This window comes from Desmodus rotundus, chromosome 3, assembly GCF_022682495.2.
Source record: "Desmodus rotundus isolate HL8 chromosome 3, HLdesRot8A.1, whole genome shotgun sequence".
Classification (NCBI taxonomy): Eukaryota; Metazoa; Chordata; class Mammalia; order Chiroptera; family Phyllostomidae; genus Desmodus; species Desmodus rotundus.
Window position 1 is genome coordinate 87,481,698 of NC_071389.1, and position 563,852 is coordinate 88,045,549.

The following is a 563,852-nucleotide window of genomic DNA, read 5'->3' on the forward strand; positions in this document are numbered from 1 at the left end:
TAGAAAGTGACCAGATTAGGATTCAAATCTGCGACTGGCTAACTTCAAGGGCCACTTTTGTGACAGATGGTGGTGTGTCCAAGTACTTACTTCTTTTCCAAACCGAAACTATTTTCTTGCTACCCATCCTGTTCTTTCCCTGTCTCAGAAAATAACCACACCATTTGCTGTGTTGTGGTTACTCCTCTGTAGCCAAATAATCCCTCTGGCTAGCAGGATTTACTCTACTTGAGATTTAAAACATTTTTATTGGTAAGCATAACTCAAGTACTGAAAACTGCATAAAACAAATGTACAGCTTTCCAAATCATTAGAAGTTAAATACCCTTGCAATCATCCCAAGTCATGAGAAGATGATACTGCAGCTACCTCGAGCCTTTCATACACTGCCACCCAATCACAGCCTTCTCTCTCCCCATAAAAGCAATAACTTTCTGACTTTTGTTGTTCTGTTTCTTATTTTCCTTTTAATTTTATCACCAGAATGTCTTTAAATACTGTTGTATTTTCCTCTTAACTTTTTCTTTGATTTTTTTTTTTTTTTTTTTTTTACTTTTGCTGCAAAAAGCTTTCTTGTTTCCATTTGGTCCAATGCATGGTAGAGTGTTCCAGGCGTGGCTTCAGAGAGAGGCTCAGTCAAAAGCCGAACACCAGGGAAATGCAGAGGGGCTCCTCAAAGTCCTCTGGGCTCCAAACTCTTCCTAGTCATGCCTGAAGGTGAACTTTTCGAAGAAATACTTGCCCATCCCAGCCTGTGGGTCAGCCAGCCTGCAGATGTTAGCAGGCGGTCACTCATTTTCTTGATGAGTTTCACCTCCTCATCCAGGAAGTGGTTCTCCAGGAAGTCAAAGAGATTAGGGTCTATGTGGGTAGAAGCTAGAACATGGAAATCAAAAGGGCCTGGTTCAGGTCCTTCTCCAAGGCCAAGGCTGCTTCCATGACGTCCTGAATTTTACCCCACTTACATTTGGAAGGTTTCGCTGTGTCCTAGAGAAGAATGCAGCCCCCGTGCTGGTTTTACAGCTTTAAGAGATGTTCAGAGCCCTCATGCTTCTTCTGGCAGACTCTCAGAAGAAGTGGCCCATGCCCGGCAGATCCACATCGTCACAGTTAGAACAGAAGCCCAGAGAGAGGTAGGTGTAAGGAGACCCACAGATGAAGGTTGGCCAGGTGGTTGATGGCAGCATTCACCTCGGTGGAATAATTCTGATGAATTTGGGAGCTCATGGTTGTTTAGTAATGAAGAATTAAGGTAAAACAACAACAACAACAAAAACCAGTGTTGGCTGGTCTTGGACCCTGAGAATGGCTGAGGTGGTTTTGAAGGTGGTGATTAGAAAAGAGGTTGAGAGGTAGTTGGAAAGAAGGGGCATCCTTAGGTCTGTTCTGTTTAAATTCTGTTGAAGCAAGAGACAGATGCTAGGAACTCCAAGGGCACTTTTTAAAGTAATTATTGATTAGTAGCATGATGCAAAAAAATAAAATAGAACAGAGAAGTTCCATGTAGATAGTCTTTATCCAATTTCCTCCAATAGTAACATCTTACATAAGTTCAGTAGAATATGAAACTAGAAAATTGATACTGGTCTAATCTACAGAATTTGTTTTATTGTATCAGTTTTGCACATACTGCTTTGTTTGTGTGTATTTGTTCCTTTGCTGCATACAATTTTGTCACAATTGTAGACTTTTGTGAGCATCATCACAATCAAAATACAGAAATGTCCTGGTCCTAAATATTCCAAAAATTATCCCGATTGTATTCAGGTAGACTCCTTCTTCTCCCTATCATTAAGCCTTGAAAATCATTAATATGTTCTCTTTAATTTGTAATGTTGAGAATGATGTATAAAGGGTATCTTACAGTGTCTGACCTTTTAAGATTGGATTTTTTAAATGCAGCGTACTTCCTTAGAAATCTATCCAAGTTGTTGCAAACATCAATATTTTGCTTCTTGTGTATTCCTGAGTAGTATTAAACGGTGTGGATGTACCAAAGAGCTAAGTCAACTTCAAAGTTATTATAAACAGAGTTGCTACAAACATTTGTGTACATAATGTGAACATACGGCTTTTATATGAACATAATACGTCTGTAGTTCTCTGGGATAAATATCAACAGTGTACTTGATGGGTGTACAAGTATGTATCTATAATGTACATATATAATTATATGTATAAAACATGCAAGCATGCATATGGTTATATACATAAAACTTTAAATTTTAATTCTACCTTTTTAATGTAGTTAATAAAGATTATTTTTCTTATAAAATTTTTAAGTTTGGATTTTGCTAGCTACATTATGACAATATAGTTTAACATGTTCTTCCTCTTCATTCTATATTTCCTATAAATTAGTTATTATATTCAGAGGTAATCCTATACAATTTGATTGATTTGGGGGAAGGGCAAAGTCACTTTGTGGGAAGTGAATGTTGTGTCCTTCAAAAAGAGCTGTGCAATGTCTGATTGTCTGTTGCCAGTATTGACATCTATGTCTAGATCTTTAATTCATTAGTGGTTACAAAATGATAATATTCTACTTAATATCTAAGAAAGATTGAATATGAGTCCCAATTTGTCACCCTTCCCTGTATCCACACATAATCCTTGCCATGGCATCTCAAAGGCCAATTATATTTCCTTTCTCTTGACCTTGACCTTATTACTTGCTTTGGCCAACAGTATGTTATAGGGAACCTATTCACATGGAATGGCAAATGTAGCTCAGCCCCATGGGAAAGCCCATAGGCTCATGGTGGCACACAGAATGCCAAACCCACAGATTGGCTCTCCCGTGGGAAATCAGGCCTGCATTACACCTAGGCTGCTTTGTGACTTGCTCTTGCTAAAACTCCCTCACCCTGAGTTGAGGCAGCAAATGCTTACTGCATATCTTTAAAGTAACTTCCTGAAGTCTGGGCTAATTCTCCCAAGGATTGAAGTGTAACCAGATCAATTACTATTATCGTTCCCTTGCATTTGCAACGTTTTTTTCTTTGTTAATCTGTAAGAAGTAATCAGCAACATCCTTTCTTTTGCTATCTGTAAAAAGTAATTACCTAAAGCAAACCTAAGTATGATGAATGAAAACCTTTTTTGATGTATGCTCTTAGAAAGCCAATAAAAGCCTGTCAAGGCAAGGGTCAGGGCACTCTCCTCTTGAGACAGTGGCCCCACTGTCCCTTTTTCTCCACAGGACTCAGTAGTCCATGTGAATTTGTCTCGTCTCATCCACAACAGTGCGGACACTGTGGGCCAGTGTCTGCGTCAGTATGTGGGTGGGATCAACAGGATGCCAGTTCCATGCCTGGGTTTTAAGAGCCTCCTATGTTTCCTTTTTCCCTCTTGTGCTTCTGCCTTCACCATGAGAAAAGCTTCCCTGAAGGCACACCTGTGGAACTGCTAAGGCCACCTACACCTGCAGCTAGAAGGTGAGCATTGAGCTGAGCCCAACCTAGGCCAGCCAACACTTAACTGAGCCACAGATTCATGAGAATAAATGACTGTTATTTTAAGACTTTGGAGATTTGTGGAGGTGTTTTATTATGCTTTATGGTAGTTAACTGATAACACTTTCTTTGCAGGGGGACTTTTACAAAAGGAAATTTTTGACCATCTTTCATTTGGTTTCCCAATGGATATACTTTGTAAAGGAAATGAAGAATAAATTCTTGACTGTATCTCTTCATTTACTCTTTTTCTAATAATAAGTATTTTAACATTTTCCAAAGTGACAATTAGTATTTTTGTCTGGTTTTTGTGCATGTGTATATGTGTCCTCATGCATGAGTGTGATTACAAAGTCATATATGTAACACATGATGTGTTTCTACCTATTGCTGTTATCATCTCAATTGGTGCTTAATTTGTCCAAATTTGGCCAGCAAGATCCTTTCCAAGTAGACTCCCACATCCTTTTCATTATCTCTGAAGACTTTCTTGTTAAATGGAACGATAACATGTCCCAGGCCCCTCAACTTACACATTTTCTGCTCCATACTTGCAATCAATCATTTTTCCAAGAAACCTATGTGGAATGGGCACTAAGGATGAGATGCTGATTGCTACTGGATTGGCCGGGCATCCTGGCTAGTCCTTCTCAGTGAAGGAAACACCTTGAAAATCTGAATTTAAATTTGAATTTGAAAATGTGTGTGTAAATATACACATACAAATTCACTTTAAATTCTAAATTACAATTTTTCCTTACTTTTAAGAGAAATGTTATGTTTCATATTCATACTTCCATTCAGAATTCAGGACTGTAGCATGCTTTATAACCCCTTCTATATCACAACTGTAGCTCCTTGTTGCCTTACCATATTGATTCATAACATGCCAGAAGTGGCGGAATTACATTATTACATAAACATTCTCAAAATAAGATGCCAGTGCTACCACCACAATATGATTACTAAAAACACTAAAATAAGTGTGCATATAATACTCCCATTGTCCCATATTGTTTATGATTATATTGTATATACATATAACTCTTAGTTATAACCTCTATCTTATAAAGGTCAAGTCTATAGTTTCAATTCTATAAGTAAACATTTACTTAAATTTACAGCTAGTATTTATATTCATATCCCTACATTCATTTTGGTTGTCTGAAACTTATTTTCTAATTGATTCCCAAGGAATAGCTCATGAAAACAACATTGTTTGATGTTTTTCATGTGATGTCAATTTGTCCGTGGCCTGTGTATATCTGAATATCATATCTTTTATTCACATTTTCTATTATTGGTTATTTTATTCTTAATATCATTTTGTGTTTTCTTATAAACTGATGTTAGAAAGTATGTCAACAATCTGATTTTTTTTTATCTTATTAGTTACTGGATACTTAAGTCATTTTCTTTTTCTTTAATGTCCGGTGGTTTTATAATATAAATACAATAATTTTACTAGATTGCATGTCAGTTCTCGTTGTTATCAATATATTTTTCCAGGAATGCTTTATGCCTTTTCAATATTTTGTTCTGAATCTTTTTATTTTCAGAAAAGTTTTTCTAGATGTGTGATTTTTATAATTGTTATATTTCCTGGTTTGGGTTTCTTTTTCCAGGGACTTCCATTATCTGTGTGTTGGGATTTTGATTGCCCAGTTTCTGTGTGCCACTTCTTCTTCAGCCTTTTTAATCTTTGTTCTTTTTTATTTTAAATATTTTTCTTCTTTTATTCTCCATATCATAATACATTATCTGTTGAGTTTTTTCACTTTGCAGGCTTTTTAGTTTAGTGTTCATTTCTGAAACATTTATTTTTCATGCTTTCTGGATATCTGTCACCTCACATCTGAGCTTTTAAAAAAATTTTATTTGTAATATTATTTCATAGTTTCTCTCACTTTCTTAAAGATTTTTAGTTTTTAGTTCTTTTAAAAATATTTGGCAGTAGTTTTCCTCTGTTTTATGGATATACCTTTCAAGGAGATTTTCATTGTCTATGAGAACTTCATTCTCATTTATGGTCCCGAATAATCCAATGCAATATTTTAGAGATAATTTTGATGGGTATTAAAAAATTCCTACTCTATCTAATATCTTTTTCTTTAAGGTAATATTGTATGGGTTGATCTTAATTATTTATATTGCTTATTTTTTAATAAAATTAACTTTCCTTAACTTTTAGAAGAAAAGCTTGTTTTAAGATACTTTTCTTAACTTCTGGGAAAATTCTAGAGTACTCTAGAATTCTCTCTTCTTTTGTTCTTGTGAAATGTTTAAAAATATAACACCCTACCTTTTAAGATCTCCTTACTCTGTTCTTTTTCACCACCCTCTCCTATACATTTACGATTTTATCTGAGTACATTTTTTCCTTTATTTCTATTGTCATTGACCTTTCATAGTTCAGTTTTATTTCCAGCAGTTTTCCTTCGTGTGAGGTACATTTCCAGGAAGGGAATTTTGACTGGTTAGCAGTGAGGGTTCCCAGAATCCATTCAGCCTGGTGTGCTCATGCCACTTCAGATCAAACACATTCGTGCTCCATGGAGTCTGTGCCCATCCCAACACTCGCAGCTACTCTCAGATTGCTTCACTGAGATTTTTCATGAGTATTTGTGGTTTCTTTGGAATTCTTAGGTCCTGAAGACCTCCTACTGTTTTCTTTAGTGTCTTTTCCATGGATACTGAAAACACAAGTGTTATAGCTGTCTGTTGTTTTTATCAGCACGTACCTGTATTTTGGTGTTAATGGAAAATTGAAATCACAAAATAAAAATTTACTGAACCTGCAATTGATGAAACAGCAATGTCAGAAAAGCATTAACAATGACTTACTGTAAGGGCACATTGGACTTGAGACTCCCCCAAATCCATGAAGCCATTTAATTATGTATTTTGTTTTTATTTTAAGATCAAATTCTTTTTTTCAGATGACATTGGGACCAAATTTAGAATAGATTCCTCAGCATTTTTTCTTAGATTATTACACATTATACAGTTAACAGTTTCACCAAATGATAGCTATCTCTTTTTAATGTTTACTTTTTTAGGATTGTGTTTATAATAATCCTCAAAGGTCATACCATTCATTGCTCCTTATGTCAGTATGCACTCTGACTAAATCTATTGAATCATTCATGATTATATTCTCAATGCAAATAATTGCCTTTTGTGTTAGAAACATATCTGAAAGTTAGTCCCCCCCCCCTTTTGCATGAATGGCACTGTTTCTCAACTTAATAGCTGGGTAATACTGGGAGAAAAGTTGTCTTATAATTGATTTTTACATTTATATTGCTTTACCTTAGTACAACATGTCATTTTGGTCTTGTCTGAAATATTTTAGGAATATTGGAAATCCATGATGAAACCCACTGCAGCATACTATTGTTTAGGAGTGCCTGATAAGGGTTATCAAATTGAATTTTAATATGGACCTCCTTCAACTATATATGTACAACATTATTTGCATTATCATCTTGAAACCATGGAATATATGAACCTACCTATTTCAGGCATCCAGGAACAAAATGAAGAAAGGACAACTCCCTGTTGTGTCCAAATAGCAGATAGTGCTATTTCTTTTCATTGTTTTCTGCTAGATCTAGATATAAACTCAGAATCTTCCTTAACATCATGCTCTAGACACCATGAGTTAGAGTTGGCCCAGCAATTTCAATCTATTTGTCATTCCTGGGACAGAAAAAAAGAATGCCTCTTAAGAGGCATATTCGTATGCTGGCTATGTAGCTGGTGGGCCAGCCGAGCCCAGTGGAAGCTTTTTCAGCGGCAGTCCTCTGCTCCCTGGCACCTGCAGGCTTGTTAAGCAGCCCAGCCTGATATCTTCACCCATTACTCTGAGAGAGCACTTGAATGACAGGCACTGAGCCAGTGTTTACCCTGTGGGGCTCATGACACACACAATGTCTGTCAACACTCCCTATCACTGGCCTGCTTATGCAGACTTTTTTTTTGTGCCTGATGTATTCATCACCAGACTGCAGACACCTAGTTAATCCATTTAGAACCTATCAGCTCTGTTCATCGGCTCATAAACCTATTACCTTGGAGGCTCAGTGCTGAGGGACACAGGTGCCAGACCAGTGCACAAAACCCAATTGAGTTATGTAGCAGGCAGTGAGGGGCTCCTAATCATGATTCTGACTGCATGGGGAATTGCCCGCGTTATGTGGTAGCAGCCACTTTATTAAATATCGATTTAAATCACAGCCTTTAATCAAATCTGATAGAGGACCTTTTTCACCTTCGTCCCTCTTCGGCTCCTCCTCTCCCCCTCCCTTTCCAATCAGCCTGTCTAGTGACATCGGAGCTGAGGAATGAATAGTTAGCAAGTAGTTCACCAGAAAACCCTTTTCAACAGTAATGAGGCATTTGTGATAATCGAGTGATGAAATGTAAATGGGCAGTAATGAGCACAATTACGTCCACTGGGGAACTATCAACGTGGCTTCTTTCCTCACAGATAGATGAGCTCTTGCTCTGTCACTACATATTGCATACTTCACAGGGAGCAGGAGGTCTAGCCCTGGCTGGGGCAGAGGCCTGGGGAAGGGTGGGTGGGGGTGGTGGCTGAGAAATAGCAGATGTAACGTGAGGCTCTCAGTGGTCAGCTGCAGAGCTTGAGCCACTTTGGCCTTTAACAACCCAGCCTTGACATTTATCCGCCAGTTTCCCACACCCTCCCCTCCTCTCCTTCCCTTGCATCCTTGGAGGATGCTAGGATTCCATTGGCAGCAATGCTTGAAAGCCGTCTCCCACTAATGAGCTTGCAAGAACCTCAGCCTGTTTGTTACACTGGAAAACCTGGGCAGTGGGACTGAGGCCGAATGAATGTGAGCAGAGACTACAGCCAAGACTGGGATACTTGCCAGAAACACCAGTGCGTGCTGTTGTGTCACCTCTGTGGTCAGAGAACTAGCAGGGAGAAAGATGCTGGCACTTTGAGGAAACAACAGCTCAGCACATCTTCTGGCTCTACTCAGAGTTCACGCAGCCTGGCACTGCTTGGCAGGGGGTTTTCACAACAAAACCAGAGTGCTCTATCAGCTGCAAACCGACTCTTAGAGTACAGAAAACGGTTTGTGATTTTCAAAATTTAACATTAATTGGAGAAAAACATAGTCTGCCCTTGACATGGGAAATAGGTTATTGATATGTTTTAAGAACCTGTGTTACATGAACTACTAGTTCACTAATGTGACTATATAATGTACATATAGTCACATTAAAATTATATATAATATATTTCTTTTAAAATAACTTTACAATGTAAATGATTTAAGTGTACATGTACAGATGGAAGGGGTCACAATAAAAATATGAAAATTGATTTAATGAATTTTTATTAATTAAAAGACTGGTAACATTATTTTGTACTAGAAGTTTCCAACCCCACAGAAAGTTAATATTTCTGAGATTGTATTCCTGCTTTTGTAGTAGAGAATTGACATGTCTGTTTGATTTTTTTCTTTGAACTTTGCATCATTAACATCTATTTAACCAGACTTGGTAAATTTTAATAAAATGTTAGACAAAATTCTGTCAATACACCTAACTATTAAACACACATGACTATTGATCAATTGATCAATATGAGAAATAAATATATGGTTTAATAATTTCCATTTGCCCAAAGACAATATGACAACTTTAGCCACTTTTTTTTCAATTATTCAAATTCTTAAGGACTTTTTTCAGAATATTCATTTTAAAGAGTGTGCAGTTTATGAAAATCTAAGGCTTATAGGTGATTTCATCTTCCTATTCTTGAATATATTTGAGAAGTTCGGCAAACTGGCTCACTCAGGAAAACTGATGAAGTGCCATTTGGTGAGCTGGTCATTTGGGTCACCACTTATTTAGTAAATAACCTACAGTCGAGCTGACTTTTGTTAAATCAGCTTTCAAAATTTTGAATGCACCTAGGAAGCCAAAGTCATTATTGAAAACTGCCAATCTGACCTAATTAAAAAATGTTATCTACTAATTGAGTACAGAAAGGTGATTGTCAAATCATGACCCTGGGACACTCAAGAATCTCTATCTTAGGACTAAGATGGGCACCTGAAATTTACTGAGGCAGTGATTATGTAAGGAATAAAAAATTTTAAAACATCAGTATGGAACAAAACATTCTCTGTATGCCTTAAAATAATTCTCTCTTCCCTTCTGGCATAATAAAACCTGATGTGCCCAGTGTAATTGGTTTCCTGAGCATCTGACGTAAACATAGGTCTAATTCAGTGAATGCTTTATTTGCGGCAATTTTTCCAAATATAAAAGATGCAAAACATGCAAATGATAACACAAGGAGGATAACTGACCTACTTAGGAGAACAAGCTGTTTTAAAACAATATGGAGCCATGTTTTTGAATTTAAAATTGCAAAATAATAAAATACTTTCAGATATATTAATTGAAATATATCCTCCATTTAGCAAGAAAAGGATGACTCCTTGGTAGCACTTTTTAAGCTGGTTAAAAAGCCTACAGGAGATGTTACTCCAGTTCAGAATGCTGTTGCCCACAACTCTTTCCTGTCTAGAGAGATGGCAGGTATCAGTGTTAACTATGTCTTTCTTCATTTTTCAGGGCTTTTTCTTTCACATTGACTTTTAGAGTATTGTGTTTCACTAATGTTTAGCAACTCTACTATAAGAAAAAAATGGAAACTTAAACCAGGCAATTCCATTAATCTGGGCCTGGGAGGAAGAAATGTTTAATTAAAAAAGGTTGGGAGAATTAGATGGAAATTTAGAAATTATAACTTTCAGTCACCCCATTATTTTGAGCTTGCTGTGCTATATATGATTCTGAAGTATGCTTAATTTTTAAATGCACATATACCATCATTATATTATTTTTTATTCACTATTTTGTAAAAAGCTGTTAACAGTAAACCTAAAGTCCATACTTATGCTATCACTCCAAAAAAAGAAAAACATATAGAGAAGATCATTTGAGTCCTTTAGAAAAAACACTGGTATATTGTATACGGCACATATCAACAATTTATTTCACTTTTAAGCCATCACATAACCCATCCTGAAGTTATTCATGGATGTGGTTAGAAGAGGTTATTTTCCCCCTGACAAAAATGGGCCATTTTTTCCTGTTTAGCGAAATCTGGAACACTGATCATTATAGTGCTTTTGGCAGCTAATTTGAACATCAGTGAGTCAACTTGGAGAAGAGTCTTTTTTCTGCCCTAAAGAATCTCTGAGTTTTCAGACTCCAGTAATTGAAAAATCCCCAAACACTCACTCACAGAGGAGATACACATTACTGCAGGAACAGTCTACAAATTGTAAAGTATTCAATTTACATCCCCAGCACCTCAGGGCAGTTCTGAAGAATTTATATCTTTGGGAACCTTTGAACTAACAAAAGATAACATTTCACAGTAAAGTCTACTTGCATAAAAGTTTTTAACTCCCTTCTATCCTTTTATAAAGGAACTACTTCCTTCACTTGTAATTCTGACCGGGAAGAGTTTTTATTCACTAAGATGCAACCCATGAAAAAGGTTGGACAAAAAATTGGAAAAAAAAATTTAAAAAGCAAAAGAAAAACAGGAACATCTCATTTTGTCAATAAATGGTGCCTGAATTTATGTCAATTACTCCTGAGCCAGTGTGGCCGTTACTATAACTCTGTTTTAAGATAACAGAACCAAGAGTTTTATTTTTACGTCTGTCTTTCCCTTCAAATTTGAGAAAAAAGTGATGAAGGTGGTGATATATTTTCCATTTTGGGTTTTTACCTGAGTACATAGTTTTTGATTAATAAATAGATGAGGAATTTTTTGATATTTTTAAGGATATTTAAGAAAATGGTTTTTTTTAACCTTAAAATTTGGAGTATTCATTAAAACAACCCTTTGTCAAAGGTTCAGATTAACAAATAAAATTTCTTCTCCTTGTTAATTATCAAATGTACTTTCACAGCCAAGGAACCTTAAATGATTTATTTAATTTAAAAAATATGGCTCTCCAGTTCTCCTTGTTTTCTGGCTCTGGTAAATGAAGCAGTAAGAAATTTGCAATGGATTAAATAGAAACTATATTTTCTAGGTAGAAAATGATCTTTCTCTGCCCCTTCCTCTGGCTTTATGATCAAAGATTTTTTTTTTTAGAGTAATTACTAATCTTCTGACATCTGTGTCTCAGGTCAATTTTAGCATTTGCATCGAAAATAGAAAAATCAAAGACAAACTCCTTTATGAAATCCTTCTCAATTATTTAATTCATATATTCATTATCAATATTATGATAATAATAATGAAACATTTTAAAAACAATAACTTGATAAGTTTTCTGTTAGGTTAAAGATTGATCAGTGTTTCTGTTAACTAATAACCTAGGAATCAACAATCTAATAAAACTGGTTTATTCAGCCCAGAAAATTAGGCCATCCATCATGACTGAGTTGCTCACGTTTCCCCCTGCAAATAAGTGAGACAGAAACTTTAAAACCAATAAGATAATGCACTTTACAAATTCAACTGAGAGAGATGGGTAAACTAAGATGGCACTGACATCAGTTATGAAAAATCTGTCATGTTTTCAATTATTTGAGCAGATTTTTGTATCCCAATTTGCTGCCAGCATGGCTGCATCTAGCCCCCTCCTTCTGTTTTTTCAAACCCAATCATCAGGTCTTAAATCAGAACAAGCTCATCATATCATACTATGAAAGGCCAACAGGGGATAAAGGACACCAGATGTTATATGAGTTTTCTTTTAGGCTTTCATTTCAGCCTTCCTGCATTCCCCATGCTGCTTTTTACTTGTCAGAAACGAAAATGTGCTTCGATAGATAACAACCCTGTTTTCTTTACTGACTGAGTTTAGAGAATACCATTAAGTATTGATATCTAGGGTGTTTAACTAGGGAATGCAATCACAGCAGTCCCGAAATTGGGGTTCTGTTGCATTATTTTACATGCCAAGATTTTTGAAAGACTCCAAATTAATTTTGTTTTCCTTAGGAAAAAATGCCATAGAGTTTAGTTGTGAGAGATGATAGGATGGGGAACCAAGACTTGTCCTTTGCTGTATCTCTACTTTCTCCTGCAGATCTCAGCTTATGTTCAGGAGTCTGAATAACCCTGGGAAGCTGTGCAAAGGTGCATTTTTGAGATGGGATTATGGCCCCAGCTTTCCCAAACAAACTATTGGACCGCTTTGTACTTTGAGAGCTTAGCATTTGTACTTCAGTTTTATTAACAAAGAAGAGAAAAGGATATTTGATGATCTGCAGTCATAGATACAGTCTGGTCATGCTTCATGATGATAACAACTCTTTGACACATGGCAAACTAGTGCAACTGGATTTACTCACAAAGGGGTTCAAAGTCAGCCTATGCTGCCCTGTACTAACTAAAATAATATAGCCACATTATTTGATTTGATTCAGGACATGAGATGACTCTACTCTGGCTTCCAATAAAATGACAGTTAAAAAATATTTTCATAGCCTTTGTAGTATACATGTTATACAGGATTATGCACTAATTCTTCTTGTAGCTTCCTGGACCACATGTGGCTAGTATATGCTTTGCCTGAGAGATAGAGGAATACAAGTTAAGTAGAATGAGAAGAGATGTTTACCTATGATATTTTCAGGTCATGTACTTGGGGGAAGACCCTTGAATCATGTTTTACGAGAAAATACCACTGTTATTGAATCTAAAGTAGTGTTCTTAAATGGAGGTGATAATACCCTCTCCTCCAAGTGACATTTAGCAAAATCTGGGGACATTTTGGTTGTCACAAGTCAAGGGTTTGGGAATGTTCTTGGCATTTACTTGGTAGAGAACAGTGATGCTGCTCAACATTCTACAAAGCATAGGACAACCCCACAAACATTATCCAGTCCAAAATTCCAATAGTGGCAAGGTTGAAAAACTCTGGTTAAAAGATGAAAATGGTGAAATGAGAACTCATGTCAAGTACTGGGAGAGTGAAAGTAAGGAGGTGGTACTGGAAGAGGCCAGGACCATCATCAGTTCAGCAAAAACTGGGTACTGAACAAGGGCTGTAGCCTTCTCATACGGTTCACTTGAGAGAATTGAACCTAAAGGAACTTTCAGGGCTTTTCTATCCTTGGAAAGGGTAGAAAGCGTAATACTTGGAAAGTATTAAAAATTATCTGGTAATAATAAACTGTGTGATAAAATGTCACACAGCTGATTAGATTAAACCCTGCATTTTATGTGGTTCAATATAAATGAAAGAAGTTTAGGATAAATAAGGTAAAATATATATAATGTTTTTGGGCAAACTGTATAGAACGATTTTCCTAATTCGTAATCATGATAATCCACTGTCAGTCTCAGTTGACCCATGTGTGTACAGGGTGGGGCAAAAGTAGGTTTACAGTTGTGAGTACATGAAACATGGAGTTAATTCTTTTATTATCATTTATTAATTATTATAATATTTTCCACATGAACAACTGTAAATATACTTTCGCTACACCCTGTCTATTCTACTATGCAGTTTTGAAGTAGGTACCGGGAGAGAATAAGGGATAGGAGAGAAAACAATCTGGAAAAAGAAGTAAAAATTCTAATCCAAAGGGAGTAGAACCCCCTGCCATATAGATAAGGGCCTGTTGTGGCTAATTAAGGTCAGTTCCAGGCTGTTATATAGATCTGAGAATATTTGGATCTTATGGTTGGCTTAGGAAATTTGGACATTAATAATATTTACTGTAACCTTGGGTACAGTATTGAGTTTTGCTTGGAGAATCCCACTTGGGAGGAATACGAGTAAGTGCCAGGCTCTAGTTTATGGTGAGAGTCTCTTGGGCAAAAACACACAGTAGAGCAGAACAGACCTCATAAGGAACATTTAGGAAACTGTAAAAGGCAAGTTCAAACCATTTCTCAAGACTCTTTTACTTGAGCTTCAGTGCCAGTTCTCACTTCTTTCTCTCCTCTGAGCTCCCTAACCACTTCTTTTCCTTACCTATCTTAGTCCTTTAACCTTAGAATTCCTCAGAAAACTATCTTGACAGTCTGTTCTTCCTGTTGCAGTTTTAATAGGACCAGCTATAGTCATAATTTTATTTCTAAGTGTATGATGCATACTGAAGACTCCTTAATCTGTTTTCTCAAACCTTATACTTTTCATGGGCTCTAGACATGAACAGACAATATATCTAATTCCTCTAATTCCATATATTTGCAAGTTAACTCAACATCTCTATCTCTAAGTCCTTTTCTCACCACAACCAATCTGTTATTCATTATCCTTCTCTACTTATACCATCGGCAAAATTAAGTTCACATTCTAAACTTTTTTCAGTCTGTTCTTGCTTTCCCATTGCCACCAAAAATTTTAACTGTGTGACTTTGGATTAGCTATTTAACCTCATTAAATCTTTAAATAATTTCAACTAGAGAAGACTCTTATCTCCATTGAATTAATTCTTCATGTTTTAGCCAGAGCTACCTATCTACAACACAAATCTAATCAAGGCATATCTCTACCAAGAATACTTATCACAGCCCCATTGTCTCTATGCTAGAATTCAGTTATTTAGTATCGAGTTCAGCACCATCTCTAAACCTAAAATTTCCTTTCTCTGTTCCCTAATCTTTAGCCACCTCCTATACTGATAATATCATTTTCCTGCCCACATGTGCTATTTCCTACCTCCAAATCCTTCCTCATACTCCTCTTGGCCATGAATGGCCTGCTGACTACTATTCTGGACAACTCTCACTCATACTATAATCCAGACATCATGTTCTCCATGTAGCATACACCAAGCCCTGTGTTTAGACAAAATGCCTTCTTATTCTTTTCTTCAATAACATCCTGCACCTTCATTAAGTGGATGCTATTGTGGTGATCCTCAAATTTGCACTAAACTATTATTTCATTAAAGTTTCATAGTGAGCAAAATGAGGGAAAGAAGAAAATGAGACTCTGAGTCCAGCTTCACCTCAAATATGGAAACTTTGCTTTCATAGGTTTTAAAGTTGATTTCCCAAGTAAGATTTCACTTAATGAAAGTTCTCTGCAACAAGAACAATACCCTTGACAGTCGTTGCTATGTGATACTGAAATTATCTGCCTGTGACACTTTCATGAAGTCTTTGTTGTCACACACAAAATGTAATGCTTAAAAACAGAGGGTAATTATTGAGCAAAATAGATTTGGCCCATAATAAGCATTGAACAAATGGTAATTGAGAGCAGTAATAATATTTTTATGTTAAATATTTAAAACTTGGTATTTTCATATTTGGAAAAATTTTACCAAATAATATATGTATATGCAAATGTGTAAATTTGCATATTTATACACACAACAAAGACTGTTTTTGACCTTACTGTCCTTGGGTTCCTTTGAGCCCTCTGCTGAACTAGGCCTGACCTTGGCTTCCTACTCTGTTTTTGTAGAATTCAGTTGAGAAAGAATCCTGCTAAGTCAGTTCAGGAAAAATCCTACACTCTTGATATCTGATTACTGTTGATATCATATTACCCTGGCCTGGTGTTAGCAAGAATTCTGTTGAATAGTTCTAACAAGAATCTCCCTTACTCCTGATGTCTCTTCTTAGCAATTTTTCATCCACCAACTGCCACCCTGATCTTTTTTTTTTAAGATTTTATTTATTTATTTTTAGACAGAGGGTAAGAGAGGGGGGAAAGAGAGGGAGAGAAAAATCAGTGTATGGTTGCCTCTCACACGGTCCCTACTGGGGACTTGGCCTGCAACCCAGGCATGTCCCCTGACCAGGAATTGAACCAGCAACCCTTTGGTTCCCAGGCCAGTGCCCAATCCACTGAGCCACACCAGCCAGGGCACCACCCTCATCTTTCATTGTTAATCCCTATTTGACTTTATTGGAGTGGAGTCGAGTCCAATCTCTGTGTGCCACTATAGATGCTATCGTAGTGGTCCTACATCCAACAAGATACCTGCCTTACACAATAAAATCTACTTTGCTGTTCTTTAACAAATGTAACAAAAAAATGCTTTCTTTACTAGTTAGAACAATATCTTTTCTTTAACACAAGCATATGTATTTTTTAAATTCTGTTTTTAAAGATTTTATTTATTTATTTTTAGAGAGAAGGGAAGAGAGAAAGAGAGGGAGAGAAACACCAATGCGTGGTTGCTTCTCATGCGTCCCCTACTGGGAACCTGGCCCACAACCCAGGCATGTGCCCTGACAGGGAATTGAACCTGGTGACCCTTTGGTTTGCAGGCCAGCACTCAGTGCACTGAGGCACACCAGCCAGGACTAGCAGGAGCATGCATATTTATACTGATAAGTACACTTATAATCTCATTATTTAAAAAGGCATTTTTATCTAAAATTGCATAAAGTAATATGGTTTTCTTATTTATTTGCTTTTGGTATAGGAATTTTATCATGTGTTTACAAAGCCATCTTCTTAAATGTGCTAAGTGCTGTAGCACACGGAAATTCAACATGATTATCTATTATCATCAGAATAGATATGAAGAACTATAGAAGTTCTTTCTGTCTTTAATCCAATGTAGATCCCACCACATGGATAACAATCTGCAAATCCGGCACGAAGAGGGGAAGAGGAGACTCACTGATTGTGCGGCCAGAGCTGCTCTACACATGCAAGTGTCACCCCTGGACACAGAGACTGACTTGGAGGCAACCTGACAGCATCCCTGAAACAAGTTCTGTGAGTTTTCACAAAGAGAATCTGAGAAGGCATCTAATTAATACATGATTAAGTTGTCCGTGGCTCAAATTATCAAGAATTGACAAGTAATTTATAAGTCAAACTGTAAATATACAAAGTCCAGGAACTTGTGATTTAAGAGACAAAAATTTGTAACTATCTAAGCAGAAGATGCTGGATAAGAATTTCTGTGGTACCGAAACTCATCATCCTAAAATAGAACTCAGGGAAAAATTAAATGGATTTTTAAAAATCAGTTAACATAATGTATTACTTATTAAATTCTTTCATAGAGCAAATAGAAGACTAATTTCTCTGGAGCCATTCATGCCCCCAAAAGTTATAATTAAAGACACAAATTGAATGAATTTAATAATGATGAACGTTCACCTTTTTAGTGCTTAGGTATGGTAATATGAGAGTCACAGAAGGACTCCATCTTTCATTTTCATTTAACTTTTTCTCCTGGGACTTATAAGGGCGCTTTTCCTCATTTATTTATTTATGGACATGATAATAGTATGAGGAGTTCAGTGGCTGTTTTTTTAAAGATAGAATTAGTGTCAACCACAAAAAAAAAGTGGGGCTTTGTGAATGCAGAAGGATTCCTGAATTTCCCAGTGTGCGCTGTATGCCTGTTTACCTCTCCATGTCCTCCAGCGGTCCAGGGGCCTGCCAAGAACAAGGATTTGCACGTATGTTGGCGCATTGCCTCTGTTGTTTTCCTTTTCCCAGAACACAATTAGTGATTATTGACGCCTTTACAGAAAACATTCATAATGTAAAAATGAAATAAAACATATTTTTTAAAGATGGTGGCAAATGCAATGTTAATACTTGCTAAAAAAATAAGCAACCTCTACAAGCAGGTTGGTCTGAATATTTGTATTTTTGTATCATTTAGGAAAATCCTATTATGGCCTTAGCCACAGATACATCCCTGGTGTGCACGATAGAGACAGTTCATAAAACACACAGCATTTTCAGCCAGAAAATAGGGCAACCTATTGCTTTCTGTAGATGGCTGTTATACCCCAGTTCCCATCAATAGAACATAATCTCATTGCAGCAGGAAATATTTGGTATCAATGAAACATGAGTATTTTATAGATATGTGCACACTGCTCCTACCTAAAGGACAAAAAAGATTTTGTGCTTTTGCAATGACTAGTATTTTCAGGACACATTTATACAACAAGGTAATAAAACAAAGAGGTACAGTAGTTAAACATAGGAACTCAGAGAATTCTATCTCCTTTTTTTTCTTTTCTCTTCACTCTCCTTCTTTCTCTTTTTCTTGCATAAACTGTCAATTCTCCAACCACCATTTCAGAATGATTTGAGTATGGTTTCAGATACATAATTAATCCTCCCATCAGTGGATGCCAAATTAGATGTCTGCTTCCATAATGCTGCTAGAGTGGGGAGACCTGTGTGCATCTGACCCTTGATCGGGATAATTCCCCCAAAGAGTGGGACAAATGCCAAGACCCCAAAGCCTGTGTGTGTCTAATGTTAGAAAGGCTACACACTCAATTTGGCCAGTCTCCACCCCTGCAAAATAAAATAAATTTTGCTGTGCTGTTATCACAATGATTAAATATAATAAGCTAATGAAATTACAATAGCTGATTGTGAACAAGACCAATTGTGTTAATTGGAAGCTCCTGAATGGCAATTTTAGCTGCAGCTGAGTTTTGAAATATAATCAGTTTTGCTAATTTTATCTGATTTCTTAATGAAGCTTGCCCTGAGCAATTGTTCTATGTGTTCCTTAGCAAACAGTGTGTGTCATAACTGCTGACATTAATCTCGATTACTTTAGTTAAAATAAATAGTTATACTTGGGTGGCTTTCAGAATATACATCACAGTCGATGTAATGCTGAAAAGCAAGGAGAACTCCATGTTTTGCTTTGTTTGACTACATTTTAGATGATTCATTCCAACCATGAAGATAATCTCTTTGGTGTTACCAGATCCTTTCTAGGCCTAACTGCCGAAATCAAGAAGAGCTACCATTTGTTGTTTTGTCATAGTTCTCTTTTATCAGTTGAAGAAGGAAGATAAGATTTGCACTGAGGAGAAGGTAACTGATATCAAATGTATCCTGTGCACAAGACCAGGAGAAAAAAAAAGTTGTTGAAATGTTTAGGGAGAGTTTCCTTCCACAAGTCTTTGCGTTGGCAGCACACAGATCATACCATCAATACCAACCACCACCGTTAATGGCTGAGACTGCAGGAGAGCAAGCACTCACGTTATTTGTTTTCACAGTAGATTAATATACATTGAATGGCTCCTCTGAGCTTTTTAAGTGCATTGGACGATTGCCATGCCATGCAGCCCGTTATAAAAGACTGGAAATTTGAAGGGAAAATAAAGTTTGGGCAACCAAAAATGCCATTTACACAAACTAAAGAAACATCTTTCATCCTTTTGATTTTTTCATTCACAGTCTTTCAACATCTGCAATTAGGATTGTATATTTAGACTATTTAATGCCTGTGAGCAAAGGTTAAATGGGTTTTTACAGGAACACATGAGGAAATGGGATAAAACTTTTTAAAATCCCATGAAACAACTAAAATGAGAAAATGTATATTAAAACATCATAAAATTAAGTGGTTACACTAGCAAAGGTGTTATACTGCTCAATTCATCCACACTAACATTGAAAAACTTCTTATTGAGTTACAATGTCGCATGTAGGTAGATGCATAAATTGCATGAATCTTAAGTATAAAACTGGATACAATTTTAGGTATGTATACAGCCATGAATTACCACCCAGTGAAGAGATCAAAAGCTAGGACACTTCTAATACTGCAAATTCACTTTATAATTATTTTATCCTCATAGTTGTTTATTTTTTTCTATTTATGTTTATAAAGTAAATTAGTGACTGCATTCCTTGTACTGTCCTTAGCTAGGTTTGATACTGAGGCTATCTTGGATCATATGTTAAAGATTTTTGAGTTTCTCTTTTCCTATTCTCTGGAAAAGTGTGCCTAAGTTATAGATTATCTCTTTCTTGAATTTTGATAAAACTGTCCTTGGAAAAACTGTTCCATTCCCACTGTTTTATTGTTCTGTATTTCTGTGATCATTTTTAGTTATTTACTTTTAACTGGAAAGTTGACACTTTCATCTAATTTTCATATGTATTTTTCTATATTTGCTATTTAAAGAATTCTCACATTTATTTACTTTTATAAAGCTTTCTGGGTTAACTTTAAAAAAAACTCAAAAATGTGTCTAAAACTTGAATTTTAGAGGGTTTGCTGTTAGTAAAGCTGATAGGATTCTGTTTGCACATGTGATAAGATGTGGATATGGAAAACAAGTCTTTAATCAAATAGTATACTTACCCATAGATAAAAGTAAGGAATATATTTGATGTTAGGATTAAAAAAAGTGAAAACTTCTCAATTCAAACTCATGAACAAAGAACACTGGTTTAAAAAAACAGCAAGGGAATGACTTGATTACTACTTGCAGGAAGAAATGCAACCTGCATTATATAGGCAGTTCAAGTCACTGTGTATTGCTTACATAACCTGTTTTAACAAAATTTCAAACTTACAGAAAAGTTTCAAAACTCTATAGATGAACTTTCATAGACCCTTTACTATTCACTATTACCATTCATTGTTGGTTTACACTGGGCCCCATTTGCCTGCTCATTCTCTTTCACTCTTCCGATGCCTCTGGATGCAAGACAGAGGAGAGGTTAAATGGATATTCAGACAGATAGATAGGTACTTACTTTTCTGAACCAAATGGTTAAATTGAAAAAAACAAGTCCCTTTACTTGTAAATTTTTTAGTCTTTATTTCTTAAGAACAAAGAACATTCTATGATATAACCATGTATGAATATAAATATCAGGAAATTTAAAAATGATGTACAGGATGGGCAAAAGTAGGTTAAATTACCAACCATCACTACCTAAAAGATAAATCGTAAGTAAAGATGTAAAATAATAACAGTGATAACAATAATAATAAAAATAATACAAATAAAACAATAATTAACAAATAAATGATAATGCAAGAATAAACTCTGTTTTGTGTATCCGTAACTGTAAACCTACTTTTGCCTACCCTGTTATACTTTCATGTAATTTACAGTCTATATTCAAATGTTATCAGTCATTTATGGCTTTTCTTTAACCAGGTCAAGATCAAAGCCATGATTATGTATTTCATTTATTTTAATAGCATCCCTTTAATCACCTTTAATCTCGAGTATTTTCTCTTTGTGTTTCTTATTTTGTACTATGCATCCTAATTTGGGTTTTCATAATATTTCTTCATAATTCAACTCAGATTATTCATTTTTGGTAGGAAAATCACAAAGATGATGTTTCCTTCTCAGTTTACTGGAAGGTGCACGGTCTCAGTTTGTCCAAAATATTGTTTGAAGACTGGATTAATATAGTGTCCACTAGTTTTTTACATTATAAAGTTAATATTCGCTCCATAATTAATAAGTTACTGGGAGACACTGTGAGTCTATGTAAGCATCTTGTTCCTCATCAAATTTTTACCACCAATTTTATTATTTATTGATGTTTACAATCACATATTTGTTATAAATGCATTAGTCAGTTTTCTACTTAAGGATGTGATTTTCCTTCTTTTATTTATTCATTTATTTAATTTTATTTACATGAGATAAAGTGTTTAAGTTTTTAATGCGTTATAATCCACTTTTATCATAATTTATTTTGATGTTCAACTTATCTAGATTTTATTGTTCAGGGCTCTTTCAAATTGGCTCTTGTGTCCTTTTAACACAGTCTTTAGTGTGATTCTTGTAGCTCTGTATTAATTTCTATGGACACAGTAAGTTCTAGCCTCCTCTCATATTTTCACTTGTAATATGTTCTTTGAAATTATAAATAATCATTTGAGGCATTCACAGAGAGTAGTCCTTACCACTGAATTCTTTGATTTTTGGAATAATAAAAACATATTAATTTTTGAATTCTTTCTGTCCCTGTGGACTAAAATCTCATTCTGAGCTTCATCTTCATAGTACCCCTAAATGACCATGATCTTCAGAAGCATAGGCACTGCGTCTGTTCTGCTTACCAGTATATATGTTCACTTATCACAACAAAGACATGTTTATTGAATTAATAAATGCAGGAAAGAATAAATGAATAAGAAACCACAGAAGAAGGAAAAACTAAAGAATAGCCAACTCTAATTTTGCCCCTAATTTGTCCTCCTTATATCTCATTGTTGAAATATTATTCATGTGTTTCAGTGATCCTATGATTATTAATTTTTTCCTCTTAAATCCTATGTTTTCAAAGGTTTATTTAAGAGAACAATGGCATTTCTCAATTACCTCAGGACATTTGCTCAGCTATTACAACTCTGTGGCTACAAATGGGCCTAACAAATACCCATTCAAATGTCAGTGATGCCACATAGCTAATTTTTCATACTGAATCTCAGCATCCTTCCAAGTTTCAGATGTGGAAAGTATATCTAAAGACAGGGCACAGAATTTTCCTAGAAGCTTCACTGGAAATTTTCTGTGTGTTGATTGTAGAGTTAAACTTTTGGTAATAGAATTATGAACGATGTAACATACTGAAATGTGTCTTATCAGAAATATTAAAAATTGTATTCATTTGGAGAAAAACATTTTCGGAGTTATCATTTGTTACCCTTTTCAAGTTTTAAAATAGTTAAGACAAAAATTTACTGTATGAAGAACAGGTATATTGAAGGCTTGCATTTTCCAGCAGTTTGACGCTTTCAATTTGCCTTTTTTTCTTTTTCTTTTTTTCAATTAAAGCTTACATTCAATATTATTTTTCATTAGTTTCAGGAGTACAGCATAGGGGCTAGGCAGTCATACACTTTATAAAGTGTTCCCCTTGATAATCCTGCACCCACCTGGCACCATACGTTGCTATTTAGTATTGTTGACTCTCTGTCCTATGCACTAAATATTGACTGTATTTCCTATACACTTTATATCTCCATGACTATTTTGTAATTATCGATTTGTATTTCTTAATCTCTTCACCTTTTTTACCCATGCTCCCAACCCCCACACCTCAATTTGCCTTAAAAAAAAAAGTATGTCTCACTTTTTTTTCATACCTAGAGAAAATTAATGGCAATGTCCTCCAGGGGACAGAAATCAACGGAGACCACAGCTGTCCCTGCCAACTTTAGTATCCAATAATGCCAGAGGACTACACCGAGAACTCTCTTTTCCCTGAATGCAGAAATATTTCAGTGTAAGAGTGATTAGAACAGTAGAATAAACAAGACTCCAAGCAGCCAAGTCTCTGCCAGCATAATCTGGTAGGCATTCCTGCTATGGTCTGAATGCTTGTGTGCCCCCAAATTCATATATTGGAATTTTCATGTCCTATGTGATGGTAGTAGAAGGTGAAGGCCATCTGAAGTGCCAGGTCAGGAGGCTTGCACTGTCATGTGTAGGATTAGTGCCCTTATAAAAAAATGCTCCAGAATAATCTTCGTCCCCTTTTGCCATGTGCAGATACAATGGTCTGCCACCCAGAGAAGAGCTGCCATAGCTCACTTACAAGGAATAGGCAACAGCAGTACAGTGATCCATCTACTTTCCATAATAAAACAAAATTACCATTATCGATGTCAGGCAGTTTATAAAGAAGTCTTTTTCTAAAGACTTCTTTCTTGGACGACGTTTTGTTGCTTCAGTTTACTTCTCTGTGTACTATAAAAATAATACTGAATTTCTAGGTCAGTGTGCAAATTAAATGAAATTAAGTATATAATGGATTTAAACTTTCAAGATTGTATACTTAGTACATAATGAACCCACACACATTCATAAGGCTAACATTTCTTCAAGGTTCATCTGGGTGTGTTGTTTTAAGTATATTTTCCAAAAGTTTCTGTCAGTGATCTATGTCTACGTCATGGATTTTTTTTTCATTTAGCACTCTAGGCAATGAATGCCAAGTAATCAATGATCACTTCAAACCTTGCCAATTATTTAATAAATACTGCCATACACAGGTAATAAATGATAGATGAATGATCACTGTAGTCAATTATTATCAGTGCTTTTAAAGTTGTATTTGAAATTCCAGAATATGTTTTATTAAACATAGAATGTCTTTTTAAATTTAATCCAATGCATTATATATTTATACATTTGTTCAATTATGTGACTCTGTCATAGAACAGGCATTTGATAGGATTTGTAAGCATCTGTCAAATCCCCTTTCACTCACAATTGACTCTATATTGACTGTTCAAGATTCAGTCATTATACTTACTATGTTTTGTTATTGACAATGATGAGGTTTTGATTTTTTTCAAATAAATAAAGTGAATAAGTAAAATATAAGAAGATCACAAGATCTGCTACAGTGTCATCTTTATATCACAAAGAAAACAGTTATTTTCCACTCAACAAATATGAATTATTTGTAAAGTTTATAGTAACAAACTACATAGATTTAGTTAAAATTACTTTTCTGAGTTTGCCAGATATAGCATACAGTGTACGTGTTTGCAAGGTCATTGTCTACTGAAGTTGCACTGTCCCCAATAAACAGTCCGATTTTATTTTAAGCTTAGGGCTCCAATGCTTATTTTATGATCTTCCTCAACCATATGTCACCCAGACTGCAAATAATTCAGTATCTATCTGTTGAATGAATAAATTATATTGCATAAATAAATTGAGGCAAGGATGGATAAAGAATCTATTACAATTTCATTTTAAAATAATATTAAATGGAGATGACAGGAAAGTAATAGTACACAAAGGTGTTGTGTGCTCAGCAGTTTCAAAATGCATGTGATTCCCCTCCCCTTTGACTTAGAAACTTATAAGCATGATTTGAAGTGTGAGATGTCATAGAGAGGTTTGTTATCTTTAAAATGCATTGACCTTGGATCAGCATACACTCCTGCCTTCCATGCCATTGGTCTCAGCTGCATTTCTTCCCTGGTAGAAAAATCCACAGCTAGTGGAAGTACTTAGAATTATTTCAAGAATATGGAAGGTAAAAAGAAAAATACATATAGAAAAATTTCATATATGTTGAGCATTAAAATCAAACATAATTTGTCATTCCTTCTGAAGTTCTCTATTCTTCCTTTCCATACTTCCCCTCCTCCTAGTTATCCATTATCCTAAATCCCCTCAAGTCACTCAGGGAGGGTCACCCCATACTCTCAAACACCTGCCACTAGTATTCCAGTGTCAGAACCTAAATGGATTAAGGACTCAACCAACCAGCCCTTTTCTCTTTCATCTACTTGCATGTTTTAAAATCAACAACTCTTTATTTAGGTTGTTCCAAAAATATAGCTAAATAGCTAAATGATCTGGGCTCTGTTTTTCTCCAAAGCATGTATCAAATTATAAAATATAATTTTGAAGATGTTTTCTTTCCCACAAAATGCCAAAAGGAGTTTAATGAGAACCAACAAATTTCCTTAGCATTTCTCAAGTAGAAATTACACAATGTTGTATCTCTTATTTCAGTCAGTGGGAGAACAGTATTAGAAGCTCTTTTCAACAAGAGAGAGTCACATTTCACACACTAAAATGCATTTTCAAATTCTGCTATCTGTTTAGAGGTTGTTAAAGGGAAATAACTGAAAAGAGAAAAGGAAGTATTTCAAGGCCTTTATGTAAAGAGAATTGTGCTAAAAATCAAGTTGTGTGATTTGAGGCAAGTCTTTAAGCTTTGTGAAACTCAAATTTCTCACTACAAAATCAAGAGTGATATCATCCATGTCTCTCCTTTAACAATCTATCTTTAGCAATATTTGACACAAAATCATGTTCTTATCTACCACCAGAATTTCACTAATGAATGTTTAAAGAATCCCTACTTACATATATGTTAATAGGTTTTGAATATTTCAGTATTTTAAAAATGCTACTCCTTGGCATTGTGCTGAGCTTCCACAGTGAAACTGTCCCACAAACGGAGGGGATGTGCCGGGAGGCACACTGCCCAATGCTTCAGCGATGGCTGGGAGCGAAGGCCGTTTTGGGAGTACAAGAAATCAAAACAGATCTAGAATAAAATTGACTCTTGTTTCAAGCCCTATATGATCTGTTTCTCAGATGTTTTAAATCTGTTTCTTTTATTTAGAACATTTTAATGCTAAAATAACGGATGCTCACTGTTTTTTAAAAAAAATAAATCCAAAATAGTAAAGAATAAAATAGGACAATTATTTTCCCCAAGTCCCACTGCTCAGAGTAGCCATTCTTGAGAAGTAGATGTAGACTTCCTTCTTTCTATGAAACACACACATGGAAAGGATGGAAACAGTTTAATTTTAATGTGATTTATCAAGTCATACAATATTTTGCAACTTGGTATTTTTACTTAATAATATATTACCAACATTCTTCAATGCCAATGCATTTAGAGTTTGTTCATTTAAAAAACATATATTTGTAATATTCCATTGAATGGATAAGTTGATATTTATTAAACCATTACTGTATTGATGGTCATCAGCTTAGTTTCCAATATAATATATTAGCCAACAGTGCTGGCCTGCATTTCACTTCTTATGTGAACTTAAGACCTATCAGTAGCAGGGTACAGAGTCCTAGAGCAGGACTTACCTAGTTAACATATGGTCACTTTGAATATCATTATTGTGTCTATTTATATTTACCCCCCTTCAAAACTGAATGTTAGAAATATGCTATACTTGAAAAATTTATTGAGCAGAATATTGGGTTTCACTGTTCTCTTATTTTTGGAATTCCTTGTGTGGATTTTGTAAATTTCTTATTTATTTTATTCCTAAACACTTTGTGCAGATATTATAAAATGAATGATCTTAGTATATATTATTAGGATAATTGAATTTTTAAATAAATACTACTGTTTTAAACATTTTACCAAAATATTGAGATTTTAATATTTTAATGTTATTAATATTTTGAATTCCTTTAATAAATTTTTAAAATATTAAACAAGTGGGTACATTGAGTGCAATGACACAGGTGGGAAGGTGCTACAATAAATCAATCTAATCACTGTTAGGATGCCCGGTAAGTTCAGGAGAAAAATAGTAATATCTGCAACTGTAACTAATCACTAAAATTAGGCATAATATATATTTCTTCCTGTTACAGAACAGCAACATAGACCACTCTATTCCATCAGCCTGGCTTCTGGAAATACGCAGACTTTCTCATGTAGGTGACACTTTATTCAAACTATCCATGACTTTATTCACCAATTCCAAATATTTAGAGTACCTAAATCTAATTGCTACTCTTACTTTGGTAGATTAGGAAAACAGTAGCACACAATTGCCAATAACAAACATTTATAGTTTTTTACATAGTATACTTATATCTAAAATGACATAAATGCAAGATTATTTTTAAATAAGTACCATATGTTTTCACTTATATGTAGAATCTAAAAAACAAACAATAAATGAACAAACAAAATAGAAATAAGCTCATAGATACAGAGAACAGACTGACGGTTGCTAGATGGGAGGCGGAATGGGTGAAAAAGTAAAAAGATTAAGCAGTACAAATTGCAGGTTATAAAAATAGTCCTGATGTTTCAGTGTTCTTAGGGTATAATCCCAGCAGCGGAATTACTGGGTCAAAGGGCAGTTCCATTTTTAGTTTTCTGAGGAAATTCCATACTGTTTTCCACAGTGGCCTCACCAGTCTGCATTCCCACCAACAAGGGTTCCCTTTTCTCCGCATCCTCTCCAACATTTGTTTGTGGATTTGTTTATGTTGGCCATTCTGACTGGTGTGAGATGGTACCTCATTGTGGTTTTAATTTGCATCTCTCTGATGGCTAGTGATGCTGAGCATCTTTTCATATGTCTCTGGGCCCTCTGTATGTCTTCCTTGGAGAAGTGTCTGTTCAAGTCCTTTGCCCATTTTTTAATTGGGTTGTTTGTCTTCCTGGAGTGGAGTCGAGTGAGTTCTTTATATATTTTGGAGATCAGGCCCTTGTCTGAGGTATCGTTGGCAAATATGTTTTCCCACACCAATCCAAAAGAACCTATGCACCCCAATGTTCATAGCAGCACAATTTACAATAGCCAAGTACTGGAAGCAACCGAAGTGCCCATCAGCAAACGAGTGGATCCAAAAACTATGGTATATTTACACAATGGAATTCTACGCAGCAGAGAGAAAGAAGGAGCTTATACCCTTTGCAACAGCATGGATGAAACTGGAGAGCATTATGCTAAGTGAAATAAGCCAGGAAGTGAGGGACAAGTACCATATGATCTCACCTTTAACTGGAACATAAGCAATAGAAGAAAAAAGCAAACAAAATATAACCAGAGACATTGAAGTTAAGAACAATCTAACAATAGCCAGGGCGGGGGTGGGGGGTGGGGGCGGGGATAGTGGGAAGAGGGTATTACAGGAACTACTATAAAGGACACATGGACAAAACCAAGGGGGAGGGTGGAGAGGGGGGAGGGAGGTGGGTTCACCTGGGGTGGGGTAGAGGGATGGGGAGAAAAGGCATACAACTGTAATTGCATAACAATAAAAAATAAAAAAAAAAAAAAAATAGTCCTGAGATGTGAAGTGCAGAGACTGCAAAATACAGTCAGTAACATTGTGATAACTACGTATAGTGCCAGAGGATTCTTAGACATCGTAGTGATCGCTTTGTAAGGTACATAAATGTCAAATCACAATTTTTATGCCTCAAAGTAATATAATATTGCATGTCAACTATAGTTGGACAATTATTTTTTAACTTTTAATGAATAAATGAAAGTTTTAATTTTTTTGTGTTGATAAAATCCATTTTAAAGAATACACTTTAAAGAATACATTATTTTGTTTCCTTAAAAATAAAGCCTGAAACACAGTCCCTCATTCCTATTATGTCCACTTTCCCAAGAGATGTCACTGTTCAAGCGGATACTAAATATTCCTGGACTAGAGGTAGTCTCTTTCTTCCTAGTGAGATGTCTTTTTAGCTTCCTTCTCGAACTTGGTATTGAGACTGATAGCCAAGAGCACAAGCAATAACGCCCAACCACTACATGGGGCTGTGGGGGTTGGTGACGTAGAACTTTCCAGTCGTGGTGATGATGGATCAGATCAGAGGAACAAAGCACACCATAGTTGTGAACTGGAACTGAAAACAATTAGAGTCCAGTGCAGTTCTCTCTAACATGTATGTTCCCTCTGTAAATAAGAAAAGAGATATAAAATTTAATTTCCCTCTTTTGAGGGAAATACTATTAACATATGAAAAAGATAAATTTTCTATTTTCTGCCAAAGCAAACAGTTTTCGTGCATCAGAGCCTGGTTATTCATTTAAGTAAAATTATTTCCCAAGGATGATGCACTGTTCAATTGCATTTTATGAAATGTCTTTACAATACTTGAGTATCAACTATTCTTATTTATACAGTAAGCATCTCCAGTTTAAAAACTAAAAGAAAGTCATATAAATTAAATTTTTTGCACTTAAATATGATGTTCATACTACACGTTGATCATAATAAAGAGGTTGCTAAAGCTACCTCTTGATATTCTTCATCTTTTGTAAAAAGTTTCTGAGTTCAACTTTCTGGAATATTCTGTATTTGTTTTTGTGTTTATGTGTGTTCACATATATTCATAATACTAAAATATGTAGATTTTTTTAACTTATATATAGAAATTGTCCTGAGTGAGACTAGAAGACACAGTTAAACTTCACTACCAGAGTTCTTTCCCTTCTATCCCTGATCAACTCTTCCTTACCTCCCATCCATGGCTGCATTGGTGGTGATGGTGCTGGGAGTGCCTGATGATGACCATTTGATAGAAGAGGAAAAAGTCTAAACTTGTTTCAAAGATGGGTTAAATTGCTTTCTATGTGAGGGGAAGTAATATATATATTGCTATTGCTTTATTGTTCCAGTCAATGGTGCCATGAAAGACAGAGAGGAGGCAAATGCCCCCAGTAGGAGAACCTTCACACAGCACACCTGGGCATCCCCCTTGCATGGAAAGGATATGTATGAATTCATGAGACCTTGCAACAGATCTGACTGATGGTTAGGGCCTTGGGAGTGTTAATATTGGAAGATTTAGGACAAGGAGATCTGAGCTAGGATAATGTGGGTAAAAATTGGAAATGTACACTCAAAGTGTGATGACCTTTGCATGCATCACATGTTAGCTTTCACCAATGGGCAATCACCATGAAGAGGCACTAAACAACTGGTAGACAGAATATCTCAGCCAGTACACATCAGTCATCCTCTGTCACTGGCTATACCAGTGCTTCCATTCAACAAATCTGATCTTGTTAGTGGTGCTTCTGAAGGACCAAGCTTTCTACTGAACCCCTTCAGTTGCATGGCACCTCCAGGAGACTAATTAGCCACCTATCTGGGCTAATTGATCAGTCTGACCCTAGTCTGAAAAGAGCATACAGTTATCTTGACTGAAATTGACAGATTTCAAGTATCAATTTGTCTTTCCTTCCTGCAGGTGTTCAGCCACTGCCATTACGTTAGGGATTACAAGGTGTTTGGTCTATTGGAATCCCATGTGAGATACACAAAAGGAACCTCTTTCTGGCAAACGAGGTATAGCGGTGGGGACATGACCATGGACTCTAGCTTTCAATCATATACCACCTCATGAAGAATCTGCTAGTCTGATAGAAGTGATGAGTTTTAGAACTAGTCCTTTAGGAGTAAACTTATAGAATACAAATAAAAATGCTCCTAAGGTTCAGCTTTGAGATGACACCCAGAAAGGATAAGTTGCCACCCTCCAGATGCAGAATGCACCCAAATCAATAAACACTATGTGATACTGTGCCCCAAATTTGGTAGAGTATAAAAGTCTGAAGATATGGACTCTATTTACTTTCACTTCCAAACATCCACTTAGGCAATTTGTGATTCTTTTCCCTGCAATTTTGGGCTGTATGAGGCTAAAGGTCCTGGTTTCCAGAGAGGGAATTCTCTCACTATGGAAAAGAGCCAGAGTCTCAGAAACTTTAAACTATGACTCTTACCCATTTATTTCAGAATCCCCATGCCAAGAGATCAGCAGTCAAGAAAAGGAGTCTCAATCCCAGCAAAGGTTACTCTCATTGAGAAGAAGTAATTTTGCTGTTGCACAAGAGTGGCAAAGAAGAACATGTTGGCCCTAAAATAATCCACTACCTTGACTTGATAGTCTCTTAATCAATTCTGACAGACAATAGGCATGTGCAGCTGCCTTATCCTAAGATCATGGTGACCAGTGCCTCAGAGCCCTCAAGGATGAAGATTCAGGTAACCCTAGTAGGTAAGTCACCTATGTCAGCACAATTGCCGTCCAAAATTGAGGGGAATCTACACTTGGTAATAGAAAGTAGAGAAGATGAGTATCGATTGTAATCTGTAGACCACCTGCAGCATCAGATCTGAAATTTCACCCATTAAATTTATCCATATTAGTTTCCCCAGGTAAAGGAACAATCAGAAATTCTGAAAGAGCTGTTGCCACATTGGGTGATCTTATCATGCAAAACAAGTAGATCCTCTGCACATGCAACATAATTAATAGAAAGTGCTTTTTCTCGACCACTCTGCGTTCTGAAAATGCATCTATTGTATTGAATGGTGGCCCCCCAACAAACACATATCCATTTCTTAACATCAGAACCTATAAACATTATTGCATTTATTAATACAATGTGTCTACTTGGAGTATTTTTGTATGAGATTTACACTTGAATCAGGGGACCTGAGTAAAGCAGATTATCCTCTCTATAGTGATGAGCCTTATCTAATCGGAGGCCTGAATAGAAAAATAAAAGGCTGACATTTCCAGAATAAAAGAGAATTCTCCAGCAGACTACCCTGGTCTTGTGTATCATTAACTCCTCCTGGTTCTATAGCAGACTGCTGGGTCTCCGGCCTGCCAGTTCACCTTGCAGATTTTGGACTTGCCAACCCCCATAATCATGTTCTCTGGAGAACCCTGAGTGACTTACACGATTACCTTATATAGGGAAAGAAGAATTATCACCCTATATAGCAAATGATATGAGTGAGTCAAGAATTTTAAGTGGAAGATTTATCCTGGATTCTCTAACGGGTCTCTAAATTGAATGTCACGTGTCCTAATAAAACTGATACAGAGGGAGATTTAACAGCAGGAGGACAAGGAGGCAGTGTCAGTACAAAGGAAAAGATTGGAATGATGCATCCACAAGTCAAGGAATGCTGACAGCCACAAGAAAATGGAAGAGGCAACAGAATGTGAAGAAATAACCGTCTGTTGCTTTAAGCTACCCTATGCTAGCAATCCGCAGAAATGTTTCTGAAGATGTGGTAGTATGTACTTCTAGACTTCTTTAAAACTCAAGCGCAGTACCTCTCTTCCAGAGACCACACAAGCACTGGGTCACTGATTTAGGATAAATTCTAATTAAGTGACCTAAAACCACCATGTCTTTATGAAACTCAAGCTCATTTTTCTGTACTTCTTAATCCACCACCACAACACAGTGAGTTCTTAACAACAGAAAATATTTCTTCTTCTGTTGGTATAATTGAAAGCAGAAACAACAAGCAAGAAACACCACAGAGAAATGGTAAATAAAGTAAACAACTGCAATAGTTAGTACCATGTATATAATAGTAGTACCACTTTGCGGATCTGGCCAATATTTAAGTTCTAAGTAGATATAGTGACAAAAGCCTCCCTGAGTTTGTTTCTATAGTACTCCTTTTCACCACATCTTTTCTCTAAACTTTTATTCAAAATCAATGAAAAACAATTACTTTTATATGGAAAAGAATTATATGTCAGTGTAGTCACTTGCACTTAGTCTGGCTTCAGATCTCAGGCCAATCACTAGCTACACTAATAATCTCAGCCAAGCTCCTTACCAAGATCCAGTTCTTAGAAATAATAAAATGGGGTTAACTAAATCTACCTTATTGAGGTATTATAAATCTGTAATAAAATTATGAGTACAAATCATAAGACAGAATATATGGTATATAATAAGCACTAATTAATATTAGGTATTTTTATTTTGAACATCAGAACAACTTTCTTTTCCTTTCTGCATGATTGCTATTTCCTCTTAACAATGGAAAATCTCCTCTTTTATTCATTATTATTGTTAAATAAGAATGGAGGTACATGAGGTTTCTGAGGAGACTTTGCAGGCATCTTGGTGTGTTAACGCAAATTCAATTTGGGAATGTCTCCCTAAGACAATGAGTTTTTTATCTGAGTAACTCTGTGCCACTGGATCAGAACTGCATAAGGTGCTTCTGTTAGAGCTGGACACATTATGGATAACTTATTTAATTTACTTTTTCTGTCTTATTTTTGTCTTTAAGTCTGTATGTCATTGTTTTTGGAGTTGTGATTGCTAAAATTTTCCTGGTTGTATGAGTGTACATTTGGAGTTTTTTGTGAACGTTGGATCCATGCAACCATGGGTGATAAAACTATTTACTAAGATGATAACATTAGAATGTGAATATGCTAGAAAAAAACAAATGAACAGAATAAAATAAAAACATAATCTATGACTAAGACACAAGGAAAGAACTGGAAAGGATATAAATATACATGTACATTAAAATACTTAGAAATATTAAGAAATACAGAGAATGGAAACTAGCTCTTCCTCATCTATGACAAATTAAGAAGAAAGGGACTTAAAGTGTGAATAAAAACTGTAGGCTGAATTCCCTGGATAATTGGTTTATTGAAACATTTTAGTCAAAAAAATTAATGTAAGGAAAATGATACAGTGAGTGGGAGAGTTAAGATTTTAATTCTGTTCTACTACACAGTAAAGCCCCTGATTCCATTTATGTCATGCAATGTCATTTTAGAGAGAGATAATATATTTTGTGGAGATCTTTGAAAAATAGAATAAGCTCATCTATCTGAGATCTTACCATTTTGTAAAAAATGGAGAGACTTTGTGTGGACAAATTTTTATTAAATACTTTATTGTTTTATTACAGTTGCTCCAATTTTTCTCCCTTTGCCCTCCTCCACCCAGCTGACCCCCACCTCCCATAGTTAATCTCCACCCTGTTTTCCATGTCCATGTGCCATTCATACAATTTCCTTAATTAGTCCCTTTTGCTTCTTTCCACCCTTATCCCCCTCCCTCCACCACTTTATTCGCTGTCTGTTCCTTCCTTGTTTCCCTGCCTCTGATTCTATTCTGCTCACCTGTTTTGTTCATTAGGTTCCTCTTATAGGTAAGATTGTATGGTATTTGTCTTTCACTGCCTGGCTTATTTCTCTTAGCAAAATATTCTCCAGCTCCATCCATGTTATCAGAAGAGGCAAAAATTCCTTCTCTCTTTCCACTGCATAGTATTCCTCTGTGTAAAATGTACCACAGTTTTCTGATCCACTCATTTACTGATGGGCACTTAGACTGTTTCCAGCACTCAGTTAATGTAAATAACACTGCTATGAACATTGGGGTGCATAAGTTCTTTTGAATTGATGTTTCAGGATCCTTAGGGTATGATCCCAACAGTGGAATCACTGGGTCAATAAGCAGTTCCATTTTTAGTTTTTTTAAGGAAATTCCATACTGTTTTCCACAGTGGCTGGACCAGTCTGGATTCCCACCAATAGTGCATTAGGGTTCCCTTTTCTTCACATCCTTGCCAACACTTGTCGTTTGTTGTTTTGTTAATGATAGACATTCTGATTGGTGGTATTTCATTGTGGTTTTAATTTGCATTTCTCTGATGGCTAGTGGCTAGTGATGTTGAGCATCTTTTCATATGTCTTTGGGCCATCTTATGTCCTCCTTGGAGAAGTGTCTGTTCAGGTCCATTGCCCATTTTTTTAATTAGATTATTTGTCTTGCTGGTGTTGAATTGTATGAGTTCTTTATGTATTTTGGAGATCAAATGCTTGTCTAAGGTATCATTGGCAAATATGTTTTCCTATGTGGTTGGATCCCTTTTCATTTTGATGATGTTTTCTTTACCTGTTTAGAAGCTTTTAATGTGATATTGTCCCATTTATTTATTTTTCCTTTATTTCCCTTGCCCTAAGAGGTATATTAGGAAAAACATTGCTGGGTGGGATATCTCAAATTTTACTGAATATGTTTTCTTCTAGGACTTTTGTGATATCAGGAATTATATTGATGTCTTTTATCCATCTTGAGTTTATTCTGGTGTATGGTGTAAGTTGGTGGTCAAGTTTCATTTTTTTGCATGTACCTGTCCAGATCTCCCAACACCATTTGTTGAAGAGGCTATTTTTACTCCATTTCATGCTCCTGCCCCCTTTGTTAAATATTAATTTACCATAGAGATATCATAGATTTATTTCAGGGAACTGTATTCTGTTCCATTGTTTTATGTGTCTGTTCTTATGCCATACCAGACTGTTTTGATTACAGTGGCCTTGTTGTATAGTTTGATATCAGGTACTGTGATCCCTCCTACTTTGTTTTTCTTTCTCAAGATTGTTGAAGCTATTTGAGGTCATTTTTGGTTCCATATAAATTTCTGAAATATTTGTTCTATATCTGTGAAATATGCCATTGGTATTTTAATAAGGGTTGTGATGAATCTATAGATTGCTTTGGGCAGTACAAACATTTTGAAGATGTTAATTCTTCCAATCTATAAACATGATATATGCTTCCATTTATTAGTGACTTCCTTATCTTCTTTCTTCAGTCCTCTGTAGTTTTCTGAGTACAGGTCTTTCAACTCCTTGGTTAAGTTTCTTCTTAGGTGCTTTATTTTTCTTGTCACTATAGCAGGTGGGATTTTTTACCTGATTTCTGTTTCTGATATTTCATGGTTGATGTAAAAAAATGCCTTTGAATTCTGAATATTGCCTTTCTATCCCACTATTTTGGAAAACTATTAGATCAAGTATTTTTTAGTGGAGACTATATGATTTTCTATGTACACTATCATGCCATCTGCAAATAATGACAGTTTAACTTCCTCCTTTCCAATTTAGATGTCTTTTATTTATTTTTTTGTCTGATTGCTGTGGCTAGAATTTCCAATACTATGTGATGAAATAAAAGTGATGAAAACAGATACTCTTGTCTTGTTCCTGATCTTAAGGGGAAAAATTTGTTTTTGCCCATTGAGTATGATGTTGGCTATAGGTTTCTTGTGTATGGCCTTTATTATGTTGAGGAATGTGCCCTCTACTCTCACGTTGTTGAGTGTTTTATTATAAATGGGTGCTGAACTTTATCAAACGCTTTTCAGCATCTATTGATATGATCATGTAATTTTTGTCTTTCATTATGTTTATGTGGTGTAATACATTTACTGATTTGCAAATATTATACCATCCTTTCATCCCTGGGATGAATCACAGTTGATCATGGTGTATGATCTTTTACTGTATTGCTGGATCCAGATTGCCAATATTTTGTGGAGGATTTTACATCTCTGTTCATTAGAGATATTGGCCTGTATTTTTCCTTCTTTATTATGTCTTTACCAAGTTTTGGAATTAGGATAACACTAGCTTTGTAAAAATAGTTTGGGAGTCTTCCATTGTTTTGAATTTTCTGGAATAGTTTGATAAGGATAGGAGTTAGTTTTACTTTAAATATTTGGTAAAATTTGCCCGTGAAGCAGTCCATTCCAAAGCTTTTGTTTGCCAGGAGTTTTTGATTACTGCTCCAATTTCACTAGTTGTTATTGGTATATTCAGGTTTTCTGCTTCTACTTGATTCAGTTTTGGAAAATTGCATGTTTCTACATATTTGTCCATTTTGCCCACAGTCATCCAATTTCTTGGCACCTAGTTGTTTGTAGTAATTTCCAACAATCTTTTGTATTTCTGTGGTACTGGTTGTAATTTTTCCTCTTTCATTTCTGACTTTATTTTTTGGATCCTCTCTCTTTTTTTCTTGATGAGTCAAGTTAAAGGCTTGTTGATTTGGTTTAGCTTTTCAAAGAACCAGCTCCTGGATATATTTGATCCTCTGAATTGTTTTTTTTAGTCTCTATGTCATTTAATTCTCCTCTGATCTTGATTATTTCCTTCCTTCTACTGGCTCTGGGCTTTGTTTGTTGTTGGTCCTCCAGTTCTTGTAGATGTAGGATTAAGTTGTTTATTTGAGATTTTTCTATCTATTTTTGGATAGGCCTGTAGTACTATGACCGGCCCTCTCAGGACTGCCTTTGCTGTGTCCCATAGGTTTTGAGCTGTTGTGTGTTCATTTTCATTATTTTCCAGAATCTTTTCAATTTCTTCCTTAATCTCACTGTTAATCCATTTACCATTTAATAGCATGTTATTTGGTCTCCACATATTTGGACGTTTTTGAGTTTTATCTTTGAGGTTGGTTTTAGTTTCAATACTTTGTGATCTGAGAAGATTCTTGATATGACTTCAATTTTCTTGAATTTGTTAAGGCTTATTTTGTGTTATAACATGTAGTTTTTCTTTAAAAATGTTCCATGTGCACACTTTCAAAGATAGACCACATGATAAGATACAAAACAAGCCTCAACAAGTTCAAGAAAATTGAAATCATATCAAGCATTTTCTCTGGCCATAAGGGACTGAAACTAGAAACAATTCTATAGCAAAAAACCCCAAAACACTCAAAAACATGGAGATTGAGTAGCATACTATTAAATAATGAATGGGTGAAAAATGAGATTAGGGAAGAAATCAAAAACTTTCTGGAAAAAAAAATGAAAATGAACTCACAACAATCCAAAACTTATGGGACACAGCAAAGGCAGTCCTGAGAGGGAAGTTCACAGCGATACAGGCCTACCTAAAAAGAACAGAAACATCTCAAATAAACAACCGAACCGTACACCTACAAGAACTTGAGGAACAACAACAAAGACAGCCCAGAGCAAGTACAAGGAAGAAAATAACGAAGATCAGAGCAAAATTAAATGACATAGAGACTAAAAGCAGAATTGTAAGGATCAACGAATCCAGGAGCTACTTCTTTGAAAAGATAAACAAAGTCGACAAGCCCTTAAGTAGGCTCATCAAGAAAAAAAGAGAGAGGAACCAAATAAACACAATCAGAAATGAAAGAGGAGAGACAACAACTGATACCACTGGAATACAAAAGAATTATAAGAAATTACTATGAAGAACAGTATGCCAAGAAATTTGAAAACCTAGATGAAATGGACAAATTTCTAGAAAAATATAACCTTCCAAAACTAAATGAAGAAGAAGCAGAAAGCCTGAAGAGACCAGTAACGCCTGAAGAAATTGAAACAGTAATCAAAAAGCTTCCAATACACAAAAGCCCTGGACCAGATGGTTTTACAGGAGAATTTTACAGAGCATTTAAGGGGGAGCTAACCCCCATCCTCCACAGATTATTTCAAAAAATTCAAGAAGATGGAAGACTCCCAAACTTGTTTTATGAAGCCAACATCATCCTAATCCCAAAACCAGATAAAGACATATCAAGAAAGAAAACTTCAGGCCAATATCGCTGATGAACATAGATGCTAAAATTCTCAACAAAATATTGGCAAACCGCATCCAGCAACACATTAAAAAGATCACACACCATGACCAAGTGGGATTCATCCCAGGGATGCAAGGATGGTACAGTATTTGCAAATCAATAAACATAATACATCACATCAACAACAGCAAAGACAAAAATTACATGATCATATGAATAGATGTGGAAAAAGCATTTGCTAAGATACAGCACCCATTTATGATAAAAACACTCAGCAAATTGGGAATAAAGGGAGCATTCCTCAACATAATAAAGGCCATATATGGGAGACCAATAGCCAACATCATACTCAATGGACAAAACTTAGAGCTTTCCCACTAAGACCAGGAACAAGACAAGGATGCCCTCTCACCACTCCTATTCAACATAGTATTGGAAGTCCTAGCCACAGCAATCAGACAAGAAAAAGCAATAAAAGGCATCCAAATTGGAAAGGAGGAAATGAAACTGTCACTGTTTGCAGATGACATGATAGTATACCTAGAAAATCCTACAGACTCCACCAAAAAACTACTTGACCTAATAAGTAAATTTGGCAAAACAGCTGGATACAAAGTCAATACTCAGAAGTCAAAGGCATTCCTGTATACCAAAAATGAAACATCAGAAACGGAAATCAGGGGAAAAAAATCCCATTTGATATAGCAACAAGAAAAATAAACCTAGGAATCAATCTGACCAAGGAGGTAAAAGACCTGTACTCAGAAAACTACACAACACTGAAGAAAGAAATTAAGGAAGACACAAACAAATGGAAGCATGTACCATGCTCATGGATTGGAAGAATTAACATCATCAAAATGGCCATACTACCCAAAGCGATTTATAGATTCAATGCAATCCCTATTAAAGTACCCATGACATATTTCACAGATATAGAACAAACATTTCAGAAATTTATATGGAACCATAAGCGACCCCGAATAGCTGCAGCAATTTTGAGAAAGAAGAACAAAGCAGGAGGGATCAGAATACCTGATATCAAACTGTATTACAAGGCCACTGTCATCAAAACAGCCTGGTACTAGCATAAAAACAGGCACATAGACCAATGGAACAGAACAGAGAACCCAGAAATAAACCCAGGTCTTTATGGTCAATTAATATTTGACAAAGGAGGCAGGAGCATAAAATGGAGCAAAAATAGCCTCTTTAACAAATGGTGTTGGGAGGTCTGGACAGCTACATGCAAAAAAATGAAACTCGATCACCAACTTACACCATACACAAAAATAAATTCAAAATGGGTAAAAACCTTAAATGTAAGTCGTAACACCATAAAAGTCCTCGAGGAAAACATTGGCAGGAAAATCTCAGACATTCCATGCAGCAACATCGTCACAGACACATTCCCTAAAGTAAGGGACATAAAGAAAAGAATAAACAAATGGGACCTCTTCAAAATAAAAACCTTCTGCATTGCCAAAGAAAACAGCATTAAAATAAAAAAGAGAACCAACAGTATGGGAAAACATATTTGCCAATGATATTTTAGACAAGGGCCTGATCTCCAAAACATATAAAAAACTCACATGACTGTACTCCAGGAAGACAAACACCCAATTAAAAAATGGGCAAAGGACTTGAACAGACACTTCTCTAAGGAAGACATACAGAGGGCCCAGAGACATATGAAAAGATGCTCAGCATCAGTAGACATCAGAAAGATGCAAATTAAAACCACAATGAGGTACCACCTCAGACTGGTCAGAGTGGCCAACATAAACAAATCAACAAACAAATGTTGGAGAGGATGCAGAGAGAAGGGAACCCTAGTACATTGTTGGTGGAAATGCAGACTGGTGAGGCCACAGTGGAAAACAGTATGGAATTTCCTCAGAAAACTAAACATGGAACTGCCCTTTGACCCAGCAATTCTGCTGCTGGGATTATCCCCTAAGAACCCTGAAACACCAATCCAAAAGAACCTGTGCACTCCAATGTTCATAGCAGCACAATTTACAATAGCCAAGTACTGGAAGCAACCTAAGTTTCCATCAGCAAATGAGTGGATCCAAAAACTATGGTAAATTTACACAATGGAATTCTATGCAGCAGAGAGAAAGAAGGAGTTTATACCCTTTGCAACAGCATGGATGGAACTGGAGAGCAGTATGCTAAGTGAAATAAGCCAGGCGGTGAGGGACAAATACCATATGATCTCACCTTTAACTGGAACATAATCAACAAAAGAAAAAAAAAACAAAGAAAATATAACCAGAGACATTGTTGTTAAGAACAATCTAACAATAGCCAAAGGGGAGTGGGGAAGGCATTGTGGGGACAGGGGTTTACAGGAGCTACTATAAAGGATACATGGACAAAATCAAGGGGCAAGGTGGAGGCAGGGGAGTGAGGTGGTTTTGACTGGGGTGTGGTGGAGGGATGGGGAAAAAAGGCAGACAAGTATAATTGAATAACAATAAAAATTTTAAAAATACGGAACAAAAAAATTAAGGCATTTTATGAATAAACATGTCAACCATCAAAAAAGAAAAAAGTTCCATGTGCATTTGAAAAGGATGTATATTTTGTTTCTTTGGGGTGAATGGTTTTGGGTATATCAATTAAGTCCATTTGTCTAGGGTGCTGTTCAATGCCAAAATATCCTTATTGATTCTTTGCCGTTGATTCTTTGCACGATCTATCCATTGTTCACAGGGGGGGTGTTAAAGTACCCTACAATGAGTGTGATTCTATCGATATCTTTCTTGAAGTCCTCCAAGATTTTTCTACTATACTTAGGTGCTCCTATATTAGTTGCATATATGTTTACAAGGCTTATATCTTCTTGGTGGGTTACTCACTTAATATTATGTAATGATCTTCTTTGTCCCTTTGTATGGCCTTTGTTTTGATGTCTGTTTTGTCTAATACAAGTATTGCTCCCAGGTTTCTTTTCCTATCTGTTTGATTGGAATGTTTTTTCCATTCCTTCACTTTCAGTTGATTAGACATTTTGTTCTGTGGTGGGTCCCGTATAGACAGCATATTTTTGTGTCATGTTTTCTTATCCATTCAGCTACCCTGTGTCTTTTGATTGGAACATTTAGCCCATTTACATTTAAGGTTTTTATTGATATGTATTTATTCATTGCTATTTTTCCCCTTGTACTAGTGTTCATATTTCTCTCTCTCTCTCTCATCACATCTTCCTAATGGAGTCCCTTAAACATCTCTTGCAGTACTGGTTTGGTAGAGATATATTATTTTAGCCTATTTTTTTTTTGTCTGGGAAACTCCTTATTTCACCTTCCATTTTATATGAGAGCTTTGCTAGGTAGAGTGGTCTTGGCTGCAGGTCTTGCTTTTCATTATTTGGAATACTTCTTGCCATTTCCTTCTGGCCTGTAGTGTTTCTGTTGAGAAATCAGCTGATAGATTTGTTGGAACTCCCTTGTATGTTACTAGCTGTTTGTCCCTTCTGCCTTTAAGATTCTTTCTTTGCCATTTTAATTATGAAGTGTCTTGGGGTCTCTTTGAATTCATCTTGATTGAGACCTTCTGTGCTTCCTGGACTTGTGTGACTTTTTCTCTCATTGAGTTAAGGAACTTTTCCATCATTACTTTTTCAACCAGTTTGTCTATCCATTTTTCATCTCCTTCTCTTTCTGGTATCCCCATGATATAAATATTATTATATTTTATGTTCTCTTGCAGCTCCCTTAAAGCCTCTTCATTCTTTCTCAGTATTTTTTTCATTTTTTTGCTCTGACTGGGATTGTTTTTCTATCTTGTCCTCCAGCTCACTGATTTGATTCTCTGCTTCATCTGGCTTGCTTTTAATTCCTTCTAATGTATTCTTCATTTTATTTATTTATTTTTTTAAAGATTTTATTATTTATTTTTAGAGAGGGGGAAAGAGGGGAGAAAGAGAAGGAGAGAAACATCAATGTGTCGTTGCCTCTCATGTGCCCCCTACTGGGGACCTGGCCTGCAACCCAGGCATGTGCCCTGACTGGGAATCAAATTAGTGACATTTTGCTTTGCAGTCCAGCACTCAATCCACTGAGCCACACCAGCCAGGGCTATTCTTCATTTTAGATATTATATTCTTCATTTCCTCCCAGCTCTTATTAATATCTTCTATGTCCTTTTCATACTGGTATAGTTTCCAGTTAGTTTCTTCTAGTTTTCATAGAATCCCTTGTAGTTCTCACTGAGTTCCCTGAGAATCCTTATGACCATTATTTTCAACTCAATGTCTGACAGTTCACTTACCTCAGTTTAATTTAACACTCTTTCTGGGGTTTCCTCCTCTCCTTTCAATTGGAGGTTGTTTCTTTGTCTCCCAATTTTAGGAGACTCTTCCTGCTGGTTTCTGTATATTAGATGCTCTGCTTTGATCCCCTGTCTTCATGGTATAAACTTTGTTACGAGACCTGTGGTACTCAGTGATGCAGTCTCCTTCATCTGCTGAGCTGGATGCTATTGCAATGCCCTTTGTGATGTTCATGTAGGTTTTCTGTTTGTAATGGGGTTTGCTTGTTGTTGGTTCATTCTTTAGTGGGTACTTCCTTCCAGATGGCTGACTGAGCATCATACCACCCACCACATCTTGCATGCTGTTGTACAGGTGCCAGGAGAACAAAACCAAACAACCCAAGAAACAAACCTACATCTGCAAAAATAACTTCCACCCAAAACCACACTATCAACAGCAAATGAGCAAATATTAATAAAGGTGTAAAGAGATTAAAGCTATTTCAAGAAAGTAAAAAATGAATATGAGATCATTAACTGAAAGAAAATTATTTTAAGAGGGTAGAAGGAGGAGAATAATAAGAGTAGGGAATAAAAACAAGGCAAAGTAAGAAAGAACAAAATTTACATCATAAATTAAAAAGGGAGTGAAGAAGACAGAATGGAGTAAGAAAAGGGAAGAGTATATTATTAGGCTTAAACAAAATTTTAAAAAATATATATGGTGAAAATATAGGAATTAAATTGGAAAAAAGCTCCACTACAGCAATATCAATAACAAATGAGCAAAGATTAATATAGATTAAATGGGAATAAGAAGGAAAAATAAAAGCTTATGAGATATCTAAAGTAAGGGAAAGTGATTTGGAGAGCATAGAAGGAGAAGAAAGCTAAGAATTGAGGGATGAAAACCAGGCTAAGACAAGGAATAATTGAAATTTAAAATGAAAAAAAGAAAGAGCAGTAAGAAGGCAAAATGGAGTAGGAGAAGGGAATGGTAAAATTTGGGATTTGAAATACAAAATTAGTAAAGATCTAGAAATAAAATTGAAGAAATGCAACAAACAACCACCATATCCACAATCAATGCACAAAGAAGGACAAAGGTAGAGAGAAAATAAGGGTGTTTTAAGAATGGGAAAAAGAACGTTAGATGACTAATGACATAAAAAATGATTTTGAGAGGCTGGAGAGGGGAGAAATAGTAAGAGTGCAGAATAGAAGCAAGGCATAGAAAAAGAAATAAATAAAATTTAAAACAAAGATAAGAAGGGAAGGAAGAAGGTAAAACGGAATAAGAGGAAGGAGGAACAAAATGTGAGATTTGAAATAAACTAAAATATAAAAACCAGTGAAATTATAGGCACAAACTTGAAGGAAAAAAAAACTGAATGTTAAAAAGCTATGCAGGAGAGAAAGTAATGAAAATAATTAAGAAGACCATGGTGGAATTCGTCTCAGTAGAATCCAGAATTTACCTTTACAGAATTTTTTGGATCTGCCCATGGTATTGTCAGGTGGTATCCTAGTCTCTTCCTAGGCAGCCTGTTCGAGACTACAAGCAATCCACAGCCTGTGCCTGTGTCCTTGTGTTCTACCCTGACTGCTTTTCATCTACCCAGAGCCCAGCAGTGGTTCATTTAGTGCTCTGAGAGGACTGCCAGTACCTTCTCCACCTGCCTCAGAGGGGGCCTCTTGTGTTTTTGGAAAGGTGGGAATTCTGAGTCACCCCCAGGAGGCACTGTTCAGTCTTCAGGGAAGATAAAGTGTTTCTCCGCCCCCTCACCACACGTCTTGGTCTGTAACCCAGATTCTTTCCAATAATGTATGGTTTCTGATGAATTAGCTGTCCATTTCCTGTGATGGGCCAATCTGTGTAAAGGGGCAGCTCTTTCCTGCTTAGTGCAGACAGCAGCTCTGTCTAGGTGCCAGGGCTGGGCAGGGCCTTGAACCCCCTTTGTTGCACTAGTCTCTAATTTCTCTGCTCTGCTTGTTTCAGTGCATCAGGACCTGAGGAACAGTGTAACTTGTAGTGTCTGGTAGAAAGAGACCTTTCAGAAATTTACTTTCTTTCCCCTATAGATGTATACCCATTAAGGGGCTCCTGATCTTGGCTTTACTGATCTGCAGAGCCAGTAATCCCACAGGTGGGGGTTGGGCATGCTTGTCTATGAGGGGACTTGCCTGGCTGCTGCAAATCGCGGGCATTCGGCTCCTGGCTATCCAGTCCCAAGCCTGCTGCTCTCTCCCAGAAGCCTCTGGTTTGAAGTGTCCACACTGTACAGTCCTCTGCTCAGCAGCTGTGTTGGGTTGGGTCCCACAGTCCCTTCGCTATGACTCTATCCCTCTGAGTTCTTTGTTGGGAGAGCCATGCACATGCACATGCACACGCACATGCACACGCACATGAGAGCACTGGTCCTATTCAGGTCTGGAGTCTCACCTCAGCTCTTCATTTAAAAGAATTTCTGTGTGGCCCCCATGCTGCAGCACTGAGCCCTGGGGAGCCTGTTTTCCATACACTCCTCTTCCCCCCAAATCATAAAATCTCTCTCTGCCAGCGCTGGCCACAGCCTGTCAGGGCCTTTGACAGTTTTAGATGAAGTTTTTCTCTGGCTCTCTCCCAGATGGCGCTGGGAAGAGTGCAGCAGTGATACTATAACACTGGATGATGGTGAGATGCTCTCCCCATTCCCTTCAGTGATTCTCAGCCTCGGGTAGCCTGCTCCCAGCACACTGTTTCTGCAGTCAACACCTGCCCAGCCATTTCTTTCCTCCCCTGAGCTTGTGACTCCTGAGCTAATCTGCAGCCGCCCTCAATCTGCGCAGCCAGAAGTGCTGAGCTGGGCATCAGCAGCAGCAGTTACTCCACTAAGAGAGTCTGGGCAGTCCAATCCCGAGTTCCCTGCAGGCAGGCAAGCTCTTGCCCACTCATGCACACTCCCAACACTCTCACCTGCATACACACTCACTCAAACATGCTGTAACTCACTCTCCACCAGATTTTTGAGTTGATTTCTCTGTGGTTTAGCTGCAAGGCCAGTCTGGGTCTGGGAGCAAGTGGACAGAGCTTCTGGCTGCTCTGCAGCCATCTTGGAGCTCTGAGTGGAAAATTTTGCTTATGTTAATTAAAACTACATATTGTAGATAATAAAATAAGTGCATTTTATTTAAACCATTCTATTAGCCTCACATGACTCTAATTGGAACACTTTTTGCCAAGATCTAAGGCTGCTTATGTACAATCCTTTTCGAAAAAGAGTAACTCAGTATTTCCTCTCAACTACCTTAAATCATTTCCTATGTACTGCAAAATGAACAGACTAGTCTGAGTACATTCATTTAGCATTCTAGACCTTTCACAACCTTGCCATTATCCATTCAATGAATATTTATTAAGTGCCTACTGTGTACCAGGCTCCAGTATAATATTAGGATTATAGTAGTGATTTTAAAAGACAATGCTTTCCAAAAAATTACTCTCTAGTCACCCTCTTTACTGCATAGATTGCCAGATCTTTGAAGACAATAACTTAATTTAATGTTTCTTTGTGTTTATCTGCAGCTTTTATTGTGGTGCTCCACACAAAGTGAACTTCAATAGTCTTTCGAATAAATAGAAATTCATAGAGCCGTCTGATATTGGACCTACACAGAGCTTCAGATCCTTTGACCCATTATGTCATTTTACTAGCACTCTGCTATAAAATAACTTTGGTAACTATAGCATAAAATTTCTTTTCTCTAGGAGATTCAGAATGCACATTCATGTATTAAAGATCCTTTGAATTCATACTATCAGTAAATTCCTAGGATTTCCTAAAGAATTTATATCACAGAACTATTTTGGGGTATAACACTTAATATCCTTTAATTCCTTGATACATATTTTCTTGACTACTGATACATTATAAAGGTGTGTTTTACATTTAATTCTAAGAAAAATAATTTTTATTAAATAACCAATAAAGATTGAAAAGTAACACCTTTTCAAATTCCTTGGTAAATTTGAAATTTGTATAAGGACATTATTATATTATTTTATGACTTTATAGATGAGAGATGGATGAGATATCATTCCTTTCTTGCTTACATTACTTATTGATATTCTATGTAACTTGAAACCATGCAAGGAAGTAGTCATGGTATAATCTCAACCCCCCAAATTTCTTTTACTTTTTTTCTTGGCTCAACAGTTTGATCAACGCCCTCCTGATTATTCTGCTTTATATAAGAATGACTCCATCTTCTCTTTATGAACCCATATTATGTGGCATTTCATCACCTCTTCAATGCAACCTTTAACTTATGATGGATCAAGTGCTTGTAAAGCAAAGCAGATTTAACACTTCTCAGATTACAAATGCAGGACTATAAATGTAAAACAACCTGGTATGTAGAAAGTTTATGTCATAATTAGGAATGGAGAGCAAAGCCTTTTTAAACCTATTCTCAATTATCTACAATTCCTTCAAAGCAGAAATCTGGAGTCAGGTTTGGCAGAGCATTTTTTTTTAGCCAAATGATTATCAATATACACCTGCACTGTTAAAAGATGGTGTCCCCAAATAGCCCATTTTCTTCTCCCTCTCCATTTGGTACACCAGATGTTTGGCTTTTTATTTGTTGAAGAATGCATTGAGTTCCCATATGTCTTTAAAAAAATCATAGCTTTTAAAAATAACGCTCTCTTTCTAAATGGCAATGGGCCATAGATAAAAAAACAACATGTGTTGTAACTCAGAATGTCTGTTGCTGTGGTTACACTTTTGTGATTTATTTGTAAAGTACTTGATATACATATATACTTGAATGTCCCTTTAACTTTACAGGAAAGGTGGGTTAAGGCTGTTCCTTTACTTTTGTAAGAAATGGGGTACATGTGGAAATTGAATCAACTGGTCAGTTATAAAGCTGAGATGAGACCTCCAAAATCTCTTGTCTTTACAACATCCATCTTACTTCGCTTAAAGTAGTACAGGTCTCAATTCACTATATCTCCCATTTCCAACCATCACCAGTTTATTACATCTGACTGTGTGATGACTTTAATCATGCTTATTTCACTCAATGAACTAATCTCATTTTTTTAACTGAAGAATTTATTGTATGAGATTTTGTTGTTCCTATTTCAAAAGGTCTCTTCTAAAGTTGCAGATTCTTCCTTTAGGAGTAACACAGATCTTTAGGGAGTGAGGTTTATTCTAGCTTCATAGACTTTCCTTATCAGGGAAAAAGAGGGGAAAGACAATGAAAAACAAATAAACAAATAAATGTTATTAATCATGAAAATGCAAGAAATAACCACTCAAGTTATAAAAACAAGGAGTGAAATATCTGAATACAGAGACGATGGTCACCAGTATGTAACTATTGAGTTCATGTGTATCCACAATAAATATCAAATCTGGAGTTAACATAGCAAATATATAAACTTAGCAAATCTAGTTAGAAGAACATATCTCTATTACAACTAAACTTTGACGGTATTTGGTTTTTAATCTACCTAGAGCTTTTATTTCAAATTAGAGTTATTAGTTTATAATTCTTCTTTTGTGTAATGATTTTTAGTAACACCATCCAAATATCACAAGATATCCTTTGACATTCCTTAAGGCATCTAAATATCATTTGCACGCAGTTGCAGTTTAATATTTAATTAATTGTTAGAAAGTATGTACACAATCACCACCTTAGGATTTAAAAAAATATTTGTAAGTACTAGTTAATGAAATTAGATAAGGGAAAGAAATAACCTATAAAAATGGAAAGGTAGAAGCAAAGCTATTATTTTATTTTTTTTAATTTTTTACTGTTATTCATACAGTTGTATGCCTTTTCTCCCCATCCCTCCACCCCACCCCAGCTGAACCCACCTCCCTCCCCCACCTCTACCTTCCCCCTTGGTTTTGTCCATGTGTCCTTTATAGTAGTTCCTGTAATCCCCTCTTCCCACTCCCCCCCCCCCCCGGCTATTGTTAGATTGTTCTTAACTTCAATGTCTCTGGTTATATTTTGTTTGCTTTTTTCTTCTATTGATTATGTTCCAGTTAAAGGTGAGATCATATGGTATTTGTCCCTCACCGCCTGGCTTATTTCACTTAGCATAATGCTCTCCAGTTTCATCCATGCTGTTGCAAAGGGTATAAGCTCCTTCTTTCTCTCTGCTGCATAGAATTCCATTGTGTAAATGTACCATAGTTTTAGGATCCACTCATTTGCTGATGGAAACTTAGGTTGCTTCCAGTACTTGGCTATTGTAAATTGTGCTGCAATGAACATTGGGGTGCACAGGTTCTTTTGGATTGGTGTTTCAGGGTTCTTAGGGTATAATCCCAGCAGCTGAATTGCTGGGTCAAAGGGCAGTTCCATTTTTAGTTTTCTGAGGAAATTCCATACTGTTTTCCACAGTGGCTGCACCAGTCTGCATTCCCACCAACAGTGCACTAGGGTTCCCTTTTCTCCGCATCCTCTCCAACATTTGTTTGTGGATTTGTTTATGTTGGCCACTCTGACTGGTGTGAGATGGTACCTCATTGAGGTTTTAATTTGCTTCTCTCTGATGGCTAGTGATGCTGAGCATCTTTTCTCAGATAATCTTTTCTACTTAGAAAAATCAATAAAGATAATTGAAAAAAATGAAAAAAGAAGAGAATCCAATAGATTAATAAAGTTAATTAAAAAATTCAATAACTGAAGAAGAAATTCAAGATGGCAGCTGAGTAGGTGGAAGCAATACTCTCTTTTTCCCATTACCAAATTGTAATACAACCAAATTATAAAACAATTATCCTGAATAACCAACTGAGGAATAGCTGAAGAGAAGTATTATAACCAAGGATTTACATAGGAAGCCACATCGAGAGTTTTAGGAAGTGCAGAGACATGAAAAGGGCTGGCCCTGCTCTCACAGGTGGCAGCTGAGGTTTTAGAGGGATATCTCAGTTATAGGGAGTCTAAACCCTAAGACAGACTGCCCAGTCCAGAGTGCTAGCCTGAAAGAGGCACTCACACAACAACTGCTTGTGAAAATCTGTAGGCATTCTGTCTGTCAGTGAAAGATCACAGTCTGCTAGAGAAACAAGCACCCTCTTAAAAGGGCCAATGTGCAAATGTTTGTTTGCAGCCACTCACCCTTGGCTATGGTTTGAGTAGTAGGTGGGCAGACCTGACTAGGGTCAGTGAAGAGTCACAGGTTTGATGCTCTGGGGAGAGTTGAAGGAACAGCCACCAGGATACCTGTCCTGAGTCATTTTGCTGTACCGCAGATGTGTTCTTTCTTGGGTTGAGCATGCCCCTCCATAAGGGATAAGCCTGGAAGAATGCAATCACTCCCTACCTCTAGACTCCTCACCCCATGCTGAGAATATGCCTGACAAGCAGTCATATGCATTGGCAGGGGTTTAGAGGTCTGGACAAACTAGGGGATGTCAGTGACTGAACTGTATGGATTTGGGGAAAGCACCATTCCCCCCACTTTTCTATTATCTTTACTGGAACTTCCCCCTCATGGGAGATCTACTAGCCCCAACCTTGGTCTTGGCAGACCCACCTTCCAGGATCTGGCCACCCCACCCACCTTGACTCCTGGTGGTTCTGCCCTGGACGAAATCCAGGACAGATTGAGTTGTGTAGCTCTGGGGCAAAGGCCACAACCCCAATGTTCCCTGAAACCTGACCAGTACATCCTCCTCCTAAGACATCGACTAGACCCATCTACCAGACTCCCAGTGGTCCCACCTTGCTGAACTATGGCCCCTCCTGTCAGAGTATAGGACATACTAAGTTGTGTGGCTCTAGGACCATTTTTTCTTCACACATCCAAGCAGTAAACAGCTGTCCATTCACATGGCTAAGTCTTCATCTAGTTGGCCTCACTCTGATGATTCCCTGAGACCCTGCTCCAACCCAAAGATGTGTAAGCACCCAGTAGGTGGCAGCTAAACTTTGTATGCCTTGAGTAATTTCCTCAGGGGCCTCAGACCTAGCACTGTCACTGAGTTAGAACACATATTAGTCTGATGAATACCACTAGCCTCTACCTGGTGACTCACTGAGACCCTACTTTATGTGACTCAAGTACCTCCAGTGGCTTTTTCAGTGACCGAGCCTAACAGGCAGCTGGTAGTTGGAGACAGGTAGAGGAAGATCTCAGTGTGCTTTCAGACTATTGCTGAGTATCCCCTGGGCATGGTGTTGGTAATAGCCAGCCTTGGTATGCAGCTTGGTCCTTCTTTCACACATCTAGGCCCAACAGAGGCAGGAACAAACCATGGATTACTTGCAACTCTAAACAGATTGCCCAGGGCCAGTCACAGGCATGGTCTGACATTGGCCTACACAAAAGTCCCACCTGGAGGCCCAAACCAACACATGTAGTGGTCAGCTTCAGACAAAATCAGAGAAAGATTAATAAGTTTTACAAGTAGCATACACAAAGGGAGATCTCAGTTGGTACAAGACCCTGCTGAGGTAAATTCTGCATCATGTGGTTAGCACCTGCATAGCCCCTAGTATACTATGGTCTGTATGAGTAGCACAGTCAGACAGCCTGTGGGTTGATACCACCAACAAATAAGCCAACTGCAATCAAGAAACAATCATAACAGGAGGGCCCACATAACCCACACAAGGGACATCCCTGGAACACCCAGCTCAGGTAAGCAAGGATAATGTACCACTGGGCTCCACAAGACACCTACAAGGCCACCCTACCAACACTGGGGGTCATAACAGATCTACCTAATATATAAAACGCACAGACACACAAAGAGGCAGCCAAAATAGCAAGACAAAGAAATATGCTCCACATAAAAGAACAAGAGAAATATCCAAAATAAAAGCTAAATGAAATAGAGGCAAGCAACTCATCAAATATAGAGTTCAGAAAAATAGTTATAAGGATGCTCAAAGAACTTAGAGAGAACTACAAGGTACTTAGATATATAACAGCATGAAAAAGATATAGAAACCATAAAAAAACAGTCCAAAATGAAGAATTCAATATTTGAAATGAAAAATATATCAAAAGGAATAAAAAAATAGGTTTAATAAGCAGAGGATTAAATCAGCAGTTTGGGTGACAAAGTAGCAGAAAACACCCAAACAAAGCAGCAAAAACAATTAAAAAGAATGAAGATAGCTGATGGGACCTTTGGGACAATGTGAAGCATAACATCAGCATCATAGGGGTAGCAGAGGGAGAAGAGAGAGATCAAGGTATCAAGAACCTATATGAAGAAATAATGACTGAAAACTCCCCTAGCTTGTTGAAGAAAGAAGACACACAAGTCCAGGATTCAGAGAGTTTGAAACAAGATGAATGCAAAGAGGACCACACCAAGACACATCATAACTAAAATGCATCAGGTTAAAGACAAGGAGAGACTTAAAAATGGCAAGAGGAAGACTTAGTTAACTACAAGGGAGCTCCCATAAGATTGTTAGTTGTTTTCTGAATAGAAACATATCAGGCCACAAGGGATTAGCATGAAATAATCAACTTGAAAAAAGCAAGGACATAAGCCAAGGCTTCTCAACCTAGCTGGGACTTAAAATTGAAGGAGAGCCTTGACTAACATGGCTCAGTTGGTTGGTCATCATCACACAAAGAGAAGGATCACTGCGATTCCCAGTCAGGGCACATGTGTGGGTTGTGGGTTTGGTCCCTAATCAGGATGCATACAAGAGGAAACTGGTCGATGTTTTTCCCTCACATCAATGTTTCTCTCCATCTATTTCATCTTCCCTTCCTTTCTCTCTAAAAATAAATAAATAAAGTGTTTAAAAATAATTAAAATTGAAGGAGAAATAAAGAGTTTCCCTTACGAGAAAAAACTAAAGTTGTTTATTGACACCAAACTAGTATTACAAGAAATGTAAGTAAACCTTCTTAAAGAAGAGGAATGGAAAGAAGAAGAAACCAAAAGGACATACTTAAAAGAATCAAATGGCAATAAATACATACTTATTAATAATCACTTCAAATTTCTTTAATGGCTCCAATCAGAAGACATAGGGTAGCTGAATGGATAAGAAAACAAGGCACATATATATGGTGTCTACAAAACACCCACCTCAGAATGAAAATACACAGAGACTAAAAGTAAAGGGATGGAAAATATTTTATGCAAATATAAAACCTGCAGTAGAAATACTTATATCTGACAAAATAGACATTTTATAAATATTTATGCACCCAACACAATAGAAAATAAATATATAAAGTAAATCTTGATGGACGTGAAGGGAGATATTGACAGTAATATAGTGATAGTAGGGAATTTTAACACCCCATTCACATCAATGGATAGATCTTCCAGAAAGAAAATCAACAAGGAGATGGCAGCCTTACATGACATACTCAATCAGATGGATTTAAATAATATCTTTGGAGAATTTCATCCCAAAGCAACAAAATATACATACTTTTCACATGCACATAGAACATTTTCTAAGATAGACCACATGATAGGACACATAACAAGTCTCAATAATTTTAAGAAGACTGAAATCATATCAAGCACCTTCTATGACCATAACGGTATGAAAGTAAAAATCAATCATAGGAAAAAAAAACTGAAAAACACATAAAGACATGGGGGCTAAGTAACATGTTACTAAGCAGTGAATAGGTTAACAATGAGATCAAGATAAAAATCAAAACATACCATGAAACAAATAAAAATGAGAATACAACACCCCAGAATCTATGAGACACAGCAAAAGCAGTCCTAAGAAGAAAATCATAGCATTCCATGCCTATCTCAAGAAACAAGAAAAATCTCAAAGTAACAATCTAACTTTACAATGAATTTGAAAAAAACAACAAAAAAGCCCAAAGTGAGCAGAATGAAGAAAATAATAAAGATCACAACAAAAACAAATGAAATAGAGTCTTAAAAAATATAAAAGATCAATGAAACTAAAAGCTAGTTCTTTGAAAAGATAAACAAGATTTATAAACTATTAACCAGACTCATCAGGAAAAAGATATGACCCAAATAAATGCAATCAGAAATGAAAGAGAAGTAACATCTGACGCCAAAGAAATGCAAAAAATTGTAAGAAAATATTACAAAAAAACTATATGCCCCCAATTGGACAGTCTGGATCAAATAGATAACTTGTAGAAACATACAATTTTTTCAAGATTGATCAGTAAAAATCAGAGGATCTGAGTATTCAGATTACAACCAGTAAAATATAATCAGTAATTTACCCCCCCCAAAAGAGTTTTGGATCATATGGATTCACAGGTGAATTTTACCAAGCATTTGAAGAAGAACTAAAACCAACCCTTTTCAAAGTATTCCAAAAAATTCAAAAGAAGGGTAGACTCCAGCAATAATTAAAAAGATTATATACCACCATCAAGTACAATTTATTTTGAGAATGCAAGGTTAGTACAATAGTCACAAATCAATAAACATAATCAAAATGAAGATTAATAATCACATTATTATATCAATAGATGCATAAAAAGCATTTCATAAAATCTAGCACTCATTTATGATAAAAGACTCTCAGCAAAGTGGGAATAGAAAGAACATACCTCAACATATTAAAGGGCATACGTGACAAACCCACAGCCAATATCATACTCAAGAGTCAAAAACTACAAATGTTTCCCTTAACAGTAGAGAATAAGAAAGAGATGTTGGCTCTCATCACTCTTATGCAACATACTAGTGGAAGTCTTAGCACAGCAATCAAATAAGAAATAAAAGGCATCCAAACTGAAAAGGCAGAAGTAAAACTGTAATTATTTGCAAATAATATGATACTATGCAGAGAGAACCCTAAAGATTCCACCAAAATGTAATAGACAAGCATGATACAAAATAAATATTCAGAAATTGGTTGAATTTTATATGTCAATAATAAACTATCAGAAAGGGAAACTAAGAAAACAATCAACTTCACAATTCCTTCCAAAAATACCTAGGAATAGCCTTAGCTGGTGTGGCTCAGTGGATTGAGTGCTGGCCTGGGAACCAAAGGGTCGCTGGTTCAATTCCAAGTCAGGACATATGCCTGGGTTTTGGGCCGGGCCCCCAGAAGGGGGCACACAAGAAGCAACCACACATTGATGCTTCTCTTCCTCTCCTTCTCCTCTCTCTAAAAATAAATAAATAATTTTTAAAAATACCTTGGAATGAATTTAACCAAAGATGTAAAAGACTTGTACTTGGAATATTATAAGACAATGAAGAAAGAAATTGAAGAAAATACACATAATTGAAAACATACACCATGTTCATGGATAGGAAGAATTAACATAATTAAAATGTCCATACTTCCTAAAGCAATCTACAAATTCAATACAACTTCTATCAAGATAGCATTGGCTTATTTCACAGAACTAGAACAAATATTCCAAAAATGTATATGGAACCAGAAAAGACCCCCCAAAAGCCACAGCAATCTTGAGAAAAAAGAACAAAGTTGAAAGAATCACTCTACCTGTTAACAAACTATAGTGCAAGTCCATAGTATTCAAAACAGCATGGTACCGGCATGAAAACAGATACAGATCAATGGAACAAAATGGAGAGCCCCTAAATAAACCCACACCTTAATAGTCAATTAATATTTGGCAAGGAGGAAAAAAACATACAATGGGCTAAAGATAGTCTATTCAAGTAATGGTGTTGGGAAAATTGGACAGATATGTGCAAAAATATTAAACTAAACCAATTTCTTACTTCATATATAAGAATAAACTCAAAATGGATTAAAGACTTAAACATTATACTCTAAACCATAAAAATCTTACAGGAAATCATGGGCAGTAAAACCTTGGACATATCTTGTAGCAATATTTTTTTCTGATATATATCCTCTGGCAAAGGAAGCAAAACAAAAAATAAACAAATGGGACTATATCAATCTAAATTTTTTTGCACAGCAAAGGAAACCTTCAACAAAATGAAAACACAATCCACTGGATCAGAGAAGATATTTGCCAATAATACATTTGATAAGGAATCAACATGCAAAATTTATAAAGAACTTATAAAACTCAATACCAAAATAGCAAAACAAAACAAAATAAACAAACAAAAAATAACCAACCAATTCAATTAAAAATGGGCGTAAGCAGAGAACCCCCATGTAGACACTTCTTCAGAGGACACACAGATGGCCAATAGGCATATGAAAAGATGCTTGGCATCACTAGTCATCAGAGAAGTATAATGTTAAAACCACAATGATATATCACCTCACACATGTCAGAATAGCTATCATCAATAAACAAACAGAACTGTTGACAAGGATGTGGGGAAAAGGGAACACTATTGCACTATTGGTGGGAATGCAGATTGGTACAGCCTCTGTGGAAAACAGTATAGAGTTACCTCAAAAAAATAGAAGTGGAAATGCCTTATGACCCAGTGATTCCACTTTGGGGAATATATCCAAAGAAACCTGAAACACCAATTGGAAAGGATATATGCCCACCTATGTTAACTGCAGTGTTATTACAATAGCCAAAATGTGGTAGCAGCCCAAGTGTCCATCAGTAGATGAGTGGACAAAACAGCTGTGGCACATTGACATGATGCAATACTACTTGACCTTTACAAAGAAGGAAATCTTACCTTCTGCAACAGTTTGGGTGAAACTGGAGAGCATTATGCTAAGTAAAATAAGCCAGTCAGAGAAAGACAAGTACCAGATGACTCCACCCATATGTGGAATCTAAATAACACAACAAACAAAATAGAAACAGACTCAGATACAGAGAAAAGACTGACAGCTGTTGGGGTGGGAGTTGCAGGGTTGGATGAAAAGAGTAAAAGGATCGATCAAAAACAAACAAACAAATAAAAAACCCTCATACCTACAGACAACAGCATGGTGAATACCAGAGGGAAAGGGGGGTGGGTGGGATGAAGAGGGTAAAGTAGGGGATAAATGGTGATGGAAGGAGACTTGACTTGGGGTGGTGAACACAAAATACAGTGTACAGATCATGTGTTCTCTAACTGTACACTTGAAAACAATATTAGTGTGTGTATAAGAGGTCTGTCCAGAAAAAGTCCAGCCATTGTTAACATAACAAGAATGGCTTGTATGGCATCGATGTAACCTGGCAGCCAAAGAGAGTTGCCTGGAATGCACACATGTGAACAATGAAGACTTCACTCTACCAGTTAATGTGGGCAGTAGATGCCATTGAGTGGGCATGTGTACTGTGTGGCCATCCCATTCAAAATAACTGAGCAAGTAGAGCAGCGAATCTACAACAAATTTATATTAAGCTTGAACATTCTTCTATGGAAACTATTCAGATGATTCAGAAGACCGCAGCTATGGGCAGCTGGTGATTGGAAGCTTCATCACAACAACAGGTCTGCTCATGCATCACATCTTAAGCAGAGATTTTTGGTGAAACATCAAATCACCCAGGTGACTCAGCCCCACTACAGCCCAGATTTGGCACTCTGTGACTTCTGGCTTTTCCCAAAACTAAAATCACCTTTGAAAGGGAAGAAATTTCAGACTGTCTATGAGAGTCAGGGGCAGCTGATGGTGTTTGGGAGAACTTTATGAGGTCACAAGGTGCCTACTTTGAAGGGGACTGAGGCGTCATTGTCCTATGTACAATGTTTCTTGTGTCTTGTATCTCCTTCAATAAATGTCTTGATTTTCATAGTACATGGCTGGATACTTTCTCATATGTGTGCACATGCATGCAAGGAAAGAATAAAATATTATATTTAACCCTAGCTGTTTATATTTTCTGTATTTATTTTCTTACTAAAAATTCACTGATTTTTGTTATCTTAAATCCTTTCACTTTTTCAAACTTAAAAACAATGGTCCTCCCCCACCTTTGAAGTTTTTTACCGTTTTCTTATGTTATGGTATACCATATGGTCTTGTGTGTAAGATACCAACCACAGAATTGGCTGATAAGTTGAATTATTTTCCTTGTCCAATTAGTTTGAAATTTTCCAATAGGGGATTAGCTAATTAATATTTTTGGGCATTCATTCTAATCATAAGTCTACTCTAGGAATCAAGATATCATTTATTGATTATTATTATTTTTGTAATTATCACTGGCTTTTAAAAGAATTGTAGTTCATGTTGACTGGGAAAACCTTTACAATAAGATAGGAGAAAAAAATCAAGAACTTTGAATTTATTTAAGTAATTCAAACAATATCATGCATTTAATTTGAATCCATTTTTAATCATCTTTTTATAATAAGAAAATCTGTTTACTTTGCATATTGACAAGAACAATTTTAAGCTTGTATAACGGTTAGCATACCATATTAATTACTTTGAATATCATTTAGCAATTCTTTGAAAGTGTTCTTAAATATTATCGTACCTGCTCATGTTTGACCTTAGTAGGGTTAGTAGTGCTTCAATAAATACTCTGAATTAGACTTAAAAATAATTAGGGACATTTTTCTCCTCATGAATTCATTAGTTGAATGCCTGTCATTAGTTGAATATTGCTTCTTAGGCACTGATATTAAATTAGTTTATTATACTATGATGTGGTGTGGGCATCTCACAAATTGTCCCTCTCAAGTTCTAGTTCAACATGTAGTGTTTTACTTTACTTATTTTTCTTTTTTAAGAACCTCTGTGAGCAAGTACTATGCTAGGTGCATTACATATTTTATTATTGCAATCCTCCCAACAGACCTATGGGAACATTTATCCCATTTTACTGATGAATAAACTGAGGCCCAGAGAAATGTTTCTGCTCCTCCAAGGTCACCTAGCTGATAAAGATTAGAGAAAGAATTTAAACCTAAGTCTATCTCATACTAAAATCCATGTTTGTTTGTTCCAATATATTAATTGCCAAGAATTGCATTCTCAGTTGAATTGCATTTCCACAAGTATGTTATAGGAGGTATTGTCTTTGTTTTAGAATGGATTAATATTTAGACTTATTACAAACCTATACCTTTGGTTAGTGCAAAGCAAGTTGACCTTGACACTCTTAACTACCACCAGACAAGATCTAAGACAACGAGTGACTCAACAACAACAACCAAAAAACCCTTTATATCCACACAAATCCTTTCTCATTTGATTCATCTGCTGTACCCTGACCTCATCAGTTCATTAACAGACTCTAGTGCTTGTTCTAAATGGAGGGACTAAAGTAGCTTCAAGCTTGCTGTCCTTTGGAATTTTAGGTCATTCTGCACTGTGCACTTTCTGACTAGTACTTCTGGCATACTGTATATTAATAGGATTTTGATATAGCAAAAACACTGTTGTGGGATTCATCACTTGGTAAGTCCTCCACCGTCTGCAGTTTTACAGAGCCATTTAATTAGCAATTTTACAGCCTCCTCTCCTCTCATTAAATTAATTAATAATTAAGTTCAAATATAGGCATCTCTAATGTCATAATTATATTTCAGTTTTATGGTCACTGGAGTTTAGCTCATTAAGAGAGGCACTCATAAACCATAGCCCTGTTTAGTGGCTGAAGCACTTCTATGTCACCAGGCTGATTGCAGTTAGAATTTCCACCTCTGTTTCTTTAGTAGCACTACCATTTTGCAGAGAGGAATTTCAGTCTTTGTCTTCTGCAAGCACAAAATAACAATTCTAGTAACAATATCAACAAATGCATGACAAAAAGTGTATGATTGTCATTCTAAGGGTCTGCTTGACTTTTATGATGTCTCCCTGAAATATTATTGTAACATTAGCCCTCCCTGGGCTTTCTGATTGGATCAAGTTCTCCCACCTTTACATTTGGCATTAAGCCCAAAGTAACCATGTCAAAGACCCATGAGTGATGTCCTCTCATTGACTTTATGATTTACTAAGTCAGTTATGACATTTCACACAATATGGTAGGCCGTACATTACTTTGGATAGAGCGGATTTATTTCCATCATTATCACTGATTAAACTGGCTTAGTTGAAGAGGCAAAACAAAACTTGCCTTTGAAATTGTTCTTATTTAATTTTGTTCGCCTTCACATAACCCAGGACAGTGCTAATTATGCCTTGATGGAGCTCGTATTTCTAATGTAATTCATATGTAAATTCTAATTTGATTCATATGGGAATGTTTGTGTTCCTTCCTTCATTTCAGGCAAGAACACAAATACAGAATTAGAACTGTTTGGAAATAAAAACTTGATGTTGCCTTCTTTTGACCTGGCTTTGATTTGCTTTGCTTTGTTTTTCCTATAACAGAGCTTAATCACTTTGAAGGTTAAGATTTTAAACTGTAGTTTAAGGGATAAAAACCATTTTTACACCTTTAAAGAATTTAAGGATATTTAAAGGTGCAAATTGCTTTCTCTCATGCTAACAGAAGTCTTACCATTTAAAACTTTACTCAAGTTTTCTGTGAAAGAAGATATTATTAAGGATCTTAAGGACTTTGAAATTAGAGTCTTCGTAAATTGTATTAAAGGAAAATATAATAATTATTCTACTCTATTGGTGACAACAGACTGTCATGAAGATAAAATAAGAATGTAGGAAATCCCAAATTAAAAATTCTTTTTAAAAAATAGTAATGGTTTTTTATAAGTTTGGATAGTCTACAGTATTATAACTGACAGTAGTTTTGAAGAAGTAAGCTAAGTAAGACATATCATGTTTAAAAAAAATGCACTATGCTGAACCAGTTATGTATGTCAATATATTAAATTGCAACAAGGTCAGGAGCAAGGCAAAACTGTAGGATGTTTTATCTAACATACTCAGTAAACGACCAGTGTAAGATAATGCTACCAGAAGACGTGCAGGTGTCAGGCACACCCTGAAGAACTCAGAGAAGCTGAAAGTTGAGAAGGTGAGAAACGGCAGTGTCCTGAAGAGCACGGCTGGTCTCACCTCAGTCTCCAGACGTGTGTGAGTGTGCTGTGTGCACAAACGCATGTGCTCCACTCTGCAGTAGAGTGGATGTCAAATAAATATTTACACACCATAATTTAGACAAAATCTTCAACTGTAAGGATGTCTCCAATATGATTAAAGAAAAATTGGAAAAGATCTAAGATGACAACCTAAGCTTAAAAGGAAAAATTGTAATCACGACTAGATCAACCTATCTTCCACTTCAACATTCTTTTAAATTAAAAATTTTATTTCAGTTTTCCGTGTGATCTTTCTTAATATACATCCACTAGATATTGCTTTGTAATGTATTTCATGTAAGCCCAAGTAAGCTATATCTTCATTAAGTAAAAATTGAAAACTGTAGAATGGATATAGGCAAATAATGATTTGTTTGCAATTTGGGATCAGATCATATTTGTAATATAGTGTGAAAGGGCGTTTTCAGTCAAAATACCCTCACAAAGACTGACTTTGTAACATTCAGGCCATACTGGCACTCACATTCAATATGCACACACACACACACATCATGCCAACATCAGAGCTGTCCGAAACTATTTTCAATAATTGATTTGCCATTTAATTGAACAGCATAACTGACTAACATAGCTCATTACTTTACTCATTAGTTAATTATCGAAGAAAGTAGGACAAGTCAATAAAATGGAAGGCAGTAAATTCCAATACTAATTAGCACCACCATTTCCTTAGAGACATATTTAAGGGCAGATTGGCTACCTGAATGTCCTAGGACTTTGCAGGTGAAGAGAAGGGTAGATACCCCATAAATCTAGATTACTGGGCAGGAAGATGAGTAGACAATAAGGAAACACATGTACTTGTACTTAGCTACTGCTACCTCCACCATTTAAATGGAAATACTGAAACATGTAACTGCATAGGGAAATCATTAGTAGGAGAGGAGACTTCATTTAGTATACTTTGAACACAATCAGCAAAACAAACATCCATCATTTTTTCTTTTAAAATAATGTTTTACACTCTGGTTTCTACCTCTAGTTTATAGACATTTTCAGGATGAATAACATTTATGTGTGGATTACTAACAAATGGATTCCATCTTCAACATAATTTCAATAGAGGAAGAAAGGCTTTTTAAAACTAACAAATCATTTATTTTAGTTACCAGGTGATCATGTATTTTACTTACAAAAGGTAACCATGTATTGTTAAAACCACATTAACCTTATATAATCAAGAGATGTTATTGTGCATCCATCATTCAGTAACTTACACACACAAATTCATTTGTGTGCTCATACAAACATGTGTCCACTTACATTTAACTTTTTTCATTACATAGAACTAAATTCAAAGCTCCCCTATGTCAGTACTAGCTATATGCCTTTGGGAAAATGTTTCACCTATTGAATCTCAATATCTTCTAATCTTTGTAGTGGGAACAATGAAACCTACATATCTGAGTTGCCGAGAAGCTGAAAAGAAATAATATTTTCTTCTAACAGTGTTGGTCATAGCACCTTGGATTGTACTTCCTACTTTGTCCTTGGAGAAAATTCCTAATGACCTTATGTGAGGTTACAAATGGCCCAGAAAAATGGCTGACTTAGTCAACAGAAAATTGTTTGTAAAGCAAGGTAGTCTGGCCATGGAAATATTTTTTAAATGGTCATAACTTATGGGCCTGATTATGATTATGTCTGATTTGCACTGATGATGGGATGGGGATTGATCACCAGGGGAGTTCTGTTGGTGAGACAGCACTGTCTTCAGCCTGACTGCTGTGGACATGATCTTTAGCAGAGTATTTCCAGTAAGATATGTCCAATTTACCTGGTGTTAACCTGGATCCCTTTTACCTTCAGCCCCTCAAAGGTTGCTCATTTTTTTCATGTTGTAGGGACACCAGGCCTAATAGGTTGCACACTTTCACACTGATTTTATACTTCGTTAAATTAAGTAAGAAAGGAAGAAACTGCAGCATTTGTACAGTCTGTGAAATTTCCCCCAGTTATGTTCAAAGAGACATGCTCAGAGTAGTTGCAGCTATTATTAACTCATAAATAATAAACTTGGGTGAAGATTTTCAAGGATATGCAGTTAATAAAAGGTAAAATAATGATTGAAATTTTCCTTTCCCAATTTCCAATGTTCTTTTCATATCACAAATTTATAGTCATTGAACAATATGTTTAGAAGGACTTTCAAAATTGTCAAGTCAACTCTATTGGTTCAGAAAAGAAAATAACATCTCTGAAAGTTTAAGCAACTTCTGAAACCATATGACTAGATGCTTTTATAGTTCGGTCCAGATTCTGGATTTCTTTACCTCATTTTCCAATGTTCCTTTTTTAAACTATTTACTGCTCCCCTAGTGATTCACATTATTCTCAATCTATTCTTTCTTGATCACTATTCTCTGCTTCATTGTGTTTCGTAGCTCTATAGAGGCTTGGGGTCAGTTCTGGGAAAAGCAGGGTGGTATATAAGAGGAGAAAGGAGAACATACTTTGTTAAGGAAAGAGCTGCAGGTTCCTAGAATTTGCCTCTACAGTTTTTTTAAAAGATTTTATTTATGTATTTTTAGAGAAAGGGGAAGAGGAGAAGAGAGACAGAAACACCAGTGTGTGGTTGCCTCTCACATGTTCACCACTGGGGACCTGACCTGCAACCCAGGCATGTGCCCTGACTGGGAATCAAACCAGAGACCCTCTGGTTCACAGGCCTACACTCAGTCCACTGACCCGCACCAGTCAGGGCTGCCTCTATTGATTTTTAACAGTTGACTTGGGGTGAATGTGTGTTTATAAGGCTTTCTAGTTGCAAGGATATACAATGGGAGAGAAGAGCTGAAAGAAAACTCTCAGAATGATCTTTACTGATAAATGTATAAATGCTCTTCTTGAACTACACTCACACCCAATGTCCAGCCTTATATCCCACTCTTGTCCCTATAGTTTCCTATGCTCTTACCGTGGCAAATCCCTCACATTCACAAAATATTCCATGTGCATACAGTCCTTGGGGCTCTGTTCATTCCAGGTACTCTACCCAATATGTTTTTTTCTTTCCATCGCTACTGGACAAAACCATATTCAGCCTAATAAAACACATCATAAACATCAGTTCCATGTAGAAACTACTCATGACTCTAGGAGGAATCAATTATGTGATCCCATGAGGCATTTTGTTGAGACTGAAGTCCATGTCCCAGAGCATTTAGTTAGCCTCCTCCTCAGTTCAATCACAAGGGCACTTGAGGCAGCTTGTTTTTGTCACAAGCACCTAGCACAGAATCTAGGACACGATTTGGCACTTGACTAATATTAGTTGAATGAGTAAGTTAAAAAGTTAAAAATGAGTGAAATTAAATAATTAAGAATATTCTGAAACTTTTTTCTTTTTTAAGCAATCATTTTAAAGAATTATAATAATACTGTATTTAATAATAAAGTGGCTACAAGCTGTTATATTTAGAAAAAGTATTTTTGAAGATGACATCTTTATATTTAAAATATAATTTCTTAGTGAGTACATTAAAATATCTTGGATACAATTTCCTCAGATTTATCATTAAAACAAAAATAAAGAAAACACTCTAAATGAATTTTGTAATAATTAAACTCAAAGTTAAAGGAAAATCACAACTTATTTTTCTTTGACATATTATAGTTATAGTTGACATTATTTTCAAACCACAAGCAATATTTTCCTCTTTTAAAGCATGTCTTATAAGTACTGTATTAAGCTAAGCTCTCCTAAAGATTATGTGGGAGTTTTTATCAGCATTCTTGAGAATCAGGCCCCAGGTGCTAATAAATGAAGGCTAAGATTTAAGGATGAAAATGTGGTGGGATAGTTTAATGAAAAGCTCCTGGTTAAAATGAAAAAAAAAATCTAATAATTCTAGCAAAAACATTGAAAAACATACACCCTTTATGAACATTTGAAAATTATGAACATTTCAGAATGAAATGGTCAAAATGCAGTATCAAATAAAATCAACTGGGGAAACCTGAAATAACATACATTTCTACTATTGAATACTTCTCTTAAGGCATAAACACCATGACAAGGTACCTGAGTGTTTGGAAAAAACAACTGAAGAGGAAGGAAGTTCTAACATTTATATTTTTGGCCAACATTTAATTTTGCACAGTAAAATTTGTCCAGAATCCCTGAAAGGAAAATAAAAACTAAAGAGACAAAATGTTCTATATTCATTAGATATCTCTTTCCATGGAAGACCTTATGAAAGCCACATTAAACAGGAAACCAGAATCACAAATGATCACTAGAATAACATAGATGTTGATGGACATATAAATCTAAAATTCAAGGTTTTTATAAAAAATAATTTCCTAAGCTTCATAAAGCAATTGATTTAAAAGTAAAAAAATAAGTTCATCACTATGTGTCATGAAATTATGATTTTACTGATTACTCTCACTAACTAAAATTAACTAAAGTTAAGCTCTTATTAAATAAGATATGGATTTAATAGATTAAATATATCACTTTAAATGAGAATATTTATACAAAGTAACATTTAAAAACATGTAATAAATAGGCTCCATTATTTGAGTATATTGGTATTTGCTTTACCTAAGAATGTGTATTAGAAAAATCAGAAATTCACTGGAAGTTGTACATGAAATTGGAAGTTTTACAATATTTGATTTTTTTGCATCTGGCTTATTTCACTTAGTTTAATGTTTTCAAGGTCCATCTATGTTGTAACATGTATCAGAATTGTATTCCTTTCTAAGGCTGAATAATATTTCATTGCATATGCTAGCTTTTGTTTATTCATCTTTTGATGGACATAGGTTTTTTCCTCATCTTTTAGTTCTTACGAATACTGTTGCAATAAACACATGTAAGTATCAGTTTGAGTTCCTTTTTCATTTCTTTTGACTACCTAAGAGTGGAATTTCTGGGTCATACAATAGCTGAACCTTCAGAATTTGGAGGAAACATCAAAGTGTTTCCAAAGTGTTTGCACCATTTTACGTTCACACCAGCAATACAGAAGTGTTCTGAATTGTCTGCATCCTCAGCAATACTTGTTTTTTAAATTTTTAAAAAATTATGACAATCATAGTGTGAATGAGGTGTTATATTATTGTAGTTGTGATTTGCATTTTGTGAACTACTAATGATATTGAGCATCTTTTCATTGACCATTATATATCTTTTTTGGAGAAATGTCTATTCAAGCCCTTTACCTTTTTTTATCTTGTTACTGATGAGTTGTTGGAATACTTCATATATTCTGGATATAAAACTTATCGGATATAGATTTTTGTTGTAAATATTTTCTATCATTCTATAGGTTGTCTTATCACTTTCTTGATAATATCTTTGACTTTATAGTGAAATAGCTTGTCAATGTAGTCAAGTTATTTTAATCTCATTTTGAAAAGTAGTGTTTGTTATAATCACCTGCTTTTTAAGAAATCCTTCAACAGGTAGTTATTAAATATATTTGTTCCAAAATGTGAAAATACAAAGATTAAAAATAACATAGAAACCATAGCCCGTGCCTTCCAGGGACTCAGAACCCTCAAATGTCATAGGTACGTAAACATTTATTTGACAAATGTAGTAACAAGCAGAGTGGTTTCTTTAGTGTAGCTAACGCTTGCAGAAAGTGGCCTAAATTTATAATTATGCAATATAAGCACAAGATTTACAGAAAGAGCAAGGATGGAATGTTGAAATAATTAAATATCAGCTTTGTCATGCCGTAGCACTAAAACTTACCTAAATTTGAGGTACTCATCAGTAAAATTAGGGTATTAATTCCTCTTTGTGTGCAATTATTATATAAGATCAAATGATAGAACAGATGTGAAAACACTGTGGGGATTTAAAGGTGCTATGCAAATGTAAGGCCTATTATTGTTGTGTATTCTTGTGCACCAATTACTTATCATCATAACAGTTCATCATAATCATTAAGGGGCAGGTATGTCTGTACATTTTTATATGCAGTCTCTCTGTTTGTGTACATAGCACACCTGTAAACTTGGGTTGTGAATTAGTATGTGCATTTATTTTATTTTCCAATCTAACTATGCATTTCTCTTCTAGTAAGTGCTATTAAACTGTTGGCTTTCATTCTGGATAGCTCTTTATGCTAGTGAAAGATACAGACAATCCCACTGTAGCCTGAATAAAATGTGCAGACTAGCATGGTTTGGCCAAGTTTTAGTGGTCTTCTTTTAGAAACTGGGCCCTCAGGCCTCAGCAGCCTTTAATCAGCTATAACTGGAGTGAAGCTGTCAGCCCCTGCTTGTTCTCTGTCAGCTTTAGTACCATTTAGAGCATCCCTGATAAATGTACAGTACAAATTTAACAGTCGACCTGTGAGAAAGAAAAAACAAACATCTCTAAAACACTGAAAAAAACTTTCTTCAGATTTGTAATAAAAAATTCATGGACTAGGAATTCCAGTGCTAATGAAATTGAAGTTGACAATATGTGAATAGATAAGATGGAACAATATAGTAATCTTGGTACATTTGGGGGTTGTAGAAAATGTGTAAAAATAGAGGAAAAGAAAGGAAAAAAGGTTGGGATGGGCAAAGTTAATGAAGAGTTAAGTTGAAATGACAAGAGAAATTTCCTGATCTTCTAGTTGAATTGGAAGAAGAAAATACAAAGTATATTCTCTAGCCAGTCTTGAAGGTAGTAAGTGTGCAGTTTGGGGGAAGACAATTAATATAGTAACTTAGAAGTACTAGAATTTGAAGAAATGCACTTACCTTACCACTTCATTCTTTATGTCTGTGTACTTTTCTCATGTACACAATGGGAGTAAAATAATTGTAATCTAACAGAGATTTGGGAAGATAAGATGAAATAACATATGGACTTCATAATTTCTGAAGCATTGTACAAAATTTGGTTAAGTTAATGACATGTCAAATTATTTGCTGGGGTACTAAGAGGCTAACTATAAATCTACTCTAAAAGAAAATTATATTTGTCTAAGAACTCTGATATTAAATGTGAGCTTTAACTGAGTTGCTTAAAAAGAATGTTTCATTCACATTTAAAAGCCTAGTTAAGTTCAATTATGCATGCCTCTGGATTCACAGTCAGACTGGATGTATAACCAATGATCAGTTTATTGCACTTGGGAATGAAAGAAGCAACATGTTCAAACCTTGAAAGCAGCTTGTCCAAAATATGTCCCAGAGAATACTAGTCAAGTGAAACAAAAGTTCCCATGGTCAAATAAATAAATTTTGTAACATATCACATTATCTCCTTAATGAAAATTTATAACACATTGTTTACATATCAAAGTTCCCAAGTATTTGAGCAGTAAATAAGCCTGTTTAACATAAAAATATATGTGCTAAACCTGCTTAACATAAAAAATATATGTTAAACTTCATAGGCTGGCAATAGTGGTGATTAAGAGAGGGAAAAGGGAACGGGGTAGGTAGAAGAGAGTACAGTGATGGAAGGAGGCTTGGGGTGGTGAACACACAAATAATACACAGATGATGTATTATAGAATTGTACCCTTGGGACCTACATAATTTTATTAACCAATATCACCCAAATAAGTTAAACAACATTTTAGAATTACTTCCCAGTGTGAATTGTGTACCATCAAATTTGTGGTAACGGGCCTAGTACTTGTAATCTGTAAGGAAACAGTAGTCAGTCAAATAGATTTCTCTCTCTATAGATAGATGATAGATAGATAGATAGATAGATACACACACATATGTATATTATATATGTATATATTATATATGTATATAGATAATTATGTATGTGTATGTAATATACATATATTATGTTTTATGATTTTCTGTTTCACATTTCCTTAACACCAAGCTTTTATTTACTCTGTTAGAATATTTAGCACACTTAAATGAAAATGAATATTTTATAATGTGAATAAAAAGTCAATGTTCAGGTTTTTTCACTTATAATATATGACTTGAGAATTGAAAAAGAATTTTTATTGCTATAATAAATAAAAGAAAAATTAAGGAAAATACTACCTGTTATTCCATTATTCTTTCCACCAACTATTGAAGAAAAGTACATGAATGTCAAATTAGAAAGTTGGGATCCTGGAGAAAAGGACACCTGAGCTTTGGAGAGAAGGTGGGGAGTTTGGGGGCCTTTAAAATATAAAGATAACAAACCGCTGAGTCTATGGGCAGCAACAAGGCATCTCAAAGGTCACCCCCCACCATCTGAGTGTACTTATGTGGGCTACATAATGTGAGGAGGTCACACCATTTATAACCATATGTATATCTTTTACTGATGTCAGATAGACATTTCCTCATGCTCCAGCACTTTCTTGGAATCTATGCAGATACACATAATAACAGGCCAGGACATCTGTAAGCCTTTCTACCCACTTCCACCTACTCCCCTTCAAAAGAAAGGGTAAAGAAAGCATCTTTTCAGAGAGTTAGATGTGGTATGGAATAGGAAGCTCCGGCTCTAAATTGAGTAAAGCAGGAAAGTGGTGAAATCCATTTGTGTTGCCAGGAATGATGAGCTGGGAATGATACAGAACCTCTATCTGAGTTTAGGGAATAAAACACCTGAGCTCATTCAGTACTGTCTGTGCTGAATTCAGAAAGGGAAGTGTTGGCATGTGTCTTATTATCTTTAAATGCTGCTCTGGCCAAGAAAAGTTTCTGAAATAGTATTTTGGGAGCTTTTAAGGACCATTTAGAATCTAGAAATTACATGTTATTTTTTCTTAAGGACTAAACAAAAGATAGACCTGCAATGAGAGAGGTCATTGAATGGTTTACCTTTCCTTTTTATTAAAGGGATAGCTATCTATAAGATCATTGCATGGAAAGCCAGGAGAAGAGGAGCATTTTATGCCTTAGAAAGTGAAGTCTGGGAGTGCTTCAACATTTTCCAAGGAGGAATCATACAAGGACAAATAGCAGAAAAGAGACTCAATCCTGCACTCTCAAACCAAATTTGCTAAACCAGAGTATAAAACTTTTTCTTTAATTTTCTTTCTACTCTTGGCAGAAATGAAATGTTTAAGTTTTATTTTTATAATGATTGCATTAAATATTCAAATATATCTTTTTCAGCTGAGAAAATATCTCCAACAAAATACTTTCTCCATTTGTGATATTTATACATTAAGCCTAGAAAGAAAATTAGGCTTTGTTTCTTTGTTTCTTGGGGTTTTTTAAAATTAATTATTTATTTATTTTTAGAGAAGGGAGGGGAGGGTGAAAGAGAGGAGAGAAACATCAATGTGTGGTTGTCTCTCACGCGCCCCCTGTTGGGGACCTGGCCTGCAACACTGGCATATGCTGTGACTGGGAATCGAACCACTGACCCTTTGGTTTGCAGGCCTATGTTCAGTCCACTGAGCCACACAAGCCAGGGTTGTTTCCTGTTTTTAATAATGGACATTTTCCTTAGTATTTCCATACTTTTATGTTTTTAAAATAAAACACCAAAATTTTGAAAAACTTTTTGCCAATTTAACTTTTAAGTTGTTTTCTTTTTTAAAGGCATAATTTAAGACAAGGAACATTGGTGCCTTCACACTGAAAGAGAAGAAAACTTTAATATTATCCAATACATGTTTAAAAATTCTTGTCTTCCATTTTCAATTATGGGTTATGCTTCTTGAAAATAACTTAAAACAATATTTTAATCTAAAAATCATAATTTTATATATGGTTTGTAAATAATAAATTTGTAAAAATTTGAGGAAGAAATAATTTTGATAATCCAAATCAGGTGACACATTAAACATACAAAGATGAGTACTAGGAGCACTTATATTTAAAAATATAAGCAAAATATACCTAGTAGTCTTTTCTAAATTAGCTGGTTATTTTGAAATTAAAACATAGTTGTTTTAATTATCAAGGGAGACAATCCTGATAATTATACATATAAATTTTTTTATTTATAATGTCTCACCATGTAATTATGACATAACTAACATGAAAAGAGAATTCAATATTTTTTAAACCTATGACTTGCTCCCTGGCCCAGTAAGAATCTACCGACACAGAAATATAGGTGGTATCAAACCTTATGACCATAATAGCCAAAACTTTGAAGTGAGAATCTGACTTGGGGAAGGGGAAGAGGAAAGAAGTGGTAAGTAGGATGATCTTTTATTTCAAATTAATGTTTTACTGAAGTAAAATATATTGTTGGGAAAAAATTGGTCTAATTTCCCAACCTCCAAAACAGAAAGTTTACCCTGAGTGTAAAAATACTGGAAAAGTGTCCTAGTAAATAATGGCACTGATTACAGGAATAGTAATTTACAATGCACAGACTTTAAGGTGATAGAAGAAAGAGGCATTTTTTCATGAGCAGTGAGGGGAAAATATTAAGAAGGAGAAATTTAGAAATCTGTAAGTCATAAGAGAGCCAATAATAATGACACCTACTGTTCCCTCAGCAACAACATCTCAAAGAAAACCATTAATGATTTTTCTTTTTGTACTGATAGGTGAGAATACTCTTGAAATAAAAATTGTATACCTTGCCAATAACTGCATTAAGTGCACAGAATTAAAGCTACTGTAAGAGTATAAGATAGCCCTGGCCAGGTAGTCCATTTGGATAGAGCATCATACTGATACAACACAGTTGTGGGATTGAACCCCAGTCAGGACACACAAGAATCAACCAATGAATGCACAAGTAAGTGGAGCAGCAAATTGATGTTTCTTCTCCCTCTTTTCCTTTCTCTCTCATCCTAAAATAATTAAATAAAAATATATAAGAAGGGTGCATAAAAACCAAGACCAAAATATTTCAAAAACAAATACTAAAAAGACAACCATGTAGCAGAATAAGCTGTATCAAAAACTAGTGCTTGGAGATATAAAAATATTAAAATTAAAATATAAACAAAAAAGTAAGGAAGAAAAGAAACAGAAGATTTAACTCAAGAATTGAAACAAAAGGATAAAATAATTTCAAAAATTGCAGAATTTCAAAGGATGAATAAATTCAAATAAAATCCAATAAGATGAATTAAAGAGGAAGGACAACTTGGGGGAATGCAAGAAAACATAAAGAAAGAAGTAGAAAGAATTAGAAAAATGTTAGTTGAAATAGAAGCCAGGCAAAGAAGATCTATTAAATGTATAATTGGAGTTCCTGAAGAAAAGTTGACAAGCTAACAGAAAAATTATACTGCAAAAAAAAAATATATATATATATACAAATTAAATAAATAAATATATTGATTGAAAGCATCTTCTAAATTTTTCCATATATAAAATTAAGCCATTTTACTTTAAAGGCAAAAAAACAGTTTAGGAACTCAAGGCAAAATAGTGAAATAATTAATAAATATAAGAGATTTGTACTTTCAACAGATATTTTTTAAATTAAAAAATATTTATTTAAAAAAGAGGTGAAGAGAAAGAGAAAGAGAGGGAGATAAACATCAACATGAGAGAGAAACATCAATAGCTTGCCTCTTGTACACACCCCAACCAGGGGACTGAACCCTCAACCAAGGCATGCACTCCGACCAAGAATTGACAGATGACCTTTCGCTTTGTAGGACAACACCCAACCAACTGAGCCATACTGGTCAGGGATGTCATCAGACTTATTTTTAAAATAGTTTTGTTTTTTTTTTCCTATTACCATCTATCTCCCTCATACTCTCTTTCACCTCCACCCACCAACCACCCCCACAATCACCACACTGTTGTTTGTGCCCATTAGTCCTTTTTTTTTTTTTTGCTTGATCCCTCTACACCCAATACCCCTCCCAAGAGCTGTCAGCCTGCTCTGTGTCTATGAGTCTGTGTCTTCTTTTACTTGTTAGTTCAGTTTGTTCATTAGATTTCACATGTGAGTGAAATCATTTAGTATTTGTCTTTTTTTCTGGCTGGCTTATTTCACTTAACATAATGTTCTCTAGGCCCATCCATGCCTGTCATCAAATTGTTTGAAAGCAATATATGTAGTATTCTGGGAAGATGGTGGATTAGAAAGCACCAGGAATCTGTCCTCCCACCTAGACAAATATTACACTGGCAGAATCTATCTCATGTGAATATTTTGGAACTTTGAAGACAATTAAAGTCTTAAAACTTCCAGGGGAAGCCTTTGATAGTAAACAGGTTAATTTTGGTCAGTTGGAGCTTTTAGCGAGGCATCCACTACCTATCTCCCACCCTCCACTCTGGCAAGCAGCTGAATATTTGTTACTCTGGCAGCTTGCACATAGCTTGTGGGAAGCACAAGGCAAATAGGACCTTGTCCTCCATATATCAAAAATCTGTAATGAGATCACTATTACTGATTCTAATCTCAAAGATACAGGCAAAGGCAAAAGTGACCATTATTTTTTAACTTCCCACATTTTTGCAAGCCCCTCCCCTCTGGCTGAAGAGACTTCTGGGGGATTTAAATATCTGTCATCCTTTTATCCCCTCTTTATATTTTGATTTTCTCCTTTTGGGAGTCAGATGTTAACAACTAAGACATCAAAAATGATAGTATAGGTGGGGGAAATAATAAAGCTACTGAAAAGACCCAGGAAAAGGAAGAGGCTCAGAAAAGACCTGAGTAGACCTATGTTTAAACCTCAGACTGATCCTCAATACATGGACACACAATAAAAAGTAAAACAAAGCAAAAATAACATAAAATGGAAAACCCTGGGGAAAGGGAGAATTGGAGATCCATAATTACCATGTTATTAGATTCAAATGTCCAAATTTTAACAAAACATGATAAGGCATAGAGAAAAAGGAAAGTATAGCCCAAAGAATGAAAAATCAATCAATCAATCAACATAAACTGTCACAGAGAAAGACTTGATGGTGGATCTACTGGATGAAGATTTTATATATGATTTGAAATATATTTAGAATTTTTTAAATGTATAGAAAGTGAAGAATAAGGTACCTAAAGAAAATTGAAATATCAATAAAGAAATAAAAAACACCAAAAAACAAAAGTAAATTATGGAACTGGGAAGTACAATAACTTTAATAAAAGTTTACTAGAAGGATTCAAAAACAGAGTTCAGCAGGTAGAAGAACGAACCAGTAGATTTCAATATAAGACCATGGAAATTATTAAATCAACTCTGAGGAAGAAAAGAAAAAAATGTTTGAAGAAAAGTGAACAGAACTTGAGACCTGTGTGACATAGAGCCAACATAGGCATGGTGAGACTCTCAAAAAGAGAAGATAGTCCTGGCTGGTGTGGTTCAGTGGATAGAGTACTGGCCTGCGAACCAAAGGGTCACTGGTTTGATTCCCAGTCAGGGAATCAAGCCTGGGTTAGTGGGCTAGGTCTCTAGTAGAGGGCATGTGAGAGGCAACAACACATTGATGTTTCTCTCCCTCACTTTCTCCCTCCCTTCCCCTCTCTAAAAATAAATAAGTAATATCTAAAAAAAGAAGACAAAAGGGGGCAAAAATTATTTGAAGAAATAATAGCGGAAAAGTTTTCAAATTTGATGCAATACATAAATATAAATATTCACAAAGTTTAATGAACTCAAAGAAAGATAAACTCAAAAGGAAGCACACTGAGACACATTACAATCAGATTTTCAAAAAGCAAAGACAAAGAGATATTCTTGAAAGAAGCAAGTGTGAACTGACTCATTACATAAAAGAAATCCTCAGTAAGATGATCAGATTTACAATCAGAAACTTTTGAAGCCATAAGGCAGTGGGCCAATATATTCCAAAATTCTAAAAGAAAAAAATACCAACCAAAAATCTATATCTGGAAAAACTACCCTTCAAAAATGAAGACATTAAGACATTCCTAGATAAACAAAAACCAAGGAAATGTGTTACCATTAGACCTGACCTCTAAGAAATGCTAAAATGTGCTTTTTAAGTTGAAACTGTCTAATTATATTAGACAGTTACTTGAAGCTGTTTTGGTAAACAGAGATCTCATAGATCACTGGGGAGGAGGAGGAAGGGGCCATAGGAGAAGATTGCCTGAGGCAATGGTAAACAGTCTAGGACTGGATTGGCTGAGAAGCTGAAAGAATGCCTCCAAAGCACATGGAATTATGGGCCAGAAAATTTAGAATAAAAGGAAGGCAGAGACTTCTCTCTGGCTCTCTTCCTGGAGAGTGCCTGGATGATTGTGCTGTAGCTGTCTGCATTTCCCAAAGGACAGTAGAAGACATCCAGACACAGCCTAGGATCAGGCTGACCTGGCAGACGGTGGCAGGGTTATTCTTCTTTGGGTGTTCTAGAGGAGATGGCTCAGAGACAGAAGTCTGCCATTCTTCCAAAATCGTGTAGCTTTTGTATCTTATGTTGTTTTACTTTGTAAAATAACCCTATAGAATTAAGATAATTAAAAACTAACATGGGAAATGATATTGGAACTCAGGAGTTAAAGATTTTAGCCTTGAGAGGCTTGAGTGATTAAAGCTGTAATGAGAGAGTTAAGATTTTAGCCTTATTTGATAGGCTTAAGTGACTAATGCATGTGGAAAGCTGTTATTCCAAAAATTGTGTAGTTTTTAAATAAAGACTCCTTTCCTTTATCACTGTGTTGCCACCCTTCAATGCCAGGCAGGTTCATGGTATCTGTGCAGATGGAAAATTATGCACGGAGCCATTGGGATGTCTGGCATGCCTTTATTCACGGGCGGGCAAGCTACACATGCTGCAAGCTGTGTGTCTATCTGCATGTCTCATGTCATGGCCCTTGCTCCCCGGTGTGGCACCCATAGTGGCACCTGTCCTCTTGTGTGTCTCGCATCATCATCGACCCCAGCAGGGAATCCCTACCTGTCTAAACACTAGAGAGGAACAAAGCTGGAAAAGTGCCAGAACATTACATAGCATAACATAACTCTGCACATGTGAGCTCACTTTGTATTATGGGAAGTTTATTGGACTCAGTCTCGAGGCTATGAGAACACTATTTATCAGGACCCTCCAAGGCTATGGGAACACTGTTTCCCTTAGCTACCCAGACACCTGGGTGAGGAAGCCAAACTGCCTCCACTTACCCTACAATCACCAAACTTTTGCCTCCAGAATTTTGCCTAGAGGGTGGTGGCAAGCAGCAGGACCCCACTTGCTGTTCTGTAAAAGTTTGAGAAAACAAAAATTTTAGTAAAGGCAAATCCGTGGGCAATGAAGAAAATTTGTATTATTGTAATTACAGTTTGTTATTTCATTACTTTATTTCCAACATATTTTGAACATGATACATTTAAAAGAGGCTAATGCATCTCAAAGAATTATTAGTATATGTTTTGGGGCACTCAATGTATAGAGATGTAACCTTGTGATATCACAACTGAAAGGTGGTAATTAAGCTGTAAAGAAGCACAGTTGTTAAATGCTATTGAAGTTAAGCTGGTATAAATTTGAACTAGAGTGTTATAAACCTTAGGGTGTTCAGTGTAATCTTGGTAATGACCATTAAAAAACCCTAAAGAATGTACACAAAAATAAATGAGAAACAAATTTAAATGTTTCACTTCAAGAAATGAACTAAACACAAAAGAAGATAGTAATGTGGGAAATGAGAGGCAAATGGTAATAAGATACATGGACAAGTAGTAGAAAAAAGAAGTCTTTACTTATTAGTAATTATTTTAATATAAATGGAATGAACTCTCCAATCAAAAGGCAGAGATTTGCAGAATGAATAAAAAATATATGATGCAATCCATATACTGTCTACAGGAAACTCAATTCAGAACCAAAAGTGATAAGATAAGAAAAGATATTTCATGCAAATAATAATAAAAAGAGAGCAGGGTGGCTATATTAATATAGAAAAAATATACTTTAAATACTGTTACAGGAGAAAGAAAAAAGATGTTATATATTAATTAAAGATTCAATACAGGAAGAAGATATAACAATTACAAACTTTTCCACACATAATAACAGACCATCAATCATTTGAAAAAAATGGACAAAATCAAAGGGAGAGATCGAGATCAATAATAATAATTGGACAATTCAATTCCCTACTCTCAAAAGATAGGACAATCAGAAGATGATTAAGGAAACAAAAAATTAAAATAATGCAATAAACCACCTTTATATAACAGTCATATATAGAACATTCTACCCAGCAATAACAGAATACACATTTTTCTCAAGTGCTATTTTCCATAATAAATCATATGTTAGAACACAAATTAAGTCTTAATAGAGTTAAAAAGGTAGATATCACCCTGGCTGGTGTGGCTCAGTGGATTCAGCACTGGGCTGCAAACTAAAGGGTCACTTGTTCAATTCCCAGTCAGGGAACATGCCTGGGTTATGGGCCAGGTCCCCAGTAGGGTGCATGCAAAAGGCAACCACACATTGATGTGTTTCTCCCTCCCTTCCCCTATCTAAAAATAAATAAATAAAATGTTAAGAAAAATGATAGACATCATATAAAACATATTTTCTGACAGCAATAAGATAAAGTTAGAAGTCAACAACAGATGTAAAACTAGAAAAGTCACAAATTAGTAAACATTAAACAACACTTTATAAAACCCCAACTATTTAAAGAACAAATCACAATGGAAATCAAAAACACTTAGAACCAAATTAAAATAAAACTAAAACATGCTAAAATTATAGACACAGAGAAAGCAATTCTAAGGGGGAAATTTATAGCTATAAATGCTTACATTAACATACAAGAGAGACTACAATACCAAAAACCTAACTTTCCAACTTAAGAAAATAGATAAAGAAAGAAGGAGCTTATACCCTTTGCAACAGCATGGATGGAACTGGAGAGCATTATGCTAAGTGAAATAAGCCAGGTGGTGAGGGACAAATACCATATGATCTCACCTTTAACTGGAGCATAATCAACAAAAGAAAAAAGCAAACAAAATATGGCCAGAGACATTGAAGTTAAGAACAATCTAACAATAGCCAGAGGGGAGCGGGGAGGGGGAAGGGGGGAGAGGGGTTTACAAAAGCTACTATAAAGGACACATGGACAAAACCAAGGGGGAGGGTGGAGGCATGGGAGGCAGGTGGGTTTGGCTGGGGTGGGGTTGAGGGATGGGGAGGAAATGCAGACAACTGTAATTGAATAACAATAAATTTTTTTTTAAAAAAGAAAATAGGTAAAGAATAAATACAAAGCTAGCAGAAAGAAGAAAACAGTCAGGGTTAGAGCAGAGATAAGTGAGTTAGGGAATTTTAAAAAATAGAGAAAAGTCAATGAATCAAAAGTTTTTCTTTGACAAGATTAGGACAATTGACAAATCTTTAACTAGTTGAATTTTAAAAAGTAGAACACTCAAATTACTAAAATCACAAAAAAGGTGAGGATATTTCTATTAACTATACAGATATAAAAAGAATTATAAGAAAACAGTATGTAAATTATATACAAAAAAATTGGATAACCTAAATAAAATGGATAACTTTTTAGAAATATAAAACTTACAGAAGCTAAATAATGAAGAAATATAAAATCTAAATAGGTTATAGCTAGTAAGGAGATAAAATTGGCAATCAACCCTCCTCCTCCCAGCAAAGTAAAACTCTAGACAGGATTGTTTCACTGGTGAGTTATACCAAAGATTTAAAGCAATAACACCAATCCCTTAAACCCTTTCAAAAATATCAAAGAGAAGGAAACACTTTCTAACTCATCTTTTGAGGTTAATAATATCTGAATACCATAGACAAGGACACTACAAGAAATCTATAGGTGCATATCTTTCATGAACACTGACGTAAAAATCTTTACCGAAGTATGAATATGAGCAATTTTAATTCAACAATGTATTAAAAAACTTATAGACTATGGCCAAGTAGGATTTACTACTGGAATGAAAGGATGGTTGAATAGATAGTAATTGAACCATGTAATTTACCACATTAACAGAGTGAAGGAAAAATCCACATGATCATCTCAATAGACGCAGAAACTGCAATAGACAAAATGCAACAACACTTTATGATGAAAACATAAAATATATAGCCCTGGCTGATGTGGCTCAGTGGACTGAGTACCAGCCTGTGAACAAAAGAGTCGCCAGTTAGATTCCCAATCAGGGCACAAGCCTGGGTTGCAGGCCAGGTACCCATTTGGGAGCACATGAGAGGCAACCACACATTGATGTTTCCCTCTTTTTCTCCTTCCTTTCCCTTTTCTCTAAAAATAAATAAACAAATAAAATATTGAAAAAATACAATATACCAGAAATAAAAGGAAACTATATCAAGATGACAAAAGTCATAAATAAATAAATAAATAAATATATATATATATATATATTCTACAGTAAACATTATACTCAATAGTGAAATACTGAAAGTTTTTCCTTTAAAGTCAGGAATCAGACAAGAATGCCATTTTTTGCCACTCTATCCAACATAATACTAGAAGTTCTAGCCAGCACAGTTAGGGAAGAAAAAGAAATAAAATACATGCAAACTAGAAAGGAAAAGGCAAAATTATTTGTTTGCTGATGATATGGTCCCATGTGTAGAAAACCTAAATATTCCACAAAGAATGCTCAAACTAATAAATGGATTTGACCAAGAAACCAAATACAAAATTTCTAAAATCAAAATTAGGAAAACAATTGCATTTACTATAACATAAAAAATAATAAAATATTCTGGAATTAGTTTAACCAAGAATATAAAAGTCTTGTTCAATAAAAACTATGAAGTACTGCTAAGAGAAATTGAAGATGACATAAATTAATGGTAATAGATCCCATCTTCATGAACTGGAAGATTTAATATTATTAAAATAGACATACTGCCCAAAGTAATCAATGGATTCTTTGAAATTCTCCTCATCACTTAGCTCTCTTTCTGAAGTTTTGTGCTGTTCTTTCATTTGGGCCCTTTTTCTTTGCTTTGGCACACCTCATAAGTTGTAAGGGGGTGGTGCCTTTGGTATTCACCTTAGGTATTCAAAGAGGCAACCCCCTTTGCTGCATTGTAGGGAAAGGCCCAGAGAGGGAACAATGAAGCTCACCTGCTCTGCTCTAGCCCACTTTCCAATGAACTCTTGTATGAAACTGGGAGTTTCTCCCACCACAGTACCCCTAGTCCACCGTGAGCTCTGAGTCTCAGTTTCCTTGTTCAGCCAGCCCCACCCTTGGGGTCCACTGCCTCCACTTGTGTTCTTGCTGGTTGTTGTTCTGGTTGACTGTTTCTTTAATTCCTTGGTAGTTGGATTTCCATGCAGTTTGATTTTCTGGACCTTCTGTTTGTTTATTGATTTTAGATTGTTTGTTATCCTCCTTTTGGTTGTGCAAGGAAGCAAAGGGTTTCTATTTACGCCTCCATTTTGGCCGGAACTTTCTGAACACACATTTTAGGTGGGACTGGAGCTTGTGGTGTGAGGAACAGAGTAATGGGCCGGAAGAAACACAGTGCGCCTGACCACCCCTTTTCTCTCTCCTGCCATCTCTCACTTCTGAACACACATTTTAAATGAACAGCAGCACAATCACACAGGAAGGACAGCGTAAAACTAATCTAAGTAGATTTTGAAAACAGTATTTTATTTAAATACTATAGAAGAAAGAACACTAAATATGTTTTTAACTCTAGTTATCTGTTTATTTGTTTAGTATATTTGTTCCTGTGCTGGTATGGATTAGCAATTATGAAACTACTTCCACTATATTCTAGGAATGAGGAAGTGAGTAAACATATTGAGAATACTGAGAATTATGCAATGGAAAAATAACAGAGCAGATTGAATTCTGGGATAATGGAATGGAATTAGAGGTATAACTATAAACTCATGATGTTTATCTCTATAGATAGAAAGATAGATGATAGAGAGATCTGTACCTGGTGTATTTGCTTATTTGTGTTTATATGTTTTTGCCTACCTTCTTAATCCATTACCTTGTGCAACTTAAACTTTCAAGAAATACAGTTCTTTGCTCTGTATCTTTTCTCTTAGGGACTTTAGCCCTTTAGATCTGAATTGCTTTGTGTGCCCAGAATTCATGCTACCACTCTTGAGCATCCCCAGTCAGCTGTCACCTAACAGCCACCCTCTGTTGACTTCTCAGGTGTCCTCTTCCTAGACCCCATGCCAACAACTGCAAAATATTCTAAAGAGATAAATGTGACGCAGAATGTTGATCTACCATTCTTTTTCTCTGTTTTGTTCTCTAAAGTCCTAACTACAATGGAGGCTGTTTAATATCTTCTATCAGATGATTGTTGTATATCTTCTGTCTTCTATAGTTATTCTGGTAGGAATCATTGGTCTGTTACAAAGTTTTCCACTTTAGTCTAAAGCGGAGTCTAGAAAACAAAACTTTGAATTTCACCACTGATTTTGATTTAGTTATTATATTACCAGTGTATGGTAGTTTTTAAATATATACAGCCCTGGCCTAGATATATCTGGGTCCAAATCCTAGCTCTATCACTTACCATGAAACTTTGGAAAATGTTTCAAATCTTTCTGGGATTTTTTTTTTAATCTGTGAAACAAAGATAGTAATAGTGACTATCTCATAAAATTACTGTGGTTCATAAATAAAAATGCACATAATATTAAACATAAACTATTTCTGCAGCTCTTGTAAGTATAAAATATACTCAAGGTTAGTGCAGCTATCACTGTTCAGCCTTTGCCATATGTCGACCTCATGTCAATACTTGAAAGAGAACTTGTGTTTCTTACACATTGAGATAAATGGATCAGATCCATGAGTGCACAAAAGAGATATATATTCTTAAAATACCCATTAATAAAAAAAACTATGTGGTTTGATTTGAATTTAATGCTATTTCATTTTAGAAACCTCATATTGAATAATCACATTTAAAATCATGTTTTTATTTGGCACATACTTCAAGAATTATAGAATTATGGGTATTTTATATCATATAATTACAGGATAGGTCATTAAAAGATCGTTTACACCTTGAGAACTTCAGGAATAAGGCAACATTAAAGAATATGTTCTGCCCTGGCTCATTAGGTTGGAACATCATCCGTGCACCAAAAGGTTGTGGCTTCCACTCCCAGTCAGGGCACATAGAGGAGGCAACCAATTGATGTTTCTCTCTCACACTGAAGTCTCTCGCTCTCTGTTTCTCTTTCTCTCTCTCTCAGGCGGGTATTAAAGAAAAAAATTTCAAAGACTTTATTTATTTATTTGAGAAGGGGGGGAGAGAGGGAGGAAGAGAAACATCAGTGCATGGTTGCTTCTCATGCACCCCCTACTGGGGACCTGGCCCACAACCAGGCATGTCCCGTGATTGGGAATCGAACCATCGACTCTTTGGTTCGCAGGCCAGCAATCAATCCACTGAGCCATACTAGCCAGGGCAAACTTTTTTTAATTAAAAAAGAAACTTGTTCTGGAGGACTTTGTTACCAGGCCTTGTATTATTTTATAATTTTATTTGAATAAGGTACAAAGAATATGTGAACAAATAAATTCAAAATGGCCCAAAGTAACCAAAGATAATAAGTAGACTAAAGTAGCAATTTCTGTCTTAGAAACTTTCTTTAGTGTTAGAATTTACAGGAAGTCAGAGAGTACTGAAAATTACTAAAGAGTTTGTAAATGAACACAAGTTTCTAAAGTGACACATAAAATTAGTCTTTAATGAAAAGTTTAGTGTGTGAAAATAAGAGGTTTTATTATTGTACCTGGGGAAGAAATAATATTCTTCTAAGCACATGGAAATTCTTTACTTGAGGATGTTTGGAATATTGAAATTAGCAAATTGGATATAAACTTAATGTGCAACCATAAGACAGAAATTGGGCAAATATGTTTGAGAATATTAGATAAAACATAAAGCATTAATTAAAAGTTTATGTAGCCATGTGTACAATACTTATGTAAACAGAAACAGGAAATAATATTGTATCAATTTCATAATTAAAATACATAAAGCTGTGTATACAATTTGACAGGGACTGGCAGAAGTTTAAAATAAAAGCATAAAAATAGTTGTTAGTATGGCTCTGATTAGTGTGGCTCAGTGGGTTGGGCATTGTCCCACAAACTGAAAAGTCTCATTCAATTCCGAGTCAGGGCACATGCCTGGGTTGCAGGCCAACTCTGCACCACCCCCTAATCTGCCCGTTAGAGTTGCATGCAACAGACCACAATTGATGTTTCTCACATCATTGATTCTCCCCCTTTCTTTCTCACTCCCTTCCTCTCTCTCTAAAAATAAATGAAGAAAATCTTTTAAAAAATAGTTGTTAGTATGGAATTTAGGTATTTTTAAGTTTGTTTTGATTTCTGTTATTGTTATGCTATTACTGTGGATTAATAGCTTGAAATATGATAGGCCTAGGAATAAATCATAGTGGGGGGTAAAGGATGGGATACAATCTTATTCCAGTAAAAATATCCTTCAGTTGTGATCCATTACATTGATACCAGCAGGTTGTCCCACACCAAGGTCTTTCAAAGAAAAAAAATGTAATGCTTTCTGAAAGTAATTTTTATACTTAAAGTTTTCGGCTCTTAATTTAAATATTAATATCTAATCAAGAAAATTAGTCCAAGTTTTAAGTTAATTTAAATTTATCTTAAAATATTTCTTAAGAATTGGCTCATAAGCTACTAGAATTAGGTATAGGCCCTTATAATTTCCTATTAAATTTTCTATTGTCCTGCCTGAATATTTTACCTAACACAGAATAGGAAAAATATCCACTACTTTTAAATACTACTAGAAAGAAATGAATTATTAAGTATCTTATTCTATTGGAAACTTGATTATTATAAATTTCAAACCAGGTCCCAGTATAAATAGTGATGCACTCTTCCTTTCTCATATTGATATGTAAAGTCTGTGGAATAGCATTATTTCTTATCCTCAAACCAAGGTTCAAATAGTATTCTTCCACATTAATCATTTGCAAAAGAAGCCTAAATGCAAAGCCCAAAATTTCCATGGTTTCACACTCCTGAGAAAATCTAGTTTGTCAGGCTGCATTGAACAGTCTTGCAGAACTGATACAAAATAATCCAAAATGGTAAAATGATTGTGCTAAACTTAAGATTTTTAATGTAATTAGCTTAACAAAAACGTGTTATTGTTTACAAGGAAGAAATTTTAAAAATCAAATGCATAATTCCTTACATGATAAATGATTTGATCCTAGCTATAAATAAATGAAACAAGCATTCAGAATCTTAGAGAATGAAAGTTTCCATAAGGACTGACAAATGTTTTAATAACACATGAATTTTTATGCCATTGGTGATATAACAGGAAATCACAAAGTATGTTAAATATAAACAACATAGAGAAACATCATAGTTTATCATTTCAATATTTTATTTCTCCATATCCAAACACATGAAATTTGAGATTGAAAACAGCTCATCCATTATTCAAACCTTATTTAGCACAACTCCACACAAAGCATGAGAGAGAAATTTTCACCTCTTTCTCATACAATGATAGAGAAATAATGACTGGACTCGTTTGTCATTTGGGTTGATTTCCAGGAACAACAAATTCAAGGAAAGAGCTAAGGTAATAAGTATCTTAAATTTTAAGATGCCCATGACAGCAGAGAGCTATATGATATTGTTTCCCTCTCATTCTGAAATAATATTTTTAAAGATTTATTTATTTATTTATTTATTTATTTATTTCTAGAGAGAAGGGAAGGGAGAGAGAATAAGAAGGAGAGAAACTTTGCTGTAAGAGAGAAACAGCAATAGGTTGCCACAAAAGGCAAAACAGATGAGAAAGTAGAACATAAAGGACAGTGGCAGCAAAAACAGATCTACAGATCTCTGCAGTGGGTATTTCAGAAGGGATGAGACAACAATCTAGAGTTCATGACTATAATCATGGCCAGTTCAGATGCCTGCCTCCAAATAAATCGTTGTACTGTTTTAAAGGAATTTTCACTGGTATAGCTGGGGGATGAGGGTACGTTGGTGGGGCACAGGGGAAATCAAAATTCTTCCAAACTAGGGTGACCACATCCATCGTTAGGCACTGCCCTATCCAGAAAAAAATCAATAATGGTTCACATTCAGAATGTTTTTGAAACAAATATAATTTAAATTGTTTTACATTGACAAGAAAAAATAAATATTTTGAGTATTTAAAACTCCATTAAAATAGTAAAATAATGTATTTTTTATGAAAAGAAGTTAAATCCTAAATAGTCCATGAAACTATCTTATGTAATGTTTATCAAATGTGGTCTTTATCCTTTGAGATACCTGCCTTTCAAAATAGAATCTGTATTTTGTGAATATTTGGGAGTTCCTATTATGAGCACTGTGCTTTGCAGGTAGAAAATGCTGGAGGAGAGGGAACTAACATACAAATAAATAAAAAGTTAATCAAAAAATCCTTCAATTAACAACATAAGCTTTATTATCTGATTAAGTAAACAAATTTCTTTTGTATATTACTCATTTGACATTTGCCTGAATTGTTAAAATAGAAATTATTTCTCAAGGTGGAATTTTGTTATCACTTGGGACAATTTTCTACACCATAATTTTATGTTAGTGAAAAGTGCATAATAGAAGATAAAAGGTATTATATCTTACACTTGAGATCAATATAGATAAGATTTAATATATATTTTTGAAAACCCCAAAGATCTTCAAATTATTACTGTATTTTATATTACTCTCAAAGTGAGCTTGGGTATCATTTTTTATTTTTTATATCATATATACTTACATCTTGCATACTTGTTTTACACTTTTTTAGAGAGGGGTCAGTTCCAAATAACAAATCTGAAATAAACTAATTATTTTCAAATCATTAATGATCAAGCAACTCCGAGGCAGGCAAATTATATAAAAAATAAATTAATGATTACTTCTCACAATACTATGTTTAAAAGGTTTTGCCAATGGCTTCATTTCCTATTTATTTAAAACATGCTTTAACTTAAAATTACTAAGGTATGCCAAAATAGTCTTTATTGTTTATTAATTTGTACATTATTTTATTTGTTTACCAAAATTTCCATTTTGTAAGAATATACCTACATTTTTTAAAGGCACTGAAATGCTTTCTTAACTAACAGAAATTCAGACTTTGTTTTAAAGTAACTAATGTCTAGAAATATTTGTCACTTAAATATTTCACTTATTACAGAGCAATAAGATAAAAAATATGCCACAAAACATTTAATGCATCAGATATTTGACATCCCAAGTCTGAACTCAGATAATACATGCTTCTGTCATTGGTGCCAAAGTGTTACCCATTTCCATGCATTTTCTGAAATCACAAGCTGCTATGAGAATTGTAACTTTGGTGTAATTTCCATAAACCAATTAACTATGGGAGTTTATCTGTTCCAAGAATGAGCAGGGGGTGTGGACGGAAGTAGAAGGAAGAGACACCCACACATGGAGGAGGAGGGAAGCTGGGTTAACAGGCTAGCAGATTCGTAGACACAGAATAATCAGGTCTCACCCCTAATGAGCGGAATCAGGCAACCCTAATTCATGTTATTTTTTTTGTCTTCCTGACCACAAAAGGGAATATAAGACCCCCTTTAGGAGAGGGTTAGATTAATCCTATGTGGTCAAAGGGAACAATACTGACATGTTAGTTGATCAGAAAGATGTTTTCACACTGTTTCTCATAGAAAGTCCCTGGAGACAACTTCTTTCTCTCTGTCTGTCTCTTCTCTCTCTCTCTCTTTTTTTAATTACCAAGCATGACATTCATGGTTATTTCTTCTTTTCACCCAGTTGACTACAAAGGGTCCAACTCTTGGGCCCCTTGTTGGCCAGGCCTGGGGGAGGAAGTGACAGAAGGCTCCCCTTATTTACCTTAGTAGCTTCCCAGTGTAATCTGGTTAATCATGTGGCTAATGGGAGGACACCACGGGTCCCCACACACTGTGCTCCACAATGAGGACTCATTCATATTTAATACAATAGAGTGTTTAAGTCATTCCATGCTTTGTGGTGAAGATTGGCTTTCTTTGTGTGGTGTCTCCTAAGAGGCCTTTACCCCTCCTCCTCTTTCAGACAGGCATATGTTCCCGCTCCTGCCTGCTGCAGCTGGACAAGGAAAGAGCAGGCTTCTTTCTTTCTCTCTTTTTTTAAACCAATGAATTGATTACTGCGGTGTGAAATGTGGGCTGAAATGGCCCCCTCTGCCCCGTGGATGCATATATTAGCCTTTTGCTATTCTAATATTTCACAGCAAGACATCTTAAGAGGAAGCAAGGCTCATGTTCCTCAAGTTTGCCATTGTGTGGACAACAATCTGTTGAACACAAAAGAAAAATAAATAAATAAAAACTTGTGAGATATTGATCTTGTTCTTTTAATGTTATACATGTATTCTTTATGTGGGGCTCTGGAGAAAAGAATAAATGGGGTGCTTGGGTGGTGAGAAATATTCTTACTCCATACAGCATTTTAAAATAACTAAATTGAAAAAGAAGATCTCATCAAGACACTACCACTTGCCCCATGGATTTGATTTTAAAGAGAAGAAATGAGGTCTCATTATTCCTAATGGGACTGATAATGGATATACAGATTCTGTCACACCCCACTAGGTTAACTGACATTTTTTAGAATAATGGAAATTAATGACTTTTGATTGCTGAAGTACACAACTGATGTTTTTAATTCCTTTTTTTTTTTCAAATTTTGTTCAAATTATAAAACACCTGAAATTCTATGTCTGTCATTGTTCAGCTGGTCAATGAGAAGCTGAGTGAAAAAAATAAGAGATCATTCTTTTTTACATAGTAGGACAGTTTAATCTCTATTTGGATAGTAAGAGTGAACTTTCAAAAGAAAAAAAAACATTAATTTTAACATCTTAACTCCTAAATATTATGAGATTACCCAAATCTTAGGGTCTGTAACCTGTTATGAATTCCATTCCTCTAGCAACAAGACCATGTGTAGTGCATTTTTATAAAAGGTCATGATAAAGTGTTTCTGTTCAGAATAATAAAAAAAATTCTGAGTTAATGAGCTTACATTTGCAGCTGCAGTGGTTTTGATTCAACCAAACAAATAATGTATTCTGCTGAAATGACTATATAGGAAGTAATAGCTGTATACATATAAATAAGCCCCAGTCTTGGATTAATGAAAGATGGGGAATTATTGACTATTAGACTATATAATCAAAGGAGATGACATTTATTTTTAAAACGATATAGTTTCTCTGGTCTAGGGCCAGGTTAATGAAATGAAGCCCAAACCAAAGGATGGGATTGGCTGATTGATCCTGTTTCTTGTAGCCTGATTCAGTAATAATATACCCTGTCCTGTCAACAGGGAACGATGGTTAGAAGCCATCCAAACAGCTTTTCATGTCCTGGGCAGTGGATACTTAGCTCCATCATGTACTTCATTTTTTACTTGCCAATGCTGAGAAACAATTGCTTAAAACATTAAAAAGTGTACTTATATTGGCTATTAAAAGGATAACCTTTACACACTGGCCAAAGCTACAAAAGAATTTAACAGTTGCATTGGCTTATTCTATAAACCACAGATGAAGATTATTTGTATTTTCTTTTACTTATGTAAGACCCTGTTGCCTCTTAAAGTCAGCAAATGATGTGTCATAAGAAGGACAGAGAGTACAGCTGCTTTTATTATTTTTTTGGGGGGGATTATTTATTTTATTTTATTTTTTGATATATTTATTGATTATGCTATTACAGTTGTCCCATTTCCGCCCCTTCACTTTTACTATTGTTTAATGTTCAAACACATAACTGGCATAAGTGGTAAAAAAGAAATCATGATTTCATATTTCCTCATAATATATTTCATATAAATGACTGGGAGAAAATGCAAATGACAGAAGTTAAAATGAAAATGTACTTCTACACAATTGCAATTTATCAAAAACAAACAAGTTCAAGGTAGGGATTCACCAAAAAGATTTTTTATGAAAGTCAGAAAAAGCTAAGTAGAATAAACTCTGTAGGAAGAAAAGACTTATAACTCAAATTAACTTTATTTATTCAAATGTAAGAAACCAAAATAAAGCAAATTCCTAACTCAAGTTCACTCTTGCAAGTCTCTATCCACCCCTTACTACTCCAGACTTCCCAGCTGAAGGGTTTCATCTCCTTATCCTCCACTTCATTAGATCTTTAGCAATCCATTATCTGTTTCTTAATCCTCCACTGCTCCGAGGAGTGGGGTTATTAGACTACTTGAAGGGTTGCTGTCATTGTGATGGAGGTGTGAATTGATTACTAAGATGACAACTGGTGACAAGTGCAGTTTATTAGACTGTTACTTTACCTCTAATTACAACTGATTAGCCTGCCTGTTAGAGGTGGAAAACAGAAGAATTAATTGCTTTTGTTCCCATTATCTACAACATTACCTTATTGTTCCCATATCCTTTTCAATGTGACTATTTTTTTTTATCCAAGACCAAGAAATTTTCCAGTGATTGCAATGAGGATAGATAGAGAGAATGGTAGATAGATGATAGGTAGAAGATTTACTTATCTATTTTAAATCTATCTACTATCTATCTTATATATCTATCAACATTCTATCCATTTATCTGCAGATAATATGAGTGTGATAGATATGAATATATAGACATAGACATTTAGATATCTTTTACTATTATAAAAACTCTGAGAACAGGGCCTAAGCAATTTTATTTAAAAGACAGCCCACTGATGAGAGAACATCATCCCCTCAGTGGATTGATGAACATTTGCCCATGATACATAAGATAAGAGGTTAACATCCAAAATTTATAAAGAACTTATAAAACTCAATACCAAAAATCAACAATTCATTTTTTTTAAAAAGGCAGAACACCTGAATAGGCACTTCTCTAAAGAGGACATATAGATGGCCAATAGACATATGGAAAGATGCTCAAAGTCACTAATCATCAGAGAAATGCAAGTTAAAACCACAATGAGCTATCATCTCACACCTGTCAGAATGGCTATCAACAAATAATAGCAAGTTCTGGTGAGGATGTGGAGAAAAGGGAACCCTAGTGAACTGTTGGTGGGAATGCCGACTGGTACATCCACTGTGGAAAACAGTATGGAGTTTCCTCAAAAAATTAAAAATGGAACTACCTTTTGATCTAGTGATCTCACTTTTGGGAATATATTCAAAGAAATCTGAAGCACCAATTTGAAAGAATATATGTACTCCTGTGTTAATTAAGTGTTATTTACAATAGCCAAGATCTGGGAATAGACCAAGTGCCCATCAGTAGATGAGTGGATAAAAATACTGTGGTACATGTACCCCATGAAATAATACTTGGTCATAAAAAAGAAAGAAATCTTATCTTTTGTGACAGCATGGGTGGAGATTATTATACTAAATGAAATAAATCTGTCAGAGAAAGACAAATACTATATGATCTCATTTATATGTGGAATATAATGAACAAAATAAACTAATGAACAAAACAGAAAAAAAAGCATGAATACGTGGAAGAGACTGAAAGCTGTCAGAGGGAAGTGGGATTGGGATGCTGGATGAAAAGTTGAAGAATTAAGCAAAAAGAATATATATATAATATAAATAAAAGAATATATATATAAATAAAAGACGGTATATATATACACACACACAGACAACAATGTGGTGATAGAGGAAAAGGGGATTGAGGGATAGGTGAAGGTGGGCAAAAAGGCAGAAATGGGTATAGAAAGTGACTTTGCTTGGAGCAAGGACGCACAATACAGTGTGCAGGTGATGTTTTGTTGGGTTGTATACTTGAAACCTGTATGCTTTTGTAAACCAATGTCACCCCAGTACATTCAGTAAAAAAGACTATATGCACCCTTATGTTCATTGCAGAGTTATTTACAATACTCAAGATTTTGAAGTGGCCCGAGTACTCATCAGTAAATGAATGGATAAAAAAGCTGCGGCACATTTACAATGGAATACTATTTGGCCATAAAAAAGAAAGGAATCTCATCTTTTGCAACAGCATGATGGAATAAGTGAAATAAGCAGTCAGAGAAAGATAAATACCATATGATTTCACTTATATGGAGCATATAATAAGACAAAAATAATAATAAATACAGAAAATAGACTGATAGCTGCCAGAAAAGGGTCATTCAGGGACTGGGTGAAATAGATAAAGGCATTAAGCAAAAAAAAAAAAGAAAGAAAGAAAAGAAAAGAACAACTCAGACACAAACAATAGTATGGTGATTACCAGAGGGAAAGGGGAAAGGGGAGAGGTAAGAAGGGTAAAGGGGGGATAAATGGTAACAAATGGAGACTAGACTTTGAGTGATAAACACACAATATGATGCAGATGATGCATATTATAGGATTGTACATCTCAAACCTATAAAATTTTAAGTTTCAATAAATTCAAGAAACATAAATAAATAGCTAGCTAGATAAATAAATAAATAAATAAATAAATAAATAAATAAATAAAGTCCTTCAATTTCTTCTTATGTGCGGCCAAGTCTGAAATCACTGGACTTGATCATTTCTTCAACCCCTTCAGTTCTTTTTGTTTGTTTGTTTTATTGGTTTTATCCAACAGCTTATAAAGACTTTGGCCTCTCATTGACTTCTTTTGTTTTCATCAACTGTTCTCCTCAGTTACTCATCATCAGTTTGAAATAAAAAAAAAAACAATACTAGGTGAACCTCACATTTCAAATTTCACGTTTTCCTTTTTTGCTGAGGTAATGGTCATTTTCCTGGCTTTTGTCCCCTTTTAAATTTCAGTAATGACACTTCAGACTGTCCTCCTTCTTGCACAATTAACAGACTGCAGCTGTACAAAATGCTGACATCAGGATGCCACTGTAATATCATATGGAACACACATCACTCCACTTCTGCTTTATTAAACTGCTTGCCAACCAGATTACAGTTTTTCTTCAAGAACTTTCAGCCTGCCAAGCTCTTATAAATCTATATTCTCTTATGTGCCAGCACCTACAACAGGTCAGGTGTCTGGACAGCCAATGGCGGCTGATTTTTATTCCAAAGACTTGTAGACCAAATATATATTCTTGATTGTATATGATCACCAATAGGGGGTTGCATAACAGTGAAAATTCCAAAGTAATCCCAAAGCCTCCTATTAATCAAGAATTGCAAACTACCTGCCTGCCAAACCAGCATGGCTAATTTGCATATTATCCTTATAATCACTTTATTAACTCCTGTCTACCCTCTGGTGTGGTGGAGGTGCTAATGAACAGTGAAATGAATTAGGCATAGGAAGTACAAGGCATCAACAGAAACATGATAATTAGAGGCTAAATAATGGAAATTGGGAAGGAGTTTACTTCCATACTCTATGCTTATTGTCCCTGTTTACTTCTAATTGAAGACAGCAAAAATACTCAACTATATCAACAAATAATTCAATACATAGTATTGGTCAGAACTGTGCTGAATGCTGAACAGTTAGAGAAGGAAAACCTTTGCCCATCTGTACCTTAATGGGCTAGTCAATGTAGTAAGGACAGTAAGATTCATAAACTAATGGTTATACTCTAAAATGAAATATGGAAATTTCTCAGTTCCTTAATGCTCCAATTTTTTTTCTAGGATTTAAAAGTGCTTGGAGAGTGATGCAGCCATAGAGAGTATGAAAGCTCTGCATCTGTTCCATACATAGCTTGCTTATGAATCTCTTCCACTTGACTTTTCCTGTTAGGTATTTTATACAATAAACCCATAAAAATTATTAAAATATTTTCCGGTGCTCTATGAGATGCTATAGCAAATTATTGAAGTGAGGGTCATGGAACCCTGATTTACATGTGGTCAGTCAGAAGAAGGGGTGGCCTAAGCATTTGAAGTAGGGGCAGTCTTGTGGGACTGAAACCTTATCCTATGGAGCTTGCACTAATTATGGGTAGTATTAAAATTGAACTGAATTGTAGGATCCTCAGTTGGTATCCAGAGAGATGGAGAATTCATGGTGTGGGGGAAAGTCCCCATATATTTGAGGTCAGAAGTATTCTGTGGGAAGAAACAAATATTAGCCTCCTCTTTATTTTTTTAAACATATTTTATTTTTATGCTATTCCAGTTGTCCCATACTTTTCCCCTCCAGCCCCATTCCACCCAGTCTGCCCCTCCACTTCCATGATCAGTCCCCTCACCATTGTCCAGTTGTCCATGTCCATGGACCTTCATATATGTTCTTTGACTAACCTTTTCACCTATCAGTCAGCTCCACCACCCTATCCCCTCTTCTACCTGTCAGTCTATTCCAATTCTAGGCCTCTGGTTCTATTTTTCTCATTAGTTTATTTGTTCATTAGATTCCTCTTACAAATAAGATCATATGCCAACTGGCTTATCTCAGTTAGCATAATAGTCTCCAGTTCCATCCATGCTATTGCAAATAGTAGGAATTCCTTCTTTCTCTTTGCTGCATAATATTCCATTGTGTAAATGTACCACAGGCTTTTGATTCACTCATCTACTAATGGACATTTAGGGTGTTTCCAAATCTTGGCTATTGTAAACAGTCCTGCTATAAACATAGGGGTGCATAAATTGTTTTGAATTGGTGTTTCAGGCTTCTTAGGGTATAATCTCATCAGCGGAATCACTGGGTCAAGAGGCAGTTCCATTTTTAGCTTTCTGAGGAAATTTCATACTATTTTCCACAGTGGCTGCAACAGTCTGCATTCCCACCAATAGTGCACTAGGGTTCCCTTTTCTCCACATTCTTGCCAGCACTTGTTTGTTGATTTATTAATGATAGCCATTCTGACTGGTGTGAGGTGATATCTCATTGCATCTCCCTGATGGCTAGTGATGTTGAACATTTTTTCATATCTCTATCAGCCATTTGTATGTCCTCCTTGGAAAAAATGTCTATGCAGGAACTTGTCCATTTTTAATTGGATTATTTGTCTTCCTGGTGTTGAGTCATATAAGTTCATGATATGTTTTGGAGATTAAATCCTTGTCTTGGCAAATATATTCTCCAATATAGTCAGTTCCTTTTTTATTTTGATGATGGTTTCTTTAGCCATGCAGAAGCTTTTTAATTTGATGTAGTCCTACTTGTCTATTTTTTCTTTTATTTCCCTTGCCCTAGGGGATATATCAGCAAAAATATTTCTATGTGAGGTATCTGAAATTTAACTGCATGTGTTTCCCTCTAGGATGTTTGTGGTACCATGACTTATATTTAAGTCTTTTATCCATTTTGAGTTTATTCTGGTGTATGGTGCATTTCCCTTAAGATAGGGAACAAGATGGGGTGTCCACTATCACCACTCTTATTCAACATGGTACTGAAAGTCTTAGCCATAGAGATCACACAAGAAGACATAAAAGGCATCCAAATTGGAAAAGAAGAAGTAAAGCTGTCATTATTTGCAGGTGACATGATATTACACATAGAAAACCCTGTATCCTCTTTTTTAGAAATGTTTTGACAATGCTTCATTCTTATCAGATACCACTTATTGGTATAGCTATTTTCCTGGTTAACATAAGCTCCATCGCAAATTATTTCTTTCTCCAAGTTATAGAAATAGACCAAATGTTTTCTCTTGGGCAGACTTAAAGAAGTCATTGATGATGACTATTATTTAATTCAATAAACATGTGTTGAGTGTCTGATCTATGTGAAGCGATATCTACCATGATCATGTTGCCATGATGAACAGAACAAACAGTCCTCTGGTCTCACAAAGCTTAGAGTTTAATGAGTGAAGCCATCTAAGCTGTGCCAAAGCATGTCCATTCTCAGTCCTGAGACTTGGATGACTGTGAACTCCTACTGGTTTCTGGGTAATATGTCTTCCGTGCACCCCCCCTAAAGTATGCCCATCCTCTCCCCTGACCCATAATAATTCTATCTGGTGCATCCTCCTAGCAGCTTCAGTGAAAAATAACTTTCTCAGTTCTCCATCCCCTAATACCACACTGACTCATTGGAGCTAAGATCCACATTGTGTATCAACAGGAAAATAGTACAAGGAACTAAAAAAGGGACATCTTTCCATGTCACATGTCTATTTCATACACTCCCACATACCCACTAAAGACAAAATTTCCCTTTTGATGAGTACTCCAAATATCTAGAGAAATCAGATTTCAGAATATTTGTTTATTTATTTTGGAAATACTCAGTTAAAACAGTTTTGTTAATTTCTCTTTTGAACTTCATGAATGAAGAGACATTATTCTGTAAATAATTACATCATATATTGTAACTGAAGATTAAGGCTACTTTTTTCAAATTTTATAATTTTTATTTAAATGTTTTTCCATACACTCATGATCATGGAAATTTTTTTGTTTACTGTGAAAATACACACACACACACGTGCTAAGGAAAAGTTCATCATATAGACATATGAAACAAGTTATCCTTGAACTCTTCCCCAGGAAAAACATGCCTGTTCCCAGGGATCTGTGTTCCAATGGCATTTATCCACTGAGTCCTAAACCTTTAGTCACTTTTCTTGCTTCTCTGTAGTCACCTAATACATCTCTCAGCTGGACAGGACAGAGCTGAGCTGCATTTTCTGCTCTGAGACTGAATGATTTAATGTGTAGGCAAGGATTACCTCATGGATCTCTATGAATCCAAAGGGATGGTCTAGCTTCTGAATACCATAAAATGCTTCCAATGTTAACTTGAATTGGAAAACACATAACAAAATGTGTTTGGATGTGTTGGTGCATTATTCATATCTTTCTTTATTTATATGTTATGTGCCCTTGATGTTTTGTACATTCAGATCTCTCGTGTTTTGTTTTTTTTTTTTTCTGGTCCCTGTGGGTTGGAATTGGAGAGTTTTGCTTTACTGCGGCATCTCTATGTAGATTAGAGTCCTACATGCCCTTTGGAGTCCACAATGAATTCCATATGGACATTTAAACTGTGAAAAGTAAACCTTGATCACTTTACTTTGACAAATATAAATGGCTTTAGGGAGGGAACAAAGGACATAGTTCCTATTGAGGAAACAAGGTGTAGGAAAATAAATAAAAAAGACAAGAGAAAAAGCCCTGAAAAAAGGATTATCTTTCTGTTCCAGAAGGAAATGCTCTTCACTTAGTTTAGTCACTCCCATGGTAAGATTGACTAGTCCCTAACCCCACTCTTGAGTGGTCATATGTACACAAGTTATTGAACATATCCTGCTCTTGATGCATGCATCTCTCAGCATCATTCAATTTGAATATTGGGTATTCCCAGAAGTCAGGATTTATCTCTTTACAAACAGCAGTTTTGATGTGTAAAGCTTAGAAAGTTCTGGTGAGATTGATGGTTCAGCTCAGAACTCTGACATTTGGATTAAAGCAGTACAGAAATGAATCTTGTATTTGACATTTAAAAGAGAGGCTTTTCGACTGCCTGTAGTTTCCTAAATCACACCAAAAGGAACTGTCCTAGCTGAACAGCTTGAGAAATCACTTCTTATTTGTTTCTGTAGTTTCCCATATTATGGCCAATGAATTGAGACTCAGAGTTATTACGTATTTGGTGTCACAGCAACATACAAACTAGTGAAGCAATTCACAAATACTAATGATTCCCCCTGTTTTACAGATATAACAGCAAAATTTGATTTGCTACCCACATCCACTGGGATCTTTAAGAAAGCATAACATTTGAAATGGCTTTCTTCTTTCTTACTGAATTTGTGCACTTCTTTGGTTCTTTTTGAGAAATGAAGCAAGTAGTACATAGGCATGAAGTGCTACAATTTGAATGTGGAGAGAAAGAGAATTTCAATGAGTCTAATGGAATGTTTCATGTAAATAAAACATTTTAGTGTCTTTACTCTAAAATGAAGCAATATATCAGCTTGACAATAATATTTATAAATTCCTACAAGTTCAAGATCTATTAAACTTAAGTCTAACATGTTTATTAAATTTAGTAAAATGGTTCTCAAAATTTTAGAATGGAAAATTTTGAACTTATGTTCTATAAAAAGTTATAGGTACCTGAAAGAACAAACTATGCTTTTCAAATACCATGGATTTAAGTTTTCAGTAATGATAAATAGATTCAAGAATATATTTAAAGTACAATCATTTATCTCTGACAAGGTTATTCAAAAAGATTCCTGTTGTACTTATTTTTTTAATATTTTATTGTTATTCTAAACAATTGTACCAATTTTTCCCTCTTTGCCTTCCTCCACCCAGTCTACCACCCACTCCCTCAGTCAATCCCCATGGACTGTTGTCCATGTCCGTGGGTCATTCATACATGTTCTTTGAATAGTCCCTTCCCCTTCTTTTCACTATTATCTGCCTTCCCCCCTCCCCTTTGGTTTCTGTCAGACTGTTCAATGTTTTCATGCCTCTGGTTCTATTGTGCTCTTTAGTTTGCTTTTCTTCATTAGGTTCCTCTTATAGGTGAGATCATATAGTATTTGTCTTTCACCAACTAGCTTATTTCACTTAGCATAATACTCTCTAGTTCCATCCACACTCTCACAAAAGGTAGGATTTCCTTCTTTCCTTCTGCTATGTACTATTCCATTATATAAATGTACCACAGTTTTGTTTTCTTTTTTGATCCACTCATCTACCAATGGGCACTTAGGCTGTTTCCAAATCTTGGCTATTATAAATAACTCTGCTATGAACATAGGGGTGCATAAGTTTTTTTCAATGGATGTTTCAGGATTTTTAAGGTATATTCCCAGCAGTGGAAACACTAGGTCAAAAGACATTTTCACTTTTAGTCTTTTGAGAAAATCCATACTATTTTCCACAGTGGTTGCACCAGTCTGCATTCCCGCCATCAGTGCACTAGGGTCCCCTTTTCTCCACATTCTTGCCAGCACTTGTTTGTTGATATATTAATGATAGCCATTCTGACTGCTATGAGGTGATATGTCATTGTGGTTTTAATGTTGAGCATCCTTTCATATGTCTATGGACCATCTGTATCTCCTTGGAGAAGTATATATTCAGGTCCTTTGCCCATTTTTTAACTGATTTGTTTGTTTTCCTGGTTTTGAGTCATATGAGTTCTTTATATATTTTAAAGATAAAACCCTATGTTTTCCCACATAACCAGTTCCCTTTTCATCTTGATGATGGTTTCTTTAGCCCAGAAGGAGCTTTTTTAATTTGATGTAGTACCATTTGTTTATCGTTTCCCTTATTTCCTTTGTCCTAAGAGATATATGAGCAAAAATATTGTTGTGTGGGACATCTGAAATTTTACTGCCTATGTTCTCCTCTAGAACTCTTATGGTGTGTGTTGCATTGTATAATGCACACCCATGCTTTTGGCCCAAACTTTCAGGAAAGAAATCTTTCATTTTAATTAATTAATTAATTTATTTACTTATTTTAAAATAAAAATCAGTTCAACCAAATTGATTATCATACTCTAGGGTATTATTTTCCATATGGATATCACTATTGCTTTCTAGACTTACACTTTTAATGCATAAGCATAAATAAGAGAATTAAAAACATTATATAGATATGGAATTAGTACTACCCATGTATAATGTGCATCCTTAATTTTCCCTCAAAAATTTGGGCAAAGAGTGCACATTATACATGGAAAATATGATATAGTTAAGTCTTTTACCCATCTTAAGTTTATTCTGGTGTATAATTTGGTGGTCTAGTTTCTTTTTTTTTGCATGTAGCTGCCCACTTCTCCCAACGCCATTTATTGAAGAGGCTATTTTTACTCTGTTTTATGCTCCTCTCCACTGTGTCAAATATTAATTGGCCATAGAGACATGGGTTTATTTCTGGGCTCTCTACTGTCTTCTATTGGTCTATGAGTCTGTTTTTATGCCAGTACCAGGCTGTTTTGATTACAGTGGTCTTATAATATAGTGTGATATTAGGCACTGTGATCCTTCCCATTTTGTTCTTCTTTCTCAAGATTGCCAAGACTATTCAGGGTCTTTTTTGTTTAATATAAATTTTTGAAATATTTTTTCTAGATCTGTGAAATATGAAAAAATATCACATTTTTGAAATCAGTGATATAGAGGGTATTCTGTTTATTCTATAAAGTAAATTTTGTTTGCTTTCCACAAGATGTATATATTTAATTAATTTAACTTGTATTCTAATTACTTATTCACATTACATATACAAGTCAATTAATGTTTCTTTAATATACACAGCTACTGTCTGTGGCTTGCAAGAGACAGAATACCTTAACATGCTTCTTGTCTCCCTTATTTGCTGACTGAGGCTTTTTTGTTGGTGGTGGGTTTTTTTGGTTATTCTTCGATTTCTAGCCAGTCATATAGTGGCCTTCATGATCACGTTAAAAATATATGTTTTGCAGATTCTATAGTCAGCTTTCTTATCTTTTAGCTACACATTTTTCCCTCGAAGACTTTATTTTTTTTTATTTTTTTTATTGTTATTCAATTACAGTTGTATGCCTTTTCTCCCCTTCCCTCCCCCCACCCCGGCTGAACCCACCTCCCTCCCCTACCCCCACCATCCCCCCCGATTTTGCCCATGTGTCCTTTATAATAGTTCCTGCAATCCCCTCTTCCCACTGTCCCCACCTCACTCCCCCTTGGCCACTGCTAGACAGTTCCCCCCCTCAATGTCTCTGGTGGTATTTTGTTTGCTTTTTTCTTTTGTTCATTATGTTCCAGTTAAAGGTGCGAGATAGTGCTTTTCAATGTCAAGCCTCTAACTTTTTCTTCTGAACTCCAAGCCCATAAATTCGACCTACTGTGAAGGTCTTAGATAGCTCAAATGCAACAAGGAGATAAACTGATTGCCACTCACCCTGCTCTGCTCTGCCACCAAATTCATTCTATCCATCTCATTGAATGGCATAATCATCCATTAAGATATCCAAGAAAGAATGCCAGTAGGCATAAATATTACTTATTCCTCCTAAAGGTCCAAATTAAGTCTGTAATAATTTTATGTATGTTCAATTATTCTATTATCTCTCAAATATTTCTCTCTTATATTTCTCGCAAATATCTCTCTTATATTTCCATGGCCACCGAAATACAAAACACTTTCTAACAGTTTTTCCTCACTTTGGTCCCTATCTTCCTGCAATCTTTTCTCCACACTACCAGGATGTTAGGTATAAAATGATTTTTCTTTTTAATTTTTCTGTTTAGGACCTTTAAATGACTTCCCTCTTCCTTTCTTTTCTTTAGGAATCCCCAAAATCTTAGCTTGGCATGTAAGATCTTTTATGATCTGAGCCCTGTCTACCTATACTGCATCAATTCCTGTCACTCTTTCTCTCAACCTTCAATCTTCTCCTTGAAGGGATTCAGATGCACCCTTCGTTCCGAGCGCAGACCTAAGAGTACTGCAGTTCTGAAACTTTGTTCTCTCTCTTCTTTTTGTGTGAAAAATCTCTTCCCATATCCACTACCCCAGGCACCCCAATTCTTACTCATCCTTCAAAATCAGTTCATATTTGATCTTTTCCAGGGATCTTCTACTAATCTCCAGGCAGAGTGAGTCAAGAAGTAATTGAGAAAAAAATTAATCATGAACTTCTTTTTCTTACCACCTTCATTTTTAAAAGGTATATATATTTTTCTGTTTAATATTTTTCTCTTTAATTATTATGTTACTCATTACTTTGTCTTAATATCTGTACACTATAAAAATTCCAAAAAATATTACAAGTTCTTATCTAAAATGAGAACTTTATTTTTTCAGTGCTATATAGAACTCAGGGGTACCTTGATCATAAAACCAACTGAATCCTGAGCAGTAAGACTATGGTGGACCAAGAAGAAACCAAGATAGGGCTGGAGAGAACATTAAAGAAGATCATTGAACAGAGAGAAACCTACAGTGACTACAGACATAAATGGTTCCTCCCTAGAGTTAAACACTACTATTCTATGCAGTAGCCATGCAACTCTGGGCCAGTGTCAGTACCTAAGGAATTTCAATCACAGGGTTGGGCATAATAACAAAAGTGTAGATGCTTGAAAATGTCAAACATCTAGGTAGGTATCATTGCTGGAGAGCAGGGCCATAACTAATGGCAGTAATGTCAAAGGTGAGACACAACTCTCAGAGGAAATTGGAGTTTATTTAAAAACAAAAAACAAACAACAACAAAAAAAACCAGACAGTTTTCCAGGGCTCTAGCCAAATTGGCTGGAATTCCTGACCAAATTCATGTTATTAAAGACCAAGTACCCCAACTGTAAGAACAAGGAAAATCTATAGCTTTGATTGGCTAAGTATTATTAAGTATCATTGTACATACACCATGTTTACAGAAACTTTAACAAGGATTATATTCAAAATATTTTTAACAATCAGTATGACATGGTTATAAACCAATCAGAATAAAGACTGTTTGTAGCTAAGGAAACAAATTTGGGGGAATTTTGCTATGCCAAGAGTTAACTTCTCATCATAATTGTAATGAGGTTTTAGGGCACTGGTTCCCAAACATGTCTGTGTATTGGAATCAACAGTGCCTTTTTTTTAATGCTGATAGTTATTGGGTCCCATTCTTAGAGATTCTGATTAATTAGTCTGGAGCATAGCTGAGGTAGAAGGGTTTTAAAAGCATCCTAGGTAATTCTACTATGCAAGAAGGTGTGACAGTCACTCATATAGCATTACACAATGAGACCAAGAATCAAAGAGTAGGCTCACCCAGGTGTGTGAAACATTTGTTATTAATAAGTTAAAAATAGTTTACTTCAGTTTCTAAGAAAATATATCATTACTCTATTTTATATTCATTTATTACCATTTTTGCTCTTATTACCCACCCATTATCACCTCAAAAATTCTCTCACCACACTTCATCTTCCAAGTTCTGATCAATGTCAAATATTTGTCACCTGTCTTTGTTTTGTAAGACAAGTTAAATTCATTTCCTTACTATTGACTTTTTATTTCACTAAGGTAGGTGAAGAGTTTATATTGCCATAAAGCATTACCATCATTTATGAAGTAATTTTTCTTTCTTACTTAAGATTTCTAGTCAACAGAAAATCCTTTCAACCAGTTTCTCCTCTCCTAGGAGAAATTATGCTTGGAAATTCTTTTTCTACAAGCTTTCATTGACACCACAAAACAGTATCTGAAATGTGAAGATTGTGCTTCAAGTTTTCTCTCGGCTAGACACAGAAATTAAAGGTATGGACCAATTTTTGAATAAGCATGAAATTCTTTTTTCTTGTATTTTATGAGAACATGCCTTCGAAAAGTCTTGCCAAAGGCTTTTTCTTCTTCTGGTAGCTCTACGAAAACATGGGCATCCCAAAGGAGTAAAAGAAACTGAGCTGTGTTCCACTGTAATCAGATTCACAATCATGTCCTAATATAATTTGTCCTAGTACATTGCAGAAGAAGACAACCATTTATGATTCCCAAAGACACGTGGGAATAAATGTGGCTATATGGAAATCCCCTGGGTGTTCTGTATACTATATTTACCAGTTCATAAAAAAGCTAATTACATTTCTGAAAAGAAGCTTTATGAATGCAGTATATATTCTAATGCAAAATCCAGCCCAGGCACCCCACAGTCAAATGGTCCTATTTGCTGGCTGTACACAGATTGTATTTTGGATTGCAGTAATTTATATCAGAATAAGGAGTGCACACATTACTACATTAGCCTGATCACATATGTCAATGTTTGAGAAACAATCCTAATTTTAGGTTTTTTTTACTGGAAAAAAGTAGGCAACACTTAGCACAGTAATAAATTATCTTATAGTAAAATAGAAGGTGATTGGTTCCAGATTTTTTCTTTTTTGATGCCTTGAAAGATAAATACATTAAGTGGCTTGTTAAAAGAAAAATAAAAAAATTTCAAAATACCCACTATATTTTTGTGTCTGGGAAACATGAAACCATAGTAGAAAACACTGCCAAGGGTAATGAATCTACACGTTTATTTTGCATTCAAATTCTTTTTCTCGGATTTTATATTTCATTACAAACATGTTTTTATAAAGGCAATGTTTTCTCTAAACAAAACTGGTCATAGATGACACATTACTAAAGCAAGCCAGAAATGTAAATAATCAAAAGATTTTTATTTACTTTTTTGCAATAATCATGAAATTATGGTGACCTCACCTTTTATTATTTATTTTTCATCTGATGTATTGATTTTGTTTGTTTATCTGGTACATTTTGATATTTATTTGTTACTAGTTAACTCCACTTTGCCTTCTTTGGCCAAAGGTGCTATATCTTTCATTTACTTAATATGATGTAGTTTCATAGGCCAGGCAGCAAGCCTTATGGATGTGGTAAGAGTAGGATAGCTGTTCAGGGCTATTAGGGAGCATGATCTTGAGGAGGCCTGGAAATCAGATCTTCCTTCAAAATATGATAAATCATTAATTAACAAATTGACACATGTTTTGATTGAACTAAATCAAAGCACTATCTAAATTTAAATAACATGGAATCTTTGTGAATTTGGCAAAGCTTCTCTATGCCACGACTAGGTGTGCATGCATGTAGCTATTTAATTTCTCAATGTTTGACCACGCCATCGGTCAATATTAGGGCTTAAATTTCAGGCCCCTGACCTTTTAAACACTTGGTAAATAAACATGTTTTATTTTGCCTCCCCACCCGTATTTACATCACCAAAGAAATACCTTAATTTTCCATCTAGAATTCTTCTTTCTACCTCCCTCCTTTCTCTCAAGAGTCCCCAGTGACTTCTTGGAAGATAATTATGCCTGTAGCTCAGGGACCCAAAGTAATCACCAAGCTTGGCATGAGGATGCTGGAATGCAAACTGAAGTGCCAAGCAACAAAGATTCAGCACAGATATTATGAAAAGGGAGTGCATTATAGCAATTAGTCAGTTGGCCTGATTTCTGCCAGCCTACAGGATACAACAAAGAGGCCAAAGCACAAACACCACCTAGTATTACTCATAATGACTCATTGAAATTTGTTGTTCAGGACCTAGTGGAAGTCTTTGCACAAAGATCTGTGCTGTGGTAACAAAGCTTCCAGAAAAGAAAAACAAACCTTGCAGAATTTTTGGCTCGTATTCAGTCCATGATCAACTAACTTCTCCCTGTGTCTCCCTTTCAAGTTCGAGGTTACTATAAGGAGCTCTGTTTAGAGAAGCTGAATCATAAAATATCATGTAAAGTCATGAAGTGCTGTTACAATGAACAGTTAGCTCAGTTGATTAGAGGCTAATGCAGCTGAGAATGAGATTGCGAGCATGATTGCTAAATGAGAAGCTGGCATTCACACTGTCACAGTCTATAACCCAAATCCCCACCAGCCACCTATTAATGTTTGCTTTTTATCACAGGGGCCAAATGAAATAGCACAGAATCATCAACATAACTATAGAAACAATTCTGAGAGCTGTAATAGAGGAAAGCTGTCACATCAGAAATGCAGCATGCATCATCAATAAGATATGACAAAGGGGAGAGACACAAACTATAAATTCTTTGGGAGTAAGTTCCAAATTTCACAAGACTGTCCCCATTTGCCCTGGAAAATGATAGATTATGCATTTTTCCCTAGGGTAAGTATTAATTTCACTCCGAAACTTAAATAGTTTAGAGAATGAATGATATGGTCATTCTGCTTTAGTTCATTTTACATGACTCAAAAGTATCAGAAAGCAGATTCACTTTGAGCTTCCTTGATTCCTCTCATTGTCCCACCTGTGCTACTTACAGGATCTATGTGAGCTGAATTATTTAAACAATACAACGCAACATGTTCTGTTGGATGCTGTCAATACACAGCAGTAGACATGCTTCATTGCATAAAGGATCATTAATAAGAAAAAATCATGCAACTATTATAATCCTGATTTTTAGTATGGCTCTAGAAATATTTCATAAGCTATACAAAATTCCTGGGGAAGGAGTCTTAAAAGCGAAAGTTATGGGATTTTTTCAAAATCCTAAACTCTAATGGGCCAAATTTTTCCACTTGCTCCAACATCTAACATTCACACAGCTGAATGATGATAATCAAGATTATCACAAGAACTTTCCACGTTCCCTTTGGCAGCTTAAGGCATTGGATAAAGGAGTGCATTGAGTGCTAAAAACATCAATTATCTATTTAATTTAGGACATTTATGGCCTATTGTAATTGTTCTGATATGGGCAACTTCAACTCAGGGACAAAGTTGTAGTATCAGCTAAGGTTATGAATTAAAAGGTAATTGTTTCTGGTTTTCTTTTCAGTAATATTGCTTTTGTGTGTACGAGACATAACATGCATTTTGCTTGAGGTGGTTCCCTCGGACAAGGAAAGTAAAGCCAGAATTATTTATGATTGCTAAATGTGACCACAATATGCTATCTTCTCACTTATTGCCAATTGTGAAACAACCTGCATTGATTGTTTAATTAGATAAAATGCTCATCTTAAATGAAGTTAGAGACACATTTTTAGGAAAGCTTTTAGGGAATAGGAACTGAAGCCCTAAATAATTATTGTAATCAACACTGCTGTTGCTCAAAGCATCGGCTAATAGCCCGTTTGAAGCACATGTGAACACTTCCTCTTCACTTTCGATCTAACAGTTCAGATAGGGGCCCACATGCCTAGATTACTGGTTTCCTGGGTTTGATCAATTAATCCCTAGGAAAATAAATGTTTTTGTACTTTGTCTTCTCTAGGTTAAGGTAATTTATTATTAAATAGCATTTAGGATGATCTGGGGCCATAAACCACCCATTTTAACTGCATGTTTTTGTTTTGTTTTTTGGTTTTGTTTACTTATTTTTGCATCACACAATAGTGTGGTAACCTGTTACCAACTTTTTGCTTTCACTTAAGACATAATATCACTGGAAAAAAACTGAAACAACTTGCTTAGATTTTATTTAAGGCTTAAGGTCCTAGTCCATAAGAGAAGTGATGAAGACTTCATTTTATTTCAATTATTTTGATTTTGAAACTTTAAAGAAGCTGTCACAATGATTTTTGGAACTGTTTTCTTAAAAACATGTGTACTCTTTGATTCAATTGGGCCAATTAGAAGCACTGTAATATAAGTACAGGACTGGAAAATTAGGTCAGTTGAATGGTCCAACGGTGACAATAGAATGTCATGCATGAATATTTTCAGTTACTTACTGTAATAATTTGCTACATAAATGAATCCCATGGAATGAACCTGAGAGTTGCCTGAGTACTAACTCATTTCACTTGTTAGGTGTGGATATGGACTCAGACAGCTTTCCTGTACACTTCTGGGGAAGAGGAGAGAGCCACACTTTACTCTGAAACTCTTTTGTTACCAATTAGACCAATGAAGTCAATTGGGCATTCAATTCAGCAAGAAACATAATTCAAATTAAAAATAAACTAACTGGCCCTGACTGGTGCAGCTCAGTGGATTGAGGGCAGGCTATGAATCAAAAGGTCTCTGGATCAAGTCCCAGTCAGGGCACATGCCTGGGTTGCGGGCCAGGTCCCCAGTGGAGGCCACATGAGAGACAACCACACATTGATGTTTCTCTCCCTCTCTGTCTCCTTCCCTCCCCCCTCTCTAAAAATAAATAAATAAAACTTCTTTAAAAAGAAAAAAGGAATAAACTAACTGACAAGGCCAAGTAAAACAATTGACCTCACAGTCCCACAGACATTCAATTGAAAGCTAAATTAATATAAAGATTCCTCACATCACTTTATAACTTGGTTATATATCCAAATACATACATCAGTTTTGATGATTTGGGCCTAAAACTTTAGTTTTTTAAATGCTAATGTTCTTTTCCTTGTTTGTAGTAATCTTCTTATCCTCTATTTTATGTTGTGTACGCCCACCATACCTTTATCAGCAAAACAAGATAACTATTAATTTCCATATTTTATCATTTATGTGCTATTTATTTATTTATACATCAAGTGTTTATCAAGTGTCTACTACAATGCATGCTATCCTCAGTATGATATCCTAGGAACAGAGGATAAAGTGATGGATAGGATAAACAAAAGTCCTACATAGTGAATTTCTTCTAATCAGGCCAGGAAAATGGAAAGTTGAGAAAATAGTAACAATATTTTTTAATTTAATAATGGGTGTCAAAGTTACATTGGGAGCACATAGGAGCATCTCACCTAGTCTGGGGTGGGGGAGTTGATAGAGGAGGCTTCCTGGAGGAAATGACTTTAAAGAGAGACTTGAAAAAGCTTGTCAGGGAGTGAGAATGGAACAGAGTGGTACCTAGACACAGCTCCTCAATTGTTCGTGTTAGATGGGTGCTTACTCATCCCCAAGTTTCTTATATGCCAGTGATAACTTAAGAAAGTAGCCAAACCTGGTATTCTCACACCAGGTCTGTCCTTGGTATAGGTGTGTTAGTCTACAGGGTTACAGTAATTGCAATATTTAAAAGTTAGGACATTTCACATAGAAAACCACAATTTTGATTTCTCTTGAAATATTGGAAAATCTGGCATTAGTAGGTTTGCCTCCCTAGGTAGCAGTTAATTCCTTCAGACTAAATTGGAGCTACCCAGTACACCATAGCCCTGTCATTCTTTAGTAATCGTGAGTATTGAGACTATCAACTGATATTTCATGTTTCACCTCATCAGCTTCACTCATTTAGATTACTTTTTCTAGTCTCTATAGGCATTTTAGTTAGTGACATAGGCTTAAGTTACTCCAGGTTTTGAGTCAAAGAAACACCTGTTGTTTCAAAACCTTTTAGATATTTGGTTTAGCTGGTCTTTCTTGATTGCTGGGAGTATGTGTGTGGAGATCGTCCATAATATTTGATAATTAATTCATGTTACTAATATATAGGAAACATGACCCTGGATATTTGTGCAGTTATTGTTTTTCTTGTTTATTCGTTGCCCACATATGTATTTACATGCAATTCTGTTATTGTTCTCAATTGAACTGTACACAGTTTGCTTAAAAAAGACACAAACTCAAATATACAAAGTATTATTGAACAATAATTAAAGTAATATCTTTAAATTTTTTTAATTTTAATTTTTTATTGTTATTCAATTACAGTTCTGTGCCTTTTCTCCCCATCCCTCCACCCCACCCCAGCTGAACCCCCCTCCCTCCCCCATCTCCACCCTCCCCCTTGATTTTGTCCATGTGTCCTTTATAGTAGTTCCTGTAAACCCCTCTCCTCACTGTCCCATCCCCACTCCCCCCTGACCATTGTTAGATTGTTCTTAACTTCAATGTCTCTGGTTATATTTTGCTTCCTTTTTTCTTCTATTGATTATGTTCCAGTAAATGGTGAGATCATATGGTATTTTTCCCCTCACCGTCTGGCTTATTTCACTTAGCATAATGCTCTCCAGTTCCATCCATGCTGTTGCAAAGGGTATAAGCTCATTCTTTCTCTCTGCTGCGTAGAATTCCATTGTGTAAATATACCATAGTTTTTGGATCCACTCGTTTGCTGATGGGCACTTAGGTTGCTTCCAGTACTTGGCTATTGTAAATTGTGCTGCTAGGAACATTGGGGTGCACAGGTTCTTTTGGGTTGGTGTTTCAGGGTTCTTAGGGTATAATCCCAGGAGCAGAATTGCTGGGTCAAAGGGCAGTTCCATTTTTAGTTTTCTGAGGAAATTCCATACTGTTTTCCACAGTGGCCTCACCAGTCTGCATTCCTACCAAGAGTGCACTAGGTTTCCCTTTTCTCCACATCCTATCCAATATTTGTTTGTGGATTTATTTATGTTGGCCACTCTGACTGGTGTGAGATGGTACCTCATTGTGGTTTTAATTTTCATCTCTCTGATGGCTAGTGATGCTGAGCATCTTTTCATATGTCTCTGGGCCCTCTGTATGTCTTACTTGAAGAAGTGTCTGTTCAAGTCCTTTGCCCATTTTTTAATTGAGTTGTTTGTCTTCCTGGAGTGGAGTCATGTGAGTTCCTTAATATTTTGGAGATCAGACCCTTGTCTGAGGTATCATTGGCAAATATGTTTTCCCATACTGTTGGTTCTCTTTGTAATTTGGTGCTGTTTTCTTTAGCCATGCAGAAGCTTTTTATTTTCATGAGGTCCCATTTGTTTATTCTTTCCTTTATGTCCCTTGCTTTAGGGGATGTGTCTGTGAGGATGTTGCTGTGTGGAATGTCTGAGATTTTCCTGCCAATGTTTTCCTCTAGGACTTTAATGGTGTTACGACTTATATTTAAGTCTTTTATCCATCTTGAGTTTATTTTTGTGTATGGCGTAAGTTGGTGATAGAATTTCACTTTTTTGCACATAGCTTTCCACATCTCCCAACACCATCTGTTGAAGAGGCAGTTTTTGCTCCATTTTATCCTCCTGCCTCCTTTGTCAAATATTAATTGACTGTAAAGGCTTGAGTTTATTTCTGGGCTCTCTGTTCTGTTCCATTGGTCTATGTGCCTGTTTTTATGCCAGTACCAGGCTGTTTTGATTACAGTGGCCTTGTAACACAGTTTGATGTCAGGTATTGTGATCCCTCCTGCTTTGTTCTTCTTTCTCAAAATTGCTGCAGCTATTCAGGGTCATTTATGGTTCCATATAAATTTCTGAAATGTTTGTTCTATATCTGTAAAATATGTCATGGGTACTCTAATAGGGATTGCATTGAATCTATAAATTGCTTTGGGTAGTATGGCCAGTTTCATGATGTTAATTCTTCCAATCCATGAGCATGGTACATGCTTCCATTTGTTTGTGTCTTCCTTAATTTCTTTCTTCAGTGTTGTGTAGTTTTCTGAGTACAGGTCTTTTACCTCCTTGGTCAGATTGATTCCTAGGTTTATTTTTCTTGTTGCTATATCAAATGGGATTTTTTTCCCCTGATTTCCGTTTCTGATGTTTCATTTTTGATATACAGGAATGCCTTTGATTTCTGAGTATTGACTTTGTATCCAGCTGTTTTGCCAAATTCATTTATTAGGTCGAGTAGTGTTTTGGTGGAGTCTATAGGATTTTCCATGTACACTATCATGTCATCTGCAAACAGTGACAGTTTCATTTCCTCCTTTCCAATTTGGATGCCTTTTATTGTTTTTTCTTGTCTGATTGCTGTGGCTTGGACTTCCAATACTATGTTGAATAGGAGTGGTGAGAGAGGGCATCCTTGTCTTGTTCCTGATCTTAGTGGGAAAGCTCTAAGTTTTTGTCCATTGAGTATGATGTTGGCTGTAGGTCTCTCATATATGGCCTTTATTATGTTGAGGAATGCTCCCTTTATTCCCACTTTGCTGAGTGTTTTTATCAGAAATGGGTGCTCTATCTTATCAAATGCTTTTTATTCATCTATTGATATGATCATGTAATTTTTCTCTTTGCTGTTGTTGATGTGATATATTATGTTTATTGATTTGCGAATATTGTACCATCCTTGCATCCCTGGGATGAACCCCACTTGGTCATGGTGGATGATCTTTTTAATGTATTGCTGGATGCAGTGTGCCAATATTTTGTTGAGAATTTTAGCGTCTGTGTTTATCAGTGATATTGGCCTGAAATTTTCTTTCTTCATTGTGTCTTTATCTGATTTTGGGATTAGGATGATCCTGGCTCATAAAAAGAGTTTGGGAGTGTTCCATCACTGTGGATTTTTTCGAATAGTCTATGGAGGATAGGGGTTAGCTTTTCCTTAAATGGTTTGTAGTATTGTCCTGTGAAACCATCTGGTCCAGGGCTATTGTGTGTTGGGAGTTTTTTGATTAGTGCCTCAATTTCATATGCTGTTATTGGTCTGTTCAGGTTTTCTGCTTCTTCTTCATTCAGTTTTGGAAGATTATATTTTTCTAGAAATGTGTCCATGTCACCTAGGTTTTCAAATTTCTTGGCATACAGTTCTTCATAGTAGTTTCTTACAATCCTTTGTATTTCTGTGGTATCAGTTGTAATCTCTTCTCTTTCATTTCTAATTCTGTTTATTTGGATCCTCTCTCTTTTTTTTCTTGATGAGCCTACTTAAAGTCTTGTCAATTTTCTTTATCTTTTCAAAGAACCAGCTACTGGATTCACTGATCCTTAGAATTGTGCTTTTAGTCTCTATGTCATTTAAGTCTACTCTGATCTTGGTTATTTCCTTCCTTCTACTTGCTCTGGGCTGTCTTTGTTGTTGTTCCTCCAGTTCTTGTAGGCGTAGGGTTAGGTTGTTTGTTTGAAATGTTTCTATCTTTTTAAGGTAGGCCTGTATTGCTATGAACTTCCCTGTCAGGACTGCCTTTGCTGTGTCCCATAGGTTTGGGGTTGTTGTGAGTTCATTTTCATTTGTTTCCAGAAAGTTTTTGATTTCTTCCCTAATCTCGTTCTTGACCCATTCATTGTTTAATAGCATGCTATTCAGTCTCCATGATTTTGAGTGTTTGGGGTTTTTTCCTTTGGGTTTGGTTTCTAGTTTCAGTCCCTTGTGGTCAGAGAAAATGTTTGATATGATTTCAATTTTCTTTAATTTGTTGAGGCTTGCTTTGTGTCCTATCATGTGGTATATCTTTGAAGAAGTTCCAAGTACACTTGAAAAGAATGTGTATTTTTCTTCTTTAGGATGAAAAGCTCTATATATATCAGTTAAGTCCATTTCCTCTAGGGTATTGTTAATTGACACAATATCCTTGTTGATATTTTGTTGGGAAGACCTGTCCATTTTTGACAGTGGGGTGTTAAAGTCCCCTACTATAATTGTGTTGCTCTCAATATCTTTCTTGAAGTCCTCCAAGATTTTCTTTATGTATTTGGGTGCTCCTATGTTGGGTGCATATATATTTACAATGTTTATGTCTTCTTGGTGGATTCTTCCTTTGAGTATTATGAAGTGACCTTCTGGGTCTCTCTTTATGGCCCTTCTTTGGAAGTCTATTTTGTCTGATATGAGTATTGCACCCCTGCTTTTTTTTCCTGTCCGTTTGCTTGGAAAATTTGTTTCCAGCCCTTCACTTTCAGTCTGTGTAAGTCTTTTGTCCTGAGATGGGTCTCTTGTAGGCAGCATATGTGTGTGTCATGTTTTCTTATCCATTCAGCTATTCTATGTCTTTTGATTGGAGCATTTAATCCATTTACATTTAAGGTTATTATCGATAGGTATTTATCATTGCCATTTTTTCATGCCTGTGTTCCTCTCTCTTTCTCTTTTCCTTCCTTTCCTTAAGGCAGTCCCTTTAGCATCTCTTGCAGAGCTGGCTTGGTGGAAGTGTATTCTTTTAGACTTCTTTTGTCTGGGAAACTCTTTATTTGGCCTTCTATCTTGATTGAGAGCCTTGCTGGGAAAAGTAGTCTTGGTTGCAGGCCTCTGGTTCCCATTAGTTGGAATATTTTTTGCCGTTCTCTTCTGGCTTGGAGTGTTTCCATTGAGAAGTCAGGTTAGCCTCATTGGGGCTCCCTTGTATGTTACTTCTTGTTTCTCCCTTGTTGCCTTTATGGTCCTCTCTTTGTCTTGGAAATTTGCCATTTTAATTATGATGTGTGTTTCAGTGGGCCTCTTTGGGTTCCTCTTTTTTGGGACTCTCTGTGTTTCCTGGATTTGGGTGACTTTTTCTCTCCTCAGATTAGGGTAATTTTCCATTATTACTTTTTCGAACAGGTTTTTTATCCCTTGCTGTTCTTCTTCTCCTTCTGGTATTCCTATTATACTGATATCGTTATGTTTCGTGATGTCCTGCATTTCCCTTAATCCCTCTTCATTCTTTCTGAGCCTCTTTTCCTTTTCTTGCTCTTTCTGGGTGTTTTTTTCTACTTTGTCCTCCAGCTTGCTGATCTGATCCTCTGCTTCATCAAGTCTGCTTTTGATTCCTTCTACTGTGTTCTTCAATTTAGAAATTGTATTCTTCATTTCCTCTTGGCCCTTGTTGATAGTTTCTATTTCCTTTTTCATGTTAATATAGTTTGCACTAAGTTCATTTTAGTTTCCCTGTAGTTTCTGGTAGTTCTCTGTGAGCTCAGTGAACTTCCTGATAACCATTGTTTTGAACTCAGTATCTGATAGTTGACTTGCTTCTTTTTCAGTTAGCATTCTTTCTGAGGCTTCCTCCTTTCCTTTCATTTGGGGATTGTTTCTTTGTCTTCCCATTGTTTGTGAGACTCTTTTTATTAGCCTCTGCTTCTTAAATTGATCTATTCTGACTCCCTGGGTTTATGGTATGAACTTCTATGGTAGAATGCCAATGGGATTCAGTGGTGCCATCTCCTTAATCTCTGTGCTCACTGGTCTTGAGCTGACGTTTATGGGTCTAACAGGGTCTAACTCTGTTCTTTTCAGCATTCCAGGTTGTATTGTCTCACCTGTGGGAAAAAGAGAAAGGGGGAAAAAAAGGAGAAGGGAAGGAGGGAAAAAGGGAATAGAAAAGGAAAGGAAGGAAGGAAGAAGGAATAAAGAAATATGGAGGCAAGATAAGAAGGAATTTTAACAAAAATTAAAACAAAAGAATAAATAAAAGAAGGCAGGAAGAAGGAATAAAAAGGGTAAAGGATGGAAGGAAGAAGGAATGAAAAAAGAAAGAAGGACAGAAAGGAAGAAGGAATTCAGGGGAAAGTAGGAAAAAAAAAAAGTCTTCTGCTGGCTTTAAACTGGTCAGGTTAGTTCTGCTGGTCTTCCTGTGTGTGAAACGGGGGGGGGGGGGGGGTGGTTGAAAGGATGGTTTCACTTTTCTCTCTTCCTGAGCCACACTCTTCACTGTTGGTCAGCCTCCAGTCCAGTTCCTCAGGGTCCTTCTGTTCCCCACTAGGCCTTTAGTTCACCAGTTGTGCTGTCTTTGAGTTGCACCAATTAGGGGCAACTCACACTCCCCCTTCTTGCTCTTTGCTGTCTTAGATGCTAGGGGCTCTCAGTGCTGCTATGGGGTAGTTCAGCCCCCTACTGGGTGGAATATTTCCAGGGAATGCAGTCTCCCCTAGCCCTGTAGCTCCTCTCTGCTGGGTGTTCTGCCTTCGTCCTAGAGAGCCAGTAGGCCCTGCAGGGCTCTGTGTGCAAGGGCTAGGTAGGAGTTGTTCAGAACAGGTGCTTTTAGGTCTGGTCGCTCACAGGCAGCCAGACCTTTGTCAGCCGATCTGCTGCTTTGGTCCTGTGCGTGGGGCAGCTAGCCTCTGCTCCCAGTGTGCACCCACCCAAGGTTTTAGGTGTGGGCACCTCGCCGGGGTTTCAGGTGTAGGCCCCCAGTCCGCTAATCTGGGTGTGTGCAACCAGGCTTCAGGTGAGAGTTTGGGCTGCTTATCCCGCGTTCACAGTCCAGGGGCTGAGGGGGGAGGGGCACCAGAGGCAGCAGCTGCTGCAGAGAGTTCTCTAACTAGCCACTGAGTGCCTCTCTTTTCTCTTTTTCTTTTTGAGAAATTATTCTTATTCAAGCCCCCTTGGTCCAAACAAGCACCTGGCTACTCACACAGCCCAGCCTCTCTCTCTCCCAAGAATCCTGCAGCAAACCCTGCCCCCGGGCCGTGGCTTCAGCTGCCTTGGTCCCCGCCCAGGTCCCAGGGACCTTATTGTCCTTAAGCACTCTTCTTACCGTCAGATCTTTCTATGTCCTCTATCTTTGGTCTCCGATCTTCATATATGCTGGAATACCATTGGCTGTTCACTCTGTTCCTCAGATCAGCTAGGTGTTTCACTGGTGCTGAGGGGAAGTGGACTCCGCTCCCAACTATCTCGCCACCTTTAAAAATTTTAAAACATACTTAAGGTTCACATATTTGTAGTTTGTCAATGATTCTCTCAAGCCTATCTAGGCCAGAAAGTCCACTGAATAATTTTTGAGGCAGAATGCAAAAACTATCACACATGGATACATGGATATGCAAATGACCAATATGAAGGGCATTACAAAAAACAATTTGGTAAAAGACATCTGGACAATACCTGGGGGTACATTCATATACAATTGAGCAAACAATAATAAGGCAGTCTTAATGAACCCATTCACCATGCAGGACACTCTTTAGTGTCTTTTTGTGAGACTTTAAACTGTGCATTAGACATTTGTAATTAAATTGAGAATCATGGTGTGAAAGAAGGAAGACATTTCAAGCTTGCATTTTTTCTTGATTGTTTAACAAAAAGGGAATAAGTAAGTCCTATCCGAATGAGAAAACTACTTTCTTATTGGCAAAGAACTCTGACTTGTTACTACAAAGATCATCCCTCTTAAATATCATGGAAGATGTTGGACCTGATGCAGTACAGAGCAGTAAATGGAGCAGGGTTCACTGTGGCCCGTGTTTGCAGGCACACAATGGGAGTCTTGAAACATGTCCCCAGCAGATAAGGGAGCACTACTGTAAAACTGATTTATAATAGTGAAGCTCCAGATCCCATGTGCAGAAGCATGCCTTAACTCTAGAGAAGTGAGTGATATGTGACCTGACAATAAGAGTGGCTCCAGACTTGGAGCAGTACTGAGATTACAGGGGTTGGTTCCTAACCACATGCACTCTGTCCTGTTACAGTGGTGAGTATGGAGAGACATCAGGCAAGTCTGACATTTTAGACAGAATGAGAGTGGAGTAGGCAAAGCAAGAGGTAAGGGGTTGCTGAAAGGAGAGGCTGTGGGGAATAGGAAGAGGAGAAGATAGTATGGGGGAAGAAGACTAGAACTATTATTTTGAGAAAATCTTTCAAATTTGTAGCCAGAAGTCAACTGAAAGAATGCAAAATTGAGTGACCTTGCTCCCTACAATGAGAGAATATCCTCCAAGCCATGTATAAAGAACTATGGTAGATATTTTGAAGGGATAAGTGTCTAAATTATAACCTTCAGCAGAACACTTCTGCCTAAAATCTTTATTTAAATGTAATTCCCATGTTACTTTCAACTTCAACAATTTCTTATTTTGGAAGACATACCAAAAATGTTTTCAAGCACTGGGCATAGGCAGATAAAACTTGAAATTGAGGTAAGAAAAGATCTGGATAGAAAAAGTAATCTCTAGACATTGTCACTATTAGCTGAGTATGTTTGACAATTAATTAAGTTTTTATGGCCTTTGAAATTCCTGATAGATAAGAAAGAGAGCTGGATTACATTATCTCTAGATCAAATATTAATTTTCAATTTTATCTCCAAAATTTATTTTTTAACAATTTGTTATTTATGTTATTACAATTGTCCCATTTTTTCCCCTTCCTACCCCTCCACCCAGCCTATCCTCCACTTCCACAGTCAGTCCTCACACTGCTACCCATGTCCATGGGTCCTTCATATAACTTCTATGACTAGTCCCTTCACCTTCTTTCAATCAGTCCCTACCTTCCTCCTTCCCACTTACAGCTGTCAGTCTTTTCCATTATTCTATGCCTCTGGTTCTGTTTTGCTCATTAGTTTATTTTGTTCATTGGATTCCTTTTTATAAGAGAGATCATATGGTATTTGTCTTTCACCACCTGGCTTATTTCACTTACCATAATAATCTCCAGCTCCATCCATGCTGTTGCAAAAAGGTAGGAATTCCTTCTTTTTTTCCTGCTGTGTACTATGTACTATTCCATTGTATAAATGTACCACAGTTTTCGATCCACTCATCTACTGATGGGCAGTTAGGGTGTTTCCAAATCTTGGCTATTGTAAATAACACTGCTATGAACATTGGGGTGCATAAGTTCTTTTGAATTGGTGTTTCAGGTTTCTTAGGGTATAATCCCATCAGCAAATCACTGGGTCAAGAGGCAGTTCCATTGTTAATTTTTTTAGGAGATTCTTTACCATTTTCCTCAGTGGCTGCATCAGTCTGCATTCCCACCAATGGTGCACTAGGGTCCCCTATTCTCCACATCATTTCCAGCATATGTTTGTTGATTTATTAATGATGGCCATTCTGACAGGTGTGAGATGATATCTCATTGTGGTTTTAATATGCATCTTTCTGATGGCTAGTGATGTTGAGCATCTTTCCATATGACTATGGGTCTTCTATCTGTACATCTTCTTTGGAGAAGTGTCTATTTATGTCCTTTGCCCATTTTTTAATTGGATTGTTTCTCTTCCTGATGTTGAGTTATTTATATATTTTGGAGATTAAACCCTTGTACAATGTACCATTGGCAAATATATTCTCCCATACAGCCGGTTCCCTTTTCATTTTGATGATAGTTTCTTTAGCCGTGCACAAGATTTTAGTTTGATGTAGTCCAATTTGTTTATTTTTTCCTTTATTTCCCTTGTCCTAGGAGATATGTTGGCAAAAATATTTCTACATTAGATATCTGAAATTTTACTGCCTATGTTTTCCTCTAAGATTTTTATGGTATCATGACTTATAAAAAGTTTTTTATTCATTTTGAGTTTATTCTGCTGTATGATGTAGTTGGTGTTTGAATTTCATTTTTTGCATATATCAGTTCAAATTTCTATTTAAATGAGCAAACAATATTAAAGGATAATGTTTATTTCTCTCAGTAATGCTAAGAAACTTATGTATTGTGGTTGGTAATATAAATTTGTTCAAATTTTCTGAAAATAAATTACAATACATTCCAAAAGTCATAAAAAATGTATAACTTGAACAAGTAATGCTGTATTGTGAAATTTACTCTAAAAACACTATATGAGAAAAGTATTCATCACAACACTTTTAGTATTAGAATAATACAACTTAAATATTAAAATAGAATACTTAGGTTAGTATAATAAATTTAAGAGTGTTATTCAAATACTAAAGTTATCTTAAAATTATATTATAATGAATAGAATTGCTTATAATGTAATGTTTCATAAAAAGCAAATGTAAAATTAAATATATAGAGTAACAACATAAAAATGGCCAAAATAAAATTTTCTGTGGAAAAAAGGTCTATAACCCTCTCATGCCCCTTTGGCCTAAGGACCTCAGTTCCAAAGCCATGACACGGGCCTCCAAAGGAGGACCCCATTTGGATATGATGAAGTTTTGCCCCCCCCACAATTGTTTATCCTTCATTACTTAATGAAGAAAATGTCCACGGGGCCCTCCCTATGAACCTAACAGCCTAGTGAGTTTGCTGACCTTCTGTAGTGTACCTAGCCTACCATGTCCCCCTCTCTAAGTCTTCTACTTCCTTCTTACAACTACTAGTTACTTTTGGGTTTTCCACCTCATTTCAAAAGGATAATGTCACACCCAAGCCTCTTGGCAGCCATCCCATCAATGAATTAAGACAGACTCATTAAGATGTCCACAGTAGCGTGTTAAATAGGATGTCACAAAAAGTACCCAATAATAATAATAATCACTTTATCCAAAGTTATGTTCTGGACCTCCTGAGTCAATATTTTCATTCATTTCCTTTTTCATATCCTCTCTGTTCTTGCTGGCACATTATTACCAAGGACCTATGAATTGGGTGAATACTCCATGTAGAAATGTACTTTCCGACTTAACTAATGTTGAGAACTGACTCTATTTATTGGCCTAGAAATAATAAAGAAGATGGGGGTAGATCTGGAGGAAAATGTGCAGTATTTTTTGAGGAATTTGCTATTCATGTGCTTTTTGTATGACTTATAAGTAGTGTCATTTCTATGATTCAGGTGTCCTGGGTAAACAAGATTCTCAAAATCACTACCCAAATGCCTTTATCTTAGGTCTAAAGACCCCCTTCCTCCCCTATCCTACTTGACTTTTCTAGAAAACTTGCTGGTACAGTAAACTGAGTGTCCTTGTTAGTATCACCAACATAATGCTCAAATCTGGGGACTGATTTCATCATAGTCTATTCTCCACATGCAGGGTGAAGATCTCTTTAAACCCTGCCATGAAGTCTTCTAATATTCATAGTGTAATTCTGAGGTGAGAGTTGGACAAGCCTATTATTATTTTTATTAAGATTATTATTGCAATTAACAGAAGTCAACTCCGTGTTCCTTATAATGACCATTTGTCACCATGTTGTCCAAGAGCTGATAGATTCCCTTTACCTGGCACCTCACTGTATTTCAGCATAGATGAGAGAGTTAATAATTGTGGCACAAGCGTTATCACCACTCTTATTACCACCAGGATAAGTCATTGCTGCCATCCTGTCAATGAGCAATTCAACTCCAGAATTTTTATCATAAGGATTTTCTTTATAGGGTACTAATATACATTTTATCTTGTCTGGACTTCCTCAGCAGCAAATGTTAAAACAGGATGTTGTTCCCTGCAGTTTATTTAGGAAGTGTCATAAGAGGCATGGTGATGTAATGAAGAAGTCAGGAAAAGAATGATGTGAGAAATTGGGGTTTACAACTGTTGGATACTAGGCAGTCCCAAAAGAAACTGTTTAAGAGATTAAGTAATGGGGGGAAATGGGGACAACTGTAATTGAACAATAAAAAAATTAAAAAAATAAAGACCAAGTTGAACATAGATTCGCCTCAGCAAAGTCAAGGGTGCTGACATGTTTATCTAGCAACTCGCATCTCTCATTTGGGGACATTAAGTTTCTGGAGCTTCTGGCTGCTTCCATAGCCAGAGAATGCTCTGGGGTAGAAAAATGTAGAAAGCCATTGGCTTTGAATTAGATTAACTAAAGAGAAACAGGTGGTCTACTAATAATGTCTACTAATAATGTCTCCTAGAGCCACGAAGCTAATCATCAATGAAGACAATTTACAGCTGAGTCATATTTATAACACTCTGGGGTATTTCATAATATTTGACAATATAAAGTGGATTAGCTGATAGACTAAAGATATTTGACGTAATTCTAGGAATCCCTGCAATGTCTTTGTCCAGAATATGAACAGACTAATGTATAAGAATAGATGAACAATAGCAAGAAGTCATTTGAATTGGAGCTTTGAATCGTAGGATGTCAGGATAGGCTCTTACTTAGAAATTATAGAATCACTGAAAACTGATGAGCTTAAAAAAGAGAAAGACAGGTAAATTCCAGTAGCAATAAAGAATGAATGAAAGTATAGAAAATGAAGCATTTTAATATACGCTTTAAACTCCTACTCTTTCTGTTTGATGCACATCTACACTATTTTCATGTGTATTTATGTGTGCATGTCAAACATAACACAGTATATGCATTCATAATGTTCATCTCCATTATAAAATCATTGATATATGTGCATTTTTGCCCTTTTTATAAAAATTAATATTGTGTGCTTCTTATGAAATCCAAAACATCTTATTTAAGACTCAGCTCAAACATGATGATCTCAACTTTCTTTCTAAAGATTTATGATCTAAAGGAAATGGGATGAATAGATGGATGTATGGCTGGATAGATAGATACAAAGAATGGAAGTTTTATAGTTATATATCATTAAAATATAAAAAGGTCTTATGGCATTTCAGAAGGTGGTACAATTACATGAATTTTAGCTGAGCATTAAAAGAACAATTAGAATTGGGCATGCAGAGATGGGCAAAAATGGGGAAGAGATGCAGAGTAGACACTCCATGTGGAGAAAATAGCTTAAGCAATGAGTTCAAAGGATATACTGACTAAAATATAATAACAACAAGCAGCTTTGTATTTCAAAATTGGTTGCCCAAGAATAATTATACAAAGTTGTAGCTAAAATATTTCCTATGGTCCAATGCTTACCTCTGTTATTTTTTTGAGGCTCAGATTAGATAACAGATAATGTATATAATTGAACATAATTACAGTAAAGGTTAGTGCTGGTAAAATGGCCACAAGGGATATTAAAATAACAAAAGGCTAAGTAATGCTTCCTTTCTCCTTCTGCCTGATATACCTAGTTAGCTTTGGGGGTAAAAAAAAAAAAAAATCAGAAGCAAAGTGTTGTCCATTGCTGGTTGTTGTCCCCTTCTGGCTGATTTCCCTTTTGACCTTTTTGGGGTTCAGACTGTTCCTAGGCTTCATTTGCACACCCCTTTCTGCTCTCTCCCTGGCTTAGCACTCAGTGTTTCCACAGCAGATTAATGACAGCTAATAATATCTGATATATCTGGACATTGCTACATAATGAGTTGCAGTCCCACTGGGTCCCAGAAGTGTCACCACTAACAAATTCACCAGACCTGCACATAATTAGCATGTAAAGGGAGTGATCGCACAGTAAATCTGTAGGGGAAGATGGATAGCCCGAGAGAGAAAATATAAAGAGAAAAAAAACCCTCTTTATCATGCCTTACTAAATATATGTTTCTTGGCAAGAATATTTTCTTGGTAACAAACTGTGGACAGGTTACCTTTACAGTAACATTATTCCTTCCATGGCTGATAGGCAGAATTTCATTATGTCACCGCTAATGTTTCAATATTTCTGCAAAATGTCACCATATGTAAATTAGAAGAGGTTAGGGTTTCCCTTGCAGTTTTCTTTAAAGATCCATGGGCCCCTTTTCATGTGGCCTTGGTGCTCACTTGCATACTCTTTGACAGGCAGGCATTTAGTGATGAAACACACAGAAACTTTTCCTTCACCTTACCAAGACTAAACAAAATGCCATATATATTCACAGCCATAGCCCTAAAAGCTTTAAATGCAATGTATACTAGGAAGGGGAAATAGAAGGAATCCAGAATCCACAGTGTACTGATTATAATTACCAACTTGAAGATGTTTCTCACATGATAACGAGCATTAAAATCCACGTGGTAATGTTAGGATTTGTCTTATACAATCAAAACGAAAATGGAAATGTTTTTGATTACCTTTGGCACAGTCGAGGGCTTCACTCTGATCCTTCAACTCCAGCACACAAGCCCACGCTAGAGTAAGGCACGCCACTTGATGATAACGAAAATATGGCTATGGAATCAAACCTGTCAAGGGAGACACTTCTGAATTTTGAGTCAGCATTTCCTTACAAAAATATTATTATGATGCCAAGTCAGAAGGCCAAGGTAATAGTACCTTGATTTTGTTTTTTTTTTAAAAGCTACAAAAGTAGAATTCCTGCACAATGCCGGAGAGTAAATTCCCCATGGAGGCTCTTCCTTTCACCTTGGATTTAGGGTGTATGGCAGGGCCAGCCCCTGTGTGTTATACTGCATAATGCTTCCAGCAGCCACTGGGATGGGGGAAGGGAATCATTGCTCAAACTGGCAGTCTGGAAAGACAGTCCCAAGTGCGCGGGACAACATCGTAGGCAATCAGCACTTGTAATCTGATAATTACCCTACGAGGTGATCAATAAGGACCCTGAAGGCAGAAGAGCCTGTTTTGATCATCTATATCTTCCACAGGCAATGTCTGTTGCATACATGACCTCAATTATCTTTATACCTGCTAATTCCCAAATGCATGCTTTCAATTCATACCTTTCTCATGTACTCAAGACCCATTTAACCAATGGTCTATTGAACATCTACTCCTGAATGGCTCAAAGGTTTCTCAGCCTTAACAAGTTTAAGTTAAACACATATCAGCCAGCACAGCCCCAAGTCCAGCCCTGCTCCACTCTCATAATGTTTCTTGTATCTTGCATCTTCTTCAATAAATGTCTCATTTTTCATATTACCAGGCTGGATACTTTTTGGACAGACCTTGTATGTCTTTTTGAATGCCCATGTGCCCTTCCCACATGAGCTCTGTCTAAAAAATTATCCTTGTGAAGATTCAAATTAGTGGTCACCCTCTATGTGAAATCTAACTTTTTCTTTAGGAGCTTGAAGGCCTCTCTCCTTTATACCCTCCTATATTTATAATGCTTATAAATATAAGCATTTTATATATCTGCCCCCTTTATTAGATGTTGAGCTTCTTGTGGGAAGGAAGTTGGCATGCTTATGACATGAATTAATATTTGGCAGGTGCTAAAAATGTCAGTGAACAGAAATAAGTGCGTTACATTAGCCTGAGCCACAGCACTGCAGGTCAAAAAGCTCTAGTAATCGCAACTGACATAGGGTTGATGGTTAGGTTTCAGGATATCATAGGGTTCCCTTAAGTATTGGCAGGAACTAAGAAGGGATGTTTTGTGTTTCATGGAAAGTTTCTTGCCTCAAATCACCAAGTAATAATCACTAAGTATTAACCATTTTCATCTCCAGTTCCCTTCCCCACCGATTGTGCCTTTCACCTTATACAGGTAATGCATAAACACTAGAAGAGGCAGCCTTTATAGCAAAAATGATGTCTAGCTCTCATATTTTCCAAACAGAATGCTTTCCTCAGTCATCTCTGCATATTTAAGTCTTAGATATCTTTTCGGGCACAAAGCGAAGTCTGACCTACTCAATAAAGCCCCCTTACTTCCCATAATGATTTCTTCTTTCTCTTGGTTCTTTCGAGTAACAATTACTGAATAGTCTGATGTTTATATGCAAATTTAAGGTATATAATCAGCAATACAGGAGAGAAAATGATTTCCATAGCAAGAAGATTATGAGTAATTGAGGTCAAGAGATATTTATTAGTCCTTTGCCAAACCGCGACAGAACCGACTGCAATGCCCTGCACATAGTGATTTTGAGGAAATGTAAAAACAACAGCTCTTTGAAAATGTGTTCCTCTTTTAGTGTCATATTAAAAAATATGATTAATTTTTTTCAAAAGAAACAGAAGATTCTGCAAAAAAATGAAATTTATATCCTGGTAGTAGACAGTAAGGATGACAGAAAGATATATAAACCATTTAGTAAAAGCAGTAATTGTTAAGATAAAATTACTCTTCCATTAGCCTGAATTCAAAAAAATAAACAAGTATCCATCATGTTCCTTTTGGTGAGGAAGAGAAAGGTTCATGAAAAGTTAATGAATTAGATAAATTCTCAGTTCTTGAGATTATTTTGAATTACTTATAAATTATCACCTACAGCCTATTATTGTTGTTTCATAATAATACCAGTTATCATCTATTGAATGCATTTGTGTACCAAATATTATAATTTCTTCTCCAAGATAGAAGTTTGGGGTCAAACTTGTCATCCTCCTCTACTTCATGTCGCCTTTCATTAATCCATTGCAACATCCTCTCGCTGCATTTGCTGTTTCCAATATCTCCCAAGAACATTCTGCACAGCCCCCCTCCACGTCGGCACAACTGCTTCCTGATCCGGCCCGCCCCTGGGACTCAGGGGATGGCCTGCTCTAAGTGGGATTTTTACACATACTCTTCACTATGGCATGTGCAATAGTCATTTTCTTCCCTCAGACTGCAATGTGACTACACAGTCCCTACTTAACAGGGGGTGAAAGGTGAAATTGGGAAAATATCCAGCAGCTTGCATGAAGGCCATTATCTTGTTCATGCTGTTGATGATGGCCTCAAGAAGGCTACATCGCAGAGATCATTTTGAAGTGAGAAACAAAATGATAAAGAAAAAGTGAACAGTGCAATCCATCTCAGCGTGTAAGGAATAAACATTCTCATGATGGACGTAATGATAGGTAATGTTCATGGAACACAAACGATGAGTCAAGGCTTACTTGAATTAACTTCTCAGCAACCATATAAAGCAGGTTCTCTTATTAATCTTATTTTACAGGTAATGTCTTATAGCTCTGATTTGATGAGGAACTTGTCTAAGGCCACAGAGCTACAAAGAACTAAATTAGACCCAGGAATAGCACTCATTCCAGAGCCGGCACACCCAGAACATGAGATGAGTGGTTCTCAGCCCCATTTGATCGAGCACTCTATTTAACGATGGGTATTGCAATTTCTCCTTCACCATCCCGAAATAAAACTCATAGATAACATAAGCCACCTAAAATTGTAATTTAAAAATTAATCCAATGTTCTAAAATAGTATAAAAATATTTGACAGAAAAATAAAATTTAAAAATTGTGCATCTTATTATGTAAATATTCAAGCACAATAATGCTATAAGACATGACAAAAAGTCATATGTTTATAGCTGAAATGCCATAGATGTGACGGATTTAAATGTGGAACAATACAGAGGGGCTATATTGGTGTCTGAGCAATGAAGAGTACTATTGCAGTCAGGGATGTAATTTTCAAAACTGGTGAACAAATCAAGGTGATTTTCCAAATGAAACAAAGTGATGTCTTTCTCAATGTATGTGACAGCTGTATTTCTACAACATCTACCGTAGATTGAAATTAAATTAAAAAATTAAAACATCATCAACAATAGAAACAAATTTTGTTCACATATTACCCAATTTAAGCTCTTGGTTCAGATAAACAGAATTTTATCTGTAAGAATTTCCAGCAAGACAAACAGAAGTCATGTGATATACAGGCAACTCCTTATAGCAGAGGTGTCAAACTCATCTTCACCAGGGGCCACATCAGCCTCACAATTGCCTTCAAAGGGCCAAATGTAATTTTAGGACTGTATAAATGTAACTACTCCTTAACAGTTAAGTGAGAGCTCATTGCTCCTGCCAGGTAGAAACAAGATGGAGTAATAGATTCAGCCCACAGGCCTTGTGTTTGTCACCTGTGCCCTATAGAATAAGACTGAACCACACAATGTAGTGATAACTAAGTCTTCTGGCTTCTGCCTCCTTAGTACTGCATCACCCTTTCAATCATTGTGACAATGAGCAATGCCTCTATGAATATCCTAAATGTCCCAAGGGGTGGTACTGCCCCACTGAGAACCACTGTGTTCCACAATAGTCACTTTCATATAAACTGGTGGAACATGTGCCTCTCTTGATAAACAGGAACCGAATTTTTTACTTTCAACTTCGAATCTCAAACTCATTGATCATACAAACACAGCATTGTATTATTTGAAACAATGAACATCTCCTGTATAAATGGAACTAACTAGAGATCGATACTGTAAAGAAAATGTGTTTCCACTACATTTGGGTTCCCAGAGAGTCTTTGGAATAGAATTGATAATGTCTGATAACCAGCAGATATACATACCCAATAAAGAGGGATGGGGTATTTGAAACTTTTTAGATGTGTTATATTGTCAATTAAATATAATTTTTAACAAATGTGTAACTTGAAAGGTTAATTATTTGAAGATACTCTGCCATACTTGACTGAGCCAATATTTTTGGTGTTAGATCCACGGAAAATTTCATTTAGTAAAGTCATTCTTTCATAGGTCATGTCTCTGCATTTTCTAGCCTGAAAAACCATGTATCCATAGCTTTGAAAAGTAATGTTGTCTATTGTTTCTGTGTCATGTTTATAAACACACATGTGTTCATATATATGTGTATACATATATAGATATAGATATATAGATATTTGTATACATATATATCCATGTGGAAGTCTTACAATAAGCCATTGTAAATAATCACGATGTTAGTGTGCAGGGAAGGAATGTTAAAAACTACAGAATGCCAAGAACTCTTTGTATTTGTTTTCTTTGATCTTTACAACGGCCCTAAAACATGAGTAGTAGTCACTTAATTCTGCAGAGGAAGGAAATGATACATAGAGAAAGTAGGTGGTTCCTCCAAGTCCATCAACCAGAAAGCAGGCAAACTAGAGTGCCAAGCCAGGAATGGCTTACTTCAGAGCCTGTGTCCTTTCTCCTAGGCCAGGTTGTTACAAATGTATCCAATAATATTTAATTAGACTTGGGATACTAACTTACCTCACTAAAAGCGTTATTGTAAGAAACAGAACCATTCAGTGAACCTCAATATGCATTAAAAGCAAAGGGGCTTAGATGATGTCCAACCACCTGCCCCCAACTGCCTGTAAGGCACCTCTGAAGAACCAGGATGTTCCAAGAAAGAGAATTTTAAAACCAGTAATCTACAGCCCAAAAGAGAATCTAAGATGAATGGTATTAATTTGGAATTCAAAAATGTAAGATATTCACTTTTTAGAACATTGAAAACTGGTTATAAAAACTTTAGAAATGTAAAATATGAAGAAGGGTTTTATATACTTTAGGGTTTTAAATTATACACACTCAGTAATATATATGTATGGAAAAAATTAAACCCAAAGTGTGTTTATTGAGCATCTACTATGTTCTAGCCTCTCTTCATACTTTAAAACTGACTGACATTTCAGAAGAATGCTCAGAAGTTGGTGCTACTTTACTCATTTTTCAGATCCAGAATTGATACTGAATGTGGCTATTTGCTGAAGATTACAAACCCTAATAGAACGAGGGCCTGAATCCAACTCTTACTGTAAAGATGATGCTTAAAACACTTGAATTGAAGGCAATTCTCTTTCTTTGCACTCCTGTCTTTGTAATAAAGGAATTTATATTACATGTCTAATTTAAAAGGACTTATAACTAATGGTTTACTTTATGTAAAATGAAAAGAAACTCTAAATCCCATACCTGATTTATATGTTGATTACTTAGTTTCTATGAGAAATGTAAAATAGAAGAATGCACAAGGTCTGTCCAGAAGCTATCCAGACACGTAATGTGAAAAACAGACACATTTACTGAAGAAGACATAAGATACAAGAAACATTGTACCTAGGACAAGATGTTTCAGTCCCCTTCAAAGTAGGCATCTAGGGACCTCCCAATCACCATCAGATGCTCTGTCATATTTACCTGAATCTCATTAATAGTCTGAAATCTCTTCCCTTTCGAAGGCGATTTTAGTTCTGAAAAAAGCCAGAAGTTGCAGGACACCAAATCAGGGTTGCAGGGGGGCTGAGAAATATAATGCTTGAGCAGGCATGTTATCCTGATGAAGCTGCCAATCATCAGTTGCCCACATCTGTGACCTTCTGAATCATCTGAATAGTTTGTGCAGAGGAATGTTCAAGCTTGATGCAAAATTTGATGCAGATTTGTTGCTCTGCTTGCTCAGTCATTTTGAATGTGATGGCCACACAGTACACATGATCACTGAATCGATTCTACCACCCCACTGACTAGTACAGTGAAGTCATCATTGTTCACACATGCACATTCCAGTCCACTCTCTTTGGCTGCTGGGTTGCATGGATGTAATGCAAACCATTCTCACTATATTAACGATGTTTGGACTTTTTCTGGACAGACCTCATTGTAAATTTGTCTATTAAATTTGTTTCATGGAGAAAATTTAGTGTCATTTCACAAAAAGTGGAACTGAAATCCAAATTTTTAGGTTGACTAATAAGACCCCAAGTTTGTTCTGTCAGTGCTAAATCCTAAGTACTTAGAATAGGGCCTGGCACATTATAAGTACTCACAAATATTAGCTATGACTGCTGTTATAATTATGTAATGGGAACTCAGTCTGTGATCTGTTCTTCTTTTGAAGGATGACTTTTCTTAGTTGTTGCCTGTTTCTTCTAATTGGAAGAAACCCTCTGTGTCCTAAATAAAACAATGATCCTTTAACAAACTCTAAATAGTCATACTCTTTTAAGCTCAAAAGCCAAATTCATGGGAAAATTGTACATCCAAAGGTTTGATTTGTATTATATGAACAAAGTGAGTGACTGATTGTCAGGACATTTCAGAGAATTTTGGTAAGTAGCAAATTCTTTGGAAAGAATTTCAAGATGGCTCTGCCATCACATGGTCCTAAAATCCAAAAGCACACAAAGTAGGCCTTTCTTCTGGGTAAAGCCACGCAGAAGAAATAGACATATGATAATATGCTAGGAATGTGACCTCACAGTAAAAATGCATTCTTTTTATCTCAAGTTTGTGATTTGGAAAACAAAATGCATTATTTCACAACAGGAAACCACTGGGGATGATGAGGGGCATAAAATATGTTCAAACAAATGAAGCTTTTTAAATATGTTTTGGCACTTCCATTTTTGATTTCTTCTCCTAAACATGTATTCCTTCATTTATAGCTGTTGCACAGGAGACAACCAGTGCCTTATATGCATGAGAGATCCATCATATGATTACCTGGAGGTAATTAAAGTGATATACAGTGTAATAAGGCAAATAGAATGTTGGGCAATTATTTGGGAAATCTGATTGGCCAACATACAGGGCAGTAATTCCTTAGACATTCCATTCTCAGGAAGATCTTGTACTTCCCTCAGAGGTGAAAAAAATCTTGTTCGTAGAACCCCCGTGGGAAGTCAATGCAAATCAGTATACTTCCTTTTGTTCTTGTTCTGTATAAAGAACCTGAAGGGCAAGAAACAGATGTCGCAAAAGCACCTTGGGAGCATATCTTTATTATTACTAATAAGAATAAATGAAACCTTTGCATCTATAAGTAAATCATGTGAGGCACATATTTTTTTCCAGCTTTTAAAAACATAAATATAAAGGTATTTCCTTGGGATTAGTCACTAGCTGGAGTTTTGCTACTTTGATATGGAACAAAGTTCAGTCATCAGTCCTGAAGAAAATCCCTGCCTCTCAGTCACTGACAGGAACCAACCTGTGGATTGCTGCTCCCTCTAGAACTGGGGGAGGGTGCTACACAGACAACATTCTAGGCATAGAACTTAAAACAACAACAAAACAAAACAGGGGAAAAAATCCTAGCCTCTCTTGGGTTATTTATTAGAGTCAGAATGTAAATAGAATTTACTAAGTAAATCGACTTGTAAATATCTTATGGTGCTTCTAAGCTCAACATTTTGTGAAGCCTAGATTTGCATTTGCCGACTGGCCCAGACACCTTTTGCTCCAGTAGTCCGTTGAATAATTCCAGAACATCAAAGACAAACAGTATCACTTGACTCTTTGCCTAATGTGTGTCCACTGGTATTAATCCTCACCTACAGGTGAAGAAAAATCTATTAGGGAGGAGCTTATTATCATTAACAACTATTCCCATAGTGTGAATATACATGTGTGTGAGTATTTGCCAATCAGAATATGGCTGTGGTGGAAGAAGGGTGATAATTTCAGGTAATATTTAAATATGAAATTTAATGAGAATGATCAGTAGTCATTGAATATGACTTTAGACACAAGGATTGAAGGTTGGTGTTTCCGTGTGATAATTGCATTTGTTATTTTATCTCTAATAATAAATGCCTATACTACTAACATTACATGGGTATTTTTGGTAATTCATCAGATACATTGAAGGATTAGTGAATTAGCATTTTTATTATTTTTCTGTCACATTGAAGGAACCAGTAAGTTGGTGTTTGGAAGTACATAACTATAAAATGAAGAGATAAAGAATCTTCACAGAAATACTCTGAGCTCACTTTAGAATTTGTGACTCCCCTCCCCATCTCCACCAGCCTTTCTCTCATAAAAGTTTCTCTTTTTGGATTAAAACGTTTAGACACAAGTCCATTAAAGGGATCAAACACCAATAATGAGAATGGATCATAAAGTTGAAGTTGTAGAATAATCATTTTTCAAATATCTTTACTTGAAATGACAAACTTTTTTGCTTTCTTCATTGTTCAGGGCATTCCTACTTTAATCAAGAACATTTTAAATCCTTTAATTATCTCAGAGACCATGTGACAAAGAAGAAAGTACATTTTCTGTGAATATAAATGACCTAGCCCATACACCAACTATTTTTACCTGTGGGATCTCTCTTGATTTTAGTGATATGCTCTAAAAAATGGCTGATAGTACTAGCTTGGACTTCAATGGCATTTTATGATTTTTGAACAATTTCTTATACAATCCCAAATATCCTTATTAGCATTTTTCTGATGAGGACACTAAAACAGGAAAAACTATAGGATTTTCCAATACCTAAGAAAGTAACAAATGATGAGTAAGCTAGTATAGAACTTAAATTAGCTGAAATCTTCTCCCTATACTAGGCTCTTTCTATTGCCTTCAGGAAGACAATAGCACAAGACACAGCCTTTAAAAATCTCTTTTCAAAGTCTAAATCCTATGATGGAGGCATAAAAGGAAGATATGTTCATGAAGGTGTGTATAAGAGGAAAATTGTTTATCTTTTTGCACATTTTCAAAGACAATTGGAAGAATTATGTAAAAATAAACTGTTAGACTCATAATGTACTTACAAGTTGAAAAGAACTTAAAAACTGCTCTAAAACCACATATATGACTAAGGGAGCCTAAATAGGTGTTTTCCCTTATTTTCTTTTCTCTTTATCAATGCCCTCAATATCTGTCTCTCAGGATAGAAATATCCATATCATCAATGTTTGCTATCCCTTTACCTCTTGTTCTATTCAGTCAGTTGTCAAGTTTTGATTCCTATTCCTACTTATCTCTTGTCTTTGCTGTCCCGCTGGTAATACTAGTGTCAATCCTTTAGTATGTCTCCTCCGAATGACTGAAATAGCACCCCCTCCCCATGCAATTCCTGCCTTTGGTCTGTCTCCACTCACTTTCCTAAAGTACAGGTCAGACTATGTCACAGTGGTTCCCATCTTACTCAGAGCATTGGTTTCCAAACCTCATTGTCCATTGGAATCAACAGAACTTACTAATGCAGATTGCTGGGCCCCACTCCCATAGTTTCTGATTTATTTGGTCTTGGTGTGGTCTAAGAATATGCATTTCTAACAAGTTCTCAAGTGATGCTAATGATACTCATTCCCAATATCACACTTGGAGAACCATTTACCTAGAAAAATATATTCTAATTCCTAACCCTAATTAACATGTCACTAAGTTATTGCGTTGGCCCAAAAGTCCATGGTTTTTTTCTTTCAAAAAATAAAAGGCACATTTTTCATCTTCACCAATAACTTTATTGATTTGGACATTTTGAGTATGTTGGCTAATTTGATTGCTATCAACTTCAACTGGTCTACCCAACCATGGAGCATCTCCAAGCAAGAAACAGCACGAAACTTTGCAAACCACTTTTGACATGCTCGATCAATCACAGCACCTTCTCCATACACTGCACAAATCTTTTTTGTGTGTTTCAGTCATGTTTTTACCTTTCTTGAAATAATAAAGCATGACATGCCAAAAATGTGCTCATTTTTTCCATCTTCAATATTGAAATGGCTACACAAAAATTCACCAATTTTGATGGTTTCTTTAGATGCATGCTGATGGACAGCCATCGCAATTCAATCTAACAAAATTGTTTTGAGTGAAGTCAAAGACAACTAAGCACTACTAAAGCCATCTTATGCAAAAAGAACAAATGGAATTTTTGGTCAACCTAATGATTTATAATCAAAATAATTGAGTCTAACAGGATATTTTTCATTTGCGTGATACGCCATACAATTTAATACTATAGCATTTACTGCTTCGAAATCTCCAGAGTTAGCTGCCTGGGTTTAAGTCCTGTCTCTAGACACGAAAAACACTGTGCACTGGAAAGGTTCACTCAGTGTTTTGCATCTGATTTTTCTCAGTTGTACAAAAGAAATTATGGGATGTTCCCACCTAAAGATAGCATGAATTCTTGGTTCCTTGTAAGCATTCAATTAATGTTAGCTACTGCTATTTTTTATGAGTTGCTTTTAGATGACATGTGTGTTAATTCTAACTCTTACCATAATTCTGTAATGTAGCTATATTTTATACCCATTTTAATAGATGAAGTTGAAGCTCATAAAGGTTATTTTCTTATCTGATTTATTTAGTTCAAAATATACATTTTTCATTAATTATGTCGACCCATTTATGTAATCTTTGCTCATGGCATTCCTCCATTTCTCCATTTCTCAGAATTCTGTTTATCTCTCTGTAAAGCCAGTCAAGAGACTTAAGAGACTTCCTCCATTTAACCATCCCCTGGAGAGCCATTGGCTGCATTTCCACTGTAACAGTTTCATTCTGCCTCAGTATCTACCTAACCTAAAAAGCATGTAATGTCAGAAACTTTCTGGCAGTCACTGTTCTTGGAAACACTTCTACCTCCCACAGTAACTACATTACAGCTCGGCTTAACATCAATTCTCAAATGTTTGTTAAATGTGGGGAAAAAAAGTTAAAACAAAATTGAAATTAAGCTTAATTTCACATGGCCTCTCCATTCACTATTTTGATTCTGATAATGTGAGTTGAAATTTACATTGCATTAAAAACATAGTTGGATTCTGATAAATCATTTAACTTGGACACATTTAGTTGCAATCCATCAGTTCAAATTCAGTCATTGTGTCAGTGATGGTTTGCATTCTCCCTTCTCGATTTAAGTGCATGGCTAGCTATAGTGACATAAAAGTGAGATTAACCCCAGAAAAAAAACACTCTTTCTACTCTCAATATCCAAGATAATACTTAAGTAAAATAAGTGCATTGCCCATATTTTTGGATCTATTTGTTTAAAAGTGCTTCTTGGCCTGTTTATTAATGATTACTTTAGTTCTCTGCCTTACTTTTTTGAAAAAAAAATCTTCTAAGCTGATAATTATTCCCACCGCCTTTCAGTGGGAGCAGGTATGTATGTAATTTCTCTGTATTTGCTATTTTAGGATACATGCCTTTAAAACCATTTTTATATTTAAAATTATTTTATCTAAAGAAGTAGTTCAGAGCTCACTTCTGTCATTATACTTTCTTTTTTATAAATCTATCTCTGATTTTCTACTCTTCATTTGAGTTTTTGAGAAAATTAAGTTTCTTTAGTGTGGAATTTAATTCTGAATTTTAAGATGTATAGTGTGAATGTTACATAAAATTTAACTTTAAAATTATTTTTCTCCTACTTTCCATTCTTAATAGTAAGGAGCTCATATGATAAAGTCAGTAAATAATACACATAGAACTTTTACATCTTGAAAAGAGTAATATATGGTATCTTGTATCCTAATTAGGTGAAACAAATATGCGACAATTTGTAATTATTATAGCTATTACCATTATTTTTAATGAATCCATTCTTGAATTAAGGTTCTCTTTGGTTTATTCATGGTATTGTAAGGACTGTTATAAAAAATGAGCAAGGCTTTCAGCCATTTATAATAAAAGCTGAATGACTAAACAGATCTACATTTTTTTATTTGCATTAATGAGTTCATCCCCAAATATATATGCAATAATATATAAAATTAAGTTATAAATGTAGGGATGTGCTTCTAGTCACCATGAGAATCTGCATGCAAATGCATAATAATCACAAATCTACAATATTACAATATTAAAAAATACCCACAATTAAATTATCATGTGGAAATAATCATAATGTTATTGGAAACTCAATTATTGTGGCAACCCTTGTCGGGGAATTAGCAGAGTATGGCAAAGGCAAGTCAGACCTGAATTCATCAAATATATATTATCACAATATTACATGTTCACTTCGATTCCATGCAAAGACAAACATCCTCTCTCACTAGTATCTGTTCAATGCATTTGTATTATTCATGAACAACTCTGTGATCTATTATACATACAAAACTGATTGTATGCTTCTTGCCGCAGGCTACGGTGCAGAGACACAGAATTAATTTTATTATAAACACATGCATGATAATTGTGAAGGATTCGGTCAAATACCAAACTCTGCTCCTATGCCCCATTATTCTACTTCCCCGCTCCCCCCAAAACAGGTCTAAGTTCAGCAAGTTATCTTTGCAACAGTGAAACTCTTCGTCATTTAGAATAGAAAGTTCCTGGATACTAATGAGCCCCAAACTGTGAAGAATAGTCCATACACTTCTCTCTACCAAAGCAAATCAATAAGTTCATTTCATTGATAACCTAGAAACTTTAGTGAAGCAACATCTAAGGACTATTTAAGAATTGCTGGCTGTGGCTGCCTCGTGTCTGGCTAGTTTCTGTGCGGGGAAGACTGGGTGAGTTTTATGACACCAACCAGGCCTAAAGCAGGGGTCAGTGGTAACGTCAGCTTGCAACTTTTAAGTGAGGCTACTGAGCTACTTCGTTCCTCAGCAAATGTCCTTCCTTGTTTCACCACTTCCTCTCTTGAACTCACTATAAAGTTTTCTGTATCTTTTCCTAAATTGTAAATTCCTTGGAAGGCCTTGTTTATTTTTGTTTTTTTTTTTAACTTTTTATTTATTTATTTATTTTTAGAGCTAGGGGAAGGGAGGAAGAAAGAGAGGGAGAGAAACATTAATGTGTGGTTGCCTCTCACCAGCCCACACTGGGGATCTGGCCAGCAACCCAGGCATATGCCCTGACTGGGAATTGAACCAGGGACCCTTTGGTTCAGAGGTCAGCACTCAATCCACTGAGCCACACCAGCCAGGGCATATTTTGATTTTTTTTTTTCATCCTATTGTCCCCTTGCCTTGCACAGTACTATAACATAAGAAAAAATATTTTTTTATAAGTTTAAAATATTATTCCAGTACTGGAATCTGTCATAACCTTATTTTCTGGACTGTTCTATACCAGTGCTGTCCAATAGAAATACAATGCAAGCCCAATCAAATTTTAAATTTTTAGTGGCTATATTTCATAAAACATAAAAAAAGGCCATCAGATACAATTAATTTTGATATTTTATTTAGCTCAATATATCTATTTTGTTATTTCAGCACATATTCAATATGTGAAATTATAAACGAGATCATTTAATTTTGTTAAAGTCTTCAAAAGTTGGTATTTTATACTCAAAAGCATTTCTAAATTAAGACTGGCCGCACCTATTTGCTCAGCATCCACATGTGCTAGTGGCTGCATGTTGTACTGAGCAGGCAGTTCTCTATGCTGGTAAACTAATGAAAACTATCTTAAAGCCACTGTAGGTATCACAGGGGGGATCTGACTAGATCGCTGGGAAACGGGAGTGGATCCCCAAGGCTGCATGAGAGAGTCAGCCTTCCCCAGAGTGGGGGAGGGGTCAGCAAGTGCCAAAGGTGGCAGGTTTGAAAAGCAGCCAGCCTGATAGGTTTCCATACGCCCGGGTGGGATAAACATACTAGTGCAGCTCATGGCACAGCGGGAGGAAGTTTGCACAGAGTATACGCAGGCTGAAACAGTCACAACCTCCATGTTAACCTCCATGTGTACTATGAAGGTTAACATGGTGGCAGGAGGAGGGTCAGAGATACTATGCAGGCTGATGAGCTGATGGACGCTAGCCTGGATTGGCTGGGAATTTGGGTGCTTCCACTGTGCATGTGCATGGGATTTGGGGCCTGCACTTTTAAATGGAGGGCATGAGGAAACTTGCCCCTTTTTCCATCCATTCCCTTGCCTGGGGCCAGAGTGCTTGTGTGACACAATGGATGCTGGCCCTGCTCTCCCCTTCTCCCCTTCTGTTGCCTGTCACTCACCTGATCCGGAACTTGATCATGCTGGGCCGCCCCTACTGGCAGTGGGATGCGGCTGCTGCAGCTCCGAGCTGAGTGGGTCCCAGACTGCGCCCCTTCTCTCCCTCTGAGATCAGCGCACGAATGTGAGATCTGGAACATTCACAGACCACAGGGCCGCGAGCAGCCTCAGATGCGAGGGGCCCCATGAACAGAACTGTCCTAGCACAACTGCCTGTTGTGGTCTGACAGCAGCCCTGGGCCCTTCCTGGGAGAGAAAAGCCACTGCAATGAGGCAATGGCGGTGCTGTCCCCACAGGTGTGCAATCCCGGGAGAGAGAGCCTGAAGCCAAAGACTCCTTCCTGGAACAGCCTTGGGCCCCAGAAGGACAGATAAGACTGGAGTGGGGTGTCCGGCCACTTACTCCAGCTCTGGGAGTGTCTGGGCCTTTTTTGTGTTTTGCAGAAGAGATTGGGCTGGAGCCAGGGAGTTTCCAGCTCCCCCAAACTGGCAACCTTTAAATAAAGACCTTTTTCCTTCCATATCAATCTTCGTGTTACGCCTGTGTTTGATGGCAGGCGGCCGAATCGCACTTTGCTGGTAGCATAGGTGTTTGTGTTCTGAATGCGCTGATTGTCGACTGCTTTCACTTGTCACTTGGTTTTCTACGTGTCACGTAGGTATGATGTCAGATTCAGAGATAAATAGAGCAAACAAAATAACTAAAAATAAATAATTTTTAGAAAAGGCACTGTGTTGTATTTGTCAGAGATAACTACTAGAAGTAATAGATGGGAATGTCAGTCTTATACACAATCACCTTTTTATACTATTTGAATGTAGTGCATATGGAAGAAAATACAATATCAGATAAAGTGAGCATAATCCGGAGTCATACAAATCATGGACATAATCACATGTCCGCCAAGTGGGCCATATTTCTGAGCCTTGGTTTCCAAATCCATAAAGTGAGGTAACAGTATCCAGCTGTTGGGTATGTTGTGAGAATTAAATAGATATAAATTGTGTAGAACAGTATTTAGCATATACAAGGCACCCCGTAAGAGTTAACTCTTGCTATATTTGTCATTGTTTCTATAATTATTTAATGACCCGTAAGTCGTCAGGTCTTCATAAACAAGGAGAATGTCCAGTCCTGGATTCTGGCTGGAACGATGAATCATTGACAATTGGATAGACTCTGGGTGGGAGATCCGCAAGGCACCCTGTGCAGACTGTCTCTTAAGTGCTTTCTTATGCTGATAGTTTTCTTCTCTAGATGTGGAATGGCCAATACAATTTTTAATGGATGTGTTTTAGATCATCATTGATTAGGACCATTATAAAGAAAGATACGTTTAAGGCTGATGAATAGAAAGGTCTCCACTTTATGGCAATGTCTTGGTAACAGAGATTTGTACAAAAGCTTAGGAGAGTTCCACTTAAATGCATATGTCTTATTTTCTCATTGATTTTAAGTAACAGAATACATTTGAGCATTTTGTAAATAGAAGCACACTTACGGTATGTGTACGATGAATACTCTTAAAACCATCTGCACATTTCTAATGCAGCAGCAACTGGTATGTTTTCTACGCCTTCACATAGAACCACACAGAAAATAGGCTAGTATTATCTGAGTGAAGAAATCTGTCTTTTAATGATTTTACTTATATGTGGAATCTAAGGAAGAAAGTAAATGAACAAAGTAGAAACAGTTAAAGATACAGGGAACAGGCTGGGAGTTGCAAAAGGGGAGGGAATTAATGGACTGGGTAAAAAAGGTGAAAGGATTAAAAAGTGCAAATTGATAGTTACAAAATAGTCACCAGAATAGAAAGCAAAACATAGGGAATATGGTCAATAATATTGTAATTACTATGTATGGTGCCAGGCGGGTATCTGAAATACCGGGGGAACACTTTGTAAACGTTACCACTGTTTTGTACACTCGAAACTAATACAAAATAATGTTGAATGCAAACTGTAATTGAAAAAAATGTTTAAAGTGGGAAAAAAAGCAGATGACTGTGTGAGGATTTCTTGGAAATTTTAATTGGGAATTACAAATGCCAGGGACTTATAAAACATGTCTTTAAATAGTGTTTGCTCAAATTAACACCTTCATAATTTTCTTCATCTCCTTCAGAGGACAGACCTGTCACCCCCTCCTTCCTTAAACTTTTTTCTCTCCTGTGTGCTTAAGAAAAATGTGCACTTGGAAAAAAGTATGTGCACAGGTAGGGAGAGGTGGAGAGGCATAGTGTCCACTGCTAAAATCTGTTTAAAATCATAAATTCAAGTGTTGTCGAGTCAAAGCTATTTTTCTGTGTTTTATGTAGGCATATGTTTCAACAGGTTCAATCATGGTTTGTTGTAAAGCATTTATAACAACGCGTGTTAAGACACTGCTGGTATAATGAAGCTTGTGCAACAAGTAGCAACATGATCACTGCAGAGGTGAGGCCCGGGGAGGAGGTTTCAGGAGAACTTTCCTGAAATGCAAGAGTTTCATAACCTTCTGAGAAGCTTGTTTGCTGCTTCTCTAACCTTTCACAAACTTTACATATATTAAAAGACCCTGCCAATTTTTATTTCAGTTTGTTTTTACCTTAATTCTCAATATAATGGAATTCAGAAGATTGCATAGCTTCCCTACCAATTATCTTGTGTACCATGTGTGTGTACTTTCTGGTGGCTTTCTAACCACTTTTATTCTAGGAGCAAGTTCATTTCAAGTTAACCTTGAATAAGCTAAGCTTCATATTAGCTCTAGACACTTATATGTTCAGCAAGAAGATACACTTCAAGGTGCATAACACAGATTCCTATCAGAGAAGTCAGGCAGCTAATGTTATATTTGTATCTCTTGAATGATCGTTGTAAACCCTGGTCTACAATGTGGCTGTATTTTGACTAAGGTGCTACAATACTCCAAGAAAAGCTTGTTTGTGTTTGTTTCTTATGTTTCCTGGTTTTACTACATGATATTGTCACACCAAGATGCTTCGTCTGCCTCTTTTTTATTTGGTCTTCTTACTAACAGTCTCTTGCATACACAGTCAGTAATGGTCACAGGAAAGAAAATTAAAGCACACTTTTACTTTTGGCCCGTTTATCTCTTTTCTCCTAGACAACTAGTCCAGCACTGTCCATAAGAAATGTGATCAGTCGCAAATATGAACCATATGTAATTTGTAATTTTATAGTATCTGCATTACAAAAGGAAAAAGAAACAGGTTAAGTAATTTCATTTATCTAATCAAATATATCTGAAATATTATCATTGTAACATGACCAATATGAAAAACTGTTAATGAGATACTTTACATAGCTTTTTTCTGTACTGAGTCTTTGAAGCCCTGCATGCGTTTTACACTTACAACACTCCTTACTGCGGACTAATCACGTTTAAGTGCTCCTTAGCATGTGTGGCCACCATATTGGACAGGCAGGTCTAACCCAGCTCTTTGGCTTTGCTGAGCCAAACTGCAGAATACTACCAATAAACGAAACAAAAGCTTTCTTTTCCCAAAGCTCCATTGCTGAATGCTGACTGACATTTTAACAAAGAAAATGTCCTTATATTTAAGCATCAGAACTATTACTTTTCTAATAATGCACAACCTTTGGGTCACTTCAGGCCATTTCTCATGATTTGCATTAGGTGTTCTTTGAGACACAACATTAATCCAGTAATAATTAAAATGATATACTGTACTATTAACATTCTCAAATCTTTAAAGCAAAGTGATCTATGCCTGCAGCACTGCCCAGACTGGCTAATTAAACAGCATACAGTTGTAAATGGCTATTGTAAGTGTTTCCCTGTTTAAAAATACAGCTCTGGGAAGTGCAGTTTATAGTGACAGGGGCACTACCAGGATTGATCAGCTTTAAATAGAGGCCAATGCAGCACAATAGCAAGTTTTACTTGAGGGATCGGTACCTTGTTTTGCTGCCAGAATGGGGGCTAAGGCCACAAGTGGGCCTCTTATTAAGTGGCCAGCCATGGGACAGTGTAAACCAGATACCCCGTGGTGGCTGAGGTCTCAGGATGACAGTGCTCAGGGCATGGAATCATCCCTGTCCCTTCACAGGTGAGTCAGTGTTCCGCGGAGACACCACCACCCATCCCAACAGGAGCAACACAGGTTCCACTCCACCTAGCAACGTCTAAGCTGCTGTGATCCATCCCTGAGCCAAGGGATTTGGGTGTATTAACTATAAAAAGATGTGTCTTCATTTTCTCTCTGTTTCTCTGTTTATGCTGAAATTAGAACTGAATTGTTTACTTCTTGTTCCACTATTAATAATCGAAGTCAGTCACTTCTCAGGTTTTTAAAACTACCTTTTTTGGCTTTGAAGAGCAAGCAGTATTTGAGTGGCCTTAATTCCTGGAAATGAGCTAAAAATGTGGACAAAGAGGGAGTGGCAACCTCTTTTGTATGTTTCCCTTCCTTTCAGGACCTCACAAAGACCTCAGATAAACTTTCCTAGCCCCAAGTAAACCCTGGAGGTAAACTCAGTGACACTGTCTTCTCTACTTCCATGTGCCAGTCAACTTGTGATAATCTTTATGTCATCAGATTTCATCTTCCCTGCATCAGGAGTGTGTCAATGGTCTGGTTATACTCACAGTGGCTGGCACAGAGCTAGTGCTCGAGGAATGAATGACTAAATAAGTGAGTGAGTGAATAAGTTGCTGTCAACTCGAAGTCAGACTTTCCAGTGATTTCTCCTGATTCTTACATTTGAATGTTGATATTTTAAATATTATATGAAAAGTTGGTAAGGAAAGTTATCATATGAACTAGTTTGCCCTATGTTACTAATTTTGCTCCTTCTCCAGGTTCACAAGATTAAAAGTCAAGTGAAAATGTGTTTTCCTAGATCAAGTATGAAGTAGAATAAGAATGAAGTACTGATATCCTGGGAAAAGGATCAGATCTTTAGTTCAGGATGAAATTGTTTAAAGAGGCAATGTTGCTATTTGCTCAGGATAAAAATTCTTCTAAGTATCTAGGCGTCCAGAAATGCTATTTTTAAAACATATATCTGGATAAATAGAAGATTGGAGTTATTACCTTTGCTTTATGATCCATATAACTTATATCAATATTTACGTAAAGTTTCTATTTAATCTGAATGGTATAGTGGAATAATATGTACTCCATGCCAGAGCATGATTCGACAGGCAACACACTAAGTCCAGGGTGTGTTCTTACACACAGCTCTCTAATGCCTCAACTTTCCCAAAAGGAAGAGTGAGTTGGTCATCAAAGAGATGCTCTTCAGTAATTAGATGAATAACACAAGATCGAACACCAACTCTATTTGATAAATACATTCTGGATAAACATTTTTAGTCAGTGTTTCCAATTGCAATAATAGTTCACACTGTCAGAACTGTTAGGGTGTTAGGGTGGCCACATTTAAATACCACAGGATATGGCTACATCCCGAAGGGACATTGATGGTACCATATCCTCTCAGAATAGGCTTTCCCTGTCAGCTAATTTGCACAGTTTAGCAACAGGGAACCACAAAGTTCCACTTGGGCTTCAGCCATCGTGATGCAGATTGAGATTCCTGTGTAAAATACCACTTAGATAACAGTTAACATCCGAGGAGTAAAAAGACAGAAATAGTATTTAGGGACTAGGGTAATGAAGCATTAAGTCATTCATTTCTTATTAAGATCTTCTTTAGGATATCCTGTTTGGATTTAAGTCAATTCTGAAGGACACATAAAACTATTATATATGTAATAATCTCTATCTCTATACCTACATATAAAATTATCACATATGTAATAATATCTGTATCTATATCACATATATTCATGCATATGCAGGTTTAAAACATTAGGTGAGCTATTTCTATATGAATCATTTAGCTCAGTGCCTAAATAAAGAGTTCACAGTCCAGCATGTGTCATGACATCATATAGGCATGAAAAATGCAAAGTAAAGCAGAATGTGCACATTATAGTTTTCTAGACTGTTAAGATACTTCCTGATTGGATATGTTAAAACTATGTAAGAAAGTTAATCATATTCTAACTATTACCTCCCCTAATTTATACATAATAGCATTTATTTTAACTGGTTCTAAACTGTTACTCATCGTCTCTGTACAGTTAGTTTTTACATAGGCATAAATAAAATTAACACCTGTAAAATTAGGTATTCTAAGGGAAATGCCAAACTGCCACTTCTTTGGACAATAGATGAAACAAAATTTTTTAAATTAGATACATATACTGCCATTGGTACAATTAGTAATATGCATAATCACAGGAATAAGAATTTTACTTTACAATTATCCAACTATATACATTTCTAATGATATTCAATGATCTGTCTTTATCAATGTTTACCCTATTCCAGCCCTTTTCAAATATCATTCAGATTGTGCTGATTTTACTAAAAATGTTTATTTGGAGATTTTTTTCTGCATTGAGAATTTTAGTCTCTAAACATTGACCTAAACCCACTTTGATGTATATTTCTAGCCATGACTAAATGTAGTGATATATTTTAGTAAATAGAGGGGCTTATACCCTTTTCTACAGCATGGATGGAACTGGAGAGCATTATGCTAAGAGAAATAAGCCAGGTGGTGAAGGACAAATATCATATGATCTCACCTTTGACTGGAACATAATCAACAAAAGAAAAAAAGCAAGCAAAATATAGCCAGAGACATTGAAGTTAAGAACAATCTAACAATAGCCAGAGGGGAGGGGGAAAGGGATAGTGGGGAGAAGGGTTTTCAAGAACTACTATAAAGGACACATGGAGAAAACCAAGGGGGAGGGTGGAAGCAGGGGAGGGAGGTGGGTTTGGCTGGGGTGTGGTAGAGGGGTGGGGAGAAAATGCAGACAACTATAATTGAACAACAATAAAATAATTTAAAAATTGAAAAAACAGATTAAAATGTACTGAGTTAAAAAGAAAAAGAAATTCACAATAATCTCAACATCCCAGAGACCTTACCATCAGTCTTAATAAAACATATTGATCAAAAACAGTATAGTAAAACAATGAACATAAATACTGAAACCTTATTTGTAGATGGTTGCTATAAATGTAACATCTACCATATATGGAGAGGGATATTGAAGTAGCTATTTTTTTAATATAATAAGCACACTGCTTCCTGCAACAAAGTAAACTGGGTGAATAAATACATTAGATTAAAATCAGCACAATAGAGCAAATTCCTATGTGTTTTATACTTTCAAGTTTATACTGAAGAGGAAGTGTCTTTTTGAGTAATTGAACTAAAAATTCAATGGACATGATAGATGCTTGAATATACCCAAATGATATCAAATTATAGTATCAACTCAATCCAGAATTCAGTTAACTAAATACTTCATATATGTGAGAGAAAAAAATCAAAACATGAAGTGAATTGATTGGACCTTTTGGAAAAATATAGGTCAGAACATGGTTGCAATTGGTTATACCTTTCGGCTCTGAGGCCTGGGCAGCAGCAAAGCCGTGGCCATATTGCCACATGAACAGAAGTCTCAGCAGTCTTTCAGAAAACTCCTCCTGCAGTAGCAGCCTATTATTGTTCTGCATGCATCCCATCTCCTCTATGTTCAGCTGACAAATCCAAAATTAAGTCAGGAATATGAGTCATATCCTAAAACACCACCTATTTATGAGTTGGTCTTCAGAAAGTGAGTCAGTTAACTTGACATTGAGTAATTTTTTTCTGTCAGGAGTATTTGATCTCCAACTTCTGAGATCTTTTCTCTGACTCGAACAAAAACACCAACGGTTTTAGTTCTATAAATAAACAAGAGACAAGATAGATAAAGTAACCAGGCCCACAATGGTAAATTTTGTAATATTTAGTCATGGAGGCCTGAAGGATGTGAGACCTCTTACTGTCCTTGAGTAATGGTGACTTCCTTCTCCCATCCCCAGAGCCACTCTCAGCTGCCTTCCATCTGCGGGACTTCCCTACAAAATACACAGAATTACTAGATCAGTGGGATTTTCCATCTCTGTCTCTTCATAATTTGTTTCTTCCATTTATTACTTTATTCAGTTCTCCACCCAACTCATATAATTATATAGGCTAGAGGTATGAAAGGAAGAATACTAAAATAATTTAACAAGAATCACTTCTTTACAGCAGATGTGTATAGTGATTTTAACACACTGCCTCTCTTGATTCTCACCACAACCGTGATTGTGTTACTATAAACTGCACTTATATGTATAAATGTTGCTTCAAATAAGCACAACTTATGGGGCATAATCATAAAGGAATTTGGTTTTGATCTTTCACACCCTTTAACACGGGGTTTGTTCTTCCTCTATTACTGTGGCTGTGGTGATCAGAGAGTAGGTACCTGTCCCCTTGGCTCTGCTGTATACTTTTCCTCCTGTTCCCCATCCTGCTGAGGTTGGCATCTCACCCTCCAGGAGAGATCAGGCAAGGACAGAGGGGGAAGGTTGGGTACAGAGGAAGAAAGCAGAAAGGTCTTATAAGATAAGCACTGTTTTAAGATTGTGTTGGTTCTCACTGAACTTGGCCAACATTTTGTGGGACTCTGGGGGCCAATTTTAGTCTATCCCCTACGTTGTTGATTTCTCTCAGCAGTTCCCTCGATTCAGGAAAATGCACTCCTTCCTTCAGGTTATGTGAGAACCATTCCCCCAGCATGTGGGGACATCTGTCACCACTGGACACTGAGCTGACCTCCTGCATCGACCCCTAGCTTACCGCTGTTACTCTGAAGTCAGAGCTTGAATCATCACGGTCAATAACGTGGCCCTGATCACCTAAGTTACAGAGGCCTCTCCTGAGTACCCAGTCCCATGGAAGCTCAGCCTGCTGCTATCACAGCACTAACCACACAGCACTGTCAGTAAGTGCTCTTTGCTTCTTTTGGGGACTCCCACAAACAGAATCTCAGGCAATCTCAGCCCAGCTCTTCCAGGTTAACAACCCACATCTGGGAGCAGTGGTAGGGCTCACAAGATCCAAAGTGCAATCCAAAATTATTCCCATACTCTTTTATTTATGACAGATCTACATGGTCACAGAAGTGCCACAGAAATGGTTTTCCCACTTTTGGGGGGGAAATCCCACCTTTGTGGCCCTGAGCATCACTTTGGTACGTATCATTTATTAACTGGAATCATAGGTAAAATCATTCCCTTTTAACCTCCTATTATCTTTTAAAACATTGTGAAAAAATCAATAAAGATTTAGCTGTTTTAGAAATGACAACATGTTTTCTAACTTTTGTCTGACAAAACAGAGCTGTGGTTTTGTAATATAATTCACTCCTTGAAAATCATCACAGTTTTGCCAGTATTGTTTTTCTCTTTCAAAAAATATTTTGTAACTTATTACATCTTCAAAGTATTTGAAACACAATACTTCAATTTAATAACAATCCGGACAAAGCAGCAGCAGGCTCTGGCACTCACAAAAATGAAGAGACCGTGGTCTGTTGGAAGATGTGCCACCAGCCTCTGTTATTTGCACAAAGAAGAGATTTTTCCATCAATTCAGTAAACAATAATCACAAAAGTGATTTTTTTACAAATTGTTTTAAACTTGGAACACATTTTCATATTTCCTATAACTCAGTTGAAGAAAATGAGACAACTCAAACTAGTTTTGGTAAATTGATTTGGGAATATGTAAGCATTACATTGTTAGTAGTGTATTTATAGTTCATATGTTCGGTATTCTGAGCATGGGTGAGCAATCCATGTTTAGGTGTATGTGCATGTGTGTGCTGACTCTGTCATGTAAAAAGCCAACATATACACTGATGGTTAATGTCAATTTAAAATGAAAAATAGAACCAAAGTATAAACAAAAGAAACATAACTACCTAAAAATTAAGTAGACAAGTAAAGCTTCAAATACAGGTGAGTAGCAGATGAAAATAAGTAAACAATAATGATTAATAATAATAAACCAAAGAAAGTTAAAAGGACATAGCCAGGATCAAAAACAAGATAAACATGTCCATGGCAAGAAAGAAAACAGAAACTTAAATAGAAAGGAAGGAGTAAAAACCAAATGTAGGCAAGAGTCAGCTGGGACTTTGTCTCTTAAAAAAAATGGAGATTAAATGTGTTCCATTTATAATTGGGAAAAATATACTTCCCCAAATCCTTGCTAATGTCTGTCTGAAGGTATAATTTTTAGAAAATCATAAACCTGGGGACAATGGTGCAGTTTGTTGTTGCAGAAACTACACAAGCCGCTGTCTGGTTCCCTAATTGGATGTATAGGTTTTCCAGCATCACTTTGAGTCGCAAAACCTGTTTATGATTCGGCCTGTTCTGGATTAAGATCACAGATCTAGGCAGAGAATGGCAGAGCGGGGATGGGTTGGTACCGAGAGGTAGAGGAAAGGCTGTGGGAAACTTATACTTAAGTCTAGTATATAAAACAAATTTCTAAATTAAGAAATGAAGATAACAAAATCACTTGGAATAAAAATTCATTATAGATTAAAATAAGTGTACATTAATTCTGACAAGTCTTTGATATATGGTTTATATGATTAAAAGGAAAACATAGGTTTTATATATTTTTTAAATCATAGAAAAACAGGCATAAATAAAACAAGAACAGGTGGATACAATAATTATATAATTTTTTTATTGTTGTCCAAGTACAGTTGTCTCCATTTTCTCCCCTCCACTCCCCCAGCCCCACCCATCCCCACTGCCCACCCTTGATCTACCCCCTTTGGCTTTGTCCATGTGGCCTTTATACACTTGATGACCCTTCCCCTTTTCCCCCTATTATCCCCTCCCCTCCGCACTCCGGTTACTGTCTGTTCTTTATTTCAATGTCTCTGGTTGCATTTTGCTGCTTGTTTGTTTTGTTGATTCGGTTCCACTTACAGGTGAGATTATATAGTATTTGTCTTTTACCACCTGGCTTATTTCACTTAGCATAATGCTCTCCAGATCCACCCATGCTGTTGTGAAGGGAAGGAGCTCCTTCTTTCTTTCTGCTGTGTAGTAGTATTCCACCTGTGTAAATGTACCATAGTTTTTTGACCCAATAACTTACTGATGGGCACTTAGGTTGCTTTCAACACTTGGCTATTGTAAATTGTGCTGCTATAACTCCAATGTTCATAATTATATAATTTTAAATATAAAAAAATAAAAATTAAAGAAAAACCTCAACACCAAAAACAAACAATACAATTTTTTAAAAATAGGCAAAGGACCTGAATAGTTACTTCTCCGAATAGGACATACAGATGGCCAATGGACATATTGAATAATGCTCAACATCACTAGCCATCAAAGATATGCAAATTAAAACCAAAATGAGATACCATCTCACACCTGCTAGAATGGCTGTCATCATAAATCAACAAAAAACGAGAGAAATGGGAACCCTTTTGCATTGTTAATGAAAATCCAGATTGCTGCAACTACTGTGGGAAACAGTATGGATACAACTCAAAAAATTAAACATGAATTTACCTTTTGACCCAGCAATCCCACTTCTGGGAATATAGCCTAAAACCCCAAAACACTAATTTGAAAGAATGTAAGCACCTCTATACCCATCAGAAGATGAGTGGATAAAATAACTATGGGACATTTACACAATGGAATACTACTTGGCCATAAAAAAGAAGAAAATTTTACCCTTTGAGACAGCATCAATGGACTTGGAGAATATTATGATAATTGAAATAAGCCAGAGGAAGACAAATACCATATGATTTCACTTATATATAGAATCCATTCAACAAACTGAACTAATAAGCAAAATAGAGACAGACTCATGGATAGAGAGCAGGATGACAGCTATTGAGGGGAGGAGATTGGGGGTGAAAGGATGGAGCAAAAAGGAAAAAGGACTCATGGACATGGGCAACCGTGTGGTCATTGCAGGGGATAGGGCAATATAAGGGAGTTAAATGGTAAGGAAAAAATACACCAAAAAGTTTTAAAAATATAAAAAATAATAACAACTAATGGCAAGAACTCAACAATCAAGTAAGATAGGTAATACTATCCTCAGTTAAATATGAGAAAACTGAGGTATAGTAAAAAGGAACTTATCCAAGGTCACACAGATAGTATATGGCAGAACAGTCTGTCCTAAAAATCATAGAATGTTTGAAGGAAGTTTTTTAAATAAATGGAGTAGACTCTAGTCCATCCACAAAAGACTTGATAATTATTGAATTATACGGCTCTGCTAAAATAATCTAAAAGAACTCAAGACAAAGAAAAGGGGGGGAAGCTGTGGAGGTACAATGTAAGATTAGTTATGAATACCAATATTTGTCATATAAGAACTAGAAGAAAAAAATGTACAATATGTTGGAGAAGCAGTATATTTCAAAATGGCTCTTGGTCTGGCTTTTAAATTTAATTTTAATACAGCAAATATTAATTGTAAAAATCAAAGCATCTGCAAATAGTTTTTACATGAATGACTATAACTTCAATTTTTTATATTTATTTTTCCAACTTTATTGATATATAGTTGACAAATAACATTTTACAAGTTTGGTACACAACATGATGTTGCAAAACAATGACCACAGGTGGTTTGGTTATCACCTCTATCACCTCACATCACTATTGACTTATTTTCTGAAAAGAAATTTCTTTATTTAAGAAATGCCTAGTCTTCCAAACAGAAGGCTATTATAAGTACCCAACAGAATATAAATAAATAAATCTACATGTAAACACATTGTAGCAAAAGTGCAGAACATAAGGGGGGAAATGTAAATAATCTAAAGCAATCAAGGAGAAATGCAAGACCTAGTAGGAAGATGACTAGAAACAACATCATTCTTCTTAGCAACCAAAAAATCCAGAAATTACGGAGTAATATCTTTAAAGTTTGCATGAAAATATACAAATAACCTCTTAATGTAGAAAGCTATTTTAGCTGAACATCATACAAACCCAAGAGCAAGCTTTTTTGTTTTTCTCAAAGTACTTTTCCTCCTCCTTTTCTTCCTGAAAATATCAACGCTAAAGCCATTACATGGGGCTGAGCAACACCAGTGTCCACCCTGAGCATGGGGTGGAGGACAGAGAATGGGGGGTGGCAGAGTCAGAGCAGAATGAGGAAGTGGAGGCATAGGCCAGGGAAAAGGTAGTAAAGAGCTTGGGAATAAGGTACCAGCACCCTGGAGGGTGAGTGGACTCAAGCAGAATAAGGAGTGTGCCCACCTGGAGAAGTGAGCTTGCCAGGGGTTTCAGTAGAGTGTGTTGAGTATGGCGTCTGCCTTAGATGACTATGGGAGATTGGTAATATTCAAGGGAATTGATCAAATAAGTAAACTTATTAATTCTAATGGGAGCTATGTTTCTTAATATTAGAAAACAGTTATAAACATGGAAAAAGAAGGCATGGGTAAATCTCATGGTTTTATCTTAAGAAGGGAACTATATTTATGGTTTTCTAGATAGATTGATGAAGATAATAAATATTTTTATATTTTTATCAGGGTCTGATCAGAGAAACAGAAATACTATGAATAATATACACTAGGAATGTCTTGCAGAGATTAAAGCTCATACACTCAGGACATTTAGTTATGCAGTTTACATACGGCTATTGCTTCTGTCCCTGATGCTGAGCCAGAAGGAAGCAAAGTGGGCAGCAGGAAAGGACATGGCTGTGACAGGGGGAGGGCCAGGACAACTGAAGCCATGAAGATGAGCCCATGTCTGTCTTTCACCGCCTTGAACCCTGAGGCCAAAGTGATCTGCAGGAGGAGAGGATGCCCTTCAACATGGAACTAACATAACACGTACGTGGCAGAGTTCCAGCAGGAATAGGAAGAGCTGTGGATTCTGATGCCGGCTAATGTCAACCAGATGAGAAAGTGGGTTTTAGAAGTGGCCACAGAGAAACTTGAGTGAGATCTGAGAGGCACAGAGGAAGTGGCAACCATACTTATGGTTGGAAGCAGTGTAGTGTCAAATGCTGTGGCAGTTCATGAACTTCCTCCACCTGCTTCCTCATCTGGTTAGCATGAGCTGGCATCAGAATCCACAGCTCTTCCTATTCCTGCTGGCACTGCGCGGGGTCGACAGAACCAAACAGGGAAAGGAATTCTGTGAATCAAAGTTCAAGCTCAGCTAAGGTGAAACCACACAAAGCCATAACAATCTCACACACACACACACACACACAAAATAACAGTGTCACCTTATATGCAGAACCTTGGCAGATATCACTTTAATCAAGTTAATATCATGAACATAAGTAAGAAGATAAATTGAGATGGTGTGCCTCCTGATAGGATGTAATGAGCAGTGTCTCTACTGAAAGCTTCCTGTCAAGGATTTGTAATCTGAATTGTGAGGCAATATCAAACTATTCCAATTTAAGGGACATTCTTCAAAATAATTGGCCCAAAAGATTAAAAAGTGTGAAGGATATAAAAATCAAGGAAGAGTCAGAAACTGTTTCTGACTGAGAGAGACTTAAAATGTATCACAATGAAATGCAGCTCATGATTTGGAACTGGATTTTTTGCTACAAAGGACATTTTGCAACACCCACAGGACATTTTGCATTGGAACACCCACATGGGGTCTGAGCTTTAGAATGGTAATATATCCATGTTAATTTTCTGATTTTGATGATGGTGTTGTGATCATGTAGGAAAATGTCCATTTATAGGAATATACACTAAAGTCTTATGGCAATACACTCTCAAATGGCATTCTAGTGTTGCAACTTCTTGACATCTTTAAGATTACTTCCAAATTAAATCAATTTAAGAGGTAAAAGCAAAGTACTAATAACATAGTAAACATCTATTCCATTTTTGTCATATTCTAGACACTGTCCTAAGCCCTTTATATGTACTCCATTATTTTATTTTTACAATATTTATGGCCTAGAAATAATGGTTATTACTCTTTTACACTAAGATACCAAATGTTAAGTAATTTCGCAATGTCACATAGCAATGACTACTTAGTGAAATCTGAGCCCAGTTTGTTGGGAGAGTCTGAGCTTTCAATCATTCATAAATCGTGTGTTTTCTGTGTACAATGATTGAGAGGGATGACCTCAACTGTATCCTCAATGAAGAATGCATTTCAGTGGGGTGGTACGATAAAGGAAACAATAGTAAATGTAGAAACTGATAGAATGCATTGATTGACATAATTACTGTGCACTGTGCATAAAAAATTAAAGAAAAACTAAATAACAAGACTTAGATTTTGAAGGTTTTCAAAGTATGACCCAAGAGTAAGTACTAAGGTTCTTCTGATGTCAAGACTGGAAAAAATACTGAAAACACAAATGTAGAAAAATTGATGCTAAAGCATGAATATTAAAAAACTAATTAACTTTTAAAATAAAAAATATGACCTATAGCTTTGGGAATGCCAACTGGAGAAAAATATTAAAAATTTACCATTGTGAAAACGGGCAAAGAATGTGGGAATAAAGGATATCAATAACAAAACTAATACAGATGATAAACATGAGTCCAAATATATTTATCATCCAATAAATTTAAACAAGTTAAACTCAGTTAACAACAAATGTTCTATAATGGATTTAAAAATCTAGTCTCTATCCTGTTTACAAGTGATATAGTTACATAATAAAAACACTTAAAGTTTGAATGTAAGGGAATAAAAAAAGAAACACCAGATAAATTCCAAACAAAAGGTAGATGGTAATGCAAAGTTATTACAAGAAAAGGAAATTCAGGGAAAGAGATTTGATAGTCACAGAAAAACTAGGTAATGATAAAAACAGCAATCTATCCATAAATTATACTAGTCATAATCTAGTAAGCATATAGAAATATACCTTAAAACTATAGGGCAAAAGTGACCAAATATCTAAATTCTCAATTAAAGTGAGAGAAATGTTAACACACATTTCTCAGATATTATAGTCTAAGTAGATTTAAAAATGGTACAGAAACATGAAAATTGAAAATAAATGCATTTAATCATATATATGACATATATTATGTGTATATGTATATATCAAGCAAATATAAGATATTTATTCTTTTCAGGTGCATACAAAACAGTTATGAAATTATCAGTTATTAGGCCACAATGAAGTGCTTTTAAATTTTGTTATTAATTTATTTTTCTATTATATTTGAAATACAATATTCTGTTAGTTTCAGGTGTAAGACACAGTGATTAAATATTTATATACCTTAAGAAATGGTCACCCCGACAAATCTAGGGCCTACCTGACACTCAGTGGGGTCTGGGACATTGTGGGTTATCATCGCAGAAGGGCATTAGTGTGGTTTGTTTTAAAAACAAAAGTTTAAAGCTGATCATGTAGTTGATGTGTAAAGCTGATGATGTCGAGAAGTTTTCAAATGCACTTCTTATTAACTTATAGCTTAAGGTGGAAATGTTGGGAATGCAATATATTTTGAGCTAAACAACAATGAAAGTGAAATATAACAAAGCTTAGAGGTCAGTGAGAGTGCAGCTTAGGGCTTATTTTATATCATGAACATCTTTAAAAAAAGAAAAAGACAGATTGAGAAAATGATGTGTTTAAAATGCTATGAATGAAGAAAGTAAAAGATGGACATAAAGTGAGGAGAAAGAGTCAAGTAAAAACAGGTAAGTTTTAAAGTTAACAAAAATAAAAAACACAACAGGATCTACATAAAGATATTTCTAAAAGTAATAGACACATTTCAAACAAAACTAACAAAAGTGAAACGTCTCAAGTACACAATATTAGTACAACATAAAAGATAATGGTAACAATAGATTCAGTAGTTTTAAACAGTATGCCAATACATATTATAACTTTGAAGCTAAATTGGATAAGGTCAGTCAAAGAAATATATAGATACTGCTATCTTATATGAAGACATAAGCAATCCTAAATAAAATGCTAGCAAGTCAAAGTCAGCAATGTTTGAAAATAAAAGTATTGCAATTAAATAAGGTTTATCCCCAATGTGAAATGATGACTTAACTTCTGAGAATCTGTTAATATAGCATATTAACAAAATTAAGGATGAAGCATCATAGTCATCTCAAAGACGCAAGAACACATTTATTCATGATAAAAGATGCTTTAAATTTATGAAGTGAAAGGAACTTCTTAAACAATAAAAAATTATCTACATAAACTACAAGAAAATGCTTGCTGAAGACACTTCAGAAACATGCCCACTAAAGAGGAGATATAGGATTCTTCTATTTACACTTGTGTTGGAGGTGTTAACCAACACACACAGAGACCAAAAAAAAAAAAAAAAAATTAAGCCCTAGCCATAGTGGCTCAGTTGGTTGGACCATCGACCCTTAACGAAAAGGTTGTGGGTTCAATTCTCAGTCAGGGCACATACCCAGGTCGCGGGTTCTGTCCCTGTTATGGGTGCCGATGTGAGACAACCAATTGATGCTTCTCTTTTACATGGATGTTTCTCTCTTTCCCTTCTTCTCTCTAAAAGGTAATGAAAAAAATGTCTTCTAGTGAGGATAAATAAATACATACACACATATTGGAAAAGAAAAGACAAAAGTACATGAGTATAGTATATTTTTCTACACAGATCCAAGATAATACACGTGCAGATATTTAGATATTTAGAACTAGTAAGAAAGTCAAACAAGTGACTAAATGCAACCTAAAAATAAGAGCTTTTCCAAACATCCTAATGAATTACTGTGAAACACACTAGGAAAAAAACATAGCTGACTCTCAGTGGGAAAAAACTACAAGATGCATAGGAATAAGTCTGACAAAAAATACTCAATACCTCTATGCAAAAAATTCTAAAATATTACTGGAAGACAAAAAACTGTCTTTATAAATGGAGAAATATACCATATTAGTAAGACAATGTCAGAAAAGATGCCATAATTTCCATTTTAATCTCTGAATTAAACTAAAGCTAATAAAATGCCAAAAAATGTTTTCATGGGATTTAACACCCTGTATTTAAAGCAGGGTAGTGGCAAGAGATTAAAATGGCTACAAGCAGTGAAAACATTGCCCCTGACAAAATTTTATTGACAGCTTCGTGGAAGAATCACCCAGGGCTGCTATCTTGACATTATGATGGCCTTGCCCTCTTTGTGCCGTACTCAGGTTTCACACAAATATCTCAAGGGAGGTTCACTTCCAAGGGTGCAAGAACTGCAGACAAATAAATGAGTACATACCCATCAAAAAAACACCATAAAAGGAGAGCAAGGTGGGAGAAATGTTTGATGACATATATTGAAGGTATAGTATGTAAAACACTAGACTATTAGCTCCATATTAAACAAAACCCCCACTGGAACAGAATAGAAACTGTAGAAACAGACACCAGTACATGTATTTACAAACAGAGGCACATGCGCACGCATGCTACACCTATATTTGTACATTATATATACACAAGTATATAGAGTATGGATATGTGTATATGTATATGTACTATATATACTACATCTGAAAGTATATATATTTATGCTACATATATATACTATATATGCACAGTCATGCATATACATACTCGCAGTATATACATATATAATATATATGCACATGCATGTATACATACCATATAGATATACACTATATCTATATATATACACATATGTGCTATACATATCTATAGGTATGTATCTATACAGACAGAATTATCTGCTTCTGTTATGTGCCGTGGTCTCTTTATGTGTACAAATACATTCATTTATGCTGTATGAAAAAGTTATCAATCTAACTACTCATAAAGAAATTACGAATTAAAAGAATAAAACTAACTTTTATCCAAGTGGTAAAAGTTACATGGTTAAAAAGAGAATGCCAAAAGTTTGTTCTACAGGGGAGGAGTCATGCACTATTAGTGCACAAATAAATGGGTCTGACCACACTGGGGAACAATCTCCAGTGCCTGCGCGCGGGAGGAGGCGCCTCATTACTGAGAGCAGAATGTCCCAGACATCATGAGATGAGTGGAATACTTTCTTCAAAAATGAAACGTTGACTATGTGGGCTGACCCTCTGGAGCAAATTTGGGGTGCTGGCTGTTTTCTGTCTCCTTCCATGCAGCCAGTTGGGATGGTATAGATGCTTTGAACCCCTGGCTGAGTCACCAGATCTAAACACCAGATAACCAGATGTAAGCCAGGTACTCAGCAAGCCACTTAGTTGTTTCCAAATACACAGTTTTGTTTGCTGGGGTGACGTTTTATATCAGACTATTTCAACACATTCGGAAGCAGAATACTAAAACCAGTCTTGCTGTGACATTTGGCCAGTGATGACAGGTAGGATTTCAATGTGGAAACGATTGAAATAAGTTTCATCATTGCTATTTGGTTTTGATATTTTAAGTACAAGTGGAAAACAGCAGAGAGTATTGTTTCCTTGGAAGTAGCACTCATGACTCAATATTTAGCATGCTCTCTGACACCTTGAAGTTTTCCCTTTGTGGCAATTTCTCACTCTGTAACTCTGTAACAGGCCAGGTATTTACTGAGTTCTTGTTGCAACAGCCCACTGACAGAAACTACCCCACATTAAAAACATTTGCTGTTGAATATTGTAATTCTCATGTGTGTCCATTTCATTCACACTAATGTCTGAGTTTGCTCTCAGGTATGCCCTGTGTAGGAGTAACTTTATTAATATGAACTTATATGAAGTGTTATGTCATTATGTGAGTCAAACATTCATTTGTTTCAATCACAGATTTTATTGAGTGCCAACAAGGCAACCTGTCTTGACCCTCATGCTGGATATAATAAGACCAGCATTTATTGAACATTTACTATGTGCTAGGCATTGTTCTGACAGCTGCATGTAAATTACCTCATTTATTACCCCAAGAACTCTATAAGATAGACATTGTTATTAGCCCATTTTACAGGTATTGAAGCAGTTGCAAAGGGAAGTTAAGTCATTCACTCTAGATCCTCAGCTAGCAAGTGAGGAATCCAAGATTAAACCTGGATAGTCTGGTTTAGAGAATATACTTCTAAAACATATGTGACTCCATCTCTTGTAAAAAGCAATCATAGTTCACATCATCAATGTCTAAAAACAAAAGTAGGCATGGTAGATTTTTAACTTAAATGCGGATGTCATTTTCATAGTTAGAATTTAGCAAAATTATTGAATTTTTTGCTTCCTTTTAACCTCTTTTGAGTTCAGTCTGTAAAACAGTACTAGAAATTGACTCTAACATTTCAGGCATATGGGTCTTGGCAATAACTAAGTTGTAGAGGTTTCAAAAAGTGGGGATGTTTCCCAGCAGGGAATTGGCTGAGATTTGAGTCACAGAGGCAGCTAGCCTGGGACAAGGTGTGGATGGTGGGATTCTGGCATACAGTACAACACTGAGTTTGAGTCACTTCGTCCCCTTTCTCAGTCCTCACTTGCTATCCCACTTCCCACTGTCTCTGCTCCAGTTCTTGCAAGGACCAGCATAGAATTGTTCAAGGATCATTTGCCTCATTTGTGTTACTCATTTTATCCGTATAGTTTTGAATGGTAAGAAGCGGAGATGATTTTTATTTTGTGATGAGCACTCTGTGCTTCAGAGGTGTTATGAAACTCATCAAGACTCTACAACTAAGGGAAGTCAAGTTCAGAGAAGCAGCCTGTGGGCCAGGCCTGTGGACTGTCTCTAGATCATGACATCTTTAAAGGAAGACATCACAAAACCCACATTGGAACTGCTTCCACTCTCACTTCTGGACCTTTGTCTGTCTTCCTGCCTCACACCCTATCTTCTACCTGTTATTTTTAAGAAAGAGCATTACTAACCACACCCCACAGGGTGACACAAGATGACCCCAGAGTGTCCATAACAGTCTAAGTTGTAGGCCGCGCCTATATCCTCAGCCCCATAGAATCTCATGCCTACTGCCATCATAGCATTTACCACACTGCATTTTAATTTATTATTTTTTTCTGTGCATCTTCATCCTGAATCTAAGTTCTTTTAGGGCACAGATGATGATGACAATGATTACTTTTAAAATTATTACTTTTATCCCCAGGGTATAGTAGAGTTTCTGTCATAGAGAAGTTGCTCACTAACTCTTTGTGAAAAAATCACAATTTTCAGTTTGCAAATGACATTTAAAAAAATGTGTTGAAGAGATACCATGCCCTCCTGGCCCTGTCACTGGTAGTGGCACGCGAGGGGTGCTGCTCACAGCAGAATACACTTGAATATCTTCGGCAAGAGTGGTCCTGGTGCCTCAGGAACAGCTGCGTTACTGAGAGGTGGGAAAACTGAAGCTGATGATCTCAAACAATCTTCGAATAGTGTGTAAAGTACGATGTTGTGTGATATAGTGTTGATAATTTGCAATAATTTTAAGGATTCCGAAAAAAATGTTTTCTGCAAAGAAGAGTTTAAATTATTAATATGATGTCTCTGTGCTTTTTCACAAAATGTTGACAGCTTTAATATTTAAATAAAGTAATTGAAATACTTAATAAATAAAGTAAAATGTAGAGAAAGAATATTGTTATTGCCTAGTAAGACATATTTTGAACAAAGAGCAATAAATGTTATTTTTTTTAAAAGAAGAGATAAAGTAGACCAAGAACATAATACAATAGTACAACCATGGAAACAATAGCTAATTCTCTGATTTAGTAGAAAGTTAAAACATACTTTTAAATTGAAAATTAATTATAATGTTTATTTGGTGGTTAGTTATCTAAATATAAAGTTACCTAAAGTAACATGAATAAATATAATTTTCTTAAATATATGATAATTACTATACCAAACATTCACATGAAACATTTTGTTATATCTTATAACTGTGATTTTAGAGAAGAAAACATCTCCCCCCTAAGGAGCTTTGCTGTTAAAGGTATCTCTAGGGAAACCAAGACTTCCAACACTGTGGCTTTGAACAGAGAATCCTATGTCCCATGTGTGTGTGGGCTCTCTGTTGTAGTGTCTGTCTACTTGGTGTGCATGGGTGCATGTGTGTGGGACTGTGTGTGCATTCATGTGTAAGCATGTATTTACATTATTATATCTGTGTTGAAAATTTCCCACCAGGGCTGATACACAGCAAAAGAGAGTTGGAAATGGTGGGAAGTGTTTATTTGAAATCGAACTCAGCCATTCACTCATTAACTTGTGCCCATTATAAATTATTCAACCTCTCTGGACCTCAGTTTCTCCATATGTAAAATGAAAAAGATGAAAATTACTAATAGCACATATACTAGTATGTGTACATTATATCAGGGGTGTGTGTGTGTGCGATAGAAGGCATGACACCTGATAAAATGCATGACACATAGTACAGACACGATAAATGACAGCTATGATGATTATAACCATTCTTATTATTACTTAATTATATTTCACTAACTGCTTGGTAAGACCTAGAAAGAAAAGACCTAAATAGTTAGGGTGGATACACTTTAGAGTACTTCCATTACTAAGATCTATGACTCTTCACTGAACACAATTATTAATTAGAATGGTTATATAGTAGTATTTTATTTTTACAAGTTTCTTTTTTTTAATTTTAACTTTTTATTGTTATTCAATTACAGTTGTGTGCCTTTTCTCCCCATCCCTCCACCCCACCTCACTGAACCCCCCTCCCTCCCCTAACTCCACCCTCCCCCTTTTTTTGTCCATATGTCCTTTATAGTAGTTCCTGTAATCCCCTCTCCTCACTGTCCCCTCCCCAATCCCCCCTGACCACTGTTAGATTATTCTTCACTTCAATGTCTCTGGTTACATTTCGTTTCCTTTTTTTCTTCTATTTATTATGTTCCAGTTAAAGGTGAGATCATATGGTATTTGTCCCTCACCATCTGGCTTATTTCACTTAACATAATGCTCTCCAGTTCCATCCATGCTGTTGCAAAGGGTATAAGCTCCTTCTTTCTCTCTGCTGCATAGAATTCCATTGTGTAAATGTACCATAGTTTTTGGATCCACTCGTTTGCTGATGGGCACTTACGTTGCCTCCAGTACTTGGCTATTGTAAATTGTACTGCTATGAACATTGGGGTGCACAGGTTCTTTTGGATAGGTGTTTCAGGGTTCTTGGTGTATAATCCCAGCAGCGGAATTGCTGGGTCAAAGGGCAGTTCCATTTTTAGTTTTCTGAGGAAATTCCATACTGTTTTCCACAGTGGCCTTACCAGTCTGCATTCCCACCAACAGTGCACTAGGATTCCCTTTTCTCTGCATCCTCTCCAACATTTGATTGTGGATTTGTTTACGTTGGCCACTCTGACCTGTGTGAGATGGTACCTCATTGTGGTTTTAATTTGCATCTCTCTGATGGCTAGTGATGCTGAGCATCTTTTCATATGACTCTGGGCCCTCTGTATGTCTTCCTTGGAGAAGTGCTTGTTCAAGTCCTTTGCCCATTTTTTAATTGAGTTGTTTGTCTTCCTGGAGTGGAGTCATGTGAGTTCTTTATATATTTTGGAGATCAGGCCCTTTTCTGAGGTATCATTGGCAAATATGTTTTCCCATACTGTTGGTTCTCTTTGTAATTCAGTGCTGTTTTCTTTAGCCATGCAGAAGCTTTTTATTTTGATGAGGTCCCATTTGCTTATTCTTTCCTTTACGTCCCTTGCTTTAGGGGATGTGTCTGTGAGGATGTTGCTGCGTGGAATGTCTGAGATTTTCCTGCCAATGTTTTCCTCTAGGATTTTTATGGTGTCACAACTGATATTTAAGTCTTTTATCCATCTTGAGTTTATTTTTGTGTATGGCGTAAGTTGGTGATCGAGTTTCATTTTTTTGCACATAGCTGTCCAGATCTCCCAACACCACCTGTTGAATAGGCAGGGGTTTTTTTTTGTTTTTTTTTTTTTTATTGTTATGCAATTACAGTTGTATGCCTTTTCTCCCCATCCCTCTACCCCACCCCAGGTGAACCCACCTCCCTCCCCCCTCTCCACCCTCCCCCTTGGTTTTGTCCATGTGTCCTTTATAGTAGTTCCTGTAATACCCTCTTCCCACTATCCCCGCCCCCACCCCCCCACCCCTGCCCTGGCTATTGTTAGATTGTTCTTAACTTCAATGTCTCTGGTTATATTTTGTTTGCTTTTTTCTTCTATTGCTTATGTTCCAGTTAAAGGTGAGATCATATGGTACTTGTCCCTCACTTCCTGGCTTATTTCACTTAGCATAATGCTCTCCAGTTTCATCCATGCTGTTGCAAAGGGTATAAGCTCCTTCTTTCTCTCTGCTGCGTAGAATTCCATTGTGTAAATATACCATAGTTTTTGGATCCACTCATTTGCTGATGGGCACTTCGGTTGCTTCCAGTACTTGGCTATTGTAAATTGTGCTGCTATGAACATTGGGGTACACAGATTCTTTTGGATTGGTGTTTCAGTGTTCTTAGGGTATAATCCCAGCAGCGGAATTACTGGGTCAAAGGGCAGTTCCATTTTTAGTTTTCTGAGGAAATTCCATATTGTTTTCCACAGTGGCCTCACCAGTCTGCATTCCCACCAACAGTGCACAAGGGTTCCCTTTTCTCCACATCCTCTCCAACATTTGTTTGTGGATTTGTTTATGTTGGCCATTCTGACTGGTGTGAGATGGTACCTCATTGTGGTTTTAATTTGCATCTCTCTGATGGCTAGTGATGCTGAGCATCTTTTCATATGTCTCTGGGCCCTCTGTATGTCTTCCTTGGAGAAGTGTCTGTTCAAGTCCTTTGCCCATTTTTTAATTGGGTTGTTTGTCTTCCTGGAGTGGAGTCGAGTGAGTTCTTTATATATTTTGGAGATCAGGCCCTTGTCTGAGGTATCGTTGGCAAATATGTTTTCCCATACTGTTGGTACTCTTTGTAATTTGGTGCTGTTTTCTTTAGCCATGCAGAAGCTTTTTATTTTCATGAGGTCCCATTTGTTTATTCTTTCCTTTATGTCCCTTGCTTTAGGGGATGTGTCTGTGAGGATGTTGCTGCGTGGAATGTCTGAGATTTTCCTGCCAATGTTTTCCTCAAGGACTTTTATGGTGTTACGGCTTATATTTAAGTCTTTTATCCATCTTGAGTTTATTTTCGTGTATGGCGTAAGTTGGTGATCGAGTTTCATTTTTTTGCACGTAGCTGTCCAGATGTCCCAACACCATCTGTTGAAGAGGCTGTTTTTGCTCCATTTTATGCTCCTGCCTCCTTTGTCAAATATTCATTGACCATGAAGACTTGAGTTTATTTCTGGGCTCTCTGTTCTGTTCCATTGGTCTATGTGCCTGTTTTTATGCCAGTACCAGGCTGTTTTGATGACAGTGGCCTTGTAATACAGTTTGATATCAGGTATTGTGATCCCTCCTGCTTTGTTCTTCTTTCTCAAAATTGCTGCACCTATTCGGGGTCATTTATAGTTCCATATAAATTTCTGAAATGTTTGTTCATATATCTGTGAAATATGTCATGGGTACTCTAATAGGGATTGCATTGAATCTATAAATCACTTTGAGTAGTATGGCCATTTTGATGATGTTAATTCCTCCAATCCATGAGCAAATTCTTCCATTTGTCTGTGTCTTCCTTAATTTCTTTCTTCAGTGTTGTGTAGTTTTCTGAGTACAGGTCTTTTACCACCTTGATTAGGTTTTTTCCTAGGTACTTTATTTTTCTTGTTGCTATATCAAATGGGATTTTTTCCTGATTTATGTTTCTGCAGTTTAGTTGCTGGTATACAGGGATGCCTTTGATTTCTGAGTATTGACTTTGTATCCAGCTGTTTTGCCAAATTCATTTCTTAGGTCGAGTAGTTTTTTGGTGGAGTCTACAGGATTTTCCATGTACACTATCATGTCATCTGCAAACAGTGACAGTTTCATTTCCTCCTTTCCAATTTGGATGCCTTTTATTGCTTTTTCTTGTCTGATTGCTGTGGCTAGGACTTCCAATACTATGTTGAATAGGAGTGGTGAGAGAGGGCATCCTTGTCTTGTTCCTGATATTAGTGGGAAAGCTCTAAGTTTTTGTCCATTGAGTATGATGTTGGTTGTAGGTCTCTCATATATGGCCTTTATGAAGTTGAGGAATGCTCCCTTTCTTCCTACTTTGCTGAGTGTTTTTATCAGAAATGGGTGCTGTATCTTATCAAATGCTTTTTCTGCATTTATTGATATTATCCTGTGGTTTTTGTCTTTGCAGTTATTGATGTGATGTATTATGTTTATTGATTTGTGAATATTGCACCATCCTTGCATCCGTGGGATGAATCCCATTTGGTCATGGTGTATGATCCTTTTAATGTATTTCTGGATGCGGTTTGCCAATATTTTGTTGAGAATTTTAGCATCTATATTCATCAGTGATACTGGCCTGAAGTTTTCTTTCTTTTTTGTGTCTGTATCTGGTTTTGGGATTAGGATAATGCTGGCTCCATAAAAAGAGCTTGGGAGTCTTCCATCAGTTTGGATTTTTTCGAATAGTCTGTGAAGGATAGGGGTTAGCTCTTCCTTAAATGCTTTGTAGAATTCTCCTGTGAAACCATCTGGTCCAGGGCTTTTGTGTGTTGGGAGTTTTTTGATGACTGCTTCAATTTCATATGCTGTTGTTGTTCCATTCGGGCTTTCTGCTTCTTCTTCATTCAGTTTTGGAAGCTTATATTTTTATAGAAATGTGTCCGCGTCACCTAGGTTTTCAAATTTCTTGGCATACATTTCTTCATAGTAATTTCTTACAATCCTTTGTATTTCTGTGGTATCAGTTGTAATCTCTCCTCTTTCATTTCTAATTGTGTTTATTTGGATAGTCTCTTTTTTTCTTGATGGGCCTACTTAAAGGCTTGTCGATTTTGTTTATCTTTTCAAAGAACTAGCTCCTGGATTCATTGATCCTTAGAATTGTGCTTTTAGTCTCTATGTCATTTAAGTCTACTCTGATCTTGGTTATTTCCTTCCTTCTGCTTGCTCTGGGCTGTCTTTGTTGTTGTTCCTCCAGTTCTTGTAGGCGTAGGGTTAGGTTATTTATTTGAAATGTTTCTATCTTTTTAAGATAGGCCTTTATTGCTATGAACTTCCCTCTCAGGACTGCCTTTGCTGTGTCCCATAGGTTTGGGGTTGTTGTGAGTTCATTTTCATTTGTTTCCAAAAAGTTTTTGATTTCTTCCCTAATCTCGTTCTTGACCCATTCATTGTTTAATAGCATGCTATTCAGTCTCCATGATTTTGAGAGTTTGGGTTTTTTCCTTTCGGGTTGGTTTCTAGTTTCAGTCCCTTGTGGTCAGAGAAAATGCTTGATATGATTTCAATTTTCTTGAATTTGTTGAGGCTTGCTTTGTGTCCTATCATGTGGTCTGTCTTTGAAAAAGTTCCATGGACACTTGAAAAGAATCTGTATTTTGCTTCTTTGGGATGAAAAGCTCTCTATATATCAGTTAAGTCCATTTCATCTAGGATATTGTTAAGTGACACAATATCCTTCTTGATATTTTGTTGGGAAGACCTGTCCATTTTTGACAGCAGGGTGTTAAAGTTCCCTACTGTAATTGTGTTGCTGTCAATATCTTTCTTGAAGTCCTCCAAGATTTTCTTTATGTATTTGGGTGCTCCTATGTTGGGTGCATATATATTTACAATGTTTATGTCTTCTTGGTGGATTCTTCCTTTGAGTATTATGAAGTGACCTTCTGGGTCTCTCTTTATGGCTCTTCTTTGGAAGTCTATTTTGTCTGATGTGAGTATTGCTACCCCTGCTTTTTTTTCCTGTCCGTTTGCTTGGAAAATTTGTTTCCAGCCCTTCACTTTCAGTCTGTGTAGGTCTTTTGTCCTGAGATGGGTCTCTTGTAGGCAGCATATGTATGGGTCATGTTTTTTTATGCATGCATTCAGCTATTCTATGTCTTTTGATTGGAGCATTTAATCCATTTATGTTTAAGGTTATTATCAATAGGTAGTTATTCATTGCCATTTTTTCCTACCTGTGTTCCTCTCTCGTTCTCTTTTCCTTCCTTTCCTCAAAGCAGTCCCTTTAGCATCTCTTGCAGAGCTGGTTTGGTGGAAGTGTATTCTTTTAGACTTCTTTTGTCTGGAAAACTCTTTGTTTTGTCTTCTATCTTGATTGAGAGCCTTGCTGGATAAAGTAGCCTTGGTTGCAGGCCTCTGGTTCTCACTACTTGGAATATTTTTTGCCATTCCCTTCTGGCTTGGAGCGTTTCCATTGAGAAGTCAGTTGCTAACCTTATTGGGGATCCCTTGTATGTTACTTCTTGTTTCTCCCTTGCTGCCTTTAATATCCTCTCTTTGTCTTTGATTTTTGCCATTTTAACTATGATGTGTCTTGCAGTGGGCCTCTTTGGGTTCCTCTTCTTTGGGTCTCTCTGTGTTTCCTGGATTTGTGTGACTTTTTCTCTCCTCAGATTAGGGAAATTTTCCATCATTACTTTTTCAAACAGGTTTTCTATCCCTTGCTCTTCTTCTTCTCCTTCTGGTATTGCTATTATATGGGTATTGTTACGTTTCATTACAAGTTTCTTTAAACATTTGAAACTCTTTGGTCTTATAGCAACTCTATAGAGTTGGTGTCACCCTGTTTATTTTGCAGGTTAGAGGACAGAAACTTAGGGTGCTCAGTGGATTAACCCGCAATAAGTTTGCCAGTGCAGAGCGGGTATTCAACACAGGTTTCACACTATGAACCTCTACTCTTCTTGTCTTTCTTAATTTGTTCTGTAAGCCAGCAAACAGCCAAGGACTGTGTTGCATGGGCAGAATTTATCATCCAAAGCAGAACATACTGGTGGGTGAGAAGGAGTGCTACTATTAATTATGCTGTGACAAGAAAGTAACTCAGGCTTATCAGAATATTGGTTCACACTGGTGAGAATAAAAAGAACAAGGTCTACTTTCACAGTCCAGCTTCCTTAGAAAATAGCTTTGGAGTAGAAGTATAATTAAAACAAACAAAAAAAAACCTTCAAAGTAGCATAGAAGAGACAGGTAAGTGATAACAGCTATTGCTATTCAGATGACAGAAATATATCCCTTAGGCAGAAGGAGATGCTTTATTCATTTCCAAGATCCCATACTTCATAGATTGTCTGGAGTTAGTAGAAACTTATTAAATGTTTGTTGACATGACTTGGATTTCTTTGTGTTGAGGTACTTGGTATGAATGAGGGAGGAGACATAGCCACAGTTCACGTGAAGTCTTTTTACTTGTCCCTTGTTGGTAATAAATTTGTAATCATTACATGGCCTTTTTTACATGGACAAACTGAAAATATCATCATGCATTCAGGATATAAAGTATGGTGCATACTAAGCTATGACTAATTGCATTGTGGGGGAGGATTTGGGCATGAAAGCAGAGATAAGGAAATTCATTTCCTGTTTATGCAGGAAATATCTTTGTAGTAAATATTAATATAAAAATAACTGGCTGATTTCATTAATATTGGTCAAATGGGTTATATAATTGGAATGATGGGTTCAATTCAATCAAAAAGGTTCATACTGTATTCTTGGATGGGCATAGCTATATATTTTGTATATGCTAATTGATGTTTTTCTTTTCATGTATTACTCACACCTGATGCCACTACTAAGTAGATACATTACAGGTACTCAATTACAATATAGTCCTGTATTTCTGGTGAGAGCACCTTGAATTTATGTTGAGGTGGGAGTTGCTACATTTTGTAAAATACCTCTGAATGAGTTGTATGTGGTTATCATGTGTGGGATCAGCAGGTGTGTCAATTTGGTGGCTAAGGAAACTGAGCTGACACACAATAGCTTTGTGGTTGACTAGACACACACCTTTCAGTTTACTGGGCTGTGGGGTTGGGTCTGGGAATATGTAGATGAAGACCCATGAGGAAGAAAGATTGTCAACAGGAACTCATCCAGGCATCCAGAGCCAGTGTCAACCACTTCTCATCCAACCTTCTCAGACCCCATGGCTTCATGTGTAGTCTGCCATGATTCCTCTGGAGGACAGCTTGTATCAGGGAAAGTATGACGCACACACTGAAATCGAGCATTTGCCCTCTAGATCTGCCTGTGACATCGATGAAATGAAGGTCCGTGGTCAGGTCACAGAGATTTTCTGGGCTGAAATTCCCCATCTTCAAAATGAGTGTTTGAGATAAACTATGCCTAATGTCCTTCATGTTCCTAATGACACTTCCTGGTCCAGTGTCTGCAAGTATGTGTCATCTTTCTGTGGTGCAAATGAAGGTGTGTGAAAACTCTCCTCCTCACTGCTAGCAGAACAGGGAGAATCAACCACTATCCAAAAATCTTCTAAAACAAGGGCTGCTTCTGAGTTTTCACTCCTCCTCCCAAACGTTATTGTGAAGTTGTGCTCCAATCCTCTTCTGATTTTAACCAGCCTCGCTAGTCCTGAAAATCAGGACGCTGGCAATTTTGAGAGGTCTAAAGGGTTGGATAATTGTTAAGTGAAAAGTCAGTTTTATTAACTGCAATTATATGTAACTTTACTTAAGCAAGTGCTTTAGTTAATCTACTAGAAAGGTTTCACATTCACATTAAAATTCATGAAGAAATTGTTGCATAGTTGGGAATTGACTGAAAAGATTCCAAAGGTAAAGGTGGAAAATTTTCTTAATTGCACTCTCCAGTAGAAGTGAGAATTGTAACATTTTCCTAACTAGTCTCTGCGGTGAACCCTGGCTGGAAGATCAGACTTGTAAATGTAAACACCGTACTCAGGAGCAGAGAGGGCAGTCAGAACAGTATGTTCTAACGCGACCCAAACACAGGCAGACAAAGAAGGACCTATTCACCAAGGATAAGAAAAAAATGCCTCAAACACCAAGGCGATCATAGGAAAGGGCACCCATCCATGTTTTGGCTATGGCTAATAGATTTCCTGTTAATGATTAAGTAGAAGGAATCTATGGAGCACAAGGCCTCAGTGATTTCTCAAATCCCAGAATAAAATGTTTGCCAGGCGACTTGAAGGTCTGTTAATGATCACTGAAGGTAAAACCTGCTTGTTGACAGCTTCTTACTTTTTTCTTGAGAAATTATTTAACTCCTTTGGGATAACTGTACAGAGCTTCTGATAAAAAATATTAAAATTCTATTTAGATGTACAATGTTTTAATGCAAATTTTTAACCATAAAAACCAAACGCTCCATTCAGTTAAATTAATAGAATTACAAAAAGATGTAATGATAGCAATTAAGTCTTGAAAATGCAAATTTTATAGTCAAGGACAATTACCTCATTTATAGTATATTGGAATGGTGCCAGATGAAGGTAATTTAGATCCCCCCAGCTCACAGTTACATCATGATGGATATCTTCATTTCATTAGTACAACAAAGATGGGTGAGGAGTTAGACAATACATTAAAAAAGAACTAAAGAGTATTTGACCTTTATAGTCTAACTAGAACCAGAATTCATTCACTAATTTATCAAGTATTTAATGAGTACCAACTATCTAAAATATTAGTGGCACAATTCTCTCTTAGAGGAAAAAAATCTCTTTGTTTTCAGCATCCACAAAACACTGGTTTCTAGAGAGATCAGATTTCTTAAAAAAAAAAAAAAAAAAGGACAGGTTTTTGGTGCGTGGTGTGTATTTCTGTGCACTGTGCAGATGACCTGATTTCATGTTGATTGGAGCGATACCAAGGCTCCCTGAAAAAGAACAATGGATTTTTCACTAATTATGTTCTCTTTTATTTGAGCATGCTTAAACTAATTTTTGGCGTCTTCAAGTCACAGAGCTGTGAAATCGTACTACCTAAATGATGATTTTTGACATTTTGATATTTTATTGTATATTCTCTAATGCTCTTAATTTTAATATCATCTTGGCTACAATGCATTTGCACAACACTCAGAGTGGATTGCCCTTTCCCCATTGCAGGAAGATGAGTAACTTTACCAAAAGAGGGAAAGAGAGAAAGAGATTTAATAATAGGAATGCATGTTTTTCAAACACCTGTGTCCATATATTTTAATGCAATTTTTCTGCATATATGACTGGGAAAAAAAACAAAAAACAAAAAACCTACCTGGCCCATAATCTCCTCTTTTGATCTCTAGAGGGCACTAAATCACACTCCTACTGGTAATAGGAGTCAACTCTAAGACCTACTTGCTGCTAAAATTTTCCCCTTGACTCACTACCTGAGGAGAGAAAACTGTTCCTGTAAAAAGGAGACAATGACTATGAGGAACAGGTGGTTTGCTCCTTAGTACATAGTTCCTATGCTCAGGATGACAGAGGTGTGGTGGTGGTTAATAGGTGGGCTATACAGACAGACTTCCCAAGTTCAAACTTGGCTTAGGCACTTCCTGAATGTGTTATGTTGGGCAAATCATTTAATCATTCTGTGTCCCAGTTTTCTCATCTGTAATATGAGGATAATAACAGCTGCTCTATAGTGTGGTTACAAAAGTGGAAAGTAATAGTACATATAAAATAGAACAGGGACTGCCTATAGCAAACACTCAGTAAATATTATTTATTACCATTTTTTATCTTTTTTTGGAACCTAATCCCCAACAAAAATTATGTGCTCCTGCCTCAAGGATTTACCCTTTAATCCTGATGACTCAAACCATCGAAGCTTTATTCACATTTTCTGAGAGAAATACAGAAGTCCTTTATACAGAAGAGATATTGCTCGAAGTACTTTTAAATAAGCTTATTCTATTGATGTAATAGATATCATAATGGTAATTAAATCTCTTTAAACTCAGAGTGACATGATACTTTGTAGTTTTACTTTTTTGTCACTTTTAGGCAATAAGCTCCAAACATCTAGAATTTACTGTAGTGAAAGGCTGGTTATAGGAACATATACAAAGAACGGAATGTGCATGATAGAAATATGGTCTTTCTTCAGTATATACCGTATTTTGCCGTGCATAATGCACACCCATATTTTGTCCACATTTTACAGGGGATTATTACACTCATTATTATTATACCCATGGCATGTAATCATTATACCCGTGTATAATGTGCATCCTTATTGTTCCCTCAAAATTTGGGCAAAATTATACATGGCAAAATATGGTAGTTTCTGTTTATTTATTTTTTCTGTTTTTTTTAAATGCTATATGTAGTAGAGTGTCTTACGGACTTTTCTCCCTGAGACTTAGTAGCTAGAAGGGCCACTGTGCTTTTGTAAAGAAAAATCTTTGTGTCTGATCACGATGTTCAAGTCTTTGTAGGTTCATTTTCTGGGTTAATGTAGCTAGTAGCATTTTTTGTACTGATGAGGTGAAGGATATTAACTAAGAGTATCGTGGATATATATATATATGTGTGTGTATATATGTATGTGTATATGTGTGTGTATATATGTGTCTGTGTATATACATATACATATATATACCCATACATATACATACAAGTCATTGTGCTACACATCTTAAACTTATACAGTGTTGTATGTCAATTATATCTCAATGAAACTGGAAGGAAATAAATTAGCTAGTCTCATGCAGTTTTCCCCAAATATTCATCTTGGTGATGATTGTGGTGGTAATATTCTATCTCTTTTCTCCTCCTGATATTTACATTTATTTATTTTTGGGGGGTTGGTTTATTCTACACAAGATACAAAACTCAGCCCGCTTCTTTCTGGCAACCCTTCACAGTCACTCTGATGTGTATCAATATCAACAACCTTGTATCTTTTCTTGTGCTCTCATTTCCGCTTCCACTCAACATAAATTCTCTTTCCTACTCTACCTTCTATCTCTGTCTCCTCCCCCCACCCTTACCTTTCTTATAAATACACACCAACACACTCTTACTTTTTAACACTATTCTTGGACCTTTCCACTCTCTTCCACCTCACACCTGGGTGAGTGAAGCTACATCTTTAAGCTTTTCTCTTTTTTATTTTTTTTATTGTTGTTCAAGTACAGTTTTCTCCATTTTCCCACCACAAACATCATATTTGTTTTTGAGGTAAACCTTTGAAAGGTTGTTTTCAAATGTTCAAAAAGGAACTGCTTAAGTAATCTTCTGAAAAACATCTACTGATGGTGAATCCCCAAAGCATGACTGACCCAGACACAAAGTAAGAATGTAACAGAGGAAAATTGTAATGGTGGGAAATTGTAACCCACCCCACCATTCTTTGTCATCATTTCTGTAAGTGCTGACTGTGACTAATATGTAGCTTGTAGATAAACAGCATGTTTGTATAAGAATCCTAGGAACTAACTTCAAAAGACACAGACCCTGACCTGTAAGCATCCCAGCTCTGGGAGATTTGCTGACCTCCCACCGTGAAGCCAGGACCACTAAAAGAGGACACCAAACACTGGACCATCACCTCCTTTATTGGAATGGACTATGCTCATCCGCACATAGAGAACTTCGCAACCCCTTCCCTTGATCTCTTTGTTCTGTTCCTCTCTCCCTCCTTATAAAATCCTCTGCCTCTAATGGGAGGTGGAGACGGGCTTTGTGACATGGGTCCCCTATCTTCCAGGAGGTGGGCTTTGAGATGTGAGTCCCCCATTTTCCAGATGGCCAGCATCTGCAAAGAAACCACTTTACATCAGCACCTGCCTCTTGAGGATTCGCTTTTGTAGCAACAGGCAGCTGGACCTGCTTTTGGTTACAAGAAGCATTATAAATTTTTGCTTATCTAAGGGTTCAAATAAATATTTAAAATAATTCATCCTTGGTGCTCTCAGCAGTGATATGAACTCATCAGTGAGCTAACTGATAGTCTGTGCCAGGACCTTTAATAAACCTGACTTTGCCTTGGAAGTGGATTTAGGCTAAAATCAACAGACGACACTTCACCTGGATTGCATTTCTAAAACTGTCAGTTTTTCACATGTCTTATAAACATTTCAAATATATATGTATTGATTTACATAGCTAGTTTAATCAGTATTAATGAACTAATCAATTACCTTAATAACTGCTTATATAGCCAGTTAGTACAACCTAATAGTCAAATTAGCTCTACATGTGAATATCTCTCGGCATTATTGTGGTCTGATTCAAGGGCAGGATGGCACCAATCTTTATAGATCCATTTAGAATGTATAGACTAGATGAAAGGAGATTCATACATGTATTTACATCCTTTGTAATTAATAATTCTGTACGAGGTAATGATATTCAATATACCCTTATTCTATTGACATCATGATACAATCAAAAGCTAAAATATCATTGTCTTCTTCAAAAAGAGAAATGAACAATATCTTTACTTAAAATGCTTTTTTTTATGCAAAGCCACCAAATTTCTGGCATTAGAGAAAACAAAGGTGTATCTGATATACTAGCTGCTGTGTCTCAGTTGTAAAATTTCTGTCTGTGATCATAATAAGATATTGATTAGTTTGGGTGCCATACAAAGCTGAATTGCATTTCTTGGTGAAGCACTAAAGGTCATTGTTTGATTACTCAATAACTTTTCAAATGTAAGAATGCTATTTAAAAGTATGCTTGAACGACTGAGCTATGTTATAAGAGAGAGATGGGGAGGGAAATGGTAATTTTTTCATAAAGATAGGTGGTGGTTTCTTCATGAAGGGAAATGTTACATTCACATATCTTTTATTTACTAATGTTTGGCACTGTAATAATTTATGTGCTAGAACATGGAACATGAAACTAAGCTGAATTTGTGATATCTAACATGTAATTCAGTTGATATTTTTATGTATTAATTGAGTTTGTCAGTGGGGTCATTTTATATTTTTTAAACATATTTTATTGATTTTGCTGTTACAGCTGTCCCATTTGTTTCTCCCCTTTATTCCCCTCTGCCCTGTACCCCCCTCCCACTAGCATTCCCCCACCTTAGTTCATGTCCATGGGTCCTATGTATAAATTATTTGGCTTCTTCATTTCCCATACTATACCATTTTTTTCCTCTTCTTTTCTTTTTAGAATTATTTTATTGTTGTTCAATTATAGTTCTCTGCATTTACCCCCTAACACTCCCCTCCCAGCCAAACCCACCTTTCTCCCTTGCTTCCACCCCACCCTCCTTGGTTTTGTCCATGTGTCCTTTATAGTAGTTCCTGAAAACTCTGTCCCCCATTATTCTCTCTCACCTCCCCTCTGGTTACTGTCAGATTGTTCTTAATTTCAATGTCTCTGGTTATATTTTGTTTGCTTTTTTCTTTTGTTGATCAGGTTCCTGTTAAAGGTGAGATCATATGGTATTTGTCCCTCACTGCCTGGCTTATTTCACTTAGCATAATGCTCTCCATCCATGCTGTTGAAAAGGAAAGAAGGAGCTCCTATCCCATACTATTCTTAAGCTCTCATTTTCCATTTTTTACCTACATTTTATGCTTCTTATTCCTTGTACCTTTACCCCCATTCTTCCCCCTCCGCTCCCCCCACTGATAACCCTCCATGTGATTTCTATTTCTGTGAATCTGTTCCTGTTCTAGTTATTTGCTTAGTTCATTTTTGTTTTTGTTTTGTTTTTTTAGGTTCGGTTGTTGATAGTTGTGAGTTTGTTGTCATTTTACTGTTCATATTTTTGATCTTCTTCTCTTTTCTTAGATAAGTCCCTTTAATATTTCATATAGTAAGGGCTTGGTGATGATGAACTTCTTTAACTTGACCTTACCCGGGAAACACTTTATCTGCCCTTCCATTCTAAATGAAAGCTTTGCTGGAGAGAGTAATCTTGGATGTAGGTCCTTGCCTTTCATATCTTCGAAAACTTCTTTCCTGCCCCTGCTTGCCTGTAAGGTTTCTTTTGAGAAATCAGATGACAGTCTTATGGGAACTCTTTTCTAGATAACTGTCTCCTTTTCTCTTGCTGCTTTTAAGATTCTCTCCTTATCTTTAATCTTGGGTAATGTAATTATGATGTGCCTTGGTGTGTTCCTCCTTGGATCCAACTTCTTTGGGACTGTCTTGAGCATTGTCGACTTCCTGGAAGTTTATTTCATTTGCCAGATCAGGGAAGTTTTCCTTCGTTATGCTTTCAAATAAGTTTTCAATTTCTTGGTCTTCCTCTTCTTTGGTGATCCCTTTACTCTCTTCTCACATCACTGCTCACGTCATATTCTTTCACCCACTTTCCTTTGCATTCCAGGTTTCTTTCTAATCATTAGCATCTTTGCTTCAGCCATACTCTCACTGTTTGACCAAACAAGTATTCACCTTTGATGGGTTGAATGACTTTGATCTGATTTGTCAAAATAAAGGCATCCATTGAGTTTATTTCAGGGATAGGCTAACAGTACCACAGTACATTGTTAGAATTCAAAACATGGATTACTGAACAGTAGGAAGCAGGTCAGAGAAGATAGAAAGCAGTGCATGTAGAAAAAATGGAGAATTTGAATGGTAGATTATGAAAAAAGAAGAAAAGTGGTGGTGATATAGAGATAAGGGGAATGTCACAGGTATGGGCAGGGGTAGTAGAAATAGGGTGGAACATAAGAGAATGGGGTGGAAGAGTTGGGTGTGGGAAAAGAAACAGTGTGAGAATTAATTGATATTCTCTGTAGCATAGACCTCTTCTTACAATGACCAACACAGCAGAAACATCGTAAATGATTATCCCTTGCCTTTTTATCACCCATTTAGATAAGAGACTGCTTTCACATTATTTTATGTATGGTGTCAATAATATGATATACCTACTAATACTGATCTTATGCACCTTTGAGACGCTGATAAAGTTTGTAGCATTTAGAATGGGGGAAGTAATGGACATGTTTTCCTTTGTGCAATCAGAATCCCCCCAAGTTTTTGATTCAGGTCTAAAGTTAGATATTTTTCAAGGGGAAATAGACAATGTAATGTATCATGGAGGATGATTGTCTCAGTGAAGGGAACTTAAAATAGAATCACCCAAAAAGAGGTTAAAAGAAGGCTTGGAGAAGACCTGATCCTATAACACCTAAGAGATGACTCCTTTTGAGAAAGTCAAATAGAAGAGAAGCAGAGGGACTCTGTTTAAATGTAAGCTGAAGAGATATGGGGTAATGTACAGGCTTTTCAGGAAGACAAATTTTGATTTGTTGAAGGGACACCCACTAAGTAGTGGAAGTGCGTGAACTTGTGATTTGTTCATCTTTGGAGAAATGAGTCTTTCGATAATGGAAGTATTGAAGTGCATATTGGTGAACAGTTATAGAAAATTTGTTGTGGACCATCAATTTTATGTACCTTTCTATGCAATAGATAGAGTTAAAAAGCAAATACAAACTTCTATTTATGTCACCTACAATGCTTTATCAACAGTTTGCATTTTCAAATCATTTCAGATTTTTTCTTTAATTTTATTATTTAAAAATAGTAAAGTATACATGGCATATGATAGTATATTAGTTCCAGGTGTAAAATATAGTGATTAAACATTAATACACCTTACAATATGATCACCACACTAAGCCTAATAACCATCTGTCACCATGCAAAGTTATTATAATATTACTGACTGTTACCTATGCTGTACCCTACATCTCTGTAGCTTATTTATTTCACAACTAAAAGTTTAGATTTAATACCATCAAAAACTTTACTTTCATCTTTCATAAGAAAACACCAGTAAAAACCTTACCATCATTTTACAAATTGTCACCAACAGCTTTAGTAAGAAGATATTGCCTAAGTTTTGTGCAAAAATTCTTGCTGTTTAAGTTCCTGGATATATCATAAATAGTAGGAAGGGCCCTACTATTTAGTTCCTAATACATGAAATACATTTAGAATGTAGAAAGGACCTGCAAAAGGGACACTTTGAAAGTACATAGAGGGGGCCTTACTGGAGTCCAGAGAAGGAAGGGAAAGTTTGTGGTGGAGTTGGCTCTAGAGTTGCATCTTAATTAAAAGCATGAATCAAATGGGATTTTTTTTCCTGATTTCTGTTTCTGCAGTTTTGTTGTTGGTATACAGGAATGCCTTTGATTTCTGAGTATTGACTTTGTATCCAGCTGTCTTGCCAAATTCATTTATTAGGTTGAGTAGTTTTTTGGTGGAGTCTATAGGATTTTCCATGTACACTATCATGTCATCTGCAAACAGTGACAGTTTCATTTCCTCCTCTCCAATTTGGATGCCTTTTATTTATTTTTCTTGTCTGATTGTTGTGGCTAGGACTTCCAATACTATGTTGAATAGGAGTGGTGAGAGAGGGCATCCTTGTCTTGTTCCTGATCTTAGTGGGAAAGCTCTAAGGTTTTGTCCATTGAGTATGATGTTGGCTGTAGGTCTCTCATATATGGCCTTTATTATGTTGAGGAATGCTCCCTCTATTCCCACTTTGCTGAGTGTTTTTATCAGAAATGGGTGCTGTATCTTATCAAATGCTTTTTCTGCATCTATTGATATGATCATGTGATTTTTGTCTTTGCAGTTATTGATGTGATGTATTATGTTTATTGATTTGCGAATATTGTACCATCCTTGCATCCGTGGGATGAATCCTACTTGGTCATGGTGTATGATCTTTTTAATGTATTGCTGGATGTGGTTTGCCAATATTTTGTTGAGAATTTTAGCATCTATGTTCATCAGCCATTTGATATAGCAACAAGAAAAATAAAGTACCTAGGAATAAACCTTACCAAGGAGGTAAAAGACCTGTACTCAGAAAACTACACAACACTGAAGAAAGAAATTAAGGAAAACACAAACAAATGGAAGCATGTACCATGCTCATGGATTGGAGGAATTAACATCATCAAAATGGCCATACTACCCAAAGCAATTTATAGATTCAATGCAATCCCTATTACAGTACCCATGACATATTTCACAGATATATGAACAAACATTTCAGAAATTTATATGGACCCATAAACGACCCTGAATAGCTGTAGCAATTTTGAGAAAGAAGAACAAAGCAGGAGGGATCACCATACCTGATAGCAAACTGTATTACAAGGCCACTGTCATCAAAACAGCCTGGTACTGGCATAAAAACAGGCACATAGACCAATAGAATAGAACAGAGAGCCCAGAAATAAACTCAAGTCTATACAGTCAATTAATATTTCACAAAGGAGGCAGGAGCATAAAATGGAGCAAAAACAGCCTCTTCAACAGATGGTGTTGGGAGATCTGGACAGCTACGTGCAAAAAAATGAAACTCGATCACCAACTTATGCCATACACGAAAATAAACTCAAGATGGATAGAGACTTAAATATCAGTCATAACACCTTAAAAGTCCTTGAGGAAAACATTGGCAGGAAAATCTCAGACATTCTACGCAGTAAAATCCTCACAGACATGTCCCCTAAAGCAAAGGACATAAAGGAAAGAATAAACAAATGGGACCTCATCAAAATAAAAAGCTTCTGCATGGCTAAAGAAAACAGTGCCAAATTACAAAGAGAACCAACAGTACGGGAAAACATATTTGCTAACGATACCTCAGACAAGGGCTTGATCTCCAAAATATATGAAGAACTCACATGACTCCACTCCAGGAAGACAAACAACCCAATTAAAAAATGGGCAAAGGACTTGAACAGACACTTCTCCAAGGAAGACATACAGAGGGCCCAGAGACATAGGAAAAGATGCTCAGCATCACTAGCCATCAGAGAGATGCAAATTAAAACCACAATGAGGTATCATCTCACACTAGTCAGAGTAGCCAACATAAATAAATCCACAAACAAATGTTGGAGAGGATGTGGAGAAAAGGGAACACTAGTGCACTGTTGGTGGGAATGCAGACTGGTGCAGCCACTGTGGAAAACAGTATGGAATTTCCTCAGAAAACTAAAAATGGAACTGCCCTTTGACCCAGCAATTCCACTTTTGGGATTATACCCCAAGAACCCTGAAACACCAATCCAAAAGAACCTGTGCACCCCAATGTTCATAGCAGTACAATTTACAATAGCCAAGTACTGGAAGCAACCGAAGTGCCCATCAGCAAACGAGTGGATCCAAAAACTGTGGTACATTTACATAATGGAATTCTACGCAGCAGAGAGAAAGAAGGAGCTTATACCCTTTGCAACAGCATGGATGTAACTGGAGAGCCTTATGCTAAGTGAAATAAGCCAGATGGTGAGGGACAAATACCATATGATCTCACCTTTAACTGGAACATAATAAATAGAAAAAAAATGAAACAAAATATAACCAGAGACATTGAAGTTAAGAACAATCTAACAACGGACAGGGCGGAGTGGGGAGGGGACAGTGAGGAGAGGGGATTACAGGAACTGCTATAAAGGACACATGGACAAAATCAAGGGGGAGAGTGGAGTTGGGGGAGGGAGGGGATTTGGCTGGGGTGGGGTGGAGGGATGGGGAGAAAAGGCACACAACTGTAATTGAATAACTATAAAAAAATTTTTTAAAAATAAAATAAAATAAAAAGCATGAATCAGAACCAGCTGGATGAAAAAGGGTGAAGGAATAAAGTGCTTTCAAGGTAGAAAGAAAAGCATACAAATAAGAAACTGTAGAGTGTTTTTAGGTATCTATAAATAGGATATAGGAAAACTAAGATTTTATTTGAGGTTAGGTATGGAATATGATGAGAACAATGGTAGTTATCAGCAGACAGAAGAGAGCCTTTCACACTAGCATGGGAAACTTGAATTTTACACCATTGGGAAGCTAGTGACATGAGTAAGAGATGTTTGGCTTTAGGCTAGGTGTTGTTATTGTGTAAGGGTCATGAAATACAAATTAAAATGGACTGAGGATACAGACAAAGAACCAATAAGAGGCTACTGTAACAGCCCTGAGAAAGATCTTAGTGATCTAAGCTGGACAGTGGTAATGGGTGTGGAGAAAAAATGTAAGCAGTACAAACTTATTTTAAAAATCATAACTGATTGCTAATATTGACTGATAATATTAGGCATTAGGAGATATAGGAGTCAATAATGACTCCAAACTTGTTACTTTGGTGAGAATGACCAAGATAGAGAACACAAGATTAAGAATATATTTTGAGGGAAGGAGTTGAGTTATTTCATTTTAAACTTATAATTTTAAAAGGCTTTGGAGTTTTTTAAGTAGTTATGTCAAGGAGGCACATGGATATGAAGGTTTTCATCTCAGGACAATGTGGGCTTTTTGTGGGTATAAATCAATTTTTTTAAAATATAAATAATTGCTAAAGCCATGAATTTGTCTAGGAGGAAAAAAAATGGGAAAAGAAAAAGGAATACCATCTTTAAAAATGGTGAGTGGAAAAAGGATTCACAAGGGAATAATAGAAGTTATGGGGAAAGTAAAAGAATAAAATAATTTTATATAAGCTCTGATGAGTGTGACTCAGTTGTGTGGGCACCTTTCCACAAAATGAAAGATCACTGGGTCCATTCCTGGTCAGGGCACATGCCTGGGTTGTGGGTTCAGTCCCTGGTCGGGGCATGTACAAGAAGCAACCAGTAGATGTTTCTCTCTCACACTGATGTTTCTATCCCTCTCTTTCTCCCTCCTTTCCACTCTCTTTAAAAATAAATAAAATCTTTTTTTTAAATGTGATATAAAATCAAGAGAACAGTTTCAAAGAGGACTAATCATTAGCAGTTAATGAAATCATCAGTACAGCAAGGTAACAGCTATAAGCTCCTGCTTCATTTGAGAATGTAAGGAGATCAGTTTACATGGAGTTGTGGCCAGAAGAACCTTTGCTGTGTTGAGTATCATATGGGAAGCAAGAAATTAAAGACCTGAACTGTAGACTACTCTTTGCATAGAAAGAGATTTTCTCCCTTGTCCACACTTGAGAATTTTTTAGATCAAATAAAGAACAGAGAAATGGCGTAGGCTGACATGACTACAAGGTCAATAGTATTTTGTATTGCTTTGGTTTTGTTTTAGAATAGAAAGTATTTCAGCCTGTTTGTGTATCCTAAAGAGCAAAATCTAATGTGATCACCACTCTTCCCAACTCCATAAACCTGTTACCAGATCACTTCTTTTAAACAACAAAATAAAACAAAAAAATACCACTCTCCCAGTTGCATTTGAATAAATGCTTTGTAAGTAAATTGATGAAGAAAAAGCTGAACAACGTATAATAATTATAATAGAAATTTTCAGTTTTACTTTAAATATTTATGTAATTAAGATAACTCTTCAATTTGGGCAACCTTTTCCCTTTCATTTAATTAAATGTTTTCTAAATATCCTTTACTGAGACACTGCTATCTTTTCCTGAACATTCATAGCGATGTGCCTATCCTTTTGTAGTAGCATTACCATATTACTTAATAAATAATGTTTATAAATTTATCTTTTCAACTGGACCATGAAATCCATCAGAACAGCGATTGTGTTTTATTCATATTTGCATATTCATCAACTAGCTAACTGATAATGCTTAATCATGGCCTCTCCGCCTCCTTAGTATTCCAATTCAGGACTAGACAATGTGGAACTCTGAAAGTGAGAGTAAATAGGCTGTGGAATGCCCAGCAACAGCCAGTGCAAGACTGAACCAGAGTATAAGGGTCATCTAAGTTCGAGGACAAATGAGAATTAGATCCAGAGAGAACACATGCCTGTTTGTTGATTCTAAAGAAAAAGTGTGGAAACAACAGGAGCCAAACATGAGGCCAAAAATCCAGTAAGTGCACAAGAAGACAATGATGAGATGCAAAGGACGGATAAAGGGAGACAGTCAAGGGATTTGAATGTTTGTAAATTGGAGCACTCAGAGGTTGATCTGCAGGGTGCTACTTCTGTGTGTTATTATGTCAGGTGGAAACAACAATAACCACACACACATGCATGTATATGTACACACAAAGGAAATGTAAACATGGAGGAAGCTATGATGTTTGGAGATCACATGGAGGGTTATCAACAGGGGAGTGGGAAGGGGAGAGGGGGGAAAGGTACAGAGAATAAGTAGCATAAATGTTAGGTAGAAAATAGACATGGGGAGGGTAAGAATAGTATAGGAAATGGAGAAGCCAAAGAACTTATATGTATGACCCATGGACATGAACTATAGGGGGGGCATGTGGGAGGGAGGGGGTGGGCAGGATGGAGTGGAGTTGGGGGGGAATGGGACAACTATAATAGCATAATCAATAAATATATTAAAAAATAAATAAACTACAAAACCTTCAAAAAAAGATACATAAGACCAATTGGCGGAATTTATGGGATCTTCAATGCTGTTCTTTGATCCACGCACAGGACAACAGGACTTGATGATGATGTTGTGACTAGTAGCAATGGCTATGACAGAAGCCTGTTTGCTCAACATGCTGTGGAAAATTATATATAAACCTAGTAATATTTAACACTAATGTTGATAAAAGTGCCTTGCAGATGTAATTGATTTGAAAAATGAGAAAGTGTTAAGAAACGTATAAGTTAAAGAATACCAACAGATACATAAACTATATGAGTAGGTAAAATATTTCCAGAGGTGCATGTGGAGGTAGTGCATTTACTGGTCTGAGACCTGAAGAGGCAGCCATGTCAATGGTCTGTGTGTCACCAGCCAGAAAACTGCCATCTCTCTACCTGTCACCTCACTGGGAAGGCTAAAAACATTTGGTGAACTCTTATGGTTTGATTTATTGAAGGTTTTATGGGGAGAGTGGTGCAAATTCAGAAACAGTTTGAATGATGGGTAGGGAGTTTGCAGAACAACGGTGCGTTCCACAATAGAAGCACAGAAGCAGAGGTGGGAGTGGGAAGAACAGACAGAAAACCTCACCTAAAAGGAATGGAGATGATGGACAGGGGAGTAGGCAATTCCATATAAGGTTTAAATACATAAGATGTTTTTGTTATACCAAGACAATGAAGTATGACAGCCAGCTGACTGCAGATGTTTATGATTAGCACAGTATTCTGTTCTCACTGTCCTGAGCTTTGCTGTGTTCCAAGTAAACCTAGATTGTTTTTGTTTTTATTAGCCTTTTACAACTTACCACAGTAAGGAGCTTAGTAAGCTATTTAGAGAGATGTTACTTCTAGATCTTACACTTTATGAGTCATTTGCATATTGTAAGGATTTGATGTTCCCTAACTAGGTAATGGTATTACTATATTCTGAAATGATCCCTTCGGGACAACGCTTATGTAGTTTCCTGTTTCCTGTCAGTATGGTTTAACCTATACATTGAAAAGAAGAGTTGCAGCAGGTTTAAATGTTGCAAAGTAAAGCTTGTTGGAGTTGCATAAAGTAATTGATACCCGAAGCAGAGAAAGCATGAGTCATGCTCAGTTTTTTTTCCCCATTTTATTTTGTTTTTTACAAAAAAAACCTGGAAACACTGTTTTTGTCATTTATTTGTATCATTTATGAATGTGTTCCAAATGACTGTAGTTTATAAAGTCCTGAGAAAGTTAATCCACGTTTGTGAAGAGTATACAAACTAAGTTTCCTTCCCATCCTACTTCTGTTTGATGGGCTTTTTTTTTTTCATCTTTTGCAGTAGTTTAACGAGCAAGGAATATTTCACAATTGATGATAGCCAATCAGTACAGTGGGGAATATACACTTATAAAATTATGACAAATAGTCACAAACCATGTGATTGGAGTATATAAATTATAGCATAAGCAGAAAATTGTTATGCTTGATTGAAGCAATTAAATGTTTTCTTTAAAAAAAGCTCCAGTGAGAATATTTGAGAAAATGGCTTTTTAATCATCTGTAGAACTGCTAAAATTACTGTCTCATAATAGTTTTAAAGTCCGTCATGTTTACAATTAGCTGTAATTCCTTTGCATAGCCATGGGAGCCTTCCCCCAGAAACCTGTTTACTTGAAACTTATTTTTAATCACAGACTCGGCATCATCTCACTCTCCTTCTGAATGATATCACAACAATTTCTAGAACTAGGAAATGAGACACTTGTATTCCACGAACAAGCAAGTACTGCCCACTCTATGCAGCCAGATTAGGGAAAAGAAAATCCTAAATCACTATGCCTGTCATCCTACAGTTGAACTGTCTCCACCAGATCAGAACTTGACCAGAGGTGGGGAGAAAATTCTGCAGAGCCCTTACAGAGAACCGACATTATTCTCTAGAGTCTCTCTACAAAAGAAGGAAGAGGTCACATGGTCTCATCTGAAAATGTACAGTGAAACCTAGGAGCCCTGTGAGGAAAGGGAGGCTGAGAAAGAGAAAATATCCCAGTTTACTTCTGTTGTTATTGTTGTTGTTTTCTTTGTTTGGCATGAAATAGAGAGAAGAAAGGGAAGGGAGACATAAGGTCTCAAACAGGTGAGAGCAACGGGACAGCAAGACCCAGAAACAAGATCTGAGCTCCATCGAGGCTGGGTCAATCTCCTTTTCTCTGCTAAGCTTTGCACCTTGGGAAAGCCTAGAGACTCTGACTGGGTCATCCACGTTCCTGGTGGACTGTCAGGTGCACAGAGCAACAGAGCATATCTAGGCAGTAGAGACCATACCGCATAAGCATCTAGTAAGAGAGACAGAGAAAGCACCCACAAGGTGCACACTTGATCCTAACCATAAATGAGGTCATCCCAGAGACTTCCAGAAATAATTATTGAAACTTTTCTAGAGTTCTTGGTGCCTTTATCGAATGGATACATACCACCAGCAATATTTAGCTAAACAATGTTAGGGCAGGAGCTGATCAAGTCTGAGGATACTTACTTTTTGTTTGTTTATTTTATTTGTAACAAAATTTGTACTGTTGTAATAATACATTTTTCCTAGTACAGCCCAGAGGGCTCCCTGAATGAACTGAACACAAAAATTACTTTTTGAATACAAGTCCCAGAGGCTTTTGTATCAGAATGCTGGCCAGGAAAACCACATGCCTTCTGAAGAATCCAGTTTAGACAACCATACAAAAACTACACGATTTTTGAGGATTTACTAAGTGATAGGCATGGTGTTGAACATGTTCTAACACATTTAATCTTCATAACAGCTGTTTTTACAGAAGCTTTCACGTAAGGAAACTAAGACTCAGAGAGATGAAATGAGTAGGTCACAATAAGAAATCTAACAACACTAGATAGCATCTAGACAGCAACGCGTTGTATTTGATTTCAGTTACCGAATTTGTAATAAAATAGTATTCCTTCAGGCTTGATATAATAGTATAATCATTTTATTTAACTTTGGAGGAAATGTTACCATAGATGTAAAATTTAATAGAAAAAAGACATCTAACTTAATTTTATATTAACAGTGCACTCAACAAAATTTAAAATGTTCCTACTGCCTTAATATCATAATAGTTTAAACCCTTAATTTGAATGTTTTTTTGATCTTTTATGTATACCTACAATTTCATAGTCTCCTTTTTCATGTGATATTAAATTACAAAAATTTTCATAATTTGACTTATTCTTCTTGGTACCATCTTACTGGCTGCATAACTCATTTAATTAAGTAAACTGGTACCAAGAGAGAAATGTATCTTACCTCTGCCTAAAAACATGCCTTATTTTGATTATTTTGGAAATGTTCACACCTTTTCCTGATTTGTATTTGTTGAATCTTGTCTAGATGTTCACATGAAGACAAATTTTCTCAAAGGTTCTCTGAGGCACAGCCACCTCCAGTCCCCCACAGCCCACCAAGGGACGCAGTCTCTGGGGAACATCACAGTGGACTCTTCGTAAATAATCCTTTTTTCTGACTTTTCATGTGTTCCTTAACTTTCACCAAAGATATATCTAAACATAATTACCTTAGGAAAGATGTTTTCCTTCCAGGAAGAAAAGCAAATTTCAAGACTTGAAATTTGCACAGTACTGCCTCCAAATCTATGCGGTAAGGAGTCTGGCCCGCCACTACGGGTTAGACAATTGCTCCTCTCGGACCCTTTGTTGGTTCCTTCACTTTCACCGTGTTTTCAGTAGTTAGCTTTCCAAATTAAGCCCTGGCCCTCATATTACATATGAATAATAAGGTATACATTTACCTAGAATACATTGGGTCTGTGACTTGACAGCAAACTAGAGAAATCTCCAAAACAGATAATATCTATCATTCTGGGGGAAAAGACTTGATCACAGTAAGTAAATGTAATCTAATCCACTGGAATCCCTTAGATCTAAATTCAGGGTACAGCCTGCTGTTTAGAAGCCAAAGACAGATTTTATAAGATGGCAAAAGGCTAAATCATCTATAAATTCTCAACTCTATTTATTAGTTCTCATTGGTATATTTGATCATTTCCAATGAGAACTCTTCGCAGCAGAAATAGGTAGAAATGAATGTCAGTGCGGTGATATCATTTGAAATCCACACAGAATTTGTCTACCTGCTGTGCTTAATTTCAGTATACAATTCCATGATTGATTCTGTTTTTCTTCAGTATATCAAAATGTTCTAAATTATTCATGTTTATGCATCTTATGCTGTAAATTAAAGTGGTCTTATGGTTCCTAACTACTTAGCTGTTTTTAAATTGGAATTACAAAGATTCTCTGTTACAGAAACTATACTTTGATTTTTTATTTTTTTTACCTGAGATTCGAAGTAACACACTGCATGTACACAACCCCAGAATCCCTCAAGAGAACCTAGGTGGGAAAAATAACTCTTTTATTTTTACTAATATGTGTCAAAAAACCTTTAGCATTTTCTTTTATTTTTAATATAGTTAACAAACAATGGTAGTATTAGCTGTACTTATGATTTGGTCACCAGCAGAAATCATAGGTGTATTCATATCACATTGTTACAGTCCTTCTCGGGCATGGCTGGTGTTCATCACTCTTTGGATATTGTGGTGGTTAGATCCAACACTTGATCTCGTAATTTAGTAAATAATGAAGTATGTTCACAGTTGTACCAAAATCCTTTCAATGTTGATAACATTATTTTAATACATCTGTTTTCTTTGTAATTTTGAGTGGGATTTTTTTTGTACATTTAAAAATGTTATTCTGAGAATGGATTCATAGGTTTTATTCAATTGCCAAAGAAACACATTGATTCGAGAAGGGTTAAGAAACCCTGAGTCAGGTTTATAAAAATGTATATCACTGAGACATTTTAGTTTCAATGTGGAAAAAATATGTTCACTCTCCATTCTGTACAACCTAGCACATCGTGGCTTGATATTTAATATTAAGCTTATTACTAATATCAACGTTAATAAGCTTTAACATTAATATTTATCCTTCCATTTTCAGTCTGTATGTCTTTTGATTTGAAGTGAGTCTCTTGTAAGCATCATATACAGGGTCATGTCATGTTTTTTAATCAATGCAGCCACCCTGTGTCTTTTTATTGGATTATTTAATCCATTAATATTTAAAGTAATTATTATTTTAATATTTTTTTTGTATTTCAGGATATAAGAGGAATATATGGTAATGGAAAATACATTTAAAGTAATTATTGATAACTATGTACTTATTGCCATTTTGTTGGGGGGTTTTTTTGGTTGTTCTTTTTGTTTTTATAGTTCTCTATTTCTTTATTCTTTATTGATCTTCTCTCTTCCAATTGTGGTTTGCTGGTTTTCTTTAGTGTTTTGTTTGGGTTCCTTGCTCTTCTTTGTATGTCTTTGTAGGCATTTGATTTCTGCTTACTATTAGATTTCTGTATATTACTCTTTATCTATAGCAATTCTTTTTAAGCTGAAAGGAATTTAAGTTCGTGTATATTCTGTAAAGACTACATTTTTACCCCCTGCTCTATGCTCTATGTTATGATGTCAATATTTAGGTATTTTTGTGTTGTGTATCTTCTTGATATTTATTGTAGTTTTAGTTCAGTTTGATACTTTTTTCTTTTGATTTTGTTGTTCATAATGGTCTGTGTACTGTTTTTATTAAATATTTGACTTCACCTGTTTGAATTTTTCTTTTCTCATATTCCCTATTGTTAGTTATGGCCTTTCCTGCTAAAAGAAGACCCTTTACCATTTCTGATTAATGGATGAATTCTGGATGAATTCTTTTATTTTTGCTTACCCAGGAAACTCTTTATCTCTCCTTCAATTCTGAATAATAACCTTGCTAAATTATTCTAAGTTGTAGGTTCCTTTTTTTGTTTGTTTTTCACCACTTTAAAGATATCCTGCAACTCCTTTCTGGACTGTAAAGTTGCTGCTGAGAAGTCACTTTCATGATATATTAATGTTTAAGTGTTAAAATTTGATAAGTCAAACCTCACTTTAATGTAAATGGTGTTTCATTATAAATATTTATACATTTTAGAAAAAAAGGAAATAATAGTACTTTTCCCTAGAAAATCTTTACTAGATAGAATCCTTGCAACTGGCTTATGCTGTTATGTTGCGTATAGTTCATACAGTTTCATAGGTTTTTATCAGTGGCTCATTCAATACTTTAAAGAACACATTCAATTTTTCCTTGAACATTTATTAAGACCCATGCATAATATTTAGGCTCAACTTGTTCAGAGAAATTCAATTTATCAAAATATTGGAGTTGGGTGGGGAGAAAATGCAGACCAACTGTAATTGAACAACAATAAAAATATTAACAAATATTAGGGTTGCAAAACTCTTGGAGATGATCTAATCTGTTCTTAGTTTCTCAGTTTAAAAATAAACAAATAGAAATGGTCAGAGAGACATGACCATTAGTTTAGTTATGTCTAACTAAAACATAGCTTTTTTGATTTGAAGAACTTCTCTTTCTGCCATGTTCTCTGCTGATACTTTGAGTAAACATTCACCAGTGTCATCTCAAATTGTTACTATTTTGCAATCACTTTAAACGAGGAAGGAAGAAAGAGAAGGAGGGAGGAATGGAGGAAGGAAGGAAGGAGAATAAAGGAAGACAGAGATCATAAATGAATACATTATCTTTTCCATTTTTTTGTGTGTGTATAAGATTAATAGTCCACTGTACTGTCAAGTTGAACCATCTCTCATGTAAGTCTTTGTAATCATGAGTGCTGGCAAAAACTCCAAAGTTTTCTTCCCATATTATTTTATAAAGAAGAGAATTACATTCTATTTTTTATGTTTAAGTGATTAATGTTAAAATTTATAAATATATATAATGAAATGCTTTTTAAAATTAATATACAAGGCCTAGGGATGATGGTGTATAATAGTTGGATGAAGAGAACAGTTATAGGATTTGGAATTTAAAGAATTTAAATGAATGTATTAGCTCCATTTATTTTAACTTTTTTTTAACCTCAATTCTGTCATTATAGAGGAGATAATGTTAAGATATTACTGCGTGTGCCATAGAATTATTCTGAGGCTTAAGTGAGTTAATGTTTGGGGAAGTAGTTCGTAAAGTGGGACATGGTATACATATGAAGAATCAGAATTACATAAATTACTGTCGTTCTCTAGGTGCTGAAACACTCACCAAATATTAATTGTTTGTATTGTTCTCTAACAGGGACATAACATCTCATCCAGGTTATCTTTCTGGCCTCTTTATTAACTACATAATAGACATTATTAATGACAGCAAGAGAAAAGAGCTTGGAATTAATTCTAAAACTAAAAAACTTGGATCAAAGGCAAAAGTTCAGTATGTAAAAGTAATGAGATGCAAGCCTAGGGTTTCCTTCAGACATGAATGTGTTTTCTTTACTGTCGTTTGCTCATCTTCAGCCCTAACAGTGCAAGAGTTTGTACGTGAAAAAAAACTATAGCATAGACTGTGTAGGTGGGAATTACCCAACATCTTGTAGACTGCCTTATCAGAAGAAGCCACAGCAACTCAGTCTAGCTTCTGCCTTTCATCGTGTCAACTTGCTTCTGAAAGTCGATTCTTACATTGGCTATAAATTATTACAATGCTCAGACTAGACTGCCTTGCTAAAGCAAACCAATTAATTCTCCACCAAGGAGGTGGCACAATTATTATAATTTCCAAATCTTCAAAGAGTAGTTAAAAATCAAGTAACCACTGAAAGATTTAAAAGGGCCTAAACAAATGGAAAATTCAAATCTATTTACTGCCCACAGCTTCTCTTCTTCATCCAGTGCAGATGGGTGCTAGAGAAATAACACTTCACACACTTGTGTGTGTATGCAAGTGTGTGTGTATGCACATGTGTAGGAAGGGTTTTGAAACGATTTACAACTGCCGGTTTTCTGATGAATGAAAGCATTAGAATAGCAGATGTAGAGTATGGGACTAGAAAGTAAAAAGCTACGCACTGCCTTGGAGCACCAGGAAATGGGGCCAGCATGGTGAAAACAATCATGTTGCCTGGGCTGTGAAGGTTTTAATGTACAATAAAGCACTTTGATAGCTGCCTTTAAAAAAAGGACTGGTAATGTTTGCAAGTGTTTCCTGAAAGCCTCACTGAAGTACCTCCAGCAGCTAACAAGGGGGAAAGGGTTAGTCCTCATAGCTGATACGGGGAAAGGTGCTAAATGACTGGCACATGGCACAGTAAGTGGAAGGTGTGGGGTGCGGGGTGCAGTGTGGGCTGATAACACAGAACATGACTGAATCCACAGGATGCTGCTCCTCCCTTTGAGTAATATGGAATCCAGAAACAATTGTGTCTTTCCCTCAGTCTTACTAGCTGCCACAGAAGACTTCTGCCCTTAGAGCTCAGTTTTTCTTCAGTTCTGACCCCTCAATTTGCTACTTGAGCTTTCAGGAGTAATCAGTTAGACAATGTAGAAAAATGGGATTCCCATGCCTGTCCATAAAATGTGTCTTCCAGTTAGAGAAGACTTACCCCAAGATCCTGAATAGAGAGAAATCATAGTTTCTTCCCGATAGTATAGGTCCCCGGGTGCAATGGAGGAAATGCAGATACAGCACTCACAATATCTCACACATCATTCCTGGTAGAAAGAAGCAGCCACTTCTACTCAGTAGACCTGTCAGTTTCTCCCTGTTCAATATCTGGAACTGTACCTTCACTTAGGGGCAGCTTTCTTATAAATTAGTAGTGTTGTTAATTTAGAGAACTAGCTAAGATAATGTAAATGACAATCTATCATTACTTCTAGAGGAAATGTGGTTACCCACATTCCAAATGTTATGGATATAATAGGCATTACATATCTGGAGAATACATAATACTTTTAAATGCTTATAGTATAGTCATTTTTATGTACATACTGGTAAGAGAATGAGTTACTATGTAGAAGCATGTCTCAAGTTTTTTGATACATTTTAATGAAGCCAACTCAGGTAATAACCTAACCACATTTTTCTTCCAAAATGTATATTTAAACAGAAGAATATGCAAACAAATTTCTATTTCTTATGTGCTAAATATTTTAAGAGAAACAAAAGCATTTTCTCAATATTTTTGAAATGTACATGCTGTTAAAATGTAAGACTATAACTTTAATGCTTCATCCTTAAGTTTTGTTTCTGAGCTACTAATTTGCTATCAGGTTTTGGGGGAACTTGTCAAGTTCAAATTTTTTTCTTTTCCCATATCTGCAAAATATGCACACATTTGAATTATGACTTTCCTACAGGAACTAACAGCTGTATGTGCAAATCATGCATATAAATCAATTACCAAGGCCTATGTACTATAAATGCACCCATTAATTAAGCAATGTCAGATGCTATGAACCGTGAAGTTCATTACATCTTTAGCATTCAAAACCAAGGTTTATTTGAAGAAGAAATACTAAGTTTACCTAATAGTTAATGAAATTAAGCCGGATTGTTGCCAACATTCTTATTTTATGCCTAATTCAGTGTTTAAATGTTTATGAATAAAACACTAACTGCTGAACGCAGATATGTTGAAATGTAATTACTGGTAAGTTATAACGCACTTGAGGACTCATTATACCAGACTTGGGAGTTTTAAGATCACCAGAGTAACACACTCTCCAAAAGCACAGTTTTTATGGGCTAAAATCTGGAAAGACATAAATGTTGTTGAATTTGTCCTGGCTGAGTGGAAATTTTGATGATCGTGGTGGTATGATTTATGAGTATAACATTTTCCAGTCATTACGTGGTTGCATTTCAGCATTGTGACGTGATTTGCATATATGAATATCCCTGCAAATTAACTTCTGATGACTGCTGCATCTGCCTGGATAAAGAAACCCTTATCTTAAAATCATTGCAGCTGCTAACTTAAAAAAAAAAAAAAACCCTGCTTGGAACAGAAATGTTCAATCCTGTTTCCCTTTGAAATCTACAGTCATTGACTGGACACACATGGGTTCAATTTCAGGGATAAATACATGCTTGCAATGACTAGGCTTACACATCTGTGGACATTTTAACATCCCTTAACTTGTCTGCCTCACAAAGACTTCCTGGATGGCTCAGAGAAGCCTGACACCTTTTCCCACAGCCCTTTGTCCGGGCTTGGAAATCCCGTGGCTCTTTTTGGTCTCTCCCCAATGTATTGCCTCTCTTGGTCTCCTGCATATAAACCATACTTACTTTTGACCTAGAGTATAAGAGTTTGTGTTAACATATATATGTGGGTGTTTCTGTATGCCTACACATGTAGCACCTATATTTCTATGTTAGCAAACTCTAAAAACTCTGTTTACCTCTGCGAGTTAAATAAAATATCACTCAATTCTAGTGGCTTGGGAAATTAAAAATATTTTTATTTCATCAGTGTGTTTGAATTGTCTGAGTCTAACATTTCACACACACAATCAAATATTTTTTAAAGAGAAACAATTTTGATTATCCAGAAGAAGCTAATAACACAAGTAATCTTTGGCAATGAAGTATATCCAAAAGTGATTTGACAAGTTTTTCTTCCCTGCCATATTGGTTAAGTTTCTCTAGTTTTTAAATATGTGGCTGTTTCATTCTAAGCTCGGTGTCATCTATTTATTTGGCTCATCTTTATCAGACAGAAGCCCCATCCTTTTCTTCCTCACTTTCTACAATTACTTTAAGTAATTTTCTTTTTCTATTTTTAACATTGTTTATAAATATTTGCTTATGTTAAAGATTTCATCGTTTTTAAATGTCATCCCCTTAGGGTTTCTGTAAAAGGATTACACCTAATTTTAATGTGAGAAATTTGTAAACTATTTTTAAAAATTTTGGAGTATGTTTGACTCAACCCACCATTAAATTCCTTTAGTATTTTTCAGTGCAAAGAGGAATAATCCCTTTCCCCCAAGAGTCACATTTCCTTGTATGCACCAGTTCTTACTCTTAGAAGTATTGTCACAATTTTTATATTTTTAATTAATAGAGAAATCAGTGTATAGTAAAGGTAATCAACAATTTATTAGATACTAACAGACTGAGATTTCTTGATGTTGGGTTGAAGTTTGTTTGTCCATCTTTTGACCAATTCTCTAATTAAAAAGCAGGTCTCAAATCCTCCAGCTTGCATAATTAATCAGGATCCAGTGGTTTCATCAGTTCTATTATTTTCTCCCATTTAGCATCATCACTATCATCAGAGTCTCCCGTCAGAAAAACGCTGAAATTTTGACAAATCTGGAATGTAATCCCAGTGAGCAGACAGGCAAAGCAAGAGAATGAAACAGAAAAGTAGGGGTGGGGAGAGCACCACAGACTAAGCAGACAACTAGAACAGGAACAGAATCACAGAAATGGTGATCACAAAGGAGGGTTATCAGTGAGGGTGCAGGGGGAGGGGCAAGAATGGGGAGAAAGGTGCAGGGAATAAGAAGCATAATTGGCAGGCACAAAATAGACAGGAGGAGGTTAAAAATAGTACGGGAAATGGAGAAGCCAAAGAACTTATATGTATGACCCATGGACATGAACTAAGGGGTAGGGGAATGATGGAGGGAGGGGGGTGCAGGCTGGAGGGGGATAAAAGGGAGAAAAAATGGGACAACCATAATAACATAATCAATAAAATACATTAAAATTTTAAAAAATAAACCTTAAAAATAAAAAGCATTTCAGAGATGCATTAAAAAGTTGACCACTACTGCAAGGGACCGGTGCTTTATATACCGGGACCTAGTAAAGAGGCTTAGAATGCACCTCAGAACTGCCTGCCTGGGAGATGTAAAAAGAAATATTTATCTATTATGTCCCATATTCTCTTGTTCAGGCTGACACCTCCCTATTAACTATCTACATCTCTAGGTTTCACTTGCACAGGTACCTAGCTGGTTCCTGTGGAGGTCCCTCACCATGGGGAAAAAAACCCAAGGAAGACAATGAAAGATACATGGCGCTGGCTTTGGTTGGTAGTGATGATAGTGAGGCCATATTCCATTGCCCCTGCACAACCTTGGTTCAATCCTGAATGGAATTGGTCAACTCCCAAGTGGCTGGAGTAAGAGATATGGTTGAGGAGGTATTAAAATTGTACCTGAAGGCTATCAGATGTAATGCACACTTTGTTCACTGTTCACATAACTTTCATAAAGTTCAACTAATTGTAGACTTCTTATTTAAGGAAGGTCTGCTATAATCTCTCCAAGGTTTCGATATAAAGAGAGTTCATGCAAATACCTACAGTCCTAACACCGTAACATTCACCATCTCCCTTTGCCACTATTCCTGATAGTTTTCTCTCATCATTGCTCAGCATTTTAACTGACTTAACTTTCTTCTTAGTAGGATGTCCCAGACATTAAAAAATTAGGATCTATATGCTAATAAATTCATTCCATCTCTGAAAACCAGATCCACTTAACCAGAAAATCCTAAGGCTATGGAAGCATAAATTTCATAACGGAGGCACTGGAAGTGATGGTGAAAGAGCCTTTCATCTTGGTTCCCACTGGCTTATTTTTTTTAAGGACTCCAAAATAATAAAGAAAAACTTGTCAAATAAACAAAAGCAAAGACAAAAACCACATGATCATATCAATAGATGTGGAAAAAGCATTTAATAAGGTACAGCACCCATTTATGATAAAAACACTCAGTAAAGTGGGAAGAAAGGAAGCAGTCCTCAACATAATAAAGACCATATATGAGAGACCTATAGCCAACATCATAGTCAATGGACAAAAACTTAGAGCTTTCCCACTAAGATCAGGAACAAGACAAGGATGCCCTCTCTCACCACTCCTATTCAACATAGTATTGGAAGTCCTAGCCACAGCAATCAGACAAGAAAAAGCAATAAAAGGCATCCAAATAGGAAAGGAGGAAATGAAACTGTCACTGTTTGCAGATGACATGATAGTGTACATGGAAAATCCTATAGACTCCACCAAAAAACTACTCAACCTAATAAATGAATTTGGCAAAACAGCTGGATACAAAGTCAATACTCAGAAATCAAAGGCATTCCTGTATACCAACAACAAAACTGCAGAAACAGAAATCAGGAAAAAAAATTCCATTTGATATAGCAACCAGAAAAATAAAGTACCTAGGAATAAACCTAACCAAGGATGTAAAAGACCTGTACTCAGAAAACTACACAACACTGAAGAAAGAAATTAAGGAAGACACAAACAAATGGAAGCATGTACCATGCTCATGGATTGGAAGAATTAACATCATCAAAATGGCCATACTACCCAAAGCGATTTATAGATTCAATGCAATCCCTATTAGAGTACCCATGACATAGGTACTCTATTTCACAGATATAGAACAAACATTTCTGAAATTTATATGGAACCATAAATGACCCTGAATAGCTGCAGCAATTTTGAGAAAAAAAGAACAACGCAGGAGGGATCACAACACCTGATATCAAACTGTATTACAAGGCCACTGTAATCAATACAGCCTGGTACTGTCATAAAAACAGGCACATAGACCAATGGAACAGAACAGAGAGCCCAGAAATAAACCCAAATTGACCAATAATTTATGGTCAATGAATATTTGACAAAGGAGGCAGGAGCATAAAATGGAGCAAAAATAGCCCCTTCAACAAATGGTGTTAGGAGATCTGGACAGCTACGTGCAAAAAAATGAAACTCGATCACCAAATTACACCGTACAGAAAAATAAATTCAAGGTGGATAAAAGACTTAAATATCAGTCGTAACACCATAAAAGTCCTAGAGGAAAACATTGGCAGGGAAATCTCAGACATTCCACACAGCAACATCCTCACAGACATGTCCTCTAAAGCAAGGACATAAAGGAAAGAATAAAGAAATGGGACCTCATCAAAATAAAAAGCTTCTGCAAGGCTAAAGAAAACAGCACCAAATTCCAAAGAGAACCAACAGTATGGGAAAACATATTTGCCAATGATACCTAAGACAAGGGTCTGATCTCCAAAATATATAAAGAACTCACACGACTGCACTCCAGGAAGACAAATAACCCAATTAAAAAATGGTCAAAGGACTTGAACAGACACTTCTCCAAGGAAGACATACAGAGGGCCCAGAGACATATGAAAAGATGCTCAGCATCACTAGCCATCAGAGAGATGCAAATTAAAACCACAATGAGGTACCATCTCACACAGGTCAGAGTGGCCAACAAAAACAAACCAACAAACAAATATTGGAAAGGATGCGGAGAAAAGGGAACCCTAGTGCACTGTTAGTGGGAATGCAGACTGGTGCAGCCACTGTGGAAAACAGTATGGAATTTCCTCAGAAAACTAAAAATGGAACTGCCCTTTGACCCAGCATTCTGCTGCTGGGATTATACCCTAAGAGCCCTGAAACACCAATTCAAAATAACCTATGCACCCCAATGTCTATAGCAGCACAATTTACAATAGCCAAGTAGTGGAAGCAACCTAAGTGTCCATCAGCAAATGAGTGGATCAAAAAACTGTGGTACATTTACACAATGGAATTCTACGCAGCAGAGAGAAAGAAGGAGCTTATACCCTTTGCAACAGCATGGATGGAACTGGAGAGCATTATGTTAAGTGAAATAAGCCAGATGGTGAGGGACAAATACCACATGATCTCGCCTTTAACTGGAACCTAATCAACAGAAGAAAAAAGCAAACAAAATATAACCAGAGACATTGAAGTTAAGAACAATCTAACAATAGCCAGAGGGGAGTGGGGAGGGGATAGTGGGGAGAGGGGTTTTCAGGAACTACTATAAAGAACACATGGACAAATCAAGGGGGAGGGTGGAGGTGGGGGAGGGAGGTGGGATTGGCTGGGGTGGGGTAGAAGAGTAGGGAGAAAATGCAGACAACTGTAATTGAACAACAATAAAAAAAACTTATTGATTTTACCATATTTAAAATTATAGTTGCCCTGATATGTATCAAATGACACAGCCACTTCAATACCCTTTGTTTTACCATCTACCTCATTCCAATCCACATATAGGAAATTCTTAGTATTTAGATTGGCTTAAATGCCAGGAGTTATCAGTACATGCTCACCAAAAGCAAAGGAATTGATATTCACATCTGGCTGGTGAATCACAGCTCCAAAATCGTATTCTAAATGTTTGTTTTCTAGGACCAATTCAGATACTCATTCTTACACCCAAGTTTCTCCAAAAATTAGTGTACAAATGAAGGAGCAGGTAGTTTTGGGGACAGAGGGATTCCAGGAATCAGGAATTTAGGGCAGAAAGAATAAAAAAAGGATATTAATGAAAAACAACAAAAGAATGCATGGTCATTGTGGCCATTATTAATGGTAATTATGTTTCATCCTCTAGAACCTTCTGAGGTGGCTTACAAAATGTGTCACAGAACAGTCAATTTAGGTTCAATCAGGTAGGAAGCACTGAACCACAGGATGCTATTCCTCTCCTAGTCAAGGGTGGCTTTAAGGGCATTAACTTCCCCATACTACTGGGTTAATCACTGATTACTGCACAGAGTTTCCTGTGAGCATCCTCAGCAGTGCCATTTGAGAAGTCTCAAAGGACACAAAATTTTGTATGATGTCCCTGAGGCAAGGCTAGTAGTGCACGAAGCTTCTCAAGTCTTGCACAAAACATGTTGCCACCTCAATGGTTGAAGTAAGAGGTTGTATCAAGAGGATTCTTAATTAGTACTCAAAAGATGTTTAAATCATTGCTGTTCTCCATTATTTTCACCTTTAGGTGCACAGATGTTCACACCCATGCCTGTCTTCTTAAAATATGTTGTTCTTAATACCTCCCTTTAAATGAGTCTGTTTATTTTTAATAGGTATATTCTTCCTTTAATAAAATTCTATTTATTGGTCCAGGTTCTTCGAGATTTATTAAAATTTGGGGGATAAAGGTTGGCTTTAGCTCAAGTGGTTACTTCATCATGGTAGACACCACAATTTTTGGAGTAGTACTTAAAGACTAATGTCAAGATTTAAACATTGCTTTAAAAGTGATATTATGAAATGTTATAATCTTTACATGAATTAACTCAGGTTGGTATTATTGTTATTGGTGTTGTGTCCTTTCTATAGAAGAATCTCAACTTTAGAAAAATAACATATCAAACAAGTAGGCCCTAAATTCCAAATTCAAGCCTTACAATAGTCTAGTTTGTTAGTTGAGAAAGTGTGCAGTTTGATCACAATTTAAACCAGTCACTTAGTGGAAGATCATTGATTATAAAGTTTGAGTAAAGCCAACTTTTCCTAGTCATTTTCCTTCCTGTAAGCAAACATATCCAGAAAATATATGACTGTCACTATTTCAGAAATATCTTTATATGAAGATACTCACAGACATGTAAATCTTCCACTGATAATGGAGGTCGGATGAGTGTCCATTACAGTCTCCAAGGGACAACTTACTATAAATTCTTCCATACATGTCAGAGATGTAAATAAAACTGAGAAAAAAACTGCGTTAAGTGAAAAACATTATTATATCTGCAACTAAAACCAAGAGAGTCCAGAAACTTAAGATCTTTAAAATATTCACATCAATCCTTCTCTCCAACTATTTGAATTTATTGAAGTCTGAAATAATTTCATTTTCTTAACTAGAAACAATCTCTAAAGTCATCAAACTAAATTGCTTTAATAATATTACCAAGTATCGAGTATTTTGACAATAAAATTTTAGATGTATATCATTAATTGGTTGTAGTTATAGAATTCATATATCTCGGCATTTTACTAAAAATTGGAGAAAGTGTCACTGAATACCTGAAGTTCTATATTATAATAACATGAATTATTACTTGTTCAATTTAAAAGGATAGTTAAAAAGAAGTTTAAAAAGAATTATTAACATTTCCAACTTAAATATAATTTTAAAAGGTGAGTTTAATGATTCCTTGGTAATAGTATTGTTGGTCTTATGTCAATCATCTGATAGTCTGCCATATATTTTTGTTGTTCCTTTAATTACTATCCTACTTTTTCTCTTATTTCCATATTTTGCTGTAAGAACTATACTTTTGAGGGACTATATTTTTTAGTAAATTAAAATTTTATGCACATTTTATTTTTTTTACTAGAATGATATCCAGAATTCTTTTACTTCTTTACTTTCACAACATATGCAACAATTTTTCTTTTTAAAATAATGATGAAAGAATATATTTATTTCTTGGAAATGTGTTGATGTGTTTATAATATCAATATGTACAGGGTCTGGCACAAATAACGCCCCTTTTTATTACAAACTCTTTTATTACAAAATCACAGGCACGTAATTCAATAACACAACACTAGCACACTCATGCACAAAATATGACATTTTAGGTGAAATGTTCAAATTAAAACTATAAATTATTACACCCATATTATTACCCTACCAACCACACTGAAACAAGCCTTACTTCTGCCAGAACCTGTACTCACAATTTAGTCATCTTCTTTAAATATACATATATATATATATATATATAGTTGACATATACATGTTTTCAAGTTATAAACTAAAAAACATACAGAGAGTACCTCAGGTACCACCTTTAATTTCAACCCCTCAGAAGCAACCACTTTTACTCAACCTTTCTATTAATATGCCTATCCTGTACTACTGTTATGTGGTATATATATACACACACATACACACATTGTTGTCATATGGCATGTGTTTGTATACATACACACACACACACACATAGAGAGAGAGAGAAAGAGAGAGAGAGAGAACTTGCCCTGTAGAGGAGTTGAACCCCCAACCTTTGGTGTGTGGGGCAATGCTCCAACCAGCTGAGCCATATCAGTAAGGACTGTTACAAGGTCCTTGAGTTTCAGTTACTATTTATTAACGTTAAAAATATTGTTTTTCAAATTCTAATTGATGTGTATTCTTTTTTGTCTTATGTCTCATTAAATATCAATGAGTAAAAATATTATTTTTACATTCATTCCTTATTTTCACAAACATGTGTACCCTTCCCCTCTCTCTCTCCCTCTGACTCTCATAACGTCATTGAAATATAATTGGTTAAGTCAATATTGATCACTTACATTATCATGACTTTGTACATATTATGTATAGATGAACCAGGTCGTGTTCTATAATTATGTTTTGTGTGTCTTTAAAACTTTTCATTTTATAGGAGACAATCATCTCTTTATTTATTTAACTTTTTTTCTTTTTTTACGGTTATATTTTTTCCATTACCATTCAGTCCCCTTTTACCCTCCTCCCCTCAGCCATCACCACACTGTTGTCCATGTCCATGAGTCCTTTTTCCTTTCTGCTCAATCCCTCCACCTCCTAACCTCCCGCTAGCTGTCATCTGTTCTCCATCTGAGTCTGTCTCTGTTTTGCTTGTTAGTTCACTTTGTTAGTTAGATTCATTTATTCAACTTTCTATGCAGCTATCACTAATTCAATTCCTTTAGGTACACTTAAAGATCTAAAAGTCTTTCAGTTTAATTTTTTTAATTGTAACTTTCCTACAGAAGCACTCATCATTGCTCATCACTGGCTTGGTTGTTCACCAAGTCTGAGATATAATTTTTATCGGGGTTTCTTTTCACCTCTCTGTTGTATTGAATCCCTATTCCTCTTTTATTCTTTCTCAGGTTAGTTCCTGAGAAAGTATGCATGAAATATAATTTTTACAACTTTTATGCTTCAAAATTTCCTATTTACCCTTTCACTTGATTCATAATTTGTTAGGGCAAAACATTTATTTGAACATCAATTTTCAAGAGTCATTATTCAAAAATTTTTTGATGATTTATTATCTTCACGCTATAAGTACTAAAAATCTGATGTAATGTTGAGTCCTGATCTGTCACATAGGATCAATTTCCTGATTTTTAAGAATATTTTTAGAAATTTTCTTTTTTCTCATATTTAATGAATCCTGTCATGCTTATATCTCTGTTGTCTAATAATATGAGTCCTCATTGGGTCCTCACTGTCTAGAAACACACATCCTTAAATTTGGGGAATTCTCTTTAAATTATTTCTCAGTTAACTTTCCTCTTTCTCACTCTGATTTATTTTGTTCTACTTCAGAATCTTCTATTATTCAGGTATTATTTCAGATTCAACATCCCATACCAACATTAGAAGAGTATTGTGCCCGTATTTATGTGTAAATTTTATATACTTCAGCTCTACTGTTCTATAAATGAGGTCATTCATTCAGTAAAATATTTCAATACATACAAAAGAAGCAAATAAAAATAACTTATTGTCAAGAAACAAAGTAATAAGCAGAAGTAAATTGAAAAATGGCCCAGGTGTTTTAAATATCGACAGGTTACTTAAGTCTATTGTGATTAATATGTTTAAAACTTTAGTGGAATCCAAAAACTATGGTATATTTACACAATGGAATTCTACACAGCAGAGAGAAAGAAGGAGCTTATACCCTTTGCAACAGCATGGATGGAACTGGAGAGCATTATGTTAAGTGAAATAAGCCAGATGGTGAGGGACAAATACCATATGATCTCACCTTTAACTGGAACGTAATAAATAGAAGAAAAAAGAAACAAAATATAACCAGAGACATTGAAGTTATGAACAATCTAACAATGGGCAGGGGGAGAGTGGGGAGGGGACACTGAGGAGAGGGGATTACAGGAACTACTATAAAGGACACATGGACAAAATCAAGGGGGAGGGTGGAGGTGGGGGAGGGACAAAGTTTTGGATGTGGTGGGGTGGAGGGATGGGGAGAAAAGGCACAGAAGGGTAATTGAATAACAATAAAAATTTAAAAAAAAAACTTTAGTGGAAATCTGGATAGTATGCTTGTTAAAATGCAGAATTTCGAAAGAGAGATGAGAACTCTAAGAACAATTCAAGAGAAATTGCTAGAAATAAAGATATGCCAGAGATTAGGGATATCTTTAATAAGCTGGGTGGAAGACAACTGTCTATGGATTTCTTAAGTTCTTACACAGCCTGGGTCTTCTAAAAAATGATGTGTTTAAAAAGAAAACAGTGTTGGAAACTAGAGATAGCATAACACTTCAGGGATATTTGAAGACTCACTTACATGTGTCATGGTAGTAAAAATGAAGTCCCTGCCTTCCTCACACCAGAGAAATATGCTTATATTCCAGGGCAATTAATAATCTCTCTCTTAGGAGGGGAAGATAGGCAGTGTGCTAGCAGCCCCATAAAAGCTTAACCTCACCTAATTTCCAAAATTTTTACCTGTAGTGCACACAATTATGCAGGTAAATGTCTGCCCCCTGCTAGATAACTCTATGAGAACTGGGGCATGGAGAATCAACACAAGATATTTCTCTGGCTGATATTTTTGCCAAAAGTAATAAATAAATAGCATCTTTCTCTGACCCAGGCATTTTGTGTACTTCTGTCAGTATATCTACATTTAAGAGTGACAAACTAATTTGCTCAATTGCACATAGGATAAAATCTCAGACACTTCACAGCGTCTAATTTAACAGGGTTCATCAGTAGATTTGACACAACTGAAGAGAAAATCAATGAACTGGTAGATAAGTCCATAAAAATTACCATACTACGCATAATGAGAAAGAGAATTCAAGATTAAAAAAAAAAAGCATTCAAGGTCTAGAGAAAATATCACATGCTCTAACATGTGTATAATTTGAGTCCTATAAGATGAAGAGATCAGAAATAAATATTTGAAGAAATAATGGTAGAGACTTTCCAAAAATAATGAAAGACAAAATGACAGAAACCAAGATGCTCAGAGAACTCCATGCAGGGTAAGTAACAGATTGAGGTGCTACAAAGCGTTGTATGCATTGAGAGGGCTTTCAGAAGGTAGGCTTCACTACAGAATTATCTGCTTGAGCCATCTAACAAGGGAAACTCCAATGCTTATTATTTTTTATGTCTTCTTTTTTTTTTTAACTGATTTTAATCTGGACTATGACTGGCTAGTAGTGGTCTCAGAGCCAGATATTAGAAACAGTCCCAAACATTTCACTATTCAATATTAAGTCTTTTATTTATCTGTCTGATAACTAATACTACCCACACTTGATTTATCTGATGTTCTCAAAATCAAAGTCTCTTCTTCAGGTTCATTTCTGAGAGAACAAACCCTTGTTCTCATTCTGTTAATTACTCAGAGTGAAGTTATACCTCTAGAGTTCTGACTGCTTCATATGAAGACTTTCAGCCTCCACTTGCAAAGATATATCCATTTTCTAATAATTCCAGGATTTGCAACATGGATCAGTCCAATTCTGGGCTTCACTTTCTGATGAATTAAACTTTTCTAAATTTACTTTCTTATTTTATTGTTTATGCTATTACAGTTGCCACACTTTTTACCCCTTCACCCTGCTCTACCAAGCCCACCCACCCATTTTCATATCATCCCCCTCATCGTCGTCCATGTACATGCATCATGCATCTATGTTCTTTGGCTAATCCCTTCATCTTCTTTCAATCAGTCCCCACCTCCCCACTCCCCACTTACAGCTGTCAGTCTTTTCCATTATTCTATGCCTCTGGTTCTATTTTGCTCATTAGTTTATTTGTTCATTAGAGTCCTGTTGTAAGTAAGATTATATGGTATTTGTCTTTCACCAACTGGCTTATTTCACTTATCATAATAGTCTCCAATTCCATCCATGCTGTCACAAAAGGTAGGAGTTACTTCTTTCTTTCTGCTGTGAAGTATTCCATTGTGCAAATGTACAGCAGGTTTTTAACCTACTCATCTGCTGATGGGCACTTACACTGCTTCCAAATCTTGACTTCCAAATAACACTGCTATGAATATAAGGGTGCATAAATTCTTTTGAATTGGTGTTTTGGGATTCTTAGGATATATTCCAGCAATGGAAATACTGGGTCAAAAGACAGTTCATTTTTAGTTTTTTGAGGAAATTCCATACTGTTTTCCACAGTGATTGCATCAGTCTGCATTCCCACCAACAGTGCACTAAACTTCCCTCTTCTCCACATTCTTGCCAGCACTTGTTTGTTGATTTATTAATGATAGCCATTCTGACAGGTGTGAGATGATACCTCAGTGGTCGTAATTTGCTTCTCTCTAATGGCTAATGATGTTCAGCATTTTTTCATGTCTATGGGCCCTCTGTATGTTCTCCTTGGAGAAGTGTCTATTCAAGTCCTTTGGCCATTTTTAACTGGATTATTTATTTTCCTGGTCATATAAGTTCCTATATATATTTTGCAATATGTATTGTTGGCAAATATGTCCTCCCATATAGTCAGTTCCCTTTTTATTTTGATGATGGCTTCTTTAGCTGTGCAAAAGCTTTTTAATTTGATGTAGTCCCATTTCTTTATTTTTTTTCCTTTATTTACCTTGTCTCAGGAGATATATTGGCAAAAATATTGCTGCATAGGATATCTTAAATTTTACCACCTATGTTTTCCTCTAGGATTTTAAAGGTATCATGACATATTTAAGTCTTTTATCCATTTTGAGTTTATTCTGGTATATGGTATAAAATGGTGGTCTAGTTTTTATTTTTTTACATGTACCAGTCTGATTCTCCCAATACCATTTTTTGAAGAGACTCTTTTTACTCCAATGTAAAGGATTAACTGCTCCAATCAAAAGACATAGGGTAGCTGAATAGGTAAGAAAACATGACCCGCATATATGCAATCTACAAGGGACCCACCTGAGAACAAAAGATTTACTCAGCTTGAAAATGAAGGGGTGGAAAAACTATTAAGTGAAAATAGAAGTGAAAAGAAAGCCAGGGTAGCAATACTTCTATCTGACAAAATAGATATCAGAACAAAGACCATAATAAGAGTCAAAAAGGTCACTATATAATACATAAGGGACAGTCCAACAGGAGTATACGACACTTGTAAACATATATAAGAGCGTGTGAATATATTTTTTAAAATCTTGCAAGACTTTAAGAAAGAAATTGCAGCAATATAGTAATTGTAGGGGATTTTAACACCCTATGTCAAGAATGGATAGATATTCCACAGAAAAACAAAAACATAACAGCATTAAATGAAACATTAGATCAAATGCATTTAATTGATATTTACAGACAATTTCACCCCAAAGAAGCAGAATATACATTCTTTTCATGTGCACATAGAACATTTTCAAAAATAAGCCACATAGTAGGATACAAAATAACCCTTAGCAATTCAAAAAAATTGAAATAACATCAAGCGTTTTCTCACATCCTAATGTCTTAAAACTAGAAGTCAACACCAGAAAAAAAAAAAAAACCATTCAACTACATAGAGGCTAAAAAAACATGTTATTAAATAATGAATAGATTAACTATGAGATCAAGGAAGAATTCAAAAAGTACCTGGTAACAAATAAAAATCTGGACCAGATGGCTTCATAAGGGATTTTTACCAATCATTCAAAGAACACCTATCCTTAAACCATTCCAAAAAATTCAAGAAGAGGGAAGTCTTTCAAACTCTCTCTATGAGGCCAGTATTACCCTAATTCCAAAACCAGATAGAGACACAACAAAGAAAGAAAATTACAGGCTATTATCGCTGATGAACATAGATATGAAAATCCTCTGCAAAATATTAGCAAACCAGATCCAGCAATACATTAAAAAGATCACACACCACGATCAAGTCGGATTTATTCTAGGGATGGAAGGATGGTACAATATCCACAAATCAATAAATGTGATACATCACATAAACCAAAGGAAAAACAAAAATCACATAATCTTATCAACAGATGAAGAAAAAGCATTTGATAAAATCCAGCACCTATTTATGATTAAAAAAAAACACTCACCAAAGTGGGAATAGAGGAAATACACCTCATCATAATAAAGGCCATATACAAAACACCTACTGCCAACATCATACTCAATGAGCAAAAACTAAAAGCATTTCCCTTAAGTTCAGGGACAAGTCAGGGGTAAGGGGTATCTGCTTCCACCACTCTTATTCAACATAGAACTGGAAGTCCTAGCCACATCAATCAGACACAAAGAATAAATAAAGCCAAAGAGGGTAGGTTAGAGGGTGGGAGGCAGGGATGGGTAGGGTGGGATGAAAATGGAGACAATGACAATTAAAAAAGATGAAAAAATAAAAAGAATAAATAAAAGGAATCCGAAGGAAAAGAGGAAGTAAATCTGTCACTATTTGCAGATGACATGATATTGTACATAGAAAACCCTATAGGCAACACCAAAAAACTACTTGACCTACTAAATGAATTCAGCAAAGTAGCCAGATACAAAGTCAATATTCAGAAATTGATGGCATTTTTACACACCAATAATGAACTATCAGAAAGTGAAGCTAAGAAATCAATCCCATTTACTATTGCAACAACAACAAAAAAGTACCTAGGAATAAATATAACCAAAGATGTAAAAGTTGGAAAATTATAGGGCACAGAAGTAAGAAATTGAAGATACAAATGAAAGCATGGTTGTATGCCATGTTCATTGATTGGAATCATTAACACTGTTAAAATGTCAATACTACCCAAAGAAATCTATAGATTCAATGCAATTCCTATTAAAATACTGATGGCATATTTCACAGATCTAGAATAAATATTCCAAAAATTTATATGGAACCATAAAAGACTCTGAATAGCCTCCACAATCTTGAGAAAGAACAACAAAAGTTGGAGTGATCACAGTACCTGATATCAACCTGCACTACAAGGCCACTGTAATCAAAACAGTCTGCTAATGGCATAAGGATAGACCCATAGATCAATGAAACAGAATAGAGCGCCCAGATATAAACCCATGTTCTTATGATCAGTTAATATTTGACAAAGTAGATGAGAGCATACAATGGAGTGAATTAAATTTTATCTTGCTCTTGGCTACTTAGTAAGTCATCCAACCATTTCCTTTCTATCAATAGTTTACCAAGTTTTTAAATATTTATTCTCTTATTCATTTTATTTTTGTAATTTTATACATTAAATATATATTTACTTTTACTTAGTGGCATTATCATAGATAGCTGCGCTAAACCTGTCCATATTTATCTAGAGCCTTCCATCACTATCTGTTCTTCAGTTCATTGCTACACATAATCTCATAATTTTGATCCAGTTATTATTAAATTATTGCTTGTATTACACACCTTCAAAGCTAGCAATTACTCTGACATGTGCATTATTTATTTTGATTGTATTTATTTTACTCTGTCCATGAGTTATTATAATTATCTGAAATAGTAACTTTCCCATTTAATGTTCTATATTTTTATCAATCTTTCACTTTTTAAGCAATTATTTTGTGGCCGGTTGTACACTTGCATATAAAAGACAGCCTTTCTGTCACATTTACCTATTGATGACATCTCTTTAGGTATAGAATATCTAAGTCTAATGCTTTCTCACAAAACAATAAAGACATAGTTCAGTGTCATATTTAATGTTAAAGGGAAGCCATAGGCCAACTTGAATTTTTTCTTACTTTTGCATCCTGATTTTTCTTCTTAATCACATGCAAAATTTTGTCCCTTGAAATTTAAGACTTTTTCCAGGACATGGTTAGGTCTTCACCTTTATTATATTGAATATTGCACATGTCCTTAAAACATGCAAACATGAGATGTGGTCAGCCCAGAAGGTTTTTTCCAAATTATTATTATTATTTAAAAATAGTTATTGTTCTCCATTCTCTCTGTTAGCTGTTTCTGCAATTTATAGGATCTTATAATGGTCTTTCTAGGTTGTACTTCATATTTCTTAACTTTAATAAATGAATCTTTTTATTGTTTTTGTTGTAAGTTGTGGGAGAATTACTTCACTTTGTCTTTTACTTTACCACTTCAGATTTTGACAATAATCAAAATCCAGTATTTTTGTCTTCATAATAATTATTTAAATTAAAAATTATGTTTGACCTCTCAAATTTGTGTCTTTTCTGTTGCCCATTTTGTTTCAAAAAATACAATGATTATATTGATTTCCTTGTGTTTTTTGCTTATTTCTGCTAGTAACTTTATTTCTTTGAAGCCCTTCCTCTTATTTATTACTAAGTCCTGTTTACTGGGACTGTAGTATCTTTCCAAATGCTTGACCTATTCTTCAAATTGCTACGTAGGTGTAGGAAGACCTGTGTTACATACTTCGCGGGAGATGAAATGGATTGTTCCAAAGAGTTAGTTCTCATTACTCTAACTTTTCAGGGAAAATATAAACTATACTAAACCCATGTTTCCCTTTAGTTGATCTTGGCCTAGTAGAAATTCAAGTAAATATTGGAAGTAGGAAGGAGTCACAGTAATATGCAGCTCTGGAGATGTTGTAGTTATAGGAGACGATTCTTTGCCATATATGATATGGCAAATATATATCATCTAAACTATGGCCCATGGCCTTTGCCCAATTTAACTGCCCCCTTTATGAGACAGGTGCAGCAATGACTCCACTTGTTGGCATTATGTTCCCTCCAAAGTGATGCAGTGAGATCCCTGTTTGTAATGGTGATTGCTGGCTTGGGCTCTTTTATGAGATAGAGAAGAAAATCAGATATGACCCTGGATCCAATTTTATCCTCCACATTTGAGATGAGGTATCTGCACTACAGATACCTCCCCTCCCCCCTCCTCCCCTCCACTCCCCTTCCTTTCCTTTCCCTCCCCTTCCCTTCCCTTTCCTTTCTTTCCCTTTCCCTTCCTTTCCTCTTTCCTTTCCCCTTTCTTTATTTCTCCTTCCTTCCTTCCTTCCTTCCTTCCTTCCTTCCTTCCTTCCTTCCTTCCTTCCTTCCTTCCTTCCTTCTTTCTTTCTTTCTTTCTTTCTTTCTTTCTTTCTTTCTTTCTTTCTTTCTTTCTTTCTTTCTTTCTTTCTTTATTTCTTTCTTTCTTTCCTTCTTTCTGTCTTTCTGTCTGTCTTTCTTTTCTTTCTTTTTTCTCTCCTTTCTTTTCCTTCTACAAAGTTTTTTTCTGTCCTGTCTCACCTCCACCATACTTTTACAAGACTTACTCTAAGTGTCAGCCCGTGTTATTACTTTAACAAGTGTCAGTGTAGATAGATGACCTTTCCCATACTTTTAAATATAAATTATCTTCATAGAGTGTTTTGGAATAATTGTTTAGATATGTGGATTTAAGTTAATCTGGATGTCCATTTCTAAAGAAAACCTAAAATAATTTACCTGACAAATATTAAGTTTATCTGAAGTAAGTTCAAGTAGTTAGCAGACAAGTTTAAGGGAAACAGGATATATACAGAATTTTAAACTGCTTGAAATTATTACAGGAGGCAATTCTGTTCATCCTGGTGAATAAGGAAAGCTAAAAATTTAGAATTTATAAGGTTCTCAATTCAGGGGTGCATTTCTATTGAACCCAAAGAGCTTGGTACACTGGAAGTTTCTTTCCACAAACCCAAAAGTCAGTGAAAAGGTAATGAAAATCTCAGAGGGGCTTAACTAGCTTTCAGAAGAATTTTTGAAATTGAGATAGAGGGAGTTTTAGTGATTAATAACTGAACTATTGAAATGACCCATTGTGTAAATATATCATAGTTTTTGGATCCACTCGTTTGCTGATGGGCACTACGCAGAGAGAAAGAAGGAGCTTATACCCTTTGCAACAGCATGGATGGAATTGGAGAGCATTGTGCTAAGTGAAATAAGCCAGATGGTGAGGGACAAATACCATATGATCTCACCTTTAACTGGAAAATAATAAATAGAAAAAAAAGGAAACAAAATATAACCAGAGACATTGAAGTGAAGAACAATCTAACAATGGACAGGGGGGAGTGGGGAGGGGACAGTGAGGAGAGGGGATTACAGGAACTATTATAAAGGACACATGGACAAAATCAAGGGGGAGGGTGGAGGTGGGGGAGGGACGGAGGTTTGGATGTGGTGGGGTGGAGGGATGGGGAGAAAAGGCATACAACTATAATTGAATAACAATAAAAAATTTAAAAAAAAGAAATGACCCAAAACATGTAAATAATTTAAGTCATTAGCAGACATAAACTTCTAATAGTTATCCCAGAAACTATTTTCTAAAATATTGAAGAAATAAAGACTATACTTTCAGGGATCATTTCTATAGTTCATTAAAATATTGAAGAAATAATTGCAGTGTTGCAATTGGTGATTATGCTTTCAGTTCAGAAATGATTATATTAAAAAGGTGCCATAAACCAACATTTGGCAAGAAATAAAACCCATTAAGAGTCTTAACAGTCTCCAAATAGTTTTGATGGCAAAATATCTGAGATATTTGGCTGGGTGACTTATATAAGAAGAAATGAAGTTCCCGACTGCTAGCAGAACACCATGATAGGTCATGGTTGACTTAATGCTTGCAGTGCTAGACATCTGAAATAGACCTGACCTCTCCTGGAACCTGCCTCTGAAATCTTCCTTACCCAAGTCCTACTATGGGACATAGTGATCTAAATCCTCCACAATTAACATAATTAACATTTTTAGTAGCTAATCTCAGGGACTCTTTATAAATTTGTAATACATTTTAAATTTCAATATGATAAGATGATTCATTTTTATTTTGGTTATGCCATGCTTTAAAAAAGTTTTTGTTTTCTGGTTGTTTGTGTTTTGCATTTTAATAGTAGTTAACCATTCATAAAACGCTATCCATATTTACCCAAAATGATCATATCTGTTTAAGATATGCATTCTATTTTCTAGTCAACTGATTCTTTTCAGTATTTCAGAGGAGATTTAACATATCAAAAGAAAATATTTCAAATGTTAAACCATATTTGTAATTAAAGTATATATTCTAAATAATAGCTTGAATTAAAAGTTGTTTCTCATTTACATAAAATTAATATATTTCCTCTGGATGAATGCCATTTTTGGTCCAACAGGGGCTTTTTCCCCAGTGATTTAAACCCTGCTGGTTACTGCACTTAACTTCCTCTTTTAGAATGGGGATTAAATGGAGGAGGAGTGGTTCAGCTATCAGCAGATGGTAAAATGTGAAAGAAGCAGTAAATGTCCTGGCATCAACATGTCTTGTGTCATCTTAACTGCCTGTTTGCTAGATCCACCATCATGAAGTATATCAGCCTGAGTAGCTTAAACAGTAGAAATTTATTATCCCACCATTCAGGAGGCCAGAAGTCTGGAACCAAAGTGCTGACATCCTTTGTTTCTTCTGAAGGCCGTGACAGAGAATGTGCTCCATCCCTCTCTCCTAGCTTCTGGTGGTTTGCCGGCAACACTTGGCATTCTTTGGCTTGTGTAAACATCACCCTAATCTCTTGTATTTATCATCACATGGTATTTTGCTTGTGTATGTGTCTCCAAATGTCCCCTTTTTGTTAAGGGCACCAGTTCATTTGGAGTAAGGGGTCCATCCTACTACACTATAAATCCATCTAAACTAATTACATCTTCAATGATCCTATTTTCAAATCAGGTCACATTCTAAAGTACTAGAGGTTAGGACTTCAACATATAAATTTGAAGGATGCAATTCAACATAGAACACTGCCAAACTTTTAAGCCCTGTGAACTTGGGAGGTTACTTCATTCTGAGTCTCAGTTTCCCGATTGGAAAATATAGTAAAAGTAATACTACTCATTTCATTAGACTGCATATTTATTTTACTCGGCCATACACACATAAATCATCTAAATACATTTCAGTTATTATTAATAGCACTTATCTAGTATATCTTTTCTATAATTTGATTTCCACATGGTCACTAGTTTTATTTAACCTTAATTTTTTATCTATGCCTGAAAATGTATGAAAACTTTAGAAAAATGAAAATACTACTATCCAAGTATATTTCAAAAAACACAAAAAGTAATTGTAAATGTTCAGTTTCCTTTTACAAAAGTATTCTGGATATATTCGTACATCTTTACATAATTATCTTGGTGATTTACTAGTAAAATTTTATGTATGACATACATTCAAAACTCACAATGGCTTAAAAGTAACAAGACTGGTATTTATATTTTCCCATTGAATATTTAACAGGAGGAAATGTACATAGTAAATGTTAAAATTCAAAAAGTAAGGTCAAATACACATTTGAGTTTACCCAGTGAAACAGGTATATACTTTCTAAATTTTAAAACATGTTAAATATTTTGTGGTACTTCCTAAAAATACCATATCAATAAGAGTTAAGTTACTTAACTCTTGAGAAGACTCATTAGGTTTTTTCTTTGGTAATTAGCTATAACTGCACCAAAAAATTATTAGCTATAATTAAACCAAGGGTCTCAGGAAAGTTAACCCTCATGAAAACTTATTGTGAGTAAATAGAATTGAAAAAGCCTTGATTAGGCAATATACACCTAATTCCACATAAAAGTGCTGATTTCTCCCAGAAGAACAATTATAGACTCCAATAAAATGAAAACATTTCATATGAATATCAAATTAATAAAAAATGTATTTATATTTTGTCCCTGACTAGAATAAAAAGCATATACATCTCACATATATTCAAAATTCAGATGAATTAATATTGCTGTCATGCATCAAAACAATAACCAAATTGTGAAATCTCAGTTAAACAGGTTCATTAAATAAATTATGACCAATATGGAGACCTTCCTTATTATACTCTTAGAATTTTTTCACATTATAATTGAATATATATTCTAATGCAGTTGAAAATTTGTTAAGATTCATAATATTATTAAAGGTAACTTGACTAAGAAGAATGAAATGGAAAGCAAAGAGGACAAAAGAAAAAGAAATGTGAAATAAAGTGATAGTAACTCGAGCACATGCTTCCCTGTATTCATATCAGTTGGCTAGAGAAATGTCTTCTAACGAGCATCCGGAGCACACTTTGGCATATGTATTTCAACAATAGTGTCCTTTTAGAGAGGAGCCCTCAGGGACGTTTTCAGGTACATTTCAGACCTAATATTTTTTACACATTCACAGTATACACTGCATGATGATGAGACACATGTAAGCAAATAGTCAAAAGGATTTATGTGATATAGTATTTGATGCACCTTCCCTCCATGGGTCCCTAAGCCAAGAACTTCAGTAATAGTGGCCATAGATCTGAAGTGGTCCTTTGCCCCATCACTAACAACACTCTCACTCCCAGTCATGCTATGAGTTAAGGACAGACAGCAAAAAGATACAGGAAAGAAATGCAGCATTATTTGACTGATCTTGATATCTTCTTATCCAATGCCAGACCAATCAGATAATTACAGTAGGTCATTTTCTGTTTGGTTATGCTCATGGGATCAGCCTCCAGGAAAATATGTCCATCTCTGCTTCACTGATCACTTGACAAACATTAGAATTTAGCTGTTACAATTTATAAATGCTATTCAATAGATACATATTCTATTTTTCATATATCTTGACTGCTCAAATTTATATTCTATTTAGAAGTAGAAATCTTGCATACACATATTTGTAATTCCACACCACAATTGTGACTTTAAGTGTTTCACCAACAAATGGTCACATTTGTAATTATTAGTTGTTTCCTCCCTATTAAGTGTTCCAAGGGAGACCAACTGGTTTTAGGCTAGGATTAGTAAATGTAGTTAATATAATGAACATTAAACCTGTTTAATATCTCTAGTTATTCTAAACTAGGAATATATTTGAAATAATTCTTCTAAATTAAAATGTTTTTCTTCAAAAACAGAAAAAAAACAAGATTAGGATAAATGGAAACTGTGAACATGGAAACATGTTTGCTTCCCAAAATGGGCAACCAAGTGACTGGATGTCATTTGCACAGCCTTTGTTACTAAAATAAGTGTTTGTTTGGGTTTTTCTTTTATTTTTGTTTTTAACATCATGAAAATTATGGCTTTCCTGTTAAAGCTTTATGCATACAACTGGAATTAAAGAAATCTGGCCTGAGATGTAGGAATAAAATTGTTTCTGTTTATTTGCCATAAACCAGCATTCCTTGCTTTACTTAAAGGGGATCTGTTGAAAAAGAAAATGGACTCAAATGATTTTCAGATGTGAATGGATTTCCACGTGGTCTAGAAAACAGTTACACTTTCTTTACAATCTCTTTAATGGCTCTAAGTCACCATGCTTCAATGGTCATAGCCTTCCAGGCCATTCTACTGGATGTTCCTTGTTCAGGTCAATAGAATCAATAACATGAACTTCTTGCAATGCTGCAGGTGCTACATGAATCCCCTCTTGAAGGAGAAATGTTATCACTGTGCTATGAAGGAAATGTGAGGTTAATGGAATCCTAGAATTGGAAAGGAACTCAAAGATCATTTATTTTAGTTGACATTTCAGTTGTGGAGTTCCCACCCCTCTACCCCACAAAATATTTTGCAAGTCATCATGAGATTTGGGGGGGAAAAACTTTTAATCAGTTCAAGTTCATGTGTAAGGAATAGAAGTATTGTTCAACTCTCTCGGTCTATGTCATTTTCCATGTCACAGTTAGTGAAGTCCACTTTAATTTAAACTCATCCCTGACACCTTGGAAGAAGGCCTAGACAGAGCTAATAAAAAGCTGGGTAAGTTTCCTCTCTTCGAAGCGTAAGCATATCCAATTTCCTAAAAGTGTAGAGTTTCTCAGTTAAGAAATAGAAACTGATGTAGATTCTGTATTATCTACCTGTTGTGACTTAAGCAGCTCAGAGAAGGCTACCATGGCCCCAGAAACTTTATTCTATTCAAACTGCAAGTCTCTAAATTGTATCTTTGGAGAATTTTCCATTTTATTAAAGTGTAGCCTTCAATTTTTCTTTACAAAAAAAAAAAAATGATGGAGCCCTGGTTGGTGTGGCTCAGTGGATTGAGTGCCAGACTGCAAACCAAAAGGTTGTTGGTTCAATTCCCAGTCAGGGCACATGCCTGGGTTGTGGGCTAGGTCCCCAGTAGGGGGAGTGTGAGAGGCAACAACACATTGATGTTTCTCTCCCTCTCTCCTTCCCTTCCCCTCTCTCGAAAAATAAATAAATAATTTTTTTAAATTTGGTGGAAAAGTTTTGTGCACAAAGTTTTTAAAATTTCATATGTATGTAAAACTTTCTTTCTTACAGGAATAACTGACCAATGTATAAAGAATCATAACAACAACAAAAACAAAAACCTAAAGGATGAGGAGAAGAGTAATCCAGATAGAAGGTGCCTATCTAAAAAATAGTGAATAATAAATGGAAATTTTAGAACTGCAGGACTAGCCTGGTCTGCCGATGATCTGAGAGGCCTGATAGCCTTATATAAGTCATTCCCCTATACCCTGGTTATTATAAAGCAATGGCCCAAACCATATCATCAGTAGCTGTTGCTTAATTTTTCTTACAACCCTGTGAAACCATAGGCCATAATACATAATAACTTTAGATAGTGGTCGGGGGGGCAGTATAATTCCTACTGCTCACAGAGTCTCCTACATGGGTATGACCTGGACCTAGCCTCTGCTTTTGCTACACTTCAGTCTCTCCAGTCTTTCAGATACCATTTTCTAAAAAAATTTCTTATATTTATTTATTTTTAAAGAGAGGGAAAGGAAGGAAGAAAAAAGGAAGAGAAAGTGATGTGAGAGATAAACATGCATCAGTTGCCTTCTGCACTCACCCTAACTGGGGACCAAACCTATAACCCAGGCACGTGCTCTGAGCAGGAATCAAACTGGCAACCCTTTGCGTTGTGGGACAATACCCAACCATCTGAGCCACATGGGTCAGGACCAGGTAGTAAGCTTTTATTAAGCACTTGGCATGTGCCAGGTACAACATGGGCTTTAGGTCAGGTCCCTTAAAGACAGAGAAGGTCCCTGACCTCATAAGTCTTAGACCCCAGAGATACAGAGGGATATTTAGTAAGGCACAGAGAGTCTATCCTGAGGACCAACTGATTTCTCTAGCCCAACAAGAATGTGAGGAGTGTTACCTGGGAGAAGTACTGGTGAGTCAGAAGAGTCCTTCAGGTAGAGGGAACACCATGCCCTGGCCTGAGGCACAAAAGGCAAAGATGCTCTCCAGGAAACAGAAGAGACAAGGAATGCCAAACAGAGTAACTGGGAGTGTTTCCAGGGAGGTAGCTGGACACCACATCATGCAGGGCTTTGTGTAGCAGGGATTTGAGATGTTAGCTTCAGTGGAGTAAATAGCTATTAAATGACTGTAAACTAGCTGGTGACAATATAGGATTATTTTCTTTTACCTTAAGTGTACCTCTGGTTACAATTTTCAAATTGAATGGAATCATGCAAGAGAGGAGGTGGAGGCAGGGAGAAAAAAATTACATTAGTCACCAAAGAGGATATCAGTGCCCCAAATGAAGAAAGTAACATTAGGAATAAAATGAACACACTTGTACATCTGAACAAGGAAAAGGACATATGGTTTATGATATAGAGAAGGAGGAGTGAAGCGAGAAGAGGATGAAGCCAAGGATCTTGAATACTGCATGAAAGGCACAGCTATATATTTAAGAGCAGGGAGAAGGAGCCGCTTTGACAAGGAGGTGGGGAAATGTATGAGTGACGCTGGAAACATGTGAGGACGTTGAATTTAAGAGGTCTTCAGTGCAGAATAGAGATCTGAACCCCAAATAAACACTTGGGAAAAGTATGTGGATGGCGTGTGAAACCACTGGAAAGCCCCTCAAGAGCTCCCTTATAAAGTGAGTATAGGAGAGTAAAAGAGGAATCTATCGAACCTAGCCTGTGAATGTCAGCATTCAGTAACTGAGTTGACCTTGGAGAAAAAGAGCAGAGATGAATGGGGGTAAAAAACAAACAGAAAAAGAATCACAAATACTTGACAGGAAGGTAATTTAGAACCTAACATGTCAATGTGTGGTGAGTGGTCATCTCTTCAGAATATTATGAGGATATTAAATTGAACATTAAAAAAAAGTCTATTGGATTTAGTGACATGGACATCACTGGTGAACTTGGCAAGCTAGTTGCCATTAATTAGCAAATATATGAAAAGTTCAAATCCTGAAAGAATGATCATTTTTTCCTCAAACTCAGTAGACGCAGACACAGGTTCAGAGCATCGGAGTAAGTCTCCCGAAGTCCCACGCCATCGTGCAGCCGAACTGGAGCTGGGTCTTCTCCCGTAGCTCTTCCCAGTACTCTGGTCACTGCTCATTTTTTATCCTGGAGTGTCAATTTAAAGTTTTAATTAAAATGGACCTATGATTGCCCAAAACAGTAGTAACAGAGTTCAATTGTTTAATACAATGCACCTTTTGCCCTCTAATATTGATAGGAGTGAGTCGAAGAGGATATTTCAGGGCAGGGACTTGAGAAATGCTCTCATCAGACAGAGGGTCCACCAAACGGGGTCAGAGGTGCACAGTCTACAGACTGAATGGAGTATCAGGCATGTGAGAGACATCTTTTATTCTGACATTTTAAAAAAGGAACCAAATGGCTCAGTTAAAATTACAAACAAACATCCTGTAAAACGTCATGTCAAAACAAAACAAAACAAAAAGCTCCAAACACCATCTTACAGTGGCTTATCAGAAAGTATTCGAAAATGGTTACATGCCATTATTTTTTCACTTTGGTAAGATGAAAACAACAACACATTTTTTATGTGTTAACAATGTACTCTCTCAGGCTAAGACCTTGTATTCCAACTTGAAGCCTAGGGCAACATTTTTATAGCTGAATTATAAATCCCTGAAAATAGAGATTTATAATGGAAATTCTGGAAACCCATACCTAATAGATCTCTACTACCTGGAGCCTCTGTAATGAAAGGCTGACTCTAAGACTTTCTTCCAGTAAACTTTGCTAATAAGATTAAATGATGAAAGGGTGTTTAGATAAAATATTTAAGATATAACCTCCTTTTTTGGTACCGGTCCATATTACAGTGGGTCCTACACATTGAAACATAAACAGAAGAATCCATTACAACTAGACAGGAGAATGTAAGATATGAAAAATTCTTTGGGGAAATGATGGGTTATTAAGGTATGGGCTATAATATCATCGTCGATCTATAAAACTTTTACAACCTAGTCTTATTTGCACAGAGATTACATCCCCAAAGCTCAGTGCCAAAGACACATGTTAATAAGCTCACAACTTTTAATTAAGCAATATGTAAAAGTAGATTCCCATTAAGCTGTGATTTGTGGGCTAGTTCATTACGGTGGGCCCCAACCACCAGACACATATTCAATACAAATCAAGCAGTCTGCATATTTTCCAGTTTAATGTGAGCTTACCAGTGATGTTTTATTGCCAGTTCAGGAGAGTGGTTCAGAGGAAGTATTTTCCCCCAAAAGACTAGGACAGAGATCAAAGCCTAATGACCCCATGGTGCTTGTTTAATGAAATGACTCATCTGCATTGTTTATTTGCATAACACAATAATTACTCATACAGTTAATCATCATACATATGATTATCTGACCTGAGGGGTTAGAGTTTTTATTGCCATAAACCCATAGAGGGCAGCCCGGGTAGTTGGTTTGGGTAGTTGGGAGCAAGATTAAAATCCCTTTCATTTCTGTTGGTTGGGAAAGGGAGGGTTATGCAATTAATGGTCTAAGGAGAATTGGTTAAGTGAAAAGAAAATGAGGCTAAATCTTTCTCCATCAAGTAAATTTTCCAGCAATAAATGTGTTAATTCTGAAAAATAAAACTGTGGAACAATGTGGGAGGAATATGATCTCATGATTTAGAACATTTTTAGTGTAGAGAGGAGGACTAGATATAGAAAAAAACTGTATTTGACTACATACACAATAAAAATTCACTATGTAATGTATAATCACCAATGCCTTTAAAAATTAATGAGATATAATATCCATAATAAATATATTTGAATCAATCATTTCATCAATAATCCATTTACTCACTGAATAAATATTTATTCAACACTAGTGTGCCAGGCATTTTATCTGGTACATATATACATTAATATACACACAATTATTTATTTGTTTTTCTGATACATATATCCATCTATATGTATCAGGAAAATAAATAATTGTATGTTTAGTAATACTCTTTACCAAACATCGAGTTCTTATTATTGGCTTGTGCTTATTTTAGGTTTTCTATTTATACAATCAATTTGTCTACATAAATCTGTTCCAGTAAAGTATTTTGAAATTAATACTGTTTTAAAATACATTTTAAATTTTCTTTGACCAGGTCTCATTCACTCTTATCCCCTCTATTTATTATGTACAAGAATACCTTGGAGATACTTTGGGCATTTTTCCAGAGCACTGTAATAAAGTAAGTATCACAATAAAACTGGTAAAACAAATTTTTTGGTTTCCCATCGTATAAAAGTTATATTTATACTATACTGTAGTCTACTAAGTGTGAAAATGCAACATGTCTAAAAAACAATGTACACCCCTAATTAAAGAATACTTTATTGCTAAAAAGTGCTACCCATCATCTGAACCCGTTGGAAAAGTGGCAACTTGCTTGATTCAGGGCTGCCCCAAACTTCAGCTGAATCTGTGGAGTGGAATCTGTGGAGTGCACTAAAATGAAGCACAATAGAATGGCTGTGCTTACGTGTCCCACATGTTTATTGCAAAAATGTAGACACACAGAAAATCAAATCACATGAAACAACAAACCACCAGTACTGAAATTTTGGTACATATCCTTCTCTAATTTTAATGCAAATATATATATTAAATCTTGATAATATATTTTATTTAGTCTAATACTGTAATCCAGAATAATGTGATTTTTAAAAAGGAATCAGTTTAAAATTTTTTTGATTTTTATTGTTATTCAATTACAGTTGTATTCCTTTTCTCCCCATCCCTCCACCCCACCCCAGCCCTCACCTTTAACTGGAACATAATCAACAGAAGAAAAAAGCAAACAAAATATAACCAGAGACATTGAAGTTAAGAACAATCTAACAATAGCCAGGGGGGAGTGGAGGGGACAGAGGGGCGAGGGGATTACAGGAACTACTATAAAGGACACACGGACAAAATCAAGGGGGAGGGTGGAGGTAGGGGAGAGAGGTGGGTTCAGCAAATATATATTTATATCTATAAATTCTACAGAGATAAATTTTTATTAAAACATACTTAGATTACTAATAACAATATATATACTTTCTGTAAAATATATTACAGATCTACTTCCACATCAGTTATTGTATAGTAGCAAAAACAATACTTTGTACTCTGAACAAGGAGTCAGAAAACAATGCCTCACAGTTCAAATGTAGCTCACCACCTATTTTGATAAAGTTCACCTGAACACGGTTACCACCATTTTTTTACATATCATCTATGACCAATTTTGTGCTATAACAAGAGTTTAATATATGTCAGAGACCATACAGTCTACAAACCTAAAAGACTTATTATCTCATCCTTTACAGAAGACAAAATGAGTCCCCTGGCCTAGACAATTTCTCCTTAGGAAGACTATATTCCTAACATGCAGAATGTTTGGGACCATATGACTGAATTCTGGACGATGAGACGTAAGTAGAATTAATACAGCCACTTCCAGGTCTTGACATAGGAACACCTGTGTAAATCTCCAGCTCTCTTTCCTTCATTTCACTGCTACCAGTACAGTAGGCACAAAACGGAGGCCTTTCAGTGCAGGGGAAACATTCTTTTGTGTATGGCATGGATAATTTGTATTCATCTGTCTTTTTCAAGATTATGGATAATTTTATTATAAGAACATAACTAATTTATTTAACAAATCCTTTATTGTTGATTGAATATTTATATTATTTCTGTTTTATATATTTTATTTCTGTACTTATTCAACTCTTAGAATAATTAGCTAATAATTTGCTTTGTTAAAGGGTTTATATTTCAATTTATCTTGTGGTAATTTGTTTATAATTTTCAATGCTTTCTGTAAGAAATGATGAACCAATTATTCCCATACTATTTTTAAGACATTGAATCATTATTTTTATTTTGTTCAGCTTTATTGAGGTAAAATTGATAAATAAAATTGTATATATATGAAGTGTACAAGTGATAATTTGACATGCACATATTTTGTTCAATGATGACCACAACCAGGTTAATAAACACATCCATCACCTCACATAATATCGTGTGTGTGTGTTGAAAACGCTTGAATTCTACTCTGTTGGCAAATTTCCAGTGCACAATGCACTGTTATTAACCACAGCGACCATGTTGTAAAGTAGGTCCTCAGAACTTAATCATCTTATAACTGAAGGTTAGCATCCTTTGACCAGTAAGTATCTCCCCATCTCTCCCCAATTCCCAACCCCTGACCACCATTCCTAACTGCCATTCTACTCTATGTCCGTGAGTTTGATTTTTTTTGAGAATCTACATAGAATTGAAATCATACAGTACTTGTCTTTGTCTGACTAATTTCACTTAGCACAATGTGAATAAATTCCTTGACAATCCTCTCAGTTCATTCATGTTGTAAATGGCAGTATTTCCTTCTTTTTATGGATGAATAATATTCTATTGTATAGATGCCATATCTTCTTTATCCATTCCTCTATCAGTAAACACAGGTTGCTTCCATATTTTGGCCATTGTAAATAATGCTGCAATGAACATGAGAATGAAGATATTTCTTTCAGATACTGATTTCACATTCTTTAGATATATAAATACAGAAGTGGGATTGTTGGTTTATGTGGTAGTTATTTTAATTTTTTGAAGACCCTCCATGCTGTTTTCCATAGTGGTTGCACTAATTTACAGCCTACCCAATATCATTCAAGGGTTTCTTTCTCCACGCCATTGACAAGAATTATTATCTGTTGTTTATCCTATCAGGTATAAGGTGATATCTCATTGTAGTTTTGATTTGTTTTTCTCTAACAATTAATGATGTTGAGCACTTTTTCACATACCTATTGGCCATGCTTATGTCTTCTTTGGGAAAAGGTGTATTTAGTTTTTTTGCCCATTTTTCAATCAAGTTATTTGTATTTTTCCTATTGAATTGTATGAAAATATATTTTATATAATACCTATAAAACATTAATTGCTTATCAGATATATGGATTGCAAGTAGTTTCTCCCATTTTATAGGCTGCCTTTTCCTTTTGTTATGGCTTTCTTTTTTGTGCCAAAGGCTTTAGGTTTGATGAGGTCTCAATTGTTGATTACTGGTTTTTTGTTTATGCTTTTGGTGTCATTTCCAAAATATCATTGCCAAGAGCAAAGTCAAGGAGCTTCTCCATGGTTTTATTCTGGTACTTTTTATTGGTATTAGGTCTTGTGTTCAAGGCTTGGGAACATTTCGAGTCAATTTTTTGTGAGTGGTCTAATATGGAAATCCAACTTTATTTTCTGTACTTCTTTTCCCAACACCATTTGTTAAAGAGGCAATCCCTTCCCAACTAGGCGTTCTTGGTTCCCATGTCAAATATTACTTAATTGTGTGTGTGGAGTTTTAATTGGGCTCTGTATTCTTTTTTGTTGGTATGGTCTATTTGTCTATTTTTATGCCAGTAACATACTGAATATATACTTATCTTTGTCAGCATATTTTATATTTTCATGTTTCATTGTTACTAATTAGTATCTTTTTATTTGGGCTTGAAAGCACTCTGTAGAGAATTTCTTGTAAGGCAGGTGTAGTGGTGATGGACTCCCTCAGCTATTTTTTGTCTGAGAAAGTCCTTATTTCTTCTGTTTTTCTGAAGGACACTTCTGCCATTCTTGATTGACTTTTTTTCATTCAGCACTTTGAATACACTTTACCCCTCTCCTCTAGTCTGCAAGGTTTCTGATGAGAAATCTGCTAGTAGCTTCATAGGAGTTTTCTGATATGTGGGAAATCGTATTGTCTTGCTGCTTTTAAAATTCTCTTTGATTTTAGACATTTTTAACATAATGCATTTTGGAGAAGATGTCTTTGGGTTCAATCTTTCAAGGAATTTATGAGCTTCATGAACCTGGATATCTAAATCTCTTTCCAGATTTGTAAAATTATCAGCCATTAATTCATTATAAGCTTTGGGCCCCTTTTCCCCTCTCTTCTATTTTATTGGACTGCAATATACATATATATTTTCACTTGATGTTATTCCCATGAGACTTCTTCATTCTTTTTTATTCTTTTTTTCTTTGTTCTCTTCCAACTGGATACTTTCAAACAACCTCTCTTTTACATCTGAGTTTCTTTTTTATGCTTGATAAAGTTTATTGTTGGTGCTCACTATTGTGTTTATTTAATTTCATCCATTGTATTCTTCAGCATAAGATGTTCTATTTAGTTCTTTTAATGATTTCTATCTCTCTGTCAGTCTTCCTGGTTTTGTTCATGTATTGTTTTCCTGATTTTATTAAATTTTCTTTCTGGTTTTTAATAGGTCAGTGAGCTTTCTCAAAACAACTATTTTGAGCTTTAGTCAGGCAAAATGCAGATTTCTATTTTGTTGGGGTCAATTACTGAAAAAGTTTTTTTTTGATGTTTTGACTACTTGATTTGTCATGTTCCTTAAAGTCTTGCATTGCTGCCTTTGCACTTGAAGCAGTCACCTCATCCGGTCTTTAGTCATTGACTTCAGGAAAGAAATAACTTCTGTCAATCCTCTCAGGAATTCCCTGGTTCTCGAAACTTTCTATGGATATGCCTGCTCCACACTTCTTCCCTTTTGCTGGGGGAAATTCTCAAGAATGTACGTCTTCTCTGGAATTTGAGAAGTAAGGCCAGGTTCTGACAGCCTTCTGTTTGCTTTCCCCAGGATGGAGATAAATGCTCAAGTTTGTATGCTTCCTCCAAATCGTAAGGTCAGACTGGTTTTTGCATATGCTCACTAGGTGCCTGAAAATGTTTGCACTGCCTGCTTTTGGGAAGACATACAAGGATGTGTTACCAGGAGGAGAGGGTTTGTGCGTGAGACAAGTGGAGCCCTGGAAGAAGTGCCCATGGGCCAGTCGGGAAGATCCACAGGTGAGGCATCCCCAGCGGTTCATGGGCAGAATTCCTGATCAAGACTGCAAAGCAATTCGGATCTGTGTTCTTTTGATTATATCTAAGCCCTAGCTGCAGTTCTCCCCCACCTTTCTTTGCCTTGCAGTTGCGAAGTGCACCTCAGTATTTTGGCTGGGGCAAGAGGGAATAAGCCTCTTTGGCACAGTTGTGCACAGCTAGGGAAGCTGGGCACTCACTTGCAAACTCATTTTCCTGTGGGCCAAATCACTGGCAGAGAGAGCCTCTCCTGGCACTGAGCTGTGCTGCATGTACAGTGAAACTGTTTCTCTTCCCTCTGAAATCAGTCAGTCTTGGATATTTCCCCCCCAGCAGTGTGCTGGAACTTCGCCACTGGACTTCAGGACTTCCACAAGGTATTCTTCCCTGTGTTAGATTGTAAAAATTGCGTCCTTTGGGGTGAATGTGGTAGAAAAGTCCTATCCCACCTTTATGCTGATGTTACTTTTCTAAATCCTCCCGACACAACTTAATGAATCATTCTTCTCTTACAAAAAAAGTTGAATGGATAATAAATTATATCAATTATAAGATTGTTTTTATTTTTGCTTACTAATGTTATGCACTGTACTAATATTTTAAAGTGGTGAGTAATTGCTCAATGATTGAGTAAACTCTATTAGGAACAGGATATTTTTCTTAATTTATTTCTATGCAAACCTTGCTAATATTTTTCTCAGGCTTGTACTTCATGTTTGTGTGTGTGGATTTGTATACATTATTATTATTATTATTATTATTATTATTATTATTATTGGTTAGCCATTAGTGTTATATATACATATACAGCTTATATAGAAGCAAAATGGTTAGCAACACATATTTTTTTGATTATCTAGAATAATTTAAATAGCATGGTATTTATCAATTCCTTAATGAATTTATTTCAATCAACCACAAATCCCTCGTGTCTAAATGATTTTCTGAAAGATATTTTGCAAAATACTTTAAAACTTTTTCATGTTTATTAATTTAGGAATTCAATGTCTCTAAAATCAATTTTATATTTTAAATTATTACTTATCCCATTAAAATATTGGTTTTTTACCCCCACAGAGCTATGCATATTAAACTCTTATATTTTAACCTATTCCTCATCTGTGGTAATGTCACACTTGTCTGATTCCTAATGTTGTGTGTTTGCAACTTTTTACTTTTATTTTTCAATCTCACCAGAAGAGGAAACTAATATTGAACTTTTTAAAAAAAAATTTTTCCTCACCCCGGGACATTTTTTTCATTGCTTTCAGAGAGAGAAGAAGGGAGAGAGAGAAAAAAACATTGATGTGAGACAGAAACATTCATCGGTTGCTTCCCATATGCACCCCAACTGGGGATCAAGCCTACACCCAAGCGTGCGCCCTGCCTGGAAGTGAACCCCAAACTTTGGTTACAGGATGGCACTCCGACCAACAGAGCCGTACCAGCCAGGGCTCTATTGAGCTTTACCATTTCTTTAAAAAACATTATTAATTTGTGTTTATATTTTGTAAATGACTTTCAGCTTTGGAAGGCTTATTTTTTTCATATTTTTCTTGCTTCTTGATTTTAACTTTTTTAATAATTAAATTGTTTTTATCTGAATATGGCTTTGGCAATATTTCACAAGTTTTCAGATATAGTATTCTAATTGCTTCATTATCATTAATTTCTTAATAACTTGTGATTATACTTTTTATTTCCTCTTTGGCCCACAAGTAATTTTAAAATTTCCTCAGTATGTAGCCTTTCTATATAAACTTTCATAATTTTTTCATTGTTTTCTTGCACTATTGTCTATATATGTATTGTGCAATTTCATTGTATGTGATTTAGTGATTTTCTTTTTTGTTTGGGAATCCTAATGTATGATACATCTTATAAATATACCATGAGCACAGGAAAACATATTATGTTGACATTATAAAGCACTAACACCCTTCTACACAATTATCCTAATTTTCTGCATTATTCATGTCACATATGTTAGTGGATACCTGGAAGTTTGTCATAATTACATTCCATATTTTTAAAAATACAGATTTCCAGGGATCACCACGCCCTCCTAATTCACAGACTCTAAAGGTTGATTTTGGAAATATTTGTTAAAAGCTTTCTACATGATTCAGTGAAGTTGGGGTTTTATGGTTTGTTTTTGTTTGTTTGATTTTTCCTCTGCTTCACCTGTACAAACTTTCCCAGGAGCTGGTATACGGACCCCTCCTAGGCAGAATATCTGGTAAGCAAATGCTTCTAAAAGCCTCTCAGCCTCTCTGGGGTTGCCACTGCAGCTGCTGTGCCCCTAGGAGAGCCTAGTGCTGTGGTAAATAAAAGGAGTTAAGTTGATCTACAAGAGAAATAATACAAGGTTAGGGTCTGTGGGACTAGAAAAAGTTAATCAGATTTAGAGAGCTCTCTAATTGGTGGTCCTGTGATTCAGTGATAGTTTCCAGTGAGAAGGTGCCATTTGAGCAAAGATAAGGGCAAAGGAGTTAATCCTATGGACCTTTGAGGAAATTTACAGTGTGGATACCAGCCTTAATAGGAAGCCGGGACTGATCTTTTAGCCTGAAAGAACAGGTATGTTTGGGGAACAGGAAAAACCCAGGATGATAGAGCATAGTAAATACAGGAAAGATTATGTGTCAATGAGATAGGGAAGGCTAATGACTAGGGTGATTTAGTGTGACTTGAAGTGACTGTGAGAACTTCACCTTTATGCTGACATAATGGAGAGTTTAAGCAAATATGATCTGACTTATTTTAAAATGGATCATGTTGGTGCATTTAGAATGGATCAAAGTGAGATGAAAGTAAGGCAGGGAAATCAGTAAGGAGACTTGCAGAAATTCAGGAGAGCAATAAAAGTGGCTCTAAAAGAGGCTGTAGCAGAAACTTAGATGGTAAGTACTCAGATTCTGGGTTTGTTTCCGAAGCATATCCAACAGAGTTTCTGAATGGTTACTGTGGAGCCAAGAGGAGCTGTTAGAGTTAGTCCAGCTCTTTCCATCTAAACAACCCTTCATGTCTACACTCTCACCTTCCTGTGACCATGCAGCTTGCTTTGACCCTGGAAGTGGAAGGGACATGTTTCGTGTCTTTCTGGAAGCTTTAAGTACCCATCGTGCTGCCTTCTGTTCCTTTTTTCCCCACTGTTATGACAACAGAAAGTTGTTACTTGAAGTTGTTCTGCAAAGTTGTTACTTGATCAACCTGGGCACAGAGTGGGCATGATGACAACATTGTGCAGAGTGCCCAGGGGACCTATGATGCATATCTAACAGCAAGTAGAGGAAAGAACCTTTTCTTTTTAAACTAGCAATTATTGCCAGCAATCCCTTGAAATTATACCTAATGAGCTTAAATATTCTAGGATCTGGAAAGATGGGAAAAACAGATTATCAGTAACATGTTAGATACTATTGGCTGCATTTGACAAGTATTACAAAAGGATACGATTAAAAAGAATTTGCTGGTTAGCAAACATAAATGAAAGGGAATGAACGGGGAGTGAGAAAATTTGGAGATTTGTAAGACTGGAATAGGCAACTGCTTTTCACTACCTACCAGTATAAAATAAACTTGAGAATATCTTAAACCAAAGAAAGCCTTTTGGCCAGGATCAAATCAATGGTAAGCCCCTCATTCCCACTGTTACTCCCCCTGGGTAGATTATGATGGTACTCAGTAATTTAGCAGAAAGGGCTCAGGAAAAAATGTAGCCTTCCCACAATGCTTAATGAGCTCAGGGTTCCTGCATTTCAGTCATGTCTCAAAAAGAACTTTAAGTATGGCTATTGGCATATGAAACTGATTGGAATCAAATACATTAAAAATTCAAAAGTTTTTGAGACAGTTGTGCTGTCAAAAAGAGCCATTAATCTAAAGTAAAAGAAACTGATTGTTTGAGATTAAAATAACCTTTAGGCCTCAAGGATCAGGAAGTAGTTTGACAAAGCTGCTTAGACTCCAAAGAGGACATATTCTCTGAAGCTCAATTTAGATGTAACTCCAGAGGGTAATCTCAAAGGAAGGAGCACCCAGAAGCTGGAACCAAGAGTCCCAGAGGAGAGTAAACTGGATGAAATTACCCCATGAAGGAGAATTGAAGACCAATCAATAATTATCCCCTAAAACCAAAGTAAGAGACCTTCCCAACTGTCTGGGGTTTCTGAATGGCTTGGTGACCATGTCTCTTTTTGAACAGGAATATCTACTGTGGCTTTATCTCTGTATAAACACCATATATGGGGTGCATGGGGAACTTAATAGCTTTACCTTTGGGGTTACATATTTCTCTATCAAATAGAGCTATGTTCACATCTAATACAGAGACTATCCAGTATCACCTCTTCCTATTGTGTGTCACTCATCTTCATGTATTACTATGAAAGTTTTCACATGTATTTAAAATTAGAAAAAAGTATCTAATGAACTCTCATATATCTGTTACCTTGGTCTATAATATTTCTCTTAATGCTGTGCTTTCTTCTCTTTATTCTCATTCTTCCTGTGTTGCCAGAATATTTTTCTTAGTAGTATGCAAGTTAATCATCCACAAACTACATTTATTAATGGAGCCTGATGCTGGAATGGGAATAGACAATAAATCAATGAAACAACAACATTGTCTAGGAAAAATATATAACCTATATGTGCCTATTATATAATAGAAGTGGCACTTCAAAAATATAACAGAATTGCTAAATTATTAAATACATCATGTTAAGAAAACAAAGAACTTTACAGATTAAACTACATAAAAATGTAAAGTTCTTTGGAAAAGTATATTTAAAGTAAACTAAAAAACTTGCAACCTTGGTATTCTTGGTGACAAGAAATATATACAGATTTTTACTGCACTTAGTATATAAATAAGAAAGTGTGAGTTCCAAGTGTAAAACTATCAAGTTTCATTAATCATGTAAGACAATGTTTCTAATGAAATGATTTTAGATTTTTAATAAGAAGCTATTTTTACTATTAATGTCTATTATTAGCAGTAGTGGGGAGAAAGAAGTTATCTTGATATGTAGATGGAATGGAAACTGGTACAATATTACTGAAATAAAATTAGTATGTATTAAAATTTTAAATGAGCCATCCATTGATTTTAATTATCTTCTAGAAATTTATTTTTCTTTCCTTTCATTCTTTTTTCCCTCTCATCCTTCCATCCTTTCTTCTATCTCTAATTTTTCCTTCTGTTTTCTTTCCTTCTTTCTCAAATTAATTTGTTTAGCCAATCTCAATAGATAGGCATATTCCAATCTATTGGCATATTCCCTTCATTATCTATTATCCTCACAGCAACCCTGCAAAATGGTCATTTTTAAAAATCTCACATGAGAGGTTGATTGGAACTACTTTCGGCACCTCATGAAGAGCAATGTTAAGAAATCATGCTACATACTCACACCCAGCATAGAGTTAGTTGAATAACTAAATCAGGACAACCAAGGTTAATCAGACAGGCTGAACTGAAAGTATATAGTCAGCTTCAGAAGAAAAGGAACCTCTACGTAATTAGCTGATAGTAATCTGCCTCTTTGAGCTCAATCAATATCCTTTAAGCTCTCTTCCTGATCAGGTAGGTCTCTCATCCCATGTAGTCAGCTCATAACCAGGTGAGCCCCATTGGGAGACACCCTTTCGTAGGGCTAGGTGGACAGAGTGCATCAGGTAATCAGATACTCAGATATTCTCTTCAATCATGCTATTTCAAAACCACCTATACTAATTAAGTCACTGGACTAGCAAATACTATTTTACATCTCTTAATGAGTTTGAGTAACTTGTCCAGGGTCAAATAGTAAGTTATAGAGCAGGATGTCAACTTAGATCTAACTCCAGAGTCCCAGCTCTTAACCACTACACTGTACTGTTTCATTTATTTATTCACTTATCTATCCATTTGTACATAATTACTGAGTTCCTATTATGACCTAGATGTTGGAGAGGTTATTGTTAAAGAACTTATACCATTTTAAAAACCCTGCTTGTCCCAGTATTTCATCAGAGTAAGTAAATCAATAAAACAAGGACCTTTAAATTCTAGTCTCTCCTGGTTCTGCAAATGTTCTTATTGTTAGAAACCAAGCAGAGCTTCCACCCAAGAGACCCTTGTGTTCATAACACAAGACCAATATCTTATTGTATAAAACAAACATTTGATGTTATTTAAAGCATTACATGCTTTGGTAATAGGTGAAAAATACAGTATTCCCACCTTATCCGTGGGGCACATATTCCAAGACCGCCTGGATACCTGAAGCCATGAATAAAACTGAACCCTATATATGTATATATTATGTTTTTCCTATTCATACATACCTATGATAAAGTTTAATTTATAAATTAGACACAATAAGAGACTAACAACAATAATTAATAAATAGAACAATTATAACAACATACTATTATATGTGAATGTGGTCTCTCAAAATAGCATATTGTGCTGTACTAACTCTGCTTGTGATGTTGTGAAATGACACAGAGCCTACTTGATGAGACAAGTGAGGTGGACAGCATAGGTGTTGTGATGTTCCGTTAGGTCACACCAGAAGGAGGATCATCCAACCGTTGACATTGTCATGTTTGGGTGTCAGGAGCATAACATGTTGATGGCTGGGCATCCTCAAGACTTGAAGGTTTTAAAAATAATTTCAGACCACAGTAGACCATGGGTAACTGAAACTGCAGATAAGGGGGATTACCACAGAGTGTGTGGTGGGGGGAGGAAGAAGCAGGGGTGGGGAGGCAGTGGGCAGGGAGGCAATGAAGCTTTTCCTGGATCCCTCTAGGGAGTACCCAGTGGTACCTTCTTCACCCTGGAGTTATATCTACTCTCTTCACCTGCTTCAACTCCTCATCAGTCACAAAACAATAAATAAATAAAATTTATGTATAACTATACTGTATTCAAAAGAAGATAATTTTACTTAACAAAAAAGGCTTGCTTTATTTCACCCATTCAACTATTATTTAGTTAAGACCTACCATCTGCCAAGTCTCTGAGCTGCTATATTTAGTAGGTTCTCACAAGGGGCTCAAACCCATAATAGCTATTTTCACGCTACCAGAAGAAATTCTTAATACTAAGGGTTCTCAAGTTCTCATTTGGAGTGGTGATTTCCTCATATGTAAAGGTGTTTAAGATTAAACTGTATGGACAACTGGAAGTGATGTAGTAGAAAGGGTATGTGCTTCACAGAGGTGGCTGGACCACATGAAATTGTATGAGATTTTATATATATACACACACACACACGTGCACATATATATATATATATATATATACACATGTGTGTATATATGCATACACATAAACACTATATAAAGTATATTATATATAGTGTGTGTGCATGTGTGTGAATTCTTAGTGACTAGAAAGGACCAATTTGGAGATATCTTGAATAAGCACTTTTAAAATGGAAATGCTATAATGCCATCAAGGATGTTTCCTCTGCTTATCCAACCATTATCAGTTGATTTATTTAGTAAAACAGAGGACCAAGAAAGACTGAAAATACAGCTTCCAATAGAGTGCTCTCATGCTGTGATTGTTGAAGTGATAAGCAATTTGCTTTTAATGCTAGTGCATACCACTTAGCACCATACTTAACTAAAGGACGAAAATCACTCATTTTTCATCCACTTGCTTAACTGACACTGAGTATAATTTGTATAATCTATGTATTGTCACTGAGTTTAAGACAAAGAGCATTTAATAGATCCCACTTTTAAATTTATAGCAAGCATTTAAAATTTTAATTCCTCTTTTATTTATATTTTTATTCAACAGAATTTAATTTCAAATAGATAATGTATTTAGGCAATAAGAACAGTAAGTACTAATAAAAATGATATACTAAAAAGATTTTTTAAGATACAGTTTTCAATTAAAATCATTTTGTATCATGTATTATCTCTGTGCGATGAACATATCTGCGTGGCCCTGGCTGGTATGGCTCAGTTGGTTGGAGCATAGCTCCATAACCGAAAGGTTGCAAATTTGACCCCCAGCCAGGGCACACACCTAGGTTGAGGGTTCGATCCCAGTCCATGCACACACATTCCCCTGGGTGCGTATAATTCCCAGTCCAGTCTGGATGCATATGAGAAGCAAACAACTGATGCTTCTGTCACATCAATGTTTCTCTCTTTCCTTTCATTTCTCCCTTCCTCTTTCTCTAAAAATGTCCTTGAGTGAGAAATATATCCCATATATATATATATATTTATATATTATATATATATACATGGCATAAGTCAATTACTAACTATTACATAAAGCAAAGCTTGCTTTACTAGTACATTCTTAAAAATAATTAGTAGCATTACAAATTATCCTCAATATACTGAGAGAAACTCAGGGTTGAATTTGCATATATATATATAATGTCCCAGAAACCTATCTTGATTTTGAAATAACACTTTGCCTTCTATATAAATATGTGTATATTGCTAAGGGAATATTATATGGAGAACTATTATATTTGAGCTCTATTCTAGTAGATCATCTATCTACAAAAACCACACATCATTCCTTCCCTGTGGATTTATTTTTTGCAGTTCATAAAGGGCTACAGAAAATAAGGGTGATATCATAAGAATGAAAAGTTTCTTTTCTTTTCTTTGCTTAATCCCTTCACCTTTTTCACCAAGATCCCCAACTTCCCCCCACACTGACAGCTGTCAGTCTGTTCTCTGTGTCTATGAGTCTGTTTCTATTTTGTTTGTTAGTTTATTTTGTTCATTAGATTCTACATATAAGTGAAATCACGTGGCGCTTGTCTTTCTCTGGCTTATTTCACTTAGCATAGTACTTTGCAGATCTATCCATGCCATTGCAAATGATGAGAGTTCCTTCTTTTTTATAGCTGAGTAGTATTCCATTGTGTAAACATATCATAGTTTTTATCCACATATGTACTGATGAGCACTTGGGATGCTTTCCAATCTCACACAACACTATGGTGATTACCAGAGGGAAAGGAGAGCTGGGGGGAGGTAGAAGAGTGTAAAGATGGATAAATGGTGATGGAAGGAGAGTTGATGTGGCATGGTGCATACACAAAATGATATACAGATGATGTGTTATAGAATTGTACACCAGAAACCTATATAATTTTATTAACCAATGTAGCCTCAATAAAGTTCAGTACAAATTTTTTAAAATATGTCAAATCAGTTATCTATAAATGTAATCAAATTTAAAAAATGGTTTGATTAAAAAAATTAAAAGGTCTTATTTATCTATTTATTTTTCTATTAAGAAACTAATCATACATGTGCATCCAAAAATCTAAATTAAATAGGTTATTTCAATGCCAATGTAAATGTGGTGTTTACTTCAAAGGCAAGATATTGCCACAATTTTATTTCAACACTGGGGAGAGTTATGGAACTGAGTGACCTTTTTCAGAAGAGAGAACTCTTGAAAACACATGTTAGTAAATCTCTACCCACCACGCACCTGCATATATCTAATGTTTTTAAAGTGTTAAACTAACTCATTTGTTGAATCTATTATTGATACTTAATGCTCAGTAAGCTTGGTTCAATAGCAAGGAAAATAAATATAAAACAACAAGAGCAACAAAAAACTCTATAGATTTGCATTTTACAATATTGAACAACTCATGTTTAGCAATAGTGTAGTAGGGGAATCCTAATTTAAAAAAAATATGCTGTAGCCATCTCTCAGGGACCAGAAAATATTGCTTTTCTTAGTTATACCCAACCTTCAACTGGGGCCACCAATTCCTAAAGAAAACACACAAAAAAGAAAAGTATCAGTTGATTGCTGATCTCTATATTATTCATTCAATTCAATGTCATATAGCACATTAAATATAAATGTAAGCAAAACTTGGCCTATCAGGTTATTCTTTAACTCAACAAAAATTTATTGAGGATTTACTAGTAGTTCAAAGTATGGTACTAAAGGACAAGGGAGAGGAACGTAAAGAAAGCAAACCATAACTCCTGCGCTCGTGGAGCTTAGATTTTAGTGAGGGAAGAAAATAAAAATGACCGACCAACAAAATGGGTAGGTATTTTTATTAATTCAGTTAATCAAATGCAGCTCAGTAAAAATATTCCCATATCACTATTCTGCTTACTTTGATTTATCAATTTGAACTAATAATTTAATGAAATACAGCTTAAGATGCAGAAATCTACTTTTATGTATACATTGTTTCCTTCTCAGTGCATTTAATGCTGGTACAGGTCTATCATAGAATTTGCTCTACTGTATCTGACCCCACTTATTTTAGGGAGAAGGGCTTCTTCTTTATTCTGTAAATAAGAAAACAATAAAAACCTGGCCTTAATATGTTCTCCTTTCTTCTTCACATCATCTTTCCCACAGTAAATATTTCTTGAGCCCATGCATAGTGCCAAGCTCTAAGTTTTGTTAACAGGAAGACACATTTGAAAAATTCCTTGCACAGGTCACCCATGCTTTAATGAGGAAGGCAAAACCACGGAACTAGAATACAAATGTATTAAGTGAAAGTGGAGGTAAGTTCCTTGTGCTCAGAGCTATGAGTAATTATAGTTGCAAAAGTGAGTGTGTGGAAGGAAAGAGATCAGTGATAGTGACACTCACGTATGGTCCAGAAGGAAGAGTCTGGTTTCACAAGGTGTTGTAAGCACGATAATTAGACTATTCAAACACGTTCAAAATATTTATTAGTTTCTCTAAAGTTGAGGTCTGTTGACAGATATTAATATATGTTGATCTGCCTTCATTAATAGCCATAGAGGATGAACAATATGGACATAAATATATATGCTAATTTTTGCCAATAAAGGGAACACCTAGAGTCATTCTTAATGCAAATGTCTTATGTTATACAGAAGATATCATAATAATTATACAATGATTAAGCCTGGGGATTGAAAAATCACCAGGATCACATGAATTCTCATGTTTCCTAATTATAGCTATCGATTTGACCCCTCTAATAAAAATTGTTTTCTGTTCAACAGAAGTGGCTAAAATGCCTGCTCACCTTTCTTAAAGGTGCTGAAGAAGAGCAGAGGGCCTGAATATCCACTGTTTGCATTGTTCTATAATGAAGACAAAGGATGATGTAAGATTTATGACGACCCATCAAACTTCTGAGGTTCATTACCCATTTGTGGTCATAAATCCTATGCCAAACCTTCAGTTGAAAGAGAGGAAAGCAAGAGTAAAGAGAAAAATGGATAATATAAGAACTGGAAAGGCCAGTGTGCTATTTTGATCCCTTTAAAAGAGCTGAGGTATATGAAAACAGCCCAAATCTGAGTCAGCCAGTTTGGGGTTGGTTGTTGTTATCTTAGAATGTAAAATATATGCTTTGAAAAACAACTCATTTAAGTGACTTCATTTCCTTGTTATATATTTATTTTTTGTTTTGAAGTTGCTTCTAAGAAAAAAAAAATGTGAAAATCTCCAGCTAAATGGAGAAGGGATTTATTTAGATTTGGTTATATTGTCTTTTAGCTATATCCTTATTCCTCCCAAGTAAAAGAGTACTACTACTAAGGAATGTGAAAAATGGTATCTTATGTCTTTTCAAATTCCACAGTAGCCAACAGCTCTTTCTAAACTAACAAAGATTAGCAGGATTTTATTCTCTCTGAAAATATATTTAGGATGACAATGACTTCTAGCTATTGTTTCCAATACATATAGCAATCAGTGGGAAAAACTCACCTTTTAATTTTAATGGATTTTTTTTGTGTCTCTTAATGGCGCATCAAAAGAATGTTCCAGTCTGCTGTCCATTTCATTTATATGCTCCTGAATAGCTGTGACCACTTCACTGGGGATAAACTTTAAGTTGCTGATAACCCCAAACACCTGAAAAGTGGTGATACAACAGCACATTATCTTACCACGTTTCAGGGAAATATTTAGGTGGAATGAATAAAAGTTGTGATTTTATTTCTATTTTTCCCCTGAAAAAAATACAGCTTAAAAATCCCCTGAAATGTCATATTGTTAACCTAATTTTACAGTTTAACAGAAGCTGACAATTTAGGTTTTGTGGTTTGGTTCCATTTCTGTTTTTAACTTCTTTTTTAAGTTATTTAACTCATTTTTATGCTCCAATTACAACTGGCTTACAACATTATATTAGTTTTAGGTGTATACTCCAGTGATTAGATGTTATATAACTTACTAAATGATCATCCCAAAAAGGCTCATACCCATCAGACACCATACACAGTTAATAGAATATCATTGACTCTGTTCCCTAGGCTGTACTTTACAGCCCTGTGACTATTCTGTAACAACCAATTTGTACTTCTTAATCCCTTCACCTTTTTCACCCATTTCCCCAACCCTCCTCCCTTTGGACAACCATCAAAATGTTCTCTGTATCTATGAGTCTGTTTCTGTTCTGCTTGTTCATTTATTGTGTTTTGTAGATTCAATAGTTGATATATATGTATTTAATGTATTGTCATTTTATTGTTCATATTTTGATCTTTTATTTTCTTCTTAAAGAAGACCCTTTAATATTTTATGTAATAATGATTTGATGATGATGAACTGCTTTAGCTTTTTCTTGTCTGGGAAGCTCTTTATCTGTCCTTCAATTCTACATGATATCTTTGCTGAGTAGAATAATCTTAGTTGTAGATTCCCGCTTTTAATCCCTTTGAATATTTCTTGGCAATTCCTCTGGCCTACAAAGTTTTTGTTAAGAAATCAGTTGACAGTCTTATGGGAGCTCCCTTGAAGGTAAGTAACTGCTGTTGTCTTGCTGCTTTTAAGATTCTCTCTTTGTTTTTAATATTTTGGATTTTAATTATGATGTGTCTTAGTGTGTGCCTTTTTGGGTTCAACTTGTTTGGTATTCTCTGTGCTTCCAGGACTCGTACATCTATTTGCTTCATTAGGTTAGGGAAATTTTCTGTCATTATTTTTTCAATTAGGTTTTCAATTTCTTGCTCATATTCTTTTCCTTCTTGTACCCCATGATGTGAACATTGGTAACTTTGAAGTTGTCCCAGATGCTCCTTACACAATCCTCACTTTTTTGGATTATACTTTCTTTTTGTTATTCTGATTGGATTTTTTTTTCCTTTGTTATATTTTAAATTGCTCTTTTGCTTCTTGGCTTCATCTACTGTACTGTTGATTCCCTGTAAATTATTCTTCATTTAAGTTAGCGTATCCTTCATTTCCGATGGGTTCTTTTTTATGACTTTCATGTCCTTTTTATGCTGTTGAAGTTTTCTCTAAGTTTGTCTACTCTTCCCCTAGCTTCTTAGTGCATCCTTATAAACAGTGTTTTGAACTTTGTCTGTCTCCATTTTGTTTCTTTTTCTGGAGTTTTGTTCTTCCCTTTCATTTGGAACATGTTTCTTTGTCTCCTCATTTGACTGCCTCCCTGTGTTTGTTAGTATGCATTAGGTAAATCTGCTACACGTCCCAGGCTTAGTAGATGGCCTTTCGTAGTAGGTGTTCTGTAGTGTTCCATGGCAAAGCTTTCCCATTCACCCGAGCTAGGCACTTATAATTTTGATGTGGTTGTGGGAAGATGCTAGTACTGCATTTACCTACACAAACACCTGAACCAGAAGCCTGGTTCATTTCTGACTTTTGCAATAATTCTATCACACACAAAAATATAAATTAAACTTTGTATAATATTTGCTAATATATAGAACATAAGGTCTTTTGTAATTAAGACACATTTGAAAAGCAAATTATCCTAACCTATAACCCCCCCCCCCCAAAATCTAAAACCAAACATAGCACTAAGATTTCTTTTTAGCCTTAAATAACATTTGTGTGATGAACTGGATAGAAATAATAATAATAATAATAATAATAATAATAATAAAAACAGCTGAGGGAAAACACAGGACAACATTCCTTTTAGTAGGAACTCACTGTCCCTAGAGAAGCTCTTTGTATATACAAGACTAATTATCTTTGAGCACAACTAGCAATTACGCCAACATTCTGTTTCACTTGTCATACACAGTTTGGGTTTATTCCTGGGATGTTTATAATAATCATCAATTTCACTGACTTCATATGTCTTTTCTACATCTTGAAGGTATCTAACATTCCCGAGCATTCTGCTGAAGACTTGTTTTCCCCAGAACTCATTGCCTCTTGAACTGAAGGTTATCCTGATGAGAAAGGCAGGGAGCCATTGGCAAATTTAATGCATTTCTCTGGGTAATAGAGGATATCTGCTTAGCAGACAAGCTTTTCGTGTGGTTACAGAAGCCATTTTATCTTTCTGTAGCTACTTTTCCAGCTCCTACTGGGGCTGTAAATCATGTAACTAGCAAATCAGAAAGCCTCTCTCTACGGGTAGGCAAATGGCAGAAAGGTACAGATTGAGATACTGGGGAAAGAAAATTCCCTTCCAAGATACCAAGTACTAGAAATAATGAAGTCTGGAGCTATGCTACCTTTTGAAAAAACATACCCAAGAGCCAACAGAGATGAAAACAGGAGAGAGAAAGAGAGAAAGGATTCCTTGAACTGAATTCAGCCATTTTTTCAAAATATTTATTGTAATGTGAGTTAATAGATACCTTTTCTGATTACACAAAAATAGGTATAAAAATAGGTATAAAAGGTATACAAAATATTACTTTTTGTACATAGGTATAAAAAGTTATATTTTGTATACCTTTATTGTACTTCTTTGTATATGATCTTTTAAAGTTTGTTGTGAAACATTCTGTGCCATAGCAGCATGTATTTAGATAACTTCTTTTCCTTCTTATCAAGAATATCTAAAAATGGGAGTCAGAATCACAGTTCTCAAGCTTTGTCCATGCCTCTTGAGATACCGTTCCCTTTTAGATCCTCACATGGTGAATTATGCAATTGTTCTCAGAACTTCTGAGATGTACATTCCTAATATCAAATTTGGTAACACTCAAACTTCAACAGAATCAGGAATTCCAAAATCACAAGGTCACTTTCTGCTAAGTGTTCTGTCGCAATCTTCCTTTTTAGTTGAGAACTGATTCAGAGTAACAACTTCAGTCACCACTTCATCTTCTAAGAAATGAGGTATTAGGATATCTCTGTGCTGTGTAGTGGTGTGTCTTTATTAAAAGGAGTTTCTCAAAGAGTCCATAGTGTGTGGGTAGAGAAGGGACATGGGAGCAGGAGTGGTAATGCTTGCTGGAGATTTGAGGAAAATCCCGCTATCATCTGGACTAATTACCTGGAAGCATTTCTCTACCCTGCTGTACAACAGGAGGGCCATGGACCAACAGCATGTAGCTTCTGAGTCACACTGATTCTTCTAATTTGCTCCTATGATTTTAACTATTCCCCCTGTCCTCATCACAACTGCTACCATAAAGTGGCAAAATGTACTTCTGTAAAATGATTTGTATGCATGTGTGAATATACATCAAATTGACAAATATAGTTTTCCCTGAGAGGTGTGGGGAGGAGGAAATAAAATATAACTAAACTTAATTATAGTTGCAAAAGAAGCTTATTTGTTATCACTACTGCATTAACTGTTGTGCGAGACAGTTAACCTTTTAATTACTATATGATTATAAAGTGATATTAGAACACTATTATCTTTTATAGATTTGTACAGTCACTCATTTCAAATAATTTTTGTTATAAAAATAAGCAAATAATATTATAATTATTTTATTTTGGGGGTTGCATCAATTACTGGGAAGAAATATTGCTAAAATAAATATTACAAACAACTAAGATCTCATTACATACTTGTATTTAAATGTGCCACATAAATGTACACAAAAACAACCTAGTGAGGTAGAATTTTTTAAAGACAGAAAGTAATAGTGAACTATGCTCCTTCGTATTTTAAGCACAACACTAGCTTATTAAGTTATAGACAACATAATCAGTGTGGCTATAAGCAAAAAGACTATCAAAATGTTAGGGCAACATTTCCATTCACTGCAGTTGTGACTATATATTTGTTATCTTTTTTGGAGGGCAATTTGGAGATTATCCTCCTTAGCATGTTTATAATTGTAAAATTATATATATCACATAAGTACATAACAAATATACATATATATATCTATCCTTTTCAATTCTCACATCCTTAGACTGAGTGATTTCACTGCCACAATCTAGCTTTTAGAGATAATCAGGTATTTCAATGAAAATGGCAAGTAAGAAACTCTAAATTCTATCCTTTTATTAAAAGCAACACAAAAATATGCAAAAACTCTCATAATCAAATTTTCTGGAGGAAAACTAGTTCTGCAAACTATGTGAAAGAGACTGAAGCCATCTAGGACTTGATTAGCTGCTCGGGCCTCCATCCCCTGGTGTTAGATATTTATGCTTTTGAACAAATGGAGTGGAAGCCTGGAGTATCTCCATGGCACTGGGAAGGGGAACGACTTCTGCAGAGGCAGACAAGGACCCTTCAGACTGTATGGCATCAGTATTCAATAGTGATGCTCACCACCACGGTGAGAACCATGCACCCAAGCTCCTTCTGTCTTGTGCTTGAAGCAGGCTTGTCTCTCTTTTGTGTAAAAAAGTCCCTGGATTTCTTAGAAATTACATGGCTAAAATAGGCCTAAGAAAGAGAGTGAATTCTCTGCTAATAAGGGTACATACATCCTCAAGCATCTAATTGGAATAATAAAGTTGATTTTTATTTACAGTCTAGCTGGTGAAATGGGTCATATCCAGCTGCCAAAAATACAGATTGATTAAGCTTCAGTGAGAGGACATTATGAATAGGGTAAGAAGGATAAAGAAGAGGAATAATGAAATAGTTTAACATTACAGGTAAGTATTGTTTTACTTTGCCCACTTAACAAAGGACTCATGTATGTATAACATTAATGCAGTGACCACAGCAACCCAGCGATATTTGGAGCCTAGTTAAACCCATCATGGCTCTGTAATGAAATGGAATTTCCCCCCAGTGGAATTCAGATTCTATACACAAAGTACAGCAATCAGAACTAGGAGTAAAGGGTCTGTTAAAATTTGATCACAACTGTAAATTTCAAAAATAGAACTAGAAATAATGATACTCTGTATAAGTAATAGTTGAATCAATGTTACTTTAGAGAAATAATGTTTTGCATTTTGAACAAGTATTGCACAAATGTTAATTTGCTCAATCTAATTCACTAATTTAACTAACTCAGCTGACATTAGTGACTTTGTGATGACAGCATGTTGGTGGCGGTGGCCCTGTTGGTCATTGCAGCTACAAAATTAGAAGTCACTGCAGAGAGTCTTTTCATATTTTGCAAAAATATACTTGGTTGTAAAATATTCAATGTTCTTAAAATTAAGTACCTGGATATTGTTTCTGAAGGAGCAGCTGTCACCTTAAATCTAAATTCTAGTTTGTTTACTGACTGTATTTTATATCCTTTAGAAAATGACACAAAATGGCAATAAAATCATTGTAAGTATTCTACAGGGGAATATAAATGTCCTTTGGTTACGGTGTACATATCTTTATACATAATTCCAGTTTATATCTCTGGAATTATGTTAAATATGTAAAAAGTCTTTTCTTATAAAGGTAAAAATGCTAGATGTTTCCTTGTTGAAATTTAGCATTAGTGTCAAGATTGCTTCAGAAAATAAGCTACTGCTACTTGTTCATTCTTTTTAAGTGTCATTCAGCATGCTATACGTAATCTGGGACATAAACTTACATGATTTTATGTCAGTGTTTTATAAAATGTGGAATTAAAAATAACTCATAGGATACAAATATGCAAAAATGACTGACATGAAGCAAGTGGTTTTTACATTGTTTGATCTCATTATCACTAAATAATTTAGGGAGGTAATTATGGAGCAATTTGTTCCATAAGCTAAAAAAGAGAAGCTAATACCCCTACATCTGTGGATTCTCACAGAGAATAAATCAATACATTAGTAGATAGTTTTTAGATTAATATTGACAGAATTACAAGAACTTCCTAAGTCTCTTCATGATATTTCTGTATACACATATAAACAAAATAATTATGGTAAGAATTTTGCCGCTTGTTTTTTCACAAGTGAATTGTCTTTGACTTTTTAAGAAAACAGCCTCAGCCTTGTCAAACGGAGTCAAGATAAAAATTGCTAATTAGTAGCATCACAGCATATTCTAAAAGTGCTCATCTCAAGTGTTGCATTTGGGATGCATGATTTTAAAATATATTTATGATGCAAAAACTGAAAAACATTCCAACTTTATAATAACAAAATTAATAAGTAAAGAGAACTGTATTTTCCTACCTTCATTTATTTTATTTTATTTTTATTTTTATTTTTGTTTGAATACAGTTGTCTCTATGATCCACCTTTCAAGATACAGTTTCCAAAATCCAACCCAATAAAAGATAAAAATATACAGAATGAAAGTGGACATAATTTTATGGAAGGTAAAACAATCTTACTAACTGTGCAATAAAGATTTAATTCTTCTCTAATGTGTTACTTCTGAAGATGTTAGACATTTAACCCTCTGTTTGAGTTTGCATGTCAAAGCTTTAGTTTTTTAGACTGATGTTCTACATTTAATATGACTTTTAAAACATGTTCTATGGCTTATAATCCCAATATTTTTTTGTCTAATACAGCATATGCATGTCTTATTTCTGGTAAATATATGATTATAGTACTAGAACAAATATTTTCAATGGCTTTTGTAAGTTCTAGTTATTGGGAGAGTCAAAAGAAATCTAAGATGTTGAGGATCATTAAGTATTTTCAAAAATATAAATTTGATTATCTTTTACTTATACACACATATAAAATATGAAGTCTGTGAAAAAGGATAATTACTAATAAATAATTGTCTAAAATTATGAGTACAAAAGAAGTTCAGAGACATTTAATATTTTATATATTAAACAAGACCAGTTATTTTAGAATAGACCTATAGAATTTCCAACATGTTTTTAAAAATCATATCTCAGTATATAATAGACTCAAACAGTTCTTCATGATTTTCTGAGGAAATTGAGCATAGTTATACTAAAATTAACATGTTCACTAACAGTTAATTTTGACCTTATGATTAAAATAGTTTTTTCCTGAAAATGTATGAAAGCTTTTATATTTATTTCTAAATTATGAAGTACTAATTTTTAAAAGCTGTACTATTTCCCCTCTTATCGGTTACCAATAATATATATAAACGATAAATCAAGCCTGAGGAGAGAATTACATAAATAACTTTTTTGAAAGGTAAACCATTTCATGGCCAGTCACATTGACCATTTATTACAGACAAATAAAATAACTTATTTTAACACATACATATGGGTACAATAATTTTCTCAAGGAATTTTTAAAGAGACATAAATTTTTATATATATTTGAATTATTAGTAGTAAGTGCGTCTAAGTCTCTTCATGACTGGAAACATCTTAAAGTGACATTATATTCTAACACTAATCTGATAATAAATTCATTTTTGCTTTTGCATTCTGTTTTTTAAAGATACTGCTAATAATAGGATCTACATTTTAGATATAACAAAATGATGACCCTCTACAGTTCACTAAAATAGCCAATCATTCTTAGTGAAAGGAAAATTGTATCAGGAACTTACGTTTAATAATCAACAAAAATGTCAACTGTTAAGTTTGAATTTGAAAACCAGAAATAAAGACAATATTGGACTTGATATTTCAGCAATATTTTATGCAGAGCCATAACTATTGCTATTACTACTTCATTTTAATATATATTTCCAATATTTTCACATAAGCAAAAGTGCCCAGAGGACTTACTGCATCTTTTTCTGCAGGTGTTGTGACCAGAATGTAAAGTGTTCTAAATTTGGGAAATGAAAACATGACTTTCTTTCATTTGCAAACATGGATTAACTTTGCTATTTTCTTTGGCTCAGCCTAACACTGTGTACAATGAGCAACACAGGGGTGCTTTTGCTCTTTCGCATGAACAGTGACTTTCAACAAAAGAAATAATTGGACCAAGAAATTTTCTCCCTGAAAATGTGATCAAGCTATCACCAATAATTCATATACATTTAATAAATATTTTCTATAGAATCCAATTCTTCTGTATTTATTCTAATTTTTCTGTATTTACCTATTAATTTCTCTTTCTCGTTTTTGTGTATTTCTCTCTCTCTCTCTCTCTCTCTCACACACACACACACACACACACACACATAAAACTCTCAAACTGGTCATTGTAGAAGATGGATGCGGGAAATTCCAAATACACTATTCCTTCCTGAAAGATATAAAATAGAAGCGTTAACGATGAAAACTTGCAGTTATTTGTATGGAGTTTGCCCTGCAGTTCATTGATTCAAGGACAAAATATGATCTCCCTGTCCTCATGTATTCAAAGCTTCATGCGGTTTCATCTGCTGACTTCTCATTGAGGGTAAAAAGGTGAGTCCAGTCTTTTTACAACTGCTGTTGGCACTTTATGGTTACTCAGTTGCATGAGCAGAAGAGAAATCCAGAGCTGAGTAAAACCCATTGAATAATAAAATCGTGTCTCCATTTTTCCTTTTTTACCTTCTCCTGCTGCTTTTTATCAGCAGAGCACTTAACAATCACTAATTGGTTAATCTGTTATTTAGGCAAATTTTAATATTCTCATTTTGCAGACAAGGAATGAGGCTTCCTGCTGTGTATCTCCTGGCTCTGGGTAAGGAGCTCTTCAGATGGGAGATTCAAAGTAGGTGAGCCCGTCCTCCTGAGGCCCAGAGACTTGCCTGAAGCCGCGCAGCAGGGCCTCGCAGAGCCTCCGTTAGATCGCTGAGTTCCTGACTCCCACTTCTCTGCTCAGACCACCAGGCGACACTGCCTCTAATGACAAAAAACCCTTTTCCCATTCCACCCAACTAATGCTCCAAGGACTTTCTTAATTGCGACGGATACCCTGGGATTGAGAAGCTTATTTGTGACTTGATGAATCTGCTCTAGTCTTGCCTGGGTTTCTAGGTTTTGTAGCTCTAAAAACTTTAGAGTAACTTTATACTTCCAAAAAAAAAAAAAAACCCCTCAAGTTATCCCTACTTACTGAACAGAGACAAAGCATTGCCCTGCTGAGAAACTGTGTAATTGCTGACCTCAGAGAAGCTGATAAAAATACTATTAAAAAGGGGGGCTCACTGCTTAATTGACCAATGACCATTTCTGACAAAGGTGGGGATTTTATTTTTAAAGGCAAAATATGTAGAACTCTGTAAGAGCCTTTCCATCTCGGGTCACAGACCTGGATGAGAAAGACCTGCTGAACACAAACCCACAGGGAAGATTGTTTGTAGTATAACTTCTACTTCATACTCATAAAACCCGACCTCTTTCGTGCAGAAATCATTCCACTCCAAAAGCAGGGTTTTCCACAATAATGAAAACTTGAACATAATTTGCTGAAATTCAGACTACTAAAGTTTTATTGAGAAAAAATAAAAGGTTAATATATGACCTATATTTCCTATTAAAACAAGGAGAGGTTTAGAGATCAGTCTCATCACAAGCTGAGCTGTGTTAAGTGCAAAAGGAACTTAGATAACTAGATACCCTATTTAATTAAAACCCACCATAAAACCTTTGAGACTAGAGTTCAATTTAAAAGAGTAAAGCAAAATTTTATTCATTTTCTTTCATATTTCTTGCCATATATAATTTGTAAATAAATTAGACCCAGACACAGCTGTCTGTTCCCTCCCACATCAGAATATTTAATCAAAATGTGGCATGGCCCTTACCAGTAACTCTAGGTGAGTCTAAGTCATTTCCCAGGTGTAGGTTCCCTCAGTTCACATTATGTGGGCACTTGTGACAAGGATATTGAGGTGCTTAACTACCAATCATATAGTGCACTTCATCATTCAGAAATTCAATACATTTAATAGATTTCCTTGAGCATCAATAATGTGCCTAATATGGAAATAAGGAATTCAAGGGTCGAAGTCAACCTTAGTCCAAGTAGTTGGCTACTTATAAACATAATTTTAAAAATCTAATAGATGTTTTCTAATCCAGAAAATATAATCTACCTGGGTGCTAATATTTGAAATTTATTTCCAATGCATACATCTTTGAGAAAGATAATACATGAATTTCATTTCTCACTAAGCCTGCAAAAGACCATTCTCAAATCCCTTCCAATTTCAGGTTTAATAGCTTGAAAAGCCAATAAATAGGTCTGGCAGTACCTGGTAGCGGTCAGGAGAGATATAAAGGAAAGTATGAAGATTGTTGAATAGCCAGACAGGTGGCTGAGAGAAAATCTGCCTAATCTTTAATATGCTCTGGCATTCCTTTACGGTTCCTGCCCTCTAGGAGACACAATTCAATGCTGGGAACAGGTTTAGAAAGGATAAGGGATAAAATTTAGTGCCTGGGACAAGTGTTAGAGAAGGTGCAAAGGGTATAAGTTGGTTCAAAATGGATTTCATAGATTTCGTAGAGCGGAAAGCAGGCCACATAAATAGGAGAAAATAAATGGGCCGAGCTTAGACTGCAGGCTCAGGAGTGAGCAAGACCCAGTGCCTTGGCTGGGACCCGAAAGAGGAGGGAAGCTGCTTAAGTATCAGTTGTGTAGAGGCTCTGAAGTGCCCAGCTGCACCTCCAGCATTACTGAAAACAGGCAATGAAAGTCAGATGCATTGACAATACCTACTGCCCCGCCACTCACCCCTTCCAGAAGTGAGTTTACTTTATTTTTAGCACAATGTTACTATTAGTACTTGGAAAAAGGTTTACAAGTTAAATAAATCTGTGTATGATCCATACTAGTTTATAATCTTTATTGCACTCTTTTAAAAAAGCTTCAAGTACGTTGCAGATGTTATCTCATTAATCTGTTCCTAATCCCTGTAAAATAGGTAGTATAAATACTCATAACCCAGTTTTTCAGATAGGGATGTAGGCAGAGTAGGAAATGACTAAGCCAAGGTTCTGAAGCAAATGCTTGAGTGAGTGATTTAAACGGCCCTGTTGATTGTTCTGCCCATGAGAACAGGCCATCCTACTACACCCAGGCTTCCCACTCAGGCCCCACTGCCTATGAGCTACAAAATATTTTATAGCAGAATAGCAGACACCCCTGGCTTCCTGGCTTCTTGAATTATTTGAGCACATGGTAGGTACAAATATTTAAACATATGCAAGTGCAAATTTAAAAAAAAAATAAGTGATAGCAGTTTTGTTCCACAAGGAGGTGTCTAAAGCAAATGTTTCAGAAGTCTGGAAAGGGTTATATGCAGAAGTACCAACAGCAGCCTTAACCCAAGCCCCCAGAGACATCGGATGCAGCCATAATCTGCCTGCCTGCTGCTTCACTACAATATCTTCAATTCCCTCTTAACACCTTCCCTCAGCATGGAAGAGAGAAGGTGAACTGACTGGAACCTTGCAAGCATGCCTGTGCTTTTCTGCACAAAGTGTCTATGAGAATTACCCAATTACCCAAGCACTGTTTTGGACCGACACAGTACAAAGAAGCTCCCTAGCTGCGAGACTGATTACGAAACAGAAATTTCTTTCAAAGTTACATTCAAAAGGGGTTTTTTATGAAGACACACTTTTATCAACTTCATAACAAAAACAACAATGGCTAAAGCCAATAGGGAAAATGTGGTGGGAACAGAAATATTTTTATTCTGCAAGTTCTTACCAACTAATATTGTGCCACTATTAAGAGATTTGCATGCCAGCAAGACCATGGAACCAAATCCTGATATGTATCTGAATTTTCCATCTCTACCCTTAATTTCCACCCAGTAGCAGGGAATAACAACAATCCTTCAGCCGCCGTGATTCAGCAGCACTGATGCTAATAGGATCAAGGCTCCGATTTTGACATGCCTTGCAGTTTGGATTCTGAGAATATGGTGCAATGTGAGAGACTTTTTTTTCCCAATCAGTCAGTTCTCCTAAACACTCTGACAATTTAGGAGGAAACATTACTTCAAGATCTTTGTCAAATACTACTTTTAAAAGTTTTTAAATATTTAGGGATGGGGCTTTCCTTCATTTTTTAAAGATTCGTCTTATAGAAAAAAAGAAAAAGAAATGACACTATCTCATTTATTTTGTGTGACATCGCATTAGCAAAGGGCTGTGCACTTTGCTGAGGCATTGAAGTGTCCATGACCTCAGAGTACCCCTTTATATTAACATGCTGATCTTTACAAATGTTAGCTGAGTCAAAGTTATCACAGGCTGAATCCTCGATTATTTCACTTGCTTTGTTTCCTGCCTCTCACATGGCTATGTGCAGAAACATTGTTTTTTCTTATGCGATAGCTTTGTTGCTTATGAAACACTAAAACACATCTTCAAGGCCACTATGGTATTAGAAACATTAATTACAATATGTTTTCCAAGTAATTTAAAACCTTGAAAATAAAGTATAAACATACACACGTACATTTGCGCGCTACAACATACACAGCGTTTGCGTTAAATGTTTTCATAGATACATACCTCAATAATAGCCCCACCAGGGAGTCTGAGAAAGTGGCGGTATAGCTCTTGGAACCCACTGGGATAAACGGTGTATATAGATACGTGAGAAGTAATGTCTCCTGGACCATGTGCAGGCACAGAAATTTCATTTAGATGTTGAAGGTCACAGCTGGAGATGCCGGACTTGACACCGTGGCTTTTCCAGATATAATCATACACTGCCACCTAGTGAGACACAAATCCCCCCCAGCCCCCCAGCCCCAGAAAAGAAGAGAAAAAAAATTAATTAACTTCTGGCAAGAGCATAACCAATTTTAAATGATTTTACAATAAACCTGAACATCTCTGCCATCTGCAGTGTCTGCACTCCATTCCATGCATATTTTTATGACAGCTATCTAAATAGTGAAGATAGAGAAATCCCCGGTGTGTGCTCCATAAAGTTAATTCTACACAGATGAATCTGTAATTGGTTCCCATATTAACCCAAAGTAGGAAGATCAAGCAGGCTGTGACAATGACAGTGTTGATTAAAAAAAAAAGAAAGAAAAGAAAAATTTCCAAATCGTTTTATGAATGGTTGTTTGTGCTTTCCCATCCAAAACAAATCACCTTTGCTCTTTTTTCCTTATTCACCTGTGATAAGTGCTAAGTCTTCTGGCACCCCTGAAGGAGTGTACCAGATAAAATAAAAATACATTGTACTGCAGTCACTGGGCAGGGTTTTTGCATACTTTATGTATTTATCTATTATTTTCCTTCTCGGCAACCTGACGACCACAGCTTTGCTGTACTTTACTGGATTTTATTTTCTAGTTGGATTTCTCAAATAACAATTCCACTGTCTATACAATGTACCCTGTGGGGCCGCCTTAATGCAACTTGACTTATGAACGAATTGAAAAGACACTGTCCTATTGTTTAAAATATCAGTGATGAAAATTAAGCTATTCTGCTCTAAACTTTGTTGAAGACTGATAAACCTTCCGATCTCCTGATATCTCCACCATCTTTTACTACAACCTCTGAGCTCTAAAGGTGCTTTCTCGAATTTCCAGTTTCATATTTGCAGATGCCGGTAGTCTCAGAAGCAGAGGAAAATATTTGATGCATTTCTTTCCTCATGGGCTCTTTCTGAGGCAGAGAACATTTACCGGATTTTGCAGAAAGTCTATATCAAACACGTTCCCCAAAGTTGACTCCTCCTAAAATGATTTACAAATACTTTAAAACCTCAGAAACATAGAAAGATTTAATAATATGAAAGGAAGTTCTGGCCAATTACTATTCAATTCAAGCCTATAATTGACAATAAACTCCCAACGTTCTAGCTAGTGATTTTTTTTCTTTTAAAGTAAAAAGGCAAGAATAAATTCTGGATGAACAGGTGAAGTAGTAAATATCCTGATGTCTTGACTTAGAAAAAAGACCAAGGTTCAATACAATTAAAAATAGAAGTTAACTGAGGCCCCATTCTATGTTGGGTTTCTGAGAAAATATAAACATTCTTCAGGAACTAATTCATTAGCAGGAATTCACCATCTCTTCAGCCTACATTTCACTTAAACAAGTTTGATTGTGATGAGTTGTAGAAGGAACCTTACTGAGGAGGTGAGGTTTGAGTTGGCTCTCAAAACCTCAGCAGAATTTTCCCCCCATTTTTAAGTGACTTTTTTAATTTTAGCTATTTTTTAAAATTTTTTTCCTTCAATTTCATTTTGTATTGGTTTCAGGTGTACAACTTAGTCATCAGACAATCATATACTTTACATAGTGTTTCCCTCAATATCTCAAGTATCCCATCTGGCACCGTACCTAGCTGTTACAATGTCATTGACTATATTCCCTATGCTGTACTTACATTCCTGTGAGTATTTAGTAACTAGCAATGTGTGCTTCTTAGTCCCTTCACCTCTTTTACCCAGTGCCCCTCTGGCAACCACCAGTTCCCTCTCTGTGTCTATCAGTCTGTTTCAATTTTGTTTGCACATTAATTTTGTTCTTTAGATTCTACGTGTAAGTGAAATCACATGGTATTTGTCTTTCTCTGACTTATTTCACTGAGCATAATACCTCCTAGATCCATCCATACTGTCACAAGTGGTAGACTTCATTTTTTAATGACTGAGTAATATTCCTTTGTATAAATTACCAACACTTAGTGGGATTTCAATAGGTAAGAAAAGAGACACCAGTGCTTCCGGCAAGGGAGCAGAACTGGCCCAGCACTGAGACACCAAAGTGCACAGCAGCTCCAGGGCCAGGAGACCACCAGGGGATGGAATTAGAGGAGACACACGAGGACCAGGATATGAGGCTGGAAACATCACTTAATATTGTGAAGGTGCTGCGTGCTGTGCTAAGGTATTTTGAATGTAATCCATGAAAGGGAGAAGCTGCTGGAAAGTTTGGAGCAGAAGAGGTGCTTGATTTGGCTTGTATTCAGAGTAATGAGGTGAAGACAGTGTGAAGAATAGACCAGAAGTATAAGAGATTAGAGATCATCTCACCAAAAGTAGATGAAGAGATCCTGCATTTGGGCAATGGGAGATGAATTGGAGACAGAGTCGATGATTTTTTTTCAAGGTAGAATAATTAGAGTTTGGTTGCTAGCTAGGTATGAGCTGTCAGTGAAAGAGGCACCTGAAAAGTGACAACGAGCATGAGAAAGCACTGCCCAGTAACGCCACTAAAATGTGACTATAGCAAGCAAGCAGGGCAAGTTTGAGGAGGGACAATAATCAATTCAGCACTGAATATATCTGAAAGAGAAATTCACTGACTATGTCAAATCTATAGGAACCTAATCAATTTATATCATTAATTCTTAATCTGCCTGATAGCCTAGTGAGGATGTTAAATGACGCCACACATTCCCTGGTAAAATCCAGAGGTAGATGATGACAAATGTGTTGAGACAAGATCAGAACAGAAGCCACCTAGTCCCCCACCCTCCACACACAACCCCAGGCCAGGTATTACCCAAGGCTCTTCTTCTCTCCTTTGCAGTCAGCCCATACACTGATGTTACAGCCTTAGGATGTAAAAGGATAGACTTCAGGCAAAGCAGAGTAAAAAGAATGGGATGGGAACAAGCATGCTATATCCTAGAGAGCCATGGGGTCTCTACTCATTACACCACGTACTGGGAAGACACGAGTTGGATGAGCTCCTTGATAGATGGGAGCCTCTGAGCCTTGGACATGCAGTGTGAAACAGACCCGGTTGCATCCCTGGACACCATGTTTAAAGGACTAAGAAGATGTATATATTTGTTTGAGAATAAGCAACTCCTGTTTTGGGAGCTGATTTTTTTTGAAAGGTAAGTGACCTTGAAATTTGGGCAGTAAACTGGGCAGAGTAGGTTTTTAAAATAATTCCTGTTCACTTTGATATGTACTTCCTCTCCCTCTTTTTTTTTAACCACTTCTAATCCTTGGAAAGTGGGGAATGAATTGTCTTCTTTCCAGAGACATCTTTGACTGATTCTGGAGAAAAAGATTTGGCTCGACTAGGAAGGAAATGAGTAGTATTTAGTTGCAGGCCTTAAGGTGGGCAGTTAACACACACACATATACACATATGCACATACATGTCCACACACATATGTTAATATACTTTATTTAATGTTGCAATTTTGTCAGGTTTGTATTATTATTCTCATTTTATAGATAAGGAAACTCAAGTTTAGAAATGCTTAATAACTCGCCCAAAGACACAGTTATATGACAATATTTCCTAACAGATAATCCTTATTCCTCCATCTTAGATTCCCCTACACTCTTGGCTGTCACTCCCCAAGCTCTACTTACTCTCCCACTAGGGATATGGAAACAAGAAATCAGAGGTTAAAGTACTAAACCTTTCCCAGGTTTTGTGTTTGTGTGTGTGTGTATCCAGGCGGCTCCTAGGCAGTGCCCACATTCTCTGCTCATCCACAGTCTAATTTTAGCAAGAGCAGGCCTCTTCTGAGATAACTTCTCATCTCAGCTCTGTCTGCAGTGCCTCTCCTTCCTTATGGAGTGATGAATTAGCGAGCACACTTGGCTGCTGACCTAAAGCCACAATTTCCAAACAGCTTTATCAGGAGTGAGGCTGATGTTTTTATTTCATTTTTGGTTGGGTTCCTGTGTTTCCTTAATTTTCTCAAATAGCTCAGGTGGGGAAAAGAGGCTTATAACAGGAGCCCCCTGAGATCCCAGCAATAATCAGGCAGCTCTGATATTTGAACCCGGGTTGGTCTGACTCTACAATTACACCGTGTGGTACACTGTTTGATCACATAGTGTGCTGTCATTGTTGTGCATTAGCGTGGGCGCAGAATGGGACTGTGTCTGATCGTGATTCTGGATGCTGAACTTTGCCTTCAGTTAAGTGCTTATATAAAAGAATCTGAAGGAAGATTCTTTTGTCCTTGGTCTGAGTGGGAATTTTGCAAACATTTTTATTGACTCAAAAGCAGTGTAATGTAGTTTTTCATGGAAAACAGAAATAGAGGCAGCATCCAAATTATTACAGACATTTGGCTTTACTAATAATCCCAGGGAAGGTTCTCAAGGTTCTTTGAATTGAAGATTAATTAGAAAAATACAGGCGTATGTTTTTCTCCCCTTTGGGGAATCATAAAGTACTAATACTAAAACAATTTTGGTCATTTTCAGAATTCCTATCTAGCAGTTATTGAGATAGTTGGAATGATCAAACACCTATCAACAATGAGGCATGTAGATCCCATTAAACCCTGTTATTTCACTGTATAAGTATACACATCCTTTTGGGAAAGAAGGTAGAACCCAAAAGAAGTGAGGGAGTGACCCATAAAACCTCACAGAAATGGTTAAGAATCTGAACCAGATGCTCACACAGAAGAGAATATTTTCAGTTACCTGCTAATATATTGAACATTCTCCCATTGGCCATGAACACATCTTACCCTACGGGTAATTGCTTTATATTCTGACTTACAACCAAAGGCAGCCTGAAGCAATTGGGGATGCTTAGCGTTGAAACCTTCTTAAAATCCTCCCTAGGGTTAAGAAAGTAGGGCAAGGTAAAAAAAAAAAAAAGAAGAAGAAGAAGAAGAAAAGAACATGGATGTTTTATAACAGAAACTAAACCTGAAGAGAGGCAGAACAGAGGATGGATGTGGAGGTAAGGAATGATGAAGAAATCACCATCAGATTTTTCTTAGGCCCTTAAGTTCATTTCTGAATAATTTATGTTCTTTTGACTTTAACTCTATTTTTTTTATAAGAAACTGTTGGGTAACAAGGCACTCAGCAAACTGACTTGTGATATTTGGTCACCAATTTAAATGTTCACATGGAATACTTTCCATTTAACTTTATTTCAGGCCATGAAAGCAATCCAAATAGAGGAGGGGAAAGATTTGTTCAGGCAAATACCAGACGACCTAGAAATTCTCAACTGGAGTAGGTGAGGCATACAAAGAAGGAAGCAGGATATTATTTGTGTATGAATTGCATATTTTCTATGGATGCTTTTGTTTTCTCTTTTCTAGTGAACAATGATTAAACTATTTGGCAGCCTAAATAATGTCCACGGGAAATCTGAGTTCACTCAATAGTTTTACAAAATGACAGGCCGGAAGACGCTACTGTGTCCTAGAGTATCTAAAGTTAGCTCCACAAGTTAACTCTCCTGTCATCTGAAATTCCTCTCATTAAACCAATCACATCTCTCCCTTCATTTTCAGGAGAGCCCAGGGTGAGTTAATAAATCTTTTGAGACAAGTGAGTCCAGAGACTACACATATAGGACACATCTGAGGAGCTAAAGCTGGCCTCAATCTGGAGACACTAAAGCTTTGAAGGACCTACAAAGTGCCAGACCACAAATAGTAATCCTTAAATGATATTCATCGTTCAGCAGAAAAACATGTTAAGGGCAGTAATTCAATGGTAGACAAAACAGGCTGAAACAGGTTCAAATGCTGCATATTTCACAACAGAGCTTAATTAAAATAGGACTATGAGGTTGTTAATTGCATTGTAATAGTTCAGCATGAAATTAGGTCTGATGTGAATGTCCTTACAGTGGATTGTTTATGTTATTATAATTACACACTGCTACATCGATTTACTGCATAGACACAATTTTGACAGCTCTTGGGTGGATTTCTGTTCTTTCCTCTCTCGAATTTGCAGTCTATTTACAAGTGTGGAAAGTTGGCAAGAAGGAACCAGGGTCAGAAAATTAGGTCATACTGGATGAGCCAGTTGTTCTCCTGTGTATTTGAAGCTTAAAACTCTGAATATGTTCTACCTTAATGATTGTGATTTTATTCACCATCTTTTAAGGAGAGAACATGCCATTAGAAAACTGGGTCTCAGTAAAATGGTCATTGTACCCATAGTGCTATGTTCTATCATAGAAGTCAATGTCTTCCTTTAGAATTAATGAGTGCGAATGTATGAATGTATGTTTGTAGTTCCACAAATCATATACTTCAGCATAAATAAAATAATGCCAAATTTCAGATTTTGTGTCCAATAAAAAAATTGTAATTTCTGTTCACAAAATGGAAAGACATAACAAGAAATAGTTTTTCAAATGGTAAAAATTAGTGCTCTTTCTTGATTCACTTTTTAGACAAAGACGTGACTGATTCATATAAGACTTTAACCTACAACCTTGACTTAAACACTGAAACTTTGGATAACATCAGAAATTTGGGAAGCATATATATTTTGTTATGTTTTCAATTTTCATCTAGACATTTATATTTCCATGCAGCCTGTGTAGATTGGCAATTTTCATATTTCTTCATTTTGTGTGTTGCTTTGAAGTAAAAGAGCTAAAAATTAATAGAAGATTACCTACAAATAAATTAGGTAAATAAAATGATTGTGTTCTGATGGTTCTTTCTTTAACATAACCATTAGCAGTATAGAACAAACACTTAAGTAAATTTGAACCAATTTAGAAAAAGGTAATAAACTATGTTCCATTGCCAGAAAGACATACTTCTAAACAAAATTACATGTGCTTAATTTAGATAGAAATTATGCAATTTGGGAAAAGCTAATGTATATCCACATGTGTTTATATAAACATTGTATAATAAATTTTGTGATTGTGAACATCTCTAATTTTGGTAACCCCAGCAATTTTTATCTTGCATCTATTAGCAGAAAGACATACTTTTACATTACTGAAAATTTTAAGAAACACACAAGGAAACCACAAAGAACTTCACTTCTGGTTATGAAATAGAAATAAGTGAAGGGAAAAGACACAAGTTACTTCATGCAAGTAGAAAAATCACAGGTCTTAACAATATTCCCACAGTTCTGTGTATACTAGGTCTGTATAAAAGGTATCCAGTGATATAATATGAAAAATAGAGACATTTATTGAAGAAGATACAAAATACAAGGATCATTGTACATAGGACAATGACGCTTCAGTTCATTTCAAAGTAGGCACCTTGGGACCTCACACAGTTCTTCCAGTCACTATCAACTGCGCTGTTATACTTTTCTGAGTCTCATCAACAGTCTGAAACCTCTTCCCCTTTCGAAGGTGAGTTTAGTTTTGGGAAAAGGCAGAACTCACAGGTCACCAAATCTGGGTTGTAAGGGCGAGGAGGGGGGCTGAGTGACCTGGGTGATTTAATGTTTCACCAAAAACTCTGCATGACACGTGATGCATGAGAGGGTACACTGTTGTGATGAAGCTGCCAATCACCACTTTCCCATAGCTGTGGCCTTGTGAATCATCCAAATAGTTTCCATGGAGGAATATTCAAGCTTAATGCAAAATTTGATGCAGACTCAAAAGGACTGAGTTGCTATACTCACTCAGTCATTTTGAATGTGACAGCTACACAGTACGCATGCTCACTCAACAGCATCTACTGTCCCCAGTGACTAGTTCAGTGAAGTCATCATTGCTCATGCACAGACATTCCAGTCCACTCTCCTGTGCTGCCAGATTACATCAATGTCATGCAAAATATTCTTTTTTCTTTATCATTTTTTATTGTTGTTTAATACAGTTATCTCCATTTTCCCAACACCACTTTCCCCCATCTCACTCACCCCAACCTCCCACCCTCAATCCTACCCCCCTTTGGCTTTGTCCATGTGTCTTTTATACATATTCTTTGATGACCGTTTCCCTTCTTTTCCACATTATTTCCTTCCCCCTTCCCCTCTGGTTACTGTCAGTTTCTTAATTTCAATGTCTCTGGTTATATTTTGCTTGCTTGTTTGTTTTGTTGATTAGGTTCCACTTATAAGTGAGATCATTCTTGTTATACTAACAATGGCTTGACTTTTTCCAGACAGTCCTCATATATATGTATACAAATGTTAGTAATAGTATATTAATGCCATTATACAGGGGCGGGCAAAAGTAGGTTTACAGCTGTTCGTATGGTAAATAATAAACTAATAAATAACAACACAAGACTGAACTCTCTGTTTTGTGTACTGACAGCTATGAACTTACTTTGCTCACTCCTGTTTATGAAAATGCTATAGATTTGTTTCAGAGTGAGTTTAAGCACAGAACAACCCCCCTCTACCCCACATGTCTGCTTACCCCGCATGAGAAGTACAGGCTACGGTATAACTTGTGGAGGACCATAGTGAAAACACCCCACTACAGATCTGAAATCAGGAACTGAGAGGGGAATCAAAGGATGACAGGAAGGACAAAGGTAAAGAAAAAAGCAAAAGTTTTTTTGCACTGGCTACCTACTGCTCCTTGAGATAAATCCTACAGCTTGTAAATGCATTATGTTAAGAATAATGTTAAATGTTAAGAATAACAATGTGCGTGGCCTGATGTGTGTGGCCAGCAGTACTTTCCACTCCCATACTCCGTTCTATTTACACAGGACAAACATTTTTTTTAATTTTAAAGTCTGATTGTATGATATAAAACATACACATCATGGACAGAGAACTGCACAATATACCCAGACCTTCACATTGAAAAAGACTCCTTTCCTTCCCCTGAATTCCAGAGAGAAGAAAACCATAAAGTTTGGAGGTTATTTTCTATTTGCTGCAATATTTTAGTTCCTGGTTTGACAGAACTGAACAAAATAATTGCAATGACTTAGTTAAAACAACCAGTTTTAGTCCAATTATCAGAAGGAAAGGAATCTGACTACATATTTTTTTCTTTACAGGTAAGGAAAAAAAAAATCCTTCTCTTTACAGGCTTTCCATAGATCTGGCTAAAGCTTTCTCAAATCCTTTAAAGGCACTAAGCCATTAAATCATTGGTAAAGTGGGCTTCATATGTCCATGGATATGAAGATTATTTGCCTTTTCTTTTTAAAATAATTATTCAGCCAGCACCTCTCCCTCTGCTTTGTTGTGGAAGGCATTGAAGGAGAAGGTGCCTCTTCTCTGTCAGTGGATTATTCATCCACAAGTGTGGCTACCACCAGGCTGGTGACTGATACTTGGTTCTTAGCCCATGTTTTGGTCTAATTTTCTCTAAGGACAGAAAAATACCAAAGTTTAAGACAAATGGAAGATGGGGGAAGTGCTATCTTCATGTGTACGTGTGTGTGTGTTTTACCTTATTTTCAGGACAAAAAAAAAACAGTATTTTGTTGTCCAAATATTTTTTTGTTGACTGAAATAAAGAAAACTATATAAATTATAACTTCCTTACACATTAACCAAATTTATCCCGGAAACTAAATTAAGTTATATAAATTGGCTGAACATCTAGGTGGGAGCATTGGCAGCAGCAACAGCCAGCTTACCAAACACCGAACTCCTTGAGGTTTTGCAATAGCTATTGCATGGATCTTCCCCAGCCACACACTGGGCACACTCCCTGCTTTCAAGATAAGACTCAAATGTCACTTTATCAATGGGGGTTTTCCTGACTCTGATATGAAATACCACCCCACCCTCAGCCACATTCTGTGCCTTCATTTCCTCATACTGTGTGTTACTACCAGCCATGCTACATATGTCTTTATGGAAGTCTGTCTTTCTGCACACAAATGAAACCATGAGGAGAGGGAATAAGGAGCCTGGCTCATAAGAGGCACTAAATATACTTTGTTGAAAGAAGAAATAAATGAAGTATGTGATTTAAATGGATTCAATATTTAAGGCAATCTGTTTTCAGTTTTGTTTTGTTTTTGTCATGTCTATCATCGAAGCTGATGAAATGATTCATTCATGCCAACTGCAAAGTTGGGATGCAGAACAACTGCTCTTTTATGTCAGTTTTCTAATAATACTAAGGCCATTCCTTCAGAAGTGTCAGTGAGGTGAACTCTCTACCAACTTTCCATAATGCAAGTGTTAACCCTCTATTTGTTAATTTACTGAGTTTGTTCCGCTGCTATCTTATCACATCACCCCGCCAACTCCACCCACAAACCAAAGATGGCCCATGTCATAACTTTCCTAAAATAATACCCCTTTGCACGCATGTCAAACCTTTACTCCAGAGCTGCCATGCATTATATGATAATTAATTGTCTCATTAAAAAGCCCTACAAGTAAGAAACCAGTATTTGATTTTACAGATAGTAACTCTGAAACAAAGGAAACAAAAGCCACATTCCTACCTTTATAAGAACATTGAAGAGGCAAGAAAAGATGAACCAAGTCTATCTTCATGCAAAGAGTTGATAGGGATGCTAAGATTTTAATGGCAAAAAAAAAAAAAGGATTGTATTTAATTTAAATCTCCCTCTTACAGGAACATGGATTATTTTCTAGTTATTTTTCACAGCTATAAAACATATGGGTATGTGTCCTTTGTGTTTTAAGACTAAATCATTTTTCATTATTCAAAAACATTTTTGATAAACTCATTTTCAAGCTAGATGTCTTGAGATATACAGGGGAAAATATATTTTCCCTGGATTCCATGAAATTTCCAATTTAATAAGGGAAGTGAGACACAGATTCAAGTAACTATAATTTAAAATAATAAGTTTTAAGTGCCTTCTAAGAGATGAAAATTTTTAAAGGCACTTGAGGAGGGATAAATCATGTTTGGGAATGCTAAACATAGATGGCTCATGTTGGAGATCTCTTCCACGTGGGACTTAGAAGAAGGGAGAGGAAAAATACCTCATATGTGAAAACATATATTTTTTATTTAAAAAATAAAAAGAACAGGCAATTTGGCATTCATCTTTTCTTTTAGTGACTTTCAGTGAGTCGAAGTTTCCAGAATGTTAATACTATTTTGAAACTCAAAGGATAGTGTCAGTTTCCCATTTCATTGTCACACTTGAATGTTAGATCTTATGCTTTATTTGGTTGTAGTTTTCTTTTTGAGCATGAAATTCCCAGAGCAGAATAAAAAGAAAAGAAAGAAAGAAATAGCACACAGAAAATTGACCCGAGCAGTAACTATTTTGGGAAAAATTAATTAAGAATAGAATTCTAAACAAACATATTTAGGGCTCATTATGTAAAAACCTTTGTTCAAACCACATTCATTCATTAGTTCATTTATTCAACCAACCTTTACTCAAACTTACTGAAATCCTACTTTGTACCAGAGGAATATGGAGACACGTAATTGAGCCCAAGAAACAAAGTTCTTGCTCTGCTTAAGCTTGCAAGGGGAAGAAAACAGACAATAAGGAACTAAATATATCATAAGTGCTCTGGACATAAAGGAAACAGGGTGGGGTTGAGGGGAATGGTGGAGGACAAAGGACTATTTTGTTGCTATTTTATTCTGAGTTTCTATTTTATTAAGGGAAAGCCTCTCTGAGAAAGAGACATTTGAACAAATGTCTGAATAAAATGAGGGTATAAGCCATGTGTATAACTTGGAGAATAGCATAAGGAGAGGGAACAAAAAGAAAAGGAACTCATGGACATGGACAACAGTGTGATGATTGCAGGGGGGAAAGGAGCAGAATGTGGAGGCAGAAAAGGGTATAGGGTGGATAAATAGTAATAGAAAAATGCAATAGAAATGAACTATTAAAATAAAATAAAAAAGAGAGAGCAGCAAGAATAACTGTTTTGCGGGAAGTACACTTGCCTTATATTCAAGAAAAAGCAAATAGGCCCAAAAACTGAAACCAAGTGAGAAGGAGATAAATAGAAGATAAGAGCAGAGAGAGTTGGCGGGAGAACCAGAGTGTAAGGAGGTGCAGATCATTGAGGAATACGGCTTCTATCCTGAATAAATTAGGAGACCATTGGACATTTTGAGCAAAGTAACATAACTGACATTATTAAAAGAATATTTCTGGCTGATATTGAGATGGGGGAAGTGTTATGTATTGAATTGTGTCTCCCTAAAAGGTATAGAAGTCTTAACACCCAGTATCTATGAATATGATCTTACTTGGGAATAGAGTTTTTGAGTTGGTCAGTTAAGATGAGGTCAGTAGGGTGGACACTAATCCAGTATTGCTGTGTCTGTATAAAAAGGAAAACTTGACCCTGAGACAGACGTGTATACAGGAGGAAATGCCACGTGAACATGAAAGCAGGGACTGGGCTGATGCACCTATAAACCAAGGAATGCCAATGATTGTCAGCAAATCACCAAAATCATGAACAGATTCTTCCTCATAACCATCAGAAGGAATCAACCCAGTCAGCATCTTGACCTTAGACTTTGAGCCACCAGAATTGTGAGACAGCAGGTTCTTGTTGTTTAAGCCACACCATTCATGGCACTTTGTAATGGCAACCCCAGAAAACTGACACAGGCAATGACCCACCTTACATTACTTGTTGCATTCAATCAGCATTATAAAAATGGGGGTGGTTATTATTATCCCAAGTTTCCAGTACAGAAACTGAAGTATAGAGGGATCAAGTAGTTTATCTAAGATGAGAGTTTGTTACTAGGCAGTAGAGCCAAAATATGGTCACAAGGCCATCTGACCCCAGAATCCAAGCTTTTCAACTTTCTCCACTGTCTTTCTAGAAGACAGTTTAAAATTGTGAAGGAGGCAGAAAATCTTGTCAAAATACCCATGTCAGTGGAACTAGGAAACTATATTAACTTTAACACATAAATTATATATTAAACTGCTTTATCTGTGTTTCTTACTATTAAGGCTGGGCTATGGAGAACAAGTGTTCAGAGAGGACTTGGCTGTGAAGAAGTATTTCTTCTCTTTGTTTTTTTAGGAAGAATACTGCCCTGGAAAAACAGAACAATTACATTATACCCTTCTTCAGTTACTAATGAACTCTCAGTCTCAGTTTCTTCATCCATAAAGTTAGGAAATTTGGTTAAACATTTTCTAAGCCATCTTCTAGGTGATATATTTTGCCTTCTATTTTGTTTTTCTTATGTTTCTAAACCTCTAAAGGTAAACAATAAATTCACTGATAATATCACTATGATTAAGATATAGAGCATTTCCAGCTACTCCAAATTTTCCAGTTAATACACCCACCACCAATCCCTGCCACTTCTGCAGCTTCCTGCCTGAACCAACAATGATTTAGAGCTCCTATCAAAAAGATGTTTTTCTATCATTAAACTTCAGATAAATGAAACCACACAGTGCATACACTTTTGTGTCTGCTTTTTCACTCAACATAATACCTTAAAAATCCATTTATGTTTGTATGATAAATATTTTTTAATAGTTGAGATTTTTTGAAACATAATAAATAGATTACATTTGTCCATTTTAAATATGTTTGTTCAGATTATACTTAGAAAGCAGAATACATGATAGAGATAACTATGCTTTTATAAATTCCACATCCATTTCTTTGGAGCGTAAAAACACATGATGTTTAAGACACTATTTACTCTTCTCTTCATAACCAAAAACTGTAATATCTTTTCAGGCAAGGAAGGAAAAGCCTCTTCCTTCAGAATTTAAAAGTCTGTTGCCTAACTGTCCAATTTCACTCCTCACCATCTTTACTCCAAACAAAATGAACTAGATACAATCCCCACAGATATGCCAGGTCTCCTACATTCTCTTTCTGCATGTTTTTCTTTTTATGTAAAATGCTTAGCTCCATTTTTGTCACTTGGAAATTTCTCACCAGTCTCTTCTAATCCCATCGCAGGCACTGCCTTCTCTATAAAGTATTTCCTGACTCTCTTCTTTGTAAAGGATTAGTTGCTCTTGCTCAGCTACTGTTTGTCCTCCAGATACAGGCTCATTAACTTTCTCATCATCCGGTTTTGTATGCTTTATTCTTAACTGAAAGTCAGTTCTCTATCTTTTCAACTTGGTATCCCTAGAAATTAGCAGAGGTCTTGGTACATAGTAAGAACTTAAAATTTTCTGTACACAAAATGAAATAACTACATTTGCAAATAAATGAGTGTAAAGAATTGTCACCAGCAGACCTGCATACAAAAATGAATGATCAGTGGACTGCAAATAAATGATAAAAGATGTGTATTAGTGTCTATAAAAAGGAATAAAGCATGCTAGAAATGGTAAGTAAATAAATATAAAATAAAATGTTACTTCTTTCCATAATAAACTTGAAAAACACTATCCATTCAAACAAAAATGTAGGATTATAACATATGTAGAAATAAAAGTTATAACAAAAATTTTACAAAGAATGAGGGGAAAGAGTAAATGGAATTACACTTTTGCAAGTTTACTACATTTGTGAAGTAAAATATGGGAAGCGAGAAGTGCCAGGTGTGAAAAGTAAGACTGGGAAAAAGGGACGGAGTATGGAATGTCAGCTGAGAGATATGGAATATGAAGAGGTAAATTATTGACACCTTGACTTTAAATAGAGTCTTATAATTTAATAGTGCATGCTTTTATCCTTTAAAATATCACAAAATCTAATAAAGTAAATATAAAGGGACAAAATATTAATCAAATATTTTTGATTAACCCAAAAGAAGAAAATGAAGAAGCAACAAAAGAACAACTGAAAGGGACAAATAGAAAACAAAGAGAAAGTCAGTAACTTAAACCTAAACATATCAATAATTATATTATCTGTAAATAGACTAAAAATTCCAAATTAAAAGGCTGTTATCATGAAACTGAATTTTTTAAAAAATGAAGATCCCCATGCTGATATGCTGTCATCAATAGATGCATTTTATATATGAAGATGCAGGCAGAGTGAAAGTAAAAGGGGGGATGAGAAAAATATACCATTTAAACAATAAGCATAAAAAAGACTGTGAGCTTGAACAGACAAAATAAATGTCAAGACAAAGCTTTTACTACAGATAAAGAAAAATGTTGCCTGATGAGAATGGAGAAATTCACTGGAAAGGCATATCTATGCTAAATATGACAGAGCGATGTGAATGAAGGAGATGTATGCTATTTCCAGGAATGTCCCTTTGGAGAGCATGTGTGCTTAATCCATGGTCTCTTCCACCCTTAGTAATGCTAATGACAGAACAAACTTAAAAGCTACAGGTAAAGCAGCATTGGTTCCTTTCTGCTTGTCCTCCTAGAGCAGAGCAACCCTCTAGCCAAGAACACCCCACTCGTACTGACACACGATAAGCAATGAAGCTCTTGTTCCTTAAGCTACTGCCTTTTAGAGACTGGATATTGTGGTAGCAAGCAGGGCAGAGTCACCCTGTTGCAGCACTTAGCGTTCTCAGTGCACTCATTTTGCAGCTGCGTATACTACGTCACAGAACATTTAGAATTATTAATGTGGTAAACAGAAATCTACAATGTGGCATTTCTTAATTTCTCAAAGATTGGCATGAATTTAATACCAAATTTTATACATGTTCATTTATAAGTTATTCTTATTGAGGTTCCTTGAGTTCTCTAATATGTATTTATTATATAAAAAGCATTAAAAGGAAAATAAGGAAATATTGAAAAAAATTTTCCCCCAGTTCCCTTCTTAGACTAAGATGAAACCTAAAAGACTTTAAAGATGTTAACTTTGGATTGTATAAAGATAATATAATCATAAAAATCTGAAAACACAGATAATATTTTTAAATTTTATTTTAATATTAATATCAATAAGCCATTTATTTTTCCTATACTTCTGCCTTATCACCCATTCTTCTATATCTCTGGAAAGTAGTTTTCTGCAGCAGTCATGAGAACAAACTTCTAGATCTGAATCTTTACCATTTGGGCAAAATTCTTCCATTCCCACTTTCCTCAGTAGTAAAATAGAGTTATTATACTTAATGATCTTTTAGAGAATTTCAGTCTCTGAAATATAGTAAAATACATTCGACTGCTGAGCATGAACTAGAATGGGAATATATAAGAAACCCAGCCCTGGTTGATGTGTCTCGGTTGATTGGAGTGTCATTCCACAACCAAAAATATTGTGAGTTCAATTCCTGGTCAGGGCACATACCTAGGTTGCAGGTTTGACCCCTGGTCTGGGAACATATGAAAGGCAACCAATGGATGTTTCTCCCTTACATTGGTGTTTCTCTCTTTCCCTTTCTCTCTCTAAAAGCAATGAAAAAAAAATGTCCTTGGGTGAGGATTAGGAAAAAAACAAAGAAAGGAATCTAAATACGAGGGATGTAGTATCACATAATTTAACATTTCTATTCTTGTTCCTAGAAATCAGCAAACCATGATACACTCATTTTTAACAGAACATTTTTCTTCAACTTTGTTTAAATCTGAAAGAGTCAATGCCAAAATACATAAACATGACCTATCAATGTCTCTATCTTAAGAGCCAGAAAATCAAGACTTTAGTGATAAGATCATGATTACCAAGCATTTCTCACTTAGAGCCTACTGGAAATAAAATAATCAAAATATTTGTTAAAAGATTATTAGCATGAGTTAATTACAATAAATTAGAGTTTTTAAAGACATATAAGTTGATTATTAAAAACTGGTTTAAATGTGGTTTTAATTTACGTTTCTCTGATGATTAATGATGTTGAGCATTGTTTGATATGTCTATTGGCCATCTATATGTCCTCTTTGGAGAAGTGTGTATTCAAATCCTTTGCCCATTTTATTAATTGGCACACCTCTCAGAAAGACTCTCATCAATATATCAACAAAGAATAAGTACTGGTGAGGATACAGAGAAAGGGGACCCTTCTGCACTGTTGGTGAGAATGCAGATTGGTGCAGCCACTATAAAAAGAAGTATGGAGTTACCTCAAAAAATTAAAAATGCAACTGCCTTATGACCTAGCAATTCCACTTTTGGGAAATTATCCAAAGAAATCAAAACACTAATTCAAAAGAATATATGCACCCCTATGTTCATTGTAGTATTATTTATAATAGCCAACATTTGGAAACAGCCCAACATCAGTACATGAGTGGATGAAACAACTATGGGACATTTACACAATGGAATACTACTCAGCCATAAAAAAAGAAAATTTTACCCTTCGTGGCAGCATAGATGGACCTGTAGAACATTATGCTAAGTGAAATAAGCCAGTAAGAGAAAGACAAATAACATATGACTTCACTCATATGTGGAATCTAATGAACAAACTGAACTAACAAGCAAATAAAGACAGACTCATAAATGGAGAGCAGGCTGACAGCTTTGGGGGTGGGGGCGAGGTGTGGAGGGATCAAGCAAAAAAGAAAAAGAACATGGACATAAACAACATTGTGGTGATTGTGGGAGGGGTAGGGAAGTGAATGGAGGTGGAAGAAGGTATAAGGGGGATAAAGGTAATGGAAAAATTACAATAAAAAGTAAACTATTAAAAAAAATAATTTCAAGGGGGGTCCAAGATAGTGATGGAGTAGATAGAAGTTACATTCACCTCCTCCCAGGACCAAACTGGAATTACAGCCAAAATATAAAACAATCATCCTAAATAACCAACAAAACATTGGTTGAATAAAAGTCCTATAACCAAGGATTTATAGAAGAAGTCACATTGAGACTGGTAGGAAAGGCAGAAACCAGAAAAGGGCTGGCCCCACACCCATAGGCAATGGCTGAAAATCCTCAGGGATATATCAGCTGCAAAGTGTCTTCCTGGGGAGCAGGAGGCCTCAATCCTACACTGGCATCCCCAGACCAAAGCAATTGAGCTAGGAAGAGGAGCCCACATAACATCTGGCTATGAAAATCAGTGAAGATTCTGACTACTGGGGAGAGACAGGAGTCTGCTAGAAATCCAAATGCCCTCTTAAAGGGCCAACAAATAAAATTCCATTCATAGCCACTCACCCTGGGCTGAACAAGGGGGAGTGGAAGAGGGTCCTGTGAGGAGAAATTGGGTTTTCTGGCTCTAGGAGAGAGCTGGGGAGATGGCTGCCAGGGTCCCCGTGTTGAATCCCTATCCCAGACCACAGTTGTCATATTTCTTGTGTCAACCACTCCCCTCCAATAGCATCATCCTGAGGGAATGCAACAGCCCCACCCTCTGGACTCTCTGTCACCCACCCTGTGGAACTCACACCCTAAAGTGGAGTCAGCTGCCTGGGCCCAGAGTGTAGAGATCCAGGTGGACTCAGAGGGTATCAGTGACTGAGTTATGTGTCTCTGGGGGGGTCCATTGTCCTCACCTTCCTGCAAGCCTGACCTGGGTCTCCCCCTTACGGGAGATCCATTAACCCCATTCTCCCAATTCCCAGTGGCCATGCCCTGCCAAGTTTGGGTTATCCAAGAGGTCTAGGCAGAATCTCAGAGACTGAGTTGTGTGGCTCTAGGACAGCAGCCATTTTTCCCTTGCACACCTGACCAGTGCACACAGACAAACATTGGTTTATTTGGGCCTGATAAATACTGCTGGCCTCACCCTGACAACTCCCTGACACCCCATTCCACCACAAAGATCTGCAGATACTTGGAAGTTTGCAGGTAGCCTTGTTATATGATCGGACTTTTGCTGACAGGCCTTAGACCCAACACTGGCACTGAGTTTGAACCTATATCAATCTGGTGAATACTATACAACCCTACCTGGTGACTCACTGAGAACCTACCTCACAAAACTCAATTACTGCCAGAGACTCGTTCAGTGACTGCCCCAAACAGGAATCTGGCAGGTGGAGGGAGATAGAAGCAGATCTCAAGTTGCTGTGGGCCTCTTACTAACCTGCCCCCATGCTCAGTGCTGGTGGAAGTTAGCCTTGGTGAGCATCTTGGCATTTCCAGGCCCATCAGAGGCAGCCCAAAACTGTGAATATATTTGTAGTTCCAAGAATGTTGCCCAGAACCAGTCACAGGAAGCATCTGACATTAATCTGCACCAGAGCCCCTCCTAAGAGGCCCCCAAAACAATACACCAAGTGGTGAGCTTCAGACAACATAAGAGCAGGATCTAATTAGCTCCACAAGCAGCATATCCCAAGGGAGCTCCTGGTAGGCACCAGACCCTGATGAAGCAAATTCCACTCTGTGTGATAAGTGCCCATACAATAACCCATACACAATTATTGGGGTTGATCCTCACAGTCAGTCGGTTTGAAAGATATAATCAAGGAGACTGCAACAATGAATTCCACAGGATACCTACTACAATAGGCCACCCTACTGAGACTGGAAGACAGAGCAAAACTACCCAACACACAGAAACAAACACAGGGAGGCACACAAAGCTGGGAAACAAAGAAATGTGCCTCCAACAAAAGAAAAGAAGAAATCTCCAGGAAAAGAACTATGAACTCCAAATCACCAATTAAATATGGAGTTCAAAACAATGGTTATAAGAATGTTCAAGGAACTTGGAGGAAGAATGGATGAACTTAGAACATAAACAAAGAGATAGTAAGCATGATAAAGAATATAAAAATCATAAAAAATCCAGTTAGTAATGGAGAATTCAATATCTAAAATAAAGAATACACTAAAAAAACACACAAACAAACAAACAAACAAAAAACCAGGCTAGGTGAAGCAGAGGAATGAATCAGTGATTTGGAAGACATGGTAGCAAAAAACACTCAGAGAGGCAAGAACAAAAAAAGAATTTTAAAAAATGAAGATAATTTAAGAGATCTTTGGGACAACATGAAATGTAACAATATCTGCATCATAGGGGAATCAGAAGGAAAAGACAGAGCAAGAACTTGAGAACCATTTGAAGAAATAACGACTGCAATCTTTTCTAACTTGGTAAAGGAAAAATATACACAAATCCAGAAAGAACAGAGTCCTAAACAAGATTAACACCTAAAAAAATCCAACACAAAGGCACATCATAACTGAAATGCCAAAGGTTCAGCACAAAAAAGGAATCTTAAAAGCAACAAGAGAAAGACAGTTACCTAAAAGGGAGCTCCTATAAGAATGTCAGCTGATTTCAGTAAAGCAACAGGATATAAGTTCATTGAAGTAGCAGGATGCAAAATAAATAGACAGAAGAATGTTGAAATTTTATACAGCAATAATGAGTGATCAGAAAAGAAAATAAAGAGAAGTCTCATTTCCAATTTCATCAGAAAATAAAGTAAAACACATAGGAATAAACTTAACCAAGGAGGTAAAAGACATTTACTCAGAAATTATAAGACACTGAAAAGAAAGAAATTGAAGAAGATACAAATAAATGGAAGCATTACTTTGCTCATGGATAAGGAGAATTAACATTGTTAAAGCAATCTACACATTCAAACAATTCCAATCAAAACACCAATGATGTATTTCACATAACTATAACAAATAATCTAAAAATGTTTTTAATTTATTATTATTTTAATAATTCATTTATTGTATTTTTCACTATCATTTATCCCCCTTATACCCACTTCCACCTCCAACCCCCATTTGTCCACCACAATCACCATATAGCTATCCATGCCCATGAGTTCTTTTTCTTTTTGGCTAGATCCCTCCAGGAACCAAAAAGATCCCAAATAAACACAGCAGACTTGAGAAAGAACAAAGTTGGGGGACTCACACTACCTGATATCAAACTATACTATAAGGCCATGGTAATCAAAACAGCAGGGTAATAGCATAAAATAAACATATAGATCAATTAAACAGAATAGAGATCCCAGAAATAAATCGACACCTTTATAGTCAATTAATATTTGACAGAGGAAGCAAGCACATACAATGGGCTGAAGATACTTTATTCAATGTATAGTGTTGGAAAAGGTGAACAGATACATGCAGAAAAATTAAACTAGAACACCTTCTTATACCACACACTAATAATTTCAAAGTGGATTAAAGATTAAATGTAACACTACAAACCATAAAACTCCTAGGAGAAAACATAGGAAGTAAAATCTTGGACATTTTTCTTAGTAATATTTTTCTGATATATCTCTTTAGGCAAGCAAAGGAAACAAGAAAAAATAAAACGGGACTACATCAAACTAAGAAATGTTTGCACAGAAAAGGAAAACGTCAATAAGATGAAAAAACAACAAACTGAATGAGAGAAACTGTTCTCCAATGATATATCTCATAAGGGGCTAATTTCCAACACCAAAAAAAGCAAACAATCCAATTAAAAATGAGCCAAGGACCTGAATACTTCAAAAAAGACATAAATGTGGCCAATAGACATATGAAAAGATGCTCAATGGCACTAATCATCAGAGAAATGCAATTTTAAACCACAATGAAATATCTCTGTCAGAGCCACAATGTCAGAATGGCTATCGTCAATAAAACAATAAACAAGTGCTGGTGAAGATGTGAATAAAAGGGAACCCTTATGTGCTGTTGCTGGGAATGCAGATTGGTGCAATCACTGTGGAAAATACTATGGTGTTACCTCAAAAAATTAAAAACGTAACTGCCTTATGACCCAGCAATTCCACTTCTGGATATATATCCGAAGAAACCCAAAACATTAATTCTAGAGAATATGTGCACTCTTATCTTCCTCACAGCATTATTTACAACAGCCACGGTATAAAAGCAACTCAAGTGTTCATCAATAGAGGAATGTGCAACAAGCAGTTGTACATATATGCGATGGAATATTACTCAGCCACAAAAAAGATAAAATATTACCATCTGTGACAGAATGCTTGCACCTAGAAAGTATTATGCTAAGAGAAATAAGTCTGTCGGAGAAAGACAAATATCATATGATTTTCATTTATACATGGAATCTAAAGAACGGTGTAAATGAACAAACAAAATGGAAACAGACTCATAAATACAGAGAACAGACTGATGGTTGTAAGAAGGGATGGAGCTTGGGGGATTGGCGAAAGAGGTGAAATGATTGAGAAGAACAGATTGGTAGTTACAAAATAGGCATGGGGATGTAAAAACAGCATAGGACATAGAAAGAACTCATATGATTCCACTCCAGGAAGACAAACAATCCAATTGAAAAATGGGCAAAGGACCTGAACAGTCATTTCTCCAAGGAGGACATACAGAGGGCCCAGAGAGGTATGAAAGGATGCTCAACATCATGAGCCAGCAGAGATGCAAATTAAAACCACAATACAATACCACTTCACACCAGTCAGAATGGCCATCACAAACAAATTAACAAACAACAAGTGCTGGTGAGGTTGTGGAGAAAAGGGAACCCTAGTACATTGTTGGAGGAAATGCAGACAGATGCAGCCACTGTGGAAAACACTATAGAATTTCCTCAAAAAACTGAAAATGGAACTGCCTTTTGACCTGGCAATTCCACTTCTGGGATTATACCCTAAGAATCCTGAAACACCAATTCAAAAGAACTTATTCACCCCAATGTTCATAGCAGCACAATTTACAATAGCCAAGTGCTGGAAGCGATCTAAGTGCCCATCAGTAAATGAATGGATCAAAAGACTATGGTACATTTACAGGATGGAATACTACACAGCAGAAAGAAAGAAGGAGCTCCTACCCTTCACAAGAGCATGGATGGAACTGGAGAGCATTATGCTAAGTGAAATAAGCCAGGCGGAGAAAGACAAATACCATATGATCTCACCTGTAAGTGGAACCTTATCAACAAAACAAACAAGCAACACTGAAATAAAGAACAAACTGACAGTGATGAGAGTGGAGTGGGGAGGGCAAGAATGGGGGAAAGAAGGGGAAGGGTCATCAAGGAACATGTATAAAGGGCCCTTAGACAAAGTCAAAGTGGGGAAAGAATGAGGGTGGGAGGCGGAGGTGGGTGGGGTGAGGGAAAGTGGTGGTAGGAAAATGGAGAAAACTGTACTTGAACAATACAAATAAATAAATAAATAATAACATAAAAATAAATAAATATAAAAAAATAACAAAGGTAAAAATCAGCATAGGAAATATAGTCAATAATATTGTAATAAGTATGCATGGTGCCAGGTAGTTACTGGAAATATCAGGGGAACACTTTGTAAAGTATATGATTGTGTAACCACTATGTTGTATACCTGAAACTAACACAAAATAATATTGAATGTAAAGTATCATTGAAAAATTTGTTTAATTTATTTCAAAACTGAGTTAAAACTAGTGAAGTTATTAAATGGCCTTACTATTTTAGCTAAAAGGTGATGTCATTAATGTAACTTACATTGAATTAGCTCAATGGAGGATATTTATAGACTTCTAAATTGTTTTTGTTGAAAATGCCCAATTTAAATTTGCCAGTGACTTTATGGTCTAAGATCTTGAAATAGGCAGGAATTTACTTGTGGAAAAACAGGCATTGTAGAAGATTAATCTAAAACCTGGCTTGAGATTTATAAACCGGGGAAGAAGAGCAACTAGGGAATAGTTCGCTCCCTGCAGATACTTTAAGAAAAAAGCTGGAAGGCTGGTCATCATGTGCATGGAGCAGATCATTCCATCCCAGCCAGGATTCTAGAAGTGGCTGTGCAGAGCTCTTCAAATTAGCAGCTGCACTTCCTATTTTGAATTTTTATTTTTTCAGGTGCCTTTAATTCCAAGGTCACATAGTGGACACATAGACCTTAATGAGAACAATACTCAATAAATAATTGTTATGTTAATGAATTTATACAGAGAAAACAATAGGAAACACTGGATTCAGGAGTTTAAGATAATCTTATACCTAAATTTACTTTAGATAACTATAACTAGGTTGTTATAGAAATTCATAGAGATTATATACTTGTATGTGTTTTCTGCCCATATAAATTATATTTTGGGTTGTGTAGATGAGAATTATAAAATGGAATAGTTGAAGGAGAAGTATATTGAATAAATTGAGGACACTAAGTTGGCAAGAACTTACTATTAGAGGCATTATTTAAGATAATTATTACAAGTATTAACCAAGGGATAACATAAAGAAAAATGAAAAAAGTTATTCTGAAGAAAATCAACCCAATTACTTATAAAGTGAAAATTCTGAGTAAAACCATATATGTCTTCTGACATGACATATATAATAGGAAAAATATCCCAGGAGGAAAGTAAAAATGGCATTAGAGTATGACCACTGAAAACCGGTAGCTGTGGTTGAAAATCCTAAATGTGTGTTTCAATAAGGGAAGGACTAGGCAGGCTAAAGAGCATGGAAGTTCAAAGTTTTGGAACTACCAGGTATCAACAAAGATTTCTCAAGGGCTGGAAAAGAGAAAGACGGAGGCAGAAAGCACACAAGTTAGAGAAGAAATGAGCATGTAGAGAGAGAGGGTATGGAGGAGCTCAGAAGAGGCTGTCATAAAACACACACGGCAACATACGTGATGGATCAGTTCTATTATTTAACTCTCCAAAAGATGTAACAATGCAGAGATATGCTAACCATCATAGTCAGCATTAATTTACAGTGGGAGAAATAATTAGAATCTCACTTTTTCTGAAGAATAGAGTGAAAATGTAAACAATGCTTCCCTCCAGGCAAGTGCTTTATCAAGTTGACAGGTGCATTTGAATTTCCATGGGTGGGGAATATAATAGGTTATTTATGTGTCATTTTAATAGAAAGACCCAACCATCAAGATGGACAGCAGACTTTATCAGTACTGCTGTTTGCAACTAATCCACCAATTTAGTACCCCATGAAAATACCTGCAACAAAACCTGTCCATTTTTCTTTTACACTCCATTATGGAAAAATCAATATAGGCACTATTCATCGCAAATCTCCTACTTGGCGGGTGCCTGAGCCACAGAATCTGAAAACCTGACAGTTCAGCACTGTGTGTGGCCGAGCCTATTGCTTACAGTTTTATTCCGCCACCTTTTGCCATCCACAACGGCCCAATCGGCCTACTATATGGTCTAGAATCTAATATAGGTTGGCCAGAAACCCTGAATCTGATCACTTTAAGGGAAACTTCATCTGAAGTCACTCGTAGAGCAACAAGAGAAATTAGCTGACTTCCAAACTTGACAGATTTAATTCCTGTTTTTAACATTTGAGCAGTGAATAATACCTGGTAAATTTTAAATGATAATTTAATGAAGCAACCCATAATACAATGACAATACTTCACTTTCAACCAGTGTTACCAAAGACACAGTCTGACTACCTATTGTCCAGGAAAACGGTTTTTGTATTTCTTTCAAAGTATCTCCATCAAGTTTCATATTCAAAATCGTATGTCCCATGGGAAGATTTCTACTGCATCCCAAAGGAAATATATGTGAATAGAATGCCAGAGAGTTCATTACTGTCAGCTACAAAGATTCTCCTTTAAACCAAAGTGTTTAAACTTCAACACCTTATTGAAGCATCCGTAAGGCAAAAAGTTTATTTAGTTTTCTTTGTTTCCTTCCGAATCATCAAAATTACATATTTGCCTCATAATTATTAGATCAATGAGTGTTTAACAAAGGTTTATACATTTATTTTTACTATTGAACATATAAGCAAAAGCTAAACAGTATAGAAAACACTAAATATTTCATTAGTGATTCTTGTACATCATGATTTTAATTAACCCAAATTTAGGGCAATTGTATATATTGTATGGAGCTCTGTATCAAATCATTCAGATGGACTCATTCAACATACACTCCAGACCCTTTACAATAGAGAAAAACTTAAGGCTACTTTCCCAGATTCCCTTTCAATCACAAGTCCCTTTATACATTATTTTCTTCTTAAGCTAGCCAGGGGAATTCTGTTCTCTGCAATCCATAACCCTGACCAATAACAGATCCAAGGACTGCCCTCAGATGGTTGTTAATTAAGTGATAGGTTATTATTTCCATTTTGAAGAAATATTTTTGTCCTTTTTTAAAAAAATATTTTATTTATTTATTTTTTAGAGAGGGGGAAAGAAAGGAGAAAGAGAGGGAGAGAAACATCAATGCGCGCTTGCCTCTCACACGCCCCCTACTGGGGATCTGTCCCACAACCCAGGCATATGCCCTGACTAGGAATCGAACCGGTGACTCTTTGGTTTGCAGGCTGGCACTCAATCCACTGAGCCACACCAGCTAGGACAATTTTGTTGTCCTTTTGACCTAAAAGTTGGAATTTCACAAATTCTCAACTATTATTTCTTTACTAGCAACTTCCTTTTAATGATTTTCTAAAAACCAAGTTACTATATTTTATCAGTGCCTTTCAGTTAATCATAAAATATCTAAATATCTAAACACATTATTAGAAATAATCTAATGTTATTTACTAGTATTTGTCTTAATTAAACAGCATTTGTTGAGTATTCTATTATATTCCAGACACAGTTCCAAAGCATGTTGTATGAATTAGGACAGTCCACAAAAAAAAAATCTTCAAAATGTGTGTTTTATTTCCATGGTGTTTGATTTGAAAGCAAAACAAGCAACCTCACGTTTTTCAAAGAATAGACCAAGCCCATAGACTGGGATTTCTGTGTGGATGTAGAAGAGAGTCATTTGGAAGATGATCCTGAGTCTTCCTGGGCACATATCCCACAGGCAGAGCAGCTGTGCCAACGGGCCAGAAAAATTTATCAGTGCACTCTTTTTATTGGCCTCCATTCTAGGGATGTTTGGTTTCAACAGTTCCTCCGGTGATAATAAAACTGATTCGTTTGGAGGCAAATAAATTCTCTGATATAAACAAATTCTTTAAAAAGTGATGTTGCCTCTGAAACTTTTTGATATGTAGATATGTCTCATATCATATGGGCACACATATTTCCTCAAGGGTTATATATACACTTCAAAGCCATACCAAACAAATTGAGCAATTAATTACAACTACTCTTTGTTCTATGATTGTTTTATGTGTTTAATCTTTGTCTCACACTCCTGGCTAGTAAGGTCCTTTACTACATACTTTATATGTCTTTATATCCTCCAAGGTATTTACTGTAGTGTTGGAGAGAGCAGTGGCCCGATAAATGCCAAACTCACTGTCAAGGATATTTGATCTTTTCAGTGATTTTTAAAGATTCAAGCAGTTATATAGTCCTGTGATGTCTTATTAGCAGTATTTTAGTTTCATTGTCCCCTTGTAATGACCTGCAGAATCCCTTCATTAATGAGCTAAAATTGCACATTCAAAACACGGCTTCCAGCCATATCAACTATGTGATCAATGTAACCTTGAAGAATTCATGGTAACTGCAACCGCGACAGGAAAGGGCAAGTGAGGAGACGACGTAGGGAAAGAGCTTTATCAATTTGCAGCATATCATATCTGGATTCGCATTCATTTTGCAATCAGGATTATTGATAACACTGTTCATACACTGCTGTATCATGAGCTATCTTATTCTGGATTTTCTAAATATTTTTAATCCCTGCTTTTTCTGCCGTATGAATGATCAACATTGCCTGGGCACAGGTGATGTGATTATTTGTGGGTAGCTGCTATGTTTTATTATGACGACTATTGGAAAGCACGAGTTTCTGAGACAAAATGAATCATTTTCGCCGAGCCGTTTTGACGCGATGCAGTGAAAAGAACAGTAGGTGCACTCAAATCAGGACGGCCAAGTTGGAAACAGCATTTCAGCGCCTCACATTAAGGTGCTTGGGCTTCAATTTCTCCATTAGAGAAATGATAATTATACCTTACTTTTCATAGTTTTACAACAATATGACAAAGCAAGTGAAATTGTTATGTTGATTTTTTACTATTATAATTCTTGTTTTCATTATTTTAAAACAATCATTAATTTTTCTTAGGAAATAATTATACTTAAGTAATTTAGCAACTGAACGTGTTTTTAATAATCCATAGGCTTCTGAAAATGTAAACGTTTAATGCATGACATTTAAGTTGGAATTTTGTTTCCAGAAAAATTTAGAATAACAAAGTGATTTTTATAATCTAAATTTTTCCTAAATAGGCCTCCACCAAAACAACCCACCAGTATTGACATCGATGTGCAGTCTCTTTATAGTGGATCTTGGGATACTTGCCCTAAAAGCAACTGTTACTTTTATGCACACTTCTTCCAAATATATATCTCAAGACAATGTTTCTTTAGTTAAGTTTTATAGTTTTAGTTGCATGTTGAACTCTGGTTTCCCTCTTTTGAAGGCTGTCCATTGGGGTTACATTTGTATATCCAGGGTCACTATGCACTCCTACAACACAAAGGCCCATCTACTTTCATAAGACTCCCCCTGTAAGCAACATGGAAGAATGGTGAAGGTGTACAGTGGTGGTGTTTTATGCTAATTATACTCACACACACAGGGTCCAGTAGAAGTAACACCTGAGTGAGCATGGTTAGTAGGGTAATAATATGGGTTTAATAATTTATAGTTTTAATTTGAACATTTCATCTAAAATGTCATATGGTGTGCTTGAGTGTGATATTGTTATGTTACAGAATTACATGGTTATGATTTTGTAATAAAAGATTTTGTAATAAAAAGGGTGTTATTTGTGCCAGACCATACACTGTATTTCGCTGTGTATAATGATCTCCCATATATAATGTGCACCGAAGTTTTTGGCCCCAACTTTCAGAAAAAAAAATCTTTCATTTTAAGTTTTTAATTCAATTATTTATTTATTTATATTTAGAAACAAAACTGATTATCTTATTCCAGGGTATTACTTTGCATATGGATATTGTTATTACTTCCTAGAGTTACACTTTTAATGCATAAACATAAATAAAAGAATTAAAAATATTTATATAGGTACATAATTAGTACTACCCATGTATAAAGTGCACCCTTGTTTTTCCCTCAAAAATTTGGGCAAAAAGTGCACATTATACATGGCAAAATATGGTATGTGCATATATATATATATATATATATATATGATCTGCTTAATGACTATCAACTTGGTCACTTTAAAAACATCTCTGATTTCTTACCTCACTTGTGCTATTCTAAAAGAATTTTGAAATAGAGGCCATTGCATTAATGTCTTATCTCACCTACTTTGGTAGGTGTCCTAAGCAGATCATATCTTATCATATATTTTAGGTTTCAGGACTTTGGCAAATAGGTGAAACAATAAATGATGAGGCCATCTTCAATGATTTCTTTAAAACAATGAGATTCTTTCCCCTTTAAAAATGACTTGATGTGCTACTGCACACCCACACTTGTAGTGGAAACAATGAGAAGGAATGCTGCATTTAAGGTCTACATATTGTTTTTGTGTTTTTCTTAATGCACATATTTAAATTCATATTAAAAATAAAACTGCTCTTTGTCTTCAGGAAAACTTTTAATTGAACCATTACTTATTGAATGGGAAAAGTATGATTCCATTTGGAATGGAGGCCTCTGAAAATATTTGGGACAACTGCTGAGCCTCACAATATACATTGTTGTCTCCATTGTATAGAGTTGCATTTTGCAGGCTGTTTCCTTTGGAGACTATTTTTATTTTTTCTTTTTTTTTTCGTGAGTTTCATGGCAATGAGACACCAGACTGTATGTAGAATAGAGGAGGTATGCAAAAAAAGCTAAACTATATTAAAAAATAAAACTGATCATTTGTTTCTATTATCTAGGACCATATAAACAAAAGTAAGGGGATGCATGGGGTGGGGAATAAAGTGGGCTTTGTCTTCAAGTTACATAGGGATAGATAGAAAGTCTCTGCATTATTCTTACATGGATCTTTAAAGATATTGGTTAAAAACACATAGGCTCAAGTAATTTTTAATCTTAAATGTAGCCACTTATAAAATAAAAATAAGTTATAATTTACAAATCACCAAGAAATAAAGAAATATATAGAGTTCAGATAGCAAAAGACACAGAACCCCTCCAAAAAATTTAACAAAGACATAATATTTAACAGTTTATAAAACGTGAAGACATAATCTAGTAGTAAAAGAAATTTCTGAGAATAACAGAGAATGGAATAAATTCTACTGAAAGAATAAAATTCAGACTAGATTTTTAAAATGCAAATATAAGCCAGTCACAAAAAAATAAAAAGCAATATGAAAAAAAATGTGGTACATTTACACAGTGGAATACTATGCAACAGAAAGAAAGAAGGAACTCCTCCTACCCCTGGCAACAGCATAGATGGAACTGGAGAGCATTATGCTAAGTGAAATAAGCCAGGTGATGAAAGACAAACACCATATGATCTCGCCTATAAGTGGAACCTGATCAACAAAACCAACAAGCAGGCAAAATATAACCAGAGACATGGAAATAAGGAACAAACTGACAGTAACCTGAGGGGAGGAAGGAAGGGTATAACAGGGAAAAGAAGGGGAAGGGCCAACTCAAGGAAGATATATATAAAGGACTCATGGACAAGGACAATGGCAGGGAGAGTTAAATATGGGAAAGGGGGATAGGGAGGGCAGGAGAGAACAATGGGGGAAAATGGGGACAACTGAACAACAATAAAAATTTGTTTTAATTTAACAATAAAAATATTTTTAAAGGATAGTAATAATAGCATCTTGATTTATTGGGCACTCCCAATGTGTCCTACACTTGTCTAATTACTTTAGCAAAATCCCCAATCCAATACTACGTAACTGCTGTTATTTTCATTCATTGTTGATTTCTTCCCTTTTTGTCCTAATAGACCTAATTTTTATTAAGTGATCAGACAGACCTCCCTTTGCAGCCTTGCTCAGGAAAATCTGACCAGATCTCCGGCTTCTGTAAGTAGCCTCATGGAAACCCTACCCAATCTGCCACTTATGAGATGTAAAGAGAAGCTAACAACAACATCAACAAAAAACTTTTGTAGTTCCCAGAGATGAGACATCATGGTTTATGGATGTGAAGATTTAAAGTATAGTAATCTTCTGACAACTGTGCAGAAAGCTAGCCTGAGGATGAAGCCAACATATAAAAGAGGTACACCACAGGGCATTTCAAAGAAATGAAGCAGAAAGAAGCTAAACTAATTGGAGGTGGAGTCAGTTAGAGAGCCTAACACACTTTACAGATAAGGAAACAAAGAGAGAATTAAGTGGGCAAAATCAGTTTTTAAAATATGCTAGGTTTTCCCCCTGAAATGTGTACTTATAATTAGTATGATATACTAAGATTTACAGAAGAACATAAACAGTAGCTGTGGAAATACCAATTGCAGAATTAACTTAATAAAATAATAGTCAAAAGAAAAAAAAGAGTCATTTCATGTACTAAAAGGTAAAATTATGGACTAGATTATTAATTGGCTCTAGAAATATAAGTCCAAAGTCCTTAAATATATAAGGGAACTGAAATCCCATTAGAGTAGAACTGATAAGCACTCATTTCAGTTTTTAATATATCAAGTGTTCAAAACAAAGACTAAGGTATTTTAATACATTAACAAAAATATTTGAGTCAATGGATACTCTAAAAAAAACCCATCAATTTGTAAATAGCACAAATGAAGAATAATCTTTTCAAGTGAACATTAAACATTCATGTAAATGATCATCTGTTAAATGATGAAGGTAAACCTCAATAAAATTTTCAGTGAAAAAATGTGTAAGCCACATGCGCTCTTAGGGTATCACACATTACCGTAAGCAAGGAACTAACTGTGTATATGTCAATGGAATATATCAAAAGATTTGGAAATTAAAAACATAACAATACTCCCCAGCTGGTGTGGCTCAGTGGATTGAGTGCCAGCCTGTGAGCCAAAGGGTCACTGGTTCGATTCCCAGTCAGGGCACATGCCTGGGTTGCAGGCCAGGTCCCCAGTAGAGGTGTGTGAGAGGAAATCATACAATGATGTTTCTCTCCCTCTCTTTCTCTCTCCCTTCCCTCCTCTAGAAATAAATAAATAAAATCTTAAAAAATAACAATACAACAACAAATAGCAGCTTCTAAATATATATTAGGTCAAAAAATGAATTAAAACTACAATTAATTATACTTAAAAATAATAGTAGAATAACACACAATGAAATATAAGATAATGGGTCAAACACGTAAATACAGATTAAATGTTATAGATGGATTCATGAACACAAATGCTTTAAATGCCTAATGAAAAAAATCCAACCAAAAAAGTGAAAATAATCACATTTAAAGAAAACATAAATGCAAAAGTAAAAAACTAAATTGATACATAAAACTGAACAGAACAAAACAACATAGATGATAATTCTCTAATTCATGCAAAGGATAAATAATAGATCAAAATAAATGAAATTTAAACTATACATAAAAATGAGATCTGTAGAATATAGTAGACGAATGCAATGTGTACACTAAGTCGTGTCTGACAGTAAGTGCTATTTGGCAAATTGGCATTATCCTCAGATTACAGAAGTCTGTGTACAAGAGGAACTGAGAGGTTTCTTGAGGAAGTACTTTTGGCAGTGAAGTACCAGGCTCTATGTAGAATAGCACCAAAAGCCAAATTACATTAAAATAAAACTAGTAATTTGTTTCTATTACCCAAGATCATATAGACAAATGTAACGGAACAAGGAAGAGGGAATAAATTGTGCTTTGTTTTCATGTTACACAGAGATAGATAAAAGTCTCTGCATTACTATTACTTTGATCTTCAAAGATATAAGAAAAAAACACATAGGTTCAAGTAATTGAGTAGAGTAATCTTAATTGTACATCCTTGCTTTTCATCACTTTAGATATTTTGAGCCAATCCATTCTGGCCTGCAAAGTTTCTGTTGAGAAATCAGCTGACAGTCTTACAAGAGGTACCTTATAGGTAACTGTTTTCATCTGGGACCTGTTTCTTTGTCTCCTTATTCTGTGTGCTTCCCTCTCTTTGCTTCTGTGAATCAGGTAGAGCTGCTATACCTCTTGGTCTTGGCAGGGTGGTCTCCCATAGTAGATGTCCTGTGGGGCCCAGTGGTACAGCCTCTCTGATCACCTGAGATGGGTGTTCCAGGTGTTTGCCTTGTGTGGGCTGTGTGTGCCCTCATGTTGTAGTTGAATCTTGATTGCTGTTGGCACAGCAATGAGAAGGACTGACCTTCAGGCTGATCGGCTGTGAGAACTGGCCGTGAGTATAATGGAGGAGCTGTTGTGCAGGGGGTTAGCACACAGGGTCTGATTCACTTCAATAGGGCTCTGGTGCCTGAGGAGTTTGCCCTTTGGATGTGTCATTTGTGGAGGTGGTTAGGAGGTGCTCTGATATGGTCACCAGGTGTATCGGTTCTGGGGCTTCTTTGAAGGGGCTCTGGTGCAGACCAAGATCAGTCCTTGCCTTTGATCTGCCTGGGGTCACTAGTAACAGCTACGAAGTGATTTGCAAATGGCTGCCACTTGTGGTTGGCATGAAGGTGCCTGGAAGAGGCTAACCTTTAAATTGAGGCTGGCTGCCACTTGTGTCAAGTTTGGGGCCACTTAGCCAGAAATACTAAGCATGCCAAGGCCAAATGCTGCTTGTTTTGGGTTTGTGAACCTTTGAGAGATTTTAGGAATGCCTGCAGCATGAGCCAAGATAGGTCATTTGTATGGAAAGGCCACTGGAAATGGCTTGGGTGGGCCAGCAAGTGGGGTAGGGCAGGGTCTCAGGGAATCACCATGGTGAACTCAACAGTGTTATTCCAGTTGATTCAGATTCAGATATGATGTCCTGTGTCTATAGGGAGGGGGGCTCAGCAAAGTACCAATGGCTTCTGCCAGCACTTCTGTCTGTGAGAAAGCTGCCTCTCTAGCTCTCAGCCTAAATCCAGACAATTCAGTTTTTCCTCATATGTCCCTTGAACTCTATGAGTATGTCTAGTGAGCTCGCACACTGGAGCTCAGAGAAAAGGAGTCCATCAGCAAGAAAGTGCATGTATAGGCCCTTTAAAAGGAACATGTGGCACTCCAGATGCTCTCTGCCTCACTCAGCAGCAATCTGCTGGTTTGCATAGCCAGAAGCTTTGGGGACTTGTCTTCCCAGTACTAGAGTCCTGGGTTGGGGAATTTGGTGAAGGCCTGGGCCCCTCACTCCTCAAGGTGAACCTTCATGATTCACCTCATGTCCCTCATGATTTTTATCCACCACACATGGGTGTGGAACCAGCCCATTCTGCATCTCTGCCTTGCCTACCAGTCTCATATGCCTTCTTCTTTATATCCTCAGTTGTAGGACTTCTGTTCAACTAGACTTCAGGCAGTTCTAAACGATGGTTGCTCTGTAGTTATAAATCTGTTGTGTTTGTAGGAGAAGGCAGTCGCAGCATTTACCTACTCCACTGCATTGATTGGAAGTCTGAGGCACTCCAATTTTAGCAAAAAACTGAGTGATGTTTGTTACCACTAGTGCGATATAAGTTGTCCTGAGATTATGTACAGTTTGAATTCTATAAAATATGAATTGAAAATAAGGAATATCATCATTGGAGAATAAGGAGTGGGCAAGAGTTAACTTATTATTCCAGAAAACTAAAGAGAATAAATAGAAAGAAACAAGTCTTTTTTAAATTAATAGAAGAATTCAGAAAAGAAATCAGCACAAGATAAATATCCTACTCTCAGTAACTTTTCTATTTAAGGTCACAAGCAGTTAAAAGATCGAATGTAAAAACTTTTATTTAAAATAACTAGAAAATATCTTAAAATGTATCTAGCCTATCTAAAAGAACACTGCATTATTTCCTTGATAGATCTAAAAATGAAAATATTTACTTAATTTATATCCCTGGTATATAATTGCAAATTATAAATATTTTTGAGATGAATAATGCTCCTGGATAAGATTATTAATAAAGTATATTCATAGACTAATTTATATATGCAGTCCTCACTCTCTGCACAGTGCTGTGTTAATTCCGTATCGGACAGATCTTTGCTCTGCACAGCCTTGCGGTATGAATTTCAGTTAACTATGCACATTGAGAGCTATCTGTAATTTTAAAGCAATTTCAGTTACAATTCTGATGACATTTTCTTTATAACCCTGATAACATGATTTTAAATTTCACCTAAAAGAACATGCAATCATATGTAATAAGTTTGAAATGGCAAAACAATGAGAATAAGAATTGTGATTAGATATGAAAATTAATGATAAACAATTAAAATCCTGTGGTCGACAAGGATTGGTAATAAATGTAGTAGAGTATTTAGCCCCCAAGTATGTCCTAGTGTATACACATCTTTAATATTTAAAAGGAACTTGACTGATAGAGAAGTAATAGATTCTTCACTAGATTCTCAGGATGCCACACACACACCAAAATAAATTCCAATATGCATCAAAGGTTTATATGTGTAAATTAAAACCATTTTGTAAAACTATAACAATGATCTTAGCCTATTTAACTAATTTTAGATGTTGAGAAAGACTTAGAGCCCATAAAAGCAATAAAAAACTCAGAAAAACTCAAGTCACTTAGAATTAAAGCTCATTTAAGAATCTCATAGTTATTATTAAAAGTGACTTTTAGTGACAAACAGGAGAGGTGTTTGGAACCAATAAAGATGGCCAAAGCAGTAAACAACATAGCTGTAATCAATAATGATGTTTGATGAGCTAAAAGGAACATTCCAATAGAGAAATAGCAAATGTCATGTGAAAAATTCACAGAAAAATGCAAATAAGCATTAAATATATGAAATACTATGGAGTCATTAGCGATCAGAGAAATACAAGTTAAGATTATTAAATTTTATTTCATACTCATAAAGTTTTTTTTTTTAAAGGATGATACTCAGCTACTTAGTGTTGGTGATGATGGGTTAGAATGTACTGTGTACTACACCACTGGTGATAATGTAAATCATTACATTTCTGGAGGGTAATTTCATAACAGGTCCTTTAAATTTTTATAACTTTTGACTCAGTGGTTATACTTCTGGAAAATGAACCTAAGAAAATTATCACGTATATGGAAGAAGATTTATGTATGCAAATATCCATTATCATTCATAATAGTATAAAATTAGGGAACAATATTTAAATGCTAAATAATAAGAAATAAATTATACCAATATTGGTACATATGTGCAATAGAATAGTCTGTACGAATATTAACATTGTGTTTTTACAGAGCCTTTAAGAACACTGGGAAATGTTATAAGTATATTGAAATATATACACATATTGTACAACTTCAATTTTGGTGAGATTTGAATTATTTTTTTTTCCTTTATACTTTTTATTTGTGGTCCAGTTTTTTGTAGATAGAGCATGTACTACACTGATCAGAAATTCAATAAGCATATTAAAAAATAAATGTTTCTTTCAAGGAACAAAGGTCTCTATTTTGAGGCACTGAGCTTATTTGTGTAATTTAAGAAAGAAGTCCTGTTTCTTTAAGTTCCAGTCCTGTGTTGGGCTGCCACTGGGAAGTATTGCTGAATTTCCCCCATTAAGCAGTTTCCTAAGGAGAAACCACCTGATCAAGCACTCATTGCACCATTTCTTTAGATTTTTAATTTCAAAACATCTCACTTGGCAGAGGCAGACCAGGGAGGCCTGTCAGCGACTGCTGGTATTTGGCAATGACAATGGAAACACAGGAAGGAACCGAGCTCCAGAGCAAGCCAGCACACTTTAATCAGCTTCTAGTCATGGAAGAGCCAAGAATTACAAGGGCTTCACACCCTTAGGTATAAGCAAAGTGACACACTTCAGTGTAGCTGCAAGGTTTTATAGCAATGTTATCATTCAGAGAACAGAGACATAAATGCAGAGGGGTTGGAAGAAAAGTACATAATGTTTTCACACACTAAGCTTAATTTCAATGTTTTGTGCTCCTGGGGCTGACTTATGAATGACTATAAAACTCCATAGTTTTGAAAATCAGTGGATCACAAAGAAAATTCCACCTTTGATGACTCTGGTGTAATGGGTTGGTATACGGGTGGCCTTGCCTCACACAGGGGCATGCTGAATTGGCCCTAGCTTCAGGAAAAAGATCTGCAGAAAATGATAAAGGATGAAAAACTTTTTTTTTTGCATTTAGCATAAACTAATTCTTTTAAAAAGAAAAATAAAAAGCACAATGCCATGAATATTCTGAGTCATCCTATAATTTAGAAGTAGCTCTAGGGTATTTCTAACATCTATGACCAATATGTACTATATGGGGTTGAATGACACGTGCAGCTCTTGAACTTGACAGCATTACACAGATAATGTTTCCATAACCCCCCCATTTCTGAACCATTTCTTGTTGTATTATATATTGTATCTACAGCTGTGCTATGTTTAGTGGCCATAAAACCATCCATTTGTGTAATCTTGGGGCAAAAAGCACCACAAAGAGAAGCAATGGGACTGGGAAAATGATCCATCTTCATTTATGCATTTAAAATTTTTCTCACTGTGATAGCCTGGTGAGGTGGATATCTTCTTGTGAAAACCACAGAGAGCCAGCTGCCTCTTCCTAGTCCAACAATCATCAGTAGAGACAATAACATTAAGGATTCATAATCCCACATAGAAGTACACAACATTACCCTAACTAAATTTTCTCCTTTTTCATACCCAAGACTTATTAATACACAGGATAAAAAGCTATGGGAGCTCAAGTTTCCACAGTGTGTGTGATGGATATCATATTCCAGCTGTTCAGTTTGGAAGCTTTTGTCCCAGATTCATCAAGTTCTAGTGGAAATAAACAGAATGTGAATATCTCATTCTCAGTTTGTATGAACACGGTTTCTTCATCTCTCCTCTCTTTTATGCCAAAACATCACCCAAATTGCAAATGCTCTCAATATCCTCAGTTCTACAGAATTTTATCTCCACTGAGTCTGTGTTTTGCCACCAAACTGTGATAAATACCTCAAATATTTTAAGTCCTTTCCTCAAGAAGATACGCTGATTTTACAATAGTTACGCAAACATGCAGTCTCCTTTGCTCATTCCTTTGCCTTCACAAGACCTCTCCACATTTTCTTTAGGACTATGGTCTTCTCCCTCTCAACAAGTCAACTCTTTCTTGACATACACTTCCTGGACTTCAAATACCATGTACATGTTGATGACACTCAGATTTATGTTGCTTTTCCAGACTTCTCCCCCAAGAAACTACAGACTTTGTACTCCACAATTTGACATCTGGACATGCAGGTCTACCAGATATCTCAAACTTCACCTGGCTGGAATAGAACTATCAATTCCCACCCCACCCCTTGGAAAAGGAGGTTCCTCAATCTTCACTAGCACCACAGTAAACGGCTCTGCACCATCTCCTAATTGCTCAGACTTAACACCTGGATGTCACCTTCCATTCCTTATTGCTCACACTTTAACTCTATCCAATCCATCAGAGCTACTTCACAGAGACTTTTCTCAATGGCTCATTCATTTATTTTTAAAATTTTTCCTCCTATTACATTGCTTCTCTCTGAAGAGTCAGAGTCAGAAGAGCTACTCTAGAGAATTATGGGAATAAAATGTTTTGTGTAATGTGATGGCGTGAGGACAAAGGGCCCTTGCCTCTTCTTAGCATTCTTTTATGCCCTCTGGCTGTGGAGGCAATCTTCCTTATCGCCTGGTCACTGCTTGCCCTGGGAGGTTAGCAGCTGATGTAACTCAAGATACGACTCTGCTTAGTGGTGGAGGCCCACTGGTCCTACTGATGCTGCTGTGCTCACCAAGCTTCCATCATTATCTCTATCCAACGCCTGGTCTTGCTGTTTTACCTTGCAGCTGATGGTGGTGGAATGGCCACAGTGGATCTCCATGGAAGCCCCATGGCAGGATTATTGCCTCTCAACACAGCTGTCTTTCCAGCTTTTCCCATCAGGACATGAAACCTTTCCAGGTCTGGCCCCATGCTCCCAGGAATAGAAAAATCTCACTTCCACCACATGGTTTGTTCCCTACATTCTTAATACAACTTAAATTTAGGTGGCATATAGGAGGGATGGAGGCTTCTATTCAAGCTTCCATTAGTTGTTTTAATCCACTTCTTCTCTGGACCAAAGATTAAAACACAAGATAAACAACTACAGGTCATAGAACCTTCCTCTGTTGGTTCCAATGGTATACCTCCCACTCCTACCTACCGGTGCCTAAGGAACAAGAAGGAACAAGCTTCAGGTTCCTATCCTCTTTAAATATCTTCCCCTATTCCAAATCTTATCACAAAACTGAGCTTTATATGAATTGTGTTCTGAAGAGAGAAACCAGCTTATTCATTGTGGAGGCTAAATTAGGAAACATTTCAAAAATTCTGCACTCTTGTAATTGCATTGCGTTAAATAGTTATAAGGTATTTATGATATTATTTAGAATATAAATTTTAATATTATCAACTAAATTAGGATACTACATTTAAAAATTTAGGTAGACATCTTTACCCTCTGGGAATATGACCTATTACAGTATTACATGTACACTTGAGAAGAATTTTGTTAGGTGACATGGCAAATAAACATCAGTTATGACTTTTATGCCAGTATGATACCACTTATGAATGATGGCATTGCAACACTAACATAATCACTTGTGGTTTTTCTGGTAGTGTTTGTGCACTTGAAGTGAGATTGTTCTTGTACAAATGAAACAAATGTTGAACCAGATGTATCGGAAGACCCTGGGCACAATGTTTGAAAGTGACATAAGTGGAGATTTCAGAGGCTTCCTCAGGCCATCGTGACCCAGTAAGATGGGTTTTTAAATGAATGGAGCTATTCAAAGCTTATCCTTCAAAGCAGTGCCTGACCTGCCTGCACCAACATCAATCATCACCTAACCAAAAGCACTTTCGGACTGAGTCAAGGAATTGTGATTGGTTTGTGTACGTGGTCAATACCTTAATTCCAATGTTATTTTTTTTCTTTATAGACAATCAATGTAAAACCACATCACAACAATGTAGTAATAAAGCAATATCTGTAAAGTATAATTCTCACTGCTTTTATTCTAAACAGCACAACAAAACAAATAAAAATCACAATTTCTAAAATATTTTTCCACTATTTTACTTGAAATTTATGTCGTTAATTTTAAAGTAGGTTTCTTGTGGATAGCATATAGTTGGATATGTTATGGTTTTTCCTTTCAGTTTGATAATTACTGGATTTCAGTTGGTATCTTTAGGCCATTTAAATTTAATTTGATTATTGATTAGTTTTGGTTCAGGTCCACCATTTTATTGATTTTCTCTATGTCATCACTTTTTCTTATCACCTCTTACTTCTTTTCTGAGTTCTTTTGGATTATCTGAGTATTTTTTGTTTTCCTATTTAATCTACATTTTGGATTGTTTACTAATATTTTAGTATTTAAGGATTATAAGTGTACATTCCTAAATTTTTATAATGTTACAGTTAATATTTTACCATTTTAAGTGAAACATAGGAGCCTTATAAAACTATAGATCCCTTTATTCTTCATCTTTTATATTATCATTGTTATGTTTGTTACACCTGCATGCATTGAACACATGAAGACAATGTTATACCTTTTTTTCACTTTAACAGTCATGCATACATTATGTAACTTTAAAGTAGAAAAAATAGTGTATTATATTTGCCAAGATGTTGAATTTCTGTTGTTCTATGCCAATATTCCTGAATTCCTGAATTTTCTATTTTTCTTCAGATATCGTTTCACTTCAACATTTCTCCTATACCCGACCTGCTAGATGAACTGTTTTTCCACAAAACAAGATGTTTCATTTAACCTTCATTCCTGAAAGATATTTTAATTAAATACAGAATTTTGTCTTGACAGTTATTTTCTAACAACACTTTAAAGGTATTCTTTGACAATATTCTGGCCTACATTGTTTCTGATAAGTAATCCCCTAGATGTAACGTGCCCTTTTTTGTCTATTTTCATAATTTCTCTGTCTTTGATTATTAGCAATTTAATTATGTTTAGGGTTGTGTTTTACTTTGAGTTTATCCTGATTAGGGTTTTCTGAGCTTCTTGAATCTTACATTTATGTTGTTTACCAAATTGAGGAAGGTTTTAGCCATTATTGATTCTCTTATTCATGCACTAATCTCTCCTCTTGTTTGGGGATTTCAATTTTACACAACTTTTAATCTTTTAATACTGTACTTGAGGCTCTGTTCATATTTTTGTTTCCAATTTTTTTCTCTCTGTCATTGAGATTGTATAATTTCTGTAGAACTATTTTTCAAATGCATTTACTCTTCTTTCTCTCATCTCAATTCTGTTAATCTAGCCTATAGAGTACATTTTTATTGCAGATATTGTGTTTTTCAATGAAATTTCCAGTTTTTTAATTTTTTATGGTTTCTACTTTTTCATGAAAACTTCTACCTTTTCATCTATTGCAAAGAGTTCACCTGTGCTTCATGAAGGATGATCAAAATAGCTAATTCAAAGTCTTTCCAATATCTGAGTCATAGGGTATGAATTTATCAATTAGATTTTCCTGGTTCTTTGTAGATTGTGTAATTTTGCATTTTATCCTTGACTTTTTAAAATATCTCTGAGGAATATGTATTTCTGCTTTTGTTTCATCATATCAAGCAGCCAACGCAGTCAGGGTCCGAATGCAAGTTCTGTCTCACCTTTGTGTGGTAGTGCTCATGGCAATTAAACTTCCTCAGATCTTGCAAATACTATTTTGAAATGTTGCATGTGTGTGACATTCAGAGTCTGGTCTAGGATTTGGACTTATATTGCAGTTAATTTTTAAAAGCCTTTGCTCTAGTTCTTTGAATCTGTTCCACACATACACAGCTTGGTGGTGGGCTCAGAATTGTGTCAGCTCACACACAAGATTCCATACACACTGCACACTCTTCATATACTTGTTTTTCTATCCAGAGCCATAGTTTCCCCACCCCCTCAGGGTTTTAAGTGCCCCTTCTGGATGTTTCATATAAATATAATGATAAAGTACATGGCACGTTAGTTTTTATTGTTGTGCAACAAATTCTACAAACTTATTAGCTTAAATCAGTTGCAGTTTCTCTGGGTCAGAAATCCAGGCTAGTTGGGCCATTTTGGTCAGTGTAGTATCAGCTACGGTCGACATCAGCCAGGCTGCACTCCCATCTGGGGCCTGGCTGGAGCAGAATCCACGTCCATGCCCGTTCGGGTTTCTGGCAGGCAGTGGGGGGCCACTTTCATTTCCTTAGGTCCTTGACATCTGGCCTCCTTCATAGGTGGTTCAAAACATGTTTCTTCAAGGACAATAAGAGAATCTTTATCACTTTGAAGCTCTCCTTCATGAAAGGCTGGGAATCACTTTAAAAATCTCATCCATATGACAGAACAATACTTGACTTCGGGTGGTGAACACACAATGCCATATATAGGTGATGTATTATAGATTGTATACTTGAAACCTTTATATCTTTATTAACCAATGTAACCCCAATACATTTAATAGAACATAAAAAATGTCACCTGAGAATAATTTTTAAAGTAGTATTTGAAATGATAATGACTAGACATAGGCTCTATCCATGGCCACCTGTGCAAAGATGTCAAAAAGACACAGTATGCTTGCTGTGTCCCACAGATAAAACCTTAAAAGTACTTAGATTAATATGGATTCATGGAATTAACAACAAGATCAATGATGAAAATCTAAAAATTGAGAATCCTCCCAAAATACATTTATAAATAAATGAATAAATGAATAAATAAATAAATAACCCTATTAGGTCAGGACCACCCTCCAAAATCTCCCTTTTGGCTAATTCAGAATCATGTGATTTGGAACCCAGGTATATCTGCATAATCCCTTTACCTTTACTGTCACCAGTTGATGGACATTTTAATTATTTCTAATTTTGGTTTTATGAACAACAGAGCTATAAAGGTGACTGTATTAGTCTGTTTTTATATTTTTAAATAGACATTCAGAATGAATTTCCCAGTTGTATGATAAATTTAAAGAGAAGCATATCTTAGAGTGTCCTGATTTCATGTCCCAGCTCCATTCTTACTAGCTGTGTGATCTTGAGCAAGTTATCTAACTTCTCTGAACTCCAGGATCCTCATCTGTAATGGTACTTTCTAACAGGATGGCTCTGAGAACCAGATAATCCACGTGAAGCACTTGGGCATAGCTAGACACAGAACAAATACTCATTGTTAGCTCCCACTAATACTTATTCTGACAACCTGGGAGGCATTCGGTAAATACTCACCCATTGGCCAACAGGGAGAAGATGGTTTTGCCGGATAAACTGCCCTCCCTGTAGATAAAGCTTCTGATATCAGTGTCCTGTACAGCAAAGGTTTGGATCTCTTCTTTCATTTCTTAGTCACATGCCCTGTGATTTGGGTTAACTTTGTAATTGATCCTTTGAGAGGTTTTTGTCAAATATCTAACACCTACAGATTCCTTAGTAAACATTACATATGTTTTAACTTTCCAAATAAAAATGCAAATAATGAGAATATACAGGCTTCACATTTCTGTAGTAACTTTTATGAAAGGAAGTTTACACACTTATAATCTTATTCCCACATGTGACTTTTAATATTCTGATTTATAACATCAAGTAAACCCTGAGGTTTTTGCTATTTTATTTTTTTAACTACAGGCTGGTGGTCTGTCTGGGATAAATTTTATGTGTGAGGAAAAAATAAAACTTTATTTGCTGCTTGCAGACTAAATAATTCTTTTAAAGAAGAAAGTTTATTGATGTTATAAGCAACATGATGCCTCTTGGGGCATGAGGGATGACCTGGCTAAAAGCACCACCCTACTACCCCTCCCCCCTTTCTTCACATTCTTTTAATTAAGCAGCCTGCTGATTAAAGTTCATTAGCAGACACATTTTCTATTCTTGGAAAAATAAGGTTATTTGCAGACATCTAACAGGCTTAACATATCATGTTAAATATTAGTGCTTCCTCTCTCTTATGTTGCACATTTCAGGAGGCATATTAAAACTTTTCATTTTTTCACAGCGTTCCCTTATTACGACCTAACAGCATGGTAACCTCCCCGTGTTTCCTGGTAATATAAGTATATAAACCCTACTGTAGAAATATCATAATTACGTAGATAGTATCGTTGTATCACTGAGTTTGTTATGGGATAATTCTATTCTCAGAAAAAGAAGCCTTGAATTTCTCCCTGAATTTGGATCATTCATCCTGTCAGTCAACATAGGTTTGCAAATCACCTGGGGAAAGACTGTCTCAGACCAGAACACGAACTCAATAAACATCCTAGTGTGCCAATATCAAGGACCCTGGGAGATCATTTTCTATTTCATTTTGGCTGTAAAGAGTTTCCTCTGTTTAGCAGCAAACTGAGAGTTAAAAAGCAGCAAGGAAGTAGGAAGTCCCTAAAAATTTATGTGTTCATCAGGATAAAGGTGTGGTAGCTGTGACTCTGAAGGGAAGTTTAATAAGTCAGGATCTTCCCACCTAGCAAATTAGCCATAGTAGTAGAGTCATAAAGTACTTTGTAAGCTCAAAACCTTTCACATTCTCATCTTGTTTCTCCATTGTTCTAAGTATTTAACTGATTATTTTTGTAAGTTAAGAGCTGCTAGAGCTGTGTGGAAATACCCAAGACAAAGAAAGCTCATCTAGATGTTTGTTGGTCTGAACATGGGAGGAAGTCACCTCTGCATTGCAGCCTCTGGTAACAGCTGTCTCTCCTGTGAGAATCCCCAGGGGAAAATCACATCAGGGAGGACATTTCTGGTGTCACATACTCAAACACTGTCTATCTCTGGGGGCAATCATTTCAATTGTAAAACCTCTAAAGTTTTTTTTGTGTGTATTTGTGTAATTTTTAAGAAGTAAATAATCTCTCTCATACTGTGAGACCAAACTAATCTGATCCCTAATGCTCCAATTTCTACAAATCTGACATTATTACATTAATAATTGCCTTAAATTATTTTCTATCTTTAAAATGTTTATAGTTTCTAGCTATTTTACTAGAACAATAGGTTCTTTGAAGTTAAGAATGTGACATGAAATTTGCTGTTTTCTCATGAAAATTTTAATATACATATTCAACATTTTTAATGGGTAGATAATAACAGATTTTTAAAAATTATTTTAATGTTTAATTTAATAGTTTAAATTTAATAAATTGTATCACAGTCAACAAAGTAGTACACTCTTTTATGTAATATACCTTAATGTTATATCATGTATTATTATCAAATTCCAATAGCTGTGGAGGGAAGAGTGCTAGAGACGAAAACCTGTTTCATTCCAGGCTTTGACACTTCCTGGAAAGTTGTCCAAGTCTTAGAGCCTCTTTGAAGTCTTGTTTAATTATTAAATAGAAAAATAAAATCTGTTTATTAAATTATACTATTTCATTAAAATCATATATGTAAAAGTGCTTTATTAAATTATACACAGTGGGAGTAGTAGCCACATCATTGTACTAATAATTACATCAGGAGCTAAAAAAGATTTTTTATAAAGTTAGCTAGAGATGTTCTTTAATAGAAGGATATAAAAGTATTGCAAGTTAAATACTAAACTTTATAAAAGGAAATAATATAGAATATCTTACATGTATTTTATACTATAAACTGGAAATACTCATAGTCACATTCAATGATAGCAAATGGCTTAAAGAATAAATCCAAATGACGTCCCCCATTACAAATTTCAAATTACAAATAAAAGGAAACATATCTGTGATTTATCCAGCAATAAGCAAGAAAACTAATGATAAAAGTGAAAAGGCAAAACAGTCAAGCAAGAACCCTTTAAACTACGAATGAAAATGCCTCTGTTCCTCCAATGGGCCAGTCTATTTTACACACTATATTAGGTGTCCAAGCTGTTGCTCAAAATTCAGTGATGTGTTTCTTCAAAAGAGTCATCTGTGCCTGCTATGAAACTTCCCTTCTTACGCTAAAACTGGATCTTGAAAGCAGTCTGATATGTTTCAAGTCTGGCTGTTTCACATGCAAAAGTACAAGTGTTCTCTCCAAGACATGGCTTCCAAACAGCCCAGCAATTGAAACCCTCAGTGTTCTTTTGCTAACCTGCACACTGCTTCGAACACTGTTGTTTATAAAGCAATAATGAAAATAACAAGTCTATAAACCTGCGCATAACAGCAGGGGTTTGGGGTTCCCAGGTCTTCAGTCCTGTAGTTTATGCAGTGATTTATATCTAGGGGATTTAAGGAAGCAGTATAAAGAAGAGAACACTCAAAGGGGCTGTGTGTGTGTGTGTGTGTGTGTGACGTCTGAGAGAAAAAGAAAGAGAGAAATGTGTTGTCATGGAAAGAAAATAGTGGGAGGAATCAGATGATTCAAGAGAAAGAAGCTCAGAGACCTTCGTCCAGGAAACTACTTGACTGTGGCCCAGATATCGTGTGGTGTCGGTAAATATGCTAAAGCTCCCAGAGCAGTGTGGGGAGAGAGAGCACACTTAGGGAGTGCGGCTGCAGGTTTTCTACACACATGGAAGGGAATTGGCGGTATTTCCTGCTCGGAAGTTGGCCAACGTCTGTGTTTCGAAACTGTAAGCAGTTTAGAGTGAAGCTACTTTTGCGGGAAAGAAGTGTCTGGGGGTGAAAGGCCAAAGACGATTATTGGGAAAAGTAACATTTCCACAGAATCTTCTCTATTTCAAGGTAAAGGGACTGAAGACAGCTGCACTGTATGATTTCATGCATTTTAATGGGTATTTCTTTCTTGGGCCTTGAAGTCGACACACACTTCATCATGCACGTTTTTGTCATTGACACAAAGATACAAGAATGTATTAAAAGTAGAGGACAAGATAAGAAGTATCTAAAGTTATACTATTCTAATCTTCTGTCACCATGTATAATCTTATCAAGCATTTTTATCCCAATGAATTTAATTTTAAGAAATAAAAATAAAGTTATACCGTCCAGATTCCCAAGTGCACTTTGTGAGCGTTCTTACCTTCCGATTAAGACAGTGACTGTATGAATGACAAGATTAAAGTCACATAACTACTCTGATTTTCTTCCTTTGCACCGAATTGGCCATTCTTTTAATATTGAATGCCAGTTTTTTCGTTTGTTTTTTTTTTTGTGCATGAAATAAGTTCTTAACCTTTCTAGGGACTTCTTGTTTCAGGATGATAATTTGTAAAAAATTTTTTACTTAAATAAATTGAGACACATAAACAATGAATATAATGCTGAAATCTTCCTCCATCAAGGTTGCAGCTCTCAGGTAAAATATGCTATTTTAGTCCTTTAGGTGGTCTTCTGTGACCTGGAAACTCTCCCTACCCCTAGAGCCTCATTGATGTCATCTGAGTACTTCTTTATCACATCTTTCCACAGGATCAGACCCTGCCCCTGATCAGTGTTTTGAAAGCAATATTGCAATTTCAAGTTGATGTAGAATAAAAAATTGAAAAACCCACTCCCTACTGCTTGACTTTCCATGTTTTGGCAGATTAGCTGAGATTCCTGCATTGAAAATCTAGCAGAGGCCATTCTACCATTCATCATTTTCATATTTCAGATTGAGGGCAAAATGTCATATAATCTATTTACATATTATTTACTGAAAAGCATAAAATTAAAGGCAAAAGGTTCTTATTCAGGAGGTTTTCATCCTGTTCCTGAAACATTCTCACATATGCAAAAATCATGCCTGGAACATTGGCCTAGATTTTAGTCCTGGCTGTGACGTTTATTATGACGGGCAAGTAATCTCTCTGAATCTCACTAATGTCCCTCACCTGTGAAGTTTTCTGACCTAATTACCTCAAGGATTCTCTAAGGAGCAAATAATTATGTTGACAACATGTTGGAGACTCTAGTGTGTAGTATTAGTGTAAGGTGCTATTATCGCCTTCAATTATTTTCAGTTAAAATCTACAAATTGATTATATTTACATGGAATATCCAAATAACTGTTCATTATATGATAGGAGTAAAATCTTTTAGGTGTAAATTTTTTTAAAGGCCAAGGAAAAGACATACCCTTCTCTAAAGAGGATCCATTTTCTTATAATTAGTTTTCGGCACTCTAAATTATTAAGCAATGTTCCCACCTATACAATTGTGTGACATTCTTACAATATAAGGTGATTCTTCACCAAAAATCAAGCAGATATACATTTCCCTCCACTCTAATTACATAACCGCATAACTTTTTATGCTTCATCACTCATTGCAAAGCAATTATAAATTTAGTTGAGGATGGCAAAACCTTTATCAGAATCAAAATAAATGAATTATATAAATATTTGATGAGTGTTTCTGTTTTATAACATGTGAAAATCATATTTATGCCCATTTTCATGTATCTATTAATGAAAAACCAATTTCTCTATACTCTACAGACTATTATTTATTAAGTCCATAAATTCATTATCATTAGGTTTAGATAAAAAATATAAACACAAAAGTGTCTTTCACCATTATATTCACATTCACAAGTGTCAGGATTGGCTAAGTCTAGAGTTTGGAACCCACAATTAATAAAATGTTCTTCAATTAAATTGTTTAGCTAACTGCCATCATGTTTCCTCATTATATTCCTCTTAAAAAGTTTTCCTAGAGGCACTTTTCCCTAATACTGTAAATGGGAAATACCAGTGGCTGACAGGATCACTTCAAAAAGCATGTAGGCCTTTCCAGTATCATCGTTGTAGAGTGGTTTGGACAGTCCTTGAGTGTGAGGATTATGTATTACAGCTTTGATTTCTATCCAACAACAAGAAAATTGTTGTGCAGGGAATTGCTCAAAGAGTGAAGAAAAGAAGAAAGGAAAGAAAGAAGGAAGAGACAGAGGGAGAAAGAAATGAAGGAATGAAAGAAGCATTACTATTGCCTAAGCTAATAAGCGACTTAGTTCATCTATAAAATTTCCACTTAGTGATAAAAATTAAACTTTTCTCTAACATTGATTCATATAGATAGGAGGATATTTGCCTTCTCAGTGAGTCCAGCACATCAAATATGCATTATCCTGGTGGTAGAATCCCTACACCAAAAAAAGTAAAGCAAACTCTACAAATACGTGGTATCAGTGTTACTCTTCAGGATGACTGAATATCACATTTTATTTCAAGTTAAATTTGATCTCAGTTATTCTAGGTGACTAATAGGCAAATGAATTAGACTGTAAAGTAAATCAAGTTTTAAGTTACATGAGACAGTATATGCAGCGTGCCCTGCCAAGAATAATCAGAATACTTGGCATTGCAGACAGGACAGAAAACTTGAGCACTCTCCTGTTTACATCAATCCCTTGGTAACAAACATTCCTTCGATGAATTTTCAGCAGTTTGACTGATACAGATAATCTTGGAGAAGCTGAGAAAAATGAAAGGCAAATAGAGATACAGCATTTGCTGAGCACTGCTATCAAATAATCTTGAGGGCAATCAAGAGTATTACTTTGTGACGATAAGGCTCTTCACGACCTATGGCAATTTTCCGTAAAGTGCACTGTTCCCTCATGACTGTCCCTGGACTCTGCTGAAGCACTTTGTCTATCTGTTGAAGTATTGCAGAAAATAACAGCTCCCTTCCAGGTATGGTAATTAAGAGAATAATGTTAATTGGGTTAATTTTCAACATTCCTTACACATAATTAATATCTATTACAACATTGAAATTGTTCTATTTTTAATGGTATGAATTTAATTTATTAAAGTACATAATCACATGCACAGATAATACACATAAATACATATATTTACGTAGCAATTTATTTTTTTATATTTTATTGAATTATTGGAGTGACATTGCTTAATAAAATTATATAGGTTTCAGGACTACAATCCTGTAATACATCATCTGTATGCTGTATTGTGTGGTCACCACCCCAAATCAAGTCTCCTTCTGTCACAGTTTATCTCCCCATACAAATTGTTTTATATTCTTTTAAAAAGGGAAAAAAATAATGATGTAAACTTTTGGTATTTGAAGTAAAAACTATAGTAGATTTTACCTATGACCTTGAAGTTATGGCAAATAAAATGAGAGCTTCAGAAAAGCACTATTATCATAACAGAGCCAATTCTGTTTTGATCCTGACGATGTCCAGCGTCATTCCTTCTTACGTGGTTGTCATGGTGCGCAACGACAGAACATCATAAGAGCGATCATGAGGCTCAGAGGAAAAAACTTCCACTATTAATAATGTTTTCTTTTCTTGGCATTTATTATTGAACCTTGGGTTCAAATTCCTCTAGGCTATGTTGCTCTAAAATCCCTTAAAAAATCTTAGGGGGGAAAAAAAAGACTACTTGGATTCCTCAAAAGAAAAGAATATAGATTATGTGCACATATAGTTTCTCATGAATTCTGAGTATACAGGTACCCTATTTAGTAGTCTTATTTCTAGAAGATGTGAGGGAGCAGAAAGCAGTGTATATTTATGTCTCTATGGATGCCTCATAGGAATCTGCAGGAGAGGGGATTCTGTTTTTTGCTTCCTAAGCCTCAGCATTCCAGCCAAACAACAGAAGAGCCAGAGACGGCTTTCTCGGGAGGAAGTGGGCCTCCACGAAGGTATATTTAGTTCAAGTAAATGTTACTTGAGTGTTTAATATATGAGAGTTCCTAGTCTAGTGTTGAGGGAAACATTCTGAAGAAAAGGGGAAATAGGAAAATTTAAGAAACTTTAGATTACTAAAGAACTAGATGAAATTCATTGAAAAAACAGTACAATCAGAATGTGGTCAGTATAAAGTTCTTAGTGGTTCTGAATACATGGAGATGGAGAAGGTGATTTCTGTTGGATTGGAGAGCAGCTCCTTAAAACCTTTACAGAGGAGCTGATACCCAGGCTGCCCATTGAACGCTGTGGATTTGGGTGAGATAAAATTGTGGGGAAGGGAATTCCATAATGGAAATATGACTGAAAAGGCCTAGTGTAGAAATATTCAGTGTATATTTGCAGGAAAGGAAATGTCCAGGTATTTCCTCTAAGAAGGTTACATAGTGCTGAATTCTCTAGAGGTCAATCCATGTCTGCCCTGTACCTTAGGTACAATATTCTAAGTACCTAGAATATTGTTCCTTAAAGTAGGATCCAAATGTGTGCTCTCAGAAATCTCAAGTTCTATGAGTTTTACTTCTAGATTACAGTTTTCATTTCTGTGATAACATTTGAAGGGGTTAAAATCTTCTAAAATAAAAATTTGGTGAAGATTGCTATGAATACCACTAAATTAAGCACTTTAATTGGATGAACATTATGGTATATAAATTATATCTTAATAAAGCAGTTAAAGTTTATTTTACCCATTTTAAAGAGCAAATGTATCTTAAAATAATGAACTAAGACTTTCACTACTTAACTCAACACTTTTCTTGGTAGGGTCTGCTGACCGATGTGAGGGTCTTAGCTGTATTTTAAGAGATGTCCAAGGACTCTTTTAGAAGGAGTTTTATATTATTCCTGGTATATACAGGCAAAAAATTGAACTTGAGAAGTGAAAACTCCAGATATTAAAAGTAAATATTGATAGTAAAAGAAGTTGGCAACAGAGAAAATTTGGTTTAAAACCTAAAAGGATTTTTTTTTTTGGCAATATATGCTATACAGAAGTGTAATGATTAGAACCCATACTGCATTTTATGTATCAGGATCCCTATCTCTGAGTAAATTGTGACTATTTTCTATGTAGACTGCCTGGAGTTTAAAGTCAGTAAAGGGTAGTTAATTTTCCCTACTTAGATTCCATTGATATTTTGTTTTAGATTTTGCAATCATAGAAATTTTTTTAAAATCCAAAGGTTTAGTTAAAGCACTGCATTCTTTGTTAAAAATGATAATAAACTTATTGACATAGTTCATTCAACCCTAATGATGAAAATGGACTTATTGCTCAAAATTTTTAAGTTTTTTATATGACTAAGACAATTAGAAGAGATCCAGGAAAGGACTATCAGCTAACTGTGAAGAACCAAGGATTTGAAGGCAATCTAGAGAGGTCAGGTGTTTACATAGGGCAAGATTTATTTTTTTTAATAAATCATGGAATATTTACAAACACCCCATCAGTAACACACTTTTTATTCCAAGAAATTAAAAATAAGCACGTATGTAAAGCAAGGGAACAAATGAGTCACAAAGTGACTTGGGGAAAGGCTGCAGAGTGACAATGAGAGCTTGTCTAACAGCTTGCTTGAGAAGCCAAGGCCCGGCCTGGAACCCAGGAACTAAATGGAGATGGCAGAGTGTATCACTTGGAGTGCAGCATGGCGACTCTGCTCCTGCCAAATGTGCAGCAGGAACAGTCACAGAAGCTTAGCTGTGTTTTAGGACCTCATCGAGGCATAAACCACAACGGCTGCTGTTGGCGGTAACAGTGGAAACCAAATGGCGTTTCTAATTGGAAAGGAGTAATTGCAGACAAGGGAACCAACCAACTAAATCTCTCATCTGGTGAAACAAAGTGTGACCAGATTCTGCCACCAAGTTAAGCAAGGTTTGTATTTTATCAAATATCAAAAGAAAGTAACCAGAATGTAGAACGACACACTGTGAACACGTTAGCCAATACGTTCTTAAAACACGGATGGTCTCTGATATCCTTGCCTCCCTGTCTAAGACAGATCATGAGGCCATTGCATTACACAGATTGTCATGGCTCAGATGCCTATTTGTGAGCATAACACTACTAGTTGTGTCTGTCTCATCTTCTTTCTATGGATGTTCCTCAGTGGTATGAGATAGTGGCTTGTAAAGGATTTTAAATTGTGCCTGATACTTTTCCCTTTCAAAGATCACTTTCATAGGTGTGTTTTTATAATTATGAAAAAGTCATCATGAAAATTATTAGGAAATTAGAAAAGTACAAAGAAGATAAATTTTCTGTACTCCTATGTCAAAGGAAGATATAACCATTATGACAATTTTATGTAAATCTTTGTAATTTTTTACTTCACTCGATAGTCCTCCATGGTAGACATTTTTGCACAAGTTCGTACTGAATTACTGGGAACTGTGGTTTTGGAATGGACACAAAGTGAGATACTAACATGTATCCATTTCTTGTTTATTTATCCAAATTAGTGCTCCCTATCACCCACGTTAGTTGTGTTCCGGCTATACTAAACTCTTTCCGCGTCTCCAAAACACCATGGTAGTACATCCTCTGCTTGGACTGCCCTTTCTTTAGCTGCGCATTTGTCCTTTAAATACTCCTTTTCTGTCCTTTACTACTCTTCATCTTAAAATACCTTTCTTAATTACATTTGATTCTGGAAGATTTTTAATCAAAATTTTCCAAATGGGAATCTTCCTTCAAATGGGTTAATACTATCATTGTTCAAGCTACCACCATACCACCCAGTAATACTCCACTGTCTTACTGTATTGCCATTATATTTTCACCTGTTATCTTCTTTACTGGGCTAGAAGGGAACAGACACTGTTTCATCTTACCTTCACTTGTACCTAACAAATGGGCTCACTTCATAAAACATGACCAACAAAAATGTAATGAGTGAACAAATAAATGGATGAATGAATGAAGGTATCTCATCTCTCTGAGCCCCATTTTTTAATCTGTAAAATGAGAACAATATAAATTATGTATATTTGTTCTTTTTAAAATTCTTTTTGACCAATCTACTAAAAATGTGAGTGTTGAGAGTCAAACAAATGATTTCTCTGAACAGGTAGTAGTAATATGATGTTATTTTTACACTACAAATTTATTCAAGCTTGGTGACTATTAAAAGCCCAAAGAACACCCTATAGAAATTTGATAGCAGGGCTATCCAACCTGCAGCCCACGGGCCACATGCAGCCCAGGATGGCTGTGAATGCAGCCCAACACAAAATCGTGAATTCACTTGAAACATTATGAGATTTTTTTTGTGTGCTTACATGTTGCAGTGTATTTAATATGTGACCCAAGGCAACTCTTCTTCTTCCAGTGTGGCATAGAGACGCCAAGAAGAGACACCACTGAAGGAAAAAACAGGTAACAAGGGAGATACCATTTCAGTAGTTTTAGTTTAGTCTCATTGAAGCCTATACAGATGTGCCATAGCCAGTGTGGCTCAGTTGGTTGGAGCATCAACCCATATCCTTTAAAACGTTGCTGGTTTGATTCCTGGTCAGGGCACATACCTAGGCTGTGGGTTTGATTCCTGGCCTGGGTGCAGGGCTTGTGTGGCACTCCCTCTGGACGTGCATAGTCCCAGGTCCCGATGCCATCCCCCAGTCTTGGTGCTTTAGAGAGGCAACCGATTGATGCTTTTCTCTTGCATCAAAGTTTCTCTCTCTCCCTTCCTCTCTGTCTAAAAGCAATAAAAAAGTGCCCTCAGGAGAGGATTAAAAAAAAAAAGGTCCTACACAGATTCAAGTAATATTGGAGAACTTGCATTTGTCAAATAACAATAAGATATGGAACAGCATTTGACTTTCATTCTTCCTGGTCAAGAACAATGTACTTCCAAAGGGGAAAAAAAAAACATTGTTTAATGCTTTACATGAAATTCCATTTCTTACTACATAATTATTAAAAGATAAGTAGCTCCTGCATTATTAATAAGAATATATAATAAGATGGCAATTAAATAACTCTCATTAATGACTTGTTCATTAATACATTAGTAATTGGCTATTTTATCATGGGGAAAAATTATAGTAAGATAGTAGGAGAATTCAGTAAATAATAAAACAGAAAATCTGTATTGTGTCACAGTTAATTCTTAGGAAACTCTAGAAAATAAATTTGCATGTTGAGTGTAGAAGTAATTCAAAGCTAATGGGTGCTCTGTTACAAACAAAATTCTCTCATGTCTCTTTGAGTTTAAGTTTGTTTACTCTTAGAAAAACTTGATTTCCTGTGTCTGAGGAAAATACGCTTATAAAAAAGATGAAAGGGATGCTAACAAATTAAGTGTTAATGAATCAAAAACATATGGATTACACTTCACTTCAAATAGAAATGATTTTATAATCAAGGGTAAAGTACTTAACAAAATGTAATGTTTTTGTCAATCTTAAACACAAACATTTGAGGTATCTTGAAAAAACTGCTAGTTATCTATCATTTTCACTTAATAGAGAGAGCAATTCCTTCATGAACAAATGACCTTTGGAAATTTTAAGAATATATTGGGTAAGTTAGAAACAAAATTCCAGAAGTTCAGAGATAAAAAAAAGGATCAAGGGAGAAACGTGTATCAATTAATCCAAACCACTATACCAATACAGACCATTATCCTCTGCTTCTTACTTATTATAACTCAAAAAAACTAAGAAAGGAGAAATAAATGTCATACACATTTTTAAATCACACACACACACATATATATCTATTGTCCAAGAACTGGAATTTATATAAATATTAATAGTTCTAATTGTAGTCCACATTTATATAAAAACCTTTCAAAGATAATTGTCTTCATGGTTCTGTAGAATTGGGAAATTTTTCAATGCTGGAAGAACATGACATTGGACATGGAGTTCAGAATATGTATTTGATTACTGAGCAGAAACCCATTTATTTAAGATAATTTAGGCATACTTTTGGCTGTATTCACCGACATCCCTTCTTTATTGAAAAAATTAAGGTTCTTCTTCAACGCAACAATTTGTATATTTAACATGTAGTGTACTGACTTTCCATCAAAGATAGTTTATTTATCTCCTACACTGCTTTTTATGTCTCTTTCACTCAAAATTCTGTCCTGGACTACGAGATTCTGATTTCTTAGTGGTAGATATTTAATTCAGTGCCCCGCATTTAGTGTAAAACGTCTTTCAGGAAATTTGGAAGTAGGAACCTCCAGAGGTAAAGCTGTAGATGTGAAAGTCCAATGGAATTGCAGTCAGGGGACCAGAAGTATTACATGTATATGGTTTGAGAGACCACCTTTTGTTCTCTTGCTATAAGGAATTAAAATGCTCCTTAGCTCTAATTCAGTTATGCCCCTGTTTTCCAGTTCCTATAATCAAAGCAGGCTGTTTACACTTTAAACCAACAAGATTCGAGCTCTCTTTCTGTAGTCACCACTCCGTCATCTACCATTTTGGATTCACTTTGACTCCTGGTTTCCATTTCCACCATCTTCCACATTCCATTCCTAATTTTAAATATGGCTAGGTCCCATTTAGCTTGTTATTTATCTTCACTTACTTTCAAGTTTCCATCAAGCTTACAAAATGCTCAAAACCATGGAACTGTTCTGTTGCTGCAAGTCAGGATGATGAATACTTGGTGGCACAGAGAACACAATCTATATGTGATTATGGAGGGAATTGAATGAGGAAGTTAGAAATGCCGTGGATAACTTAGACCTTCCGTGAATAAACAACTCTCAATGATGGAAAATTGAATTACATGTTAGACAGAGTGCACTAAACTATTTACTTCCCAAGAGGCAAAAGTATTCATTAGAGCTTTAAAATAAACAATTTATAGAGTTCAATTCAATGGCAAGCCAAATTCTTAACTTAATGAGTTATTTCTTTTCATTAAAATGTCAATAGCTTCCCATTTCCTATGATAAATATATAGTCTCCACTAATTGTGCACATTGCCACTTTCCAGTCTGATCTCTCCCCTTCTTCCACTCTTCTGTCCTTTGTTCTAGCCAAAACAAATTGCTTTCAATTTTCAAACTTGCCTTGGTATTTCCTGTTACTCTTCTTCTACTCACTGTCTCCCTATGTTAGAAAAGTCTATCATGTGTCTCCACCCCAAATCCCCATCAACATGCTTCCATTTTATCTGTTCGCTCTCACCCTGCTATCCATGACCCCATCAAAGCTTGCTCTCCTCCCTGACTATATTCCCCAAGTAGAAATGAGCAGTATTTGCAGGAAAACACTGTAGTCAAACCAAGACACACTGTCCATAGTTTGCTGTGTCAATAAAAATGCTTAGTTTTACTTCTCTATATAATTTAGTACCAAATGCAGGTTCAACTTCCTTAATTATCTCCTTTCACTAAAAATTATAAATTGTGTACAACTTTCATAACAGAATTTCATGAAGAAGAGCTAAAGAATTCAAATAATTGTGGTCATCTACAGTGCACAATATAGCAGATAAACAGCAACTCTTATGCAGAGTTGAGGGATCAGAGTATGTTTCCATGCATATGTGCTGCCCTGTACACATTTAGGATAAGAAGTGGGCGGCTCCAGAGGAGAGTTCCAGCCAAGATGGAGGCGTAGGTAGACACACTGTGCCTCCTCGCACAACCAAAAGAAGGACAACAACAATTTAAAAACAAAAAACAATCAGAACTGACAGAAAATCAAACTGTATGGAAGTCCAACAACCATAGAGATAAAGAAGAAACATTCATCCAGACTGGTAGGAGGGGCAGAGACGGGCAGCTGGGGTAGAGAGGACTCACAGCAAGGCAGTGGCTGGCGGACCCAGTGAGGTGGAGGTTTGTGGAGCAGGGCAGGCCAGATTACAGCTAGCAGACCCCACAAGGTGGTGGCTGGCAGACCCTGCAGCCCCACATTTGTGCATAGATAAACTGGGAGGAATGGTAGGGGAGCAAGGAAGACCACACAACCCAGGCCTCCAGCTCAGGGAAATAAAAAACCTCAAATCTCTGAGTGAAAACACCCATGGGGGTTGAGGTGGCAGCAGGAAAAACTCCCAGCCTCACGGGAGAGGTCGTTGGAGAGACCCACAGGGGCCTAGGGCGTGCACAAGCCCACCCACTCGGGAATCAGTACCAGAGGGGCCCAATTTGATTGTGGGTAGCAGAGGGAGTGACTGAAATCTGGTAGAGAGCAGAGTAAGCCCCATTACTCCCTCTGGACCCCTCCCCCATGTACAGTATCACAGCCCAGTGACCAACATTACCCCGACCCAGTGAACACCTAAGGCTCTGCCCCTTTATGTAACAGGATGCCAAGACCAAAAAAAAAAATACAGCTAAGCAACGAAGAGATAGCCAACCTATCAGATGCACAGTCCAAAACCCTGGTAATCAGGACGTTCACAGAATTGGTTGAATTTGGTCACAAATTAGATGAAAAAATGAAGGCTATGCTAAGAGAAACAAAGGAAAATGTACAGGGAACCAATACTGATGGGAAGAAACTGGGACTCAAATCAACAGTGTGGACCAGAAGGAAGAAAGAAACATCCAACCAGAAAAGAATGAAGAAACAAGAATTCGAAAAAATGAGGAGAGGCTTAGGAACCTCCAGGACATCTTTAAATGTTCCAACATCTGAATTATAGGGGTACCAGAAAGAGAAGTGGAAGAACAAAAAATTGAAAACTTATTTGAACACATAACAAAGGAGAACTTCCCTAATCTGGCAAAGGAAATAGACTTCCAGGAAGTTCAGGAAGCTCAGAGAGTCCCAAAGAAACTGGACGCAAGGAGGAACACACCAAGGCACATCATAATTACATTACCCAAGATTAAAGATAAGGAGAGAATCTTAGAAGCAGCAAGAGAAAAGGAGACAGTTACCTACAAAGGAGTTCCCATAGGACTGTCAGCTGATTTTTCAAGAGACCTTGCAGGTAAGAAAGGGTTGGAAAGAAGTATTCAAAGTCATGAAAGGCAAGGACCTCCATCCAAGATTACTGTGTCCAGCAAAGCTATCATTTAGAATGGAAGGACAGATAAAGTGCTTCTCAGATAAGGTCAAGTTAAAGGAGTTCATTATCACCAAGCCCTTATTATATGAAATGTTAAAGGGATTTATATAAGAAAAAGAAGATAAAAAAATATGAACAGTAAAAATGACAGCAAACTCAGTTATTAACAACCACACCTAAAATGAAAACAAAAGCAAACTAAGCAAACAACTAGAACAGGAACAGAACAACAGAAATGGAAATCACATGGAGGGTTATCAACAGGGGAGTGGGAGGGGGATAGAGAGGGGAAAGGTACAGAGAATAAGTGGCATAACTGGTAAGTAGAAAATAGACAGGGGGAGGGTAAGAATACTACAGGAAATGTAGAAGCCAAAGAACTTATATGTATGACCCATGGACATGAACTATAGGGGGGCAATGTGGGAAGGAGGGGGTGGGCAGGACGGAGTGGAGTGAAGGGGTGAAATGGGACAACTGTTATAAATATATTTTAGAAATAATAAAAAATAAAGTGGGGAGAAAAAAAGAAAATTTTCTAAAGTAGCCTATGGGGGGGAAAAAAAAGAAGTGGCAGCTCCTTATCAAGTACCTCACACACTTCCACTGTATAGGCATCTATTAATAAAAACTATTCTAACACAACAAAAATAATCTTCATTGATTGCATATGGCAGTTCTCAGATAACATAGATGCTGGAGAAATAGACATTTTAGTTTTTATGTTTTCCAATTATATTGCTTGAATAGATCTCTAAATTTATACTTCACTGTTTCATGATACAACTTTCTCTAAACATCCATCTCTGCCTAAGATCCTGCTATTTTTATAAGTTCTGATAGACCATTTTAAACTGGTAGTTTCTTTAAGAAAATAATTACAATGCAAATTAGTCTTCAACAAATAGTAAGGCACATTTTGGAATTAAATTCCCAAGTATTGAAGCTTTGCTTCTTGATATGTTTAAAACATTATATAAGTTTAACCATACCCATTCAATCTATGTACCTAGAAATATCATTTCTTCTGTTGCTAATGAAGGTCCTACGGCACAAATTTATTAAAAGTATACATTTGCATGGGATAATAATTGGGTCGATAATATTAAATTCATAGGCTCATTATTTAATTGCAAGGGCAGCTTCTAAAATGTATTTTAATGAATAACACTATATCCTGACCTAATCATATCAACCTTGTGCTATCTAATTAAGAATGCAAAAAATCATTAGAGTTGCAAAATATTAGTTTCAGCTCCATCGGGCTGTGAGCTGCCCCTTCATGAATATATATATTTTCTACTCCATGATAAATAGTTAATGAGGTAAAAATGACAAAATTTGCATGTAGGCAAATTAGTTTAATAGAATGGTTTCTGACTACTGAAAGTGACCTTTCCTTCTAGAATTATGGCTAAAATACTTAGAAATTATCATCTGGATGTCTTTGCACAAATTAAACATTATGTGTATGAACAATATAAAAATTACAAAATGCAATAATCCTAAATTCTCATCATACTGTAAATGTATTATGTTCTTTTGCATTTATCAATTTAATAAAAGGAAATTAAGTATATTATAAAGTGTTCACTTACATGATAATTTTTAATTCAAAGCATAAAAAATGAGAAGCACATGCTTAATGGCTAGCACTATGGCAAAGATTTAGATCAAAATTTTAAAGTGTGAGAATTCTAACTGACTTATTTGAAATACTTTTATCTTAAAATGTCTGTTCCACTCTTAATTAAGCATTTTAGATTACAGATAATTGTTCTCAATTAAACTGGCATTATATGTTGAAATTCATACATCAATTATTCAACAGAGTTACCTGTTGAAATAAACTAAACAAGCAAAATTTATGCACATCTGAAACTGATATAATATTGTACATCCTGACTGGTGTGGCTCACTGAATTGGTTGTCATCCTGCAAACTGAAAAGTTGCCAGTTCAATTCATGGTCAGGACACATGCCTGGGTTATGGACCAGGACCCCATATTGAGGGTCGTGTGAGGGGCAACTGATCAATGTTTCTCTCACTCATCAATGTTTCTCTCTTTCTTTTTCTCCCTCCCTTCCCTTCTCTCTAAAAGTAAAGAAATAAAATCTTTAAAAAATATTGTACATCAACTTCAATTTATAGTAAATTGTAAAAAATAAAGTTATTATTAATAGTTGAATTAATATCTAGAAAGAAACAAGCAAACATAAAACAGTTTAAAATTAGCCCTGGCTGGTATAGCTCAGTGGATTGAGCACAGGCTTGCAAACCACAGGGTCACAAATTTGATTCCCAGTCAGGGAACATGCCTGGGTTGTGGGCCACATGCCCAGTAGGGGGCAGGTGAGAGGCAACCACACATTGATATTTCTCTCCCTTTCTTTCGCCTTCCCTTCCCCTCTCTTTAAAAATAAATAAATAAAATCTTTTTAAAAAGTAATTATAAGGAAGAGGAAGCTTTCATGGTGTAAATGCCAAGTCATGAAGAGACACAAGAAACTAATAAAATATGTATGTCTATCAAGTTAAGTCTGAGAATGTTTCCATATGCTTATAAAACAAAACTCCAACAATAGGAAATAACATGTGCTTTAGAGCTTTTCAAATGATTTGCATAAGCATCTCTAAAGTTTCATCACTGACTGGTGCTGAGTCTATAAACGTTGGGGACAGCAGTGATTTATCTAGATATACTAATTTATCTAAACATATTAATTTCTATGGCCCAACATAACCTAAGCCAAAATATTTTACTTAAAACACAAATGCTTTTGATTAACTTGTTTACTTTAATTACATTTAATCAAATTGTCTTTTACCCATTTGAATGTGTACACATAGAATATTAGACATTCCAGGTTGGAGATCTCATCCTAACTTCTACTCTTGTCTGTCATGGGTCAGCTAAGACATTTTACAAAGAAAAGAATAAATATTAATTTCAAGCAATTAACCCTGCAGAGGTCATAGCTGATCTGAGAGATACAAATTATTTTCTTAAATATTGTTACATATATCAGGTGCTTAGGTTCAAGGTCATGACTGGCTGTATGTTTATACATGACTAATGTTAAGTCATAACATGTAAGTCATTAGTTTGGTTATAACACGTGTTTTGTAAGGATGTGTGATATTTGATAGCAAATGTATCTGAGAGATACCATAAAATCCAAAGTCAGTGTTGGTGTAGTTGTTTTTTCATGAACTTTGAAGTCATTGTTGTGGGGGTTTTTTTTCATTTACCGTTGAAAATGGCTGGAAAAATATATTGATTTGATGATCTAACAGATGTTGAAGAACTTCAGTGAGCACTACTCAAGTCCAATGATGAGAATTAATAGAGTCAAGTATGAAAATAAAAGTGATTTAGAAAATGAAGATTACGTGGAAGTTCATTCAGAAGATTTGGACACTGAGCAAGATATTTCTAGTGAAGAAAGTGAATTAGTCAAGAACGAAGAGTATTTTGGGGGGAAAAGATAAAGAATAAAAATTGAGGAAAAATCCATTAAGAAGACAAATTAGAAAATAGCTGCAGAATATTTTCTGTCAACTTTCGTCAGTCAGTCAAATGCAAAACAAATGCCAGCACAGAACTTGAAACTTGGCACTGCTTTATCACGAATGATATCTTATATCTAATTTTTTGAGGTTTTATAACTTTATTCGACAATCAGCAGTTCTCATCCACATTAACTGTTTGTAGATTTTTGAAAATGGTGACAGGTACATAGGTGACCAATGTATAGAGCTTGTTTGGTGAATCTTCATCCTTATTTCGCTTTCTGGACAACCACACCCGGATACAGTATGGGACGTTCCTCATTCCTTTGGTCCAGAGGGCTTTGTTGGGCCTGGTGTCAATGTGCACATCTGGAGTTCCCATCTCCTTCATGGCAAATTTCTGGATCTATATAAGCGCCCAAGCAGCACGCTTCTTGAAGCCCACTCCATGGATGCGCTTGTGGATGTTGATGGTGTACTCTCTGGTTACTGCCTCGGCGATAGCAGAACAGCCCTTCTTCTCGCCACCCTTCTTTGCGGGAGCATCTAAACTCAGGCGACAAGGGGGTCTCTGAACAGGGTGGGACCTTCACAAGCCCATTCCTCCCTCCCGGACTCGGGTTCCCGCAGCCGCCCTCTCGGCGCTTTTGTGTGCAGAACTTATACCTAACCTTATTATATGCAAATCAATACATCAATTCTACTTCAAGACAGTTTTCACATGAAAGATATGCTAAAGGAATAGACAAATCCAAATGGAAAGCATTTTTAGGCCTCATATCTAGCTGGTTTACATTGCAGCAATCAGCTAAATTGGCAGGATTTATGGGTTACAGATGGTATTGGGATTGAACTTTTTAGATTTATGACACCTTTACAGAGATTCAGATTTATTCATGATCATATCGGGTTTCATGACACCCACTGAGAATGCCTGAAAGTGGAGAAATTAGTTGCTATGAGAGACATTTTCTCAGCATTTGTAAAATTGTAAATTATGTTACTCTATGGTACAGAGTGTAACAATAGACAAAATGTTACCTGGATTTAGGGGCAGATGTGAGTTTAGACAATAGTATGTTCTATCCAAGCCCAGTAAATATGGTAAAAAAAAATTTTTTGCTATGGTCGATTCAAAAACATTTCACACAAGAAATCTTGAAACATAAGCAACTCCAGATCCTTACTTGATAAACCAGCAAACGTAATCAAGAGACAAAACCCATTTACTCATCAGGACATAATATTGTGCAGATAACTGGTTTACTGATATAAAATCTTATCTCCAACTTGAAAAAGAAGCAACTTTCATATGTAGGTACTGTTCATAAGAATAAACCCCAACAACTCCCTGAATTTGTGTCTCCTAAAAACAGGCCCAAAAAATCCAACTTATTTGCTTTTGGCACAGATTGCACACCTATATCTCATATACCCAAAAAAGGAAAAAACATAATTTTAGTTTCATGTATGCATTTCCATGACACCATAAATTTACCATATCTGCCATGTATAATTCACACCCAGGTTTTTGCCCCAAACTTTCAGGAAAAACAAATTTTCATTTTATTTTTTAATTCCATTTTTTATTCATTTATATTTAGATACTTGGTTGTTGTTTTATAAAGGAATTTGAGCATGTACTTTTGAACATATGATGGTACAAGACATTTTATGTAACAAATAATTACAAAACACAAAAACAGATACAAGGTATTTCAGGTACTACCCATGTACAATGTGCATCCTTATTTTTCCCTCAAAAATGTGGGCAAAAAAGTGTGTGTTATACATGGCAAAATATGATAGGTTTGCAAAAGCCTGACATAATAGAATATTTCAACCAAAAGAAGTCAGGAGCTGACACTGTGGACCAAATGACAGGTGCACATAATGTGGCCAGGGACACCAGAAGATGGCCTCTGGTTACATTCTACACAACTGTGAATATTGCAGGAACAAATGCTCAGACTGTTCGTATGCTGAACGGCAATGTGAAAATAAGGCACAGAACATTTATTGGAAATCCTGTAACACACTTAGTGTCAGAACAAATAAACAGGCATTCAGAAACCTCTACAGGTGTGCATAAGCCTTTACACCTGAAACTTCATCAATTTCAATCACAAATTGGAGGAAATCCTAATGACGACATAGATACGGTTCCCTCGAAAAGCAGAAAAAGAAAAAGATGTGTTAGGTGCTATGCATCCAAAATGAGTCGCCTATGAAAATATCTTTGCAAGTGCTGTGGACAGTGCGTATGCCTGGAGCACAGCAGTGCTGTGTGCAAGGACTGTTACAAACATTTCACAAAGCCAGCCATGGAATATTCTGATTAATTAGTGTTAAAGACATTTTTGTTTGCATTTTTTAACAATATCCATGTTTCTGTTATTTGAAAAGATAATTTTTATCTTTATGTTTTTATATTTCTTTGCTTAATAATTTCTAGATTATAACTGAAAATCAATAAAAATTGTGTATTATATTATAAAAATATAACGAGTGCAAATTTGCAGTGCTTTCTTTTTTTCTTTTTTCTTTTTTCTTTTTTTTTTTTTTTTTGCATTTCAGCACACACTAGTAAGGTAGTATTTTTCGGATACACACGACCCACATTGTAAACTCTTTGACCATGACCTCCACAGGGTTAAGAAATTTTACTATCTCCTTTAATTTTCCTTCTAGTATCTAAGCATTTGTTTTTTCTTCCCTTCCTCCCTGTCCTCCTTTCCTTGTCCTTTCCTCCCTCCTCCCACAACCCCCACCTTCACCATCCACTTTCCCTGGCTAAAATAACAAATACCGAAATAATTTTCTATTTTCCTTTGTATTCTCTTGCTAGGTACTATTGTTCAACTCAAATATTTTGATACACAATATTAGATTGTTTCCAAATAGCTAAACTTCCATGTTGTGAAACTTAATAATAAAATAAAATATAATCTATCTACCTCAGGCACTTTGTAATTATCCTAGAGAGAAAGTGTTCCCTGCTTAATTTTTGAGATAATTTGTCACAATTTTGGCCTTTTAAAGATCATGCTGTTAGTTAAGAATTTTTGAAGAAGAAACCAGAATGAATATATGGTAAGGTCAAATTTGTTTTACTTCAGGTTAGGGCCTGTGGTCTTATAAATAGCTGCTATAATGTTATATTAACTACTACATTAACAGAATTCAATATATATTGAGTGTATTAATAGTAAACCCATGTGGAATTCTTAAAAAGCCAGTTTAGGGTTCTATCAAGTAGAAATCAGGATGAGATAGATTACATGTTCATTATATATGCATAGTAACTATGTTCAATTACTCAACCATTCAAGCATGCATCCACTTATGTAATAAGCAAATAGACAGTAAAAATGTAGCACATGCTGCAGACCCTGTTAGAGACTGAGGACCCACAGATGAAGAAGCCAGTCATCTATTCCATAAGAAGATCTGAGACTAAAAGGGAAGAGCTATACACTGACAGACTGTGTTTCTTTTGTTCAATCAAAAACCAAAGCTACTTCAAACCAACTCACCTTCCTCCTTTCACCATTAATTCCTCTCCATTGCCGAGATTTTTTCACTATGTAACTTAGATCCTGATTGGAAATCTCCAGATCATATGGCATGAAAAACTTGGTTTCTTCACTGTGGATTCGCTGAAATGTGTCTAATATCCGAGAATCATTGTGCAATCTATAGACAAAGGCATCTGTTAGCTGCTTTTTCCCCAAATACTGTTTACTTTTGTCTCCAAAAATGTAAACAATTTATGATTTTTATCAATTTCTACTTATTTAGTTTATTATTTCCATTTCATTTTCAGAAGTTATTTGACTAACATTCCTGAAATTATTTAATAATTTCCTCCAGCAGATACCGTAATCCAACAACAGCCTGATTTTTGCAGTTATCTCCAATAAACCTCCTCTTTCGGATTTTTGGTGTCTAAGTAATAGACTGTAGGAAATTGAGGAATATTTAGCCATTAATTTGTATTATGACTATCCAAATTTGTTCAAATGTGAGTGATTTGTCACAAGATGTTTAAATTTTGACTTATTCTTTCTCAGCGAGTTGGCGTTAGGTGCCCTATAATAGAAACCCCGTTGAACCAGCTCAGTCTGCACAGAGGTTTTGCTTCATTGGTTGTTTCCCAGCATGAATGATAAGTAGACCAATTCGGGAAAACATCTAACCTAATAAACTACTTATTTAATCTTTTCCCACTTTCAAAAAAAACTCCAAATATTAATTTAGTAAAGCACTGCTTTTCTTCTAATACTAGTAAGATGACAATGAAGTATCATACTAAAAATACAGTATCACTACTTCATTAGTAACATTTGGGTGAGCAGAGAAGAAATCTGTGAATTCTATCCCCTGTCTGTCAGTGTATGTGTTTTGATATGTCTTTTACTTGAGTAAAATTGAAACTCTTGAGAAATATCACTCATATACTCATCCTTCTGACCTAGAATACACTTGCCTCACCATATATACCTGGAACCACTTAAGAAGCACAGAATTGCGCCACTAAATAGTCTGGAGGTCAGCTCGAGAGCCCTACTGCATCACTATGTCGATAAACTACACATTTGAGAAGTAAGTTTTAACAAAATTCCCAATATATGAATTGGACTATCCAGATGGATAAACATCACATGGAAGTTCCTTGTCACATAAAGAGATCAGAATAATTATATTTTGCTTAAAATAGACTAGATAATTAAAACTGACACTCATTGAGTTCCCCTTAAAATGGCAACCATTTTACATTCATTGTGTTATCTAACCTTAATTAATCTGTCTTTTACGTATTGAAACACTAAAATCAAAAACAGTTAGTCCCACAGTTTATGTTACAGACATAAAATTTAAACTTCAGAGCTAACTTCAAAGTTTATTTCAACCATCATCTGAATCTTCAGTGAAAATAACTGATATAACACACATCTTCATTTAACAACATCTATCTTGATCCTTTCCAAAAGAGTAAAATGGATTTTTTTGATACTACCAGCCAAACAAGATCTATGTGTCTTTCCTTTTCCCAACTGTTTTTCATTCATTACAGAGTGGAAATAAAAACAAAACTGCCACCAAGCGTCACTGATGGCCCAAGATAGGCCATCTGGCTTGGTGTCATCTTGAAATGCAACTACTACTCTTCCTGTGCTTTGAGATTCTAGTTTGGCCATTTGAATGATTTGCTAGTTTCATTGTTAAACAAAAACTAGTCTTTACCATTCTCTTAAGCTTGTTTAATGTAACATTCATCTTTTTTCTTTTAATGGTGATAAGATTTAATGTAGTTAAATTACTGTCAATTTGCTGCCATAAACATTTTCTATATGAAGATTGTAAGTGCAGGATTATCAACAATGCAATTAACTTTGAATTAATTAGGAATCAGAGTCCTGTTTCTTCTAGCTTCTGTTCCTTTTGCCCAGAAAATGTCTCTCTCCTCTTTATATCTCCTTCATTCTGTATGAAAGAATAATTATGTAAACATCCAAACTGGAATCTACAGGATAGTAAACAAATGCGTTAACAGAGAACAAAACAGCACATTGGAATACAGAAAGCTGTACAAAGAATAATTGCATTTTAGTTTTAGTTAAAAAAATTTTTTTGCATTTTTAGTGACATTTTCCAGTGAAAGTTTTCATGATAGGATGTTAATGATTCAATGTACCAACCTTCATTAGTTTTTAGCGCATTTTCCAGCTCAAAAGAGCCAGTTTACACATAGGAGCAGAAAATTACTTATAATGGTATATGCAAAATTTAAAAAATCAATTCAATGTAGATAACTTTGTAATTCATTTGATAATATACTTAGTCAAACAACATAATATTTATCGAAAAGTGAATTACTTTATCTTTTTGAATATTTATGCAGCTCATACTGATTAAAATTGGTGTATATCCATTGAACTTCCACTTTTCTGGTTCTCATAAGAAATTAAAGAATCCAACTAAATGTTAGGAAAGTGTATATAAAGATAGACATTGTAAAACCAGTTCCAATTTCATAAATAAATTGGACATTGGTAGACACTGATAAGAGACTATTTTCTTATATACAGCATTAGAGTAATTCAATAAATACTAAGTTTAAACTTCCCATGATCCTATTTAGTTATGAAAGTTTTTTTATTCTCAAATAGTTCAAAAATGACACACATGTATATCCCTACATTTTATGCCATTTGGTGGTGGAAGTGTGTGTCTTTAAATATAGATTGAATTATATAAAATTAAAGATCTTGGATCACTTTGGAAGGTAGAAGAGAAAGAGAAAAGCAAACAAAATATTTAATACTTAGTGAATCTAGGAAAAAATTATAAGTTCATTGTAATTATAGTATATTTGTAATTTATAAGTATATTTGTAATCTGTGTATTTGAGTTGTTTTTTAATATAATGCTAAAATTTTACAGTATTCTATTGAAACATACATCATTATATGGTGATAGTTGCAAATTTGTATTTAACTGTATAACTATTTAATATGTCTGGGAATTTTCAAATTATTTTCTCAAAATGTAATTAAAAAACAAAACTGCATTCTACCTGTCCATAAAGCTGTAGGCATTATTGTTTTTAGAAGTAGGTCACATATTATGCCACAGGTTCTGATGATGGACAATACAACAAAGTAATTTACAAAGTCCTCTGCCCTGTGTCCTACATTTGCTTGGTGAGTGGCAGAAGCTATAATGTTTGGTTCATATCTGAATGTGGGTCATTTAGAGAAATCTAGCATGTGACATTTGTTTTAAAGCTAAAAAGGACAAGTGTGAACATGTAGCTAATATGGTATTATGAGGGTCACAAAAAGGATGGAATAAATAACTTTAATTGCTTTACATTCAAAAGTATATAAAAATGAAGAAGAATGAAATATGATTACATATTTCTAACTCCAAAAGTTACACATAACTTTAGCAGTATGGCTATTGTTGTCAACGTGCTTATGATGTAAGTTGGAAAATTATTTCCAGCTATAATTTCATTAGAATAATGCTGGTATAGCTTTGAATAGACAGCATATAAACAGTCAAAATTCATTTTAGCTTGACCAGCATGTGCTAGCTAAAATCTGTTCTTATTTTTTAATAGCAGAATATTCTGTAGCAGAATCGTGAGCACTTCAGCTGACGTGAATGACATTAAAGTTGACTTTCTGGAATCCCTTGAGAATGCACCAATAATAATTGAAATTCAAATGGCTTTGGTTTGAAATTGTACCAAATACAGAGAGAGGGAAATACAAAAAAGGAATAAAAAGAAGAAAATAAATATAGGAAAATAATTTTAGAAAAAGGAAAAAAATATAGAAAATAAAAATGTACACACAATGAGAAGTATATAGTCAAAACATGCGCCCTACTTCCAAAGACAGTCTTACTCTAGGTTCCTAGTTATGAAATATGTTTTCATCAATATATATGTAGGCTTATGCTTTTAAGGGGCAAATCCTTTTAATTCATTCCTCCTTGTATGTTCACTCAGTCCACAAATATTCACATGTGCCTACCAAGTGCCAAGTACTTGCTAAGTGCTTCCAATAGGGGAGGGGATAGGTGAGGAATCCAGGAAAGGAGTGGAGAGGAGCCTGCAAGGAGGAGCCTTGGGGCCTACTGGGAGATGACAGAGCAATGAGGAGCACACAGTGTTAGGGTAGTATATCTGGAGAAGGCAGGGCTCAGGTCAAGAAAACTCTCATTCTGAGAACAATAGGAAGCCTTTAAATGGTTGTAGGGCAAGAAGTGACATAATGTTATTTTTTTAATCCTCACCCAAGGAAATATTTATTGATGTTAGAGAGAGGACGGAAGAGAGAGAATGAGAGAGAGAAACATTAATCCATTAGCTCCCGTATGCCCCGCCTCTTACCAGGGACTGAACCTGCAATCTATGTGTGTGCCCTGACTGGGGATTGAACCCTCAGTGTTTTGGTGGACAGGATGACACTAACCAACTGAGCCAGGGCCATGATGTTTACCTCTTTTTCATAAAAATTATTCTGGTTATAGTGAGGAGAATTGATTAAAGGGGATAAGAGGGAATATAAGGAGATTAGTTGGAAGATTAACGTTACAGTAAATCACAGAAGAGATTAGGGTATATTGGACAGGGAAAGGAGCCTGTGTGTACAATGAGATGAACAAATTCAAGGGCTAAGGAACTGCCAGAACCTGGAGAGCCTGGATATGGAGGTGAGAGAGAGGACTGATTTGAGGACAGTCGCTGCTTTCTTTCTTCCCTCCATTCCTCCCACCCTCCTTCCCTCCTACCCTCCCTTCCTTCCTTCATTTTTTTTTCCAGAAGGAGTGATCTTGGCATTTACTAAGACAGGGAAGTCTTCATGAAGAGGTAATTTGGACAAGACAATGAGCTCCTTCCAAGAACATTGATTTTAAGTCTTGTTGACATATATATTTTGACTTACTAAATTAATTAAAAGTTCTAAGTTGTTTAACTAAATGCTTGTTTTCCTTCAAGGAACTAAATTCAATTTAGGTCTAAAATTTAGAAATAAACTTAGCTGCCTAAATTATAAATCTATTAGAAATATATTATTTAAATCAATTAATTCTCAAGGAGCAGATCAAAGTTTTATGTCTGATTATAGTATTCCTATTTTAAAGGTAAGGAAACAGAGTCACAAAGAAACTATGACCAAAGGTCACACAGTGTGTGACAGAGTCCAGACCCAAGCCCGGCCTATCTCTCACCCAGGAATGAGACCAACACGTCATACTCATTCATTAGATGAAAATTAAACTCAAAGGTGAATTTTAAGTAATCTTGTTAAAAAATAATAAATATGATATACAAGTAATACTTCAGTTCTTAGAGTTGCAAAGAATGCATGAGAGTATCAGCTGAGCCGCTGGCCAACTGTGCAATCTTAGGCAAATTACTTAGAGGCGCTAAGGGTCCGTTTTTCATGTATAAAAGATAACATCCATAGGTCCTGAGTCACAGATCTGTTGTGAGAATTAAGTGAGGGAGCCTACGCACTGTATTCAAACCAGGGTTTGTTGCATAGTAAGTGCTCGGGAAATGGCAGAATGACAGAAATTACTATTCAGTAACTGAAAGAAAAATATTAGAAACCTTCCATATAATCCTTAGTGTGCCAGTTGACATGGCATATAATGGAAGATTGTTTGAGCCTATACCTGGAGATTCTTAGATGGTTGTGAGAGCCAGTAATATATTAGTTAGGGTTAGGAGGCCCTCCTTTCTAATCCACAAGGATCAGTTTTATGTTCCCAAGTGGGTGCTGACTCAGGTTATGTAGGTGGATTGGTTTTACTAGGGAAACCCGAACTGTGAAGAGTAAGGTGGAACTAGAACTACGGCAGTCTTTTCTCAAGTCAAGCTGATCTGGGAGATATTAGCCACTGGGGAAGTCATGCGGCTGCAAGAGGTCCGGGTCTTATGATCAGTGTCTATGGCAAAGAGTTGCTTTTAAGCACTTAACCCAGAGTAAAGGTTGAGGCACCTTCTATCACTTGTGCCATTGCAGAACAACTGCTCCTTGGCACATGTGACCAAGATCATTCGGGACGCATCTTCAGTTTTGAGCACCCAGCCGTGTCTCAGCTTACTTAACAGAGCATTAAGGAGAAAACACTACTTATGGAGGGAGGTAGAATATGGGAATAGTGAAACTGAGATTTGGTAATACCAAGTCAGAGCAGAGAATTGGTAAGAGGGGAGTTAGAGAGCATTCAGCATCTGTGATGCGTTGATCATCTCCCTGGGTCCTTTGGATTTTTTATATGGAGTGCCTAAATGTTTTCATTCCCCCTGCTACGTATACAGTGCAGCCCTTTCAAACCTCTCCTTCTACACTGCACTGCAATTTTTAAAGTTTGTTGTTGCTAAAGAATTCAAACTAAGAACCTATTTTGATCACTTTGATAAGTCAAATTAACATACATGGGAGCTGTGTGTATATATTTTCACACTTATTATAGTCCAGCTGAGAGTTCAAAATGAAAAATAATTAAGAACTAGTATCATTTTAACATATAGCCTGTGAACTGAATTTTGTTTGAAAGAAAAAGTGCATCTTCATCATAAAGAAAATGTATTCTTTTATTTATTCATGTTTTTAATTTAACAAACATTTGTTGTGTGCTAGGCACTTTCCTGGGGAAGAGAATGGTGAATTCTAGAGTTAAAAGAACCTTGCCCTTCATCCCTGGTGCGAAGTTTCATGTCGTTTCGCCACTGTATTATTTTTTATCCTGACTTGACTACTTATGTAATATTTAAAATACGTGGTTCAGAGAGTTTGACATACCATTTTAGGTACAAGTAATGCTCACTGGCTTGTGGCAACAAATTAAAATAGTTGTTCTTTCTATTTATTTGTTTGTTCACTTATTTTAGTGATAATTATGATTTTAAAAATCCTTCAGGAAGAGCTTTGCAGATTATTCATGATGCTGATACGGAGGAGCAGGGATTGACTCTGGCTCCTGACCCCGCACTAAACTATCAGATGCAAGCACCTACAAGGAAAGGAAAGGCAATTACTCATCCCAGCAGCTAAAACAAGCCCAAGCCACGGATTCGAACTGTTCCAATAAGTCTGTACTGACATGCCTTCCTGAGATGTGCTTGCCTTTGTTCAAAATTCACATGTCCAGTTTCCCACAAGTTTGAGCTAAAATAGAAGTCCCTATAGATTACTTTTAGTTTCCCTCATCCTAGAGGTATTAGAAGTAGGCTAATTTACCAAAAGTCAATTCATGAAATGACCAATTAACAATTTCTACTTAACTGACCAGCTTCTGTTTTATCTTTTTAAGAGAACATCATATCAAGGAATTTTCAGTTTACCTCTGACCCAGCTTCTTGCCACTACAGTGGGGATCACTGGGGTAGCAACAGATCCCTCTGTTTGCTGAAGACAAAAGGGGACTCAGCATATAGTCAGCTGCCCACACCAGAGAGCTTAGGGTCTGAGGAACAGCTAGGGGATACTAATGGGCTTTTGGTAAAAGGGCGATCAGAGAATTTGTGCCACAGCAATAATCTATTTTGGTTATAATCATTCAGTTTCCTGGAGCTGACGATGTAACATCCGCATCTTGTACATAGTCGGTTCCCACACGAACATGCCATGATGTGCTTGTGCACTACTGCCCGTCGGCTAGAGAGTGCCCAGGACTGGGTGACAGTTTCAAGGAAGATGAAAACTGTTTAGCTCTATATTAATTAGATAATTTTTAGAATTTATTCTCTACATGATAAATAACATTTTGCCTTTAATAAGGAACATTGTAAAGGAGATTGATTCAGAAAATGGAAAATCTTTGATTATCTGATGCATATTCCCTAGACAATGAATACGCTCATAACATTCTCATCAAAACCTGCCTTTAAATTATTTCAATCTACATTAACTTTTCTAAGTAATAAATGGAAGCAGCTAAAACTTATAAGGCTATTTGAAACTTTTAAATCAATGATTAAGAAGGCATCATCCCCCAAAAAACTAATTAACTCAAGTACCAGTCTTTGAGGTTTGTGTACAGTTTCCAGGAACAGAAAAGCTGAAACAAGTTGGACATTTAAATAGTGATGTTTTTCATTCCCTTCATATCACAAGAGAAATATAAAAGCCTATAGATCTTTTGGACTATTCAGATAAGGGAGCAGGAGTTAGAGGATGCATATAACATCAACCCAAGACTGACTGAGAAGGGCTCAGGGGCACACTGCCGGGCCACGCTGGAGCAAACACCAGGAGAGGTGCAGAGGGTCTTCACAGTTTTCCTAATCCCTTTGCCTATAGATGGACACCTGTAAAAGTTTGGTGAAAAGGTAAAATTTCCCAGAGAAGTTCCAGAAAAGAGAAGCTCTGTCCATCACACTGGCAACATAAGCTGATGAATTAAAATTACTTAAAATAAAACCTAGTAAGACAAAATGGCTAAACAGCTGATGTCTAAAGATAATAGCACCCTAAAGAACAAACCAGTGAAATAAAAGACAAAAGGATTTCTCATTTAGATCTTGACATTATCCACATCAGATGAATTGTACATGGATTATAAAGAAGTTTAATGAAAAAAAAAACTTCAAGCTTTATAAAAATAGAAGTAAATAGTTGTAAAATTTCTGAATGAGGAAGGATTTTTTAAATTTAAGAAATATTTAAATAACTCATAAAAATGATCAAAAACTTTACTGTATGATAATTATAAATATTTATTTTTAAATATCAAATACATTTAAAATGTGACTATCAAATGGAGAAAATGCCTTAAATATATAACATTAATATTTATATATATAAATCACAACTCAGTAAGAAAAACACTGGAGTACTTCATAAAGAGAAAGATAGAAGGATACTCACAAAGAAAAGGCAATTCACAAAGAAGAAATACAAATGAATGACAAGCATATTAAGACTGTTCAGTTACTAGTAAACCAAGAAATACACAGTTAGGAAACGATGAGATTCCTTATACTAGATTATGAAAGGTTAACATGTGATAGAATAAGATTTGGTAAGCTCCCTCATGCATTGCTGTGGAAGTATAAATCCATATAACTTCTCTAGGAAATAATTATGCAACAGTTATCTAGTGTCTTAGAAATAACACACTCTCTAAACCAGCATCTCTAGGTGTCTAGGACACTACTCAAAGAAAAATTTAAAATGTGAGCAAGCCACTGAGTCTTAAGATGTTCAAAAGAATTATTTATAAGATGCGCAAAAGTGAGAAACAATCTATTGCCCAAGAATAAAGAAATATTGAAATATTTTATACTGCTTATATAATATAAAACATTGTGTGGGTATTAAATGTTCATAAAGTAAAGAATATGAGAATATTTATCACATATTAAATTTAAAATCAATAGATAAAGTCATAATTACAGTATAATCTCAACACTATAAAAATATACATGGTGAAAAAGGTGAAATAGATTTACCAAAAGATAACAATGTTTTCTCTAGATGGTGAAATTTTTGGTGTTTTTTTAGTTTACTTTTTAAATTATTTTCTATAGTTTTAATTTTTTCTAAACAACACATTTTTTATAATATGGAAAGTTATTTTAAAAGGTTAATGCTTTTTAAAAAGCCACAAAATTCAGTCCAAATAAGTACACCCAGCTCAAGAATGTTCTTGAACTGAAGCAAGGAACTGGCATGCCAGTCGAATCCCTTACTACAGCTATTGGAGTGAGAAGTTTTCTAGTGGAAACTCTTCAGCAAGAAGTTACTCAAGCTGCTGGGAGAATGCGATCTAAATCAGCCAAATTCAATAGTGTCGAATCTGAAGCTTGCACAGCTGTCCCCATAACGTGGAGCTTCCAGTGCCCACAGCCAGACAGCCTTCCCTACTAACAGCCTGCAATAGACTTCATCCGCACCGCACTCCTGCGGTGCTAGCACACGGTTTGACGGCACTGATGCGGGAGCCCAGAAAGAGGTAGGGTTGTTGCTTTAACATTTGGATTAAGAATGTTAACCTAAATCAGTCCACAGGCACAAATCCACATCGGCATTTATCACGGAAATAATTTCTTATAATTTCCATGTCTCTTTGCCTATTTTATGCCAGTGCAAAACCCCTCTACATTGACCAGATGCATCCAATAAGGACAGTGCACGGTTCATTGAAGAACTGAGCTGCCTCACTCTCTACTATTTCAGAAAAAAATATTTTGCAAACATCAGTAAAGAGAGATTTTTTCAGCCAACATATCAGAATGACTTTATTTACTCACATGGAAAATACAGGTATTTTCTCTGTGGGAGATTACTGTAATTCTATCATGATCCAAAAGAATCTCAAGAGCGTCTGTCTTTATAACACAGGCAAATCTGCTTCAGGTTACTGAGCATGCCTAGTTCTGAATAGGATAGTGTAAGCATGGAAGACAGTTACCGGCTAGGTTGAGAGGGTGCAAATACTTATTTATGGATTTTTTCAGCTTCATTCCTTACGATGCCTAGACACTCTCTCTACCTTTGCTTTTTTCTTAGTCAGTCCTCCATCCATTATAAGGCTTCCCACCCCTCATGCCTGCATTTCCACATGGGGTAATGTTTCTGAATTATTTTTAAAACACAGCTATTTGTTTTGGATAGCAAAAGGTTAAAATCCAGTTTTTAATGCAATATTCTGAGCTTATGTTTCCATACTTTATAAGTTATCCTGATAATAAAAATATAGATCTCTGACAAAGAAAATTATGGTTGTAAGCATTGATTTTATTTTAAGTGAAAAGAAATGTATTGATGTGGAAATAAATTATACATAATATTATCTGATAATTTTTTAACCCTACAAGAGTCTGAACTATGTGATGTGCTATTTTATTTCTTTAATATCTCTAGGAAATCCTAGCCATTTAAAATAATAATGATTAATGTAGGGCCTTTTGTAAAATCTAAACATATGTGTTATCTATACCGTGATACACAAGAAAAGGACTGAAAATCTAGCAGATGAACATCTTTGCCTAGGGCCATATGGCAAGTTAGTAGTGAGTGAAAACTGAATGATCACGAAAGACTTCCTTCCCTTTCTCAGGAAAGTAAGTGCTCCAGAAAGATGACATGCAGTGCTTATGACATGTCAAAATATAAAGCAAGCCTGTGCCTAAATAGCATATATTCCCCAAAGAATGGCTATTTTACTACCACTATGTCACTGATGTAAGTGCCCCCTCAGTCTATTGAAGGAAGAACTGAGGAGGGAGTTCACTTCCCGTTACACAGATAATAATAACGGCTAACACCAGTGAACTCCAACAGCACCCTGCTGAGAACCTCCACACATTTGCGTTCACCCTTGTATCTTTCCCTATCACATCAAAAAACAAGATATTTCCCTAAACCAAGGTTTGTCTCCACATGTGCTCTACCTTGAGTCTTCAAAGACCTTGCACAATCAATTATTCTCCCTTGCTTAGGCATTTTCAATATTCCTCTCTCTTTTAGAATTTTCATATGAAGGGGGACCCAAAAAAACAAAATTCATTTATAAAAAACTGTGTATTTATTCTTACATGTTTAAACTTCTGTCACCTTCAAAGTACTCTCCGTTTGATGCAATACACTTACCAAAAAGTTTTTTCCACTGTTCAAAACAGTTTTGAACTCATGGAATTTGATGCCTTTTACGTGCTCCTGCCATTTTTTTGTTTCGCCTCTTCCACATTAGCAAAACATTTTGCTTTGAGGACTTTTTTCATTCAGAGGAACAAAAAAAAGGTTGCTAGGGGAGAGATTGTGTGAAGAGGAAGGGTGGGGCATGGGGTTATGGAATTTTGGCTCAAAACCTGCTGAATATTCAGTGCAATATGGGCAGATGCGCTTGTAAATTATACATAATAAAATGGGTAAACACATTGAAGGAATCTTCAAAAACATTAACTGAAGCTGAATGCAGCCTCTCACAACACCACCAGCTAGTACACTGATACAGATGGGTTCCTAGAAAACTCACCTAGCAGAAGAAGCCTGTACTACAAAGAGCCCGCCCTCCAGAATTACTCTGGTTTTTAGGGGTTTCCCCCTCCTATGCATGTATGTGTGTGTGTGTGAAATGGATTAAAGACTTAAATGTGAGACCTCAAAATTTAATATTGCTGTAAGAAATCATAGTGGGAAAGCTTCATGACATTAGTATTTGCAATCATTTCATGGATATAAAAATGGCTTTTAAAAAGTACACACAGTCCTGGCTGGTGTGGCTCAGTGGATTGAGTACCAGCCTGCGAACCCAAAGGTCACTGGTTCAATTCCCAGTCAGGGCACATACCTAGGTTTCAGGCCAGGTCCCCAGCTGGGGGCATGGGAGACCAACCGATTGATGTATGTCTTGCACATAGATGTTTTTCTCCCTCTCTTCCTCCCTCCATTCCCTCCTCTCTAAAAATAAATAAAATCTTAACAAAAAAAAAAAAAAGTACAGACAACAGCCCTGATCGGTGTGGCTCAGTTGATTGAGTGTTGTCCTGGAAAAGCAAAAGGTCACCGGTTGGATTTGCCAGCAGGCCACACGCTTGCGTTCTGAGCCACCCTGGGTTGGGGCATGTGTGAGAGGCAACCAACTGATGTTTTCTTATACATCCCTGAATCATTCATTTGTAACACAAGGCTAGTGTAAAGAAATGCTTGTTAACTAAATAAAGATATAAACACTACAGAAGAATAGAAGAAAAAGTTGATTTTAACAAGGAGAATGGGAGGGTCAAAAAAAAGACTTCAGCCCTGGCCGGTGAGGCTCAGTGGATTGAGCGCCGGCCTGCAAACCGGTCCCAGACAGGGGACATGCTGGTTTGCAGATGTGCAAGAGACAACCAATCAACATTTCTCTTGCTCATTGATGTTTCTGTCCCTCATCGATGTTTCCCTCCCTCACTTTCTCTCTCCCTACCCCTCCATCTAAAAATAAATAAATAAAATCTTTAAAAATATATATACAGACAACAAAATCAAAATTGGACAAGTAGGACCATAACAAACCAAAAAGCTTCTGCACAGCAAAAGAACCATCGACGGTTTGAAAAGACTTCCTAGCATTTTTTTATACCGCTTTGCAGTTGTTATTTTTCTTGCCTTTCTTCAGAACATACATTGCTTGCTGTATAATGACCTGGCAAGCCAAACTCTGTAATATTCAGAATCAAAGCTGAAGAATGATTTCTCTATTAGTGATTTTGTCAGGGGTGGGAGAGTGGAAAGAAAGTGGGTTGGAAGGAGGAGAAAATGAAAATTTGACAAGCTTCTCAAAATATTTTCCAGAATGTCATTGGATATCAAGAGATTACTCCTTATTTTCTGTTAGCCCCTGGTGTGAAGAAACAAGTATAGAGCAAACAAATTTACAGCAAAATTAGCTACCTCTATTATGACAGAAAAAAACAATTTCCTCAAAAGTCAAAAACTTTCCTGGCTGGTCTTTATAATAGTGGTTACATATGATTAAGATTTCTACCTTAGCCATCTTCTCTGCTTTAGCCTAACCATATCACAAGACTGGAAGCTGAACACTGGGAATAACCAAAATATTGAAGCACCTTACCTGAGACAATACAAATATAAAATCAAAGAAGAAATGATGAACAGGATAATGTAAATTAGCACCGTGAGCAACGCCCCAAGGATTCCTGGTTGTGCAGTTCTCATAAAAGCCCAGTACAGTTTTGCTGCATCAGCCATAGGAGTCTCCTCCCCATTACCTGTAAGCCGCTGACAAAATAAAATATAAATTTTAAAAAATAAGTATGAAAACACTGAACATCCAGTTAGATTAATTTAAATACACAAAAACCATATGAAGCCATAATTTGTTTTTAAATTAAATTTTCAAGGGGCTGAGATCACCAGATCTTCAGCTGCCACAAAGGAAAAGAAGAAAGACTGGGTTTGCATGGTTGCTTTACCAAGTTTTTCTCATTTTCCCTGCAAGCTTTTAAATATGTGCACTGTATATGCCATTCATAAAGTAAAAGCCACCTTTTATTTATTTACTAGTACCTTCTGAACTTAATGAACACAAGATATGGAGAAATTAAATATGGTGATGGAAAGATTCCTCTCTGTAGCAGGTTTGAGATGAATTTAATTTCTGCTCTGCACAAAATGGACAGCTTATTTTAGAAACTTGTAAAAAATGTTAATAGGCTATTTAATATGGGCATGAAAATCAAAGTTTACATTAGGTCAATTTAACAATAAGTCCTTATTTTAGGCAACAAAAAATCACATTCTATGTTGGGTTTGAAATAAATGCAAGGCAATGAGGTCTTTAAAACCAATAAAAATAGCTATGAAACGAAAGCATTGCCATTATCTTTGACATTTAAGTTTTATAAAAAATGAATGTTATTTAATTATGACTCTTAAGATAGCAAGTGGAAGTAATATACAATACAAATGTAAAATATGATATTTTTGCTCCAATGTGAGAGAAAAGAAAGAATTTCTTTACTTTTTAAACTGACAATTATGTAAAAATAGCTTAAAAGGGCATGTTCAAAACCAGCTAATACAAATCACACATGAATAGGTTAAGACAGAAGCCTGGAGAGGTTAATCTGTATTTTCCCTACACCAAAATATCCTTTAGTGATTGGGCAGTGACTACAATTTAGATGCTCCTACTTGCTGTTACTGCTTTTTCACCACCTCAACACAACTTTCTTTTTATGTCTGTACTTGTTCACTGGTCTACCTGGCAAAATGTTGGGTCTGCCACTGAGACTTTCAGGCAGCAGATCTGCAAGGGCCGTCGTGCACCTCTCCTATTCCACATCTTACCTTCCTGCTATTTTTAAAAGTTAAGAAATAGGCATGGGATTCATCAGTGAAACAAACAAAAATAATGACATATGTCTGATGCTAATAAAATAATCTAATCAATAGATGCTAATCATTTATTTGACCCACATGTATTGTATTGAGAGCCTACTATGCATCATTAACTTCTAGAGACAAGAGTAAATAAAAGTAGACAAAAGCTTTTAGATTGCCATGAGAAAAATTAATTTAGAACAAAATTATTAATAAAATTAGGTAGTATCTCTTTTGGCTGGCTGACCTGGATTAAACTCAGATGATCCTCAGCTGGTTAAAACACATAGCCCCTTCCCAGATGCTGGGCCCCTTTCCAGAGTTTTTGACAGAAAGTTTGGTTCAGGGCCTGCGATTTTGCATTTCTATGAAGTTCCAGGGGAAATTACTTCGGTTGGCTCCGCGACCTCACTTTGTGAATCACTGCTATGGAGCAGTACTTCTCAAAGTTCAACATGCTGGTAAACCACTGGAAGGCATGGTAACGTGCACACTTTGATGAACTGTTGGAGGGCCCAAGTGTGTCTCCAGTGCTGCTGATCTATAGATTATATGCAGCTTTAGATGCTTTTAAAGACAGAAGAAGCAGATAGAAATAAAAACAGCGACTGGCTTTGCTGAACCTAGCAGCTTATCATGGCACCCGAGACAAGACTTTCATAAATGTGGTTTGGAAGCAAATTTGGTCTTTAATTCTAAAAGCACACTATTAATGGAAGAATCCATTCAAAAAACAGGTAACAAGTTGAGTCCATCAAAACAGCCCAGCACTGTGATCTGCTTGGCACAACGAATATAGTCTATATATCTCAGTTGTTAAATATTTTATTTTCTTCTTAAAAGGAGAAATACTCATCATGAGATTTTATTGTATAAATTAAGATAATTTTATAAATAAATATTTGATCATATTGATTTATTTATAGTATCCATCTGCTCTCTTGCTTAGAGCTATATTTCATAGCCAGATCTACAGTGTAAAAATTTAATTAAAATTCAGATTTCTTTTTGCCTATTGAGATGGCTTCAAAATTTGATGACTCCAAATTACAGTGTTTTTTTTGGCTTGAGTCATTCCATTATTTGTTAGTATCTTTAATTTTTGGTTTGATAATCTGATATAGAGCTTTTGCCAATGTCAATGAAACTAGATAAAGTAAAAAATGTCAGGTTTTGTATGGTGCTTAGTAGGCAGGACAGTAAAGCTTCCTCATGTAACCTAGCCTTGCCAATGCTTTGGCCCTTCCAAGCTATATTGGCATTCCAAGATCTTCCCAGCTTACTTGCCAGATCTTTCCTATGATGTCAGCAGTTTGAAATCTGTGGTCTCTGGACCAACAACAGTGTGAGCGTCATCTGGGATCTTGTTAGAAATGCAAATTCTTGGGCCCCATTCCAGACCTACCAACCAGTAACACTCACCAGGAAATCCTAGTACTTGCAAATTCAAAGCAACAGGAGATTTGGATGTGGCAGTAAATTTACATTAATATTTGCATTAATTTGGCCTCAAATTATAGTCCCAACATTCCTTAGTAAATTAAACATTTTATTTGAATCAAATAACTATCATCAGGAGTAACGTACATTTGATTTCACAAAACAATATATCAATTCAAATTTTGAAGTAGAGATTTTAACAAAAAATCTCCAGCCTTGGAATTCACAAATCTGGGTTCTAGTCCTGTTGCGGTGTGTGCTGGCTACGGAGCCGGTGTCAAATCATGCAATTCTTTATGTCTACATCCTTCCAATGTAGAGTCAAAAAATGTGTGTCCCACCAGCTTACAGTGGTGTTATAAATATGTAATCAAATCAATTATGTCAAGGTGCTTGAAAAATGCAAAAATGCTTTTCAAATATTAGAATCGTTATTATCACTTCTGTATCATCATGTACTCCAGTTCATCATTCATAAACATGAAATCTTTATACTATATATTGCAAGGTGAAAGTTTTTGTCATCTCGTAAGAATCCAAAAGTCAAAATAAATGCTTATAGAGTAATTTTAAAAATTGTTATTACTTAGAAAGGTTTAAAAAGCTTTTATTCTTCTTCAGTATATTTATTGCAGAAGAGTAAGTATTCCATCCTAAGGCAAATAAATATCTTATACAATTAAAGGAACTAGTTTTTTCTAAAGTTTTACTCTGAAAATCCATAGTATTAAAAATAGTTACCAAAAAAAGTTACAAAATAAAGCTTCTTTGAAAATGTGCCAACTAGCTTGGATTTAATCTCCAACATTATTTCTTGCTTATTTAGTAAGATATAATTAAGATAGTTAAAATTATACTTAAATTGATTATATTAGACATCCATAAATTTTATTATGAAGAAAAACTTAAAAACTTCACTTTAAGACAAATATTGAATTGGGCAAGATTATTGAAATGGCTCACGTCAACTGATTTATGCACTACAGCTAAATTCTCTGTCAAGAACTCACATCCCAATTATTCTACTTGACTTACCCCCAGGACAGCATCCACTATAAACACTGCCAATGGGTCTAGGACTGTCCATAACCCCATGGTAATGATTAACTTTGACACGACATCAGGGCAGTAGGCAAACAGCAGCTGACAGCCCCATCGGATTAGAACCAAAGGAAGTATCATTGCGTTCAGCACTAAAGGCCCTGCCACCACAACAAGCAACTCTTCTGTGATGTGAAGTGATGAAGGTGGGTAGCAAAGTTCCACCATGAGAGCGGAAAGATGGAATCTGTGGAAAACAAAACAAATGTGAGCTAGAGGAATTATACAAAATGCCAGGTACAGAAAACATTAAAAGAGTTATGTGCTTTGTTTCATTTTTTTAATATAGAGAACTTGAAACTTACTAGTACTCTAAAATAAAGTATTAGGAGTTTTCATCTTTTTCTGACCACTTAGTACCACCTTAACAGCTGACTTTCAAGAAAAAGGCAAATTCTACCTTGTTCATTGTTCTTGTGTATGCAACCATAGAAGGGATACCGATTTTACCCACTGGGCAGATAACTCAGACTAAGAACTTTCCTGTAGTTCACACATACTCACTGGTAGGTTATTTGAAATGAAAGATATACTAGCAGACTTACTAACAGGTCCACTACTAACAAATTAGATGTACAAGTAAATCTAATAATTCTTCAGAGTTTTGCCTGTGATTTCTCTAGATAGACTGCTAATTACAACAATAACAACACCACTAACAAGAAAATTGTCAAATTTATTAGTTGTTCTAAAAGAGGCAGCTTGGCATAACCTGAGGACCTAAGGTTTAAATCCATGCTGAGCCCAGTAATTCCAGTGGCCTAAACCAGGCTTTGCCACCTTCTTTCGATGCAAAGTGAGACTTCATTGCACTCGAGGTTTTCCCTGCATTGCATTGCAGCCTTTATAAAGCTGTTTTGTAGTTAGTCCCGCTTGTGGATTCTACTCATAAACTGTCTACTAAAAACAGTTCTTCATTTATCCACTCTTAATCTTTGCTTTAAGGAAGTCTTATGCTTTGTTCTCATGCCATTGTGAATATCAAGTAAAGTGTGTACATTTTTTTAGCAAAGAACTTAGAATAAGAGTAGAAGATATTCTTATTGTTGCTATAGTTATCATCTTATCTCATAACTACATTGTGATGTAGTGCTAATATGTGATTTAAGCTGGTGGGCATAGATGATAGCCATTAAAATATCCTGTAACGTTGCTTAAGAAATTGAATATGCTGAGCTGTCAAGATATTTTTTGCAGTCTTATTTCATTAACCACCAATAAAGATAGAGCTTCCTTTTCTATTGAAGAAGTGAAAGAGTAAATAGCAAAAAATAACTAGGTCAAGCATACAACATTTATTCTTTCTGCTTTGGAAATTCTCACACAAAAGAAAGAATAAAAGGAAAGAGGAAATAGAAGGAAAGAAGAGAAGGAATATATCTATATGAAAATTTCCCTTGAAGATACAGTTATTTAGTATATATAAATTTGCATATTCTATAATATTCAGATACTTCTTATTCAATTTTTTTAAAAATCAAGAACTACTATATATGTGTAGATAGATGATATACATATATAATCTTTTTCACAGTGTCTCACAGTAGTTTATAGTCTTTTTTATTATATTTTTTAAAATTTTTGACAATATTACAGATGTCTCCCATTTTCCCTCCCTTTCCTCCCTCCACGCAGCTCCACTCCCAGTTTTCACCACATTGATCTTCTTAATTGAAAATATACATGCATCTTTATTTTTATCTGTATCACCCACATTTGAGAAAATGAATTTTACTAGTATTGATATCTGTTTGTATATCTATAGTGTCTATGGAATCATGTTTATGGAGAGATAACCTTTAAAGTATCATCTTTTCCCAGAGGATAATGGCTCAGATAGCTGCCTGGGCTTGAGTTTGGTAATTGTTTGAATTCAATCATTTTGCAGAAGAAGCAGTCTTTGCTTCTCTGAGTACAGGTGATAAATCATACTTACATTACTTGTAAAATACCTTTAGCCTAAGTCACTCTGATAAAATCAAAATAGAATAATATATTGTTGCTAAACTCCTTTTGGATTTTGCTCAGATATTAGAACATATTTGAATCTGCCAAAATTTAAATATATACTGACGTAGCAGTTATGTATTTGTATATACAGGTCCATAAGGTGTGAATATAATTGTAACAGACATTTCTGCTTTTAGATAAAAACACTTTTTGTCTTTTCAGATTATACTTGCATTTTAGGTCTTATGGTAAATGGAGGGGAGAGGAGTTTTGTACTTTCATTTGGCCTATCAAGATGAAAATGCATTCCTTTCACTCTCAGGGAAAAGCACTCACTTTGTAACAGGAGTTGAAATGGCCTGGAGGAAAAGCCACTGGCTAAGGTAATGCAGGTAGAGCCTCAGGAACCAGAGAGAAGCCATCAGCAGAATAATGTACCAGAAGCTCTGGCTTCGCCATTGAGCTAATTGAAGTTCTGAAAACACTGACACCAGTGTAAAATGGAGATGCTTGAGGAATTCTCCAGATCCAGCAACTGAAGAACGGCTGCAAACAGAGAAATAATGGATGGATTCTGGCCTTAATGCACAATGAAAAGTAAAATATTTCCAGAATAATAATAGACTTTGCATAAGTAAAAGCAAATGAAATAATTTCTTAAAGACTTATGACTCTATGTTTATTTTTGTTATAATGGATGACTAAAGGGGTCATAAAGAACCATGGATACAGTAACACAGATCAAAACCAAAATGAGGTATCTCCTTACACCAATTAAGATGGCTACTATACACATTTTTTAAAAGCCAAAAATTAACGAGTGTGGATGAGGATGGGCTAAACTTGGAACTCTCATGCATTATGGATGGAATGAAGAATAGTAATTGCCAGAGTGTGGGAAGAGGAGAAATAGCAAGGTTTTTTTTTTTTAAAATGGTATAGAGTTTCAGATTTTCAAGATAAATGTCGTGGAGATTGGTTAACACTACTGAACTACACAGTCAAAAACTTTGCAAACCATTTTTGGCTCATTCGATCAGTCACAACACCTTCCCCATGAAATGCACAAATCTTTTTTTGCATTGCAGTTGCATGTTTACCTTTCTTGAAATAATAAAGCATAATATGCTGAAAACATCGCATATTTTCTTCCATCTGCAATATTAAAATGGCTACACAAAAATTCACCCAGTTTGGTAAGTTTTTTCCTTTTTTTAATGCACACTAATATGATAGCTGTTGCAATACAATCTCACAAAATTGTTTCAAATGAAGTAAAAGACAACTATGCACTACTAGAGCCCTTGTATGGAAAAAATCAAATGAACTTTTTGACCAAAAACTATATAAATTTAAAAATTAAACAATATCTTACTTCTTAACACAATACTGACATTTTCTGTTGAAACTAAATATATAAGGTATTCTGATTTAGCTCTGGTTGCCTCCAGATTTGTTATTGAGACCAAGAGATGTTTACAAAGTTTCTAAAATTAGTTATTTGCAGGAGAGAAAATAAAAAGTCCATCTGAACATAACTGTAGAGTCAGAACCCAAGAATTTGTTCAGAGAATATACACTGGAGTTACCATAGCTCAGCGACTAACAGTACAAGCTCTGGAACCTGACTGCTTGGGTATAATTCTTCTCTATGCCTTAGTTTGTTAATATAAAAAGGGAACATGATAATAGCATCCATATCCAGGCTCAGTATAATAACTAAGTTCACAGATGTAAAACTCTTTGAAGAGTGCTCACCCTGTGCTATCATCACAAGATAATAAATACGCAATCTATTGCTTATCCCTCTTTCTCCTCTCCCAATATTTACCCAAGTTACTTTGAAATAGGCGGCCTTCCATCAAGCTCAAGAAGTGTAAAAGACCTGTCTAAAAAATGATGTGGTTCCTTTCATTTTTAAAGGAATATAAACATAGATAAGCATATATTTGTTATTTAATTAAAACTGTAAATAGTGTCAGCATATATACCATTATCAATTTAATAAAAATGTATTTTATTAAAATAGTAATCAATCTTTATAATAACTAGGCTCCAAATTCCTGAATTAGCTCTTCTAAATCTGTTCTTAAAAGATACTCTAGAATAATTTGGTAAAAATTTCTACCAAAAATAGTCCTGATGATAAATATATTTCCAGTGAAGAAACTAGTACCTTAGTAAGTAGTTCAGTGACTTAGTGACTAAACATAGCAGGTGGAGACAATGTGAGAACATAACAGAAAAGGAATTTATAAACATTCATATAGACAGATTTTACATGTAAAAGCTCATATCTCTCTCTCTCTCTCTCTCTCTCTCTCTCTCTCTCTCTCTCTCTCTCCAAAGACGATCGGATATGATGAAAATCGTACCATGAGAAAGAGAAGATAAATTAAAGAAACAAGAGCCCTGGCTGATGTAGCTCAGTGGTTTGAGCATGGGCCTGTGAACCAAAGGGTTGTCACTTGGATTCCCAGTCAGGGCACATGCCTGGGTTGCAGGTCAGATCCCCAGTAGGGGGCACACAAGAGGCAACCACACATTGATGTTTCTCTCCCTCTCTTTCTCTTTCCTTACCCCCCTAAAAATAAACAAATAAAATCTTTTTAAAAAATTAAAGAAACAAGAGTCTTTGGGGGGGGGAGAAAAAACTAACAACAGAAAGTTAAAAATTAAAAAAAAATAAACTCACTTTTCCACATAGAATTTCAATCCAGGACTTCAGCGTTTTGGTCTGCACAGGACTAAGGAGGCACCAAACTTGACATTGACAGTTACTTTTTGTTTTTCCTGTGTGTATTTTGCCATGAAGGTGTAGAGCATCATCTAACTGAAAACTATGTGCAGTCTTTGTACTGAGCATGCTTTTCAATTACATAAATGAGGAACAGTTAAACAGGAAATAGGACCCCAAGAGGCTTTGGTTTACCAATGGCAATGTAGTCATGGGAGTGACTCTCTTATAGAGAGATTCCAGAGTACCTAACTACATTTATCATCATGTGAAATGAAACCCAGAACTTTCTATACTGCTAAAGCAAAATATTCTGTACATGATCTCCTCTTCAGTTAATTACTCTGTCACTGTTTTGCCTCTTCAAAGAGAAGAGAAAATCAAATACAGATCTAGCATTGTGTTGTTTGTAAAAAAATGGAAAATCTCAAATGATGCAAAACAGAAAAGACAGTAGCTTCTTTGACTTTTGGAAATTTCCTGCTCTTTTCATATCCATTGACATCAATGACTAGCAGTTTCAATGTTTATGGACAGAACCCACTATAAAGTCATTCTTTTACCATTAGTTTCACTGGTAAAATGTTTCCCACCCACATTCAGATACAAATATTTATTTATGGGACATTTGATTTAGCATAAGTAACTCTAAAATTTCACTGTGTACTATTTATAATTTATAATTTATAATAATTCAAAATATTTGGTTATCTTGTACCTAGTCAATGCAACTCAATATTTATTTGTATTTGTTTAACAATAGTAACTAGAACATCTGGCTTCAAATAATTAGGAAAAACTTGGAATTAATAATTTCAAGTTTAAAAAATATATACTGCAAAGTTAGAAATTAATAAAAGAGTTAGCTGATATTGTATGATGTCAAATAAAGGATATATTGAAAGCTCATTAATTGAAAAAAGCTAGTTAGGTATAGCCTTATAAATGAATCCCACATGAAAAGAAAATATGGCAGTGACAGTCCTTTCCTCTTAATCAATTTAAATATGTGGTGATATAGAATGTCATTCACAACTAACTTTCCACATATTATTCCCAACATACATCGCATTCAAAAGAAAATTCTGCATCTGTGTTTCAAAACTGTCTTTAAAGAAAGCACCGTTTTTGTTGTTGTATACATGCAAGGTTTGTTATAAAATGCAGTGCCATTGTGCAATACCTTCACCCACATTTCAACTGTTCTTCCCTTTCTCTGTAATCTTTCTTGGTTGTGTACAGAGTATGACCATCAAAAAGATAATAAATGGCCTCTGCCACTCGGGTGTGTAATACGTATAGAGAGAATTGATTTGTTGGTTATGAAGGAAGCCATAGAGCACACAGATCATTGCAAAATCACATTGAGGCAAGCAGCTACTCCTCAGTTCATGCAGGCAGCTCCTTTGTTGCTCATGGGGTGAGCTGCCAGAGGGTGAGAAGAATGGTGAGGTCATCCAGTATTCAGCTCTTAAATAAAACCTGTTGCTCTGAACTTCAGCCACATTCACACACACACATATATCCCCCTTCCATGCCCAATCCTTATAGAGGCCTGAAATCAAATGAGATTTCTATATAGTATAGTAATAATAATTTTTTAAAAGATCAAAGTTATGCTCTGTCCAATGTGGTACAGTTGGTTAGAGAGTCATCCCATAAACCCAAAGTTCATGGGTTCCATTCCTGGTAGGGCACATGCCTAAGATATGGGTTTGGTCCCCTGTCCAGGCACACTCAGGAGACAACTGATCAATGTTTCTGTCACATTGAGGTTTCTCTCTCTCTTTCTCTCTCCACCCCCTCTTTTCCCTCCTTCCCTACCTCTCTTCCTCTCTCTCTGGAAAAGTATTTAAAATTTTTTATACAAACAAAGAGGGTCCAGAGACATATGAAAAGATGCTTAGTATTACTAGTCATCAAAGAGAGGCAAATTAAAACCACAATGAGACACCACTTTACAACAGTAAGATTGGCCACCATAAACAAAGCAACAAAAAACAAGTGCTGAAAAGGTTGTGGAGAAAAGGGAACCTTAGTACCCTGTTGGTGGGAATGCAGACTGGTGAAGCCTCTGTGGAAAACAGTATGGAATTTCCTCAGAAAACTAAAAATGGAAATGCCTTTTGACCTGGAAATTCCACTGCTGAGACTATACCCTAAGAAACCTGAAACACCAATTCAAAAGAACCTGTGCACCCCAATGTTCATAGCAGCACAATTTACAATAGTCAAAGGCTGGAAGCAACCTAAGTGCCCATCAGTAAATGGGTGGATCAAAAAACTATGGTACATTTACACAATGGAATTCTATGCAGCAGAGAGAAAGAAGGAGCTCCTATCCTTTTCAACAGCATGGATGGAACTGGAGAGCATTATGCTAAGTGAAATAAGCCAGGTGGTGAAAGACAAATACCATATCATCTCACCTATAAGTGGAACATAATCAACAAAACAAACAAGCAATCAAAATATAACCAGAGACATTGAAATTAAGAACAAACTGACAGTAATAACTAGAGGGAAGCGGGGAGAGGGATAACGGGGGAAAAAAGGGAAGGGCCATCAAGGAACATGTATAAAGGATACATAAAGCCGGAAGGAGGGGAGGTTCCAGGGTGGGAAGTGGGGATGGGTGGGGCAGGGGGGCATGGTGGGGTGAAAATGGAGACAACTGTACTTGAAAAACAATAAAAAATAACAAAAAAGCAAGCATTTGTTAGATAAACAATGTTTCTAAATGGTTTAGGTAAAAACAATGATCTGCTACAGTCAGGGGTTCTATACCTTTAACTTACGCATTTCGATCAATATTCATACAGTCCAATCCAACTTATTTGTTTAGTGCCTAAGAATTTAGAAAACTTCCATTAAGATTTTCTAAATGGCAACTGAAAAATGTCTCATAAGAGCACAGCAGGATGTAATTAAATAATTTGGCTAGTCGGAAATCTTTGAGCAAATACACTGTGATAGCATGCTTGAATAAAATGAGGTGAAAATAGCCCAGTCCTGGCTAGTGGGGCTCAGTTGGTTGGAGCAGCCTCCCATAAACTGAAAGGTTCTGAGTTGGATTACCGGTCAGGGGACACGCCTAGGTTGTGGTTCAGTCCTGGTCCGGCACATGTGAGATGCAATAGATTGATGTTTCTCTCTCATATCATGTTTCTTACACTCTCCCTGCCTCCCTTTCCCTCTCTCTCTATTAAAAAAAGAAGAAGTCAATAATCACGTCCTTGGAACAGGATATAAAAAAAGAAAGAAAGAAGATGAGGTGAAAATATGTCAAGATAAGGAAATGCTTATTTGGAAAGAAAAAGCATTAATAAAAAATAAGTTATTATAACACTATAAGCATGTGCTGATTATTGGATTAATATATAGAGGGAGTAGAAATGGCATCAGTTTTATTTTTTACCAAAGTTATTAAAATGCTCAAACCTTCTATTGCTTTGTCATCGTTTCAAGTATTTGGAGGAACTACTTTTACAAAAGTATCTATACAAACACATTTATTAAAATGTTTTATATAAAATTGTTACTGATTCTTTCAATTTTTAGAAAACTTTATGGAAAGGAAAACTTCGTAAGTTCATCTTGATGTTAACATTTTTAAGTAGATTTTTTTTCTTAAAATTGTGTCTCCATGGCCAATTTGGGTATTATACTTTTAATATAACACATTGCACTTTTAACAGGTTTAATTCAATTTACAACAAATGTCTCTAATTAAGTTAAAAGATCTTTGAAAATTGCTAAATCTTAGGGGTAATATTATCACTACTGACATTGAAATAATTGATCATTCCCACTGAGGCACAAGAGTGTGAATGTTCTAATGAGAAAACAGAGATTGAAGTATGTTGAAGGAGTCCAAAGAGACTCCCAAACTCTTTAGGCTGTTATTTCCAATGATAGTCTCTGAATGGGAGTGAGAAGACTGGGAGGGGGGAAGGGACAGACAAAATGTATCCCACAGTAGAAACAGAATATGAAATCAAACTTTGAAAACAAAATCACCACTTGGAGGCAAGGAAGCCAAAACTGCCTTTCGAAAATAATGTATTTTATTCAACATGTATGTGTTTCTGTTTTAGAACACCAATTTTCACCATTTAAGAATATTTTCTTTAATACTCTATGGTAATAAATATTGGATGTGATATTAGAATGCATGTATTTTTCTAAGAGAAATTCTTTTAGGGTCAAGAATGCGGAACTATATAGCTTGCTGGTGCTTCATGATAATTAAGATGTATGGACACCTAGTGTCTCTGAACAATGACACAGGAGCAAGAAGCAGAAATGTACAAGTTTTGTCACAATTATTATTGAAGCTTTCCTTTTGGCTATAGGAAGTCACTTACCATTGCAAATAAATTGTTAGCAAGAAGGAGGACATTTACCTTTTTGGTATTTGTCTGGCTTAATTAGTTAAAATGTCTACAAAGCACTTCTTAAGTGAAAATGGCAAATTACTTTATGCATAATGGAAGTTTATTAATAATTGGAACAAAAGTGTAAAAGCATTTAGCTTTGAAAACAATTGCATTGATGAGCTGCATAATAATGCATAAGCAGAGTGGCATAAGTTGAAAAAAAAAAAAAGCTTCACTGGTAAAGGCGTAAGAATGTCATCAGGAGCCCTCAGGACCTGTCAGGCTGCCTGCGACCAGGAGTGAGGATAGGCGGGACTCCAGACAGGCTGAGAGCAGACAGCCCAGTTTAAATCCCTGCTTTTCTATTTTGGTTTTGTGATATTTTGCAAATTATCTAATCTCTGGGCCTCACATGTTTTCTCTAAAATTAAGAAGAGATTGTAATATCTACCTCTTCAAGTTATTATGATTAGACGAGAGAGCATATCAGATTCCAAGGAAGGAGTTTGCCACTTTTAAAGGAGGACAAAGCTGCTGGAAAGTCACTAAAGACAAATTTCAAATTACGGAATTGGCTTCTGATTTTGATGCCACTACTGTAGACAATAGAAAAACACATCCTGATTGAAGAAATCACATTGTGATTCTTCTAATGACGTCAACAGGTGGATCAGACATTTAAATAAAAAGATATAATGTTGGATTCTCTGTACCTTTCTTAAAACCATAGTTTGGATAGTGTTTATTAGATAAATGGTTTTTTTGCAGTAAGAAATGGAAAATGAAACCCAAATTATTGAGAATTCCAGGTGTGTTGAAAATAGGAGAGAAAACATATATACTTGCACTGTATAAAAGAATTTAAACAGGAGATTGTTAAACTATGAACAACCATTAAAAGAACCATAATACTCTGTTTTTGTTGTAAAGTTAATTTTGCCCTTTTTCACAAAAAAAGCAAGTAAATTGTGCCTCACCTCATCTCACCCCAACACAGCAGTCTAATCCAGATAGAATTCAAGTTAAAATGAAGATGAGTACAAATTAGGAGAAAATAATGACCAAATGTTGACAAGAAATCTAAAGGTGTTATCCCTGTCCTTTCTGCCTGCTGTCTGGAGCAATGAGCAGGTCTTACTAGTTATTGTTCAGGAAGATTTGGTTCAACTGAATTGAATCAAACTGAATTGAATTGAATTGAAAAATGCACATAACATAATGAGCTTTATTTAGCACTATTAGATAGCAGATACACATATGTTTGATATATATATATAAAATATGAAAAGAAAATGTATATTATGGTTTTCAAAGTCTGATATTTCAAAATTATGTTCTCAGTTTGAATATTAACTCCATAACAACTTGCTTGAGTGAGCATGAATAAAGTACTTAATATTCCTAAAATAGGATAATACTTATAGATACCTATGCCTACAAGATAATACCTATCCTAAATGTTCAGAAAGAAACCAAAAGGGTAATGTAATATTAGTCTCATAATAGCTGCCCAATTAAGATGAATTAATAGAATTATTTATTTTATTATCATCAATAATAACAGTATTTTTCTTTCTAAGAGTAATATGCATTTCACTCTTTTTTCCCTGGTTGCTTACAGAGAAGTGTTCTTGCTGTAGAAATAAAATTTAAATCCTTCCAATTATGTCAAGAAAAATTTTAGTAATTATTATTCCATAACTTCTTTTAAAAGTACAAAATAAAGACCTAAAAATAGAAGGATGCATAACCTCATAACTTAGTACAACAAAATGCATAATATAATTCTTTTTCTTTCCAATTAAATCCTGAGTTGTTTTATTCAGCCACCTATTGCAAAAAGTAATTTGTGTTGATAGGTCTGAGGAAATCTAGAAATTAAAGAGCTAATTAAATTCTTTCTGAGTAATTTTTGAGTGTCTGTATCAGTACACATATGTGCATGCTCATATTCAAACATCTACAAATGGCCAAATATCACTGGGTATTTCTTGAAACTGACTTTCCATGATATCTACTTGGACTAACCACTTCCCTGGGGAAAAAATCTAATCTTTGAGCCATATCTCCAAAGGAATCATAGATCATGCACCTGGTAACACCGAACTGGAATGTCAGAAATAATGATCAAAGTTGGAGAGAGATGTAATGAGAAACTGACCTATTTTTTGTGAATTTACTATTTACAAAAAATCTTTAGAAAGCTTTGATGATATTAAGTTAAAAAATTATAAATATCCTATAAAACATTTAAATAATGGACCATTTCCATAAATGGTTTGACATCTTCAAAGTTCAATTGAAATGACATTCTTATAAATAATTTACCTGCATATTTTTATTTTATTTTTTGTACAGGTAGCAGAAACAGCAAGTGCAAAGGCCCTGAGGTGGGAGGGTGCTTGATGTGTACAAGGCACAGCAGAGCAGCCACAGTGACTTGGGGCAGAGTGATCGGGGGGATGGAAAGAAGGGTGCTCAGTGAGGTTGTGGGGAGATGGGCCTTACCCACAGGAGCCCCTTAACAAGATCTTCTGCATGTTTTTAAAAGGAGTTTTTTAAATATATTATAAAAGCATTCCAGGATAGCAACATCTGGTATAATAATTTCAGGATGTCATCCTGAAACAAAAATATTCTCACAGCTCGCAAAAGACTTTGCTGACTGATAGTGTACATGCAGTGTACTTCTATATTTCAAGGAATTTCCTATTTTTATCAGTTGGAGCTCTGACATATAAAAATGATAGTTTCTTAATTTTTGCACTACCAAAGTATTTTTTTCCAAAGGAACATCTGAAAAACATAATGCTGTTTATAACAGCAAGGAAAATATAAGTTACAGAAATGTTTAGTTCCCTCCTACTAAGTAGTTGCCTTCCACGGTGAAGTGGAGTTGCATATAGGGCGTCATCTCAAGAGAAGAGAGCTTGTGAGCTGTACCTATACTAAATAAAGGAAGAGGATTAAGCAGAAGGAAATCCTGACCCACACAGAGAATGTAACAGAGGACTTAGCTAATGACCTGCAGTTGGAGTAACCATTGAGAGTTGTCCCTTAATGAGGCAAGAAGACAAGGCCTTTGTGTTTCCACATCAGTCAGACATTGACTGCAAGTTGTCCTGTGGGAAGATCTGGATGAGGTGTCTCCTGGGGCCAAAGAGAGTTGTCAAAGAAGGATTCTGGTCTGAGCCATTAGCAGCCAACATTCCCAGGAACTGAACGATACGGGATTAGCCTGAGGAGGTATCTAGGTGAAATATGACAGTATTCATCACACTCCACATTTGCTGCTCAGATCCTTTTTCTTCTATAGTAAACTTATGCCATCTAGGAACAGTTCCTCCAGGATCATGGTCAGTCTTGTGTTCTGGGAAGATTCATGGGGAAGGGTTAGTGAGGACAACTTCAGTGAGATGCTCCAGTCAATCTCCAGGTTGTAACTGAAACTCTCTGTCACCCTCCTCCACTATACATCACAGAGTCCCCTCACCCTCAGCAGTACCTCTGCTGGTCTAGATGGCTTGCCTGGTGGAGTGGTCTGAACTCCTAGATAGCATGCTCCTCTTAGGGTAGACAATTAAAGCTGGTCATGAGAAGACCAGAAAGTGCCCTAAATGGATCACCTAAAATTCAAACCTCTTCTTCCCTGCTCCCAGCACCTCGTCCTGCCACTGATGCTACTGGATAACTAACCTTGCCTGTTGTAGTGACTCTTTTCCCTGCCCATTCATCTCCATGCATGAAGAGCCTGATGTGAGCTGGTGGTGGCTACAGCTTAAAGGTCTGTTTCCTCTGATGAAAATGTTCCTCTTCTGGAAAACAAGGTCTCTGGGATTATAAAATCTAAAATTGTTAAGTCAGGGAACACAAATCTTCCAGTGGGCCACTAGGAGTAATTTTAAGTGAGGCCATTTCCACCTCAGTTCTTTGTTCCCCAATATTCTGTGTACTGGGACAGCCCTTATCATAGTCACTGATTTAAGGTGTATCCTCCAACCTGCAGCAGTGGAACCCTGGCCTTACAGAACAACATTCTCAAGCTGGCATCTCAGCTATACTTTTAATAGAATGTTTCATCAGTCTATCAGATTGGAAACATCTGGATAGTGGGTGGGGAATGTTAGGGTTTGTGGATCATGTGCCCATGACTGCAACTTCTTTGAAGTACAGTGAGCCCCTTGTTCTAAGCAATATTACACAGAATTCTAAGTTAATAAACACTCTATAAATCCTCAGATATTGATACTGGCCATGACTCAGTTGGCAATAAAAGCAAACCTGTATGTGAAAAATGTGATTACAATGCTGGCTCTTCCAAGGAGAAGAGAGTCCTATGTAGTCAACTTGCCACAAAGTGGCTGGCTGGTCTCCTTGGGGGATGGTACCATATCAAGGACAGGATTTATTCTGTTGGTGGCAGGTTGGACCTTTGCTGGCAGTAAGTAATTTAAGTCACGGTGAATGGAAGTATAATTAGCCAGGCCAATATATAACTTCCATCTCTTCCACATGCCTGTTTGGATCCTGAGTCCATTATGACAGCACTAAGGTGGTCAGTAATGGAGACTGGCTGATGTTAAACAGCGGAGTTTGGTCTTCTTCTTTGTTTAGTGCCTCTCGCAGAGTGGATGCCACTTCTGGGTATTATCATGCAATACAAAAATCTCCATACTTTGTATCTACTTAAAAGTAAATACACATGCCTCTTCCCAAAATTCTTCAATCTATATTTTTCTCATCTTTTCTTTTTCAGGACCCTGTCCAACCAGACAAGATCTTTCTCTATACCTTGAGACCTTATGTATGTTGACCTTGGGTTACTTCGCTTTCAACAAAAAGGTGATAAGTAGTTGCACTAGGAAGAACTCTACCCATTGGAGAATTTTCCCTGCTTGCTATCTAGCAGGGCACTCCTGAGTCAGTTGCATAGAGCAGCAATCCATTAGCTGTTTGTACCTATTATCTGTAACTATACTTGGTCTTTTTACTCTTCAGTTAGCTGGTAAATCAGAGAACCCTTCCCCTATGTTCAGGGAGGAACTCCAGTGTATTTTTTTTATGCAGCTTACTTTAAAAAGTAAAATCATAATCAGAAACTGTGCTACAAAAAGAACAAATCAGGACAGATAATGAGATAGCATGTGACTATTGGGTTCCATTCTCAAGACCTAAGTGAAATGGAATCAGCTATGGTTCCACATCAGATTAAGACAATGGGGAAAACTGTTCTAGAAAGAATGACTGAGTCCCCGGGTCGAGAATCATGCCTGAGGCCTGCAGGTAAGTTCTAATCTTTACCTTCTACCAGTATCCACTGCTGCTTTTCTTTTTAATTTGAGCAAATTTATATAAAGATGTCATTTTGACCAAAGAAGCTTAATATAAACCCTGATATGAATTCAGCATATACCACTTTTGAGGGTTGAGGGGAAACCTTTTATCTGGAAGTCCACAAAAATAGCTAATTAAAATAATTGCAAGATTTGCATGGACCAAGTAGCAATGATTAGTTGGCTATCCAAAAGTACTTTCCGATCTGCCTCCTGCCCACCTCCAACTATAGAGGTAAAAAAAAAAAAAAAATCTACACATTCCCTTCTCCAACTACCTTTGCAATTGAGTGGCTGGCTTTGTGACTCAGTTATCGACAATGAGATTCAAGGAGAAAGTTGCTCAAGGAACTTTGAGAATGCTAATAATCTCCCTAATAAGAGAGATAAAAGAAGAGGAAGCTCACTCCTACCTGTACCTTCTTCATGTTTCTGAATGTGACCTTGATATCTAGAGCTCTTGAAACTGTAAAGTTTAGAAAGAGATTTCACAGAGAAGCTTGAGCCAGAATCTTTCCAGAGCTAAGCTGCTGAAACAATACAGCAACTGCCTTCTTACCTACTCCTTGTTATGTGAAAAAATAAAACTCCTTATTGTGTAGGCCATTGGTATTTGGCTTTTCCCTTTAAATTATTTGAAATTTTAAATTATCTTTTACCAATACTGAGAATTTAATACATTTAATTTCTAAAATCTTGGAAGACCTAGAATAGGAATTGACATTAAATAAAAATATACTAAGTAAACAAAATTAAAGTGAGTTTAAAAATACCATAAGGAGGTGGAACACATTATGTTTGCCTTGATCATGTCACTCAAATCACTGAAAAAAAACAAAGAACCTAAGTTTTTGATAGTTTTGTTTTCAATATTCAATACCACTTGTTAGTTGAATGACAGAGGTGAAAAAATAATTAATTATATATTGATTTAGGCGTTGGGACTGTGGTTGCTGCTACATGTTTGTATATTTTTGTAGGTGACAGGGTAATCATGAAATGCCCACATTGCCCACATCGTGAGCAGCAAGGGTTCCATGAGATGTCCCACAAAACATTTTCCCAGCCAAAGGGGTGTGTGTGCGAGTGTGTTCCAAAGCAACTCACAGCACTGGAATCGCATCTCTCTGGATGCAATCACAGACATGCACACACAATAAGTTTAGAAAAGAAATAGGGTGAAAATATGTTATTATGTGAATTGTAACATTTCCTCTGGTACTATTATTTACAATGATGACATTAATTATTAGATCCAACTCAGTAAAAAAAAAAATAGCAGCACTCAATAGGTAAGTTAGGAGTATAGTGTGTTAGATGAAAAGAAGTATATGATGTGATAAAAGTGAATAAAATATTTAACTGCCCTCTGAATTAGTTCGAATGGAAACATAAAATACTAAGTTAGAAAGTCATAAGTTCCTGAATTCAGGGGATTTTCAAAATAAGGTGCAGTGAAATAATCCCTATGTAAAACAATCATAATAGAAGACCAAGTCAGGTACAAGAAAGACTGGAGACTTGAACCCACGTTAATGAAGCCAAAAGGGCAATATCCCGTTTCTCCCATGGTGAAGATCCGCACAGAAGAATAGTACCTGAGATATCTGAAATCATCTTCTGGAATCTTTGAGTATGTTTGAAAATTAACCCTCATTTATATAGTAACTCATCAGATTGTTTTAAAAACAACTCAGCATCCAACATCCTGAAGTCATGAGCAAAGCTTATGAAAATAAAAACCCTCTTGTTTTCCTTTAAGATTGGTACTATAGTGTTTCCACTTATTTTCAGAAAGCAGCAGAGAGAGAAGAAGGGCAGATTGCCAAGTTTGAGACTAGGGATGTCCTTGAAGACAGCCTAAACCAAAATAAACACAAAAACAAACATGTCTACAGTTAAGAGATAGTAACACTGAATTATAATTAGTTGTCTCAGGAAGTAAAGGTATTTTCAGTTAACTGAATGGGTGACAATTACTTGGATTATTGTCATACTTAAAATGTCAGTGTTAAATGATTGCTTTAAGCACATAATAATAAATTCTGCATTATTAAGTGGCAAATACAACAAAGTTAAATATAGGGAATGTTTTTACTGGAAGCAAAAGTAAACATTAACAGAAACGTGCAACACACATTTTAAAATCATAGGGAACCAAAGAGGAATAACCATAGATGAATGAACCTGGTTCTAATACTTACCTCTTTGCTTAGAATTAGGATCCAGTCAAAAACTCATGGAGAAAATCTGTTGGAGGGCACTCCTATCATTCGATGAGCACCTGCCTAAGGTGCGATGACTACAGAGAATCCTACAGAACTTTAAAGACCCCTTTGCTGGAAATCTGGGTTAATTATAGCATTTATGAAAATAGCACTGGTTAATTTCACACCTGCTGTTAAATCCTACATGATTTCCTGGGATATGTTGTGATTACATTATAGTCCTGCAAACCATATTTTCCTCATGTCAGTGTTAATTGTACAGGATTAACAAATAACAAGTGACATTTGCTTATATTACTACTGTCAGTAACATCTCCCTTTGTCTCCAACATAGGTTCTTACTTCCTTGTGAATCCCCAAGTCCCCTGAGCAAGCATAAAGCCCTCTGTGATTCTGCCGTGGTAGTTTTTTGTCCTGCAAACCATGCCACCTGGAAATTAATACCACTAAGCAGGAAGTTATACCTCACTTCAACACTGTTGGGAGGGACACTTCTTGCCTCTGCCAACTGAAGTCTGTTTGAATATTTCAGAGATTCTTTTATTCATTGCCTACAGTTCAACCAATACTATTTTAGACACTGAGAACCAACAAAGCAGAAATAGCATGGTCTCTGTTCCTCTTTTCCCTGGAGAAAGCAACATGCCCCATACCAATCACTTGTTGATGGTCTAATTGGAAAGTCTTATAAGTTTAGGGAAGAGAAAAGGCCAATGTGGCCAGGCATACTTAGGGACTATCTGCTGAGAAAGTGGATCTTGAGGGAGACTTTGAAGGACTAGTTTGAGAATTATGAAAATATTAAGAGCAGAATTCAAAAAGACGATAGTGGCAAGTGACCAGAGAAAACTCTAGCTGCCTCCCACCTTTCTTTACAGAGGGAAAAACATTTTCCCTCTAAAAAAGCTGCATGAAACAAATCTTTAAAAGACCCATATGTTCTGTATTATTAATATCCTGAATTATATACTTCTTAAAAATAAAATTAATAAGAAAAAACTATTCTTTCCACTTAAAAAATAATGCTTTATTGTTTATTAATAATTGTTCCAAATAATTATTGTTGTTCCTTCAGAACTTATATACCCAGGAGAACTAATTGTTAAGAACTTTCAAACTTACAACATTCAAGGAAAATTTATCCCCCTTTAAAGTTAAGACTTTCTTTGAAAAGTCTGATTTAATAAACAAATGTACAAGTCAAACAGTCAATTACACTAAATGCTAAACCCAGAGGGTAGGGTCTCCATGAAATCACTGCTTGAGATGTAGATGAAAACAAAGCACAGAATCACTTCACATCACAAAGCTTATTAGTGGGCCAGTCAGAAATATTGACTCACAGATTGTGGTTAAGTGGAAATATGTGACAAACCACCAATAGTATGGGTGTCACTTGATGTGACCACATTTATTTGTGCTGGATTTTGAAATAGAATGAAAATAAAAATGAAGGTGGGGTTGTCTTTTCAGAAGCTTTTCAACTTTTTCTGTTTCTATAATGGAAAGATTGTGGATTTTTAGCTTCAATTAGGATTTGGTTTCAAAGCAATTTAACCATTTACCAGGCATGAAGTATAGGGCAGATCAATTAACCTTCTGAATGTCAACTTTATCCTCTTTAAAAACTGGGATAATGCATGACTGAAAGAGTGAGGACGAATCTGGAAGACAAATACAGTAATGCTGACTCGAAACTCTCTTGTTATAACAGTAAAATAATTGAATCACTACTTACCCACTTAATAAATACTGTTAGAGCTCCCACTATGTGTGAAAACTACAGAGTGAACATGGTTACAAGGCTACCTTCTAAAACTGGACAAACAAGAAGCTTCAAGTAGCTGAAAGTTGTCTCTGGGACAACTGAGATGATGGCAGAACACCCCATGTGAGCATCTATGGCTGCCCCTTTCGCACAATTTTTCAACAAATTTCTAGTATAAGAACAATTTCATAAGATAATGGCCTAATTCATGAGGAAACGGAAAAACATAAAATGAAATTGCAATCATACAACCCTCCATAGCAATAGGTTCTGCATCTGAACTTAAATCCATTTGCATTTGGATTCAACCAATCATGGATTTATAGTATTTGGGGGGGAAATTATATAGCCGCTGACGTGTCATATGTAGTTAGGTCTACAATGGCTATATCTGTACTGCACGTGTATGTACAGACTTTTTTCTTGTCATTGTTCCCTAAACAATCCCATATAACAATTGTTTACACAGCATTTACATTGTAGTAGATATTATAAGTAATCTAGAGAATATTTAAAGGAAACAGGAGGATATCTGCAGTTTACATACAAATACTACACCATTTTATGTAAAAAATGTGAGCATCCATGAATTTCGGTGTCTGAGGTGGGGGGAGACTTAGGACCAATCCCCAATGTATACCTAGGGATGACTGTATTAATCATCTGATGTAAGTAGAAAGAATTCCAAAAGGACACAGTTGGAAGAATAATGCTGCCTAATAATCAAAACAGCACGATACTTGCCTATAAATAGACACAGACATCAATAGAACAAAAGAAAGAGCTTGGAAATAAACCAACACCTTTACAGTCAATTGATATTTGATAGAGGAGGCAAGCACATAACAGGCTAAAGATAGTTTAGTCGATAAATGGTGTTGGGAAAACTGGACAGATATGTGCAGAAAAATGAACTAGACCACCTCCTTAGGCCACCCACAAGAATAATTTCAAAATAGATTACAAAAAGTTCAAAAAGATTTCAATGTCATACTTGAAACCATAAAAATCCTAGAAGAAAACATAGGCAGTAAAATCTTGGGCATATCTCCTGAAACAAAAGAAAAAATAAACAAATCAGACTCCATCAAACTAAAAAAATTTTGCACAGCAAAGGAAGCCATCATCAAAACTCAACCTTGATTACAAACACTTATGACAAAGTTCAGCTTGTGTGCCAAATTCTACACCATGAACAAGCATCAGTAAGCAGCAGTTCATTTCAGCAGAACTAGGGTACATATGTTTACTTTCGTTCACATCTCTGTATCCAGACATGTATCAAATATGCGATCAGCATTCCACAAATATCACTGCCATTGCATGGAATAGCATGCATTTGCTTTTCCAGGACCCTTTATGTTCTCCTGTGCTGGGTTATCAACATGAATAATCTAGGAGTTATATTTTCTAGATCTCTTTCCCTATATAGTTTTAGGTTAGAATCACCCAAAAGCAGAGCTAATATATCCATTAAAAAGTCAGAGCTGGCTACATAATTTTCAAGGACCAGTGCAAAATGCAAAATGAAAATGTAGGGCCATGTATTTGTTCAGTAGGGTTGCTATAACAATGTACCACAGACTGGGTAACTTAAACAACAGAAATTTTTTTCATACTTCTGGAGGCTGGAAGTCCAAGATTAAGGTACCCGCAGCACTGGTTTCCAAATGGCCTCCTCTTTTGCCGTATCCTCACATGGTCTTTCCTCTGTGTCTGTGCACCTCTGGTGTCTCTTTGTGTATCAGTTTCCTCTTATAAAAACACCAGTGCTATTGGATTAAGGCCCACCTAACAACCACACTTTAACTTAATTACCTGTTTAAAGATGCTATCTTCAAATACAGTCACAATTTCAGGTACTAGGGGCCAGGGCTTCAACATATAAATTTTGGGGGGCACAATTCAGCCAATAACAGATCCCTTGTTCAAAGGGCAGAAAAAAGTGTCATTAAAGGTACTAAAATATAAAACATTTCCTTTTCTCATGCCATCTTTCTCTCTTAATCTGGTATGATTTTTACTTTGCTATTTAATGGTACACTTCATTGGATATAGAAAACTCTGACTTAATGCAGACTCACCTAGGCTCCCAGGGACTCTGTGACATGGCTCAGCCTGCACTCACACTTGCCCACCAGTTGCAGGTTCTCCCCCTGCCATCTGCTGGACCAACACACCAAAGCCCAGCCAGGAGCAGGAAAGTCAATCCACCTGGAGATGCCACCTGAGTCCCTGTGCCCAGATCACCACTTACAGTGGAGGGCAGCTGTGGTCAACTGGGTAGGGTGGGTATATGGAGGTTGACCAGGCCCCAGAGCAACAGTTATTACTTTCTGAAAGTCTTTTCATGGCTGGTCACAGTGACGGTGAGACACAAAGGTGCTCAGTGGGATGTAGTTTGTTCTCACTCTCCTCTACACTGAGGATAGCTCCTCTTACGGAGTGCTGACCCTGTTGACCAACAGTGGTTCCCCATTCACAACCAGTTATTTGACCCAAAAAGCCACACCTGCCATAAATGCTTCCATAAGCTCCTCTTGCAATTCCACATCAGTAGTAGACTGTGCTCAGCCTCTCAGATTCTCTTCTGTGCCTTGACTTGTCTCTGAGTACATGATTCAGGGAAATTGGAAAGTGAATTCTCCTATGGAAAGTGAATTCCTCCCGCTCTGTTTCAGATCTCCACTTCCCCAGCTTTTACACATTTGTGCACAGTATAATTCTTATCAGAAATCTGATATCCCTAGCATTTTCAGTGTCTCTGTTTCCTAATTCCTTGCAAAAATCTTTCCCATACTTGTACACATATCCCTTGTGCAGTTTGACTTTCTTGCTATTCTCATCAATACATAGAGTTTATTTCCTTATTTGAATCATGGGTAGCCTGAGGCTTGCTTTGGCCAACAGACTATGGAAGAAGTGATATAGTAATACATAACAAATTTAAAAATTTATTATAAGAAAATGTGTTCCTATAACAAAAAAAATCTAAACTCTTTGGCATCAGCATTGGTAGGAGATTATGGTAGGATTATGGGTGAAGTCCAGAAAAGTAGCAAGGAAACTGTTTGTAGAGGGGAAAGCAGTCAGAAAACTGATAGAGGATACTGGTCCCTAATACAACATGGAAGTTGAACAATTTGCAAAATCATCACTTGTAGTGTATATGATAGAAAATATACATAGGGAACTTCTAGATCTGGCTAAGGAGAACTTTACAAAGAATGATGAACTTACTAGTGGTGTTCTAGCTGTGTATTACAAAGTACTTCCAGGCCCTGGCTGGTGTAGCTCAGTGGATTGAATGTGGGCCTGTGAACCAAAGGGTCACTGGTTCAATTCATAGTCAGAGCACATGCCTGGGTTGCAGGTCAGATCCCGAGATGGGGGCACACAAGAAGTGACCACACATTGATGTTTCTCCCCCTCTCCTTTTCCTTCCCCTCCTTTCTCTCTAAAAATAAATAAATATTTTTAAATAGATTTGTTTTTTTTTAATTTTTTATTGTTATTCAATTACAGTTGTGTGCCTTTTCTCCCCATCCCTCCACCCCACCCCAGCCTAACCCCTCTCCCTCCCCCACCTCCACCCTCCCCCTTGATTTGGTCCATTTGTCCTTTAAAGTAGTTCCTGTAATACCCTCTCCTCACTGTCCCCTCCCCACTCCCTTCTGGCTATTGTTAGATTGTTCTTAACTTCAATATCTCTGGTTATATTTTGTTTGCTTTTTTCTTCTGTTGATTAGGTTCCAGTTAAAGGTGAGATCATATGGTATTTGTCCCTCACCACCTGGCTTATTTCACTTAGCAAAATGCTCTCCAGTTCCATCCATGCTGTTGCAAAGGGTATAAGCTCCTTTCTCTCTGCTGCATAGAATTCCATTATGTAATTCTATACCATAGTTTTTGGATCCACTCATTTGCTGATGGGCACTTAGGTTGCTTCCAGTACTTGGCTATTGTAAGTTGTGCTGCTATGAACATTGGGGTGCACAGGTTCTTTTGGATTGGTGTTTCAGGGTTCTTAGGATATAATCCCAGCAGCAGAATTGCTGGGTCAAAGGGCAGTTCCATTTTTAGTTTTCTGAGGAAATTCCATATTGTTTTCCACAGTGGCCTCACCAGTCTGCATTCCCATCAACAGTGCACTAGGGTTCCCTTTTCTCCGCATCCTCTCCAACATTTGTTTGTTGATTTGTTTATGTTGGCCACTCTGACCAGTGTGAGATGGTACCTCATTGTGGTTTTAATTTGCATCTCTCTGATGGCTAGGGATGCTGAGCATCTTTTCATATGCCTCTAGACACTCTGTATGTCTTCCTTGGAGAAGTGTCTGTTCAAGTCCTCTGCCCATTTTTTAATTGGGTTGTTTGTCTTCCTGCAATGGAGTTGTGTGAATTCTTTATATATTTTGGAGATTAGGCCCCTGTCTGAGGTATCATTGGCAAATATGTTTTCCCATACTGTTGGTTCTCTTTTCATTTTAATGCTGTTTTCTTTAGCCATGCAGAAGCTTTTTATTTTGATGAGGTTCTATTTGTTTATTCTTTCCTTTATGTCCCTTGCTTTAGGGGACGTGTCTGTGAGGATGTTGCTGCATGGAATGTCTGAGATTTTCCTGCCAATGTTTTCCTCTAGGGCTTTTATGGTGTCACAACTTATATTTAAGTCTTTTATCCATCTTGAATTTATTTTCGTGTATGGCATAAGTTGGTGATCGAGTTTCATTTTTTTGCATGTAGCTGTCCAGATCTCCCAACACCATTTGTTGAAGAGGCTGTTTTTGCTCCATTTTATGCTCCTGCCTCCTTTGTCAAATATTAATTGACCACAGAGACTTGGGTTTACTTCTGGGCTCTCTGTTCTGTTCCATTGGTCTATGTGCCTGTTTTTATGCCAGTACCAGACTGTTTTGATTACAGTGGCCTTGTAATACAGTTTGATATCAGGTATTGTGATCCCTCCTGCTTTGTTCTTCTTTCTCAAAATTGCTGCAGCTATTCGGGGTCGTTTATGGTTCCATATAAATTTCTGAAATGTTTGTTTTATATCTGTGAAATATGTCATGGGTACTCTAATAGGGATTGCATTGAATCTAGAAATTGCTTTGGGTAGTGTGGCCATTGTGATAATGTTAATTCTTCCAATCCATGAGCAAGGTACATGCTTCCATTTGTTTGTGTCTTCCTTAATTTCTTTCTTCAGTGTTGTGTAGTTTTCTGAGTACAGGTCTTTTACCTCCTTGGTAAGATTTATTCCTAGGTACTTTATGTTTCTTGTTGCTATATCAAATGGGATTTTTTCCCTGATTTCTGTTTCTGCAGTTTCATTGTTGGTATACAGGAATGCCTTTGATTTCTGAGTATTGACTTTGTATCCAGCTGTTTCATAAAAATAAATAAATATTTTTTAAAGTTCACAAATTAACACTCATTTAAAAATAAAACAAAACAAAACCAAAAAAGTACTTCCAGAAAGATAGGAGCCCAAGAAGGGACTATTCAGTTTGGAATTATGGAGGGCAAAGACCTGCTTCATTGATAAATACAAATATTTATCACCTTCTTCTCTTCAGTCTGCAGAAGATTCTCAGTTAAAAAAAAAAAAAGCTTCAGAATAAAGAATCAAGGATATGACTGTAAGACCATTTGTTAAAACCTGAAAATGACATCAGTAGATTCTCCAATAGTACAGAGGCTCACTAAGAATCTTAGGGAAATTGTGCCTCAGCATTCTGACCTGCCATCCAAAGTAGAACATGACTACATCATAAAGAATTGTGGGTGTGTCTAGTTAATATAAGAGTCTAACAAAAGTGGACATATTTAATCTGCTACATAATTTTTAAGAAACTTTTACCAGTTGGTAAAATCATTGAAGAAAAACACTTGAAAATAAAAATGGCTTCTGGGCCCCCAACTTTCTGTGGTCAGGAAGCAACATGAGAATGCTATTTGATTGCAAACATGAGCAATTTCTTATCAAGCAGAAAAGACATTCAGAGGGTGTAGCCCAATTCTTAGATGGGGAACTAAGAGTAGAAGAGAACACTGGTATAGGGAACTACTTACAGGAAAATCGGTGAACTCTACTCAAGAAATATTCCCTGCCCTAGAAGACGGGACCTGATAACAACATTTACCCTGCTGGATTTCAAAATTGCTATGGACCAATTATTGATACGGGCCACTGTTCCTCCCCTTTGGAAGAGAATATCTATAATGGCTACCCTACCCTTCCACATGTGTGTGTGGAGGCAAGATGCAGATAATCAGAACTTTTAGTTCACTGGTCACTGGATCAAGAGGAGCTATATTTGAGTACCTGCATCTAAGAAGCTTAATTCAATTCTGGTTCTGATTTAGATAAGAAGATCCTGCATAATTTGATTCTGATGTCCTAATGAATAAGGTGGATGCAGGTGAGTGTATTTTAGGGAAAAGGTGATTGTACTTGTATGTGAAAAGCATGTGAATAATTATGGCCAAAGAATGGACAGGGCTAGCTTGTTTCCACTGAGTAATTAATACACCCATCCAGCCTATGTACTTATACATTTATAGTTCTTAGGTCAGTATGCTAGTGGTCAGGACAAAATAATAGGAAAAAACAGATACAGCTCATTGCATCATGGAGATTTGAGTCTAGTGAGAGTAGAGAAATATTAACAAAATAAATTACAAATAGGGCAAATTGCATCAATGGTGGGCATTAAAAATGAGAGATATGTGGTGTTATGAGAATCAAAATAGGGATCTAGGAAAGACACTAAGATTAAGTAGAAGGCAACAGGTCAAGAGAAGAGGGAAGAGTTTCTAAACAGGGGAATCACCTGGTAAGTTCCCCTGGAGGGAGGGCCCAGCAGAATATGTCTAACTCTGATGTTTTTGAAAAAAATCCAAACACCATCCACAGTTAAAGTTATTCTCAAGTACTGTCAGTAGGTAGTCCCAATTTTAAAGCTTAAAAAGCCTAACTGCTCAAAACCATGGTTCTGAAGCAAAGCAAAGAACATAATGACCGTTAGTCTAGTTCTTGGAATTTCACATTTAGAAACAACTGAATTCTTCCATGTTAAAGTAAGCAAAACATGGAGCCCTGAATAGAAGTATGATGGACCCCTGAATATAGGTTGAGCTTAGACATTTGCCAAAATGTTATTTACAGCCCTATCATTTACTAAGATAAAGGGCGCATTTCATAAGCTGGAAAGATGTATTTCTTATAATTATTATTCAGAAACAAACTTTATAAATAAGTATTAACTTGTTTTTATAAGAAACAAATACAATATTTGTTTTAACAGTTTGGCTTGTGATTTTTTTTGAAAAATTGTCTTGTTTATAGAGATTGACAGTCCATGTAAAGAACTTTATTGATTGCTGTTGAGATTCAATTGTAATGTTTACAGGAAGTTCTTCATCAGTGAAACTAAATGGAAATAAGTCACAATTATTTTCTGTCCATTAAGTAAAGAAACAGAACTCTTTCTAATTATGAAGAATAATATCCACATGTTACATCTGAGGTAATCAACATTCCCCATGAGTCAAAGATTTATACTAAAGTGCAGAAATAAAATGTAGTAAAGAAAACTCAGATTCTACACCTTGACAAAATACGACATTCAGAGTCCACTGTTAATGTTGCCACATTGTGTATCATATCAGATTCAAGGTTATCATGATTAGAAACCAAAAAGTTACATAAGTTTTTGAATGTACAAGGAAAAAATGCCTAAATGTGTTGAGTATTTACAATAGCATTCATAAAAATTAAAGTTGTATACTAACCATAACAAGTGAAAGGTGGAAATTGACCAAGATGTTTTTTATCCATTGATAAAATTGCTTTATCATGTGGCATTTTGTCAATGTTTTAATGATTACTGAGATTTTGGAAACTCAGTTGTGAATGTGCCAGATAACATCTCCAAAAAACACCCTCTGCCTGTTGATATAAAGGGTACCCATGGGTCTCTTATAAATAAATCAGTTCTCTCAAAAGGATGTTTATAATATTGAGAGTTGGTGAGAAAATAAATGGAAGATTTTCTAAGTTAATCATGGACCTTATGAAGAGACTTTAGTCTCTTAGTGGACCTTAGTGTCACATAATCCAGGCCAGTTTTTTTTCAAACTAAGAAATCTTAACCTGAAAGGGAGAAGAAACAATGGTGCTGAGGAAGCACTTATCTAATCAAATTACAGTAGTCTTCTCCAATCAAATGTTAAGCATACATAAATAATAAACTTAAATAGTAAATGCAAGCCTTATGAAGATGAAAAGTATCCTGTATAAATAAGGCACATAACTAATTATCTCTGAGCTACAATTTATTACTTGCTAAATAAAAACTAAAACACATTCTTTCATTATTGTTTAGAAAATTGAATAACATATGTGAAAGTTAGTATAACTATGAAGTATTATACAAATACTACATAACATTAATAAAAGAATCAACATCATCACTCCTATTATCACCTTTATTTGTATACTATTATACAATGTGTACATGGAATCAACAATACTTGATCTTACTTGGGAAAATGCCTGTTATCAAGACCTGACTTTTACTGGTGTATTGTAGGCACCATATCACTAGCTATCAAAGCACATCACCTTGCAATTTCTTTTTTTTTTTTAATATATTTATTGATTATGCTATTACAGTTGTCCCATTTCCCCCCCCACTCCACTCCATCCTGCCCACCCCCCTCCCTCCCACATTCCCCCCCCATAGTTCATGTCCATGGGTCATACTTATAAGTTCTTTGGCTTCTACATTTCCTACACTATTTTTACCCTCCCCCTGTCTATTTTCCACCTATCATCTATGCTACTTATTCTCTGTACCTTTACCCCCCTCTCCCCCTCCCACTCCCTTATTGACAACCCTCATGTTCTAGTTGTTTGCCTAGTTTGCTCTCGTTTTTGTTTTATGTGTGGTCGTTAATAACTGTGAGTTTGGTGTCATTTTTACTGTTCCTATTTTTGATCTTTTTCTTAGGTAACTCCCTTTAACATTTCATATAATAAGGGCTTGGTGATGATGAGCCTCTTCAACTTGACCTTATCTGAGAAGCACTTTATCCTCCCTTCCATTCTAAATGATAGCTTTGCTGGATATAGTAATCTTGGACGTAGGTCCTTGCGTTTAATCTTGGGTAATGTAATTATGATGTATCTTGTTGTGTTCCTCCTTGGGTCCAGCTTCTTTGGGACTCTCTGAGCTTCCTGGACTTCCCGGAAGTCTATTTCCTTTGCCAGATCGGGGAAGTTCTCCATTATTTGTTCAAATAAGTTTTCAATTTTTTGTTCTTCCTCTTCTCCTTCTGGCACCCCTATAATTCGGATGTTGGAACGTTTCAAGGTGTCCTGGAGGTTCCTAAGCCTCTCCTCATTTTTCCAAGTTCTTGTTTCTTCATTCTTCTCTGGTTGAATGTTTGTTTCTTCCTTCTGGTCCATACCATTGATTTGAGTCCCAGTTTCCTTCTCATCACTATTGGTTCCCTGTACATTTTCCTTTGTTTCTGTTAGCATAGGCTTCATTTTTTCATCTGTTTTTCGAATAGATTCAACCAAGTCTGTGAGCATATTGATAACCAGTGCTTTGAACTGTGCATCCGATAGGTTGGCTATCTCTTCCTCGCTTAGTTGTATTTTTTCTGGAGCTTTGAAGTGTTCTGTCATTTGGGCCATTTTTTTTGTTTGTTTGTCTTGGCGCCTCTGTTACTTTAAGGGGCGGAGCCTTAGGTGTTCACCGGGGCGGGGTAATGCTGGTGGCAGCGCTGTGATGCTGTACGTGGGGGAGGGGCCGAGTGGGAGCATTGGCGCCCGCTTCACTCTCCTCCGGATTTCAGTCTTTCACTCCGCTACCCACAATCAAACTGGGCCCCTCTGGTGCTGGTTCCCGAGTAAGTGGGCCTGTGCACACTCTAGGCCCCTGTGGGTCTCTCCAACAACCTCTCCTGTGAGGCTGGGAGTCTCTCCTGCCGCCCCAATCCCCAGGGGCGCTTTCAATCAGAGGTTTGAGGCTTTATTTCCCCGAGCTGGAGCCCTGGGTTGCGCAGCGGTCTGCTTCTCTGCCCGCCATTCGTCCGGTTTATCTGTGGGCGAATGTGGTGCCGCAATGTGCTACCTGCCACTCTGCCTGCCCCACTCTCCGCCACTCTGAGTCCGGCCCTCTGGGTTTATCTGTGCAAATGTGGGACCGCAGGGTCTGCTAGTGCTCGGACTGCCTGCGCCATTTGTCCCACACTCCGCCAGTCAGTCCCGCCACAGCCACGCGAGTCCTCTCCACCCCAGTGCCGTCTCCGCCCCTCCTACCAGTCTGGATGAATGATTATTTTCTGTTTCCTTGGTGTTGGTCCCCCTTGCTGTTCGATTCTCTGTCAGTTCTGGTTGTGCGAGGAGGCGCAGTGTGTCTACCTACGCCGCCATCTTGGTTCTCCCAGCGCAATTTCTTTATCATTTCTTTTACCTATATAGTTTAACGATGCATCAAAAAGATTCTTATGCTGCATAAGGAAAGAAGTTTGTAATCCAGCCAACAGAAAAATGAATGCTCTGACCAGAATTATGGCTTCCGGATATAGTCATGCCATGCTACCTTTGTGAATGTTAGGCAGGAGAAGTCTTTTTGAGAAATACTGATACTCAAAATATCCCCTCCTAGCCTTGGATGGAAACCCACTAGCTCATCAGATTGAGTTGAAAGGAGAAAAAGCATCCTCTCTCGGATTTACTCTGGTACCACTGGGTGCAGAATGAAAGATGTGGCAGCAGTTCCCACGTGATGATGGAGATAAAGACACAAGGCTTTTTTCTTAGCATCACCCATGGCCATCCTCAACCCCACTTATTATTTCCTTTTAGATTTTTTTTTCCCTTTTAGATTTTAAGGTAATAATCTTAAAACTCATTTATAATAATATACAAAAAAAAAAAACTTTCCAGGACTGGAGAGAAGTTCAAGAATAGTGATTTATTTCATAAAACCTTAGAATTTTGTCTTAAGTTACTTTTTGAAAACTGTAGTAAAAGTTTGAACTCACTTGCAAAAACATATAAATTTCTCCCCAGAGAAATGAAGATAGTACAAAGAACAAGAATCCATTTCAGAAAGCCTTACAAATTTTGGTTTCATTTCTTTTAAAAATGTAATAAACACAAAGGGAAATGATCAGGCTAAATAGAGAAGTGGTACAGTTATTTCCATTTGGCATTTCTCCTTTTAAAAAATAGAATACTGGACATGTAAGGTCAAAATGTCTTCTTTTATTGAAAGAAAACTTCAAAGTTAAGAGTAATTTGTGGATTAACTGCTAAACAATGCATAACGAATTACATTAATAGCTAGTTAAAAGTCTTATAAAAATGGTTTATCCTGTATTATTAAGTAATAGGATTGATCAAGAACCTCTGACACATTAAAATGCTGATTCCCAAATGAACTTTTTTAAAGAACCAAATAAACTTCTCTACCCACATATGATATAGAGACTTTTCACTATGCCTCAGAAAACAGAGGCACAGAAAGTTTACACATATTCTAGGACATTATTAATTGATAAAGCCAAGAGTTAAACACAAGTAGTAAATTACATAGCGTGTGCTCTTAATCACTGAGGTAAGCTATATTTTTAGATTAAAATGTACCCAGGGAACATTCCACAAAAGTACAGAAGAATAAAACCACCGCAAACCAATGGCAATTGTGAGTTAAACATTTTATTTTGCATAATTACAGTTGGTCTATATGAAGCATAATATGTTTTGTTCATTTGTGGTTGTAAATGTTCAGTTAGTAAAGTATCCTTTTCAACTCTGAGGTTTGACGATGCTTTTAGTTCTTAAAGGAAAATAGTGCATATTGATTTGATAAAAGCACTTATTCTGTTAAATCAGTACACGAATACTTTGAGGAAATCATTCAAAAGCATACATTTCAAAAGAAAGTAGGTAAAGAATTAAACGATCCATTTTGTTCTGTGCTTTCTAAACATAGTAACTGAGCATTATTAAATCCCCGTGGTCTGGCTCACCACCAGTCCCACTCCCAACTTCAAACCAATCCTAGCACAAGGAATGGGTTTACAATAAAAATTCTGATGAAAGATGACCTTTGCTTTGACATAGCGAATTGTTGTGCGGGCTCTATCTGTCCTTGGTACCTAATTCTCTCTCTCTTATTTTTTTGAACTTTGGTCATTTTATACTTTTAAGTATATTTTATTGATTATGCCATTACAATTTTCCCATTTCCCCCCTTTAATCCCCTCCACCCTGCACTTCCACCACCCTTTACCCCGACCCCCCAGTTCATGTCCATGGGTCGTACATACAATTATTTGGCTTCTCCATTTCCTGTTATTCTTAAACTTCCCCTGTCTATTTTGTACCTACCATTTATGTTTCTTATTCCCTGTACATTTTCCTCCATTCTCCCTCACCCTCTCCCCATGATAACCCTCCATGTGATCTCTTTTTCTGTGAATATGTTCCTGTTCTAGTTATTTGCTTAATTTTTGTTTTTGTTATTTAGGTTCAGTTGTTGATAGTTTTAAGTTTGTTGTCATTTTACTGTTCATATTTTTGATCTTCTATTTCTTAGATAAGTCCCTTTAATAATTCATATAATAAGGACTTGGTGATGATGAACTCCTTTAACTTGACCTTACCTAGGAAGCACTTTATCTGCCCTTGCTTTCTAAATGATAGCTCTGCTGAATAATCTTGGATGTAGGTCTTTGCCTTTCATGACTTGGAACACTTCTTGCCAGCCCCTTCTTGCCTTCAAGGTTTCTTTTGAGAAATCAGCTGATAGTCTTATGGGAACTCCTTTGTAGGTAACTGTTTCCTTTTCTCTTGCTGCTTCTAAGATTCTCTCCTTATCTTTAATCTTGGGTGATGTAATTATGATGTGCCTTTGTGTGATCCTCCTCGGGTCCAGCTTCTTTGAGGCTCTCTGAGCTCCCTGGACTTCCTGGAAGTCTATTTCCTTTGCCAGCTTAGGGAAGTTCTCCTTGATTATTTGTTGAAATAAGTTTTCAATTTTTTGCTCTTCCTCTTCTCCTTCTGGCACCCCTCTGATTTGGATGTTGGAGTGTTTAAAGTTGTCCCAGAGATTCCTAAGCCTCTCCTCATTTTTTTTGAATTTTTATTTCTTCATTCAGTTCCAGTTGGATGTTTATTTCTTCCTTTTATTCCAAATCATTGATTTAAGTTCTGGTTTCCTTCCCTTAGCTGTTTGTTCCCTGATATTTTCCTTTATTTCACTTTGTATAGCCCTCATTTCTTTCTTCATTTTGCAACAGAGCTCAATCATTTCTGTGAACATCCTGATTGCTGGTGCTTTGAATTCTGCATCAAATAGGTTGTCAAACTCCTCGTCACTTAGTTCTTCTTCTAGAGTTTTGATTTGTTCTTTCATTTGGCCCATATTTCTTTGTCTCGGTACACCTGTTGCATTATAAGGGGTGGAGCCTTAGGTATTCTCCAGGACAGGGCAACCCATGTCACTGTGTTGTGGTGCTGTCTGTGGAGGAGGGGTTTGAGAGGGAACAATGCTGCTTGCTCGGTTCTTACCCCATTTCTGTCACTCCCCACAAGCAGATTGCACTTTTTCAGGTGCTACTTCACAGGCTGGTGGGTTTGTGAATGTTTTAGGATACCATGGGCTCCTCCAACAGACTCTGGGAGTTTCTCCTGCTGCCAAAACCACCACAATGTTTTACAGCCAGAGGTTTTACATCTTTAGTTTCCCACGCTGAATCCCTGGGTTTCCTGGTCCATCTCTCTCCCCAATTGTTCTTCCCAGCTTATCTGCAGGTGAATGTGGGACCTTCCAATCAGCCAGCCCACACCTCATCCACACTGTCCACCACCTTGCTGCACATCCTCTCCTCCCACCTGCCCAACTCTGCCCCTCCTACCAGTCTGGATGCACATTTCTTCTTTAACTCTCTGGTTGTCAGACTTCTATGCAGTTTGTTTTTCTTTCAGTTCTGGTTGTTTTTTTGTTTTTAAATTAGTTGTTATCCCTATTTCGGTTGTGAGAGGAAGCAAAACATGTCTATCTATGCCTCCATCTTGGTCAGAACTCTCCCCTCCTTCTCTAGTAACTGTTTCTACAAAACAAAAGTTTCTATCCTCTGGTTCCTCGATGACTCAAGATCCTCTCTTAAACTTACATCCTCAATGAATGAAGTTCCTTATCTATTCCTCCAGTTTCTTTTTTTTAGTCCTCACCCAAGGATATGTTTATTGATTTTAGAGAAAAAGGAAAAGGGAGAGACAAACAGAGAAACATATACGTGTGAGAGAAACATCCATCAGTTGCCTTCCATGAGCGCCCCAACTGGGCATCGAACCTGCAACCTAGGTATGTGCCGTGACCAGTGATTGAATCCACAACCTTTTGGTGTATAGGATGACACTCCAACCAACTGAGGACTTGACCTGGCTTGGGGAAGCTTCATCATTATAAGCACATGACTTAGAATTAGAGGCCTGTATCTAACTCTTAGATATGACAGTTAGTAGCTGAGTAAACTTTAGTCAGTTACTCAACTCTCCTAAATTTTAGTTACTACATCTGAGAGATAATAGTACCCATAATAATGAAGTAGTGGCCCTGAGTAAACTGCTGCTGCTGTGTTTGTAGAGGCTGCACCTGATGCATTTTTCATATCTGTAGTACCTCTCTATAGTCAGTGTTCCTAAGTGTGTGCTGTATCCATACATGAAAGAATGAATAAACAAGTTTCCTTTGGTTTATTTGGAAAAAATAAACCAAAGAATGATTCTTTGGTTTTTCCTAAGACAAAATGCCAGACTTACCCAATCTGCCATGTTCCATTGGCTTCTAAGTCCTGGTCATACTCTGACATCTGAGCCTAAATTAGCATTGGTGCGGGTTTTTTGGAGCTGGGGCCATCTCACAAAGTAATGTGGTGTATTGAAGACTTGACTGATATTTTTCTCTTTTTTGGTTTTTATTCCCCAACTAATAATACAATCAAAGTTCAAAGAATCATCATAAAAATTAAGTTCTGTTCTCGTTGACAGCTTTTTTTTCCCCCCTATTAGACAGTCAGCCACCACTAAAAACTCTGAGGCAATCCTCCAGACAAATGCAAATGGTTGTGTGGAAATACATGAGTATACAGGCTCAGAGATGGGTTGATAGTTTCCTTCCCAGAGCCATATCATTATGAGCTGGCAGGAAGTTAGGTCAGATATAGCCAACACCTGGAAAAATCACAGGCACATCCAGATACTGCCATCTATGGCAGACAACCAAAGACTGGAGCTGAATTTTCTCCCTACCACAACAATGAACAGTTGGATAAGGAGATAGCAGCTCTCAATAAGCTTTTGAGTACATCACTGCAAAGCTTGTCAGTTGGGATGTGGCAAAAACGTAACATCAAGATACAAATGAAAATTCGTGTCTCCAGAGCTGTCCTATCTGCACAATTACGTTAATGTGTCCCAGATTTGAACTCATCATCAATGTTCCCATTAGTTCTTGGACTTATTCCACTAGTGCCACCAAAGTGCCACTCTCCAAGTCAAATGGCAGTGTCAAATCACCACCAGCAAGCCCTGGAGTGTGTCCAGCCTCAGAGGCTGAGGCCAATCTAATCAAATGGCAGCACTTTAGGGAAAGGGTTTGTCAGCAGAATGGATGAAAAGCTCATTCTACAGCTTTTATGATAATCTACAGAGGGTAAAAGAACAGAGAATGATAGAAAAATCTGCCACAAGACCAATGAATAGCTATTGAGCAAATACATGTTCCAGTCATTGTTCTCAGTGATATTGTGCATAAAAACATGAAAACATACAGCTTCTGCCTTCAAGAAAGGTGCAATATAGAAAGGACCTCCTATAGAAAGTATAGAGGAAAGAGCATTTATGAACATTGAGGTTAAGGAATCTAGGTGAGAGTCACAGCTCTGACTCTTCCTTGTTTATGTCACAAGGCTAATTACTTAAATGCCCAAGCTTCAGTTTCCTCTTCCAAGCAGTAAATTATAGACATACTCTCTACTCGATAGAAAGGGGAAAATTGGCTTCCTATGTGGATTTAAAAAAAACTGTCTTGTGAGCTCCAAATATATTAATGTATATTAATATGTGAATTATAATGCTAGAAGAAGAAAATATAAGATAATATTTTTTATTTACAGTGCAGAAAAAAATTTTAAGCATAACTCAAAAGAGCATAAACCATAATGTAAAATAGTGATGGATTGGGAGAATATTACAATTAACGATTTCAATTTAACAAGAGCCAACAGAGAAAATTTAAAAGACAGGTAACTTCCCTTGCTGGTGTGGCTCAGTGGACTGAGCACCAGCCTGTGAACCAAAGGGTCACAGGTTCGATTCCCAGATCAGGGCACATGTCTGGGTTGTGAGCCAGGTCCCCAGAAGAGGGTACATGAGGGGCAACCACACATTGATATTTCCTTCTCTCTTTCTCCCTCCCTTCCCCTCTGTCTAAAAATAAATAAAATCTTTTAAAAAAATAAGACAGGTGACTGATTGGGAAAAGGTACTAGCAATATCTAATATCTAGAATGTACTCGAAATTTCCACAAATTAACAAGAAAAATACAGAACATTCAATATAAAATGGATAAAGTATGTGAAGAAGCTTCACAGAAGGAGAAACCCAAATGGCAATGAGTATATGAAAGAAATACCTCAACTTATTTGTAATTAGAGAAAATCAAATTAAAACAACAAAATACCACTTAAAATGGATCATACTAGCAAAAACTAGAAAATGGGGTAATACCACATGTAGGAGGATATGAAGGACAACAGGATACTTATGTGCCTTTGATGGGTATAAGACTTGTGGATATAAGCACAATTGTACAGTATAACTTGGCAATCCTACTTCTAGATATATTTCTCACAAAAAAATTCTCACATTGGACCAGAAAGGGGCACATTTTTTAGCATAACTCAAAAGAGCATAAACTATAATGTAAAATAGTGATGGATTGGGAGAATATTACAATTAAAGATTTCAATTTAACAAGAGCCAACAGAGAAAATTTAAAAGACAGGTAACTTCCCTTGCTAGTGTGGCTCAGTGGACTGAGCACCAGCCTGTGAACCAAAGGGTCACAGGTTTGATTCCCAGATCAGGGCACAGCTATGTTGCTGATAATGGCTTTGGAAATAGTGTACAAAAATCAGGGTGAAACAAAACAAAACAAAAATAATGTAAATGCACTTCATGAAATAGTGCACAGCTATTAGAATTTGTTAGAACTCTACATGCATTATAGTAGTTATTAGAATATTCTACTCATCAATATGGAGCAATCTGAAAGACATGGGGCTGATTAAAAGCATAAGAAACAAAATATTTATTACCCAATACCTTTAAAGTAAACCCATACAAAACAAAAGAATAAAGCCAGAGGTATTATACTCCTAGACTTCAAATCATACAATACTACAAATCAACAATAATCAAAACAGCATGATATTAGCAGAAAAGCGACACATAGACATTGGAACAGGACTTAGAGCCCACAAATAATCCCACATGTAAATGGGCAAATAATTTCAACAAAGGAGCCAAAAATACACAATGAAGTAAACAATAGCCTTTTCAATAAATGGTGCTGAAAAATAAGAAAGTCACATTCAAAAGAATGAATCTAGACTGTTCTTTGTCCCTACATTTAAAAAACCTCCCTATTGATCAAAGACCAAAATATAAGACCTGAAATAATGAATACATAGAAGAAATCATAGATACTAAATTGATGGACTTTTGTCTTAGAGAGGATTTTATGAAATTGACCCCAAAGGTAAGGAAAATAAAGCTAAGAAATAAATGGGACAATTTAGCAAACTAAAAAGTTTCTGCACAACAAAAGAAATTGTCAACAAAACAAAAGGACAACAAACTAAATGGGAGAAAATATTTGCAAATAACACTCCTGATAGAGGGTTAATATCCAAAGTACATATTTTAAAAATTCAATTAAAAAAATGGACAGAGGACATGAACAGACACTTTTCCCAAGAAGATATAAAAATGGCCAACAGATATATGAAAAGATGTTCAAATTCACTAGCTGTTAGGGAAATGCAAATCAAAACTACAATAAGATACCATCTCGTGTCTGTTAGAAGAGTTATTATCAACAAGACAAGAAATTACAAATGTTGAAGAGGTTGTATAGAAAAAGGATCATTTACACACTGCTGTGCACAATGTTAACCAGTACAGCCACCATAGAAAACAGTATAGAGATTCCTCAAAATATTAAGAATAGAGCTATCATAGTACCTACAATGCTTCTTCCAGGTATCTACCCAGAAAATTTAAAAATATTTATTTGTAAAGATGTATGTACTTCTATGTTCAGTGCAGCATTATTTACAGTGGCCTAGACATGGAAACAACCAAAGTATCATTAATAGATGATTGAACAAAGAAAAGGTGAAAAATATTGCCATTTGTCATAACACAAATGGATCTTGAAAATGTCATGTTAAGCAAAATAAGTCATATGGAAAAAGTCAAGAACTAAATTATTTTACTCATATGTGGGATATAAAACTGAAAGCAACAAATGAACAAATAAGACAGACAAACAAACAACTCATAGACCCAGGCAACAGTATGGTGGTTACCAGAGAGAAGGGGGTGAAGAGGCAGTAAAGATGAAGGGGATCAAACAGGTGGTGATGGAAGGAGATTTGGCTTTGGGTGGTGAGCACACAATGCAACATACAGATGATGTGTTTTAGAACTATACACTTCAAACCTATATAATTTTATTAAACATGTCACCCCAATAAACTGAATTAAAAAATTTGAGAACACATGCTGGAATATGACGCCAAAATTCAAGAACAAACACCAAACATATTATGATGGTTAAGGAACCATTTTAGTCATCTGTGTACCTCCAGAATTGAACACAATGGTTGGTGCCCAATAATTGTTTTCTGAGTAAATCAGTGATTCAATACAGAAAACAAAGAACAGGGAATTTTAGACATTCCAAACCTTAGAGTGAATATAATAACAGAAACCATTTGCAGATGATTTGTTTCTCAGATTAGGAAATTAATCTTGTTGATGGAGAAGGTCAGTGACTTCAGGTTAGTTCTTTTTGACTTTGAAGGACTAATAAGCAGCTATCAGGCAATCTTGGTCCAGAATTCAGGAGGCATTTGGATTTGGGTTTTGGTTGAATAGATGGCTTTTAGAGGTTAAAGGGCAAAAAATAAAGTAGCATGTGGATGGGCAATGGGATGACGTAATACAAACATATTAAAATTGTACAAGATGGCGGAAGGGGGTGTGTGCTCGAAAGGAAGAATGAACTGGTCAGTATAGACAGAACAATTATTGGCTAGCATCTGTGGAGGGAGGAGGGAAGTGGGATTGGCAGAGGGAACTGGTAGTAACAGCGGTATACAGAGAGTGAGGCTAAATTAAATGTTTTGGGAAAGACACCAAAATAAGCTAAGCCATTTATTTTAAACTGCTTGTCTTATTATTTGCCTTAACTATTGAGGAGCAAATTTAAAATTGATAAATTTAGGGAGAGAGAGTTGGGGGAGGTGGGAAGAGTGCTTGCAAGCAGAAAGGTCAGAAATCAAACTAAAAATAAGAATAAAAATCTCTATTCCCAAGTCCATAAACTGAATTATCTAGAGGAGACTTCAGAAGCCTGATAAATCCCCAAACAACTTTAATTTAAAATATCCTGAGAACTGCATTGCTTAAGCTATTCCCTGGATTCTAGTCTGCTATCAGCAAGCATCAGAAAGGTACCCAAGATAAGAATAAATTTGAGATTTACCATTATTGAGCCCAATTTTCTTGTTCCACATCCATGGGGTGAAACAAACGTTTCTTCCAAAGGAGTATAAAATGAAAGGACTTCTTTAACCTGCACCTTTTAAGAGATCCCACACTCCTAAAAGCCTCAGTGCAGTTCGTGGCTTTTCTTAGAAGGCAGGTCAATGCCACATCACTCATTGGCGAGGTCTAAGAACTGACATTTGGAGGGGGTGTCACCTAAACAGTCCTACCATATTATCTGCTGGATTGAAGAAGTTTATTAAAGCAGTCGTTTTTTATCTTTACTGTTGGCTGGAGAAAGCACAGCCTGGCGATTCAGGTTTGGTGTGCAAACTGTGTGGGTTATGAATGCCAGTTCAGTCACTTACCAGATGTACGACTGTGACAGTATTAATTAATCTACCTTAGCATCAGTCTCATCATCATAAAATGGGGATAATACTATTACCAACATCATAGCTTGTTACAGGATTGAGAAATGATATACACAGTATTGTTAGAATAGTGCCATACAGAGGGAACATTAAATACTACTGACACCAAAAGGAAGGCATGAAGAAATTCATGTTTTAAGAAATCCATCTTTATAGTTAGTGGCTAGGATACAGGATAAGATAGAGCTTCTGGAGGTCAGGAGATTAGAAGAAAGAACCTTCATGATAATTTAGCCACAAGAAAAAAGAAATGAAGAAAGGGGATGTTCACTCGTGGTATTGCAAGGAAAGAATACTTGTACAGAATGCTTAAGCAGTGATCTGATATGGAGGGTGGAGGTGGGGGCAGACAGGTTGCTCTTTCAAATTTAAAACAGTGTGAGAAGGAGAATGAAATGTAATGTCTGAAATATGGAGAAGAGGAGGAAGAAGGTAAAATACTTATTTTTATTCAGAGAGTGGATTGATGAAAAAATTTCCTCTCATTACTGCCAAAAAGAAAAGTTAATGCTTACCCCTAATTCATGCACATTGATGTATTTACAGAATTTTATAAACTATTATCAAATAATGTAAAAATATGAAGAAACATATTTATCAGTTTCTGTCTACATAAGAGAAGTTTGCCAATAACTGTTTTAAAATTAATGGTAGATTTATAATGGGCTTTGAAGGCCAACTTTTCTTGCTCTAAATTTCAGCACATGGTGTGTACAGGAAAGTAATAAATGTGTCCTACATAAGAATGTTCCTGAGAATCAGGTAAACAAAAGCTGTAATCTGGGTTTTGATATAGCTAAAAAGTGAGCACCACTGGGTAGCTGGCACTCTAATGGGTTACATTTCTCAAGCACTGAGTGTCCTGTACCAAAATCCTGTATTGAAAAGATGCTTCTGGGAACCACAATTGTCATGCCTAGTATTGCAAATTACTAGCATTCTTGAGAGTTAGAAATTGGTGAAGATGATATTAGTTTAAAAAAATATTCCCTTTCCTTAATATATACCTAAACTGGATTGTTTCTAAGAATTTGAGTTGTTTCTGAGATGAATGCATATGTCTGCATACACTGTGTTTTCTCTGCACTGGACACAACCATTATTTGCAGAATGTCAGGCAATAGAGGAGACAAAGCTGTACCCCAAGCTTACAGAAGCCTAAGAGAGAAATGCACCTGGAAAGATCAAACCAACACTGAACTCTACACCTATGGAAAACTTCCTCCTAAGATGTATGGGGGCCTATGCATTAGCTGAGTGGAGAGAGAAGACCCCATCTACAGAGGGTAGAGTTTCCCTAGAGTGTAAATAGACACTGTGAGGGTTGAAAATGAAGAGTTTCTCAAAAAGAAGGATCGACCTTATAACCAAGGTCAAAATTAGGAAGTGAGGAATTTCCTAGAAATGGTTTAATTTAAAAGTTGTTTTTCCGTTTTGAAATTTGAGAGCAGTAATATTTAGCATTAAGTTTTTAATTGATTCTCCTATATTGTATTCTCTTCAGTTACCTCAAACTTTTAGTGAATCAATTATATCCATAAGCCTTTGTGCTTGTATCATGAGGAATTTATGAAACAGATGAGAGGCATGGCCTGAACCAGATTACTCTTCCAAGGAGGCCAGCACAGAAGTAGCTCAACCCAGGAACACAGTGACATGAAGGACTGGGTGGTGACAGGCACAGCAGAGGGTATGAGATCAAAGGGGCCCGGGAAGCTCAGATAGGAGCATGGTTATCTTGGAAAGTTTTGCCATAGATGACAACTCAGAAACAGAAGTGAAATGGTGGTTCTTTTTCCAAAACCTATACAGGGAGATGGCTTTTAAGTATATATCTTAGGTGGAAAAATAAAGACATCAACAGTTGATTAATATAAGAATGTTACTAACATACATATTCATTACTTTTCTCTTACTGCAATGTACATTGGACAATCTTGAATAATACATTCAGAGGTTTGGGGAACTTTCCAAATTTAAAAAATTTCCACAGAAAATTATATCACTTTCATATTTGTAATATGGATATCATATTAACAACCTCATCCTGCTGTTTTGAGGATTAAATAAAATCATGTATTAGGTACAATATGGCAGTTTAATTAGACTCATTCCCATACTTCAGTTATATCACAAGTCAGTTCCAAAGTGTTTCTCAAGAAAATTATAAATTTCTAGGGATGCAGACCTTTAGGATTGATCATTTTGTTTATTAACATATACGAGGTTATGCTATAGTAGCTTGAGAAATGCTATGGTAGACTAGGTCATACTATGGTACCCCACATCTCAATGACTTAACTCAGCAAAAGTTTATTTTAATGCATGCAAAGTTTACAACAGGACAGTTGCTCCCAGGATGGCTTTCTTCCATATGAGAACTCTGTATTACAAGTTGCTTTGTCTATCATGCCATCTCTACACAAGGCCTCTCCCATACCACCATGCAGGGGAAGGGAGAGAGCAGGTCTCACACTAGCAATTAAATGCTTTGCACAGGAGGCATACACATTCCTTTTGCTCCTAACCACTTAGCCAGAAGAATTCAAATTACCTGGCCTAATGCAAAGGGACTAGAGAATGCAATCATCTGTGTGTCTTGAAGAAGAGAACTACATATTGGGAAGCCAATTAATGTCTATCAAATCCATAAATAGACTAAACCATAATATTTTTGTTCAATAAATGACAGCATGGATGGAGCTGGATTGGGAAGCCAATTAATGTCTATCAAATCCATAAATAGACTAAACCATAATATTTTTGTTCAATAAATGACAGCATGGATGGAGCTGGAGAGCATTATGCTAAGTGAAATAAGCTGGGCAGTGAAAGACAAATACCATATGATCTCACCTATAAGTGGAACCTAATCAACAAAACAAACAAGCAAGCAAAATATAACCAGAGACATTGAAATAAAGAACAAACTGACAGTAATCAGAGGGGTTGTGGAAGAGGATAATGGGGGAAAGGGGGAAAGGGTCATCAAGGAACATGTGTAAAGGGCACATGGACAAAGCCAAAGGGGGGTAGGATCAAGGGTAGGAGGTAGGGATGGCTGGGGTTGGGGTGGGGAGAAGTGGGGGGAAATGGTGACAACTGTGCTTGAACGACAATAAAAAAAAGAAAAAAAAGGAAAGTAAAATAATGAAAAAAGATATCATGAAAATAATAAACATAAGAAAGTTTGATCTTTAAAAAAGAAAAGAATATACACTATTCTTTGAGCTCCTATGATGTAGGAACTACATTCTTCCAAAGCTTCTCTGTGGAGCCCTATTTATTTAGTGGTAAGTTGCTCATCAATGTAAGAGATAACTGGGTAAGATGGTGAGGGATATTGAAATTGAGATGTGATAATCTGAAACTAATTGATCTATATGTGTTTAACAAATCTTCAAATTCTGAGATAAACATATAAAAGATAGATAAATGACTGATGGAAGAAAGGAAGGAAGGAGATAAATAGAGCAGTAAGTTGATTGCTTCTCATGTGGGACTTTAATGAATCAAACTGGTACTAATAATTTCAAAAACAGACACATGGATTTTAACTCAATATCAGAAAAAACTTTTAAACTGTCAAAATGTTCATAATAAATTAGGTAGCCTTGAAATATAGTAAGTGGTCTATCCCTTAAAGTATTAGCATAGATTTTTATGACAATTCATCAGGAAGTTGTCAACAAGCATCAAATTTTAGGTAGGGACAGAGACGTGGAAAATAGTGTTATATGCCTTATACTATATTCCTGTAAAAAACCTATGAAGTGTCAGGGGAAGAAAATATATAAAAACAAAAAATCTTAAAAGCCACATTATTATTATTATTTCTATATAGTGTAAGGGTTCAGTGATTAAGCTAGAAATACATTTAAGGCAAACATACAATTGCCTCTTTAAGGCAGAATTAGATTATACAATAATTAATGTCAATTGTTTTTCCTTCCTAAGAATGTTCTACTCACTCTGCATCTTTTCAACAAGATACTATAGGTTAACAGGCCACTGATGTGCATTTCAAAATATTGTATATACCATCAGCATATTTCAGACCTTTAAGTTTTTGTTTGTATTTGAAGAGATAAGAGTGTAAATTTTGTACACTGAGAACACCAATTGAATTAATGATTCTGAAATCATATAAGCTATTGCCATATTACAATTTGAGTAAGACAAAATTCAAAGCAGTTTAGGTAACATAAAATACTGAATAATCATGAAAATTAGTGGATTGTGAAATGAATGACCACCTACCGTCACCGATGAAGCTGGCCCAAGACTCTCCAGTTTATTAAAGAAGGCATAAAGTATATGAGAGTGAAAGAATTTACAATGCCTGAAGCTCAACACACACCCACTCGATTGTTTTCTTGATGCTGTTTGCAAACTATTACAAGAGAACATTATCTATTTTACTGGTCATTTGAGTTTTTACTTCAGATAAATCCCCACATTGCTTTATGCCCAGCGTTGCCCTTTCATCATTTAAATCATGCAGCTCGAATTTGGACTGACTCATAATCTGAAGCTCCTAGACATTTAAACCTTATCACTGATGTCATGTTTGGTTTCCAGACAGTTGGTTAAATTAATTTTACTCACCTCATTCTCCACCTCCTCAACTGAATCAGAGTGGTATCCATGGAGAATCTCCTGCACCATACTGTGCCCATTTTCCAAGTTGTACTAAACTAAAAAGCAACCAGTTACACAGTATGCTTTGGAGGATCCAAGATAATATGATAGTATTCTGATACTATTATTCTGATATAGAATTAGGGCATCATGTAAACATGATAAATATTGAATGAAATAATATCTGTTCCTCGATGTATCAGGATTACATTCATAGAGGTTCATCATCTCAGTAAGAGTGCTTGCAGCTATGAGCAACACAATGTTCATCGAGGAGTATCGAACAATAAGTGCATTTAATTTCATGTAAAAGAAACTGTAAGATAGGTAGAAAGAGGTCATATGCAATGGCTCGACATAATAGGGTGCTGAATTAGTTTCTATCCTGCTTTCTTCCTCTCATGCTACAAAACATCTTCAGAAGCTGCCAGTATCATATCTTTGCAGCAATGACCAAAGTAGAAAGGAATGAGAGGAGGGCAAAGAGAGTTTCCTTTTTCACTTGTTTCCCTTTTAAGAGAAAGAGAGCCCAAGCTAGTAGCTTCTTACAATTTTATCAGCCACAACTGGGGTACATGACCACCCACAGTGCACGAGAACTTGGAAAAGGATCTACCATTTTCAGTCACTGGGAACGGTGTCACCAGTTAGGAAGAGAAAGACAGGACAAAAGAATGGCTGCTGATGGTGCAATCAAGAATGCCCATCACGACATACAGCTCTGCTCTTATTGTAGGAGAAGTCGGAAGAGCCAAAGCTTTACATTAAGCTAGGAAATACCATTGGTAAGTAAATTATGCATTGTCATTTACTTAGGTAGACATAGATGAGGAAAAAGGTAATGTGATGTTTCTTACCAATCTAGTGGATTATGGGGTCCAAGAAATGGGACCATTTATTAGTTTTTATGGCTTCTTATATTTAAAAAATTACCAGGAAGAAACTCTATTAGAGAATAATATTTAAAATGAGTTAATTGGTCACCAAGAGCACTATAAAAAGTAAACATGAAACTTAAAACCCAAAAAGGAAAATGCTATTTATAAAAATATAATCAAAATAAACCTGCATGAGAAATATTAGCTACAGGCAAGAGAGGGCCTAGATAGGAAAAGAATATTTCACTGTCACATGTCAAGGCATAAAGACAGTGGAGTAAAACTGAAAAATCTTCTGAGAGGAAGGAGGGAGCCTATAGAGCATAGTGGGCTACGGGAGACCAACCATGGACATGGGTCATTTCAGCCTCAGACCTACACATGGGAAAGTAGTGGATGCAAATTTCAACTAAAAGGCAAACTAGATTGGACTCTCTGATAATCAGTCATTCATTTTATTGCTGTTAGAGAAAAAATTACCCAGTACCACTACAAAGATCAGGAGCCTGTCTGATCATGTTCTTATATGCACAGCTGAGGATCCCCTGAGCCAGTCCCCAGGCTCCTGCCCCTCAGTGTTCATGGTCTGTATGACCCTCCTGGAATGTGGGGGGGACCCATGACTTGCATCTAGCCAATAGAAAATGGCAAAGGTGAAGAGATTCTGTAGAAGTAATTAGATGCCATATCAGTTGATTTTGAGTTACTCAAGTAAGAGATTATACAGTGAGGTCCTGACTTAATCAGGTAAAAGCCACAAGGTTCTCCCAGAGGTGAGAGACTCTTCTGTGGGCTTCACACAGTAGTGGTCATGCTGGTGAAGAAGCTCCAATTGCTCAGATCTACAGGAGGCCTCTAGGAACTGTGGGAAACCTCCAGGCAATAACCGGCAGAAAGCTGGGCTCTTCCTCATACAGCCACAAGGAAATAAATTCTGGTAACAATGTGAATGGACATGAAGGGAGTTCCTCCCCCACGAGGCCTCCAAATGAAAACATAGCCCAGCCAATGCCTTGAGTATAACTTGGTAAGATCCTGGTCAGAGAACCAGCTAAGCTGTGCCCAGACTCTTGACCCATGGAAACCATGGGATTTTTTTAAGTGTTATTTTATGCCACTAAATTTGTATAATTTTTTATGCAGCAAAGAAAACTAACACATTGTGTTTACTCCCCTGGTACCTTTTTTCTACTATTAACATCCTATTTTCCAACTGCAGGTCTTTTAGTTACCAGCAAATATTTTGTTTCCTCCCCGACCCCCAAAATACAGGTAGTTGTTTTGATAGTTAAATAAAGCTGGAGAGTAACATATAGTGGTAAAAATAGAGAGAAGGGAGCTTCAGTTAGTAATACTAGGTAGCACTGATTGAGCATTTACTATTTGCTATGAGCATGTCATTTACTATTTGCTATGAGCTATGAGTATGAGGTACTACTAGCTCAATTTTACAGATAACTATTTTTAAAGAAAATGAGGTACAAAGACTTTGAGAAACTTGTTTGTTTTCTTAACTAGTAATTCATAAAGCTAATTTGAGTTTAGGTATTATGACCCAGAACCTATATTCTTAGTCACTAGAATCCTTCTCAGCAGGAATAGATGGTCATGCTTTTGCCACATCTAATGAAATAAAGGCATCACTCAATAACTACATACTTGTATATGGATCATTGATAAATTACTTTCAGGAAAATCCTTCCATGTGGATTTTGCTGTGATGGCTATTCTATAGCTGATTTGGTTAGCTTCCCCTCCATAGCATCATATCTTTCCCTCATACCCATCCAACTCTCTGAGACACACAAGAGGAATAGACTTAAACCATTACATTTTAAAACCTGTAAAATACACAAACTGCCCTGGCTGACATCCCTCAGTGGATTGAGCACTGTCCTGTGAACCAAAGGGTCACTAGTTCAACTCTTAGTCAGGGCACATGCCTGGGTTGCAGGCCAGGGCCCCAGTAGGGGGCACACAATGGGCAACCACATGATGATGTTTCTCTCTCTCTTTCTTACGCCCTTCCTTCTCGCTCAAAATAAATAAGAAACATATTTTTTAAATGCACAAACTAAACTCTACGTGTGTATCTGAGGTAGGTATCATACTCTAGTGGAAGGAGAGCTGGACAGGGATACAGACAAACTAGTTGAGTGTTGGTAAAAAATAGCCATCTAATCACTCTGGATTTCCATTATATAATCTGTAAAATTAAGTTAACAATATCATATCACAAACCTGTTGGAAGCACCAGATGAAAAAAAAGAAAGGCATGGGAACAAGATTAAGAGATTTATAAACTGCAAAATTTTGCAGAAATAGATGTGGTTAGCCTCTTGTTATAGGAGTGAGGACAGAACATTTTTTTCTCTGTATGGTACAGAATAATTCTGAAGGGATAAAAGTTGGAGATCCCAAGAAAGCTTTTGAGAATAAGATTTTTATGTTTGAAATTCACTTGAGGAATAAAGAAATAATGCTGCTCTCCGATCCACATGAGTAATGTTTTATTCTGGAACAGTACAGATACAGTATTGAAGTACTAGATATTTGGGGTTCATTCTTTGGGAAAACTGCCATTTGTTTGACTGTTAGGTCTCAAGATATGTTTAAATGGTGAACAGAAGTTATATTATTTTGGTGGTTGGGACTACCCTTTCTATTTTCTGAGATTGTATGTGGTATCTATTTAACCCTTAGAAAGGGGGCATGAAATAAAAGGATCATGGGTGGATGAGATTCTTTCCTAAAAGGCAACATTTATTTTCAAGTGTTTAGATTGCTGAGACAAGGATTTCTCTCCAACGTACAATTCATCATCCTCCTTACTCACTGTAAAATCAATCTGTTCTGTTTGTATGACATAAACAACAAGTCATTTCTCAGGAATGAGGCAGACCATATGTGAAGGTGTTTTGGAAAAGCACAATAGGGAATATGCCAATCAAAGTAGCATCTGCATTTTATTTCAATGTCAAATCACATGTGTGTTATAAAAAGAAAAGTGTATCATTTTATTAAAGAATAACTTTCCTATTGTGATGTTTATAGTTCACTCATACCTTCTTTAAGCAACAAATTCAGCTCAATGTCATAAACTACTGGCTGAGAACACACAGCGATGTCACCCTGTGTGGTCGGCACCGTGTGTGTTTGGAAAACATCTTGGCATCTGCCACTCCCCACCCCCACAGCAGGAGAAACATATTAATCCATTATATGCATTTTCTCAAAAATCAGCACTTTCTTACCCATGTATTGATAAATATCAAAACAGCTTGATAAAAAACAGGAAACTATAAAACACTAGCAGAGTGCTAGGGAGAATTTATTTTTTATAATGGGACTGAATTGAGATGGAGAGGAAGTGGGTTCTAGTACTATTTCCGTTACTTATTAGCTGGATGACCTAAGGCAAATCATTTAACTTCTATAGGTCTCGGTTTTATACTTACATAAATGCACAGAGCTTAAGCTGAACTAAAGAATTCCCAAAATGACTTACTGCTCCAAAAATGTGTGATTCTTTGGTCTCTTACCCACCTAGTTGTATTTGAATAGTAATGGAAATATTTTAAGATTGTCTTGTTACTGAACCTTGTCCCCAGTTGGGTGTTAGGTACCTCTGAAAAGCATGTTAACTTCTTTAAACCACTGAAGTGATATCTACTGTACTGAAGCATTCATTAGCACTACTTGCAGAGAAATTTCACACATAATCTGACTGACTTCTTTAGCTAAACCATTGTGCAAGCATTAAGGTACTGCATTAGGAAACAGAGAACCCAACGAGGCCCTATAGTTCTGTTTACCCAGGCAAATGAGTGGTTATTTACACAACTAACTGAATGGACATTGTAAATTTTCTCACTGAAGACCCTCCACTTATAGGAAAATAAATAAAATAAAAATTTCCTAGTAAATAATATCTTTTATACCTTAAATATATGTTCTTATGGGTACATATAATTTTATCCATATAGACTCATCATTAATGTGAATTTGAGTTAGTCTCTCTGATATAGCTCTTATTGGTTTTACTGTGTATTGAACAGAATACATATGTGTCACCTGCAAAGTATCATGAGACTCCTACATGTATTTGTTTCAAACAGACCATAAACAACAAATATTAACAAGAGGAGGCAGAGGGAGTAGGGCTGGTAAAAAAGGGTGGTCATGGCCACAGGGAATATCAACCTTAAATCATTACAGGTTAAGACTGTGGAAAGAAGAGAGTTTCATTTCCAAGTAACAAAATATCAAATCCTGGGAAAAGGCTTGGGCAGCCTGGTTCAGATCAGGTGCCCAGCTCTGAATCAATCATATGGTCATAGAAATATAATACATATCACAGCCCAACCCTTTGGGGTCTGTGTGTAGGTTGGGGGTGGCTGTTCCGTTATCAGAAATGATGGTCAGTGAAAGAATTCTTAGGGAAGAAACATGCTCACTAAGCAGAAACAATAGCCCCAGTAGACAAACTAGTCCAAGAAATCTAAAGTTAAGTTTTATGCCATTGGTCTTCTCCCCAGATCTTTCTCGGGAAATGTCAATATTCTTATTTTACCCTCCCTTTTATGTATTAATTTAATAAATATTTATTAAGTGCTTGTGATTTATTAATCATTGAAGATAGACCAGAAAGAACATGACTGACTTATTCTCTATTCCTATAAAATTTGTTAAACTTACAGTCTGATGAGGGAGGAGAGCTATTGGACACCTAAACCATCATCTGTTGAGTTTCACAAAGACTACATGCAGGGTACAATGGGAGCACATGAAAGATGGAAATAAAGGATCTACTACAAAACGATTGAGGCATACTTTTGACAGCTTGTGTTATCTTAAATATTAGCAAAAGATAGCTACCCTATTACAACATTATATATCTAAAAAAATATGTAAACATCCTGTGGCCAAGAAAAGATGGCCATGATTCAAAGCCCGCCAGGAACATCTAAGATGACCCTTGCCTATGATCGCCTGACACTGCTGGCAGCAGGCCCACCAGATGTGATGTTCCAGAATAGTGTTCCCATTTACACACTCACAGGCAACTTAGTGGGATATCTTTCCCTTTTATCTCATTTATTTTTTATCATTGTTATTGAATTTATTGGGGTGACATTGGTTAATAAAATTATATACATTTCAGGCATACAACTCTATAATACATCAACTGTATGCTGTATCTGTGTTCACCACCCCAAGTCAAGTCTCCTTCCATCACCATTTATCTCCCCTTTACCCTCTTCTACCTCCCCATACCCCTCTCCCTCTGGCAAACACCATATTGTCATCTATCTATATGTTTTTTCTTCCTTAATCCCTTCACCTTTGTGAAATCTAGTGAACAAAATAAACCAACAAAATAGAAACAGACTTATAGATACAGAGAACAGACTGACAGCTACCAGAAGGGAAGGGGGCAGGGTGCTGGGTTAAAAAGGTGAAGGGATTAGGTTGGGTACTTCTGGTTGAGAAAATGTAACAGTCCTAGAATTATATTTAGGAAATTAAAAAAAAATTATTGGTAGCTACAATTGAGATAAACATACAATCAATTAGCTAAAGGTCCTATACATTTTTTAAAAAATTAGAATCTGTGACTTATTGAAATTTTAGCAGTTTACCAAATTTATACATTATCAGCAAGTTCAGTTGAGGCATGGATGGGGGCAGGGCCAAGGTGTGAGATAGACCATATAATAAGAGAGGGAGAGAGAGAGAGAGGGAGAGAAAATGCATACATTTAAGCTTGCTACACTGGAGCACATACTTTTAATACAAGTATATATATATATATATATATATATATATATATATATATATATATATATATATATACATATATATATATATATTTGGCCAAAAACTCTGTATATTGTCTCATAAAATAAAAGACATGGTTTTCATTTTCAACAATAAATTTATTGATTTGGATACTTTGAGTATGTCAGCCATCTGCCACATGATATAACATTGATTGCTCTCAATTATTGTCTCCATTTGATCACCATCAACTTCAACTAGTCTACCCGACCATGGAGCACTGCCTGGTGAGAAATCTCCAGCACGAAACTTCGAAAACCACTTTCGACAAGTTCAATCAATCACAGTGCCTTCTCCGTACACTGCACAATCTTTTCTTGTATGTTTCTGTTATGTTTTTACCTTCCTTGAAATAATAAAACATAATACACTGAAAATGCTGTGTATTTTCTTCCATCTTCAATATTAAAATGGCTACACAAATATTCACCAATTCCAATAAGCTTTTTTAATGCATGCTGATGTGACAGCTGTCAGTACAATCTGACAACATTGTTTTGAATGAAGTTAAAGACAACTAAGTGATACTAAGCCGTATTATGGGGGAAAAAAATGAACTTTTTGGCCAACCCAATATATATATCTTTGAAGATAGGAAGTATAGTATTCTGTGTTAAAAGCATTTTATGGGAAGTTGGGGAGGATTTAGGTAAAGGCTGCCTCAATAAATGATTTGCCAGCTCTAATAAAACATCAAGGAAATTGTTCAGATTGTATGTCAGACCATTTAAAACACAAGTTTATAGAGGTCTCAGCATCCACCCCCAAGATCCTCAAATCAGGTTTAAAAAGAAATGTTTGTTGTGGTTAATTATCTCATGTTACCTTATTTTAATGGTAACAATCTCAAGAGAAGAAAGAGATTGGAAATAAATACATAGGTTGAAAGTTGAGAGAGAAAGAGAGAGAAAGTGATGGGATGAATGACCTCTCATTCATCCTTTTATTTATTTATTTATTCAGTAAATATTTGCTGATTGCCTATTATAAATTAGGATGCTATAGCTAGGTCTCAGAGACCCAGGAGGGAACATGCAAGACTCTTGCCTGCATACAGATTCTATTTAATGAGAGAAAAGAGAGATAGGCAAATAAATAAATATTGGGTTAGCCAAAATTTTGTTTGTTTCTTTTTCTGTAAGACGGATCTTGTAGCATTTAGTTAATTTTAATTTCATTTGAAACAATTTTATTAGATTGTATTGTAGACAGCTGTTATATCAGCATGCATTAACAAAACTTATCAAAATTGGTGAATTTTTGTGTAGCCATTTTAATATTGAATATGGAAGAAAATATGCAACATTTGCAGCATATTATGCTTTATTATTTTAAGAAAGGTAAAAACACAACTGAAACAACAAAAAAAGATTGGTGCAGTGTATGGAGAAGGTACTGTGACTTATGGAACGTATCAAAGTGGTTTGCGAAGTTTTATGCTGGAGGTATCTCACCAGATGACACTCCACATTCAGGTGGACCAGTTCAAGTTGATGGTGATCAAATTGAGACACTAACTGAGAACAATCAACGTTATACCATGCGGAAGATAGCCAACATACTAAAAGTATCCAAATCAATAAAGTTATTGGTAAAAATGAAAACTGCGTCTTTTATTTTACAGAAAAAACTAAACAAACTTTTTGGCCAACCCAATAAACACAAAAGATTAATTTAAATTGTGACAAGTACTTTAAAAGAAACAAACAGGGTGATAAGAAAGTAAATAACCAGAAAGGGATGGGTACTACTTCATGCAGGTTAGAAAAGGACTCATTGGAGGTAAAAATGAGGCTACAACCTGCAATGTGTGTGACCAACCACACCAGTGAGAATTGATAGAATATTCCAGAAGAAGGAGGCACCAAGAGTGAAAGACTTTATGTGATAAAGAGCTTAGTGTCTTTAAAGAACAGAGAGAAAGGCAGATTTGAAAGTGAGAAATCATTCTTGGGTCACCTATGCCCTTTATTTTAACATTTGGAAAAGACATTTTCCTCAAAATGTATTATTATTATTAATATTAATAATATTGGTTGCCTTTATTAAAAATCTATATCTTCCAGTCACTGTATAGGCTACCTTATATACATTATTTCCCAACTTTTATAACAAACATAAAATCTACAATACAGGCATTATTATTTCAGTTTGATACAGAATAAAACAGCCTCAGAGAGTTTAAACAAATTGTTCAAAGTTACAGAGCAGTGGCAAAACTGGAATTCATTCTTAGGTTTATCTTCAAAGTCTACAGTCTTTCATTTCTTTTAGCTTGTTTGTTTTAGCTGAAAAATATTTGTTAAACCCTATGCTAGAAACTATGCAAAAATGAAGAAAGCAAAACTCCGTAGGTTGTTTCCAAAGATTCCCCCAACATATTTCATCCTAACATGCTTATATGCAATGTCACCTTTCTGCCCTGGCATCAAGAGTTAGAGTCTGTTTCTCTTCTGTCAGACCCTGTGACTTGTTTTGACGAACAGAATATGGTGGAAGTCACTGTGTAACTTTGAAGTCTTGACTTTAAAATAATTTGGAAAGGAGGCAGTAAAACTGTCATGGTTTGCAGATGACATGATAGTGTACAAGAAAGCCCTATAGGCTCCATGAAAAACTACTTGACCTAATAAGTGAAATTGGCATAACAGCAGGATACAAAGTCAATATTCAGCAATTGAAGGTATTTTTGTACATCAACAATAAAATATCAGAAACAGAAATCAGGGGAAAAAATCCCATTTGCTATAGCAACAAGAAAAATAAAGTACCTTGGAATAAACCTAGCCAAGGAGGTAAAACACATGTACTCAGAAAACTACACAACAATGAAGAAAGAAATTAAGGAAGATACAAATAAATGTAAGCATATACTGTGTTCATGGATTGGAAGAATTGACATCATCAAAATGTTCATATTATCCAAAGCAATTTATATATTCAACACAATCCCTATTAAAATATCAATGACATATTTCACAGATATAGAACAAACATTTCAAAAATTTACATAGAACCATAAATGACCCTTAACAGCCTCAGCAATTTCGAGAAAGAAAAATAAAGTAGGAGGAATCAAAATACCTGGTATCAAACTATATTACAAGACCATAGTAATCAAAACAGTCTGGTAGTGGCATAAGAATAGACACAAAGATCAGTGGAACAGAATAGAGAGCCCAGATGTAAATCCATGTCTCCATGGTCAATTAATATTCCACAAAGGGGGAAGAAGTATAAAATGGAGTAAAAATAGACTCTTCAAGAAATGATGTTGGTACACCTGGACAGCTACATGTAAAAAAATGAAACTCAACCACCAACTTACACTATATAGAAAAATAAATTCAAGATGGATAAAAGACTTAAATACAAGTTACAACACAATAAAAGTTCTAGAGGCAAACATAGGCAGGAAAATCTCAGATATTCCACACATCAATATTTTCACAGCAATATTTTCAATATTTTGTCCCTAGAGCAAGGGAAAAAAAGGAAAGAATAAACAAATAGGACTACATCAAATCAACAAGCTTCTGCACAACTAAAGAAAACATCAGCAAAATGAAAAGAGAACCAACCACATGGGAACGAACATATATGTACAAATGATACTTTCTACAAGGGTTTGATCTCCAAAATATATAAAGAACTCACACAACTCCACTCCAGGAAGATAAACAACCCAATTAAAAAATGGGCAAAGGACCTGAACAGACACTTTTCCAAGGAAGACATACAGAAGGCCCAGAGACATATGAAAGGATGCTCAGCATCACTAGCCATCAGAGAGAGGCAAATTGAAACCACAATGAGATACAACTTCACACCGGCCAGAATGGCCATCATAAACAAATCAACGAACAATAAGTGCTGGCAAGGTTTGATGAAAATTGAACCCTAGTACACTGTTAGTGGGAATGCAGACTGGTGCAGCCACTGTGGAAAACAGTATGGAATTTCCTGAAAAACTAAAAATGGAACTGCCTTTTGACCTAGCAATTCCCCTGCTGGAATTATACCCAAGAATCCTGAAATACCAATTCAAAAGAATCTAGGCACCCCAGTGTTAATAGCAGCAGAATTTACAATAGCCAAGTGCTTTAAACAGCCTAAGTGCCTATCAGTAAATGAGTGGATCAAAAACCTGTGGTACATTTACACGATGGAATACTATGCAGCAGTAAGAAAGGAGGAACTCCTACACTTTACAACAGCATGAATGGAACTGGAGAGCATTATGCTTAGTGAAAGAAGACAGCAGTAAAAGACAAATACCATATGATCTCACCTGTAAGTGGAATATAATCAATAAAACAAACAAGAGAGAAAAATAGAACCAGAGACATGGAAATAAAGAACAAACTGACAGTGACCAGAGGGGAGGTGATTGGGGGGTAACAGGGAAAAGGAGAAGGGTCAAGTCAAGGAACATGTATAAAGAACCCATGGACAAAGAAAATGGGTTGGGGGAAGGAGGATTGAATGTGGGAGGTGGAGGTGGATAGGACAGGGAAAGTAATGGGGAGAAATGGGGACAAGTGTAATTGAACAACAATAAAAAATATTTAATTAAAAATACCTGCAGTTTCCACCCTCTGGGCTTGCAAGAATGCTGCTTGGAACCCAGGCACCATACTGTGAGGAAGCCCAAGCATCAGTGGAGAGAAGCCCATGTGGAAAAGTGAGGTTTTTAATTGAGAGCAAACCTGAGGCCCCAGATACATGGTCCCAATTAAGGCATCTCAGCCAGATCCTAGCTATTTGAGCCACCTTAGCTGTAGCCTCTGATGGAGCACAGACAAACTTTCCATGATGTGTACTGCCTGAATACCCAATCCATAGAATTTTGAGCAAATAACATGGTTGTTTCAAGCCACTAAGCCTTTGGTGATTCGTCATGAAGCAAGAAAACTGAAACAATTAAGAACCTGGCCTGGTGAAGGAGACAAGCATAAAAATATTTTATAAATAATGTAAGTGAGTGTCATGAGAGAACAGGGAAGCACCTAAGTCTGTGTAGAGCAATGGTGAGCAAACTTATTGGTAAAAAGCTAGACATTAGATATTCTAGGCTTTGTGGGCCATATTGTCTTTGTCTTAACTATTCAATTCTGCCATTCTGGGAAAAATAGCCAAAGGCAATATATAACCAAGTGAATGTGTCTGAGTTCCAATTAAACTCTTTTTACTAAAACAAACAAAAGACATAATTTGGCCTGGAATAGGAATAGGAATTTGCCAGTTCCTATTCTTGACTTTGAGAATGAAGAAGTGCTTACTAAAAGAGTAATGCCTCAAAGTTGCACTTTAAAGGATCTATCTGAAACTGAAGCTCTGAGATCCTTGGAAACTCTTAAGCCTTTATTTCTAAGTATAAAATAATAATGATATGTGAAATTGCATACCCTACACTCTGAAATGTCATCCCAACCGAGGTAGGCCAATAGAGACCTAAGTCATCAGAGAAAATGTGGAGAGGCAACAAAGACAAAAGGAGGAGCTGGGAGCTTGAGACCTTAACTGAGCTGCTTCTGCATTCAGGTGAATCTCAAGCAGGAGTCAAGAATTTAGCACATCCATCTGTCTCATCTGCACACCATAGTCAGTACCTTGTATCAGCTCTTGTTATTTCACTGAATGAAATTGAATGTGTATTTGTCATCCTTCCCCTAAAAATGATCACAAACTACGAGTTTCTTAAGAAGAAGGACTTTGTCTTTTTCTTTCTTAAATATTACATTAATTATATATAATTTCTTTTTTAGAATGGGTATGCATATTCTTGTCTTTGAGGCGCCTGGGATCCCCTTCCCACCTGATATTCCTTAAGCACAAGTATGCATCTCTTGACCCAGAGAAGAACTCACTTTTAGTCTGCATGCCACACCTCAGCTGCTACAGGAAGCATTGATGAAAATATTCAGACTTTTAAATATAAGTGAAAACCAGTAGGAATTGCAGAAAATGTGACTGGATAAAGAAAACTTCAGCTGATACCATGTCTTCCCAGTGATGGTTGTAGGATGGAAGAGTAAGAGAAAACTCTTTGGGAAGCAAGTCATAAGGCAGATAAATAGCCAGTGGGAAAACCATTCAGGGAATGAATCTTTAGGTGGGCAGAGGTTTGGAACAGATGACTGTGACTAGCTACTCCATCTCTTCTCCTTTCCTAGGTTACTCCACATGTTACTCACTGTTGTTCTTTCCCCTACATTTGATGAGTCCCACCACTGCAAAATCCTATAACCATTACTTCTGAGAATCTCCATTGCTCAGTCTTTTACATATTTTTTCATATTTGTTATATGCATGCTGGCATAGACAAATATACCTGTATACATACCACCAGGTAAAGAGAGCAATACTATGATCTGTTTAGATTCCCAAGTGAACTAAGGTTTATAGCCTATGTAAACTCCAGCCATCCTTTTCAATTTCACCTCCAGATACTGTCCACACCAAATTCTCACCATTTTTCCACTGTGGTCTTCCCTCCAAGATATGGCTCAAACTTTTGCTGAAAACTTTTCTCTATTCCTAAACAATTTAGCTATCATTTTCTCCACATGTTAGTGTAGTGATCTTTTCATTAAAAATAATATTATAAAATCATATTAATGTTTTTAATATCCATATACTTTATCAGACTATGAACTTTTCCCAAGTCAGGACACAAATTTTATAGCCCATAATAGGTATATAATCAATACTTTCTGAATAAATGAATAATAAAAGAATAGAATGAATAGAAAGAATAAAAGAATAGAAAGAATAGAAAGACTTGTTGAATTCAATAAATGTAAATTTTAAAATAGATATCATCTAGTTACTCACCAAACTGAAAATCTGTGTTTTTCCAGTTCCTCCAAGTAAGATATATCCTGTGAATAATCTTTAATTTCTCCAGTTCTCCAAGCAGTTGTTTTTCCTTTCACAGAATGATCAGTCAGTCTCTCTCCCTTATTGGTGAAATTAAATAAATGGGAAAATATAAAGTATTTTAGCAGACAGCAGATAAAAGTTTACCTAGTTTGGGCGACACCTACCGCAGAACGACTTATGGAATCATTGATCAAACAGAAACATAGTTAACTGTGTTTTTTGCATTGAAATTATTGCTTTACAGTCTAGATTCTCTCACTGAATTTTCGTGTCAACCAGGGCGAACTGTCCTGTACATGTTTGTATTATGTCACATGAAACAGCTTCTACAAATGTTAGAAAAAAATATGATCATGGTATTTGTATTAAGTTAGGACTATTGATTGCAAATAAAGGAATTGCAGCTTTAACTAGTTTCCAGCAAAAAGAAATTTGAAGGAAGGTTTGAACTACGAGCCTAAGGAGAAGGCAAGAAGACAGTTGGATTTCAGGAACACAGGAGCCAGAGAATTGAAGGTTGACCTCTTCTCTCTGCTTCAGCAAGGCACTTCATTCTAGTACTCACCCAAGTTCCTGAGTTCTATAGTCTGTGACTCTCAAAAACACAAATTTAAGCTCAGAACCATACAATGTCTGTGGAGCTAATTCATTAGAACTTGAGAAAATTGTGTGGCTGATGTTGATGTGCCCAGAAAACACATTGTCCCATTGGAGAAACTCAGCCCTATAATTCAACAAGGCATTCTTAGCAGTACTGCTATGGTGGACAGAGGGGAAGGGAGCAAATAACCTGACTGAGCTTTTCTTCCCTCTTCCACCAAAACTGTTCAACTTTCATTTGTTTATATATTGAGGTCTCCTATGAGATTTTATTACAAAATGCTACTGCAAAACGTCACTTGAAAATTACTAGCCTACAGAAGAAAATTAGGTTATGACTTGTATTTATAAGATCATTGTGTTAAAACTCTTCTTTCCTTTTTTTATGCTCTTCTCCAATGTTTTTAATTAACATTAGTAAAAGCATAGTTGCCTGGAATTCCTTGATATCAGTTCACACATGGTTTTTGACAACAATGTAGATGAAATATTTTGAAATTGCAAAATGTTGCTTTGCATTACAAGTTAGAGTAATCAGAAAAACTTAGCGTGAAACTCAGGGGAAGTAGATGTGTCATCAAATCTCTACGTGAACTCAACTCATTTTTATTATGAAATTAATTGATTTAATTACCTTCAGAAAAAAATCCAGCTATGATAGTCATCAATTTAAAGCACCTTTTCTTATGGTTCTTTTCATATTTCTTAGCTCTGTAGCTCCTGTACCAATAAGGGTATTTTAAATCAAAGTTTTAGTGTTAGTATTTTTTAAACAAACTTAATTCACTTTATTTTTCTTGTATAAAATTATGTGATGGCCACAGCTGAAGCCTGAGCTCTCTGCACAGAAACTCTGGTGTAGGTCTTCATAAGATGGGCGGTGAATTCCTGATAGGAGGTATTCGGTGAAGACGATCTCTTTCCACAGGTCAGAGGTGAAACAGCTATAGGTCTTGGAGATGGCATCAAAAGTGGCCTTGGGAAAGTTGCCCAGCATGGCAGTGCATCACCCCTGGCTGAGGGGCAGCAGTTGTCTGTAGTAGCCATCAGCAGCATTTTCTTGGGCACAGGGGCAGAGTCGATGCCAGTGGCCCTGAGAAAAGGGATGTGGCACACCAGCACAGAGCCATGGTGTTTGGTCACCTTGCAAGGGATGGTGAGAGGCTTGCTGATCTTATTCCTGGTAACCTCATCCCTGGTAACCTTGTTGCACAAATACAATAGAGGTGTTGGCCAGGATGATTGGCCCCAAAATGACAATGGCTACCTCCTTGGAGCACTTAACACCCAGAATGACACATCCATTGTAGTCTCTGATAGTGACAAATGCCTTGAACCAGGTATTCTGGCCTGCATGGGTCTGCTTTTAAAATTGCATAATCTTCACAACCTTGTCCTTGAGGGATGCCCCCAAGAAAAAAGTCAATGATCTCAGGTTTCTTGATGGGCAGGGAGAAGAGAGATCTCCTCCAGGGACTTGATCTTCATATCCTTGACCAGGTGGCCCCACTTGGTGACAGGGGTCCAATCCTCATCCTCAGCCTTGCCTCTAAGAACTCTGTGGCCTTGGCCTTCAGTCTCAACCCAGGCTACCACCTCAGGTCTGCATGCCAGCTGCCAAATTCTTCATGGAAGCCTCTGTGGCCTCCCATTCCAGGGCTCCAGGGACCTGGGGCCTCAGGGACCTACCATAGCACCCATGTCATCCCCCACTTGGTGTTTTCTCAGAAACAAAGTCAGTGTTCATATTTTCAATTAATAATTAAAATTCTAGATTAAATTAAAGATTGCTAAAATTCTTTTAAAAATATGAGAGATTTGAATTAATCCAACTAAGTACATTTGATTTGTGTAGCATTTTAGACTGCTAAAACATGCTTTTGGAATTACTTAAATTTTAAATTTGATGGCATTTCTTCAGGAGTTATTTAGATACTTTATTCAATCTCACTTGATAGAAATTTGAAATTGCTACCAAAAATTATACTGTATATTTGTGTTACCCACCAAAGCTCCCAATATTTTTAAGTATAGGGTTTTCATGATAGAGCATTAAATCATTATTTGGTTAATCTGTTATTATATGTTTTTGCAATTCGAAGATACTTATTTATTTTTTTAACATTTTAAATTTAATCTTTATTGCATTTTTCCATTACCATTTAGTCCCCTTATACCCCCTTCCCCTAGCCATCACCACACTGTTGTCCATATCCATGAGTCCCTTTTCCTTTTTACACAATATCTCCACCCCCTAACTTCCCCCCAGCCTTATCTATCATCCTGCTCTCCATCTGTGAGTCTGTCTCTATTTCCCTGGTTAGTTCAGTTTGTTCATTAGATTCCACTCATGAGTGAAATAATATGGTATTTGTTGTTCTCTGACTGGCTTAATTCACTTAGCATAATGTTCTCCAGATCCATCTATACTATCACAAAGGGTAAAATTTTCTCCTCTTTTATGGCTGAGTAGTATTCCATTCTGTAAATACCCCAGAGTTGTTTTATCCACTCATCTACTGAAAGACACTTGGGCTGCTTTCATATCTTGGTCATTGAAAATAATGCTGCAATGTATATAAGAATGCTTATGTTCTTTTAAATTAGTGTTTTGGGTCCCTTCAGATATATTTCCAGAAGTGGGGTAGTTGGGTCAAAATACAGATCCATTTTTAATTTTTTGAGGTAACTCCATACTGCTTTCCACAGTGGCTGCACCAATCTGCATTCCTAACTAATAGTGCAAAAATGTTCCCCTTTCTCCACATCCTCACCAGCATTTGTTGTTTGTTGATTTATTGATGATAGTCATTCTGACAGGTGTGAGATGATATCTCATCATGTTTTTAATTTGCATTTTTCTGATTATTATCATGTTGAACTTTTTTTCCTATGTTTATTGGCCATCTGTATGTCCTCTTTAGAAAAGTGCCTTCAGTTCCTTTGACCATTTTGTAATTGGATTATTTGTTCTTTTGGTTTGGTGTTGAGTTTTATAACTTCTTTATAAGTTTTGGATATGAAATCTTTATCTGATATATCAGCAAATATGTTCTCCCATTCAGTGGGTTGTCTTTTCATCTTTTTTTTTTTTTTTACCATTGTTCAAGTAAAGTTGTCTGCCTTTTCCACTGCCCCCCATCCCAGCCATCCCCACCTCCATCTCCTGATTCTACTCTGCCTTGGTTTTGTCCATGTGTCCTTTATAGTTGTTCCTGAAAACTCTTCACCCTTTTCCCCCCATTATCCCCTCCCACCTCCCCTCTGGTTACTGTCAGTTTGTTCTTAATTTAATGTCTCTGGTTGTCTTTTCATCTTGTTGATGATTTCTTTTGTAGTGCAAACCTTCTTAGTTTGATGTAGTCCCACTCATTTATTTTTGCTTATTTCCCTTGCCTGGGGAGATATATCTGATAAAATATTGCTATGAGCAATGTCTAAGATTTTGCTGCCTATATTTTCTTCTACTATTTTTATGTTTTGGGCCTAACAGTTAAGTCTTTGATCCATTTTGAGTTTTTTCTTGTGTATGGTGTAAGAAAGTGGTCTAGTTTCGTTTTTCCATACATATCTGTCCAATTATCCCAACACAATTTAGTGAATAAATTGTCTTTAGCCCATTGTATGCTCTTGCTTCCTCTGTCAAATATTAATTGCCTATAACGGTGCCAGTTTATTTCTGAGTTTTCTATTCTGTTCCACTGATCTAGGTGTTTGTTTTTAATGCCATTACCATGCTGTTTTGATTACTATGGCCTTATAGTATAGTTTCATATTAGGTACTGTGATTCCTCCAAATTTGTTCTTCTTTCTCAGGATTGCTGTTGCTATGTAGGGCCTTTTGTGGTTCCATACACATTTTTGAAATATTTGTTCTAGTTCTGTGAAGTATGTCATTGGAATCTTGATAGTAATTGAGTTGAATTTATAGAATGTTTTGGGTAAAATGGATGTTAATTCTTCCTATCCATGAACATAGAATTTACTTCCACTTATTTGTATCTTCTTCAGTTTCTTTCTTCAGTGTCTTATAATTTTCCAAGTACAAATCTTTTACATCCTTGGTTAGGTTTATTCCTAGGTGATTTTTTATTTGTAAAGCAATTGTTAATGGGATTGTTTTCTTAATTTCTTTTTCTCTTAGTTTGTTATTGTCATATAAAAATGCAACTGATTTCTGAATATTAGTTTTGTATCCTGCCACTTTGCTGAATTCATTTATCAGTTCTAGTAATTTCTTGATGGAATCTTTGGGGTTCTCTATGTACACTATCATGTCATCTGCAGATAATAACAGTTTGATGTCTTCCTTTCCAATTTGATGACCCTTATTTCTTTTTCCTGTCTGTTTGCTGTGGCTAGGATTCCCAGCACTATGTTGAATAAGAGAGGTGAAAGCAGATATCTCTCTCTCTTGTTCCTGATCTCAAGGGGAACACTTGGAGTTTTTGCCCATTGACTATGATGCTGGCAGTGGGTTTGTCATATATGGCTATTATTATGTTTAGGTATGTTCCCTCTATTCACTCTTTTCAGAGAGTTGTTATCATAAATGGGCACCGGATTTTGTTTGTTGGGAGTTTTTTTAATACCGCTTCAATTTCACTAGGTGTAATCTGTTTATTCAGATTCTTTGATTCTTCCTTACATAATTTTGGAAGATTTTATGTTTCTAGCAATTTATCCATTTTTGTCATGGTTGTCCTGTTTGTTGGAGTATAATTGTTCATAATATTTTGTTACAATCCTTTGTATTTCTTTGGTGTCAGTTGTTATTTCTCCCCTTTCATTTCTCATTTTATTTATTTGGGTCCTCCGTCTTTTTTCTTGATGAGTCTGGTTGAAGGTTTGTCAATCTTGTTCATCTTTTCAAAGAACCACCTCTTGGATTCATTGATCTTATATATATATATATATATATATATATATATATATATATATATATATATAACTCTAAATCATTCATTTTCTGCCCTGATCTTTATTATTTCCTACCTTCTCACTTCTCACTTTGGGCATTGTTTGTTCTTTTTCAAGTTCCTTTAAGTGTAAAGTCAGATTGTTTATTTGAGCTTTTTCTTGTTTTTTGAGACAGGCCACTAATGCTATGAATTTTCCTCTTAAGATTGCTTTCCCAGTGTCCCACAGACTTTGGATTGGTGTGACCTCATTTTCATTTGTTTCAAGGTACCTTTTGATTTCTTCCTTGATTTGTTGTAGACCCATTCATTGTTTAATAACATTATTTTGCTTCCATGTCTTGCATGTATTTTGGTGTTCTTCCTGTGATTGATTTTTAGTTTCATAGCACTGTGGTCAGAGAAGATGCATGATATGATTTCAATCTTCATAATTTTATTGAGACTTAATATTTTAATTACTATTTTTTATTATTGTTCAGGTACAGTTGTCTCCATTTTCCCCCACCACTCCCCTCCATCCCACCCATCCCACTTCCCACCCTCATTCCTAACCCCCCTTGGCTTTGTCTATGTGTCCTTTATACATGTTTCTTGAGGACCTTTCCTCTTTCCCCCCTGTTATCCCCTTCCATTTCCCCTCTCATTACCATCATTTTGTTCTTTATTTCAATGTCTCTGGTTATATTTTGCTTGCTTGTTTGTTTTATTGATTAGGTTCCACTTAAAGGTGAGATCATATGGTATTTGTCTTCCACCACCTGCCTTATTTCCCTTAGCATAATGCTCTCTAGATAAGTCGTGACACCATAGAAGTTCCAGAGAAGAACATAGGCAGGAAAATCTCGGATATTCCACACATCAATATTTTTACCAATATGTGCCCTAGAGCAAGGGACAAAAAGGAAAGAATAAGCAAATGGGACTACCTCAAATCAACAAGCTTCTGCACAACTAAAGAAAACATCAGCAAAATGAAAAGAGAACCAACCACATGGGAACATATATGTACAAATGATACTTTCAACAAGGGTTTGATCTCCAAAATATATAAAGAACTCACACAACTCCACTCCAGGAAGACAAACAATCCAATTAAAAAATGGTCAAAGGACCTGAACAGACACTTCTCCAAGGAGGACATACAGAGGGTCCAGAGACATATGAAAGGATGCTCAGCATCACTAGCCATCAGAGAGAGGCAAATTGAAACCACAATGAGATATAACTTCACACTAGTCAGAGTAGCTATCATAATCAAATCAGCAAACAATAAGTGCTGGCAAGGTTGTGATAAAAATTGAACCCTAGTACACTGTTGGTGGGAATGCAGACTGGTGCAGCCAGTGTGGAAAACAGAATGGAATATCCTGAAAAAACTGAAAATGCAACTGCCTTTTGACCTAGCAATTCCCCTGCTGGAATTATACCCAAGAATCCTGAAATACCAATTCAAAAGAACCTATGCACCCCAATGTCCATAGCAGCACAATTTACAATAGCCAAGTGCTGGAAACAGCCTAAGTGCCCATCAGTAAATAAGTGGATCAAAAATCTGTGGTACATTTACACAATAGAATACTGTGCAGTAAGAAAGAAGGAAACTTATTTTTTTATACTTAGGTTTAGTTGTATTGCATTAAATATATGAGTAAAAAGTTTTAGTGTTTTTTATTTTTTTATTTAATCTTCATTGTATTTTTTTCCATTACCATTTTTGTCCTAACATGTTTTCTATCCTAGAAAACATTCCATGTGCACCAAAAACTATGTATATTCTGCTGCTTTGTGGCAAAATGCTCTGAAGATATCAATTTAATCCATTTGATGTATTGAGTCACTTAAGGCCACTGTCTCCTTGTTGATTTTCTGTATGGAAGATCTATCCATTGAAGTCAAAGGGGTATTAAAATCTCTGACTATGACTGTATTCCTCTCAATCTCTCCTTTTATGTCCCTCAAGATTTACTTAACATATTTAGGTGTTCCAATGTTGAGTGCATAAATGTTTATATGATTATATCCTCCTGTTGGATTGTTCCCTTATCATTATATAGTGCCCTTCTTTGTCTCTTACTATAGCTTTGGTTTTAAAGTCTATTTTGTTGGATATAAGCGCTACCTCAGACTTTTTTTCCCTTTCCATTTGCTTGAAATATCTTTTTCCATTCTTTTACTTTTAGTTTGTGTATATCTTTCGATCTGAGGTGGGTCTCTTGGAAGTAGCATATATATGTGTCCTGTCTTCTTATCCATGCAGCTACCCTGTGTCTTTTTGTTGGAGCATATAAGCCATTTACATTTAAAGTGATTATTGATAGATACATATTTAGTGCCATTTTATTGTTAGAATATTCTCCTCTGTTCTTTTTTTTCCCATCTCTCTTTCTTCCTATTCTTCTTAAAGTAAGCTCTTTAACATTTGTTGCAGTACTGGTTTGGTGTTAACAAACTCCGTTAGCTTTTTCTTATCTGGGGAGCTCCTTATTTCTCCTCTGCTTTTAAATGGTAGCCTTGCTCAGTAAAGTAGCCTTGGTTGTAGGTCCTTACTTTTCATCACCTTGAATATTTCATACCTCTCCCTTCTAGCCTGAAATATTTCTGTTGAGAAATCAGATGACAGTCTAATTGATGCTCCCTTGTTTATAACCACCTGCTTTTCTTTTGCAGCTTTTAGGATTCTCTCCTCGTCTTTAAACCTTGTCATTTTTATTATGACATGTCTCAGTGTAGGCCTCTTTGGGGCAAACTTGTTTGGGATTATCTGAGCTTCATGGACTTGTGTGTCTTTTTCCTTCACCAGATTAGGGAAGTTTTCAGTCATTAGTTCTTCAAATATGTTCTTGATTCTTTGCTTGCTCCTTGTCCACCCAGTATTCCCGTGATATGGATGTTGTTATGCTTCATGTTGTCCAAAACATTTCTTAAGCTCTCCTCATTTAAAAACAATTTTTTTTTCTGCTCTGCCTGAGTGCTTTTTCCTATCTTGTCTTCCATATCACTGATTCAATCCTCTGCTCCATTTAACCTGCTGTTTATTCCTTCCAGTATGTTATTTATTTCAGATATTGCATTCTGTATTTATGACTGGTCTTTTTTATGGTTTCTATGTCTTTGTTCATGCTATTGATTGTCCTTACAAGCATTATTTTAAACTATCTGATAAATTGCTTGTTTCCATTTCATCTAGCTCTTCTGGAGAATTTTCTTGTTCTTCCCTTTGGGATCTGTTTCTTTGTCTTCCCATTTTGGCTGGGTTTTTTTGTGTTTGTTCTTATGTATTAGGTAGCTCTGCCAAGTCTCTGGTGTAGGTCTTTGTCATACACTGCTTGTGACTGGTTCTGGTCAACCTGTTCAAGCTATTAATGATGCACAGTATGTGGCTCTCTCTGCTGGGCCTGGAAGGTAGGATGACAGCACCTTCTTCAGTGCCTGTTGCTTGTACCTAATCTGTTAATATATATTTTGATTTTCCACTAAATTCATGGTGGATATGGAATGTAATATATTTCTGTATCTTTTATAGCATCTAAAATGGTAAAAGCACATAGTAAATAGCTATCAGCGGTTATTTATTAAGTACTTATACTAAAATAAGAACAGTAAATTCTATCTCTAGCCAGTTGTTTAGCCACAAAGAAAAACACCTATGAATTCTAAAAATAGGAAAAATTTTATGACTCTTTGGATTTCCTTTAAAGAATTTCTAAGTTAATGTGCTAAAAATTCCTTCAAATGAATAATTTAGAAGACATAAAATCATGGAAACTAGTTCTTCTCCAAAGAAATGAGCCCACAGGGAAACAAAAACACAAAAAATTAAGAGTTTTAAATCCAAAAAGGAAGAAATATGTGCAGGGAAACATGAGTACCAGTGAGTATGAGCCTGTTCATGTGGAGGAATTAAAATAATCTGCCAACCATAAACTAGTATCTTGAATCTATACCTAAAAACAATGCTTTAACTAAGAAATCATCAATATTTAAAAGATAGATAATAGATCCATTACAACTGTAAGGTGGGTTTGTATCTTAGAGCCAAATAAAATCATCATTGAAAAAAACAGATTCAGGACTTCAGGCCAAGATGGAGGCGCAGGTAGACACATCACGCCTCCTCACACAACCAAAAGAAGGACAACAACAATTTAAAAACAAAAAACAATCAGAACTGACAGAAAATCAAACTGTATGGAAGTCCAACAACCAAAGAGATAAAGAAGAAACATTCATCCAGACCAGTAGGAGGGGCAGAGACGGGAAGCTGGGCACAGAGGACTCATGACAAGGTAGTGGCTGGCAGACCAGGCGAGCAGACTGCAGACTGGGCAGTCCCACATTTGTGTACAGATAAACTGGGAGGAACAACTAGGGAGCAAGATAGACTGCACAACCCAGGGTTCCAGTGCAGGAGAAAAAAGGCCTCGAAATCTCTGACTGAAAAAACCTGAGGAGGATGAGGAGGCAGCGGGAGAAACTCCCAGCCTCACAGGAGAGTTCATTGGAGAGAACTACAGGGTCCTAGAATGTACACAAGCCCACCCTCCCAGGAATGAGCACCAGAAGGACCCAATTTGATTGTGGGTAGCCAAGGAAGTGACTAAAAGCCAGCGGAGAATGGAGCAAGTGGCACTGTTCCCTCTCAGACCCCTGCCCCACATACATTATCACAAGCAGCAACTTGCCCCTCCCTGGTAAACACCTAAGGCTCCCCTCCATACTACATAACAGGTACGCCCAGACCAAAAAAAAAAAAAAAAAAAAAAGGCCCAAATGAAAGAACACTTCAAAGCCCAGAAAAAATACAACTAAGCGACAAAGAGATAGCCAACCTATCAGGTGCACAGTTCAAAACACTGGTTATCAAGATGTTCCAGGAACTCACTGGGTACTTCAACAGCATAAAAGAGACTCGGGCAGCAATGAAGGTTGCATTACGTGAAATAAAGAAAAATCTACAGTGAACCAACAGTGTCCGGAAGGAAACCAGGACTCAAATCAACAGTATGGAGCAGAAGCAAGAAATAAACATTCAACTAGAACAGAATGAAGAAACAAGAATTCAAAAATAGGAGGAGAGGCTTAGGAACCTCTGGGACATCTTAAAACGTTCCCACATCCAAATCATAGGAGTGCCAAAAGAAGAAGAGGAAGACCAAGAAGTTGAAACTTATTTGAAAAAATAATGAAGGAGAACTTCCCCAATCTGATCAAGGAAATACACTTTCAGGAAGTCCAAGAAGCTCAGTGAGTCCCAAAGAAGTTAGACCCAAGGAGGAACACACCAAGGCACATCATAATTACATTAGCCAAGATTAAAGATAAGGAGAGGATCTTAAAGGCAACAAGAGAAAAAGAGAAAGTTACCTAAAAAAGAGTTCTGATAAGGCTATCAGCTGATTTCTCAAAAGAAACCTTGCAGGCAAGGGGCTGGAAAGAAGTATTCCAAGTTATGAAAGGCAAGGACCTACACCCAAGATTACTCTATCCGCAAAGCTATTATTTAGAATGGGAGGGCAGATAAAGTGCTTCCCAGATAAGGTCAAGTTAAAGGAGTTCACCCTTTATTATATGAAATGTTAAAGGGACTTATCTAGGAAAAAGAAGATCAAAAATATGAACAGTAAAATGAACACCAAACTCACAGCTATTAACAACTGAACCTAAAAAAACAAAAACAAACTAAGCAAACAATTAGAACAGGAACAAAATCACAGAAATGGAGATCACATGCAGGGTTATCAGTGGGGGAGTAGAAGAGGGAGAGAGGAGGAAAAGGCACAGAGAATAAGTAGCATAAATGGTAGGTAGAAAATAGACAGGGGGAGGTTAAGAATAGTATAGGAAATGCTGACGCCAAAGAACTTATATGTACAACCCATGGACATGAACTAAAGGGGGGGGATGCGGGTGGGAGAGGGTGTGCAGGTTAGAGGGGGATAAAAGGGGGAAAATGGGACAACTGTAATAGCACAATCAATAAAATACATTAAGAAAAAAACAGATTCTGTTAATAAGAAAATATATCATATTGTGCAGTATGTAATGCTCACTTTTTTTGCCCAAATCTTTCAGAGAAAAGTAAAGATGAGCATTATACATGGGTAGTACTAATGGTAGCTATATAAATGTTTTGAATTTTTTTATTCATGCTTATGTGTTTGTTACCTAAAATTTCTTGTACTATAATATGTTCAAAAATAAATGCTAAAACTCCTCTATAATACAAAAAACAAGTATCTAAATATAAATAAATAAATAATTGAGTTAAGAAATTAAAATGAAAGATTTTTTTTTCCTGAAAATTTGGGCCAAAAACATGGGTTCACATTCTACACAGCAAAATGCAGTAGGTTTCAAGTGTACATTCCCATGATACATGATCTGTATATTGCATTGTTTGCTCCCCACCCAAAGTTCAACCATCCTTTGTCACCATATATTGACCAATGTCACCCTAATAAATTTAATAAAATAGACCTATATACTAAAAAAATTTAAAATTTTAAAAAGAGTCTTTCAATAGTAAGATTTTTAGAAAGATGAATACCTACACTTTAAAAGAGAAATTGGCGGTGCAAATTTGTCCTGAAGTGTCATATTTTATGTACTATGTGCATAGCTGTTCACACTCTGACTCATTGCAAAAATCAATAGGAAATATTTAAATGTAAGTTGATAAGATTCAGACTATAATTTTAAAGTTCACGTACTAAAAATTTGGTTTATGAAGACTGCCATTCTTATACAAAATTGGTAAAAAACAAAACAAAACAAAACACAATTAGCACTTTTTCAAGCACAACACAAAATGAGAGCCAAGGAATATTTTTAAATTTTTGAAAACTGAAGTATATACTGTTGTAGTAAAAAGGGCCATACGTGATGATCAGAAGACATGCAGTCAAGCCTTCTTAAATTTAAGTTTTCTTTTTTTAATCTGAAAACAAAGATAGTACTTTTTTCTACAGAGATGATAGGATTTTTATGAAGGCAAACAGATAATACATACAAAATATTTCTGGGAGTGGGGAGCATAGAATTTAAAATGCTTTAGAATATTAAGGATATAAGTAGCATCTGGCAAAATGTGTTGTACAGCACAAGTGATCAACAAAACATTTAACATCCTTTCTTGTGCAATTATTACAACATTTTTATGAAGCTGTTAAATATAAAACATTATAAGAAGACAAACTATATTTAATGTCAAAGTCGTGCACCCCATGACATGATAAGCCTATTTAATTGTGTTACGTGGTAGGAAACAAAGCCCAAGGTCCCTACCTTTCTGTTTAGAGTTTTTTGTTTTGTTTGTTTTTTTCCCCTAGCCATTATTCTTCCCATGGCCTGATCAGGTAATGGAGAAGAGTGACAGTGATGGAGCCTGTGAGAGGGAAGACTGTGTGTGGAGAAGGAAACTTGCAGTTCACAGGGCCGCGACAGGGCAGTGGAAAGCATTAGAACAGTTGAGCTCCACTTAGCAGAAGCACTTTTCCCTCAGCCTTGGAACAGGGTCTTTGTGCAGGGCTCTGAGGAGCACTGTTCATCTGCCCATCTGGCCAGATGAAGAGCAAGGGGATTCTTTCATCAAAAGAGAGAGCCTTAGAAGGAGGAAACAGTGAATAAAGGGCTGAATCCCAAGGATTACTAATGCTTTTGAACTGCCCTGGGAAGATCAGAAGTGAGCAGCATAGAAGCTTTAATGCCTGCCCAAGTAATGTGCACTATTTTTTTAAAAAGGCATAGGAGGAAGGTCTGGGGTGAAGGTACTCTGCTAAGAGGCTTGTGTTAATAAGATCACAGAAATGCAAATCATAGATAACAACAACAAACACCAGGTGCACGTGAAGTATCAAAGCAAATAAATATGACATCATGTTCAATTCCATCAGTGCTGTTATTATCATCCAAAAAAATATCATAACTCCAAATTAAATCCAGCCTAAATCCTGAGACCATCCAGCAAAAATACTATTTCTTCTTTCTTTAATTCATGTCTCATGTGCTTACCAAAGAATTTTTCAGGACAGGCTTTGTATTAGCAGTGCCCAGAGGTATCCCTGGCTGGACGGCTCAGGATTTACCTGAAAAAAACCCTCAAGTAACACCCTGGCCTCTGTTTCTGTCCTCTGGAGAACAACTAGCATTTCTGCCATTTGGGGCCACAAATTTCAATTGTTCTCAGGTCACCTGTTATTTGAAAAACTGATGCTTTACATGTGCAGTTCAACATTAATTCTATTTTTCCACAGCCACCCTGTGAATGGTCTAGGTTAGAAATTTAATGTCAATTGAAGATCCAAATCAATACCTAACACAGGAGACGAAAAACAGGAAAACACCTGAACTGAAATAGGGAGTCTCAGATTTAGATTTAGGAAGAATTATAACCCTCCTAGTCCACAGCACTCAGCCGCTTGTACCTCGGGCGTGTTTTGGCTCTGTCGTCACACAACGATCCTACTGAGACACATTCCCAGCACACACAAGCTGTTTCCTAAAGAATTCAGGCTTAAGCCACCTTCCCCCAGAGCTTGACCCCCTAGGGAAGAGTTTGCTCTCCCAAGCAATTGACACAATTTTTTGAATATGTTGGATATTGTTAAAAATAAAATAAAAATGGAACTCTTTAATTAAACATGTGAACTCAGAAAATATAATTTTAGGTTTCTTGGGTATTTGTATCCTTTCTCACCTTACCTACTTTAGCCTTCCTTGCAACCCCAAAAATTTTACAAAGAGAAAATATTTAAAAGGCTAATATTAGATCCACAATATCTTAGAAGTTTCATGGAAATATTCTTTCTTTAGTTTCCCAAAGAGTATATATAAAAGTATATAATACATAATATGTATAAACGATATAAACTTTTTCTTCCCAGCAAATGGTCCTTTGTTTCCATATCCTAGCCCTTAAATTAATGTTATAAGACTCAGGAAATAGAAGACACACTGGCCCAAAGGGAAAATATACAACTTGTTCAAAGTATTATTTCATGGTGGATACAAATATGAGCTCTAGAAACAGAAGGTCTGGTCCAAATCTCATCTATGCACTTACTGACGAAGTTATTTTGGCTAACTTACTCCATCTCCCACATCTTATTTTTGTCATTGTAAAATAGGGGAAATGATGATAATAGTAGAATCTATGCCATTAGGCTGTGAGAATAAGATGAATCATTTGATGCAGAGGACTGAGAACATTTTCTGGCACCTAGTAATTTTCTAGCACTCAGTAAATATTATCTTTCCTGTTACAAATCTTATGAAATTTTTTATTCCTATGCTTTCTTCTTTAATATAGACCACAGGGTAGAAACAAACACAATTGGAAATGCTACACATGCTTACCTGGACATTAAAAACACAGTCATTTATTTGGTCAGATGGTGATTCACTATTTTACAATGAAAACAAAGCTTACTTTAAATATAATGGCACAATAGTTGTCTTTATACACATATGTTTATTTAGTCAGAATAGTGGAGAATTAAGATAGTGATTCAGATCACCTGTCTTGGAAAGGGCAAGGATGAGGGGGAGTCCTTTAATTTAATTTTCTATCCAAGCTAAATTTTCTAAATACTTAGAACTCAAAGTCACATGATCTATGTAGATATAGAGTTTGGAAAAAGGTATCTAAAAACTGGATCCAGTAATACCAGTAAAATTAATTTAACCAACATTTGGGAGCCCAGTTGATGTAATTCATATACATTTATCACGACAGTTTCTGGACAGGCTTCGTGGAAGCCTTGATTATGCCAAATAAAACAGTACAATCAGCACATGTTCTCATCACCCTGCCCAAGGTGGAAAAAGGAATGTAGACTGATTAATTTAACTAACGTCTTCCACAGCTTACAAAGTCTGATTCGGATGTAATAAAAATTTATTGGCATTACTGATTTCATAAACATCAGCTGCTTTAGCATGTCCCACACTTCAAAACCTCCTTTGAAGACCAAATTACCTTCTACCTGGGAAGATATTTTTTAAAATCATAGTTAATAATCAGAGACTGCAGTTTTCATGATCCTTTCAACGCCAACCTCCATGCCTTCATTTTACCTTGTTATGTAATTCCTGGTCTTCTTTTAAGAGATCAAGATCACAGTCCATAGGGCAAGAATCAATTTTATTAAAAATGCTTCCTAGGGTAAAAACAAAAAGTACAAAAAAAAGTATTACAGATTTTCATTTCATAGGATATGTAAGCTTACACTGCAGAAATCCAGGAGCTTATATAAGACCTGACAAGTGGGGAAGAAGAAATAATACTAAGAAGGATGCTCGTAGCTGTTTTATGCTCCCAGTTTTAATTCAATATATAAACATGAAGTAGAACTCTACTATCGGCCACACCACAGGGATGCAATTTGTAAGTAGCAGCTGTGTCTGATCTGCTTTCCTACCATCATCCAGGTAAGATTCTCTGCCATTAGCTATGTTTCTGCAATCAAGTTTTCAAAGAAACTCCCATGCACCTCCTACTAATGTTTCAACATAAAACCTTGACACTAGAGAGTTCTCTTCTCTGCCTGCACCCAGCACTTCCCCCTGAGATACTTTTTTCACATTTTTCATGACTTGTTTCATATCAGAGTTTCTCAGCCTCAGCACCACTGACATTTTGGATTGGATAATTCACTGTTGTAAGGGCAGAGCTGTGTTTTGTAGGATGTTTAGCAGCATCCGTGGCCTCTCCCCACTAGATGTCATAGTAACTTCCACTTCCCCACACCGTCTCCAGTTGTGATAACCAAAAATGTCTCTGGACATTGCCAAATGTCCCTTTGGGCAGCAAAACATCCCCATTAGAGAACCATGGTCTAGATTGGAAACTCCCTGCAGACAATGTGTCTTGTTCACTTTTGTGTCTCCTATAACATCTAACACAGTGCCTGAAACAGAGTTTAACAACTACTTCCTAAATAAACAGAGATATCACATAAGCAAGTATTACTTCAGCTTTATGCCTCTTAAGTCATTGACTTGATGACCCCTCACTTCAATGGAAAGTCTACACTCAGAGTCTTGTGACAAATATCCTGTCCCAGATGCTGCTAGAGCTTTGAGTGCCTCAGTAGAGCCACAGCTTTGACAAAGAGGTTGACCCAACATCTTTTATTTTAAGTATACATGTGTCATATACTATGAGCAGCCAAAGCCTTGCTGCCTGTCCTCTTCTCTCCCTCCAGGGTTTGAATACTGACAGCCCCTGCTCTTTGGAATTGCTTTTGTAGACATTTTTAATTGAAATTTCCATAGTGTAAAATTTTTAGGACACAGCCTCCGTGTCTGCAAGCTTTTTCTCCGTAAAGGACCTGGCCAGCATCTTCTCCCCAGCCCAGGTCTGTGTGGATCACGCATTCTGAACATCAATGCTTTCGCCGTAAATGCTGACCCTGTCCCACTACACTGTGACAAACAAAAGTCATAAACCAAAAATTAACTTTCTTCAGGGGCGGTCAATGGTCAGGTGCCTCTTCTAGGAGAAGCCTGACATTTTGGTCTTTGAGATGAGGATCATGTAAATCATTGGAAGAGCTTCCTTACTTTGAGTCTAAAACAAAATTCCTTGATGCTGTCAACATGGACAAAATCAAGATAAGAAAGGGAGGAGAATGGAAGAAGGAAGGAAAAAATCATTTTTATTTGGAGTTTAAATAAATTATTCTTTTTTAAGTCTTTTAGTTTATCAGGGCATAGTTACTAGATGAAATAATAATTATAAAATAATAATAAAATCCATTTTTAGTGTTTTCTAATAAGTTTATTTATATTAAGCTGTATATATACATACACCAAAGTAAAATAAAATAAAACAAAAAACTGCTAAAAAAAAAGGTATCGTTACTATCTTTACTCCATTTGACAGATTCAGAAATTGAGACTTGAATAGATCACAGAATTTCTCCCAAATCAGACAGTTAATCAGTGAAAAATCTGAAATTGAGACCCAAGTTCTATTTAACTTCAAAGTCTATACATGTAATCCCTCTATCTTACTTGAGAACTACTTACACACAGTTTTAAACATTGACCAATATATTCATTTTGACTACTGGTGGGACAAATTTCCACAAACCTAGTGACTTAATATCCATTTATTATCTCATATTTTTTGCAAGTCAGAAATCTGGGCTAGCATGGCTCAACTGCTTCCTCTCCTTATGTCTTAGAAGGTCACAGTCAATGTCTCACCCAGGGCTGCAATTTGCATCTGAATCTTGAGATTCTCTTTTAGGTTTGCTGGTTGTTGGCAACATTCATTTCCTTCTCATGCTTTCTATGTGATCTCCTCTACCTTTAAGCCAAGAGCAGGATGCATCCTTCTCATGCTTTGAATCTCTCCAACTTTTCCTTCTGCCTTCTCTACTGCTACCAGCCTGAGAAAGTCCTGTGCTTTAAAGGTGTATGTGATTAGATTAGGTTCACCTGGATAATCTTCCTCTTGCCATGTACAGATTCTAGACATTAGATCTTAGACCTGTTTGTTAATGTGTTTTTTCCATTACCATTTATCCCCCTTATGCCCTCTTCACCTCCACCTACCCTCCTCCCCCACACCTCACAATCACCACACTGTTGTCCATGTCCATGAGTCCTTTTTCTTTTTTGCTCAATCCGTCTACCCCCAACCCCACCCCCAAGAGCTGTCAGCCTGTGCTTCATCTATGAGCCTGTCCCCATTTTCCTTGTTAGTTCAATTTGTTCATTAGATTCCACATATGAGTAAAATCATATGGTATTTATCTTTCTCTTACTGTCTTATTTCACTTAGCATAATATTGTCCAGGTCCATCCATGCCATCGCAAAGGGTAAAAGTTTCTTCCTTTTTGCAACAAAGTAGTACTCCATTGTAAATGTCCCATAGTTGTTTTATCCACTCATCTACTGATGGACACTTGGGCTGCTTCCAAATCTTGGCTACTGTAAATAATGCTGCCATGAACATTGGGGTGCACAGGGGTTCTTTCAAATGAGTGTTTTGGGTTTCTTCAGATAAATTCCCAGAAGTGAAATTGCTGGGTCATAAGCCGGTTCCATTTTTATTTTTTTAAGGAAATTCCATACTGCTTTACACAGTGGCTGCACCAATTTGCATTCCTACCAACCATGCAAAAGGGTTCCCCTTTCTCCACATCCTCACCAGCTCTTGTTGTTTGTTGATTTATTGATGATGGCCATTCTAACAGGTGTGAAGTGATATCTCATGGTTTTAATGTCCATTTTTCTGATGATTAGTGACTTTGAGCCTTTTTCCATATGTCTGTTGCCCATCTGTATGTCCCCTTTGGAGAACTTTCTATTCAGGCACTTTGCCCATTTTTTAATTGGGTTGTTTGTTTTTTCAGTGTTGAGTTTTATAAGTTCTCTATAAATTTTGGATATTAACCCCTTACCAGATGTATCAGCGAATATGTTCTCCCATTCAGTGGGTTGTTTTTTATTTTGTTGATAATTTCCTTTGCAATGACAAAACATTTTTAGTTTGTTGTAGTATCTATGATGATTTGTTATTTTTCCTTTGTTTCCCTTGCTTGAGGTGATGTATCAGAAACAGTATTGCTGTGAGCAATGTCCAAGATTTTACTGCCTATGTTTTCTTCTAGGATTTTTATGATTTTGAGTCTAACAATTAAGTCTCTGAACCATTTTGAGTTTATTCTTCTGTATGGTGTAAGAAGGTGGTCTAGTTTCATTTTTCTGCACATATCTGTCCAATTTTCCCAATATCACTTATTAAATAGACTGTCATTAGTCCACTGTATGGGCTTGCTTCCTGAACAATCAGAAATTATGCCCACTGTGGACAATTTCGGATCTAATGGAAGTTATACAACCATATGTTGAATGTGAGAATGTTATGCATATTCAGGTAATAGAGTCCTTATTAAAGAGTTTCCTAAAAGTGTTTAAAATTTTCTTTGTTCATTTGTAAAATGAGAACATTTCTTTTGCTCTAAAACCTGTCTATTTATAAAAATGTATGTAGTAATTAAACATATATACATTAGATGATTACTTATATACATTTTATACTTATATAATAAATATTATATAATATATGAATGTGTACATAATATATCAAATTGTTTTTATACCATATATGAAGTTTGCATCCCTTTTTACATTAATATTGTTTCTTATTGTTAATTTTCCTCAAAGTATTAATTTAATCAGTATATAGTGGTATACCATATGACTTTATTTAACCAGCACCCCTTGATATTTAATCATATTAAACAAATTTTACAAAAATATTGATGTTCATCTATGCTTATTTTCTCAAAATAAGTATCTAAGATGAAAACCTTGAGACTCATGAAAAGAATTATATCAAAATTCAAATGGCAGCCCACAATGTATGGATATATCCTATTGTCCACATGCTTGCCAAAACTAACCATGTTTTCCAGTTTTGCCTGCTTGTATACAAAATAATAGCATTCATTGTTATTTAAATTTTCAATACTGTAATCCTAATAAATTTGAATATTTTTTTACATTTCCTGAGCATGTACATCTTTTTATGTTGTAAATTCCTATCTCCATCTTTTTTCAGTTGGAATAGTCAATATTTTCTTTAGGATTTCTATCTGTCCATATCAAAGATAATAACTTTTTGCCTGACAATTGTCCCAAATATTTTTGTCTGTACTGAGCCTTTTAATTTCTTTGAGAGGTTTGTGTATGTATGTGTGTGTGTTGAATGTAGTTTTCATTGGTATATAATTGTGCATAACAATATATTCTTTTACTGTGTTTCCTTTTGCATATAAGCTTTGAAGTCTGCACCATATAGCCAAATAAAGTATACATAAACAGAGAACCATGAGGTTCTTGGATGATTTCCTTTATACTTTCCCACCCCCATGTGCTTAAGCAATCATTGCACCTGAGAGTCTTCCGAAGACCCCAAACTCAGACATAGCAAACACAACAGGCCTTCATTTGTCTCAAACAGCTTTTTCTCTGCATTTCTTATTTCGGTATTCTCCAAGTCACAGAACTTCAAAACCTCTCTGTTTCCATAAATTTTCCTTTTCTATTGTCATTCACAGCTAATTTCTTGCTATTTTCTCTTCTACCTCATTAAGAAGCTTTTATACGTATCCCTTCCTCTTTTGTCATAACCCTGACTGAAGCCTTCATCACTTACCCATCTCCACACATACAGGCAGATAGAAAGACAGTCAGACACACAGATAGAAGTTGAGAGAGAGAGAGAGAGAGATATGATAGATAGATGATAGATAGAAATAAATGAGGACTTGTAACTGAAACAGAATCATGCCATACACATTTGTTCACAACAGGCTCTTTTCATACCTTACACAGTCATGGTCATCTCTACAAGTCATAAAATACACATTCAACTCTCTTTTACTTAAAGTGGATATTTCCCATGTTCCTCCTTCACATCTTCCCTCCATAATCCCGTAAAACTTTTCCATTCCATCTGCCCCACATATTTTACTTAATCCATGCTCATTTGACCAAATATATACATGTACACATATATGAACATATGGATATATATAGATAAAGGTAATTTTCACTGTAGGAGATTACAGATTGTACATGACTGCCCATACCCTTTCTACTAAAAAAATCTCATGGAATTCCCTTAAAGTCAATAATTATAGCTGTATTTTGTTATTTTCAATGACCAAAAAATACATTATGCTGCAGTTACAGAAGAATTTATTTAACCATTCCCTATTGATGAACATTCATTTGTCTTCTTCATTTTTGTTTTCCTATCAAAATAATGCTACAATAAAATCTTTGTACCGGTACACATCCATACTTGTGCTTTTGTTCCTGTGAATGGATTTTCAGGAGGAGATGGCTGGGTCAAAAAGTTTGCATATTTTAAATGTTAATAGATATTATCAAGTTGATTTGTAAAAAACAAACAAAAATAAATTCCACAAGCAATATATAAGAAAATCTTTTCCCAAATCCTTGCCACCAATAAATCACCTTTGAATTATTAATTTATAATATTATTAGATTATGATCAGAGAGAGTTGCCTCTATTATTGTATTTTCTATCTGTTCAGATACTTAAAAAACTGTTAGGCTTTATAGTCAGCAGATCTTCATTTGGGCATCATGTATCTTTTTAAAAAAATTATACCTTTTATCACTAAAATAATGTCTTTCTTTTACTGCTTAAATCCTTTTAAATCTTAAATGCCAACTTACCCGCTGTTGACATTGCCTCTCAAAACAGCTTTATTTTCGTTTTAATTTCCTAATATCACTCAGTTCATCCACAGGTGTTTGACTTTTCTTTATCACTCTCTTATGTGTGTTTACTGTACTGTGTAGCTGGACTTTTCTTTAAACTCAGTGTGACAGTGACTTTTACTGGAGGAATCATAATATTATTATTAAATGATATTTAACAATAATATTTTTTCAGTTTTTTTATTCACTTTATTTTTCTACTTCTCCCTTTCCTTTTTTTAGTGTGCTGATTAGCTTGGGAGAATATTGATTTCTCTTTTAATTTCCTTTCTTAAAGTATGTTCTACTGTGTTTCGCCATTCAATTATAACTACTCCCTTCTCTCTTTCAGCACTCATACTCATATAAATAGGGAAAAAATGTGGAAGTATACTTCCAGGTGTATACTTCTACTAAAGAACTGATAAGAAACTAGGACAAAGTGAGGGACCCGACAAAAAAAAAAAAAAAAAAAAAGGAAAATGTCTAAAGAAAGCATGAAAGTGCTCCATAGAAGAAGGGTTCATCTTTTAAAAACCTAACAACTCTTGCAGTTACCAAGAATTGACAAGACCAGAGAAATAACTCTCCCTGCCTTTTATCTCTGTCCTGCCCCAGATCAAATTCTGAATCAATAACCACGATTCCCAAGATGGAAGAGAAGGAGTAGAAGCATAACCCTCAGAAACAGAGAAGAATGTAACCTCCTTCTCAATTTTTAGCGCCAGCCTGAAAAAAAGGCATTGAAAACATTTCGTTTTAATTAGCCTTGACTAGACATGTGAGCCAATTATTTAAAACTGGAGGCAGGCATGCTAATAAGATCAACAGAGAACTAATGGTTCACCTCCAATCCCTTCATACAGATACTCACCTCATCACTCTCACTCTACACAGTATATTTATGGTCAAAGGCAAGAGTGAGGACATCCTCCTTCTTTGCTTAGATTATAAACATTTGCATAACATCATGATGTCACTGGCAACTTTGCTGCCACACATTCCTCATTTTCCCTAGTTAAATCAAGAATACCTGAATCCAGGATTTTTATTTTAATTTAAGGAGTTGTGACAAATATATGCATCTGTGTAATCCCACTGCCAGTAAAATCTTAAATATTGTACATAACCCCTCAAATGTTTCTGTACCCTTTGCAGTCAATTATCCTATCCCTAACACATACACACACACAAACACACACTCCTGGCAACCACTTCTATCACTACAGATTAGCATTTTGTTATAAAATTTCATGCATATGGAATAATACAGTATTTACTCTTTTTTCACTGGCTTCCACTCCGAATAGTATTTTGAGACTCATCACTTCTTATTGCTAAGTAGTACTCCTTTGGATGAATGCCTTGCAATGTATTTATTAATTCGTCTACTAATGCAGGTTTTGGTGTTTCAAAGTTTTGACTGTTGTGAGGATAGCTGCTATGAACATTCAGGTCCAAGAGTTTTTGTGGACATACGATTTTATTTCTCGTGGTAAGCACATAGAAGTGGAATTATTGGGTCATATGATATGTGTTTGTTTAATCAAAAAAAATAACTGCCAGTTTGCCAAACTATTTGTACTATTTTTACTCCACCAGTAATATATGAAAGTTGCTACCAAATCATCACCAGTGCTTGGTATTGTTAGTCTTTTTAATTTTAGCATATCAGTGGATGCGAAGTGGCAACACATTATAGTTTTAATTTGCATTTCCTGGTGACTAAAGATTTTTAGGCATTATTCATGAATTAATTGAGTGTTTCATGTCTTCTTTTGTGAAACTTCTGTCCAAGTATTATAACTTTTTAAAAGTGAGTTGTTTGTCTTCTTATTAGTGACTTGTAAGAATTACATAATCTGGATACAAACTATTTGTCAGATCAGGTACTGCAGATGGTTTCCCTCAGTTTGTAACTTGCCTTTTATTTTTCCTAAAGGCAACATGAAGAGAAAAGAGTTTGGTTTTGTTAAAATCCAATGTATTGTTTGTTTTTTAAAAGTAAATAATTTTCATGTCCTAAAAAATCTTTGCAAAGATGATGAAGACCACTCCTATGTTTCTTTCTGTAAGTTTGGTTGCCCTGGCTGGGACTCTAGCACATAAAGTGATGAGATTAGACACCCTTCCCTTGTTTTTTTGTTTGTTTGTTTGTTTTTAAAAAGAAGAAACATTTAATGCTCCTCCATTAAGTCCGAGCAACATATGCTGTAATATTTACATTTTTTGAAATACATTAAGATCTCATTTATAACCCACTATATGATCTGTCTTGCAAACACTTTATGTCCCCTTGAAAAGAATGTGTATAATGCTGTGTTTAGGAAAAGTGCTTTGTAAGATTTAATTAGATTGACTTAGTTGATAGTGTCATTCAGATACTCTATATCCTTCTTCAATTACTTTTTGTCTCTTTGTTTTCTCTATTTAATGGAAAAGGCTGTTAAAGTCTCAAATAATGGCTAAGGATTTATCTAAATTTCCCCATTTTGTCAGTTTGTGCTTCATAATTTTTGAGATATAACTGCCATATGACATTATATTAATTTGAGCTGTACAATGCAATGATTTGATATCTGTATATATGATGAAATGATCGCAGTGAGTCTAGTGAACATCAGTCACCACACATAGCTACAAATTGCTTTTCTTGTGATGAGAACCTTAAAGATCTACTCTTTTGGCAACTTTCAAGTATGTAATAGAGTACTATTAACTGTAATCACCAAAGAGCTCATGGGCGAGTCCCCATACTGACTTTGAGGTCCCTCTGCATATCTCCCTGCCCTCTGTTCTACTCTGCAGATGCCAGCTGCCTCAGCTGCCCTGAACGACAAACTACGTCTCCTTAGTTCTCTGCTTAGATTCCACTGCACTACTCCACAGTGAGAATATTGAGCCCAGGTGAAGAGCCAGGGTTTGTCTCAGGTTTCTATTCTTACGCTTCCTGATGGCCAATGCCCCAAAACAATTGCTTCATACATACTGCCCAGTTTAATGGTTGATTATAGCAGGAGAGCTAGTCTGGTTCCAGCTACTCTGACATAGCTCAGATTGGAAGATGCAATGTTGTTTAATTTTTTAATTAAAAAGTGGAAATGAATACATGTGTTTGTCATGGGCTAACTATCACCCATGTTTATGCATTAGTAATACAAATACGGGTTAATTATTTTGAAAGTCCATTTTATTTTATGAAACTATTATTCAATTTAGTTATCACATTCTTTTATATGGAGAAAATATTAAATAATTACAAATAAGAGTAACCTCCTGATGCCTTTGGAATGTGTCAGCTGGGATCACCTAGAAAAAATAAATGAAACAATCATATTTTTAATAATGCATGAGGTGCACAAGGAAAACCCTTGTCAAAACTGTATAGCTTTATAGTTCCCTACCTATATATAAATGCATATGTTTATAAAAGTGTGTTTTCCCTGAGTTGTGCTAATCTTTTTTGCTTGGCATATTTTTAATGGTTTTTCCAAATGACCTTTGTAAAATTAATCGAGGATCTGACACTGTCCTTTGGAGAAATACAGAGAAGGAATGCTGCTTATAATAACTTATGCACAAAAAAATAGCCAGAAAATGACAAAAAGAGAAAATATTTATATGGAAAAGAATTAAAGCTTGAAAGTGGAACTAACTGAAAACTGTTGCCTTTTTGTCAATACTTTTGTGGGTCACTGAAATTTCATTTCCCCTTTGTTTTCTATACCATTGTCTTATTACTTGAAATCAGATTTCTAGAAACAAGTAAAATATAGAACTATTTTTAAAGAGCTCTAACAGTGAGAATCATCTCAAATTAATAATTAATAAAATGTACAGAAAATATGTATACAAATGCAAAGAACCTAGAAAAATGCCTGCAATTAGACAAAATGGAAATCTATAAAGGAATTAAATTTAGTTGAAATCCATTTCTTATTCTTTTCTTTGAGAAAATTACTACTGAAGTGAGGAATTTTTTCCCCCTGTAATTTAAATGTTAAGCTGCCAGATGTGTGTCTCATGCTTGAAGAGTCGAAGCTTTGCATTATTTAGCATATTAAGAATCACAGAATTTTAAAAAGGGCTCCTTTATTGCCTGGAGGTTCTAATTAAGTAAACCTTAGCCTGGTACATTTAAAACTTGCAATACAAGAGATTTTGCTCTTTTTTTCCCCCGCAGTCAAGTCACATCTATATAATAAATATGGAAAATCTTTAACATGATATAATCTTTCTTTTCCTTGAAGAATTAAAGCTATCTATTATTTTAAGAAGTTTTTAATAGAGGCCAGCAATCTAGAAGACAACTAAGGATTCAAAATACTTTTTAATCATTGCAAGTTGCTTTCCTTATTTATACCAAAGAATATGTGTTTCATAAAGGCAGATCAATACTATCAATCTTATCCTCTCGTCCTTACTTTCTCTGTCTCTGCTGTGGTCTCAACTGTTTTCCTCTTAGACAAAGGCAATTCTAAGAAGCAACAAGATCATAGATTTTTGGATTGATACTATGTTTTTGTATGTTTCTCTTTATGAGCCTGTGTTAAATATCTAATCACATAGCACTAATTAGTTGCCCTATCAACAATTTGTGGAAAGAGTTTTAGCAGCAAAAACACAAACCGTAATCAGATGGAAGTTCTGTAGGCACACAACACTCATAAATCATACCCTTAAATACAGTTATTTTTGCCATTTGAGAAAATGTCAAAGGTGTCAACTCTGTCCAAATATACCGCTTAACAGTGACTATTTTAGTAAATTGACTGGAAATGCATTTAGCTAACTGACAGTTAGAAGCACATAATCTAGTTCACAGTACAAATGAACAGTCGAAAGGCCAAAATAAGCACCAAAGTATGAATTCTCAGTGCCATGTTGCAATGACCATGGCTGTAACCACAGACCAAAATCTTAACTGTTTATCTACATCAGAAATAGATGCTCAACATTTTTGAAATGTGATATTTTACATCTAGTTTCCAGTTAAGCAAACAAGAATGTTTTAATCATTTTCTATATAATGGTAGAATTATCTATTTGAGTGTATGAAAAGTGAACAAACTGGAGTTGATACTATTCTCTGTGAGCAGCATGGTTTGAACTTATAAACAGTAACTTCTTAGATGCTGCAAACATAAGAGATAAATGTTTGTCATGTTGTCAAGAAGCAAGAAGTTCTCTTTTCCACACAAGAATAAATCAACAAATTCACCTTCAAAAATTTAGCTGTTGACAAAGAGCAAGTATCATAAAATTGGAGCATAAGTTTGGCCAATATTATTCCCTCCAAAGATCAAAGATTTTAGGGGAAGGTAAAGTGCACCTAATATTTTGTGAACTGTTTTTTAAGATGTGCCAAGCTTGATGGTTTTATATCAGAGGATGTTTCATGTCATTTGCTGTAGGAATGCAATGGTCCCGACTTACACTTCTGACGAAACCACAGTCTGCCTGGAACCTCCCACCCATGTGACCCTTTGGCACCTCTTATGATTATCAGCAGTCAGTTTATCTATAGTAACACATTATATGTTATATAGTATTTTTCAGTTTATAAAAACTGATTTGCATGTGTTACTTATTTAATTTAAGCTATTTTGATTAACTTTATTGCCAGCAGAGAACTGAAAATATTTCTGCCATTATATCAATCTAGTAGCAATCTCTGAATATTTTGCTTTGCAGGATAAAAATGAATTCATATACATATGTCTTGCCTAATAAAATGTTATTGTAATGTAAAAGCAAAATATATTTGGCAATTCTTTTCAAGAATAACTTTTAAACATCACCCATTTCTGTCATACTTAAGCAGATTTTTCCATTTTATGAAGTCAGCTTCTTTTTCCTTATTCTTAAAAAATATTAAACTCTCCATCTTAAGCACAGTGAAAGAATTCAGAAATTTAATATGCTGCTCATGAGCTTTCCTTGGTTATCATCAATTAACACTTTCACTGAAATTAGAATAACCACAGTTATTTAGAATAATAAATTATTTTACCCACTAGTAAGTCCCTATTGCTAAGAGAAAATTACAGGTAAGGATAAAGGGAATCATTGCCCAATACTCCAGTTAAGGAGGGTATAGGCAGACCATAACTCAGGAATGACTTGGTGAGCAGCTACCACGGCACACATGACACCTTGCATAAACTATTGCTAGCCTTCAAACAGGGCATGTTATCTTCCCACCACAGGTAAAGAAGCAAAGATTCAAAGATTAAGGAAATTGACAAAGGACACTAAATGGAAAAGAGTCAAGATCTGAATTTGAGCCTCGCTGATTTCCACATCCAGTGCCCACTAACTTGGCCCTGATCCAATTTCTCTCTGCTGATTACCTTTGGTACGTTTCCAGGAGCAGACAGTAGGGCCAGTTGTCATAAAAAAGAAACAACACCACACGGTGACTCGACACCCAAACTGCTGATTCAGATATCCATGCTGGGGGCGGGGGAAGAATAATAAAATCCAGCAGAAAATAATAGGAATTAACTAACATTGTTGAGTTCATACTACATACTAGTTTTGATAGGTTTAAAGTCCCAAAGTAGCTACTAATTTTAAACTCTTCTGCTCAAAACTGTTTCAAAAAAACTTAATGATTAATAAATTTTACCAGTTCAAATTTTACCTCCTTCTTTAAGGACATTATGCTAAGTGAATTTAGCCAGTCACTAAAGGACAAACACTGTATGACTCCACTTACATGAGGGACCTAGAATAGTCAGTTTCACAGAGACTGAAAGTAGGATGGTGGGTTCCAGGGGCTGAGACAGGGGGAAATGGAGAATCATTGTCTAATGGGTACAAAGCTTCCGTTTGGGGAAGTGCAAATATTTTGGAGAGGACAGAGGAGATGGTTGCACAAGAATATGAATGTACTTGATGGGACTAAACTGTGCATCTAAAAGTAGTTAAAATGATCAGTTTCATGTGATCTATATTTGGGCACAATTAAAACCATTTTTTTTAATTCCATATTCCTCAAACCCTAAATAAAATGCTAACAAAGTTTTAAAGTGCTTTAGGGCCCTAAAAAGAGGGAGGGGGACTTTTAGTGAGACCACATGCATAGACTCATTTCTCTCTTCTCCGCCCCTTTAAGTATAACTATAAACCCTAGAGGTAATGTAGAGTCAGTCAAAGGAGGATTCTGAAAGGTATAAAGAGGAAGAAAAAGTGATTAGGGATCCCAGCACTGGAGCATCAACAAAGGGCAGGGTATCTTATGCCCACCCTCACCCCTCCCAACAGAAGAAAGTAACCCAGACCCAGCATCTCTGACTCTATCCTAATGGTAGATAATGGTCCCGGTAAGCTCATTCATCCACCCATCAAAAGGAAGTTCCACCAACAATACCAGGTGAGTCCAGCTTAATATCCTTAAGGTGGAGAGGAAGATATACCAGGCACCCACTTGAAATAATTGTCCAGGGGATGTTCTCTCTGCTTCTTGAAATAGTCCTCCCCAACCGAGAGACAAGAGGGAGCTAAGCAGAACCAGCATGGGGATCCCACCACTAGTGCCTCGGTCTAGGAAGCCTCCTAATATCTTGAGCCCGGAGACTCCCTCCCTCACTCAGAAACACCAAGTGGCCAAGCCTAGGGAAGCTTCTTCTGTCTTCTCAGGCATCTCCAGCAGGGGTGAGTGGGAGCCTCAGATGCATAAGCTGAATTGTGCAAACCCAAAATAGTACATTGTCAACTACAATGAAGCGCAAATTGTCAACTACAAATTCTATACCTAGTGACTAACCTTTAGGATTGAAGGCAAAATACAGTCTCGGATAAAGGAAAACTAAAAGAACTGTCTCTAGAAGACCAATTCTTAGAGAATGGCTATTAAAAAAATTTCAAACAGAAAAAAAATGATAAAAGAAGGAATCTTGGAACATCTGGTAGGTAAAAAGAAAAACAAAAAGAGCATCAGATGTGGGTATATATGACACACTCCCCTTTCCCCTATGATTTTATAAATCATATTTTATGATTGAAAGAAAAATTATAACACCATTTGTTACTCAAGAAAATGATATTTAAAAGTGGGGAAGGTAAAAGAACTGAAATGGAAGTGAGGTGTTCACACTTGACTCAAAGTGGTAAAATGCTGATACCATGAAACTGTGATAAGTCACCTACATATGCTGCTACACCCAGAGCAAGTGCTATGAAAACTACACAAACAGATCTGCTCAAAAAATATAAACACACCAAATGGAATCCTAAAAAGTGTTCAAGTGAGGCACAAGAAGCCAAGAGGAACAGAGGAAAGAGAAACAGAGGAAATAATGAAAAAACAAATATTAAAATGGCAGACTTAAGCCTTAATGTATCATTAGTTACCTTAAATATAAATGGTCTAACTATATCAATTAATAAACAGATATTTGCAGAGTAAAATTTCTTAAATGACCTAATTTTATGCTGTTTTTAAAAATGTATTTAAAATTCAATGACATAAATAAATTAAAAGTTTAAAAATGGAAAAAATATACCATGTAGATATTAATTTTAAAAAAGTAAAATTGGCTATATTAATATCAGATTAAATAGAAATAAGAGCAAAGAAAATTACCAGAAAGGTAGGAAGCATTATATAATGATTAAACAATCAATATACTAATAAAACATATCAATCTTAAATACACATGCACCGAACAGCAGAGCTTCAAAATACATGAACTGAAAACTCATAAAGTTGAAAGGAGAAATGAAAAAAATCCCAATTACAGTTAAAGACTTTAACATTCCCATCTCATCAAATAACAGCACTAGTGGATATCAAATCAGCAAAGATATAGAAGATCTAAACAACACAATTAACATGCAAAACCAAATTTAAGCACACACACGTAAAACACTTCACCAAACAACAGCTCAGCATATTTTTTTCAAGTGCCCATGGATTATTCACAAATATCATATCCTGGGCCATAAAAAAAAGTCATCAAATTGAAAAAAGTCCAAATCATAGAGATTATATTCTGTGATCAAACTAGCAATTAATAACAGAAAGACAAGAGGAAAACATTAAACTCTTAGAAATTAAACAACACACTTCTCAATAATTGATGGGTCAAAGAAGAAGTCTCAAAGGAAGTACAAAGTAGAACTAACTAAAATGAAAATACAACATATCAGCATTTGAGAAATGCAGCTAAAGAAATGCTGAGAGGGAAAGTTATAGCATTAAATGCTTCCATCAGGGAAGAAAAAATATCAACAATCTAATACTTCATCTCTAGAAAAAGAGCAAAATAAACCCAAAGTAAGTAGATGAAAGAAAATAATGGTAAATAAAAATAGAAATCAATGTAACTAAAACAGGAAATCAATACAGAAAAATCCATGAAACAAAAGCTGATTCCTCCAAAAAAAATCAATAAAATTGATAAAACTCTAACAAGACTGAAAAAGAAAAAGAGAGACAAAGCAACTCATCAGTATCAGGAATAAAACATAATATTATTACAGAAACTGCAGCTATTTAAAAGGAAACTAAAGCAACACCTTGAATAACTTTATGCTGCTACATTTAACAACTTAGGAGAAACACACTATGAATAACCACCTCTCAGCCAAGATAAAACAGACGGTCCAAAATGGGGTGTCCAACCTGTGGCCTGTGGGTGCATGCAGCCCAGGGTGGCTGTGAATGCAGCCCAACACAAAATCGTAAATTTACCTAAAACATTATGACCTCTGGGAGGACTGAACAACCACGCAGGTGTTTGTGAAGGAGGGGCCTTTGCAAAGGTAGACAAGCTCTGACACACTTGGAAGCGCTGGGATCTTGTGATCCCAGGTTGTTAATGGGTGGCCAGATAGCTTGTTTACCGGATCCTTGGCAGGTGGGTTCAGTTTAGGATTCACAATGAGTACAAGAGATTTTACCAAATGCAGCCCTTCCTGGCAGCTTTCCAAATTTACCTGCTCAGACCTCGGAGCTCCTAGAGGCAGCCTCACCAGGTTTCAAGGAACTTACTCAAATGAGTTCTGGTCAAGGGTGGGGGCAGGCAACTGTGAGAAGCTCTAGCTCTTCAGAAACCAACCAGCGGGCCCTCGCAGCAGGAAAGCTCCCTTCTTCCTATGTGGGCCTGTGGCAGGTTCCTGTCCAGGGGCAGGACAGGGACGTGGCCAAAGTGCGTGTGCCATGCCCACTAGGGCCCTCTGATCTGAGGCCACAGATACGCTGCCTTCAAAGCTAACATGTTTTGTATTCAGTCAAAGGAACACATAAATGATTCTTTGACTGTGTAAAGCAAAAATTGTAAAACTAAAGCCTTCCCTTGACAATTGTCAGACTAGAGACGGGGCCCCACGGTGGGCGTCCTGGCTCGAGGTGAACTAGGAGTTGTGGTGTCACTGTGCGCTGGACAACAGGAATGGCAATGGCCAAGACACTGGGCTCCAAGCCACAAAAGCACCCACAAAGCCCAGAATCCCAAGCCGTTCTCCTCAAGTTGTCTCACCCGGACATGCTCAGTGGTGCTTAGGGCTTGGGTTGGCAGAGGGTTTTAGCAACTCATCTATAGGCAAAAATAAGTAACTAAAACATAAAAAATAATAAATGAAATAAAAATTTACCTAAATCACACTTCTTATATACAAATATAACACAAATGTATAACTTTTAAAAAATGGTGAAAATATTTCCTGTCTTGGGCTAGGCATGAAGTTCTTATACTCAACACCAAAAGCATGATCCAGTAAAGAGAAAATTTATAAATTGGACTTCATTAAAATTAAAAACTTTACCCTGTGAAAGACCCTGTTAAGAGGATAGAAAGGGAAGCTGCAGACTAAAAGAAAATATTTGCAAACCACATATCCAAAAAATATTAGTGTTATGCAACATGACATGTTCTGTGGAATTTCTTTTTTTTTTAGCTCAAGTGAAGAACTCCTGGTCTCTCCAACAGCTAATTTACCACACTTGCTTAAAAGTATATTTCATGCCAGTTATTCACGCACATGATGCCTGATAACTGCAAGTCTGAAAAGGCGGGGGGGTGAGATGTTTTATTATAAGTCTAGATGAAGGTATAAGCAAATACAATTCAATATGGTTCAAGAAAATCCTTACATCTTTTACTATTTGGCCTTAGGAAGTTTATGTGTTATTAATACCATTTAAAGCTGGAGAAGACACACTTGCTGATGAAAACAATACACTAGCCTAACTATAGAGAAACTAACTAATGAATCCATTTGGAGAGAGAGGGTGAATATAATGAAAAGAACAAATTTCGTGCTTTAGGGTTCTCTTGTTTTGCACTAAATTATTTGTGTACAATCTACTTTAAATCACAGGAGTCTTCAATGTTTTTAAAACTAGCCTTATGTCCTCTAGGTTCTTATTTCTATGCAAGTCAGAAATAATATAGGATTTTCTTTAGTAAAACTTCAAACCTACAAAATTCTGAATTCTTAAAATTCTGGTGAAATAGTTATGGCTCAGTGTTCATTGATTTTATAAATTAAATGTACAATAAAGTTATAGCAAATAATCTTTACAAAAAATAGCAGTAGTTTTACAAATTAAGGTGGGTCAAACTTGTTGACCACTAGTAATACAAAATATTTAAAAACAATGTGTCATGTGTTGATGCTACAAAGCACCAAGACCTTGCACCCTTCGTTGCCAAGGTGTCAGCTTTCAAAGACAGACTGATTTCTTTAAGAAAATGAATATATATCTAAATGAGACAGATTTTCTCTCTTCTCATACCAAAGGAAATATTTAATTGTTTGACCCCAAATCCAATTTCCTAATTTATATTTTTCCTTTTTCATATGGATCACCTAATTAGATTGAATGGGTTACCCCAGATAAAAACATTGTCCTTTTCTGACAAATTTGATTTCAGTTATTTCCACATCAAAGACAGTCAATCACATACTTATACCATGTTAGTCACAGGAAGAAAGAAAACTAAATTAGTTTTCTTCTATTAAACTTTTGAAAGCCAGCCTCATGTTTACAAAGAGTAAATTAACTGACTTATTTATGTAAGGTTTCACAATGTCATTTATTTTTTATTCCCACTTACAATTCCATCAGTTGACAAGGACCATACTTGACTAAAGGAAATGCTACCTGCTAAAGACTTTCAGAAAGAGCCTATAGTATGTCTTATTTGGAGAAATGTCTATTTATGATTCCACTTATACAAAGTACCTAAAATTGTCAAACTCATACAATCAAAGAGTAGAATGGTGGTGGCCAAGGGCTGGGGGAGGGGAAATGAGAAGTTGCTAATCAACAGGCATGAAGTGTCATCCACGCAAGATGACTAAGTTCTAGACGTCTGCTGTACAACAACATCAGCCATATAACTCAAAATATTGTGCTGTACATTTAAAAACTATTAAGACAGTAGATTTCATGTTGTTATTATCATAAGAAAATAAAATTTTAAAAATGAGAGAGCCCATTGTGATAACTAATACTATAAGCTAGAGCAGTTGGAGAGTCAAATCTCAGGAAGGCTGCTGCCGGGCCATGTCTAACGAGTAAACTCTTCCCAGTCAGTCACTGTTTCTTTCATCACAAAAGTCGCATGTTACTAAACACAGAATAAAAGTGCATTTTATCTCTACAGTTTCTTATGATGAACCTCTCCAGTCTGTGTATTTGCGATGGGTACCTCTGTGAATATTCTGTCTAAAGAGTGGGGCCAAAGATACGTCTGTCTCGTCACGGGGCTTCAGTAATCCTTCCTTCCTAAACCACGGCTCCAAAGCCGTAATAGAAATGTCCACATTTTCTTGACCTGCTAGGTCACTTCTAGTATCTCATATTCAGTCAATATCCATTTCTGCAGTGTCATTTTGCAAGGACATTTGTCTAATATTGAGGCACAGAGTATCCACAGATTAGATAAGAGTGATTAGCTAAGAAAAAATCAAGTTATTTTCATGGCTATTACATTTGTACGAACAATGGTTGAGTGTACAAGCCATGCTTGTGTTTGTTAACATATTCACCGTAATATGTTAGGGAACACACACACACACACACACACACACACACACATACCCCCACATCCACATCCACGAAACAAGGTGGGACGGGAGGAGTATTTACAACCACTGCGTTGAAGCCCACATTCAGAAAAGTCTGTGTGCTAAAAAGATTTTAAAGTGTTTTGAAAAGAAAAGGACGTACTTTAAAAAATGTCTTTATTAGTGGCTCCTAAAATATTGATAATGGAGGATTTTTTATATGGTCTAAGTCAATTGACTGGAAAGAAAGGTAAGCCGGTTTGAATGATACCGCACCCTATTGTCTTTTTATGTTCCTTACTGCACTGTTTAATAGCACAGATGCAGAGGAAAAATTGACTGTGATGAATATATGAGACCAAATAAAATGTTAAGGGTGTAAAATGTCCTGAAAACACAAGCTGTAATCTGATGTTGTGCATCTAATCCACACACACTCTGTAATTAGAAACATATTGAAACAGAACAGCGAACACACATTTGGATCTTTCCCTGAAAACTTTGTTTTGATCGTTCACATGTAACACATTCATTTTTATTGCCATTTCCACTTAAAAAAGAAATTTTAAAAAGGTAGCTTAAAAAAATCCCACAATGTTTTGAACCCTTCCAAATAACTGTTCAGTCTTCTCTCACGAAAGGAAACAACACAGCCCACCGTTCTAACCTGCTGGAAACGTTTTAAACCCATCTCGTCTCTCTGTCCCCCAGATCCTTTTGACACACCCTCCTCCCTCCCTCCTTCGTGTTAAACTGCTTCTCCACTTCCTTTACATCAGTGGGAACACTTCCCTTATGGGTGTCAGGATCTCTCCAAGGGGTCAGGGGCTGCCCTGCAGAGGAAATGACAAGCTGTGAATGTAAAAGAACAATTCCTTCCACATGTTCCTTTGCTCCTGGAGCAGTAAGGGGTTGTCAGCTAGCATCACTCTGGAACCAAACAGGACTCTGCATCATAGTCCTGTCAAAACTAATTTACAATTAAAGACCTGCACGACTGTTTAAAGCTTTTTCAATTCCAGCAGTTGTCTGAAATGACTTTGAGATTCAAGTGGATCAAAACAGATGATCCACTTGAATCTTAAAGTTGTAATTAACTGTAATGAATGGTGAAGAAGTTCACCAAACAAGACAACACTTAAAACAAATTATAACTTTCTAAACAAATCAGTTTGTGGCACAATCCTTACTACACCTCCAATTAACGTCTGTGTGGAGATTTCCCAGCTGAGGCCTAATTTGGCGAGTTTAATGCTGCAGCTATTGGAAGTCTTATTCAGTTTGTAAATGAAGTTACAAGGTGACAACTTCATTGATCTAAAAGGGAGGCAGGGAGGGAGGAAAGAAGGAAGAGAGGAAGCAAGGGAGGGCAGGAGGAAGGAATGACTTACCTTGACCAATGGGTGCTTTTTAAAAAAAAAGATTTTAAAAACTTTTAAATAGTCATGATATATTAAATAAAGGCATTTAAAAATTTCAGGTACTTAGCGTTTGTGCAGATTAATCATTTTGAAACACACTGTGGTTCCCTTAGGCTGAATTTTGCACTCAGATAACTGACTCAGATCCACTTATGCTGTCTGAGAATAAAGATATCTAAGAAAACAAATGTCATATCTAAAAATTGCCCCAACATTTCACCTAACAGGAGGAAGGAGGAAGGTGATAGGTAATGCTGAAATAGCCATTCCAAATTCTTAAAACCTTTGATATATTTTATAGAAGTACTCATTCCTTACAATCTATCTGAAAGTAATTGGACACATATTTAATAGGAAATTATTTGGGACCATCTCTCCACAGATTCAACTCCATCCATCAATAGCGAAGTTATGTGTATTATTTTCAAATATCAGATTCCTAATTCTTCCATAGAAGCAGGGTAACAACTGACTTAAAATTATTCAATAAAAGTATATCTCACCATGGTCTGAGATAATTATTTGTATCTGAAAACTTGCTTTCCTTATCTCACATGTGAGGAAATGGTGGCCGAAGGACTTCAGGCAACATGATGTGGAGACTTGTCTAAAATTGGCCACAGTCTAAAGCTCACACTCACACAATAGGTCTCTTACTGAACGAGCACACCAAAGAAACCCTAGTAATCAGTCTGCCCATGGCTCCCTGTTTAAAGTTGTATAGACCTTCAGCTTTTCTCTGTCTGTGCTTCTCCTGCTCCCCTGCTGCTAGTTAGTTTGTCTTCCCTTCTTCCTCTCCTTCAGAACTTAGGTCAGGCAGCAGTGTATGGAGCCACAGCCCACTCATCAGGCCACCCAGTAAGTCACTTAGACAGAACCATAGGGGTAAATGTGCAAAGCAATTCAGTGGTGAAAGAATAGCACTTTTAACAAATGGAGTTGGAACAACTGGACATTCTTATGCAAAAACAAAAATAAAAACTTCCTCTTAAACCTCATACTTTACTCAAAAACTAAGTCCAAATGGATCATCAGTCTAAATATAAAATGTGAAACTACAGAAATTTCAGAAAAAAACGTAAGAGAAAATCTTGTGACATGGGGTTAGACAAAAAGTTCATACACATGATATCAAAAGTATGATTCATTTAAAAATGATAAGTTGGACTTAATCAAAATTCAAAACTTTTGCTCTGTGAAAGATAATGTTAAAAAATAAAAAAAGCAAACTACATTAGGGGAAAGGTTTTGCAAACTACATATCCAACAAAGGATTTATATCCAGAATTGATAAACTCTCAAAACTTAACAGGAGGGGAGAGAACCAAGATGGCGGCGTAGGTAGACAAACTGCGCCTCCTTGCAAAACCAGAACTGACAGAAAATCCAACGGCAAGGGGGTCCAACACCAAGGAAATACAAAATGGACATTCATCCAGACCGGTAGGAGGGGCGGAGACGGGCACTGGGGTGGAGAGGACTCACGTGGCCCTGGCGGGACTGAGACTGGAGGAGTGTGGGACAAACGGGGCAGGCAATCCGAGCACTAGCAGACCCTGCAACCCTACATTTGTGCGGATAAACCGAGAGGGCCGGACTCAGAGTGGCGGAGAGTGGGGCAGGCAGAGCAGTGGGTAGCTCCCCGGGGCCCCACATTCGTACACAGATAAACCTGGCGAATGGCGGGGAACAAAGCAGACTGCGCAACCCAGGGCTCCAGCTCTGGGAAATAAAGCCTCAAACCTCTGATTGAAAGCACCCCTGGGGGTTGGGGCAACAGCAGGAGAGACTCCCAGCCTCACAGGAGAGGTCGTTGGAGAGACCCACAGGGGCCTAGAGTGTACACAAGCCCACCCACTGGGGAACCAGCACCAGAGGGGCCCAGTTTGATTGTGGGTATCTGAGTGAAAGACTGAAATCCGGAGGAGAGTCAGGCGGGCGCCATTGCTCCCTCTCAGCCCCTCCCCCACGTACAGCGTCACAGCACAGCAACCAGCATTACCCCGCCCCGGTGAACACCTAAGGCTCCGCCCCTTAAAGTAACAGAAGCGCCAAGACCAAAAAAAAAAAAAAAAAAAAAAGGCCCAAAGAACAGAACACTTCAAAGCTCCAGAAAAAATACAACTAAGCGACGAAGAGATAGCCAACCTATAGGATGCACAGTTCAAAGCACTGGTTATCAATATGCTCACAGAATTGGTTGAATCTGTTCGAAAAGTAGACTAAAAAATGAAGCCTATGCAAATAGAAACAAAGGAAAATGTACAGGGAACCAATAGTGAAGCGAAGGAAACTGGGACTCAAATCAACAGTGTGGACCAGAAGGAAGAAACAAACATCCAACCAGAAAAGAATGAAGAAACAAGAACTTGGAAAAATGAGGAGAGGCATAGGAACCTCCAGGACATCTCGAAACGTTCCAACATCCGAATTATAGGGGTGCCAGAAGGAGAAGAGCAAGAACAAGAAATTGAAAACTCATTTGAACAAATAATGAAGGAGAACTTCCCCAGTCTGGCAAAGGAAATAGACTTCCAGGAAGTCCAGGAAGCTCAGAGAGTCCCAAAGAAGCTGGACCCAAGGAGGAACACAACAAGGCACATCATAATTACATTACCCAAGATCAAAGAGAAGGAGAGAATCTTAGAAGCAGCAAGAGAAAAGGAGAGGGTTATCTGCAAAGGAGTTCCCATAAGACTGTCAGCTGATTTCTCAAAAGAGACCTTACAGTTAAGAAAGGGCTGGAAAAAAGTATTCAAAGTCACGAAAGGCAAGGACCTACATCCAAGATTACTGTATCCAGCAAAGCTATCATTTAGAATGGAAGGACAGATAAAGTGCTTCTCAAATAAGGTCAAGTTAAAGAAGTTCATCATCACCAAGCCCTTATTATATGAAATGTTAAAGGGAGTTACCTAAGAAAAAGAAGATCAAAAATAGGAACAGTAAAAATGGCAGCAAACTCACAGTTATTAACGACCACACCTAAAACAAAAACAAGAGCAAACTAGGCAAACAACTAGAACAGGAACAGAACCATAGAGATGGAGATCACATGGAGGGGTGTCAATAGGGGAGTGGGAGAGGGAGAGGGGGGGAAAGGTACAGAGAATAAGTAGCATAGATGATAGGTGGAAAATAGACAGGGGGAGGGTAAGAATAGTGTAGGAAACGTAGAAGCCAAAGAACTTATAAGTATGACCCATGGACATGAACTATAGGGGGGAATGTGGGAGGGAGGGGGTGGGCAGGATGGAGTGGAGTGGGGGGGGAAATGGGACAACTGTAATAGCATAATCAATAAATATATTAAAAAAAAACTTAACAGTAAAACAAACAAGCAAACGACCTGTAAAAATTCATAAACAAACCTCATTTAAAGGGGATAAATAGTAATGAGGAAAAATACAATAAAAAAATTGGAGAAAAAATAATGGAGTCAGGAGGCCAGAAGAGAGAACCCTCATGCATGTCACTCAGTGCACACTACTGACCCCAAAAGGAAGAGACAAGCATTTCATCTCTGACAGGAAGTGATACAGCTTTACTACCTCAGCAGGAGGAAGATTCCTCTTTGCCAGGTAACAGTTCAGCAAGTAGGAGACTGTCGTAACTCAGCCAAGGAAAAGTTACTGTACTTTGAACTTTCAGTTTCCTCCAATGGACTCATTGTTTACAACTGCTCCTCTCTAGTCCATAGAAGAGTGTTCCTCTCCTTTGTTTCTCTGAACTTACAGTGGCTGGCGTTTGAACTGCATGACCAAAATTGCAATTCTTTTTTTCCCCCAAATAAACCCATTTTCCTGGAGAAATATCTGGCTTTCTAGTTGTTTGAGATCAACAAACTCAATTTCAATGAGAAGGGGACATGAACAGATACTTCACCCAAAAAATGTATGGTTGGCAAATAAGTACATACGAAGATGTCTAATAGCCATTAAAGAAATAAAAATTGAAATCATGACTTCAAATTTAATTTGAACAAAAAGTAGAGTAAGTTTTTAAGTTTTGACAATATTAAGTGCTGATGAAGATGAAGAGCAACTGAAACTCTCATGTTGCTGGTGGAAATGCAAAATACACAACCACCCTGTAAGAAAACTAGGTAGTGTGATATTGTGTTTTATAATAAGAAATATATATATAGCTGGCCAAGATGGAGGTGTAGGTAGATATACTTCGCCTCATTGCACAACCAAAAGAAGGACAACAATAAATTAAAAATAAAAAATAACCAGAACTGCCAGAAAAACAACCTGTATGGAAGTCTGACAACCAAGGACTTAAAGAAGAAACATTCATACAGACTGGTAGGAGGGGAAGAGACAGCAGCCAGGGTGGAGAGGACTCATGGCAAGGCAGCAGCTAGAGGACTCGGTTTGGCAAGGCAGTTGCTGCCAGAATGGGCAAAGGCACGGCTGGTAGAGCGGGCAGTCCCACATTTGTGTGCAGATAAACTGGGAGGAACGACTGTGGAACAACAGACTGCACAACCCACAGTTCCATTGTGGGGAAATAAAGCCTCAAATCCTCTGACTGAAAAAAACCTGAGGGGGTTGAGGTGGTAAGAGATACTCCCAGCCTCACAGGAGAGTTCATTGGAGAGACCCACAGGGTCCTAGAATGTACACAAACACACCCACCCAGGAATCAGCACCAGAAGGGCCCAATTTGCTTGTGGGTAGCAGAAGTGACTGAAAGCCTACCAAGAGCCAAGCAAGTGGCATTGTTCCCTCTCGGACCCCTCCCCCACATACAGCACCACAGCAAGGATTTGGGTTGCCCCACCCTGGTGAATGCCTAAGGCTCCACCCATTACTATATAACAGGCAAGCCAAGACAAATAAGTATGTCCCAAATGAAAGAACATATCAAAGTGCCAGAAAAAATACAGTAATGAAGATAGCCAACCTATCAGATGCACAGTTCAAAACGCTGGTACTCAGGATCCTCACAGAAATGGTTGAGTATGGTCGAAAAACAGAAGAAAAAGTGAAGGCTATGAAAAGTGAAATAAAGGAAAATCTACAGGGAACCAACAGTGATGGGAAGGAAATCAGAACTCAAATCAATGGTTTGGAGCAGAAGAAAGAAATAAACATTCAACCAAAAGAGAATGAAGAAACAAGAATTCAGAAAAATTAGGAGAGGCTTAGGAACCTCCAGAAGAACTTTAAACATTCCAAAATCTGAATCATAGGGGTGCCAGAAGAAGAAGAGGAAAAGCAAGAAATTGAAACTTACTTGAAAAAATAATGGAGAACTTCCCCAATCTGGCCAAGGAAATAGAATTCCAGGTAATCCAGGAACGTCAGAGAGTCCCCAGAAAGTGGGACCCAAGGAAGTACACACAAAGGCACATCATAATTACATTACCCCAGATTAAAGATAAGGAAACAATCTTAAAAGCGACAAGAGAAAAGGAGAAAGTTACCTACAAAGGAGTTCCCCTAAGACTATCATCTGATTTCTCAAAAGAAACCTTACAGGCAAGAAGGGGCTGAAAAGAAGTATTCAAAGTCATGAAAGGCAAGGACCTACATCCAAGATTACTCTATGCCGCAAAGCTATCATTTAGAATGGAAGGGCAGATAAAGTGCTTCCTGGATAAAATCAAGTTAAAGGGATTCATTATCACCAAGTCTTTATTATAGGAAATGTTAAAAGGGCTTATCTAAGAAAAAGAAGATCAAAATTACAAACAGTAAAATGACAACAAACTCACAACTATTAACAAAAGAACCTAAGAAAACCAGAAACAAGAGCAAAAGTGAACTAAGAAAGCAACTAGAACAGGAACAGAATCACAGAGATAGAGATCACATGGAGGGTTATCAGTGGGGACAGGGAGGGGTCAATGGGAGAAAAGGTACAGGTAATAAGCATAAATGGTAGGTGCAAAGTAGACAGGGGAAGGTTAAGTTAGTATGGGAAATGGAGAAGCCAAAGAACTTATATGTACAACCCATAGGTGTGATGTAAGGTGGGAGAATGCTGATGGGGGGGTGCAGGGCAGAGGGGAATAAAGGGGAGAAAAAAATGGAACAACTGTAATAGTATACTCAGTAAAATATATATATGTATATATATATATATATAAAGATCACATATATGTATGTGTGTGTGTGTGTGTGTGATATTTTCCCCATTTCTAACACAGATCTCCTAAAAACCCTTGGAATGTATTAAGTAATGAAGGCACTGAAAGTGTCCTCCATTATGCTAATGAGGTGAATTTTGGATCCCACCTAAAGATGGGCGCTGCTTGCCAAGAGAACAAGCCATGTGATTAGAGAGTTTAAACTTTCAGTCTCACCCTGCTTCATCTAGGGAGGACACCAATGTCTTATGATCTAATCAATCATGCCTATGTCATGAAGCCTCCATAAAAACCCAAAAGGACTGGTTGAGAGAACTTCCAGGTTGGTGAACTAGCAAAGATTTGGGGAGACAGTGGAGTACTCAGAGAGAGCATGGAAATTCTTCCCCCTTTCCCTATACCTTACCTTATACATCTCTTCCATCTGGCTGTTCCTGAGTTATATCCTTTTTTTAATAAACTGTTTCTCTAGTGAGTAAATGGGTTTCCTGAGTTCTGTGAGCCACTCTAGCAAATTAATCAACCCCAAGGAGTGAGTTGCAGGAATCTCTGATTTATAGCCCATCCGTCATAAGTATAGGTAATGACCTGGACTTGCAATTAGCATCCTGAGTTAGAGGGTATCATTGGAACCTCCAATTTGTAGCTGACTGGTCAGAGGCACAGGTATTAACCTGGCAGGAGAGTGGTGTCTGAAGTGGAGGGCAGTCTAATGGGACTATGGGACTGAGCCTTTTCCTGTGGTGTCTGATGCTATTTACAGGTAAATGGTGTTAAAATTTGGTTCAATTCTAATACATCCGGCTTGTGTCCCTGAGAATTGCTTGTTGGTATGGGGAAACTCTCCCACACACATACATACACTGGAAATTGGGTGCAGAACCAAATTAGTCAGTTTCTTATAAAATTAAATATGAATATACCTTACAACCCAGAAATCCTACTCCTAGGTATATATCTTAAAGAAATAAACAGTAAGTCACACAAAAAGTTGTATACAATAGTTACAGCAACCCTATTCCTAATTGCCAAATATGGAAACAATCCATATATCCTTTATTGACTGAATAGATATACAAACTGTGGTACATCCGTACAGTGAATATTATTCAGCCATGAGTAGGAATAAACTGTTGATACATAGAACAATTCAGATAAATCTCATTATGTTGACTAAAAGAAGGCAATGTCACCAAAAGTTTACATAGTATATAAAAATTTTGAAAAAAAAACTCTACTCATGGTAATAAATTCGGTGAGTGCCAGGGCTTATGGGCAGGTGGTGGGAGGGAGGGAGTAAGGGTGTGCTTAGAAAGATAGCACAAAGGAAGTTTTGGGTGTAACGGTTCTTTATCCCCATCGTGGTGGTAGCTACATACATCTACATATGTGCTAAATTACACAGGACTGTATACTCCAAAACAGTCAAATTTGTTGTAGACTATCTTAAAAAATAAAATAAATATACTGTTTGCTTGTCTTATTTCCACAAAAAGAGAACTGTAAGCCCAAAGGACATTAAGAGCCGTATTCATATATTCATTCAGCAAATATTTATTGAGAATCTATGATGTGTCAAATTTGTAGGCACCAAGTACATGAACAAGCAAAACAAATAGCTCTGTCTTCAGGGAGTTTGCAGTATACCACAGATCTTTATGGTGAATTTTCCAAGACTCAGCCAAATACACGGGGGCTTAGCAGTAGGAACAGATAATCCAAAATTGCCTCAGGAGTACATTAATTCACTCATTCATTCAACAAATCTTTATTGAGCAATTGCTATGTGCCAGGCACAACAGTGAAACAAGCAGATCTGGTCCCTACCGTCATGAGACATTTAGTCCACAAGGAGAAACTTACAAACGAAGAATACATAATTGTTACGAAGGAAAAGAAGATCATGGTAAGTCGATGGAGGCACTGATAGGGTTTTTTTAAGGAAGTTTGAAGCTATATTATAAAGGATGAAAAGATAGCAGAAGTTAAAGACTCTTCCATATAGAAAACACAGCATGAAGAATACCCCAAGGGGGAAAATACTTTGCTATATTTTAAGAAACTGAAGGAAACAGAGCAATCAGCAGACCATGCACATCAGTGTTTCTTACCTTTGGCTGCTCATTAGAATTACCAGGTGTTTTGGGGTTTTTTTTGGGGGGGGGGTGGGTGGGTGTTTTGGTTTGGTTTGGTTTGGATTTTAAAATAATAATGTCCAGGTCCTACCCCCAGAGAATTTGATACATTTGTTCTGGGGCAGATCCCAGACATGAGTATGTGCTAAGCTTCACAGAAGATTCCATGTACAGGCAAAATTAAGAAGCACTATTTTCTTAGGTTTGTTGAATGACAGATACAGGCAAATTTAAATTTGTGTATGAATAGACTTGTTTCAGAATTTGTTAACACTTGTCAATTTTGACTGGAACTTAATGTTTTCTTTATTTTTTTAATTTTTTTGTTTTAGCTCTATTGTATCTTTCCCTTACTATTTAGCCCCTTTATACCCCACCTCCCTCGCAATCACCACACTGTTGTCCATGTCCATGAATCTTAATGATTTTTTAAAATTAGGTAGGTTGGTCTGTTTTTATACTGAAAATCTCACATAATATTAATTAAATTTATTATCTGTGGTATAAAATATAATAACCAACACTGGCTCTTTGTTTCCTCTTATATATGATAATATTTGCATTATAAGCAGTGAGGAGGAATCTCTAGTGAAAAAGAGACCATGGCATCATCAAATATCTATACTCCCAAAGAAGTACACTTACAAAAATGGATGAATATCCTAATGGCAAAGGAACATGGCATGCATAGAGTAGCAATACAGAATCACTGGCTTACGCAGAAAATCATCATATACCAAAGTTAAGGTATGCTATTACACGGTGTATACATGGTACCATTCTTATGGGAGCCTCAGGGTGTATATATTTGACCTCTATATCACTGATACATCTGCAAGCAGTCAAATTTGTTCCCAATTTTTCTTAATAACATTAGATTAAGAGTGACTGCTAGAATCATCTCATACTCTAGGTAAATGCTTTTCTACACTCAGGTGGCTCAGCCTTTCCAGAGGTCTCAGAATCTAATTTCTGCATCCTTATTTTCTCTTCAAGCCAAAACCTACAGCAACTGTGACAACGATAGCTTATCTTGAGAGAGGCCAGAAGAAAAAGTATTTAATAATATTAAATATTTAAAATTAGAAGTCCAGCCCTGGCTGATGTGGTTCAATGGTTTGAGTGCTGGGCTACAAACCCAAGAGTCACTGGTTTGATTCCCAGTAAGGGCACATACCTGGGTTGCAGGCCTCGTGCCCAGTAGGGGGCATGTTAGAGGCAACCACACATTGATGTTTCTTTCCTTATCCTTCCCTTCCCCTCTCTCTAAAAATAAATCATATTTCATATTTTTTATCTTCTTTTTCTTAGATAAGTCCCTTTAACATTTCATATAATAATGGCTTGGTGATGATGAACTCCTTTAACTTGACCTTATCTGAGAAGCACTTTATCTTCCCTTTCATTCTAAATGATAGCTTTGCTGGATACAGTACTCTTGGATATAGGCCCTTGCTTTTCATGACTTGGAATACTTCTTGCCAGTCCCTTCTTGCCTGTAATGTCTCTTTGGAGAAATCAGCTGACAGTCTTATGGGAACTCCTTTGTAGGTAACTGTCTCTTTTTCTCTTGCTGCTTCTAAGATTCTCTCCTTCTGTTTAATCTTGGGTAATGTAATGATGATGTGCCTTGGTGTGTTCTTCCTTGGGTCCAGCTTCTTTGGGACTCTCTGAGCTTCCTGGACTTCCTGGAAGTCTATTTCCTTTGCCAGACTGGGGAAGTTCTCCTTCATTATTTGTTCAAATGAGTTTTCAATTTTTTGTTCTTGCTCTTCTCCTTCTGGCACCCCTATAATTCAGATGTTGGAACGTTTCAAGATGTCCTGGAGGTTCCTAATCCTCTCCTCATTTTTCCGAATTCTTGTTTCTTCATTCTTTTCTGGTTGGATGTTTCTTTCTTCCTTCTGGTCCACACCATTGATTTGAGTCCCAGTTTCCTTCACATCACTATTGGTTCCCTGTACATTTTCCTTGTTTCTCTTGGCATAGCCTTCATTTTTTCATGTAGTTTTTGACCAAATTCAACCAATCTGTGAGCGTCTTAATAACCAGTGTTTTGAACTATGCATCCGATAGGTTGGCTATCTCTTCCTCACTTAGTTGTATTTTTTCTGGAGCTTTGAAGTGTTCTGTCATTTGGGCCATTTTTCTTTTTTTTTTCTTGACGTGTCTGTTATTTAAAGGGGTGGAGCCTTAGGTGTTCACCGGGGTGGGGTAACGCTGGTTGCTGTGCTGTGATGCTGTACATGGGGGAGGGGCCAAGAGGGAGCAAGGGCGCCCGCTCCACTCTCCACCGGATTTGTGTCACTCCCTCTGCTACCCACAATTAAATTGGGCCCCTCTGGTGCTGGTTCTGGAGTGGGTCGGCTTGTGCACACCCTACGCCCCTGTGGGTCTCTCCAACGACCTCTCCTGTGAGGCTGGGAGTCTCTCCTGCTGCCACCCCAACCCCCAGGGGTGTTTTCACTCAGAGGTTTGAGGCTTTCTTTCCCCGCACTGGAGTCCTGGGTTGTGCAGTCTGCTTTGCTCCCCGCCATTTGTCCCGGTTTATCTGTGCGGGAATGTAGGGCCACAGGGCCTGCCAGTGGTCAGACTGCCTGCCTGTTCATCCCACACTCCACCAGTCTCGGTCCTGCCACAGCCACGTGAGTCCTCTCCACCCCGGTGCCCATCTCTGCCCCTCCTACCGGTCTGGATGTATTTTCTTTTTTATCTACTTGGTGTCGGACTTCCTTGCCATTCGATTTTCTGTCAGTTCTGGTTGTGCGAGGAGGCATAGTGTGTCTACGCTGCCATCTTGGTTCTCTCGTAAAACATTTTCTTATATAGAAAATATTGGAGAGTTTTTTTTAATCTACTCTGCATTATTTTCTCTTTTGTTCTTACCTCAATGAAAGAATTATTCTTTCTCCTTCCCAGTACTTACCTCTCTCCTCTAACTTGCTTGTGATGGGAAATCATCCCAACAATTTCCCTCTTCCTCTTTTATTTTGAATCTTTTCTCCTCCAAATCTTTCTGGTTTGTTTATGAAGTGAGAGGCAAGTGTCCATCCTAAAAATTACAGACAGCAAACCCTCCCTCAACTCATGAATCCATTAAGCTTGCTCTTGAAAAATCTCTCCTTCATCTCATATTCAAGAGTATTTCCTATATGCACTGCCTTCATTTCTTCTTTCTTCCTCCGTCCAGTGGTCATTACAGTTTGTTTTGTCCCCTCATTTCTTACAGATTCTCTCAAAGAGTATCAAAATTCACTTTATTGTCAAAGCAAACTATGTTTTCATCTTTATGCTAGATCCCTTGGTGATTTCTATGCATTTAAAGTTTGAGTAGTGCTGTTACAGAATATTTTGTTGATGTGACTACCTCTCTCTACTTGAGACAAAATTCCATGACCTCCATGATGTCATACCTCAGGGTTTTCCTCATACATTTTCAGATCTCTCATTTGTTCTTATCTCATTTGTCTCTTAAATTAAGGTTTTCCTACAACATTTTTTTCATTCTTCTTTTCCTTGGTAAACTCAACCATTCCTGTGGCTTTAGTACCCACCTCTATCAGGATGACATCCATTTCTCCTGAGCTTTGAAATCAATCCACTTTCTTAACTCCATGCCAGTCATTTTCTTCTCAATTTCCCTTTACATTCAGTTTATCAAAAACCACTGGTCAACATTTATCTAAAACCAGCTCTTTTGAGTACCTCATCTCTAATAAGGGTAGCACTATTTTCCTGGATCTGAGATAGAAATACTCTTGACTATAATTTTCATTTTTTATTATGACATAACTGTTCACTTACTAAATCCTATCGATTCAACTTTAACATGTCTCTTGAATCTTCTTGACTACATCCCACTGCCAGTATTCTACCGCAAGCCCTACCCATCTCTCCTTTGGGTTAATGCAATGTCCTCCTTAAGGATTTCTAACCCAAATCCATCCCCTCATGAATGCTGGAATCCAATGGTCCCTCACAGTTACTCAAATATTCTTGACACCATTCTGACTTCTTACTTTTTTTTATGACTTTTCTTTTACCCCCCCAAAATTTCCATCATGGTTGCCTTTTGAACTCCAAATTATGTTTGTCCAAAGCACAGACTATTATCTTTGTCCTTGTTTTGTGGGTAAAAACACCCAGATTTTTACCCCAAAGAATTTCCATCTATGCTTGTCTTTCCCAAGGACATGGTTGTGAAGTTCACATACATTCCCCCAGATCTTACCAATATAGGATTTAAAGTAGCATTATATTAAAAAGAATTTCAGGCAAATTTCAGCTGCCCTCAAACATTCACACATTTGTTTCTGGGAGTCTGGAAGCCTGTCTCACATGAGCTCATAATCTACTCACTTATATTGTCCCAGAATGGCCTCTGTAACAGCTTGAATTACAGAATTGTAATTATATATATGGTAAGCCTTACTGTCTCACAGGATAGTATGTGCTATAATAGATACTATTCTTCCTTGTCTTATGGAAATTGAATGAAAAGGTTTTCTCTTTTAGCAGGTTGGAGAGTGTTTCCATGCAGTTCCTTTCTCCCTGGGTTTTCCACAATGACATGATTGAGATAGAAAAGCAATCTGATTGGCATTTCCCTCAATTGACCATCTCACCTAATAACTAAGTATCTGTTATTTAGCCAATTACATCTGCTTCACTTCTCCAAGTTTGCTCTCTCCCAGAAAGCTTGCTGGTCCTGCAGGTACAAAAGTGCTGATGGGCCCTCCCATCCTCTATTCAACATGTGTGGAGTAGGCTGGGACTCAAGTAAACCCCTGGGGTTAGGGATTTCATGTTATTTTGGTTAATAATCCCACAACATTTAGAAGTGTGCTTGGTGGTAGCAAAATAAAACTCTCTTATATTAAATTTTCCATCACAAATCACATATAGGTCTTGCCAGAGACCATTGTTAATTCAATGTAGATCCATACAAAACAAAATTATTATCAAACATAACAAATATTTCCCTAGTTTGCTTCCTAAAAGGAAAACAGCCTAAAAGAGGTAATAATCCAAAAGTTATATTATAGTTATTTTCTTGCAGCCTTTCATAATTATTTTTTGCCTCAGGCATCCACCTATTTGCAAAACTGATTGCCACTTAAATCATCAACTATGAGATTAAATACAGAATCTTCTTAGGGTGTGTGCACGTGTGCTGTGTATGAGCATACATGCATATACATGTGTGTTTAGAAGTGAACATTAAAGTCATTTTTCCATGATCAGGGGCTGTAGTAGATTCGGCAGATTACATCTGGAGCCTATCAGCGTGGGACAGCTTGTGGAAGATCATAAACATATTTTTCAGATAGAAATGTTGCAGCCATGAACATACACCACGTGGTTACCCTTCCCCTAATGCTTGCTCCTTTAATTGTAAATAGCCAGAAAGCCATCAAGCCAGAGTTTAATAAACTTTTAATTTGAAATGAATTACCACATGTTGTGTTTGTTTACCCATTATTAAATCTCTTAGCAACATATCAGTGGCAGAAACAGCATACTGTATTGTGGCCTGATATATTAGAAAACAAACCCATAGGGGATATTAACTACTAATAATATGTTTAAGAATCTTCCAAGAAAAGTAAATATAAGCAATGTACCGGACATATATTCAAAGAGTTTTCTTATGTTTTATTTTTATGTAAATTTATTCCAAATTATAGCAAGATGTCCCTGTGCAGTCTTTGAATGTGAGGCTTCCGTCTCTGAGCTCAGAGCAGAGCAAATGATAATCGACCTTTTCCAGAGCATTTTCCTAAAGTGTGAAATATTCTTCCTCACATGGTACACAGTGTTCTCTTACTGAACCTGTCAGCATTCGTGTTTCTTAGAGTGTCACCTGTGCTCTTTAAAGGGAAATGGGAGCTGCACGGAGCTGCATTTTAGCAGCCAAGTTCAGAGCACAGTGCAATGGGTATGGAAAATATAGCTACAGTACCCTGAGGAAAAACTAAAAAGCAAAAATGATCTGGTAAAAAATGGTCCTAAAGTAATTGCTTCTAATCTTCTGCTCAGTATCTTAAAACTAGGTTAAAATGTCAGTATCACTGAAATATTATTACTAAGTCAGAACCTACTTTCTCAAAGTTAAAAATTCCAAAATAAGACTTTTAGCTCCTTGCTTAAATCTAAAATATCGGGGGGAACAAGCAAAAAAAGGAAGAAATAAAGAAAGACATCCACACTGCAAATGCCCATTCTTTAGTATCCCACATAGTGGCTTCAGAGTTGACAGCACATTTAAAATTAATATTTAAATAAAAAATTGATTATAACGTACTCTATTGTCTAATGAAATCACAATTGTCTATTTTCTTGATTTATTAATTCTGTCTTAGGAAGATGATTAGAAGTGGTTTGGATTTTTTCTTTCCCTTCTACACCTCAGATTCCCGGGTTACAGAGATTATATTCTAAAGTTAAAGTAATTTGTTGCCACAGAAAGAGGAATCTTAGAGCCCTGTGATGGAAGGCCTGACTGTCTGATTCAACATAAAGATAGGAAAGACATTGCGTAAAAACTGTTCTCCTGCAGATACAACTAAGTGACACTTAATCGCAATTTCCACAAAGCCCTCAGCAGAGCTGCCCCATGAAGCAATGCGGAAAGAGGCTCAACCTGACATTGGCTGGCATCTGATGACACTCTCTGGCCTTTCGCAGACTGCCACTGCTTTAGGCTTATTGTATGCCCCCAACTCCCCACTTTCCCCTATTCACATGGAACATATTGACAGCAGCACACCTATTGTTATCACCTAGGATACTTGCATCTGAAATAGAAAATGAAAGCCTCAAACCTATTAAATTCCAACAGAGAATGCTTTAAGTCAGCTTAAAGTTGTGCATTTTGAGGACTGCTAGCTCTACTCATTATCCTCCAAAACCCGATCATGATGTGGGTCACCTCTCATCTCTGACTACAAGTAAAGCAAGTCCAAGTTCTCAAGTACGAGAAACAATACATTTTAATCACATTGCTTTATAAGTGTTGGCATTTATTACCTAGCTTCACTATGTATCTCATTTCTAATTTATTTTCACAAATACTTATTTAAAGCCAGTTGGCATAATTTCTGATGGTAGTGGTTTACACGAAGGTAAACAGGTCAAGCTTGGATACAGAAGCCCAGAGCTTGTACTGGACCTGGCTCTTAGTGAAGGAAACAAGGGCTCAAGTAATTGAGCCTAGCAACCTGTGGACTTTCACTTGAACCAACAAGGCATAATTTCTAAGAAATTTGGAGATCTCCAGCCAACATTTATCGCTGGAGATTAAACATGAAGCTCTGTGTTGATCAGCTGGGAGGCAGGACAAAAACAGAAGGCAGATGTCACCTAAAAAGTCAAATAGCACAGGTTTTGGGTCTGGCCATTCTGGTAGAAACAACATCTTTACACAAAACATTGCTGTTTCCTTAAATTACTCCCTAACCCAGCACTTCTATCACTCTACATTCTCTCCCTTGTTGAACTCAACCACGCCAGCTGCAGTTCATGTGTTTATGCCTCTGTAATAGACATATTCTCCTTTCCTACTCTCCACTCTCTCCTGAGCTTCACATGCATTTCTGCCAAAATCCCCTGCACATTTTACTTGGGTGCAATATAATAACAGTAGGTCCAAAGTCAAGCACATGAGTTTTTTTCTAATATTGCCCCTCCCTCTTTTACTTCTTACCATATGCTCTTTGATATTCATATCTATTCATGCTAAAAAATTAGGAATCATCTTTAATTATTTCTTGCCATCCCTATCCAGTTAATCAACAGGAACATTCTTATCCTTAGTTCTATGGTCAGTTGTATTACACCTGTTTAGTATTTTACAAATATATACTCTCTTCGCCAACTTTAACATCTCTGCTCTAATTCAGGCCCTCCTCTGTTGCCCGGGCTACTATAAACTTTTTGTTTCTAAATATGCCCTCCTCAAATAAACCCTCCTAAAAATTATGAGAGGGATCTTCCTAAAATAGAAACTGAAATACATTACTTCCTTTCTTAAAATCCTTCAGCGGCTACTCACTTAATAGCAATCTCTCATCACCACAATAGACATAAAAAGATAGTGGATAAAATAGGGAGGAAAAATTATTATTACCGTAGAATTTTATACATGGATAAATAATATATCAACAGTTGAAAAAATAATGATTTTTGAGGCATATATAATAACTAAAATAGTTTTCCTCTCACATATCCAAACTCTAATTTAAAATTACTAAGTATTTATTTCAACAAGAAGAAAAAGGGAACCAGAGTGAAGACAGACTACATTAAAACTATTATGAAGCACAGATATTGACCAAATGTGTCAGTAAGTTTATTTTCTATAGGGAATAAAAATATAACTACTTTTTTTTTTTTTTTTGCTTAATTAAAAAAAGACACTGAAAGCCTAGCCCGTACTAGTGTGACAGCACCTGGAGGTGTTTAATGGGTAGTTAAAGCGCACCAAAAGTCCTTGCCACAGTCAGGAACAGAAGCACTGAATAAACGCAGATTTGTAAAGATAACATATTTAACTATTTAGATGACAAAATTAAGGATAATGTCTATAATAATTAACAATAAAAATCATAGATTATAAAAGCAGGGGATAAATAGGATAAAGAAAATTATTTGGGCTTAAAAGAAATTCAGAAAAAAGTATTCTTTGAAAGCAAATAAATAGAAGACAAAATGCAAAATAAAATGTTATTAACAAATACAAATATAACAGAAAGCAATAATTACAAAAAAATTAAATTTACCTATTAAAATACACATTATCTACTTGTCATGAACACAAAAATAAAATCTAAATTTATGCGGCTAAGACATACCCAAAAGAGCACCACAAATGAGTTTTAATTTTTTAAATATAGCACAGAAAAATAATATATTCCATGAGAACATTTATCAAAAAATGCAGATAGTAGTATTAATAACAGAATAACTAGAATATAAATGTAAAATCATTTACAGACATATAGAAGGAAACTATCTTTATATGAAAGAAATAATAACACCATAAAACTTTAACAATCATAAACTCTTGAATTCACTTAACAGATTTAAAATATATAAAGCAATATCTGACAGAATTACAGGTAAAAATAAATAAAGCCAGTCATATTTAGTGATTTTACCCTTAATAGAGGCAAATGAACAGTTGTATATCTTTTTTAAAAAATGGTGAAAATATAAAACTTAAGTAGGACTGATATAGAAAAGCAAAATGTCATGCACTAACTCATATTACAAATGAAGAGAGTAATATAACTACAGATTTACTAGTATTTCAAAATCATAATTATATATATTTACTTATCTATTGAGTAATGCACAAAAAACTATTGATTTACTCAAAGGAGAAGAACCAGGTTGCTGGGGGTTATAGCAGTGGAAGGCAGATTTTACTTTGAACAATTGTGAATCTATCACCTAGCCAATAAGAGTACTACAAAAGGAAATAATTTTAAAATTAATATAATACTATGACTAAGTTAATACAATTAGTTTTTTGATATATTTAATTGATTATGCTCTTACAGTTGTCCCATTTTCTCCTCTTTATTTCCCTCCACACTGCACAGCCCCTCCCATCAGCATTCCCCCACCTTAGTTTATGTCAATGGGTCATACATGGACAATACATAAGTTCTTTGGCTTCTACATTTCCTACACTATTCTTAACCCCTCTCTGTCTATTTTGTACCTACCATTTATACTTCTTATTCCCTGTACCTTTTCCACCATTCTACCCCCTCCAACTCCCCACTGATAACCCTCCATATGATTTCTATTTCTGTGATCTGGTTTTTGTTCTAGTTGCTTGCTTAGTTTTTTTTTGTTTTTGTTATTTTAGGTTCAGTTGTTGATAGTTGTGAGTTTGTTGTCATTTTACTGTTTGTATTTTTTATCTTATTTTTCTTAGATAAGTCCCTTTAACATTTCATATAAGGGCTTGGTGATAATGAACTCCTTTAACTTGACCTTATCTGAGAAGCACTTTATCTGTCCTTCCATTCTAAATGATAGCTTTGCTGGATACAGTAATCTTGGATGGAGGTTCTTGCCTTTCACCACTTGGAATACTTCTTCCCAGCCCCTTCTTGCCTGAAAGGTTTCTTTTGAGTAATCAGATGATAGTTTTATGGGAACTCCTTTGTAGGTAACTTTCTCCTTTTCTCTTCTTGCTTTTAAGATTCTCTCCTTATTCCTAATCCTGGCTAAAGTAATTATGATGTGCCTTTGTGTGTGCTTCCTTGGGTCCAACTTCTTTGGGACTCTCTGAGCTTCCTGGACTTCCTGGACATCTACTTCCTTTGCCAGATTGGGGAAGTTCTACTTCATTATGTTTTCAAGTAAGTTTTCTATTTCTTGCTCTTCGTTTTCTCCTTCTGGCACCCCTATGATTCAGATGTTGGAATGTTTAAATTTGTCCCAGAGGTTCCTAAGCCTCTCCTCATTTTTTTCAATTCTTGTTACTTCATTCCATTCTGGTTGAATGTTTATTTCTTCCTTCTACTCCAAACCATTGATTTGAGTCCTGTTTTCCTTCCCATCACTGTGGGTTCCCTGCACATTTTCCTTTATTTCACTTTTCATAGCCTTCACTTTTTCCTCTGTTTTGCAACCATACTCAACCATTTCTGTGAGGATCCTAAGTACCAGTGTTTTGAACTCTGCATCTTACAGGTTGGCTCTCTCTTCATTGCTTAGTTGTATTTTTTCTGGCACTTTGATCTGTTCTTTCATTTGGGCCATTTTTTTTTTTATCTGGGTGAGCCTGTTTCATAGTAAGGGGCAGGGCCTTAGGTGTTCACCAGGATGGGGCAACCCAGGACTCTGTTATGGTGCTATATGTCAGGGAGGCGTCCAAGAGGGAATGATGCCTCTTGCTTGGCTCTTGATGGGCTTTCAGTACTTCCTTCCCTACCCACAAGCAAATTGGGCCCTTCTGGTGCTGATTCCCAGGTGGGTGGGTTTGTTCCCACATTCTAGGACCCTCTGGGTCTCTCCAACAAACTCTCCTGTGAGGCTCAGAGTTTCTCCTGATGCCTCAACCCCCTCAGGTTTTTTCAGTCAGAGGTTTTGAGGATGTATTTCCCTGTGCTGGTACCCTGTGTTGTGGGGTCTGTCTTGCTTCCCAGTTGTTCCTCCTAGTTTATCTGCATGTAAACATGGGACCACTTGGTCTGCCAGCTGCCGCCTTGATGTGAGTCCTCTCCACACTGGGTGCCCGTCTCCACCACTCCTGCAGGTCTGGATGAATGTTTCTCCTTAAACTCATTGGTTGTCAGACTTCCATACAGTTTGATTTACTGGCAGTTCTGGTTGTTTTTTGTTTTTAAATTTGTTGTTGTCCTTCTTTGGGTTGTGCGAGGAAGCACAGTGCATCTACCTACACCTCCATTTTGGCCAGGAGTCCCAATTAGTTTTTTAAATGAATTAATAATAGAGCAATTAAATAATCAATGACCATCAAAAGTTGAATCAGAAATCAGGTATTTCCCACCACTCATCCCACTTAAAAAAAAAAAAAAAAAAACAGCACTAGGGCACTTACAAGTCAATGGGGGAGGAGGGGCAGGAAAGTGAGCCAAAGGAAAAGTGAACACAGTATAAGAGCAAGCAATCCACAAAATATAAAACCATGGCCAACAGAAATACGTGGAAAAAGTGTTCGACCTCAATTGTTTTCAAGGAAATTCTAATTAAAATAAATAGATATCATTTCACTGTAATTGAACTGGCAAAACTGACATTAACATGAATTGGTAGAATATGAGCCAAATAAAGTCTCCTACACAGTTATTATGAGAGTAAACTAACACACCTACTTTGCATGGCAAACAGTCACTGTGCTATAAATTTAAGAAGTGTGTGCCCTGTGATTCAGTGTTCCTCTGCTTGGTCCATATACTCTAGTGATATTTACAACCATGTGCCCAAGCAGGACAAGCCCAAGAATACTCACTGGACCCTTGTTTACAACAGAGTAAAACTGAGAACAATATAAATAACAACAATAAACAAATTTTGCTATAATCATGCAAAAAATTCTATATAGCAATTAAATCAATAAACCAAAAATTTATAAAATATGTGTGATGTGTGTACATAAATCTCAAAGATAATGTTGGGAGAAAATAAAGTTGCAGAAGATGTAAAGTGTGCTATATTTATATAAACTTTTAATGCAAAGAAAACGTATGTATTGTTTATAGTTACATACACATGTACGAAATGTAATAAGGATTAGTAATATGTCTAAGAGGTCTGGGAATACAACCATGCTTCAATTTACAGAGGGCTTTAACTACATGTAATATGTTACTTTTTGAAAGAAAAGATGTGAAGCAATATGGCGAAATAGCAAGAAAGCTGGGTACTAAGAGCTAGTGTATGTTACGCTATGTTCTGTACAGTATGTTTAAAATATTTGATAATTTCAAAAAATAAACTCACAGTGCTTGGCACACTAAAAACATGAAAAGCATATGATTATTATTACTGATAATATTTCCAGTTTAAGTTTGATGCTGATGATGCTATGATTGCTACTATTACTGCAACTACTAACAGTCTACCCCCTATGATTATTACTAATATAAAATAATTATTTTGCAAAAAAAATGAAACTTATGCACATTGAATATTTCAAAGAACATTATTCGCTTATTCAGCACTTGATTAAGCCAACCTTTGAAAACAGGGGCTTATTAAATAAACTGTATTATCTAAGAACATTTTTATCAGAATATTTTCTCTTTCATAGCCATTTGTTGGTTACCACTTTTGTAGGAATGCAAGAAAAATTAAAATCTATAACTAAGAGTCAAAGAAAGTAAGGTTATCTCCCAGAAAACTAAAAAACATATATATATTTTAGAGCAATATGACCATGGGGAAAATACTTGTGTTTTCATCACGTAATTTTACACTTAATTATATGATTAATAGTTATTTAATATGAAAATGAACATTTGTATGTGATTACTTTCTCTTTAAACAGCATGGTATAGAAAGAAATGCATTAATAATTAAAACATTACCTAGTTTTATGTAATATAACACAACTTGAACTATTAGTAATAGAATACAGAAAAAGAGTCAACTTACCCTGTGGAGAGTGTAAGGAGGATTTAGCCTTATTATTCATTGATGCACAAATGCTTTTCTCTTTTTCTTTCCCTGAAAGTCCAGTTGTATTTTCCACACCTGATTCTATATTCCTTGCTTCAGCCTTTAAACAAACTGGAAATTCAGGTGGAAGTTGAGTATGTCTCATGTGGGTTTTTCGATCATCCAAACACACAGGAAGTTTAATTACCTATTAAGAAATAAATCTGTTATTAAATATTTGAAAATATTACACATGCAGGTAATTTTCTTTGGAACAATGATACAATTTACAAAATCCAAAAGGTCAATTATGAAGTCAATTTACCAAACCTTATTATTTGTTTTTTGTTTGGTTGCTTTACAAAGAATAAACTATTTTGTATTAAAAGTTTTACATAATTGTTTCAGATATTGCCACTGTTCTATATGTGTATTAGTGTTTTCTTTGTTTTACCTTCTATTTTAATTTCTTCTTCCAAATAACATTGTCTAATATTTATATTGGGGTGGAATTAGCAAATATTCATTCACTATTTGTTATCCCCCAAAACATTTTAAGTTCTCAAATAACTAACAAGAATAAAGAACCTAGTGGTGACTACATGGATTTTCAATGAAATTTTTTCAACTTTTCTCTGTTTAAAATTTGAATAATGAACGACTTAGAAGAAAAAAATCAATGACATGGGAAATGAAACACTCAGAAAAGTGAGAAATTGATAGAAAAGATTTTCTGGGGATAACTAAAAGGCTATCTTGCTTGCATAATTTTCTCTCTCATTATTTTTTTTACACATGCTATGGAGGCTGAATTAGAGCAGTTCTCCTGTCTCCTCCTTCATGTGCAGGGTCCTTAGCCTGAGTTTCACCCCTGATAACACTATGGTAGAACACATGAGGTCATGGCTAAGCCACATGCCCTGGTTCTGCCAGCCCCTCTCAGACTAGAAATTTCTGTCCCATAACAGACATGGGGGTGGGGGAATCATCAGGATTTATCTGACTATATTTGTTTCCTGTAATATCTTCTAAGGCTGTGTTGCAAGGAATACTTTTCTGTTCCAATATCTCTTCTTTCTGTCTCCCATCTAAGTTACTCTTTTTCTGAGTAACTCCAAAATGAGTACCAAATTTACATTTATTTGTTCAGGAATATTTGCGTTTAGGAACACTCACATCAGAAAAATCCACGTACAGTTATGTGCCACATAACATTTCAGTCAGTGCTGGATTACCTTTAATGAATTCTGTCTGGAAAAAAGTCCAGCCATTGCTAATATGATAAGAATAGTTTGTGGACATCAATATAACCTGGCAGCCAAGGAGAGTAGACTGGAATGCACATGAGTAAACAATGACAACTTCAGTGTGCTAGTCAGTGGAGGTGGTAGATGCCATGGAGTGGCCATCGCAATCAACATGACTCAACAAGTAGAACAATAAATCTGCATCAAATTTTGTGTGAGGTCTCACCATTCCTTTGCGGAAACTGTTCAGATAGTTCAGAAGGCCTCAGCTATGGGCAACTGGTGACTGGCAGCTCACTTGCTCACGCATCACATCTCATATGCAGAGTTTTTTTGTGAAACATCAAATCACCCAGGTGACTCAGCCCCCCACAGCCCATGTTTGGTGCCCTGTGACTTCAAAAGTAAAATCACCTTTGAAAAGGGAGAGATTTCAGACTGCTGATGAGATTCGGGAAAATATGATGGGGCAGCTGAGGGCAATTGGGAGAACTGTGTGAGGTCCCAAGGTGCCTACTTTGAAGGGGACTAAGATGTCATTATCCTGTGTACAATGTTTCTTGTATCTTGTATCTTCTTCAACAGATATCTCTATTTTTCATATGACATGACTAGATACCTCTGGACAGACCTCATATATGACAATATGTATATTATAATGGAACTAAAAAATTCCTATCACCTTGTAATGTCATAGCTGTTGAAAGGTTGTAATAAAATACATTACCCATTGCTTGTGGTGATGCCAGTGTAAACAAACCTCTGGTACTACCAGGTGTATAAAGGTATAAGATATGCAATTATGTACAGTACATAAAACTTAATGATGATAATAAATTACTATGCTACTGGTTTATGTATTTATTATACTACACTTTTTATCTTTTTTTGTGCATGTATGTCATAAGAAGAATGTTTTTTTGAATACTTATTTTATTTTATTTTATTGTGGTTCAAGTACAGTTGTCTCCATTTCCCTCCACCACTTTAGAATATAAAAAATTGCTGTAGAACACCGCAGTGTCATGCCAACAGCAGCCTCATATGTTTTGTGTTTACTATGTTTCTTGACTACACCATTTTATTCTGTGCTTCATTTCATCTTATACTGTTCTATACCATAGCCCACAATACAGGTTTGCAGCCCAGGAACCATAGGTTATACCATAAGTCTGGGTGTGTAGTAAGCTTACCATCTAGGTTTATATAAGTACTCTATGATGCTTGGATGATGAAATCACCTGACAAGTTTTTCACAACATATCCCCACTGTTAAATGGCACATGACTGTATTTCAGAATTTCACATAAAAGGAAAATGGGGTTTCAATATGAGAATTTTTATTTTCATCCTAATGAAAGACAAACATGTATATTTCTACTTATCCTGCATTATAATCAGAAAATAATGTGTTGCCTAATGGTGTTCTCTTCATTAAGATGACTCAGTCACTACCCCCCTTAAACTTACAGAGGGAGAAAATTCCTGTTATTCTCTATCATATAAGAATGTCGTGGACAATTGCATCCATCTGTTATGGTTAATGACTAAGTGGGCTGTGGAGATAAATCATAATACTACTTTTTCACAAAGGTTTTTTTTTAAATAGAGTCAAAGATAAAAGAGGAAAATGTTAGTAATGTGCTCAAATCAAGTAGATTTTGGTGAAACAAATTATGTTAATGTTGTTTACCAAACAACTACTTTTCATGTCTTTCTAAAATTTTAAACATCACTTCTTGATTTTATCTGAAATTTAAGATATATAATATAATATATATATCTTTATGATCAACACCTGTACTACATAAATTATTTATTACAAAACAAAGTTAGTGTTCCTATTTCCATGCCATAATTTATATAACACTAAATTTTAGGTACAATTAGTGAAAAAGTTAGAGAAAATTTATAGATGCCTTTCATACTAGCCAATAGCTATACCAAAATTCATTTTCTTTTATGGTTATATTTTCCTTTTCATTTCATTTTAGTTTCTTAGTACAGTGCATAAGTCACTGATCTGTTAAATATTTTTGTGGCTTTTCTATAGTTCTTTAATATTTGGGTGATTTTTCAGTGCTCCTTTAGATTCATATGAGTTGTTTTCTTAACAGCATACCTAGACTACCCAAATAAGATATTTTAGCAAAACATTATAACACAATTAGCTCAAAGAAAAGATTGCTAGCTAATTAAACATAAAATAAATAGGAAACAGAAAAGCCATCACACAAGATATATATCAAACTGTTCATGTTTTGACTGAAGACATGGGTTTCCTGGTAGATAGATTGAAAAGGAAGAAAACATCATAGCATTTTATGATACAACTACCATGGGGAAATATCATAATCAGGATGAACATATTCATACATATAAGACAAAAATAGACTAAAATTGTGTTGGAATTCTTTATACTTAATGTGTGCTATCACTTTCTTTTTTGCATCATCTGTGATATTTGCCTTGAATACATTTATGCAATGGCATTTCTGCTGAGATTTGTTTTAAAAAATAAGACTCCAGGTATATATAAATAAATGGGTATGCCCAAAGCTTTTTGTTTGTTTGTTTAGATAAACAAGAGAGTTTGCTTTGAAATGTATGGATGGCGAAGGGAGCTTTGTTATGTCTGCTCACATGCTGTGGAAATGTGGGCCATTAATTTTTTTTCCATGGTTTTTTTTTAAATTTTTATTGTTATTCAATTACAGCTGTATGCTTTTTCTTTTCTTTTTTTTTGTATTTAATTGTTTTATTTCAAAAATAGTTTGTAATCTCAATATACGTGACTGAATAGTGGTTTTCATTTTATTGTGTATTATTTTTAAAGATTTTTTTAATTTTTATTGTTATTCAATTACAGTTGTATGCCTTTTCTCCCCATCCCTCCACCCCACTCCAGCTGAACCCCCCTTCCTCCCCCACCTCTACCCTCCCCCTTGATTTTGTCCATGTGTGAATACATGTCTGTCTCATCAAATAAATGGCAAACTGGAAGGTGGAGACAAGATCTTTTATATCTTTTGATTGTGAGGACAACCAATGCCCAATACAGAACTAAAGCTCAATAAGTGCCTTTGATAAGGAAAAAAAAAAAAAAAAACAAGTACCTTAACTCTAGCTTCATGTTGAAGAGACCCATCTGCTCCAGGAGCAAAAGACTGGAAACTGAGAATTGGGGGCTTGAGTGACCTAGCCCATTCATAACATAGGAGTATGGTTTAAATTATCTTTAAGATTCCCACTACCTCTAGAATTTTATTCCTTCTTTGCGGACATCAATTTAATCTGCATTAGCATAAATTAGCATTAGGATATAATTTCTTTTAAGGGTTTATGATTATTGAACTTTTCAATAGCATGAAAGGAAACTGAAGGCTAGAGAGAATCTTTGGAAAAATTATAAATTATTATTCTACTTACTAAATCATATTGCAAACCTGAAAATAGAGATTGCACAGCCAGTGGTCCAAATCAAGACAAATCAAATCTTCGATTTTCCTGAAGTTGTTGAGTTTCTGGTCATAATGTCCTTGGAGAAGGGGACACTTGAATTTTCCCTCTACTATATCAAAGTTGTTATCACATAAAGGGAAGGCTGACCAGCCCACAACACAGTCGCAACAAGCATACTTCCCACGAAGGAGAAACAGTTCAAATAAGAAAGCCATGTCAGGTTTCACGTCTTTCTTCGGAGGAAGTACCTATGAAAGATATTAGACAAAGAGAGATTGGGATGCTTGCATGCATAAGCACATCATATTCACTGATGCCATAGATAATTTAAAATTAAGTAAAATGTTGATTTGTATTTCTCTTTTCTGCCCTCAAAAACTCTCCTTTGGATGCAGTTATGTAAATAACCTTTCCAGCCCAAGGTAATTGAGCAATCATAACAGAATGAAAATGGGACCCAAACAAATAAAAGACAAATTTGATCTTGCCAGTTCAAAATTCTATACTTTATGATCCTCAAGAATCAAAGGGATTATGTGTTACCTAACATGGTATGCTGTACTTTCCAATCCTTTTTGCTCAAACTGGTAACTCTGTGAATCTATTTTCTATGCTCTCTGTTTCTATATTTTGTCATAGTCATTGCTTTGCTTGCCTGACATTCATCTTTGCAGCTCTCATATACCCTTCATAAGTGCTTTGCACAGAAGAAATACTTTGTTTAAAAAAAATGGTTGTTAGCCCTGACCAGGTAGCTCAGTTGGTTGGAACATTGACCCAACACACCAAGGTTGTAGGTTCCATCCCTGGTTGGAGCACATTCAAGTAGCTGCGAGCGAATACATAAATAGGTGGAACAACAAATATCTATCGATCTATCTAATCTATCTATCTATTTATCTATCTCTATCTCTAAAATCAATACATACAAATTTAAGTAAATAAATACATAAAACTTGAAAAATTGACTAACATATTCCAGAGAAAATGATCCTAGGCATAATGATAGCTTGAATTACTATGATAATATCCAGCTATTCAATGAAAGATAGTGTCCCACTTAATTTTGTGACTATCCTCTTTATTTCAATTGATAGTATAAAGCACATCAATTGTAGGAGCAATTTGTCAGTGCTAAATAAATATGAATGGGGCATAAAGATGTATGTAATGATCAGATTGACCAAGCCTTTACCCAAGTTCCCAGATGCAGAGATGGAGCCTACCCTCAGCCCTTAAAAACATTTTTAAGGAAGTGTAAGAGAAATAGTTTTTTAAAATAGAGTACAGTTGAGGATTTTTTAATGTTATGTGAATAATTGTAAATTAAGATAAGGCAAAGATAAAGACTTGCTTAAGACTATTTTATAACAATATATTTAGCCAAAAGTGAGTAGGCATATTTTATATGATTTATGTAAATATTCCAAGATTTAGTTTATGTTTAAAATGAAACAGAAGCATCTGTTGAAAAATGCCATAACCCTGTGGCAGCTGCTATTAAACCATTAACAGGATCAGGTTTCATTTAAACCAGATTTACCATTTTCTACAACCGCCCATGGGAAAGCTAAAAACATTAGGCACAAATTACTTGACAAGAGAGATTCTTAATCAAGCCATACTTTTCATTTGGCTAGTTGGCTGTGAATAACCTCTGTGATAAGAAAATACAAGCTAAATGAAGAAGAAAAATAAAATCAAGAACCTACTTTGAACCATCATTTAAAATAAAGCTGAGCTGATGTTAAAATGGTAATTTCATCTATTTTATCCCTACTTTTAGAAGTAAAAACTAATGTTCCTCTCATAATAATCTTCTCTTAGTGAGTATGTTCAAAATAGATAAAATAAGAATTTGACCAGTACTGACTCAACTCTATCATTTATTTTCTTATGGTTTTGGGCAAGTCACTTTTCTTTTTGTATCCAGGTTTCCATGCATTCAACTTTCCTCATCAATAAAAAACAAAGATATAATAAGTATCTATCTCACAGAGTTGATACAATCATCAACTTGGATAATAAATATAAAAATGTTTATAAACAGCCCTGGCTGGTGTAGCTCAGTGGATTGATCATGGGCTGTGAACCCAAGGGTTGCTGGTTCAATTCCCAGTAAGGACACATGCCTGGGTTGCAGGCCAGGCCCCCAGTGGGGGCCACATGAGATGCAACCACACATTGATATTTCTTTCCCTCTCTTTCTCCTTCTCTTCCCCTCTCTCTAAAAATATAAATAAATAAAATCTTTTAAAAATGTTCATAAACATATGAAATGCATATAACTCTTATTATTTATTTTAGCCTTTATCCCAACCATTTTTAAAATAACTTAGACTATAGTTCATTTTAATAAAGAAAAGAAGAACTTATTAAGGTTTAAGCTCATCTATAAACGTGTAAAACACCAGTATCATTTTGTGCATGAGAAACAATTCAAGGCTACAAACAACCTAGTAACACCACACAGCATTGTCTCACCTGTAATGATGTAAAAAGGAAGTCAGTGCTCTCGCACAAAATAAACTTCACTTCAACTTGTTTTACAAAATAGATTGGTCACATGCAACCATGCTGAGAGTCCCAAATATATAAATATAGCAACAAGACTAAATCTGGCCATTGCTATTGACTGAAAAGGAGGATAAGAGCCATAAGTTATCAAATAAATGAATTAACTTTATCTGACAACAACTGTTTTGCTTTACTTACTCTTTTAGTACCCTTTCCCTTGCTGAATATCATAGGAGAGATATTTTTCCTAATGTGTAGCTTGGGACTCACTCTTTTCCTCTCTGGCACGAAAAGATCACTAAGCTTCATTGTACCTCTCAGAGAACCCTTTCCACAAACCTGAATGTTTCCACAACTGTCCTATGCTGTGGAATTGCCATGCATATTTTTCAATAGCTTGAAATAGAATATGATGTATTAAGCGAAATAAATGTATCAGTTTCCAGTCAACTACCAATGCCATCTCATTATAATAGTCCTGGTAGTGGGAGGTGATAATGTCCTCAGAGTATCTTCACTTTCCGAGTACCATGAAGAGAATACTTTCTGAACAAAAAGACACTGCAGACCTGCATTTCACTGAATAATATAATGGTGATGCATTTGATCTTCCATATCATAGAAGGTGTACCTAAAGGATAGTGCAGAACAAGCAGAATCCATGAAGCAAACAAGAATTGTGGAGTCTGAGTTTTGCATGGAGGATTGAAAGAGAAAGCAAAGTTCTTTCTACTTGGACACCAAATACTTTTAAACTGAAGCAATTCAGAGAGGATTACATCAGTCTTACAAAATAAAAATGCATATTGGATGAAGTATTCTTCAGTTTTCTGGTTTCTCTGAAATTTTTTGTAATGATTATTGTTTTTATAATCAGAAAAAAGTTAATAAAATGATTTCAAAAACAGAAGATTTCAAGATCCTGCTTCTAGGTATAATGGACATGGACATGAATTCACCATAACATGGAAAAAACACCAGTTAAATTATGTATATTTATTAATCCATTGGGGATTTGAAGACATGAGAAAACTTAGGGGAAACTAAGTCTCAGGGATAAGCCCTTCATATATGAGCTAGGACAGCTCTAGGCAGCTTTAAACCCAGGAAACAGTTTGACAGAATAGAATTGTTATTGGGTGGGAGCCTGCTAGTAATAGGATAAACTGGCTGAACTTCTAACAATCTTGGGCTAATATGAAATACTGGATACATATGAGCCCCAAACACAGAGAAAACCTTTACTACCAATTCTCAACCTTAGTACTTTTATCCACTGCCCAGCAGCATGTGAGCACTTAGGTCCAGGCTGGGAGTCGAAGAGACCTCCAGTGGCACAGACATCGAGAGGCAGGGCTAGAGAGCTGAGCAGCATCTCTAGTCCCAGTTACATGGGGTTTAGAAACCAAGCCCAACTGAAAAGAGAAATCTTTTATACCTCAAAACTTTTGAAGGCAGTGATGAATTAAAACTAGAGCTACAACCTAACCCCAATTTAGCTCAATTCTAATCAGAGAGATCAGTTTCTTAGCTTAGCTGCCTGACAGAGACAGGGTTTTTCGGGGGGTGGACAGGAGAAATACACATTTTCCACTTCAGTCTTTACAACATTTATGCACAATGTCTGGCATACAATACACAACTATGAGACATCCATAAAAACAGAAAACAGTGATGCATAGACAAAATGGAACAGTCAATGGAAACTGAACCACAGATGACTGAGTTATAGAATTAATAGACAAAGACTTTAAACAATCATTACAATTAGGATAAAGAAAAAGAAGAAAACATGAAAATAATTCATGAAAAGGGTGAAAATTTCAGGAGAAAAAAGAACTTAAAAATGTTTTAGAACAGAAAAAAATATTCAAAATTAAAAAATTGATTGAATGGGCTTAACAGTAGAAATGGGCAGAGTAGAAAAAGGATAGGTCAACAGAAATATCCCAATTGAAGCACAGCGGCAATTAGAATTTTAAAAAGAAAAACAGATTAGAGCATGTGAGACCTGTGGGACAATAATAAATTCTATACACATATAAGTTAAGTTTTAAAAGAAGAACAAGAAAATGGTGCAGAAAAAATAGTATTAAAAAACAGTATTTTAAGAGATAATCACTGAGAATTTTCCAAAATTGATGGAAGACATCAATCCCCAAAACCAAAAAGCTTAGAATCCTTACAGAAAAAATAAAAAGGAAACAATGCCTAGGCATATCATTGTTAAAACAATAAAAGTGAAAGATAAAAATAAAGGGTCATCTAAAATATCTTACAGAAAAGTTCATTACTGGCTGTCAAAAAGTCATACTGTGTCAAGTGTCCATATTGCCTCATCTGGAAATTCCGAATTTAATAAAAATATTTTATACTTGTAGAACATTCTATTGGATTGGTCAAACAGTCCATTTAGATTTTTTCATAAAATAAAAGACACATTTTTTATTTTCACCAATAACTTTATTATATGGATATTTTGAGTATGTTGGCTGTCACCCACTATTGGCTTCTAGTGGTTAGAGGCCAGAGGTGCTGCTAAACATCTTCCAGTGCATAAGACAGCCCCACAGCAAAGAATTATTTGGTCAAAATGTCAATAGTACCAAGAAACTTCACAGACCGCTTTTGACATGTTCAATCAGACATAGGACCTTCTCCATACATGGCACAAATCTATTTTTGTGTTTCATTTGCATTTTTACATTTCTTGAAATAATAAAGTGTAATACTCCAAAATGTTGAGTATCTTTTTCCATCCTCAATATTAAAATGGCTGCACAAAAATTCACCAATTTTGATAAGGTTCTTTTCTGAACGCACATTGATGTGATAGATGGCACAATGCAACCTAACAAAATTGTCTCAAATGAAGTTAAAGACAATTAAGTACTACTAGAGCATGGTAAAACTAAACAACCATTTTGGCCAACCCAATACTTTTGTTTTTTGTCCTTCTCTTCAGTAAACACTCTACCCATACAGCTACTTTTATCTCCGGCACTGAACAAAAAGTTTCTAAAAATTTTGGTTCAGTTTAAGGTCCACTTTTTTGCTCTTTAGTAGGCTGTTTCTTACTTGATTAACATCTCAGAACTACTTTAAATTAACCATATAAATTGTAATGTAGCTTTGCCACAATATAATCTTCTAGTTTTATTTCATTAACATATATTGAATATATAATAATATTTATAATACATATAAATACATTTAAATAGGGTGGTGAAAATTATTTTTTCAAATGCCTGCCCACTGCACACATACACATGCACACACAGTCAATGACAGACTGTGACAGACTCTTTGTCAGAAACTCCCTTTTCTTCACCTAAGTTTTGCTTATTATAACTAAAGATTCTGGGGATCTTCTCCTTGGATAATATCTTTAAGGTGATCCTTTCTAATCTACATGTTCTCAAGCAGAAGCACAGGCACAGATACTGGTGGAGCCCAGACATAGACTGAGGAGTTAGAAGTTTTCAAAACTCTAAGATACTCTAAGGGTCATAAAGTACTTAATATTTAAAATAAATAATAACAATAATGTAAAAGTTGTAAATATACAGTGACCTCAGAAAAGAACATTTTAAAAATTTTGTTGAAAAATGCAGATTATCTAATAAAAATACTGGTGTTATGTACAACACAAATTTTCAGAAACAGTGTTATATTCAGTCCCTTGCTCAGACATCTTTTCTGTCATGTCCAAGATGGTTATTGATTCTTTACGTGATTCCTACACTGATGGTGAAGTTTACCAATTCGTAAAGTAAATCAATCCATGTGAGAACAGTTCTGTTATAATGCTCCACTCCCTCCTCAGCAGCCATAGCGTCATCAATGCTATTCATCAAATATTTGCAGCTCTTCACCTTATAAGCATGTAGCAGGATTTCATTTTCAAGCCCCTTTGTAGTTGGGTGGTCCATTTGACTAGTTCTGGTCAATGATTGGTGAGGGAATATAATGTACCAATTCTGGGCCATGGCATTTGTTGTTAGTTGTACACCCTTTAGACTTCTCTTCTCTTTTCCTTTGCCACAGTGACAACTAATACTCTAGATGGTGATCTTTCAACCACTCTTTATTGAGTGGAAAATAAACTTCTATTATATTACACTGAGATGTTGGGGTTCTTTTTTACTGTATAATTGCTGAGCTAATGTTGGCCACTTCACCAGCTCTGCACTGTATTTACTCAAGTTCAATCTTAACTGTTCTATGGACATGATTAATGTGTCAAGATAGCTTCTGTGCCATATGCCTAAGTCACAAAATATAAAGTCAAGGACCTAGTGGTTTTTTGCCAGGGTAGTGATAAAGCCAATAGTAGAGAGAAACATGCAAATGCCCACATATATCCACTTAAGTAGAAAAGCAGAACAATGCTTAAGTCTACAGTAGTGATGTTTGGATGTTTCTTTGGTTGCAGTTCCTCTAAATGCATTGTAAATGGTTCTCCTGACTTTATAGATAGCTTATTTCAATCCTAGTTGTTTGATTAAGCCTGTTTAATCTATATATCCAAGAAGTTAAAAACATGGGCTTTGGCATCAGTCAAACATAAGGTCAAATCTCAGTTTACTGCTTAAGTAAGTAACTACCACCTCTTACCCTTGGTTTCACCATTTATAAAAACACTGGTGGTGATAGTGGGAGGTGGGCGTGGGGATGACAGTGATGAGGAAGGGAAAGTAGAAAGTAGGGAAAGTGGAAAGTGAACAAAATGGTTTCTTCCAGGTCCAACATTCTATAGGAAATAAGGGTAGTCAAGGAGGTAAATAAATATACTTAATTCGCATTAAAAATAGCAAAATAATCTTTTTATTAAAATGGACAAATGAATGGAAATTAATGCCACAGCACAGGGTAATCTAGGTAATCTGAGAGTTTTATAGCACCATTATTTCCTTTCCATTCCCTCAGCCAAGATAAATAAATCGGCAAATTAGCTGTAAAGTCCAGCCTCTCCACTGTGGGATAAAAGGACATAATTATTCTTGGAAACTTATCTTGGCCTAGGGATCAAGAACAGAGGGTGGTACCAGCTATAACTATCATAGCTTCTGAATAAGAAAAGAGAAAATCTTACTTCCAACACCATTGGAACCAATACTCTCATGTGGAAATCTCTCAGATCAGCCACGACCTCCACAGGGTTAACTCCATTTTACAAATGACATAACTGGGAAAGAGACCTATCCCAATGTCACACCAAACATACATGTACAGGATAGAAGGGAATTTGATTGTCAGCAATCTGCTCCAGAGTTATTTATTCTACACTTTGTGAATGGGACAGGTGCAACATCAGACAGCCTACCTTGGATTCATGGTGAAAAGACTCAAGGTCATTCCTTTCTACTCTTTTTACTACTGTTCACGACTCCTACAAACTGAGGAGCTAGGGCTCTTCTTCCTCATATTTTTCTGCATTGGGCCTATTCTCTCTTAAATTCCTCACTTTGTGTTCAGGCAACAAATAAGAAAAAAACAATGAAACCCCATTATCCAGAATCCTTTAAGAATGAGTTTTGCTGGAGGGCTAGATTCACCAGATAGCTTACAAATTAGTAATTCTAAACAAAACTCTTCCTGAAATGAGGGCACAGTTCTATGATCTTTCAAGCCAAAAGTCTCCATAATTTTATGATTTCTCAAGAACTAATTTAATTATTTGAAAAATATCTACAATTATACAATGATGTCCTCAAGGCCTTAGACTATCTCCAAAATTAAGTTTGTATAAGAATAACTTAAGGATACTTATTCAACTACAGCTTTCCAAGCCTCATTCTCACCCTTGAATCAGTAAGTCTGGGTGAGGCCTGGGATTCTAAATTTGAACAAGCATGAGTAATGGTAATTCACATGGTTCCTCAGACCACACTTTGAAAATCAACATCCAGGAGGGTGGCTTCTGGTAAAGATGGCAGAGTAGATAAATGTGGTAGATGCAGCCTTCCACAACCACATCAAAATAACAATTAAACTACAAAACAACCATCATTCAGAACCTCTTGAAATCCAGAAGAACTGAACCAAGGATCTACTACTAAGGATATGAAGAAGATGCTACATTAAGACTGGTAGGTGGGATAGAAATGCAAATAGGCTATTTCCCACACCTACATGTGGTAGATAAACATCATGAGGGATATATGGGTTATGAAGGCCCCCCCCCTAAAGAGGGAGGTGTTCAAGACCCACACCAGGGTCCAAGCCCAAGGTTGTAGTGCCAGTAAAAAACAGCAGGGATTGTGGCTGAGTAAGACAAAGGACTTCTGGAGTCCTAGGTAGCTACTCCTTTTTGTTTCTGTTTTTCCATCACCATTTATCTCCTGTATATCCTTTTCCACCCCCATCCACCCTTCTCCCACCCCATCACAATTCCTTTTTTTAATCACTATTAACATTAATATATTTATTTATTAAAGGGAAAGGATCATCTAAAACAACTAAGACATATTTCAAGCTGCTAGTGACAGCTAGTGAGAACTCAATACTAACATCATGCTCTGAAAATAATTTATTTGAATTATATTTGACTAATAAAAAGCTTTTTTTAATTTTTATTGTTATTCAATTACAATTGTATGCCTTTTCTCCCCATCCCTCCACCCCACCCCAGCCAAACCCACCTCCCTCCCCCACCTCCACCCTCCCCCTTGATTTTGTCCATGTGTCCTCCATCGTAGTTCCTGTAATCCTCTTAAAGAGACCTATGCACATACTTACTTGGACTCACTCACTCTGAGCCCCAGCATTTGGACAGCATCTTGAAAGGCACCAGAGACATATGGGGAGAAACTAAATTTTCTGGTATTAGGGGGAGAGCTGGAGGGTCAGCTTTCTGCCAGACAGAAGTGTTCTCAGAGGCTATAGTTCCTTTTCTGAGTCCTTCTTCCATAGAGTTGGCAAGTGTGTGCCATATCTAAGTCTCCATCAACCTGGCTATACTGTTCACCTAGCCCTGGTATTTCCTGAGACCCCATTCCACCCAGTTTGTGGGCTCATCCAAGCTGTTTCCAGTGATTTTTCCATATGGATGTTACATTTTGGCTCATGCTTCATACTTTCCTAAAATCTCTTAAACAAGCAGCATCTGGTCTCAACATACCTCATACTTCTCACTCAGTGGCCACAGATACTTCAATATTGGCAGTGGGCCTTGGTTCAAAGTTTGTCCTCTCCTGGGTACCTCCAAGTCCAGCAAAAGTAGCAGCCATCTGCAGATCACTTTGTAGCTTATGCCACTGACATCAGGCAGAACACAGATAGCAGTTGACCACAGCCTGCACCTTCTGGGAGGCCCCAGAGCCAGTGCACCTGGTGAACAGCTTCAGACCACATTGAACAGCCACCCAACCGCCTCCACAAGTAACACACTCAAGGGACAGATTCAGCTGGCACCAGACCCTCTCCTGCTCCATGAGGTAGGCTCCTGCACAGCTGATCTTCCATAGTGGTCACAGAAAGTTCTTAGAGATGATATACCTGGGGAGAGGGTAAACACCTCCTATTGACATGCCTTCAACAATCAAGGCTCAACTACAATAGGAAGGTATACACCATTCACATGGGTGATGGTAAACCTGGAGAGTCCAGCTTGTGTCAACAAGAAAGCTGTGCCACTGGACCCTACAGGACACCTACTACTAAGCCTGGAGATGTAGCAATTCTACCTAATACACAAAAACAAACACAGGAAGGCTGCCAAAATGAGGAACCAAAGAAATATGTCCCAAGTGAAAGAACAGAAAAAAACTCCAGAAAAAGAACTAAATAAAATAGAGACAAGCAATCTACTAGATGCAGAGTTCAAAACACTTGTTATAAGGATGCTCAGTGAACTAACAGGAAGAGTAGATGAACTTAATGAGAACTTCAGTAGCATAAAAAAGGACATGGAAACCATAAAAAAGAAGCAGTCATAAGTGAAGAATACACCAACTAAAATGAAGAATAATTTACAGGGAATCTATAGTAGAGTAGATTAAGCCAAGAATCAAAACAGCAGTTTGGAATATAATAAAGCAAAAAACATCCAATCAGAATAGCAAGAAGAAAATAGAATCCAAAAAAATGAGGCTAGTATAAGGAGGCTCTGGGACAATTTCAGCATACAAATATTTGCATCGTGGGGGTGCCAGGAGAAAAGAGAGTGCAAGAAATTGAAAACCTATATGAAAAATAATGACAAAAAACTCCCCTAACCTGGTGAAGAAAATAGACATATGAGTCCAGGAAGCACAGAGATTGCCAAACAAGATGAACCCAAAAAAGACCACACCAAGACATATCATAATTAAAGGCCAAGGTTAAAGACAAGGAGAGAATCTAAAAAGTGCCAAAGAAAAGCAGTTATCTATAAGGGAGCTCCCATAAGACTGTCTGCTGATTTATCAACAGAAAGTTTTCAGGCCAGAAGGAAGTGATAAGAAATATTAAAAGTGATTAAAAGCAAGGACCTACAACCAAGATTACACTGCTCTGAAAAGCTATCATTTAGAATAAAAGAACATATAAAGAGAGCTTCCAGATAAGAAGCTAAAGGAGTTTTTCACCAACAAATAAGTATTAGAAGAAATGTCAAAGGGTCTTCTTCAAGAGGAAGGAAAAAAAGATCAAAATATGAACAATAAAATTTCAACAAACACATATCTATCAACAAATGAATCTAAAAAAACAAAATAAACAAAGAAGCAGAACAGAAACAGACTCATAGATACAGAGAACATTTTGATAGCTTCCAGATGGGAGGATGATTAGTGACGTGGATAAAAAAAGGTGAAAGAGATTAAGAAGTACAAATTGGTAGTTATGCAATAATCATAGGGGAAAAAGGTGAAGGAATTAAGAAGTAAAAATTGCCCGTTCTAAAAATAGTCACAGGATATAAAGTACAACATAGGGAATATAATCAATAATATTGTAATAACTATGTATGGTGTCAGATGGGTATGAAATTTATCAAGATGATCATTTAGTAAGTTATATAATATCTAATCACTGGGGTGTATACCTGAAACTAAAATAATATTGTATATCAGCTATAATTAAAAATAAACAAAATTTTAAAAGAGAAAAGAAATGATGGGGCAATTTTTGAAAAAAATAAGGTATATGTACTGAACTCAAAAAAAGAAAGAAAAAATCAATGTCCAATATGAATGTAAAGATAAGAGAGGCTGTGTGTCTTTGATCTTATGTCCAATGGACTTCCAGATTAGAGCAACATTGATGTCTAAAATCCAACTGACTCATAACTGAATAATTACTGACTAAAAAAATGACCTTTCCACCATTTTCTATCAAATATGACTGAAATCAAGAGAAAATATATGGCATGTCATCACATTATATCACAACTCCGTTACTTGACCTCAATCTCAATATGTCATAACTCATTTCTTCACATGCTACTCAAATGCTCAACTAAGAATATTTCACTCTAGGGAGATGGCAAATCTAATTGAATATTTTAATTTAGAAAATTTAGTTCTGGGATTTCTCCTCCAACCTCCCTTTTTTTGACTGTGAAAACAAAAAGTTGAATTTTCTTTTCAGTTTCTCCTTGTTAAGCAAAAGATAGATCTTTCTCTTCATTGTCCCTGAGAGTTGAACACATTGGAGAAAAATCGGGCACAGCCCATTACTTTTACAGACCCCAGTGACTGAGCCTCAATGCACAAAAAGATGGCACTTCTGAACATCTGTAGCACGATTAGATCCAAGACCAACAAATTAACCACAAATGATTTTACAAGGAACAGGCAAATATATCACCAGGAAAGGAGAAAACTTTTGGTAATAATTGCTAACCAACATTTCCCTTTGGGAAGCCACATTTTACCAAAGTTACCTAACAATAATATTAATACCTGTGTAACATCAATCAGTTATTCATTCATACACATTTATTAAATGCTCATTTTGATTTAAGTATTATTTTTGGCACTACAGGTAAAAATAATTGATAAGACAAATAAGCTTCTTATTCTATTGAGCTATCATCAGGTAGGGGAGAGGATAAGCAAGAAATAATAAGACAATATCTATAATTATAAATGCTCTAATTACTGCTGACACTTAAATAATGATGATAAAATAGTGATGTGCTAGAAAATGACTAGAGGAGGGGATAGTCTGTTCAGAAAATCTCGTCTAAGGAAGTGACACTTAACCTGAGACTAGCTGTGTTAAGGTTTAAAGAGGAACCCTACTAGGCAGGAAGAAACAACTACTACAGTGGCCCTGCAGCAAGAATGAGCATGATAGCAGAAAACGAGGCTGGAGTGGAATACACAAGCAGAAAGCTGATGTGAAATAAAATAACAGGGAGATAGAAGCCAGATCACGTAAGATTTGAAGGCCTAGGTAAGGAATTTGAATTTTATTCTAAATACAATGGAGAGCCACACTGGGAGACCAGAAGCAGAGACTTGGAATGATCTGATTTGCAGTTTTCTAAACTGGACTTTATTGATACTTAAGATTAGTGACGTTTTTGCTTGAACATAAATCTCTTTTTAGTCACCACCATAATTTAAGAACCCCATCAATTCCAAGTCATTGCTTATTGCTTGGTACATTTATGAGTCAGACGAATAGAAAGAGACAGCTCTATGCTTTGCAATTAACAGGCCATGTGACCTTGGAGAAATTCTTTACCCTTCTCAGCCCTTGGTGACTTTACTCGGTGTTCATTTGAGAATTAATGCCTTAAAAATAATTGCAAAGCATTTTGTATAGATGTTGAAATATTAAAACAAATTCCCTCTGAATGTGAGTTCAAATATAGAAGCAAGTTCCTTCTCTTTAGAGAATTCAAAATGATTTGATTGTTGAATTGCATGCAAAGTGAACAAGAACTACTATTGTGTAACTAGGGCATTCTTAACTCTGAATACATCAGATGTGAACAAATGTAGAGAACAGAAACAAGGGCAAAGAGGGATTTACAGCATTTTGAAAACAGTTCCAATAAAATAAAGAATGTGAGTCTACATAAAACACCAACATTTTAAAAAGTTAAAAATATTTTTCAACTAAAAAATCAGTCATTAACTGTCTATTTGAAAACTGCAGTGTGACTCTTTGGAGGTTAATTCATTTTAAAAAATGTTTATTGAGACAGACACCTTTCTAGGTGCTAGGTATACAGCAGTGGACAAAATAGACCCAAGTCCCAACTCCCAAGAAGTTTACATTCTACTGCTGCCGAATATCCTCAAGGGACCACCTGGAACATTAAAACCTCATTCTCGAACATTGGTTTACTACATGAAGAGATCCTGTCCTTTTACAGAACAAAAGGAAGAGACAGAAAATAGAGACAAGGCTTTGGCTTTAGAAGTAGAAATAAGTCTGGTAAAAATAAAAAAGAAGTCTACTCAAGGTGGAGGTGTAGGTAAACATGGCTCACCTCCTTGCACAACCACATCAAAATTACAACTAAACTATAGAAAAACCATAATTTGGAACCATCAGAAATTGAGCTGAATTAAGGTCCTACAACTACAGAATTTAAAAAGACTCTGCATTGTGACTGGTAGGAGGGGCAGAGATGTGGAATGGGCTGGTCCCATACCCACATGTGGCAGATAATATAAAGATAAAGAGCTTCTCAGAAAAGAAAAAGCTAAAGGAGTACATCACCACCAAACCAGCATTATGTGAAATGTTAAAGAAGAAAATCAAAAATATGAACAATGAAATGGCAACAAATACATATCTGTCAAAAATTGAATCTAAAAATAAATAAATAAATAAATAAATAACAAGGAGAACAGGAACAGAATCATAGATACACAGAACATTTTGATGGTTGTCAAATTGGAAGTTGGTTGGGGGATGGGCAGAAAAAGAGAAATGGTTAAGAAGTATAAATTGGTAGTTACAGAATAGTCATGGGAATATAATGTACAGCTTAGGAAATAAAGTAGCCAAAGAACACATATGCATGGCCCATGGACATGGACAACATTTGTGGATTGCCTGAGGGAGTGTGGTGGGGGGCTCACTGGTGAGGGGCAAAAGTGGAAAAATTGGGGCAACCATAAGATCATAATCAATAAAATATAATTAAAAATAAATAAAATTTATAATTAAAAATATAAAAGAAAATAGGAATTTATTAGTAATTACACATATAGACTATGGGTATAAACAGTCATGCTATTTCCTTTAAGGTGGATTGTGAAACTTGATGTTGAACTATGAGGTTCACATCTGGCTTGGAATCTCAGCTTCAAACACCTGAGCAAATTATCTCTAAATCTTTGGTTTCTCTCATCTGAAAAATGTACTTAATGATGGCTTGGGTTGTGTAATATTTGCATTGATAGTGTATATTAAGTGCATAGCAATGTAACTGGCACAACAGGGGTGTCCAACCCATGGTCCATGGGCCGCACATAGCCCAGTAGAGCTATGAATAAGGCCAACACAAAACTATAAATTTACTTAAAACCTTTTTTCTTGCTCATCAGTTTTCTTCAGTGTTTGTGTATTTAATGTGTGACCCAAGACAACGCTTCTTCTTCCAGTGTGGCCCTGAGACACCAAAAGTTTGGACACCTGACTCTTAATACACATCCCTCTTTCTCTCTGCCAGAGAAAATGTGACATGGTGATAAAGTGACTTTTTACACTAGTGTCCTTGAAATCCCTCACATAACCCAGTAGTGAGGAATAGAAACAAAATAGCATCAAATGTATTTAGTGGAAACTGAGCTTTCTTAGAGAAGAGAATCAAGAATGGATTAAATATTACTTCTTGAAGAAATGTTTAGAAGGGCTAGAGAAACCTAAGATACTCAGGTTTCTAAAATAGGGTTATAATAATAAAAATAATTATAGCTACTAATTATTTTCTATGTTAAGCAATTTATACATCACAGTATTTAATGCTCACATAATCCCATTTTACAGATGAGGGAATTGAGGTCAGTTTAAGAGAATTCCTAAAGAATTAAATGCTAGAGAATAAGGGAACCAGACCACAGCTGATGCAGAATGCCCGGTAAACCCCTGTGCCATTCAGGAAAAGCCATTTTCAATCAAGATTCTCACAAGTCCAAGGAACCCCTTGACCAGCTGAAGCAACCCTTTCAAGAACTGACAAAAAGGGCCTTCCTTGAATTGATATATTGGAAAACTTTCTAAAGCTACATTGTTTAATATAGCCCAGGGCTATCCATTACTAATGGTAATAATCAAAAATCAATAAAAGGAATCGTGCTCAGGTTCTATTTTCCCTGAGACCATTCCTTCCTGTGAGTTATTCCAATCATTTCAATTCTTTGATATTAAATGTCACACAGAAAATAACCACTTGCAAAATGTTGGGAACATCATCTTTAAAGAATTAATACTTTAGGTCATTTTAATCAGTTTCTGATATATGCAGTTTTCTGAAAGCACTTCAGGGAAGAACACTGTGGCCATGACTAATAATGACAAGAGTATGAACTATATTCTTCATATACATATTTGAATCAGAGTATTACTGAAATACTTTACCATCTTAAGTATTTAGGAAGCTTTAAATAAAAAATAAATTTGCCTATTTCACTGAAATTGAGCATCCCCTTTTCAAGCATAAAGCTTCAAACTTATTAATTTCATGGCAATATTTTAAAATGAGTGCTAGTACCAGCCAAATGACTACATGATAAGTGTCTTAAAATTTCAAGGAAAGGCACTAAATTTTTCACAGTATTTGTGTTTCATTCTCAGTGTAATAAAAATATGCCACCCTTTTAATAATGAATAATAGATTCTCAGTTTGATTTATATGCATAGATTAAATGTCATATTGGAAAAGTTACTATTTTATTCATATTGGATTTCCCCTCAGTAAAACAAAAATGGTGCCCATCTACTATTATAATAATGATACCTTGCCACACTGGTGTATAAATATTAACTAGTTGATATACTCCTTAAAATTCTATAGATACATGAAATAGTCTTGCTGGCACAGTGAATTTAAGTGAGATTTTTTCCAGATCATCTGAGGTACCTGTGTGTGCCCTCTGTATAATGTGGTTCCATCAAGGAACAGGGCAGCCAGACCTTATTTTAATGATGTCAAATTACATATTGAATTCTGAAAGGCTGAGGTCTGTTGTTGCTGCTTCTTTCCCACTGGATAAAAAGGACAATTCATTATCACCAGTTCTTCATGAGCCCTCATATTAGTTTCCTAGGGCTGTCATAACAAAGTACCACAAACCGGGTGGCTTAAACAACAGAAAAGTATTTTCTTACAGTCCTGAAGGCTGGAAGTCTAAGATCAAGGTCTCATTGCAGGTGCTTTCTTCTGAGACTTACCTCCTTAGTTTGTCTCCTTGTGTCCTCACGTGGTCTTCCCTCCTCGTGTATCCACTCTCTGTATGTTTTAATCTTCTCCTCTTATAACACCAGTCATATTGGATTAGGGCCCACCCTAATGTCCTCATTTTAACTTAATTACCTCTTTAAAAACCCTATCTCCAAATACAGTCACATTTTGAGGTACAAGGATTTAGGACTTTAGCATGTGGATTTTGGGGGTACACAATTCAGTCCATAACACCTCCCTATCTATTCATTCCCACATCCTATATCTACCTTTTTATATGCACAAAGCATAACTAAAGGACAAGCCATTTCACAGAAGACCCAAGTGGCTTTTGGGTGATCCAAACCTGAATTTAGAAATAAAATGTTTTTAAAGCACACAAGTTTCAGTTTGTAAAAGCTACAAAAAGCAATTTAAGGAGATGCCCTGACTTTATTTCTCCAGTTCTCAACATAGTATTTGGTCATACAAGGGGCTAAATAAATTCTTCAATTATCTATTGCTCTAGAAAAAATTACTCCAAAGTTTTGTGGCTTCAAACAACAGTTCACTGTATCTCCCAATTATGTGGATCAGGGAATTAGGCATGACTCATCCACTCCACACAGCATCAGCTGGAGCCAACTTACTGCTGTTTAGCTGGTTTCTGAGCTGACCCGGGGGGCTCAAGACAGCTTCATCTGCACCTTAGCAAGAGCAAATGGAAGGCTACGCTCAGCTCAGGCTCTCTGTCTTTCTCTCTCTCTGTCTCTCTGCTATAGCCACAGGGCCTCCCCTTCCTGTCTCTCCATCAGGGTAGTTGGATTTTTTATATGGAAAGTTAGGGCTCTAAGAGCAAGATTTCCAATAAAACAAAAAACAAAATATGAAACTGCCAGTCTTTTAAAGCCTAAACTTACACCCAGAAACTGTAACAGCATTATTTCCAATGTATTCCATTGATCGAGTAATCACAGAGTCCTCCCTGCTTAGATTCAAGAGGAGGAAACATAGTCTTCACTCTTCAGTGGGGGGAGCAGCAAAGAATGTACGACTATCTTTATTCTACCACAATAGGTTATTGGTAACTTAATGAATGAAAACAATGTGCAAAATATATACTGTAATACAAATAAAATCAATCTATTTTGCCATTTACATTGCAGTGACCTTTGACTAACCTAGTAACTTCCATCTGAATTAACACTAAACATGAAAGATTTCTAGTAACTCAAACAAGATCATGTAAATTCAAGAACTATACTTTCTAAGTTTTCATATTTTTGACTCTTCTATTGAGTGTATTTTTCTTAAGTGAAGTGCTTGCTTATTTCTTTCTTTATTTATTAAACCTAATTCTCATTTGCACAGTGGATGAATAATTTAACCAACCTAGGTTAGATGGCAGTGATGAATAAAAAGAAAGGTCAGTGTGTATGCAGTTAGTGTGGTTCCAGAACTGGAGTGCTTGCTTTTAGAAAACTGGGCAATATATATATTTCTCTTATTTTCCCAATAAAGAGCTTCTGATTGTCTCATATCATCAGAAAAACTAATACAGCTATTTTCATTTGACATATAAAAATCATTTGGAGAAATTTTTGCTTGGTGTTTAAAATAATGAAGGTTGAAATTAACTTCAAAACAGTGCTATTGGAGAGGTCTGTATACATGCCTAAGTGCTCTGAAAACCTCAAAGGACGTATCAGAAGGCTTTCCTCCACTTCTCCACTTGAGAATGCATTTCATTGAGTTTGCGCATGCCTCAAGGAAGGGAGTTTATAAGCTTACTTTCCTTTTATAAAATGTATACCTAAAATATTATTTTTGTAGATCAAAGAGACTAAAAAAGCATGAAGTTGTAAAACCATAAAACATTGATATTTGTTTTCTTTTTCATTACCAGTGATGGGTTTCCCATTTATGAGTAATGTTGAAATAATATCTCTTCTTCTGAATTGTTTTGTTTCGGCTTGATCAAATCTAGTCTATTTTAGAAACTATTGATACCAAGGTTTGGGTCTTAAGATTATTTTAATACTTCCTTGTACTCATTTTTGGTGAAATAAATTTACTTTAAATTTGTTGCACCTCTGTAACTAGAGTTTCACATTCCATTTTAGTTTTATTTTAGAAGCAACTGTTGGTGTTTAAATGAATAAGTACTGTTTGCTCTGAATAACACACCAATGCATATGGTATGGTCTCTGCCCTCAAACACCTGAAATTTTGTTGGAGCTAATTAATGTAGATGAACAATAGCAAAAGTGACAAATTTTGGAATTTAAAAGACAGGTAACAGTTAACATGGGGACAAATGCCTGAGGACATGCCAGAACTTGGAGGATATACAGAACTTCAGTACAGCCTGAGCTGAAAGGGTGATTGGGTATATGGAGGGAGGTTGACTCTACTCGAAGAGGATAAAAACTGTGAAAAAAGGCTGAGACTACATTACAAATGTCTTTGAGTCCATGGCAAGGAGTTTGTTTTAGCCTAAGAGCAATGGAAAAGTGCCACCAAATGGTTTTAAAAGGGAAGTAATAAAATGATGTAATGAAAAGACTCTTTTAGTTAATGATGACTATGGGGACATTGGTGATGCCCCTGGGGTTAGTATAAAGCCCTATTTGGAGTTATAAAATTAGAAAAGATTGACTATCCAGAATTGTAGGGCAGAGGTTTTATTACCAGCATTTCCCTAATAAGCTCTGCAATCATGGGTCACTTGCATTATTTCTCCAAAATTCAATTTCTCATCTATGATATAAAAATATTAATATCTACTCACATCCATTTGATTTTTAAATATATTTTATTGATTATGCTATTGCAGTTATCTCAATTTTTCCTCCTTTGCCCTGCTCTGCCCAGTACCCTCATTCCCTCCATATATCTCCACCTTAGTTCATGTCCATGGATCATGCATATAAGTTCTTTTGCTTCTCCATTTCCTATACTGTATTTTGCTTCCCCTGTCTATTTAGTACCTACAAATTTATACTTCTTAATCCCTGCATGTTTTCCCCCATTTTCCTCTTCCCGGTTGATAACCCTCCAAATGATCTCCACATCTACCATTCTGTTCCTATACTACTTGTTTACTTAGCTTGTTTTTTTTCTTTTTTAATTTTTTATTGTTATTCAATTACAGTTGTGTGCCTTTGCTCCCCATCACTCCACCCCACCCCATCTGAACCCCTCTCCCTCCCCCCCCTGCACCCTCCCCCTTGATTTGGTACCAGCTTGGTTTTTTTAGATTCAGTTGTTAAGAGTTGTGAATTTATTGCCATTTTAATGTTCATAGTTTTGATCTTCTTTTTCTTATATAATTCCCTTTAACATTTCATATAATAGTGGCTTGGTGATGATGAACTCCTTTAGCTTTACCTTGTCTGGGAAGCACTTCATCTGCCCTTCCATTCTAAATGATAGCTTTGCTGGATAGAGTCATCTAGGTTGTAAGTCCTTGCTTCTCATCACTTTGAATATTTTTTGCCAGTTCCTTCTTGCCTGCAAAATTTCTTTTGAGAAACCAGCTGACAGTCTTATGGGAACTCCTCTGTAGATAACTATCTGCTTTTCTCTTGCTGCTTATAAGATTATCTATCTTTAACCTTTAGCATTTTACTTATTATGTGTCTTGGTGTGGTCCTCTTTGTGTCCATCTTGTTTCAGACTCTTTGTGCTTCCTGGAGTTGTATGTCTATTTCCTTCACCAAATTAGGGAAGGAAAGTTTTCTTTCATTAATTTTTTCAAATAAGTTTTCAATTTCTTGTTCCTCTTCTTTTCCTTCTGGCAACCTTATGATTCAAATGTTGGTGCATTTGGAGATGTCCCAGAAGCTCCTTAGTCTATCCTTTTTTTTTTTTTAATTCTTGATGTTGTGATTGAATGCTTTTTTCTTCCTTATGTTCCAAATCATTGATTTGATTCTTGGCTTCATCCTCTCCATTATTGGCTCCCCGCAGGGGGTTTTTATTTCACTTAATGTAATTTTCATTTCTGCCTGTGTCTTTTTTATGTTGTTTCAGTACCCAATAATTTCTTTGATCATCCTGATAACAAGTGTTTTGAACTCTGTACCTGATAGGTTGCTAATCTCCATTTCATTTAGTTATTTTACTAGAAGTTTTTCCTTTCATTTGGGCCATATTTTTTTGTCTCCTCAATTTGGTAGCCTCCCTGTGTTCCTCTGTATTAGGTAGAGCTGCTTTGACTCCCTGTCTTAGTAGCATGACCTATTATAGAAAAGCACAGCTGCAATTTGTATGGGGCAGAGCTTTAAGTAATTGCCAGGGTGGGGCAACCCATGTCACCATTCTGGGCTCTATGTGGGGGAGGACTCAGGTAAGGCACAATGCTTCTGCCTGGCCTCTGGAGATTTGCCTGGGAAGACGTTATCTCCTGGCACTTACCCTATTGCCAGTCACTTCACTTTCTCCCTGTATGCCACTGGTGCCCTTCCAGTTGTTGCCCTGGTGTTGAATCAAGAGAGGGTGAGTCTGTGTAATTTTTAAAACCTGTGTGCCCCTTTAAGAAGAGTTTTCTGAGAATCCTGCTGTTTCTTCCACCATCCCAACACACACTTGGTTTTTACATCCAGAGGATATGGGGACTTAACTTCCTGGTGCTGAAATCCTGGGCTGGGTTGTCTGGTCTGAGGCTAGGATCTCTTGCTCCAACGGTATCCCTCCTGATTTTTATCTACCACATGTGAATGTGGGACAACTTGTTCTGCATCTCCATGCCTCTCTGCACCTCTCCACTTCTCTGTACTTCTTGGCATCTCCACCCCTCCTACCTGTCTGGATGAATGTGGCTCCTTTAAAACCTTGGTTGTTGGACTTCCATACTGCTCGATTTTCTGATGAATCTGGGTGATATTTATTTTGTAGTATAGTTGTAATTTTTGCTGTAGTTGTGTGAGGTGAAGTATATTTACCTATGCCTCCATCTTGATCATAAGTTCACACCCATTTCTTTCGAGGTTAAGTGTCATAATATTGGTAAAAATAGCAAACTCTACTTTGGCCTAAAATCATTTTACTGGCTTTAAAAAGGAAGGACTCAAAATATACACATATGTATAAATAATGTGTGTAGATAATCATTTTTTCCTTTCAAACAATATAATCATGAGCATATTACAAACAGAAATAGTAACAATATATTTTAGTTAACCAAAACTTCATTTAAGAGAAATAAATGGTTTTGTATATTGTTTTTTAAAGCTGGTTTGTTCTTAATTTAAAACTATTTTGGCCTTTTCAACATGTGGGAAACTGAGTAACTCTGTCACATTTACTCTGGACCACTACCCTATTGGTGGTAACATAATAGTATCAATGAGAAGGATTCATGTGATGACTATTATATGGCTGAGATAACATAGGCACAGGCAGATTGAATAGCTGTTCTCAGTTACTTTGCTAACTAGATTTTGAACCAGAACTCAGGTCAAGGTAGAGAGCACACACTTATCCAGTCTTGTCCTCCAGTATTTATTTTCTATATTTAAATCTACATAGATATTTGCATTTCTCTGATGGCTAGTGATGCTGAACATATTTTCATACATCTCTGGGCCCTCTGTATGTCCTCCTTGGAAAAGTGTCTGTTCAAGTCTTTTGTCCATTTTTTAATTGGGTTTTTTGTCTTCCTGGAGTGGAGTCATGTGAGATCTTTATATATTTTGGAGATCAAATCCTTGTCCAAGGTTTTATTGGCAAATATGTATTCCCATATAGTTGATTCTCTTTTCATTTTAATGTTGTTTTCCTTAGCAATGCAGAAGTTTTTGAGATATACCTCACACCAGTCAGAATAGCCATCATAAACAAATTAACAAACAAGTGTTGGAGAGGATGCAGAGAAAAGGGAACCCTAGTGCACTGTTGGTGGGAATGCAGACTGGTGAGGCCACTGTGGAAAACACTATGGAATTTCCTCAGAAAACTAAAAATGGAACTCCCTTTGACCCAGCAATTCCACTGCTGGGATTAAACCCTGAGAGCCCTGAAACACCAATCCAAAAGAACCTACGTACCCCAATGTTCATAGCAGCACAATTTACAATAGCCAAGTGCCGGAAGCAACCTAAGTGTCCATCAGTAAATGAGTGGATCAAAAAACTCTGGTACATTTACACAATGGAATTCTACACAGCAGAGAGAAACAAGGAGCTCCTACCCTTTTCGACAACATGGATGGAACTGGAGAGTATTATGCTAAAAGAACTAAGCCACGTGGAGAAAGACAAATACCATATGATCTCACCTTTAACTGGAACATAATCAACAAAAGAAAAATGTAAAAAAAAATATAATCAGTAACATTGAAATTAAGAACAATCTAATAATAGCCAGAGGGGTGGGGGGAAGGGACAGTGGGGAGAAGGGTTTTCAGGAACTACTATAAAGGACACATGGACAAAACCAAGGGGGAAGGTGGAAACCAGGGAGGGAAGCAGGTTTGGCTGGGGTGGGTGGGGAGATAACACAGACAACTATAATTGAACAACAATAAAGTAATTCAAAAAAAATCTACATAGAGAAACTTTCTATGATAGCATTTATAAAAGATGTTATTAGTAATTAAAATGTATTTTATTTCCCTTATACAAAGAAAAAGACTTATTCAGTCACAAAAAAAAGTAAAGAGCAAATTAAAGGAATCCTCAAGATTGCCACAATCTAGTGTAAGGCAAAATATTTTTTGTTGTTAAACTAGCCTTCATAAACATTTTTCATTCACACACTGACATGTGACCCAAAAAGCCAGATGTACTTATCTAATAAAATGGAATTAAGTACCATCAAATAAAGTGATTTTTTTTTTAGTGACACACTCAATCCAAGAGACAGTTTTACTTTCTTTGTGGCATAGGGTAGTGTAAAAATGAGCTATGTAAGCCTAAATTGAAGGAGACCATGGTCTTAGTGGAATCATTAGAGAAAATGTTCCAGAATGCTACATCCTCCCAGAAACAATAGCCCTGTAATGTCAGCAAATTTGGAGTCAGCATGGGTTACCTGCTCCACAAAGAGAGGCCTGGTCATGTTTAGTAGAGCTGCCTGAGGCTGGGCCCAACTTGAGCACATGGCCTTTCAGAATCTTTAAAAAATCCATTAACCAATGTTCTTTGCTTGAATTTTGCTGGGTTTGCTTCTTCAATCTATTATTTTTGTTTTGTTTATAAGTTGGTTGATTCCTGTACCCATTGAGAATGAGAATTATGATCTGACCAAGATAGAGGCATAGGCAGAAACACTTCGCTTACTCACACAACCAATAAAAAAAGGATAACAACCAATTTAAAAACAAAGAACTATGAGAACTGCCAGAAAAACATTTGCATGGAAGTCCAACAGCCAAGGAGTTACAGAAACATTCACCCAGATGGTAAGAGGAGCAGAGACAGGCAGCCAGGCAGAGAGGATGCACAGCAAGTCTGCGGTTGGAGGACCAGGATGGGCAAGGCAGCAGCACCTAGCGGACCCTGAAGGCAATCCCATGGGCAATCCCACATTCAAGTGTAGACAAGCCTGGGAGAACAACGGGGCAGGGACAGACACACCACAAAACCCAGGGTGTCAGCACGGGGAAACTAAAGACTCAAAACCCCAGGCAGTAAAAAAATCTGGGAGAAACACCCAGCCTCACAGGAGAGTTCACTGGAGAGACCCACAGGGTCCTAAAATGTACACAAACCCACCCACTGTGAATCAGCACCTGAAAGGGCACAATCTGTTTGTGGGAAGTGAAAGAAGTGATGGAAAATGGGGAAAAAGCACAGCAATCAGCATTGCTCCCTCTTTGATCCCTCCCTCACAGGAAAAGACATGGGTTGCCCTGCCCTGGCAAATACCTAAATTCTGCCCCTTAGCATGTAATAGGTATGCCAAAACAAAGAAATATGGCCCAAATGAAAAAACAGATTAAAGCTCCAGAAAAAGAATGAAGTGATGAGGAGATAGACAACATGTCTGATGCAGAGTTCAAAACGCTGGTAATCAGGATGCTCACTGAATTGATTGAGCTCAGTCCCAAAAGGAAGGAAGAAATGAAGGCTACACAAAGGGAAATAAACCAAAGTATACAGGGAAACAACAGGGAAGGGAAAGAAAACAGGACTCAAATCAATGGCTTGGAACAAAGGGAACAAATAAGCATCCAACCAGAACAGAATAAAGAAACAAGAATGCAAAAAAATGAGGAGAGGCTTATGAACTTCTGGGACAACTTTAAACACTCCAACATCCAAATCATGGGAGTGATGGAAGGAGAAGAGGAAGAGCAAAATGTTGGAAACATATTTGAACAAATAATGAAGGAAAACTTCCCCAATCTGGTGAAGGAAATAGACTTCCAGGAAGCCCAGGAAGCCCAGGGAGTCTCAAAGAAATTGGACCCTAGGAGGAACACACCAAGACACATCATAATTAAGTTACCCACAATTAAAGATAATGAGAGAATCTTAAAAGCAGCAAGAGGAAAGGAGATAGTTACCTACAAAGGAGTTCCCATAGGACTGTCAGCTGATTTTTCAAAAGAGAACTTGCAGGTAAGAAGGGGCTGGAAAGAAGTATTCCAAGTCATGAAAGGTAAGGATCTGCATCCAAGATTACTGTGTCCAGGGAAGCTATCATTTAGAATGGAAGGGCAGATAAAATGCTTCCCAGATAAGGTCAAATGAAAGGAGTTCACCATCACCAAGCCCTTATTATATGAAATGTTAAAAGGAATTATCTAAGAAATAGAAGATCAAAACTACGAACAGTAAAATGATAACAAACTCACAACTATCAATAACTGAACCTAAAAAAAAACAAAAACAAAAACTAAGCAAGCAACTAGAACAGGAACAGAATTGTCAGGGGGCTTTAACGCAGCCCCCCAGTCCCCCACGGATGAAGAAAAAGACTACCAAGACATGATCTGCTTGGGGAGGAAAGGTGGCCGCTTCTCTCAAAGGAGAAGGGCTCAGAGCCTCTCTCTCTAGGGGCTTTTATTAGGTTTATTCGCATAGGAATACGGAAAAAGCTCATCAATCATTGTCAGCCAGTAAGGGTTAAACAATACATGATTTACAGAGAACTTTGAGGGCTTATTCTGAGTTACAGCCAATTAGTTAGAGGGCCATAAAACTTTAGGCACCAGACTCATCTCAGGTCTGGACCCTTATCTTTTAAACTGAGGGTACAAATTAAGTAGGTTTCACAGGAATGTATGTATTTTTGTTAGGCCTGATTCCCTAGGGAATCCACCCCTCCCAGCACAGGACTGCACTGCCCTCTGTTATTGCTTCAGGCTTAAGTCAGGCAAGGGAAGTAAGGCTGCCAAGAGATTAGGAGACTTCTTGCAGACAGAATGAGGACTCAGGCTATGTCAAAGCTGAGGGGCAAGGGTCCATCACCTTTTTCCACAGCCCCCCAAGTCCTTCCCTGTGGGCCTCTTCCGTGACCATGCCTGTCTTAGGTTGATCCTCCCTTGAGGATTCTTACCCGTCATTGGCTAACTGGCCAAGCTCAGGGCCAAGCAGGGTGAAGTGGGCAGAGGTGGCACACCTGCCAGGGAGATAAGCATTGTCTCCTTAGTGGCTTATGGTCCCAACTCTGACTCAGCCTTAACCATGGGGGGTTACAGCCTCTGAAACCAGGCAGGGCGGTTCCCAACACAGAATCACAAAAATAGAGATCACATGGAAGGTTATCAGTGGGGAGGGAAGAGGGAGAATGGGGGGAAAAGGTACAGGGAATAAGAAGCAGAATAAGTAGGCACAAAATAGACAGGGGAAGGTTAAGAATAGTATAGGAAAAGGAGAGCCAAAGAACTTATATATATAACTCATGGACATGAACTGTTGGTGGGGGGATGCTAGATGGTGAGGAGGGTGGAGGAGAGTAGGGGGATAAAGAGGAGAAAAAATTGGGACAACTGTAAAAGCATAATCAATAAAATATAATTTAAAAAAGAAAATGAAAATTATAGACATAGAGGTTCTATCCAATAATTAACCAAACTTTCTTTAGCTCAAATACCATTGCCAAAGTTCAATAATGATATTTTAAAATGTCACCCAAAAAGAATAGTCATGCAAGGCAGTTATAAGACAGTATCATTATAATTCTTAATTTATGATTTTATATATTTTTAAAAGTAAATTTTTTGCTTCTAGTCTTCTATAAGCTCTAAACATTCCACCTTTAGTTGTTAATATTAATGCATTAGAAACCAAGTACAGCTGAAGAAGGGGTAAAATCTTTTACAATCTTTCAAAGGATTTGTGTGATTTTCTTATAATAATATTTGCCTAGTTTAATGCTTTTGTACAGTAATGTTAGCTATCACTTTATATCTTTCCAATTGTAAACAAGACAGATTCCCACACATATATAAAAGCTTTAAATTAGTGATTTCCAAACTGTGGTGTACATGTCCTGTAAAAGTGTAGAGTCTTTAGCCTCTACATGATTTAACTTTGAGTTTTTATTGAGTTAATTAATTGGAGAACAATCATTTAATTATGCAAATTATATGATCATTTATTCTTTCTTTTGCTGTTCTAATGCTCTTAATTGTCTAATATTTTATTCATGGATATAGATAACAGTGTGGTCTATTGCTGGCAGAAAGGGAGTACACAGGGACTAAATGGTAATGGAAAAAAAGTACAATAAATATAAAATAAAGTAAAATAAAACAAAATACAATATAATAAAACAAATAGAATTGAACAGAAAAGACATCCTGCTATTGAATATTCCTTTTTAAAATTATAAAACATTTTAAACATAGAAATTTCAAAAGAATAATATATCATTAGTTCTTCTGTTCTTCCCTGTTCTTGAAAGATATCCTTTGTTAGTTCTTTTAGCAAGTTCTGTAAAAGGTATATTTGTTATGGGTTGATTGTGTCCCCTAAAAGAAGATATATTAAAATCCTAACCCCCAATACTTGAGAATATGACCCGATTTGAAATAGAATCTCTGAAGATTTAATGAAGTTAAACTGAGGTCACTAGGGGGGACCTTAAATCCAAATGACTGGTGCCCTTCTAAAAGGAAAACTTTGGATCTTGACGCAACACACCCAGAGGAAAGACGACACAAAGACACACAGGGAAAATGCCATAGAAGGTAAAGGAATGGAGTGATGTACCTACAAGCCAAAGAACCCTTGTGGCTACCAGAAGCCAGGAGAGAAGCACAGATGCTTCTTTCTTTTTTCAGAATATGGCCCTGCCAACACCATAATTTCAGAATTCTGGCCTCCAGAACTTGTAAACAATAAATTTCTTCACTTTAAGCCACTAAGCTTGTGGCACCTTGTTATGACAGCTTTAGAAAACTAATTAAATATTCTTAGTAAAAAATGTTTCTACCCAGCCCTGTCCAGGTGGTTCAGTTGATTGCAGCATTGTCCTAAACACCGAAGGGTTGCAGGTTAGATTCCTGGCCAGGGCACATAAGTAGGTTGCAGGTTGAATCCTAGTTCAGGTGCATACAGGAGGTAACCTATCCATGTCTCTCTCTCTCTCTCTCCTCTCTCCACTGTCTCTTTCTAAATTCAATAAAAATATATCCTCATCCTCAGGTGAGGATTTAAAAAAATATTCCTATCCATTTGGAACATCCCTGCTCCTATATTTGAATGATGGGTTACAAAAATTTTTAATTAATTTTCTCTGATTTTTTAATATATTTTTGATTGTCTTCAGTTGGTGTCTGTTGTTTCACTACAATGTGTCCAGATGTGGATTGATTTTACTTTGTCCTACTCAGAATTTCTGCTCCCATAATCTGAGAATTTGTTTTCTGGTGAGCCTGGGAAATTAGTTGCTGTTATTTCTTTATATAATATTTATTCCCTTATTCTCCATATTCTCTGCTTCTGGAAATTTATGAGATGCATGTTAGACTTACTTTTCTGTGTCTTTTCAAATCACTTCACTTTTTTCATCTCTTTCTCTCTTACTGCTGTAGTCCAGGAATTTCTCAGATCTGGCTTCCACTTCATTAGTTCTTTGTTAACAGGACATAATCTGTATGCTATTTCTTTTTAAATTTTTTATTTTAACTACTATATTTTTCCATTACAGAAATGTTATTGTATATTATTAGGAGAAATACAATTTTAAGCAGAATCTACACACAAAAAAGAGAAAGTTCTTCATATTTCCTTCTATTGGTGGGCAGATATTTTTGTCTAGCCTCCCTTTTAGACTAGTGTTGAATATCTTAGATCTATACAAATTTTCTTTCAATATTCCATACCTAATGGGCCCAATGCCTCATCTTCTCACTGCTCACTGAAATCCAAAACTTTAGATCAACAATCTCTTCTGCTCTCACCCAAGCGGCCACAGGCCCAGTTTACCCATTCCCTGTTTGCTTTTCAATTTCCTCTTCATTTCTGGTACCCAAGGAGATTCCTTTCTTTTTTTTTCTTTTTTTTTTTTTATTTATTGTTATTCAATTACAGTTGTATGCCTTTTCTCCCCATCCCTCCACCCCACCCCAGCTGAACCCACCTCCCTCCCCCCTCTCCACCCTCCCCCTTGGTTTTGTCCATGTGTCCTTTATAGTAGTTCCTGTAATCCCCTCTACCCACTGTCCCCGCCCCCACCCCCCACCCCCGCCCTGGCTATTGTTAGATTGTTCTTAACTTCAATGACTCTGGTTATATTTTGTTTGCTTTTTCCTTCTATTGCTTATGTTCCAGTTAAAGGTGAGATCATATGGTATTTGTCCCTCACTTCCTGGCTTATTTCACTTAGCATAATGCTCTCCAGATTCCTTTCTTTCGAGAGTGTTTATCAACTTATCTAAAAGAGTTTCATTTTATCCAATTATCTACAGACACTTCAGTTGTTTCCATGTCTTGCTCATCATGAATAATGTTGCAATGAACACAGAAGTACATACATCTTAATGAATAAATGTTTTCAAAATTTTCAAGTAGATATCCAGAAGAGGGGTTGCTGGGTCATATGGTAACTCTATTCTTAATTTTTAGAGGAGGCTATGATACAGGCAGATTTGGTAAGACATCCCGGCCAGACCCCAAAGAGGGCTGGGACCACAGCAGTGGCTTTCCAAGGCAGCATTGCATTGCCTAGGCAACTAACCTAGAGAGCGTCATAACAGATTCCCACCCCTGACTACAGATGCAACAAGAGGAAGTCATTGTGCTGAGTCTGCACAAGGCTAGAGAGAGCAACAAAGGGAAAAGCCTTCCTACTCCATTCTGGTCCCAATGATTGAAGGGAAAACCAGAAGGTACAGTGGCACTTGTACCTGTAAATGTCAACATGGCAGCAGGGGGAGGTGATGACCTGCCAGTCTAGCCTGGGTAAAGGACAGGATTGACTGGGGAAGCTGAACCCTTCCAGAGTGTACAGAAGTTTTTGCCAGGAGATTTAAACAGAGGGAAGGCAAATTCCCTCTGTTTAAACTGGCCCTTTTCTCTTCCTCTGGGATCCACAGCATGGACATGCAGGCTGGAGTGCTCACAGGACCTGGTGAGCCCAAGAAGCCATGTGGAGAGGCAGCGGGTGCCAGGCCCTAGCACTGAAAGCAGCCACATGGCAATGGAAGCATGGGCTGGGTGCACAAACACCAGGGAGAAACCTGAAGCCTGATATCCATCTGCCTAGCAGCCTCCTCCTCAGAAGGACAGAGAAGAATGGAGTGGGGTTTCTGAGCATGGTTTTAGGTTTCAGTCTTTTGGGGTACAGATAGGGCTTTTCTGTGTTTTGTGGAGGACGTTGGCCTAGAGTCAGGGAGTCCCCCATTCTCCCAAATTGTGCAACATTTTAATAAAAACTTCTTTCCTTCCCCACCAACCTTTATCTTCAGAATATGCCTGTGTCGGATGGTGGGCAGCCAAGCCCAACTTTTGTTCAGTAACACCTCTATACTGTTTTCCATGTACCAGTTTACATCCCCACCCACCGTGAATGAGGGTTCCTTTTTCTCTACATCCTCTCCAACACTTGTTATTACTTGTTTTGTTAATAACAGCCTTTGTTACAGGTGTGAGGTGGTATCTCATTGTAGGTTTGATTTGCATTTCCCTAATACCTAGTGAAGTTGTGCACCTTCTCATATATCTGTTGGCCATTTGTATATCTTCTTGGGACAAATGTCTGTTCAGGTCCTCTGCCCATTTTTTAATTTGATTGTTTGGTGTGGAGTTGTATGAGTTCTTTATATACAGAGTAGGGCAAAAGTAGGTTCACATTTTTGAGTATGCAAAACACAAAATTTGTGCTTGTATTACTATTTATTAATTAATGTATTGTTTTTCATATTAACAAATGTAAACCTACTTATGCCACACCCTGTATTTTGGATATTAACCCTTTGTTGAAGATGTTTGCAAATATCTTTTCCCATTTGCTTTGTAGCCCGTTTGTTTTGTTGGTGGTTTCTTTTGCTGTAGAGAACCTTTTTACTTTGATATAGTTCCATTAATTTATTTTTGCCTTTACTTCCCTTTATTTAAGATCAAACTTATAAAATCCTCTCTAAGACCAAATTCCATTAGTGTAGTATGTATATTTTCTCCTGTGTAACTTACTGTTTCAGGTCTTATATTGAGGTCTTTGCTCCATTTTGAGTTAATTTTTGTATATGGTGACAAACAGTGATCTGGTTCCATTCTTTTGTATGTGGCTTTCCAATTTTCTCAGCACTATTTAGTGAAGAGGGTTTTTTCCCTGCATTGTATGTTCTTAGCTCTTTTGTAAAAATTATTTGCCCGTATATATGTGTGTTTATCTGGGCTCTCAGTTCTGTTCCACTATCCTGTGTGTCTGTGGTACATGTGTACAATGGACTGCAACTCAGCTGTAATAGAGATGAAATACTGCCATTGGTAATAGCATGAATGGATCTTAAGAATATCATGCTAGGCAAAATAAGACAGAAAAAGGTAAGAATCATATCATTTCATCATATGTGGGATATGAAGCTGAAAGCAAAACAAATGAGAAAAACAAAAACTAACACTATAGAAAACAGTATGGGGATTTGGGGAGGGAAGGGGAACTAGTAAAGGGTAAGCAAAGTCAAATATATGGTGGCAGAAGATTTGACTTTGGGTGGTGGGCACACAATGTAATATACAGATGATTTATCATAGAAATGTACGTTTGAAATGTATATAATCTTATTAACCAATGTCAATCCAATAAATTTAATTGGGTTTAAAAATAAAAAGTAACAAATTTATCAAATAAAATATAAAAAACAAAAGCCTTTTGCTTATATCTTATCTAGAATTTCCAGGTGCTTATAGAAAATAATCTGAAAATAAAATATGCCTTTAACTTCTAATTTTGGCTGGATGGTAAACTAAGATCATCTGAACATTTAACTTAGTTTATCATCCTGCCAGAACTGGAAGTCAAAGGCATATTTTTTCACATATTTCTTCCCCAAACTCCCAGCCTGTTTACTGTCAATGAATATGATCTACAATGAAAGCAATACTTTCTATTTAAAAATTTCCAGGATAAATGTCAAAAGACTAAGTAGGTTCCAAATGTCTCTACCAAAGAATTATTAAAAATCTTCAAACAAGATACTCAAAATTAATGAGCTTAAATTTAGAATCTATAATTTAATTTAATATAATTCTTACAGTAACTCAAATCAGTTGTTATTACCTCATTTTATGTGAGGGGACTGAAACTCAGACTTGTCAGTTGACTCATCATATCTGACCACCACACAATACAGAAAAACCAATGCTAGGGTGTGGTACTATTTGAAAGCAAATCTAAGAAATAGTATCCAAATGTGGAACTATGCATGTCCGGAGTGATAGATCTTTGGGCTCACTCATATACCGGTTGCCTCCCACAGGGAGCCTTCTCAAACCCTATAGGCAACATTTTAACCTTAGCCTTTGAGTGTTTGCCTCCTGGCTCAGCCCAACACCAAGAGGAAGCCACCTTTGACCCTTCTTCCAAGATCCATTAGCAATTTAACCTTACAGGTATATAATTTAAATATTTCCTCAGCAGACTCAGTGTTTCTCCTGTAACTAGGATTGGCCATTTCATTTGGGCAATGCCTTTTCAGTTCCTTCTTTCTGCATAGGAGTAAACACCATCTCTTCCCCGTAGCACTTTGAAGATGCCCTGCACTCTCAAACTCTATAAAGCCTATTTTCCCTACTCATGGGGAAAAGAGATGATTCTGTCTTCAACTTGTATTTTAAAAGTAATGATACATATTTCCTTCTTTTTTACAGCTGAGTAGTATTCCATTGTGTAAATGTACCTCAGCTTTTTTATCCATTCATCTACTAACGGGTACTTGGCTGCCTCCAAATCTTGGCAATTGTAAAGAATGCTGCAATATACATAGGGGTACATATATTCTTCCAAATAAAGTTTCAGTTTTCTTTGGATACATTCACAAAAGAGGAATTGCTGGGTTGTAAGGCAGTTCCACTTCTAATTTTTGAGGAAACTCTATGCTCCTTTTCATCGTGGGCGCACCAATCTGCATTCCTACCAACAGTGCACGAGGGTTCCCTTTTCTCCACAACCTTTCTATTACTTGTTGTTTGTTGATTTGTTGATGATAGCCATTCTGACAGGTGTGAGATGGTATCTAATTGTGGTTTTAATTTGCATTTCTCTGATAATTAGGGACATTGAGCATCTTTACATGTCTATTGGTTATCTGTATGTCCTCTTTGGAGAAGTATTTATTCAGGTCCTCTGCCCATTTCTTAACTAGATTGTCTATTTTCTTTGGTGTTCAGTTTTATAACTTCCTTATAAATTTTAGATATTAAGTCCTTAGATGTATTGGCAAATATATTCTCCCATACAGTGGGTTCTCTTTTTATTTTTTGATGGCTTCCTTTGCTGTTCAAAATTGGACAGTATTATGCTAAGTGAAATAAGTTGGTGAAAGACAAGTATCATATGATTTCACTCATATGTGGAATTTAATGAAAAAATAAATTAACAAACAAAATAAAAACAGAGTCATGGACACAGACAACAGACTGACAGCTGTCTGAGGGGAAGTGAGTTAGGGGCTGGGGTAAAAAGGTGAAGGGACTAAGCAAAGAAAAACATACACACACAGAAAATAATATGGTGATTACAAGGGGGAAAGGGGGTAGGGGAGATAGGAAAGGGTAAAGGGAGAATAAATGAGAAATGATACAATAAATGATAAAAGGAGACTTGACTTGGGGTGGTGAACACACAATACAATATACAGATGAAGTACTATAGAATTGTATACCTGAAACCAATATAATTTTATTAACCAATGCTACCCAATAAATTCAATTAAAAAATAAATAAAAATATATAACAAAAATAATTTAAATAAATAAAAGTAATAGCATATATATCTTAAAACTCTTTGTATCGATTATATACACAATATGCATATATGTGTTTTTTGTGTGTCTATTCCTATTATTAAAAATTTGCATTACTTGAAAACTCACTGTTTTAACTGTCAGTCTCCCACAAACTGCTAGCAGAGTGACTGGCAGGCAGAATTGTGTGGTTAGTGAAAAAACTTGCTGTTATTGGGTAGAGCCCAATGGAATGAACAAGACTTTGAGTAACAGCATTTTTATTCTGAAATCAAACAGCCTCAGATGACTTCTCTTTCCTGTCAAGTTCTGGAGGTTTTGGTGCTTTTCTTGTTTTTGTTTTTGGCCCGAATTTTGTTCTTTTATTATATACACTGAATGTGAAATAGCCTAGTGTATTTCTTTAGAGACCCAGGATTTTGCTAGGAGATACCCAGGGATGGATGTAATTCAGCGACATTTTGTCAGGCTGTTAAAGAGTAAATTTTCCTTGACTGTGGCAGGAGGCAATTATTTTTGTTTGTTTGCTTCTGACACAGGGGAAGAAAATTTGGGGTTGTTATTTCAACTATTCCAAGATACTTTTTGTTCTGTTTGGCAGGAAGGGGGAAAAAGCATTTTGCTTTTGGAGGAGTAACCAGCCTCTGCTCTCCCCTACAGACTTGATGCACTTTTTAACACAGTGAACAGTTTTGCAACCACAGTCTCTTAATGATTTTTCCCTTCTCCCTGAATGGACCTTGTCGTCCTCCTGGCATTGATCAGTAGCACATTCTGTTAGGAATATTCAACAGCATGCATGGAATGCCCTCAAAGCAAGCACAGCCATAGATGTGGCTTCTGCACTCAGAGTTCACACTCTGATGGGGGGAGACAGGGATGCACAACTAAACCAATAATAACAGTAGTAAAAATACTTATCTTCCATGTAAAACAGTTGTTTATGCTAATGGTTCTAGAAATGAAGCTCTTTGAATAATATTTCTGTAGCCTAGTTCCCACACTTTAAATTTTTAGGTACAGTAGTTAATTAAAATGCACCAAATAATGTATTGCCTATTCAGTACCGGTTGGGCCCTTTTTAAAATTATTAACTAAAATCTGAGCTAGCACCACATTCCTGAAATTTCTCTGAGGTAAATGGTGAGAACAAAGAACTCAGCTCAGGGGCTGAACTATGCCTATTGCCCCCTTGGTACCTGTCCTCAAAGTCTGGCTTTGTAGAGGCAATGGGCTCCCCAGGGGAAAGTCCTCTCCATCCCCACCCCTAACTAACCCATCTCACATGTATCTCACACTTCTTAACAAGACCTTTGGGATGACTCATTAGAGAAAAAAATTGTTAACCTACATTGTTCTCAAGCAAGGTTAATTCAAAAGTTATCTGAAATATGAGCATTTTTCATATATATTAAAATGAAAGTCCACTGGGTAAGAATTTATGGGCTTCACTAGCAGAGAGACAGAATAATTATAACAGTACTAATAAAAGAAGCTTCTGAATTCTTACTACATATTGGCACTATGTATTTCTGCAAATACTATCTCAGTCATTCCTTATAACGTCACCAGTGGGCAGGTATTATTATTATTCCCATTTCACAGGTGAGCCAACTGAGGCTTCATTCCTCAGTAATTCTTGTCAGCCCAGGATACCTTTTCCTTTAGGAAGAATTTTTTTTCTCCATAGGCATAGTTCAAGTCTCTGTTTCAAAAGGACTCCTGGTGTCACCAATACTACCATCACTACCAACTCAACCAACTATTTCTAATGCTGGCAGTAGGTACAGCGTGAGGTTACTTAGGGTTAAGCTGCAAACTTCCCTAATATCTGTTTAGTATATGGCTTCCAACAATAGGCTGTTTTTGCTTTTAACCCCTATCAACTTCCAAACAACTTGGAGTTGGGGGGAAAAAAACTGTCACTCTCTTCAAAAGGTTTTAGATATCTAAAAATAAATGTGGCAATAAATAGAGATTAAAAATCTGTTTTCTTCTCAAATATTGAAAGTAAGTAATAACATCCTAAGTTTGTAATTTTTAAATCTATGTTACAAAGTTCCTCATTTTTATAGCTGCACTTTCCATTTTAATTTCAATTGGTCACTCAGTGACCAGAATAAATGTAACACATTATCTGAGGAATACAGTCATGTGAATAGTGTATCCCCACCTTTAACAAAATACCACATACTAAAAGTAATTAAAAAGGTACCTTTTAACACAAACCTAAGGGAAATGGGGAAAGAAAGCACACGCCTACCTATTGTAGAAAGAAATTATTTTCTTCTTTAAAAATCACTTTGTGATACCTATATTGACTCTTATAATGTTTGTTTTAACCATTCAAATTAATAGTGTGAAAGGCAATTCTATATTTGTGAGCAGTCTGTACTCATGCCCAACATCCAATGCACCAGCATGCAATAGGTTCTGGGACTAACCACACCCCTTTCTTTATTTTCCCTGGGTTGGAGTTCTCCCTCTCTGCTTCCACAGGTTACATGATGATCTCCTACCTCTACTTCTTATCCCTGCATCCATGACAACTCTCTAATCTTACTTACTGCTTCCTCTCTAGCCCAGCACAGTGTCTTCTCCAATCCCTTTGCATGGTGAGCACACTCCCCTATATTCATAATACATTTTCTGAATGACCCCTCAAACATCTACTCTTACCTAAAGCTTGGTGTCCTGACACCTGACATCAGTATCCCTGACTGCCTACACACAGGCAAAACACACACAAAAATACACAAGTCAAAATACATGTTACATACAAAATACATATATTAGTGACCTCTTAGCATACAAATCCTGAAAAGGTGAAAACCCATACCAAGAATCCATAATATATGTTTTTTATATATAAGGATGGCATTTCTGTTTTACAGAGGACTTAGGGTGTCTATGTAAGAACCACAACCCAACACTTGGCACATAGGGGTGGTTAATTGGGCATTTGCTGAAGGAAAGAAGGAAGAAAGGAAATGATGTGTACTTATGCAAATTGAATACCTGAAGGTACATGGATAGAGATAAAAAGGCAGATAGATTGAGAGAGCAGGGAAACTAAATAAAAAGTGATATATGCCCAAAAGACCAGCTTACCACATAAAGGTTTTCGTGGAAATACAGCCCCACGTCGTAAAAGTTTCCATCATGCCTCACTGGGCAGGTTCTAATCTTCAGTTGTGCCGTTTGCCACCACCGCAAGACACAGCTGCCTGGTTGACTAAGCAGGGACACTTTGATGAGGTAAGAGCCTTGGGGAGCCTTGTTCTTCAAGCCCCTTACGCATTTCATTTGTATTTGAAGAGGCTGAGGAGACTGAGACTGTTCAACCTAAAGAAAAGATGGGGTTCTTGAATTACACAGGAACTGGGTAAAACCACACAATTAGCCACAATGCTCTTCTCAGAGGGAAAAAGTAGAGAATTATTTTTACTCAACCTGTAATTGTAAGGTATTAGCAATGATAACAGAGGAGGACCCATGATATATAATTAGGGGGTCAAAAGGCAAGCCTGCCAATTATGTGAGGGAAAGTTTACCCAATTTTTAAGCATGGTATGTTAATGATCTGTGACATCAGAAACCATTCATCTTTTATAATAAGAAAGAATTAACAGGAAACCAACACTTCTGAAAACCACACAGCATGCCTAAGATATCTGGGATGGGTAAACATGAGCAGTAAGCTTCAAATTCCAAGTTTGAAAGGGGACAGCCCTTGCCTCTAACACTAATCACAGACCAAATGCCACACTGATGAGTGTAGTGCAAAACAGGTCAGACTAACACCTCACAGGATCGAATACTTTGATTTCATTTAAGTGTGAGGTCAACTTGCCCCATAGTTTCAAAAGAGGGTCAGAGAGATAAAGTGGGGAGCAGAGCATTGGTGTGTGCTTTAGCCTAACACTCAGTCTAAAATACAGCTACCTGAAGAACAGGACTCAAGGATATTTGACAGGACATTTGAATTTCATTGCTTACTTCCAGTCAGAGAAATAGGCCATTTTCATTTTTAATAAGTGCTAAAAAGTTTATACAAATTGATAAGATTTTTAATGGACTATTGTTTCAGATTAAACAAAAATTAAACTGGGATTATTAATAACTCAAATGTCATTAAGTCATGTTTTCTATACTCACAAGTCCCTAATAGTCTTCAGAATAATTTGACTTTGAAGAATTCTCTATTACATTGTGCTTTAAGCAAAAATAATGTCATTTTTGGAAGCAGGTTACTCTCTTGACTACCCGAGTTATAGCACTGCTCATTAATCTACAGCCAACAGTAAGCACTTTTTAATCCTTCCTAGACTTTATTTCATGAAAGATAATATGCATTTCCATGTAGACAGTACATTTCTGGGATCAAATTACAATTAAATAAACAGTGAAAGTTGTTAAACTTCCTTTGTTTTTAGTACGTCATACTTAAAAACTAATCAGAATAACAATTATTGTTGGTTTAATTAGAAAATCTTAATTAACAATAAAGACTTAACCTTAATATTTTGGTTTCCAAAAATATTTTTAAAGTTAACTCCATGTGAATAAATAAGACAATCTCTTTAAACCTCAAGGCAGGATCACTGATGCAGGCAGACTGAGTTATTAAACACATTTTAAATTAAACGCCTCTATGAATTTTATACTGAAATATATTGTGATAGTTTTGCATGCCAAATGTGACATTTTGTATTTTAGATTCATCTTCTGTAGTAATTTTAGAAATGTCACACAAACAAAGATTTTGTCATTTACCAGTGGAATTATTATGCATGGCCGCTTAGCCCTCTCTTTGCTGGCTCTTGTGGCTGTTTCAAGTCAGCAAGCCATAAAAAATCTTTATCTCTCTGAAACACAGCAATTTGGAAGATAATCGAATAGTGACTAGGGGGCACAAATGCCAGTCTGAGGAATTATACTACAATCTTTCTTGCATTTACAACCTTCCTCAAAGCGAGTGTCAGACAAGTAGGAAAAGGAGATAGAAGATTCATCAAATCTCAAGCCTTGTCTCATTTGCATGGTGGCAGACAGGCCTGTTGTCTAGTGAGAACCCAGCCTGGTACAATGGACAGCTTTAAGAAATTCCAATGGCTTTGCGATTGAGAGTTTTAGCCATTCCACTTGAGCATAGAATTCTCCTCAAAAATATTTAAGACCTGCTAAAATTCTGCTTCTCTAAAAAGCCCTACAGGGAGAAAAGCACAACAGGAAAATGAATCAATACCATTGACCTCATCATTTAACATTTTACATCAGAGAAAAAGACATGTGTAAGGGTCCCACCTGCCAGCAATGTCCTGCTGCTCCTTTTGATTCAGGAGTTCCTTCCATGACAGCACCAAGCTTGGCTGTACTGTCTTCTTGACAAACACTTCTGTCTGCAGTTAATAGTTGACTTGGAGCTCTGCAGCAGTTATGAGAAGAAGGGAGATAAAAGAAAGAGAAATTAACAATGGAGTATAATGAAGAGGTTTCCCTTTGGGACTGCAACATGATTTGATGTTTTCCTTAAAAATTCTTGTCAGATTCTCTGGGAATTAGATAAATATGTTACAGATGCTGCAGTTGATTAAAATTGGGAGGTGAGTAGCTTTTGAAATGTGACCTTATAAAATCAGGACTCACTATATTAGCTACTGATCTCACAACAGTTAAAATATGGCTTGTTTCAGAAATTACCAGAAGATCAGATATTTATTAAGACTAGCTGCCACTTCACTTTCTACTGCACCCCTTCCATCTTACAAACTGTTAAGGGAAATCTAAGGAATAAACATCATTTAAGTAGATGAACAGCTGATATAGTGAAAACTTTTCCTCTTTTAATGCAGTGTCCAGAGATCAAGGTCTATTTCTACCTTTACCATATTTTTAGGCTTTTTTGGTTTTTATTTGCTTTATTTGAGGTTTGTTTGTTTATTTTTTTTGTTTGTTTTTTAGCCTAACAAGATGGAAAAGCATTCGCCTGCTTTCCCAAATTTTGTTGAATTAAGAAGGATCTTTTATTTCACTTCTCCTGACTTCAGCTTAATTCCATGAGTGGGGCCATCTGGGGCAATGACTGCACCCCCACCAGAGGAATGGCCTTTTTGGATCTCACAGCTGATTTAGTTTCCTGTAATAGAAATGATTTCTCTTAATTTGGTTAGAGCTACATTGACACAAGGGTTCATTAGGACACCCATTTGCTAGCAATTCAATTTCAAATTAAATACACTTTGTTGTAAATTTTATTGCTTTTAAACTACTGTATCTACTGTCTTTAACAGCCTTATTATACAGTTATGAAGGTAAACAGATTTCATTAATAAACATAAACATGTTATGTTAACCATAGTGAGATGGTTTCCTCAATTTCTTTCTTTGTTCCCTTGGCAAGAATTGTAAGGCTCTCATGAAATATCCTAAAAACTTAATAATTAAATGCTAAATTCATCCTAAGGGGGAGGGAGAGACAAACAAGATCTTTTTGTTGCAATTCCAGTTTTTCGTAATTAAAGATTTTATGGAAATACCTTCATTAGTCTAAAGGAGCAGAATGAACATCAAAAAGTTGAACGTGACATCCAGGACTAGAGACAAACCAGGTGATTTGTGTCCCTGTGAGGCAGTCGGACCCTAGACCAGCAGCCAGGCCAGACCTCAGCTCACTTTGGAATTTCATCCTATGGCATATTATTAGTATTCTTTTTCTCATTCCATATAGCACTATACACTTATTCTTCATAGCTGGGTAGCTAGATACACTTTTTTGTCCCTTACAAAATGAGGCTGATGCTATAAATATTATTTTGGAACCTGTATTTTTTACTTTGTACACTATGGGCATTTTCAATGAAATTAATTTATTTTCTACAGCATAACTTTTAGTGATGACCTAGTGTTTAATTTAAAGTTAAACTATAATTTATTTAAATAATCCCTTATTGTTGGATATTTAAGTTACTTCCAGTTTTCACTGTTGTAAGTTAGCCAATAATTAGCTGTCTTGCCTATAATGTCCTGTGGAACTCCCTGGCTATTTTCCTGGTACAAAGTGCTAGCATTAGAAATGTTGGGTATGGGAGGCATGCTATTCTACATCTCACTAATCTCAAGCTTGAGCACTAGAATGACACCTCAGCAATATATAATCTGGTCCAAATGGCCCACTCTCTCAGGCACCAAATAATCTTCACAGAGACCCAGGTTCCACTCCAGCTAATCCCTTACTTTCACTGCTAGTAAGATTGCAAGTAAAATGATGAATAGAGAGCACCAATGTACAACAGGGTTTCTCAACCTCCACACTATTGACATGTAGAACCACATAATTTTTTTTTTGTTGTAGAGGCTGGTCTCTTCTTTGCAGAATGTTTAGTAAGATCTCTGGCCTCTGCCAACTAGATGCCATTAATAGATCTTCCCCTGTGTCTCTCCCAGTCAGAACACTCAAAATGTCTTCAGACATTGTCAAATATCTCCTAGGAAAAAGTTGACCCCTGGTGATAAACCCCAAGGGACAATATTAACCAGTATTTATTGATGCTCAGGCAAACTTTTAAATACATTATATTTATTATTTCAATTAACCCTTAAAATAATTCAACAAGGTATTATTCTTGCAAAGAAGAGAAACTGAGTGTAAGGTATGTTCAACATCTTGTTTGAGCTCACATAGTCATAAAGAGCAAATAAAGCCTGAGATTCCAAGTTAGACTATCAAACTTGAGAATCCTTCTGCACCTATACCAATACTACTGCCTTTGCTATACTGGGATGGAGGAATAGCAACTGCCACAGCCATATCTTGGAAGGTCCTACACTAGACCAAGAATTCAGATATTTTTTTCAAAGATAAATAATACATGACTCCCAGTTATACTCACATTACTATAATGTCCCATCCCCAAACTCTCATATGAGGTCTGTCCAGAAAAAGCCTAACCATTGTTAATACAACAAGAACAGTCTGCATAAATCAATATAACCTGGCAGTGAAGGAGAGTGGACAGGAATGCCCATGCATGAACAATGACGACTTTACTGTACTAATCAGTGAGGGTGGTAGACACCATTGAGTGAGCATGTGTACTGTGTGGCCGTCACATTCAAAATGACTGAGTGAGTAGAACAATGAATCTGCATCAAATTTTGCATTAAGCTTGAACATTTCTCCACAGAAACTATTTGGATAATTCAGGAGTAAGCAGCTATGGGCAACTGGTGATTGGCAGCTTCATCATGACAATGCACCTGTTCATTCATCATGTCTAATGCAGAGTTTTTGTTGAAACATCAAATCACCCAGGTGACACAGCCCCACTGCAGCCCAGATTTGGTGCCCTGCAACTTTTCCCAAAACTTAAATAAAATCATCTTTGAAAGGGAAGAGATTTCAGACTGTCAATGAGATTCAGGAAAATATGATGGGGCAGCTGACAGTGACTGGGAGAACTGTGTGAGGTCACAAGGATCCTACTTTGAAGTCAGCTGAGGCATCATTGTCCTGTGTACAGTGTTCCTTCTATCTTGTTTCTTCTTCAATAAAATGTCTCTATTTTTCATAGTACATGGCTCGATACATTCTAGACAGACCTCGTATATGGATGAAGGGAGAGAAATAAATCCCAGGAGTAAATGAAGTCATGGTTCCCACAAACCTGACCCTTGAGGTTAGCCAAACTAGAGAGTGACTGTCACCTATGAGGCCCATATTTAATCCATAGCAAACAAACAAAATAAAATAAAATACATTAAATCTACCATTAAAGAACCTACTTCTCAAATATTTTGTCAGTCTTCAAACATGACATAGGGATGTACTGATTGAGTTCTTCCCCTTCAAATTTAAAATCCTGCATGAAAAAAAAAAAACAAAAATAAAATAAAGTTGATTCAAAACACACTTGAAACATCTTTGTAAAAGTTGACTTTTTTAAAACCAGGATATACTGACTTTTAAAGGTTAAGGCTCTAGGGAAAAAAATGAGAACACTGGAATTATCTTTAGCAGCCACGTGATTATTGAATCTGACTTTTCTTACTCAGCTTAGTTACTTTTTAGCCAGAAAGGTAGAGAAAATAGTAAACACCATTTAAAAAGAAAGAGAAATATTTAGTGGATGCCAATATACCTTTTTGCCTCTTTTTCTTTCTCTATCCCACCACACTCCACCCCACATACATTTATACACCCCACACAATGGTACAGTTTAACAAAACATAAATGCACATGTGGCTGGCTGTGCTGGATCCTAAAGATGTTAATAATAATTGTGATCATATGTAATTTATCATCCAATCCAGGATATATTGGGAGTAAAGGGAGAAATGTAATTACTCTAGGACAACAGGTACAACCCAGGACTACCCCATGCAAACTATAATGTATAGTAACCTTATTAATAATATTCCTCCAGATGTTCTGAAAATGTAACATATAAGTAAGTACCAGTGTATTTAGTGAAGGTGAATGATAAGAGAATGAGAGAGAGAGCAAGAAAGAGAGAACTTAGGTTGGAAGCTGCAGTTCTTTATAACCTAATGTTAGAAATAATGTACCATCATTTCTGCTGCACTGTATTGGTCACACAGACCAACTGTGGTGAAGTGGGGGATGGAAACTACACAGATATTTGAATAACAGGAGGCCAGAATCATGGGTCCATAGCAATTATGAAATCCAGACAAGCAAATGTTGGTAGTTCCTTGATTAAGTCTCAACGTCTGAGAATAACCCTCCAAGTCCCACTCTGTCCTCTGGACTCTTGGCTCCACATTCTGAATCTTCCTTTCTTTTTAATGAAAAGTAACAAATATTTTCAGCTAAGCAGTTTTCCCAGCCTGCTTCCTGCCAGCAGAATTTGGGAGCCCAAAGGCCTCTTTTCATTTTGTTCTTTCATTCTAGCCCTTTTGGTCCAAGCAAGTGATGTTCCTGCTTTTATTGTTCCATTTAAAACTTTGTACATCTTCTTTGAATCTTATTTCAGTCCACTTCATTAGACAAAAAACAAACCCACAAATATGTTCCAGATATGACCTTCTGTATCAATGGCAAGATGAAGGATAATGACCTGCAGCCCCCTAGAAAACCTATGGTGATTCGGAGGATCTGTGAGGCAAAGTTTCAATCTCTTTAGCATGCCTTTTGTCAGAGTGGATAATATACTCTGAGGCATTACCTTTGATATTGCTGAAGACTTAACAAAAGTTTTGCCTGTCACACTCTTGGCTTCAACCCTGAACTATATTTTCCTGGCATTTGATCTTTGTTCCAAAGCCATTTCTTCATTGTAGCACGGTCTACCATCTTGGAAGGTCGAGAATTTTCAACACCATCAAGTCATGACTCACTCTGTTTAACAGTCCTTCCTTTAATTTATCTCTCTCCCTTCACATTTTACAACATGCAGGAAAAAGAAACCAGGAAGCATCCACAGTCCTCTGGTTAAAAATCTCCTTAGCTGGATCACACAATTCATTAGGTATATTTTCTACTTTCCACATAACTAGAGGCAATAGTTTTGTAAACTCTGACACGCCCTAATAAAGATTTCCCTTCCTCCAGTTTCAATAAGGTTTTCCACACTTTCCTATAAGCCCTCAATTCACATCCTTCTCAAAGATCATGAAGTTTCTAGTAACATCTTCAAGTTTCTTCAGCCTTCACTAACACTCTCCTCAAAGTCCACAGACAGTACCAATGCCACTCTCACATTTATGTTTTTTTATAGCAACACTATTTCCAGGTCCCAAAATCTGTATTAGTTATCTGCTGCTCCATAACAAATTATCCAAAAACTTAACCATCTTAAAACAGCAAACATTTGCTATCTCATACAATTTTGGAGGATCAAAATCCCAGAGGCCAGTTAGCTGGGTTTTCCTGGCTCAGGGTCTCCCATTAGGCTACAGTCAAGCTGTCAGGTAGGACTTCAGTCATCTCAACGATCAACTGAGGCTGCAGGATCTGTTTCCAAGCTCAGCCATATATTTGTCAGCAGGCCTCAGTTTCCTGCTAACTGCTGGCCAGAAGCTATGGTTTCTCACCATGTGGACCTTTCTGAGGCAGGAGATAGTCAGGAAGGAGAAAACTCCGGAAGTGCTCCAGGGCTAAGATAAAGGACATCCGTACAGGACAGAGACCCTGTTCTAAGACTGGTTGTTCCCAATTTCTGGAAAAGTGCTGAATCTTGGTGACTCAGGAATGTATCTGTGCAGAAGATGCTACATGACTCCTGCTTCATTATAATAGCATTATAATAAATTAACATTGTGGGTGGCCTTCCCTAGTGGCCAATCAAGGAAAATCATAGGAGACCAATGTGCAGTAGCTTTAAGGTAATATAACTACTTGTACATGCATAATAAAAGCCCTCCAAAACTAGCAGGATATATCCGCCCTATAAGAATAGAATCCCTGCATCCCCTGAGGTCAATCTCTGCTTGGAGGTGGCCTGCTCCCATGTTCTGTGGAGTGTGCTATCGCTTAATAAATCTGCTCTCTCTCTCTTTCTGCTACAAATTCTCTGTGTGTTTGGTTCAATTCTTCATCCATGATCACCAAAAACCTGGTTTCCTGTGCCCACCTGTGACGTTTCCGTATGCTGCTCACATAGGGCAGCTTTCTTATCCCAGGGTGAGAGATGAAATATTTCAGTTAGAAAACCTCCACATGTATCCATGAAAAAACATAGAAAATTCAAAAGACATATTGACATAGAAGAGAAAACTTGCCAAGGTCATGCCAGCAATAGATGTCAGGTTATATTATATAGTGTACTTGGCTTGGCTAAATAAATTTCTTAATAGGACTCTGCTAAAAGGGCCTCTAAAATAGGTATGAGATCAAATAAAAGTCTGATTCTATTCAGTAGATATTTTCAGGTTTATCACAATTTAATTAGAGTAAGATTTTGATGGGGGGCTCAAATGTTGGGAAAATACTTAGTTTCAGGTAATAGCTAATAAGCTTAGTAATCAATGTATGCAAAAAGCTAGTGTTTCAGGAACTGAAGGTGTGACCCACCCTGACTCCAGGAGACCATAAGCAAGCAGTTCCACCTTTGTGCTCAGGAGGACTGCAAGCAATCAAGATGGTATCTGAGCCATTGTGTTCCAGGATGAGATGTCCACCCCCAGGACACAGATAAAGACCACTGCCCAGGGCACAGATGAAAGAATGTTGCAGCTTTTTATCTGATTAATTTTTTCCCTGAATTCCAATCCCCTTAGCTACACTTTTCTTCTCCTTATAAGAAGGGTCAGTTGAAAATGGAATTTAAGACAGTCTGTTAGGGTACAAACCTGCATCTTCTCAGATCGCTGGCCATCTCAATAAAATGCCCAAATGCCCAAAAGATTCAATCCCTGTCTCTCCTTACGGGGTCTGGTAGGTGACAGGCAGCACCAATACCAGCTTTTCTGATTTTAATTTCATAGCAGCTACTCGAATCCAGATTTTTTGAATACCTATTCCATGCTGGGTATTATACTTCATTCATTCTCATTCTACAATTGTGGGTTTGCTTTATGCCAGACAATCAAAAGTGCTATACCACTGTATTCCTGTGCTAGAATCCAGGAATACAGTGGTATACAAAAAAGGTGACCATATCTGACATTAAAAGCCTTCCTTCTGCTGGACAAATAAATAAATAAACTTGAAATTTTATCACTTATCTGGTGATAAGTAAAACCTGAGTCATTAATAAAACAATGGCAAGTACAGTAATCCCAATGGAGGAAGCAATCTGAGAAACACTGTAGAGAACAATTTTAGGAACAGTTTTGTGGGGAAAGCGGTAAGAGAAAACAGTGAATTTTAAAATTAGAGCTGAGGAAAAGAACAATTTAGCCATGCAAAGAGTGGTAGAAATTTATGGTCCCAGGCTGAGAACCATCATGAGCAAAGGTCCTGAATTAGGACAGTTTTGCATATTAAGAAAAAAAAACAACTGAAAGAAGATCAGTGTGACTTAAGTACTTCTATCAGGTAAGAATATTGGGAAGTTGGGTTGGAAATATAAGCAAGAGCCTGATCCCACTGGACCTGCAGATAATGTTAACAAGTGTACAGATTACACGCAAGCAGGAAGTCTGTAAAGGGTTTAAGAAAATGAGTGATATCATCTGATTTATAAATAACAGGTGATGACATTTTGGAAATATTAAATGCATGTTTATTTATTCCTTTCTCTTATAAATCATGTTTCTCAGCAAAATCCAGCTATCATAGGTCCAGATAATCAGAGAAAGGAAATGTCTTCTGAGTGTGGAGCACATTAGAAAGAAGTCACAACCAGACAGAAAGAAGTGGAGACTCTTCCTGCTTTTGTTTCCTGTGGCTTGAAAATCAGAAGGTAAAAGTAAGAGAAGGAAGCAGTCGATTGTATACATATTGTGGCTCTTTTTCCCAACCCCTACCTTTCTTCTCCAAGTCAGAAAACCTGTAGGAGTTGCAGAGGTTGGAGGAGGAATTCAGTAACAGAGAGGTTATGTCAGGTTTCTCCGAGAAGAAATGCTCCACATTACCCCACATACCAACATGGTGGGGGTGATGTTACCAATTAGAGTAAAATGGTGCTTTGTTACAGTTAATCACAGAGAAAGCCCAAGTTCAGTATCTGCATCAATGAGGATTCCAGTAGAAACAGGAAATCTCAAAAGTAGATGATTCCTGGAGGAAGATTTATTTACAAAAGTATTATTACAAAGTTGTGCATTTAGAGGTAGGCTGTTTCCACCCCTAGTCTTGAAGCGATAGGAGACAGAGTAGTCACCAGGCCCTGGAAAGAGAGACAGTCATGGAGAGTCTTCAACCTCGAGTAGCACAGTGACCGTGGGTGGAGGGATAGAGGCAGCTCAATGCAGCAGACTTCACCTCACTGGAAAGAGGATCTATCACGTGACTTCTCTCTTCCCTTTCCCCTAACCCTTTTCAAGTCTCCCTTTTCATAAAAAGCAACTAGAAGCCAGAGGGCACAGGAGCCCTATTGATGTGTCTTCACAGTTCAGCTTGTGTAGCAGAGAACACGGTAGATGTGGGCTAGTAAGCTTACAAAGGAGCAAACGGGGCTTGTAGAGGAAACTGAAGTGTGAACCACTTGACTGAACTATAAAGTTTTACTGATTAGTTAGATAAGGAAGATGAGAGAAAATAAAGAACCAAAGATGAATTTCGAGTTTCTGGTCTACATATATTGGTGAACTCTGGTACAATTTACTGAGATAGGAAAAATAGGGTAAGCCATGCAAACGGGATTATGAGGAGCAAAATTTAAGGTTTCATGTGGGACATGCTAAATCTGAGCTGTTTTTGTGACACCCACATGGCAATGGTAAGCAGGTGTGAGGCCCATGAGACTGACCATAAGAGAAGAGATCAGAGCTTTTGGCTGTCGCCACCAAGATGGAAATTAGGTGATAGAAATTAATGAAGCCACCTGAGAGAAATTTCTAGGCATTTTTGTAGGCATTATACCATTTAATCCAACAATGGCCCTATGATGAATATGCCATTAGTGTCATATTTATTTTTACTGATGGGTAAATTGAGGCCTAGAGAGCTGAAAACTATTGCCCGAGATTACAGTATGAGGTGGAGTCTGGAGCCAGCTCTCTGTGGTTCCAAAGCTCAATTCTTAACCTGTGTTACTGGTACTTCACGTAATCAATCACACTGGCTCCCTATAGGGTCCACTCATAGGTGACAGTTTTCTCACTCACTTGATCCCACATATTTTCTATCACTAGCTCATAACTAGTATCTTTGTGACAATAATTAAGGCTTAGATCAATGGATTTATATAGGAATTAATAGAAAGAGCTGAAGAGTAAAAACTTACTAAATCTTATGAAATTTTTCTTTGCACCAACAATTTTCTAAAAAAATGATCAAATACAGCAAGCATGGTTTGCAAAGAGAAGGAATTTGCTCAAACAGGCAACTATATTCAAATTCTCTAAGTATCTAAGAAGCACGAATAGTCACTAATTAAAATGTATCTCTTTAGTAAAAGAAGACTTTATTACAAAACTTTATTATGCAAGTTATTTCATACAGATTTATTATTTATTCTTTTACATAAAAATATTTTGTATAAAAATTATTCAGAATATTTTGCAACTCACACTTCCCACCATATTTTATTAGCTTAAATAAGTGATAGTTTGCTACAACTGGGGATTATATATGGAAAAATATTTACTAATAACAACAATTCCTGGTAAATATTGTTGATAAACCAGATTTTAACATAGTGATGATCTATTTATTCATCTAACATCTAAGAAAATTCAAAATATTCCAACTAGCTATCACTTCACATTCAAATATTGATTTTCTAAAAGTATCCCTTTGATTTTCCTAGCCTGAACCACCTCTTCTAAGAAAAGTATGAAAAAAATTATGCAAAGAGGGCAAGATTGTTCTAGATGTTTCCATTTTTAAAACACTCAGGATAATTACTCCAAATATTGTGAGATTTTCCATAAATATTTGTAAATTTTTTAAAAATTATATCTGGTTTCTTAACTCTTTTTTGACAAGTAATAAAAGTCACCAAACCAACTTAATTCTGCAAATTGTATAGATACCTATTTTTTCTTTTATCTACAATTGAATGTTTTATTTGAATGTTAATACTCAAACTTATGGTCTTCTTGTCTGTAATAATGGTTAGCACAGGAAAGAGAGAAAAAATAAAGGTTATAATTCAATCTTAGCTAATAATTGTTGAGCACCTATAATGTGGAAGACACTAACATAAGAAATTTATATGTAACAATCCACTGAATTTTCACATTAACTCTTTCAGATGCATACTATTATTATCCCCAGTTTACAAGTGAGCAAAATGAGTAATAGCAAGGTTAGATCAAGCCTCAAGAGTTGACTTCCAAAGCACACATTCCTACACTAATAAATTCTGAGTTTTATACTGTATGTTTATATATTAGATGATTTGAACTAACTCTGTTTATTAAAAGAAACAATAGTTAGTATGCAAACATATCATATAAAACATCATTGCCACACTGCAACTGTATAATTAGAAATAACAATTACCTAATCTATGTGGAAAATCATCTCTATATGGGAATGTCATATATCAAATTTATGAACCTCAGCATATATTAAAACACTAATATTAAAATTGCCTTTAAATTTAATGTCAACTTTTTAATTTTCTTCTAAAAACTAAAATTTTGCATTAGCCATGCCAAGCAATGTAAGCAATAAATTTAAGTAAAATTTTGTATGAAAATGTATGATCTTCTACATTTCTATGTAGAAGTGCTTTCTCTCTGGTGATTTTGCCATTTTAATCTTCTCTCAGTATCAAGAACATGCGTGTATAATTTAGTAATTCTACTATGATGATTGAAAATATAAATCGGTCACTAAAATGAGAAGTCAAAGTCTAAAATCATAGGTAAGACTGGAATTATCCTTGGAAGTGCCATGAGAACTGTTCCTACATGTATCTTGTATTTTTAGTAAAAACTGTCTTAGGGTAACAAAATAACTACAGCCAGTCAAGGAAAGTTCGACTTTACTGAAGAATTATATCTAATAAATTTAGATAAAATGGTAGAATAGAAATACATAATTTTGTGATCCTTCATAAAGTTATTGCTTCAGGGAAAGGTTACCAATTGATATAATAACCCTAAAAAGTGAATAATCAATAAGGAAGTGAATATCATTTGATACTAAAGTGTTTTGACATGGATTTTTTTTTTTTTTGTCTCAAGGGGGAAGCAATGGGTGGCTCAAGTTACCAGCACCTTAAACCAGTGGTTTTCAACATCTTTCATCTCGTGGCACACATAAACTAATTACTGAAATTCTGCAGCACACCAGAAAATGTATTTTTGCTGATCTAATGAAAAATAGGTATAATTTTGATTCATTCATACTGGACTGCTATTGTTGTGTTGGCTGTTGTCATGTTTTTATTTGACCAATTAAGGGAAAATAGGTCAGTACCCCTGACTAAGTAGTCAGGTATTGTATGTTTTAAAAATTCTTGTGGCACAGTGTTTGAAAATTGTTGCCCTAAACCAATAATCAATTTTAGCATCATAAATTTTGAAGCAATCAGATATTATTTATCTCTTGGTGTATCAAAATATGGAGTATATAATATTGACCCTGATATATTCCAGTCAAAGATTTTTTTCTTGAATTCAATCAGCACTTTTAGATCAACCTCCTTATTATCAGAAATGCAGAGAATAAGAAAACAGGCTAACATCACCAGGAGGAACCAATAAAACACATTTGTCTATAGAATGTCTATGACACATATGACCAGTCAGTTGTCAGGCTTGGCTTACAGGACAGAAGACCAGATGCAGTGTATGGTTCTGAGTGAGTCCTGGGTTGGACAACCCCCTAGTAGTGGGTATTTGAAGAATAATTGGTGAAACTGAAGTACAGACTAGATATTAGATACAATTAAGGAATTACAATTGCTTTCATTAACTATGTTGATAATTTTGGCTATGTTCTTATTTTTTAATGGCAGAGGCATGTTTACTGAGAATTCCAGTAGTTTCTTATTGTGAAACTGTCATCAGAAAAATAGCCATTAGTGCCCTGACCAGTGTGGCTTAGTTTGTTGGAGCATCGTCTGGTAGACTAAAAGGTCTCAGGTTCGATTCCAGGTCAGGGTACATACCCAGGTTGCACGGATTCTATCCTCAGTTGGGGGCATGTATGAAAAGGCAATCAGCTGCTATCTCATTCTCTCTCTCTCTCAAAATTTAAAAAAAAAGCAAAAAGAAAATAACTGTTAGTAAGGCAACCACAGTGACCTTCTTCCTAGGGTACTGCTAGAACCAGCCAGGAGACTAGAACCATAAGAAAAAGTTTTCATATTTTATTTCTGACTCCAAGTTTTAAAATAATTTTTTTTAAGTTTGAGGTTCTCAGAGTAGAATGTTGGGTCAAAGGGTCTCAAACATTATTTCATAATTATTATCCTAAATTCAGGATATGCATAATTCCTTAAAGACATAATTCTTTTTTTTCCTATTTCTCTAACATAATCCTGCTGCATTAGTTCTCTTTATTGAATTGGCCCAAGAGAGGAAAAACATAACTGGAGAAACTGTTAGTGCACTTAAGAATATATTTTTAAATATGAATTTCAAAAGGGAAGGATTAGACATCAGTCTCCTATGTATGCTCTCCAATTAAACCTTCTTCATAGATATTACATTGCTGTGAAAGAAATGGAAAATTAACACAAGTAAAATCATTGTCAGTGTGGTCACAGTAACACTTTAAAAGCTCTTCATCACCCCAGCATATCTGTGAAGCCTTATTGAATAGTAAAGAGAGATTGAGTCATAGCTAATAATTTCTTTACCTAAATTTTTTTAAAAAGCAAAGAATCAAGGTTTCAGCTTCCTTTTTCAAAACATCTATGAACTTGTGAGAAATCTTTTACAGGAGATATATTTCTAAAAATACAGAAAGGATTTTAAATTTGCATTATTCACTACTTTGCATAAATTTTCTTGTTCACATTTAACAAATCTCAAAGTTGGTGATGTAAATTTTAATTTACACTAATTACCTTATTGGTATTGAAGCTAAGTAGGTAGCAGCAAGAGGAAAAAATACATTTTAAATATCAAAAAGCCATTTACTAAATGGATTTTTGCACTACAAAAAAAAGTATATTTTCTGAAATAAAGCTACTAAATATAAATTACAAAAGAGTGATGTGGGTGGGGCTTTTTATATTTATAAATTTTTTCTCTAAGATTATGATATTTGTCCAGATTTTCAAACGCATGGCTATTTTGCTGGAACTTTTATCTGTCTTCCTCTTTATACTGAGATCATTTATCTCAAGACTTCCTTAATACTTGATACTACTTTCATTAATGATTCTTTCAAGAGAAGCTTGATATTTATTGGGGATAAACAGGCTGATAGTCCAGCTTGGATAGCGTGCCTACTTAGGGTTTTATCATAGAGCAAGGAGAATCCTTCCAAAGCTTCAGAGACGGAGAGGTGTTAAGTGAAATAACAGAACTAAAACATGGGGCAAGATGAATAGGGGAGTGAAAACACATTCTTTGAAATCATGGATGGAGATTATTTATAAATTATAGAACCAGGTAAAATCTTAAAGGGACCCTCTGGCATCTATACCAAATAAATAAGAATCACTTTAAATAATAATGACATATTGTGTACATACACATTTTGGTCTTTCAATCCCTTTAGTTCACAAAAAAATGAATTTTCAATTGTAGGTGCTTAATTAGTGTTTCTATAATATTAAGTTAACATATATTTCTAAGTCCTCATTACATAAGAGATATAAGAAAAGGCCTTTTGTATAAGAAAATTGTGCTTAAGTTTGTCAAAAAAGACATTTGAATAATACAAGATATAGGATCAAATGGAACTTCCTGACTTATAAAGATACTGTATTGTTATTATGTGCTTTAATACTTAATATTTTTATGTTAATAGAAATTATTGGATTTCTATTAAATTTCACATAATCATAGTGGCAACATTATCTGATGAGAAGAATTCTGACCCTCATTTTATTGAAAATGAATACTCTGAGAGCTTAATTGATTCTGAGACTCAATATGTCATAAGATTCAGGGTCTACTTGAAACCATTACTCTCTGACTGAAAACCCAAGTTTATCCACTGTACCATGATGCTTCCCTCAAAAATAAAACAAAATAAAAAATTAAAATTACCTCAACAAGAAACACCTGTGAGAAGCTACTGAAGGTTTTTGAGTGAGGAAGTGAAATTAGCAGAGTTATACCTTAAACACAAATTCTGGAATTAACTGGAGTCAGGGAGAACACAATCGGGGAGAGTGGCTAAGATTCTGTTAAAGTAGCTTATGTGTTATACTTGTAATCTGGTAGGCATTGAAGTTCTTTAGTGAGGGACATTTTGATAATATGTGCACAACTGTTCAGCAAGGAAACACAATTTTACACTTAAAAGAATGTATTTATGTCAAAATGTATTCAATCACCTAGGGAAACATCCTAAAATGATCATATATTTATGTATCTCTTTTATAGTCAAGATTTTCAGGAAAACAGTATCTTCTGAGGTAATTTCAGGGGGCTTCCAAAATGCATATACATGGGCTTCAGATCAGAATCTGTCTTTTTTTTCCTCTACAACCTGTCTACCTTTTCTTATTCTTAAAATTCCTGCTTCTGCATTTCTAACTCCCATCATTCAGCAATCAGTCATTTAAAATTATATATTAATGACAAAAATGATGATACCTAAAATCATTTAAAATTTTATTAGATTCTATGATCATGCAGCCTGCTAAAGGAAAAAAAATAACATTTTAGGAAAAAGGAAGAAGGAAAATTCATTGCATTTAAGGCAAGGAATAGGAGCATGTCCCACAAGGAAAGCTGAAAAGCTACTTTAATAACAGTTAATATACATATTTTTAATTCTTACAAAAGATAAGTATTACTGCTCCTGTAATTTAAGTATAATTTTTTGAGGGGGGAGGACACCCCTCCCCCCCCAGAGCCCTTGTGCTCATGAAGCTGAGGCCAATCCCAGCCTGAGGCAACTGATCCAGGACTGAGCCAATCAACATAATCTCAAGTTGGAGCCCAGGGAGGAGTTAAAAGATGAAACACCCAACCTATGGTGTCCAATCAGGTGAAAGCACAGGGCAACTGAAACATGAATAAGAAAAACCATCACATACAGATTTTAGAAACCTAAAATCATTCATTTATTTCTTTATTCATTTACAATCTCAGGATCTGTTTACTGTTTGACGAAGTACTGAGTGTTAGAGTATTGGACCTTGAAGCAAATAAGTAGATTAAAGATTGCCCTGAGGGTCATTTCAAAAGGTCTTGCCTGAGGGCAATTACAAAAGGTCTTGAATGGCTCTAATATTGTTATTTCTCATGATTTAACTGCAGTGGGACAATTATTAGAAAGGGCATCTACTCTATAAGGAAATAAATCCATATTCTATGTTGTCACATGCCACAGCTCTACAGCTCTGGCACTATCTTATTTCTCCTTTTTTTTTATTTCACCTAGGTTCCAGATGCTTAATTCTAAGCTTTATCTATTCACTTCATAAAAAGGGAATATCTTCCAAAATGTGCTACATATTTGGGATTCCAAAAAATATTTGACAAACTATTTTTTGTTTCCTCTTCCTAATTGGTATATTTCTCCAGGCCATTGAATAGGTTTTCTTTCAATGGCTATAATTGTGAATGGCCACTCATTAATTTATAGCATTGTCTCATTTTCCCATCAACCCTCACATTTCCTTAAATCTTACATACCTGGGCACATGTATTAGAATAATCTAAACTGAAAGTATTAAAACAAAATTATCATGCAAGATGTACTTCAATGCATTCTTTTGGTTTTAATTCTCTAGGTGATAATCCCATTTGATTTAGAAACATAGAATCATAGAAAATAGAATGTCCATATTTGTGTGTTTTTTCAGGAATAAATAATTCAACTTAATCAATCATTATTTTGGGACACTGAGTACATTAACATTTAAAACAATACTTCAGATTCTCCCACGTCATTAATCTTCATTTGTTAAACTGCCATAAATTTCACTAGATAGAGATTCAATTTATCAAATATTCTACTATTCTGCTGTATATAATTATGAATTTGTTTCATCACTTACCTTTCTATAGCTACTAACTGAGATTAGTTCTATTGTTTCATAGTGTGGGCACTATAGCTAGGTCAATCAGAATTGTTCAAATTCTGGTCACTCTTCCCAGTTGTGACCTTAGACAATTACTTAACATTTCTGAGTCTTTGTTTCCTCATTTGTAAAGTGGAGATGGTAAGATTTATCTATCTTAAAATGTGAACAATAGAGTTCTGGGAAGATGGAGGCATAGGTAGAAACCCTTCACTTCTTTGCACAACCAAAAGGAGGATAACAACCAATCTAAAGTCAATAAACAACCAAAAGTGCCAGAAAATCAAACTGCATGGAACTCCAACAACCAAGGAATTAAAGAAAAAAATCAACCAGAACAATCAAACCAGTAAGGTGGCAGATGCACAGGTGGCTCAGAAAAACCGAGGCAAGGCGACAGACCAGGCAAGTGGGCCTGGCTGTGGCAAGGCCAAGGGCTGCGTAGGAGGGGCTGACTTAAAGGGAAACTGAGATTCGGAAGTGGCTGTGAACTACAGTGGTTGCCGTGGTAGTGAAGCAGGGTGCAGCCAAGAGGAGGGCCCCAAGAAGGGATTTGTGATGGGGTCCAGGACTCGGGGTGTCCAGGAAATATTAGAAAAATGTATGTAGGATGTCCTCACCCCCACAGGCCTGAGCCAAGGGGGATGGGACACATGGAACAGGGCCATTCAGAGCTGTTTTGGGTAGCAAGAGCTTTGCAGCTAACCCCTGGCACAGTCATTTAACATATCTATAACCTTTAACTGGTTTCATGGATGTGTTAAGTAGCTGTGGCCATGCTTTGAGCCAGGGGGATGGGACCAAATTCCACCCAGGATGGGACTGGGAAGTAATTCCCCTGGTTACAGGGCCTGCGTGAGAGCGTGGAGATGATTGGCTCCATGCCATGGCGCCACACCTGCCCAGACTTACTATGGCAGCCCAGTAAAGCTGGAAGAATACGGGTATGCTGGCAGGTGTAGCTGACTGTAGGAGGAGTAGGAAATGGGGCTGCAAAGGAAGATGGGCACTGGGATTTAAACCTAGGCCCGGCAGCCATAGAAAGAAGAGACCACGCGGCTTCAAAGAGTGGGGAGGACCACAAGGTTTTGGGGGAGAAGGAAGAGACCACGCGGCTCCAAAGTAAATAGGGAGTAGACCATGCGGCTCTGAAGGAAGGAGAACCACGAGGCTCTGAAGCAAGTAGATAGATAGAGGTCCATGTGGTTCTGAAGTGGGGAAAAGGACCACGCGGTTCTGAAGGAGAGTAAAGAGGACCACGAGGTTTTGGAGTGCTTCTTCTTGCCACGCGGCTTAGGCAGCAGGAGAGACTTTGCAGCCATAGAGAAAGGGGAGAGAGGACTCTTGCTGGTGGGCCATGAGAAGGTGCCACATGGACATGGCTTTGGATTAACTGGAGATTGCAGCAGCCACACAGCTGATGGTGCCGGGAGCCTGAATCACGGACTTCTACTTCTTTTCCTGAGACACGGTACCCGGGACTGGGCACAGGGAGAGGGAAGGACTGTGCATCTGTGGGTATTCTAGAGGACTTTAGTATCTTATTGAAGACATTAGGTCATTATTCTAAGTTTGTGTAACTTTTGAATAAACAATTCCTTTCCTTTTCACCAGTCTCTGGCATTGAGAGACGTCTTTACTCTGGCGGCGGGCATTGCGAACCTAGCAGGTGGGCGTGGGGGGAAGGAACCTCCAGAGACAGAAAGGCGGAATCCTTTCTGTAATAATTTATCGTGAATCACCCCCACCCTCTGCTCTGTAACAGTAGGAGAAACTCCCAGTCTCACATGAGAATTCATTGAAAAGTGCGCTAGAGACGAGCAGGTGAGCTGCACTATTCCCTCTCTGGCCCCTCCCCAGCAGCACAACAAAGAGGGTTGCCCTGCCCACATGAATACCTAAGGCCCCACCCTCTTACAATTTATCAGGGCCACCAAGACAAAGACATATGGCCCAAATGAAAGAACAGAGCAAAACCTCAGAAAGAGAACTAAGTGATGAGGAGATAGTCAATCTATCTGATGGAGAAATTAAAGTCCTGGTAATCAAAATGCTCACAGAACTGATTGAGCTTGGTCGAAAAATGAAAGAGCAAATGAAAGATACCCAAAATGAAATAAAGCAAAATATTCAGGGAACCAACAGTGACAGGAAGGAAACCAGGACTCAAAGCAATGATTTGGAACAAAAGGAAGATAAAAACATCCAGTCAGAACAGAATGAAGAAACGAGAATTCAAAAAAGTGAAGAGAGTCTTACAAACCTCTGGGACAACCTGAAATGTTCCAATATCTGAATTATAGGGGTGCCAGAAGGAGAATAATAACAGCAAGAGATTGAAAACTTATTTGAACAAATAATGAAGGAAAACTTCCCCAATCTGGTGAAGGAAATAGACTTCCAGGAACTCCAGGAAGCCCAGAGAGTCCCAAAGAAGTTGGACCCAAAGAGGAACACACCAAAGCACATCATCAATAAGTTATCCAAGATTAAAGACAAAGAGAGAATCTTAAAAGCAGCAAAAGAAAAAGAGACAGTTACCTGGAGTTCCCATAAGATTATCAGCTGATTTCTGAAAACAAACCTTGCAGGCAAGAAGGGGCTGGAAAGAAGTATTCCAAGTTGTGAAAGGCAAGGACCTACATCCAAGATTATTCTATCCACCAAAGCTTTCATTTAGAATGGAAGAGCAGATAAAGTACATCCCAGATAAGGTCAAGTTAAAGGAGTTCATTATCACCAAGCCATTATTATATGAAATGTTAAAGGGACTTATCTAAGAAAAAGAAAATAAAAAATATGAACAGTAAAAATGACAACAAACTCACAACTATCAACAAATGAACCTGAAAGAAAAACAATGAAAACAAAAACTAAACAAGCAACTAGAACAGGAACAGAATGAGAGAAATGGACATCACATGGAGGGTTTTCACTGGGGAGGGAAAGGGAGGAATAGGGGGAAAAGGTACAGGGAAGAAGAAGCATAATTAGTAGGCATAAAACAGACAGGGAGCAATAAAAAATGGTATAGGAAACATAGGACTCAAAGAACTTACATCTACAACCCATGGACATGAACTAATGGTGGGGCAGGGGCAGATGCTGGAGGGTTGGGGGACAGGGCAGAGGGGCATAAAGGGGGAAAAATTGGGAAACTGTATAGCATAATCAATAAAAATACTTTAAAAATGTGAAAAATACATCAGTCAAGACATAAATTATTTAGGTCATGATACACACTAAATAATAAATATTCATGTCTAATATATTACACATAATTATTATCTGTAGCACCATAGAATATCAGACTTTGTGTGCATATACATTTGCATATGTGTATATTTACATGTATAAACACATATAAATACATATATACATATGTAAAAGTTTACATGTGTACATATATAAACAGAGTATAATACATATATTCCAGCCATTTTTGCTATTTTAGCATTTATTTTCCTTATTTTACCTAGTAAAATGAGTATAAGGGAATGAATGAATGAATGAATGAATGAGTGAGTGAAAGAAACCTTTACTACGAACCACAATGCTCTCTGAACTTCTTACCATGCTAGCCCATTATCCATTTTGGGTTATTCCTGACTGAGGAACAATTATGTTCACAGTTTGGCAGTGTTTTTGGCTTGAGAAATGACAGACTGTTGCAAAAACACATCTGAATAGGACTTTTTATGGATCTACTTTTTTTTTTTTTTTTTTTACCACTCAGACTGCATTCTCTCCCTGTTACTCTTCCAAAGGAAGAGAACAATCATCAATGACAATTGGCAGTTGCAAAGGCAACCCCAAAAGCCAGCTTCACGCTCAGGAGAGAACACTGCACCTCCTCCGCGTGGTTTCGGGTGCTCTACACGTTCGGAGAAACTTCTCTAGTAATGAACTACAGCAATGATCCCCGAAAGTATAGTCTTCAGATTTACCAATCTCAAACAAGGAAAAAGGAGAAACTGCCTGGCTTTACAACACTTGTATTCCCCAGAGCAACAGTTCTTTGCAGAACTCATTGTCAAGGTCACAGCCATTCTTCCAGAGTAGTTGGGGTATTTTATTTCTTAGAGCTAATCTTTATCTCATGCTTAAAATGACCCAGGTACTCTAGTAAAGGTTTATCAAAATTATTTTATTTAATATTTTGTTTTAATATAAACTTTGCACCAGCCTATGTGGTACGCACTCTTACTATTCCTATTGTATAAATTGAAAACAAACAAATTTTTAAAAAGCATAGAAAAACAACATGCCTAAGGTCACACAATAGGAAATAAAGCTGGAATCCAACTCCAGTCTGTCCCAGAGCCTGTGCCCTCACCTCCACAACCAAATGTCATTCTAAGAATTCCCCCTAAGGGACAGTTCGATGATTCAGAACCTAGACTGTAAAAATGAAAATAGTGCAATGGTAACTTACTTATATGTAGCATTTTAAATTATTCAAAAACACTTTCAGATACTTTATTAAGTTTGTCTTTCACAATGTTTTGAAGAAAAGCAAGTATCATTCTTATTGAATTACAGAACTTTGAGCTACAGAAAGGTCAAACAACTTGCTTAAGATCACACAAGTGGAACAAGAGATATCAGGTTTCCCAGTAAAGTACATTGTTTTGTAACTTTGTGATTTTTTCTTATGTTTTTATAGGGCAGAGAGCTCATGTGCCAGGCTTATAGTTTTGAAAACGATAGCCTAAATGTCTTTAATTGTTTTATTTAAAGATATTGTGCTTTCCTATTTTCCTGGTTAACTCATATCTGCCTTCAATCTAGAATATGAAGACAGCCTCCAGATATGAGCCATTCTCTTCCAGGAGCCAAGCCTGGGATGCCTGGGCTATGGTGGCCTCAGGTGACACACTGCAGATGGATGAAGAGGAAGATGGGACAACAATAGTATCCAAAAAAACAGGCCACACCAGAACTACTGCGTGCAATTCACGAGGTCAATAATTATTGGGCTCTGATTACTATTTCATAAGTGTATCAACATATAAAAGAAAGCTAAATTTAAAGAACTGTAAAAGTACCTTATCTCATCAAGTCTACTGCTACTATGTTATTGTCGACGTATCCTCTCGACTTTTCTCTCAACTCTTTTAATTACTGCATTTTCTTTACATACAAGGTCTCCAGGTGTTAATTGGGCCTAGACTGTCCAAATCCTTCTGGCAAGCACTGAAATCAGGAAATCTTCCTCTTGCTGCCTAAACTACATTCATGATAGACTATGAGATTTCTTCCTATTTGTACTCAACATTGACTTTATAGCTAGGCTTTTAAAATGTCTTCAACTACTTTTCTCTAATACTTCCACAGTGGAAACAGAAAATAGAATTAGAAAAATTATGTTCCTAACATCTCCTACCCCTCATCACTGTCTCTCTAAAGGTATTTCCAATCTAAATGATTTCCTTCCAAATAAGAAAAAGTATTTTAATAAATAATAAATAAAACAACCCCACTGGCTTCTTATATGTCACAACCAGATCCTGGTTTAGTATAATATAACATGGTTTGAATTCAAACCCTTTTCTTTTTATTTTATTTTTGAACATTTATTGTATACCAAACAATTTACTACATGCTGAGATAATGGGTAGAAACGACAGTTCCCCTTATAGGAATGTGTCATTTTTGGGACTCCAATCTATAAGCAAACAGGTAATTAATTGCTAGAATGAAGAAGTACAAAGTTTAGTTTCAAACTGAAGGAAAGGATCACTTGAGTTTTACTGGGAAAGGTCAACAAGGCAAATGTCTCAAATTAGGGAAACAGTAGATCAATGGCAAGAAAGTCTATTCCTGGAACTATAAAAGATTTGATCATTGCTAGACTATGAAGGGCAAATGGCAGAAAAGTAGGAGGTCAAGGTGGAAAAGTTGACAAGGATCAGAGTACAAAAGGTCTTGAATATATTTCAATGTAATTTTGAGTTTTACCTTTCATTCTTTCAAAACTATTGAGTGTCTCTATGTGGTAGGTAGTACAGATGAATGAAAAAAAATACAGGTTTTAAAAGGGGGGCAATCAGATCATATTAGAAAGAATCTCTGGCAGCAGTATGGAGGACTGATCGAACTTCAGAGAGAAGGGTAAAGAAGGTAGAGTCACAGTTATAGTTGGTAGGGGTTGTAACTTAAGGGATGTGACAATGGGGGTGGAGAAGAGGAGCAAGATTAGAGAAATGCATGGGAGGTAAATGAAGAGGACTGGGTGATTTATTTGATTAAGGAGAAGATAGGAATTCAGGATGACTTTCAGGTTTCTAGTTTGGATAACCACATAGAGGATGGTATAATTTCAATGAAATGAATTCAAGAAGTAGAGGTTTGAGGTATGAGGGAGGAAAGAAATAGCATCATCCAATGGTCTGTCTTGAAGGCAGTTTATACAGCTCTGGAAAGCAGGAAAGAGACTTGGGTTGAAGATATAAATTGAATCTTCGGTTAAAAGCTGAAGCTATTGAAAACATGAATGAGATGACCCACAGCATGAAAAGAATCTAAATAAGAAAGAGTCCCAAGAAAAACAACATTTTAAAGATAAACTGTAAAGAACTTAAAGGTGTAAGAGAGGTCATAAAATCAGGTAATGTGGGGGTTTCAGGAAAATAGAAATTTCTAATACTTTGAATGAAAAAAATGAAGGACACTAGAAATAACATGATATAAAATATAAAGAACCTTTATAATGAATTGCTATTTATATTTTTAAAGATATGTCTCTTAATTTCTATAAGAGCCTATATGAATATTTGACATAAAATTATAATAACACTATATTGGAGTTTTTAGCATTTATAGAAGTAAAATATGTAATGTCAAGAGAACAAGCATGGAGACTCACAATAGGAAATATATTACTTGAGGTTATTAAGAATTGTGAAATAATAAAATATTTTGGAAGGCATACTGAAAAATTAAAGATGTGTATTATAATTCTAGAATACCATCTAAAAAAATCTCAAGGAAGCATGATAAAAACATCAATAGCATAGATAAAATGCATACAAAAAAACCCACATGATCCACCACAAACAACCCCCAAAAAGGCAAAAAAAAGAGAAACAGAGAAATAAATCACAGACAAAACAAATAAAAATCAGAAAACAAGATTATATATTTAAACCCATACTTATTAGTGATTTTATTAAGTGCAAATGGCCTAAATATCTATACAAAGACAGAGATTGACAGACTAAATAAAAAACCAAGACCAAACTATGTGTTGTTAACAAGAAATATATGTTTAACATAAAACATTAAAAGTAAAGAAATGAAAAATATAAATCATGAAAACACTAATCATGAGGAACCAGATGAGGCTATTTTAACATTAGAAAAAGTAGACCTCAAGATTCAGAAAACAACCAGAAATAAAGAAGGGCATTTCATAATGATTAAAGGGAAGAAACAATAATCTTAAAGGTATTTGTATGTAATAATAAAGCTGTCAACCACAGTTGACAGAACAACAGTTTACAAAACTAAAGGGAGAAATAGACAAATCCACAGTCATACTTCGGGAGCTTGATACCTTTCAGTAATTCATAGAAAAAGATAGTAAAAAATAATTAAAATGTAGAAAATTTTAACAGTGCTATAAAACAACTTTACCTATTTGCCCTTTATAGAATATTACATTCAAAACAGCATAATCTATTGTCTGGTCAAGTGTACAGGGAGCATTCAATAAGATGGACCATTTGCTGAGCCTTAAAATAATTTACAATAAATTTCAAAGGATTAATATGTATTTTCTCTGGTCACAATTGGATGAAATTAGAAATCAACAAGATAGCTAGAAAAATTGCCCAAATATTTGGACATAAACATCATGCTTCTAAAGAACCCATAGGTCAAAGAAAATACTTAAAAATGTGTTGAACTAAATGATAAAACATAAATGTCCAAATTCATGGAATGCAGTAAAGAATTATATGGAAGAAAATTATACCTTTTAAAGTCTACAGTGTGGGGCAAAGTATAAAATATAAAATTGCTGATGTATGTTTTCACTTTAAACCTAGAAAGAGTAAAAACCCAAACGAACCCCAAAGTAAGCAAATATAGATATAATAGAGTTTGAGTCCTTTTTTGATATTTGACTATCGACAGCTTCCAAGCCCCACCCCTCTATCCTTCCCTTCCCCCCTCACTTGGGGAGAAACCAATAAGAAAGCCCAGGTACTCTTGACATCAGTGCAAGAGGGAAAACTGAAACCAAGAAAAGCACCTGCTGATGTGGAAATTTCTCCATAGTCCCACCACCCAACCATAATGCAAGCCAGTAGTCTCCTTGCCCAGTTCTCCCAAGCCATTTTTGGCCCCACTTGAGAGCCTGTCTTGCTCTCCCCAGGAAGCCTAATTATGTGAGTGAAAAACCTTTCATACCTCCTTGGGGTGTATATGTGACACTGTAAATCTCAATATATGAGATAAATTTGGGGTGGGAAGGGGATCTATTGCACATCTGCAGAGTGATACAATGGGCAATAATGAAGATAATGTAAGAAACTAATTGATTAGAACATAAATAATATGCAAAACCAAAAAAGTAATCCTTGAAAAGTTTATGAAGATAAGAAAAATAGAATAAACAGTTAGTTTAGAATGGCATTTCAGAGAAATGGGGAATTTGAAGAGTAGAGAAAGGACTATAATCCAGAGTAAGGAAGGATGAATTCATTTTAGGATCAGGGACACTTCTTCCACTGAAAAAGTTCCTTTGTTTTTCCTTTTTCTCCATAAATGTTTTACATTATAATATACACTTTGAGTCAAAACAATTTAAGCAAATTATACGTGCTTTATGTATGTAATCGAATTATTTAAATTCATAGATCATAACTGTAAAAGGAGTCAAGCTCCCTCTGAACCAAGTCTCCTGCAACCACCCTACCACTATTTATTCCTTTTTATTTTTTAATTATCTTTTATTGGTTATGCTATTACAGTTGTCCCAATTTTTTCCCTTTGTCCCACTTCACCCAACTCCCTCCCTACTTCCTCAGGCAATCTAGACACCATTTTCCATGTCCATGGGTCATACATACATATTCTTTGGCTAATCCCTTCACCTTCTTTCAACCAGTTCCCAACTTCCCACCACCCCTCTTACAGCTGTCAATCTGTTCCATGTTTCTGTGCCTCTGATTCTATTTTGCTCATTAGTTTAATTTGTTCCTTAGATTCCACATATAAGTTAGATCTTATGGTATTTTTCTTTCACTAACTGGCTCATGCTGTCGCAAAAAGTAAGAGTTCCTTCTTTTTACTGCTGCATAGTATTCCATTGTGTAAGTGTTCCACTCATCTACTGATGGGCACTTAGGCTGTTTCCAGATCTTGGCTATTGTGAATAATACTGATATGAACATAAGGATGCATATGTTCTTGTGAATTGGTGTTTTGGGCTTCTTATGATATATTCCCAGAAGTGTAATCACTAGGTCAAAAGGCAATTCTATTTTTAATTTTTTGAAGAAACACCATACTGTTTTCCACAGTGACTGCATCATTCTGCAATTCCCACCTAGCATTACATTGCTTTTCTCCACATCCTTGCCAGTACTTGTTGTTTGCTGATTTATTGATGGTAGCCATTCTGATGGATGTGAGATGATATCTCATTGTGGTTTTAATTTGCATCTCTTTGATAACTAATGATGTTGAAATTTTTTTTCATATGTCTTAGGCCATCTGTATATCCTACTTGGAGAAGTTATCTATTCAGGTCCTTTACCCATTTTTTAATTGGATTGTTTGTCATCCTGGTGTTGAGTCATGCAGGGAAAATGGAGTCAGTCAGGTTTCTTCACCCAGATATCCGGGGAACTGGGACTTAGCAGTGTTTCTACAACTGTGCTTAAGGGTCCTCATGTGCAGAATCAAAGTCTTCTAAATAACCAGTCTATGTTGGCACCCAGGCGGCTTTGTGTGCACTTAGTATATCAGGGAGTCAGGACTTCCCATGGCAGGACTCACAGCTTGCAGCACATGTGGATCGACTCACCCCAGAATAAAGGCATGTCAGACATCCCAAGGGCTCCACAAATGTTCTACCATCTGCACGAATCCCATGTGAACCTGTCTGGCCTTGAATGGCTGCAGGACAAGTCATATAAGTTCTATATATTTTGAAAATTAAACTTCTATCAGATGTATCATTGGGAAACTTTTTCCCATACAATCCCTTTATATTTTATAATGGATTCCCTTTATATTTTGATGATGGTTTCTTTAGTTGTGCAGAAGCTTTTTAGTTTGATGTAGTCCCATTTGTTTATTTTTCTTTTGTTTCCCTTTTCCTAGAAAAGATATTAGCAAAAACATTGCTATGCATAATATCTGAAATTGTATTGCTTAAGTTTTCCTCTAGGATTTTTATAATAACCTAAGTTATATTTAAGTCTTTTATCCTTATTGAGTTTATTCTGGTGTATGGTATAAGTTGGTGGTCTTTCTTTCTTTCTTTCTTTCTTTCTTCTTCTTTTTTTTTTTGACATGTACCAGTCCAGTTTTCCCAATACCATTTATTGAAGAGACTGTCTTTCATCCATTATATGCTCTTGCCTACTTTGTCTAATATTAATTGACCATAAAGGTGTGCATTGATTTTTGGGCTCTCTGCTATATAATGTGTGTGCCAGTATCAGGCTCTTTTGACTTCAGTGGCCTTTTGGGGTCTTTTTTCATTCCATATAAATTTTTGGAATACTTGTTCCAGATCTGTGAAATATGCCATTGGTATTTTAATAGGAATTGCACTGAATCTATAGGTTGCTTTAGGTAGTGTAGAAACTTGAATGATGTTATTTTTCCCAATCCATGAACACAATATATGCTTCTGATTGTATATTCCTCAATTTCTGTCTTCGGTCTCCTATATGGATAAGTTCCTCCTGTAAGTTTGTCAGACTTTCTTGAGTCTGAGTACAGGTCTTTTATCTTCTTCATTAAATTTATCTTTAGGTACCATATTTTTTTTGTTGCAACACTAAATGGGGTTGTTTTCTTAGATTCTCTTTCTGATAGCTCATTATTTGTGTATAAGAATGGCATCAACTTCTGAGTATTGATTTTGTATCCTGCTGCTTTGCCAAATTTGTTTATTATGTCTAGTAGTATTTTTGTTGGAGTCTATAGGGTTTTCCATGTACAATATCATGTTGTCTGTGAATATGACATTTTTACTTCCTCCTTTCCAATTTGGATGCTTTTTATTTCTTCTTCTTGTCTGATTGCTGTGGCTAGGACTTCCAGTATTATGTTGAGTAAGAGTGGTGAAAGCAGACATCACTGTCTTCCTTCTGATCTTAAGGAAATAAATGCTTTTAGTTTTTGCCCATTGAGTATGATGTTCACTCTAGGTTTTTCATATATGATCTTTATTATGTTGATGTATGATCCCTCTATTCCAACTTTACTGAGAGGGTTTTTTTTTAATCATAAATGGGTACTGGATTTTATCAAATGCTTTTTCTCCATCTTTTGATATGATCAATTGATTTTTATATTTCATTTTTTTGTGTGATGTATTGCCTTTATTGATTTGTGAATATTGTACCAATGTTGTATCAGGATAAATCCCACTTGATAATGGTGTATGATTTTTTTAATGTATTGCTGGATCTGGTTTGCTAATATTTTGTTGAGGATTTTAGCATCCATGTTCACTAGGGACATTAGCAAATAATTTTCTTCCTTTGTTGTATCATTATCTGGTTTTGGAATTAGGATAATACTGGCCTCATAAAAAGAGCTTGGAAGTCTTCTCTCCCCTTGAATTGTTTGGAATTCTTTGAGAAGGATAGGTTTTAGTTCTTTGAAGGGTAAAGTTCACTTGTGAAACCATCTGGTCCAGGAATTTTGTTTGCTGGGAGTGTTTTGATTACTGCTTTAATTTCATTCACTTTTAAAAGTACATTCAGATGTTCTGCTCCTTTCTGATTCAGTTTTGGAAGATTGTGTATTTCCAGACATTTATCCATTATACGCAGGTTGTCCACTTTCTTGGCATATAGCTATTCATAGTATTTTCTTACAATCCTTTATATTTCTGTGATACCAGTTGTTACTACTCCTCTTTAATTTCTTATTTATTTGGATCATGTATCTTTTTTTCTTGATGAGCCTGGTTAAAGGCTCATCTATTTTATCTTTTTAAGGAACCAGTTCCTGGATTCAGTGATCTTTTTTTAGTCTCTATGTCATTTATTTCCACACTGATCTTGATTATTTCCTTCCTTCTACTTGTTCTAGGTCTTGGCTGTTATTTTTCTAGGTCATTTAGGTGTAGTTTAGATTGTTTATTTGAGATTTTTCTTGCTTTTTTAGGTAGGATTTTTTTTAGGCTGCTGTAATGCTTTGAATGTCCCTCTCAGAACTGCTTTTGCTATGTTCCATACCTTTTGAATTGTTGTGTGTTCATTTTCATTTCTTTCCAGGTAATTTTTGAATTGTTCTTTGATGTTATTGGTAACTCATTCATTATTTAGTAACCTGCTATTTAGCTTCCATGTATTTGAATGTTTTTGAGTTATTTTTATTGAGGTTCTTACCATTGTGATCTGAGAAAATGCTTGATAGGATTTCAATCTTCTTGAATTTTTTAAGACTTACTGTGTGCCCTTACACATGGTCTATCATTGAGAATGATCCATGTGCATTTGAGAAGAATGTGTATTCTACTGTTTTGGAGTAAAATGTTATGTAAATATGATTAAATCTGCCATATCTAGTGTGTTGTTTAAGGTCTCTGTTTCCTTATTGATTTTTTGTCTGGAAGATCTATCCATTGATGAGAGTGTGGTGTAAAAATCCCCTAATATAGCGTTTATTGAGCGCATATAACTTTTGTGAGGTGCTCGCATATGCAACAAGTGCAGGGCTGCTGTTCAGGTAGAGACACTTTTAGGTCTGGCCACCATCTATTCTTACTGTCTGGTAATTGAGTTCTTGTAACTGCGCAGCATGGCATCTGGCCGCTTGTTGCTGGGATATATGACCTGAAGATTTCTGTTAGCGATTGTTCATTGTTGTCTGGTCTCTCACAGCCTTAGGCAGATGTTTTAGAACTCTTGTTTAGCAATCAACTTTTTTAGATGTGCTTATTAGAAGATCTGGTCCAAGTTATTTGGTCTACCATCACAATAAATGAAAGTTTTGTTTTTTTAACACACAAAAAAAAATCCCCTAATATGACTGTATTGCTGTGAATCTCTTTCTTAAAGTCCACAGAGATTTTGTATATATATTTAGGGGCTCTTATTGGGTGTATATATGTTTATAGGGGTTATATCCTCTTGATGGATTGATTCCTTTAATATTATGTAGTAACATTCTTTGTCTTGTTATGGCCTTTTTTAAAATCTATTTTGTCAGGTAGAAGTATAGCTACCCCAGCTTTTTTTTATCTCCATTTGCATGCAAAATTTTTTCCATCTCTTCACTTTCAGGCTGTGGAAATCTTTTGTTGTGAGGTGAATGTCTTGTGGAGAGCATATATATGGGTCATGTTTTAATGTTTTATTATCCATTCAGCTGATTGGAACTTTCAATCCATTTACATTTAAAGTTAATATATATACGTACTTATTCATTGCCATTTTTTCTTTATACCTATGTTCCTTTCTCTATTTCTTCTAATTAAAGCAGTCCCTTTAATATCTCATGCAATGCCAGTTTAGTGGTAATGAACTCCTTTAGGCTTTTTGGGGTTTTTTTTTTTTTGAGAATCTCTTTATTTTACCTTCAATTTTAAATGTTAACCTTGCTAGTTAGAGTAGTCTTGGTTGCATTTCATTGCAGGTCCTTGCTTTCATTACTCTGGATACTTCATGCCAATCCCTTCTGGTTTGAAGAGTGTTGAGAAATCAGCACATAGCCATATGGGAGCTCCCTTTTAGATAACTGTTTCTCTCTTGCTGTCTTTAAGATTTTCTCTTCTTTAAACTTTTCCATTTAATTATGATGTGTGTTGGTATGGGTGTCTTTGGGTTGAACTTGATTGGGATTCTGTTTTCTTAATTGTGTGATTTTTTTTCCTTTTCCAGGTTAGGAAGTTTTCTGTCCTTATTTCTTCAAACAGGCTTTCTATCACTTGCTCACCTTCTTCTCCTTATACCCTTATGTTGTGGATATTGTTACATTTCGTTTGTCCCAAAGTTCTCTCTATTCTGTCTTTTTAAGTCTTTTTTCTTTTTGTTGCTTTGGGCATTTTTTTCTACTTTGTTTCTAAGTTGCTGATTCAGTCTTCTGCTTCATCTAGCCTACTTTTAATTCCTTGTAGTGTATTATTCATTTCATATATTGTATACTTTATTTCCAACTGGTTTTTATTCATAGTTTCTATGTCCTTTTGCATGCTGATATATTTCCCACTAAGTTCCTTGTAGTTCCCATAAGGTTCCTTGTAGTTCTCACAAGGTCCTTGAGCATGAGTACAACCATTACTTTGAATTCTATGTCTGATAAATTTCTTGCCTCAATTTCATTTAGCTCTTTTTCTGGAGATCCCTCCTTTTCTTTTGTTTGGGGGTGATTTCTTTGTCTCCCCATTTTAGTTGTTTCTTTCTGTTTATCTCTATGTATTAGATAGATCTTCTTTGACTCCCAGTCTTTGTGGAGTGGCCGTATGTGGTAGGTGTCCTGTGGGGCCCAGTGGTAGAGTCTCCTTGATCACCTGAGTTGGATACTCTAGGAATGTCTCATGTGTGGGTGGGATCTCCTGTTATAACTGGTTCTTTGGTGTTGTTGCCCCATTCATTGGTGGGATCTCCCCATTGGCTGACTTGCTGACTCAGAGGCTAAACCCCAACCACATTTTCCAAGCTGTTGTGCAGGTGCTGACATAAACAAAACAAAACAAAAAACAAAACCAAGCAAAAATCCCCAAAACACCAGCAAAACAACAAAAGATAAAAGAATAAGAAAACAGAAACAGAATAGTATAAGAAAAAAAGGAATATGAGAAGACAAAATGGAAGAAAAGGATTATGAGAGAGAAGAAAGAAAACTAATAAGAATAAGGAACACCTCTGGCTGAAATAGCTCAGTTGGGAAAGCATTAGACTGAAGAATAATGAATAGAAAGAGGAAATTGTGAAAAAGAACAAAAAAGAGAATGAAAAAATAAGCAAAGAGTAAGAAAAGGAAAGAGAAGAGTAAGAAATGTGGAGGAAAAAATAATAAAGCTATGAAAAAAGAAAAAGTCATGAAAAAGAACAAAGTGGAATTCATCTCAGCAATTTAGTACCTGCCTGCTGAGATCTCCCTTTGGGTGCTTCTCCCTCTGGTATCCTTATGAAGCTGGTGTAAAAAATATCAGATGCTGTCCAAGTCTGGATGTCAGCAGCCTTTTCAAAGCTATAAACAATCCACAGTTTGTGACTGCCTCCACCAGTGAAAGCCCAAGCTGTGCTCCAAAGTCAGCTTTTATCAGCACAGGGCCCCAGCGGTGGGTCAGCAAATGTCCCATTATTGCTGGATCTGCTTTGCCTGCCTCTCCCTGCCAGCCTGCTATCTTAGTCACTGAAATTACTATATGAAAGGGCTTCTGGTAGAATTGGGAGGATAGGACTCTTGGATCTCACATGAGGGGGAAGTGCTATTCAGACTTCAAGGAAGATGGTAGATGTGTTCCCCCTCCCCAGAACCACATGTCTGATTATATCCTGGATTTTTCCCATGAACTTGGTATGGCAGAGCCCTTAGTAGGCAGGAGGGTGGAGCCTCTGGAGCCCAGAGTTTAGGTCTGCTAAAAACCAGAAGGGTGTTTCTATGGGGTGTTTCTATCAGCTTTCCTGTGAAGGAGAAGCACAGTCAGGTTTTTTGAAAAGTGTAGGGAATGTCTACGCCCCAGAGCCAACCTCTGACACCCTCTCAGAGTGCCTATGTTGCTGTCTCCACAGCAGGGGTTAAGGTGCAGGGTAGGGAAAAACAGATGCAAGGTGGGGCAAGCAGGATTCCAGGGTAGGGGCAAGCAGTATTCCAAAGGGGGGAGGAATTTTTTTTACCCAGGCTAATTTCCCTGAGAGACTTGCTCTTCTCAAGAAAAATGGCTGCTCTGACAGCAGAGGAAGACCCCACACAGGGATCCCAGCAGCAGCTCCTCCATGTCTCTCCCCAATGCCTCCCACTCCAGACTCTCCTCAGGTGAGCCCAGTCTACACCATCCACCCTTTGCCAGGGCCCAAGATAAGTGGCTGAAAACAAAAAACTTGTGCTTTGGTCCCTTAAAAGAAGTGGTTTTATCTCCAGCGGACTCTGTCTCTTCCCCACAGATAGAAACCCCACCACCTTTCATTGCTGTATGCTATGTGGGCAGTGGATCCCTGCTCTGGTGCTTCATGCTGGGGAGTCTGGTCTGGGGTTCAGGCTTCACCCCCCTCAGGGAAAAGTTCCCACAGCAGTGTTATCCCTCCATAACCTTGGCCTGCCACTTGTGTGGGCAGGGCCAGTCCCTTTCGTGGTCCTGCCCTTCCCACCAGTCTCAAGATGGTTTCTGCCTATCCTTGGTTTAAACACTCCTGTTCAGGTAGTCATCCATTAGTAATTTCAGGTGACTATTCCCCTATTTAGTTCTGGGAGGAGGTGCGAGAAAGGTATCCCCACTGCACCTGCATCTTGTGACCACTCCCTGCTTTATTACCTCTGCCCCACCACTATTTAAAGCACCATTTCTGAATCACCTATACAGCTATTGAAATTATACTCTGGTATTTTTTTTACTGATCACTCGGTCCTCCTCTACACTGACAAGACCCTCTACCTAAGTGAGAATCAAAAGTGGCCCTTTATTAACAATGCAAGAAAGCCTGTTCCTTCAGGATGATTAAATACTAAAATTTGAGAATCATTGTTCAGTAGGAGTTACAGGCAAAACATTCCCGTGAGTATCACCTGAGCACAATTTGCATCAGAATCATCTAGAGGATTTATTTAAAATACATATTCCTGGTTACATTCTAAATCCAACAAACCAGAACCTACACATTAATGTGTACCTCAGATGGTTTTAATACTCACACAAATTTTAGAAATACTGGTATGAAGTATAACCCACAGAGAAGAAAATCATCACCAAATCATGAATTTTGGATTGCCTGCTGTCTTCTTAATATATGTTGTGTTTAAATATAAGGTAGCATCACTAAAATTCTAGATAAAAGGACCTTAGAGACAATCGAATCCATCCTTCTAAGTGTGCAAACATGAAAACTAATTTCCAGGTTGTTTAAGTGTTTTGCCCACGTAATACAGAGGCAGTTGGAATTTTGGTGCTCAGACCTGCTGCCCAGTAGAGGTAAAGTCCTCATACCATAACTAGTGTCTCCTTTTGAAAACATAAATAGTTGATTCCCACCAACTACAATTAGACTCAGGAAATGTATAAAGGACACATGGACAAAACAAAAGGGGGGTGGGATCAAGGGTGGGAAGTGGGGATGGCTGGGGTGGTGGGGAGTGGGGGGTGGATATGGGGACAACTGTACTTGAACAACAATAAAAATTGTTAAAAAGAAAGAATATTTTATTCATGGTCTTATGGCTGCCACAAGTAATAGAATTTAAACTAAATAAAAACTGATTAACTAAAGAACTGAAAAATAAGCCTCTCTGTGCAACTATAGGCACAGTCAAGCACTGCTGAAAATCATATGGTCCATCAGAAGGGAGCTTTTGGCAGCTGAAAGGGAAGATATCAATTCTCTTCCTTTTTCGAACTTCTGAAAAGGTAGCTCTATATATTACTATTCCAAACCATTACTTAATAGGGAACATACAGAGTTTTAACCCATGGGCTGCCACATTTTTATTTTCATTTTCAATCTTTTCACCAAAAGAATGTGTGGGAGATGGCTATTAGAGTAATTTGCTCTGCCTGGGGGCTAATTACTCTGTTTGGTTCATTTTTGAAAATATTATGTTACATCCAATGGCAAAAAATTGATATAGGCTTGTTTCAGGTTTGCTCATGCAATTTTGTACAGATTAAAATAGTTAATCAGAAATTATGCTAGCTAAAATACATCTGTTGGTTTCTAAATCTACAGTAGAAAATTGCCTTTTAAAAAATAATTTGAATGGCATGCTGTTTAAATATATTTTAGCCAATTCTCTCACATTTGAGACTTGGGTTTTAATGACCCTAAAAAAAAAAGCCAGGAAGAATGAAAGAATCCACAGACACAAAGATTGGAAAGAGTATTTATGTGTGACTTCCTACAACAAAATGTTATGGCATCAGCCTCAAAGAACGGACTAAAAGAAACTCTGAGGAATCGAGAATAAAGGAGGTCTGGGAATTCTGGGTAAAAATACAGAGAGGAGGACAAGCTCTCAGCTTCAGTTTCTTCATCTGCAATATGGGGATCAATATGCCTGTCTCCCATGGTTCTGTGCAATGAATAACTAACTAACTAAATAAAATAATGAAAATTCCTGCCACAATGCTTGGCACATAGTAGGTATTCAGTGAATTTGAGACATAATTCTATCTGGTATGCATTCTACCTATCATCTATCTATCTTCTATCTTTCTATCTATCATCTATCTATCTATCTACCTATCTATCTATCTACCTATCTACCTACCTACCTACCTACCTATCTATCATCTATCTACCATCTATGCATCCACCTATCTGTCAACATAATCACATCAGTGGAAAATTGTTATGGTTCACTAGAGTTTGGATAGATGAGACACCATATTACTGTTTGTTTCATTGTTAGAAATGGCTGGTAGTTACCAGACCAAGCTTTCAGGTGCCATGAGAAAATTATTCATTATTATACCTTTATTTCCATAAACTAGAAATTTCCATAAACTAGAGAGGTTAGAACAGTGGTTCTCAATTCTTGATGCATATTTGAGCTACTATAAATGTTGATGCCAGGTCCTACTTCCTTACTGTCAGCAGAAAGTCTGACTTAATTAATTCCTATATGATTAAAATGTTCTGCCAGAGTTGAGGACTGGTAAGCTAAATGGTCTTAGCTGACAGACATTCAAAAATAATCTAACGTGTGATAATTGAATTAAAGTATTTTCTTTTACTTCTAATTATGAACAATGTGGAAATCTATAAAAGTAGTAGAGAGAATTATATCATCACATATCCATTATCTAGATTTAATAATGACTAAATTTAGCCACATTTGCTCCATTTATATATATACACATATATATTTTGTTTATTTATATATACTGAAAAAATTTTAAGTAAATCAAAGATATTTTGTCATTTCACCATTAAATATTTCAGCACACATCTCTTAAAAAAGGAGTACTTTCTTCATAATCATATCAGTATGAAACACTTCAGAGTTAGCACTGGTTTTTTTTAATACTTCATTTTTTATCAGTTTAATGATTGCAGCAAAATTGAGCAAAAATTGAGATTTCCCATATAATCCCTATCCCAACTCACTCACATCCCCATCAATCAACATTCCACACCCCAGTGGTATATTTGTCAAAACCGATGAACCTGCATTGACACATCATTATCATCCAAAGTCCATAGTTTACATTATGGTGCACTCTTGGTGATGTACATTCTGTGAGTTTAGACAGATGTATAATGACATGTATCTATCATTACAGTATCATACAGAATAGTTTCACTACCCCCAAATTCTCTATGTTCTGCCTATTCACCCCTTCTTCCAACCTAACTTTGGATCTTTTACTGCCTCCCTATTTTGCATTTTCCAGATTGTAATATACTTGAAGTCACTATATAGCCTTTTTAGATTGGCTTTTTTTCACTTAGGAATATTCATTCAAGGTTCCTTCATGTCTTTTCATGGCTTAATCTCATTTGTATTGCTAAAAAAAATCCCATTCTCTAAATATACCCCAGTTTATTTATCCATTCAACTATTAAATGACATTTTGATTGTTACAAAGTTTTGGCAACTATGAATAATGCTGCCATACACAAGAGTTTGCAAGTTTTTAACAAGGAATGTGATTGCAAATTAATATGGTAAAAGTATTTCAGATCTATTAGAAACTGCCAAATTGTTTTCCAAACCCCAATGAATGAAAGTTCCTGTTCCTCTACAACCTGTCTATCATTTTAATGTCATCTGTGTTTTGGACGTGGTCAGTCTAATAGGTGGTAATGGTATCCACTTGTTTTAATTTGCATTTCCCTGGTGACATATGACATAGAGCATCTTTTAATGTGCTTAGCATGTTGTTCATTTTCTTGTTGTGTTTAGTTTATTACATTATGGATACGATTCTTAATCAGATATGTCTTTTCCAAATATTTTCTCCTAGCCTATCACTAGTTTCTTCTAGTTTATTGACCCCATCTTTCACTAGCAGTTTCTAATCTTAATAAAATCTATTAATTATTTCTTTCCTGGATTATACCTTTGGTATTGTATCTAAAAAAGTTATTGTTATACTGAAGATTGCCTATATTTCCTCCTAGGTTATATTTAAGTAGTTTTATAGTTTTTAAATTTACAAATAATCCATGATCCATTCTGGGTTAATTTTTGGAAAGGATGTAAAGTCTGTGTCTAGATTATTTTCCCCCATTTGGCATATGGACATCCATTTGTTTAGCATGATTTCTTGAAAAAGTCTTTTTCCCATATAATTAATTTTGCTTCTTTATTCAAAAATTAGTTGATTATATTTGTAAATCTATTTCTGGGCTCTCTATCCAGTTCCATTTATCTATTTGTCAATTCTTTCACCAGTACCACACCATCTTGATTATGTTAGCAGCACTGATTTTTAAATATCTTCTAATATCATGTTCATATTCAAATTTCCTCAATTGTCCCCAAAAAATCCTTTAAAGTCAAAAAAGTCATTATTTAATTAATGTTGTATTTATCCATTACAGTTAACATACAATACTGTGTTAGTTTCAGATGTACAGCCCAGTGATTAGACATTATATAACTTATTAACTGATCATCCTGATCTCATACCCATCTGACACCATACATAGTTATCACAATATTATTGAAATATTCCCTAAGATATACTTTACATCCCCATGACTATTCTGTAGCTACAGTTTGTAGTGCTTAATCCCTTTACCTTTTTCATCAATCCCCCCACTCCCCTCCCATCTGGCAACCATGGAAATGTTCTATATCTGTGTGTGTTTCTGTTCTGTTTGCTTGTTTTTTTTCTTAGATACCTCATAAAAGTGAAATCATATGACATTTGTCTTTCTCTGACTTGTTTTACTCAGCACAATACCACCTAGGTTCATCCATGTTGTTGCAGATGACAAGATTTCATTCTTTTATAACAGTCATATCCCATTGTATATATGTACCACATCTTCTTTATCCACTCATCTATTGATGGACACTTAGGTTCCTTCCATGTCTTTGTTATTGTAAATAATGCTGTAATGAATGTATGAATATATATGTCTTTTTAATTCAGTGGTATGGGTTTCTTTGGATAAATACCCAGAAGAAACTGGGTATTTATGGGTCCTTCTGGGTCCTTTTTTGCTGGGTCCTTCTTTGTCTCTTGTTATATAGCCTTTGATTTAAAGTCTATTTTGTTTGTTATGAGTATTGCTACCCCAGCTTTTTGTTTGTTTTCAGTTTCACGAAATATCTTTTCCAATCCCTTTACTTTCAGACTGTGTATGTGTTTCCATCTGAAGTGAATCTCTAATACATAGCATATACAAAGGTCTTGTTTTGTATCCATTTGGCTTTCATTTGTCTTTTGATTGAAGCATTTAATCCATTTGCATTTAAAGTAATTGCTGATAGATATATTTTTATTGTCATTTTATTATTCATATGTTTCTTCTTCTCCTTCTTTTTCTTCTCCTCCTCCTTCTTATTCTTCAAGAAGACCCTTTCATATGTCTTGTAAAACTGGCTTCGTGGTGATGAACTCGTTTAGCTTTTTCATGTCTGAGAAACTATCTTTTGATTCTGAATGATAGCTTTGCTGGTTAATATTAGTTGTAGGTCCTTGCTTTTCATCACTTTGAATATTTCTTGCTTATCCCTTCTGGCCTGCAAAGTTTTTTGAGAAATCAACTGACAGTCTTATGGGAGCTCCCTTGTAGGTAACTAACCACTTTGCTTTTGCTGCTTTTAATATCATCTCTTTGTCTTTAATCTTTTGCCATTTAATTATGATGTGTCTTAGCGTAAGCCTATTTGGGTTCATCTTGTTTGTAACTCTCTGCACTTCCTGTACTTTTATGTCTATTTCCGTTACTAGGTGAAGGAAAGTTTCCATCATTACTTTTTCATGTAGGTTTTCACATACTTGCTCTCTCTCTTCTTCTGGCACCCCCATGATGTGAATGTTGGTATGTATGAAGTCCCAGAGGCTGCTTATATTATTTTCACTTATTTGGATTCTTTTTTTCTCTTTACCATTCTGATTGGATGTTTTCTGCTTTCTTATCTTCTACATCTCTGATTAGATAATCTGCTTCACCTATTCCACTGTTGATTCCCTGTTTCATTTCAGTTAACATTTTTCATTTTTCACTGGTTCTTTTTTATGTTTTCTATCTCTGTTTTTATGTTTCCTATGTCTTTAAGTTCTCACTAAGTTTCTTTACCTAAGTTTATTGAACATCCTTATAACCAGTGTTTTAAACTCTGCATCTACTAGATTGCTTATCTGCATTTTGTTTAGTGCTTTTGCTGGAGTTTTCTTCTGTTCTTTCATTTGGGATGTGTTTCTTTATCTCCTCATTATGACTGTGTCCCCATGTTTGTTTCTATGTGTTAATTAGAGCTACTACCTCTCCTGGTTTTGGTAGAATAGCCTTATGCAGTAAGTGTCCTGTAGGGTCCAGTGGCATAGCCTTCCCAACCAACTGAGCTGTACTTCAGGTGTGCCTCTGTGTGAATGGTGTGCACCTTCCTGTTGTAGTTGAGCCTTGAGTGCTATTGACACCTTGATAGGATGGATTTATTCCTAGGCTGATCAGCTGTGAGTACTGGCTTTGACAACCATGGAAGATTAGTTGTGCAGGGGCCGACCCCTCAAAGCAGGACTTAATTCAGCAGGGCTCTAGTGCCCACTTAGACCACTCCTTCAGTGTGTCACTAGCGGAGGTGGTTAGTGTTGCTTCAACATGGTTTGAAGCTGTCCACCAGGTACACTGACTCTGAAGCCTTACAGGAGGTACAGGCCAACATTGCTGCTCCCTGTGCCCTGACTACTGCTACCCAGCATGAGCTACAGAGCATCTGCAGATGGCTGCTACTTCTGCTGGGCTTAGAAATGCCCAAGAGAGGTCAAACTTCCAACCAAAACTGGCTGTTGCTAGTGCCAGGCCTGGAAATACTTAGCAAGAGGTACAGAGCATGCCTAGGCCAGATGCTACTTATTTGAGAGATTTTAAATAAGTCTGAATATGAGCCAAGACAGGCCATTTATATGGAAAAGCCCCTGGAAACAACTTGGTTGGCCCTGAAAGTTGGGTAGGGTGGAGTCTCGGGGAATCACTAGGGTGGGGCAAACAGTTTCAACCACATTGATAGAGACTCACATAAGATGCCCACCTGCCAGCTGTGTTGAGGGAAAGCTCAGCAAAGGAACAATGACCTCTGCTAGCACTTCTGTCTGGGAGAAGGTTGCTCCTCAAGTATTTACCCTGATACCAGACAATTCAGTTCCTCCCCATCTGTCTGTGATGTCTTTTGAGATGCTGCTCAAAACTACTGAGTCTAAGTTTGTGTGCAAGCCCTTTAGGAGGAACACCTAGGACTCCAGCCACACTCCATCTCACTCAGCCTCAATCCCCACTGGTTTTTACAGCCAGAAATTACGGGTTCATCTCTTCCCATCACTGGAACCCTGGGCTGGGTCCCTGATGTGGGTCTGAGACCCCTTGCTGTAGTTTCTTCGTATCCTTAGTTGTAAGCCTTCTGTTCAGCTGGACTTCAGGCTCTTCTGAATAATGGTTGTTCTGTAGTTTAGTTGTAATTTTGATGTGGTTGAGGGAGGATTCAAGTACCTCATTTACCTATGCTGCCATCTTGACCCAAACCTCAGGAAAAGTTTTTGTTGATTTTTTAAAATAATTTATTAGTAAGCAAATTTTAAGAACCTAAAAATAAAACTAACAATGGATAAATTACTATAAATTCCAAAATTTTTCTGAAAAGATGGCATTATATATAACTGAGACCTAAAGATAAATCAAATAAATCTACTCTAAAATGCAATAAGATCTCAATGAAATAATTTTACCATTTTTTAAAAAGCAATTCAATCTTAGTAAAAGCTAATCAGGACCTCTTGTTTTTGTAACTTCTTATCAATTAATTCTGAAATAGGTCTTGTGATCTCATGCATGATTAGTACATAACAAAAGCATATGGAACACAAATACCATAGGATCTCACTCATATGTAGAATCTAATGAACAAAATAAACTGACGAACAAAATAAAACCAGAGGCATGGACACATGGGACAGACTGATAGATATCAGAGGGGATGTGGGGTCGGGGGAACTGAAAGAGATTAGCCAAAAAACATATAAGCATATACGCATAGTCTATGGGCACAGACAACAATTTGGTAAAGCCCAGGGTGGGGGTTTGGATGGTGGGGTTCACAGGGTGGAAGGGGACAACTATAATGGTGTCAACAGTAAAAAGAAATATATGGAGAGCAGTAATTCATGTTCTTAGCTAGATACAATTTTTAAGTCATAATATCTTTAAGTCATAAATCATAAGGTTCCTATGAAAATTAAATGACTTATCGTGCATAAAGTACTTAGAACAATGCCTGGCATGTGGTAATGCAGTAGAAGTATTATCTATAATTATAAGACTGGAAAGGGTCTTAAGTTTAATGTGTATAACCATTTCCTAGAGAGTTTGTGTTAAATTTATGCATTCTGGGGCTCCAGTCACAGACATTATGAGGCAGTTATTCTGTGTCAGTACCCAGGAATATGCATTCTAATTATCACTTCAAGTGTCCTGAGAAGTTGAGGAACCACATTTAAACAAGCAGTGACATTAGGTTTCATCTGAAAAACACTAGATATAATAAAAAGGGAGTCTTGTTGTGTCATGAAATCAAAACAGATAGTATGACAAAGTAAACCCCCACCCAAATAATGAGGAAATGAATAAACAGTCTTAAATATCTACTATATATAAAACAGTAAAATACTAGAAAATGGGGAATGCTGACAAAAACATAAAATATAAAATTTGTGTGTTGGGGTGTGTGTGTGTGCGCAAACAAGGTGATCCCCTCCTTTATAGACTCTGCCTCTCTACAGGGGTCCCAAAGCACAAGCCTTTGAAAATTTCAGAAACAGAGTAGAGGGGCAATGAAAAATAATCATGTGAAAGATAGACGTTTAACCTTCCAGTAAACACACAGTGAGGTTTCTCTTGAGACAAGTTTTGAAGAAAATGCTATTTGCCATCTTCTGAATGTACTTTCTAATTGGAACTGAGAAGTTGGTCTTTGAAAAATAAGTAATAATAAAATTGTTTATTATAGAACATAAAATGAAAAAATTGTAGAGTCTGTTTTTAACCTCCATTCATATGAAAATTGCTGTACAGTACAGTATAATATCTTTTTATAGAATATTTTTCACAATCAATAAATGAGATAGACTGATACTTAATTGAATAAACATATATATGTATGAATATATATTCATAATTATTTACATCTTTTTCCTATTAATTAATTTGAACTTGTTTCACTGACAATGTACACTATTTGTTTACACAGAAGAAATACAAAACAGGAAAGCCTCAAGGAAATTGCCCAATATTAAGAGATCTAAATTGGAAGTTGTGGAGAGTTCTCCATTACTAAATGGAGAAATAATTTAAATAAAAACTAAATGAAAACATGTCTTTTAATGACATGTTGTTTCCAGGCATTTGTTACATAAACTTCCACAGCGATTTCTCAGAAGCTACTGGTTTCTGTTGAACACCATTTAATCTTTGCTCTCTTATATTCAGTTATAGAGTATACCCCTGATTTTGTCACCAAAAAATTGAATAATCTTGGGATAGTTTCTTTCAAATGCCTCAGTTTCTCTGTTTACAGACTGAGGGTAGTAATCCTTAATACCTTTATACTTCACTGAAGTATTTCAGAGATTAATGAGTCATGAAAGCTTTGAGCTGCTCTGATCAAAGGCTCTGTATAACTACAAAGAATTGTTATTATTTACCAGTAGCTCCTTTTTATTGTGCCACTAATGAGCATTGTGGTTAGTAATAACTTATTAGAGAAAAATAGGAGGTGAAAGTTAAAAAGGCTGTATCTCTTCATGTTCAGATATAATCCTTGTTAATATTAATTGGTGTTACGCAGTCATATTGAAAATGGGGCTTCCTGCAGTCTAACAGTCCTTTCTGGACAAGTCTTCATAAATATACCTACTTAATGTCATGGGCTTAGAGGAGTGAGCATACTTGGAGCTTTCCTTGGATTTGTGCAAAGTCTCCACAGAACTCACATCTCAGCAGACTTGGTTGATAGGACACAGCTTTAAAATGTGCTCAATATTTTCTCATGTATCTCTTTTTTCTCACTTTACTAATTCTTAGGCAATTTTACTGATCACTCTGTCACACACACCCACACTCACACACCACACACACACACACACATTTTGCCTCATTTTCTTGGGGGATGAGGTAAGCTGTATTTTCACTTAGAAAAGGTAAGACCAAATCATTAGATTTGCTGTAAATTGTTCATCAAATAAATATAAATTTATTTTCTGTTCTTTCTCAAACTATGTCCCATTGTGCTTTTCTATATTCTAACACATTAAGTACTCAAAGTGAGTGATCTAAATAGCAAAAGTGGTACATATTCAGCACATGTTTGCAAAGACTTCATCCTTTCCAAACCTATAGATGGCACAGAATCATTACGGCAAAAATCAGACTTTCAGATTTCAAATGATTGAAGGAAAGTTTATAAATATTAACAATAAAATAAGCATTTTATTTCACTTTGTCCCTCCTAAAAGTGCATGTCAAACTCTTCTTTCAGGAATATTTAGAAGCACTTTGGGTCTCCGATAGGCAAGAAGGAGCACAACTTCTCAGAGCTGTGGCAGTCCAGCCGTCTGAGCAGTGCTCTCTCAGCCTCAGGCCTCTTTCCCATTCAAAGCTCTATCCTAAAATAAACGAAGCACTCAGCCACTGGAAGCACTTCAGCTGAAATGTTTGTGAAACAAGTACATTCTTCAGTACTCAGGGTAAATGAATTTTTCATGAGCTAAGATCTATATAGAAAAGTTTTTAATGAAAATCTAGTATTTTTTAAAGAAAGAGTTCTAGAGACTGAATTGTGTCCTGAATAAAATCATGTTTAAGCCCTACTATCCAGTGTGACTATAGTTGAAGATGGAGCCTTTGAGAAATAATTGAATTTAGATGAAGTTGTTAGGGTAGGGCCTGCTTGATGAGTGCCTTAATGAAAAGAAATATTCTCTCTCTCTCTCTCTCTCTCTCTCTCTCTCTCTCTCTCTCTCTCTCTCTCTTCTCTCTCTCTGCCTCCCTCCCTCCCTCTCTCCCTCCCTCTCCCTCTCCCTCTCCCTCTCTCTCCCCTTTCTCTCCCCTCCATTTGGAAATACAGGGAGAAGGTGACTGTCCACAAGCCTGGAAGAGGGTGCCCCCCAGAAACCATTCATGCTGGCACCCTGACCTCAAACTCAAATGTTCAGCCTCCATTTGCATTACGGCGGCTAGTGTTGAAGAATACAAATAGCAACGCCAACACTGCTATGTTGATTACACTGGGGCTCACTTTGTTTAGTCTTAACATATGGAAATTCTAACTGGATTCATGACTTTATAAAGATATAAGTTATGAGGTGAAGTGTTCATATTTTTCTATAACCATTTATTTATACAATGTTATGTATCAAATGCCTATTTAATAAATATCTAATTAGCAAATATTAAACTCTAGGCTGGGTGTTGGGTAGAAAGACACACAAAGAGAACAAGAGTTCTTAACTCCAAAAAGTGCAGAGCATGACAGAGATGTGCCACTTACTTAGAGAAGAGAAGAATGAGTGACTGGGCTTCCTGGAGGAAATAAGAGTAGGATGTAACCAGGGATTGCAGACAAGAAATGCTCTTTTTTAAAAATTTTAATATGGTGTATGTATATTTAAAGAATGACAGTTCTTTTTTTTTAAAGGTGGGGAAATATGTAAGATATGAATTCAGTGGTAATTAGGGTAAAAATGTTAGTTAAAATTTTTTAATGTTCTGTATGTTCAAAAATAAAGAAATTACTATTTTGTACCCTTTTTTGGACATTGTTTAGCAACTTCAAGGAATGCCACTGAGCCTTTAGGCTATTGTAAACATGTCTTAACTTTCTTTCCCTTGCTTTTACCAAATATAAGATAAAATAGTTATCCCTGATCTCATAAAATATGTTGGTCCATATTGTCTATAGAATAATTTAAACAATGTCCAAACTCTTAATTGGCCTGGAATGTCACATCCTCCAAAATGTACGATGCCAGATGAATGATAGCAAATTTTATGTTTAAAAGCCATATTCTTTGAATATTATAAACTGCCACCAACAATATATTATTGTGGTTTAGAGTATCTAAGTTTGAATCCAGGCTCAGACACTTACTAGTTGTAAAACCTTTCACAAGTTACTCACTCAGCCTTTCTGTGCCTCAGGTTGCTCTTCTATAAAATGGGTGTATCAAGATTAACTTTCAAGGCAGTTGTAAGGTAAAATAATGCCAAATGCTTAGAATAGTATCAGTAAGTATGACAGGAATTTTAGCTGTTGTATTATTAAAGAAGCTTTTTCTGATTTGGATGTCTTTTATTTCATTTTCTTACCTAACGGCCCTGGCTAGGACCTCCAGTACTTATTGAATGAAAGTGACAAGAGTGGGTATTCTGGTCTTGTTGTCATCTTAGAAAAAAATTTTCAGCTTTTTACCATTAAGTATGATGTTATCTGTGGACTTGTCATAGCAGGCTTTTATTATATTGAGATATGTTATCTCTATACCTAATTTGTTGAGAGTTTTATATATAGTAAGTGACATAAGCTAGACAGATAAGGACAAATATTGTATGATATCACATATATGTGGAATCTAAAAAAATAATAAAGTCGAACTCATTGAAACAGAGTAGAATGATAATTGTCATTCTACAGGGGTGGGGAGGAGAGTCTGGAGAGATGTTATTTAAAAATACAAACTTTCAGTGACAATTTGAATAAGTTCTGAAGATACTAAATAATATACAGCCTGGTGACTACAGTTAATAATATATTTTACACTTGCACTTTGCTTTGAGAGTAGATCTTATGCATTCTCATACACACGGAAATACAGATACCAAATTACCACATTGTACACCATAAATATATTACAATGTTGTCAATTATGCCTCAATAAATCTAGAAAAAATAAAATGCCATTCCTCTGTTTTATGACACTTAAAGATTTTAAAAAGTGATTTAGATGATATGCATGAGTATCAAATCAAAGCATTCTGCAGTAGATTAGAACTATATCAGAGAAAACTTATAACAAGAACACATATATATGTCAATGGTATCTGTGATAATTTTATCCTACCAGTTATCTGCAGCATGCATTCATTCATTCATTCAAAACGCATTCAATGAAGGTAACTTTATGTTTCCTGCCAGGCCCTGTACTCGGTATTAAAGATAAAATAATATGGCCCTTTCTGTAAAGGAGCCAATATAATAAAACATACAAGTATTTGACTTATTTATTGAAGTACTATTATTAGTGTTTAATATGAAATCTGGGGGTTCCCTTCTCTTGGAAGCAATGTAGTATTCTCATTTTTCTCTTTTATAACACAAATTTTCAATTGCTGATGTATAATTGAGGGTTGAGTTTCTGAAGGGAGTTTGGTCAAACAAGAAAGTTTACAAGGGAGTGGGAATAATTGGGCAAAGAAGAGGGTGGGGTTACTAATTCATTTGTCAAACTGATTTTGTTATTTTTATTTTAAAACTAATTTGAGTGTGGTATTCTCAAAATGGTAAAATTGAAACCAAGTGTTATAAAAAATAGTATGCTTGCTCTAGAACAAACAAACAATGAACCCCTTCATCAATACTTTGTTTCAGAAATGTTGATTTACTAAAAGTAACAAGATCTTTGGTTAAAATGATGATTGACAGCCAGTAGAGCTTGCCTTAAACTTTGACAAAAATTGATTGTTGTTGGTGTGAGCCGTATGTAAATGAAATAGAAAGGGGAATGGCTAGAGAGGTTGTGAACCACTTTACCATAATTTTATTATTTTATCTTCATCTGAGGACTTTTTTTCATTGCTTTTAGAGAGAGAGGAATGGAGACAGAGAAACATTGATGTGAGAGAGAAACATAGGTTGGCTGTGTCCTGTATGCTCCCAGACCAAAGACTGTACATGCCCGGACCCAGGATCAAGCCCACAATCTATGCATGTGCCCCAACTGGGAATTGAACCCACAACCCTTCAGTTGTGGGATGACATTCTAACCAACTGAGCCACACTGGCTAAGGCTACTTAACTATAATTTTAAATGATAGTTTAGAACAGGAGCTAAAAGGTTAATGGAATGACGATCTACTTAAAATTATTCAGCTCTCCTACTTTGTCTTTTCCTACATATGATTCTATAAGCACATATAAACCTATACTCCAAATCATGACAATACACATCCTACTTCCTTAGCTTAATTCCATGGAGAAGTGGGGTAGCTTCCTATTCTAGCACATGTCCTATTAGGCTCCTGGGCCTCTGTAGGACATAAATCATAAATGCACATAAATCATACCCTTCAGCTTACTTGAACACTAAAGAAAATGTATCTGCCCTGAATCAGAAATAAAGAATTTCTGCACGTCAGGTTTGTGTCCAATAATAGACCCTCAAACTTTTGGACAGCATTCTGAATTTACAGTTCTAAGAAATTATGTTTATAGAGGTGTTCAAAGTATGATCAGCCCATTCAATGTCAAGATACATAAAATGTTATCCTTGGACCCTGCCTAACCACCAGAGATACCTACTAGGACCATTCTATTTTGCCTAATAGTAGAATTAATTGTTTTACTTGTACACGGGTTGCTGTTATGCTGTAGGCCCACACATTTTTTAATGACATAATTTTTTTCAGTCAACTCAGTTGTTTAATTATTAGATTGAATATATCCTACTATTGGAAAGGAGGAAAGAAAAGACAGAGACTATTTTGTTCTAATATTAACTAAAAAATATTATCAACTACTGCAAGGAAAAAGATAGTACATAAAATAAATCTCAAAAAAAAAAGTAACAATTGCCTTGGCCGGTGTGGCTCATTTGGTTGGAGCATCATTCCATAAACTGAAAAGTTGTGGGTTAGATTTCAGGTCAGGGCACATGCCTGGGCTGTAGTTGCTCTCACCCGTCAAGGTGGGTACAGGAGGCAACTGATCCATGTTTCTCCCTCTCATCAATGTTTTTCTCCCTCTCTCTCTCTTCTTCCTTTCCCCTCTCTAACTAATAAGCATATCCTCAGGTGAGGATTAGGAAAAAAAAATTAAAGAGAAAGTAGCAATAACATCATTTTTGTTTTGTAAGTAAAAAAAAAAGCTTCTCACTTAGAAGTGTTTATAAAATGTGAACTAACAATAAGTAAATAAACAATTAATTATAAGTGCATTAAAGATTCTCAGAGCAAACATACATCATTAAAATATGTTTTTCCATTCGAGATAGTAGCCTGCTTTTCCTTGAGTGACAGTCACCTTAGGCAAGAATGCCTCCATATGAATCCTTTTGTTCCTTGAACATTCTGGGATGTTCAAAGGGTATGCCAAGTAATTGATAAAGAATTTAAAAATAAGTAAATAAAATGGAGGCTAAATAAGAAACAAATTGAGTGCCATAAATTAGAGAGTAAACTTTTCTTATATAGACTTAACCAAATATTAAAACTGAAAAGAATTACATAAGCCATTTGTTTTATAAAATTATATTTCTACTCTGTAGAGCCACCTTTCACGTTTATAATAATGTGGGTTTTCCCTGCCTGCCTCAGAAAAGGCCCTGGATGTGACTGACATATAACGAACTAGAGCCACGACAGTGCCATTGTCGTCTCCCTTGAATTAACATAGGAAAATCACAGTGGCTTTGTTTTCACCGTGAAATAATGTTGTGCTCTCCTCTCTTTCTCTTTATAGTCTTATTATTGTATCTTTTATATTTATATTTAATGTATTATTTAAAGAGGGATAGATGAGCTCCTATATTGGTTAAATTAAAAAAAAAAAAACAGAAGCTTAACTCATGTAAATGTCTCTAGTGATTTTAAAAACCCATTATCTCTCCAGAAAGCTTTCTCTCCTAACTACAGAGAGTATACTGGTTAATCCGTTAAAAGTATCTTATGAAGTCACTCTTTTATTTATAGAGATTTTATTATGAATTTTACATTTTCTATCGTGAGTCAGGTATAACGCTGGGTTTGATAGCTGCCAGGGCACTGGTAAGCTTTTCAGAGTGTTTCCCTGTAAGCGGTTTAGTTCAGGCTAACATATGTATTCCACCATTACCCTGAACGCTGTATTTTATTTTTAATTAAGACTAAAACTTAAAATGTTTTTGAGTTATTAGAGTATATTACACATGAATCAAAGAAAAAAAAAACCTCCTCCTTAAAGTATAAATTCCTAAATTGAATAAGCTAAATGTACAGATTGTTTATAATTAAAATTCAGAAGAAAACCTAGTTATCTGCAACTGATTAGAACAGGTACATCACTGAATACAGTAAATATTATGAAATGACCAGGAAAATACTTTCTCTTGATAGCTAAAAAGTAAAATGAAATTATCATGTTTCTCATTCAATACTTATTTGCAAAACAATACATTGTTTCTCTCAATTTTCTCAGTAATTAAATTTGTTTAAAAATATGCACTTAATTGATTAATTTTATTCCTTACTAGAAAATTCTCAGACCTAACTTATTTTATAATGTTTTTATTACAAGCTTTCTAATGCCAATGAGATGTAAAAAGTCAGCACAAATATTTCTAAAGTAGCTTTATATACCTACACAATTAAATTACCCTATGATAATAATAAAAATAATATTTCACCATCTGTGTGCCCATGAAATATGGTCAGTCCTTTCAGTTGACCCCCACAGTGTGTGCCCCTGAAATCTACCACAGTTCTTTGTTCTTCACAACCTCACCACGTCCTGAGCTGCCCTGCTGCTGCAATGCCTCAGACTGGAAAGGCCAGCTGTAGCATCCTGCTGAAATGGTGACAGAACCCACCTATCCCACGTGGGCTAATTCATGTGGACTCATAAGTGGTCATCGTAATGACTGGACTTCATGGACTTCTTTATACCTTTGTCATGAACCTCAGCCAAGTGCAAAGTTATCTTCTAAGTACTTCCGAAAGTCCTTCATGGGTGACTTACCTAAACTCACCTAGATGAGCTTACCTAGGATGACCACTCAGGCTGATGCTCCCTATTGTTTCAGGTGTGAGTGTGCCACTGCTAATATCGTTATCACCCCCTCCTAACTACAGGTGGACTCTGTAAGTGATTTTCTCAATAGTTTCACATCAGGTCAATGGGAAATAAGTGGTACCGGTCCTTCTGGGCTCTGAAACAATGCCCCCCTCACACACACACGCACAAAACCTACACATACACAAGAACACACAATGCTTTTTCAAAGTGAGAAGACAAACTCTAATCTCTCTGTTCTATTCTGTCTAGAAAGAAATAAAAGGATCCCACCATAGCTGTTCTTGGAGCTGCAAAATGTCACAAAGTTTACTGAGTTCTTTCTCTGTGCACGTGAAGGTTTTTTTCTTTTCTTTTCTTTTCTTTTTTTTTTTTTAAGTCCAAGATGCACATCAGCCTTCAGGATTGATAGGTCTGATGAGTTCTCACATAGTAATCTCTGTACCAGACAATTCCTAGCTCAGTCCCCATGGCAACTTCTTAGTAAGGCTTCTTTTAATCTCTTTTTGTAATCTAGGTTCCTTTGTCACCCCACATCCACCACCACCACAAGGCCCTCTAACATTGGAACAAGAAGCAATCACTGTTATAGTTCACTGATAAATAGTTTAAGATATTCACTGATAATAGTTTAAGAGAAAGCACTCACCTAACAACACTCATCCCAGCTGGGATCCCCCACGATCTCCATTAAATACCTTGACTTTAATAAGTATGATAGCAATATTATAATAGCAGTAAAAACAATAATAGGTAACAGTCTCAACAAATATGTAAAATGAGTCATAAGAAAAGGAAAAGATGAACTATCAGGCACTTGTACACTTCTCATTAATCCTTATCACAACCATAAGAGCTTCAGATCACTTAGCCTTATTTTAATTTACACAGAGGTTCAAATTCACACAAATATCAGAACAAAGGATGAAAGCTATGAGTTCGAAGAACAAATCTGAAATCTTTTCCTGCATATGATTCTGCCTGGGGTGTTCAGGGGACTTCCTGAAACAGTGAAGGTAAGAACATGATGTGGCTCCCCTCATCCTCCTAACAATGCCCTGCCGTCGACATCGCACTCCTGATGTACAAAGAGGAAAACGAGGTCAGAGAAATCAAGTGACTGGCCTACGACCCCACACTTTGTAAGTGCCACAGTCAGGGCTTGGACAGAGTTTTGACTCCAAAGCTCAGCCCCCTTCTCTCATATCAATCTGTCCACATGTTCTTCCATCAGGACCTGGTTCTCATGTTGTTATCTATTCAGCCAGTTTAGGTCACACTTCACATAATTTAAGACATAGGTTAGGACAGGAAATAGAACCATGAATTTTATTGTTGGAAGGGAATAATGGTCACACTTTTGAAACACAAATTCTCATGAATTTTTACCTTTTGCTGATATTGACACATTGTAAAAATGTCACCTCCAGTTCTACTCTTATTGGGTTCCTAGTCACTGGGCTGGCCTTTTGCGTGTTAGTCTCACCACCACGTAGAGGTGAGCATTCTGCTCCTCAGTTTACTTTCAAAGAATCACCATATAAAATATAACAGCCATATATGTTACAAGTACCCATTCTTGAAAGCCTGGGCTAAATTGAGATGCCTACAATGGCGCAACATGGAACCCCAAATGGAAATGTTGAACTGTTAATGTATCAGAATAGATCTGAAAATAACTGTTGAAAAGCAGAGGCATTCATCCTTTCTCACCTCAGTATCTTTTGAGAGCCTTGTCTTGATGAAGATGCAAGCCACGTTAAAGCAAAGACGAAGATGTATAACCTTGCTTGCAGGATGCACTACCTTTGAAGTTGTACCGGTTGCCTACTGCTGCAATAACAAATTCTTGCAAACTTGGTGGTTTAAAACAACAGAAATTTATTGTCTCATAGTTCTGGAGGCCAGAGGTCTGATAAGGGCTGATTTCCTCATGAAGCTCTAGGACAGAAGCCCTTCTACCTCTCTCCTAGCTTCTGGTTCCTGTGTCAATCCTTTTCTTGTAGAGGTATCACTCCAATCTTTGTGTCTGTCTCCTTATAGCTTTCCCCACTGTGTATTTTTGCTTTAAATCTCTCTCCCTTCTCTTATAAGAACACTAGTAATTGGATTTGGAGTCCTCCTTATATTCAGAATATTTATATTTGGAGTCCTCCTTATATATATGATTTCACTTGGAGATCCTTAGCTGAATTACATCTGCAAAGACCCTATTTACAATTAAGTCACAGTTACTGGTGCCAATGTTTAGGACTTGAATGTATCCTTTTGATGAACATAGTTCAACCTACTACAAAGCCATCAAGGTTCCTATTACAAAAGCCTATACTTGTGAATTAAGATTATTTACTTGAGAAAGCTCAAAATAGTTGTAAACAATGCACCCAGATATTCAGACCTAAGTGGCACAAATAAAGAAAATAAACTCTGTTATGAAATTTCCACACTCCAAATTATAGAATACCTTGCTAAACTAAGTCATTCCCCTCAGTTCTAAATAGAAAATAATATTACCACTTGTGACCTCTTATTATAAGACTTCACTGAGATGGTCTGTTTTACCTAGTGATATTTTTTTTCATTTTTACCCTGAATCAGCTTACATTTCACATAAAAACCCATACACGTGCACACACATGCACACACACACCTGGAGCTAAACACGGGATTCTTGTATTTTTATTTGAGGTAGATAAGAAGACTACACAGAGGAACACTTTTTCTCTCTCTGATGGGCCTCAGCACATTTTCTACATTACATATACATGGAAACAACTGGTGAAGAAACAGAAAAGGTGTCTCTGAACCCCACACATTCCATGGGCTAAAGATTCCCTTTTGTGGCACAAGTCACAATTAAAATGCTTAAGTTCAGTTCTTTAAATGATGATTTCACAAATACAAGATCGTTCACCTATTACTATAGTGCTTATGCGAACAGGTCCCAGTGATTTCTCAGTGTTATCCAAGTAGAGTGTGTTGGTTACAGGTTCCATTAAAATGTCTTCACAATATGCTAGAAATCAGTACTGGACACAAAATAAAACCAGATGAAGTGACCCTAGATTGTTCAAAGCTAAAGTTGATATTGATATGTAATGTAAGTTCTACACAGTAAAATGGGCATGAAAAATGAGAGCAAAGACTCAGGGAAGTCATGAATTCTGTAAACAATATGGAGGACTGATCTTTCAAGTTGCTATTTTAAAAAACATTATCTTACATTTCTTGATATATATTTTAATGCTGACCTGTTTTAATGAAGAACTTCCAAGCCAAATTATGTCTTTCTGAGCATATCTTTTAAACTCCTCATTGCAAGCAGAGGTGGCTTCACTGTCCTCTTTGTGGAGTTCAAGATTCTTACTGGAACGCATCAGCTCTTCAGAACTCAAAGGCTCCTTCTCTGTGCTCTCACCTATTTAGCCCAAGGAGATCACATGGCATTCCACTTACTTGACATTCCACAATGTCACATTAACATTGGCTAAGCACACAATAATCTTAACACTTCTTTTCTCACATAGTATGAAGTTTGACTTTTCATTACCTGCAATTGGCAAATTATTCTCTGTTTAATGTGCTGGGAAATCAATAAGGCCCAGAACAAGTTTTAAGATTAAAACAACCACAACGCCAAAACCTTTGTTCATCCTGTCACAGTCACAAAGCGAGCCGAGCACCACTGTGCACTAGAGCCTTTCTCCCACGTAGCAAGTACATCCTGAAGTACAAAGACCATGCTTTTCCAAATATCACATGTTGTTTATTTCAGAATCTCACCACTTGCTGTTTTGCTGAAACCAGCTTGGGAGATGAATAGGTTTAGGAGAAGCCAGAGCTCTTGGGTTCCTTTTCCAAGTTAGAATGCCTAAGAACAGTTCCTGATCTCTACACACACAGAAGGCACTTTATTTGGACTGCCTTGTTTATTTGCATAGAAATGCCAGCATTTATATAAACGATATGTGTACTTTACTTCTCTCTCTATCACCTGAAAATAGTATCATCTACAAAATGTAACTATTCATCTAGCTGGATGCATACTGTAAATATAAAATAATCCTCCCTCTTCCAGTCTCTAAAAAAATACTGGAAGGTAAAATGTGGAATTTTCCATGCCTCCAATGTTAGAATTTTAACAAGAACCTACACACTCTTAGCCAATAGAAGAGAGCTTCCTTTTCAGGAGGGAAACGGGGTGGGTCCTGGAAAAAGCATGGGCTGTGGTGTCTAGAGGACTGCTGGCCTGGCTTCTTTGTTCCCTGGGATGCTGTATTACCTTGCATAAGCTGTTAAACTTTCTAGGTCTCAGTTATATCCTCATGTACAAAATAGCTGACTATTTTTGACTATTCTTTAAGTTCCATAAGATTTTTGTAAACCTGTATATGATTGTAGAAGACCCATTAGGTGCTGCCTATAAATGTGCAGTTATTGGTTTCAAGGGATCCAAGCAGCAGAGAGTTGTCAGAGTGGAAGGGACACCGTAGGTATAAAAGCACATTACTTGATGTCTAGCACACACAAAAAAAGGAATTAAATGTACATTTGCTGACTCAGAAATTAAGCTAAACATATATAGAGGCTTGATGGATTTAATTATAACCATTTGTAATATAAAATTTTATGTATCAGCTTGGCTAGGTTATGGTGCCCAGTTATTTGTTTGAACAACAATCAAGATGTTGTCATGATGCTGATTTTTAAATGTGATTAGCACTTCAATCATAGGTTTGAGTAAAGCAGATTCCTCTTCATAATGTATGTGTGGGGGCCTCATCCAATCATTTGAAAGCCTTATGAGTAAAAACTGGGGTTTGAAGAAAAAGAAGGCATTTGGTCTCAAGACTGTAACACAGGAAATCTGGCCTGAGTTATCTAGCTGCTGACCTGCATTGTGAATTGTGGACTCAAAAATGTAACATTAACTCTTACCTGAGTTTCCATCTCGCTCTCCTGCAGAATTCAGATTGAAGAGTGCAATTTCAATTCCTGCCTGAATTTCATATCCTCTTGTTACCCAAATCTGCAACCTGCCAGTCATCCCTAAGTACCTGAGACTTGTGAGCCCCCACAAACACATGAGCCAGTTTCTTAAAATAAATTACTCTCTCTTTCTGTTGATTCTATTGGATTTTGCTTCTCTGAAGAATCCTGACTAATTCATCATTTGAATTAGGATCCCTCAAAATGAGAGGTCAAGCTGACTTGAAAAATGAGTTTGCATGGTTTATAAAGACAAAAAGAAATAAAATGTTGGCTACAAAAATTAATAACAAAAAAGTAAAGGATGCTCATGAGCAAGGCAGGAATAAAATTTTTAGGGGATACTCTTCTGTAAATGGGGGTGAAAAATGGAACCTAAACTTTAGAGTTGTTAGGAAGATTAAATAAGTTAACATTTACATTATTTAGACCAGTGCTTAGTACAGTGTCAGGCACCTGGTAAGCATTCAGTAAATGTTTAGCTAGTATGAATATTTTCATCATTGTCATCAATCATCCTCAGTATTATTTATATGTGATTATCATATCTGCTTGTATAATAACTAGTAACTTATTCCCCATAACTATTCCATTATGTCAGATATTATTATATGTTCCTTTGATGGAAATGCCAAAGTAGTTTAAAAAATTAAAAGTTATAACAAACTCTTTAAGAAAGAACGGTGTATAACCTCATGTTACTTAATCCAAATATGCCAAAATATGCCATACCATTGAAGGGTCCTGCAGTAGTAAGTCTATTAAATGCTGTTTAGGGTTTTAAACTCTATGCAATTATAGGAAATTTGCCATATTTACTTTTCCCCCAGCCTTAGCTATATGTAATATTTGCAACAATCTAAAACACACATGGGTCATCAGTAAATGGTTACACTTAGGAAAAGACAGATTAGCATTTGCAAAAACCATCTTAAAGCATTTACAAGTAATGTTAATATAAAAGGATTGAAAATAACTGGTCTCTTACCTTGGGCTCCTAGACATCCATTCTTGTCAAACAGCCTCACTAATCGATCATAGTAGAGACTTCTATTATCAACTGGTAGGGGTGCTGAAAGAGCATATTTATGATAACTTTCTCATCTGTTGATTTACAGACATGCAAATGTAATCACAAATTATTAATCACCATGGCTATTTAAGTATATTATAGATCACAGATACAAATTCTATTCAATAAGCTATCTTGCTCTGGAAAAAACAATTTTTGTAGTCAATGATAATTTGAACAATGATTTTTAAAATGTTTATTGCAGGGTATTTATAATAGGACACGTCTCCAATCAAAAGCATCTCCCATTCAATGATTATGTCATCTAATACACAAGAATCATTTCAGAACAAGCCATTATGATTTGTCAAATCACACAATAGAGTATATAAGCATTTGATCAAAATTAATGAGTGTTTTCTATTAGCTACTCTCTATATATCATATGTTCTGCTACATATATAATAAACACTGACCTTAGGTGATCTCAGATTCTTTTACATTTGGTATTACAATATAGTAGAAAATGCAAGGGATACTTAGTGATTTTGAAGCAACAGGTTATATCATTGCAAAAAAAGTAGTAACATAATCATAAAAACATGGTTCTGGAAGAGGGTTTAAAGGGTCATCTAGGTAGATCTCCTGTCACTAGAACCAAACATAAATGATAGCAAGCTGGATAACCACCCCAGCGTTAGAGTTAGAATTCACATACGTATACCAAACACGTTCCCTTTCCCATAGGAGGCAAGTGAACTAACTGAAGTGCGGTTGCACTTTTACTGTGGTGGTTTTAATGTGGCCCATATATGCCTATTACTTACCGCTTTACACTCCATTGGTGAACCAACTCTGAAGATGACAGTTAATTTGGCAACTCTCATCTGAAAATCCCCCAGCAAGTATTCTTCAAGAACCTTCTGGGGTCTTAATTGTCCGAGTTAAAAGCTCCTGAATATTCTAGGTCCCTCTTTCTAAGATCTTTGAACATCAGCGTTGGAAAAATCCGAGATAGCTTATAGTCATGGACTTCAAATGACTAAATAGGAAAGCCTCGGCTAGTGGAGCCCAGGGGAATGCTTGAAAGTATATACCATAAAAAGGTCTTTGAAGTTAGTAGCTTCTGCACATTGAATCCTGCAGGTGACTTTTTCAAGTGTCATTTGACCTACAAATGTTCTTTTCCTGCCAAGAACCACAAAGACCTTCTACCACACCAACATTCGGAGACAAGGAAGAGAGGCCATTCCTGAGGGACGCTTTGCAGACTCTGCATTGGGGAAGCAGGAACTTTTATTTCAGTGGTGCCTGGATCTTTACAACTCTTAGTGGGAATAGCTACAAAACTTAGAAAGCTGATATATGGCTCATAAAAGAATCTTATTTGGAAGTTAACATCAAGCAATAGCAGGTGCATAGATGGAAATTTCCTTGCAGACGTAATAAAAATCCCAGTATAAGGACATGGTAATCTTGATGGATCAATGATGGTCAGAGACCAGAATAAATGACCGTACATTTGGAATGTCAAAACCAACAGAAGAGGCAAATAGGATTACTGTGCAGACACCATCTTCAGAAGAGAAGCAGCATGACACAGGTTTGGTAACAGCAAAACCTGCACTGAAAACCCAGATCCTCCACTTTTTAGCACTGTAATTTTGGAGCAGCTTTTTTAGAGCCCCCGGGTGTTAATCCGCTTGCCCCATAACAGGAAGGCTGTGAGGGTTAACAAAATAACATGTATAAAGTATCGGCTTAGTGCCTGGCATGGGGTAGGAAGTCAGCAAATGGTAACCAACCCATTTGTTTGTTGTTAACTACTTGGTAATTGTATGAAATGCATAATTCTTCAATAGTTTGGGTTCTGTCATGCTGAACTAGTATATTTGTTTTCATAATGAAATAATGAGTTATAGGCAGCTTTGGGGGGGTTGTATGAGAGGAATCTGAACTAGAGAGACCTAACTAACAATTGCTGTAGAGGTTTTGATTCCTTAGCTATGCAGACCTGGTAAGCAGTCCACCTCAGTGATGCCCTTGTAAGACTCTGGAGGGTCAAACAGTTTACACAGCACAGAAGCTGAAGGTAAGAGAAGGTGCCCTTCAAACTCAATTTCAACAATTTTAATTAACCTGCTTTCTTCCCCCTTCAGAAGTTTCCTCAAAGAGAAGAGTAGAAAAAGCCAATGAGACAAACACAACTGTTGAGAAGAAAGAGAACAGATAATACCAAAGACAGAGTCTGCATGCTACCCCATGTTTGCCAGGTCTCTGTGATCTCAGGAAAAATACTAAATCTTTCTAAGCTTATTTCTTTAAAATGAGACTAATAATGGCAAGTTTGAGGGGTTTTGTATTGGTTGTTCAGAGTTACTCTATCCTTGAACACACTCCTGAACACTCAGTAAATAATAATAACTAATGTTTATAGAAGGCTTGCCATGCATTGGATACTATGCTTAGCTCTTTAAACTCATTTATATGTTAATTCAACAATACTTCTCAGGTCAACTCTGTTCTATGCCAACTGCTATGCTAAGTGTAAGAATTCATCAGTGAACAAAACCCAGTCTCACCCTCTTTGTGTTCAGGAGATGGTCTAAAGGGAGAAACACATTTCACAATCACAGTAATAAATAGTTTGCTGACCATCGCGATGAGTTTGTTAAAATAAATACACAGGGAAACAGCACCTAAGCTAGTCAAGAGAGCTGACAATTTTCATTTAAGCCAGACTTCAAGCAGAGAGGGCATTGGTCACATGAGGAGAGAAAGGAGGCTGTCCTAGCACTTGTGAGAGAGTTCCATGTCCAGAAGCGGCTCCATGCACATGAGGAACAAAAAAATACCCAGTGTGGCCAGAGCACACTGAGCACATGGAGAGGACCTGAGATGAAAAAGGACAGTATATTGGTCTTCATGCTGAAAACTGTGGGCAGCAATGAGAAGGCTTTAATAAGAGAATAGGAAGATGCTGCATGGAGAACAGATTAAAGGTGAGCAGACGATGTGGACAAGAGCAGTTCATTATCTCCAAGTAGGAGCTGATGTTCACCTGGGATTGAGCAGGGGCAACAAAGATGCTGAGAGGCAACAGGAAAAGAGATTTCATATATCTTGTGATTTACATGTCAGCAAATAAATATTAAGCATCATATATGAGCCAAAGTACTTATGCCAGATTCTGAAGACATTTAAGGTCCAGTGGAAAAGAAAGCTAATAAAGAAATAAGCCTAGCAATAAATATGTAACTAATAGCTAAGATGCATGCCAAAATAAAACACTGGATGATAAGACAAAGAGCAGCAGGGTTAAGATTTATGGTTAGGGAGAACACATTTAGTCCATCAAATCAACAGGCCCTCACCACCCTATAAGGTGAATTAATTAGTTATTTAATGTAACATGCTATGATTAATCTTATGTGTTTATTTGGATAGGCTGCCCAGTTGTTTGGTCAAACATCAATCTAGATATTGCTGTGAAAGTAATCTTTAGATGTGATTAACATTTAAACCCGTAGATGTTGAGTAAAGGGGGCTACTCTCCATCAGGTGGGTAGGCCTCATCCAGTCAGTTAAAGGCTTAAGAGGAAAGACTGAGCATTCCCAAAGAAGTGATTCTTCTCAACACTGCAACACATAAATTATGCCTCCATTTGCTGCCCTGCTGAATTGAGTCTCAAGACGGCCACATCAATGCTTACCTGAATTTTACATCAACTCTTACCCAAGTCGCCAGCCCGCCAGCTTACTGCAGACAGAGACTTGCCAGTCCCCACAATTATGAGGAATCCCTTACGATAAATCTATTTCCTTCTCTCTCTCTGTATATACGTACATACACATTACACATGTGTTATATAATATGCAGACAGAAAAAGCGAGAGATCCTATCGGTTCTCTTTCTTTGGAGAAACTCTGACTAACACACAAGCTAACAGTAGTTTAAAATCATATATAAAATGACGAAATACTAAAATGATGTGCAGCTACACATAGCAGCACTCAGATACATATTCCACATTAAGTAAAAGGCGTTTACCAGGAACCAATGATAAAGGAACTGTCCATTCTTTTTATAATTTCTGCTATGTAAAAACTGATGTAATATTATCCTCCAGGATTTAGTGTAAAAAAAGTGGTGGTGGTGGTAGGTGATATACACTGAAAAAACCATAAAGTCCATTAAACGGAAAGATATCTAACCGATGTTACCTTGTCATTTATACCTTGACTTCCAGGAATCTCAAAGTAAGTGTGGGTGCTTAATTACACTAATACTGCTGTCCCCTGTTTATTGTACATTTACTCCTTTTTGTATGTGCTCTCAAATCCCCTTCATCTTTATTTGAACTTTCCTTTAACTATATGCATTTATATTTCTCTGGTAAGCTGTGTCAAACTATTTTGTAAGCAAGTAATATAAACAACAAACAAATAAAAGTAAGAACAAAGCTGAACCAAAGTGAAGATAGATGGGGCAAGCAGACCTTTGGGGTGCCCCCAAAGTCTGCCCCACAAAGCATTGGGTTTGGCATCTTTGCTCCAACTGGCCTCCTCGGGGCCCATCCCAACAGCACTGCCGTCTTGTCTCTGCATGGTCTTCAACTCTGTGCTGAGGAAGATGTGGATGGATACTTTGTGCTAATTAGCACTGCCTAGTCCCTTAAATAGGGTAACTGCCCAGGCTTGAGTACCCAGCAAAAAGAACAAGAGCACATCATTAAATGGAGACTTAAAATGAGATTGTGGGCAAATGTAAAGAGAGCTGTCTGCTCTAAAATATGAGGCTCCAGCTTAACCACAGGAGCTGGGCAGTAACTGCTGGAAGGATGACCAAAGATATTTGTTTTATGAAACTTCCTGTTTATAGTTAGAGCTATTCTTGACTTAAGTCAACCTTAGTCCTTACATTACAAAACCTCCACCACATATAACTATATGTTTTGATCACCAAGAAATTGAAACAGACTTCAGCTGATAATTCAATTGACACTTCTCTCCAGAATTCATTGAGATTATCTGTCATTTCTAAAGTGTGTTGTGCACAAATAAAAAGTTGAGATTTTCTAATTTCCAATTCACCCTGATTTTGAGCTAATGGTGAAACCTTATCCTGACAGTAAGTCCTTGCCTTATAATGCACATATATGTCTTTGAGTGATATTTGTGGATACTATATCATTTAAACATAGGTTTAGTTTATTGAAAACTATCTTTTAAAACAATCTTTGCATCCACTCGTTTGCTGATGGGCACTTAGGTTGCTTCCAGTACTTGGCTATTGTAAATTGTGCTGCTATGAACATTGGGGTGCACAGGTTCTTTTGGATTGGTGTCTATGCAGCAGAGAAAAAGAAGGAGCTTATGCCCTTTGCAACAGCATGGGTGGAACTGGAGAGCAGTATGCTAAGTGAAGTAAGCCAGACAGTGAGGGACAAATACCATATGATCTCACCTTTACCTGGAACATAATAAATAGAAGAAAAAAGGAAACAAAATATAACCAGAGACATTGAAGTTAAGAACAATCTAACAATGGGCAGGGGGGAGTGGGGAGGGGACAGTGAGGAGAGGGGATTACAGGAACTACTATAAAGGACACATGGACAAAATCAAGGGGGATGATGGGGGTGGGGGAGGGAGGTGGGTTCAGCTGGGGTGGGGTGGAGGGATGGGGAGAAAAGGCACACAACTGTAATTGAATAACAATACAAAATTAAAATTAAAAAAAAAAACTTTGCATTGTGCTTGAGCCCTTTGTTTGTGAGGAGTTACCCCAGTTTTTATTAAGAAGTGCAAATTCAGTGACTGGTACTCAACAGTGGAATGTGATCTTCTGGACTGAGAATGACTCTAAGTAACATTTGTCACTATCATTATCTCATCAGTAACCTTTTAAATCCTAGAGTGCTTGGTAAACTATCAAATATGCATAGTGGTGTTTACATAGGGGTGAGCTGAAACTTATTTTACAACCGAAGCTAGATTCAAGAGTGCAGAAGAGGGAATCTTAATGTCACTGCACCTGTGTGGTTCAAAACTTGGGTGGTGGTTCCACACCTACCATGAAAGAAATTCAATAGTCAGTGTGCATGGAAAGCTCATGTGCTAGATGAATTTTACTGAGTGCTCATTTTAAACTCAAAGAACAGAAATGGCATTTATAGAGCCATGGTGCTCTTCATATACATAGCATGGGCCTTATAAAGACACCAAACTGCTTACCTCATCCTCAAATGAAAGCAAATTCCTGCTTCTTCTATCTGACCAGCTTTCTGTCCTTGATCAAAAATTACCTTCGCTGTCCATCATGTTGTTAGTGGCTAAAACTTACCATTTAAATTGTAAGCTGCAAAATCTAAATGGAACTGCATGTGTGATCTTTGTCACCTCATTTTCATGAATGGAAAAGAATATTCTGACACAAAAATTACATACTTAATTCTAGCTCACCCTCTCAGCTGACCTCCATCCTACACTGCCTTGGGTTTATTTCCTCATCCATCAGTGGGTCAAAGTAATTTCTCCTGTATTCATTTCCTGTGGAAAGTACATGAAGTAAGGGTCAGTGATTATTAGAAGCACATGAACCAAAATGTTAATTTTGAAATCGACACCAGCACAGAAGGGCCATTTTAGCTACTTTATAAGCTTAATTTTTCTACAAGACTTCCAAGCCTCCCATTTTTGTAATTATCATCTTGCAAAAGGTCATGAAAGGTACTTCAAGAAACAAGTTCATGCTATCTTTCTGTTGCTAAAAAATTCATAAGAAAATTATCAAATGTAAACTTTAAAATAATAAAAGTTCCAAGCAAAATTATTTTTAGGATATAGTCAAGAAATAGACATTGTTGGATTATAATTATGTTTTGAGTACACTGAAGAGTCTATATACTCACTTGTATATTATTCATTAAGTGTATCATGTTTTAGTGTCCAGAATATTGCAGTGAACTTAGTAGTGACTTAATTACAAGAAACTGTAGCAAAATTTCCATGTTGATAGTTGAATAAAAAGAAAGAGAGAAAGAGAGAAGGGAGGGAGAAAGAGACTAAAAGAGAGATTGGGAGGATTGAAGGAAGGACTATGGGAAGGGAGGGCCTGATTACAGGTCTTTTTATATCAACTTAAGCAACATGAAGGAAAGGTACAAATAATTTAGTCTAAATTGTACTTAATACACATCAACAATCTCAAAAACACAAACCAAAAATTCTCACTTTACATTTCCCACTTACTTTTGCTCTTATCTTAATAACCAAACTGTAGTAACATCAAATGTGATTTTGTAATAGATAAAAAGGTCTGTTCTCAATTCCCCAATCTACTTTTACACTTCCTGCAGACTGAAATGTGTATGCCTGTTGCTAGTAATTTGCATTCAATAAAATGTAACCTCCTCTAGTGATAATTCAAGTAGCCTTAGACGCTGTGAAAGTAATAAGCAATAGAGACAGGAAAGGGTTAATGTATACCGGGTATACTGGGATACTCCACAGTATATTTGTTTTAGGATCAAAAATAATCCAAACAGCAGCTCCTGCTGCAAGACTAACTGGAATTTTGATATGATCCTAGGTTTAATTTATATTTCTGGACTGGCACATTTTTGCTGTCAGTCTCTGTTCTATCAATGTAGCAAGTACAAGCGCTGAAAATCTGCTTTTCCTTGAGGTCTCAATAAAGAAAAATAAATGAGTTTCATTTTTGTTACTTTATCTGTCAACAACTACTCGGCTGGTATGAATCTCGGCAGCGTGTAATCAAAGTCTTCTGTACTGCGACAGCACGGCAGTTCTCCCTCACTCGCTGCGATTGTTTTGTTTTTCCCCTTTACCACAAAGCACTGTAGTGCTCTAAGTACAGTTGTCCATATGTTGGAAAAAATAATTCACCCCTATCAAAACAAAAATGTTAGTGTATTCCTTATTATATTGTCATAGCAGCTTCAGTCCACTATGGATACCCATATCCTGGAAACACCCTCAATCCAATATGGAACTCAAATTCCTTGTCTACTGAAATGACTTATTAGTAAATAATACCAAAAAGAAAAAACCTTATAGACAGACAACAGTCTGGTGATTAACAGAGGGAAAGGGTGGTAGGGAGAGTTGGAAGAGGGTACAGGGGAGATAAATGGTGATGGAAGGAGACTTGACCTAGGGTGGTGAACACATAACATAATATACAGATGATGTATTATAGAATTGTACATCTGAAGCCTATATAATGTTATTAACCAATGTCACCCCAATAAATTCAATAAAAAAAGTTTTAAAAAAGGCCTTGGAGTATACAAAGTTAAGTCATTTTTAACCAAAAGTCTGGAGAAGTTTATTTGGTTTGTAGGTTCCCAAATCATTTTCATCCTTGTTGTTAGTTGAGAAATTAGGGTCTTGCCCAGCTGTGTGAGAAGAGGGCCTGCACCATGGGGGCCTTGCAGGCTGCTAAGCCTCCCCTCAGGGCTCCCTGCTTCTGCACGCAAGTGGGAGATGGGCCCCTCAAAGGTCTATGTTTTGAAATCTATGCAAATTGCTCCTTCCACATTGAGTGTGGGTTGGCGCACACATGTAAGTTATAAATACCACTCCTGGAGTAATTTACTTTGTACTTCCCATTTGGAGATAGGGCAAACAGCACTTTACAAGTGAACAATTATGAGAGAACTTGAGCAAAGAGGCAATCCTTGACGTACTCAATACTGATTTCCTTTAAACATCCCCAAATTCTGTACTATATTATATGTTTATATAATTCATATAGTTTTATGTTTTATATCCATTTTACACTTTATCATACATTATGTATTGTTTTACATATATAACATTATACTTGTTTATTGCTTGTCTCCCCCACTAAAATGAGGGCAATAACATTTTCTCTTTGTTTACTACACTCCCCTTGGTGCAGAGAATTGTGCCAGGAACGCAGAGGCTTTTACTAAATTTCATCTGAATTCATTCGTGGAAATCCTATTGTGATACGGACGCCCTTTCATTGTCCAGATGGTCTGTCTTGATTTAAACGAGCAACGAGTTATCGCCCCTTTCTATTTCTCCTGCCCTCTCTCTTTTCCACGAACACCCCTGCCCTTTTCTTTTTAAATGAGTGCCTTCTAGGAACCAAACACTATGTCTGGATTTAAAAACAAAAAAAGAACCATGGTTGCTACCTTTAGAGCACAGCTCACTGAGAGAACAAGAAACCTAAACATATACAGTCTGGTATAATTTAATGCTGCGTTAAGGAATAACATTCTGAGCACATAGCAAGAGCATCTAACCTCTACTGGGTACTTCAAAGGAGACTTCCTGGAAGAATTGCTATCTGAAAGAAGTTTTAAGATGTTATCAGGAATTAGCCAAATCAAAAGTAGTAGGGAAAGAAATTTTCAACAGAAGGAGCATGAGCAAATGAAAAAAGACACAAAGATATAAAGACAGGAGAAGAGGTTTTCTTAGCGGATGTTCCTCAATTTTTCTTGGCCTCCTAAAGTTACAGAATAGTCAAGTAAGAATTGAAATCCAAACTTCTCCAGTAGTCCTGGAACACATTTTAACTAATGCTTTGCTCAAATTATTTTTAAGTTGCTGTACAATGTCACTTTATGCTGATATGATGTTTCATAACCATTCATTCATTCAACTAATACTTATTGAGTGCTTATTATATGAATATGTGAATTTTGAATGTAAAACACAACATTCAAAAATCCCTTCACTCACAGAGTTTACATTCTGTGAGTAGAAGAATCAGATAAACACATGCACATTTTATAGTTTATTAGATGATGATAAATGACATGGGGGGAAGATAGGGCCAGATAAGGTGATTAGGTACCCCAGAGAGGGGTGAGGGTACATCCTGTGTATCCCTTTGTTTCAAAACAAGAAAGACATTCAGGATTAAATCACTATGCTCTCAAGACTATTGAGATAGTGGAACAATAATGTATGATTATTAGAAATACAAACTATAAATATAAAAAATAAATTATGTTATAATTTATTATGTATAACATTACTGTTTATAATTTATTATTTTTAACATTACTATTTTGCCAATTGATTGCTATAACATATGAATCAAATAAGAACCTACCATTAAACATTAAAATGGTTCTCCTTTCTATTGGTGTCTCTTGCTCTGAAAAGCCAATAACCGAAACACAGTAGGCAGAGTTTAAGATGGTAAAGCACAAGGAACCGCTTACAAATTTCAAAACAACAGACTTCATCTTAACACTAGTCCCTCTGCTCATGTTTTATTGGATAGTGTCAGGAATTAATAAAATGAGATGATTTTAGTATAGTGTGGATATTACCAGAAGGTAGATTGCTAATAGGATAAATTCCTAAAAATGCCTTTATCATTCAGAATATGCTTTCGGATACGTCTAAAATCATCTCACAGGAAAATTAACAGATCCACTGGGAAATTCAAAGTAGGGCATTTAGTAATATTCACACAATAGGTTTTAATATAGCTGATGTTTTACTGTTTGTTATATTCAGATGAATAATCCGATAATCACATATATGTAGAAGTATGGTTCAGCAGTGAAGCAATTGATGTGATACGTAAGCAAATAAATCAGTAGATTGGTCTTGTTGATACTCTAGTTTTGCTTCCAATGCCATAGCACTTGCTGCTTAATGTTTAGAATCAACACCAGTTAATGCATTTCTTGTGCTATTTTTTACTGAATTGGGGAAGGAAAACACATGCACTTGCCTCTGCCCTTCCACACGTATCAGGTTTTCCTATCGTTTAACTCCGAACAGCATAGAACATAATTCAGGGCTTTTACTTAAATTACACCGTACATGAACTTTGGTCAGGAAATCCTCCAGTGTGCACCCATGCAGTTCCTTGGGGGCTGTAAGAGTGAGAATGAAATTGCCCACCAGAGGAAGGTTAGTGTGAATCATAGAAGTGTCTTGACTCAACGAGGCAATCACTTCCTTTCAAGTCAGCTACATTAGCTCTAGAGGAAGAAAATCTGAATACATCTGTTATTTGGGAGGTTTTTATTGGCTCTTTGCTTGTCCTTTCCTGTGAATCTACGTGCTTCAGCTCAGCTTTTTATCACCAATCATCATGTTTTCTAACATATCCTATAAGTGAAATAAACACAAGACCTACATGTAAACTAAATAATTTAACAATTTATATTATATTATTTCAACCGTGCACCAAAAATTTACTAACTAGGATATTCTGCTGAACATTATTCATTTTAAAGGCACAAAGCCTAGGTAACTAAAATTTGATTCCTATGAAATGTATAAATAGATTTAGAAAAACTTCATATTTTCCCCACTTTGAAAATCGAATATGAAGATCTCAGGTTTACATATCCACAGGGCCAGTCAGCTTACACACATGTAGGTCACATAAATGTGGAGATCCAAGGGCTGAAATAGAACAGAGGCTAGTGGAATACATCAAATTCAGGTATGTTCTACTCTACATATCCATTAAACTACTATTTTCATAATGTTAATTTACAAACATTTTTTAATTAAAGGCAACTAAAGACACAAGAATAGTTCTTAATATTATAAAGAATAGTTATCTTGAACCAAAGATTCATTATACTAAACAGAAAAGCAAAACAACAAAACCCAAACAAACAAACAAAATCTAATAATAAAAACTCAAACTATGACTTGGATATCTATGATCAATTATTATTTAACATTCTCCTAGAGATTTTGGCCAAAGCAATTAGGACAAAAATAAAAAGAAACATGAGCTAAAATTATTGGAAATAATTCTATTTTGTGTAATTATTAGCTGACAACAATATGATTTCATATCATAAAATCATGAACAGGGAATATATTATTTGAATAATAGCTTGAAAAACAACCAAATAATCATTAAGAACCATTAATTTTCTTAAATACCAACAATGGCCACTTAGAGATATAATGAGTAAATAGAAAACCAATACCCATATTAAAGTTCCAGGTAACTCTCAAAATTTATTTTTATTAGACCTTTATAGGAATCCATTGGTGGTCACCAAGAGTATTAATCTAACCTAGAAATTCAAACTGAAAGACATGAGCAAGAATAGAGTTGAAAATAGCAAATTAATACCATTTCCCTTTTCCTCTTTGTAGAAAGTCTAACCTGTGAAAATCGGTCTGCTGCTAACACTATATTCAAAAGCTGGAGCCATGTTGGACAAATTAGCTTTCCTAACTGCTTATTCTTACTTCCTTTTCAAATCTTGAGGGTATTTGAGATATCAGTGATTTGAAACTCTAAATAGGGTAATAGTTGAAGTTTGCTAACAAGTACTAATTAATTGAGCCATATTCTTTCTTCCCCTAAGGCCCTCCCTCATGGTAAATTACCAGGCATTTTAACTTTCAAACCACTAGAGTGCTGTTGAATGCATAATTGCTGCCGGGCTTTATCCTGCAGTACTCCAAGGCATTAATGCATCATGGGCTCCTCTGGACTGCAAATCCTCAGAGTTAAAGCATGTCCCTCAATACCTGACTTCTAAACGGGAAGCTATTCTGATTAGCAATGGTGGTGATTCAAAGGTTAAATATAAATATATTGGGTTTTTTCTACACATACTTAAAAGTCTTCCAAAGTAATATCAAGTAGGTTTTATTTCTTTCTAGTTTGAATTCTGGCAACATTACCCTGTATACAAATAAACTTATGTATACACAAAATATTGCCTTTCAAATTAGGAAGTACCTGATATTAGACATTGATCATCCCTTTAATCTTTCTGATTGTGCCTTCATTTATTTAACAAGAGTTTTCCTAATGAATCTAAGATTACCTAAATTTATGTATTGTATTTTAGGGTTCATTCAGATAGTAATGTTTTCATCACACTGCAGCCTACTTCAGTATGAAAGCAACCAATATAATAGACTGTTAGATTTAGTTTCAACAATCTTTATTAAGAATTCTTTCTCTAAAAAATCTGGTTATTTATAGAGGACTAAATTCCTTATCTCACAAAGCAAAGGGTTCAGTACTTCTCATGAATTTTTTTTAATACGGTTTTTGGTCAATTCAGCTAATGAAGACTAAAGAAAATCTTATTTTGCATTAAACTCTTTTCAATGGAACAAAAAGTATCCAAAAAGAACTATAAATGGAATTAGTTGGAGATTAAGGATTAATTTATACTGAAAGTATAAAATACAAAAATGATGGAAAAAATTTTTTGGTAAATTGTTCTTAAAATGGAAATGCAACTACTGAACTCCAGTCCCCATGGTGGTCTCATAAAATTTGAAACTTATGTGGGATTTAATTGATATAATATAACTTCTTATTCTGGTAGCAAAACACCTTTTAAAAAATTTCACCAAATATTCAAGAGGATGTAGGTAAATTATTCAGTGACCTACCTGCTAAAACACCAATTACATTACTAAATACCAGAACACAAGTTTTTCTCTCAGTTCCTTTACTGTGGAGCTGCTTATATGGGTAAGTCATTGTCCTTTTGTAATATCAGCTTTATGATCTCTAGTTCTAGCTTTTCTATAAATAAAAGATTCTTAACCATGCTTTTTGGCATCATATTGATTCTTATGCTCACATTTTTTATTTTGAAGATATAAAAACTTCACTGGCATACAAACAAATATAGCAGTTTAAATGTATGGATCTAGTATCATAAATGAATTAGTATAAGGTAATATCTCTGAACATTAAAATTATCATTAAAAACTTCTTTCTCCAACCAACTAGATATGATTTTATAAAATATTATTTTACAATTTATACAATGAGGTTTCACTGACATCAATATGAAGAGAAGATAGAAAAATAACTATGTTTAAGAGCTGGGAAAGGAATTCCAATGGCTTCAATTATAGCACTAACAGAAATAGAAAAGATAATAGAAATAGACATTCTAATTTCCTGCAAATTTGTCTTATTACCTGGACATAGGTAGTTCATTCTTAGGAGAAAATTGTTAAAATTCCCAAAACTCAAACATTTGATTAAAATGCTCTTTTCTCAAGTGGACACGTATTGTTCTAGAGTTTTGTTGGAACATTTTAAGAAAAGGACACAAAAGCAAATTTAAATTGATTTGTATAAACTGACTAAAATTTCATCTCTCTGATATCTACATAAAATATTTCCTTATTTCAATAGAAAGGATGTCTTTATGAGTGTTTATTTTTAACCTTCAAGTCAATGAAAAAATTCAAACCACTTCAGAATCAAATGATATCTAAAGATACAAATCCAGGTGAGTTCAATAAATCTAGAGTAAATGACTTTCCTATATTTTTTTCAAATGTCCCAAAGCAAAAACTATTTTTAATATTCTAAAAATCTGATGTAACACCTGTTTTTCATCTTAAGGAAAAAACAGCTATAAGTGAGAACAATGTAAATAATTTTATATAATATCAATGATAAAATAATCTAGACTCTGTACTCTATAGAAAAAAATTCTTATCACATATTTGTGCAATTTTAATTATGCACTTAATATACATACTTATATGTAACCTTTATTACAGTTTTTCATACAAGAATATTTCAAATGGCCACAACAATCTGAAGGTAGGTTTAGGGTCACAATTGCCACCACAACCCAGGATTTCTCTAGCTCAAGCACAACTGTTATGGATCTTGTACCCTTAATTCAGATTACACCATTTCTTCTAGAGGCTAGAAGACCTTAGATCACATATACTCAAACTCATTCCTCTCAGATTCTTTGAACATCTGCCACATTCTTTCTTTAATGTCCAGCCTTCTGCTTTGTTGCTTGTTGTCAGAGATTCTATGTTCACAAAGGTACTCTCCAAAGCACAAATGTCTCCACACCCATGATGAAATCGCTGATAGCACCTCCACTCCAGAGTCACAGGGAAACCACTTCCTATCAATTCCAGAGCTACTGCTGTGGCCACCTTCAAAACTGACTCCTGTTGGTACCCATTATAAGCCACACCATGTTCTCACCAACCCCTTTTCTGGCCTGAGCAAACCTTGAACTTACACCTCTATCCCACATTCCACTGGCAATGCCAAGTGAAGGGGTATGCATCATCTTGCATCATCTTCTACTCACATGGTGACCCTCCATGTTGCACAGGTTAGCAGGGAGAGCTAATGAGGTCCCTAACAACTGACAGAGATCTCAGTTTTTATTTCAAGTCATTCTGGAATAGACCCAGAAGTAAATGCCTGAGGGTTGCCCATAGGACAGTATGATTGGCAAACATTGTACTATAATCAAAACTACATTTCCTCTCTGGCCCTAAGATATTGCATGAGATCAATCTTGTGTGACTGATTTCCTCTTTCCCTCACACTAGTTCTTTCCCAGGAGTTATCTTCATCTTTCTTCAAATGCAAATGCAACAAATGAACCAGTCATGTGGCCACTAAAGAGAGCTTGGTGAAGTTTGAATTTAATATAGGACTTCATTGAGATAGTGTAACTTCTTATTCTGAGAGCTAAAAAGTAGCTTGGTTTTGGGTTTGTTTTTTTTTACTTTCACTCAATATTTTTAAAAAAGATTTTAGAAAAAAGCCATTTCTATTCAACTGCTTAGATACCACATCCTTGGCATTTCAGAAAACCTAAATTTCTGTTTTTTATCAAAAATCTTTGTTTGTTTGGTTGGTTTAGGTTACTTTAAACCACAAATGTCAGCCCTAGGCTGAACATATAGCTAAACTGTGATCCCAGTCATGCTAGTATGAGGCACACACATGCACACACACACTTACTTTTCCTTTTTGCTCATGCTTCTGCAAATAATCATTCAATTTAGAAAACACTATTTATGAATAGATTTAAATATCTTATATGAGAAAATATTGCTTTTTTAATTGTGCCATATTAATCTACATTAGTCAACTGTACTCCCAAGAGTTGCCCTCAGTGTGACTTTGCTGCTGTAATATGTTCTATGAACATAGACAGCTTTCATGTTTGCAGTGCCCACTGTAGTGTCTCCCATATCTAGCATAGTGCTTGGCAAATAGAAGATGCTCAACCAATATGCTTTTGAGTACACGAAGAGGAAGAAATGAGAAACACATAAAGCATTTTAGTATACACACACACACAGACACACACCTCCTAAGCAAAATATTATATAAATTATTTCATGTCTAACTAATCACACATATAACACTTCCAATTTTGAGTTGTATTGATATTTTTAACAATGGAAAAATGATCACTAATCCAAGACATTTATCAGATTATTGTTTGGTTGATTTATTTTGTTGTCTTCCACCCCTTTCCCCTCCCTAACAGCATCACAGTTTCTAGTTTCCAGTGTGTATTGCCTGATGGTCAGTAACTGCAGATTCCTGTCTCTGACTACAGAAGTCAGGGAGGGTTGGCAGAACCTCCTTCTCCTACCTGAGACAAAGCCAGGAAGCAGGAAAATGACCTAAAAATGACCAATCAAATGCTCTCCCCTAGACCTCTGAGTAAGTGAAGCAGGGTGGAAAGAACACTTGAAATAACGTCAGTGAAAGTTGGAGATAAAAAAAAATAAAAGCTTTCCAAATGCAATTAAATTACTCATCATTAGTTTAACTGTTCTACTATCCATTTCTATAATTATTACTCATTTTTCCTTCTTTTTTTAAATCTTCTTTTAAAGATTTTATTTATTTACTTTAGAAAGGGAAAGGGAGGGAGAGAAACATCAATGTGTGGTTGTCTCTCATGTACCCCCTACTGGGGACCTGGCCCACAACCCAGGCATGTGCCCTGACTGGGAATGAAACTGGTGACCCTTTGGTTCACCGACCAGCACTCAATTCACTGAGGCACACCAGCCAGGGCTCATTTCTTCTTATATAAAGCCTTTCCATGGCTCCTTCTTACATCCATTCTTCATTTCTTTTTCCTGCCATTTAGAATTTGGGCACACTATCCTTTTAATGCCACCACAGTATAGTTTCAGATTATTAAATATGCCTTTTTGACCCACCCAGCGCTCAAGCCCCTCTTAGGTTCAAAACCAAAGCCAACACCTCTCTCTTTTGAAATACTAGCAGTTCTGGGTTCTCTGTCTCTCTCCCTTTTCAAGGACTATAATTCTGAGTTTCCCTTTCTAATAAAGCTAAGCATCATCAGTCCAGGGCATAGCTGACAGGGAGCAAAGATGAGCTGGTAGCAGGAAAACAGCCTCCACACATGAAACCAAGTTTGAGGCAAGAGGGAGCAGAGGAAATATGGCCCCCAAAATCATGTGTATGTAATTTCCTCTGGAAATTTACAAAAGAGGGGTGCTAATTGTCAGCCTACAAATTAAAGTCCAAGAGGAACAGAAAGAAGAGTGTGAGCAGAGCCCAGCAGACTGTTATTAGAACTGAAGGAGCAGAAGCAGAGCAGACTGGGAGGCGATGCAGCAGTGGCAGGAAGGACCAAGAGCTCTGTTGTTGTGTTTGAGTTTTTTTCCATTCACACCTTGTAAAAGTAAAATGTGTAGTTAACTCCATTTTACCTGAGTAACCGCATTGGCAGATGATGTCAATCTTGTCAACACTGTAGCATACCGTCATTTTCCCTAGAGAATCTTCAGACAAACCAGCTTCTAAAAATGCTTTACCATTACAGTCTTCAGGTAAGATTTTGGGGGTCCCTCCAAGTGTTCTTGAAATCACACCACTCAGTAGTTGCTTATTTTGCCTACTACTAAACATTAGTGTGTACTTATTTTAATTACTTTCTCCTATAATAGGGGACTCAATCCATCATAAATTTGAAGTCTTTTTAATGCAAAGTTTATTTCTTAGTAATTCCCCATTCTAGACATTTTTCTCATAATTTAAATAGCTGTTTATCTAATAATTATACATTTCTTTGAAATAATTAGAATAAAGTAATATCAGAATTCTACCATTACTTAATAATGGCTTCTTTAAAGCATCTAAAAGGTAGAATTTAATTGGTATTTTATGTATAGGATAATTTGTGGGCATTGTAATAATACCGAGGTAAAAATATGCAGTTATTCTATTGTATCTAGTAATCAATTGGCAGATGATATAAATGTTCTTTTTATTGTAGTAACAAGAAACACTGTGTTCTATGATATCTAGCACTTTCTAAATTTACATATTTCAAATAAAATTCCTTATTTACAGACCATAAGGTGGCACATCTCATTTGCAATTGAAAGTTTTTTGGAGGCTCTCCCAAAGACAGATAGGAAGCATACAAGGTGGGCTTGGAAATATATATATATTCCATAGTCCATATATATGGACTATGTTCCAGAAAAGACATGATATAACCCCTATCTATGTCAATGTCTGACTGGTTTTGTCAGGATGACAAATCATTACCGGCTTTTTCATCAAAAGCATTTTTTTTCTCTTCTTATTCTTTCTCCTTCTTTCTTTCTCCTCTTTCTCCTTCTTCTTTCTCCCTCTTCTTTCTTCTTCTTCTTTCTCCTTCTTTCTGCTTCTTCTTTCTCCTCCCCCTCCCCCTCCCCCTCCTCCTCCTTCTCCTTCTCCTTCTCCTTCTTCTTCTCTCCTTCCCCTTCTCCTTCTTCCTCTTCTTCCTCTTCTTTCTTCTTCTTTCTCCTTCTTCTCCCTCTTTTTGTTCTTTCTACTTTGCTATACTTTAGTGTTATAAAATTTTCTCTCTCCCCATTTTCCAGAACCAGGCCAACTAACCATCACTTATGATAATTACTACCTTCCATGCCCACTCTCATCTTCCATACATAGGAACCAAGTCCATAGTAGTAGTTCTCAACCCCAGCTGCCCATCAAAATGCCTTGTAGAGATTGTGGAATATATACATGCCTAAGAGTCATTCCCAAAGGTTCTGATTCCTAAAGTGTTCCTGTCCTGGCTCCACAGATAATTCTGATACACAGCCAGGGTTAAGAAACATTAACAAAGAAACAAAAATTCTAATTTTAGATATATGTAAGAATCATAAATAAATATGTTTACCTAAGCAATTATACCCTCCTTATAAAGACATTATGTACAAACCAGCATCAAGAAAGTTAATATATGAGTAGGTAGACACACTGTGCCTCCTTGCACAACCGAAAGAAGGACAATAACAATTTAAAAACAAAATCAACCAGAACTGACAGAAAATCAAACTGTATGGAAGTCCAACAACCAAGGAGATAAAGAAGAAACATTCATCCAGACTGGTAGGAGGGGCTGAACCAGGCAGCTGGGCAGAGAGGACTTGCAGCAAGGTGGTGGCTGGCAGACCCAGCAGGTCAGCAGATTGCGGAGTGAGGTGGGCAAAGCTGCAGCTGGCCAGTGAGGCAGCAGCTGGTGGACCAGGCAACAGACAGCACAACCCAGAGTTCCAGCGTGGGGAAATAAAGCCTCAAACCACTGATTGAAAACACAAGTGGGGTTGAGGCAGCAGTGGGAGAAACTCCCAGCTTCACAGAAGGGTTCATTGGAGAGACCCACAGGGTCCTAGAACATACACAAACCCACCCACCTGGGAAGCAGCACCAGAAGGGCCTAATTTGATTGTGGGTAGCAGAGGGAGTGACTGAAATCCGGCAGAGAGCAGAGCAAGCCTCATTGCTCCATCTTGGCCCCTCCCCCACATACAGTGTCACATCCAGCAACAAGCATTACCCCGCCCTGGTGAACACCTAAGGCTCCACCCCTTTACATAACAGGCACCCCAAGGAAAAAAAAAAAAGTGGCCCAAATGAAAGAATAGATCAAAGCTCCAGAAAAAATACAACTAAGCAACAAAGAGATAGCCAACCTATCAGATGCAGCCTTTCAAACACTGGTAATCAGGAAGCTCACAGAATTGGTTGAATTTGGTCACAAATTAGATGAAAAAATGAAGGCTATGCTAAGAGAAACAAAGGAAAATGTACAGGGAACCAATAGTGATGGGAAGAAAACTGGGACTCAAATCAACAGTGTGGACCAGAAGGAAGAAAGAAACATCCAACCAGAAAAGAATGAAGAAACAAGAATTTGAAAAAATGAGGAGAAGCTTAGGAACCTTCAGGACATCTTGAAACACTCCAACATCCGAATTATAGGGTTACCAGAAGGAGTGGAGGAAGAGCAAAAAATTGAAAACTTATTTGAACAAATAATGAAGGAGAACTTCCCCAATCTGGCAAAGAAAATAGACTTCCAGGAAGTCCAGGAAACTCAGAGAGTCCCAAAGAAGCTGGACCCAAGGAGGAACACACCAAGGCACATCATAATTATATTACCCAAGATGAAACAGGAGAGAATCTTAGAAGCAGCAAGAGAAAAGGACATAGTAACCTACAAAGGCGTTCCCATAAGACTGTCAGCTGATTTCTCAGAAGAGACCTTACAGGCAAGAAGGGGCTGGCAAGAAGTATTCCAAGTCATGAAAGGCAAGGACCTCCATCCAAGATTACTGTATCCAGCAAAGCTATCATTTAGAATGGAAGGGCAGATAAAGTGCTTCTCAGATAAGATCAAGTTAAAGGAGTTTATCTTCACCAAGCCATTATATGAAATGTTAAAGGGATTTATCTAAGAAAAGAAGATAAAACATATGAACAGTAAAATGACAGCAAACTCACAGTTATTAACAACCACACCTAAAACAAAAACA

At 36.1% G+C, this 563,852-nt stretch overlaps 1 protein-coding gene, 1 non-coding gene and 1 pseudogene across 2 annotated transcripts; all 3 read right to left on the minus strand.

Moving 5' to 3' along the window:
• Nucleotides 1–230,820: 230,820 nt before the first annotated feature.
• On the minus strand, nt 230,821–487,298 carry LOC123478907 (uncharacterized). The gene is made up of 15 exons (XM_053919712.1): nt 487,251–487,298; nt 485,055–485,288; nt 447,716–447,979; nt 443,016–443,230; nt 401,029–401,107; nt 385,385–385,509; nt 381,831–381,838; nt 335,999–336,010; nt 330,778–330,976; nt 328,426–328,678; nt 324,680–324,846; nt 311,125–311,284; nt 245,617–245,823; nt 232,895–233,041; nt 230,821–230,949 (listed from the first exon to the last, which is right to left on the minus strand). The coding sequence occupies exons 1-14, from the start codon at nt 487,296–487,298 to the stop codon at nt 232,904–232,906; spliced, it is 2,109 nt and encodes a 702-aa protein (XP_053775687.1). The 3' UTR covers nt 230,821–230,949; nt 232,895–232,903.
• On the minus strand, nt 307,758–309,098 carry LOC112297597 (large ribosomal subunit protein eL31-like; annotated as a pseudogene).
• A 20,109-nt stretch (nt 487,299–507,407) lies between the features above and the next one.
• On the minus strand, nt 507,408–507,618 carry LOC112297663 (small nucleolar RNA U3). The gene has a single exon (XR_002974071.2). It is a non-coding gene; the product is annotated as a small nucleolar RNA U3 (small nucleolar RNA).
• Between the last annotated feature and the right edge of the window lie 56,234 nt (nt 507,619–563,852).

Bases quoted from the DNA above. Each gene is read 5' to 3' on its own strand.
- LOC123478907 (XM_053919712.1), bottom strand. From the start codon at position 487,298: ATGGAAGGAACTCCTGAATCAAAAGGAGCAGCAGGACATTGCTGGCAG. The intron at 447,980-485,054 runs GTAAGCTGGTCT...TATCTTTCATAG, and splicing joins TCCACGAAAACCTTTATGTG to GTACTTCCTCCGAAGAAAGA. The intron at 401,108-443,015 runs GTTGACTCTTTT...TACCCTAGGAAG, and splicing joins TTACACTCTCCACAGGGTAA to CATTTTTAATAAAATTGATT.